Source organism: Mustela lutreola, chromosome 12 (assembly GCF_030435805.1).
Source record: "Mustela lutreola isolate mMusLut2 chromosome 12, mMusLut2.pri, whole genome shotgun sequence".
NCBI lineage: Eukaryota > Metazoa > Chordata > Mammalia > Carnivora > Mustelidae > Mustela > Mustela lutreola.
The window spans coordinates 70944916-71432502 of NC_081301.1; the positions used below are offsets into that span (position 1 = coordinate 70944916).

The 487587-nt window shown below is 41.1% G+C and overlaps 3 protein-coding genes, 1 long non-coding RNA gene and 1 pseudogene across 9 annotated transcripts; 3 read left to right on the forward strand and 2 right to left on the reverse strand.

Moving 5' to 3' along the window:
* Positions 1–13983: 13983 nt before the first annotated feature.
* Positions 13984–15681, reverse strand: LOC131812144 (uncharacterized; the record flags this gene model as incomplete). Its single annotated transcript, XM_059141239.1, has 2 exons — positions 13984–15310; positions 15484–15681. Coding segments are annotated over 2 exons (558 nt in total), but the record flags the coding sequence as incomplete, so codon positions are not given.
* Positions 15682–28130: 12449 nt separating this feature from the next.
* Positions 28131–64393, reverse strand: LOC131812049 (uncharacterized). Its single transcript, XR_009346252.1, has 3 exons — positions 64227–64393; positions 30952–31090; positions 28131–30288 (listed from the first exon to the last, which is right to left on the reverse strand). It is a non-coding gene; the product is annotated as an uncharacterized LOC131812049 (long non-coding RNA).
* On the forward strand, positions 58326–127910 carry PTCH1 (patched 1). Of its 5 annotated transcripts, none has more exons than XM_059141055.1 (24): positions 58326–58745; positions 68712–68904; positions 87962–88151; positions 91240–91309; positions 91398–91489; positions 92904–93102; positions 93401–93522; positions 94328–94475; positions 95318–95449; positions 95852–96007; positions 96658–96756; positions 97283–97408; positions 103550–103668; positions 104321–104723; positions 105159–105468; positions 110091–110233; positions 112249–112432; positions 113862–114142; positions 115851–115988; positions 118822–118964; positions 122494–122593; positions 123107–123361; positions 124995–125550; positions 126283–127910. In XM_059141055.1, the coding sequence occupies exons 1-23, from the start codon at positions 58743–58745 to the stop codon at positions 125547–125549; spliced, it is 4161 nt and encodes a 1386-aa protein (XP_058997038.1). In that variant the 5' UTR covers positions 58326–58742; the 3' UTR covers position 125550; positions 126283–127910. The 5 variants fall into 5 exon arrangements, with proteins under 5 accessions (XP_058997038.1, XP_058997036.1, XP_058997037.1 ...); XM_059141053.1 differs by lacking the exon at positions 58326–58745 and adding an exon at positions 65954–67063; XM_059141057.1 differs by lacking the exon at positions 58326–58745 and adding an exon at positions 67808–68037.
* Positions 127911–201044: 73134 nt separating this feature from the next.
* Positions 201045–482002, forward strand: FANCC (FA complementation group C). 2 transcript variants are annotated; one of them, XM_059141676.1, is made up of 17 exons: positions 201045–201251; positions 216288–216388; positions 301052–301294; positions 303038–303122; positions 307292–307386; positions 384259–384372; positions 385340–385404; positions 412416–412580; positions 433316–433472; positions 444146–444198; positions 445513–445612; positions 452605–452680; positions 455321–455402; positions 457685–457859; positions 462016–462222; positions 480803–480982; positions 481385–482002. In XM_059141676.1, exons 3-16 carry the CDS (start codon positions 301130–301132, stop codon positions 480953–480955), a joined length of 1692 nt encoding a protein of 563 aa, XP_058997659.1. In that variant the 5' UTR covers positions 201045–201251; positions 216288–216388; positions 301052–301129; the 3' UTR covers positions 480956–480982; positions 481385–482002. The 2 variants fall into 2 exon arrangements, with proteins under 2 accessions (XP_058997659.1, XP_058997658.1); XM_059141675.1 differs by having other exon boundaries at positions 301081–301294.
* Positions 216408–218932, forward strand: LOC131812320 (large ribosomal subunit protein uL30-like; annotated as a pseudogene).
* Positions 482003–487587: the final 5585 nt, after the last annotated feature.

The following is a 487587-nucleotide window of genomic DNA, read 5'->3' on the forward strand; positions in this document are numbered from 1 at the left end:
TGCCTGCTAGAGGGATAAAGGCCATTTAATTTGCTTGCCAGCCCTACCCTCTCTCTTTGTCCTTTGTCTCCATTGGCACATTATGTTTGAATGAAATTTGGGGTAGAAACTGGAAAAAAGAGGACTGGGCACTGGCTTTGCAAGGATCACATGACATTAAATCCCATTAGCTTCTTGGATTAATTTTAAAAGGCAATGACTTCAGTTAAACATGTTGTCTGGTGCATTTTTTTAAGTAACAAGATCCCTTCTCAAGCTCCCAGATCTGGTTTAACACTTCCCACACACCCATGACATTTTGAGGCACACTGCCCATTCACCTTTTTCTCCCAATCACCCAGGCATTGACAAGGGATGTCGTGAACTTATTAATGTCTTTTTCAACAAATACTAAATTTTTCTGGTGTCCATAGTTCAGAAAGGGAAAGAAGGAAGGGGTCCTTTTATACATCTCCAGAGAAGAGCAGCAGTGGGCTAACTCGGCAGAGCCCATTTCAGGGAAGCTAACCTAAGGTCTTGAAGGAAGACAGATGCACCGAGAGCATCACTGAGTCACCAAGGAAACCACACTCTCTTTTCCTCTTTTCCATCTCCCAATGCTCTTCAAAAGAGGAGAGTAGTTCCAAGAGATGGAAGATACTTAAAAGAGGAAATACTAAGACCTTCGTTACTTTTCATGCTTTGAGTATCTGCCTGGAGCAAAGAGCTGACTTTGAGACTTAGAAGGACTCAGTCATGCACCAAGTCACCCGGTGTCCCCAAAACCAAGTCACCTGGCTCAGCTCTCCCAACGTGGGGCTAAACTGGAACTGAGAAACCCCACACTGGCCCAGGTTGGGTCCCATCTAGCTCTCATTGGAAATAATAAATACCCTAGAAAAGACCTAGGTTCCAAGTTACCTGGTGACCCATGTTTCCCCACCAGGTCAAGATAAGAACCTGGGAACTACCAGAAAACCCTCAATTCCAAGAATAAGCATGGACCACCTTACTGAGCCATCGATCTTATCTGACAGTAAGCAATTGAAAATATTAATATGTGCTTGATCGAGCACATTAAGAGTGTTAAATGCAAAATCTGCGAACCTTTATAGAGAGAAAGAACAATGAAATGAATTTTGAACTTGCCCCTTTAGAAATCCCACAGCCTCTAGGTACATTCCCTCTTCTGCAAATCAAGTGTTAGAAGCATCTTAGTGGGGCAGAGCCCATCTCTTAAGAACACAGAGTCAGGAAGAAGTGGGGCCTAAAGAAGAAAATTGATGCTAATATTTCCGAGGTCTGAGTGGGGAGCAGCTAAACAACAAAGGAAGCTGGTCAGAGGACCACAGGACCCAAGATTGGAGTCTGGGTGTTTCGAACACCATCCTCGTGAGGTTCAGGAGCAATGACAAGATACACAACAGGAGTTAGGATCTTTCTGGTCATAGACCAGGGAATCTTCCTCTCTCTCTTAGCTTGAGTTCCCCCAGAGGATAAGAATTCCCATGCAAGTCGTTTACTTGAAATGGGATCCTAGGAAACACCAGTTAGGAGTGGGGAATTGACACGGGGTAGGATAGGCTGTCAATTAGGGAAGCATAATCCAGCAAGGTGCCACTTGGGACAATTGAAGATTGATGTCTCTGGAGAATTCTGGAAGATACGAGAGAACACATGATTCCAAAGCATCCCACTTTATGGGTAAGGGTACTGGGGTACTTTATACACCAACTCCTAACAGTCATTGGTTGGGAGCTGCTGGGGGAGAAGAGTGGTCATGAATTCCCTGCCCTTGGACCTGCTTGGGTAGAGCTCACTCCTATAGACCAAGAAAGCCCTCGAACCAAGAGATACAGGGGATGGCAGTTCAAAATCAGCATGCACTGAAAAGGTAAGGGTGACGGGTATTTGTAGGGTACAAGCAGCAACACCTATACCTCCTGCATGGAGGGCTCTAGTCCTTTCACTGATGACTGAGCATCAAATATGGTGGCTGATCTCAAACTTTAGATAAAATGATGTCCTACCACCACTAAAAGTTTTTGTATCGAGCAGTATTCATGCTTTCTATTTGGTTCTCCCAACAAGCCTATGAGCAGGTACTGTGATCTCAGAGAAGCTAATTGGCCATCGCAGTCTGAGTAGCTTCTCCTGCCCCTGGTGAAGCTGGGATCTCAGCCTAAGGTCTGGGGTCATAACCTCTTCCTGTGTGGCCAATGTAGAATGCCTGTCTGGGTACACCCCCTTCTGTAGGTCACTGCCCCACCTTGACCCTGCTAGGAGACACACTGAGGTTTTGGCAACATATGACTGAGCCTTCCCACCTTGCCTGTCACTTGGGGTCGCTCATACAGTTGCAGCCAGCCTACAGCTGCATCTAAGTTCTTTTGAAGCCTTCTTCGCTCACCTGGTCTAGAATGGCTGGAAAAGCTTAAGACTGACTGAGCATCTCTCACTTTCTCTCCATGTGGCCTTTTCATATGGCTACCTTGGGCTTCCTCACAGTCAGGGGGTCTTGCAGAAGTTAGACTTCTTCCAGGGTTGCTGGTTTCTCCCAGAACGAGTGTTCTAAGAAAGTCAGTCACAAGTTGCAAGGCATGGCTTTCGCTATATTCTATTTCTCAAAAGTCACCAGCCTGCCCAGATTCAAGGGATTGAGGAGTAACTTCCATGTCTCAATGAGGAAATGTATGCATACAGGAAGAGAACAAATTGATGCGTGGTAACCATCTTGGAGACAAACCTTCACGTAGCTGCTAGCTCTTTACTTCAAGTGCTTGCAACTCTATGTGAAGACATTCTCTGACTAGGAGTGTACTCTGTCGGCCTGTGGCAGACTGTATTCCAGGAGCAGTTCTTAGCAACAGCTCAAAGGGAGTCTAAATGCTCCAGCTTCCTCACACCTGACTGGGTTAAAACAGAGATTAAATCAGAGCCCCAGTCACCTAGAATAGAAATCTGTTAATTGCCATACCTACAGTGGCTGCCTTACCTTCCCCAACTTCTCCACTTTTCTCTCTAGGCCTCCTGAGATCTTCTCTTCAAAAACAACAACAACAACATCAACAACAATAAAAAACCAACTTCACCAAAAAACTATTAGAACTAATACATGAATTCCATAAAGTTGCAGGAGACAAAACTTACATACAGAAATCTGCTGTATTTTTATACACTAATAATGAAGTAGTAGAAAGAGAAATTAAGAAAACAGTCCCATTTACAATTGCACCAAAAAGAAGGTGAGAGACTTGTACTCTGAAAATTAAAACTCAGGTGAAATTATTTTCATCTGAGATGAAATCTCAGATCTAATTAAAGATGAGATAAATAAATGGAAAGCTATTCCATCTTCATTATTGGAAGAACCAATATTGTTAAGATGTCTTTACTACACAAAGCAATCTACAGATTAAATGCAATCCCTATCAAAATACCAGTAGTACTTTTCACAGAACTAGAACAAATAATCCGAAAATTTTTATGGAATCACCAGACACCCTGAATAGCCAAAGCGATCCTGAGAAAGAAGAACAAAGCCAGAGAAATCAAATCCCAGGTTTCAACATATACTACAAAACTATTGCAATCAAAGCAGCAAGGTACTGGCACAAATATAGACACACGAATCAATAGATCTGGATAGGAAGTCCAGAAGTAAACCCATGCTTATATGGTCAGTTAGTCCGTGACAAAGGGGGCAAGCATATATGACGAAGAAAAGACAGTCTCTTCAATGTAGGATGCAGGGAAAACTAAACAGCTACCTGCAAAAGAATGAAACTGGACCACTTTCTCACACCATACACAAAAATAAACTCAAAATGGATTAAAGCCCTAAATGTGAGAACTGAAACCATTAAACTCCTAAAAGGAAACATAGTAATCTCTTGGACATTAACTGCAGCAACATTTTTCTGGATATATCTCCTCAAGGCAAAAGAAACAAAAGGAAAAATAAACAAATGGGACTACACCAAAATGAAAACCTTTTGTACAGCAAAGAAAACCATCAACAATACAAAAGGCAACCTGATGAAGGGGAAAAGATATTTGTAAATGACATATCTGATAACAGGTTAGTATCCAAAATATATAAAGAATGTATACAACTAATAACCCACAAATAATCCTATTAAAATGGGCAGAGAACATTTTAATGAATAATTTTTTTCCAAAGAAAACTTTCAGATGGCCAACAGATATAGGGAAAGATGTTCAACATCCCTCATTATCAGGGAAATGCAAATCAAAACCACAATGAGCTATCACATCACACCAGTCAGAATGGCTAGTATCAAAAAGACAAGAAATGACAAGTGCTGACAAGGATGGGGAGAAAAGGGAGCCCTCATACACTACTGGTGGGAATATAAACTGATGAGAGTCCTCAAAAAATTAATAGAAAATACCATACAGTCCTGGGATTTCACTCTGGGGTGTTGACCTAAACAAACAAACAAACAAAAAAAACTAATTCAAAGAGATATATGCATACCTACCTTTATTGCAGCATTATTTACAATAACCAAAATATGACAGCAACCCAAGTGTCCATCAATAGATAAATGGATAAAGACGATGTGGTTTAGATACACTGTGTAATATTACTCAGCCTTAAAAAAGAATAAAATTCTGCCTTTGCAACAACATGGATGGGTCTACAGGATATTATGCTAAAGGAAATAAGACAGAGAAATACTATATAAGTTCAAAAACAAATGAAAAAACAAACAAAAGACCAGAAACAAAGTCAAAAATATGGAGAACGAACTGGTAGTTTCCAAAGGAAAGAGGTCTGGGGGATGGGCAAAATAGATGAAGGGGATTAAGAGGTACAAACTTTTAGTTATAAAATATGTCAGGGTACCTGGGTGGCTCAGCCAGTTAAGCATCTGCCTTCTGCTCAGGTCACTATCCCTGGGTCCTGGGATTGAGCCCACCTCGGCTCCCTGCTCAGTCAGAAGCCTGCTTCTCCCTCTCCCTCTGCCGTTCCCCCCTGCTTGTATGCTCACTCGTGCTCTCTTTCTCAAATAAATAAATAAAATCCTTTGGAAAATCATTTAAAATAGATAAGTCACAGGGATGAAAAGTACAGCATAGGGGCACCTGAGTGGCTCAGTGGGCTAAGCATCTGCCTTTGGCATAGGGCATGATCCTGGGATGCTCAGTAAGGAGTCTGCTTCTCTCTCTCCCTCGATCCCTCCCCCAGCTCGTGTGCACTCTCTCTCTCTCAAATAAATAAAATCTTTAAAAAGAAAAAATGAAAAGTACACCATAGAGAATATTGTCAGTAATGTTATAATAAGGTTCTATGGTGACAGAGGATAGCTGTACATATCGAGTAACATATTGAGTCGTCAAATCACTATACTGTACACCTGAAACTAATATAACGTTGTATGTCAGCTGTCCTTCGATAATAAAAATTTTTTTAAAAGTTGCACCAAATCCTTTTCTCAAAGTCTGCTTCTGATAGAACCCACCAAACATATAGCCTATATTCTCCCCCAAATGCTCCTTTCTTGGGTAAGTTAACTATTGTTGCTTTCTTTTGCTTATAAGCAATGAACAGTAAGTGCTAGAATGTGGAAAGGGGACAGAGAGAGTGTATGGGAGCCACAGAGCCCCAGTGCCAGCCAGCACCATAGAGGGACATGACAATGAAGACACAGAGGAGGCCACCCCATGGAAGAGAACAGGACAAGTCCACACAAAGAAAACTGTGTCATCAGGGAGGCCATACTGCAGCTCTGTTCCGCTTCTCACTTGTGACTCTCACTCTCTGTGGAATTTCTTGCCCTTGGAAGAAGAACGCTATTCCCTCTGCCTCTTTCTTCACATCCCATCCCCCACAGGGACTGGCCTTTCCTGTGAGCTCTGTGACTTAATGAACAAATGAAATGTCGTCTTGCCCCAAGTATCTCCACTAGCAGGGCTTAGAAGGATTAACAGAAAAGGGCACTTGGTCACTTTCCTGAGATGTGTCTGAGGATGGAAAGGTTGAGAGAATTTGAACATTGATGGGATATAGTGAAAGATCTAGTGAGGGCTAATGCAAGAGATTACAGGAACCCAGCGGACGGCTTGGGGCACACTGTGTGCATGGGCACAAGGAGAGACTACGTGAGGGTAGAGGAGGAACAGAGATAGGGAAACGTACAGGGCCCAAAGACCAGCTTCCCTATATGGGAATTTGGGGAGAGCGGACCTTACCACACTTCCTTGAGAGAACTGAGAAAAACCTCACTTAACTTTTCAGTAAGGCACAATTTGTGGGGATTTCTGGTCAGAACTAAGGCACAATTTGTGGGGATTTCTGGTCAGAACAGAATTGTGTGGGTATCAATTCTACACCAGGTGTTTATATCTGGAGATCCCCAAACTCTCTAAAAATACAGATGTTCCTCTTCCATACACGAAAACATTGATTTGAAAAACACAGGAAACATCTGATAGAGAAAAGTTCAATGACTTATCCAAGTAAACCTATGAGATGGGGTTCATCATAGAGTATCCAAATAATTTATCACCTAAACTGGGACACTTTTGAGAGGGAAACAGGACACCATGAATAATTACTACTACTAATAATAATAAAATGATATAAAAATAATATGAATAATAATAATAACAGGCATAGACCAGATGTCCCAGGCAGATTGTGATATGAGTTCAGAAGCCCAGGATATGTTCTGTTTCCACAGTTGGAAGGCCTGTTTGGCCAGCAAGCTAAAGTTTAGGATCTGCACTTAAATAACACTGCTAAGTCCCCTATCCCTCCTTGGTAGATATGGAATAGCAGGAAATGTGCACTCTTAGACTTAAAAAAAAACCTGCATCCAAATGCAGCTGTACCGCTTCCTGACAGAACTTGAGCAGATCTCTTTATCTCAATCAGCCTGATTTCCTCTCTTGGAAAATGGGCGTGACTGGGGCACCTGGGTGGCTCGGTGGGTTAAAGCCTCTGCCTTCAGCTCAGGTCATGATCCCAGAGTCCTGGGATCGAGCCCTGCATCGGGCTCTCTGCTCAGTGGGGAGCCTGCTTCCCTTCCTCTCTCTGCCTGCCTCTCTGCCTACTTGTGATCTCTGTCTGTCAAATAAATAAATAAAAATCTTAGAAAAAAAAATGGGCATGACTGTGCCTTATTCACAAGGTCACTGTGAGCTCTTGTTCAACAAATGTGTGGCGGTGTCCCGATGGGTCCGTTCCGCAGTAAATATGGATAACCTCAATGCAGAAAAAAGCAGAGACCCGATACATGATTTCTGGAAAAATTATGGGAAAAATTGCCCCTATGTTTCCATTCTGTTGACTTCCTCCTGAGGCAGGTCCTCCTTCAGAGGAGCAGACCCCTCCTTTCACTCTATGTGAGGGCAGCTTTTGACCCCTGAACTTTTAGCACCTTTCTCATTGGGGAGCAAGAACAGCTCCACGTTTAAGTGAAAACGCATGTCTGTTCCTTGCCTCTCTGCCTGACGCCTCTTGGCTTCACCAAGAACAGGCAACAGGAGTAGCCTGTATCCAGCACTTGGACGCCTCCGCGGCCGGCTTCAGGAGGAACATGGAAAAACTTATAGGGGCATGAGGAGAATAATATGGGGGTTTTCAGCTGTAAAAGAAGACCACACACATGGTCCCATGTGGATTGCGCCCTGGACCCTCTTCAAAAACATGGAAGTTGCATGCTCTGCAGCCATGCGTAGGCCTGGATTAATTAACTGTAGGCCACAAACGGGCCGGCAAACACGACGCCGAAACGCTGTCCATTTCTGTGGTAGAAATTTCCCATTGCTCTGAGCTCCCAATAAGACAGTCCGAGTGGAGAGTACAACCTGAAGGCCGGGCAGATGGTTCCATCTGTTTTTCCATCATTTTGAACTTAGCAGGAAAACCCCAAGATGTGTTTTGACACAAGCATGCTTTTTTTTTCCTTCCCCACATTTTGAAATGGCTGTGTTTAGAGGCTAATTAAATCCATATGCTTCTGATTCATTTACACTTAACTCATCAAAATGTTTTGTAATAGCCATTTGAAGTCCAAGGCGCCTCTCTTGAGCTTTTTTTTTTTTTTCCCCCTAAAACCCAGGAAGCTATGGTTTGCCAGCCAACAGCAGGGTTCTCATACCAAAAGGTTCAAATATGGTTCAAGACAAGATCCTACACCCAGGAGGTTCTAGTGGTTAGAAATTGTCCTAAAGCATCATTGTCAAGTGTGGGGTGTGACTGCATCTTCTGATAGTATCCAAAGATACTCACTGCTTGGGATGGTGGGAAATCATTGGAACGAGAAAAAAAAAAACTGCTAAAATCGCTGGGCCCAATAGAGAAATTTAGTTCAAATGGCAGCTGGGTGGTTTTTCCATTTTTAAGGAAGAGTTTTCATTAGGCATAACTGAAACTTATAACTGAAAGTTTCATGCCAACCCTTATCCAGAATAGGTAGCCTCTCCGTCATCGATATTTGCTATCAGATCTTACTTACGCTTCTTAAAAAATTATCCACAATGTAAATTAGAGCAAAGTCCCTATCCTTTCCGTGTCATAACAGAGTGTTGTCTAAGTAGTCCAATGAGTCACCTGACTTCTAGAGTTGGTCATCTTTGTTTGCCTCAATATTTACTACTGGTTACAGCCTAGACTCTGTAACATGAGATATTAAATCGTAGAGTGGAAAATTATGTTTGTCCACTAAGAAGGCAGTGACCCAGGAGAGAAGATACCGCCACAGGCTGCAGTTTGATGGTGCCGTGGGACAATAACCAGCTTCATGGCTAACTTGGCCATGTGATTTTAGCATTTTTTTCCCCCAGTCTTTCCTATCCACCCTCAGAGCTGTTTTACTATCTCTTTGGTTCTCTCATTAATACGCTAAATAAGTCTTTGATTACACAATCACTCAATATATGTTCGAGAGTCCTTTAACTTTTTGAAAATTATACTTTGAAATTGCATAAGCCTCATGCCTGGTTGATCTCACTGACCTTCCCTTCTACTGCTGCTCTGTTTGATTACTATGTAAAGCAAATGGGCATTCAAAGAGTTGAAAATTGAAGCGATGCCACACTAGAAAAGGCCTGAAAACTAAACCAAAGACGGAAAGGGAAGGGTTTTGAACACTGAATGAGCTTAAGTGTGTATCTCCTGTTAATAGCTCTGGCAGAGAGACATCAACCCACTTTCCAGGTGAGAACAGTGAGGCAGGAAGTGGTTAAGTAATTGGCCCAGAGTCACACTACTTGGAAATGGCAACCCCCAGATTTGAACAACAAGCTGTCAATTCCAAACACATGTGTGCTTGTCCATATGCCTTCCTCTCTGCTATAGAGTTAAAGGCTTCAAGGGGTGAGGCTGTAGACAATCATAGAGGTAGAGAGGAGAAGCAGACCCCGCCAGCCAGGATGCAGAGCAAGGCAGGTGGGACTTGTTCCACAGAGAAGTAAGTCAACGCATGTTCACGCTGTCGGAAGTATACTCAGATTTCCATGTGACAGACAGGTCAGTGGCTCTGAATAAATGTTTCGGGGGAAAAAGAATTTTTTTTAAAGGTCTTACAAACCTCAATGTCAACCTAAATCCCTCTTTTTACATTACCTGAATAAGTACCAGCATAAAACCAGGAACTGGTAGAGGAAAATATTTATTCCCTTCTCCCCATGATTCCATGAGGAGGAACATCTATTAGCTTAACATTTGGAGTCCCTAACTAGGGTAGGGTGGAGGTGGGAGTGGGGGAAGGTTTGATTGGTTGAGAGGAACTGGGCATCCTCGGTGCTGCCCGCCTGCCCCCTCCCTGGCTGAGGCTGGAAGGTCATCTACGCCATGACCTTCCAGCTAATTTGTGTCAGTTACAGAGCTGACATTTTTATCTTCTGTCTGATTCCTCCTTTATTTAATTATACTTGTTGGGTTTTAGTGGTGCAAATCACACCTCTCGTCGTCTGCTGAATTGGGAGCTCCTGGTGCTGTAGAAATCCGACACAGATTAACAAACTACGTGTTTAAAATATCTGTAAAAATAATGGAAGTCAAGGTAGCATCCACTAGTCAATGCGATATGACAGATGGATTCTGTTGTCTCCTAGACATGAACCTGCTGGTGATCTTGGAAATATGGCCCCCAAGGAGCCAAGGGACAGCTCACTCCCCGCCCCCATTCTTCCCTTAAGATATTGACTTGAAACTTTCCTTGAAAGGTACACCTTGGTATCATTTTGCCCTCACTGAGGACAAGTTCATCATTGCGGAACACTACCTCAATTCTTCACCTATTAACTCAAGATAACTAAAATATCTTTTTGGCACTGATATGATCGCAGACATAAATGCAGACACAAGCTTATGCATACATAGCAGTTCTTGGGTTATAAGATGTTCATCTAAGATCGCTGCTTCTCAATTTTTTCATTATTATCCATTCAAGGAGCTTCTTTAGACATTTTTTCCCAAATCACCCTTCATGAAATTTTAATACCACAGACATATGGTGTATCTGTTTATATGCTGTATGTGTATCTGTGCTTTACATATAGAAAAAAAGATTTTAAGAGATTATAATTTTTTTCACCATACTCCATAAGAATCAGTTCCTGCCCCATAAGGAACGATATCATCCCTTTGAGAATGCATAATCCAATAGAAATATAATACAAGCCACATACTGCATATAATTTTTTTAATTTTCTAGTAGCCACATTAAGAAAACGAAAAGAGATGGACAGAATTAATTTTCATAATATATTTTATTTAATTCAATATAACCAAAAGGTTATCATTTCAAGGAGATAATAAGTACAAAAACTTACCAATGGGATATTTTATATATTTTTTTCTTACTAAGACTCCGAAATCTGTTTTACATTTAGAGCACAGCTCAGTTTCTATTAGCTGTATTTCAAGTGCTCAGTAGGCACACGCAGCCAGTGGCTACAGTATTCGTGTAAGTTGAAATGATCCTGAATGTGAATATATTAATTATTTCAATTTGCCTCTAAGCCAGGCTTATTCTCAGAAACCTTGCAGACCGCAGAGACCGGGTCTGTGGACCTCCAGAGATGCACAGATGGCAGCTGGAGAAGCTGTGATTTAAACAGGGGGAGTTTACAAAAACACATCCATCTAATCAAACCTCAGTGAGAAATGAAATCCTGTTCCTGCCCGTCCCCATTCACAGTGGATCTAATGGTCCAGAGGGACTCTCAAAGCCACTTGTCACCGTACTTGGCTCCAGAGTCCCTGCTTCTACTTTCTACTCTCTATTTCCCCCGCCCCATATCTGCACCTCATGACTTCTCTACCTCCTGGCTTCTCATTCTTGTCCTCCCTCCAGGCCTGTGTCTGCTTCTGCCACCCTCCACTACCACTTTGCTGCTTCCCTTCTCCACGTAACTGCCACCGCACCTCTGATCTGACAGGATCTGCGCCGGTGGCCATGTCTCCAGGTTATGGAACCTCTCTCAGGCGGGGCACTCCCTCCAGCATCTTGATGGAGGTCCCCCCCTCAGAACCGGTTCCGGGCAGGGACAAAGTGAGGGAAGAGCCTGCCTACATTGTCCGCTCTCTGCTCTGCTCCTCAGAGCCCCAGTCAGGCCTCCTGAGAGTCTTACCTCGCCACCCACACTGAAAAGAAAGAGAAGGGGGAAGTAATCTTCCTCAAGTTGCAGCTCAAAAACTCACCCAACACACACACACACACGCACGCACGCACACACGCACACACATTTTTTATGGTCTCTTTTTATGGTCTCTAGGACCTCTAGGCCTACCAGAGGTGTTTTTGCTGTATTATTGCAAGAGGGGGAAGACATGGGTTGCTGGGATGACCCAGGAAGGGGATAGAATGTAAGCCTCCGGGTGTCTGGGTGCCTCGCCCGGGGCCAATCCAGGACCTGATGAAAAACGAGAGCTTGTCTACTACCCCTGATGTGCCATAGAAGGAATGTAAAAAATATTTGGCCAGGAAATGACCAGGGCGTAAAGAACACACTAGCTGGTGTTAAACTTCTGAACCAGGTGCAGATAAATACGAGGGGCTCGCCTCCTCCTCTCAGGGCACTTGCATAGTGTGTCCGCACACAGAGCCTCACAGAGCCAGGATTTCACTGATTCTGGTAGTTTCCCCACTCATCCTTTTACAAGTCCAGCCTTCTTCTCAACTCTTTCAATATGCTGGGGAAGGCCCTCCCATCATCCTCACCTTACAGGCAGGAAGTCAAAGGCACAGAGAGGTGAAGTAAGAAGCCCCCAACCACACAGCTGGTAAGACGTAGAGGCAAGATTCACACCAGGTCTGTCTGATTTGATCTGTCCTGACTTGACGCTTGACCACAGGCCCATGATGCTGTTCAACATGGAAATCTCTGTTAATGGAGCCTGACACCTTCAGATGACTAAAGCCAAAACAAGCAGATGTGTGAATCCACTGAGCATCCCCCTAAACCAGAGCACCGACCCCTCCTCGCTTGGTCCAGAGAGAGCACGACAAGAGGCCAAGCCCACTCAGTCTGCTGTTCTTCCCCTTTCCCTGGTGGGAAGGCCCCGGCACCACACTATCTGCAAGATAGGAAGCCAATTTAAAGGCCCAAGAAGGCAAGCTTGTTCCCAAGGACTTGCTCAGTAGTTTGAAGGAGTAATTGAAACTCGTAGTTGACCCCAACCCTGCAGAGTTGGCACCAGGAGGAACACAAGCATTTTATAAACGCTCTTCCAGGAGGGGAGGTGAGCTCACTTCCTGAGGGAATTACTGCAGGGGGTGTCTGCCGGGCCGGCCAGGCCTGACTTTCAAACATCTGAAACGGCCCACGGTGTAATCAGGCATGAATATTGATTCAAATAAATTATGCATGTTTATACACTCGTTTATTATTTTATTCACACGCTCACTCCGCGTCGTTAGCCTGGGCAACTGCCATGGGGCTAGCCAGCTCTTGGATGCTGTGAAAAAAAAAAAAAAACCAGTTACTTTGAAATATTTGGTGGCCAAAGGGAAATCCAAGTCATTAGTGAAAATTATAACTGAAATGACAGCAGATTTCTATCATCTGGAAGGGCCTTGGCAAGTCCAAGTCAACAGGGTCAGACATTGCCCTATTCCTTGGGCTTTCATGAGACCATAGAAGAGCGAATATGGACGGCTCCAGAGCATTCGAGCAATTATCATTTTAACAAATAGGGCTCTTTTCTAATATTCACATTCCTTTCGCATGGCCTCATGAAAACACAAACATTCACTCCATCCTCAAAAAATGCAGGCGCTCTGGGAGGAAAGAGCTACCCGCTCAGCCCCACAGCCAAGCTGGAGGAATCAGAGATTGCTATCAGGTCCTCAGTGGTGAAGTTGCTTGTTTTTGACTCTGCTGATAAACCAGACCATACCTCTAGGGGCCTTGTCCCGCCCTGCTCCTGGGACCCTCCAGGAGAGAAGCCTTCTCATCCCCCAGAGGCCCCTGGAGGCCCTGGCCCAGAAGCTCTGGCTTGCAAGCTGGGTGACAGGAGCAGGGAGTCGGTAGATAGGCCCGTCTGCTTGCAGGTGGGGAGTCAGCTCCGAAGGCAGAGCCAAGGCCCGGTCAGCTCTGCGTGTCTACCTGAGGCCCTAGGGTCCAGCAGAGACCCTCCACACAAGAGGCGGAACTCTGCGGTCAGGGTCCTGTCCTACGGAGCCGCCCCCAAGAAGCTGCCTTTAAAGCGATTCCCAGGAGCCCTGTGTTTTGAGGACTAAAAGCTGATACTGCTCCTTCCACCTCCATCTGATTTCTGCTGTCCATTGTCATTCAGTTACCAGCCCCAAAGGGAAATAGAATAAAGAATTCAGATTTCCTCAATCAAAGGATAAAAGAAACCTTATGTACTTACTGAAAGGTCCCTGAAATTAACCTCAGTATACTATTTTTTTCCTCTTGATAATTGTCTCAGAAACTAGTCACGCCCTAGAAACTTGCAGTATGGGTCATGAATACTTAAATCAATACGTGAATTCACCTCTGTATTTTTTAGGGGTTATTTTCAAATTTCATTGTCTGAGAAAAGTGAAACCAAAGTACATGAGACCCAAGAACAACAAACTCATCTCTGAGAGAGAGGGGGGTTTTCACTTTCTATATTATGTGTTTCTACAATTTTTAAAAAACAATGAGGTGAATTCCTTATGTAATATGAAAAAAATTGTTTAAAGAAATGAAAAAGCAGCAATACATAAAATTTGAAATACTTGGACACTTGGGGAAAAGAAACAGTATCCTGAAGTTAGGAGGGAGAGAGGAAAGTTTAAAAATTGTGTGACTATAATTCCCAAGTCCAATTCTCAATAGCTTTTCAATGAAAAGGTCGATCGCTCTGGTGTCATAGTGGATCTAATCTCAGAGGTAGAATCCTAAGAGCCCAAGGCGGTGAGCCGGCTTTAAATAACGGCCTTGAGGCAGCACATGGACTCAGCTGTGGTTTCCAGACACTAAATATTAATGGAACAAGCGTCTGGACATCTCCGGACACCAGTGGAAAGGAAATTTTCTAATGGAAAATTCTAGGTGCTAATGGAAGAGAAAATTGTAACTCTGAACCAAATTAAGAAAAAAGATCAACATCGGGCTGTTACATCAACGGTGTGTGTCTCTCTGATCACAGAAAACAGTGCAGCCAACAAGCCTTTGAAACCAAATGTCCAAGTCAGGGATTTGCATGAAATTAAACCCCAAAATTCATTTGCAAGCTATGTGTTACCTAGTGTTTTCTCCATAGTGGTACCTCTTAGCAAGATATTTTTCTCAAGCTTTTCTCACAAGGAGATCCTGCAGATTCGTTACACAGTGCTAGTTTCCTTACAGAACATGCTATACAGAATGGGAAATACTTATTCATTAACTTCTTGACTTGGAAATAATTGTTCAAAGAGTGACGAAATGGAGTGGGTCTGGAGCAATGTCCCTCTATTGCTTGACTCCTGTGTAACCTCCTTCCCCTGGAGCCAGACCCTCACAGGAGTGTGCCCCTGCGGAGGAGGGGCTGCTGTCCACGTCCACGCACACACACCACACAGAAACACCACACACACACATATACACACACCACACACAGCACACACACCGCACATACACATACCACACACACTACACATACACACCACACACATGCACACACACTATACACACCACACACATATATACTACACACGGCACACACCACACATACACACCACACACATGCATTACACATACACACCCCACACACCGCTCTACATACACACACTACACATACACGTGCTACGTACACCACACATGCACCATACATACATACCACACATACACACCATACACATACACTACACATGTTACACATTCACACCACACACACACACAGCACACACTTGCTATGCACATACACACCACACACACATACCAGACACACAGACACCACACATACACATCACACACATACCACACACACATATACACACTATACACAGCACATGTACATACACACCACACACATATATACTACTCACTTCACACACCACACATAAATACCACACACACTACACAGACCATATACATACCATACATACCACGTGTACACCTACCCACATACCACATGTACACATATACCACAGACCCCACACATACACACACACTACACGCACCACACATACACACCACACATCTACACACACATACCTGGAAGCCCTGATTGTGCAGGTAGCAACCCTGTGCCAGTCAATGGTCGGTATCTGAAAAGCAAACACGGACTCAGCTAGTGCTGGGCCTAATTTCGGAGACCTTTGTGCCACTGGGTAGCCAAGTGTAACAACATCCTGTGTGACTTCCAGGAGCACAATAGACTGGGCCTCTCTCAGCCGGGAGGGGAAAGGCTGGGGGAAGACATTGTCAGTCACTAATTTTACCAAAACAAAGTGGACTACATTCCACATTCTAGAAAGTGTGAGTGGCACTAATTGTATGAGTGTGTGAAAGGAGCAGTAAAGCCCAATAAGAAACGAGCATTCTTCTTGAGCATTTTTAAAGCAAAATAAATAAACACTTTTGCAGAGAAGAAGCAAGCTGTGATTTGCCATCTTTCTGGGAACCCCCCACATTTCCATCATTAAGGGAAGAGTCAAAAGATGTAAGTACTATGAGCTCTTAAATACAGTGAGATTGATCTCCAACATACAACGTCCAGCAGGAAAAAAAAATTCAAGTGACAAAACCACGTGCAGAGCATCATGCCCCTTCTATGGAAAGAGAGCTTTACCCCATGGCCACACCTATGTGTGCGAATGCACAGGAAAGGGATTTGAGGGACCCACTCCACACTGTTAACAATGGTTATCTCCGAAAAAGGAAATGGAATCCCAGTGAGGAGAAGTCAGTGGTGAAAGGCTTTTCCCAGTTTTCTCCATGTATTCCTAATTCATCTGAATCCCTGAGAAAGAAAAATGCACTCTGGTATTATTTGCATAAAGAGGCAACAAAAGGCAACCAAAAACAGAGGAGGGGAATAAGAAATTAATAAGAATTACAACTTTTTTAAAAAATACCACACCTCAGTTGGCAGGATACCCTGCTGTTTTTGTTTGTTTGTTTGCTTACTTGTTTGTGTAAGCTGAAGACACTTTCAAGGTATGGAAAGCAAAGGGACTTCCAAGACACCAAGAGCTTCATCGCAAGTCTCTTGTAGGTCCCTAACCCCTAAGCTGATTGGAGGAGCCCCAGGGCCTGATGGCAGCAGAAGTCAGAGCGTGCAGAGAGGGTTGGGGTCAGGTTCCACCTGCTGGGTGGTCTGGGCCTTTCCTTTCCCCCTCCAAGCCCAGATCTCCCAGTCTGTAGAATGGAGTTAAAAATAGTGTTTACCTCACTGGCTGAAAAGAGTGACAGAGATAAGAACCTGTGATACATGCTAGCACTTAATGGGGCACTGAGGATATAACATGTCGTTCTAGAAATTCTGGCTATTGTTACTAAAGAAGCACCACAAGTGTTTCCTACCGGAATGCATAATATCACCCCAAATCCAGAGTGAACGAGAAGATTCCACTCAAACCCTCCACCATTCTCAAGGGTTACTAAGCATTTTCCACGCACCAAACACTGGGGATACAGCACTCCAGGAGTCCTCGCTCCAGGGAATGAGCGTCAATGACAGCAAAGAGGAGATGTACTGGATGCCTCAGGAGCACATGGCTGTTGCTGGCAGAGAATTCAGGCCTGTTCCGGAAAGAGAGGAATCAGGACAGGCTGCTTGGAAGAAGCAACAGCAAAGAGTGAAAAAGGCAAATAGAATGAGAACCTGTCCCAGACGGAACTCAGGAGCAAGTGACACGGCAGGTAGCCAGTAACACAAGTAGTTCAGGGGGAGCAGGAGATGGGAATGTAGGGGAGAAGCTCAAGAGGTAAGCAGAGATGAAAGCTCATGCATGCCTCACAAAAGTTCCTCCCTGTCCCGTCATATACCCCATAACAGGTTCTCCCTGCTGGGCTGAACGTAGCAGGCTCATTGCTCCCTCAATGAAACAACTACAGGTTGGCAGAGGGGACTTTGACAGAAACAAAAGGACAGGACAAGGTTAGGAGACACTGGGGAAAGCAAATGCTCACAAAGAAGAAGAAACATCATCAAGTGACTGCGTGTCTCAGGAGTGAGCCACAGACAGATGAAGATACCTAAAACCTAAATGATATGAGGTACCCGCCATACTCTCCCTTTGCAGACACTCGTAGGTCAAGATTCCCCCAGCCCAATCTCAGGGAGTTTCCAATGCAGTGTCCTCAGCTGGGTCAACACAATAGGAAAGTGCCAAGGTGACACGTGGAGGGGGAAGTGTTCCAGCCCCTTCCAGCAGAGGACTTGTGGCTCCCAGGAGAAAGTCAACAGACTTACACTTTGAGTTTGACCTGATGAACATTGAAGAGAGTGAATTCTTGGAACTAGACTGAAGCCCAGTAAAATAAAGAGACTGATTTTATCCCAAATTCTCCAGGAATCAAGTATAAGGCAATCAATATTTCTACCTTACCATTTGCTTCCTTTTCAACTAGGTTGGGAAAATAGTGCTTGCTCTCTGGTTTTTCTTTCTATCACAAAGATGGATCCAGGGGAATGTTATGGATTCAGCTTAAAAGCAACAGTGAGTTCAGGAATCCCAGAGTCCAAGGCTCACACGGGCCCCACTCTCTCCAAAGACCTAGGAACCATGTGTTCAATCATGGGCCCGCTCCCAAGCCACCCACAAGATCAGACGGAGGTGAGAATGAGCTAGGCCAATGGGCACCCTCACTCTCGCAAACTTTACTTGAGAAAAGAGAGGACCCAAGCTGAATGCAGAAAGAGGAAACACATGAAATACAGGAGAAGCCACCAGAGGCCATGAGCACACTGAAGTTATAAAGAAGCCACGTATTGAGGAAGAAAACAACATGAGCAGAATGGAGAAGGGCCAGTTAATAAAGAAAAGAGGAGCAAGGAGACACCAGTAGAAGTAGGAGAGGCTGAGAGAGAGAGGCCAAGCCCAGGAGAAGGTAGGACATTCCTGAGAAGATGCCGGCACTCTCAGGAGCGATGCTACATGAGGGAAGGAGCCCCAGGTATACCCCAGATCCCCTATGTTACCTCTAGAGAGCCTGGCTCCTTTGCTGACATGGGGGGCTCAACACCCCTCATCTACCTGAGCCAGCCTAAGAGCACCTTGGACCTGGGGTCCAAAGAACCACCTTGTGAACTTTGATTCCATTTTCTGCTGGATTCTAAAACGAAAAATCAGACCAGAGGAGCCAGGAATGGCTTATGAAGAATCATTTGTGGCAGATTAAGCACATCTGCTTTTCTAAAAATGGTGTGGAAATGCAGAGTTTCTGCTGGAATAGGTTTTTAGAAGAGTTGACGTTTTCCTCCTTTGCACCAATATGAAAGCCCTTCTTAAAAATGCAGACTTTAAGGGGCGCCTGGGTGGCTCAGTGGATTAAGCCGCTGCCTTCGGCTTGGGTCATGATCTCAGTGTCCTGGGATCGAGCCCCACATCCGGCCCTCTGCTCAGCAGGGAGCCTGCTTGCCCCTCTGTCTCTGCCTGCCTCTCTGCCTACTTGTGATCTCTCTCTCTGTCAAATAAAATAAATAAAATATTTTTTAAAAAAAGAAAAAGAAAAAGAAAAAAAAATGCAGACTTTAAAATTAAACACATTCTAAAAGGTAGTGAATAAATAAATGACTTTCTTCAACAAAAATATATGATATGTTGGCTTTCCTAAGTTCTCCCTGGCTTATTTCTATGACTTTTATTAGGGAGAGAACACACCAAATACATACCAGAGAGCCACAATTTTATTAATAATTTGCTAAAGATTCTCTTCTTCCTCTTCCTCCTCCAATACCTTTTTTTTTTTTTTTTTTAACTGGTAAGCAGCTTTTTGTGGCACCTGAGTGGCTCAGTCTGTTGAGCATCTGCCTTCAGCTCAGGTCATGATCTTGGGGTCTGGGATCAAGCCCCACATAGGGCTACCTGCTCGGTGGGAGTCTGCTTCTCCCTCTCTCTCTGCCATTTCACCTGCCTCTTTCTCTGCCAAATAAATAAATAAAATCTTAAAAAACAAACAAACAAAAAAAAAAAAAAACAAGAACTGCTTTTATCGGCAGTTTATTTCCCAAAGCCAAAAAGGTTCTCTATTAACTTTCAACTACCACCCATCTCCAGAATTCTCCACTCCCCTAAGCAAGGAGAGGCTATAAGTCACTTTATTGTTTTTGATGGGCCCAGTCCTATCTGCTTCCTCCATGGGCACCCCGATGTGAAACCCAGCAACAAATCTGGTTTTTGCATCAGTGCCTGCTGTAACTCTTCAGGGAAACTGGGTTAGGGTGGGAGGGGGCGTGTTAGAGCTCAGGTCTTATTAGAAGCTGAACCACGAATAAGACCTAGGAAGTAAGTATCAAAGCTACCAAAGGACTCTCTTTTCTGTCTCAAGCTTGGATCTTCACTGGTCTTACCCTTCTTCATTCTGCTTTTTTTTTTTTTTAAGATTTTATTTATTTATTTGACAGAGAGAGCAAAAGAGCACAAGCAGTGGGAGCAGCAGAGGGAGAGGGAGGAGCAGACTCCCCGCTGAGCAGGGATCCCAGTATGGGACTTGATCCCAGGACCCTGGGGTCATGACCTGAGCTGAAGGCAGCCTCTTAATCGTCTGGGCCATGCAGGCACCCCCTTCTTCATGCTTCTAAATCAGATCCAGGATTTCGACTGCTAACCAAGGGCCCAGGCCCAGAGCCATGAGATGAGCCAATAAACATGATCAGGTTCCTGGTTCAAAAGCTTGAAGTCATCAATTAGACATTTACTATTGTCCCATCTGCTTCAGAGAATGCAATTTCTGGGGCAGTATTGGGGTATATGATGATATTGTCAAACCAGACATCAAACTCATCCTTGAGGAAGTCATGGGAGTATTTACATTTTTAGCCATCAGGATCTTTCTTGCTTGGACTCCAGTTGAAATCAATCCTTGTCCACATAGTGCTGTTCTCTTCCTATCAGACTGCTCTAAATCACCACACCCACAGCGGCAGCACTGGGGTCTTCAACACAAGGGTCTGGGACTGCAAACACCATCTTGGATCCAAGAATTTTTTATTTCTGTCACAGTGTTTTTGATCTCTGACTTGTTTTTGTTGTTGTTGTTGTTTCTAAGGATTTCTATCTCTCTGCTTCCTCTGTTCTTACATGCTGTCTACTTCATTCATTAGAGCCCTCAGAATAATTGTTTTAAGTTCCCAGCTGGAGAATTCCAATATCCCTGCCACGTCTGGTACTGATGCTTGCGCCATTTCTTCAATTTGTTTTTTTTTAAACCTTTTCGTATGCCTTATAATTTATTCCTGATAGCCGGATGTGAGGTACTGGGTACAAGGGACTGCTATAAATAGGCCTTTAGTAAGTCGGTAGTGAGATATGGGGTGAGGACTGGACTGTACATGGAGATGCCCCTGGACTCTGAACTTCACATGTTGCTCATTTTTTTTTCTTCTTAAGTAAGACAGGGTGGCTCAAGTGGGCTGGAGTTGGGTATTTCCTTTCCCAGGTTAGGCTCTGGTAAAGTAGTCTGTCCTGACAGCAGGCCTTGTTTAGAAGAGCTAAGGGCCCTGGCGCATTTCAAAATGGTTCCTTCTCTCCTCCCCTGCTAGATAAGGGAATTCCCCGCCACCCCCACCCCGGATATTTCATGTTTACTGTGAGGACATAGTCAAGCTCACATGGGTAGATCTCACAAACGTGTGAAGGGTCTCCCTGGGGAGTTTTGAACTCAGACTTGTCTACACTGAGCTTCCCACCATGTATCAGTCATGTTTGCTGTTCTCCCATGTGGCACTGGTTCTTACACAGCTTCTGCTAGGCTCTGTGCCTATGAGCCGTGACCTCTTATGTTCACCTGGGGCAGTGGTTCACCCTGTGTCCTCACTTCTCTTCCTGTAGTTCCCCTTGCTAGTGCTCTCTTTCTTCTTTCTTTCTTTTTTTTTTTTTAATGTCACCTTCTTTTTTATTTGTTTGTTTGTCAGAGACAGAGAGAGTGCACAATCAGGGAGAGCAACAGACAGAGGGAGAAGCAGGCTCCCCTTTAGCAAGGAGCCTGATGCAGGACTCAATCCCAGGACCCTGAAATCAAGACAGACACTTAACTGACCGAGGCACCCAGGCATCCCATTGTGCTCTCTTTCTGACAAATAAATAAAATCTTTGGGGGAAAAAAGAAAAAGAAGAGTTGTTGATTTTTTTCCATGTGTTCACGTTCTTACCTGCTGTGAGGACAGAGTGGTGATCCCAAGCTCCTTACCTGCCGAACTGGAAAACAGAAAGTCCCAAGAAGTTTTAAAAACCCCTTTGTCTCCACCATGATACCACGAAACAAGACAGTGAGCATTGTGGCCACTATCCACATTTTAGGTTATCCCTTTTTCTTTAAAATTTAATTATTTGAAACATAATTGGGGAAGTTGCAGTGAATGGGGAAAGCTTGACTTTCAAAATTATAGTAGCATCACCGCAAATATATCCATTACACCTAACATTTTATATTATCTTAGAGTAAACTCTAGAACTACACTCCAAAAATGAGAAATACCCTCTGGTCCATGATCTGGCCTAAATTGAAATACCTAACAGAAGTCAGGGAGGAGAAAGGCCATGGACGAAAAAAAAAAAAAAACCTGCTCGACTGTTTGGTGTCCAGGGGCCTTTCACAGAAAGTAGGGGTCAGGTTGTCTGAGTCTCCTGGTTACACATGGACGTGTCCCCACGTGCTCTGTCAGAGTGGCACAGAGCTCATGCTGACAGAGGGAACGCCTGCAAGGACATGTTTGGGAAATGGAGGCAAGACCCAGGTAAATGTTAACTTCTGAGTGGAATTGGTGCTGGGAGAAGGAGACCAGCGCTTTGAGAAGATCGTTTCTTTTGGTGATTTTGTTCGTCGTCTGTGGCAGATACTGCATATTATTTCAAACATCACCTCCAACACTGTCTGGTATACACTCTTGATCTGGAGAGGCCAAAAGAGGGAGATCCGTCCTTCCCAGACTCCCTTAAGAAGCACTTGCTCTCCAGTTGGAACGGATTATTGTCTGCATTCTTCTGGGCGTAAGCAAGCGTTCTAGATTATACCAAACAGATGCATCCATGAGAGGCTTGGAAAGCAGCAAAGAGTGATGGAAGGCGGCACAGAGTGAGGGACATGGGATCTGCAGCAAGCACGGAGATATGGAAGTGTCTGTTCTCCTAGAGGCCAAGGGCTTCTCTGTGGTCCCAGCAACGTGGTCTGGTTAGCTGGCAGTGGGGGCTGTGAGGTTTCTGCTAAAAAGTCTCCTTGTGGGATTGGTGCTTCTTCTGGTTGCTTGTTCCTATATAGTACCCAAGCTTAGCTACCTGGTCTTCCTGGAAATTCTGCCCTAACTCTCCTGAAACTAGCTGAGTGGGTTCTGTTGTTCGCCATTAAGTAAATCTGACCTCTTCATGGTTACATGCAATGAGCCGCAGGTAGATGGCTACACAATCCGTTCATATTTTTCTCTCTTCTCCAGTGCTTCCAAATGACCAGCTAAGACTCCAGGGTCCCAAGGACGACTCTGATGGTCCAGCTAAGGAACCTGAACCAAATTTTTTAAATACACTAGATAGGCCAGTCTGAAAAGTTCAGAATTTCCTCACAAACTCTACCCTAAAAACACTTCTGATATCTCTATGTTCAAAGGAGCTCATCTTAAAGAAATTAAATATATCTTATGTTTTAATACAGGAGGCCCACTTCAAATGGCCTCAAAATAGCTAAAATTCTTTTAAGAAAAAAATTTGAATGGAAAATGTTGTGTAGTCCAATTCATTAGTGAAGAGTTTGAGTTGTTTGGTTTTTTTTTCTGTCATTTCTTTTACATCTCTCCGTTCAGACCTTTTTTTTTTTTTTTTTTTAATTAGGTTTTAACATAAGTTTTCCATGTTTCTTAACTAGTCCCCTTAAAAAAAAAAAAAAAAAAAAAAAAAGGTAATTTTTAAGCAATTGCTTTTGTTCCAAGAACCAGGTCTAGATCTGGTTTCCCTGTCAGGGAAGCCTACCCTTATTTTAAATCTGGAGGTTGACTTATACACAAAACCCATTGACTAATTCACACATGAAAACCATGACTGAGAAACTCTGGACACAACGAGCATACAATAATTACTCAGTCAATAAGAAATAATGATGGAAGAAGGTGAAAGAAAGTTGGTTAACCAAAACTAGATCTCTTTTATTTTGAGACTGAGTATAGAAAAATGTCAGGAGGATGGGGATAGAGTAGGTCTCGAGCACTATAACAGGAATCTGATGTCCATGAAAAAGATGTCCCCATTCTTAATCAAGGACAATTCCTCTCGTGCAGGTACTAAGGCCAGGAACCTGGGAATTATATTCTTTACCCTTGTCCCTCTCTTCTCAGAGATGATCCATTACCAGACTTCTCCATTCCAACTCCAACATGTTTCGTAAATTCATCCACATCTTTCCAAGCCTCCTGGCAACATCTGAGTCCAGCTGGACATCATCTCTGGCCCAGTCTCTGCAGTAGCCTCCTAACTGGCCTGCCTGCCTGCTTCCATGCCTGGCCTCTGACAAGCTATTCTCTGTGTAGTAGCCAGAGCCAGCGTTTCAACGGGGCAGCAGGCTGAGCCACATTGACACGCCATGCCAGGGGCCTGCCCACCTTGCCGGGCTCATCTCATATACCCTCCACCACGCTCCATTATGTCTCCCTTCCAATTCCTTACAGGCCAACCTCCTGTTTTTCTCAGAGCCCACACAAGAGAACATCTTATCTGCTGGAATGTCCTTCACTGACTCTTCATGAGATTTACTCAGCTCTGAGCTAACTGCCACTTTCAAGCCAGGCTCTCTCCCACTCCCTCCCCATACCCACAAGCCTACATGGTACATCCCATCCCCAGCCTTTCCTACTCTCCCGGCACTGGTTCTTTCCGTGCAGACTGTCTCAAAGTTTGTAATTATGTATTTTCTCCTATCTTCTCTGGTTTATGTCACTTCCCCACTAGACTTAAAGCTTCTCAAAGCTTGAGCTCTTCCCTATTTTGTTCACCATTGTGTTCCTAGAACCTAACACTATGCCTGGCACATAGCAGGTTCTTGTGTATATCCATTTTCATTTCTAGACAGATCAGAAAGTTGCAACAAAGGGGGAATTAAACCAACAAAAACTCCGGTTGAAAACAAATCCCTCCAGTACCTCTATAAACTGGGGGAAGGAAATAACAATGAATTACATATAAAGCTCACTGTGGTTGTTTCCACCTTCCACTCTGCAAAAATATAAAGTTTCTTGGGGTGCCTGGGTGGCTCAGTGGGTTAAGTGTCTGCCTTTGGCTCAGGTCATGATCTCAGGGTCCTGAGATCAAGACTTTCATTGGGCTCTTCACTCAGGGCAAGTCTGCTTCTCCCTCTCCCTCTCACTTTCACTGTCTCTCAAGTAAATAAATAAAATCTTTAAAAATATATATAGATATAGATAAAGGTTCTTGCAATAACCACTTTGTAAAGCAGTTTGCATTATCTACTAATGTTACAGATAAGCATACCCAGCAATCCACACTTACTGTATAACCAATAAAAACATACGCAAGAATGTTGAGAGTAGGGGCGCCTGGGTGGCTCAGCGGGTTAAGCCTCGGCCTTCGGCTCGGGTTGTGGTCTCGGGGTCCTGGGATCGAGGCCCGCATCGGGCTCTCTGCTCAGTGGGGAGCCTGTTTCTCCCTCTTTCTCTGCCTGCCTCTCTATGTGTGATCTCTGTGTCAAATAAATAAATAAAATCTGAAAAAAAAAAAAAAAAGAATGTTGAAAGCAGGATTATTCATAACAGTCCTAAACCGGAAACCACCCAGTGCCCACCGACAGTAGGCTAGATACATAAATTATGTTTTAGAGCTTGTGCGATATAACACAACTACAACTACGGGCAATAACACAGATGAGTTTCATAAACATAATGGCGAGGCAGGGAAAAAAATCCATTGCCCAAGCTACAGTGTGTATGACTCCATTCATATAGAACTCAAAACAAACAAACAAACAAAAAAACAGACAAAATTAAACTACAGTGTTTAAGGATACATGCTTAAAGGTATCCCTAAACATGAAATCACAAATCCTAAGAAAGAGCAAAATAGAGATCATCATAAAATCTGGATCTTAGTTACCTTTGGGGAGCTGTTGGGGCATGAGGAGGTATCTGCATGGTTGATAATCAAGTTCTATTTCTTGACCAAGGTGATAGCTACATACATGTTTACTTTAGGGTTAATACCAAAGTATTTTTTTAAAAAACTAAAGATGAGTAAGTATCACTTATTGAAAATACCAATTCTTGAGCCCAAGTCCCAGAGAGTCTGATTCAATGGGTATAAGTCAGGCCCACGAAGCTACATTTTTAACAAAGAACTCAAGAGATTCTAATGCAGGTAGTCCTCAGGCCAGGCTTTGGGGGAATAAAGACTGACAACCTCATAGCTGGGAAGCATTTTAAGGGACAGTTAGAAAGCTTCCCCAGATTCCCAACTTATTGCCTTGGCATGATGAGCTGGGGGCTTCAGAACCGTGCCTTCAAGAGCTCCTTTGATCCAGGCATGGAGCCCATGGGTAGGGGATGGAGATACAAAGACCACTTGCAATCCAGCAACAGTTTAAGTAAACTTGGAAACAAAGCGAGGGAGAAGCTCATAATGGTACTGCAGGGTCTCTAAGGTCACAGCTGTGTGTCTCACGAGGGAAATGACCATTCTAAACTACATGGATCACTCTCTTAGCTTTTAAAATAGCGGCTATCTGATTATCATTGGGATCATTTTGCTTATTTATCATGGGCCAGGGGCCATTATCTTGCAATGTGTGATAGAAAAAATCAGGCCTAGTCTCTGTGGTGCCATGAAATCCCTAAGTGCTCATGTGCAGTGCAAGTGTGCCCTGCACAAAAAGACTGGCTTTCTAGGGAGACACACTCACAAAATGCAGGAGCACGGAATGAGCAGACCCACTGTTCCCTTGCCTTTCTAACAGAGAAGTTTGCAGAGTTTTCTCTCTGGGCAGCAGCTCCTGGGCCCCAGGCTCCTTCCCCACTCAACCCCGCCCTAATCCACAGGGCTCTGTACCTGCCTGACTGGTAAACAAGAAGCCACGGTACCTGGAAACTAGGCTGAAGTCACCACTGAAAACCACTCAGCCAAAACTAGCCAAATATACCCATTCATCAGAACAACTTGCCTCTTAAAGTTAGGTCCTAATCCCTTACTAATGCTGCCTGCCAAAGAAGCCTGTGCTGGGTTGGGTTGGGTTGGGTTGGGTTGGATAGGGTTGTGTTTCAGTTCCTTGGACACTTGTGATACTTAATGTGAGGGGTCTTCCCTTTCTCTCTTTTTAGCCTACTCCTCAACCCCTCTTAGGTTCTATGATTTTTTGAGAAACTACACTTAGGATTCCTCCAATGTTGACTGAAACCAGACATGTTTGGGACACATCTGGAATCCCTATCTTTCCTTTCCTGGCCCAAGCTGGCAGCTTTCCCCAAAAACCCCCTATTCGGATAATCCCACCTACCACCTGACCTCCACCCACCACTGATCCCCAGGTCCCAGAGCTCTGTTGTTGCCCCGATGGGTTCCCACCAGCTGGAGGAGCGCCTTCTGTGTTTCAACCTCCCCTCCCAGCTCTGAGCCCGTTCGCAAAGGGAGGCTGCTGGAAAGAGTTTGTTCCTAAGCTGGAGCATTAAAATCATGGTGGGCTTTGAGGAAAATGATCAGGGGGCACTCGGCTGCCATGACTTTATTGAGTTTGGAAAGTCTGTGGAGGAAAAAGTATTATACATATGCAGGCATAACCTCTTAACATATTTTCCAAGGATCTCAAGTGAAAAAATCTAATACACAAAATGGGAAGAACTGCAGCTTTGTGGGTGGTATCATGGAAAAAGCTTTGGGCCAGGAGGAGAGAGAAAAGGATTCTCTTCTCATTTCTGCCAATAAATAGTTTGGGGCCTTACGCAAATTGCTTCGTCTTCAATTCTCTTATTTCTACAAGGAAGTATTTGGATTTACCAGCAACTTCTTCTAGCTCAGAGATTCTGTAAGTTTATGGGTCCACATTATTCGTGTTATATTACGTTTAAGGATATGTGAGCAAAACCCTGACCTCAAGACTTAACTGTGCTACCCGTGTTTTTCCTCTCCATCCTGGGTAACGCTACATTTCCAGCAGTACCTGCTGGCCAAAGGCCCACCTGCTCACCACACGTGTGTATCATCTGTGCCCTCGATAATTCACTAACTTCTCTCCCGCCTCATCCTTGGATTGCAGAAAGAATAAACAATAGAGTATAACCAAACAGGAACAAATAACCAGCATTGGGACAATGTAAATAAGTCTGGAAAATCCCAACCAGAGACTGAGACATTCAAGTCCTATAAAGTTTTGTTATAGTTCTGTCTCAAATTTGGCCCCAAACTTCCTGGAAGCCAAGGAGAAAAAGGCAGCCTACAGATACACAATTAGCACCTTGGAACAGAGAGTTCACAAACACATGAACCAATGCTTTCAGGGGTGTGTGGCTTCCCTACACCCCATTTCCAAAAGACACCTCTGGGGCTTTTCGTATGGGAACCAAAATCAACAGAGCAGATCCTGCACTCAGCAGCCAGTACTCAATGAAATCAGTGGGAGAAAGCATCTGGTTTGTTTTTGTACCATTTCTCACAAAACTTGCAGCAGTCTGGCTGTCTGAAGCTACGAAGTCAGCTGGCAATCAGTGCTACACAGGAAGTGAAAGCGGTGTCAGGGGTACAATGCGTGATGGGGTTGGCCAGAACTGTTCCCATAAAATAGTGAGGGAAGGCCTTTCTGATCTGGTGGCACCTGAGCAGACGTCTGGAGGAAATAAGGGAGCAAGTCTTCTGGATCCCTGAAAAAAGCATTGCACACACAGAGAGAGCAACAAGTGCAAAGGCCCTGAGGTAGAGCACACTTGGTGTGTTGAAGGAAAAGGCAGGAGGGCAATGTGACTGGAGTCATGTAAGTGCTAGGGCCAGTGACCGGGAGCTGGGATCAGAGAGGAATCATGTCAGGGACAGCATGGAGAGCAGACTGTGTGGGGCCACCAAGAGCTTTGGCTTTCACTGTAGATGAAATGGGAAGACATTGGAGGCTTTCAAGCACAGTGGGACTGATGTATGTAGCCGGAAATAAGTGTTGCAGCTTCTTCCTCCTTCTGAAACACCCAGAAGCCACAAATAGATCTGGGACCTCCTCCTCTGCCATTGATGGGGTCTTCTCCACTCAACCTGAAGATTCAAGGTATGCATAACCCCGAGAGTGAGCATCTCCTTAATTCTGCCTTACCTTAGTTCAGAACTTTCCAAATGACCTTTGCTCCTTGTGTCCTGAACATTCTTCAGACAGATCCTCAGAGAAGTGATCAGTGGGCTCTAAGCACCCACCCCTGCCTGCTTCAGAAAGTGTATTCTGTTTCTTTTCTTTCTTTCTTTTTAAGATTTTATTTTTAAGTCATCTCCACACCCAACATGGGGCTCAAACTCCCAACCCCGAGACCAAGGGTCGCACATTCTACCAACTGAGCCAGCCTGGCATCCCCAGAGCTTCTGTTTCCTGTCAGTCAGTTACCGCTTGCAGAATATCTGCCTGGGAAGAAGGGCTAGAGGATCATCACTGTACTGCCCTTGATTATTCGTGGCCACCGTAGGTGGGTGTGGGAAGGTGGGTGGAGGAAACCAGCAGGAGAAGGCAAAACTATACTCCGAAACTGTTGCAACTGTGTGCAACAACCAGGCATAAATTCTGTTTGTTTTAAAGGAATCATGATATGGAACAATTAAAACCTGTGAAATGATTGGAAGATGCCAGGATGTGGCCACTCTGAGGTGGTCCTTGGTGGGTGCTGTTCAGTCTGGGTAGAGAAAAGGCTGGAAGGGAGAGAAGAAAAGAGGTGCTTTGTCTTGTGGACACCCCAAAGCTTTCTGGACTTAATAATAATAAAAAGCAAAATTTGGTGAGTCCAAAGGAAGCGTGTTGAATTGGATGGTTGTCTCTCACAGACACAGTCTCACACACACAAACAGGGTATGGAGAAAGCATCTCTGGGAGTGTCTTCAGGCTACCGTAACCGATACCACAAACCAAGTGGGTTGAAATGAGCAAGATGTGTTCTCCCCTCTTCGGGAAGCCAGAGGTCTGAAATCAAGGTATCAGTAGGGCAATGCTCCCCCTCAAAGACTCATGGGGAGAATCCTTCCTTGCCTCTTCCAGCTTCCAGTAGATCTGGACATTCCTCACTCTGTGGTCCCATTTTTGGCCTCTGGCTTCACAGCACCTCCTCCTTCTCCCTAGATGTCTCTTATTAGGATCACTTGTTGGACGTGAGGCCCACCCAGGGACTTGAGACTTATTGGACTTGAGACACCCAGGATGATTGCCTCTGGAGAACCTTCACTTAATTGTATCTACAAAGACTCTTTACAAACAAGGTCACATTCCCGAATATGACAGATCTTTTGGGGAGCCACAATTGAACTCCCGGAATGGTCACTTCTAGAGCCAGCTGGAACCCACAATCAATGGTGGATGTTATGGCCTCCACCACCAGGGAGAAGCAGGGATGCAGCCAGAGGGGACTGCCAAGACAAAGTGAAATGTCCAGTACAGAGTAATTGCACACAGTAAGAATTCAACTCCGCACTTGTAGGAAGCAGGGGAGATCAGGGTTGCAGCCATTCAGAAACAGCAAGGAGCCAGGAGCTGGAAAGCAAAGAGTTAGGTGAAGGCTCATGTAGTCATGGGAGACAGTTAAGGAGGAAGCTGGCACTGGGGACACGGTGGCTGGGTGTGGCACAGCAGTCTGGGACCCTGGCTGCACTTTAGAATCACCTGGGAACTTCTGTTTTGGGGTTTTTTTCTTTTTAACGATTTTATTTATTTATTTGAGAGAAAGAGAGACAGCATGGGGGTGGGGGTAGGAGGGGTAGAGGCGGGTGGAGAAACAGACTCCCCACTGAGCAGGGAGACCCATGTGGGCTTCCATGTGGGGCTCCACCCCAGGACCCTGGGATCATGGCCTGAGCCAAAGGCTGATGCTTAACTGACTGAGCCGCCCAGGCGCTCCACCTGGGAACTTCTTTAAAAAATATTAAAAGCCAGGCCCCTCCCTCAGAGGTTCTGATTTAATGGGGTTGGATTGGTGCCAAGGCATTGAGGTTTTTTTTTTTTTTTTTTTTAAATAGGTCCCCGGGGGATCCTGGTGTGCAGCTCAGATGAAGGAATACGAGTAGCCAAAAGAGCAGTGGGGGAAGCGGCCCAAGACCCAGGTTCTCCTCCAGGGTCTGAGATTCTCATGGGACAAGCAAATCCACCTCTCCCTGGGGATGGGCCATGGCTCAGAGATAATGCTGAGGTTTTTCTTACTGTTTTTCAAGCACTCCCTTCACACGATCATCTCAGCCTGGCTCCTGCCGCCAGGCTAGCTTCGAGACCCGCTTGTGAAGACACACTGCTCCGATTTTGCTTTACATCTCCTTCAGCACAAATGCAGTGGTTGTGTTTCCTTAAAAAAAAAAAAAAAAAAAAAAGCATAGTCACCCTTTGTCACCAAACACCACCACTACAGTCTTAGTGACTGTATTCTCTATGCTATACTATTCATCTCCATGACTTGTTTATCTTGTAAATAAAGTGAGTTTGTGCCTCTTAATGCAGAAAGCCATTTCAATAACTCATAATTTAACTTCCTCATTTATAGGTGAGAAAATCTGTGTCCTGGAAATGTCCCAAATTGCACCCAAAGTCGCAGAAGTTAATGGGGTCAGCACCGAGAGACAGCCCGCTCTCAGCTTCTGGTTCAGCGTTCTTCTGATGCAGCCCAGTAACTTACGAGCTTTGTTTGTTTTCTGTCTCTGTTATACTTGCATTCTTAAGAGGGCTTAGCATGATCTTTAAACCTGGGTATTTCACTGTGGAATCTCAGAACATTTAAAACTCATGACCCTGAGATCAAGACCTGAGCTGAGATCAAGAGTCAGAATTGGACACTGACCCAACGGGGCCCCAACGTCCCAGAGGATGAACACTGAGCCATGTATGGAATTGTTGAATCGTTGTGTTGTATACCTGAAACTAATATAATACTGTATGTTAATTATACTTCAATAAAAATAAGTAAAAGAATTGTGTTAGACCCTTAAAATAATAGATAGGTTGGTTGGTAATTAGATAGGTAGTAGATAGATAAAATGGCTTTCTACTTATGCCATAATCCAAATCCATGGGAGTGAGCTAAAAATCAGAAACTATTATTCGTTCTTAGTGAGGACCAGCATTGAGCTGGGTGTTTAGTGAAATGTGTTTTCTCAATAAAATTTTACAAGATATGAGACAGGTGATTCCTCCACTCTCTCTGTCCCTTCTACAGCTCAGAACACTGAGGTTTCTTGGCTTACATGATTTTCCCCATAGTCACACAACTTGACAGAGGTGGAAGCTGGGATTGCCTACCTGGATTTATTTGACTCCACGATTCATTAAAACATGATTTTCTATACTTGCAATTTTGTTCTTGAGTTTTCATCACTAATTGGAGCCTAGCACCATCCACGAAAAACAGTGGGTGCTCAGTACATGGTTTTAGGGTAAGCAAATGTTGACTATAATTCATTGTCAAATTTGTTCACCACAAATCCACAGCACACAATAGGTGCTCAATAAATATTTGTTATTGTATATTACTCCCTGAACACAGCGGTCCAAAACATTGTTATAGCTAAGAGGACCAACAATGGCTCAAATGTTTGGCCTAAAAGGATACTGAGAAATGGAATAAAGCAAAAGCAGCATATTCCTAACCTAGAACAAGCTGTGTGTTATTCACCATGCTATGTGGCTGTCCCACCAAGACTTCTTCTACCTCCACCCTATATACCTACAAAGAGAAGTGAAGGAGCTGGAGAAAATTCAGAGTTAGAAGTGCCTTTGTAGGGGTGCCTGGGTGGCCTAAGGTCATGATCAGGGTCCTGGGATGGAACCCCTCTTTGGGCTCCCTACTCAGTGGGGAGTCTACTTCTCTCCCTTCCCCCAGCTTGGGCTCTCTCTCACTATCTCTGTCTCTGTCTCTGTCTCTCTCTCTCAAATAAATAAAAATTTTTAAAAAATAATGAAGAAGAAGTAGTCCTTTTGTGAATGGACAATCTTAAAACTATGGACTCTTCAGTCTCCAGTGCTCTCTTCTCAGCCAATCAACAGAGTTGCTGCTTTCTCAATCGGTGGTCTGTCTCCAGTCCGAAAGCTACAGATCATCTCCAAGGCCATGTTTGTATCCAAACATTCCAAAAATCTAAGCTGAAAAAGGCACTTGTGTTTGACACGACACTTAAACTGATTCAAAGATATGCTGAATTAGATCACCACAATCTAATGTTAGGACATGTCAAATGCCCTTCAAAGAAATCCTGTACACACTAGCAGTCTTCCTGGTCCCCACTGAGCCATCCTCTACTCCAGGCAAGGAATTTATATAGATGATAAATAGCTAACAAGCTTGATAGAGACTGATTTATTTTATTTATGTATGTAATACATTACATGCATATTTTCTTATGTATACATTACATGTATATACACAATTGACCTTGAACAACAGGTGGTTAGGGTTACTCACTGCCTGCTCAGTCAAAACTTAACTATTGATAGCCTGCTGACCAAAAACCTTACTGACAACATAAACAGTTGATTAACACATATTTTACATATTATATGTAATATATAGCATATTCTTACAATAAAGTAAGCTAGAGAAAAGAAAATATTATTAGGAAAATCAGAAGGAAGAGAAAATACAATACTGTATTTATCAGGACTGTATTTTTTTTTTTTTAAGATTTTATTTATTTATTTGACAGACAGAGATCACAAGCAGTCAGAGAGGCAGGCAGAGAGAGAGGAGGAAGCAGGCTCCCTGCTGAGCAGAGAGCCCGATGTGGGGCTTGATCCCAGGACTCTGAGATCATGACCTGAGCCGAAGGCAGCGGCTTAACCCACTGGGCCACCCAGGCGCCCCTGTATTTTTTTTTTTAAATCCACATATTAGGGGACCTGCCTAGTTCAAGCCCGTGTTCTTCAAATGTCAACTGTATGTTCTCCAGAGAACAAAACCAATAGGAGATATATAAGAACAAACACTATTCACATATGTAAGGATATATATTATATGGTATTTTTAAGGATATATATCAAATATATTGGGATACTTATCTCATGATCTGTATATTAGGATATATATGTATTTCTCCCATTGATATTTCTCTGAAGACTCTGGCTAATACAGCAGTCTTTTCCCTGAACTGCTTCGTTGTTGAATTCCTATGTCTTGGGTTGGATTTCCTGGGGAAGATTTCGGGGACTCTGCTGTATGTGGGGCAGGCCAGGAAGCTTGCTCAGGCAGTCTTCTTAGGCTGACGTAAACTCCCAAAGGGGGACTTGACTATGAGCTGTTATCAGCCACTGTTCCTGGCAGCTTGGAGAGTGAGTGCTCTGTCTTGAAGTCGGAATCTGGGCCACACACTACAGCATCCACTACACCTTGAATGTTTCCATTTTCACCAAATGAATGTGCAATTTGGGGATTTTTTTTTTTTTTTTTACTAAATCAATTAAGAGATGAAAAATCATCCTTTGCACTGTGGTGAGGTCTTCTTTAGCTGTTTAAGAGCTTTAGCAAGCAAAGCTGAGTAAGAAACAAAGAAACTTCACCCCCGTTACATGACGAAAAAATTCTATAGCAGTTGGCAAGAACAGGAGAAGCTCGTGTTTAGATATTAAAAGAAAACCTCGAAGGTACTTACACAGAACACCAGCAGTCAAAATGGAGAGTCTCACACACAAAGACAGGCAGGCTGACAGACTGACAGAAAGACCAATAGTTCTCAAGGCAAACATCTTAAGTTACAGCAGCTCTTGGCTTATTTATTTTCCCCATTAGGTAGTACATTCAAAGGACCTTCATGTGGTACGCTGAAGATCAAAGTACATTTTTTCAGAGGAGAAAAAAAAAAAAAAAGAAAGGACCAACTATTCCAAATATACATATGTTCTGAGTTGTGAATATTTTCCATCCTTTGTTGTAGGAAAATAAGTTGAAGACAGGAAAGAACTAGGTGATAGAATCAATTGTGTACATATCTTTGTCAAGAGAGGACGCCAAATTCAACACAGCGTTAGCCTGTCTGTAAGCCGAAGCTTCCAGAATGTAAAATAATCAGTGACTCCCTTGCTCCATATATCTTTTGCTGTTATTACATTTGAGACATTTGTAAAAGTCAATTTTCTTTTAAAGAAAAACAACAGCATTTTTAGACTTCTAGGTACCCCAGCATTTTCATGGTCTCGCCCTTTTTTTTTTCTTTTTTAGCCGCAGACAAGAGCTTTCTCCTGTGGAGAGTCCTATTTCCCCATCTCTTTCAAGAATAGTTTAGATTAAAGGGCTCCTTCTATGTTATCCTAGTACTTCCATGAAAAGAAAAGCCACACGTCATATTCTGGAAATTTCCCCAGTAGAAAAGACTTCTAACACACATTCAGCAACAAGTCCAACACATTGATTGTTGGCCCTCTGTGGGCCAGATACTCTGCCAGGCGCTGAGGCTACACTCATTGCCTAAGACACAGTTCTTACTTTCAAAGTACGAGGAAACAGGCAATCCCAATGCAAGGCAGGAAATTTCAAGACAGCACGTAAAGGAGCGCTGGCATGATGCCTTGGAGACCATCTGCCTGGTCCTAGGGAGGGAGTTAGAGGGCGAGATAAGCAATCATGGAAGAAATGGCACATGAGCCTAGTCTTAGAGGATGAGCAGCAGGAGATGCATGAAGAATCCAGGGAACGACCATCCGGATTTGGGCAATGGTAACCACAGGCCCCTCCTTGTTGTATTTGAAAGAAAGGACAGGGCCAGAGGAGGTGAACTAGAGAGGTGGGCAGAAGACAAGGGCTTTGAACGGCACCTTAAGGAGCTTAGAGTCATTAAAGAGGATCACAGCCAGATCTGCTCTTAGACCAGTCATTCTGGCAGCTGCATGGAGAAGGAATTTAAAGGACACAATACAGAATCAGAGAGACCAGCAAGGTGGTTCTTAGAGTCCAGGCAAGAGGTGGTGAGTGCCAACTTCATTAGGCAGGGGCACCTGGGGGCCACATGAGGGGACAAATGTGAGAACTATTGTAGAAGCAATAGGGGGGCTAGATTACTGATAGGATTTAAGAGTGAGGGACAGGGAGAAATTAAGGAATTAAGGATGGTTCTCAGGTCAATGGATTGGGCAACGAGTTGAGGGCAGAGGGGAAGGATGGATGCACATGTTTTTGGACCAATAGAAAATTCAAGAGAGCAGATACAGAACAAAAAAGATAAGGAGTTTGATTTTCGTCAGGTATCTTAAATTTAAAGGTTCCTGGCAATTGTTGTGTGTAGATGTATCTAAATCTCTGAAGAGAAGTCAGAGCTGAACTTGACTTGGGAGTTATTTCCATATTCGAGCATTATAAAGTTGTGGATTTTGTTTGTTTTTATGTGTTTTATTCACTGCTGTACATCCTGCCGCTGGACCAGGGTACACTGTAAGTAACTATTAGGTGAAGAGCAGGAAGTTCATGGGAGTGAGAGAATTGTCCAGGTAGAGACATAGAATAAGAAGTGGTCAGAGGGGCATATGGAAACAGATCAACAGTGGGCATTTCCACTACTTTCACTGCCAACACCAACACCAACTCTCTGTATTTCAAGTTCAGTAGAAATTACAAAAGAGTTGTCAGTTAAAATTACACATCACAATTCCAGGACTTACCTTCATGTAATTATCTCCAGAGTAAGAAAACATAAGAAGAAAGTTTTTTTTAATCTTATATGGTGGGGAGAAAACGTCATTCTGTGTACTTTCAACTGATTTTTGTGAGTTAAAGTGGATAATATAAATGGATGGGAAACACATATGCCCTTGCAAACACAAACTCGGCATATTTTATTTAATTTTTTAAACTTGGAAAGAATGAATTACGTAATAATAAAAATGAACAGTTTGGTCTCCAGATCTATATACTACTGCAACTTAACAACTCTGTTTAGTGGGCCCAAAGCACTTCAAAATTTTTATGTTGAAGAGTGAATTTATGATCTTCTCCCAAATCCTAGTGAATGGCACCACCCTCCATACAGAAATACAAGTCAGAAAACTAGGCGCTATCTCTGACACCTCCCTCTCTCTTGCTTTTCACAGCTACGCTATTCCCAGTGAAGTTGAAGTGCTATCAACCTCACATTCTACCTCCCGGTGGATCCTAGTCACTTTCTCTCCCCATCACACTACCCTCCTCCAAGGAACTGACATGTCTCCCCCTGGAATTCCACTGTAGCCAACTAAGTACCCATCCCTCCCATTATCCTCTCTGACCTTCCCTCACTCCCACCTTAGTATATCTGTTGGCAATCTGAATATCTTTGTCTTCTCAAAAGACAAGCTTGTCACATTTCTCTCTTATTTGAAGCCCTTCATTGACTTCCCAAGGCTCACAGGATAAGGATAGACCTCCTTAAATGACCTAGAGAATCTTCAGAAGATGGCCTCAGCCTCTCTCTCTAGTTTCATCTGACCCACTGTCCATTGTTTGCTCTGGCTCAGACTAGCCTTCAGATCCAAATTATGCCGACTCCCTCCTATCTCAGGATCTTTGCGCTCGCTACTCCCTCTATCTGGAACATTCTTAGCCCCCACTCTGTTACCTAACCCATTTGACCTTGCTAAGCCCACTCATCCTTCACATCTCAGCACAATATTTCTTCCTCACCTTTGGTCAGATCCCACTATTAGGTGATTTCATGGAACTATATAGCTATTCCTCAGAACACATTTCACTTTATAACTATACTTCTTCACTTATACTTATACACTCATTTGTTTCATTAAGTGATATCTGTTTCTTGGACCCTAAGTTTCATATCTGTTTTTTTTTTTTTAATTTTTTTAAATTTTTTTAAAGATTTTTATTTATTTATTTGACAGACAGAGATCACAAGTAGGCAGAGAGGCAGGCAGAGAGAGAGGAGGAAGCAGGCTCCCTGCCGAGCAGAGAGCCCGACGCGGGACTCGATCCCAGGACCCTGAGATCATGACCCAAGCCGACGGCAGCGGCTTTAACCCACTGAGCCACCCAGGCGCCCATCATATCTGGTTTTGGATCGACATTATACCCCCAGCTCTTAGACCTGTGCTCTGCACATAGTAGGTATTCAGAAAATACCTGCTGAAGTAATAAATGCATGTACAAGCAGGTGTATGCATTTTTCTCTAAAAATATCTATTTTGGATATTTGGAAGGGTTAAGAATTATTAGCCAAAAATATTTCCCAAAACATAAGTTCCACAGGCTCTTTCTACTACCTCAGTCATTATTATACAAGCTATGTTCACATATAACCTTTGACAGAATATTTCTTTATTGCTGATTCATCTGATATAACTTTTCAAGGTGAAATGAAAAACTAGTACAACACTCATGTAAGAATATCAGAGTCCCTCTCCCTAAACACTTTTTTTTTTTTGAGAGAGAGAGAAAGAGAGCACGCACGTGGGGGCGGACGGAGAGAGTGGAGAGGCAGAGGGCAAATGAGAGAGAATCCAAAGCAGACTCCCCGCTGAGCACAGAGCCCTAAATGGACTCAATCTCTCAACCCTGAGATCATGACTTGAGCTGAAATCAAGAGTTGAACACTAAACCAACTGAGCCACCCAGGCACCCCTTCAAAACAGAAGGAATCAACTAGAAATAGCAAATCAAAAGCCATTTCATCCCATCCTTCACGTAACATATAACGTGGACACTTTTTTAAATAAAAATAAGGGGCACCTGGGTGGCTCAGTTGGTTAGCTGTCTGATTCTTGATCTCAGCTCAGGTCATCATGTCAGGGTGATGAGATCAGCCCCAAGTCAGCCTCTGCACTCAGTGCGGGGTCCGCTTGAGATTCTCTCTCCCTCCCCGATGCCCCTCCCACTCCTCTCTCTCTAAAATAGAGAAAAATCTTCAAAATAAATAAATAATGAAATAAAAATAAAACAAAAATAGTTTTTAAAGGTCACTTTGAACAACCCATGTAATTTTATGGAAAGTTAATCAGAATATTGCTGATTAAATATTACAGAATTTCAAAAGTGTTAGGCAAGCTTTGTAAAAATAGTTTAAAGAACTCAGACCTGTGTTTTCAGTCAGTGTTTCACAGGGTCGTTTCCTCAACTGTGATGGGAGCAGGACTCCCTGATCTTTTTATGACCAGGGCTTGGGCCTCCGTGCTCACCACCCACTAGCCATAAATGGTCCTGGAATAAATAACAGCCAGCTTCAAAACTTTCATTAAGTTTTTCCTCCTTTTGCAAAAATATCTAGGAAGCATTCAGTTCAAAACAGCATCCAGAGGTGTAGAGGTATTATTGTTCTTATCTGCCTCAAAAAAGGATGCCCCATGTAATCAAAGAGAGAGCTGTGATGTTTTTGTGTCACCTTCTGGAATTGAATCTGCGTGACAACAGACACCTCTGTTGAAAGGCAAAATGAATGGCTACTCCAGCAACAGGAATTACTGCCGAGGAAGAAGCAAATCCCGGAGAGACGGTTGGTCTTTTCACTGCAGCGGCTCCTGGAGAGCTGACCTTTAGATGAATTGTACTGATTAAGAAAAAAACCAGTTATGACTCAGTTGGTTAAAAGGCCTCAAATCCTGCCAGCAAAAAAGATTCCTTGTAGGAATTTCGGGACCTGGACCCGTATAAACAGGCATGACTGAGTCCAACATTAACAATGAAAATTCTTTCCTCGTGTTCAAAGGGAATGTCTTAATGTATGTTGCCCCAGAAGCGACTCTGAGGAAGGATCTGGGTGCAAGGAGCTTATTCGGGACTGAAAAGTGGGGGAATGCAGTAGGGAGAAGGGAGGGGAAGACAACCAACAAAAGGTTCATCCTCACAAAAGCCATCCCTCGGGGATTACTGAGACTCAGCCCCACCGGGGAGTTCCAGAGCCGGTGGAAGGTTCCAGATTCCGATTTCTTTCAGTCACAGGCGGGAGATCTGGGGTATGTATATGCCAGTCAAACCTTACCTGAAGGCTCCTTCACTCAGAGTTCACTCCTCAGCTCCTCCAGCCTGGGCCACAGAGCGGGTTTGGCCACTGGAGAAAAGCCCTGGGGCACAGAAATGCTTCTACCCACAGCTGGAAGTTGGGCCAGCAGGGGCTGCAGTGGTGGGGACGGGGGTATGACCAGCGCCCCAGGAGTATCTGTCGTGCTAATGGACTGCACAGAAATAATTCCCATCGCCTGAGTGCTTGCTCTGGGCAGAGCCCTTTACATTTATGATTTCACTTCCCAACTCATCACAGCCCTGGGAGGTAGATATTATTAGGATGATTTTACAGCTAAAGAGAGAGGGTAGTTAACGGCCCCAAGGTCATGCACTAATGCACAGCTCCAGAGTCTAAGTTCTGAAGCATCACCCTATACTGGAGGGACTATCCCTGCGCTCAATAAATATCTACATACCGCCCATTCCACACACAGTGGAATTCACGCAAGACCAGCATGGCCTTCCCAACTCCCGGGCCCTTGCACCACTCTCTGCCTTTCCTGGTTCTTTCACATTGGCATCGAGAGCTGTGCCAATTATTCAACAGTCAGTTGACCAAATACAGGACAACTTTGTGCAGGAGAGCGGAGCTCTATGGGCCTTTCACTGAAACTTCCAAATGAACATTCCGTGTGGCCAAGTGCTTGGTGAGAAAGAAGGTCTAATGAATCTCCGTGGTGTGTGACTAAAGGCAGTGCCTGAACCAGCCGAGCTTGAACACAATTATAAGGGGCTCATCCCAGTGCTCCGGGCACAAAGTAACTGTTATCTAAAGTCGGGAAGGAATTTCCTGAAATAGCTGGTAATTGTACAATGAATCACATCATAAAAGCTTGCTATCCCTCAGTCTCTGATCACGACACAAAATTGGACCCGTTATGGCATTGATCTAGACCATGAAATTGTTTTCAGAGTTTTTCCCCTCAACAGAGAAAAACCCACCTACCTAAAATAACTTCCCTTGAATAGACTGTTAGAGTAATAAAGGGGGTTATTTGATGGAACTTGCTGTGTATACTCCAAGTGAGTTAGAACCAACCAAATTCCCATCCTTCTGAGAACGGATGGTAATAACTTCCTATGCATTTATACATTAAAGTGATAGCATTTTTATTTTGTTTTGGAAAAAACCTGAATTATTTAAAAGTTCTAACTTCTCAGAATCCTCACTTTTTCTTTTATTATAGTTCAAAGAATCTCCCTAACTCTATGGAAAGCCCACTACTAAGAAAAAAAATAATCATTGACCCCATAATCCTTCTTAAAACTACAAAACTATTAAAAGACAACTAAAGAAATCACTGTAGCTAATGTTAAGATCAAATGTTCAGGAGATTGTGGAGCTAGGAGCTCAATTGACACAACAAATCTTCGAGGTTCTGCCCCATACTGTTAACTTTCTCTATCATGCAAAGTTTCTACCAGGGTTTGCATTCTCCAGAGACAAAAAAAAAAAGTGTGAGCTGACTCCACTGTCTGCAACAATTAATTACAAGGAGTGTTGCCGCAGAAAGGCTTTGGAACAACTTGAAAATCAAATTAGATCATGAAATAAGAGGGTCTTCCATATTCCAGCTGATAAGGAGTCCCCTGAGATCACCTCTTCTAGAGGGAATTTGGTTTCTTGTTCCTTTTCTTTTCTTTCTTCTTTTTTTTTAAATGAGAGATTGAGAGAGAAAGAACAGGGGGAGGAGCAGAGGGAGAGGAACACGCAGACTCTGTGCTAAGTGCAGAGCCCGTGAGGGCTTGATTCCAGGACCCCAAGATCATGACCTGAGCAGAAACAAGAGTCAGACACTTAACCCACTGAGCCACCGGGGTGATCCAGTTTCTTGTTCTTTTAACATAGACGTTGTAAAAAGGCCAGTTTATAATACCATGAAAGAACAAGCTACCCCTGGGAGGAAACCACCAAAACGTGGCCTCAGGAATGGTTGTTTTGTAAACACAGTGATGGGGGTGTTGAGGTTCCTGTATTGTCCCCTCCCATTTCAACAACCACTATCTCCTTTTCCCTCAGTCACAGTGGGCTTCCTTTAGAGACATAATCCTCTGAAGACTCAAAGGCACTGTGGTCCATGCCCTTTCTCTACTAAAATGTTCGCCTTAAAGCAATGGAACAGCTGAGATAAACGAAATAGGTTTCACATGTAATAATAACTCCTGACTCATAAAAACTCGATCGGAAAAAGCAAATGGGCGTGAAGAGTTGGCGCTGAGAGGAAAATGGCAAGGAATTAGCATTGTCATTGTCAATGTTGACATCTTGATCATGACTCCTGTTGGGCAAACTGTATTGCCTGCTCATGTTAGCACAGATGTGGTAATGAAAGCACTAGGTTGTGCTAAAAAGACCCTAGAAATAAGAGACTCGCTGTTTTTTAAAAGGGGTGAGGGTAAAATTGCAGCTTATCTCAGACCTAGAAACACAGGAATTCCCTATCTTCAAGCCTGGCAGATACAGGATAATGCAAAAAATTTTAAAAACCATGTATATTGATATGGAAAGGAATATTTAAAAAATTTTTGAAGTAGAAAATATAGTGGTGAGTTTGATATGTATACAGGCTTAATTATATTTAAGAAAATCTTAAGAGAGAAACAAAAGTCCTAAAACGACATCTGCCTCTGGAGAGGATCTGGAGGATTGGAGGTCAAGAGTAGAACAAGGACACTTACTCTCTATTCTGTATATATACCCATCAGCCTGCTTGGCTTTTTATCGTGAGCATGTATTTCTTCGTTTTAAGTACTGATATTTGGAAATGTATAGCGGGTTGAGAAAGCAGGAACAGAGAAACAGAAGATCCAGCTTCATGAATGTAAGAGAGGTACATGGATTAGAAAGTATAAGTAGTGTGGAAGTGGGATTCCATTTAGGAAATTTAAAACACTGATAAAACTCTATCGAGGGGGGTAGGCTGTGGGAGGCAAAATACTAGTCCCCCCAAAGTCATCCACATCGTAATTCTGTGAATTTGCAAATATGTTCCATTACCTGGAAAAAAAGAGATTTTGCCCATGTAATTAAGTTAAGGCTTTGAGATGGGGAGTTTATTTCTTGGGTGGGTGGGTGGGTGATGGGAGAATGAAGCTTAACGTTTCAGGGAAACTGGGCACAAAACACAAGCCTCTGAATTATCCAACCCAAGCCGAGGGAGTCAGGTATCATAGTGCTAACCTCCGGGAGTCCGTCTACAACCGTTAGACTTGGCTTTGACCTGCTGCAGGTGTGGAAGAGGGTAGGGTTGATTCCTGGGTACTGTGAGGCAGTACGGATTTGGCTTTCAGCAGGGAGAAGAATCTTCAGGCACAGTACTAGAATCTGCTTCTACTCGCAACACTTCTGACACCAAGCAGTTCTCTGATATTCTGTGGACACCAACTGGGTGTCCTACAAGTTAATTCAATCTTGACACTAATTACCCAGAATTAGCATAGACCCTCACTCCCATAAGACTGTGTATAAACACACCCCTGTATGGGGTTCCTACAGCCCTATCCTCAGGTGTGACAATTTGTTACAATGGCTCTTGAAACTCAGAAAGCTGCTTTCCTTACTATTTCTAGCATATTACAAAGGATGCAAATGAACAGCCAGGTGAAGAGGTACATAGGGAAAGGTCCAGAAGAGTCTCAAGTGCAGGAGTTTGTATTCCCATGGAATTGGCACATGGATATAGTCACCAACCCAGAAGCTCCCCGAACCCAAGTTCCTAGGGGCTTTATGGAAGACGAGATGGATTAAATCACTGGCCGTTGGTGACTGAACACAATCCCCAGCTCCTCTCCGCTCCCAAACACTACTGATACAAGTAAAGATGGTAGAGTGGGGTGGTCTGAAACTTCCACCCCTCTGATCACATGGTTGGTTCCTCTGACAACCAGCCCCCATCCTAAAGCTCTCTGGAGACCCACGAAGAGTCACCTCATTGGCATAAACTCAGGTGTAGTTGAGAAGGGCTTATTATAAACATTCTTCTCACCACTATCACTCGGGAAATTCCAAGCGTTCTAGAAAGAGAAATAGCGTTCTAGAAGCTCTGGAGGCAAAGCCCAAATGTGCCCCAGTGCAGTATCACACACAGAGATGTGGATTCTAGCAGATGGAAACCCGAAGAGAGCACATGAACCCTGCTGGCACCCACTCTCGGGGTCATTAGAGCGACCCGCCACCAACCATCATGGAGTGTCTTTGGCAGCTGCCTTTGAAATGGTTCCTAACATTCCTGGAGCTTGCATCTGACCAGATAGAGCTTTGCTTCCACTTTTGTTACAGGGTGCTCTGTGGAAAGCAACGAAGGAAGTGAAAGGATTGAAAGAGATGGTGAATGGTGAGGCCGGAAAGCAGTGGCAAACATGAGGTCCACGTGCTGTCACCCCACCATAACAGACACTTCTGCTCCACCATGCCACTTTCCTGTTTGACCTGAACTGACTCAGAATCCTCCACTCTCAGGCTATCAAAACTGGCTCTGAAATTTTCAACTACAAATACCGTGGCTTAAAGCCACACCCGTATTATCTTCTTGTTCGGTAGATTAGAAGTCTAACGGCGGGTCTCACTGGGCAAACATCGAGTCACCAGGTTTGTGTTTCTTTCTGTGAACTCAGGAAAATCTGCTTACTTGCCTTTTCCAGCTCCTAGAGGCTGCCTGTGATTCTTGACTCATGGTCCCTTTTTCTGTCAAAGCCAGCGAGGGCAGCCGCTGTTCCTCTCGACCTCTTCTCCTGTCCCCCTCTTCTACTTTAAAGGCTCTATGTTGGACCCACTTACTCAAAAAATCCAGGATAAAATCCCCATTTCAAGACCTTAACTTAATTATATCAGCAAAGTCTCTTGGGGAACCAGTACTTTGCCTCCCACAACCTTATTGTGTCTTGTCAGTGTCTTAATTTTTCCTCAAGTGAATCTTGATTCCATGCCATCTCACTTATTCTTTTGAACCTGTGTAATTTTTGGAATCCTAATATTCACAAAGTGGCATAAACTTTTTACCAAAGTTGTTTCTGGGTAAGTAGGCAAAATAAAGATTTGACTAGTTAGACGTTGTGTAGGCTCTCTAATCGTAAAGTCATCCAAGCGTGTGAAGTAGACAGAGCTCCTTCCAAAATGGAGACTGAATCTATCTTCTAAATTTATCTTCTAAAGTTAGCTTTTTTATGGAGGAGTTGTCACCAGCAAACACTGGCCTGACCCAAACTAACATGGGTGAACATGTAAAACATTTGAGCCTACAAAGAGATATTTGCACACCTACGCTCATAGAAGTGTGATTAGCAATAGCCAAAATGTAGAAGCACCCCAAGTATCCATCGATGGATGCATGGATCCACAAAATGTGGCAAATCCATATAATGGAATACCATTCAGCCTTGAAAAGGAATGAAATTATCACAGGCTACCCCATGGATGAACCTTGAGGATATTATATTAATATTATTACGTTAAATAGGCCAGTCATAAAAGAACGTATGCTGTATGACTGCTTCTAGATGAGATACATACAGAGTAGCCAGATTTGTAGAGCCAAGCAGTAGAATGGTGGTTCCTGGGAACTTGGAGGAAAGGGGAATAGGGAGTTAGTGTTTCATGGGCACAGAGTTTCTGTCTCATAAGAGAAATAGAGCTCTGGGGATGGATGGTGTGTGTGAATGTACTTCATGTCTATCAGTGTGAATGTGCTCTATGTCACTGAACCAAATACTTAAAAATGGCTAAAATGGTGAATTTTCTTTAATGTGTATTTTACCACAATTCTAAAAAGGAAGATTTTCAAAAAGTGTTTAAATATCTTTGAGCCTAATTGTTTTTAAAATTGTCTGCAAAGCCGTTGCAAGGTTTTACGTGCTAATATGGGAAATTTCTTTCCTATGAGGAGACATTTTGCAGGAAAGCAGAAACCAGAAAGTGAAATTTGCACACACTTCCAATGCATAACAATCTGGGGAGAAGCTACCATTGCATGACCTATTCCAGCTCCTTTGTCCTTTACACTGAGAAAGCCCCAGGAAGTCCTAGAGTTCTGTTTTAACTTATAGGCTGTGGCATGACACCCAGGCAGTGATTACTGATTTCTGGGCATGAGCACAGGTGAAAAAGCAGGTCGTTGATGGGAAGGTGCTGGCAGCCAGGCTACGTACTCACCCTTTATTTGGTAAGTGCTGGGGATCTACTGAAGGTTCCTGGCCTAGGGCTTGGTGGAAAGGAACTGAGCCTTAGGGATGGGACTTTGTTCTCCTGCACAGGAGCCAGGGTGAAGACTATTATAATAGTCCCTGAGAGCCTGGGGCCAAAGGTTCCTGCAAGGGGAAGACAGTTAGAAGGCAGACACTTAACTGACTGAGCCACCCAGGCACCCCTTAGTTTGTTGTATTTTTTACCATTCAAAAATGTTTAGGGGTGCCTGGGTGACTCAGTAGGTGAAGCACCTGCCTTCCGCTGGGGAAGTAATCTCGAGGTCCTGGGTTCCCACTCCCTGCTGAGCAGGTAGCCTGCTTCTCCCTCTCCCTCTGACTGCCGCTCCCCCTGCTAGTACTGTCCCCTTATCAAACAAATAAATAAAATCTTAAAAAAAAAAAAAAAAAAAAGATCAGGGCTCCTTGCCCTTTAAAAAAAAGATTTACGTTTTTGGGTTGAAGTATGTCTTTCTTTTCTCTTACAGACTGAATTTCCTACTTCTGTTAAAAGGCTTTCTTAAGTCCTTAGGTCGTGTTTTATGTCCCCTAAATTATATTATTTTTATGGTTTTCCTTTTTACATGTAAATGCTCTGTCTAGAATTCATTTTTGCAAATGCTTGAGATAGGGACCCAACTATATTTTCTTCCAGGAGATAGCCACTTGAGTCAGCACCATCACATTAAGTCTTTCCCACCAAAGTCAGTTATCGCCTTTGCCAGAAATTAAACTTTCATATTTTCAAGAATTTGTTCTGTGTTCCTTTTTTTTAGGATTTTATTTATTTGGGGCGCCTGGGTGGCTCAGTGGGTTAAGCCTCTACCTTCCGCTCAGGTCATGCATGGTTTCTGTGTCAAATAAATAAATAAAATCTTAAAAAAAAAAAAAAAAAGATTTTATTTATTTGACAGAGACACGGCAAGAGAGGGTACACAAGTGGGGGGTGGGGGTGGGAGAGGGAGAAGCAGCCTTCCCACTGAGGTGGGAGCCTGAAGGGGGCCTTGACCCCAGAACTCTGGGATCATGACCTGAGCTGAAGGCAGACACTTAACAGTCCAAGCCACCCAAGTGCCCCTATTTCTGTGTTCTTGATTCCTTTTTTGGGAAATTATCTGACTTTCCTTATGATTAGGAGAAGCAAGCTTGAAAAGCAAGTTAGAACATAAGCATGAACCCAGGCTCTGTCTCAAGAATCTGTCTCTCAGTCCTTTATGGGAAGAGAAGGAGGATGACGGAGGATCAAACACCTGTGACTAGTCTGGAGGGGGGAAAACGGGGCGGTTGGGTGATGTGGTGTTTCATATTCTTGGGAAGCAGCCATATGGTACCAGCCAGTTTGATGAGAAGTCAGGAAAACAACTGATCCAACAGGAGGCCAATAACTCAAAACCAGGAGAGCCTGAGCTGTGAGATGAAGAAAAGGAGATGAAGAGTCTGGGCCATAAACACCCACTCTCTGATACTGAGATGATTTCTGTCCCGTTTGGGGAGCATTTTATAGTCTTCTTTGCTAGGTAAGCAACCAATCTTGGAATATTGGGATGAGTCAGTAAGATGAGCGGCTGAACCGGGGAAGGAGACAGGAGAGAGGTGCAGATCACGGCCAAGGACAGCCCTATGTAGCTACCTACAAAGACCAAGCTCCCCAGGCCTCTTTCCTTTCCCTTTAGGCCACGTCTAGATATTGGCCCTCAAGTCTTAGCAGGCATCAGCATCATTTGGAGGACTTGTTAAAAACACAGACTGCTGGGCCCCAGCCCCAGGGTTTCTGATTCGGCGGGTCCGAGGTGGAGCCTGAGAATGTGCATTTCTAACAAATGTCCAGGGGATGTCGATGCTGCTGATCCAGACACTCTACTCTGAGGACCACTTCTCTAGATTTTAATACCAAAATTATTTGGTAATTATACTAATGGCTAATCCTTTAACTGCAAAATGACCAATAATGCCAGAGACATTTAAAACATTAAATTATTAAAACATTAAAAACTTACTTGTAAATTAGTTTCTGACCCCTTATGCAGAGTTCATGTCATCCCTGTGCACGCGGCAGAAGGGACATTTGAGTTGCGCCTTCAAGGATGTATGTATACGTAGAAGGTATAGGAAGGAGAGAAAGGGAAGGGCAGAAGCAGAGGAAAGTGAAAAAAATCAGAAAACCACACATAATTCTGTTTGGCTCAGAAAGAGCAGCAGGGTGTGGAGATACAGCTGGAGAGGAAGGCAACTGACTGATTCACCAGGGATCTTATAAACCACACCAAGGAATGTGGACATGGTGTTGGTAAACTTCTTTGGATAATGGAAAGGGAATCATCAAAGGTAATTTCTGGCCGGACCACTTGTTAATGGAAGAGCCATTAAATAAGTCAGAAGAGCAGGTTTGGAGACAAAGAATTCAACTGGAGGAGGTAGGCAGAACATGTTCAGTTCTAGGCACCTGGGAAGCACCCACGTCCAGGAGGCAGCCGGATGTAGAGTCTGACGTTCAGGGTAAATGGCTGAGAGGGCGATTAGGGTGCCAGTGGGCTCCCTGTCCCACCTACAGGAGTAAAAGAAGAAGCCGCAAAAGGAACTAAGGCCAGCCACGGGCCCTGGGAACTTTAACCTTTTGGGAGTGGATAGAAGAACAGGAACCAGCAAAGGAAGCTGGGGAGGAACAGTCAGAGAAGTAGAAACAGAACAGAGGCCAAGGCAGGAGAGGAAAACTTTTCCACTACATGCTGTTGTTGCATGCATGAGCAGGTCACCAAGGACTGTCAGAAATGCTTCAAGGTAACAACCTGTCAGTCCTACTCAGCACAGCCCTGCTGGCCAAGGAGGCTGAAGCCCAGAACATTGTCTCCAGCCACAAAGCTGCCTGAGCTGGAACTCCTGGAGTGGAGTGAAATGGGATTAGACCACTGGGGTCCCCATTGGCCTCCAGCACTTGCTGCTCCATCATGACAGTGTAGCGAAGCCTTGGCGGTGCCCGATGTCAGGGGCCAGCTACAGTGGCATACCTTGAAGAAAGTTCCCTGAGTTGCCCAGGGCAGGGTCATGTTTCACTTGTAGCTCATTGGTGTTGAGGGTATAAGACAGAAAACAGATTCCAGGAATCCTAACTCTCTGTCTTCGTGATACTGAGTGCATCTCTCCTTTTTGCAGCTGGTGCGCTATTTTAATGGTGTTTGAGTTGACTTGGGGGGCATATTCTGCAAATTAGAGCTTCAAAAGTTCCATGATGTTATGGGTTGAATGGTGTCCCTCAAGAAAGAGATGTTGAAGTCCTAATCCCCAGTACCTCAGAATGTGACCTTATTTGGAAATAGGGTCATTGCAGATGTAATTAGTTCAGATGAGGTCATACTGGAACAGAGTGGGCCCCTAGTCTAAGGACTGGTATCCTTATGCGAAGACAACAGACCCAGGGACAGACACACAGAGAGAATGTCATGTGAAGATGATGGCAGAGACTGGAGGGCACATCTACAAGCCAAGGAATGCCACAGATTGCTGGCCGTCAGTAGAAGCTGGAAGAGGGGCCTGGCACAGATTCTCCATCAGAGCTTGTGAAAGGAAACAAACCTGCCAAGATCTTAATTTCAGATTTCTAGTCTCCAGAATTGTGAGAGAATAAATTTCTGTTTTTTTTAAGCCATCTTCTATGTGATATTTTGTTATGACAGCCCTAGGAAAAAAAAACACATAGGAAATTAGAAATCCACTTACATTATCATATGACATTTCAGTATGATATTCATCAAAGCAAAAAAAAAAAAAAAAAAAAAAAAAAAGGAAATCTGTCCAAGGAATTTGTTAGATTCTTTGAGTATAATTTCAACAAATGTAAATTTTGTCTTTCTTTCAACTTTATTGACAAATAAAAGGGCAACATATTTAAGGTATGTAATGTGATGATTTGATATAGGAATATATTGTGAAGATAATCCCCATCAAGCTAATTAACATCCACCACCTCACATATTTACCTTCTCTGTGTGTGAGAGAACGTGTAAATTCTACTCTCTCAGCAAATTTCACTTACACAATCCAGCGTTCTCCACTGTAGTCACTATGTTATACATTAGATCCTCAGACCTAATTCACCTTTTAACTGAAAGTTTGTTTCCTTTTAGCAACCTCTCCCTATTATTCCCACCCACCAGCCCCTGGTAACCACCTCCTCTGTTTCTGGGAGTCCCACTTTCTTTTATTTATTTATTTATTTATTTAAGTTTCCACAGATAAGGGCTACTATGCAATTTTTTTTTTTAAGATTTTATTTATTTATTTGACCGAGAGAGATGACAAGCAGGCAGAGAGGCAGGCAGAGAGAGAGGAGGAAGCAGGCTCCCTGCTGAGCAGAGAGCCTGATTTGGGGCTCGATCCCAGGACCCTGGGATCATGACCTGAGCCAAAGACAGTGGCTTAACCCACTGAGCCACCCAAGCGTCCCTTACTATGCAATTTTTGTCTTTCTTTTCTGTCTGGCTATTTTATTTAGCATAATGCCCTCGAGATCCATCCATGTTGTCCCAAATGGTAAGATTTCCTTCTTTTTAAAAGCTGAATAATACTCCATTGTTTATGTGTGTATATGTATAGATACACACACACCACATTTTCTTGATCCATTCATCCATTAATAAACATTTAGGTTGTTTCCACACTTTGGTTATTATAAATAATGCTGTAATGAACATGGGAGTAGCACAGATATCTCTTCAAGACAGTAATTTCATTGCATATAAACCTACAAGTAGGATTTCTGGATTTCATCTTTAATTTTCTGAGGAAGCTCCATACTGTTTTCCAGAGTGGCTATACCAGTCTGCATTCCCACCAACAGTGCACGAGGGTTCTATTTTCTCCACATCCTTCCCAGCACTTGTTATGTATTACCTTCTTTTTTTTTTTTTTTTAAGATTTTATTTATTTATTTGAAACAGAGAGATCACAAGTAGGCAGGCAGAGGGTGGGGGGGAGCAGGTCCCCCGCTGAGCAGAGAGCCTGATGCGGGGCTCAATCCCAGGACCCTGAGATCATGACCTGAGCCAAAGGCAGAGGCTTAGCCCACTGAGCCACCCAGATGCCCCATGCCTTACCTTCTTTTTTTTTTTTTAAAGAATTTATTTATTTGACAGAGAGTGAGAGAAGGAGAGAGAGAGCACAAGTGGGGGGAGCAGCAGAGGGAGAGGGGTAAGCAGGCTCCCTGCTGAGCAGGGAGCCTGATGTGGGGCTCGATCCCAGGATCCTGAGATCATGACCTGAGCCGAAGGCAGAGGCCCAACCCACTGAGCCACCCAGGTGCCCCATGCCTTACCTTCTTGATAACAGCCATCCTACCATGTATGAGGAAGATAGCTCACTGAGCTTTTGATTTCCATTTCAACAGGTATAAATTTTGCATGCTTAAAAATGTTTTTAAATTTCTATCAACAACTCATACAAAGTTTTAAATCATGGCACCCCGAAAGAATTTCAAGATATCATCGGTTAAACATCTTGAAGAGACTATTATTCATATCTTACTCTGAGACTTTTCCTCAGAGTCATTTTAGGTATAAAAGCTGACAGAAAAAAAACTGGAAGGCAGTTCAGTTTTCTCAATCAAACACTTGAAAAGGTTTCATTTGGAAATTTTACACAAATTTCAGAACTAATATTTTCCCTGCCTATTTATTTATCTATTTTACTTATATTTGTTATAATTTTATAATAGAAAAAGAGGTAAAATTTCCAAATTCCCCACAGGTAATTGCTTTCAAATCCCCCCCAGGTTAGTCCATTGTGTTATACCAATATTATCATTCTTTCCATGTGTATCATGTCATAAAAAGTTAGAAAGCACTGGAAATACCAGCAGAGGGGGTATCAAGAAATGATTGATGAGGCCAGATAGAATTATATGCCTGGGGAAGTGGGGGGCACTGAACTGAGTGGGCCACTCTGTGGAGGGCAGGCTGGTAGCCTATTTCAAATCACAATGGCTAAACAGAAGTGTTCACCTGTATAAGCAAATAATCAGACTTGTTCCTGACCTAGATATTTCACCCAAGATGTTTGTAGGATTCATCCTTGTTGCTATAAGGTAGCTAGGGCCCCCATTTATTTTCACTTCTTGGTAGAATTCCATTATATGAATTCTCCACAGTTTATCTTTTGTGACTTTGATGGACATTTTGTTTTTTATTTTTTTTTTAAGATTTTATTAATTTCTTTGAGAGAGAGAATGAGAGAGAGAGCATGAGAGGAGAGAGGTCAGCAGGAGAAGCAGACTCCCTGCTGAGCAGGGAGCCTGATATGTGGCTCGATCCCAGGACTCCAGGATCATGACTTGAGCCAAAGGCAGTTGTTTAACCAACTGAGCCACCCAAGCACCTGCTTTGATAGACATTTTAGTTGTGTCCAGTTCATACCATTATAAATGCTGATGCTGTAATGTTCTTGAATGCCCCTCAGGGGTGCCATCTTTCTCTTAGACATATAACCAGGAGTGGGATTCAAACTCCTAGGCAATGCCAAATTACTTTCCAAAAGCAATCTTCCAGCCCGAACTCCAACCAATGGTCCCCCAGAGTTCCCATTGTTTCAATCTTGTTCACACTTGCTATGGTCAGACTTTAAAATTTTGCCAACCTGATGGATATGTAATAGTGTTTCACGGTGTTTTTAAGGAAGGTGGTTTTTTTCATTCCCCATTCCTCAGTACCTAACAGAAGACTGCATGTCGTAGGAGCTCAAGAATCTTTTACCTAATGAATCAACAGCAATAATGCAATGTGACAAGTACCGTTAGAGAGGAGAAGGTTAACATATTTGTAAATTAACCGTCTCTTAATTCTTCCAAGCTAGTTGCATATCAGGATCACCCAGTTAGCCCTTTATTTTCTCACTGACATTTTATTATGAAAAACTTCAAACATTCAGCAAAGTTCGAAAGATTTTACAGTCAATACCCAACCAGGATCCTACCAGTGGCATTTTACTACACGTGTTCTAAGGAGATTCTTTTGAAAAAATGTCAGTTCCCCAGGGCTGAGATTCTGATTCTATAGCTCTGGGATGGGAGCAAAGACTCTATTTTTGTTTCTTCATTTTTGTTTTTAAACTCCCCAGGTGATTCTGATGAGCAGCCAGCCTTGGAAACTATTACCTGAAGGAACGCGCTGCAATAAATAAAGAAGACAGATTTATAATTAGTCTAGCAGGGCTCATTCTTTGCGGGGGGATTAAAGTTCTGCTGGTGCCTAAAGCCATTTTTAGACCATTTTCTTAGACCACCAGCATTCCTAGGAAATGTGTCACCCGTGTCAGATTTGTGGAGGTGTTCCTAGGAGGTGGCAGGTCAGGTCCTCCTAGCACCAGAAGCCAAGAAGCACCCAGGTCCTGTCCATTCCACTCCTTCCACTAAATGTTGCAGGAACCTGTCCTTCAAGTCCTTGCCAGCTCCTTTCAACGTCTGGGTGTTTTTAGGGGGCTGTACTGTATACCGTGCCCTAATTCTTACCTTGAAGCTCTAATCCCTAGTACCCCAGAATGCGACTGTTGGCATTAAGGAGGCAATTAAATGAAAATGCAGTCATATGGTGGGCCACAATCCAATATAACTGGGGTCTTTACCAGAAGAGGAAATGTGAGCACACACACACACAGAGGCAAGATCATGTAATGACACAAGAAGAGAGAGGGGGGCCCCAGAAGAAACCAACCCTGATAAGACATTGGTCTTAGACTTCTAGCCTCCAGGACTATGAGGAAATAAATTTGTTGTTGAAGTCCCTAGTCTATGGTACTTGGTTATGGCAACTCCAGCAAGCTAATCCAGGTACGGAGGGGAAGGTGTCACCCCTGGGGTCAGATGGCAGGGCAGGCAGAGCCGGGTCTCCACCCCCCACTCCCACAAACACAGGCCTCTATCAAGGACTGGGCATAGTTGCAGGAGAAGGTGCCCCTGGCCCCAGGGCCCTCCCCATGGGGCTGCCGGGATCTCTCCAGGCCCGTGCTCCTCAGAGAGGTCTTCCTCACAGACACAAGGAGAGGAACTCTCTGTATATGTGAGGGTTCTTCAGAGCTACCAACAGTCCTGCTCAAGTGGCCGAGTAGCCCCCAGAAGACAGTATAGTGACAAGGCTCAAGGATGTTTCACCCTTCCCACCTCAAACTTTCCCCCTGAAAGTTTGCTTCTCACACTCCTGTCACTTACAGCATGAACATGAATCCTGGCTCACCTCTCCGGAGTTTCCGTCAGGTAGCACAGGTAAGCGCATTCAGGTTTGTGCCTCTTCCTACCCATCTCAATCAAGACAAATGAGGAATTCTGAGTGGCAAGAATGCCAGTTCTGTAAAACAGCATTTTGGGGCAGGCAGAGGCTGTTTTTTAACATTGACTCCATTGACTATGTTTGTTAGCCTTCCTAGGTACAATTAGAAGTTTGTGGTAAGTTTTCTGACCTGCTTCATTGTGATAAGCTGTTTGCTTCTCCTGGCCCTGACCCCATTCTGTCACTGTCACTGTCCAAGTCCCCATTGGCCTGCCTGGCCACACCTGCTTCCCACGGTTTACAACTCTTTGGCATTTCCTTCTTACCACATTCATCATGGGCAAGGCTTGTCCCCTGTGGACCTTCCACATAGGGGACTGTCATCAGAAGAAGTCCTATGTGGACATCAGTTGCCAAGAGTAAGCAACTTGCTTTAAGTTTCATTTTTTGAGGTATGGGTTCCACTGATAGCTTTCTCTTCCTGTTTCTTCTTGTCCTGAGATTGCTGTCCCATCTCTGGACATGCCAGTGCCTCTGTGAGCCTCCCCATTCAGCAATGGGGTCCCCTGGAGCCTTCAGTTTCGACTTTCCAGATCTCACCCCACCCTTCTGTTCACAAGCTGTTTGTTAAGATTTTTCCGTGCTGCAATCCTGCTTTACCTCTTCACTTCAGACAGCTCTCCTTTGACTGCTTCAGTGTTTTAGCACTGCTATTCAGTTGCTCACCCGGCCTCCCAATTCCAACCAACCACCTTTAAATATTCCCTACCCCTCCAGTCTTCAAAGCCCTCATTCTCCAAGTTGGCTTGGCTGGGGGTATCTTCCTGACAGGAAGGAGGCAGGAGGTGAAGTTGGGTGATCATTTTAGAATTGGAATCCCGACACGGAGCAAACTGCTTTTTATGAGAGCTCCATCCGTCTGATCCAAGATCAAAGGATGGATGCACCCAAGATGAGTGTGTGCAATAGTGGTGGATGGCTTCTTAGATGTGGACAAATGTTTCCTCTGAACCCTCAGTTATCCATGTGAAGGGTTCTAGTTGCTGGAGGTTGCTCTGAGAGAGGGATTGAGTGAAAGTGTTTGGCAGGAGCCAGGGAAGAGGGGGACGCAGAATGAAAACTGTGTCCACATGCACGCGTGCCCGCTTCTGTGTGTACATGTGCAACAAGGGTAACAACTGTTTCTCAAGTAGCAACAGATACTCACAAAGACAAGCAAAGCCAAGGGATGACCTTGCCCTGCCACAGACTTGGTTACACCCATGCGATTTGTTTCAGACCTGTTTCAAGAAGTTCCTCCTTTGTCCCCTCTTTTGATATGTCCCCAGTGGCTCCATCAGGTCCTGCCTAATGCCCTGAAATCTCCAACTTCAGAATTATTCCTCGGGGTTTGGTTCCACAAGTCCAAGTTAACCTGTAAAAATGCTGCCTAGGGAGCCCTGGTCAGCCATTAACACCTTGATGTCAGTTGGCTTATCAGACTCAGAGGCTAGAGCTGAGCTCTGCTGTCTGGAAGCCTTGTCAGTCACTGACACCTCCACGCCAAGTGGGTTATCAGACTGAGCAGCGCCATAGCTGGTTTTGCAGGAAGGGATGGGGCACAAGCAACTTCAGAAGGGTAGAGGCAGCTGTTTAATGAGAAAGAGCCTGCCCTGGTGGGGAGTCTCAGAGAAATGCCAGAAGGTAACTACACATGGGGCTCTGGGCCCTGCAGAACATGTATCTCAGACTTGATGATTTAAGGTTTCTAACATCTAAGAGTAGATGGAAGAGAGGCACAGCACTGAGGTTATTTTCAAAAACTGATTTCAGAGGAAGGAAAAGGGCAGGCTGCTCTTGGGAGAAAGAATTTCCAGTGAGTTCCCCTCCTTACTGACCTTTTAGGTTCCAACACCAAAGCTGTTCTCCCTGATTCTTTACATCTCCACAGGCCAACTCCAACTACTTGCACTCAAAGCTGTCTTTGCTCCCAGTTTTAAAGCATTTGACTGAAATAGGACATAATATGAACACATTCCATCTTAACTAATGGATGCAAGACCACAAAATCTGGGGAGCTCTGTAATCTCTCTGTTCTGCACTATAAAGGGGGACAGGAAGCTCACAGGGCTTCAGGCCTCTATCCTGAACAGACCCCTTCCAAAGCCAAGTACTGATTTTGGGCTTGTAATTTTGAGTTTCTAAAGAAGCACATCACCCTCCTCCCCCAATCCCAAACTACATAAGCATCAGGCCCCACTAAACCTGGATCTATCTCTGATTATTAACCTTGGCAAGGTACTCAAGAAGCCTGTAGCCAAGCTTGCTTTCAGAGGGCAGAGGAAGGGGATGTTGGGGTGGGGGGTGTCATTTTAATTAGGAAAAGCAAATTCCACGGGTCTGCTGGAATTTCTTTGCAAAATTAGCATACCTATCGACTTGATATTGTGGGCCATTTAAATGTCTTTTGCTAAGCTGTTTCTCTTTTTTTCTTATCCCCCTTTCTCTTTCATAGTCTAGACTACTCTATTTGGAGAAGTATTTTTATATTCCTTTTTCTCACCCCACCCAAGTTTATACCAAGGTATGAATAAAGTCTTTGATATGACACCAAAATGTAGCGTTTCTTTTCTTTTTTTTTTTTTTTAAGATTTCATTTATTTATTTGACAGACAGAGATCACAAGTAGGCAGAGAGAGGGGGAAGCGGGCTCTCTGAGCCCGATGCGGGGGCTCGATCCCAGGACCCTGAGATCATGACCTGAGCCAAAGGCAGAGGCTTAACCCACTGAGCTACCCAGGCGCCCCAAAATGTAGTATTTCTTAAAAGAAACGTTGGTGGGTTTGTTTTTCCAATTATTATGACTCTTAGAATCCATGCTCAGCTTGGATAAATGGGTAATATCCATTTAAGACCATTTTTTACTAAAGTCAATTGGTATGAAATGACTTTCTGGTCCAGCCTAATTCACAGGGCTGCCCAGCATTCCAATGCTTAATTACTTAATGCATCTCAAACATATGCCCTCTGGAAACTCAAATAACCTAATTAAAGAATGGTATATCATCTTTGGAGGGGAGGGAGACAAATTGTGACTCCTAGGTGTTGTGTGCGTGTGTGTGTGTGTGTGTGTGTTTAATAATACTGTCAGCCCAGAACGACATGAGGAAAGGCTGGCTTTACCTAAAAGACCAGCTAGTTAACTCTTAATATTTTCAATAAATTATCTCACCCTCCTCCCATCTGTAATTCATCTATATTCATAATGTGGACCATTTAAAATAGCACCTTGCAGCTGTGTGTGAAACACAAGTCTACCCTGCAGGGTAGAGCAGATGAAATGTTAAACACTGGCAGGGTCTTTCCAGAGTAGGGCTTTTCCATTTAGGGCAAGAGGCTGAGAGCCCTTCAGCACAGAGGCACTTCCGTCTAACCCCATCACCCAAGCTTTGCCTCGTTTGGGAAGGCAGCGTGGGTGGGAGCATTTGGGTGGCATACCCCAAAAACCACAGTCACTGGAAGGGAAAAAAAAGCAAATATCAATTAGTAATTCCTCAGCCAGCTACCAATCTTGGTTTCCAAGGGACTCCACCTTGGTCTCTTTAGAAGCAGCAGCTTCCCAGGGACCTCGGACAGAAAAGACGCGAATCCACATACATCTTGGTGCACTGAACGTTTCCCCAGGGAGGCTCTTGTTATCGGCCCGGCTTCCCTGGCTCCCTGCCTCCCTGTCAGCCTGTAGGCCTGTCAGCCAGAATGCTCCCAGCTTCTCAGGACTTCCGTGGGAATGTGAGCAGGAAAGGGCTTTGAGAATTGAGGACAGGCAAGGTGGTGGTGTTGGGCAGCGCTCTGGGCTCCCCGCATTTCCCGGAGCGCTGGGGATGCTGCAGTGAGCTTCCCTGCTCCCCTAGCAACCCCCGCCCCCGGGTTCGGGCGATTCGCTCAATGTTAGCAAAGAACGTGGGGCTGGGTGGGGGGCAGCGGTGGGAGACCGCAAGGTGGGGAAGGCGAGGTGGCGAGCCGAGACCCCCCGCCCGGCGGCCCCCCGCAGACAGGACCGCGGGGGGCGGGGAGGGGGCGAGCAGGGCTCGCTGGAGCTCGCGCGGCTGGGCGCCTCCCAGGAAGGCGGGGAGGGGAGCGCCTGTTTACCCAGGAGGGCTGTGCTGATAGCACGTTCCTCGAGTTTACTTTGCTTTCCTTGAGTTTATTGTAAAGGGGTAAAGTTTTCGGATCTGTCACGTGACCCTGACAGGTCCTGCCTATGGCGCGGCAGACCACCCACGCCGAGGGCCATGGAACTGCTTAATAGAAACAGGCTTGTAATTGTGAGTCCGCGCTGCACTCCGCCGAAAGCCTCCGGCGGCCCAGTGCGCCGGGGTTTTTACACTTTCCGTTCCTTTTGTAAAGACGGAGGAGGAGAAGACGAAGACGAAGACAGAGAAAAAGACGACGACAGGGAAGACAAAGAGACCCGCAGCGACAAGGCTAGGGGGAGACGAGGGAAGACGGGGAGAAGACGGAGGAGCGGAGCACCAGGAGAGGGGGGCGAGGGCAAAAAAGGAATTGATGTGAAACCCAAGCCCAGCGTCCGCGCCATCGGCACCCGCGCTCCGGGCAGGGCTTGACGGCCGGCTATGGTGAGTGCAGCCGGCGCGGCCACCGCCGCCTCGCCCTTGCGCCGCGTGCGCCCCGGGGCCGCGGGGTTTACGGGGCTGGGCGCCCCGCGCGGCGGACGGAGGGTCGGCGGGAGGGGCGGGCGCGCCGGGGCCGCGGGGCTGGGTGGGCTGCGCCGCCGGGGCGCGGGAGCGCCGGCCCGCGTCTCCGCGCTCGCTCACTCGCCGCGGGCCCCCGCCCCCCCGAGGCCGGCCCCGCGGGGCGGGGAGGGGGCCGACCGCAGCGGGCCGGGCCGGGGAACGGCTCCGGGGGGAGTTCTCACGGAGGGGGTCGCCTGGGATCCCATTTTCACGCTTGAAAGGGTCGCCACCTTGGCTTCCGCTCCTCAGCCTGCTGGTGGCTCCCGACTCGCCAGCGGAGGCAGAGCTGGGTCGGAAGGGCTGGTGCCGAGAGTGACAGCGCTGGGGGGGGGGGGGGGGGGGCGAGGGCGCGCGCGCACCGGAGCCAGCCCTCTCGTCTCGGTGGTGCTCGTGGAGACCTGCTGGAGGCCACGGGCGCACGCTCCCGCACCCGCACGCCTCAGGGCGACACCCGGGGCTAGCCGAGCAGCACCTTAGAAACCCGGAGCGCACACATGCCCCCCCGCCCCCTCCGCCGTTGGTGGGAAAAAAGGCCGGGGTGCTTTTCTGAGTTCAGGAAGGGGCCACGGGTGAGAGAGAGGTACGTGTTGGCGGTTGCGGCCACGGCACACCAAGCCTTCTGGTGCCTGCCACCCATTAAAGAGGTCGGCGGCTAGCTGGTGCTGAGTGTGGCCTCAGGGGAGCCCTGAGGTGGGGTGGGCTGACTCAGACCCCTTTAGACCCGATGCCAACCCGGGGACCACAGGACTTCCAGAGACTGTACCTCTGGGATGACATGCTATGCCTCCGGATATTTTAGTCCGTGTTAACAATGACGCCTAGTGTGTGGATGAGCAATCAGTCCAAAGTTTTCAGATCTCAGTTTCCAACACCTAAGAAGAACCATATGGATTGTTGCCTGTGGAAGACACCCAGAGAGACCTCTCTTTTCTAGACCTGGGAGAGAAGACTGTCTTCTTCATTTTTATCCCTCCTTCCTCCCTTGGGAGGGGAAATCTAAAAGAACCAGACATAAATAATAAAGACCCACAATGGGCGGCCCTAAATATTTAATAATTGTATAACTGAGGTCTTAAACTACAATAGTCCTTTTTCAGCATTCTTTGTGTTCAATTTTTTTTTTCCCTGCCAGTAGTTCAACATGCAATTAATTGCCTTCACAAAGAAAGACAATGCTTTTTGGTGTCATCCTTTGTTACTGTAACTTATTATTTCTGGGTGGTACCTCCGGATAAATCGTTGCCTCAGGTGCATTGTGCCCCCATGTTGTAAAACAAGGGGCTTTCAATTGTGAGTTTGTGTGTGTTCCAGCTGTCACCCAGCTTTCTTCCACAAGGGTGTAAAATGCCTTTGGGTCCAAGATCTTTTATATTAAAATGTTGAATTAAGGTGGACACCAGTAGGCCCATTCTCAATTTGGGGTATTAGCTTCATTTCGAACTCACTGTGAGAAGTGTATCTAGTTTCTGGTTATAATCTAGTCCTAATCTAACAAGCTATTTCAACAGGAGTTCACACCATTTGGATTTATTTCGTGGGGGGGAAAAATACATTTTATAAATTGTCTTCAACTTTCTACAGATAGAAAAACGGATGAAGCAATTCAATATGGATTAAAATATCTGTCTTCCCTGTTTTTATCCTCATTCCTCTCTTCTCTCCCTCTCTCTCACACACACACCTTTTATTTTCTCCCGCCTCTGCCACAGTGTATAAAGCCCTATTGAGACATGTAGGCGTGATGTGTAAACCGGATTAGCAGTATGAAAGAAAGACACACAATAAGCTGGAATTGTTTTACTTCCCTTTCATTTCTCATGCCTATATCTCTAATAAATTTGTTGCTCCAGCAGTGGGTCAAAGGGATCATGTTGCTCAGCTTCTTTTTCATGCAAGACCCAATGGCAGAGATCACTGAAATGAATGGTGTGCCTTCTGCCAAATGCAAAGCTTGATATAGATATATTAGATGGGGAGATAGAGATGAGGCAAGAGAGAGATGGAGAAAAAAAAATGTTCAGAATCTGGGTCTTTCTAGACTACATCTCTATCCACTGGAGTAATGTGGCGAAGAAGATATTTGAGAAGGGGGAAAATCAGTACAAGGATCAATGCTATGTTTTCTTTCAACTTCACTCTAGGCTCTAAACATTTTCTCTGTAGTTGGTGACCAAAAGCTTTGGCATCGCATAAAGTCTAATTCCCCTTTTCAAGCTAGTATTTGAACCTGGAGTAATAAATGTGGAGATTTCTGGGACCTTCTCAGGACATCTCTCCTCTGCCACCCTCTGCCCCATCCCAAGCTCACTGCAGGCTCAAAAAATGCCAATGCTCCTGAGTTTGTGCTGTAGACCCCTCATTTACTCCATTGTAGAATTGGGAGCAGCTTCCCATTAAAGGAGATCAGGGGTAATTAGCAGCATTATTTTGACAAGTTGGCTAGAGCTGTTCCCTTTCCTCCAGTCCTGGGGAGGAGGGAATAGGGGGAGGAAACAGAAGGTAGAAGGGAAAGAGGAGGGGAGTCATGCTCAGGGGTTTCTCATTCTGTGGCTGCTGAATCTTTTTTTCCCCCCTCTCCCCTGAAACCTTTTAGACTCATTTTCTACCATCACCTTTTAAGTAAATACAAAAGCTGCCAATGAGAAAATAATAAGGCATTCTTAGAGAGCCAAGAAAATGTGGTGGATGGTGGCATACTGCTGGAACTAAGTCTAGACTCCTTATCCAAAGTACCTGCTTTCAACCGCTCAGGCTCTAGCCCATCATTCACATCCTCTACCCTGGGCTCCCCACCCAGAAATAGACTATTACATCAAATCCCCAGTTCCTCTCCCCATCCCAGGCACACTCAACAGGCACACTGTGGGACTTCATGTAACATTTGCAATTCTTTGCATTTGTGGAAAAAAATATTAAACTCAGGCAAAATTATAACAATGCCCAAAGGTCAATTTACCAGAATACATTAACCTGTTTATTCATTTCTACTTTGCAAAAAGTAGCTAAATTACACTAGATTTTAAAGATCCATTTAGCTGGATCTGAGAAACCAGTGAAAAGTTAAATCTCACAATGGTTTCTCATTAGTCAACCTAGTCCAGCTCCCACAATTGCTTATCATTGGAATGTCCAAATACAATGGGCAGATGTTTCATTTCAATGTTATCACTTGGATAATCGGATGTCATTTTTGAGATGTGTGTGGTGTGGCCACAGATATTTTAAGTATTGGAGCAGAGAAGGGGAAATAATTTCATATTCATATTTTAAAAGTTTAAGGAAATCTGAAAACTACGGAGTCCTATGAAGTCTTAGAGTATGGTGGGAAGACCTAAGTGACAAGTGATGCATTGATATGATGCATTCCCCTCTACTTGGAAAGGGGAAACAGAACACTCAAGGGTTTCTCCAAAGAGGGCCAGCAACTCCTACTGGTTGAAAAGGCCCCAAGCTCTCACTTAATTTGGTAACTCTCAGGAGGGGAGACACGCTGCAGACAGGCCACTAAAGGGTCTGTCTTCCCAGCAGACACCTTCACAGACCTGGCTCCTCCAGCCAGCCTCACCTCAGGTCTGGAGCATTCTTATGGTTAGTTGAAGTTAACAAACCCGGTGTGGCGCAGCGGTCCCCTGCACAGGGCATGCATATTAAAGCCGGCAACGCTTACAAATGTAAATAAGGGCAGATTGATTAGGAACAACATTATCGCTGGGAATGTCGCACTCGCATGCATCAGCAATGAGGCAAATTGGGGGCAGCCTCAGCCCTGACCACCCAAGTCGAGCAGGCTTTTACACTGGCTCCTCTTCCCTTTCTTAAAACGTTACAGAAACAAGGCCAATTAGATCCTCAAAGTAATTCATTTCTGTGTATGAAAAAAGCAGACCACAGGGGAAGCGGCGGGTGGGGGTGGGGAGATTAAGATAGCGCTTGTTAGAGCCCAGGCTGGGGACTGCGTCCTGGAACCTATCCGTAGAATTTACAGGCCGGGACTATTGTCTGAGATGCTGAAAAGTTAACCTATCAAACAGCGGGTGAGGAGGCTGAGGGCGCTGAGAACCCGGGAGATCAATGTTCAAAACGTTTAGGAATTAAGTCAAACTAAGGGAAATGAGCCCGAGTGGAAAAGGCTTTGCCACTGAAATGGTGCACACGTAGCAGCAGTCAGCACAAGAGTATATGCAGCTGCGCGCAGAGAGTAATAAGGAACCACGATGAGTACACAGCCTATAATTTCATTTTAGAATTCCATAATCCAAGCAGCTAACTGAAATTGCTGTAAGACTGGGAGGCACAACTAATGTTTTGGTCTAAAATGCTGCAAAGGAATTTGAAGAGACAAACGTAGCAACCTATGACTAACATGATTACCTTGCTATATACAGCACGATGTAAATACAAACAGACTGACACGTAAAACTAGGGGTACAACCCCCAACTCTCTAAAAAATAATTTCCAGCGGCAAGCATGTAATAGTTTGACTTGAAACGTCTGCAGAACCACTCGGTAAGAAAAGTTGGAATAAATCTCCTTTCCTACTTTATGTTCTTTAGCAAACATAACAAAAATCAGGATATCGCTTCAAGATTAAACTCGCTACGTGTCGAGCCCCATCCTCCTGCGATGTTATTTATTTATGTGCCATTTTAATTGCATGGTGCTTGCCTTCGCTTCTGGATTTTAACAACCCTTCCAGAGCGGCGCACACAATCACGTGCTCCTCCGGAGTTTTGAGTTTTGAATTTCCGCGCTGGCCCGGTACTCCGGTCCTCCTCTAGATCTCTTAAACATCCTCACTTATGCTGTCTTTGTCTCTATCGTACGGGACACCCTTCCCCGCCCGGGGTACCGCACACGTTCCGCTGGTTTGGAATTCAGGAGACAGGGCCTCCCACGAAACCAGGAGGGAGAAAAAGCTAGAAGGAAGGTGGTGAGGCTGGAGAGAGAGGAAGGAGAAAGGGGTGAAAGAGGAAGGAGAAAGGGGAGAGGGAAAGAAGGAGGGAGGGGGAACCGCCAAAGAGGAAGGAGGAGGGCGGGGAGGGCTGCCGACCAGCCCCCCGAGAGAGCCGCGTGGGCTGCCCCGGTGGCCTGCGCGCCCCGCTGCAGTCCCCTCCAGGCCGGGACCGCGGACACCCGGCCGCTGAAGGGGAAGGGACCCGTGCGCTCGGCCATTGGCCGGCCGCGGGGAGGCCGCGCGGACATTGGGCAACGTAAGGGGGCCGGACCGCCTTCAGGAATGTACTACGGCGCGTCCGGCACGTCTGTCCGCGCTGGCGGGGCGCGAGCCTAGTCTGGGCTCCCGGGAGGCCGCGCTGGAGACTTGGAGTCAGCCCAGCGCGAGCCAAGCGCACCGACTTCCCTACCTGCTCCGCCTGGGCCGCGCGGGGAGTCCCGGAGCTCGGGTGCGCGCGCCGGCGGACGCACGCGCGCGCGCTCAGGCCGGCCGGCCGCCCAGCGCGCGCAGCCCCGGCCCGGCCCTGGGTCACGTGGTCGCGTGGGCTCCGCCTTCTCCCCCCGCTCCTCCCCCTTTCCCTCCATCTGGGTTTCTTTCTTTCCTTTCCTTTCTTTCTTCTTTTTTTTCAATGAACACACACCGTGTGCATCTTAAAGCCACACTGCCCCATTTCACGGCTGCAGTCGGCTTCTAGCTGCGCGGGTCTCCCTCTGCAGTTCAACCACGTTTTGAAAAAAGAAAGGGAAAAATAGTAAAATGAAGCAGAATCGAGAGTTTGTGGGTCTGGTCCCTATCTCAGGGAGGATTTCATAATTTGCAAACAAGAAAAACAAATTACGCTCTTCAAAAATTACATTTTTAAATAAAAAGCGGAACTATGTAGGTAGTTTAATTTGTCTCTGGCCGCAGGATCCACTTCAGAGGGTTGCGTGTTTTCTTCCCCAACGGGAAGCGAATCTCCGGGATGTCTCGGTGACACTGGCCGCAGTGTACTGACAAGTCCTCGCAATCAGCGCACAATTTGTTTCGAATGAATCCAACATCAAAGCCTTTATTCTCCCCAACGTCACGCTATTATTAAATATAACAGGATGCGTACCAGTTTGGGGGGGGGCGTTTAAAACGGACTTTAAATAATTTAAACAAGGGCATACGGGTAAGAAAAGGGGGAGTCCAAACGAACCCCGAATAGTCAGGGAAACTTTTTTCTCTTTCTCAATGGAACAATTCCGTTGCTCCTGGTTGTTAAAAGGATTCTGTTGTTTCTCTTTTACATATGTCACATTAAAGATTCAAATAAAAACGCCTCTGCCTCCACAAGATTGCTTTGGTGTCTGGATTCCACATTTTTTAAAAACTGACTCCTTCAAACGGGGACTGTGCTGCTTTGGGTTTTGGGGTGGGGTGGGGGGAGGATTTTAAGAAAGGGTGGCTTTTCCCAACGTCCTTACTCTCCTCTTTAACTTTCCATTTTGTTTATCTTAATGCGAGGCGTTGTTCCCTGCGAGAGCCTAAGTCTTCTCTTTAGTTAGAAAAGAAAAGAGAGGAGAAAAAAAAAAAAAATCTGGCACACACTGCCGCCCTATCCACCACCCTGTCATTATTGGTGCAGGCCTGGGAATTCAAGCCGGACCTCCCAGTATTTGCTGCAGCTTGAGGCCAAGGTGCCTCTGAAAGGGTTTTCTTTGAGGAATTTCAGAAATTGTTTAAGCGCTTAAAAAAATATTACATTTCCCCCCGTGTCTATCGCGAGGCAAATGCTCGTGGGTGTATGTGTGTGTGTGAGTGTGTGTGCGCGCGCAAAAGGCGTCTTACAAAAAGAAGACACTGTTGAAAAGAAAAAGAATAAGAAAGAAAAGGGAGGGGGGAGCATTCCTTAATGGAAGTATTGCATGCGAGAAGGTTGGCGCTCTCGGAGGCTCCCCCCGAAGCCGGGGATGCACACACTGGGGTTGCCTACCTGGGTGGTCTCTCTACTTTGGTGAGCTGTTGCTAAGCAGCTAATAATAGTCATGTTTGCTGAGTAATTTCTGCCCTCCGCGAGCCAATCGCGTCGCAGAAACCCAAGCCATCTGACAGCCCCGGGGGCGGGAGCTCCAGCCTTTTTCTCTTTCGCTCGGTCTCTCCCCCTCCACCCCCACCCCTCCTCCTCCTCTTTCTCCAAATGGAGAGAGTTCTTTTTTTTCTTCTTCCATCTCATCTATTGAATCAAGGAGCTGCTGCGGCCGCTGCCCGCTGCACACAGACAGAGCGGAGTCCCCAAGTCCCGGGAGCGAGTAAGGCGCGCTGCACTGGGGCAGAATGGTCCAGCGGGTCGGCGAGGAGCACAAGAAAGCAGAGTCCGGGACCGAACAGCCACCGCGAACCCAGCAGCCAGAGCCCGAGCAGCCCGAGCAGCAGCTTCAGGAACCGCCACCGCCAGCAGCAGCCGCCGCGAGAGGAGCGGCGGCGGCGGCTGCCCCGGCCCGGCAGCGCTGAGACCCACTGGGCACCCACGGACCCCGCGGCGGTGGCTCTGCGCTTACCCTCCGCGGCCGCTCGAGCGACCCGGGAGGCGCCGAGGGAGCCGGCGAGGCCGGCGGGAGCGGCGGGGATTTGCTGGCGCTTTCTGCAGTGAAGGGGTCGCGGCGCGGGGCGGGGGGCGGGTAGGGGGAGTTGGGGATCTCGAGGAGCGCCGCGCTAGCGTCCGAAGGACAGGCTGGCTCCGCGCGCCGGCTCTCGCCCTCCCGAGAACTGGATGTGGGCAGCGGCGGCCGCAGAGACCTCGGGACCCCCGCGCAATGTGGCAATGGAAGGCGCAGGGTCTGACTCCCCGGCAGCAGCTGGGGCAGCGGCAGCAGCGCCCGCCGTGTGAGCAGCAGCAGCAGCGGCAGCAGCAGCAACAGCAGCAGGTCTGTCAACCGGAGCCCCAGCCCGAACTGCCGGCGGCCAGCAGCGTCCTCGCCATCCGAGCGCCCGGGCGCGCCGGGAGCCCGCAGCGGCGGCAGCAGTGCGCCGGGCCGCCCGGGAAGCCTCGGTTCCCGCGGCGGCGGCGGCGGCGGCGGCGGCAACATGGCCTCGGCTGGTAACGCCGCCGAGTCCCAGGACCGCGGCGGCGGCAGCTGCAGCGGGGCCCCGGGTCGGCCGGCTGGCGGAGGGAGGCGCAGACGGACCGGGGGGCTGCGCCGCAACGCCGCGCTGGACCGGGACTATCTGCACCGGCCCAGCTACTGCGACGCCGCCTTCGCTCTGGAGCAGATTTCCAAGGTGCATTTCAGACTCTTCTCCTCTCCTCCCACTCTTCCCTCCTCTTCCTCTTTGGGATCACCCCCGCCACACACATACACACACACACACGCACGCGCGCACGCACGCACGCTAGCACTCACACACACCTCTCCAGGAAAAGAGGCAGACAAGTGGGGATTGAAAAATTCAAACCCTCCCTCCGGTCCTCGGAGGAAAGGGCTGTCTGAGGTCCGCAGGGGGTGGAGGGTGTGTGTGTGTGTCTGTGTGTGTGTGTGTGTACGTACGCGTGTGTACGCGCCCTCCCCGGCTTGCCTTTTCCGGAGCACTGGAAAGCGGTCCACAGTGGACCACCTCGAGGGCGGCCACAGCGCGGCACTGCCCAGTGCCCTCAACCCCAGAGACCCCTGCTCCCGCGCCCCAGCCCCTATTTGCAACCTAAACCCCTGTAATGCTGCCACATTTCTTAACATCTTGGAGGGGGAGGCGTAGTGGAGGGAGGCGGAGAGAGGAGGGGGGGAGGGAGCCGAAATAAAGGTGGTTTCCTTTTTTGGCAGCGGGTTTTGCTTTTGTTGAGCATGAAATCTCGGCCCCCTTAAAAATTATCCTTGGAAGAGGGCATCTCCCGTCTGCCTTTTTAGTTTTTGAGCCACCTCTTCTCAGAGCCTGGGGGGAAAGGGAAAGTTGTAAACAAATTGCCACCTTAAATCCGCGGTGCCGGTCTTGCCAAGCGGCCGGGTTCATTGTGTTTACGAGGCTCGCTGAAATGTGTGGAATCCGGGGAAGGCGAGCACCCAGACGGGGGCCCGCCGGGGCAGCGGCCAGCGCCGGGGAAACGCCGCCGCCGGGAGCAGCCACAGCCCAGCCAGGACCCCCGCCTGCGCCGGCCTGGGCCCTTTCCCTGTGCACTTGGCTACTTTTTACGTTTAACCAGATGGGAAGGGAGAGGAGGGAAAGATCCATGTGGCCGCCCTCTTCCGATCACAAATATTGTCGTAAGTTACAGATGGCTGCCCCACTTCCTAATTCAGCTCACACAGCGTCTCCCAACGCTTTGGAAATGCGTCGCGAGTGAGCTCCGGCGGCCGCGCTCACCACGTGGATCCCTACTTACTACCACGCCGGGCGGGGGTCAAGGTCGGGAAGCCCGCAATACATTTTTCACAGAGCGAGCTCGTCCCCCAGCCCCCTTCCCTGCGGGGGCACCCGGAGAGGGGTGAGGGATGGCCCTCGACTTGCGGGGAAGCGACCCGTGGTTTGCTGGTTCTTAAATGGTGGGCTCCAACGCAGACATTCCGCAGCCCCTCCCTTCCCAGCTCCCGTGTGAAGATTGCCTCTGTTGAGTGACTTCTCTCCTGTTTGCCTTGGCTTCCCCTTCCCTCTGTTCTTGCAGCCCTTCTCCCCAGCGCCCCCAAGACACCTTCGGGGAGGCTACGCGGGTCGTGCGTGGGGGCGCCCCTGCTGTCGCCACGCTGCATCCCGACTTTGATTTACGGCCAGGCCTCCCCACGCCGCTCGCGTTACCCCGGGCCAGCCTGGGATCCAGGCCCAAGGACACCCCCACCTCCCCACGGCTGTCGCGGGTCCGCGGGCGGGTGCGCGCAAGCGGGCGTGGGCGCGCGGGCCGCGACTCCCCAGCGCTCACTCCTCCCTTCTGCTTCATCCTCAGGGGAAAGCTACTGGCCGGAAAGCGCCGCTGTGGCTGAGAGCGAAGTTTCAGAGACTCTTGTTTAAACTGGGCTGTTACATTCAAAAAAACTGCGGGAAGTTCTTGGTTGTGGGCCTCCTCATATTTGGGGCCTTCGCTGTGGGATTAAAGGCAGCTAATCTCGAAACCAACGTGGAGGAGCTGTGGGTGGAAGGTAAGAGACCCAGCGCCCGCCGCGGCGCCCTCTCGTCCCCCCAGCCCGGGCCCCTTTCCCTTCCTCCTTCCAACTGATAAAGATATTTGCCAGCATACACCTAGAGCCTTTCTGTGGCGAGCGAGAACTCCCTGCCCGCACCAGGGGGAATTGTTTATTGTTTGGGCGCCTGGCCGGGAGCCAGGCCCGCCCGACAAAGGCCGCGCTGTAATCTACTCGGGGCGCTGCGCTTTGCTAGGTGTTGTGGGAGAGAGTGGCGAGGGCGGGCCGGCGGGGGCGCGGGGCCCCTCCGCGGGCCGGACCACTCCGCGCGCCCGGGGGTCCCCGGGGCCTGCCGTCGCCGCCGCTCGCCTCTGCTGCGCCTGAGACGCTGCTGGGGGAAGGCCTGTCGGCTCCGGGCGCTCGTCCTCGGCGTCCTTCCCTCCCCCACCCCCACCCACCGCGTCCAAAGAGAAAGAAGCGGGGGGGTGCAGAGAGAGGCCACCCCTCCCGCTGGAAGGAGTGTGCGCGCCCCCGGCGGCCGCGGCCGCCGCGCGGGGGAGGGCGGGGGGCGGGCGCAGCGCGGGCCTGCGGAGGCGGCGGCGTGTGTGGTCCTGTTTTTGGACAGCTTTCAACTCTGGGGGAAAAAAACATTTGTCTCAAGGTACAAAAAAAAAAAAAAAAAAAAGTGGGGGTGGGGAGGAAAGGAATTGAAAAAAAAAACAGCAAAGCATAGACTGGAACGCATGTTTGCAAAGTAGATTAATGTTTCCTCGAGGGTGGGGGCTTTATAAATGGAATGATTTCGGGGCAGGGCTGCGTTTTGCAGGCTGAAAGAAGAAATGTGTTTTTTTAAGAACTCGGGTTTGGAGGGAGGGGCCACACAGGAGCTCTCCAAGGGGCTCTGCCAGTCTTTTATCCAACATTCTTCAATTTGGGGGTTCTTGAAGCCCTTTTTTTTTTTTTTTAAACAGTTGTAAATTTAAAATAGATCCCCCTCGCCCATCGCGAAGGAAACATTTTACATTCTTTTGGTGATATGGGTTTTTTGGTTTTTGGTTGTTTTTTATTTTGTTTTGTTTTGTTTTGTTTTTTATTCTTTTTCTGGAAAGTAACAGTCTTGCTATTTGGAAATATTTTAACCCCTACATACTGCTTTTGGATATCTCTTACAATGAGATGGGAAGGAAGGATTGAGGTAATTAATGTAGACATTTCAAACTAGAGAATCTGGAGCATTCCTAGTGAGAGCTACTTAACACAAAATTTGGAAGCCTAAGAGTTTTATGTGTGATGACGTCAGTGATCCCTTTCAGAATGCTGTTGGAAAACTAACCTTGGAGAATATTTTGTTAAGTTTACCTTGTTTGTGAAAATTCAGCTCTCAGTGTTTTGCAAGCATATGGTGGAGTCTTTAATTGAAAAGTGACAATTAAAATAATAATCCAAATAATTAAGACCAGAAAACACCCTTGCCTTAAGTAGGTTGGTAATTAATACAAACTATTCCTTGGATTGAATCCGTGGGTTAATTTACCTCAGTTGAGCACTTCTGTGTCTTTGGTAGATAAGAGTTTTATTGAGCACCTATGATACATTAGCACCAAGTTTACTGAGTACCTATCATTCCCTAGCACTGTGCTAGGTACTGTAAGCGTCGCTGAAGTCTGTGAGACACTCCTTGTGCACAAAAGCTCGCAATTAGAAATACTGTAGTTCAGTGGGCTTGCAGTAAACTTGAGCTCACTGTTGAAGTGGGCCATGAAAGTCAAATGGGAAAAAAAGCTTCCATGGAAGTGATGAGGTAAATTAGGATGACGTGGAGAGAGAGAAGGAGGGAGGGATGTTGGGATAGGGAGTCCAACAGGCCCCAGCTGAGTGGAGGCTCCTGCTGTGGTGGGAATAGGATGCTATGATGCAGGTGTGCCCAGGACAATAGCGCTGTAGTTGGGAAATGATGTGATTGGCTAGACTGCGGGGAGCCACTGTAGATTCTAGGGGAGAGCAAGGGATGAGCTGAGGGGCTTCCCAGCTCTGTCTGTTCACTTTACACTAACTACTCAGACCAGCACATTTGTTAGTATCAGTGGTGATGACAGAAGATAATTTTTTGCTGTTTTGAGCAAGATTTTTTCAGTAGACCCAAGTGTAAAGAGAAATAATGTGATTTATTTTCTTAGCATTGTATATTTCTTGAAGCAACTGTGTTTCTGCATGAGATAATTCGTTTCAAGTCCTGGAAGGACGTGGCAGTCTCACCTGGGCTCTAGTTTAGTGAGAGAGTGTGAAGGAGTGACACCTCAGACAGGTGTCATTTTGCCAACTTTGGGCCTCAGTTATTTTTCTTCCCATTTCTGTTTTGGTAATTTCAGCGTGGCTCATGGATTCTTTAACCAAATGTTATTTAACTAAATGTTATTTACTTAATACTATTACTTGCTGCTCAACTATCATTACTGTTTATTACCGATTTGCACATGCCTTACAACTCAGTAAAGTAGTTATCTATTATTACACTTACTTTTTTATTTTCTATTTTTAATTTTATTTTATTTTCAGTGTTCCAAGATTCATTGTTTATGTACCACACCCAGGGCTTCATGCAATCCAGGCCCTCCTTAATACCCACCACCAGGCTCACCCATCCCAAAACCCTCCGTTTGTTTCTCAGAGTCCACAGTCTCTCATGGTTCATCTCCTCCTCCGATTTCCCCCAACTCACTTTTCCTTTCCTTATTTTTATGACATAATAGTATATGTGATGTGTTTACCTGTAATAACTGATTCATTATTCAACTTTACAAAAATGTCCACTTTGCCTTCTAATGACTGACGTCTACTTGGTCTTTTGTCATTCATTTATTCATATTCATTCACTGGGTGCTGGACTCTTCCCATGTAGAAGAAGCAATAGTTTCATAAATACAAGTAAACTCAACCAGGGTTTCACATGAGGCCATCATACCATTTTATAATTTTTTTAAACGATTTTATTTATTTATTTGACAGAGAGAAAGAAATCACAAGGAGGCAGAGAGGCAGGCAGAGAGAGAGGAGGAAGTAGCCCCCCCCCCACCCCCAAGCAGAGAGCCCGGTACAGGATCGAGCCCTGTATTGATCCCAGGACTCTGGGATCATGACCGGAGCCGAAGGCAGAGGCTTTAACCCACTGAGCCACCAAGGCGCCCCCCCCCCCAATTTTAAAATTTTAACTTGAATTCAAAGAAGAGGTAACAAGTGAAGAGTTCTTGTTTATGATGTGTAGTGAGTGAGGTTAGTGTTCATATCAACAGTAGGTAGTGTAAGCATTTTTTTCAGGAGTTGGAATTTCCTTCTCTGAGTAGCAACTTGGAATGCAGGTTAATTGTGCTTTAATCTCTGATAAATTCTTCATCACTATCAGCAAAGAAGCTTGTTAGATGTTTTTTTCTTAAGGGAGACTATAAATGTTCTGAGCATAAACAAGGGTGCTTGCTACACTAAAGAAACCAAATGTATAGAGGTTGCCTATTTCTCTAGGTAAAAAGGAACAGACTGAGAAACCATAGGAAATTTTAAGGAGAGAGGAATGCTGAGGGACAGTTTGGGAAAATGTTTATTTACCCTGTGGTTTGTTTTTTTTTTTTTTTTCCTTTTAAAGACATGCCACACACACTACATAGATAAATAGATAAAGGCAACTGGAAATGTGTGTATCTATGTATCTCTACACAAATACATGTATCTTGAACGGTGTGGGGCGTTTGGGGTGCCGACCTGTGCACAGTTGAAAATCCATGTGTATCTTTTGACTCTTCAAAACCCTAAATACTAATAGTCTATGTTGACTGGAAGCCTCACTGATAACATAACTAGTCAGTTAACACATATTTTGTATGTTACATGTATCAAATGCTGTATTCTTAGAATAGAGTTAGTTGAAGAAAAGAAAACATTATTGCAAAAATCAGGAGGAAGAAAAAATATATTTACAGTACTATACTGTATTTATTGAAGAAAATCTGCATATAAGTGGACCTGCACATTTCCAACCTGTGTTGTTCAACCGTGTTTATTTGTGTATCCATGTAGACTTACTACATATGTCCTTGTATTTGCCAAAATAAATGTCTTTTTAGTATACCCAGCAAATTAAGGGGGTCCACTTGATAGGCTGTATCATTGATTTGACTTTCAGCTTCGACATGCTGGAGAAATGGGGCTTTATAAAGGCAGTTTGAATACATTGGGCACATTGTGCAGACCAATATAAGCTAGAGGAAGGAAGATTCTCTTATATTTTTTTATCACATTGGTGATAAGAATTCTTTGACTCTGTCGTCAAAACGTTCATACAATGATGGCTGCGTTCACTGCAACAGCAACCAGTTTCTTTTAAGAAACTAAATATACATTGGGTACTAGCTCAGGTCTGAGGGTTATAGTATTTGCAAGTAAAAAATATCAAATGTAGCTCACTTGTGACTGGAGTCATGAGGTTCAGGAAAAGAGTTTGTGGAATGATGTACAGGACATCTGCAGTTACTGAAACACATGCCAGTGGCAGCAAGGTCAGGGAGAGACTAATTGTTCCTTAAATACAAAAATACCCCGTCAGCTCACGCTCTCTGTCTGCTCTGTGCCAGGCACTGCACACAGTTCCAGAGAGGTGTTGGTAAAAGGCCACAGTCTGTGCTCTCAGACTTCCACCCAGCAGGGGGCACACAGACCGGATTCAGGATGGCAGGAACACCTTCTAGGACAGCCTAGACAGGGAGGGACTGAGCCAGGCACCAGGGGTTGGAGAGTTGAGGGTGCTGGGGCATTCCAGGAGCAAGGCTCAGTGGACTGGGCTGTGGCCTCCAGGAGAACTCCCAAGTACTTGCCTCTGGTTGGAACTTCAGGTCACGGGTGGGGACCCCAGAGGCCTGGAAGGCCAAGCCTCGTGGCAGGAAGGTCACTGGTGTGTGCAGGCTATTTGGGTGAGTGGCTGCTAGCTCTCCCTCTTAGCCCTTCTTTGCCTGTTTCATTCTCTGTACTGGCGTATCTGGCCTCTAGGGCCCTCCCTGCTACTGGCATGCTTCACCTGGATTTCACCCTTCTGGGCACAGAATGGAAATAACTTGGTAATCTTGCCCTTTCTTGGTTGGCTTTTTCTTTTTGCTTAACACATTTATCCTCCTGTCCCGTTTAATATCTACCCCCACCCTCCAGCCCTGTCTCAGACACAAGTTCATTGTGACAGCTCTCCAGTGACAGAATGTTCATTTATCTCTTTGAGCATTTTTTCCCCCTCAAGCTTTGCCCAGCCCCTGGCTTCTTTTACTGCAAAGGGTGGTAATAGCCTTGAAATGAATCTATATTGCCTTATGTTTGGTTATTAACATCTCTGGAGGGCAAGCAAGAGAAGAGGACACAAGTTTTGACTTTCTTTTTTTTTTTTTTTATAAGATTTTATTTATTTATTTGACAGACAGAGATCACAAGTAGGCAGAAAGGCTGGCAGAGAGAGAAGGGAAGAAGCAGGTTTCCTGCTGAGCAGAGAGCCCTATGCCCGATTGGATCCCAGGACCCTGGAATCATGACCTGAGCTGAAGGCAGAGGCTTTAACCCACTGAGTCACCCAGGCGCCCCTTGACTTTGTTTTTTTTTTTTTTTTTTTGTAAGAAAAAATTTTAAAATGTTTTTAATGCCTGTTTGATGTTTATAAGTGTTCTCAAGTTTGTTCCTTGCTAGTATGATGCCTTCAGCGTTCTTGAACTCAGGCAGTTGTAGGAATACATGAACTTCACTATCCTTTCTTTCCGTTTAGAGCAAGTTTTCTAACTATGGACATTTTGCTGGATAATTCTGTTATGGGGGTTGCCCTATGCCTCTTAGGATGTTTAGCAGCAACCTTGAACTCTACCTACTAGATGCTAGTAGCAACTTCCCAGTTGTGACAACCAAAGATTTTTCTAGTCATTGCCAAATTGAGGGGGGAGAGAATGTACAAAATCACTCCAATTGAGAAGCCCGGGTTTCGATAATAGATTCCAATTGGAAGACTCATGCTGTGCAGAGGGAAGGCTTTTATTATGATGGACTTGTGACAGCAAAGGCACTGCCATAAGTGCAAAAGAATTTTCTTTAAGGTAATGCCCCCTCCCCACCTCTATATTTACTGGCCTAGGTAACTAATGGTAACTAATTTTTTCTATTCTAATAATTTAAGTTTGTTTTCTTAGAATTACATTAAGTGTCCAATTTTAAAAAAAGACAAAAAACAAAATCCAGCATGACAAGTTGACAGAGAGAAGGGCAAGCCATGGAAGAAAGAAAAAGCTGTATATTCTAATATTTTCTTCCTTTGGGTAATTTAATTTTGAAGGCAGACCTTGTTGTATTTCAAGAACAGTAAGGTGAAGGTTTAGTATGAACGTGACTTTATAAAAAACAGGAAAAGACACCACTGGACTTAGTTCACATTGAAACAAGAGCTCCGTTTGGAAGCCTGTGCAGTGCATTAGCTCTTCCGTGGTCTAGGTCTCCTCCAGATGCTCCCGTCACAAACCTCCCCCCCACCCCCACCCCATGCCCTTCGGCAGCAGAGCCAAAGGCACATGGTAAGAGGCTGAGGTCTTGAGCTTGTATGGGCCCAGTGGGTTCTAATTTTACCTCCCCTTTTCAAAATTATCCCCCAGTTTCTGCTCTCTGGGGCTGTCCGTTTGGGGGCATTTCACAAGGGATAGAAAGACCTGCTGAAATGCAGCTCCTTTCTTCTCCTTGGTCCCCTATGCACTTTGAAAAATTAAGATGTTTATCGGGTCAGATTGCAATAGTGGGTGCCCACGTGCAGGTGCAAGGAGTTGTGGTTTTGGAGAAAAATGACTGAAAAATCAACACCCAACAATAATTGCTTGAAAATACCAAATAGCCTCAGGTGCCTTCTTCCCAGGCCACCTGACCCTCCGGATCTCCCGTGTCTCTTTACTGCCCACCATTCTTGACCCGCCGAAGGAGTGTCGAAGCGAGGTTGGGCGACGGGCTGTATCAGATACATGGACTGCTGCTTGGAGGCTCCAGAAGATGACAGCTTCCAGATGTACGAGCCGCCGGATCCATTTGTTTGGATTATGCACCACAGCTGATGGCGAGATTAACGCTGGCTGGACAAGCTATGGGAGATTTGTCTGGTTTCCACAATGCTGTGTTTATATTTCATTGGGATTTCTCCTTCAAAGCTGACCTCCCCGTGACCCCCAGAGCTCTGTCCACTCAGGCCAAGCTGTAACTTGTCTGCCCCTCTTCTCCTGATGTGTATGTGTGTGTGTGTATGGGGGTGGAGGGGTGGTGGTGGTCACAATTGTGCAGCGGAAGGGGCTGCTTTCATGGTTTACCATTCGCCCTTCCCCCCACCCCAGCTTCATGCCAGCTGTCTGCCCAGTTTTAGACCCAGAAGAGTGGTCTATTTTGTGGGGGTGGGCGGTAGGGAAGATGGAGGGGGCTTGATTTTGAAAGTCTTTTTAGCTTTGAAAACAAATACGGAAATATTTGAAAAGCATTATACAGGAGACCAGAGGCTGTTTTGCAGAAGTATAGTATTTTAGCTCAGCGCTAGTTTGATACTATTTTGAAAAAAGACACCCCTAAATAATCACCAGACCCGTGTGATCCTAATCCTATTTCCTTTGCCCTCACTGGCTCCCAGAAGCTCTTCTACCTCCCTCCCCTTCCCCTCTCCCATCCTTCTTTCCCCTCACCTACTCCTAAACTGCCCTAATCATTTCCTCCCAGTGGATCTCTGGAGTTACTAGTGTGAAATCTGAAATGGTAGTAAATCTGGTTAATCACAAACTGACAGGAGGGAATTAGAAAATGTATTCTTTCAAACCAGCTGTGGGAGATACCACATGCAAAGCTGCCGTTTGCATCCTTGGCGTTCTTATCTTAGTACGGGTTGGTTCCCCGACCTTACTCTTTGATGGGGTCTTGTCAGCAGAAGATGCACTTCCCCTATTGAAGAGCCATGGCATTTTTTTGGACTTTTGAGGTGCCTTAGAATTCACCGACAGATGGAGTGTGAAATTCGTCTTGGTCCCCTGTGTTTAACGTGTTGTGTGAAATACAGAAGAACTGTATAAAGGGCTAAATGCCCTTTAGCATTCCTTGAGATGCTAAGTAAAATGTAAACCGAGACATTCTAACCCAGGCACCATACTTCAGGTTCTCCCTGCATGGAACTCCCTCCAAAGGCAAAAGGAACACCGAAGAGGACAGAGTTCCTTATTCAGATTGTGGCTGACTTTGCCACATTAGATGGACCATCCACATGAGAGGTCCGAGAGCAGATGGTTTTGCTCATGAAGACGCTTCCAGCAGTACATAAGGAGGAAACTCCTTGGGATTTTCTTAGTGGGAACCCTCCTTGACCACACAGCTATCATCAGGGTCATCAAGATATAAGCACTTTTTTTACTTGTTCTCCACTCCCAAACTCTGAATTTGGGTCCTTCGTGATAAAACCTATTGGATTTGTTTCCCTTAAACTGGATTTAGGGTTGTTGTTGTTTTTTCCTTTATATGGTAATACCTATTTTTCTACTTGTGTGTATCTCTAGGTTTGACATGAATAATTCCATCTTCCAAAACAGTAGAATGCTGCCACTGAGAAACCTTGACTGTTGTAGAGAAAGATATGGGAAAGATGCATTCTGTCCCCAGTCCCTTCAAGACTATGACTATTTTGTTGTATTTGGGTTTATAGCATAGTTGGAAAAACTATGTGTTAGGGAAACTGTTGTTGGCGGGCAGTCAGGTATCTGCAAATGAATGACAACTTTGTTGTTGGAGAGATGTATCATGTGGAGGTAGGACCTTATTTCTAGAAACCCAGGTGTAAGTTGGCCCAAATCGTCCACACAGCTTGTGGGTCCCACAGTACCACTGGTGAGGTGTGGTGAGGTGAGGCTAGTGAGAAGCAAGTACCACCACACAAGCTTGATGTCTTGTCGTTAAGATAAATGAAAAGAATCAGTTTCCCCAGTTTATCAACCAGAATAGTTTTCAGTTACTGATGAAATGTGTATAAAAGTAAGCAAAAGGAACTAGAAGTGGGCTTTGTGAAGTCAATGTGCACGATTTTTTTCCCCTTAAATCATTGCTTAAGGGCTTCTGGCCCCTAGCTCAGGAATCCTGCCCAAAAATGCCAGATGTATTACACAGTCAAGTACTGCAATGTAAACACTGCTCTGTGCCATGAGGCAGGGTGGTCCGCTTCTATTAAAGAAGAGCCAGAGACCGGGAGGGGCCGAGAGGTATGCCCTGGGCTCTACAGCGGCCGGCAGTGGTCATGGTGTTTGGGCTTTTGTCGGCACAGTCAAGATTTGGAACTACAAAAACCTAGAGGAATTAATACTTTTTACTGGCAAACAAAAGCCACTTGAATTGGGATGCCAAAGAGAGCAAGATGTGGCTTGGATCATGTTGCCTCACTGGGTCAGATAAATTGATAAAATGTTGAACAGGATGGGGAGGGGCTGATAGGAACTGAGCTGTTGTTTTCCCAGTAGCATCTGGGAAAAAGCGTCACCCTTTTCATCTGCTGTGAGTTAAAGGGCAAGGGGGTGAAGCAAGAGGAGGAGCAGCTTCTCCCACCACGCTCTCCTGGATCTGAGAAAACCTCCTGGGTCGGTGTCCCTTCTGTGTGTACACCTAAGCTAGGGCACAGAGCTGTCCAGACCTGTGGTAGCGCTGGGGGGCCAGCCCAAGATATATTACAGATATATTATATAGATATGTTATATCTATATAGATATATTATATAGATGTATCATAAGATATGTTATAAAGAAATGGCCTTCCAGTTGGCTCCCAGTGTCTAGATTTCAGTAAAACATCTACTAATGATGATCCTTGGAAGGTAAGAGCGTTGGGCCGCCCCTCCAGTCAGACATGTTTCTATAGTGCTGCCGTCAATTTGAGGAAATTGGACTGCCTACACATTATCTGTATGTCCAAATAATCTAGTACTAAGCAGTCCTTAAACTGACTAAATTGAGGGTTTTTGAACATTAATATGAAGGTATTTTGTGAGTTAGGAGGAAATGGGGTTTCAATTTGAACTTGGGAAATTGTTTAAACAACCTGCAATAATATTATCCCGATTTTAGAGATCCATACTTCAGAGGGCTCTGAGAACATTGCTTTTAGAAACAGTGATGGTAAAAATGGGAATTTTTGAGATTAAGGAGAATGTAGGCTTCTTGACTCTCTCCCAGCACTTTTGTTTTTCTGTTTTGAATTCTCCCATTTCCCCACCCCCATTCCCTGATTTCCTTAGCTCCTTTAGGGGAGAAACTAGAAAACTTCACAAAATAGACACAGTGTCTTTTTAAATAGAAGTTTTCTAAGTATAACAAAAGAATTTTCGCTTGCTGCCTAAGAAATTATTTCTTTCCTCTTACCTGATTTTCCCCCATGCTTTTTTTGCATTGTTGTAGTAACTTTAAAAACAATAAATATGATGCCATCATTTTAGTCCACACATGATCCAGAAAAAAAATTGCACATGTTTAATACCTTGCTTAATTGCAAACAAAGCCTGCAATTTGAGAGAATTGGGATTAGGGCTAAATATCTATTAACTGCTCTTTCTAGAGATTTGGGGAATAGGATGACCCTTTTTTTCTTTTTCTTTTTTTTCTTTTTTCTTTCTTTTTTTTTTTTTTAAATAGGCTACAGTTTCACATGGCTCCCAAAAGAAATCTCTCTCCCTTTTTGTTTCCCACACCAATTGATTTATCATTTTGCTTGCAAGCAGATCCAGAATGTTAGGGCAAGAACACACTCACTTTTTTCTCGTAACTTTTTTGTTGCGGACCGAAACCAGTTGACTTGAATAAATTTTTCTGAGGCCTGAATGTAGCCAGCAACGTGGAAAAATCTTGCCATTCAGGGCCGTCTGAATGTACATTTCAGCCACACAGTAAGCTGCATTGGTAGGCACTGGAGTGCTAAATACAACCATTTTTCGCAGCATCGAGTTAGACAGGTGATTAGCATAATTAGCACCGAGCAGCCATACATATGGTAATGCTGAGTGTGTAAATGCCAGCTGCGGTGTAAAATTTATGTCAGGGGTCGGCAGGGCTGTGCGAAAGTATTGTGTTCCAGCTGCAGGTCAGGGCCGCCAAAGCTTACCTCCTTTTCTCTTGTTGGTGAATGCGCCAAACAGAAGGGAAAGACAGAAATATAACAGACACGGCTTTGACGGGACAGCCCAGTTCTGTGCAAGAGGGACTGTTCTATAAAACACACACACACACCCTCGCACACCCTTGCAGAAATCCCACTGCTTTCTCTATAAATTGTGTTTGCTTCGTGCAGGGAGCCCATGAGCGACAGCCAGGATGTGGGTTTGGGTAGGTAAAAGGGCCAAGTGATTTCTTGGGAGGCAAAGTTTCCGTCACTGAGTTTTGAAAAGGAGTTAAGAGTAGGTCCTCTGGCTTAGGCCCATCTCTTACTACTCACCCTCCACTCCCATCCCCCATTGTTTTCCTTCAAATAAATGGGACCCTCCGCCCCCCAACATGGGATAGGACTATGATATAAGGTTCCAACAGCGCAGCTCTTTTCCCAAATTGCTTGACTGGTTTTAGCAAAGGACTACAAGTTTCTTTGTGTTGTGTTTCTGGGGCAGCTCCGCTACTACTACGCTCACCGCCACTGTCAGACCCATTTTGGTAGGGCTCTTGCTTGACAGGAGAACCGTCTTGAATGGCCCACGCCCTTGGAAATGCATGATGGGGGAATTTATGGCTGTTCCGAGGTCATGCATTTTGCACTCCAAGCGCTTCTCCTGCTGTCTCCTCCCCTTTTTCAGTTGGTGGCTATAAGGAGTGGTGGTGGTGACAGAACAGAGTTCACACCATGCTGACCTGGTGATGAAACTTCCTCCCAGCCCCAGGGGGTCCTTATGCATAAACCCCTAATCCAGCTAATCCTGATGGCAACAGAATCCCCGAGGGTAGCTCCCGGTGAGGGTGTGGGAGATAAAGCGGCCAGCGTGATGTTCCTTGGCCCTGGCCTGCCTGTGGAGGTGGGGATTCTCATTGTTTTCCGCCCCTGTGGAGCTCCAGGAGGAGGCCCAGGCTGGATAATGGCAAAAAGACTGTCCAGAGCAGAAAGGTGATGTCAGCCCCGCAGCAGCTAGGAGAAGGGAGCTGGGGTTAATGTTACTCAGCGGCCTGAATGCTGGGGTAGAGAGCCCCGCCACCATGCAAGCACTTGATTTTTGTTGTAGTGGTTGGGTTGTGTGGTTTTTGTTGTTTGTTTTTTTTAATGAAGACTTTAGGAGGCCTTAACTAAGAATTTAGGACTTGATCACAGCACTAATGTCGTGGCTTCTTGGGCCGGCACTGCCTCTGACTGAGCTGCTCTCCTTCTGCCTCTTCCAGGCTTGCGGCTCCTGCAGAAAGAAAGGACTTAGGTTTGCATCTACTTGCTTGTGGGCTTGAGCATTCAGGTGACATCACCGTAGGGCCTGGGGCAGTTCACAGTGGGCAAGCGCACAGCTAGGGACAGAGCAGAGCTCCATTCTGTTATGTCCTGCTGGACGCCAGGAACAGCCTTGAGTCTGCAGCTGCGACTTCACGTGGCCTGGCTTTGGTGGGGTTGTCCGCAGCCCTCATTTGCCACAGCAGTAAGTGACTGGGGAAGAATGGGTCTCCCGATAGACTCAGTGTCATCTTGGGAGCCGGTGGCCTTGGAGAGCGAGAATACCAGGTGGGGGGAGCTGTGGCAGGCGGCAGGTCTGGGGTGGGTACAGTGCTGGGCTGACCTGATCGTGTCCGACAGGGTGAGCGGGCAGCTTCAGGGAAAGCCATTCAGAGAAGCAGCCTGGGCGGTAACAGATGGCACCACAAACAGCTGGTATGGGGGCTTGTGGTGGGGGGGCATGCTCAGGCCTGCTACCTCTTCTACTGAGTTCCGCCCTCCTTACCACCCCCCTCGGCCCTCCCCTCCTCCCCTCCTGCCCTAGGCTGCCCCTGGGGAGGTGTGGGGATGTGTCCTGCTCTTGTCTTGTTTTCGTGGTTTTCACTCACTGGGCTCACTTCATGAAGGCAAATTCTCTTTGGGCTATCTGATTCTAGCATTTTCCCATGGCAACACCCAAGGGCACAATCCCACGAGGAGAAAAACAGCCCAGAAGCTTAAGCAGCAGTTGGCTAGTCATGAATAAAAGAGATGGCTGGAAGAGTGACTAAAACTCACAGCTCAGGAGTTTTCAGTCAATTGCCCAAATTACTGAATCTTCATTTTTTTCAATTTAGAAAATGAGCTGGTGCTAATAATTTTGCAGTTACACCCTTTTGGAGATTTGTAGTTTTTCACCCTCACAATAACTAATCGCAACATTGAAAGAAGGACCTGAAGTAACTAAAGGGGAAGAAAAAAAATCTCTCTAGAGGCTGTTAGAGAATTCATGGGATTAATCAAATGCAAATGCTCAGCTTGCATATACACAGACCCCATTTTCCTAATTGGACTCTGAGTGGGTACTTTTCAGGCTGAAAGGGTCATTTGTTTTGACTGATTGACTTTTTGAGGCTTTGGGAAGAATTAATATCTTACACAGATGACTGCCTGTTCCCAAGGCTCTGTATTGAGGCTGTTCATTCATTCATTCCTCTGACACGCCGGGTGTGCGCATGTGCCTGGTGTGCCGAGGTAAATGGGCGGCGGGCAGTGCCTCCCTGAAAGGACTTGGAATTTACTGGAAACAGCACTTCGTATGGTCCCTCAGATCACCTTTCTGTGGATCACAATAAGCTTTTGCTAAAAGCTTTTTGCATGAGTGCCACAGGCGTTTATTAAGCTCCACACAGAGGCTTTGCTGAGGAATGGTACCAGGCGGGAGAGCATCATGAGGGCAGCATCTTTCTTCGACCATGGATTGAAATAGCATTGGCCCTGAGGTATGGACCCCTGGGTGGAATGGCTTCCCACCTGAGCTGACCTTTCTTCACCTTGGAAAGCCATAATGGTTTGATTTCAGGAGGAAAGGATCAGCAGAGTTTGAATGAGAACTTCTTTGCACAAGTGATGCTTTTTTACCCCACCTCTTTCAAAGAATTGGTTTGAACCTTAGATTTCTAGAGAATTTCCAGGTAAAGAGGCATAAGATGGCTTGCTTTCTGTATGCTCTCACCTCTCTGCCCCCTCTAAGACAGGCCCCCCTTGGGGACCAGAAGGAAAATGGGGGCCTGTTGGCAGCCACCCATGGGGCTCTACTGGAAAAGCTATCTTCTCGGTGTCAGGAAACACTCTGGGAGACAATGTTGTTGTCCTTCAAATTAAAAAATACCAGTTGTTTGTCCCTTGTAATACTTTGGAGCATTCCAAAACCTCTAGCTGTGAGCTTGGAATGGTCTGGTGTGTGGAATTTGGCTCTCTTAGAGTTGTGTCCTCAACAAGTGCTCAGGAGCCACAAGGTTCTCTCAGGGAAGTTGAATGCTGGGTTGAGGGTTGGTTCCACCTCCTGTTGGAGGGGTGGTGGTGAGCTTGGGCAAGTCCCCCACACTGCAGCGACTTTTCCTCTTCTGTAAAATAAGGGCGATGCTCCGTGGCCTGTGATAAATGAATAAGTGACCAGATGAATAGATGCCTGCTCAGCTCCTGGTTAAGGGTTTGGGACATTTCTCACACATTGGTAATACCACACCACAATACGAGGTTAGTAGTAGCATTTTCATCCCATTTCACAGAGAAGGTTACTGAGGCCCTGCTGTGTCGAGGATTTGTTGCAAAGCTTCGACTCAGAACCCAGCCCTTCTGATCCAGGTTCTCATCATGTGACTGTCCAGTCCAGCTTGCCCCAGCTCAGTGCGGAAGCAGCACCATGCAAAATATTTATAAATAGGTAAAGAAATGTGAAATGGCTTTGCAAATGGAAAACGTACATAAATTTGAAAGGTTATTTTGTGTCCCGGGATCCTGAGATAACATTTTTTACGCATCTCATTCAAAGAGTTTGGTTGTTATTTTATTGTTAAAAGTTGTTGCGTTTGGAAGGAGGAAAAGAGTATAAGAGGACTTTAGAATATGAGGAATAGGCATGTTATTTTTGCATTGGGCTTGTTTTTCATTGAGATCCCTACCAAGTAGCCTTCGTATTTTTCCCCCTTTGTCATGCGGAAGTCTTTAATTGTACTAGCTCCGTGCAGAAAAATTAAGAAATAGCAATAAACTTTCCCAAAGGGAAATGGGTAAATATTCTCCATAAACCTCCTAGCTCTCAGTATGTACCCATAGCTACATCATCAATACTGAGAATTATGGCTCATTCTGCTCAGTAGTCAGAAACCATTTCCCAGACTGCACCTGGGATTTTAGCCATTTGAAGGGGGTTCTGTAGGGCTTCCTGGCGGTGGAGCTTCACACCACTGCCTGATGGGGAAGATGGGCTAGATTAGGAACAGCTCTGGGCTGTCACTCAGCTGTGATTTAGGTTAGGCTTTTGCTAGGGTAGCAGAAGTCAGGTGAGTCCGTAAAATCACTCCTTCCAGAGAGGTTTCTGTTTCTGGTAGCTCGTTCCAGAGCCCCTTGGGTGAATACTGATGTAAGAGCATATGAATGCTGCGTAGTTTATGACACAGGTACACCCGAGAAGGAGCTAAGTCTACCAGCGCAACCAAGTGAATGACATAATTATAGTCTCACCGCGTTCCAGCCACACCGGCCTCCTTTTTCTTCCTGTTGCAAGCCAAAAGGGGGTCTGGTTCCTCTGCCCAGGCACTGTTCCCCCAGCCCTTCAAAGTCAGGCTGAATATTCCTTATATTTAGATCTTCCCCGGGCCACTCCATTTGAAGTGGTCTTTCCCCTTTCCTGCCACCCAGTGACTCACGTGGAATCACCACCTTGATTGCTGCCATGGCACTTATCCTGCCATGAGGTTAGCTTATCCATGTGTCTGTCTGTCAGCGCTGTGCTTCACTGGCCAGCGAGCTGTTTGGAGCTGAACACGCTGTCCTCACCCACCGCAGCACCCCACCGTTGAGCGCACAGTAGGTGTCCTCATCTGCTCGTCAGGTGAATGAACTGTGGTATGGCTTTCTGTCAAGGAAAGTGGATGTCAGTGAGACTTTCTTAAAGTGACTGAATAATTTTGCAAAGACATTCATATTTGGTTAAATATAAGAAGAAATATTAAATAAAATATGGCTGTGTAGTATTCAGTTCAAAAGAAGTTGAATTTAACAGTACTCAAAAGTGGGATACAGCTTAGGTGGTTGAAGACACTTCAGATTCAGGGTCTTTCATCTCTAGCTGCTCTGTCTACCCACAGTGATAGTCCGGTCTTGGTTGAAACCAGTTGTCATGTTAGCAAAATACTAAATTTATCCCTAGAACACAGAGATGAACGAACAAAAAGATTTTCAATTCCAGAAATATGACACACACCTTTATTAAAATATTTGCATTTATTTAAAATGTATGTCTTAAACCATCTAAAAAGTGACCCTATAAAGCCTATGAAGTACATTTTATATCTTACAGCAAATAGCATCCTTTCTGACACCCCCTGTAATAAAATAATTGACCTATTGTAAGGTCGGTCTGAAAGCACGTAGAAAGTTCTTTCCAGGAGCATGAGCCTTGATGTGATCTTTATTTATTTATTTAAGATTTTATTTATTTATTCGACAGAGAGAGATCACAAGTAGATAGAGAGGCAGGCAGAGAGAGAGAGGGAAACAGGCTCCCTGCTGAGGACTCGATCCCAGGACCCTAAGATCATGACCTGAGCCCAAGGCAGCAGCTTAACCCACTGAGCCACCCGTGCTCTTCTCTTGGGTCTTCACCTTTTTCCATTATAGTGTCAGGCTGCTGCTCTTAGGCAGGGAAGAGGAGGGTGGGGGGGGGTGTCTGTGGTCCCACTTTGCTGTTACTCTTTTGTTTGTACCTCATGGTTTTAATTTACCTGAAGTCTTAAGGTTCAGGAAAGATAAAAGGAAGCAGAACTTTGCAAGCAGAACAAGGGATCATATGCTATGCCAATGCTTGAGGAGCTGGTGGAAATATTTATGATTTATAGGTGTGGGGCATTGATGTCATGCCCCAAAAAAGGGGAAGAAGTTCAGCCTTTTTCCCCCCCAAAAGGCTATTTGGAGCTCCTTGGCTTGGAGCTCTGTAGCTTTTCAGAAGTGACCTCTGGACTAATAATTGGCTTTTTAGCCTCAAACAGTCTTTTTATCTCCAGAGAATGTGGATTGAGTCTAATTCAGTTCACTAGTTAATTGGTTGAAATAATGCATTGTGATTCCTGCCAGAAGGAGACAGACCCTGCCTGCAGGCAGCTTTAGAAGAGCATCCTGAAAAGGCCTGGGACTTCTTGTAAATTTATCCTTTGTTGCAAGTTTCCTATGTTTTCCTATGTGGTCTTTCTTTAACTTCAGAATGGTGGCAGGGTCCTCGCAATTCCCCAGGGCATCTGTCAACGTTTTCTGCCCCGGGAGGGTTAATAGGTTCTGTAACCGATTGGTAATTTCCCCCTCTCTGCCCCCCCTCCCCCATGCCAGCTCCCCGCCTGTTCTCCTCCTCTTTGACACACCCCACAGTATGTTCCGCCTCACCTCACAGTAGTCCTTAGTGGCCTTGACCATCTGCGTGGACCTGCACAGATGATCCTGCCAGTCTGTGAATCTGGACTAGCTTTCCTAATGAGGGCATTATTTGCTTTTTTAGCCTGCCCCCTTGTTTATAAAATATGCCAAGAGAGCTAAACAAACCGTTGTTCCCAGTACTTACTTACTTGCCCAAACCAAATGTTTATGTCCTTGAATACTAAATTTGAAGAAAAAGGAATCCTCCTCGTGGGAAAGCTTAGGATGATTGTTGAAGGGTCTTTCTACACTGCTGCTGAAGGCCTGTTATTGAGTAAACATGCAACTTACCAGTGACTTCAGGAACTATTCAGACTCACTGTTCAGATTCAGCAGCTGGCCTTGGAGTATGTGTGTAGGGAGGGGGAGAAGGGGGGGTGCTATTCTAGAATTCTCTCTCTGCTGCCCTCCTGCCCCCTTCCTGAACAACCCCTTCCCTGTGGCTCTATTGGGTCAAAGCACCCTCCTCTCCAAGAGCACTCTCCTTCGGTATCCCCGCACACCTATCCTGTTAGGAAGTGAAACTCCCTTCCCCCCCATACCTCCCAGCCAGGTGGCAGCATTCTGAACTTGGCCTGTTCGAAAACCATAATTAAAATATAACGCAGGGCCTAAGGAAGTAGGCAAAAAAGCAGTTTGCAGTAACAATGTGCCGCATACCTTGTCGCCCTGGCCTGTGGCTTGTCCCACTGTGGCTGGCCTGCTGGAGAGCCGGTTGGTCCTGGGGCTGGGGCTCTGGCCTCTGCAGCAGGTTCAGAATCACAAGGGGAGCTTCTGGAACACAGGCTGCCTGCTTCCGGGCCACTCAGAACCTGGCACCTCTGTTCCAGGATGCTGCCAGGTGAGTCTGGTGGAGCCAGGACCCAGAGACTGGCCGTCCGGGCCATGGCGGAAACATTTGGTTCCTCTCAAGTCCAGCTGATGTGAATCACATTATTTATCTTCTCCTGGCACGTTTTGTCCTGAACACACATTTGCCACCTTTCCTTGTTTCTTTTGCTAGATTATTTAGAAGAAGAGTGTAAATTGAAGCCATTTATCTTGAACTGGGCTGCAGGGGCACATTGTTTACACAAGTGAAAGAAATTGTAACAGGGGTGTTTGGTCTGGACTGCAGGGAAAAGGTGTCTCAAGTTTTCCTTCCCCCTCCCCCTCCACACATATGGTGTATTAGTTAGGAGGTGCACAAACACGTATGCATTAAGTTTGCATATGCAATGGGCAGGACAGTTGTTCACGGGTTTAGTGAATATTTTTAATGTTTTTCATTGGTGAAATGAACGTCGCCAATAATAATAATGGTGAATGTTGCCCACCCCCACCCCCAAACATCTCCCATACATGTTCATAACCAGAGATCATTTATCACGTATTCTGCACCTCTAGTGAGATAACAGAACATGAATTTGTGGGGATGTTGCTGTTCTAATTGAAGCCTGTACATGTTTGTCAGTTGGTGGACGAGTAAGTCGTGAATTAAATTATACTCGCCAGAAGATTGGAGAAGAGGCTATGTTTAATCCTCAACTCATGATTCAGACCCCGAAAGAAGACGGTGCTAATGTCCTGACCCCAGAAGCCCTCCGACAACACCTGGACTCAGCCCTCCAGGCCAGCCGAGTCCATGTATATATGTATAACAGGTAAGCTGGTGGAAAGAAGCTGCTGGTTTTAGTAAGTTACCTTGCCCTGGAAATATGCTTAGAGTGTTAGTTCAGATAGTTTTCTAATGAAGTGATTCTTTAAAAAAAAATCTTGATTTTTGTTTCTAGAGATTAGTGATAAATCAAATACATGTTCATGTATTTTCAGTAAGTATCTAGGCCCTATATACCCAAAATGAATCTGATCCTTCAAGCAGTTGTTTGTGGGGCTATATACCCATTCTGAAGACATGTCATTGCTTAAGATGTTTTCGGAGAAGTTACCGTTGGAATTGCCTTTCGTCTACTTTAAAAGAATGGGGGGAAAAAAGTAAGAGCTTACTTCTGGTTACTTTGTACTCCCCACAGTTATTGGCAATTGGTATGTATTACACAGTGCCCAACAGGTTGAGCCACTCTGGTGAATTCTTACTGAAAGGAGTCATGTACTGCTTCACAAAATATTATCCTTTAGCTTCATAGCTAATTTAACAATGCTGTGGGTATAGTAAAAACATACAAAGACTTCTGGATCAAAACTGACAGTCCTTTTTCTTCTCTATTGAAACAGTGAGTTATTCAGGGCAGGGATCAAATCTCTTGTCCATCCTTGCACCCCAGCGTTTAGATCAGGGTGGGCACTTGGATTTTATTGATTGACTAACTGCCTAGATTATGAATTTGAACTGGGTCTTCTCCCTGAGCTATTGAGAAGACTGTCACTAAACCTTCTTTTCAGGGGACCACTGAGTTGGAATTTACCTAACCTTATCCTGTCCCTCACCAAGGCTTTTAAGCACTTTTTTTGTTTTAAGATTTTATTTTTTTAAATTTATTTTAGAGAGAGAGAACTAGTGGGGGTAGAGGCAGAGGGAGAGGGAGAAGCAGAATCCCAAGCAGACTCCACACTGAGCATGGAGCCTGATACAGGGCTCGATCTCACGGCACATGAGATCGTGACTTGAGCCGAAACCAGGAGTCAGATGCCTAACCAACTGAGCCACCCAGGCACTGCTTTGAAGCACCTTTTAACTGAGTGGTTGATAGTACAGTTTTTCACAGGAGAGGTGAGTAAGTGGCTTTGTAGGCATACTCAGTGGCCAGGGAGAATGAAGAGAAGGCATAAAAGGAAAATCTGGACTTGTCCCTGCTGTGGTAACCTCCACTCTCCGTGGGCTCAACTGGACTGGCTAAGACCCATGTTGCTGGAGACCAAACCCTAGCATCCAGCATGAATCACATGTTCTTGTTGCCTCATCTGAAAATTACTGATCACATGTGGTCTACTCTCCTTAGGGGGCTCTGAGAACAAAATGAGGTACATGTAATGGATGAAAGGGAAAACGTAAAGAGAGATTCTGACACTTTGGTCAGGCAGACTTGACTAGTGAGCACACCCTGCTCTATCAGCACATCCCTCCCATTCTGTAGAGGAAGCAACTACCCAACGCAGTTTTGCAAAGTTTGTAGGGAGAGGCCCGGTAAAGAACGTGGAAATGGGCATTCTAGGGCCACTGCAAGCATGCTGACCCATTTTTAACATAGGGGGAACCCTATCTTGAAGGGACTTGTCACTTACACACTTAAGGAGAAGATGTGGGTGTCTGTACAATAAAATTACACTCTTTTTATGTGTGATGGAACCAGAGAACTTGTATGCATTGCAATGAGCTTTAAAGAACACCTAGTTCAACCCTTCTCATTTTTTAAGCTAGAAAACCAGGAAGTAGATCAATTAGAGCATTTGTCCAAGGTCTTATAATTATTAAACAGTAGAGCTAGGTTTCAAATGCTTTCTTCTGGCTCCAAGACCCCCTAGAGGTTTCTCTAATGCACAGTCATGCCCTTCTCAAGGAAGTGAGTTCACTGACCAAGTGATATTGAGGACCTCCTCAGGCTAGATAGTCTATGTTGTTGCTGTGTGGAATTCAGAATGAATATATACAAAGATGCATCCGTGGTGGGTGGGTGGATGGAAGGATGGATGAATAACTTGAGCCCTTCACTCAGGAGCTGATGGTCTGGTTAGAAAGAGGGAAGACATCAGTGTAGATGGGTACATCCAAAGCCAAGCACAGGCGCTCCCCAGCCCAGGTACTCCAGGTATGAAGGAGATCAGACCAGCAGTGCTCTGGAGTTCAAGAGAAGGGGTGATTTTCAGTAGCACTGGGCAGTAACAGCCTAGTGGGAAGGGGTGGCATTTCGTTGGGGACCTTGCAGGATAGATGTGAAGGTTCCATAGGGAAGTGGGCTAAGTCCAGAACGTTCCTTTGGGTGACAAATACAAAAAAAAAGAGGAGACCAACAAAATAGAGCAGTTTAGAGAGACTTAAAAACGTATTTTTCTTCTGGTTTTGCCATCCCTACCCTTTTAAATTTTACTCTTTTTTCAAGGTAAGTTTATCTTCCTGAGACACTTGGAAAGACATGGGCTTACAGAGCATTTTTATAGAGATGACAGAATAAGAGATAGGTGATAGATAGTAAGGTAATTGTGGAACAGTATATTTAATGTCCTGCCTATAGAACAAGAATAAAAAGCTGGAAAGTAGGAAATCTGGCCACCTGGCAGTGTTGTTAACAGCATTCATGGTGAAGAGCAGGAGAATTCATTTTGAACACTGTTAATAAGGACATTAACTCCAGTAAAAAAAAAAAGTCAGTAATATTTTCCCACCTGAATATATGTTAATATGTTAGAAACCTTACTAATTAGTCTCCATTTATTTTGAATTTGTGATAATTCAACTCTGAATTATCTTCCCTGAAATTGTAATGTATGTAGGAAAAAGCAGATTAATGGTGTAAACAAGATTATTGGGAGGATACTTAAGAAAACAAGACTTTTCAAGTACTTTGGTAGCATTCATTTACATAAACACCCACATGTTATATACAGTTGAGTATTATCTATTCATTAAAGCAAGCCTGTTGAGTCTTTACTTGGCAAAAGTTGTGCTCCTTTTGACAGATACTAAAAAGTGATCGAAATTGCAGTTCTTTTTAAATGTTCTATAGTTCCAACTTTGCACTGATTTCCTTAGGTTATTACAGTAAGAATGTTTGTCTCTGCTTTCTATTTCACTAGACAGTGGAAATTGGAACACTTGTGTTACAAATCCGGAGAACTTATCACAGAAACAGGTTACATGGATCAGGTATAGTTTCCTTTTTTTTTCCAAGAAATTCTCAAAAATTCCTCAGTGGTTATCCTAACATGTGGCCTGTTCTTTTTAACTTTGACAGATAATAGAATATCTTTACCCTTGTTTAATTATTACACCTTTGGACTGCTTCTGGGAAGGGGCAAAGTTACAATCTGGGACAGCATACCTACTGTAAGTATGTGATCTTATTTTCTGATGTCTGTGATTTCTAAACTTTAGAATGTATCGGATGTTACTGGATCATTATTTATTCTATTTCAGTTTTGAACAAGAAATAAAAACATTGAAATTCCAGGGGCATTTTTTGAGTGAATAGTGGGGGGAGAGGGGACGTCAGCAGAATGTTTTTCCTCTTTTCAAAAAAAAGTTCTGAAGGCACCATTAAATTTCATTCACTTTTACCAACCTATTTATATGCAAATAAAATGCAAATTCTTTCAGTATGTATGATTTTTAACTCTTTAATAAAGTGTTCGCAGTTTTGCTAACCAGGCACTGCCATAGGTTTAAGTTATTTTGTAAGGAAAGAGAATGTATTAGTGTATTAGTGTATTAATGTATTAGTGCATACATGTCAGAATTTAATATATTGAGTTAAAGTTCAAGATTCCTGCAGAGTAAAACACTAACCTTTCTTTGGATCACATTAATGACATTGAAGGGGGAAATCCGCTATCTTTGAAGGCCATGGTAGGGGATGCCTCACAGGTTACCAGTTGGATATTATATACTCTGCATCTTTTAAGAAATAATTGTTAATCAGTGTAGACATTTTCAGTTAATTATGCAAGAGTTCGTGCTTGGGTTATTGTTTCTGTCCTAGCTTACGCATATCTGCAAAAGCAATTTGCAGTGGCCATACCCTGACCTTCAGTGTACAGTTTTAGATGGGAAATAAGGGGTTTTGTGTTTTCTGGTTGGGAGATTCTGAATAATGACTTCAGCCTGGTTAAGCAGCTACAGTGTGGTTTGAACCACATAACAGGCAGCCAAAAGCCTTTCTGGTCTGTCAACAGCACAGATTCAAAAGTGAGTGTGGGGGGAAGTGGCCTTGATGGTGGTGATGGCAGAGGCAGCAGGGGGCTTTCGAGGTCCACTGCCAGGCTGTCAGAGAGAACTCATAAGTATGGGATTATTGAAGGTAATGGAGATCAAATATTTTGATTGACGACATTTACAAAGCATTTATAAGGCTGGGAAGTGCTAATTTGACATCATGATTCCCTCTTCTCCCCCCTGCCCCCTGCCACTGCCCCACCTCCCCCAACCCTTATTTTTGGATTTCAGTCTTTGGCAAATTTTAATTTCAGGTGTTAAAGAGGACATAGTAGCCAGTAACGAGTCTTTGATCTCTTCGTTAACTTACAAGCTCTCTGCTTGCCATTTCCATTCATGAGTTATTTTCCTGACCGGGTTTGCATACAGATCCCCGGGAAAGGAGCACTCATTTTCCATGCCAGGGTCCCCGCGCTGCAGCACTCCCAGAAAGCCTCGTGCAGCCCGGACGCAGTATACACGATCTGCACAGGCTCAGAGGCTTGGAAAAGCCTCTTTTCATGGTTTCGCCTTCTAATTTCTTTCACAGAGGTAAGCCTCCTTTGCAGTGGACAAACTTTGACCCTTTGGAATTCCTGGAAGAGTTAAAGAAAATAAACTATCAAGTGGACAGCTGGGAGGAAATGCTGAATAAGGCTGAAGTTGGTCATGGTTATATGGACCGGCCCTGCCTCAACCCGGCTGATCCAGACTGCCCGGCCACAGCCCCCAACAAGAATGCAACCAAAGTGAGTACAGTCATTGATTCTGCTCCCAGGGACCGAGAGCAAAGCTTGCTGTCTTCCCCCCATGCCTAGTCCTATTATTTTCATTTTTAAGATTTGATTTTCAACGATCTTTTTTTGTCTATGGAGCTAAGTTTGTTTATAGAGCTAAATTTTGCTGCAAGATTTGCCGTATGCCTCTCATTAGCCTTGTTATTAATGTTCTCTCTGAAACAAACAAGCCCTTAATGCACTGGATTTTAACAAGACATGTGACCTGCCTGCTAATTCCCATAATTATGTGGCTGTCTTTTTATTTTAGCCTCTTGATGTGGCCCTTGTTTTGAACGGTGGATGTCATGGATTATCCCGAAAGTATATGCACTGGCAGGAGGAACTGATTGTGGGTGGCACAGTCAAGAATAGCACTGGGAAGCTTGTCAGGTAATCCAGCACATGGAGGAAAAATCCAAGCCATCTATTTTTTTTGTCCTTTCCTCAGAAACCACTTTCCTCCTGACATCTGCAAGTGTATTTGTACTAATACCTAACTGTTATCCTAGCTAGCCGTCTGGTGTAATAGAATATTAGGAAATACTAGTGGACCAGACCAGCTTGAAAAACCACCCTGTGGGGAATTTTTCAAGCGATTTGTTGTTTTCATCGGGACCATAAGTTAGTGACTGTAGGTTTGTAGAAGACCTATTACGTAGAAAATGGGGGCAAGTGTAAGGCAGGCGGGTGGCAGTGGTCACAGCGAGTAGGGAGGAGCGGTAGGAGCTCAGTTCTGTCACAGACTGGCCGACAGCCGACGGCTGAACAAGAACCCTCCTCTGGGCACTCGCAGACTCCCCTCGGTCAAGCGTCAGGCTCTCCATCTGAGATCTCTCCCTGAGGAGGGCTGTCGGCTGGGATTTCTGCACACCCGAGCGCACACTCCCGAGCCCAGCGTATCTGGTCAAGCTATCTGCTCCCCCACCCTTCCTGTCTCACTGACTAGAAACTGAGAAAGGGAATTGCTTATTAATTGAATTTTGGGGTATATCTGTAAAAGGTTTGTAAGGTTACACCTTTAATATGGTACATCCATCTATTAAGTAAAATCACCATCCAGGTCCCATTTAATGGAAACATGTGCTCTTGTAGGAGAGAAGGGCTGTGAGTGAGGCAGGGCGTGCGTTCAGGAGTTTAAGCAGGAAGGACAGCTTCCTGGGAATGCTGATGTCGTGTCTTTGCCTCCTTGTCACAGTGCCCACGCCTTGCAGACCATGTTTCAGTTAATGACTCCCAAGCAAATGTATGAGCACTTCAAGGGGTACGAGTATGTCTCGCACATCAACTGGAACGAGGACAAGGCAGCGGCCATCCTGGAGGCTTGGCAGAGGACCTACGTGGAGGTAAGTGGGCGCATTCCAACGCCCACCTTTGAATCTGGGTACAAACCCCTCAGTTACTCCGTGCTTCATTGTTGCCATGTTTTAAAACGGGTTTTGCTTGGTTTGGTTTGGTTTGGTTTTTTCACTGGAACCTGTTTTCAAAACACATCGTCATTTTGGGGACCTGGTAGAGTGAAAACTTTTTTTCCTTTCCTAGATATGGAAACCTTCCTGTGTGGGTGATGGCTAATTTTAATTGGGACGCGTAAGACGTTTTGAGTGACCAATTGTGAACTCCAGAGCGAAGGCGTAACAGTTTTTAAAAAAACACTGGGTTAGCAAGAAAAAGTGTCTGGAAAACATTAGCAAAGCATAGAATCTGTTCACAGCAGCAGTCCCCCTTGGTTAGGTCATGTGACAGGAGCTGGCCTTTGTTTCCCAAGCAGTGACCTCTGCTGAGCTGCATGTGACCTTTTAAAAGTGGCCAGCGAATGAAGGGGGGAGCAGTGGCCACAAGAATGAGTTGTTTTGGATTGGGGGGAGCCGATGGGACCACAGGTCTGTTGTAGAGCCGCGGAGAGAAGAAGGTCGGCCTCAGGTGCACAGGACCTAGAGATACTGTAGACATCGGGCACCGGCTCACCATGGCACCACATTCCCAGCTGACCGGCAGTGGCCTTCATTGTTCCGGGACCACGGTCATTTCATGTCAGTCCGAAGTTCAAACCTGAATCATGTAGAACTCTTTTTAATGCATCAGAAAAAAGTGAGGCTTTAGTGGAGGGGACACGTCCCCCAAGGTCTGTGATCTTGAAGCTCACTGACACTTCCATTCTGTTTGGGACTTTATGTCGTGACCACAGGTGGTTCATCAAAGTGTTGCTCCCAACTCCACTCAGAAGGTGCTTTCCTTTACCACGACGACCCTGGACGACATCCTGAAGTCCTTCTCTGATGTCAGTGTCATCCGAGTGGCCAGTGGCTACCTACTGATGGTAACAGTCAGCTCGGTTCTCCAGGGGGAGCACGGGGGGAGAGCTGGTTTAGTTTTTGGGTTTGATCTCTTCCATGACTGCCCCTGCTTTTTAACTGCTCTTAACACACACATGCATCCAAGACAGAGAGAGCTCGGCTTTGATTTCAAAAGTGGTCGTGTAAAGCGTTTTCTCCCATTTGCGGTTTGCCCATCTTTGACTCATATTATTTCATGTGATGTCTGTAGTGTAAATTGTTGTTGGATTTCATAAGTTCTACCTGTTGATTTGGGGTGATGGGTGGGGGAAAACATTAGAATCCTTACACATTCTAATGTTTGGCTTTTGTTTTGTGTCTCCCCCTTCCCTGTCTCCCCCTCCTCATTCCTTCACCTGCCCCCCACCCCGTTGTTCTGCTCGCAGCTTGCCTATGCCTGTTTAACCATGCTGCGCTGGGACTGCTCCAAGTCCCAGGGTGCCGTGGGGCTGGCTGGCGTCCTGTTGGTTGCACTGTCAGTGGCTGCAGGATTGGGCCTGTGCTCATTGATCGGGATTTCCTTTAACGCTGCAACAACTCAGGTACTAAAGGAGCCATCCGTCCACTGTTTGTCGACAAATACCACCTCCCCAGGCTTGGCCCAGTGGCCTCCTCTGTGTCCATGTCACCCACAGGTCCTCCGACCTTTACTACCAAGATGCCACACTTCCTGGGAGGCGGGGGGGTTGCTATCTCCTAAGTGGAGCCCTTGACACTGGGTGGAAGTTCTGTGGGGACTTGGTGGTGGTAGAGAAGCTTCACTTATCAACGCAGTGAAGGTCATTCATTAGAGCCATGGTTCTCAGACTTGAGTGTGCGGTAGAGTCATGCGAAGGGCTGGTGACATCTCCAATTGCTGGGCTCCACTCCTGGAGTTTCTAATCCTGTTCTCCATGATGCGCATCCAGGCATCGTGTTCTGAGAACCACTGCTTCTGATGGGTTAGCTTCCTTATCATTTATTAGCTTAAGTAAAAAAATAGTAGGGCTTAAAAATAGAAATGGATAGATAAGACCTCCTGTGAGCCAGAGGGCTAGATCCAGGGGATTTTAACCTGGGAACTAGGTTCTTCACCATGAGCTGCTGTAAGCTGCCCTGAGGGTAGTTGCTGGGGGCAATGTTCCCCATGGCTCTAGAAGGAACTGAATTGGACTTCATGTGTCTAACGCACCACCCTTTGTGTTCACTGCAGGTTTTGCCATTTCTTGCTCTTGGCGTTGGCGTGGATGATGTTTTCCTTCTGGCACATGCATTTAGTGAAACAGGACAGAATAAAAGAATCCCTTTTGAGGTAATAGAAAAACAAAAGCAGAAAGCTTTGGAGCCAGCCAAAATCACCTCTGTTCTTGAGTATTTGTCCTTTAATTTTCTTGAATCTGGCCTAGTAGACCAAGTCAATGACATGTTACTGCCTCTAAATGAGTGAAAGAGATGAGAAGAATTGCAGAACACCTATTTCAAAGCCCGTATTTGCTTTTCTGGATTTTTGTGGGGTTTTGGGGTTACTTTGTCCCCACCCTCCCTCCTCTCCCAACACACCCCTTTTAAATCCTAAAAATTGACTTCAGTGATTGTCTCACAGCTCTGTGCTTTGGATGCGGTAGTCGGGAACGCACAGGACTGTATAGGTAGTCCTGAAAGCATTTTCGATGCCAGTATCAGGGGTAGGCAGAGATAACCCTTTCTTCCACTCTGACGTCAGCATGATAAACTACGTGTTGTCTCCATGTGTCGTGAATTTGAACTATTGGCCTGACCTGTGGCATGAGGGGACCCCACGTTGTGCAGCTCTCAGCACTGTGGTTTCTCGTCCTCAGGACAGGACTGGAGAGTGCCTCAAGCGCACGGGAGCCAGCGTGGCCCTCACCTCCATCAGCAACGTCACCGCCTTCTTTATGGCCGCACTGATCCCCATTCCCGCCCTGCGAGCCTTCTCCCTCCAGGTGAGTTTACAGGGCTGAAACATGTTGCGAGCACAGCACGGAGGCCGAGTGGCCCGCCTCCCCTCCCTCTCTAACGTGTTTCTGGTACTACTGCCAGAATCCAGGTAGCGTGTCCGCATCTGGGGCTCTTATGGTAGAAGCTTCCTGATGCAACAAGCCCAACACTCCCTCTAAAATACATCTCAGGGCTCTTCCCCTTCTTTTAGTCCTAGAGCCCAGACACTGGGTAGCCCCAGGACCTGCTGCCTTAGGGAGTGGTCCTTCGCTGTATAGTGAGACTAAAACAACACGAGGGCCACTCTGTATAGGGTGCTGAGAAGCTCCCCTGTTCCGGACAGCCAGAAGTCCTCTGGTTTCATCCACAGTGTGGCCAGATTGTGGCCATCCCTGCTGCCAGTGCCCACTGGGCTTCCCTGCTGGTTTCCTCAGCCCCAAAGCGCCACCCACCCTCTCTGTTTCCCTAAAGCAGCAACACAAGGCAGTTGTACAGAGCAGATTTTCCTGACCAAGAGGAAGAGGCTGCGGTATAGACCAGGCCAGGTGATCACTTAGAATTGTATACGGTTGACCCTTGAACAACATGGGGTTTGGGGGTGCTGACACCCCTCCCACACAGTCAGATCTTCATATAACTTTGAGCTCCCCTGAAATTTAACTACTAATAGCCGCTGTTGACCGGAAGCCTTACTGATAACATAAACAATCAATTAACACATGCCTAATCCATCTGTTTACTTACAACAAAATAAGCTAGGGGGAAACGTTATTAAGAAAAAACTAAGGAAGAGAAAAATACATCTCGAGTGCTGCAGTGTGTTTATTGGAAACAGTCAACCTCAAAGTGGACCCGTGCGGTTCAAACCCGTGTTGTTCGAGGGTCCGCTGGACTAGCTCCCACCGTCCAAATATAGGGGCCATCCTCCGCCTGTAGGGGTTTGTCGGTGGCCCGCACTCACTCACCGCCTCTTCCCTTAGCTCCTCCACAGTCTCTTCCAGCCCTCTCTTCTTTTGGTCTCCTACCCTCCTCTCAGGCTGCAAAGAAAAGTCAAAATGCCTCCGCCCTCCTTCTGCAGAGCAGTGTGGCTCCTGCATTGTACTGCTCTCTCTTCCCAAACCAGGCCCTTCTACACCTAGAGGCCACCGAGATATTTCTGTGGCGCAGAGAGCCAGCTTATACGAACGGTAAGAATGGAGAGCTCCCTAGGCTGGGGACACAGCTCTGGTCCATTCTGTGCTTGGTCTGGAGTGCTGGCAGGGCTCTGCGGCTGCTTGGAAACTCAGGAATCCTGACACCGGTCAGCACAGCAGAAGAAGAACGCTAACTGACCGGTTTGGGATGGGGTCCTCCTAAGCCCCAAATGGTTTCAGGTTTTGGTATCGCAAAGATGTTACCAAAGTTTTGTGAATTAAATTCACTTTAAAGTTTCAACTGTTTTCTAAGAGAGGAGCGGTGGTTTCCCCCCTTATTCTCTATCACTATGATATCATCTATCCTCTCTCAGTATGACGATAATTTATGAGATGGCCAGGTTTTCAAGGGAAAATACTTTCAGTGTCACCTTTTTTTTTTAAAGAACGAGGGGCAGAGGGAGAAAGAGAGCAGGCTCCACATTCAGTGCGGAGCCCGATTTCACAATCCTGACATCATCACCTGAGCCAAAAATCAAGAGCTGGGGTCGTTTATCCAACAGAGCCACCCAGGCGCCCCTTGGGGTCACTTTTTAAGCTGTTCTTATATCCAGCTTCTTCCTACTGCTTTACTCTTGTTAATCACCAGAAGGGTGATTTCCTGTGTCCAGGAAGAGAAACTGACAAATCGTAAGTTTGGTTTCTCTTTATGCTTTTGTCCACACTCTTCGCTCCTTCATAGTCTTCATATTTGAATTTCATTTCAGCGATGGCTTATGAAGACCTGAGCAGCTAATGATTCTGCTGTGTCTGGGGCATTAGACTTATTTAATACTTAGTGTAAGACAGAACATGAGAAAAGATTTTTACACCAATTACTGCAACCATCACCCCCGAAAGAAAAATACTAAAAAAAAAAAAAGAAAGAAAGAAAAAAAAGAAAATAATAAAGGGTTTATTATAAATATCTAAAAGTAGAAGTAATAAGTGAACTAATGCATAAAGTTAAATCTGAATAAGAAAATGAAAATATATCTAGCTGCCTCACTGCTCAGTGATGTAGAAGACAAGTGAAAGGGGCCCGCTTAAGTGTTGGGACAATTACCTTTCTAGAATGCCTTTCTGCACGGGTATGCCCGTCTGCAGTCTCCCAATCTTACTGCCTTCACCCGCAGCAGACGCCAGTGTTGAGAAATTGTCCCCCTCCTGTGACAGTGAGACCCTCTCCCGCCTCTCGCCCTTTCCACTCGCCTTTTCCTCGCTGCTCTTTATTTCTGCTCCGCCTCACGCTCCTTCATTTCTTCTTGTGTGTCTCTCTCTCATTTTGTCCTCTCCTCTCTCAGTACACTGATGATTCATCAAGGCATACTGTCCTTTAATGATACCCTATGGTGTGGTGGTCTGAAAAGCTACATGAGTTTCCCTTACGCCTTTTAGAAAAGCCAGTACGCTAAAGTTCTCCCCAGGTAAGCAAGCACCTTACCGAAATGAAATGAGTACTGTGTGTTTTGCATTTCTATTCCAAGCCCCTGGGATACCACTTTAGAAAACTGAGGCCTTCCAGGAGTCCTCTTGAATTAATGACTGACTTCGCATATTATTGGCTCATTCTCTGTCAAAAAAACAAACTAAAAAATAAATAAATAAGGAAAAGGAAAGAAAAAGAAAATGTAAGAAGAAAAGAGAGTGAATGTGTTGTGCTTTTTGCTGTAGCCATCAGAAATTTACACTGGTTTCCTTTTAAATAGATTGACATTCAAAGTTGACCCTGATATAGCTTCTCTTTCTTTTAGTGAATTGGGTTAAGTTGTGCCTCCAGGTATTCATTTGCATTTGTGTTCTCAGGATACTATAGGTTAAGCCTCAAAAGAAAGAGATTATAGTGGTTCTCTCCAGTAATAAATCCATGTTAATTTAGGATTTGTCTTTTTGGAACTTTCGCGATTGTCTAACTTTACCAAAATAAATAAAATTATTTTTTCCCAAAGAAACTGTCCTAGACTTCCTTACCAATCTCCATCCATCTGTCCAAATGCCACCTCTATACCAGAAAGCAATGGCACCATCGAATTCTTTGGGTACCAGTGCCCTGCACTGGGGCTTTGCTGGTACCTGAATGGGATTTGTTCTTCAATGGAAACTTCCAGAACAGAAGGCTGTATTGTTCCACACAGTGAGGAGTTCTAGTTGAGGGCCCTCTGGGCAGGGTCAGTTTGTCTCTGCTCTGCAAGGGTCTCAGCAGAGCACCGGTAGGTGTTCTGCCACAGGGGTAGGTGTTCTGCCACAGCCCGGGGGAACAGAATGGGTGGGGACATTTCCTTCAAGCACAGTGATTAGAATTGATTGACCCTGCAAATCATCCCCATCATCTTCTCATCTTTTCTTACGATGTCTTAGACTCCCCTTTGCACCAGCAGTGACACTTCTCCCTTGCTGAGAAGTCCTTGCTGCTTGCTGGTCTTTACCGTTTGGGTGCACTTGAATGGGACATGGAAGTTGTGCCGTTTTCCTGTCCGGATTTGTCCTTCCTGTGTATGCAACATGCCACTTGGCAGCGATAGCAGACAGGACGCTACTCTTCAGAGTTTGGGGGTTCTTCATGTCCTCCATAGAGTCCACCAGGGGATAAAGCTGGTAGCAGATGTGTCCCCAGCCACCGTGGAAGCCTCGGTGTTGTTCCTGCCAGAGCACCTGGGCTGCTTGGGTTCTGCAGCCTTAGGAACTTTTGTCCAGAGTGAGATGCCCAGGAGTGTTCTGTTGCATTCCACCCCCAAATTCTAAACATGCTGGTCATAGAAAGAAAAGCTGAAAGGATTCCGCCTCCAGGACTGAGTTTTCCTGAAAAATCTCCTTGAGAATCAGACCCATCCCTGCCAGCATCCCTGTGGTCGGCTTGGTCAGGAGACCCAGCCCAGCCTGTGTCCATCCCCTCAGGAAGTGACCAGGTGACAAGAACCCCCAGGTCTCAGTCAGGCTGAGGGCTTCAACACCAAGCCTGTGTCTAAATTTGATTTACTCAGTAACCACAGACTTGGTGACCATCCTTTGCACTGTGGAGTCTCTGTTAGGTACTAGTGTCAACAGCAGTGATTATGGCAGTCCTGGTTGCTGTGGGGATTGAGTGAATTGTGTATTAACTACCTGGTCTCCCATGACTCCCCCTTTGTTCTTTCTCTGCCTGCAACAGAATTCTGGGTCTCCCTCTTAGACACAGCTTGTGGAATTCCTCCACGTGGCACATCCTTCCTCCTCGGCCCCAGCAGATGCCAGTTTTGTCTTCTGAATCTCCCTTGACCACCCCCTGCCCCCACATACCCCCACGCATACCCCTACGTGGGAACTCCTCCCTCTCTGAGCTGCTGTAGAACCCTTTGCAAGCTTTTATTACTATATATTTTTTTAAGATTTTATTTATTTATTTGACAGAGAGACACAGCTAGAGAGGGAACACAAGCAGAGGGAGTGGGAAAGGGAGATGCAGGATCCCCACTGACCAGGGAGCCCAATATAGGGTTCGGTCCCAGGACCCTGGGATCATGACCTGAGTCAAAGGCAGACGATTAATGACTGAGCCACCCAGGCACCCCGATTACTACATTTCTTAGCCTGCCTGGACTGTAGTTTATGGTAGGTCAGTCCTTGTCTTATTTCTGTGTCTCCAATTCCCGGCACCATGTCCTCACTTTCCTTTTTTAAAGTGTTTGTCTCTAAGGTGAATCCTCTAGTCAAAATAGTGATTTTCATATTAAGTCAATCCAGCAGGCCTTTAAAGACCATTCATTAGAGCGGTTAAGTTCACTGGTTTCAAATATTTCAAGTTGGTGAGGAATTTCAAAGCGGACTAAGAAGAGAGGAGTTAGGTAATTTTTAGAACAAAACTCTTGATGATTTTTTGGTTTTGTAGACTTGACAGGGAATTAATCACCGAAAGGGACCTTTCCAGACCTCGTCCTTGATCTTTCACCTTGAGCACAAATTCACAATTATTATCAGAAGCCCTTTGCAGAGGTCTCTTCGGATTCTGTTGGGTATCTCTTACCAGCAGGTTTTCTTTTCTCCCCCAGAGACATTTTCCCAGTTGGAGGACGTTTTAGAACTGAGTAGTTCTTTGGAAAACTTCCTGAGACTTTTTATTTTTCAAAAAAATTTCTGATGATTTCTTGGTTACTTAGCATTCCATTTGGAGTGTGTGTGTGTGTGTGTGTGTGTGTGTGTCCCGCTTCTTTCCATTCCTGTCTGAATGGGAGAGCCCTTTCAACTGTCCTCTGTTGACTTTCCCCTATTAACAGCCCAATTGTGTAATTTTTACTAGGTCAGCAGGAGATTTGCCAAAGCACTACAGAATCTAGCCCTGTGTTTATTCTAGGTTATGGAGTGACTTTTGAATCTGTACTTATTTATTCTGCATACTATAATCACACACAGGAATTTCTTTCTGCCTCCCTCTCCTTGACCTTTCATGTTACTGTACTCGCACACCCCACAGGCTACTCCCGAGGCTATTTGGAATGTGCCTATTAAAAACCTCAGGGGACGTGTTTGAAATTTTATTTCATGTTTTAAAGGTGACATTTTGATATACCCAATCCACTTGACGTATAAATACTCTGAGTATAAAATCAGAGTTGCATGAAACTCTTAGAAATATTCTGAAAGGAGAATGTTTGTTTTCAATTAAAACATCTCAAGTATATTCCATATTCTGCCTTTTAGATTTGGTTTGGTTAGGTTGTGAGCAAGACTCATTTCGTTCCTGTGTTTGTACATCATGGGTTCATGAAATTCTAAGAGATGGAAAGGATCAGAATGACGGGGCCTGTTCCTGTCAAATGGTCTCTTAATGATGGAAGAGAAGCAAAATGTTGAGAAACTCCAACATCTATTTCAAGTTTAAACACTTCAGTAGAGAATTGAAAAGATGTTGTTGTAAACTTCTTTTATTTTTAGAGCCGTCCTCTGACTGGGAGGAGACATACTGGTGACCTCTACTTTTTCTTTACCTTCTGCTTCCAGGCGGCTGTAGTAGTGGTATTCAATTTCGCTATGGTTCTGCTAATTTTTCCTGCGATTCTCAGCATGGATTTGTATCGACGTGAGGACAGGAGATTGGATATTTTCTGCTGTTTTACAAGGTACAGTTTCATGAGCTGCTGTGGCCTTTATTTGTTGGGTACAGACTGGTAGGGTTAGAGCACTCTTTCATCTGTCGACTTGGAAGAAAGTGTAGTTTACTGGGCTTGTACCGATGTGATGGAGGCAGAGGAGATGATGGACAGAGGATGCTCTGTTGGGGATGTCGCGTCACTGGGGCTCTCCCCTCCCTGACTAAAGACTCACAGCTCTGGGGTTGTGATCCACAAGCTCGCTATTTCTATTCTGGACCACTTTGGCTGATTATTGGGAGTGTGTCGTATCTCTATTGATTCAGGCAGAACAAAGGCTTGAAAACCAGCCATCCAGAAAAAAATACAGCCTTTGGGGTATTATGGGGTTTTGAGGGGAGGGGTTGTGTGTTTTTTAGGAATTGCACTTTGAAAGGGGCTCATCAGTGTGCAACTTGATTTTGCCAGTCACATTCGGAATTGGCCATCCATTTGGCCTCCTTTGACTTACTAGTGTCTATGTCCAGATGGTTAAATCAGGTGGTGTTTATGGAGCTCAGCAGTATGATATGTTTCTTCTAAATTAGAACTATGTAAAATGGATACTGTCAGTCATTGGCAAAAATGAAAGCACTGTATCCCTGTTTCAGTTGTACCATTGCAACATATTTTCCCCTCTTAGCCCCTGCGTCAGCAGAGTGATTCAGGTTGAACCTCAGGCCTACACGGAGACTCACGATAACACCCGCTACAGCCCCCCGCCCCCCTACAGCAGCCACAGCTTCACCCATGAAACCCAGATCACCATGCAGTCCACAGTGCAGCTCCGCACAGAGTACGACCCCCACACTCACGTGTACTATACCACTGCCGAGCCACGCTCCGAGATCTCCGTGCAGCCCGTCACCATGACCCAGGACACCCTCAGCTGCCAGAGCCCCGAGAGCACCAGCTCCACAAGGGACCTTCTCTCCCAGTTCTCCGACTCCAGCCTCCACTGCCTTGAGCCCCCCTGCACCAAGTGGACACTTTCATCTTTTGCTGAGAAACATTATGCTCCTTTCCTCTTGAAACCAAAAGCCAAGGTAATCTACCAAAACAGGAGATTCTTCCTGTCTTCAAGAATTAACAAAACAGTCTCCTTTAGAATTCATCAGGTTGCTTCATTGGGTGAAGTATTCACCCAATTGGGTGTGATATATTCAGGCCTCCTAAAAAGTCCATCCATTTAGCATGTGGGGCCATTTTAATGAGCTCATCTTCTATAGGAGTGAATCTCTATGTAACAAATGCTTCTGTGAATTTAGATCAACAATTGTAAACATTTTATTTTTCATGAGCTTGTTTTAAAATGTGATTACTATAATTACTTATTTTTCTCTCTGGAGCATGACCCCTACATGCTTCATCAGGGCCATTGTGGGGGTAAAAGTGAGGTCTGAACCAAACAGCTTCCTTTTGTCAAGGGACAGTTGGCCCTGTCCTCTGGGTCTGATCTTGTGCCTCTTACTGTGTTACAGGTCGTGGTGATCTTCCTTTTCCTGGGCTTGCTGGGTGTCAGCCTTTATGGGACCACCCGAGTGCGCGATGGGCTGGACCTTACAGACATTGTGCCTCGGGAAACAAGAGAATATGACTTTATTGCTGCACAATTCAAATACTTTTCTTTCTACAACATGTATATAGTCACCCAGAAAGCAGACTACCCGAATATCCAGCACTTACTTTATGACCTTCACAAGAGTTTCAGCAATGTGAAGTATGTCATGTTGGAAGAAAATAAACAGCTTCCCAAAATGTGGCTGCACTACTTCAGAGACTGGCTCCAAGGTGAGGTGCTGCTAGAGGCTGGGCGCCATTTGTAAACTTTCACTGTTCGGTGTTTGGTATGATCAGCTTCCACAAGTTCCCTTTGTTCACTATTAAAGTGTTAGATTATAACGTAACACTGACATGTTTCATTGACTTCTAAGTGTTGCTTAAAATTCTTATATAGACTATTTCTGGGACAGCCTCCCAAATCTGGCTTTTACCTATAAAATGATGCAAACAATTCAGATGGGGGACTCAGGAACTTCTGTTAAGAATTTATGGGTGCACATTAGGAAATGGGAAAGTATGTTATAAAATGGGGAGCTAGATGCTTCTAGTGCTCTTTTTGGATGGTGGTTAATTTGATGATCAAGTGAAATCAGAGCATCAATGGAATTTCTAGACTGACGTATTGACAAATTATGACTTTACTTACACCGGTAAATTTTGCATCTTTTGTGAATATAATGTAACATTCCAAATTTTGACCATCTTTTGACTTGGCATATGAAATAAACTTAAAAGTGCTTAATCACATCTCACAGTATTTCATAATCAAATTCTGCTTAACTTGTTACCTTGTCCTTAGAAACGTTTCTAGGAAAGAGTAGTCAACTGGAGGGGGAAAAAAAAGGCTTAAATTTGCTCCTAACTGCTGACTGAATATGAATGTATTCAGTGATTCCAAGAACATCTGTTCATTTATTCCATGTTGTCACATGCAAAGTGAAGTGGGGAATCAAGATAATTATCCACACAATTCAGGCAAAAATGCTTTTAGTGAAATACCCAAATAATTATGGCCCCCAACATTTTTTGGCTTAAGTTATCCAAATGATTGTCTTAATTTCCCACTTAATTAGGCTTGTTTAAACACAGATTCAAGTGCCTTTTTTGGTCTTAAGTCAATACACTTGTAGGTAAAGATTAAGCAGCCAATTTCCCTGGGAGTTTGCATGAAATGGTAAACAACTTGAGTCTGACTGAAAATTCTTCAATACAGTTACTGGCCTTGAGTTCTGTTGCTAGAATTTTGTTCATACACGTATACCAGATTTGACCTCTTCTTTTGAGAAAGGCAAAGAGAACTACGTGACGTTACTGTTATTTTTTTTAACATGCTCCCAAGATTAATGTGAATTTGTTCCAAGTCTTATTTTTTTACAGTAGTTTGGGAGGCTGTGTCTTTCAGATAATGAGTCCAAACAGGACCAGACAGTTGAGAGATTCCCTGCTTTTCATTTTTCCCCCATTGACCAAAGACATGCAAATAGCTTGCCACAAATGACAAAGAGATCGGCAGCAGGGCCCAGATCTGAGCAAAGGAGGTTTATTGTAGAATTGATTTCAGTGTCTTCAGCCATTCCTTTGGACACTCAATATGGCATGTTAGGCGGAGCTTGGGAAGAGGGCAGAGGGTACTGTCTTCAGGCAGTGGTGAGGGCTAACCTTTTTATAGCATATTGTAAATTATCCCTATGCTTTCATCCCTTTAAAGACCTAAAGCAATTGGACTCGAGAACTGCACTTTTTTAAAGGTGCAGTTGAATCATGTTGTTTTGATTGCTAAGCAAACAGCACCCACGTAGACCAAGTAAGACCCATTCGTGCTCCCAAGTCAAGGCCCCAGCCACCCCCAAGAACTCTGCATATGACTCTTACGAGGTGCACCAGAGAGCACTGGACACAGAATGGCCAGATAATGGGACCGTTGGGCTGCCTAGACGGTTTTCCGGCCTGTCAAGGGGTTGATTGGGTCTTTGAACACTTCCTGCAAGGAATCAGCTGTCCTTGAATTGTTCAAAAACATTCTGTGTGGCTATTAAGTGTTGGGACCCCTCATTGGTTTTTGATGGAATTATCACTAAAAAACCATGTCATGCTATTGGTCTTTATCAACATCCCACTAGTTTGGGGGTCGAGGGAGGTGGTTAAGTCATAAAAATACATAGTGGCAATACCCCAGGTCATCTTGAAACACACATGCCAATAAGGTGAAATTGCAGATAAAAACCACACTGTATCATGATCCAGTAGTGTTTGTGTTTCACGCTGAACTGTGCAGATAAAATTTAAATTATATGTTTCCTTCTTAGGGTCCCCTATCAAAGAGAAATTGACAATTGGAATAAGTAGCTGAGAACTTTTCCCTAGTTCTAATAACATTTAGCAAAAAATTTACAATGAGAAAAGTTCTAGCTGAAACGTGCACGTTTTGCTGTGAAGTAGGTAAAATGTCACAAATCTCTTCTACAGGGTGCGCGTGTTAGAGCATAAAATGTTGGCCAGTGGGCAACGGAGGCAAATCCATGTCCCTTGTTTTGTGTATAGAATCCTATGTTGTACATGTGCTCTTAGGCCGGTTCATTGGTTCCTTGAGCTTTTTGCTAATTAGTCAGAAAATAAAATAATCTGATGAGAAGGACTTCACTCTTCCATAAGGTCAATGACTAGTTCTCGTTCGTGTTTGTATTCCAAGTACGGCAAATGGCGCGGGAGCCTGGTGGCGCCGGTGATGAGTTGAGCTGAGCTGCCCACAGGGCTGGCCTCCCCAGATCCGATCTTTCTTCCTTTGGCTCACTCTAGGGTGTCCCCACATTCTTAGTGCATACATATCTTAAAACTACACTCATTTTTGGAACCCTGTTTGCCACTAGACTTCATCGGTGCACACGGTAACTCGGCTGACCGTATTCATGTCTTCAGCGGAGAACTTTCTGAGTGCCTCTGTGTGCTCAGGTGATTTAGAGCAACCATGGTTCAAGCCTGCCCTGGAGCCCTGCTGGGTGCCCTTGGTCACGTTGCTTTCTGTGCCTCGGTTTCCTTCTCTGTAAAGCGGGAACCGTGAGGCTAACAGAGCTGTCTCATGAGGTAGTTGTAAGAAGAGCGATGAATGTAAAATGCTAGGACGGCCCCATGCTCGCTGAGCGTGAGTGGCTCCTTGGGACTGCAGGTCAGGAGGGAAAGGGTTAAAGTCCCACACAGGCCATAAAGTGATGAAAATTCTATTAAGGTGGGGAAAACAGACCAGGTCTCTTTTGGAGTGGGGAGGCACGAGGGGTTGTTTTTCCTCTCCTGTTTATTTTTTTTCAAAAACAAAAAAAAAGGTTTTAGGTAATAAAATCACATCTGCTCCGTACAGCTTGTTGTGTGCCTGCCTTGCTGTGAAAAGCAGTCTGTGAGAGAGTCGGGAGCACGGCCTGTGCCGGTGGTCCCTCCCGCCCACTGCTCCTCCACACTCGCCCCAGACAGGCCTTCTTTCAGCACAGAGCCTCCAGGCCTCATCCCTACATTGTTGGTGTAAAAACAATGCCCCACGGCAATGTGGGCAGGAAGGTTTAAAGAGAGAGACAGGGTCCTGTGCTCCCTCTCCTCCTGCTTCAGACCCCCAGAGCTTAATTATTGTAAGCACTGAGGGGACCAGTATGGGGGGTGGGGGGTCTTTGAAGTCACTCAAGGCATGTCATGAAATGAACTCTTTTCCCTTCTTACTGGCCATGTCTAACCTATGCGAATGTAGCCTGTTCCAAAAGATGTGGTTTCCTGAGCTGCTGGGGCTTGGGAGTTCTACTTGGGAGGGAATTGGGGAGGGTGGGGAGCACGGCCGCGGGAAGGAGGTGGGGGAGTCAGGGGAGAACGTGTGCACACGGGATCACTCAGCCCCTAAGGCCGGGTCACCAGGGCCCTGTTTTCTCTTCCAGCACGCTTCTCTCTTTACAGCTGTAGTCAAACCATCAGGTCTGTAATGATGGTTTTGATTACAGAGGCCAAGCGCAGCTGTGTGTGGTGGGCTGGTGGGCTCGCCCATCCCCCACACTCAGAAAGCCCTTTCCTTCCCCTCCCAGTGCATGCGGTTTGTCATCTGTTCTCACAGAGCCCCCTTGTATTGGCCTGTGGCTTCCTGTTCTCAATCTGATCCAAATTTACCCCGTGAGGCATTTCCCTACGCACACAGGGCTCACGAGATCCCTCCCCTCGCCCTCCTGCACGCCCCCCCTCTGAGGAAGGGTGGCAAAGAGGAACAGTGGAGAGTGAATAGGTGTTGGCTGTGATCTTTACACAACCTGGCAGCCGATCCCACAGCTTGTATTAGCTCCACAAGTCGAACAGATGGAACAAATTGACAGAATCATGTTCACTCACCCTGGGCTGGAGAAGCAGCTGAGTTGCTGTTTGAAGTTGGGAGTTCGAAGGCGCGTTTCCCCCTCTGAGTGGGATTTCTGGTTGTGCTGAAGAACCCACGGCTTTAGCACCTGATGGCGGTGTGAACTGCCTGATGAGCCTGTACGTCTTCCTCCTCACTCAGCCCGCTCGCTCCCCCAAGCTCTCTCCCTTCCTTTCTTTTGGAATAGCCTTGGGGAGAGAGGAGGGGGTTTCTTTTCTGTGTAAAGGTAAAACATGTATATTTGTTTCCTAGAAACACGTATTCCCTTCTTCCACCTTTGAAGCAGTGATTATTAGCAAGCTGAAGTTCATTCATGAAAAAAATCTAAGGGTATCACTTGAACTTGAACTAGAAAACAAGTAGCACACAGAGTGTTTAAGGCTGATACCAGCTCCTTGTCCTCAGCCCACCCAGTTACGGCCTGGATCATAACAGTGAAGAATCTTAATACATTGTATACATTTGCCTTTTCTAGGACTTCAGGATGCATTTGACAGTGACTGGGAAACTGGGAAAATCATGCCAAACAATTACAAAAATGGATCGGATGATGGGGTCCTTGCCTACAAACTCCTGGTGCAGACTGGCAGCCGTGATAAACCCATTGACATCAGCCAGGTACTCTCCCCGCCCCCTACACCCTGGAAGCTCCTGTGGCATCATTGAGCAGAGAACACCTGCCTGCCCATCCTGTGCCCTCTAGAGACCCGAGGCACCAAGGGCTGGGAGAATATGGAGTTGGCTCTGATTCATTTCATCCCATCAGCTAACTGAGTGCCTCAGTCTGCTCCTCTGTCAAGTGGGGACATGTGGATCACCATGTGGGGCCTTTGTTCCCCCTAAGAACCCTTGGGGCAGGACAGGCTCTCTCAGATACTAGAAATGCTGGGTTGTACTGTTCTCTTTTGAATTCCAGTACTCATTACCATGTTGGTGTTGACTCTCTTCAAACTTGGAAGGATGGTAACAGTCACTTGAATGAGCAGAATTTAGGGTGGATGGATCAGAGAGGTTACTAGAAGGATGGGAGGTTTGGTTGCCTTCAATTCCTTGGGGTCCCCCTGGCCCAGCAGGTGGAGAAGGAGGACAGACAGACGGCTCTGTCATGAGTGGGGCAAACAGAAATGCCAGTCCTTGGAACCTGAGTGCCCTTGCCATTCTGCTCACTCCCCTGGGTAACAAGAGCTGTTTCTTTTTTGTAATCATAATCTCCGACTGCACTTGCATCTTCGCTGTGATGCTCAGATTCCAGCGTATCCCTTTTGATTCCTCAGGCATGTTGGGGAGCATGTTTGGACCCTTCAGAGTCCAACACTACTACCGGCTCGTAGCTTACTTGCTTCCCCCTCAGGCAGAAAACCGTCATGCTAATGATCTTCCCAGCAGCTCTGTTTATTGTCTCCCCTTTTTTGTTGGCATTAAAGGTGACAGATTTACAAAGTACATTGTTCAGAGTTATTATGGAGTGTGAACTTGGTGCTTTATGGCCCCGTGCAGCAGGCTGTCAGGTTTGACAAGGATGTAGGCAGAGGAGCCTGTGGGAGAGAGAGCACGGGGATGCACGGTGGCTGGGCCAGGCGTCGGGGACCAGGGACACCGTGGAACAAACGGGATTGGGCCCGGCCCCTGGATATCACTTCCTGCACCTGGGAGGGAGAAAAGCATGCTACATGCACGGAGGCCACGAGCTGTGCGCTGTAATTCCAGAGACGGCTTGAAGACATGCAGTTGTTCCATATCCTGGGGATTAATTGAATCCAGACCCCTGAAATTTCGTTTTGTCACTCGACTCTTTCTTCCTTTACTCTTTCTCTATTAACTGCTGTCACTGGTGTTTCTCATTTTGTTGAGAAGGCCAAAAGCACTGGAGTCAGGCCTGAATCTAAAGTAAACAGGAAAAATATATTTCTGTGGATGAGTGTGTGTGGATGTGCGTGTGTGTGTGTGTGTGTGTCTCACAGTGTTTGCACCTAAGCAGAGCCCCAAGACCTACTTTAGGTAGAGGGAGCGTAGTATTCCATGGCCTGGGATGGGCTGTGTGGAGTGGGACCTCCTCTCTCCAAAATCGGGGTACCCAGAGGACCGTGGCTATGCACCAATCCCTTCCACTTTCTGGCGATGGGCATTTTGTGAATACACAGGTCATAGGAGGCTAGTGTTAGCAAAATTTATACAGATGTTGTTTTATTTTTATAGCTCTCCTCCATTTACTGGGTGGCATTTCCTTCAGTGTTAACAGCAGAGGTTAACTGCACACAGACGTGTATGGGGATTCTTGCCAGGTTTTTTTTAACCCCCTTCCCCTCCTATAAATATGTTTCTCCAGATTGTTCATTCTCTGCCTTGGCTGCAGACAGTCTTTTAGCATTCAGATTTAATTGGTTCCGTCAATCCCCGGACCATCTGCGGAACTGTGTGTGCGTTACAAACACACCGAGTATGGCATCCTCTGATACGTGCATTTTGAAAGAAACCCAAGGTGTTCTGACGGGAATTACTTGTATGTTCAAAGAGGGGGCATCCTCGGCTGTGTTGCAGATGCTGGTGTAGGGCTCTGCTTTTCCTTCTACCTCCAGACAGGAGTGTGTTTCCCCGGCCCCATTGTGAAACACCCTCTGCTTCCCATTTTGCAGTTGACCAAACGGCGCCTGGTGGACGCAGACGGCATCATCAACCCCAGCGCATTCTACATCTACCTGACCGCTTGGGTCAGCAACGATCCCGTGGCGTACGCCGCATCCCAGGCCAACATCCGGCCTCACCGTCCCGAGTGGGTGCACGACAAAGCCGACTACATGCCCGAAACCAGACTCAGAAGTAAGTAGCCCTCCGTGGGGGCCTGCCACGTGGGGCCTCGCCCTGTTCTCCCCACCTCGGCCATGGCCCTCGTCTGCTGACGCTACCCAGGGTTCAAAAGTGTAAACAGAACAATATATTTCTTTGAGTTGAAAACTCTGGGAGACAGATGAGGATGTGTAATGGTAATGGAATACAACCCGTGCTCTATCACGTTGGGAAATGAGAGTCCCTAATCTCTGCTTGTAGCTTTCACCCTAGGACGCCCACCAGGCAGCTCTCTTTCATGCCAGCTGTTCCATGTGAAAGCTGGGGACGCCTCCAGGTCGAGTGTTATTTTACTATTGCAGAGTTTTATCGCTGGGGATTATATGTTTATCTTAGCTTTGTCAACTCTGGTGTTGAAGGAATTTCTGGCAAGTTGGGTCATTCCTGTAAGCCACCAAGCACCTGTACTCTGTCAAAGCTGTTTAAACCCGAGCAGAATAGCCTGTATACAGCAGCGTCCTCTTCCTTTCTCGTCTCAGCCCTGACTTTGAAAGGTGGTCTGGTATGGATTTGATTTGCATTGATGTTGGAGATATTAGTAGCTTCCACCTTGGAGAGGAAGCCGAGGGAGGACGTGACAAAGAAGACGGGTCCCTTTGCAAACGTGGCCGGAGAGGAAGTGGGTTGTGCTTCTCTGTATCTAAACCCCAGAGCCTTGTGGCGAGCAGCCAAGGCTTGTCTTAATGAAAATTTATAGTTGAGATTATAATAGGGCAAATCATGTTTAGCAAGTCAACTGAATGACCCCAAAGGGTCTGGAACACACAACGGCAGTAACTAAATGCTTGTTGTGTGAGGATTTCTTCCCCTGCTGCTGAAGACTTAGCATTGCATTAAAAAAGAAGCATGGAAGGTTTAAGTGTGTTAGATCACTAAAAGGATAAGAAAGTTAAGCGTTTTTCGCAGGAAAGCATGACTTTCGAGTTATTTTGTTCTGGTAAGTGATTGAGGAAAACAGTTTGAACTTAGTGTTTTCCCTTGTGTCAGTCAAACAAAAAATGCTCCCCCGTTGAATTCTTGTTTAGACCCATCACAAAAGTGACTGCTTCTAGATTAAAATCAAAGTTTAAATAAATACACAGGCCCCAGGTTCCTCCCCTCCCCCACTGGAAAAAAGTCAAATGTTGATCATTGCTTAAAACGCTTTTAAACCAGAGATTAAGATTGTAAGTACCCAAAGGCTGTCCTGGGACAGTCTGTGCTTCACATTGAAAGAAGCACAGTCAGGGAACTTGGTGGCAGAGTCCCTGCTCTGGTCATCCCAGAGCAGCGCGCTGTGGGTCTGGGAGGGCCGGCCCTGGGGCGTGTAGTGGCTCCCCGATACCCAAGTCACGCCCCTTCGCCTCTGTCCCGTTGCCCTGAGCCTTCAGCTGTGGCCTCTTCCCGCTGTCTCCCTGTCCAGTCCCAGCAGCAGAGCCCATCGAATACGCTCAGTTCCCTTTCTACCTCAACGGCTTGCGGGACACCTCAGACTTCGTGGAAGCCATTGAAAAGGTCAGAACCATCTGCAACAACTACACGAGCCTGGGGCTCTCCAGCTACCCCAACGGCTACCCCTTCCTCTTCTGGGAGCAGTACATCGGCCTCCGCCACTGGCTCCTGCTATCCATCAGCGTGGTGCTGGCCTGCACGTTCCTGGTGTGTGCTGTCTTCCTCCTGAACCCCTGGACGGCCGGGATCATTGTGAGTTCATTCGCAGGGTTTTTGTGGAAGTCAGATTCCTTTTGGCCTAGCTCTTGCTGCAGCCGGGAAGCTGTGTTTATGTCTGGGCCTCTGGAGGAGGGTATAGATTGCATCACCCTTGCTATATTTATACTGCAGGAGGTGGCAAGGTTCATGGCCAGGTAGAGCCGTTAATGGCCTTTATCTTGTGTTCCTTGTCCTATAGCTTTCAACTGTCTGTGTAAAGACAGGGAAGTTTTAAAACACGTTGTCTATAACCCCTCTGAGCATTTATTAAACACAAACACTCTGAACATTTATTAAATACAAATGTAACTAATTTTTTTTTTAACTTAAAGGGTCCTCTTGTGACTACATCCCAGACCTAACATAGAGAAGATTCTTCTAGAAAAGGGGTGGAGGAGGTAATTAGAGAAGTTAGGATAGTGGTCTATGGGTAAAATGGTTTTTGAGATGGTTTTGTGTGTTGTGTGTGTTTTAAAGCTTGAAGGACATTGATGAACCAGTATTACTAGCCGAGTTTTTGGCATCCTTTTTCCAAGTATAATTCTCCCAGATCTGAAGTAAGTTTCATGTGGAGTCTAATAAAATCATGGCAGTGTTTAAATTCCACGAACTGTGGTATAGCCTTCAAAATGCCACAATTATAAAAACAGAGACCAGGTCTCATTTCTGCACCATACGTCTGTGCAGCAGGTATGTTAAAAGGTAAATGTTTAGTCTGTAGTGGTTTTCATGGTACTTAAGTCACTGATGTCGTCCATCTTTCATTAGGTTCTTAAAAGAAAGCAAAGGGAACTGTTTCTGGACTTCCCTGACACCGCTGTCCACTGCCCCACCCCCGATCTGGAAAGCTCATTCACTCCTTCTCTTCCATCTGTAGGAAGTTTACTGTTTCATTTGTGTTTTCTCCCCTTTGGCCCAAGAAACTCCATAGGCTACCTTGCAGATTTTCTTTCCATCTCTGCGCAAATGTTAACAAGGCCCATGGAAGGCAAACAGGACTTTTCCTTGGGTTGAGCTGTCTGCTCCGTCCACCCGTCTTGCTCCTTACTTCTTCAAAGTGAAGGCGCCTGTAACCTGACCCATGTCAGCTGACCAGAAGTCCCCTTTCTCCCGCTGCATCCTCTCTTAACCCATGCACTCTCTGAACAAAAGCAGAGCTGCCTTTACGTCAAAGAAAGAACTTTTATTCACCCGTCCTATCTGCTTTCTTTAGGATGGAGGCAGGCAACCAAAAACTCTGCAGGTTTCAATTCTCTTGTAAATTCAAGGACAGTTTCTGATGATTACTATCAAAACAGAAGGAAACACCTTGGTTTAAAGTATATTAAACTTGTACCTAGTGACCAGTCCGTGTTTGTGTAATTCTTAGATGACTCAAAGGGAATAGTTGTGGATTTTTTTTTTATTGTACTTTTTGCTTTCTAGAACAGATATATTGGAAAAACAGCTTGCGGTAGTAATATTAAGCTTTGCCTTTCTGTACTCCTTAAACAGGCTGCTGGCCCAAAGCAGCTATCCCACCAGCAGCGACATGGTGAATTAGAAAGTAAAGACAGGTGCCCAGAGTGAAAGCGAGTCAGCGTGTTCATTATATTTGGGTCCCAGGTGTTTTCTCTACTCTTGATCTGGAGGGACCCCCTCCCCTGCTGTCAGCGCTTGGAGTGTTTGTGCCCATCCACTCATCCCCTGCGTCTTTCTAAAGGTGACAGTCCTGGCTCTGATGACGGTCGAGCTCTTTGGCATGATGGGCCTCATTGGGATCAAGCTGAGCGCCGTGCCCGTGGTCATCCTGATCGCTTCCGTTGGCATTGGAGTGGAGTTCACCGTTCACGTTGCTCTGGTATGGGAGACCTCTTCATCAATAACTTGATGGAAAGGCAACATCTGTTCCTTTAGCTTTGGTAGTCTCCAGGTCAGGGACCTTTTTGTTTTTCTCCAACACCAAGGAACACACATACTACTACTACGGGCTTAGTGAGGAGGCTTCCCTCTTGGGGTCAGCAGGGGACCAGGAAGGATGGTGCTTATTTGGTGACCTTAGTGTCATGACAGGTCTGTAAGTTGTCAACCTTGTTCCTAAGTTAGATGGTATGAACATGTGTGAGCACACAAATGCGCACACAGTTTGTAAAAGTACAGTTCTACAGCAGAGATCAAGTGAGACCACACTCACAGGCAAGGTGGGGCCTGCCAGCAGCCGAGGACAGAGCCGGGAGCCAGTGGGGCAGAGGAACTGGTTCTTCCTGCTAAGCCCACCCAGCTCCTTCAACCTCCCTGCCTCCAAATTCATGAGAGAAGAAAAAGTCAGAGGACCAGAGTTGCTCTCAACAGAATGTGCCGCCCTCTTCTCTGTGTCCAGTCCTGTGCACAGTTTGTTGGAGGAAGTTAAACATCAGGAGGAGTCTTTAAACCCAGAGACAAGCCCATCGTGTACATTTATCAGGAGTTTATTCCAAAATCTCCTAGCTGTGTGTGACTTACATTCTGTCCACACTCGTGCTTATAACCTTAGTCTTTGGGGTTATTGTTAGGCACTCAATAAACATTTATTGACTGAAGAAATACTGATGTTTGGAATGCCCTAGGTAGGACACCTAGCACTGAGCCTGGGCCAAATACTTTTAGCCTTGCCTTTTTGGTTACTAGTATTGATTTTCCTGGGGCTTAGCACATGGCGTATGCATGTCTGCACATGCGTGGATTTACACATAGGCTCTGTGTGGTGCCTTCCAGTTTCTCCGCGAGGAATCTTTCAGGAGCCTTCTTATGCAGTTTAGAGACTGTAAACTTCGGGGTTCCAGAAGGAATGTTTTGTTGAGGTTGTCCCATTTTCAACAAAAAGCTGATAATTTAGAAGCAATATTCTCTAAATTTTGAACCTATCCAAATTCTTTTCCTCCATTGAGCCAGGAGGAGGGAGAGGGGATTTTTTTTAAAGGAAGAGCCCACCAGCCTACAGCTTAGAACATAATTAATTCTTAATATCATTTCTTCAAAAAGGAGAAAACTTGACATAAGAGTTAAGAATCCACCTGGTCATTTTATTCTGATGCAAAGGAAAACCATTTTTTGGGGGGATAGCTAGCATGGCAAACAAGAATGTTCTAGAACAGGTTTTTACAGTGGAAATGAGAAGTGCAACCTGTGGTGGCACCGTGGGCCTTATACGTGCGGTGACATGAACGTACATGCACACACCAGTGCTGGCTAAGCAATTAAGGAATGCTTCCACCATTCGTGCAAGGTTTAATTCCAAGAATTTAAGGAAGCTCAAGAGGCAGCTTGGCTTCGTGAGCAGTCACCCCTGCTAAATGCTTATAGCCCACATCTTCATCATGAGACCATCACATGCAGGATGTGCTGTTCTCACCCAGCCTCTGTGTGAAGGTCTATTGAAAGCAGGCAGGTGCTGCTCTTTCAAGGTTTATAAAATGATGGAATAAGGTTGGTGAAGAACTCTCTTCAAGGAATCAGTGGGTTCCTGTCAGTTCACTATTCCCACAGTGTAAGTTGGGTGAGAGATGATAAAACCCTATTTAGCTCTTACAGCCTCATGGCCCAAGTATGGCACAGAGTAACATGGTTCCAGACTGTCTTGTTGCTTTCCTCCCAAGTCAGAAAGGCAATTCTGTTGACCCGATACCCTTCCCCACCCTCGGAAAGCATGTGTATTTTTTAAGAGAAAATGTACTTTAGAGAAAGGTACAGAAACTCATAGCACATTTTTGTATGCTTTTCTTTCTTCATCTGTTCAAGAGAACAACCTAGTGTTCTTCCAGAAGCAACACAAGGAATAGGAGTGCACCCGATGTGTGATAGGCCTTGGTTTTCGGGAGCTATGGTCTGCAGAGAAAGCATATCCCTTTCAGGCAGAGAAAGGACTTGTGCCAGCTCCTGTCAGGGCCCGCCCCCGGAGGGCAAGGCAGAGTATGACAGGAACTGACTCCCATCAAAATGGTCACCCTTTCAAGCCAACAGTCCGATTCGCTGGGGCTTACTCTGTAATGTTGCCATTGGCATCGGTAGTATTCGTCACTAGTGGGGCTTTGGGAAGTGAAGGAAGGGGTGATATGACCACACGGAGTTAGAACAGGCGCGATGTGAATTTTGAGTCCTGTATTTTTTCTTGTGAGACTTCCGTGGTACTTAGAGGTACAACAGACCCATTAGTTTGAACCCTGCATCAGCCTGTGCACCCAGTTGCACATGCCTCTCAACTAAGCCCACTTGGAAGAAAGATCTTGACCTCCCACAAAGTCAGGAAGGGTGCTATCATCTTCACACCGTGGGCCTCCCATGCAAAAGCCGTGGGATCGCAGGGTTGGGGAAGAAACTCCCAGGGAGCAATAGTGAAAAGAAGGGGACATTTTGCTCTTGTTGGTATAGTTTTGGTTTGGTTTTTAATTTAAAGTAAATATGCTTGCTGTCTTTTTTGGTGGTGGTTCAAGATTTATATCAACGCCAAACATGACAGTATCACGAGCAGGCCACTTAAGCATAAGCCCAGATTTAGTACTTGAGCACCCCAGGTTAAATATTTCAGGAGCTAGAAAGGAAGGTGTGAGAAGGTCTGCACAGTCCGAGTAAGACAGCTCGTAGTGTGTTGGACAGAGCTGCCCAGGGACCGCACTCGGTCCGGGAACCTGCTCATCCCGCCTCTTCTCCTTGCACAGGCCTTTCTAACGGCCATTGGCGATAAGAACCGCAGGGCCGTGCTCGCCCTAGAGCACATGTTCGCACCTGTCCTGGATGGCGCTGTTTCTACTCTGCTGGGAGTGCTGATGCTTGCAGGATCGGAGTTCGATTTCATTGTCAGGTAAGCAGGAGGGGAAACGGTTCTTAATTTCCAAGAATCTCTATCATCTTTACGATCTCCGTTGCATATTCCTTTCTGTGCCCTGTGGATAGCAGCACGTCTTCATTATGACTCTACTCTTTCTCCCCCAGATGTATTGAGGTGTATTGACAAGTAAAAAATCATATATTTTTTAAGGTATACAGCACGATGTTGTGCCCTACGAATTCACTGTGAAATGATCACCATGGTCTGTGACTCCTCTTCTGCTGAGTTTCTTAACTCAGAGATCTGTGCGGAGGTAGAAGGACAAGCTCTCTTCTAGAGCCGTCTTAGGGAACATCTTGGGGAGGAGAGATGGAGAGTGTGACAAGCAGCAGAGTTCCACAGCGTGAAGCCAGGGTACCGCCCAGTACCCCCAAATTCTGACCTTGGTTCCCCTCCACTGACTGAGTTTGACCTTCACTCTTCTTTCAAAATGATAGAAAAGAAAACTTTTCTAAGTTTTCTAAGATAACTAAAATTATCACCTACATTTTCTAACTTTTCTTCTTAACTTTTCTTCTTTCTAACTTAACTTTTAACTAACTTCTAACTTTTCTTCTTCCTGACTTCTTTCAAAATGATAGAAAAGAAAACTTTTCTAACTTTTCTAAGATAACTAAAATTATCACCTACATTTTCTTCTAAGAAGCAAAGGTTGCACACCCAGACTTCACATTCAAGTTCTAAGTAAGATCTAGGGAGCAGTAAATGTGTAACTTCGGTGTCCAATGTCGGAAATCCAGACCTAGTTTGGATCCTTCTTTTTGGATCCCCAGGCAAGCAGTTTCTGGGGGCTTTATGAAGAGTATGAGTTCGCAACGTAGAAAAGGGGAACAAATTTGCCTTCTGCAGGGAAGGACCTTTCTCTGCTCCCAACAGCCCCCGTGGTTTTGGGAAATAGCTACTCCTGGGTGGAACGCTGCTGCTGCTCCGTGGACAGGCAAGGGCAGAACCATCCATAGGAAGACAGTCCGGGATAAGAACCGTGCTAAAGCAGAACTGAACATGAGACGTGACTGTCTGGGTTGGGATGCTTTAGGAATCTGGAGGGAGAATCTAAACAGACTTTCTCGCTGTGTGGGCCTGTGATAGGTCTCGTGTTTTCAAGTGAAAAGAAGAGGGTTTTGAGTTTCAGTCCAAGTTCCCTTGTTGCAGAAGCCAGATCAGGATCCCGTGGGTCTGTGGCCTACCCCACTGGGCAGTTGGGCAGCAGAGACTAAGCCTTCCCCGAAGGAGGCCCAGCATTCCCTTGGTGTAGTCAGTGCGTGCCAGTGGAGAGGTAGGCCCATGATCACAGTGCGGACCCAAACTCCTCAGACCGCAACAAGCTTGTGATTCACCCGAGGCTCTGCAGACGTGGCTCGGATTTCACTGGGGGGCAGGGAGGCTGTGGAGCTGAAGTTTGCATTTCCAGCCAGCTCCCAGGTGATACCCATGCTGCTGGTCTGCTCAGCACAACACTGTTAATCAGCTCACAAGCCAATTAGTACATTCTTGTTTGCCAATACCAGGTAGATGTATGCCTAAATTAGATCAAGCTTTTGGCCAGAGTTTTATTTTCAGCTCTTAACTTGACTTTGGCTTTTCCTTTATTTCCTTAGCTTACCCATATTTGGACATTAATAGGTGTTTCTTTATGGCACAAAACCCCTGTGTCAAGGAGAGTCTCTTTTGCGTGACTTTTCCCTGGACACAATGTACCAAGCACCTCATAAGTGCCATTGTACACAGCAGCCAGTAATGTGGACCCTATCCCCCTCCATGTGGCTTACAGTCTGCAGTGGGGGGAGAGGGAGTTCACAGGCATCTCAGAAGCATGGGACACTCTGGGCAGGATGAGATCTCCGAGGATCCCACTCAGCCTTGTGGGGATGCCCAGTGAGCCACAGAGGGGCTCTTTGCCAGAATCCCAGCAACCAGCTGGGCACCAGGATGGAGGGCAGAGTCCTGGCTCTCATCTAACCCCTGGCTCCCTGTTCTCTCCCAGAGATATCAGGGTTCTTGTTTCGATCACTTTAAAAGGGCTTCCCATTTTCTAGAACTGGATGGATTAACCTGATAAAGCCCTCACTGAGGTCAACTGCATGAGCAGACATTGTATACGCTAAGCCGTCAGAAATCTAATTGGTCTGTTTATGCTACAGTTAGATGGATGGGATGCAAGTGTTGTAATGCTGCCGCTGAGCCATGCTTCAGCCTGAAGTTCCAGCAGTTTACGTTAGAGCAAGACTTTGGCGGCTTGCTTTTTACTAATGCAGCTCAGAAGTTTCTAGTGTTTACAATAGCTGCGAGGTATTTGTATTTTTATAGGGATTCTCACTCCTTTCATCTAATGTCGAAACATACAGAGTCATGGCGAAGTTGGGTGCCTGTTCTGTTTTATGATCAAGAGGACCATTAACAGATAGATAGCTTGCCCCCACCCCTTCCCGGAACATCCTGAGCTCTCCCCTACCACAGCCTCCTTCCAGCAGAGCTGCCCTAGACACTGTTAGTTCCAGAAAACGTACACTAGAGTGGAGCCCACTCCCTCCAGCTGGGCGCAGCCTCGGCCAGCCACTCTCCCGAGCTGACAGGTTTACCTTGGTATTCATGAAGGATCCCAGACCTTAGCCCTCAATGGTGGGAAAGCAGGGCCACTTGCGCACTCTCCTCTTCTTCATGGTGCTGAGGCCTTTATGTTTGAATTGGCTGACGCAAAACAAGAGTATTCAGAGATGCTAAATTGTTCAACAAAAGATTGGCCCACAAAGCAGCCCCCTCATTGTGGGCCGCCCTCCCCCGCAAATGCCCCAGCAACCACAGAATGGGCAGCGCTTTCTTTTGCAGAAAGCTGGTTCTTGTGTTCTAAAAAGGTTGCAATCGGAGCCGTTTGGTAAAACTGGAACTCACAGAATTCTCGGCAGAAAGTTGTGATTAATGAAAGCCCAGGGAAAGCCTTACCTGATACGCTGGAGACTTAATTAGAGATTCTGCTCTAAGATGCAGAAGCATTTCACAGTGGATTAGCTGCCTGCAGAAGTGGGCTGCTTTTCCTCCTGAGCTAAATTGTTTAAATTCTACACCCTTCACTTCATTTGTTTGCTTCTGCTGGGTTTTCACGGACAGGGCCCCCTCTGCATTGTGTTTGTGCTTCCAATCTGCTCAGCCATTCAGCTCACATTCCATATTTTTGTGTTTGTGTAACACATTCATAAATAACATTACATGCCAGGAGATTTCAGCAAATTAACAAACTAATTTTTCTCTCGTCCCTTCACAAACTAACACTTTGGGTTGTGGAATGTAGTCCTCGAGAGTCACAAGGTAAAAAAAAAAGGAAAGCAAAAGAGGAAAAAACCTAATCTCGTGCTGAATTTGAACCACAGATTTGTAACAGCCTTTGCAACCGTGTGGGCTTCGTTGATTTTGTGTTTTGATGTGCTACGTAATATTTGGGCATATGAAGCCTGGCTTCATTTACTTTTGCCACAGTGAACGTTCCTGTTTCCCTTTTATCTTCAAGGTATTTCTTTGCTGTTCTGGCAATCCTAACAATCCTGGGTGTTCTCAACGGGCTGGTTTTGCTCCCAGTCCTTCTGTCCTTCTTCGGACCATACCCCGAGGTCAGTAATCATACCAGGCTATAACATACACCCCTAAGGCCACCTGAAAGCTGTTTGTCCCAGGGTCCCTGTGAATTTAGATATTTAAGGTATCTCAACATTACTATCTGCTTTTTCAGTAAACATTTCCACGACTATGGCTTTTTTCTCTTCAATGTAATAGTTGGGGGGATGTCGTACTTGTTTTGTTTCAGTGTCTTAAACCAAGTGATTGGCGGTCTGAGTCTTGTAGTTCTGTATCCATGAAGCAGCTAACACCCAAGATGAATATCTGGGCTTGAAAATAAGTAAAAAGGTCACAGCCTGCCTTTTCCAAGGCGTAAGAGCAGAGGCTGGATCTTGGGCCCCCAGCTGTCGAGGGGCAGAGTGGGGGAGGTGAGACAGGGCCGTGGGAGAGGCCGGGCCATAGGGGGACGGGTACAGAGGCCACTGAGCCATACAGTGCTTTGCAGTCTGAGTGTGACCAGCAGTAAATGGATGATAACCCTTCTGATATGGAATCTCCTTAAACAGGTGTCTCCAGCCAACGGGCTGAACCGACTGCCCACCCCTTCCCCCGAGCCACCCCCCAGCGTGGTCCGCTTTGCCGTGCCCCCCGGTCATGCAAACAATGGGTCTGATTCCTCTGACTCGGAGTACAGTTCTCAGACGACGGTGTCGGGCATCAGTGAAGAGCTTCGGCACTACGAGGCCCAGCAGGGCACCGGAGGCCCTGCCCACCAAGTGATCGTGGAAGCCACAGAAAACCCTGTCTTTGCCCGCTCCACTGTAAGTCACCCTGACAGGGTGGGGGTAGGGGTAGCCCCATCTCCTGTGAACAGCAAAATCCCAGACAGATAGGATTTTAAAATAAAGTAAAGATTATGTAGAATCATATGAAATTGCCAAGATTTGCCTCTGAAACTATAAAAACGTTCATTCCTTGTGTTTGGGTGTCCTAGGGATTGCAAAGGGCGGGGACCAGTATCCCCAGCGTTGAGTAGCGTTGGCATGTATCTTACTCAGGCGTAGCACACTTGGAGCTTGAGGCTCAGAGGGAAAGCCTGCCTTCCTGCTGCTGCTTGTTTTTTGTTTTTTGGTTTTTTTTTTAGCTGCACGTCATTTTAGAATAATACTTTTTTAAAACGTAGTGGTATTTTTATTGCCAACAGTGATTTTTTTCCCCTCCCACTTCTGTTACCTTTAAATCCCCCAGTACAAAATGATTTCAATTGTTGATGTCTAAGACTTTACTAGAAGTGGGAAGCTTAGCCTTTGGGAAAGCCATGAGCAGCCCGGGCTTCTCAAAGACTCCGAGAGCCCCAGCCATGTCCTGCACTCTCTCTGCTCCTGGGGAAGTGCTCAGCACCCACCCCCACCCCCACCCAGGCCTAGAGCATAGTACATAAAACCCTAGGAAGGTTGAGGAAGGTTCTAAGACTCGTGTTGCTCCAACTGAGGGCCTCCTGCTGTCCCTCCAGGAAATGGGTATTCCAGTCCCAGGCCAGAGCAGCCCTCGCATGAAAGAGAGAGAGGCCGACCAAATAACCTAAATTTTCCTCCTCTTACCCCCCGTGACGATGCCTGCTGAGCTGCAGTGTGAATCTGGTTTGGTTCAGCAGGAGCCTAAAAATAGGTACAAGCTGAACGACTTTGAAGTTGGTCACGGTCCTTTTGATTGATGTGGCCACTGTGTTGCTCCACGCTTTGTATAGAGACCCAGAAACCAGATTCCTAACAACCGGACAGAGCAGCGCTGCCCCATAGAACTTTCCGCGATGATGGAAATGCTCCCTCTGTGCTCGCCCGTGTAGTAGCCACTGATCACATGTGGCTGTTTAGCCCTTGAAATGTGGCTGGTGCAACGAAGGAACTGCATTTGGAATTTGTGTTCAGTTAAGGGCAAAGAGCCCCGTGTTCCTAGTGGCTGCCGTAGTCAACGGTGTAGGCATTGACATCCTGCCAGCATGCAGCGCTGGGGTGAGCCAGAGCCAGATACTTAGCAGTTTTCCAAGAGAAGGAGCTTGGGATTGGACCTACAGCGCAGGGTGGGGCTCAAACAGCAGGAGGGAGGCAGTGCGGGGACTCTGTGACCACAGCCCTGCATTTAAGGGCCACAGCCACGTGTGCCCAGCCAGCTGCGCTAGAGAAAGCCTAGACCCAGGCTCCAAATAAGGCCCTCCTCTGCCACGTTGGGGAGGTTCTAAAAGAACAAGTTTTTCTTTTGTGGGTGGAAGGCCCCGCTGGCTCCCGGGGGGCCTCTTCCAGCCATTTGTGGGGTTGACTGAGCACTTGGTGAAGAGCTGTGTGTGGGTGGCCGGCAGGAGACGGAGCCAAGAAGGGAAGGCGGGGCGCAGTGAGGGGCGACGCCCCGCCCGGGGCTGGCGTCCCTCCTGTTTTAACCTGCCCTCACTCTCTGCAGGTGGTCCATCCTGAAGCAAGACATCACCCACCCTCAAACCCTCGCCAGCAACCCCCCCTGGACACAGAGCCTTTGCCTCCTGGACGACCAAGCCAGCAGCCCCGGAGGGAACCCCCCAGAGAAGGCCTGCGGCCACCCCCCTACAGACCGCGCAGAGATGCTTTCGAAATTTCTACTGACGGGCATTCTGGCCCTAGCAATAGGGACCGTGTGGGCCCCCGGGGAGCCCGTTCGAACAACCCTCGGCACCCAGCGTTCACTGCCATGGGCAGCTCGGCGCCCAGCTACTGCCAGCCCATCACCACTGTGACGGCCTCGGCGTCCGTGACTGTGGCCGTGCACCCTCCGCCCGCCCCCGGGCCCGGCTCCACGTGGAACCCCCGAGGGGGACTGTGCCCGGGCTACGGGGACTACCCCGAGACTGAGTACGGGCTATTTGAGGACCCCCACGTGCCTTTTAACGTCCGGTGCGAGAGGAGGGATTCCAAGGTGGAAGTCATAGAGCTGCAGGACGTAGAATGTGAGGAGAGGCCCCGGGGCAGCAGCTCCAACTGAGGTACGTGCAGGGTGGGTGGGTGTTGGCCCTAGAGTCGCTGCCCCTCAGCAGCAGTGGAGGGATGTGGGGGGGTGGGGACCGAAAGCAGAGCTCCTTGGGGCTTCTCAGGCCACCCCCTCGGGGAGCCCCTGGGCATTGGTGTGGCCCAAACCAAACACCGGTGACCCCTGGTCTCCACCACACCCAAGCTCTTTCATCCTTGGGGAACCGGTCCAGTCCCAAACTGGGTCTCTCCCTTGCTGTAGACCTGTTGAGAATTAGTGCAAGTTCATGGGGATGCTAGCTGGCTTCCACCTTTCTTTTATTTATTTATTTATTTATTTGACAAAGAGAGATCACAAGTAGGCAGAGAGGCAGGCAGAGAGTGAGAGAGAGGGAAGCAGGCTCCCCGCTGAGCAGAGAGCCCAATGCAGGACTCGATCCAAGGACCCCGAGATCATGACCTGAGCCGAAGGCAGCGGCCCAACCCACTGAGCCACCCAGGTGCCCCTCCACCTGTCTTTCGATCTCTCTAAAGCCCCGTGACAGCTGTGATTGATACACGGCTCGGTGAACCCTAAGCCTCACATCGGGGAAGGGCTCATGACCCACCCTGAGGAGCCCCTCCTGCGCTCACCCAGCACCCTATGCTGATTTCTAGTGCCATTGACCAGTTTCCTTGATTTGGTGCTAAGTACAAACTCATACACCCGTGGCTTTGTTTGACTTTTTTTTTTTTTTTCTCTTTTAAAGGGTGAGTAAAATCTGAAGCAGAGGCCAAAGATTGGAAGTCCCCCACCCCCCCAACCCCCTCTACCCCCGAACTGCTTGAAGAGAACCGCTTAGAGTCCCACAGGCGTGCGCTCCGGGAGAGCAGTTCCGCGTTACTGTAACCGATTGTATTATTTTGTGAAATAGTTCTATAAATATTTAAGAGGTGTACACATATGTAATATACGAAGGAACGGATGTACAGTAGTGCGATCTGGGCTCTCTCCACCCCCACCCCCAGAGTGGGCGGTGGGGAGGCCGCCGCAGGGCCCCTCCCGATTTGTGCATGGGTCTCTGTGCCACAAACAAGCCTAACTTAGTCTTAAATTTCAGCATATGTTGCTGCTGCTTAAATATTGTATAATTTACCTGTATAATTCTATGCAAATATTGCTTATGTAATAGGATTATTTTGTAAAGGTTTCTGTTTAAAATATTTTAAATTTACATATCACAACCCTGTGGTAGTATGAAATGTTACTGTTAACTTTCAAACACGCTATGCGTGATAATTTTGTTGTTTAATGAGCAGATATGAAGAAGGTACGCTGACCCCGGTGGCTTCTCCAGGTGTAGTGGGATGTGGTTACGTTTGGCTGTGTGTATGTGTGTGTGTGTGTGAACATGTGTGTGGTTTCCCAATGTACTGTACTGTGATTTTATTTTTTTTTTCTCTTTTTGTTTCTTTTCACTATCTTGTAACCCTCAGTGGGCTTTGCCCTAGTTGAGCTGGAAGAGTCAGGATGTCTTTATTGCTTGGTGCTGGTGGAAAGCTAGCCCTGAATGTCGCCTTACCCTTTCGCCAGACTCCCTTCAGGCCCAGGGCTCTCTTGCGATCATTGGCTGCTATCCAGACTCTCCCAATTCATGCCTCAGAGGAGACGGGCTCTGTTGCATGGATCGTTGTGGTGGACGGTGGAATCTCAGGGTTTAGAGCTAACATCCGCTCATCTTCATTGGTATTAAAGCATTATTATAGAACATGCTCAGTGGTGCGCCTCAGCTGGGCCATGAACATATACTCTAGACTATGCAGCCTTCGTTGTACCTCTCGTGACACACACACATGCACACGCACATACATATACATGCACCCTCAAAAACGTAAGGGCAGATTGGAAATCTTTCAGAGACCATGACCCTGCTATGAGTAGAAAAACCTGTTGATTCTAGTTTTTCACCACAGTCAACCCAGAAGTGATGTTTTGAGTCCCTACAATTTAAACTCCCCCTTCTTCCTAAATTGCACAGTTGGCTGGGACTTTCTGGGTCTGTTTGTATCTTCTTGAAAAATAAATAGTGAGCCTCCAGTGTGGTGATGTGGAGACAGAAGTTCTGCAGGTTAGGAGCTTCCAAAGGATCCTTCTCGGTGTGTGAATATTCCCATTATGGGCCCACGCGCCCTCAACAGACTGTGTCCCTCCTCTCAGCCTCATTTGTGTTCCCTCAACGGGATGTTGACCCTAGAACAGAGAGATGTTCATTCCATACACCCCACTTAATAACGTGTCCGGAAGCAGGTCTCTCAACCAGGTGTGATTTTTAAAGATTTGCTTCTGTCTTGCTTCTGTTGTCTTGCTCTGAGGTGTGTGTCAGGGAGGTGGTCAGTACCCAGCTGCCAGTGGCAGCTCCCACAGTGTCCTCCTGTTCACCACAGAAAAACTCAGTCAGAAGGCAATGGGCTCCCGGTAGTACCCAGCAGCACACTGACCTCAGACCCAAAACCTTGCCACAAAACTGTAAGATACTCATTGGAAGCCCCCTGTGGCCACCAGGTGTGTGTGTTCACGTGCCAGGGGCCTCAGGGGGCCCGCGTCTACTGTCCAGTGATTCTGTCAGCCACACTGTCTGTCCACCTAATATCCAGCTCTGCTCAGAAAACTTATGTCCTGCATTCAAGAGAGAGATGGTGCAGAATTCTGAGGTCTGCTTCTCTCGTTCGTGGAACGCCCTCCTTGCTCCTTTCCTGAGCCCAGTTTGTGTGGTGCATGAGAGCTCATATGGCCCTGCTTTCTGCACGGTGTAGAACTTTCTCCCACAGTCACTTTGGCAAAGGGAGAACCCGGGGGCGGGCAGGCAGCCAGAATTTCTCTCTCTCTCTCTCTCTCTCTTTTTAAAAATAGTTTTATTTTGTCTGTCTTGTTTGTTCATTTGGATGTTTTAATTTTTTAAAAATCTTTGCTGATATTTATAATTTTGTATCATAAGAATGTTTTCCTACAGTATTTGTCATGCCAGTTTATAACAAAAAAATGCAGGGATTTTATTTCTATTGGAAACACTATTACAGCTATGTTTTACTTTTGAACAGAATTTTTATTTGTATAGAGTGCTTACTAATGTTAAATAGTTCAGAGTATATAACATTTTCATTAAAGACTCATGGTAGGTGTTAGTGTAAGGAGTTTAAAGGAAATAAATATTCAAACTGGGTCTCATTATCTGCCAGTTTTGGCAGAAATGGGTTTGTGTCATTTCAATTACAAAGATAAAAGTATGCCATATAATTTATTTATATGAAAATTTATTTTTGTAGTGTACATAGTAGTCATCAAGTCTTTTGACAGAAGTATATTTTTAAAGAATTTATATGTGATGAATCCATAATGTCTGGAACTTTGCTGAGACATGAGTGGGGCACACTTTTCATTGTAAGTACAGCAAGGAAAAGAAAATGTTTAACAGTGTTAAGAGAGTGAGAGATCGAGTAAATATTCATGCAATTGTGAAATGTGTATTAGTTACCATTTGTGACCTAGTGTGGTTCTGATTTTAAACCTTGGAAGGCAAAAATGTACAAACTCTCTAAATATTAATGTTCAAACACTGATAGAAATTCTAACATGAATAAAAAATAATATAACTTGTTGGTTATGTCTTCGTTCATGGAATTTTATTTTTGAAGATTTTATTTATTTGTTATTTGAAAGTGTGAGAGAGAGTGTTTGTGTGTATACACATGTGCAAGCAGGGGGAGGAGCAGAGGGAGAGGGAAAATCAGACTCCACACTGAGTGTGGAGCCCAATGTGGGGCTCAACCCCAGGACCCTGAGGTTATGACTTGAGCAGAAAGCAAGAATTGGACCCTTCACTGAGCCACCCAGGCAACCCTAGTCATAGAATGTTTTTTTAATTGTATTAACAGAATGTTTTACAAAGGCGGTTAGCATGTCAGGCCACCAAAAACTTCATTGTTTTGTCTTAGGAACCTTGCTAAAGAATGCTTTCTTGTTCTCCCTCACAGAAGCATTCTTTTTTTTTTTTTTAAAGATTTTATTTATTTATTTGACAGAAATCACAAGTAGACAGAGAGGCAGGCAGAGAGAGAGGGAAGCAGGTTCCCTGCTGAGCAGAGAGCCCGATGCCGGACTCGATCCCAGGACCCTGAGATCATGACCTGAGCCGAAGGCAGCGGCTTAACCCACTGAGCCACCCAGGCGCCCCGCACAGAAGCATTCTTAATATAAGAAGAACTCTAGGTTTTTATTTTCTGACACCAGGGAAGTTCCTAAATACCATTCAAAATGATCCCCTTGTCCTCTCTTAACATTCTTATTTTTTTTTATGTGATGCCTAATAATTAGAGGAAACACTGATCAAGACCAATGTGATGATTATTCAAATAAAGGAAGGTACCATACTTAACTCAGGGTAGCCGACAACGTGGTACTGGTTGAACCTGATACAGAATGGCTTTTTCTGGGTGTTTATGATTCGGTTATATCTCATTTTCATCGTAGCCGTGGAGAAAAAATAAGACCAGGAGTATCATACCCACCGGAAAGCAAGGAGTGGTGGGGAGGAACTCAAAACCCAAATTATTCAAAACACCCGGTGAGGGGTCAGCAAACTGCAGTCCTCAGGCCTCCAGTTCTTGTCAAGTTTTCTCACAAGATGGACATGAGCAGCGACATACAGATGGTGACTGCTTTCCAGCTAGTGGCAGAGTTGAATAGTTGTGACCTGCTCTACAGCCCATGGAGCCTAAGATGATTTACTAACTGGCCCTTGAGATAGAGACCCATTTTAAGATAGGGTTACCGTAGGCCAATGATCCTCAGGTGTGGTTCATGGATTGGCAGCATTGGCGTGCCTCAGCAGCTTTCTAGAACAGCAGAATATTCAGGGTCACCCCAGACCTACTAAGTCAGACTCCTGGGAGTGAGACCCAGGAATCCGTGCGTTAACCAGCTGTCCTGGTAGTTCTGATGCACCAGCAGCGACGATCCCCTAAACCCCTTCCTGCTGCATGTGACCGCAGCTCTATAATTTTAACCAGTGCAGGCCAGATCTGGAAACAACGTAGATATGCCGACTCCTCTGTTTGGTCTTTCCACAAAAAACACATGTTCCTCCAGGGGAAAGAGTGGAGACCTGTCAACAGCATTTGTGTCTGGGAACCCAGAGAAGGGAATTCCTTTTCAGTGCTCTGCCACTGCTGTGGGGCAGGATCCCAGTGGAAGGCATGAGCTTCTGACCTCAGAAACAGGGGAGGATGGTCACTCCGGGCCAGACCCCAGTCCACCCTTCCCGCTGAGAGGGCTGCAGGGGACCCACTCTGACTTGGACCTGTCCCTTGAAACCTTGGAGCTTCCATATCCTCATCTGTATATAAACTAAAGATAATATGTGTCCTTTGCATACTTCTGAAGGTCAAAAGCAGTGCTGGTTGTGATGAGGTTTGGCCCAGAGGGAACCTCTGTGGACCCCACACTGAATAAGATGCTCAGGTAATACAATGTCCTCCTTAATGGATGTTCATATAAGTGTTCATAAGTGTTAAGCGGGGGTTCCTGTCTTAAAACCTCATCCTCCTCTCTCCTGGTCTAATCTACAGTCTGTTCCTAAAACCCGTCGGTGGTGAACTTCACACATAACACTCGCTTGGTCATGGGGAGTAGGTGCCCCCTGAAACTGAGCATGGAAAATATTAATTGCATTAATTGGAATTCAAATTGAGAGGTGCTTTCTTTTAGAGGAGTTTTACACCACCAAAATGACCGTTCGTTGCCATCCAATTTTATATTCTTTATAAATTACATATACCTAACTAAGTAAGCTAATTTAGTTTTTCATGTTGGCCTGGGGAGAAGTTTTTAATCAGATTTGTGTCCCAAAATCCACCATATTTATTCAGGACTTAGGTAAACACAAGGCCCCATTATTTTTGGCACGATGGGCATATTTAACAGCTTTGGGAATGCTGCACGCTGCTAAATTTCGGGCAGCAGCCGTGTCGATGTGAAGGCAGGTGTTTCATTTTTGGTAACTGGCAACTGACCTCCCAAAAGGAGAAGTGGAGATGGCCTATTAATCATCCAGAAAGAACATCTGCCAAGTTTTAATCACTTTTAATGAAGGTTGTGCCTAATGAGAATACGCCTCAAACACAAATCTGCTTCATGGTTCACATTGTCGAGATGGAGAGCGTGGTGGATGCCATTTTCTGCGAAGGCTCCCTTCCAGGAAATGACAACTTTCATCTTTGGGATCTTGAAGGAACATTCTGATCTCTTAGGAACTCGGTAGAACTCAGGAAAGCAGAGGGACCTGGGGCTCTCTGTTACATAAAGAAGGGAGCAGTAGAGATGATCCAAATCAAGCTTGGCCTGGCCAAAGCAGGCGTGACATTCTACATGGCAGTGTGTTTTGGTGATCTTTGATTCCCGCCTACCCTTTAGGAATTCCCTTTCTTGGGGCCAAGAGAATGGGGCCTTTCGACTGAGAGGGAGACTTTGCGCTGACAATGAGACACACCCCAGGGAGCAGTGTAGCTCAAACAGGCAAACACAGCCTCATCTTCCTCAGAGTCAACTGAACCCCTTTGCATTTCTTTTACCTGGAGCGGGTTCTCTTCATTCATTGGTGTCCCATCCAGGCAGGACCTAAGACCGAGGGCACTGGAGTGTGATATTAGGTCTCACTGAGGCAAAAACTAAACCCAGAGAAGAGTTCACACAAAAGCAAACCCAGAAAATACCTCTGTCAACAGCAGCATGTTCGTACACAATGGACAACAGCTTGTATTCTCGTGGAAAAGGGGGTGGTGGACAAGAACCGGTTTTATTTTTATAAAGAGAAAAATCACACAGATGGAGGAGACATTGACGAGCAAGTTCTGGCTGGTGAGGATTGCAGCCTTAAGCCCACATGAAGATGCCAAAAGGATAATCTTTGTAATTACAAATTTCAATCAGCGGCAGCAGTAGGTGGACTCCTGGTGATAGGCTCTTTTGCGGCAAGACAAGAAGCAAGATGGGGCAGGAAGGGAGAAAAGCAGGAGGCGGTCCGCTGAGGGCTGAGAGAGAAACAGCTCTCCTGTCACAGGGCACATGCTCAGATGTCCAGAGAATGAGGCTGATACCATGGACATAGACAAATTGCCAGCAAAACTAGGAAAAGACCATTCAACTGGGGAAGAGGCATGAAAAAAAGAATGGAATAAAATGCCAAGAGACAAAACATCCACGGGCTGCGAGAGCCATTGCCAGCCCATAATACTTCTATTGGGCCCAAAACATCAATAAGCACCCTGGGATCGTCCATCGGATGGATGATTTTTCTTGTCTTACTCAGTTCCCACCTTACATGGAATCATGGAAGGCCATGATGAATCATACGAATATGTCCAGAATCATGGAAGCCCAAAGCTGTCCCAGGCCTTGGCCATCTTAGACTCAGAAAGGCTGGAGATGTGCTATGACATTCTCAACGTTGGCCAGCAACTTCCGGAGTCAAGTCAGACTTAGGACCCGAATCTAATGCAGTCTGATGTTCTTATTCCCTTATCACCTCCCTTCCCCTCACCGCCACCTCGCCATGTGTTTTACATGTTAATTTCAAAGGTAGGAATGCCTGCCCTCTACACCACTGATGTGCAGCAGGGCTCCAGGGCCCCTCAGCTGTGGCGTAGGTCCACAACCAGGTGCACAGCGTATATATCTGCACTAAAGGCAAACAGCCGCAGTGGAGGAAGCAATTAGCAAATCTCTGAATTATCCTTCTGATTACACTTAAATTCCAAAAGCTAATTGGCTAAAATGTTTCTCCTTAATTAGAAGCAATTAATATGTGAAGCTAGGTTTGCATTTCACAAGAGAGTTTGCATTTCACGATTGAAATTTCATAGTTCATTCACTAATGGTCTCTAAAGGCTCGTGATCATAAGGCACACACAATTAAGGTGGCATTTTCAACGTGCAAGCGAGGGAGGATGGCTGAATTTGTGAACGATCCTTCCAAAGCAGAGGACACGGCCGCCATCCACCCGGGGCCACAGAACACCATCGGGCATGCTCGCGCTTGCCCAGACACACCCAACTGTGTCACAAGTCCCGACCTGTCCACTGTGACCCCTTCCGAATTTCCTCCTCCTCTCTCACTTGTTCTCTTTCACCTGAAGAGGCTTGTCCGTGCTCCCTTACATAGTCAAGGCAGACTCTACATCAAGGCCAAAGGGAAGCCTCTCCAGAGTCCGGAGACTATGGCTGGAACGCCGCCCCAGGGAGCAGGAGCACTAGCAGAGATTGGAGGAATGACCGTGGTGAGGTAAGAAAGGGGAGACAAGGGCAAAGCCTGAGGAAGAAGCAGCTCCAGGAAGTTGAGGCCAGGACAGGACTCCCTGGCCCCACACCAGAGTAATTTCCGGAGATGATGCTGATCTGACACCAAAGGGGAAGACAGAGAATAGAGGAAGGATTCCTTTGTCTTACGTGTTAGTTTTTCCCTCTCTCTTCCATTTATTTTCCAAAATCTTCAAGGGAGAGAATGTATTGAGAGAAAGAGCTGGCAAACTAAAAATCCAGACCAAGGACTTGTTTTTGTAAATAAAGTTTTATTGGAACACCGACATGTACATGCTCACTTTTGTACGGTCTGAGGCTGCTTTCATGCCACAGGGGCAGAGCTGAGCTGTTGCAACAGACACCATATGGCCACAACGCCTGAAATATTTTCTGGTGGTCATTTATGGAAAAAGCTTGCCACTCCTTAGAATATGATGTCTCTGCATTGACTCATGTACACACTCTGGCCCCTGTACAGATGGGCTAATTCTTGTTATTTCTCAAACACATCAGGCAGCGGTTTCCCTCAGGATATTTGTGCTTAATTCTTCTCTCCACCAGGACTACACATTTTGTCTCCCAGATGGACACATGGCTCACTTCCTCACCAAATTCAGGTCTTTGTTGAAAGGCCGCCTTCTGGAGAGGGGGAGGCTACCTGCCCCTCCCCCACTTCAAAACCGCAAATACAATCCACACCCCAATCCCAGAACCCCATCCGCCTCTTCTGCCTAAGTTTCTCCATAGCATTTAGTGTTTTCTAACATCCTCTAAATTTAGCCAACTGATAAGTTTATTATTTTATCTCACCCTAGTGAATGTTAGCTCTTTGAAGACAAGGATATTTGGCTATTGTATTTACTACTGTATTCCCCAAAGCCTAGAACCATGCCTGGAACATAGCATGCAGTTAAGTATAGCATTTGTTAAGCAAATAAACCCTACAAAGTACCTACTCTAATTTCTCCCACTTTACAGATGAGAACACTAGAAGGTTACAAGATCTGCTAGAAATTGTAATGAGAGTCACGATTTCTGACCCACCAGCCTTAAGCACTAACCACTGGAACTCTATGTTACTGTTTGCCTCTCCTGTGCATTCCCATTACAGCTGGCTACTGAGCATAGAACCCTATCTGGATCCAGGAACCGTTCCTGATCCTGGGCAGGATGAAAAGAATAACAGGACCAGATACGAAGAACCTTAAAATCTGATTCTTTCTATTTCCCTACAAATATATATAAATATAATGACACATACAGGTGCATTTTGTTTTGTTTTACTTTGCTTTTTATTATAGCAAAATTTCAAGCACACACACAGAATATAGAGTAATGAACCCCCATGTATCCAGTTCCAACAACTGGTAACTTTTCCCCGTTCTGTTTTGTCTGTGCTCCAATTTCTCCTTGCTTGCTGGGGTCTTTGAACATAAATCCCAGACATCATCCCATTCCACTGACAGATACTTCATTACGAAGTTAGTTGACACAGCATGTTACATTAGTTTCAGGTGTACAAAAGAGCGATTTGACAAGTCTATACATTCCGCGGGGCTCACCACAAGTGTGGCTCCCATCTGTCACCATACAATGCTATTACAACTTCATTGACTATATTCCCTGGGTTGTGCCTTTCATCCCTGTGACTTATGCATCCCATAACGGAAAGCCCATCCCGCCCACCCCACCCATGTTACCCAACCCCCTCCTTCCCTCTCTCCCCCTCTGGTACCCTAACCACCCTGCGCTTTACCACACCAAACCAAACTAACAATAATTCCTTTATGTCGCATAATACCCAATACATATTCAAATCCCCCCAATTGTCCCAAGGTTGACTTGTGTTTATTTTCTCCTATTTTTTCAAGCATTTCACCATCTCTATAATTATTCAAAATAAAACAAAAAAGCAGGGTGCCTGGCTGGCTCGGTTGGTAAGATTTTGTATGTGGCTTTTGATCTCAGGGTCAGGAATTTGAGCCCCACGTTGGGTGCAGAGATTGCTTAGAAAAATAAATTTTAAAAACAAAAAAAGTCAACAAATTTTTTTTATATCTTAAAAAGAAATATGTTAGATAAATTAAGATAGATGTACAACTAAATATAATATAGAATATGATGAATTTTTTTAAAAAAAGAGTAATTCAAGCAAAATGGGACTTAAAGGGATGACTAGATCAGGAAAGATGTCATGAAGGAGATGGCATTTGAATTTGGCCTTTATGGATAGGATTTCAGTGGGTAGAGACCGTGGATAGGGCATTACCAATAAAAGAAAGAGACTGAGTTAAGTCCCAGAAGATAAGAAATTTAGGGTGTGTCTAGAAAATGTTAGATCTATTATGTTGGAGCAGATGCCACCCAAGAACTATGGTTCTCAGAGTGTGGTCCTAGGACTGGTGGCTTCAACATGACCCAGGAAATTGCTAGAAAGGTAAACTCACAGGCTCCCCCACCCTCAGCCCTACCAAATCATAATCTCTGGGTTTGAGGCCCAGGAATCTGTTTTAATAAGTTCTCCGGGTAATTCTTTACCTTTTTTTTTCTTTTTATTTTTTTCTTTATTTATTTAAACAATCTCTACACCAACATGGGGCTCAAACTTAGGATCAGTGGTCATACTCTTCTAACTGAGCCAGCAAAGTGCTCTTCTCCAGGTGATTTTTTTTTTTTAAGATTTTACTTATTTATTTGAGAGAGAGAAAGCAAGAATGGAAAGAGGGGCAGGCGGAGAGGGAGACACAGAATCCCCGCTGAGCAGGGAGCCCCATGCAGGCTGCATCCCACTACCCTAAGATTATGACCTCAGGGAAGGTAGACACATAGACACTTAACCAGCTGAGCCACCCAGGTACCTCCTCTGCAGGTGATTGTTAAGCTCCCAGAAGTTTAGGAAGGGCACATGTAGGGAAAAAGGTAACCTTGAAAGCTAGCCTACTGGCGATAGCCTTATCCGTTTGTCCTCTTGAAGATTGTTAAACAGATACTTGGTTGTGCCTATGTTTTAGAGCACTGAAGGATGGATGAGAGGTACAGAAATAGAACCTTGAAGCAGGAAGAACATAGGCTATTGCAGTGACTATCAAAGGCAATTACAGCAGAAACCTATTGCTTGTGTTTCCCAACATCCCTTCACTGCCTGGGTTCCCAGCCCAAGTTTCTTCTGGAGGAAGATACCCTTTTTCCAACCCTCAGTATATCTGCTTCAGGTAGAGCGGTCCAGGCTTCAAGGTTGATCAGGTGACTCAGACTGTCCAATAAGAGCATCATTTCCTGGCCACAGTTATTGGTTCAAGGATGGGAACATGAATCAGTCAGAATCTCTTTGATGTTCTGAAGCTCCATGTGAAACATCTAAGAGTAGATGTGCTTTGGTAGGATTTGCTTTCCAATGAGAAACGTGCAGCCTCTGTGTGACTGGAGCGGTAGAGAGCTTTTATGAGAAAGGAGCCAATACTGCAAAAGGCGGGGCCAAGGAAACAAGAAGATGAAGTACAAACTGCTTACATCATTTGAACCCTGGATCAAGCTGTACCTACAGCCAACCCATTATCAAAATTTTCAGTTCTGAAAATCTTTGTGTTCTGGCCAACTGGAAGCAGGTTTTCGTTTTGTCCTGAATGACCTAAATTCAGCATGACATTGGGCTTGATAAGGGAGCCACAGATTCACAGGACACAGACAGGCTTTGGATTTTCACTGACAGGAGAAGAGATTGAGGAAGTCAAAGGTGATTGATGGTGTTGCAGGTTAGATTCCATGAGAAGCAGACTCTGAGAAGAAGACATGTAGAACGTTCACTGGGGAGCACTCCCAGGGTCAACACATATAGGACAGTAGAAGAAGAAGTGCTGGGCAGAGGGAGAAGTTGAACTGCCATGTTGCTGGTCCTGTGGGGGCTGAGATGGCCCTTCCAAGTTGGATCAAGTTAGAGCAAGGAGGCTATAGAGGTCTACACTCTTTTTTTTTTTTTTTTTAAGATTTTATTTATTTATTTATTTGACAGAGAGAAATCACAAGCAGACAGAGAGGCAGGCAGAGAGAGAGAGAGGAGGAAGCAGGCTCCCCGCCGAGCAGAGAGCCCGACACGGGACTCGATCCCAGGACCCTGAGATCACGACCCGAGACGAAGGCAGCGGCTCAACCACTGAGCCACCCAGGCGCCCGAGGTCTACACTCTTACATTGACCAGTCACAGGATTCATGCTGCCACCGGGAAAGGGGCAAGATATCGGGCCAGATATGTTTCCTCCACCAAGTGCAACTCCCAAAGAGAGACTGAGCTGAGCTGTCAGTCACCAACAACCCCACAGCTGGGAAGAATGCTGAGTCCCCTTTTGGCGGGAGTAGCCCAGCCTTCACCACAGCCAGGTTTCCTGGTTGAGTTGTGTGGCTGTGAGGACAGGGATGCCGGCAGTTGAAATGAGGGAGGGAGGAGGAACAGATGCAGTCTGGGACAGGGCGGAGGCAATTCTGGACCAATGGTGCTTAAACACTTGAGGAGATACTCCCAGTGGTCCAGACCGACATCCATCAAGGAAGCGTCAGAATAAAAAGGATAGTTGAGGAGCACCTGCCAGGAGAGAGTGGAGGTGGAAAGGAGGGAGGATGGAACTTAGGGGACAAAAAGAAGAAAAGGAACCCATGAAGGGAAAAATGAGGAGCAGTTAAAGAGGCAGCAGAATTGGGTAGTGCTGCAAATTCCAAGATAGTAGTAACGATAGCAAATATGGCTATGAACATTCACTGTCTAGGGAACTTAAGGTGATAGCAAATGAGTTGGTTGGGGGTTAATCAGTTGACAGGCATTTAAATTAGGAGAAGAATCTAGAACCTGGGGATGGGACAGGTGCACCTGAAGCATGTGTATTTGCTGGCTAAAACATAAAAGTCATCAAAAACAAGAATATGTTTGCTGACTTAATTTTATCCTTACTCTCTGTTTTCACTTAAAAGTGGTATTGGGATATAATTCACATACCATACAATTCATCTATTCAAAGTGTACAATTCAGTGGTTTTTAGTACAGTCACAGACTTGTGCAACCATCACCACAGCCAATTTTCGCACATTTTCATCTCCTTTTTCACTGTTAATTCCCTAACCTCCCCACCTCCCTCAGCCCCAAGCAACCACTAGCCTATTTTCTGCTCTGTTTTGGACACTTCATACAAATGAACTTACATAGTACATGGTCTTTTGTGACTGGCTTCTCTCACTTAGTGTAATGTTTTCCAGGTTCATCCAGGCTATAGCATGAATCAGCACTTCACTCCTTTTTAGGGTCAAATAATATTCCACTGATGGCTACAGCACATCTTGTCCATCATTGGCCCATTGATGGACATTTGGGTCGTTTCCGCCTTCTGGCAATAACGAATAGCATTGCTATCAACATTCATGTACCAATTATTGTATGGACATACTTTTTTCATTTCTCTTGGGTATTGCTGAGTCCGTGCGGGAAATCTATGTTTAATTATTCAAGGAGAGAGACATCCAGGAATATTGAGAGTGTTTCCCACCGGCAAATACAAATAATAACAAAAGCAAACAAATGATCATCCTAAGGAATGACCTAACCTCTCAGCTGCCAAGTCTTCCATACTAAAGAGATACCCCATTTGGTCTCAGAGTAGTCATGGATTTAGCTGTACCCCCCGTCCTTTCCCATCATCACCTGTTCTTGGGGTGAGCTGAGGAAAGGAAGACAAAAATGGGTCCTTTGATCCTAATCATGTAGGTATTTTACATGCAAAGAATATTATGTAGCTTAAGATAGTATCTGAGTTGGAGTCAATTTAACCAACATATGCCTGATCTGGAGACCTTGGTGGGAGCTGGGAGGCAGTAAATGATGCATAAGGCTCTGTGTCAGATGGTTAAAGGATGTTACATGGCAGATGGGGTTAAGCTTCAGGAACAGGGAAGCAGAACCTAGAAATTCAGGAGCGGGAAGCATCACTATGAACTGGCAGGGTCATTTTGATATTTTTGTGGTAGATGGGACCGGTTTTTGAGATTACCTATCTGCCAGAGCTATTGGCACTCTGTGCATAAATGTCCAGGGTCAGATGGGAGCAGAGATAGTTGACATCTGTCTCTGAGTTGACATCTCTGCAGGTACCGGCTTCACATTCACTTCCTTACGTAACCCTTCGAGCAAGCCTGGAATGAGACATCAAGTCCCACCATGCAACTAATCCCACCGAGGCTCAGAGAGTCCATCAGTTAGGGCCCAACATGGGAAGCACAGTCAATAAAAGAAATGCCAGATAGATGATAGATAGACAGATTTATTACAACAAACTGGCTTATGCAGCTGTGGGGGCTAGTTAAGCAAATCCAAGGCCCTCCTTAGGGCAGACAAGAAGGGACGATGATGAGCAGGCTGGAACTCCAGAGGCATGACCTAAAGGAAGAGAATCTTTTAATTCCAGAAAAGCTTGAAACCTCTGTTGGAGATCTTCCAACTGATGGGTCAGGCCCACCCATGATCATCTCCGTTTTGGTCAATTTAAATGTGATTGATTAGGTATTTTAATCACAGCTGTAATATTCCTTCACAACATGTTCGTGTTAGGGTTTGATTAAATACTGGGGAAGGTGCATGCACCTTCTTATAAAATGCTCAGTGCTTCCCTTCCAACTCCCTAGTCCTCAAAGAAAAATAACTCTAACCAAAAACTAATGAAGGAGAATGCTGGGGACTATCGTTGAGCCTAGCCAAGGAGACCTTCAGAAGCCACCATGAAGAACATAAACAACTCTGTTGACTCCACGATGAAGAACAGAATCCATTCTTGCTGGCTTAAGCAAAAAGAGAGTCACCACAAGGTACCAAACAGTTGAATACAATAACAGAATTACCAAGAAGGCTGGAAAAAAAAACTGGGGGCTGGGTTTTGAGGAGTAATGTCAAAGCCACAGAAGCAGACTACCAAGAGGGTTTCTGCCTCTTTGAAGATGGAGAAGCGAAGAGTGACACTGGAAAGTTTTTTGACAGCTCCTGAACCAAGCCACCATAATTAAGAGAAACACCAGAAGCAACACAATATGTCCTCAAACTCCCCTCTACTTTCCACCTTCTCTGACTACACTGGATGGCCGGGAGGTGATTTGTCAGATCCTAACTCCTGGCTGCAAGGGAGTTGGGAAATGCTTTTAGTTCCTCACCTCTGAGAGGTAAGAACATCAATCCACCACAGTAATATACAATGTCCTCCAGCCATGAGGGAGCAAAGCCAGTATTCAAATCCACGACAGACTCTCAAACTGCACAGTACACTTCCTGTGGTCCAGAATGTTCTTTTTTTCTTTTTTTCAGATTTGGAAATTTTTTCTGTCTGGGACTTGTCTAGAAGCATTTCTGGTCTCTACTACCTAAATTTGCACCTAAAACTGGAGTTCCCCTATATATGGGAGCAAATAAAAGCAAGCCACTGCGTTTCTACCTGTTCCCATGGCCTCAAGCACTGGAAAGGCTCCAGTGTGTGGCACTCTTTCCTCTTCCTGAGCCAGTCACTTCAGAGTCTTCTGTTTATGCAAGCTACCCAGGCAGTCACCCGGCAGGTAAACCCTGTGGTCTTAGTGATACTTGAAATTATAAGAAGCATTTGTAAAATCAAACAAAAATCAAAACAAAACAAAACAAAAACTAAGAAAACAAAACTGGCAACATCGAAAGGAAATATCTGCCATGAAAATCAAGTCTTCCTTGAATCTTCTATTTGCATCCTGGTCACATCAGTCCTGCACCCCAAAAAGTCCTAAATAAATCCCAGTGAACACACCGAGACCAGCTTCTGGATAAGCAAAGAACTGTGAGGGTTCCCCATAGGCAGCTCATGAATGAAGAAAGATTTGTAACCATTAGGAACTCTGAAATAGACATTTTAAAGTCTCTAGAGAGAACCAAATCAGCATTCCCAGCCAACATCGCCGATATCAAAGTTCTAGGTCAATGACACATAACTCCATAAATTCAAACTGATGGATTTTTCTGGCACAATTGTACAACTGCTTTCTGGGGGGGAATCCCCACAGTAAGCCTTTCTTTGTTTAAGAGCAATAAGCTTGTTTCACGTGGTTTGTTCAATAAATCCCACACACATATATTTGGCTGAGTACAGATTAAGAGGCCTGATACGTGATGTGGCAAGACCTTTATGCATATTTATTCGTGATAATTTGATTTTCTGCAAGATCAGAAAAGTACTCGTGGGACTGCAGAAACTACATGTTTACTGACACTGAAAAAACTTCATGATCTCTTGATCAATTAAACCACAGATTACGAAAAAATTAGCTACATTAAATTCCTCTTTCAGGAGGAAAGTAACTTTCATAGAGCAGAGGCAAAGTCAGAGAGGGTGTACATTTTCGTGATTGGATTCTTACAAATAGTTTTCAATATTACTTATTGATATCAATGTAATATTATTTCCTAATTATGCTCTCACTTAATGTGCTGCATTTTTCATTGTTCATTATACTATGTTGTTTGAGTAGAGCGTTGTCCCTGGTGATTCTATATTTTATGGTGTTCATTACTCTGTGAGAAACAGCTGTCCTCTGATGACGAGAGATTTCAGCCCAACCCTTCTCTCCTCCTTTCCCTTTTGAAACTCGCATTTTGAAAACTAGCTTTCTCCAGGGACGGGATGCAAGCAGCCACGGAGCCTCACGGAAGCAAAGAGCCTCCTAGAACGTCGTGAAGGCTTCGGATGTGTTCTGGGAGAAGCGAAGGTAGCCTGGCCCCTGGGAGATGCTGTGGGGCAGGGCCGGGCTGGGGTCTGCCATCAGACAAAGAGACCGCTGCACATGGGAGGCGAGCAGATGCCAACAGACAGCTTTTGTGAGTCCCTTCATGTTAATTAACTTTTGTGAGAACCTTCATGTTAATTAACTTTGCTTGAGCTTTCCCTGGACTTGAAAGCTTTGGAGTGGTTTGTTTTTGTAAAATGCTTTGACTCCAGGGAAAGCGGCTTCAAGAGGGAAAAAAAGGAAAAACAAAAAGAAAGAAAGGGAAAATTTTTAAGGGGGCTTGTGCTTACCAGGACATTTCTTCCCTTGGCTCCGTCTCTCCCCTCCCCCCACAGGGGCCGAGCAACCATCAGAGAGAATTTTAATGGCCTTTTTTCTTAACCCTAAAAAATAAACCAGAACCAGACTTCCATGCAGCAAGAACTAGCTTGGCCTCACCCAGGCAAAGACAGGTGGGGGTTTGTGCGTGTGTTTTAAAAGGAACAAAATTCAGAGTATGAAGAGCCTTGGCCTGATTTATCTCAAGCTAGAGAAAAAGGAAAATCAGCTAGATCTGGGGCCCAATTCTGCAGGTGAACCAACTTGCCCATCCACAGTACAGCAGACCCAGGTGAGACACAGCCGGTGGTGGCGATCCTGAGGTTTCCAAGACTTTGTTTGACCAGACCGGGATGGCGAAGGCTGACAGAAGCCAAGTAAACAGAGAAAGTGCTGGAAAGTGGAAAATAACTAGTCAGCCCTCTAGTTATTGATAAAATCTACAACATCACACTACTGACTTATCTTTTCTCCCTTCCATTTTGTTATGAACGTTTTCAAACACATGGAAACAGTTGAAAGAACCAAATACTCACGACCTCCATTCTATGATGAACACTGCTCTATTCGCTTTTATCACATGTGAAACTGTCCATCCAGTCCTCTCACGTGTCCAACAAGCCATCTTATTCTGCAAGGATTTGGAAGTCACTGACGGTGTATTTCCCCCTGGAGCACCTCAATGTGCACCTATTAATTGGAATTTAACGTTTGTTTATGGTTGGTGGAATTTTTTAGGTAAAATTTACATGCAGAGGAATGCATAAATCTCAAATGGATCTTCGGATGAGTTTTACCCAATGCATAGTAACCAATGTACAAATGCAAAAATTACCTTTTTTTAAATTATTTTTTATTTTTTAAAGATTTTATTTATTCATTTGACAGAGTGAGTGAGTAAGAGAGAGACAGAGAACAAGCACAAGCAAGGGGAATGGCAGGCAGAGCAGGCAGAGGGAGAAGCAGGCTCCCTGCTGAGCAGGGAGTCCGGATGCTGATGCCAGGTTCAATCCAAGACTCTGAGATCATGACCTGAGCCAAAGGCAGACACTTAATGACTGAGCCGCCCAGGTGCCCCTCCATTATAATTTCTTTTTTTTTTTTTTAGATTATTTTATTTTATTTTATTTATTTGACAGAGAGAGATCACAAGTAGGCAGAGAGGCAGGCAGAGAGAGAGAGGAGGAAGCAGGCTCCCTGCTGAGCAGAGAGCCCGATGCCGGACTCGATCCCAGGACCCTGAGATCATGACCTGAGCCGAAGGCAGCGGCTTAACCCACTGAGCTACCCAGGCGCCCTCCATTATAATTTCTTATTTGACTCAATATATTTACGTGTCTTTATCATCATTTCCAACCAAAGCTGCTTAACCGACTGAGCCACCCAGGTGCCCCCACAAATTACCTTTTTAAAAAAATGATTTCAACTTTAACAAAAAGTTTCAAGAATAATACAAAGAGCTCTCGTTTGCCCTTTACCCAGGTTCACTACTTTTTTTTACTAGGCATGAGCTGCATACGTCATGTACCTTTACTACTTAATAATTCTGTGAATTCCCTAAGAGCAAGGTTATTCTCTTATTTAAGAAGTTTGACTTTGATATGACACTATTAATCTAAACTACAGTCCATATTCCAAACTTGACAGTTTTATCCAGATAGTTTTCTTTATAGTATTTTCCCCTCCAGTACAGGTTCCAATTCTTTGTGAGTTAGGGTTTAAACTTTACTGTGTCTTTCTTTATCTTGTTTAATGCTTTTTGGTTTTAATTCTACTTTGTTTTGGGACGCCTGGGTGGCTCAGTTGGTTGGGCAGCTGCCTTCGGCTCAGGTCATGATCCCAGCGTCCTGGGATTGAGTCCCACATCGGGATCCTTGCTCGGCAGGGAGCCTGCTTCTCCCTCTGTCTCTGCCTGCCATTCTGTCTGCCTGTGCTCACTCTCTCTCCCTCTCTCTCTCTGACAAATAAATAAAATCTTAAAAAAAAATCTACTTTGTTTTATTTCAAAATTATATTTATATTTATATTTCATATATGATATTTATATTTATATATTTATAATATATGGTATTTATATTTGTATTTTATATATATGATCCTTGAATTCTTACTGTGTCCTTAGCCTGGTAAATCTTTGCCCATCTCTTTATTTTTAGACTGCTTGATTCACTGTGTTTTAGGTATGTCTTTTCAATCATAGCATAGAGTTGAGTTTTGTTACATCAGCCAATTTGAAGATCTTTTCACATAGAGGCAGGTGAAACCTATTCACATCTAACAAGATGACCAACGTTTGGTCTCAACTCTGTCATAGTTTGTATGTTACAATCACAGTGAATATTATACTGTATTCGATACCCTTCTTTCTCTACTAAATCTATCATGTACATTAATTTTAATTGGTTTTTTTTTCTGGTATTTAAGAATTTTGTGTTCTAGTTATTACCTTTGTTTTTATATATTTTAGTTTTCATAAGTTCTTTTATTTGTATTCATCTTCTTATCATCGGACGCATGTGTGGCATCTTCTGACATTCACTTACTACAATAGGCAATGATCGTATTCTGCTCTCCCTGCCTTTATCCTGTCGCCTCACATTTTTGGATCTTTCCTTTCTACTTTGTGAGAACATACAACATTTATGTGTTTTCCACCCATGTTTGCTTCCTTGCTTTACTCTTCGCTCAGCAATTGACTATATTGCATGTTCACCATTGGTTATTTTGCTAAAATTTCCTCTGTTATTACTTAGTTGAAGTTCATTCTTTCCTATATTCTTCAGGAAGGGCACAGTATTCCATGGTTTAGATAGCTGAGGTGGGTATAAAATCCTTGACGAGCACTTTCTTTCCTGAAGGTCATGAAAATGCTACTTCACTGTTGCTTTACTTCCTATGTGGTTCATGAGAAGCTGATGCCCAGCCTGATTTCTGACCTGGAAGTTAGTGGACCTTTTCACCAGGAGGCTCTGTGGGTGTCTTTTGTTTTTGTTTTTATTTTTGTTTGTTTGTTTGTTTTATGGTCTTAAAGTCTAATGGTTTTACTAAGATATGTTTTGGGGATAGTTGTCTCATGTCAATTTTCAAAGTTACCTTGTAGTTCTATATGTAGACTGAAATGTCCTTTAATTTCCAGGATGAAATTTTTGGATGAAATATTTAAATACTAGTTCCATTCCAATGTTTTGTTTGTTTCTTCAAAGACCACATTATTCATGTGTTGGACCTTTGTCATCTGCCTTCCATTTTAACCACTTTCTCTTAGATCTTTTTAACTTCTGTATCTCATTTTAATTCTCTTGGTTGCTTGTCTACTCTTTTTTGATACCCCTTATTACAGTTCTATTGAAATTTATTCTCCTTTGGGACTTTCAATTTGTTCTTAATTTATCAGATATTTATATCTTTTTCTTTTAATAGCTCTCAATCAATTTCATGTTGCATTTCTTCTTGTTTTACAACCATTTCTATTCTTTGGGGTTTTTTAAAATTCATGATTCAATAAAGAAATCTATTTCCACATATTTGCTTTAGGATACTTAATTCAATTTAGAGAATTCTGTTAAGTTTTCTTCTGCTTTGTGAATGGGTTTTGGGAGGAGAATTTTTATTAGTGCAAATGTGACCACCAACATGTTCGTTTTCTTTTTATAAAGGTCTTATAAGAAGTCATCTTGATCTTTCAGTTTCTAGCTATCTTATGAGTAGTGTTCCTAGCTAAAGAGTACCTTCTTATGCCAGCTTACTAAAGCACAGTTTCTTTGATAGATGATATTGACAGTTGTGTTGGCAGGGGGAAAGAACTGATTGGTCCAGTATGTGCTGATAAATCCTTAGCAACCAGATCTCCAAGGGGAAAGGTAGGCTAAATCGTAGCTGTGGTAAATATCCTCCCTCCATGGTGGATTTCAAGCTACCAATAGGATGTCACTGAACACAGAGTTGGGAAGAGCTGCTCTTAGTCTTTGTGGGCCATTATGTCTCCTGAACACCTTGTTTCTCTTTTATTTTTGCATGATCTTTAACTTCTCCCTCTTATTTCCTTCTTGTCCTTCTTGGCAACATCTTCAGGGGCAACAACCCCTTCTCTATTTGATTTTTCCGTGGAAGTAGCAATGCTTCTTCAAGGATGCCTCTTCTGATGCTGCTTATCTTAAGCCTCCTTTCCTGTCGCTGGTGCTTTGAATTACAAAGTCCCAGACATGTGTTTGTTATCTTGACACCTCCTGTTGGTTGGACTCTTCTGGACTGATTCTGCCCATGCTTCATCTGCCTCTTTTCCTTCCCTCTCTTATTTCTTATGGGTCACACAAGTCTCTCTCTCTCTGCTTTCAACATCTGCTGCAGTGGCACTTGATGTTTATTTCTTTGTTTACAGGTAATTTGAAGGTCATGGAATTCTCTGTGTACTAGTAATGCTGAGGGGTCATGCATGGCTTTATTTGTACTCTTTGGTGTTTTATGTTTTAGGAAATAGATGTATAAGGATAGAAAGAGAGAGATTTGGATTCAGGCAGCCATCATTACCTCCCAGACATGAACACTCTTCTGGCTTGACTTAACATTACCAAATTCATTGACTCTTTTAATGTTCTGTTGATATAGGATGTGAGCTTTTCACTTTACCTCACTTCAGGTGAGCTTAGCCTGTTAGACTAAATCTATGTGCTCCAGTAAGCAAAGCATGATTCATTTTTAAAATTGATTGATTGATTGATTTTAGAAGGAGAGTATGTGCACTCAAGTTGGGGGAAAGGCACAGGAAGAAGGCGAAGAAGAGAAGCAGACTCTCTGCTGAGTGCAGAGCCTGACATCTCAGTCTCACGAACCTGAGATCATGATCGGAGCTGAAACCAAGAGTTAGGCACTTAACCAGGTGAGCCACCCTGGTGTCCCAGTGAAGCATGATTTTAATATTCACGCAGAATGGTTAATGTGTGAGTGGTAGACATCATCCCTACATTTCTGGGTCAGTGGGGCTTGAAAATTGATCCAATCAAAACTTCAGGTCAAGTTTTATCCAGCCACTCATGATATTAGTCTGACCCCAACATATACCAATTAGGCAGAAATACTTGGCCTTTGTTAACAGTGATACAGGGAGAAGGAGTGAATTACAACAAAATTAGAAGAATGTAGGGGCTTGTGGGTGGCTCTGTCGATTAAGTACCCAACTCTCAGTTTTGGCTCAGGTCACGATCTCAGGGCTCCTGTACCGGGCTCCATGTTCATCATAGAGTCTGCTTCTCTCCCTCCCTCTCCCCTTCTGCCCCTCCCCCCACTCATGTGCACTCTCTCTCTTGGTCAACTAAAATAATAAATAAATAAAATCTTTAAAAAATAGTAATAAGAATTTTGTGTGCACTGAATTTATTATTTATTTTTTATTTAAATTCAATCTAATTTTATTTAAATTCAATCTATATTAAATTCAGTCTAATGAAGCATATACATATACTCTATTATTAGTTTCAAAGGTAGAATTTAATGATTCATCAGTTGCATACAACACCCAGTGCTCATTACCTAAGTGCTCTCCTTAATGCCCATCACCCAGTTGCCCCATCCCCAACCCTCCTCCCCTGCGGCAATCCTCAGTTTGTTTCCTATAGTTAAGAGTTTCTTCTCTGTTTTCATAAGAAGAAGCACTTAAAGCTATTTTTAATTTTGGGGTTGGGAATCGGCAGATCTTCAGTTAAAAGCTGTTCGCTCTTCCTATGGCTTTCAGTATTCGCAAACACATTTAATATTCATTTGTCACTGAATCTCAATCCAGCATGTTCCCTGCATGAAGATTTACCCATCATTGTGTTTATAGTCTCTAGCACAGATCCATGAGTAAAGTTGTTGATCTGCTGATTTTATATTTTAAAAGGTTTCTTGGTGTTTTTTTGAGCGCCCACACAGTCATAATCTCAATGACTCAGCAAACACACGGGCTACAACACACATCTACAGCAGAGGCTACAACTCCACGCGCTCACACACTAATTCACTCATTCATTCATTCAGTCCATCAACAAACCTATTTTGAGCACAAGCTCCAGGAACTGATCTCAGGATGGTAGGAAGAAGACGTGCCTCTGACATAGACCCTGACCTGGGAGAGCTGGATGCTCAGTTCCTTGCTGCCTTTCTGCCTCCAATTTTGATTTTAATTCTGGACACTCATCGTGTGTATATAATACTCAAGAAATTGAATAAAAATTTGAAAATCCAATTTATTGTCTGCCCCTATGTATTCTGTCTGTATCTTTATATTTTATTCAGATACTGAATCAACTTGCCGTTTTGAGATATGTCACTACAATGGTTAATGATCCAAGTTCACTTTCGTTCCTCTGTTCTGATACAGGCATAAACACAGTTTTATAGACCTGGAGAAAAATCACTTTTCTAACTGACTTAAAATGGAACATCTTACCACCAAGCACAGAAACTGACAGAATTTGAATTTTATCTTAAAGAACTTTTGTAGACTGTAATATGTTGTTTTGGTGGGAAAAGGTAAATACACGTGGAGAAAAATGACAATGGTTTAAAGATCTTAGGCCAAGGTGACCATGGGGAAAAAAATAGACTGCAAACTAACTGGACCTAGGGTAGTTTGGTTTGGCAAAGTAAGTTTCCAGGTGGGAATTCTGAAACTGAAAGAGGGCAGCACCACTCAGACGTCCATCCAAGAGATTTTTAAATGTCTGTGTCCATCTAAATACACCCTTTGGATCCTCAACAATGTGATTTTCTTTGCAGAGCTTGTCTTGCAGAAGATACAGGCCACTCTGGTAAACAACCTGCTAGGAAGCAATCCATCACGCTCGGCTCCTTAGATCTTGTGACTTTTTTTTTTGCTCATGATACATCTACCAACATACCCCCTTAATTATACATGCCGCAGCAGAGCCTTATTATGTGGCTCCAGCTTCCTTCGCCCGACTGGGTAAGGGAGACCCCATTCGATTTCCTAGTTTCATTGAAGTGGAGAAATGTTTCACTACCCCTCATCTTAAATGTGCAGCCTCAAAGCTGCTTTGCTTGGCTTGTATTAAAAAGTTTATAAAGAAGCAAGATGATTAAAGCTGGAAGGGATCCACTGGCTTTTGAGATTATGGATTTTTTTTTTAATACTTCTGTATAGTTTCTACACTTATTTTCAGTGCATGTATATTACTTTTTTCAAAGCCACACAATAAAATTTATTTTAAACACACCAGGAAACATACCAAAATGATACATTTATGGGAGTTGGAGAGATTTTTATATTCTGCATGCTTTTAATATTTTCTAAATGTTATTTTTAAAAATAGAAAAATTATATACAAAAAGTTGCTCATGAACTACCAAAAAAATTGTCTTTATGAAAATCAATAAGCATTATAATGCAATATTAAAAATTCTAATCTTTTAGCCTCTAGATTCCCATTGGTACAGGTTCCAATTCAGATAACCCTTCTTGACAAATGTAAAGATTTAAGTTCAGACCTTTCCAGCCTTCTTGACAGGTTTAATATTTTCAGCAAACCATGGCATCTCTGAGACTTCTGAAAAGCAAGGCTTTCTCACCTTCCCTCCAAAATTCACACACACACAGACACACACAAGTGTCGTACTGGTGATCTCTAGGTACTAGAAACAGGATTTGGGTTAGTTTTGGTTTGGTTTGCTTGTTACCATTTTCTAATTTTCTTCAGTGTTGCTTCCATAATAATAAATATTTTTAAAAAGTAAATTGATCATGTAAATAACTGCATCCCAGGCAAATAAATAAAACATTGCTCCATATTTTTACCAACATTTGGTATTATCAGAAATTTTCATTTCTGGAAATCTGGTGTTAATATGCATTTCCTGATATTAATAAAACAGCCCTTGGTGTATTTGTCTAGATCTGCACAAAATTTACACTGTCTTAATTACTACATTACAAAAAGCAAATAAATAAAATTAAGGGGTGCCTAGGTGGTTCAATCAGTTAAGCGTCCAGCTCTTGTCTCATCTCAGGCCTTGATCTCAGAGTCATGGGTTCAAGCCCCGTGTTGAGCATCATGCTGGGTCTGGAGCCTACTTAATAAATAAATAAAATCTTGATATCTGGTCTAGCAGTTTTTCTAATCTTGGTCTAAATCTGCATTGTTCAATATAGTAGCCACTAGCCACATTAGTCCTCAAAATGTGGCTAGTTCAAATTGAGATGTGCTTTAAGCCTAAAATACACTTAAGTACAAAGGACTTAGTACCAAAGAAGAATGAAAATATTTGTTAATAGTTGTTATATTGATTACATGTTGAAATGACAATATTTTGAATATAAGGTTAAATAAAATACATTATTAAAATTACTCATGCTTGTTTCTTTTTACTTTTTTAAATGTGCCTACTAGAATATTTCAAATTACACACATGGCTCACAGTTTTGGCTCAAATTATATTTCTCTTAGACTTCACTATTCTAGAACAATCTGTTTTTTCTATTTTTAAAATCAAACTTCATGTTATATTTTTTCCTAGAAGTGTTTCCAACTTGTAATTTTCAAATGTATTAATATGAAGTTTTTCATAATATCCTCTTATGATCTTTTTAATGTCTACAACATCTATATAGATGTCTCTTCATAAAATTCCTGATTCAGATTTATTTGTGCCTTCTGTCTTTTTTTCTTGATGCCAGGAATTTCTCAATTATTAATCTTTTTAAAAAACCAACTTTTTGACCTTATCGGTCCTCATTTTATATGTTTGTTTTTTATTTCAGTACCTTCTGCTTCTATGTTTACAGCTTTCTTCTTGCAATCCTCTTCATGTTTATTCTGCTGTTCTTTTTTGAATTCATGAGCTATATACTACAATTATTTACTTTTAGACTTTTTTCTATTTTTATATGTTTTATGTTCCATATGTTTTAATATGTATTATTTTTGTTCAGCCTGAATATTTTCTCATTTCCACTATAATCTCTTATTTGACTCAATACATTTAGGTGTCTTTGTGCTCATTGACAACCAAAGAATAATGTTTTCTTTTAATTAGGCATTTAGATTTAGTGAGCAGTTTCTAACATACTTTCATGGCAGTCAGAGAACATTCCTCTGTAAAATTTACTGACACTTGCTTTTGCCTATTAGATTGTCAATTTTTATATGTCCCTAGTTTGGTTGAAAAGACTGCTACTCTGTAGTTTCTGGAGACACGTTCTATGTATAATTTGCATCGAATTTGTCAGTCATGATTAAATCTTCTTTTTTTTAAGATTTTATTTCTAAGCAGTCTTTACATCCAATGTGGGCTTCAAACTTACAATCCTGAGATCAAGAGTTGCATGCTCTTCTGACTGAGCCAGCCAGGTGCCCCTTTGCTCAAATCTTCTGTATCATGATTTTTTTTTCAGCTACCCAGAGACATGTTTTTAAATTTCCTCCATGATTATGTCGTATATATTTCTCATTTCAGTTGTCAATTTTTAATTTAAATATTCCACCACTCATTCTGTGTTCCCCTTTAATTGGGGGCTTATTTTCAGGGTTATTTATCCAATGGATTCCCTTTGTCTCACTGCACAGGGTTGCTGTGGTCTTCCACTAATTTTTACCATTGAGCACGGTCAAACCATTACCTGGGTCCTCTGAGTTTCACTCATACTCTTCCCTAGTGCTGTTATATGACATAAGCCCTATTCTCCTGGAGAGGCAGAATAAATCAAACCAGCCAATGCTTAGTCCAACTTTTTCTTGATTACTTAGTGGTATGAGGACCCTCAAATGATCAAGAGGAAAGTCACAGCTTCTAATTCACTGATTGTGTGCCCATTAGGAACATTCCTTTCTTGGATACTAAGATCCTAAATCAATAGACCCTAAAATAACAGAGCCAATAAACAAACTTTGCAAGTGGTAATAAGGAAAAAAATTTTAAGTAGATGGTAAATCCAATAAAGAGAGGTGTCATGCCCTCTTCAACTCATTAACTCTGGCAATGGGAGAAACCACACTATTGGTCATTGATTCCAAGTATGCAATATATCCCATAAGACAACATGCCAACTTCACAAGGTGTTGTTGGTAACAAACCTAATCTTTAATTGGCTTCTTTGTTGCAAAGTCAAATGCATATGTGGGAAGTGAAACTTACTTTCATTTTTCCATTGCCTTACTTCTTCCTGGAGTGAACTCCTTTGTCAAAAACACAAAGATGCATAAGGTATTCAATAAGTCCATTAATGCAATTGCTGGAAGAAACATGGTATGTAGGAAAGCAAATCCAAACCCAAAATATGTATCTATGCAAGTTCATCAATTGTAACAAATGTACCACTCTGGTGGGGGAAGTTGTTTATGGGGAACTTTGCATGTGTGAAGGCAAGGAGTACATGAAAAATCTCGGTTCTTTCTGCTCAATTTTTAAAAATTTTCATGCCCCCTCCACTGTTAGGGAGGCTTATCCTTCCAGGACAAGTGTTCATTGACTATGTATGTTATCAGTAAGACTTCTGATCAACAGCAGGCTATTAGTGGTTACGTTGTGGGGGAGTCAAAATTATATGTGGATTTCTGATTGCACAGGGTGGGACTGGAGAGCAGTGTCACTGAATTCCATGTTCTTCGAGGTCATCTGTATAGTTGTTCTGGCAATCAAAATTAACAAACCACATAACAACAGATGAATCTCAAAATTATTACTCGGAGTGAAAGAAGCCAGATTTCCAGAGCTATTTTTATACGAAGTTCTCAAATTAGCAAAACAAGTCTAATTTATTGTGATTGAAATTAGATCCGTGGTTGCACAAGCGACTTTCTGAGGGGTAGAAATTTTTATATCTTACTCAGGAATATTCATTCATTTCACTGAGCTATACAGTTAAGATCTGTGTCTTCTACTGAATACAAATGGTACCACAATAAACTTAACAGATGATATATGTATGTGCATGTATACAAATACATGTGTGCATGTGTGTGTGGGTATATCTGTTCTTTGTCCCACCACTTTGAGAAGATATAAGATCTAGGAACTAGATAATACAATCCCAGAGAAAGGCACCGCAAGTCCAAGGATGACAGAAAAGACGTGTCAGGATAAGAGCTGTGCCACAGGCCCAGAAGGAGGGAGAATGGAGGTCTGCAGGAGGGAAGTCTCTAAGTAAGTCTCTAAGTAAATAACAGAACAGATGGATGGCTTCACAAGGAAGCCTGAGGACTGTGTGTAGAAAGTTGTACTGACAGGTTATTAAAAGGTATGGGAAAGAAAACTAAGGAAAAGAAAAAGAAAGGCAATCACTAACTGAAAAAAGAAAAGGAAGGAAGGTACTGTGATCAGAGTACTCTATAATACTCAGCTGAGAACAATATTTATATAACCATAATAATGTAGATACTAGGGGCACCTGGGTGGCTCAGTGGGTTAAGCCTCAGCCTTCAGCACAGGTCACGACCTCAGGGTCCTAGGATGGAGCCCGGAATCAGCTCTCTGCTCGGTAGAGAGCCTGCTTTCCCCTCTCTCTCTGCCTGCCTCTCTGTCTACTTGTAATCTCTCTCTGTCAAATAAATAAATCTTTTAAAAAAATAATGTAAATACTAAATATTAACCAATTCTAAAATTCGTGACGTAATTATACTGGGGGACAGAGGAGGGAAGGCTGAGGGGATGGATCCTCTACAGTAATATCAAGTGAGTAGATAAAATGGGTGAATGGAAAGAGGTCAGGGTACACACAATACTTAGAATTATGGGCATGTAAGTGCCAGGAAAAGAAGACTAAAAAGTTGAAAGAAGTTGCTCATAGGAAAGGTATGGAGCATGAAGAAAGCAGAAAACACTGAGCACAATCTCTTGAATACTATTTCTATTTATAAATATTATAAAGGTACTGTAATGATAAAATAATAATTACCTAAAAAATTGCTGTGGACTTTAAATTGTATTTTAACATTAGCCTTTTCCAATAACAGAGTTCTCAACCTCCTAGGGAGGTTTTTAGAGTAATTTGAAAAAGACATCTGAAGCCATTTACTAAGGTAGTTTATTAGTTCAAGAGGCCCTGCAGGCACCCACAACAGACACTGCAATTTATCCGTACTCATTTATTTGTTTACTTGTTTCAGGGGCTCAAGCTAAAAACATAAACGAACAAAAAAACGGGGAAAGCAGCTCAGTGGCAAAGAAGCAAGGGCAGCCCTTTCCATCCTGCTGTGAGCGATGCAAGGTTTCCCTCTGCTTAGGCAGTTTACAGACTGGAAGATCCCTTTACCCCCAGCAGCCAGTAAATCAAATACAGTATTTCCTCGATTCTAAGATCACCTATTCTAACTCCCACTATCAATTTTTTTAAAGATTTTTATTTATGTATTTATTTGGCAGACAGAGATCACAAGTAGGCAGAGAGGCAGGCGGGGGTGGGGGGAAGCAGGCTCCCCACTGAGCAGAGAGCCCAGTGCAGGACTCAATCCCAGGACCCTGGGGTCATGATCTGAGCTGAAGGCAGAGGCTTAACCCACTGAGCCACCCAGGCGCCCCCCACTATCAATTTAATAACAGCTTTGGGGCAGGCATGGTTGGGAGAAGGATTGGCAAGCCTGCTTTGGCATGAATGCACCCCGATTTCAGAAATGTTCATATGTGAAGACCAGATGCTTTAACTACCCTGTTTGTTGGTCTCGGTCCACATGTCCTGTCCGGGGCCTGTTGATTTCAGTGTTTTTATACAGCCATGCGGTACGTGCGTTACCCACATTCATTATCCCTTAGGGGGGCCCCTGGTTCTCTCAGCTCTACTGAGCTGTGGTTGCCAACAGCTCTAAGGGAAACCTTCCCTGTGATTTGCCCTTTGGCTCAGAAGAGACACTTTTCCCCAGTTCACGCACCTTCCCTGGAAAAGCTTTCATCCGATGAGTGGTGGGCCAGGGGTATGAAAGCTCAGGCCTCTGAGAGCCCCTTCAGCTCCAGAGCTGCTGGGGGTAGGTTGAGGCCTTTGCTGAGACTGCCTGGCAACTCAGCTTCTCCCTCTGCTCAGTCCTGCCCAGAGAATCCCTTCCGTGGACTTAGATCCTGAGCGCACTCCCCAACAGAAGTCCGACTTGGAAATCCCTCAACGCCAGCTTGCTGGGAGGCCAACCTGGGACAAAGTTGGAATTTAGCCTCTGGGCCTCCCTTCATGCTGAAGGTAAGATTCTGCTGGCACTTAAGGGTTTTAGGCCTGAGAACGTCATCCCTCTCAGCGTGGAAATGAAAGCATGATACCTTAAGCTTTGACTTACTTCCTAAAGGCCCAGGGCTGGTACTTTTCTGGGCCCAAGCCATTTTCTGGGTTCCCAAAGCTGTGACTCAGACAGAGCCAGGCTACCGTCCTCTTGTGACACCTGACTTCTGAACGTTACTTACTGTCCCTGAGCCTTCATGTCCTACTGTGGAAAATTAGGGTACATGAGAGAATTGCCAGAAAGGATTTACCACAGGCCTGGCGTGTGGCAGGGAGCGGCTCAAGGAATCTTCTTTCCCATTCCCAGTCATCCACTTTGCTCTGAATATCCTATGTGGGGTCTGGGAAATGGGCTCAGCCTAGCTCAGAGAGGATGACGACACGTGGGGCCTGCAGCGAAGGATGGAGTCAACCAGACAAACCTTTCGAGGGGCGGCAGCCCATGCGGGTTGCTGCCTGGGATCTCACTCCAGCCCCAGGGAAGACGCCACTGCATTCAATGACCCAAGAGACACTGAGGGGAGAGCTCAGGCTGCCTCTGGTTCCCTTGGGAACTGGAGGGGGTGTCCGGGTGTGTCCCCTTTCTGCTTTCAGCTGGGAAAGAGCTGGTGGAGAATTTTCCCGTCCAAGCGGAGAATTATCTGCTCCTCCCCTGCCCCTCCCCCCCTCTCCCCCACCCCGTCCACTCATAGCCCACCAGTTCTCTGAGCAACCCTGGTTAGCAGTTTGGGCCTTTCTTCCTGCATACAATTGACATGGAGCTCCCAAATCTGGCCCATTCAAACATCACGTGGAACACTCTGTTTTTGTCACTCAGCTTCTAGAAACATGATCTTATCCAACACAGGCAAAATGGATCTGTCTTGTCTTCTCCCGTGACAGTGGGCTTCCTCCCGTGGCATGGCATTTTTCTGTACCTTTTAGATTTAACATTTCAAATCATTTTTAATGGGGCTCCTACAGACGCTGGGTTCTGGTTGTTTTTTTTCCCCCAAATGCTGAAAGGTTTGATTCTTCCATCTATCCATCAACAAATCGCATTGAATGACGGTGCTCAGTGACCCAGGATGCCACTGGAGACAAAACAGACCATACATATTTTCTGGTCTCCCTGGAAAATTAGCGCAAACACTTTCATCACTGCAGAGAAGGAAAATATGCACGGAGAGGTGAAGATTTGCTTTGTTTTGTTTTGTTTTCCTAAGAAGAGATTTCCCCCTCCTCCAAACAGTGAAACTCATATTGTTCTTATTTGTCTGCAAATTAAGCAGTTAGCTTGAATCCCTGCGTGGCTCACTCAGTTTCTGCAAGCCAAGGCCCTTGTTTCTCTCTACCCCGTCATCCTATGTATACGAGGATCATAATCTCTCTCTCTCCAGGACTGTTTGGAATTCATTCTGGTTTTGCCCTACCTTGTTAAAAGCAGCACTTAAAATACTTGAATTCGATTTCTTACCCCATCTGTCCCCCTTTCTTGACCTCATTTTAAAGAATCCCCTTTGCTATGTGAGTGGCCTGCTTTTAATCCGGAAGAAGATTGGTTGGGTTGCTCAGTCCCTTTTCTCTCTCCTGCTAGATTTTCCCTTTTATGAAGAGATACAATCTAGCCCTCCGGAAATGAAGCGGGAAGAGAACCAGGAGTTCATGGCTCACTGCGGCCCTCACAGCGTGCTATGAAGTCGTCCCGTCTGCCAGGTAGGGAGGACAGGTCATCTGTTCCTACACAGAAGTGGCGCCTGAATGCTTTAAGATGAAAATGTTTGTGCGAAGGGCGGTCTATTTAAAACAGCTCCCATGTGATGCAATGCAACTTGAAAAGGAAACTCTTTCGGATGACTCACCCATTTAACAATAATAATTAGCATTGAAGAATCCTGCTTAGAACACCCAGCAGAATTATTTTATGATTCCTTCAGAGTTCACACTCTGCCTGCAGCTTCAACCAAGGCAACATATCAAAGACTGACATTCAGTTTCATTTGTGTAAGTTTAGAGACAGGGAGAGCGGGTTTACCAACAAGTCAAGAGAAAGGGACTGAGGGAATTTAGGAGACTTCGAATCCAGATAAGCCATTCGTGTCACCTCGTCGTTCAAAGAGCCAATAAAATGTTGGGATGTATTAATGAAAGCCTAATGTCTCAAACAAAGGAGGTGATGATCCCATCATACTCTTTGATGGTCAAGGCCCTATTTGAAGCATTTTTTTCAGTTTTAAGTGATGGATTTTAAACTAGATCTCAACAAACTAAAAAAGCATCCAAAGACGACAACCTGAAAAATGAAAGATCTGGAAATCATACAAAATACTCATTCCCAGATTAGCTAGAATAACTGGGTTCCCGGCCTAGCTCTATAATTTACCAGCTTTGACCTTGGACTAGTCACTTAATCTTGCCTCTGTATCATCATCTATAAAAATGGGGATAATAATACCCATATCACGAGCTTATTCTGTGGGTTAAATAAGATCCTTCATGTGTACCTTGTGCTCAGTGCCCGGCATATAGTGTGTGTTCAAGAAATATGAGTAATGGGCACCTGGATGTCTCAGTGGGTTAAAGCCTCTGCCTTTGGCTCAGGTCATGATCCCAGGGTCCTGGAATCGAGCCCTGCAGCGGGCTCTCTGCTCAGCAAGGAGCCTGCTTCCCTTCCTCTCTTCCTCTCTCTGCCTGCCTCTTTGCCTACTTGTGATCTCTGTCAATTAGATATTATCAAATAGATAAATAAAATAAAAAAAATATTAGTATTACTGTTAACACTGACAACAAAAATAATTCTTATGATATTACCCTCTAGCTTTGCATCATTTTCAGTTTCTAAGTTAACTTCATAGCATCACGTTTTCTAATATTCACATTTCCTCTGAGTTGGGCATTCCTGTTCTCATTTTCAGAAGTAGAGAACTTCGTGGGCCCCACCGGGTCCTTTCCTTCATGCTCCGCAGCCAAGCGCCCATCTCCTCCCGCTCCACCCCCAGCACCACTGAGTCCTCAGGATCAGGACAGCAGCCAGGGATCCAGCTACTGATTGAATGAAGCCACCCTATGCCTGAGGAGGGGGCTGAGGGGGTGGCCCAGAGGGAGGGACCCGGACAACAGATTTGGCCAATCATTGTGACCACAGAGCCTCTGGTCGACCTGGTCTTTGGGGAACCGCTGTGATAAGTGATAAGCTTTATCTGTGGAAGCACGGTACACGATCATCATGCTCATTTCTTTTTTCTTTTTCATTTTTTTTTCATCATGCTCATTTCTCTGAGAAAGGAGAGCCTGCACAGGGGCAGCCGCAGAGCCTTAAGCAAGTGATCTAACTCCTCCACATTGGTTTCCTAGGGAGAGAAACAGAGACATTTTTGCACCAGGTAGTTCATGAAGCAAACATGTAAGCACATCAAAGTCTTTTGAAAAAACTAGAAAGTGCCCACAACAGCATTGCTAACATAATTTCAAAGCAGATGATACTAGCTTTTAAACATCAAAAACCCTGTAAATCAAGCCTACGTTAACTACAGCAGACTTGCATAATTCCAGCAGACATTCGTAAACGGAATACCAGGGACCCAGGAGCTTTACCTGGAGTGGAGGCTCCTGCCTTTTTCCTTGAGCCCAGACCCTTCCAGCACAGCAGCCTGGCTCCCCCAGCCCTGCCTTGGCCACCCACCATAAACCTGGGCAGCCAGGGCCCCTCACTGGCCTCCCATTTCCATTTGGGGACCCCTGGACTTTTCTGGTCTCCCAGTCTTTCCCAGCCCTTTCTCACTTGTGGTTTAGGCGCCCTTCTTACTTCCAGTCACTCTTCTGGCATAAGCCCTGACCCTCAGAGATCATCACTCAGGCCAATTTTCCATCGCTGGGGCAGGGAGCAAAGGGATTCAAATCCCACTGTCTACCTTCACCTTAAAGGGCACCTCACGGTCACAGCATCTGTGGAATTGAGGTCTGAGGCTTAAAGTAACGTAGGGGAATGTTCATGACATTGGCCTTGGCCAGTCATCTCATGGATATAATAAGATCAAAAGCATTGGCAACAAAACCAAAAATAGACAAGTGGGACTACATCAAAATAAAAAATGTCTGCACAGAAAAGAAATAATTAAAGGAGTAAAAAAGCAGCCTACAGAATAGGAGGATAAATTTGTGTATTATATATCCAATGAGGGTTAGTTCTAATATATAGGACTATAACTCAATAGCAAAAACAACCCCAAAACCCTAATAACCCAATTTTTAAAATGGGCAAAGGACTTGAATAGACATTTCTCCAAAGAAAACATCCAGAGTGTCTGCATGGTTAAGGTTAAGCATCTGCCTTTGGCTGAGGTCATGATCCCAGGGTCCTGGGATCGAGTCCCTCATCAGGCTCCCTGCTCAGCAAGGAGTCTGTTTCTCCCTCTGCCCTTGCTCCTCCTCGGTGCTCATGTGCACCCCCACATGAGTGCAGTCTCTCTCTCTCTCTCCCTCTCTCTCTGTCAAATAAACAAATAAAATATTCAAAAAACAAAACAAAGAAGACATCTAGATGGCTAACAGGTATGTGAAAAGATGTTCAGCATCACTCATCATCAGAGAAATCCAAACCAAAACCACCATGAGAGAGGGGGGCTACTTTGTATTCTGTTGGAGGGAATGAAAAATGGCACACAGCTATGGAAAACAGGAGGTTCCTTTAAAAAATTAAAAACAGAACTACCATATGATCCAATAACCCCACATCTGGATATTTATCTGAAAGAACTGATATCAGGATCTTGAAAAGATACTAACACTGCCATGTTCATTGCAGCACTAGTCACACTAACCAAGATACAGAAACAACCTGAATGTCCATTGATGGTGAGTGGACAAAACAAATGTGGTGTATACCTCCAGTGGCGTATCATTAGGCCTTAAAAATTGAGGCAATCCTGCAGTATGTGACAACATTGGATGAATCCAGAATAAAATGCTCAGTGAAACAAGCCAGTCACAGACAAATATGCATGATTATCTCAAGTAATCAAACTCAGGGAAGCCAAGAATAGTCCTGTTGTTCTAGTCTTCCCTCTGTCCCTCCCCCACTAGCTCACTCTGTCTCAAACAAATCAATTTTCAAAAAAAAGAAATGTCAAAATTTCCAAAAGAGAATTGGAAGAGTTGGCGGAACCTGCTGGTATCCCTCCAAGATCCATTCTCTCCTTTCTCCTTACCACCAGCCTTAGACTTTATCTGGGGCAGCAGTGGGCCCAGAAATCACTCACTTTCCTCTGCATTTAGGGATGGTTCTAAAAGATAACATATGAACAGAAGTCACTGGATGGGTTTCAATGTCATTCTTCCTATGATCCTCTTCTATCATATGCCTGTAGCAATAGAAGAAGTTTGTATGAAGCAAGAATTCAAGGATTTTTCCTGCCTAAGCCATCTAATACCGAACTAAAGATCATGAAAGCCAGGTGGGCAAACACCTGGAAATAGCATATGGGACAGAATCTTTAATAAGGTACAACCCCCCCTTTGCCCTCATCACAAAAATGGTTAGACTCCAAATTTGGGGGTCTTTTCAATTGATCTAGACAAAGCAGTGGCAGTAGACCAAGGGAAGGGAGGCAGGTGAGGTGAGTCTTTTCCTCTCCTAAATTTGGTAATTCTGAGTGTCACAAAGGTCCTTTGTTTAAGAACACTGCATGTTCCAAGCTATTCCCGGAATTTTTTAAATGGATTCCATTTTCATGGAGGAGTAGCTTGTAACAATCTGCTTCGCTCTCTGGCTTTACGGCCCTCTACCAGAGTCACTTAACCCCTCATTTGTAGATTCAGCCCTGCTCCCAACCCTGTCCTCAAGCAGAGGGACGGTACATCAACCCAGTCTCTCCTGCCTGTTTTTAACGGTGTCTGGCCCATCGACACAAAGGAAAGATCCCTGTTAGTCTCTGGTAGAGATGGGCATTTACTCCTGGGTAGAAACAGACACACAAAAAAAAAAAAGAAAGAAAAAAAAAAGATGTATTTCTTTTCAAACACCTGTTTGTAAATGTAAAACAAAGGTGAAATCTTAAAAAATAAAAAATACTTAGCCAAGTATCAGTCAAGCATCAGCACTCCTAGGTGGCCAAGGCATTCAGTGCGTGGAGAACTTCTGCTTCCAATTGGTCACACAAGGCTTAGGGGATCCTTTAGGATTTATTCTAATTTTCCAGGAAATATCCCATTTAAAGGGAGAAAAAAATACCTTAATAATAAAAATACCTTAATAATTCCATGAAGCTTCCATTATACAATCCTTAACATATAGTCTCATTCTTTCAAAGCTCACACATTTCCATACTATCCTATTTTTATTCAGACTGGTCAAAACTGTGCTTCATATGTGTGTGTGTGTGTGTGTGTGTGTTGTATGTGTGTGTGTGTAATTTAAAGAAAGTAATTTGATGAAATTTAACAACTCTAATGAATTAAGCTAAGGAAAATGCAGAAGGCTTTAATAACAGCAAACCTATTGAAATGAAAGAGCCTATACATTGTTCTACTGACAGACTTACTAGCAGAGCAAACCAGATGTAGGTTGCCAAGGGAAGTTCAGCTTGTAACTTGTAAGAAAAGAATATATTGCCAGGCTCTGCTGGGCTCTGTTATTTCTTCATTAAAATGCACTGTCAATCAGGTTGAAAAGAAATGTCTAATTAACACCATAGGGCACCAAAAAATTTAGTGTCAGAAACTCAGCTGCCATCCCCTTTTACAACTGTATCTCTCTAAGCAACTCTGTTCCTCTCTTTCATCCCTGCCCCCACAATGGAGCCCCTCTCCCCTATCCTATTTTCTTATGATCAAAAGCATCAGAGAAATTGCAAAATGCGTTATTGCATTCCACAATTCACTCTTTATAGCTATGAACCAGCTAGAACTAAAATTTCCAGTAATTTCTCTTCTTTGTATACCCAGTACCTATGCAAGGACTCAAACACAATGGAACATAACAAAAACCAACAGGTTCCATCTTGAGATCTCCCCTTCCAAGATGCGGAAAAATTAAGAGCTTTCACCTAGCAGATTCTAGTCCTGGTTTTACAACCAAACTGCTTGTGTGACATGGGGACTGTCCCTGCCACCCTGCTGAGCTTCGACTTCATCACTCATAAAATAAAAGTAATAAAACATCTTGTCAGCCCATGTCAAGGATTGTTTCAAGGATCAAATGAGACAGGGTATACAAATGGGCTTTGTAATTTTTAACCCATGATTATTATAACCCTAGTATCAGCAGAGTTGTGTGACGTCCATATGTGTCTGGTAGGTAAGAGGATGGCTCTGCATCCTGATGCCTCCAGAACAGTCAGGATCCCTCAGCTTTCCTCTGTTCATGCATTGCTCATACCCAGCGATAGGTACTCTTGAAGACTGAGAGGAAGCTGAGGGTAAACCAGATGATTTGGGTTTGGGGAAAGTTCTAGAAGGAAGAAATAAAAGATGTCAGTCAGAGACTCTGAGGCCTAGACTAGACTCCTCCCCAGTCCCTTGAGGGCCAGGCACCAAATATCATTGGTTTCTCCATCACGATGTTTCTCTCCCTTCCACACATTTTTTCCATTTTCTTCTTAGGATCACATGCTGGCACTCCTGCCATGGAATTGTTGATTGATTTTTGTCCATCTTCTCCCCTTGAGTTTCTTCTGCACATAGGTACCAGATTAGTCCTAGTTAAGCCTCACGTAGCATGCAGCAGTCTCCCTTTTGCAGATTTCAGTGGTTCAGTTGTGTCTCTATACAAAGGCCTCTGTTCTTCACCTGGCATCTGGGGCTCCCACAGTAAGGCCAGCATGCGCTTCAGAGGCTCTCCTCCTATCACTTCTCACTTCCTTGCTGTGTTTGCTTGATCATTATGAAGTTTTCTGGTCCTTATTCATACATATAATAGCCCTTACTTGTTCTTCAAATATAATCCAACATATTCATGTATATCCTCTGTGTGATCATTCTTGGTATCTTTGCTAGTCTGGTTCTATTGTGTCTTGTTTTGCGGACTTTCATTCATGGTACCTGTTTTCTCACATGTTCTCTGTTTAAAAAAAAAAAAAAGTAACTCACATTTTGGGTGCTTGCGTGGCTCAGTGATTAAGCATCTGTCTTTGGCTCAGGTCATGATCCTGGGGTTCTGGGATCAAGCCCTTGCTTGCTTCTCCCTCCCCCACTTCCTCTGCTTGTGTCCCCTCCCTCACGGTGTCTCTCTTTATCAAGCAAATAAATAAAATCCTTTTAAAAACCAAAGCAAACATAAATAAAAGGAAGTACACACTAGTTCATGAACTGCTTCCAATTGGAACAACATAGTAAAGATGTCATTTCTTCCCGAATTAATCTGTAGGTTTAATGAACTACTATTAAAATCTCCACAAGATTTTTTGTAGACACAGACAAGTGTGTTATAAAAACTATATGGAAAGGCACAAGCCCTAGAATGACTAAAACAATCTTGACAAAGAAGAATAGAGTGGATGGATTCACTCCATTTGAGGCTTACTGCAACAGCTATAGTAAGGCCATGTGATATTGGTAGAGGCATGAACACACAGGTGAATGGAGCAGAAGAGAGAACTAGACCCACATAAATATACTCAACTGATTTTTGACAAAGACACAGAAGCAACTCAATGGAGGGAGGATGGTTTTTTTCAAAAAATGGTGCTGAAGCAATTGGACATAGACATAAACCTTATAACGGATGCAAAAATCAACCCCAGTGGATCAGAAAATTAAATGTAAAACGTAAAACAATAAAACTTTTGAGAAAATCTTTAGGATCTAGAGGTAGACACAGAATTCTTACACTTGATAGGAAAAGAACAAGACACTAAGGGAAATTTTGATGGTTTGGACATTATCAAAATCAAAACCATTTTTCTGTCAAGCCTTTGTGAAAAACATGAAAAGACAAGTTAGAGACTGGGCGAAAATGTTCGCAAGTCATATATATCTGACAAAGGACAAGAACCTAGACTATATAAAGATGGCTCAAAATTCAAGAATAAAACAAATGAATGAATGAATAAATGAATCCAATTAGAACATAAGCAAAAGATACAGGCATTTTACCCAAAAAAGGGTATACAGACTGCAAATAAGCACATGAAAAGATGTCATCATCATTAGCCATCAAAGAAATGTAAAAATTTGAACTACAATGACATATCATTATAAACCTATGAGATTAGCCAATATGAAAAATAGTGAGGGGCTCCTGGGTGGCTCAGTTGATTAAGCGTCAGACTCTTGATTTCGGCTCCAGTCAAGATCTCAGGGTCATGGGATCTCAGGGTCATGGGATCTCGTATTGTGGGGTCCCTGCATCCCGTTCCATCAGTGGGGAATCTACTTGAGATTATCTCCCCCTCCCTCTGAGCTTCTCTTCTCCTCTTTCTCTCTCTCAAATTAATAAGTAAATCTAAAAATAAAAATAAAAAATTTTGAGCACCCCAATGCTGATAAGAATGTGGAGAAATTGGAATTACCTATACATTTCTAGCAGAAATGTAAAATTGTAAAGCTGTTTTAGAAAACAAGTTGGTAGTTTCTTTCTTTCTTTCTTTCTTTTCTTTTTTTTTAAGGTTTATTTATTTATTTATTGGACAGACAGAGATCACAAGTAGGCAGAGAGGCAGGCAGGGAGAGAGGAGGAAGCAGGCTCTCTGCTGAGCAGAGAGCCCGATGCTGGGGCTCGATCCCAGGACTGTGGGATCATGACCTGAGCCGAATGCAGTGGCTTTAACCCACTGAGCCACCCAGGCACCCCAAGTTGGTAGTTTCTTACAAAAGTGAACATGCCATCTATTGCAGCCTTGGGCATTTACCTCAGAGGAATGAAAACTTACATTTACACAAAAACTTGTACACAAATATTGGTAGCAGATTGATTTGTAATCGCCAGTGTGTATGCCCTTAAATAAACTTGGTTATATCTATATCATGAAGAACTGCTCAATAGGAAGGAACTATTGATACATGCAATGAGTTGAATAAATCTCCGGGGAATTAATGTTGAGTGAAAAAAAAAAAAAAAAACAGTTCCCAAAGATTATATACTGTATTATTCCATTTATAGAACATTCGAGAAATGACAAAATTATACAAATGGAAAACAGATTAACTGCTGCCAGGTGTTGAAGATGAGGGGAGGGGGCACTTGTGTGTGGTTGAGGGGTGTAGCTAAAAAGGGCAATGAGAGATCCTTGTGGAGATAGAACTATTCTGTATCTTGACTGTATCGAGATCAATGCCTTGGTTGCAATTTTGTGCTTAGTTTCTAGAAATGTTACCATTGAGGGAAACTGGATAAGCACTATACAAATCTCCCTGTATTATTTCTTACAATTGCACATGAATCTACAATTATCTCAAAATTTAAGAGCTTAAGTTAATTTTAAAAATATTTGTGCACACACATGGTAATAGGAGACAGAAATGTACACGGAGGAAGGAGTGTAATTTTTCCAGTGTTAAGCAGGGAATTAGGAACATTTTCATGGATAATATGGCCTTTGGCCTGATTCTTGCAAGGTGAGTGGGTGTTCTCCAGAGAGACAAAGAGAGAAAGAGCATTGAATCAGAGGAAGTATTCCTCCCAGAAGGGAAGACAAACTTGTCTACTGAGGGATTAAGAAGAAGAAGAAGAAGAAGAAGAAGAAGAAGAAGAAGAAGAAGAAGAAGAAGCAGCAGCAGCAGCTCAGGATACGTTATCTTTCTAACTGGTATTTCCAGGGGTGCCTAAAGGCGTCCAAAAGAAATCAACCAAGAACAGGGGTAATCAGATCAACTTAGCTTGAATGAAACTGTGTCTGTTCCAATCCATTTTAATAAAATAAATTAACTTACTGATGTAGAATTAGATATTTGGAGATAATTTTTGAATTATGACCAATGTAATTATTTTGGTGATGAATCCTGTTTTTATCAAATATAATTAAGAGAAATAAATGGATCAATGCTTTCATTTGATTTCTACCATAGTATATTTATTACAGGGATATTTTGTTTTTAGCAAAGTGGCAGTGCCTTTAAGGGTGTCTCACCCCTCAGTTTTGCCTAACTCCTCCACAGGGAGGTCTGAGATTCCAGAACACGTCACCATTTTGAAATGCAGGTTAACACAAAGATGGGATTAAGATAAGCAAATTAGCTTAATATCCACACTGGAATGCAAGTCTTCCAAACAGCAGAATATTTCTGTGCTTACTGTGATCTCATCATCTCATTTTCTTTCATGAATTAATGGGCCTGGAGAAGAGCCTCGCTGACCACCACAGTAAGTGGAGATAGATTCTAAACCACGAAATCTGATGGCACACCAAAACTAGTTCATGAGAGACTGCTCAGCATATCCGGCTATCTAGGAAGGAGGGGAATATTTGCATTGTTAGGTGTAAAAGCTGCAAGTTATTTCATCAGCTCTTAATACATCTCTCAGCAGTAACCATGCTTCAGTCTGAAGTTGGCAGGAAAGTGGACCTCAGCAGGTTGGCAACTGCAGGCCTTCACCCAGGGCTGGGGGCATATTTGAAAATGTTACTCAGTTATTTTTTTGTTTCTAGGTCATCTATTTTCAGACCCTAGTCTGCAACTACCTGTTGTGCTTTACCAGGGCCAACTGGCCCTAGGAAAATGGAGAGAGAGAGAGGAGCCTTGTGTCTGGCTTCTATCATCTCTTCCAACAGCTTTTTTCCCTTTATTTCTCTCTCAAATCCCTATATTCCTGGGCCACCCCCTCACGAGCTACCTCCCTTCTCCTAGAAATCTCCCAGAAATCTGGGTTTGGAGTGTCACCAGCCTGACCAGGGCAGGGCGTCTGCCATGCAATTGAGTTGTAGGTGAGCTTTTGCTGTAAATCAACTTCGAGAACCGGCACAAAGCAAAATGTGTGGAGGCCAGGAGAGATCGGTGGCTACACAATGATCTAAAGCAGGTTGATTCCCAATTACCAGGTAGCAAAGTGGTGGGCTTCCAACACACAACAAATCTTTAACATGTATCTTCCCTTTTCCAGAAGTTCTACTAGGTACTGGGCAGAGCAAGAAGAAGATGTAATTCATGCCTTCAGGTAGCTCGAGGTCTATGAAGAATACAAGAACTAAAGGAAACAATTAGAACACACAATTAGTGGTTCCACCTCTGAGTTTCCATTGCGTTAGGCACAAATGTCTGTTGGCACTTACCTCACACCACGGCTTCTCCAGGTTCTAACAGTGTCAGGCATACTGCAGGCTCTCAAAAATATCTGATGAAATAATGAATGCATAAACAAATGAACAAGCAAAACATTATTCAAGGTACCCGTATAGAGTGTGGCAGAAGCAATTAACTCTGGCTGGAGGAAAAAGGAAGTCTTGTGAGAGATGGTAATTGGAACTGAGACTTAAAGCACATCTAACACAGTGTCTGACCTTGAATGAGCCCATAATCAAAGATAAACTGATTACGTGAAGTTCTGATAGAGAAGAGGCATTTGGAAGCCAGGATGTTTCAAGGCAGAAGTACCTTTAGTACCTAGCTTAGTGCCTGGCACATGGTAGGAACACATGAATGAATGAATGAATGAATGAATGAATGAATGAATAGATGGTTGTAACAAATCACATATGCAAAGCCACCAGTATTGTGAAAAAGTAGGCACATTTAGGGAGTGGTATATTTGGAAAATTATAAAATCGGAAAAGAGAGAAAAAGAGATTGTTAGGACAAAAAGAATGGACGATACAAGAAAAGTGTAATGCAAGGGACAGAGCTGCTTGGAAGACAGGACTGGGACAGGGAGAAAAGAAATTTTTAAATGGAGTGTGGGAATAGTTCAGGACTACAGAACTGAAGGTCTGCTTGCTATGAGAAATGAAGTAGGTATCGTATATTACCAGAGTCAAAGAGCATTCAGGTAACAGGACTCTGACTAGGAACAGAAGTATGTAATTCATTAAGAAAAGATGAAGAATCTAACAATCATGGTCCAGAAGGAGCTGATCTGTAGGAAAATAAAAATAAGAAGAGTCAGAAAAAAATTGTCTCTAAGCTGAGGCAAATCTGAGTGAGCTTTATTAGACTGTGTATTAGTTACCTATTGCTATGTAACAAATTACCTCAAAAGTTAGTGGCTTTAAGCAACAATAAATATCACCTCACATGGTTTCTATGAATCTGGAATTCAAAGGCAGCTGAGTTGGTGGAGGGAGGACCAAGGGGCATGAAGAATTTCCGGTGACGGATTTGTTCATTGTCTCGATTGTAGTAATGGCTTCACAAGTATATATACATGTAATTTTTAAATTTTTCATTTATTTCTTATTAACATATAATGGATTATTTGCTTCAGGGGTACAGGTCTGTGAAGCATCAGGCTTATCACATTTCACAGCACTCACCATAGCATATACCCTCCCCAATGTCCATAATCCAGCCACCCTCTCCCTCCCCAACTCCACCCCCAGCAACCCTGTTTGTTTCCTGAGATTAAGAGTCTTTATGGTTTATCTCCTTCCAGATCCCATCTTGTTTCATTATCCCCCCCTTCTCTCCACGACACCCCTGCCCTGCCTCTCAAATTCCTCATATCAGAGAGATCATATGATAATTGCTCTGATTGACTTATTTTGCTTAGCATAATACCCTCTAGTTCCATCTACATCATTGCAAACAGCAAGATTTCAGGTTTTTTGATGGCTGCATAGTATTTCGTTGTGTTTGTATACCACATCTTCTTTATCCACTCATCTGTCAATGGACATCTAGGTTCTTTCCATAGTTTGGCTATTGTGGACATCATTGCTATAAACATTCAGGTGCACATGCCCCTTTGGATCACTACATTTGTATCTTAAGGGTAAATACCCAGTAGTGCATTTGATGAGTCATAGGGTAGCTCTATTTTCAACTTTTTGAGGAACCTCCATACTGTCTTCCAGAGTGGCTGCACCAGCTTGCATTCCCACCAACAGTGTAGGAGGGTTCCCCTTTCTCCGCATCCTGGAGAACATCTGTCATTTCCTGACTGGTTAATTTTAGCCATTCTGACTGGTGTGAGGTGGTGGTGGTATCTCACTGTGGTTTTGGTTTGCATTTCCCTCATGCCGAGTGATTAAATAATATCTTTTTAAAAAATAAAATAAATTTAGAAATTCGAGGGCATCTCAGACAGTATAGAGATAACGGTTGCCCCTCTGTTGTATTAAAGTGCTAATCTTGCTTCCTTTAAACATTTTCAATTTGGGTGCAGAAAACATCCATTAAAATGTGAATGCAGTCAAATGCCGGGAAAGTTCAGGCTCGCCTTTCAAAACCAAAGTCCACAATGACCGTGTGGGGCAGGTCATTATGGTTAAAAATAACTTATGGGTGTCCCCCTGCTGGGTCCCCACAGCCACACCCCAGCTGGGAGAGAAGCCACTCTGCTAATGACAGGCCTGTGATAGCATCAGCTACTGAGTCAATGAGAGAAAAAAGTGTTAGGGAACCTGTTAACAAATCTGTCAGACACAAATCATAAATTCTGCTTCCTTCTGCGAGTGACTACTTATTATCCTTACCTCTGGGTGCTTCCTGAATCCAGAGAGAGAGAGAGAGAGAAATACAGGGATTGAGGAAATGGCATGTTTAAGTGGCCAAACACCACACTCTTAAGGGGCCCCAGGTGGTGAGGAGGAAAGAAGTTTCTGGCCTGTGGTATAAAAACCAGATGGATACTGGTTATTTCACTCTATTTTAACATGGAGAGATGATAAATGATATATAGGTTATTAGTAACCATTTGTCCCAGACAAAGTAGCTTCTGGAAGACCAACACAACAGTAACATCTCAATTATGGGAACAGCAATGCTCTGTGTCATTCAAAACTTTTACAATTGATATCGGCACTTTTTACCAATCCCCTCCCTTGACGCTGAAGAACTTACTGCATTTCAAGGTTAAGTAACCAAATCCATCTGGCTCCTAGCTCCTTGAACCTGTTCAAAGTAAGATTTTTCCTCACTACAGTCAATGTATGAAAATATATGAAGTACAAAGTAATTTTCCAGGCTCGTGCTTCCCACAGATAGTTTGAATAGTTAATCTTCACACAAGGCATGTTGTCAAAAAGTGGTTTCTCAGGAAAGACAAGTGCACTTGTGAGTGAGACATTGTGAGTGTCGGTTGGGAAAGATGATTCCAAAGTGTCTTCGAGCATTTGTGCCTGGTCATTGAGAAAAGACTCAATCTCAGGCCCTCTGGATCTGCCAGTACGATGTGTTTCCCAGTGATTTTCTTAGCCTGGTCGCCAAGTGTGGTTGCTTGGAGGACCACTGAAGTGTTGCTTGAGCACACAACTTTCAGAGTAGGTCTCCATGTCACATGCTGAGTTTCCACAATCACGTTCGACATGTCCAAGGGCATCTTCTTGACGTAGGATGTGGGCATATTTATGTAGGGCTCTATTAGACCCACAGATTGCCAACCTGGCTAACTGCCCAGGCATTTCCTCTCTGAAAATTTCCAGAGGAAGCAGGCAGGAGTAGGCAGAGTGAGGTGGGGGTATGGAGAGATTCATGTGGCTACAGGTGTGACGAATGGGATGCCGGGAAAGGTTATGGAGCCTTGGAATTTTAGAAATATTGGAGCCACCAGAAAGGGAGGAAAGTAGGTTTTTATTTCATTATTTGTATTAATGTCGAGATAGAGACTCCAAAAGCCTTTTCTTAGAAGGAATTCAGGCAACACTCATTGAGTCTGAATGAACCAGAAGCTGTGTGAGGTGCTAGGATCACAGAGATGTTTCTCTTCGGGCGGAAGTTAAGCAGATACAAAATTGCTGAGGAAACACTGATGGACAGACAAATGCCTGAAGCAGGTATATTTGCTCAGATGCTTCTGACTGGAAGTATTAGAAAGCCTGATTCAAAAAGGCTTAAATGATCAGTGAAATCTACTGACTCACAGAATTGAAAAATCCAGAAGGAGAGCTATCTTAAGGCTTGATCCAGAAACTAAACCATGTTACGAAGGCCTCAGCTTCTTTCCTTTTCTCAAAGCTGCTTTCTGCTTAATCCTGAGGTCGGGTCCTCTCATGGTTCCAAGATGGCTGCTGCCAGCTCCCAGGGCTAGTTTTATCCATTGCCAGCAGGGAAAAAAGAGTGATGTTGTCACACCATTCCCCTAAATGTCCTGAGAACAATGCTGGCTGAAGCAGCATGGGTCATATGACCCCCACCCCCACCCCAAGAAACAATTACTGTGGCTAAGAGATGAAATGCATTATCCGAATATCTTCTAGGTTCATGTCAACCACAAGCGCAAGAAAATAGTTCAATTTATCAATAAATACTTGGTTGGGGATGCTGGTGCAAAAGATGGGGGGGGGGGGCTTCTAATTCCTCCTGAGGAGAGAATGATGTGGGTGGGAGAGAGAAGGTTGAGGGAGTGCTTCAACAAAGGGATGTCAGGTGGGACCAAAATATGAAGAAACTTGATTGCCAAGCTAAGAAATTTGGACCTTCACATTATGCAGAAAGAAGGTGGTAAAGCAAATCCATAGCATAAGCCACATGGACTTAGCCAGTGTCAAAGCATAATTTTCAAAAAGTTAAAAACATGACTGTCATATAAATATAGGATGAGTTCATGTCAAAGAATTTATTCAATTCATTAATTTATGAGGAATCTGCTAGGAATGTGAAGAGTGTAAAGCTGGATTAAAGAACTTCTGTGGTACAAGGGATTCTATAGCTCATCAAGAAAGGCACTTAAAAAAATAAAAAGGAGGGGTGCCTGGGTGGCTCAGTGGGTTAAAGCGTCTACCTTTGGCTCAGGTCATGATCCCAAGGTCCTGGGATCGAGTTCCGCTCTCTGTTCCATGGGCAGCCTGCTTTCTCCTCTCTCTCGCTGCCTGCCTCTCTGCCTACTTGTGATCTCTCTCTGTCAAATAAATAAATAAATAAATAAATAAATAAATAAATCTTTTAAAATAAATAAATAGGATATTAGAAGAACATTACTAAACTAGAAATAAAGCTAGTTGATGTGCTTCAGAGCAACGAAATCCTAACCCTTGCGGTTATCTTTTCTACTTGAGAGAAATAACTTGCATTTCTCCTGGATGGGACACAAATTAATACTTAAGTCTGCATAGAGTCTGAGTCTTTAAAAAATGGTAGCAAACAAAGTAAAATAATAGTACAACCTCCTAGACCCAGATAATTAAATAATCTTTCAATGCTTCTGTTAAACAATGTTTTAGTATGATATTAAAAAAGCGGTCATCTTCTTGGCTTCCTTTCTAAGTTTTGGATATTTTTTTCCTAACATCAGAGCAATTTATTTAAGACAGTTTGGGACTTATTTTCAATTTGAATGGACTTGAACATTATTGAACTAGCATGCCAGTGCATACTGCTAATTATAATCAGTTTTAATTAATCATTAAAAGACGTGTGAGGGAACTCCTGGGTGGCTCAGTCAGTTAAGCTGCTGCCTTTGGCTCAGGTCATGATCTCAGGGTCCTGGGATTGAGTCCTGAATCGGGCTTCTTGCTCAGCGGGGAGCTTGTTTCTCTCTCTGCCTCTGCCTGACACTCTGCTTGCTTGTGCTCTCTCTCTCTCTCTCTGACAAATAAATAAATAAATAAAATCTTTCTGAAAAATAAAAAAATAAATAAAAGAGATGTGAGGAAATCTGCTCAAAGAAAGGCATTTTGACTGATTTCTGGAGTCCAAGGTGGTTAAATTCACTAGAAAGGGAGGTCCCCTGCTACCCTCAGACTAGAGAAGAGACCAGAGAAGCCAGTAGAAATGAGATGGCCTGGGGCCTCTGGCGTCCACAGACACGACTTTTCCAGGGCTTATCCAGAAAGCAACTGGAGTGGAAATCAGGTCCTGTTTCAACACTGCCAGTCCAAGAGACATCAATTCTGAACCCACACTGGGCTACAGTAATCCCACCTCCTGGTCACTTTCTCACCCATGAAGTGTTTTGGTTAAAAAAGAAAGACATTCTATACACTCAATAATTAAGTACAGCCAAGCTAAGCCATGTTTAGACCCACATTTTTGGATAACAGATTTATTAATGATCTGGTTGAGAGAATTGAACCATTTGGTGTTTGGAAAAATTGGAAATGTTTAAAATAAATACTTGGCATCCTTTCTCTCTGACTGCTGCAATATGTTCAGTTATTTTTAGGAGTAAAATATCCATATCGAAGATTAACTTCATAGAAATTGCCTAGCAGCTTTTCCCTAAAAACATGATACCAAACATTAAGAAGCTAATATCCATTTTTACAAAGTGGGAAGCACTTATTTCAAAAGCAGTTCACCAGTCCAAACAATTTTTTTGTTTATTACTAGAGTCTTAGGTGTAAAATTTATCATGCCATGGAAGATCTACCCCATCAACACCCCTTAAAACCAGAATCACTACATTTAGTGAATAAAAATACAGTATGCCCAGGAAATTCAAATGTCAGGAAAACACTGAATACATTTTTAGAATAAGTGTGTCCCGTGAATACTTGGGACATACTTTTGATAGAAAAAATGGTCCACAAAGATGTCCACATTCTAAGCTCTGGAACCTGTGAATATGTTACCTGAACTAGCAAAAGGGACTTTGCAGATGTGATCAAATTAAGGCTCTTCAAATGGAGAGATTATCCTGGACTATCTGGGACGGCCCAATGCAATCACAAAGGTCTAATAAGAGGGAGGCAGGAGGGTTGGAGACAGGGAGAAAGATTGCAGGATGCTACAATGTTAGTTGGGAAGATACGAGAAGGACCCCAACTCAAAGAATCCAAGTGACTTCTAGAAGCTGGAATAGGCAAGGCAAGTCTCCTTTAGAGCCTTCAGAAGGAACACAGCGCTGCCAACACCTTGACTTTAGCCCAGTGAGACCCAGTGGGATTTCTGATGCACAGAATTATCAGGTAATGAATTTGTGTTGCTTTAAACCACTGAGTGTGTAGTAATTTGTTACAGGAGCCATAGGGAAACTCATACAAAACTTATATTAAAAAATTATGTGCTGTTCATTTGACATTCAAATTTCATGTAAGTGTTGTGTATTGTATTTGGCAACCTTCCTAGACACGGCAGCAGTGGGGTGCGCAGGAAGCACTCTCAGAGAAGGCAGGACATGACTGTGGGGATCACATTTTTACCTTTGAGTCTGATTCCTCAGGTGTAAATTGAGGGGTTTTGCCTGGCTAATCACACTGGTTCCCTTATACTCCATGATTCCACTGAAGAAATATTTTTTTGCCAATAGAACAAGCAAACTTGGAAATGTCTGTAGGTCAGGACAATTGTCTTCATTTGCTGGATGCATGTGCACTCATGTGTTTGTGGTCTGTCTTCTCGATCTTTAACCATTCGCCCCCATACAGACTACCCATGGCGTGTGTTATGTGACCAGGCATGGCCCTTCCGCATGTGGTGCTGTATCCTCATACTTCTTTCTCTCTCCTCCCTGCAGCCCTGCTTCTTCTGAGCTCTGTGGCAGACCACGCTGGCAGATACTGGGTCAGAATCCTATGGCTGCTGTAACAAATTACTGCCAATCTATGGCTTCAAAAAACACAAATTTATGTTATAGTTTTCAAGGTCAGAATTTCAAAGCAGGTTTCTCTGGACTGCAACTTTCACAGGGCTGTACTCCTTCTGGAGACTCTAGAAAACCCATTCCCTTGCCTTTTTCTACTTTCAATAGCTGCCCACTTTCTTTGGCTCGCATCCCCATGTCAACTGGACTTCTTTTCCCATCGTCATATCTCCTTCTCTGAGACCCTCGTGCCTCCCTCTTCTAAGGACCCCTGTGACTATATTGGGTCCACCCAGATAATCCAGGAAAATCTCCCCATCTGAAAAGCTTCAACTTAATCCCATCTGCAGGGTCCCCTTCACCATGCAAGGTAACAATCACAGGTTCCAGTGGCTGGGACACAGACATCTTTGTGGAGCCTACTCTGCCAATCACATATACCCAGTATCCATTCTCTCCTTCTCCCTTTCTAACAGAGCATATATTTGCTTGCTCAGACAATATGATCGGCTTATACATTTATTTCAATCTCTTGAAGCTACATATAGCAGATGTTACATAGTCTGGCCAACGAGATGTTAACAGTCTACTGGCCAATGAGAAGTAGCATTTTGGATTTCCACGAAAGCTGTTATTTTCCTGATTACAAGAAGCAGATTCAGCTGGTATATACATTTTGCCCTCTGCCATGAACTCTTCATCCTGCATGGGAAATGAATGTGATATGCAGAAGGACAGCCACTATATTCTGAACATGAGAATGAAAATCACACATGAAAGATAGCAAAGCACAACAGTCAAAGGATCTGAGATTCCTGATGGCATTGTGGAAATGCCACATTAACCCAAGCCTGGCAGTCTCTAGACTTGTTCGCTGAGGAAATGGACTCCTTCATTGTTGGTGTCAGGATAATTAGCTTATGCAACCTAATCTAGTTCTAGCAGACATGAGTTCTATCAAACCCTTGCTACTCAAAGTGTGCCTCCTGGAATGCAGAATCTATGGCACTTCTCCAGATCAGCTGAACCAGAACCTGCATTTTAACAAGAGAGTTAGGCACTTTCATTTCCTGGGGGTTTACATATTTCACAGATGGAGAAGCACTGCCTGAAACTCAACTGAAGTCAGGGACAGAAATGGCCCTAGGTTCTTCTGCCCTAGGCTGGAATATAGGGTCTGGAAATGATGCTGTCCTTGGGATTTACTGGAATAAATGTCAAACATTGGAAGGTGGGTGCTAAATTGTATATACACAATCATTAAGTATGTTTCTTACACCCCCCCCACACACACACCAGTTACCTTGATTTCTTTCTTTCCTTGTCTCTGCTATAAAGTTGTATTTCGTTACTAGTCAACCTGAGACCTTACACCTATTTTATTCAATCAAGACCAAATTGAAGGAATTGAAGGCAGGATAAGATCTGGAAAACAGGGAAGATGACCCTTTCCTTTAAAACCTCTTGAAAATATGCCAGCACACTGCATTTCTCATTTCTATTAAATCTCTAAATTTATACACTTAACATGGACTGTAAATTTTGTATTCATTTCTTTAAAATGATTTCTTTAGAAAAAAAAAAAAAGATTTTATTTATTTACTTGACAGAGATCACAGGTAGGCAGACAAGCAGGCAGGGTGGGGGTGGGGGGAGTAAGCTCCCTGTCTAGCAGAGAACCCAATGTGGGGCTCGATCCCAGGACCCTGGGACCATGACCTGAGCGGAAGGCAGAGGCTTTAACCCACTGAGCCACCCGGGTGCCTCTTTGCAACGATTTCTATCAGAATATTACAATGTATAATATTACAACCTTACAGCCACCAAGATTCCTAGGGAGTGAAGGGAAAACATCAAGGGAACAGTGTGGGGTTTTGTGTGTGTGTGTGTTTTGTTTTTTTGTTTTTTTGAGAGAGAGAGAGAGAGAGAACACAAGCAGAGGGGTAGGGAACGGGTAGAGTGAGAGGGCAGGCTCCATGATCAGTGCAGAGCTGGACATGATCTCACAACCCTGAGATCATGACCTGAGCTGAAACCAAGAGTCTGACACTTAATTAATGGGGCCACCAAGGCATCCCTTAAGAGAGTGGATCTTCTGATTGAATTTGCTCTCTTGAAAACTGTTTTGTGTGTCTTTAAAATTTAATTATTTCCCAAAGGTACAAAAGAATATACAGTGAAAAATCTCCCCCTCCTCTAGTCTGTCCCTCCAGCTACCAAACTTCTCTCCCTTAAGGCAACCGCTGTGAACAGTTTCTTGGACTCTGACCACATGGGAACCTTACATGTTGGAAGAAGTGAAGAAATGCAGCTGAAAATCAAGAGTGAAGTGTAGATTGCTTGAATTGTACTTACAAACATACATTAAAATTAATCTTTCTCATCATCCAATTACTTCCTGTTAAGATCTTTTGCTGGCATTTAATTTTTCTCTAACATAAATAAAATATCTATCAAGTAAAGATCAAGAATCTTGCCACCCACTCATCCCAGAAGATTAAGCCGATAGCATTTATGAATGCTTTGAAAGTCTCAGAGGACAGCTCTCAGTAAATATGAGTGGCTGTTAGGGCTGTAGCTACCCTTAAAAACTTTGCATGTTATAATTGTCCCCTCTTCCCCAAGTCTACCACACACTCCCCTCCCTCATCCCCAGCAGCTTCTAAGGGTGAGAGGTTAATAAGAAAGGATGACTGATGTAAGGCAAGGTTAAGTAGGATGCTTAAGTAGAATGAGGATTTTTGTTTTGTTTGCCTAGAGCTTCCCAACTCACCTGTTCTCTAAGAAATCTGGAACTTCTTCTAAAAGAGAGTCATCTAGTGACATAAGTTCATAATCGTGTGGCTTTATTTACTAATTCAAATAATTTAAAAATATTCTCTATTCTTTTTAAAAAATAGTTTAATACCTTAATACTTTCTTTTTTCACTTAATAATACGTCATGGGCATCACTGTTCTGGTCAGTTGCGTTGTGTAGCATTTGAAAGTAAAAACGCCTCTTGTTAGGTACATACAAGGAGACTTAGTTCACATTTACATAGTCCAATCAATATACATTTTTGAGGGTCTCCTGTGCTGAAGACAAAGTGGACGCTGCAGACCCAAGATGTTTTCCTGGCTCAACACAAAGCCTTCAGTGGTAAATTGAAGTTGAAAGATTCAGGGGGAGTTCTCTGGGACCTGAGAAACGTTGGGGAGTACTTAAATTGTAGTGATTTGAGAAGACTTCCTGACTTTGTCCCAGACCATGTTGAGGACCCAAGTGAACTTACAGACAAATGGCTAGACTTTTCTAATCATAAGCAACTGAAGTAGACAGAAACTAATAGACTTTATGTCCCTTTTAAATTAAAGACCTTTGATTATAGCACTGTTGGACAGAATGCTGAATGATGGTTTAAACTATCTGATAGGCCTATAATTGCCATGTACATTCCATTAAAGAGCATAGCTCATAAAGATAGTATTAAGAGTTTTTATTTCCTTCTCCTTAATCTTGTACTATAACCTCCTAGACCCAAGACATTTCTAGCAATTAATGATGGGCTGAGGTTAATGGTTCTGACAAAGCTTTGCTTCATTGATCGTCCTCAGATGGCCATTAACCTCTAGAATCTGGTCATTAACCTCTAGAAACTGCTAAGTAGGATGCAAAAAAGCATTTTACCAGTATTGTTTAAAAAGTTGTATAATTGTTTCATGTATATAGCTCAAATGTAAGAAAATGTCTGTCTTTTATTATGTATGTATGTACATGATAGATTAAAATTTTTCTACGTTTTTATTTCTAGAATTTTCTTTCAAGATGAAAGAATAATTTAATATAAATATACTATGTATGTACAGAAAACTATCACCAAGATCTGGCATCCTAAAATGTTTGTTAGTCCAATGAAAAGAGGGTGTAAACTTCACTTTTAAAAAATGGAAGTCACTGGTTTTGTCCTTGATACTTTGAATGACTTTATTCAAAGTTACAATGAGAGTGAAAATTGGATTGTAGGTGAACATCCCCTTGAAAATGATGCTGTATGTTTCCCATATTCTTAAAAGAATGGAGTATGAAGTATAGTTGAACCATCACAAACATAGGCCAGTTTATTACTGTAATCACAAGTCATATTTTTGCAATAATTTGTTCTGATGTAGGAATTTTCATAAGGAAAGATATGAAGTCTCAGTTGCTCACTCCCGATGCAACATTTAATATGCTTTCCTCTGATTTTTACATCCAGAGTCCATAAACTTCATCAAATGACACTTCAAAATTTCTTTCGATGGTGGAAACTCTGGTTAAGTGAAAAAGCCTGTTGGGGTTTTCCCGCTGTAGTTTCCTAATTAGGGCTTCCTTATTACATCACGAACATTAATCACCACATTATCCAGTAACAGATCAGACTTACCCTATCTTTCAGATCCTCATTAATCTACTAGTAAAGTTATGAGCTCCATTAATATGGTTACATTTAGAATGTCTCCCTGAAGCACAGTCCATTCATTACTGGGCTGAGTAACTTAAAACCCATATGTCTCTTCCAGGCTGAAGATGTTTCTGAAATGTCAGCTCTGACAGAGCACCCATCCCCACACCCCCCACATAAGATTCCCACAGAATGTTTGCTTTATTTACTGCTTTGTTTACTATCTTAGCAGGAGACAAATTCTCTGAGCAGGATCAAGCGTGCACCTTGCAGAGACCAAATCATGTGTTGCTGTCCAGAGTTTGGCTGTTTTCCATTCGGAATGCACTGCTGGCAGCCCCACTTGAGAAAGAACGTGAGATCTTCCTACAGTGGGATCAGCCCATCAGGCAGAGGGAGCGCTGCCAGTTCCTTGTAATCCTAAACCTACTCATGCTTTCCAAACACAAATGTTCCTTGGATGAGTGACAGTGAAAACAGCAGCTCATCAAGTTCACCTGGCCACGTTCACATTGCTGAAGACTACAAAGCCTAACATGGCCCTGCAAGGGTGCATCACAGAAATGAAAGACTCTCTTGCCATTCTGGGGATGTCTCATGAATGCCTATCGTTTTATTGGGAGTCTGGGATTTTCTTTAAGAACACGGAAAGAAGTAGTCTCTGAGACTCTCAACTTACCTTAGAGTTGATTTCACCGCATTCATGGCTGGATTCAGCGGTTACTTTTTGCATTCTGATTTTCTGTAGAGTAGTATATGGATTTAAGCAAGCTGTTCCCTACTACGGGATGTAAAAATGAATAAGTAGTTAAGATATACACTACATACATATGCTGTTTATCCTGAGACTCGGAGAGCTTAAATAAATAGAAAGAAATTTAGAAAATTAGGTAATATTTTTCTGAAAAGAAAATACAGAAGTCAATAAATATTTTATCCAAAATGTCACGTGGATAACACAGAATTCTAAAACAGACAAGGTGAAAGAAGGGAACTATCAGTAAGTCTATTAGAACAGAAGTCTATTAAAATAATTCAGTGATCACTTTTTTAAAGACTACATATCAAAGACTAGAAATTATAGATTTGTGAGCCGAGTAATATGAATATCAAAATTTTCAGCAAAATAATCTAGTCCTAGAATCTAGGGGGCTCATTTCATTCTTAAGATCAAGGAAACCCCTGTGTTCTTCAGCAAACTATAATGAAAGGTAAGGAAAAATGAAACTGGTTTGGAAATAAATGAACTGTTTCTTGGTTTCAGATGGGCATTTCTCAAAGGCTTTCATGATATTCTTGTGGAGCACACGGAGAACTAAGGCCTGGATAATGGTACAATTTGGTGGATTCATAGCTGATTACACCAACGAGGTCAAAGGGGCAATGGATCAATGTTACATGGAAGGGAAGGTCTTTAAAGGAGAGCTCTAGGGTTCTGTATTTGACCTTGCACCCGAGAAGTATGCTTCTTGGATTTGTAAAGTGTATAAAACTCAGGAATCAGAAAGCTCTCTAAAGATTGCACAGATGGACAGAAATCAATAAGATGAAATTGAATGCAAACAATTAAAACTAAAAACCTGCATTTAGGCTCATAAATGCCACGGTAAAGTACACAAACAGGCATAAGAAGTTTATGTGAAAAAACGTACACAGCCACAGGCAAACACACTCTAGGTGTTTCAGTTGATTTCAAGGAGAAAATGAGTCAGAAGTATGAGCTGGCAAATGAACTACGTAATGAGACCTTAATTTATATTAACAGAAGGATGGCATCCAGATCAAGGGAAATAATCATCCCAATGGGTGCGTCTCTGGTCAGTCCACATCTGGAGTTGCAATTCTGGATGCTACCCTGGGGAGGCCAGGCTGGGCCGGAGGGTAATGGAGAACAGGCAGAGGTCAGCTACGAGGGAGGTCGAGGGGATGATTAGGGGGGGATGGTAAGAGAAGCGGGTTAATGACAATCTAAGTCTTTGAAAGCTCGGGAGATTCCCGTAACAGGGGAACAGGCTTATTTTTTCCAGAAAATGGAATGTTAAAGGGGCTAAAAAAATCTGAAATAAAGGAAATTCACTATTATATACTCTTACCACTCCAACACAAGGATAACACTAATGTAATGTAGCTTTTAAGGGGCTTCTTCAGCAAATAAGTGACATGAGAAAGAGACGGGAAATGAATGGGTTTTAAAAGAGCCTTAAGAGATTTATCAACCAACCAAATTGTGTGGATCATGGTAGATCTTGATTCCAACAACTACTTGGTAAATCAAAGAATTTTTGAGATATTTAGGGAAATTACTTTTTTTTTTTAAAATAATAGCTTTGCTGAGACACTACTCCACATGCCAAAAAATTCACACTTTGAAAGTGTACAATTCAGTGATGTTAGTATAGTCACAATATTGTGTACCACTCACCAGTATTTAATTCCAGAACTCTGTATCACCGCCCCCCTCCAAAAAACCACCCAATGGTCATTATCAGTCCCTGCCTTTTATTCCCATCACCTCAGCCCCTAGGAAGGATTAATCTATTTTCTCTTCCTGTGGATTTGCTTTTTTTGGACATTTCATATAAATGGAATCAGACACTATGTAGTTTTTTGTGTATGGCTTCTTTCATTTAGCAAAATGCTTTCAAGGTACAGCTATGTTACATTGTATCAGTACTTCATTCCTTTTCATGGCGGAATAAATTTCCTTTGTACGGACACCAGAACTTTCCTTTGTATGGATACGCCTCTGTCCACCCAAGCAGAAGTTGACAGACATCTGGATTATTTCCACTTTTTGACTATTATGAGTAACACTGCTATGAACATTCATGTATAGTTTTTATATGGACATATGTTATTAGTTTTTTGGGGTAGATACCTTAAAGTGGAATTGCCGGGTCATATGCTAACTCCATTTTACATTTTGAGGAACTACCAAACTGTTTCTCTAAAGTAACTGTACATTGTACACCCCACCAGTGATGTGGGAGGGTTCAGATTTCTCCATACACTAATCAACACTTACTGTCATGCCTTTTAATTACAAACATCTTAGTCAATATGAAGTAGTGTCTTATTGTGGTTTTGATTTGCATTTCCACAATAATAAATGGAATTGAGAATTTTTCCATGTGTTTTTTGGATATTTGTATATCTTCTTTAGAGAAGTGTTTATGCAAATAGTTCATTGATTTTTTTTTTTAAGATTTTATATATTTATTTGACAGAGAGAGATCACAAGTAGACAGAGAGGCAGGCAGAGGGAGAGGGAGAAGCAGGTTTCCCGCTGAGCAGAGAGGTGGACTCAGGACTCAATCCCAGGACTCTGGGATCATGACTTGAGCCAAAGGCAGATGCCCAAGACCCCCCTAATTTTTTTAAAAAATATTTATTTATTTATTTATTTATTTGACAGAGAGATACAGTGAGAGAGGGAACACAAGCAGGGCGGGTGGGAGAGGGGGAAGCAGGCTCCCCGCTGAGCAAGGAGTCTGATGTGGGGCTCAAGCCCAGGACCCTGAGATCATGACCTGAGCTGAAGGCAGACACTTAATGACTGAGTCACCCAGGCATCCCTAATTTGCTTGATTTTTATATCAGTCTTTTTATCTGTTTGTCATTCAGTTGTAACAATTCTTTATACATTCTAGATACAAGTCCCTCATCAGCAATATCATGCAAAAGTATTTTCTCTCATTCTGTCAAAGCTGTTTTTTCACTTTCTCAATGATATTATTTGAAGTATAAAGTTTAAAATTTTGGTGAAACCTTAGTTTTACAATTTTACTTTTTTCACTTGTATATTTCTCTATACTTCTATAATTGGATTTTAAAAATAACATTTCCACCAATAAATTTGATGCAGTTAAATAAGCTACTAAAAGCACAAAATAACAATAGCGTTGTGGTTATGGAGATGTGAAATGCGGTCCATTTAGTTTTGCAATGGTAACTTATCATGGGACTGCTTTTCGTGATGAAGACGTATATCTAGTTATTCAGTTTTCAGATGCACACTGTATCAGCGTTCAATTATCACAATGGTTTAATCAAGCCTGGAAGGGAAGGGGCTCCCTCTGGAAATCACTGTATGTAGTAATGTACTTAGAGAATTTGACAATCTTTTCCCCTGCCCCAAATTTCACAGAACAGTTATGTTCATGAATAAGGGGGGGGAAAACACATTGCTTCTAAAATTATTCTCAACATAGAATTGCCAACCTGGAAGGCTCAACTGTCCTTCTTCCCACCCCCAGCAGGGGGAACTAATTAAAATCTGGGAAAGTGAGAAAACGTGATTTGGAGTACTTCATATTCAATACTTTATATTTGAAAATAAAATAAAATCTTAGTTTTGTAATTCAAAATATAAAAGATAAATCTTAACTAATATCTTCTGGGCTTTTAAGAGAAACACATCAGAGGGAGGATGGGTGCAAAGGTGAAGGGGATTAAGAATGAGGATCCTAGATGGGATGTCTGGGTGGCTCAGTCCGTTAGGTGTCTGCCTTTGGCTCAAGTCATGATCCCAGGGTCCTGGAATTGAGTTCTGTATCAGGCTCCCTGCTAGGCGGGCAGCCTGCTTCTCCTTCTGCCTACTGCTCCCCCTGTTTGTGCGCGCTAGCACTCTCTCTGACAAATAAAATTTAAAAATATCTTAAAAAAAAAAAAAAAGAATGAGCATGGTGATGAGCATGGAGTCATGTATAGAACTGGTGAATCACTATATTGTTATCCGAAACTAATATAACATTGTATGTTAATTATACTTGAATAAAGAGAGAGAGAAATTCACCAAAAATGGCAAGGATGGGAGAAATGGTGAATTTGGTATTTGTCCAAAAGAGATGTGAGGTTTAAATTGTTGGAAACATTGTCTCAGTAGAGTAAATAATTGTTATAAACGTTCAAATCACATTGCTTCCACCCATCGTTTAAACATGTTTATATGCCTCTAAGAAGTACATACTTAAGATAATATTAAAAGATAGTATGACACGGGGCACCTGGGTGGCTCCTGGGTTAAAGCCTCTGTCTTTGGCTCGGGTCATGATCCCAGTGTCCTGGGATCAAGCCCTACATCCAGCTCTCTGCTCAGCTGGGAGCCTGCTTCCTTCTCTCTCTCTCTCTGCATGCCTCTCTGCCTACTTATGATCTCTATCTGTCAAATAAATAAATAAAATCTTTAATAAATAAAGATAGTATGACATAAATTGGTATAAACGAAGTAAAACTCAGTTTTATTTGATAATCAGTGTCCTCACATAAACTTAATTCCATAATCCCTGGGTCATTATATATAACTATGCACTAAAAATTACATAATACCTTAAACACAGATATTGATCTTAATTAAGTCAGTGATTCATCTTCATAAAATGAATTTTTTTTTTAAAGATTTTATTTATTTATTTGACAGAGAGAAATCACAAGTAGGCAGAGAGGCAGGCAGAGAGAGAGAGAGAGAGAGGAGGAAGCAGGCTCCCTGCAGAGCAGAGAGCCCGATGCGGGACTCGATCCCAGGACCCTGAGATCATGACCTGAGCCGAAGGCAGCGGCTTAACCACTGAGCCACCCAGGCACCCATAAAATGAATTTTTTTGAGTAGGTTTTTAAAATAATTACTACAACTACTGCTCTACTTTAAGTTTGTTCTATGGCCAAAGTATTTTTCTTTTATTTTTACATAAATATTATTTATACTGAACATAACACAAATCACCTACAATTAAATACAGTGACTAATAAATTTTAATTTTTGCTCCCTCTCAATACTTCACTAAACAGGGCAAAATAAGTTAAACAGGCATGAACCCAGAAGAATAAAGAAAGAAGAGGCAAAAAAGGGGAGAACTCAAGAAAGCTTCGGAAGCTGACAAGCAGATCCGTGGATGGCGTCTGTCTCAGTAAAGCGGAACGTCTCAGCCTGCTGGGAAGATCAGCAGTGAGCAGATCTACACTCCTAACCCTGAGATGGTTCTGGAATTGGAAGTCCTGGGTCCTTCAGAAGCAGGAGGACAGACCCTCCCGCAGCACTCCACCCCCAACCCACCACACAGCGGGAGAACAGCCCCGCCCCTTCACAGGCAGAAGATAGGACCCATTTAAGTAACTGGGCTCTGATTCTGGGGATACACGGTCCAACAGGGATAAAGTTTGTCCTGAAAATCACAAGTGCACATCTACACACTGAGCTGGGACACCCGAAAGCCCTGTGTATCTGCTCAGGCCCTTAACACTGGTAGCCAGGAGTATGGTCCCAGGCTAGAGCTAAGCTTTCTCCTCTGCTGGGAAACAACCAGCCCCCCTTCTCCAGTTCCATAGATACTGATATTTGGGGTTCCCCTCCAGAAAGGACAGGCTGACACCTATCACCACCCAGTGAGGCCAACCCACTAACAGGTTCTACTCAGGTATGTGGAATTTCCAATGAGGCTTTAATGCCTCAATCTTAAATATGAATAGGAGAAGTTCGTCATAAATTTGAAGAAACCTTTTCCTTTGGGAAAGAAAAAGAGAAATGCAGAGAAAGCACAGATAATTCAAGAAAACTTCAAAATAAGAAAAGGTATTGCATCTGTGATACAAACAGATCATAAACAAGGAATGTTTGGAAAACATGAAAGAGATTTTGTAAATCATATATGATTGCAGAATTACGTAAATTTTAATGTAATACTCAAAACTCAAGATGACGAAGCATCCTGGTAATTAAAAGGAAAAACACAATTAGAAGATTAGAAGAAAAGGGACACCTGGAAGTTAGGCTTCAGACTCTTGGTTTTGGCTCAGGTCATGATCTCAGGGTTGTGAGATAGAGCCTGGTGCTGGGGGCGGGGCACACTCAGCAGGAAGTCTGCTTGAGATTCTCTTTCTCTGAGCACCTGCGTAGCTCAGTCTTTAAGCGTCTGCCTTTAGCTCAGGTCATGATCACAGGGTCCTGGGATCAAGCGTTGCATCAGGCTCTGGGCTCAGGGGGGACCCTGCTTCTCTCTCTCCTCCACTCCCTCTGCTTGTGTTCCCTCTCTTGCTGTGTCTCTTTCTGTCAAATAAATAAATAAAATTTAAAAAAAAAAAGAGAGATTCTCTCTCTTCTCCTTCCTCCCCACCCCAAGCCCTTCTCCCTGCTCATGCTCTCTCTCAAATAGATAAAAAATCTTTTTTAAAAAAAAGAAAATTGGAAGACAAATTATAAGAGAAGTAGAGCATCGTCACACTCATTCATTCATTCCATCAATATGCAGTGACTGCCTATTTTGTACCAGACACTGGCCTAGATATTCAGGCTACAGTAGTAAAAAAACCAGTAGAAGATTCCTGCCCTCTAAGACTTCACGTGTTAGTTGGAGGAGTCATAAAATAAACAATAAATGTAATAAATAAGTAGATTCTATAAAATGTTAGGAGAAAATTGGTGCTTCGGCCAAAAGGAGGAGGAGGAGGAGGAGGAGAATAGAGTAGGGTAAAGGTATAGGGAGCATAGGAGGGGCTATTTTTTTTTTTTTTTTTTTTTTTGCTTTGTTTCTAGTTTTCATGTTAAATAGGATGACGAAGGTATACCTGATTAAGAAGAACATCTGAACAAAGACAGGAACGAGGTGAAAGAAACAAGAAGCAACAGCTACTGCAAAGGTAGGACTTTCCATAGCACGCTGAAGGAGAAAAATCCTAGTGTGCTGCAGCCCTGTGTGCTAAGAGGGGATGAATAGAGGCTGTGGCAAAGCAAGAGCAGGAGTTCAGACCCGATGGGTCCCTGTGGGCCAAGCTTTGACTTGGACGTGGACTTCTTACCCTGAGTCAAGATAGGGCACCTCTGGAGGATGTTCTGTAGAGGAATGAATGTCCACTTTGGCTTTTTTTTTTTTTTTAAAGATTTATTTATTTTTTTAATTGACATACAGAGAGAAATCACAAGTAGGGAGAGAGGCAGGCAGAGAAAGAGGGGGAAGCAGGCTCCCTGCTGAGCAGAGAGCCCGATGTGGGACTCCATCCCAGGACCCTGAGATCATGACCTGAGCTGAAGGCAGAGGCCCAACCCACGGAACCACCCAGGCACCCCACTTTGGCTTTTAAAATGACAATGGGGCTACAGGGCGCGGAAGCAGAGAAATCTAAAGGCGAGACATCACAGTGATCCAGGTGAGAGATCATGATACCTGGGACCAGACTACTAGCTGTGGAGTGGTCCTCTTAGGGAAAGATGCCAATGGCGATAAACTTAAGAAATCCATAGGGGTAAATAAATATGAGTACAACCATCGCTAAGCAAAAATATGGTATAACTGAAACTAGCAGAAGGAATCTCAAAGCATCCAATGGAAAGCAGCAAAAGAGAACAAAGTGAATGGATTCAGGGATATACAATAGAGGCTTTGAATACGTTGGTTTTATTTTTATTTATTTCTGACTAGTCCATATTTCCTCTAAGAAATCCATGTTACCTTGTAAATGTTAAAGAGTTTGCTTTTGCCCTTAGGGTCAGGTTCTGTTGTGAGTCACTTTGGAAAAATGGACTTGAACCCCTGGAGCCACCTCACCTGCCTAGAGCTGGGCATATAGAAGCAGAATCAAGTTTGGAGGGGGGGTGGTTGGCTAAAATGAGAAGGAAGGAGTTGGAAGCCCAACTCTGTGATCTTGCTCATTAACTGGTTCTGCAGACCTTACTCAAAGTTTCCCTCCCCGAGGTGCTCCCAGCACAGAGCTGGCTCAGTGCTTCCCACAAACAAGGCAGAACGTCTAGAACAGGAACCACAGACTCAAATGTTTTTGGCGTCAGCCAAGCAACAGATGTGGCAAGGTTGAAAATCTTGGGAGGGTAGAGAAAAGGCACATCTTAGGTTGGTAACCCAGAAACAGGCCTGGAGGTGAGCTTTTGTGTGTAAGTGGTTTATTAGGGAGGACCCCCTAAAGATTCCAGGAAGGAGACAGGAAGGACAAGGGAGGGGAAGAAACCAAGCAAAGGTTCAGTGTCAGAGTCTGCACCTGCAAGGGAGGTGACTCCAGGAGTCCAAGTCCAGTTCTCCAAAGCAGATCACCACAGGGCCTGAAATTGAATGCAAAAGCCCCAAGAAACCAAAAGAGGTAACAGGGGCTGGAGGCAATTTCTTCGTCTCTATTCAGTCTATTCTTTGTGAATCCCTACCCATTGGTTTATAGTGGGAGTGGAGAGTACAGAAGGAGTTTAAAAATTAACTGTTAACTCTGACTCAAGGATTCTCATCTGTTCACTTAAATGTGATCGGTCTCTTTAGTTGTGGCTCGGCCTTCTCAGAAATGTTTATCTTCTCAGTTACCCCTCCCCTGCCCCCTTGCTTCTCTTCTTAAGATGGTATCTTGAACTATGGAGGGTATGTCTTATACAACTCCTAGGATGACAGAGAAGGGCTGGGGGCTGCAATTGAGGTGTCTGCTGATTTCTCTGGCCTCCGGAATGATGGCTCTTAGTCACCTCTGTTTGTAGCTCCCCAGATGTCATTCACCCCTGGTTTGGTCTCTGTCAGTTTGATCACAGTGTGGAGTGATTCCCTCCAGACTTGGCATCATAACGTTAGTGGCCACCAGCTATAGACACTGGGGTCTGTTCCGTGGTTTCCCTCCAACCTCCATCCTTTGGGCTCAGCAGCGCTGGGCTTATTTACTATCCACTCACTCTGACCATCAAGTCTTAAGTCACCTACACTGGTGTGGGAAGCTCCAGAGGCAAAAAAATATGTATTTATTTGTTGTGGCAAAAAAATAATTTTTTACTGTGGGAAAAATACATACAACATAAAATTTGTCATTTTAGGAGTGCCTGGGTGGCTCAGTGGGTTGGGCCGCTGCCTTCGGCTCAGGTCATGATCTCAGGGTCCTGGGATCGAGTCCCACATCGGGCTCTCTGCTCAGCGGGGAACTTGCTTCATCCTCTCTCTCTGCCGGCCTCTCTGCCTACTTGTGTTCTCTGTCAAATAAATAAATTAAATGTTTAAAAAGAAATTTGTCATTTTAACCATTGTATCGCATTTTGCAATTTGTTGTATTAGACAACTGTCACCACTCTTTCCAAAACATTTTCAACATTCCTAACAGAAATTCTCATTACCCCGTCCCTAAGCCCCTGGTCGCCTCTAATCTACTTTCCATTTCTATAAATCTGCCTATTCTAGATATTTCTTGTAAGGAGTAGTGTCATACTATATTCGTACTTGTGTGTGTGTGGTTATTTCACTTAGTATAACGTCCTCAAGGTTCATCCATGTGGTAACATGTGACAGAACTTGACAGAACTTTATTCCTTTCTAAGACCGGATAATATTCTGTTGTGTGTAGACCTCATGTTGTTTATCCATCATCTCTTGGTAGACACTTGGGTTGTCTGCACCTTTGGCTGTTGGGAATAATGCTGCCACAAACACTGGTGTACACGACCTGACTGAGGCACCAGTTTCAGTTCTCCAGGGTGAGAATTCCTTGGGGTAGCAGCAGATTATTGGGTCATCTGGTCATTCTCTGTTTTGCTTTTGGAGGAACGGCTGAATTGGTTTCCACAGCAGCTGCTTCATTTTTATATTCTGACTACCAGTTCAGGAGAGTTCCAACTTCTCTACCTCCTCACCAACAAGTGCTGTTTTCCATTGTGGAAAATAATAGCCATAATAATAATAGCTACATAATAGCCATCTTAGTAAGTATGATAGGGTTTTGGTACACATTTCCCTGTTGAATGAAGTGGGACACCTTTTCAGATGCTTATTGGTCATTTGTGGATCTTCTTGGAGAAATGTCTTTTCAGGTTCTTTGCCCATTTTTAAATTGTGTCACCTGTCCTTTTGTCAGAGGCAGATTTTAAGAGAAGAATGAGGACAAAAGACCCTTGTGCCTTGAGTGTGGGTCCCATAGATTCTGTACACTCACATCCTGGACTGAGTGTCTCTCCGGCCTCTATAGTCTCCTCCGTTCTCCCTGCTAAAAAAGGTGGTACTTTCCTTTTCCTTTCCCTTTAATGTATCCTTCTTCTGCCATCAAGAACGACAGGTGAATTATATAGGTAAGTTAGGTTCTCCTGGCCTTAACCTTGTAAGTTACCTCATTTTCTTCCTTTGAATATTCTTGGTATTTTAAATCTCTTCCGACCCATTCATAAGGATGTTTCTGGTTCTATATTTATCTTTTTAATCATTTGTTTCAGTAATCTCTATACCCAAGGTGGGGCTCAAATTCATGACACCAATATCAAGAGTTGTATGTGCCATTGACTGAACCAGCCACGTGTCCCTGATTCTACATTTAGACAAGCAGAAGAGAATGACATGGTAATAATTTTCAGAGCAGTATTTCTTTGACACATGAATGAGTGAGCTAGGCCTGGTCTTGTTGTTAGTGTGTGCGGGGTATGTGTGTGTGTGCGTGTGAGAGAGAGAGAGAGAGAGAGTTAGCCATAAGCTTTGTCTACAGCGGCCCTTCTCAAATTTTAATATACATTCAAATCACCTGGGTATAATCCTGCTTCAGTAGCGCTTATTTATTTATTTATTTATTTGAGAGACAGAAAGCACAAGCCAGGGGAGGGGCAGAGGGAGAAAGAGACTCCCTGCTGGTCAGGGAGCCCAGCAGGGGCCTCCATCCTTGGACCCCGGGATCATGATACTTAACCGACTGAGCCACCCAGGCACCCCTTTAACTTGTTCTCTTAAAAATATTATAGAAGAAATACATAAATATATTCTCCTTAAGAAAAATGAAAACACCACATATAAAACTCAAGTCTTTTCTGACTATCCCGCTTCTCTCCCAGGTGGACCCCCTTCCTCTCCACCTCCTCCAAAGTGTACACTACTATGATATGCTGAGTAGCCTTCCAGAACTTTCTCTGTATGTTCCGTGAACTACACAGCACTACATGTTAAGAATGTAAATGGTATTAGACTAGATGCGTGTCATTCCACAATCTGCTACCCTGCTTTGGCGATGCTTGTTGATTCGGAGCGCTGGTGTTTTCCTTTTTCGCCGCTGCCCGACAGTCATGGGGATGTCCAGACTTGTGTTTACTTAGCCAGTCCCCAACTGATGGGCTTTCGGTTGTTTCTAATTTTTCACGATCACAAACTACAAGGCAATGATTTATTTGGTGTACCCATCTACTAAAGATGTGAGAGTTTTTCTAGACCCTCAGATATATTGCCTGATTTGGAATTTCTAGGTCACAAGGATATGCTTGGTTTTTTGTTTTTGTTTTTAAAGATTTTATTTATTTGAGAGAAAATACAGAGCAAGAGAGAGAGAAAGCATGAGTGTGGAGGGGCATAAAGAAAAGCAGACTTCCTCCTGAACAGGGAGCCCATAGCGGGGCTCGATCCCATGGCCCCTGGGATCAGAACATCAGCCAAAGGCAGAGGCTTAACCTAACTAAGCCACCCAGGCGCCCCTCAGTAGAGGTTTTTAACAAGCTTCCGGTTTACAGTGATGCTGCTGGTCTGTGGATTATACTTTGAATCGCAAGGTTTTAGAGGACAGCTTATACATTAAAAAATTTTTTGTGGATATACCCTCAAGTAGTTCCTGGGCCAAACAGGGGTTTAACAAGCAGTTCCCATGCTTGAAAAATGAAGGGATACTATCAGAAGGCAGATCACTAAAGATTTCTACAAGGGTACCCAGTGTGGGAGTTTCAGACTTAAGTGCTTGTATGGGTTAGTCAGGGCTCAGTGGAGACCATATGGCTGGAGAAGCTCTACCTGTGGACAGGGCATTCTGCTCCTGAACTCCAGCTAATAGTTCCCAGGCAGAAATGCTGGCTTAGTGTGTCTATACTGCCCAATTTCATAAAGGGAATTGGAGATATACAATTTTCTGTGAAATCTTCCGATTTCTAAATATTTTTCAATTAATTTTTTCCCAAGCACCCTCCAAGCTTAACTAACTATGTTGGCCAAATGCAGACTTTGGGGTACTTGCTTACTCTCTCTGGTCCAGTATTTTGCTAGGCCTTTGAGAGCTCTACAAGAAGAGGACTTGATTTCAGCTCTTCAGATGAGTGTGGTCTTGTTGGGAGTTATGATGGGAGCATATGGAGTAGCTAGGAAGCAACACAAAGATTTGTGCCTGCAACTGTGAGCTGCTTGAGGAAGCCATGAAAACAAGCCTCAGTGAGACTGCAGATACTAGCCCAGCACTGAATCTAGTGATTTGCAGAAATGCCCCATGGGTGGGTGGGAAATAGATCTTTACCTGGTCTGAGTGGGTTAGTTAGTGCTAATGGATAGACCGTGAAGTTATTATTGTTCAGTGCCAACTTTGATAGTTAAGCAGGTAACAGGGGTTTGAGACAATTCTGGTTTGAGAAATAGATTCACCATTCATTCAAATATTAGTGGAATATGCCACAAATATTACAAGAAGCAGAGTCCTTGCAGAAAGAAAAAGATTTTCTAATAGTTATATGGTTTCCAACTGCCTTCGGTACTATGGAGATAACATACAAATGGCATTTAATGAATCATTATCTGAAATGAAGTCATGAAAGTTCATTTGAATAAACAGATGGGGTATGGTAAGCTAAATAATGCTCCTTCCCCCAAAGATGTTCATGTCCCAGTTCCTGGAAATTGTGAATGTTACTTTATGTGGCAAGAAGGACTTTGCTGGTGTGATTAAGTTAAGGATTTAGAGGTAGGGAGATTATCCTGCAGTATCTAGGTGGCACAATGTAATCACAAGGGTCTTTATAAGAGGGAGGCAGGAGGGTCAGAATCAGACAGGGAGAAATTGGAGGATGGGGCCATGAGCCAAGGAATGCAGCCAGCCTCCAAAAGCCAGAAAAGACAAGGAAATGGATTTTCCCCTAGAACCCCAAGAAGGGACATAACCCTGCTGACACCTTGATTTTAATCCATCGAGATTATTTGGAACTTTTGACCTCCGGAAGTACAAGATAATGAATTTGTATTGTTTTAAGCCACTAAGTTTGTGGTACTTCATTATAGAAACAATAGGAAATAAATACAGATGACAAGAAGTATGAAAGCTTCTAAAATTTCTTGAGTCCCAAACATAAGCAGAGGAAAGTGGTTTTTTATTAATGATAGTCTGTCATAAGCAAGTATGTATATAATTATATATATACTATATATATATATATAATATATATAAATATATAATAAGCAAGTATATATAAAATGTATACTTGCTATATATAAAATGATTTCTTCAGATACATCAAATCTCTGTTGACTTTACATGGAACATGGGAGTGACATGTTCATTATACTTCCATGTAATGAGATTATGTCAGAGAAACTAAATCGAGACAATAAAGGTAATGGGCTTAGCAAAATGCTTAACACATAGTAGGTGCTAATTAAATGCTAATTCATTTTACTTGCCCGTATAGATCTTAGATCTTGAGTAATAAAAGCATAATATATATACATGTGGATGTCATGCTTGAAGTTTGTTCCTTTAACATGCAACAGTTTTTTCCAGCTTTATTGAAATATAATTGACATAGAACATTGTATGAGTTTAAAGTGTAGAACGTGACAATGCGATACACATACATATTGTGAGATGACTACACAACAGGGTTCAGTAACACCTCCACCACCTCCCATAATTACCTTTTCTCTTTCTTTCTTTGGTGAGAACATTTCAGATTTACTGTCTTAGCAGTTTTCAAGTATATAATACAGTATTGTCAAACATTGTCACCAAGCTATACATTAGATCCCCAGAATTTACTCATCTTCCAACTGGAAGTTTATATCCTTTGACTAACATCTTCTTATCACCCCCCACTGCAAACAATTGTTTTGTTGTGCAACTTGAATGTTCTGAAACCTTAATTTAGTACATGAATAAACAGAAAGATGCGCTCTTACTGGAAAACACTAGGCAATTAAAGGGTCAATCTGAAACAGACCCAGGAATGGGATGAAACTTACTTATTTTTGACTTCATAGTTGCCAGAATTAATCAGATCATAAATGTGCATAATTTCTTTTCATTTGGAATTTTTAAGTGCTTATTCTTAGTAGTTCTTTAATTTTAATTTCATGTTAAATGAACCATTATGAAATACTTATGAGGAAAAATATTTTTAAACCATGTGCTCATTTAAAAATTTAATTTAGTACTTTCTGCAGGCAATAAAATGTGCTATATTAGTTACAACACACCATGATTGGTGGGAATGCATGTTCTAAATAGGAATGCAATTTTTACTGAACTAAAGAAAATCAGACAAACACTGCCTTAATATGTGTATATTTTTTGAAACAGAGTGAAAAAAGGACAGTTTTTTTAAAAAGAATATTTAATTTATTAAAGAGAGAGAACATTAGTGGGAGAGCACAAGCAGGCGGAGCAGCAGAGGGAGAGAGAGAAGCAGACTCCCCACTGAGCAGGAAGCTCAAATCCCTGGACACCCCCCCCCCCATCATGGGCGGAGCCAAAGGCACACTTAACCAGATGAGCCACTCAGGTGCCCCAAAATGACAGATTTTTGTTTTCTGGAAATTCTGTGTTAGAGATTGTACAAGGATACATTTGTTTTCCCATTCTACAATGTTGATAGAATTTTAGAAATGGCTAAGAGAGTCCCTTGCCTTCCTCTCTCTTGGTGTGGTTTAGGCCTCCTCCCCTATCTTCATTAGAATGAAACTTGCTATTCTCTTGAGTTTATCTCATTTTAACAGATCTATGTCTACTCATCTATGCTGCTGGAAGGAAAGTTGTTGATGAACCAAAGACAGATCCCTTCACTAGAATAAATTTTACAAGCGCAGAGAATATGGTTTTTTTCTTCTTCTTTTTTTCACCGCGTTAATCCCAGACCCTACCATAGTGCCTTAGCTGAGTTCAGCTGTTAGCAACAGGGATCCAAAATGCTAGTTGAAAAAAACCAGATTTTTCTTTATTGTAAAACAAGCTCAGTGTTAGGCAAGCTAGGTGACTCCGATGAGTACTGTACACCCAGAATCCATTTCTTTTGCTCTGCCATCCTTGTTCCATGGCTGTCATCCTTGGGGGTAACTTATGGTTCAAGACTACTGGAACTCCGGCCATTTTGCCCCACATTAGGTAGGAAGCAGTTGAAAGGGGAAATGGGCTAAAGAGTTCCTTCCTCTTGTCTTGCTACCTTTTAAGAAGCCTTTCTGAAAATCCCATCCAAGAGCTTTCACTTACGTTTTTCTGGCTACAGTTAAGTTAGAGGGCCGCCTAATAACAGGGGAGTCTGGGAAATGTAATTTTTTTAATTGGGCACATTAGCCATGCTAAGTAAAAGTAGTGTTCTCATACTAACAAGGGGAGAAAGTGGTAAAATGAGATCAGTAAGGACAATGTAATGGGTTTTCTGTAAAGCAAATTTATTCCGTTTATAGAACTAGTCTTCGGATTCAGCCCCCCACCCACCCCATCTATTCTTAAACTTAAAAATGTTTTTTTAAAAAATTGACATGATGTTAATTTTTTTTTTCCCCTTCTAAAGTCTTTACCTGACCAGATAATGAATTGTTAACTCTGTTAGTCCTCTAATATTATTGACATTTTACTGGTACAAGAAATTCAAAATCTAGGGAATTCTTGGACTGCACAGGTGACCTGTAAGATTTCTCCTGGCTCCAAGATACACAGATGGATCTGTGTCTTCAACACAGCCTATATGCTTCATACTTTCTGCTAGGTAATACACTGGCTAATTTATCATCTCCCCTGTTAGCCAAAGTGCTAACACCTAGAAACACAAAGAGCTGCCACCTCCAGGTCCATAGACAGGGCCTGCTTTTGTGAAATTGCATAAAGTAAACTTCATTTAAAATGGAGTCAGGAGGCCAGAAGGGGGAGCTCTCACCCTAACATGTGTCCTCTTGCAGGCCACCACCCCAACAAGGGGATTAGAAACCTATAGATTCTTACCTCAGCAAGAGGCAGTAAGATTTTCTCCTACCCCAACAACAGCGCAGCCAATGAGAGACTGTCCCAACTCAACCAATGAAAAGCAAGTATATTTGGAACTCCGAATTTGGACTTTTTGTTTATAACAGCCCCTCAAAATCCCTCCCCTTTGAGACAGTAGTCCTCTCCTTTGTTCTCCAACCTTGCCTTTGGTTTTGCAGAAGCTCGCATGTCCGCAATTGCAATTCTCTTGCTATTCTCAAATAAAACCAATTTTTGCTGGTCAAATAACTGACCGTTTTATTTCTTAACTTCTGCAAAGTTAACACTTTGCAGAAAGAGAGAAAAACTCTTTGGGGCACCTGGTGGCTCAGTTGGTTAGGTGTTCAACTCTTGATTTTGGCTTGGGTCATGGTCTCAGAGGTGTGAGAATGAGCCCGGCATCAGTCTCTTTGCTCAGCAGAGAGTCTGTTTGGGATTCTCTCTTTCTGCCCCTCCCCCTACACTTGTGTGCATGCATGCTCTCTCTCTAAAATAAAAAGAGAGAAACTCATTGAATGATATATAAAGGGGTAATTGTTATGAGGATGTAGGGGAATCTCACAGACAGCCAAGAACAGAAAAATATAGTCAGTTTGCCTTAAAGTTGGGCTTTTAAAAGTTGGGAATGGAAGATATCTCTATTTCTCATGGAATAACATGGCTTTTCAAGTTCTTTTTTGCTTTTCTCTGTGAACCAAATTTCTTTACTACTTATATATTTTTCTTCCCCCAGTAAGTTTTGTTGGCATGGGGGTTTGGCTCCTGTGGTACAATCTCTATTTTGCCATTCCAGATTCCCAGCAATAGCTTCATTGATTCAGTGAGGGTCATGTTACCATTCCTAGTTCAAATAGCTGTGGCAAGGAGTGAGGCAATTAGTACAAATATGTCCTTCTAAAGTATATTCTTTCAGTAGCCCCTAGAGAGTGAGCATGTGAGGAGAGGGAAATTTATGTGTCACAGTTATTGTACATTTTTTTTTCCTCCATTAATCTCCACCTCCAGCCTCCCTCTGGGTCCTGATGTCAGGTCCTTTTACCCCATTAGGGTGGCAGATCGAAGACCTTCACTATTACTTGCACCATTTCTTAAAGCATTTTGTGCACATTCTTTTTGTTTCCTTCTCTAATTCCATGCACATTACTTCAAACAGAATGTTTTAAGAGGAAAGCAATGTGGTGATTACCATACATAAGCCTCTAAAGTCATATCACCTCCTCCCCAACTTCTGCCCCATCAAGAACTTAGGAAGTGGTCTAGTACCAAGCCTGGGGAATGAGGGAGAGCATAGCAAGTGGTAAGAAGCAAAGCACCAGAGTCAATCTATCTGGATTCGAAGGTACTCCTTTACTATTAGTAAAGGCTGTTCTGTGCATCAGTTTCAATAGCTGTGAAATTGGGATATTACCAACCACGTAAGATCACTGTAATAATTAAATAATCAGTTCAAGGCATCAGCCCAGTGCTTGAACTTAAGAAATACTCACTAAATCTTCACAGTTGAGACAGCACAGGCGAGTATCAGAACTGTGGACAATCCAGTGTTGAGATACCATATGAAAACTGAAAACTACTTGGGTGTCTGGACTAATTCTGGAAATATGAGTCTTACTACAATGGTTAGACTCTGAGACAGTTGATTATATTTGTTTGTTGAATTTTAAAACAAGATTTGATATCAGGTACTCTGTGGCACTCACCTGTGATGTTTTTCCCTCTAGAATATAATGATTTTAATGGATAGATTCCATTAGAATAAATTCTAATTATTTATAAGAATGAAATAATTTTCACCTACACAGACTACTTTTCACTTTTGCTACATTATTTAAATATAATTAGACTCTGTACCATAACCAAAACTGTTTCTAGAGGTACACACACTCAGTTTTATAAGCTGATTAAAACTGGAATTTTTTTTTTTTAAGATTTTATTTACTTGAGAGAGAGAAAGAGCACACATGGGCAAGAGGGGCAGAGGGGGAGGGAGAAGCAGACTCCCTGCTGAGCAAGGAGCCTGATGCAGGGCTCCATCCCAGAACCCAGAGAGATAATGACCTGAGCTGAAGGCTGACACTTAACTGACTGGGCCACCCGGGTGCCCCAAAACTAGGATTTGTATCTAGGTATTTCTCAGGAAAATTTTCAGGCATTTTACAAAATGTTCATGTCATTACTGCTTAAAGTATTAGGATAGTTGCATACATATGGATGCCAAAAAAAAAAAAAAAGTATCTGTAAGCCTCCATAAATTTATTTTTATATGTTTATACTATAAATGCTACTAATTTGGGTCTAAACTAGGCCTAAACATGACACCCTTTTATCTATAGTAAAGTTGAATTAGCCTAGCAAATCTTTATTAACCACTAAATCAAAAAGACATATAACTGCAATATGGCAAGACTTCAATTATTATTATTAAAGATTTTATTTATTTGAAACAGAGAGTGAGCATGAGTGGGAGAGGAGCAGAGTAGGAGGGAGAAGAAAAGCCCCCACTAAGCAGGGAGCCCTATGCAGGGCTCAGTCCCTGGGCTCCTGGATCATGACCTGAGCTGAAAGCAGATGCTTATTAACCAACTGAGCCACCCAGGTGTTCTGAGACCTCAATTATTAATACTACAAATACTGGAAATAATTTTTCAGCAAATATGTAAAAGGACCTGAGTACCACAATAGCATTTTCTCTAGGAAATAAATGGCTTCTTTTCTTTGCCGATAGAGGCCAAGTCTTCAATATTAACTTACTCACAATTGTCACCACAAACACAATGACTTTCTCTTTATGGCCAAGGTGCCATGATGAGTGTCACTCAAGTGTGTATCTCTCTACACAGGTTCTGCTTGAGATTTATGCACAATGAGCTATGTACCCATCAATATAGCACACACCTCTTTAATTGGCAAGAATATATTTAACACCTGATTCCTTAATCCAGCTGCAGATCCTCCCTATTTTTGCCTCAAATTCTGGATTGGGTTATTTTTGTATCTCCCTTTATGAAAAAAAAAAAAATATCGTTGCTACCACTCACCTACGGGCTAAGTTTGTCACTTAGGACCTGTGTAAACTTGATGTAACTTAATCCCTGTATTCAATCTCTTCTTATAGAAAGTGGGTATTCCTTCATCACCGAAAGCTGGAAGTGTTTGAATATTTTTATGACATGCATGCACTGCCTTGTAATAAGTTTTTTTGAAAGCACCCATTAAATTGTAGTTTTAAGATTGAGGCACTTGGGGTGCCTGGGTGGCTCAGTCCTTAAGCTTCTGCCTTCCGCTCAAGTCATGATCCCAAGTTCCTGGGATGGAGCCCCGTATCAGACGCCTCCGCGCTTGGCGGGATGCCTGCTTCTTCCTTTCCCACTTCCCCGGCTTGCTCTCTCTTGCTGTCCTTCTGTCAAATGATTAAATTCTTAAAATAAAAAAAAATGCGAGGCACTGATATCTTTCAAAGAAACGTTTTAAAAAGCTTGGTTACGTTCCACAGATTCTTTCTTTGAAACATCTATGAAAAACCTCCATGCACTAAATTTAAAAAACTCACCAAGATAAGCTAATGCTATTAAAAGGAATGGAACTTTACAGAATATTCTTTTCTTTTGGTGGTTTCTTTGAATTTATCTGAAACCCATTCACACTGCATGGAGTTGATTGGGAGGGAAAAGGATTACTAACCCCCAAGATTCCCTTTTTGTGTATGACCACACTACAAAACCAATGCTAGGCCTTGTTTAGTGTTTCTTTTAAAACACTCATCTCCATTTTACGTCCTCTGCATTTTGGACTGAATCCTGCAACACTTGGGCAACAACCTGATTGAAAAACCCCAGGCTTCTCCTCCCCGGGTCTCTCCCGCCATCTAGCCATTGCCACTACTCTGAAAGCTAAGGTAGCTGCAGCTTCCCCAGGATCCCTGGAGCGCGCCAAGCCGGGCCGACTTCCGGCCGGCCGGGCCGGAGCCAGACGCCCCTCCCTCCCCCAAGAGCGCGAGATTCATCGCAATTTTCCCGCGAGGCCGCGGCGAGGCGCGGCACCGTTCGCCAGGCCCCAGAGTGCACTGCGGGTCTAGAGCGCGCGAGCGCCGCTCCACTGCCGAGCGACCGCGGGAAAATTCCAAAAAAGTCAAACAAAACAAAAAACCAGTACGGGGCAAAGCCAAATTTGCAAGCCACAGAACCCGGGCGGAGGCGTCCTTTCTGCCACTGCCCAAACTGCTGAAGCAGCTCTGGCGCAGACCACCCGGTAAGAGAGAGGCCGCAGAACGAGAGCGAAGGCGGCTGCTCCTCTCGGGGGTCTGGCCGACACGTCAGCCTGGGGATGGGGGTGGGGAGGGGAGCGCGGGGAGGGAAGACTCGCGAGAACGTCCGCCGTGCCTGGCGCTTCTAGGTGGCTGAGCCGAGCCCCCGCCGTGTGCTAGGGGTGAAGAGGGGCGGTGGGTAGAGTTTTGAGGTGGCGCCAGTCCGCGGAGGGGCGGGGCGGCGGGCGAGGGGCGGGGACGGAGGGCGGGCCAGGCCCGGAGGTGGAGCCGGCGCAGGGGTCACGCGGACGGGACCCCCCAGAGCTGTGCGACCTCGGAGTGGGCGTTTCGGTTCTTTTTGTTCATTGAACGCTGGCAGCTATGTCTGCTTAAAAGGAGAGGTGCGAAGGTGAATTTCTTCACCCCGGATCCGTGGAGCTGTGAAAATTTGCCTCTTCTAACCCATCACCCTCTACAGCTGGCCGCTTGCTCTCCGTCCCCCTGCCCCCAGGGCGCTGGGAGGGAGTGAGGCTCTTACCCCTTCCCGCCCTTCAGGCCCTTCATCGCAAACGCGGAGGAAGGTTCTGATCGGCGACGGTCTACCGCAACAGTCTTTCTTTGAGCGCTAGGCCAAGTCGCGTCCAAATCCCTGAGGAATTTTTTGGGGGAGGGGGGGTGTTGTTTCTTGGCTTGCTTTTTTGTATTTACGTGGGCGCTTTTATAACCGTGAATCTTCTGTGGTCATCTTGTATGGGTTAGAAGTCTGGAGGAGGAAAAGATCAGGACTTTTTGAAACATGAGAAATTTGGGACCAGAATTTTTAAGGAAAGAGGCCGAGGACTTTTCCAGCAAAGACTTGTATGTGCCAGTGCTTTTCTCCTAATCTGAAACTGTTGTAAGAATCCCTGGCTGCCGGTTTCCTAATAACCTGCCCATTTAGTGCATGCTAACTGATGTGATTGACTTACCATTTATCACATGAGGAGGGCACTGTTGGGCCACCCAACTTCAGCTATTTATGGATGTCACTCAACTTCAGTGATGTGCAGCTCAGAACCTTTTCTCATTATTTCCCTAAAGAGGGGAGGAAAGGTTGTTACAAATGATTGAATTCATACCATGTGTTGGGATCATTTATTACATAAGTTTAGATAGAAAACATGTTCATTGTGACTATCCATTAAACTTACATCAAACGTTTCAATATAATGGACTGTGCCAGATTCACAGGGCAAGAAGCATTTATATGCATCAAAACAGAGTTTGCTTTTCCTCGTTGTATTAAAGATCTCTTTCCCCAGAGTTAGTTAGGTCCTGCTTATTTAGAATTGGACTAATTTTACTTTAGTATATATTACATTTTAATTAATCTTTTTCATTATTCAGTTGTATTTCTCTTGATTTCTTGAAAAACATTTATTAAGGTTCCAGAAAAGAAAGGCAAAGTGTTTTGGAATTTTTTGTACTCTAATGAAAAGCATTAACTGGGTGTGGAAGATGTGTTGCTGCATGTATGTGAAACTGTGCATGTACATTTAAAAATAAATAGTATTTTAAACCAGTTCCATATTTCAGCAAGTAGTTCCAGTAACAATTACACAGATTTTGTATTTATGAAAACCAGCTTCAAGGAGGCCAGCCTGGCCAGTAGAAAGTTGGATTGATTACCTAGGCCACATGGGTAGAAAAACCTCGCATGGTGTGGCAGTTCCAAATTGGTAGTAGTGGAGCCTCAAAGCAGGCTGGAAATCAGTACCAAATGGATTTATAAAATTTAAGTTGGGGTATGTATAGTTTTTGTTCTTGTTTATGGATCTTGAATGACTTACTTTAATATGAAAGAACACCTATGGGAGAGGTACTTTGAGTTAACAGTGCTTCAACAAAACTGTAGTAGAGAAAAAACTTAATTTACAAGAAAAGTTAGATGATGCTACAAATCTTGAGCATTTTATTTTCTACTAGATACCATTTTTTTCTTTTTTATTACTCTGTTTGGAAGAGACCTTGCAGTGTTAACTGATCCATTCTCTTTGGCTCTTCTTAAGTTCTGCTAGGTATGCAGAAATCATTTCCCTCTTAAGGTCTCTGATACAGGAACATCTATAATCTTCCTGGTACCTTTCTCTAGTTACAGGGAAGCCAAGTTCATATGGAAATCACCTTTTTGACTCTGTATACTCTGTTTTCTAAAGAATTAAGTAATTTTTAGTAAATTTTTTTTTTTGGAATTGTGCAGTGATTACTACAATTCATTTTTAGAACATTTATACCACCCTAACAAGTTAGCACATGCAAGTTTGTAGTTGATCCTAGCTGTGGCTTTCAGCTAGGCAATCAGGCAACCATTGATTTGTGTTCTGTCTCTATAGATTAGCCTTTGGGCACCCATATAAATGGATTCTTTCACTTAGCATGATGTTTTTGAGATTTATCCATTTTGTAGCATGTATCAGTACTTCTTATTTATTGCAAAATAGTATCCCATTGTATGGATATACCGCATTTTGTTTATCTGTTCATCTGTTTGTGGAATTGGTGGACACTTGAGTTACTTCTACTTTTTGGCTATTAGGAATAATGTTGCTGTGGACATTCATGTGCAAGTCTTTGCAAATATGTTCTCATTTTTCTTGGATAGATACTTATGAGTGGAATTGCAATGTTGTATCATAAGTTCATGTTTAACTTTTTAAAGAAACTGCCAGACTTTTCGAATGGGGCTGTACCATATTATATTCCCACCAGCAGTGTATAGGGTTTTAATTTTTCCAGAACACCATTTATTGTGTCTTTTTAAAATAGCCATCGTAGTGGTTGTGAAAGTAGTATTTCATTGTGGTTTTATTTTTGTTTTATTTTATTTTAAAAGAAATTTTATTTATTTGACAGGAAAAGAGACAGACAGGGAACTCAAGCAGGGGGATTGGGAGAGAGAGAAGCAGGCTTCCTGCTGAGCAGGGCCAATCTTAGGACCTAGGGTTCATGAAGGCATATCCCAGTGCCCAATGACTGAGCCATCCAGGTGTCCCTCATTGTGGTTTTAATTTGTTTCTCTATTGGCCAATGATGTTGAATATATTTTCATATGCATATTAGCAGTTTCTTTGTCAGTTTTGAAATATCTGTTTTTTATTGGGTTATGTCAACCTTTTAAAGGTAAAAGGTAGGTGATTCAGGCAGCAAAATCAGGTTTATTTAGAAACAGCAGAGGAACCGTAATTCGGGACAAGCAAACTGTGGTGAACCGTAAAAGTCCTGAGAGCAAAGTAGGCATGTCCTTTTTAGAGGAAGGGAGGAAGTTGGGAGGGTCTCTTTTGAACAGAAATTTAATGGAAGAAAACGAGAATTTGAAACGGTGGCAGCTTCTCATTGGCTGTAGGTGAGGGCAGCTTGTTGTTGCTGGGAGGAGAGCAAACCTTCCTTCTTACTGCTGGACTGTGTAAGCTGGGACAAGTGATATGTTGTGAGTCATCTCTTCATGGTTTCAAAATTCCAATTTTGAGTTAGATTTCCTTAACACCTTTTCAAATCTTTGTTAGTATCACTGATCAAAAGTTGAGCCGTCTGTTCCTTGTTAGAATTGTTTTTGTCTTTTGGTGCTAGTAAGGACCTTTCCTGTACTCCCTATGCTGTCCCACAGCATAGGGAGGTGCACAGATTGAAGACCACTGAAGCCATCTTGAGTAACAAGGAATAGTGGGAGGGAGAACTCTCAGGTATTTCTGATTCAAAGTCTGTATCTTATCAAGGTTATAAGCATTGGAGATCTCTTGAAGTGGTGAGGCTGCATCACCCAGGTGGGTATGTCCTTTCTACAAGGCTTTGACAGACAACAGATACAAAGCTTAAAAATGATTATAGAGAATGATATGAGGAGCAGAATAATGACATCAGTATATATAAAAGTCCTGAACCAGGAGCCCAAACCCGAAAGTGACTGGCTATAGAGCAGAGCACCCTAGATCTTCAGGTGGAATTTATCGTAGCTAATTTTATGTGATCGGGTTTCCACTTTGGAGGATTTATCCATGTGCAACAGGTTTTGTTTGCTGTTGCATAAATGCTTCCTTTTTCAGCAAGTAGGTAATCAAAGGCTATATGCATAACTCAAAGATATTGTGGGTTCAATTCCAACACTGTAATAAAGCAAATATTACAGTAAAGTAAATATTGCAATAAGGCAAGTCATGTTTTGGTTTCCCAGTGCATATAAAAGTTTTGTTTATACTATACTGTAGTCTATTAAGTGTATGATAGCATTATGTCTTAAAAAATACATACCTTAATTTAAAAAGACTTTATTACTAAAAAATGCTAACCATCTGAGCTTTCAGCAAGTTATAATCACTGATCACAGATCACTGTAACAAATATAATAATAAGTTTGAAATAGCATGAGAATAACTAAAAGGTGACACACAAAGTGAGCAAATGCTTTCGTAAAAATGGCACTAATAGACTTAACTCTGGGTTGCCACAAACCTTCAGTGTGTGGAAAAAAAAAATTGAAGTATCTGTGAAGTGCTATAAAGTGAAGCACAGTTAAATAAGGAATGCCTGTGCTTTAGCAATTGACCGAGTGTTTGTTGTTGGGCTCCTGTTGTCTTACAGCAGGGCTTGGCAAGTTTTCCCAGTTCCAGAGGGAGATTTCTAGTCCTTTGTTCATTTTGTCCATTGTCATGGAAGTCCACAAAATCACCCTTCTGATGGAGGCAAATCCAGAGTCACATATACCTCCTGGGAGTTACCTTTTTAATATGGCAATGAAGTTTTAGTTGGGAAAACCTTTGTGAGGCTTCAGATTTCTTGTGGATGTCCTTGGGGGCAGTTAGAAATCCAAGTATGCACAGGCTGCCCCTGGTGTTCTACACATTCATAGGCCCAGTAAGAGGCCCAATGATTCACCACAAAGATAAAACCGCATACTGCAAATAGGACTCCTACTGTGGTTTGATTATTAATAATGGTATTAGTTGGGATTATTCAGTTGGCCCTTTTGAGCCCAGGGTCACTGGTTTTTAGGGAATAATTAGGGAGAAACTCTCTTGTTCTGTGGACTCTGTTCTTGAAGGCCGTACAGACAGGGGTTATTTTGCTACAGCAAGCAGCTGTGAGGTAGTAGTGAGAATGGGGAACTGTACACGAGTGGAATGGGTGTAATGAGTTGCATTGAGAGTTATGATGGGACAGAGGGTAGAGAAGATCTGTAGAAACTGTTGTAGAAATTTGACTCAGAAAGAAATATCTTCACCTCCCTCCCCTCTAGCAACCCTCAGTTTGTTTCCTGTGATTAAGAGTCTCATGGGGGGGATGGGGTAAAAGAGTGATTTTATGAACACTGAGTATTATTCTAAGACTGATGAATCACTGACCTCTACCTATGAAACCAATAATATATTTTATGTTAATTAATTGGATTTAAATTTTTTAAAAACTTTGCTTGGGGGAAAAAAAAATGAAAGAAACACCCTGAAGGATGAGGGTATAGTTAGTGGTTGCATTGGAGATGGAGGCAAAGTTGGCTTCAGGGAAGACTAGAAGTTCACAGTTGTCATGGACCGATCCGGGTTTCTGATGGCAGATCCAACAGTGAGAAATTCTTCCCCTTTTGCCAGGGAAAGGGAAATGTGGTGTCTCTCCCAGTCGGATGGGGTGGAAGCCAGCAGTGTGGGCAATGAAAGGATTCACCTGAGGCAGAACAAAGGTGATAGAAATTTATTTAATTTTATTTAATACACCCAAGGAAGCAGGAGGCAAGATAGCGAAGGAAAGATTGTCTGCCACGGTAGTAGGTTTTTAAAGGTGGAAGGTGAGGAGGTATGGGGACATGGAAGTTTCCCTTTTTTGGTAACTGACTGGTTGTAAGTAGCCATTTGGTCAGTTAGGGCTTATGGGTATTTGGAGGTGGGTGGGTGGTCAGTTAGGGCTTATGGGTATTTGGAGGTGGGTGGCCAAGTTTCCACTGCTCAAACCTTTTGGCCAAAGATGGCTTCTACAAAATGCAGACAAGGTCATTGTCTCTCCAGCATAGAGAAGAAGAAAATAAGGCGAGAAAAAGCAGAAAGGAGAGAATGTACAGGTCTACCCTCATCATCTTGGGAAAACTCTGCTTTAGCTGTTGTTTGCTTCAGTTCCTGGAAATCCTTAATTTTAGGTCACCATTTGGTGTGCATGTTTAGTCCGTGTTTGAGGGTTTCTTTAGATGAAACCCATGGATCCAGGAGTCAACTACATGGAATTTGCAGGCATAAGAATTAGTCAATAATTACCTTTCTAGTGTGGTTGAGGAGTCTTTTTGAAGTTGTCCTTTCTAATAAAGGACATCCCGAGATTACAGGATGTTGTGCTTGGGGTCTTCATCTCCTGGGAACATGCTGTGAAAAGATTGTTCTGTTAGTGCATTACTGTTTTCAAGGGATGTAATTAGACCTTTGCAGTACTGAAGTATATCTCCTTTTATTAGGTGTGGGTCAAAAAATGTTGAAGCTACATTTGCATAGGGCACTCAATAATTATCTCAAAGGTGAGAATTTGTGGATTCCAAAGGGGTGGATCTGAGATTAAGAAGGACTAAGGCAGTTCTTTTGGCCAGGGTATTTGAAAGTTTTCCACAAATTTTGCCAATTGAGTTTTGATTTTGCTGCTGTTTTATTCAGTTAGTCCTGAAGACTGAGGATGATAAGTAAAGGAAGGATGTGAAGGATGATAATTGACAGTGAAAATGCTACAGAGCCAGCCAGACATCACAGACTCACCATGTATTTGACCACTACAATGAGTTTCTTGATCACTGTAGGGTTTAAGAGGGGTTCCTCAGGTAGGGATGATTTTTTTTTTTCCCAGTTGGATTTTAGCTACTGAAGAGGAAAGTTGCTTATCTTTAAAAGTTAAAGGTTCAGTTTAGCTACTGAAGAGGAAAGTTACTTACCCAGTGGGAAGACATATGAATCATTGCCAAGACATATTTGTACCAATGAAATGGACGTAGCTGAATAAAGTCTATTTTCCAAACCTTGAATGCAAACCATTTGGCAATTTAAAGTACCCAGGAGCAGTGAGGCTAGGTTTCCCTGGATTGTGTTTTGGGCAAGTGGGGTAGTCAGAGTAGGCCTTTTTTTGTGGCTTTGCTAATATTTCCCCATTGGTATTGACTCAGAAACCTTATCATTTTATCCATAGACCACTGGTTTAGAGCATGTACAGTCGTCACTAATGGGAACTTTAAAAATAAACTCAAAATGGATTAAAGACCTAAATGTGAGACCTGAAATTATAAAATTCCTAGAAGAAATTTCTTTGTAATTTCTTTGACATTGGCCATAAAAAATTTTTCTAGATATGTCTCCTGAGGCAAGGGAAACAAAACCAAAAATAAACTATTGGGAATATATCAAAATAAAAAACTTTAGCACAGTGATGGAAACCATCAACAAAACAAAAGGCAACCTATTGAATGGGAGAAGGTATTTGCAAATGGCATATCCAATAAGGAGTTAATATCTGAAATACATACAGAGGTTAGACAATTGAACACCAAAAAAAAAAAAAGAAAAGAAAATCCAATGAAGAATGGGCAGAGGACCTGAATAGACATTCCTCCAAAGAAGACATACAGATGGCTGAAAGACATAGGAAAAGATGCTCAACATCAGGGGCGCCTGGGTGGCTCAGTGGGTTAAGCCGCTGCCTTCGGCTCAGGTCATGATCTCAGGGTCCTGGGATCGAGTCCCACATTGGGCTCTCTGCTCGGCAGGGAGCCGGCTTCCCTCTCTCTCTCTCTTTGCCTGCCTCTCCATCTACTTGTGATTTCTTTCTGTCAAATAAATAAATAAAATCTTAAAAAAAAAAAAGATGCTCAACATCACTAACCATCAAGGAAATGCAGATCAAACCCTCCCTGGGATATCACCTTACATCTGTCAGATGGATGAAGTAAAAAAGACAGGAAATAACAAGTGTTGATGAAGTTGTGGAGGAAAAGGAACCCTTGTGCACTGTTGGTGGGTATGCAGATTGGTGTAACCATTGTGAAAAACAGTATGGAGTTTCCTTGAAAAAATTTTTTAAAAATATTTATTTGATAATGAGAGACACAGCAAGAGAGGGAACACAAGCAGGGGGAGTGGGAGAGGGAGAAGCAGGCTGTCCGCTGAGCAGGAAGCCTGGTCCGGGACTCCATCCTAGGACCCTGGGATCATGACCTGAGCCAAAGGTCACTTAATGACTGAGACACCCAGGTACCCCTCGAAATATTAAAAATAGAATTATCATGATTTAGTAATCGTACTGCTGCTATTTACCTAAAGAAAATGAAAGCATATATATTTTGAAAAGACATATACACCCTGTGTTTATTGCAACATTAGTTACAATAGCCAAGATATAGAAATAAGCATGTCCAGTGATAGATGAATGGATGAAGGTATGGTGTACACACACACACACACACACACACACACACAGGAATATTACTCAGCCATAAAGAAGAGATCTTTCCATTTACAGTAACATGGATATACCTAGAGGGTATAATACTCAGTGAAATAAGTCAGGCAGAAAAAGACACACATGTGATTTTACTCTTACATGGAATTTAAGAAATAAAAACAAATGAACAAACAGAAAAAAGAGGCAAAACCCCCCCCAGATTCCTAAATACAGAGAATAAACTGGTGGTTGCCAGAGGAGAGGTGGATGAAGTGATGGGAAATAAATAAAGACTAATAAGAGGTATACTTATCTTGATGAATATTGAAGAATGTATAATAGTGTTGAATCATTGTGTTACAAACCTGAAATGAACATAATACTTGTTTATTGTATGTTAATTTAAAAAGGGAAGAAAGAGGGGCACCTGGGTGCTCAGTGGTTTAAAGCCTCTGCCTTCGGCTTGGGTCATGATCCAAGGGTCCTGGGATTGAGCCCCGCATGGGGCTCTCTACTCAGTGGGGAGCCTGCTTTCTCCTCTCTCTCTCTGCCTGCCTCTCTGCCTACTTGTGATCTCTGTCAAATAAATAAATAAAAATCTTTAAAAAAAAAAAAAAAGGGAAGAAAGAACTAGAATTACAGAATTTCTGGCAGGATTGAGCTTTTATTTGGCCCCAAACACAAGTTTCTCTTTTTATCATACCTGCCACCATTTGATTGCCAATATTGTTTTTCCTTTTTTGGTGCTGATTGTCTCTAGTCAGTCTCTCCAGGCTACCCTTTGGAGGTGAGTTCCTTTGGACCATAACAGAGATTTGACTTCTGGACCCTATGAGACCAGGATTTTTTGTGGAAAAGTCAGTGAGGTGATTTCCTGTACCTTTCAGAGAGTCAAGCTTAGAATGCCCCTGGACCTTAATACTAGCCAAAGCAGCAGATAAGAATATAGCATCCAATAATTACTGAAGTTAAGGGCCGTTTTCAGTTTTATCTCTGCTGGAAGTAAAAAAGCCACGTTGTTTATATAACATTCCAAAATCCTGAGCCACTCCAAAGGCATGTCTATTCTTAGTGAACATGTAGTGAAAATGTTATCCTAAGCCCTTGCTTAGGATACAGCCCTAAAGATTGCATATAATTTGACTTCATGGGCTGAAATAGCCAAAGGCAGAGGTGCTGCTTCAATTATTTCAAAAGTTGATACCTCATACTCAGCACAATATTAACAATTTTCATCTTTCAGGTAAGGACCATTGGTGAGCCATGAAAAGTCAGTGTTCTCTGAAGTTTTCTGTAAATCATCATGTGGGGCAGCAGGTGATTTGTCAGTATTTAGTAGTTGTGGGGGGCTTTCATCAGTAGAGGAGGGGAGAAGATTAGCAGGATTAAGGTTACTATAGTGAACAAGAGTGATATAAGGGGCAGTTAATGGGGTGATTTTATAGGAAGTGAAGTGGCTAAATGAAAGATGTTTTGTATGATGAGAGTTAAGAAGAGTTTTGACAGCATGTGGCACAAAGATGGTTAAAGGGGATCCCATGATTGTTCCTTCAGTGGCCTTTACAAGAAAGGCAGTAGCAGGTATAGCAGTGAGGAAGGGGGATATCCCTAGGCTACAGGATTTAGTTGTTGACTGTAATATCCTGTGGGTTGGTGGTGCTTCTCATGTTTTTGGGTGAGTATCCCAAGGGCATTCCATTTTTTGTATACAGCCAATAAAGGGAGTTGATAATTGGGGTGTCCAAGGGCCAGGAGATGGTTATTTTTTTTTTTTTTAAAGATTTATTTATTTATTTATTTGACAGACAGAGAGGCAGGCAGAGAGAAAGAGAGAGAGAGAGAGAGAGAGAGAGAGAGAGAGAGAGAGAAGCAGGCTTCCTGCGGAGCAGAGAGCCCGATGCGGGGCTCGATCCCAGGACCCTGAGATCATGACCCGAGCCGAAGGCAGCAGCCCAAACCACTGGGCCACCCAGGCGCCCCTGGGAGATGGTTATTAAACGAAATCTTTCAAGATCTGAAAAGTCATGTAATCACATTCTTCCTAGGTTAGAAGTTTTTAAGCAAGTTTTTTTTTTTTTTTTTTAAGATTTTATTTATTCATTTGACAGACAGAGATCACAAGTAGGGAGAGAAGCAGGCAGAGTGAGAGAGGAGGAAGCAGGCTCCCTGCTGAGCAGAGAGCCCGATGCGATGCGGGGCTCAATCCCAGGATCCTGAGATCATGACCTGAGCCGAAGGCAGAGGCTTTAACCCACTGAGCCACCCAGGTGCCCTTAAACAAATTTTATAAAGGTTGGGCCATAAGGGAAAAGTTTGGGATCCAGTTGCAACAATAGCCTGTCAACTTGAGAAAATCTCACAGCTGATATTTAGTATTTGGGCTTTGAGAAGTTCAGGGTGCCGTGAAGCCTGTGTGATCTAGAAGCTGTCCTTATTCTAAGGTTAAATGTTTTAAGTATCAAATTTAAATTCAAACAAATTACAATTTTTTAAGAGGCTTTCTATCCCTTTTTGGCTTGGAGTTCTAGCAAACACGTTATCTAATTATGAGGAGGCTTGGGAAGAGGAGCAGAGAAGTAAGTCATCCACATATGTTATTAAAGTAGAGTCTCCAGGGAATTTGGTATCATCTGGCTCGGGCTTTAAGGTTTGTGACAAATAAGGGTTTTCCATGAAACTCTGGGGCATTATTGGTCAGGTTATAGTGCTGTTCTTCCCAAGCAAAGGCAAAAAGATACTTACTAATTTTATTTACTGGGATACCGAAGAAAACACTTCATCAGTCAATCATGGAAGAAAATTTGCTCTCAGTAGGGATGGAAGCTAATACGGTGGGGTTAGGGACAACAGAGTGGCAAAGCAATGACTATATTGTTTATGGCTCAGGAGTCCTGATGAGCTTCCCTCTGTGGCCATTTGGTTTCTTCACAGTTAAAATGGTGTTGCCTGGTGCAGGGGATAAGGAGGGACGGGGTCTAATAGACTTCTGTAATTGCCTTAATGCCTTGAAGGGCCTCTTTATTTATAGGGTATTGGTTAATTCTGGGTAGAGATTTTGAAGAATTTGTTTGGATCTTTAACAGGAGGTGCACTATGGATCCTGTAAATATCAGTTGAGGATTTTGCCATAGAGAGGATGGTAGCTGATCCACTAGGGACAAATGATTAATGTCCTTGGAATAGCTATATTGATATCAGAGATGGAGGAAATAAAAGACGTTGAAGGGTCATCTGTCTTATCCAGTTCGCTATTTCAGTTGCTGCTGTCAAATTCTAGAATTATTTTCACCTTTTGGAAGAAAAATTCCAGCATGATATTTTTCTAAGAAATCTTGGCCCAATAAATGAACAGGGCCAGAGAAACTAAGGAGAAAAGGATGGGTATCTCTGAAGGTATTTTGGGTACATTTGAAAGCCTCCAGGTACCAATTAAGATAGGGATCCCATTTAGTCTGTTTAATTTTAGAGCTCTGGTCTTCTAATTTGGTTCTGAAAAATAAAAGTTTGGGTGATTGAAGGTTCTCCACTATGGCCATTGGAGTTGTAAGTTATCCCACTTAGTTAAGGATGCACAAGAGGGGGGACTGTAGTTTTTGAACATAAAACTGACTGGCATCCCAGAAGGAGGACTGTCTTGAGAGAATTTACAGGATTGGGATCTTCTTATACTTCAAAAACAGAAGTTCAGAATATAAATGAATATCACTAAAAGGACTATACCTTCAAGAAAACAGATTGCCAATTAAGTGGAGAGCTCAACAAAAAGGAGGGAGCTTGAAGCTGAGAGAAGACTTTCTGAACTGAAAGGAAGAAGACAAATCAAGCAGAAAGCAATAAGGGGTACAAGTGGGTGCCATATGTGGTTCTAGGGGTTGTTAGTTCCTCTTGGGTTCATTGCCTTTGGATTCTGACACCAGGAAATGTCAACCTTTAAAAAAAAAATGTAAGTGAATAACCAGCAAAATCAAATTTAGGGGCACCTGGGTGGCTCAGTGGGTTAAGCCTCTGCCTTCGGCTCAGGTCATGATCTCAGGGTCCTGGGATTGAGCCCGGCATTAGGCTCTCTGCTCAGCAGGGAGCCTGCTTCCCCCTCTCTCTCTGCCTGCCTCTCTGCCAATTTTTTATCTCTGTCTGTCAAATAAATAAATAATGGGCACCTGGGTGGCTCAGTGGGTTAAAGCCTCTGCCTTCGGCTCAGGTCATGGTCCTGGGGTCCTGGATCGAGCGCTGCATCGGGCTCTCTGCTCAGCAGGGAGCCTGCTTCCCTTCCTCTCTCTCTGCCTGCTTCTCTGCCTACTTGTGATCTCTGCCTGTCAAATAAACAAATAAAATCTTTAAAAATAAATAAATAAATAAATAAAAATCTTTTAAAAATCAAGTTTATTTGGAAATAGCTGAGGAATTGCAATTCAGGAGAAGGAAACTATGGTGAACGATAGGCAAATCCTGAGATTACAAGTAGGCAGAGAGGCAGGCAGAGAGAGAGGAAGGGAAGCAGGCTCCCTACCAAGCAGAGAGCCCGATGCAGCGCTCGATCCCAGGACCCTGAGATCATGACCTGCGCCAAAGGCTGAGGCTTTACCCCACTGAGCCACCCAGCCTCCCCCCGCAACTTTCTCTTAATAAATAAAATCTTAAAAAAAAAATGGAGAGGAACATCCTTTTATAGAGGAAAGGAGGAATTTGGAGGGGTTGTTTTGGACAAAGTTCATTAGAAGAATATGAGAGTTCACAATGTTCGTGGCTATTCATTGGCTGTAGGCGAGTGAAGTGATGACAGCCTCTTATTGGCTACAGTTAAGGATGGTTGTTGTTGTTGGGGGCCTGTAGCTTGTTGTGCAGAGAGGAAATCTTTCTTCTTGCTGGACCAAGCAAGCTGCAATAAATGGGTCTATGTGAAAGCTCTCCTTTCATGGCTTCCCAGTTCCAATTTTGAGTTAGGTTTCCTTTTTTTTTTTTTTCCCTAAGATTTTATTTGTTTATTTGACAGAGAGAGATGATGAGTAGACAGAGAGGCAGGCAGAGAGAGAAGAGGAAGTAGGCTTCCTGCTGAGTAGAAAGCCCAATGCGGGGCTCGATCCCAGGTCCCTGAGACCACGACCTGAGCCGAAGGCAGAAGCTTAACCTATTGAGCCACCCAGGCACCCCTTGACATAGGTTTCCTTAACACATTTTTCACAGTTGATTGTCTTATTACTGGGTTGTAAGCATTCTGTGTAGATTCTGAATAGGAGCCCATTATCAGACACATGTTTTACAAATAATTTCTCTCATTCTGTTACTTGTCTTTTCATTTTCTTCATGGTATCTTTTGACGTACAGAAGTTTTAATTTTGAGGAAGTCCGTTTTATGGTTTTCTTTTTATCCATCATATCTTGGGTTTATGATTAATTTCCATAAACTTTCGTGTGTGGCATGAGATATGGATCCAAATTTATCTTTTTTGTATGTGTTTGTCCAGTTGTGCCAGCACTATTTGTTGGAAAAAAACTGACCTTTCCTTACTTTTATAAAAAATCAATTTGCTATAGGAGTGCCTAGATGGCTCAGTTGGTTGTGTCCAGCCCTTGGTTTTGGCTCAGGTCAAGAGATCAAGCCGTGTCAGGCTCCATGTTCAACACAGAGTCTGCTTGAGTCTCTCTCCCTGTCCCTCTGCTCCCCAACCCCCCCACATGCACACAAACTCTCTCTTTCTCTCTCTCTCTTTTTAAGGATTTTATTTATTTATTTGACAGAGATTACAAGTAGGCAGAGAGGCAGGCAGAGAGAGAGGAAGGTAAGCAGGCTCCCTGCCAAGCAGAGAGCCCGATGCAGGGCTCGATCCCAGGACCCTGAGATCATGACCTGAGCCAAAGGCAGAGGCTTTACTCCACTGAGCCACCCAGCCTCCCCCCGCAACTTTCTCGTAATAAATAAAATCTTAAAAAAAAAATCAGTCGACTATAATTATAACTAGACTCTCATTTCTGTTTCAGTGATCTGTATTTATATTTTTATACCAGCACCACACTATTTTAATTATGGAAGGTTTATAGTAAATTTTGAAATTGGGTAATAGAAGTCTTCCAGTGCTTTTATCCTTTTTCAAATTGGTTTGGCTATTCTGGGTTCCTTATATTTCCATGTTAAGTTTTAGTATCATGTTGTCATCCCTCCCCCCACCCCGGAAAAGCCTGCTGTTGTGGATTTTGATAGAAACTGCATTGACTCTTAGATCTCTTTTGGGGGAGAAATGTAATAGTATATGGAATGTCTTTTCATTTGTTTAGGTCTTTAATGTCTTAGAGCATTGTTTTGTAATTATCATTATACAAGTCTTGCCCTTCTTTTGTTAATTTTATTTCTTATTTCAAAAAGCAGTTTACTTTTTGATGCTATTGTGAATAGAATTGTTTTTTGCATTTCATTTTTGGATTGTTCATTATTAGTATATGAAAATACAAATACAGTTGGTTTGACCTAGTATTATGCAACCTCGTTTATTACTTCAAGCAGGTTTTTTGTGAATTCCTTTGAATTTTCTACATACACTATCATGTCATCTGTCAATATAGACAATTTTATTTTTCCCTTTGCATTTAGGTACTTTTTTTTCTTTTTTGTTTTGCAGGGTGGCTAAAACTTCCAGTACATTGCTGAATGGAAGTGGGGAGAGTGGACATTGTTGACTTGTTTCTGGTGTTAAGGGGAAAGCGTCTAACTTTACCAAAGGTATGACGTTAGATATAAGTTTTTCATTATTGATCTTTATCAGGTTGAAGAACTTTCCTTCCTATATTGTTGAGAGTTCTTATCATGAATAAATGTTGGATACACAAAATAAAGAGATGTAGAAGAAGACATGAAAACACAAAATGTTGAGGGGGGATTAGTGAAAATGAGAGTTTTTAGAATGCGTTCAAACTTAAGTTGCTACCAACATAAAATAGACTGTTATATGTACAGGCTGTTATATGTGAACTTTATGGTAACCAGAAAGCCAAAACCTGTATATACATGTACAAAAGATAATGAGAAATGAATGTAAATATAACATTATGGAAATTCATCAAACTGCATGGGAAGAGAAGAAGAAAGAAAAAGAGAGAAACTATAAAACAACAGCCAGAAAACAGTTAACAAAATGGTATCAAGTGCATACGTATCAATAATTACCTATTGTAGATGGATTATATTCTCCAAAGATGGATTATATTCTCCAATCAAAAGGTGTAGAGTGGCTAAATGGATTAAAAAAAAAAAACCAACAAGACTCATCTGTATATATATTTTTAAAAGACTCACTTCACGTCTAAACACATACACAGACTGAAGGTAAAGGGATGGAGAAAGATAGTCCATGTAAGTAAAAACAAGAATAAAGCTGCTGTAGCTATACTTTATATCAGAAAAAGAACATTTTAAAACAAACTGTAGTAAAGGACAAAGAAGGGCATTACAGCTCTTTTCCAGCTGGAACCATGGAGGGTGCAGAAGAGAAGAGAAAGAAGGTTCCTGCTGTGCCAGAAACCCTTAAGAAGAAGCGAAGGAATTTTGCAGAGTTGAAGATCAAGGGTCTGAGGAAGAAGTTTGCTCAAAAGATGCTTTGAAAGGTGAAGAGGAAGCTTATCTATGATAAAGCTAAATATTAGCACAAAGACTATAGGCAGATGTACAGAACTGAGATTTGAATGGTGAGGATGGCAAGAAAAGCTGACAACTTCTGTGTACCTGCAGAACCCAAATTGGCACTTGTGTTTAGGATCAGAGGTATCAATGGTGTGAGCCCAAAGGTTCAGAAAGTGTTGCAGTTTCTTCGCCAGATCTTCAGTGGCACCTTTGTTAAACTCAACAGGGCTTTAGTTAACAAGCTAAGGATTGTGGAACCATACATAACATGGGTGTACCATGCTATGAAGTTGGTGAATGAATTGATCTACAAGCGTAGTTATGGCAAAATCAATAAGAAGTGAATTGCCCTGACAGATAACACATTGATTGCCCAGTCTCTTGGTAAATACAGCATCATCTGCAAGGAGGATCTGATTCACAAAGTCTATTCTGTTGGAAAACGTTTCAAAGAAACAAACAACTTTTTATGGCCCTTCAAATTATCTTCTCCGTAAGGGGAAATGAAGAAAAAGACTACCCATTGTGTAGAAGGTGGAGATGCTGGCAACAGAGAAGACCAACTCAATAGGGTTATTAGAAGGATGAACTAAGGTATCTACCATGACTATTTTTGTAATCTGGTCAATTAATAAATGACTGCTCTCAAATGGGGGAGAAATGGCATTACATAATGACAAAGGGGTCAGTTTAAGAAGATATAACTTTTAAATATTTGCGCACTCAACATAGGAGTACCTACAAATATAAAGCAAATATTAACAGACTTAAAGGGAGAAATTGACACCCATGCATAGATTATCTAGACCCCCGCAAAAAAATCAATAAGGAAACATTGGCCTTAAATGACACTTTAGGCCAGAGGAACTTAATACATGCATGAAGAACATTCATCTAAAGCAACAGGATACACATTTTCTCAAGATCACATGGAATATTCTCAGGGTATATCACATCTTAGGTCACAAAACAAATCTCAAAATTTAGGAAGACTGGCATCATATGAAGCATCCTTTCTGACCACAATGGTATAAAACTAGAAATCAATTACAAGAAAAAAAAAGGAAAAAACACCAAAATTTGGAGATTAAACAGTATGCTACTGAACAACCATTAGCTCAACAAAGAAATCAAAACGGCAGAAATGAAAAAATACCTTGAAACAAATAAAAATGGAAAGAGAACATTGTAAAATCTATGGGATATAGCAAAAGCGGTTTTAAAAGGGAAGTTTATAGTGATATAGTCCGCATCAAGAAAAAGGAAAATTATCAAACTTATTTAAGTTAAAGTTAAAATTATTTAACTTTTCACTTAAAGGAATTTGAAAAAGAATAGTAAACGAAGCCCAAAATTGAAGGGATGAAATAATAAAGACCACAGTGGAGATGAGTTTTACTTTAAGAAAAAAAGAAAAAATGAACTCTGTTGAATATATCGACATAAGTCATAGTATAATTGAAGCATTAAAAAAAGTCACCAACGTTTTTTTCTACCTTGTAATGGTATTTTAAATACATCCATGTAAAACAAACATGGTAGAGGTAATAAAGCAGAGAACAGATCTGCTTTGCAGTTAAGTTTTGTATGGCATGCATGATGTTTAAAATTTTTTGATCATTCACTAACATTTAAACAGTAAGCAGTTTCACCATTAAAAATCCATATATTCTGAGTTTTATTAAGGCAGTAGGATAACTAACTCTGACTTCTCCTTTGGCAGCAGCTGGCAGGAGCTAAGTTCTGCCTGTCTTCTTTGGATGGTGGTTTGTCTTCCAATAGCCTTAAGCCCTTTTGATTGCTTTACTCATTTAACTTATCCATTCTGGACATTTGAATTTATGACCTTTGTCTAAAGTAATTTAGTAACACTTGAATCATTTTGAAATGCATTTAGTTGTCAAAGTAATACCAAGGGGGGGAAAATGGGCAATTCTGAACAAATTTTTCATACTTCTTATGGAAAGTACTACAGTATTCTTTGTTCTCTGGTGAGTTTGAAGTTTCATGCTTATAGAAAAAAGTTTATTATTATTTCTGAACAATAATATGCTGTATATCCTTTAGAAATCAGAGCTTTGGTCCTACTGATTTTAGAAAATTTATCGATTTTATAAGCATAGATTTTTTTTTTGAAACTTCTTTTGTTTTCCTGGTTTATTTGTAGCAGCACTTCGGTCATAAGCCCCATTAAATGTATTTTGCACTTTCCAAGTTATTCTCACAGAGATTGAATGTAATCCTCACAGTAACCACATGTGCCAAGGTAAGAGAGGCATTTAAAATGGAGGAAAAATAGAGTGAAAGCTTTTCAAGAAATTAGCTTTGACTAGGATTAGGAGTTCCTGAGAGATAGCCCAAAGAGGATAGTGCTGAAGAACTTTTGGGGCTACTTCTGTTTGCGCAACTTTTAAATATGTCTTAATTATTATGGGATGATAATCTTTGCAGTTTCTAAAATAGCTGGGCACTTCTGGTTACCCAGACTCAACTTATTTTAGCAGAAAACCTTCACCTTCAATAATAACTTCTCTTTGAAAGGTTTACAGAGGAAGAAACTGAGGTTAGTGGCAAAGCTGTTGACTGTTACCCCTGAAACTGACTCTGGTCTGGTGCTCTTTTCATTGCACCAGCAGCCCCATGGCCAAGGACTGCTGATGCTCCCTGTTGAAACATTCTTAAGTTTTTGTTGCATTTTTCTACTATGTAAATAAAGGTATTAGAAGAAATGTAGATTTTTGAATACTGCCTAATCAGTTTCTGCTTGGTAACTTGCCCTGAGACCCTCCGTGAATGCCAGCAAACAAATTGAATCCACAGTGTATTTGATATGCATATCTTCTTCCTAAACAAAATTTGAATTCCACAAACAGAAATTGAGTCATTTTCCAAATGTTTGTATATGAATGGAAGTTTCTGTCCTATCCTTCTGTAACCAATACCGTAAAACTTCTGAAGGTCTATGATGCATTTGTTGTACAATGTTAATCCAAAACAAAACTTTATTCTGACCAAATTTGTACCTATTGAGAGATACCAAACTCATTTCTCCATTGATCAGTACAACATGTTTCTACCAACCAGATCTAAAAAACATGTAAAGGAGTGCCATACTGTAAAGATCTTATTATAGTTATAAACACAAGTGCAGCTGTTAAAAATCTAGCAAAACCTCAGATTAAACAATTTAAAATTTACTGAAGATGACATTCCAGAGCCATTTTTCATAATATAAACACTCTGGGGCATGCCTTTGAAATGAGTGGGATTGTCATTAATATTAATGCCCCTGAATTCAAGGCTGGGAAGTAATTTCTTTTCAAGCTTATTTTCACTGCTAATTTTGGAATAGAATATGCTTTTAACCTGAAGTATGGCATGTTTATTCGCATCCTGAAAAAAAAAATTGATTCTGTTCCTTTTGAATTGTAGGAATCCAATAATACAGTATTTTATTCTTTATGCTCTTTTAACTTAAATGAGTTTTCTTAGAATTAAATTTGGCAAAAATTAGCTGTTAATGAAATCAATTGCATTAGTCAATTAAAAAGATAGTAAATAGTTGATATTTTAAAATCATATCAGTTGGACCGTTTAAAATGCTGTGTTTAAGGAAAGAATTTTAATCTAAATAATTTTGAGCATATTTCTTGTGAATTTCTCTTTCAGTAAACCTGCAGTACTTCAATTTGTTTTTCTCCTCATTTTCCACTTAGTGTGATTACTGGTGAGGTCAGTTAAGCAATTTAGTGTTTTCTAGAACTATGTTCTGTGCTTTGATTTCTTATGAAATCTTATTTTCTTTTTTTGGGGGGGGGGTCAAATTTAAGAGTATACAGGAGTCCACTGGAGGCTCTTTGAATAAATAAGAGTATACAGGAGTCTGCTAGAGGCTCTTTTGAAAGGGTCAGATAGTTCTAGGAGTGGGGTGATTGTTTTGTTTTTGTTTGCTTATTTATTGGTGAACTCATTTATTTTAAAGATTTATTTATTTTGAGAGAGAGAATGCAGGAGCAGGGCGAAAGGCAGAGGAAGAGAATCTCTCAAGCAGACTCCCTGCTGAGCAGGGAGCCTGATGCAGGGCTTGATCCCACAACCTATGAGATTGTGACCTGAGCTGAAAGCAAGAGTCAGATGCTTAACCTATTGAGCCACCCAGGTGCCCCTGGTGACCACATTTTTAAAATTCCATTTACCTTTACTGAATTTTTCCAATGGACTGTTGAGGAAGTCTTTAAATTGGGTAGTAAAATAGTTGAATGACTATTACTAAACTATCTTTAGTCCGTGATTTAAAAAAGGCAACATTTATTAAAAGAAGGCAGTTGAGTCTCCCTTATTTACATTTATTCTTTAATTTCTGTTAAACATTTTCTGACCCGAAGAACTGAAGCCAGCCATTGTCAGGTACTCTGTTGTAACCTAAAGTTGGTAACTGAAAGCACAGAGCTGATCAGAACTGGCTTTTTCTAACAGTATGGAAGACTGGTATACCACAATGACTGCTGTTGCTTTTTCTCCCCCTTCTTTATGCTTTCCTTCCCCCCAACTCCCATATAAGAGTTTGTGGAGGTTTTGTAAACTCTTTTAGCATTTACATAAAATTCTGTATTTTGAGAAGGAGATCTGAGCACATATAAAAAACCTCTTTTTGTTTAAAGTTTTTTTTCAGTTATTGTAGGATTTTCCTTCATTATCATCCATTCTTCTACCCTTTCCCTGATTTTATGTCTTGTTGTTTCTCTTTCTAGGTTTATTCCCTGGTTTTGGTGGTTGATATACTCTAGTATCTTCTGAAAAGGGTGTGTGGAAGGTAAGTATTTTCTGGTCACTGCCTGTTGAATGTGTGTGATTCTAGTTACACTTGATATTGATATTTTGATGGACATAAGATTTCACATTAAAAATAAATTTCCTTCAGAATTATGAAGGCATTGTTCCATTTCCTTCTACCTTTTAGAGCTTATATAATTATCTGATGATATGCCATGATGTACAATGATGCTCTTTTCATCCATTGTGTTGAGCACTTGGCTTGCCCTTTCAGTTTAGAGACTCTTGTTTTTTAGTTCTAAAAAAATTTGTATTCACTGTATCCTCCCTTCCATTTTCTTTGGAACCCTTTATTTGGAATTTGGCTTCTAGGACTGATAATCTTTCTTATCTTTCTTCTGTTTTCCATCACATTGTCTTTTTACTCTACTTTTGAGACATTTTCTTCAACTTTAAATTCTTAATTTTCTGTTGAGTTTATTTCTAGTGTTATGTATTTAATTTCCAAGATCATCCTCTGAATGTTCATTTTGTTAATACTCTCTCCTTATTTCATGTTAATACTCTCTCCTTATTTCATTAAATTTATAGATTGCTTTAGGTACACCTTTGTACTATAAAGATATGAATGTTAACAACTTTTTGAAAAAGTTTTTATTTTTTTTATTTTTTTATTTTTTTAAAGATTTTATTTATTTATTTGTCAGGCATAGAGGGAGAGTGAGCGAGTGAGCACAGGCAGACAGAGGCAGAGGGAGAAGCAGGCTCCCTGCCGAGCAAGGAGCCCGATGCGGGACTCGATCCCAGGACGCTGGGATCATGACCTGAGCCGAAGGCAGCTGCTTAACCAACTGAGCCACCCAGGCGTCCCTTGAAAAAGTTTTTAAAGTCTCTCATTCCTCCTTGTGACTGCCTTGTTGCTTTTTATCTGTGTATTTTTAATTTAAATTTAGTTAACATGTAGTGTATTATTAGTATCAGAGGTTGAGCTCAGTGATTCATGAGTCTTATATAATATCATCCAGTGTTCATTGCTTCGTGTTCCCTCCTTAATATCCATCACCCAGTTACCCCATCTCCTACCCCCTCCCCTCCAGCAACCTTCAGTTTGTTTCCTATGACTAGGAGTCTCTTATGGTTTTTCTCCCTCTCTAATTTTGTCTTATTTTATTTTTCCTTCCCCTGTGATTCTCTGTTTTGTTTCTTAAATTCCACATATGAGTGAGATCATTAGATAATTGTCTTTCTCTGATTGACTTATTTCACTTAGCATAATACCCTCTAGTTCCATCTATGTTGTTGCAAATGGCAAGATTTCATTTATTTTGATGGCTGATTAGTATTCCATTGAGTGTGTGTACATACACACACACATACACCATCCTCTATCTGTTCATCTGTCAGTGGACATCTGGGCTCTTTCTATAGTTTGGTTATTGTAGACATTGCTGCTATAAACATTGGGGTGCACATGCTCCTTTGAATCACTACATTCGTATCTTTGGGGTAAATACCCAGTAGTGCAGTTGCTTGGTCATAGGGTAGCTCTGTTTTCAACTTTCTGAGGAACTTCTATACTGTTTTCCAGAGTGGCTGCATCAGCTTGTATTCCCACCAACAGTATAAGAGGGTTTCCCTTTCTCCACATCGTCCCTGACATCTGGTGTTTCCTGGCTTGTTAATTTTAACCATTCTGATTGGTGTCAGGTGGTATCTCATTGTGGTATTGATTTGTATTTCCCTGATGTCGAGCGTTGTTGAGCATTTTTTCATGTGCCTGTTGGCCATTTGTAGATCTTCTTCACAGAACTATCTGTTCATATCTTCTGCCCATTTCTTGATTGGATTATTTATTCTTTGGGTGTTGAGTTTGAGAAGTTCTTTATACATTTTGGATACTAGCCCTTTATCTGATATGTCATTTGCAAATATCTTCTTCCAGACTGTTGGTTGTCTTTTGGTTTTATTGACTGTTTCCTTTACTGTGCAAAAGCTTTTGATCTTGCTGAAGTCCCAATAGTTCATTTTTGCCCTTGCTTCCTTTGCCTTTGGCGATGTTTCTAGGAAGAAGTTGCTGCGGTTGAGGTTGAAGAGGTTGCTACCTGTGTTCTCCTTAAGGATTTTTATGGATTCCTGTCTAAATGTGAGGTCCTTCATCCATTTCAAGTCCATTTTTGTGTGTGGTATAAGGAAATGGTCCAGTTTCATTCTTCTGCATGAGGCTGTCATTTGTTGAAGAGACTATCTTTTTTCCATTGGATATTCTTTCCTGCTTTGTCTATGATTAGTAAACCTTAGAGTTGAGGGTCTGTTTCTGGGCTCTCTGTTCTGTTCCATTGATCTGTATGTCTGTTTTTGTGCTAGGACCATACTGTCTTGATGGTTACAACTTTGTAACCATGCTTGAAGTCCGGAATTGGATGCCACCAACTTTGCTTTTCTTTTTCAACATTCCTCTGGCTATTAGGGGTCTTTTCTGGATCCATACAAAGTTTAGGATTATTTGTTCCATTTCTGTGAAAAAAATTGATGGTATTTTGATAGGGAGTGCACTGAATTTATAGCTTTAGGTAGCACAGATATTTTCAGAATATTTGTTCTTCCAACCTATGAGCATGGAATGTCTTTCCATTTCTTTGTGTCTTCCTCAATTTCTTTTATTAGCGTACTATAGTTCTCTGAGTACAGATTCTTTGCTGCTTTGGTTAAGTTTATTTCTAGGTGTCTTTTGGGTTTTGGTGCAATTGTAATGGAATTGACTCCTAAATTTCTCTGTCTTCTGTCCCACTATTAGTGTATAGAAATGCAACTGATTTCTGTGCATTGATTTTTTTTTTTTTTTAAGGATTTTATTTATTTATTTGACAGAGACCACAAGTAGGCAGAGATGCAGGCAGAGAGAGGGGGAAGCATGCTCCCTGCTGAGCAGAGAGCCTGCTGTAGGGCTCAATCCTGGGATCATGACTTGAGCCGAAGGCAGAGGCTTTAACCTGCTGAGCCGCCTAGACGCCCCTGTGCATTGATTTTATATCCTGGCACTTTCCTGAATTCCTGTATGAATCCTGGCAATTTTGGGGTGGAGTCTTTTAGGTTTTCCACATAGAATATCATGTCATTTGCAAAGAATGAGAGCTTGATTTCTTTGCTGATTCCGATGCCTTTTATTTCTTTTTGTTGTCTGATTTCTGAGGTTGGGACTTGCAGTATTTTGTTGAACAACAGTGGTAAGAGTGGACATCTGAAGTTCCTGACCTTAGGGGGAAAGCTCTCAGTTTTTCCCCGTTGAGAATATATGTTGTGGGCTTTTTATCTGTGGCATTTATGATATTGAGGTATGTTCCCTCTATCCCTATCTGTGAAGAGTTTTCTTTTCTTTTTTTAGATTTTATTTATTTATTTGACAGAGAGCACAGGCAGGCAGGCAGAGGGAGAGGAAGAGGGAGAAGCAAGCTCCCTGCCAAGCAAGGAGCCCAATGTGGAGCTTGGTTCCAGAACCCTGGGATCATGACCAAAGGCAGATGGTTAACCAAATGAGCCACCCAGTTGCCCAGTGAAGAGTTTTATTCAAAAGAAGAATGCTGTACTTTGTTAGACACTTTTTCTGCATCTTTTGAAAGGATCATATGGTTCCTGTCCTTGATTTTATTATTGATTAATTTGCAAATGTTAAGTCACCTTTGCAGCCCAGGAGTGAATCCCACTTGATTATGATGAATAATCCTTTAAATGCACTGTTGGATCCTATTAGCTAGTATCTTGGTGAAAATTTTGACATCCATGTTCATCAGGGATATTCATTTGTAATTCTTCTTTTTGGTGGGGTCTTTGTCTGGTTTTTGGGCTCAAGGTAATGTTGGCTTCATAGAACGAGTTTGGAAGTTTTCCTTCCATTTCTGTATTTTGAAACAGCTTCAGAAGAATAGGTAATTAAGTCTTCTTTAAATGCTTGGTAGAATTCCCCTGGGAAGCCATCTGGCCCTGGACTCTAGTTTATGAGGAGACTTTTGATTACTGTTTCAAGTTTCTTGCTGGCTATAGTCTGTTCACATTTTCTATTTCTTCCTGTTTCAGTTTTGGTAGTTTATACATCTCTAGGAATATATCCATTTCTTCCAGAGAGCCTAATTTGTTGGCATTAGTTGCTTATAATATTTTCGTATAATTGTTTGTATTTCATTCATGTTGGTTGTATATTTGAGACTTTGCTCATTTCTTGAGAAAGGCTTATTTACTATATCCTTCTTAGGACCACCTTTGCTACACTGCAAAGGTTTTGAACAGTTGTGTTTCCATGTTCATTTGTTTTCATGGATTCTTTTAATTCTTATTTAATTTTTTTTTTTTTTTTTAAAGATTTTATTTATTTATTTGTAAGAGAGAGAGAGAGAGTGAGAGCAAGCACAGGCAGATAGAGTGGAAGGCAGAGTCAGAGGGAGAAGCAGGCTCCCTGCGGAGCAAGGAGCCCGATGTGGGACTCGATCCCAGGACGCTGGGATCATGACCTGAGCCGAAGGCAGCTGCTTAACCAACTGAGCCACCCAGGCGTCCCTCTTATTTAATTTTTTGATTGAACCATTCATTCTTTACTAGGATGTTCTTTAGTCTCCATGTATTTGAGTTCTTTCCAAATTTCCTCTTGTGATTGAGTTCCAGTTTCAATGCATTGAAGTCCGAAAATATTTAGGGACTGATCCCAGTCTTTTGGTACTGGGTTGAGACCTATTTGTGACCCAGGATATGATCTATTCTGGAGAATGTTCCATGTGCACTTGAGAAGAAGATGTGTTCTGTTGCTTTAGGATGGAATACTCTGAATATATGTGAAGTCCATCTGGTCCAGTGTGTAATTCAAAGCCCTTATTTCTTTGTTGATCTTCTGCTTAGATGATCTGTGTATTTCAGTGAGTGGGGTCTTGAAATACCCTACTGTTAGTATATTATTATTGTGTTTCTTTAACTTTGTTATTAATTGGTTATTTATTTGGCTCCTCCCATGTTAGGGGCATAAATTTTAATAATTGTTAGATATTCTTGTTGGATAGACCCTTTTAAGTATGATATAGTATCCTTTCTCATCTCTTATTACAGCCTTTGGTTTAAAATCTAATTTGGTTGATGTAAGGATTGCTATCCCAGCTTTCTTTTGATGTTCATTAGTATGATAAATGGATTTCCACCCCCGTAATTTCAGTCTGGAGATGACTTTGGACCTAAACTGAATCTCTTGCAGACACCATATCAATGGGTCTTGCTTTTTTATCCAATCTGATACCCTGTGTCTTTTGATTGGGGTATTTAGCCCATTTACATTCAGAGTAATTATTGAAAGATATGAATTTAGTGCCATTGTAAAGTGACTGTTTCTGTATATTGTCTTTGTTCCTTTCTGGTTTATGTTACTTTTGGGTTCTCTGTTCACTTACGGGATCCTCTTTATTTCTTGAAGGGCTGGTTTGGTGATCACAAATTCTTCTATTTTTTTTTTATTCTGGAAGCTCTTTAACTCTCCTTCTATTCTGAATGACAGCCTTACTGGATAAAGTATATTTGGCTGTATATTTTTCACATTTAGCTCCCTGAATATATCATGCCAGTCCTTTCTGGCCTGCCAGGTCTCTGTGGATAGGTCTTCTGCCAGTCTCATGTTTCTATCTTTGTAGATTACAGACCTCTTGCCCCGAGCTGCTTTCAGGATTTTTTTCTTTGTTTCTTTGACATGTAATAATAGCTTCATTATTATATGTCAAGGAGTTGACCTATGTTTATTGATTTTGAGGGGGGTTCTCTGTGCCTCCTGAACTTGAATGCCAGCTTCCTTCCTCAGCTTAGGGAAGTTCTCCACTATAATTTGCTCTAATATACCTTTTGCCCTTCTTTCTTGGTTTCTTCTTTTTCTGGGATCCCGATTAATTTATATTATTTTGCTTTATGGTATCACTGATCTCTCAGGTTCTCCCCTCATGATCCAATAGTTGTTTATCTCTCTTTTTCTCAGCTGCTTTATTCTCTATCATTTTGTCTTCTGTATCACTAATTCTATCTTCTGCCTAATTTATCCTAGCAGAGCCTTCATTTCTTATTGCATCTCATTAATAACCTTTTTTATTTTTGACTTGATTAGATTTTAGTTCTTTTATTTCTCCAGAAAGGGATTCTCTTGTGTCTTCTATGCTTTTTTCAAGTGCATCTAGTATCTTTATAATCATTACTCTGAACTGTAGTTCAGACAATCAGAACTGTAGTTCTGACATCTTAGTTATATCTATACTATATAGTATATATCTATAGTATCTATCTATATACTATACTATTCAGCCAGGACTGCCTCTTCTATTCTTTGATCTTGGTTTCTCTATCTTGTCACTCTGTCCATAGAATAGAAGTACTAAAATTGCAATGACCCCAGAGAAATACACACTAAACAAAATCAGAAGGGACCTGAAACCAAAAAGAAAATTGAGAAAAGAAAAGAGAGAAAATATAAACAGACAGGTGAATAGAACAGAGCAATACACTGGATCTTGTATGTATTTTGGTGTGTTTGTTAAAGAACTAGATCCCAAATTGGAAAGAAAGTAAAACTTATATATGTACAAAAATAAAATTAAATACAATACAATTAAATACTATCGTCTGGGTAGCTCAGTCAGTTAGGCATCTGCCTTTTGCTTCGTTCATGATCCCAGGGTCCTGGGATTGAGCCCTGCATCAGATTCCTTGCTTAGTGGGGGGTCTGTTCCTCCCTCTTCCTCTGCCTGCCACACTCCCTGCTTGTGCTCTCTCCTCTCTCTCTCCAATAAATTTAAAAAAAAATCTTAAAAAAAAAAAAAAGAATGTATCCAGGGGCACCTGGGTGTCTCAGTGGGTTAAAGCCTCTGCCTTTGGCTTGGGTCATGATCTTAGGGTCCTGGGATTGAGTCCTGGGTCAGGCTCTCTGCTCAGCAGGAGGCCTGCTTCTCACTCTCCCTCTGCCTGCCTCTCTGCCTACTTGTAATCCTCTCTCTGTCAAATAAATAAAATCTTAAAAAAAAAATGTATCTGTAAAGATGAAAATTAAAAGAGACTTAAAAAAAAAAAACAATAAAGGAAGAATAACAGGCGCCTATGTGGCTCAGATGGTTAAGGGTTTGCCTTCAGCTCAGGTTGTGATCCCAGGGTCCTGAGATTGAGTCCTGTGTCAGGCTCCCTTCTCATGGGGAGTTTGCTTCTCCCTCTCCTTTTACTGTTTCCCCTGCTTGTGCTCTCTTGCTCTCTCTGTTAAATAAATAAATAAAGTCTTAAAAAAACAACAAAATTACACAGGTAAAGATAATAGAGAAATGTACTAGATTCTGGGTGTATCTTGTTCTGTTTCTTAGAAGAAATTGCATCCCAAAATTGTAAAGAAAGAAAAACTCAAATATATTTATGAAAATAAAATTTAATACAATGAAAGGATAGAATGTAACTGTAATTGTAAAAACGAAAATTGAAAAAGACTTTTAAAAAGTTGATAGAATAAGAAATTGGTTGAAAAGGAAAGAGGAAAAAAACAAAAGTAAAAGACTACAGAATCATGAGAAAAAGCAACCATGATTTCTAGATACTGTTTCCCCCTTGCATTGGTGTTTTACAGTCCCATGTGATCGGTAATCTTGGTCTTTTCCAGATGTTTTTGCTGATCTTCTAAGGCAGGGGCCTGTTGCATTGATTCTCAGGTATCTTTGCACCGTGCAGAACTGCACCACCTTTGCATGGGGGGTGGGAGGAGGAAGAACCTAAGTAAGTGGCTCTGGATTGTATGTGGCTCTTGTTCCCTTGAGGGCTTTCCATGCCATTTTTGAGAATGAGAATGGTGGCCTCCCAGTCTCCAATGCTAGATCCGAGAGCTCATGCCCACACCTTCAGTGTGCCCTCAGGGAAAAGCAGTCAGTCACTCCTGTCTCCCTGGTTCACACCTATTCACACTTGGTGCTTACAGGGCCTGTGACCCAGAATTTTTATCTCAGGTATGCACCTTGTCTTGGGTCTCCAAACCCTATGAACTATTGTGGCAAGCTGCTTCTCCTGGGGGAAGGACAGGGGTTTTGCTGTGGTTCTACTGCTTGGTGGGCCCCTGCTCGGAGAGTGGTTGCCAGATAGTGACAGGGTTCGTGGTTTATGGCAACACTAAGCTGGAAGCCCACTCCTGGGCTCACTGATTACAGCTGCCTTTCCCATTCCGTTGCCTAGGAACTCTGCTGCTATCAGGCACCCCCATTCTTTTTGTGAACATAGGGATCCTGAGAGTGCACTGTTCCATCTAGGATTCTGCCCCACTTTACCACCTGAGCACCTTTCAGGCAGGGACGTCCCCCATCGGAGCAGACTTGAAGTTCCAATTTTGCTCTCCACTGTTGTATCACTTTCTGGCAGCTGGCTGATGGAAGCTGCCTCTCCTTGCTGTGTATTGCCTTGGTTTCACTTCTCTGTAGCTCTTACCTTGAAGAAAGGGGTTGCTTTTCTATTTGTAGAATTGCAGCTGTTCTTTTCTTAGATGTCTGATTGAGTTCAGAGTTTTTCAGAATGATTCGATGGGTATTTAAGCTGAATTCCTGGGACCAGACAAAACTAAGTTCTCCTACTCCTCTGCCACCTTGAAAAGTCAGACCTATCTGTATATTTTGTTTTCCATCTTTTGTGTTTGAGGTTTCTTCAGATGTCTAGTAATCAGTCCTTGGTTGTATGATTTTATTTAGAACAGGGAACTAAAAGTCTCCTTGGAAGTTCTGAGTTCATGGGAGATACTTAACTGACTTGAGATTCCCGTTTATGATGAGGCTGGGCCGAATGTTGGGGAATTCTCCCATATCCATATTTTTAGGTGTTTACTTTTAGGCTTATTAGAGTTGTTTGTCATCTGTAAGCCAGACTACCACTGTTCTAAAGCCTGAGTGGGGTAGAAAACTCAGAGCATGGGGTACAGAGTTCAGTGTTCAGTGTTCAGTTCATTTACACATTGCTATTTAACTCCCAACCTTGCACCTTTGCTGCATTCTATCCCCTGTTTGTGGCACTGTGGCTCTACTCTTAGCTGTGTCTGTTGTCTTCTAATCCAGAGAGCCTCTGTTCTATTGTATCCAGAGAATAAACTACCTCTTCTTGGTCAGGTTGGGGGCTGGGCTGCCACGAATTAGAATGAGGTTGTGGAGCTCTAACTGCCTCTTAGATAACCTTTAAACCAGTTGACTTTATTTTAGGTCTCCCTTCATCCCTATTTCTAGATGTCATAGATTTCTTCATTTCCTGATCCTATTAGGAGTCCAGTGGTATAAAATGGGATGTAAAAATGGGCTGGCTTTAGCTGTGTTGATGTCCTTCTCAGTTTCCTGTTTTTCTAGTCTATTAAGTTAGTCACCATTGGCCTATCACTTTCTAGCTTGTCAAATTCTATTGCTGTTTTCTCCTTTTCTATCTCTTCATCCTTATAAGTTATACTTTAAAAAAGAATGAAAAGGAAATTCCTTTATTTTCATCTTTGTACAGTTTCAGGGAGGAATGAAACCTATGTTTATGTTCAATCTACCATCCTTCTATGGAAATTCCTCCAGCAAATACCCCTCTTTTTTTTCTTTAATTTAATGATTTAATTTTTAAAGTTTAAAGCTTCATACACATTTTATCCCTAAAATGGCTAGCTGGTTATTCTAAACTGTTCTTTAAAAATTGTGATTCATGTAGAACTAATAAATTGAGATTACCAGGAATGACATTTCTACATGCAGCCAAGCTACCAGCATGGTGTTCCATTCTGTTTGCCATAGATCTGATAGATGGGTGATGATATTAATTATTGACTGAAAATTTATTAAATGTCTGGTGTGTGCATAACTTTGCACCAGGCTCTACTGTAATAGTGAATCTCTAAATGGGAACAGTGTAGGCTGGAATATAAAAAAGACATGTTAAGGAAATAATTCAAATAATCTTCTGTAACTTGGGATTGCTGTGATATAGTAGCTGTAGACATACCAAAGGAATTGTAAAGCAAACAGACCTAGATGATTTTTTTTTGTACAGAAGTGTCAAGAAGACTATCAGTCTGAGTGATCAGTAGGATTCATAGAAATATTTCTCCTGTAGGTGTTGGAGGTTAAGATTCTGGGGCTTAGGACAGGCAACAAAGCTGAACTCAAAGATGTAGGGAATGTAAGTAGAAGCTCAGGTTAGGGAAGTAGATGGAATGGTCTGTGGGAAATGAGATGAAAGCGGCAGAACATGGAGACCTATGGAGCGCTGACATTTAAGGCTGTTTGTGGAGAAAGAAGCTTATAGGCAGATAGAAGTGCTCTGCAGCTTCTTCCCTTGCAGAAAGATCAACTAAAATGAGGCTCAACATGGAGAAATGCCTGGGAATGCCTTTTTTACTAAAAGACTTAGGAAATGAACATTTATATATATATATAAAAACCCTGTTGCTATCTCTCAGAGCATATTCACCCCACTTACAGAATCACTGATACACAGAGAGTTGATGGTTATCTTAACCTGAGTGATTGTGGTAATTGTAGAAAATTGACTGGATAAGGCCTGGGCTGGGCGAATTATGGGTTGGAGTGGAACTTGGGAAGATTAAAATAGAGGAATATGGGATTCTTTTACTAGGGTAGATGTTTGGTGATATAAATTAAGAAGTGGATTGAAGTGTCAGATGTCTTTTAGACTACTGCAACTTTGATGATTCACTAGGAAATCTTCACATAATTCAGCATGTATTGTCATCATGATTATGACAGGGAAAGGATACCAAGCAAAATCAGCAATGGGAAAAGGTATATAGGATGAAGTCAGGTGAAAACCAGGCACAGGCTTCTGGGGGTCCTTTCCCTGTAGAGTCACACAGGACTCATTTCTTCCAGCAGAATGTGGTAATGTTTGAAATGTCACCCATCAGAGAAATTAATTAGAGTTGGTGCCCAAAGTTTTTACTGGGGGCTGGTCACATAGTCATCATTTGCCTAGCAGGTACCAAATTCCAGACCTTCTGAGAGGCAAAGCAGGTGTCAGCAGAAATCGCAGTGTCTGTACAGTTTAGGCACTGTGAGCCCCTCTTAGTAGTTAGGGAGGTCTTGCACTATCCAAGTTTGCAGAGTCTAGCCAAGCACCAGTGTTACAAATAGTCCTTTCTGAGAAGAGCAGTTTCAGGCCTGCTGTGTTAATTCTTTTCTGTACAATCATTTTAGGAGTTAAGAAGTCATTTTTGAGGTTCAAAGTTATATTTTAATCTTTGTAAGTTGCAGAAGTGTCTGAAGGCAGCGTTAAAGCCTTACATGGTTGTAAACTGGTGGTATGGTAAGAGTAGGTAGAAGACCAAGCCTCTAAGAGATTATGAATTAAGGGTGAATAATATATTCTGTGGAATATTGGAACTCATGATAAGAAAGCTAGTTATGGTTTAGTGGAGGATTCTATGGACTGAATTCCGCTTGCCCCACCCCCATTCATATGTTGAAGCCTTAACTCCCAAAGTGTCTGTGTTTGGACACAGGGCCTTTACAGAGGTAATTAAGGTTAAATGAGGTCATAAGGTTGGGCTTCTAATTTGGTTTAGTGTAAGAATTGGTACTTTAAAGAGAGATGTCTTTCTATGCATGTGCACAAATAAGAGGTTGTGTGAGCATACAGAGAGATGGTGGCCATCCACAAACCAGGAAGAGATTCCTCACGAGGAACCAAGTCATCCAGAACCTTGATCATGGGCTTTCCAGCTTCTAAAATTGAGAAAATAAATTTGTGTTAAGTTACCCACACTGTATGGCTTTTGTTATGGCAGCCTGAGCAGACTGAGGCAGCTTGGGATCAGATGAGGACCTCAGCTTTATCAAGGTGTTATCAAGGTGTACTCTGTGTGGAGCAAGAGAATTTTAACATGGTACTAGGTGTCTGTTTTTGTTGGCTTTTTGGTTGTTTTGTTGATTCTGTTTTTGTCTTTGCTTTTAGCTGACTCATCCGCATACCATCCTTTTTGAATAGCACAATTATTAAGATTTCTAGATCTTGCAGTCCAGTACCATAGTCAATAACCACATTTGATCATATTAATTTAAATTAGAATAAAATAAAATCATTTCTTCATTTTTACCTGCCTCATTTTATATGCTCAGTAGCCACATGTGGCTAGTGCTTATCATAGTGGTTGAGATAGGTATGGATAGAACATTACCATCATTGCATAAAGTCCTATCAGGCAGCCTTCTTCTAGATTGTTGCTTCATACCTTTCTCCTCTCTCCTTTATTTTCTGTATCAGTGGTTCTGAACTTTTCCTGGTTCAAGACATACTTATGAATACTAAAATTTTTGGTGGGCATTCTTAAAGGTTGTGAAACAACACTAAGAAATGAACAATAGTTGTAGTGCAAATTCTGGTAAAGCATAATATGTCAAACAGAGCCTATAACAATATCTCCAATTATCGTTCTATTCATTTGGTCACTCTTCTGCAGTATGTGCCTTTAGAAAAGGTGTTTTCTGCCCCTCCTGGGTTTGCTTGTGTATGTGTAGGACATAGAACTTGGATAAGCACTCATTTGTTCTCTGACACCTACTTTCCTGTTTTATTCTCCTGGAGGTAGTAAGTACAGATGTTATAAAAGGACACATGAGTTACCAGGCTGCTTTGCTGAGCACTGATTAGTCTGAGGAATCATAAGCCAAGGGGAGGTCAGTGGAAGCTGCAAACAATCTGGCTTTATTCAGAACAGATTGTTTCATGAGATAATAAGTATAATAGTGGTCAGAAGGGTTCTAATTCTCCCTGGTACCCATTCTCCCCATCCATGTTGTTGTATGTGGGAGCTGTTCTCAGGAATCCTCAATAAAGCCCTGTGAAGTAGGTATTATTTCATTGCTGAAGCCAAGTGAAGGCAGCACTCAGAAATTTCATATAATTTGCCCTGGGTCATGGAGCTAGTAAATAGAGATTCTGGATTCAGATCTTTCCGTTGGTCTTCACAGCTTGTGTGTTTTTTTCCACCATAATGCAGCTGGGTTTGGGCAGTGGCCCCATCTCCCCACTGGGTGAGAATAGGTCTCTCAAAGCTGTGTTCAATGTGAAAGGGGTTTTTTGTAATTTCTATACACACTTAAGTCAAGGTAAAGACTGTGTGATCTAGAAAGGGATATTTTTCCTTTTATTTTAAGAGATTGTTGTTATTTTTATTTTAATTATGTTAAAAACACAGAAATTCTTTTTTTTTTTTTTTAAGATTTTATTTATTTATTTGACAGAAAGAAATCACAAGTAGGCAGAGAGGCAGGCAGAGAGAGAGGAGGAAGCAGGCTCCCTGCTGAGCAGAGAGCCCGTCGCGGGACTCGATCCCAGGACCCTGAGATCATGACCCGAGCCGAAGGCAGCGGCCTAACCCACTGAGCCACCCAGGCGCCCCAGAAATTCTTTTTTTAAAAGGAGAAATCACTATAATACCAGAACTTATTTGGGAACATTAAAGATTTTTGGGAACATTAAAGATTTTTCCTGTGCTTATATAGACATGGTTTTATAAAAAATATTCTGTATCATACATATCTGTCTCCAGCTTCCTCATTTTACTTAGGAATTTAGGATGAATGTCTCTCCAAGTTGTCAGGAATATGTCTTTGTGTAGTTAATTGCTCTGTTGCTTTAAAAATGCATTTTGTTTTTAAATGGTTATTGTTATACCCACTTTAAGGACTCTTCATTTTAGCCTCCAGGTTTGTTTTTCTGTGTGTGTGTGTATGTGTAGTGTTACTAAGAAACAATTGAAAGACAGGAACAAAGTCTTAAATTTGGTGGCACTTAACACCAAATAATTCCAGATGTTTGCTTTTCCCTGTATATAGAAAGAATTCAGTTTGATGCTGTGTTTGCTCTTCCCATTCTCCTTTGTCTTTATTTCTCTTCCTTTCATTTAATTTTAACCTCAGTACCAGACTTCTTGTGTGCAGTCCTTGGCCTGCTGTTGTGCTGTCTTTGCCACTGGCTCTCCCTCCAGCCCCCAGTCGCTGATGTGTTTCTTGGCAGGGAACAGAAATGATGGTGGTCCGCTCCGTTGACTCAGGAGCATCCCAAGTCAGCAGTTATACTTGGCATAACAAGTACCAGGGTGGGATAACCACACGTCCCTGGCCTGGGATTTAAAAGTTGCTAGTTGTCCTGTGAGCTGTGGTTTAGTGATCGACTTAAGCAAGAGATTGAATTTATTTCTTACAGGCTTCTTTTTCTTGGTCATCGTTGGATACTATTGCTTCATTATTATTTATTTTATTCCCTTTTATTATCTTTGGCTCACATTTTCCTTTTAGTCATTTTTCTTTGATCATTTTTTCTTATCTTCACCTTTCTGCTTCTGATTCTTCAGACTTATTCCCTTTTTAAAATTAGTCTTATGCTAATTAGATTTTCCTTCCAAATCTGATCTGATTTTTCAATGGATAGGGATAGGGAAGGTGAGGTGAGGAAGGTGGTGGTAAATATGCCACTTGCTCTGTGTTTAATATAAAACAAGGTATTAAGAAGCCTAATTCCTTTTTGATTCCTTGTATTTGGAAGACCATAGAATCAGCTGGACACTAATATCACATGGGTTGTATGTACAGTCTTACAAAAAGAAGACTGCTAAGTCCCTACTTCCTAGGAGATCAGCACACATCATGGGTGGAAAGACCAGCCCACATAGGAGATGTGAGAAAAATATGTCAGCAAGGGTAAACCAACATGACAGTAAGAAACTACTATCAGACACATACATTGTGAATGGATGATAGAGAAAAATGGAAAAACTTTCAAAAGCATAGGAGTTTTCAGTATACAGAGGTGTTTTATGTCAGTGTTAACTTTTATTTGAAGAAAGGTTAAATTGTGCTTGCTTCGGCAGCACATATACTGTAGAAAGGTTAAATATTGACTAAGGGGGGCGCCTGCGTGGCTCAGTGGGTTAAAGCCTCTGCCAGGGGATATGGGGATCGAGCCCCATATCTGGCTCTCTGCTCAGCAGGGAGCCTGCTTCCTCCTCTCTCTCTGCCTGCCTCTCTGCCTACTTGTGATCTCTGTCTGTCAAATAGATAAATAAAATCTTAAAAAAAATATTGACTAAGGAATAGAACCTGTTCTGGGGCTTGTGAAATAAGATTTTATATTTGGAAGACAATTAAACATTGCTGACAACTTTAGTACTAAATTGGATAACTTTTTACTAAGATGTGGTCTGTGGATATTTATTATATCTAGCAATAGAATACTTGTTAATGAAGCACTTAAAGAGATATACAGATGAATCAGAATTTCTTAAAAATAATGTGTTTTTTTTTTGTCTTTGGGGAAATCTTAATTAAAACTGTAAAAATTTCAAGTTCTATTATTACTCATTACAAATTATAGGGATTTTGAAATTGCCCAACAAAAAATTCAGTAGATTTTAGAAACTGGTTATTAATTGACCTCACTTATGCACATTTTTGTTGTCTTGCAAGAGTACCCGTAAGGTTTAAATCAAGTTAAAAGTAGGGTAAATGGTATATACCTATAAGGTCAGACTGAAACTATATTTTTTCCTGTCAGCACTTGAGTAGAAAAAAACTAGTTTAAGAATTTGACTGTAGTTTAGAATCTTACACAAAACCACATATACTATAGTACTTTTAAAGCCTGGAACCAAAATGTAGAATCATTTTGTTTTATAGCACTTAAAACTACATCTGATATTACTCTATGTCTGTGCTGTCCTGATACAGCTTTTGGATTGCATTAGTGGTACAAGAATGAGTCTTGTATTTAAGTGTAACATACGTTGCTTGACTGCACAGATGGTATCAGTTTTGAATCTACTAAGTAAAAGAAAACTAGAACAACAATGATTTTGCCAGTTCGTTTTTACTGATTTTTATTTATTTTGGATGACTGTAGTCTTTGTAAAGGTGGCAGATTGAACCTGGAAACTAGAGCCAAGAACAGAGTGGGTGGGCGCTCCTCCTGTTCCATACTACATGTCTGCTAATTTTTCCCAGGAGAACTAATGCAGGACTGCTCCCTAACATAACTACTGTCATGATTAGTCCCCCTCCCCTTCGTGTTTCTTCAGTTAAATGTCCACAGGTCAGTTAAACCCTCCCTAGTTTTTACATCCTATTTGTCCATGGCCCAGTCCTTTTTTCTCATCCTCCCTGGATTATGTCATCCATTTCCAAGGCTTTAATTACCTTCTGTGTGTTGATGGTTCCCACATCTATGTCTTTAGCTTAGTACTGTCTCCTAAGCCTTCATACCCATATATCCTGTTGCTAATTGGATGTTTTTGAGTGGATACCCCAAGTGTCTTGTATTCATTGTGCCCTAGACTGAACTCATCTTACTAGCCAAGTAAGTCCTTAGTTCCCGGTTCACTCCTTCAGTACATGTTGGTACTATACACCTCGTTCCCTAATCAGAAACCTGAGCACCACCCTGTTTCCTCCCTGTTCCTTTTTTGCTGTGTTTGTCAGATAGTCAGTATCATACACTCTACCTCTTAAGTGGCTCTCACATCTGGAAACTTTTCTTCATTCTTTCATGCCACTGGACTGGGCCTCAGGTAATTAGAAGACAGTCTTCCTGTCTCCCCTTCTAGCCCCCTTTCTACACTGCTTTTGTATTATCTTTCTAAAGCACAAATCTGATGATATCACTTTGGTGCTAAATTTCTTCAGTGGCTTCCTGTTGCTCTTACAGGAAAGTCCAAGGTCCTGACCACATCTTATAAATTCCTTTCAATTCATCTGTTGCTTGCCTGAGCAAGGTGACAGCCTTGGTTAGATTTACTTTTAGAGCCTGAAATCCCCCTAACACTATTCATGATACTTTCTTTTCTTATGAGAAGCAAGAACTTTTTACTATGGTCTGTTGTTCCTTAGTAAGCCCCTGTCAGATCTGTGCACCCCTCTTCCTACAGATCCATCATACATAGTGGAGAAGGTAGTTAGTTATATTGGTTGGCAGATTCCTCTATGAAGTCTCCATCTAGAAGTTACGCTTGATGTTGTTTTAATGTTTTTATTACAAACTATAGAGAGCCTGTCTACTGATCCTGGGCCAGACAAAGTAATGGAGGTGATCGGATGCCATCACAGCCTGTCATTTTGGGGTAATAACTAGGACAGGTCATAAAAGGGGTCCCTCTGTGGCTCAGTTGGTTAGGCATCTGCCTTTGGCTCAGGTCATGATTTGAGGGTCCTGGAATTGAGCCCTGTGTCGGGCTCCCTGGTCAGTGGAGAACCTGCTTCTCCCTCTACTTCTGTTCCCCCCCCCCCCCCAACCCCCACTCATGCTTGTTCTTGCTCTGTATCTCAGATAAGAAAATAAAATCTTTTTTTTTTTTTTTAAATTTTATTTATTTATTTGAGAGAGAGACAGTGAGAGAGAGCATGAGCGAGGAGAAGGTCAGAGGGAGAAGCAGACTCCCCATGGAGCTGGGAGCCCGATGCGGGACTCGATCCCGGGACTCCGGGATCATGACCTGAGCCGAAGGCAGTCGTCCAACCAACTGAGCCACCCAGGCGTCCCGAAAATAAAATCTTTAAAAAAAAAAAAAGAACTGATAATAAAGGGGTTAACCATCTGCTCTTTTTTTTTTTTAAAGGTTTTATTTATTTGACGAAGAGATAGAACCAGAGAGCACAAGCAGAAGGCACTAGGGGGAATAGCAGAGGGAGAGGGAGAAGAAGACTCCCTTCTGAGCAGGGAGCCTGACGTGGGGCTTGATCCTAGGACCCTGGGATCATGACCTGAGCCAAACAAAGGCAAACGCTTAACTGACTGAGGCACCTAGGTGCCCCCATCTGCTCCTTTTGAAGCTGTTTTCTAAACAGGCCAACAGGTTGACTATAGAATGTGAATATTATTCCCTAAGAGAATGGGATTCCTGAAAGTCTTGGAAGGAGAAGCAGGAAGGAAGGAACAAAGGAAGGAATGTCACCAGTAGAGGGATAAAAATGGTGAGGTCAAAATACAGAAGCATTGGGGTGCCTGGGTGGCTCAGTCGGTTGAGCATCTAACTGTTGCTTTTAGGTCAGGTCATGATCTCATGGGTCATGGGATTGAGCCCCATGTCAGGCTCCATGCTCAGTGGGGAGTCTGCTTGAAGTCTCTCTCCCTCTGCTCCTCTCTAACTCTTGTGCATTTACATGTGCACGTGTTCTTTCTCTCTCTAAAATAAATCTTTAAAAAAATATAAAAGCATTAATAGAGTAATTGTTCAGCTGGTCTCTATCTTAGATACCCTAAAATGTTTGTTGTCAGTATGGAAAAAGAAGTCAGCTGTAGGCCTCTCCCAGAGAAGAGAGTAATCCCTGATTTTGGCAAGATTCTATAAAGAGTTGCATTATATCTTGTTAGTCTATGCTTTGTCTAAAGACCGGTCCTCTTGCGTTAGTTTTTTACAAATGCTTTTCCCTCTGCTTGGAACATTCTACCTGCTGTTTCCTTAATGAACCTTTGCTTATGTTTCAGATCTCTTTCCCTGTAGACCTTCCTTGACACCCTAAGTCTGGGTTAAGCGCTCTGGTTGAATCTCCTGTACCACAGACTGCTTATACTACAGCATTAGATTATGTTTTAAGTTCAGTGAATATAACTAATTTTATCATTTGGAATGAAGGGGGTTTTAGGAGTGTTTTCAAGAGCATTGAGTCATGAGACATTTTTCTTCTCCTGAAACCACTAAAGCCATGAATTTTCTTTGAACCTTAATTACAATTTTGAAATATTTGTAATATAGCATGCCATAAGCTATTCTGTGAATGAGATGGACTGGCCATAGTCCAGTTGTGAATGTCTTGAATGTGAATGCCAGTGTTCATGTTTGATATTTTTTATTTTGATATATATTCCACCTGTCAAGCCAGTCCAGTCTTGTCCTAACACAGGATGTGTGCTTACTTGGCTATCTTAATATACCCTGCGTTTTCTCTTTCTAACACCCAAATTCTGCCTAAAATTTCTTAGCATCTTTAACACTTAGGCTTTACCTTCCTTCCTGACAGATTCATTAACCATGTATTTTTCCTAAGGTAGTGTTGTCTGGAACTGTTGTTTCTGAGAGTACTTTTATTTCTATAGTCAGGAGAATTTAATATGCCCGAAGTATTGTACCGCAAAGGCTGAGTAATTTCCTAATTTATACTTTGCTAAAACCCTATCAAAAAATGCAAATGAATTACCTTTGAATAAGAAAAAAGAAGTCTTAACAAAGGACTATGGATTTGATATATTATGTAAAGGAGCAATGAAAAAAGTATAGTTCTTTCATATATGATTTTTTTTTCACTTACTTTACCAAAGTCATCTTTGTCATCCAGAAGACATCTGGCTCTTTGTTTTTTTTTCTGGAAATGAAGCCTCCTCATATGTGAAATCAGTGTATTTTTATCCTTATGTCATTTTAAATTGGAATTAATATAGAGGGGTTATAAAATAATATGCAGCAGACTTTATATTTTGAGATTTAAGTTGTGTAGTTTTGACTATTCACAATTGATCTAAAAAATTGATGACATATACTGAATTGTGGTTTTGCTGAGACTTATATTTGAGTAGTAAGTACTGTGAGTCAGTTTGGGGGCATGAGACATTGACATAGGAAGCCTGTCTCAGCCCTCATAACCTGCCTCTCAGGGTAGCTTTACTATCCACCCATCATCAGAGCTTGTACCTTAGTTCTCATGAAGTAATAAAGCATTTTTTTCATGGTTTCATAAAGAAAGCCAACCGCTAGTTCTATTGATGAAAGAGAAGAGAAAACCTTACAGTCTAAGAAATTGCTGGTTCTTGGTATGAACCGTAAAGTTTTGGATAAAGACTACGTTGTCTAAATTGTAGCTGCGAACTATAACCTGAATGAGTCCATGAAAGTCATCAAGTTGGTGAGCCTGTTTCAGTGAGTATGCTTGCCATTGTGAAAATTGCTCCAGTGAATGAGAAAATGAAGAAGTTGGGTAGATGAATAGTTTGTGCTATGAGGATATGAAGAGTTCATTATTCTTATGGAGATATTCTGTAAAAGGTCAGAGCTGGATAACAGATAGGAAATATCCAATATTGAAGACATTTGTCAGTTCCTAAAATAACCTTTCGTGTGAGTCCAGTTTGACTTCATAATTTTTAGACATGATTTTCTTTGTGTAACACAAAGTTAATGTGAAGCTATTAACCAATCATAATGCTAGGGGAAAGTTTCCTCCTGCATTCTAGAAGGTGAAGGTGTTACAGACTGGGAATGTCTCCACACGGATGAGAAAGATGGAGACAGAGATGGTGATGAGGAATTTGAAGAAGCTGTGTGTGATATTCCTAACTCCAGTGAGGTAGTTTAATATTAGGGTCGCTAAATGACACGTTCCTCACTTGTGATGTAGTAATGAAGTGGAGATTTAAGAATGCCTGAGCAGGAAATTTCTCATTAGCCTCATGTAAAGAAATTTCTAGAAAAGCTAGAAAGGGGAAAAATAGTTATAAAGTATTCTTTAAAAAACCATCTTTTTTTTGTTCTTCTCCTTCAAGCTTCCCACATTTTGATTTAAAACCATCTCCTTTGTCTTTTTTCCACTGCCTGTTTTGTTTCTGATATTATTGCTGATGGCCACCACAAGGTCAGAAGGACCTCACTGCAAGGTTATAACATGTTCTTTCGGATGTTTCATCTTGGGTGCTGCTATAAGGCATGAATATCCTTCTAAAGTGTTGTCACTCATCATTTAGAATCACTTTGGTACCATTTAGTTCAGTGAATGGATGCTTCATCCTTCTGTAGTAGTGATGTAACATTGAGTAGATTTTAATGGCAGAATTTTATATGATTTGGCTTTTATTTTTTGAGGCTAAATTTTAAAAGACGACTATTTTAACCATTTTGAAACATGTAATTCATTAGCTTTAAGTGCACTCACGTTGTTGTACAGCTCATTACCACTTTCTAATTTCAGAACATTTCCACTGTCCCCAAAAAGAAACCCCTTACCCAGTAAGGAGTCACTTCCCAATCCCTTCTTAACCTCTTCCTCGCCCCAGCCCCTGGCAACCACTAATCTGCTTGTGTCCTTATGGATTTGTCTTTTCTGATATTTTATATAAATGGAATTGGGCTGTATGTGGCTTTTTGTGGCTGAATTCTTTCACTTACCATGTTCACAAGGTTCACCCATAGTGTAGCGTTTATCAGTTTTTCATTCCTTTTAAAGGCTGAATAATACTCCATTGTATAGATATGCCGTATTTTATCTGTTCATTTATTAATATATATTTGGGTTGCTTCTACTTTCTAGCTGTTATGAATAATGCTGCTGTGAATGTATGTGCACGAGTTTTTGTTTGGATACCTGTTTTCATTTTTCTTGGGTCTGTATCTAGGAGTAGCATTGTGGATTATATGGTAATCCACAATGAGGAACTGCTAAACTTTTCCATGATGGCTACAGAAAAGTTTTTAATTTTATATAGTTTTTAATTTTTATAAAGTTCAGTTTCTTTTTCTTTTTCTTTTTTTTTTTAAGATTTTATTTATTTGACACAGAGAGAGAGAGATCACAAGTAGGCAGAGCAACAGGCAGAGAAAGGGGGGGAAGCAGACTTCTCGCTGAGCAGAGAGCCCAATGCTGGGCTCATATCCAGGACCCTGAGATCATGACCTGAGCCAAAGGCAGAGCTTAACCCACTGATCCACTCAGGTGCCCCTGAAGTCCAGTTTCTTTATACTTTTCTTTTGTTACCTGTAAGTTTGATGTTAAAGTGAAAAAAATTATTTGCCAAATCCAGTGTCATGAAGCCTTTCCTCTCTGTTTTCTTCAAAGAGTTTTATAGTTTCTGCCTTTATACTAAAGTTCTGATCCATTTTGAGTGGTAGTATAAGGTTAGAGTACATTAATTTTAAAGTCTTTTAAAAAAATAAACACATTCACAGCTATAAATGCTTTAATTCCATCCCACTTATTTTGATTATGGAACTATTCTGTTTCTTCTTAGAGTTTTGTTAGTTTTTGCTTTATGTGGCTTGATACTATATTATTTGGTATATACCAAATATAAGTCTTTATAGCAGTATTTAGCAATTATAGCAATTCACCAGGTTGTGAATTGACTTTTATAATTATTAAATGAGTAATGATTTTGCTGTAAAGCTGATTTAAATAGAAATAGTTACACCACCTTTCTTTTTGTTAATGTTTGTAGCCATACTCAGCATTTCTTTATCCTTAAGTTTTAGTTGTCACTCAGATAAACAGTGAATGTTTGAATTATAAAAATTCAATCCAACCATCTTTTTTAAACTAGATTCTTTAGTATATTTATATTGAATGTGACCAGCAATATAGTTGGATTTAAGTCCGCCTTTTATTTCCTCATTTCTTTTAGCTTCAACCACTCTATATTTCATTTTCCTTCCTTCCTTGGATTCTTTTGATGATTTAAAAAAAAATCATTTCATAGTTTATTTCTGTTAGTTTCAAAATTACATACTCTGTTCTTTTTAATGGTTAGCCTAGAAACTGCAACATACATATTTAATTTACAGAACTCTACCTTTCGTCTTCTCTGGGACAATATAAAGAGTTTATAACAGTTTAATTCCTAGTTGATGCACTTTTACTGTTGTCAGTTGTTTACATTTTATACATAATTGCTTTTTTCTTCTGTTACTTCTGCCTTCCATCTGCCTCCTGGGATAATTCTTCTACCAAAAGAACTTTCCTCAGAATTTTCTTTGCTGGTTTACTGGTAAACTCTCCCACTTTTTAAAATCTACCTACCTGATAATGTTTTTATTGCACCTTTATCCTTAAAAAAAAAAACCCACAAAACTTTTTAAAAAAAGATTTTATTTCTTTGAGAGAGAGAGCACAAGCAAGTGGAGGGGCAGAGAGGGAGAGAGAAGCAGGCTCCCCGCCAAGCAAGGAGTGCAGTGTGGGACTCAGTCCCACGAAACTGGGATCATGACCTGAGCCAAAGGCAGCCGCTTAACCAGACGCTTAACCAGCTGAGCCACCCAGGTGCCCCCATCCTTAAAAAATACTTTTGCTGGTTATAGAATTCTGGGTTACCAGTTTCATCCAGAACATTGAGACTCTGTATACTTCCTCTGTGCCTTTAGTTTTCTGCAGTTTTACTATATATTTTGTTTCTGAGGAGTGTGTTTGGTACCGATCCCCAGAAAATGCTCTTGGACTGAACTCCGGTTACCTACACAGGTAGTTGGCTTAATAAATCTTTATTAGCTCCCTTTTGTTCCCTCTGTCACCTCCACTTGTCTAATAGTGTTTACCGTCCAATTAATGATCTCTTCTCAAATTGTTTTCTCATTATCTGCTTCTGGGGAACCCAAAATAAGGCATTTATCTTTCTGGGAATTAATTTCTTTGAGAGAGAGAGCACAAGCAAGATTTGTGGGTTAATGTGCATACTGGTTACAAAAAGGTAAACTTGGGAGATGTTTGGTATTCTTAATGGCAAAAGTTTAGAAACTTTTGGATCAAGAGGAAAGCATGCATGATCCCTGACCGAAGTATAGGCTTCTCAGTTGCCCCAGAGTTTTCCATATGGTGGATCTACCTTGCATGAGAAACCCCTTTAGCAGTTCTCATGAGGTTTTATATGTTTTTGGTTATCCCTCTCCCCTTGCTAGAGTGTTAGTGTTCTGGAACCCAGTAATATGCCTGCCCACTCAGGCAGTAGGAGTAACTGATGCACCGCAATCCCCCGACAGTCTTCAGAGTTTACTGCAAGATTAGATTTACATGAAGACCAGTTTACTGGGAGCAGTCTCTTAGCAAGCCTAAACTTTAGGCATGTTTAAGTTCTGTTCTGCAATATGTATCTTACATTTAAGGTTAAAATTAAAATAATGGTTTTTAATTTGAAGGGATGATAGAGAATTCATGAGTATTTAAAAAAATTTTTTTTAAAGATTTTATTCATTTGTGAGAGAGAGAGAAAGCACAAGCAAGGGGAGTAGCGGGCAGAGGGAGAGGGAGAAGGAGAAGCTGTTCTGTAAGGAGCCTGATGCAGGGCTGAATTCCAGGGCCCTGTAATGATGACCTGTGACAGAGGTAGACACTTAATCCTCTGAACCTCTCAGGCATCCCTGAATATTGGGATTTATGTGAATTTTGTGAAGAGGGATGATTTATGAATTTTATATGATCATAAGCTTTAACTTAACTGGTGTTAATGCATGAAATTATTATTCTCCTCTAAAAGGCAGCTACCTTTTTATAGAGTGCTGTCTTTATAGTATACTCAAGGTTTGGTTATGTAGTTTATAGGTTCCCACGCCAATCCAGTGGATATGCAGACACTTAGTGATTGTGTGAAAACCATACTTTTTAAATTTATGTATACTTCACTGTTGGGAGACACATAGATAATGCTATATATAAGAATTTTGTATGTATCAGAACATTTACCTCGACTGATATTTTTAAGGTTTGGAAAATTAGAAAAAGAAGAACTGAAGTACGTGTGAGAAATTGTAGAAGACACACTACTAATATATATAAAGGATAAACTGTAGATTAATATGAAATTCTTAGATGAAATGAAACTCTAAGACAAACAGAAAATAGTGAAAGGAAGTATAATTGGAAATAAGGAAGAGAGTGAAATGCTATAGGATTAATCAGAAGCACGAGATATAAATACTCAACAAACTGTACTCAAGATGGAAGAGCACAGGGAATGTGTGTCATGGCAAGAGCTTGGTAATGCAGAATATCAGGGACGAGACTTTTTTTTTTTTTAAGATTTTATTTATTTGACAGAGAGAGAGACAGTGAGAGAGGGAACACAAGCAGGGGGAATGGGAGAGGGAGAAACAGGCTTCCCGCCGAGCAGGGAGCCCGATGCAGGGCCCGATCCCACGACGCCGGGACCAGGACCCGAGCCGAAGGCAGATGCCCAATGACTGAGCCACCCAGAGGCCCCTATCAGGGACCAGACTTAACGCTGAATCCATGTGCTAAGTGTTGTAACTATTAGCTGTTATGAGAACATGTAAAGGGACATTTATGGGAAGCACAACCATAAATATGGTATACATATTAAATTACAACTTGCCAATAGAGTTTATATTAGTGCATACTAAGATTAAATCACTGTCTTGAAATGATCCAGTAGTTTTCAACTGCATGGCCAGATAAAATACATCAACATTTATAACTAAGATCTTCTGGAACAATAGTTATTACACCAGCCATAGTGAGTTGAATTTTCTTCTATATATGGTCTTAGCAAAGACAGATTATCTTATATAAAAAAGACATGATCAATGTGAACAATGAAATTATAAACAAAACAGGACTTTACAAATTATACTTTCTTGCTGAACATTAGCCTATGTTTTAGAGAAAGTTAAGAATGTTTTTAGAAAAGAAGAAACAAATTCTTATCCCACTTGTTAATATTAAATGCCAATCATTTTACTTTTCTCTCTTATATCCCTTTTCTAATATGTAGATTATTAAGAATTTGACACAGTAATCTGCAGCTGAGAATTAAAATTTCAGAGCTCTTAAGAGAAACTGCACTGAACTTGGGTGAATGGGTGAAACTTATCAGGTGGAAAAACTGATTTTACTACTAGATAACAATAAAAAAAAAAATTGACTCCAACCTTTATTTTGGAGATCTGTCTTGAATTTTTATATGAGGTGGATAGAAATAAATTCTTATATAGAAAAAAAGCATGTTGCAGATATGTGGCTCTTATTTACAGCTGCCTCCTTTTTTGTTGTTGACAAAAAAGAAAAAAATTCTAGTTTTACTCCTTGAAGGCAATTTGAATGATTTCCATTTGGAAATCATAACAATTTCTTATTAAATAGTGGATGGTGCAGCAGTCAGATGGAAGTATTCAGTTCATCGAGCATCATCAGATTGGTTTGACAAATAGAATTCTTTTAAACTGGGTGGAAAACATTTTGCTCCCTTTCTCCTTTGGCAGAGGCAGACATTGTGGTTTCCCTTTGGAAGTTTGGTTGGGTAAATTTAGGATGTGTAAACAGATAGAGAGATAGCCTCTGCCTATTGGAAGGACCCACTGAGCATTTAGCATGTGACTGCAGGCACTGAGTCGGTGGGATGGGCTGGGACAGCATTGGGTTGTTAGACTTAAGAGAGAAATTAAGCAGTGTGGACAGAAGTGAGGAATGGGACTGCTCAGAATAACATGAGTTTTTAAGAAAAGAAGCCAAATATTTTAGGTTGTGGGCTCTGAAAAATTTTACTTGGGATATGGATAAAAACAAACAAAAGTTACTCTTCATATTCAACTTTCATCTCCTTTTGTGACATGTCATCAGTGATTTGTGATGTGGATGAGCATGTGATGTGTTTCTCAGGGAATGGCCCTATCTCACACACTGTGACATTAGGCGAGATCTTTAACAGCTTTTTGTTTCAGTTTCCTCATCTGTAAAATGGGATTGTGGGGATTGAGCTTTGTGTAAAGCGCTTATAATTGTTGTCATAGTGTAAGCACTATGTAAGTGTTAGGTGCTGAAATAATAATAATTACCATCATTTTATTTTAGTAGATTGAGAGACCTTTTTGAGGAAGAAGCTATTTGCTTCCTCGCATAACCTTAGTATATTTGATGTCTTTTTATATAAACGAATCAGGGGACGGCTGCGTGGCTCAGTCGGTTAAATGTCTACCTTCAGCTCAAGTCATGATTCCAGGGTCCTGGGATCGAGTACCATGTTGGGCTCCCTGCTCAGTGGGGAGTCTGCTTCTCCCTCTCCCTCTGCCTGCTGCTGCCCCTGCTTGTGCTTGCTCTCTCTCTCTGACAAATAAATAAATAAAATATTTAAATATATGTGTGTGTATATATATATATACACACAAAAATCAATAATGAGTTGCTAGCATTTAAGGTGATTTATGTCTTTGTTACCTTTGAAAAATTAAATTTTTTAATAATTTTTTTAAAAGATTTTATTTATTTATTTGACAGAGATCACAAGTAGGCAGCGAGGCAGAGAGAGAGAAAGGAGGAAGCAGGCTCCCTGCAGAGCAGAGAGCCTGATGTGGGGCTCGATCCCAGGACCCTGGGATCATGACCTCAGCCAAAGGCAGAGGCTTCAACCCACTGAACCACCCAGGTGCCCCTGAAAAATTAATTTTTTTAAGTTTTACTTATATAAGTAATCTCTATTCCCCAATATGGGACTTGAACTCATAACCTTGAAATCAAGAGTCACACATTCCTTTGACTGAGCTAGCCAGATGCCCCTGAAAAACAATTTTTGAAAAATATTAGTAACTGTGGATGATTTCTATTTTCATAGCATTTTTTCCAAATTAAAACATGAGCCAACAAATGTCACATGAAAAAACATAGCCACCTGGGCTGTTTAGTGTAGGGGCAAAGAAGTATATACACCTCTGTGATCCCTAAGGGCATTATTATATTATAAAAGTATACAGTAATGTTCAGTGGTAGGCAGCCCCTGAGTCATCCAAATTTTAGGATGTTTTTTTACAAAGACAGAGAATTATGTAATTGCTTTTTTTTTTTTTTTTAAAGATTTTATTTATTTGTCAGAGAGAGAGAGGGAGCAAGAGCGAGCACAGGCAGACAGAGTGGCAGGCAGAGACAGAGGGAGAAGCAGGCTCCCTGCCGAGCAAGGAGCCCGATGTGGGACTCAATCCCAGGACGCTGGGATCATGACCTGAGCCGAAGGCAGCTGCTTAACCAACTGAGCCACCCAGGCATCCCATGTAATTGCTTTTGAAAAAGATTTCCATCATGAGTACATAAAGCAAGTTTTGACACTTAAAATTACTCTGATTTTATTTTTAAATTTTATTTTTATTTTTTATAGATTTTATTTATTTGAAAGAAAGTGCGCATGAGAGAGCATGAGCAGCAAGGAGGGACAGAGGGAGATGGAGAAGCAGACTCCCTGCTGAGCAGGGAGCCTAATGTGGGACTCCATCCCAGGACTCTGGGATCATGACCTGAGCCAAAGTCAGACTCTTAACCAACTGAGCCACTCATGCATCCTACTCTGATTTTAACAACTGCCATTAGCTTTAGTATATTCTTGGGTGCATGGAAATTGAAGATTCATGTAGGTTTTTACAACCTCAAAATTAGCATGAGAGAAATAGAACCTTTAATTTTCCTTCCAGAGTTTCCCTTTTCCTCTTGTCTTTTCTACTATTGTCCATAATGTGTTAAATGGCAATGATGGTTTGAATCTATCTTACCTTGTTTTTGTTTTTGTTTTGTTTATATGTGATCGGTTTGGGTTTTTGTTGTGGTAAGTGTGTTTGTTTTGTTTTCTTACACAGTACTATCATTTATCTAACAAAGTCCCTTTCCTGTGAAGAAGAAAGTGGAAGATGGAGGATGTCAATGCAAAATGAACCTTCTAGAATTTCTAAAAAAAGGTAGAGAGTTTTATTTGAGCCCCAGTTTAGTACAGCTACCTGGGATGCACAGTCTTCACAAAGAAGAGAATGCTCTGGCAAAGGAGCATTTGGTTTAGGGTCATATACATTTTTACATACAAAGTTACAAATCATTAGACAAAAGACATTTCAAGAAAGTTGCAGACCTTATCTTAGGTTTCTAGCATATGCAGGGCAGTGTGACATTAATCTTAAGGGAATATGGAAGTTTCCCCCCTTTTTTTTTTTTATCTTTTGTGTTCAGAATGCTCCTTTTTGGTTATTTTCTTTAATGAAGCATATGTACAGTACACACACAGGGGCCAAATAGGGCACATGCTTTGAGGTTTTATGGAGTCATTTTGACCTTAGTAAATATAACTATAGCTTCCCTGGGAGCCCAGAAGGAGGACCTACAAATATTAAAGGTTGAAAATTTCCATTATCAGTGATAATTATGATTTTTGTGTTTTTAGCTATTAAAGTTATTATATTAGGACTTCTAGAAATAATAGCAAATATAATCTCCATATTTATAGATAGCTTGAAACTGCATAGTTAGATGTTCAGGTAAATGTGTATTGAATGATAGATAAATGAATCATCTAGATGCAGCCTTATTTAGAAGAAAGCAATATTGCTCTTACTTTCCTTCTCAGGAGCAAGGGAGCCTTTCCTTGAAGCCTCCATTCTAGGTGTCTTCTTCTCTCTCCTCTTTGGCCCCAGGATACAGTCATTGACAAGAGGAGTGGAATTATCAGGATTGATTTAGGTGGCATAGGTATTTTGGGTGTAAACCAGAAAGACCACTGCACTGGTTATAAAAATAATCCATGATTATCATAGGAAATTTGGAAAATAATAAAAAGCATAGTATAAAAAATTTTAAAACTATCATCACATAGTGATAACTATTGTTAACGTTGTGGGGTTTAGCTTTCCAGTTTTTATTTTTTAGAAAATTGTAGTCATGTTATATGTAGTTTTAGAGTCTTTTTTTTTTTTTTTTAAGATTCTGTATATTTATTTGACAGAGACACAGCAAGAGAGGGAACACAAGCAGTGGGAGTAGGAGAGGGAGGCTTTCCACTGAGCAGGAGCCAGATGCAGGGCTCAATCCCAGCACCCTGGGATCATGACCTGAGCCTCAGGCAGATGCTTAATAACTGAGCCACCCAGGCATCCCCATAGTGTTTTATAGTCTTAAATTTAGTGATCTAACACAACACATGAATTTTTTCATGTCACATGAGATGAGTGGTCTTCTGTGTTTTTTCATATGGCTGTGTTACAAATTATTTAAATAATTGTTTATTGTTAGAGATTGAGATCATCAGTAAAAAATTTTTTTTAAAAGATTTTTATTTATTTATTTGACAGATCACAAGTAGGCAGAGAGGCAGGCAGAGAGAGAGAGAGAGGAGGAAGCAGGCTCCCCACCAAGCAGAGAGCCCGATGCGGGGCTCGATCCCAGGACCCTGGGATCATGACCCGAGCTGAAGGCAGAGGCCCTAACCCACTGAGCCACCCAGGTGCCCCCATCAGTAAAATATTACTATGTATATGGTAAAGGCCAGATAGTATCAGTCATTGTGTACATCTGTGGTAAGGAATGTGGGTGAAGGGGCATAAATACTTGCAAAGCTTTTGGTGTACTTCTCTGGTTACATTACAGAAAACCTGTGCCATTTACACTTCCACAAATGTGTATGTGTCTATTTAACTGTGTTCTTGTCAGCATTGGGAATTATTTTGTAACTGCTAGTTTTACAGACAAAATGTGGTATTCTTTTGTTTTTCTCTGCTTTTTGGATTACTGGTATTGAATATTAGCAAAAGTAGATACCTATTGAATGAAAGAATAAATGTGTGTTTCTTGTGTAGATTATCTATGCATATCCTTTACATTTTTCCTTTTTATTGTGATACACATAAAATTCAGAACATAAAGTGTGTTAAAGGTAAGTGTAAAACTACACAGAATAAATTTATAATAATCTATATTAAATTGGCTATTCCAAATATTAATTTACCTAATTTATGATATAATCATTTTAAATTGTAGTATCTCAGAGCCTACTCTGGTTGGGTGAGTTTTTCCATCATACATCCTCCTGCCTAATAGACTTCACCTTTGATACCTAATGAAAAATAAGTTCTTTCTTTCCAAATTCTTTTATGTTATTTAGTAACTGTCTATGATTCTTTCTCACACCTCTTTGCTTTGGCAGCATAACACTTTATTTATCTTCATATTCTCCTGGTATCAAAATCTGTTTTCTGCTGTATTGAAAGAAATTAAAATTATTTTCTTACTCCTTGGCTCAGATTCTTTTTTCATTTTTAATTGTAATTGTGTGCGTTTGTTAGTGGGGGTGTGTCTCAGAGCTTGAGTAAGTGACATTTTCTTGTGTTATTTATTAATAGTTATAACTCCTGTTTATTGTTAACATTTTTCTCATGTTATCTTCTCTTTTGGTTCTATGAGATTATCAATATTCTTTTCCTTTATAGAGAGATGAAATATTATGGGCCTTACAGCTAATAGTGGTAGCTGGGATTGGAACCTAGCTTGCTAGTGATATGTTTGGATATTAAATTGAAAACTATACTGTCTTTGGTCTTGCATGTAGAAAGAGGCTGACCTGAGGTATCCAAGTTATGTTGAAATTTATAATTAATTTAAATTTGGTTCTTGTTCTCAAGTGGACTCTTCTCCCTATTATTGGCAGCTAGAAAAATAAAAGGCCTCAAATATAATTTAATAAAGCCAATAAGAACCATATCACTTTTATAGTCATTTTTGCTGTAAACTAGTGTTCGTACAACCCATGACTTGACACTTGACCAAACCGTCTTACATTACCTTATTTTGAATGTAGCAAGAACTGGCTTAACAAAATCTTGAAATCTCTGACTCCAATATTTGTGCTACAATAAACAATTTTGGGGCTTTTAGGTTTGTGTGGTGCACAGCCTGTCCAGGCCATTGACGCTTATTCTCATTGTTGACTCCCTGGCTTTCATGAGCAGTGTTGTCAACATTTAGGCTTTCCAAGGGAGATTATTTCTACCTAGCGGAGAAATCTTGGAGAAAGCCATCAGCTTCTTTTTATTAGAAATACAATAATTAGTGATAGTATCTAACATTTCTTGAATGCCAGGCACAGGTCCAAGTGCTTTCTGTATATTGACCCATTTTAAGCTTCACTGTAGCCCTATTAGTTTTTTCCCCATTTTACAGATACCAAAAGGTTAAATAACTTCTCAGGGTCACAGGGCTTATATCTGGCAGAGTGGGAGTTCAAACCTTGGCAGCTACCTCCAAAGTCCTTCATCACTTTGTTACACTAACATTTATTAGATGGAGAGAGGGAGGCATTGGTGACTCAGAAATAGGCATTCATATTTTTGGAAAGGCTGACTTGATGCTTGGTAGCAGCTCAAAATAGTTAAGCAGTTACCATTCATTAAATTCTTGACTCATAAAATGAGTCATCCTGCACCTAATATTATGGTGGGACACAATGAGTCAAGCATATTCTTTTGTGTTTATACAGATGTAGGTAAGATTGCATTTCCCGTAAGCAAAATGGTCTCCTAGAAAGATAGTGTTTAAAACTGCTTTGGAGGGTAGATTCAGAATCATAGTAACAGCCACAGAATGATCAATGATCAATGTTCAATACTCTCTGATAGTGTAGACCATGCCTTACTGGTCTTGCACTCTATCCTTTATAATGAATATTTCAGAAAAGGCAGACTGAATATTTTGAAATTGCCCAGGCTGGCTATAGGCAGAATTTGTCTTTGACACCTTCTCATTTTACCTGTCACTGGCACTTGGTCATCTCTGCCTTTCCCAATACTAGGTGGGGTGCAACCACTTTACTCATTGTCAACAAATCCCTTCTTAGATAGTCATATTAATATTTATAAGTATGGTATGCCTTTTCTTAGAAGGGCATTTGCATTTAATAAAAGAGTTAGAGGCCAGGCTACATTACTGTTGAGATTTGTTTCACTCCTTCCTGAAGATGAGGAGGTTTCTCCTTTTTATCTCTGTCTCTCTGTCATCAGTCTGTCTTGTTCTGTTGCCAAGTCTAGGTCTCAAGAAGGATACTTGGGTGGCCCAAGTTAACACTAGTGGGATGACTGATACTGATAAGGGTGAATGATGGAAGTGATTCATTGCAGAGCACCATTTTAATCTCACCTTCCCCCTCTTTCCATAGTTGAAAACTGACAAGTAAATGAAAACTTGGTTTATCATTTTTGGGCATTTAATATTACCCCGTGTTCTATACCATTCCTCCTCACTGCCTCTCATCAGGACTACTGAGGTGAATGAATTAGGGAAATTAAAGTGAAAATTCTGACCCAGTTTTTGGAAGTAGTTGATTGTGTAGTTTTTGGCTAATTTAGAAAGCTGTCACTTAAGAGTGTCTCTTGGTTAGAATTAATTGGTCAGTTCAGATGCGGCACAGTTGCTTCTCTGTTTGTCCCTAAGGTAGTAGCGTGTGGTGGAATCAGCTACTGGTCTAAGTTCAGGGATCACTAGCTGGCCTAGGGGACAATATGGAGTTAGGATCATATGGGGGTTATCAATATGGAGTTAGGATCAACATGTGAAGGGTAGAGGGATCTAGAAGCATAAATCTCACCATATTTTTCATCTTTTGCAGAAGCCTCTCTTATTATCCCCTTGGTCTTAGAATTAGAATTTTTTCCTTGGTAATGGTCAAGATCAGTCTACCAGGGCAGGGACATAGTGAGACTGTCAGCCTAGATTTTTTTAAATGGCAAAGGGGTAGGCTTTCGTGGTTTGTGTGTATAGGTGAGATGTTTCACACAATTGAAAATCTGCAAGGACAGAGAATAAATCCTTAGAAGCATGTGCATTGCATGATGGCCAGAGGAAGAGCTCTCAGAAGGGCTGACTTAGAAGGTACTGTTGGAGAAAGGAAGAGTAATGTCCATGAAACCAAGGGAGGAGGGCATGTATAGGGTAAGCACTAAACTGGTCGATACTGCAGAGAAGGCATACAAGACCAGAACAATTAATACTGCACTTGTCTCAGGAGGCTTGGTAGCACAGAGTTGCTGTTGACCTTTGCTCAGATATCTTCAACATGATGGTAGAAACCGAAGTCATTTCTGGAAACTGAGGAATGAATAATTACTGAGGAAATGGAGACAGTAGTGAACGAGTGTGTAGACTATTCTTTCAAGATGCTTGACTGTGAAAGTAAATAAGGGTGTAGGATGATACGATCAAGGAAAAGCTTTTTACTTTATTCTTTTTCAGGATGAGGAAAGAAAGTGGGTTTTTTTGGTTGTTGTTTGTTTGTTTGTTTGTTTTAATAGGCCAAGAGAAAAGGAGGTGATGGATGGGGAGAACAGTGGATGGAGAAAAGTGTTAAATGAGATGGGAAGGGATAGGAGTGTAGTCTGGGTGGGGAAAGAGAAGGGTCCAGGAGACCTCAAGAGAGGATGCAGTTTCATTTGACAGTGGGGCAAGTGTAGGGAAGTTGAGGACATTCTAGACATAGTTTGAAAGGTAGAGAGACTGCCTCTGACTGAGTACAGATTCACTGCATTCACAAGAATATAGGTAATAGAGTTTCAAAAGATTCTATAATTAAAAATGCATAGAATTTAAGATTATAATTTAATTTTTTTTCTGAATTGGGTTATCTTTTAAATTTTATAATTTTTATTTTTTTTAGGTTTATTAAGTAATCTGTACACCCAACATGGGGCTCAAATTCACAGCCCCAAGATCAAGAGCTGCATGCTTTTCCAACTGAGCCAGCCAGGTGCTCCAGAATGGAGTTATCTTTTAATTATTCCTAATATACAGTCGATTAAAATGATGTAAACATTTGACAAATTTAAAAATCTGTTAAACATAAAAGTAAAATTTCATGCCAGTTGCAGTTCTTGATGGGTAGATTGGGGAGGGTAGTGATATTTCTGTTAAGAAATGTAGTAGTGTAGATTTTTTGAGTGATCTCTGTTTGGAGCCCTGGGTTTTGCATCTTAGCACTATCATGTACCATGGTGAGAGTCAGATGGAGTAAGAATCAGGAATGGCTTCTTTAAAGAAGGAAAAAACCACTTCCCTTCTGGTACCTCTCCTTTATTTTTAATAGTCTGCTCACAGAATACTTTGTTTTGCTTCTCATACTTGTGGATACCAGCTAGGGTCCACAACTTAACTCATTCTGATACCACCTAGAGAGAGTGTCAGAAAGGAAGGGGGCAGACGGTTCCTAGTGCAGGAGATTTGGTCTCTGTGGGGTTTGGGATGCACCACCATCCTGAACATGGATGCATTCTTTACCAACACGGAAGCTCTCCTAAACCCCAAAGTTTGGGGATTTTTATGGAGGCTTTGTTATGTAGATATGATTGATGGCTATTGGGGACTGATTCAGCCTCCAGCCCCTCTCTCTTCATTGGAGGTGTATGTGGAGGGGTGAGACTGAAAGTTCCAACCCATGAATCATGATTGGTTCCCCTGACAACCAGCCTCTATCCTTAGGAGCTTTCCAAATGCATTAACATAAACTCAAGTGTGGTCAAAAGTGGCTTGTTATACATAACAAGACACCCATTTCACCTTTATGGCTGTGAAGCTATTTCAGTAACTGAGAACTTGAGACCAAATATAACAGAAGATGTTCCTATTACTCTTAACACTTAGGAAATTCCAAGGGTTTGGGAGTTGTGAGCCAGGAACATTGGATGAAGATCAAAAAACATATTTCTTACTACATACTACACAGTGGAGCATCACAGCTTTCTTCTACAAAGTGAGAGAGGAATGATTATGACAGGAGAGGGAGGAAAACAGAGGCTTAGACTTCAGTTCTTACATAGTTTTTAGGAAAGAGAATGATGCCAAATTCATAGTTTGAAACCTAATCCCCAAAGTGATGGTATTTGGAAGTAAGGTTTTGGGAGGCGGTTAGGTCATGAGGATGGCGCATTTATGACTGAAATTACTCCCTTATGAAAGAGGACCCAGAGAGCCTCATAGTCCATTCTAATGTGTAAATACACAGCAAAAAGACGGCTGTCTATGAACTAGGAAACAGGTCCCTACTAGACATTGAATCTGCAGTGTCTTGAATTTGGACTTCCCAGCCGTCAGAACTGTAAGGATTAGGTTTCTGTTATTTAAAAGCCACCCATTTTGTATTTTTTAACAGCAGCCTGAACAGACTAAGAGTACTTAAGAAAGTTGAAGATCTAGAAATTGATCTTAAAACTAATTGTGCCTGTGTACTCCTTAGAAAATCTTTGTATATCACCACTAGAAAGTATACCTCAAAGTTAAGACAGTAGTACAGAACAAAGTCTGGAAGCGTGGCAGGGCTGGGTCAAGGTCATTGAGCTTTCTTCAGTGTATTTGTTTTTATTGTTTCAATAATACGGCTTTGAGAGTCCTCAAGTCATTCTGAGTTTAGTTGGGTAAGTGACTGATACAGGGTCTGAATCTTATTTATGAACTGGGGAATTTGCGTTTAGACAATCCCTAAAGTTGCTTCCAATTCAAAAACTGATTTTGTGATCTAATAATTTGTATAGGCCACCCTTGATACTGGTAATGCATAGAAATTGAGACCAGTTTTATTCCCTTTCCTTTTCTTTTCTTTCTTTCTTTTTTTTTTTTAAGATTTATTTATTTATTTGAGAGAGGCAGAGATTGTGACAGAGATCATGAGCCTGGAGGAGAGGGAGAAACGGGCTTCCGGCTGAGCAGGGATTCTGATGTGGGACTCCATGGGGGGCTTGATTCCAGGACCCTGGGATCAGGCAGATGCTTAACCAGCTGAGCCATGCAGGCACCCATCATATGCTTTTTTTAATGAAAGGTTAATGTGGTTAGTTTTTCTCTTCTATCTTGTGATGTTTTGTAAATAATTATTGTTTGAACTCTTCGGAGTAATTTTTGGACTCTGTTCTTAAAATATATTGGTAAATAGGTCATCTTTCACGATATTAAAAATTAAGTTATATTCCTTATCCATAAGAAATGCTCACAGATTTACTATTTTTTCATTTGCTTAAATACGGGCCTGTGTCCAATTTGACATTGTAGTGATTATCATTTCTTTGAATTTTAAGACTCCCTCTTCTTCCCACCTACAAATACAATGAACGAAACTAGAGAGTCTGAGCCAAGGAGCAAAGGGGAAAGCATAAAGAAAAAAAATTTAAAATAAATAGAATTTTGATATCTGAGAGAAAGTAAAATAAATAAAAAAATTGTTGGCCAAAGATAAAATAAGTGAGAATGAATACTATATATTTACTGAATAACATAACACATTCTGGAGAGAAATCTTTTTTTTTTTTTTAATTAAGTAGGTCTTGGGTATACAGCTTTATAATTCAAGATTGTATACTCTATAGAGTGATCACCAGAAGTCTAATACCACCCATTGCCGTACAGTTGACTCCCTTCATCCCTTTTCCTTACTCCCTCCCCTTCTGGTAACCACTAATGTATTCTCTGTATCTGTGAGTTTGTTTTTGTCTTGTTTTGTTTATTCATTTGTTTTGATTTTTTAGATTTATGTATGAATGAAATCACATGGTATTCTCTTTTTTCTGTCTGACTTACTTTGCTGAGTGTAATACCCTTAAGGTCAATCCATGCGGAGAATGGCAAGATTTCATTTTTTTTTAATGGTTGAGTCATAGTCCATTGTGTAAATATACCATATCTTCTTTATCCATTCACTTTTTGGACATTTAGTTTGCTTTCATATCTTAGCTATTGTGAATAATACTGCAATGAACATATGGGAACCTGTAACCTTTTGAGTTCATGTTTTTATATTCTTTGGAAAAATACCCAGTAGAATACCTGGGTCATATGGCAGTTCTCTTCTTAATTTTTAGAAGAATGTTTTACATAGCGGCTCTACCAATTTACAGTTTTGCTAGCGATGTACAAGCATTCCCTTTTCTCCACATCCTTGTCAGCACTTGTTATTTCTTGTTTTTTGATAATAGCCATTCTCAGTGTTAGGTGATATCTTACTTTTGTTTTTATTTGTATTTTCCTAATAATTAGTGATGTTGAATGTATTTTCATGTGCCTGTTGCCTATCTCTACGTCTTCTTTGGCTAAATGTCTATTCAGATCCTCTGCTCTTTTTTAGTCAATTTTTTTTTCTTGTTTTGTTGTATGAGTTCTTTATGTATTTTGGATATTAATTCCCTATTGGTTATATGGTTTACAGATATCTCCTCCCTCCAGAGGGTTGCCTTTTTGTCTTGATGATGGTTTCCTTTGCTGTGGGGAAGCTTTTTAGTTTAATGTAGTCCATTTGTTTATTTTTACTTTTGTTTCCCTTGCTTTTGGAGTCATATATCACTTTAGTGTCAGAGAGCTTATATGTATGAACACAGATGCAAAACCCTCTTTTCCGTGTTTTTGTTTAGGAATTTTACAGTGTCAGGTCTAGAGTTTGACGATTTTGTTTATCTTTTCAAAGAACTCTTAGTTTCACTGAACTTTTCTACTGTTTTTTTGTTGTTTGTTTTTGTTTGGTTTTTTGGTCTCTATTTCATTTGTTTTCACTCTGATCTTTATTATGTCCTTTCTTCTAACTTTGGATTTTGTTCTTCTTTTTCTACTTCCTTTAAATATAAAGTTACATTGTTTGAGATTTTCTTATTTCTTGAGGTAGGCGTGTTATTGCTATGGCTTTCCTCTTGGAACCACTTTTGCTGCATCCATTGATGGTGTTATGTCCTATTACTGGTTTCATTTGTCTGTAGATTTTTTAAAATTTTTCCTTTGATTTCTTCAGTGACCCATTGGTTGTTCAGTAGCATGCTATTTAATCTCCGTGGTCCCCCCCCCCCATTTCCTGCTTGTAATTAATTTCCAGTTTTATACCATTGTCATCGGAAAAGATGTTTAGTATAATTTCAGTTTTCTTGTATTTATTGAGACTTGTTTTGTGACCCAACATGTGATCTATCTTGCAGAATGTTCCACACACACTTGAGAAGATCATGTATTCTGTTGCTTTGGATGGAATGTTCTACTTATACTTCATGAGTTGATCTGATCTAATGTTGTTTAAAGCCCATGTTTCCTTATTGATTTTTTGTCTGGATGATCTCTCCATTGATGAATGTGGGATATTAAAGTTCTGTCTATTACTGTATTGCATCCAATTTCTTATGTTAGGTCTGTGAATATATGCTATATGTTTTAGGTGCTTCCATGTTGGGTACATATATATTTATAAATGTTGTATCTTCTTGATGGATCAACCTCTTTATCATTATGTAATGTCCTTTTTCTTTTATTATGATGTTTTTTTAAAATCTGTTTTGTCTAATACGATTATAGCTACTCCCACTCTCTTTCATTTTTATTTGCATAGAATATCTTTTTCTATCCTTTCGCTTTCAGTCTATGTGTGTTCTTTCTTCTGATGTGAGTCTCTTGCAGGTAGCATATAGTTGGATCTTGTTTTAACTTTTCTTTTTTTTAAAGATATTTTATTTATTTATTTGACAGAAAGAGATCACATGTAGGCAGACAGGCAGGCAGAGAGCCCTATGCGGGACTTGATCCCAGGACCCTGAGATCATGACCGGAGCCGAAGGCAGTGGCTTAACCCACTGAGCCACCCAGGCGCCCTGTTTTAACTTTTCTAAATTCTGTTTTGATTTTGCTGCTCTAAGGGAGTCTTTTGCTTTGACTTCCAGCTTGCTGATTGTTCTTCTTCGTTCAGTTTGCTGTTGAAACCCTCTGTAGTGTTTTTCAGTTCAGTTATAACTTCTGTTTGGTGCTTTCTTTTATTTTTTAAATCTTTTTGCTGGAGTTTCCACTGTGTTTATTCATTCTTCTCCTGAGTTCAGTGAGCATCTTTATGATCATTACTTTGAGCTTTTTATCAGGTAAATGGCTTTTGTCCATTTCATTTAGTTCTTTTTCTGAGGTTTTGTCTTGTTCTTTTGTTTGGAACATATTCCCCTCTCTCCTCATTTTGCCAACTCTCTGTGTTTGTTTCTATATAGTACATATGCCAGCTAACTCTGACAGTCTTGAAAGTGTGTGGTCTTATGTAGGACATATCTTGTGGGGCCCAGAAGTGCAATCTCCTTGGTCACCAGAGCCAGGAGCTCATGGGGTGTTCTCTGTGTAGGCTGTGTGTGCCCTCTTATTGCGGTGGGGCCATGGCTCTGTCATGTTGGTGGGTGGGGCACATCTGTGACTGCTGTGGCTCATTGATGGTTGAGATTGTCTCCTGACCTCACTGTAAATGCTGTGGCCCACTGGTCGTAATGCTGATCCTCCATGCAGCTATAGGGCAAGTCAGGGTTCTCAGTAGGGTGCACCTGTTGGCACCAGGAAGTTGGAGGGAGAATTCCGGAATGGCACCCACCAGTGCTGGTATTAGTAATGTAGGCTGAGATTGCAGAAATTGCTCCCACCAGTCTTCCAGTTCCAAGGGAGGGTCCTTGCTGTTTTCTGACTTTCCAGCAAATACTTAAAGGTTAGTAAATGGGTTGAATTTACTTACGGTCTGTGCACCTTTCAAACTGATAGTTTTGCACTGGTGTCCTGGTTGAGTGAGTCATTGCAGGAGGACTTTAATGTTCCCTGCATTTTTTTTTTAAGTTTTTCTGAATGTAATCCTCATTCATTTTCAAAGCGCAGTGTTTTTGAAAATTTTTCCTCTTGTGAAGGATCTGAGTTGGTGTGCTGTGTGTGGCACAAACTTGAATCCCTTGCTCCTCAGGAAAAAGTTCCGAGTTGTTGCTATCCTTCCCAGTGGTGAGTGGTTGTGGCTGGGAGGTGGTTGTTTACTGGTGAGTCTGTTCTCTGCCTCTCTTTCTATCTCAGTGCTGTGCTTTTATCCTTTGTTATGGAGGCTCTGTTCATTTGTTTTTCAAATTCCTTTCAGAGGGAATTATTCCATATGCAAGTATAGTTTTGTTGTGTCCATAGGGGGAAGTAAGTTCAGGATCTCGTTACACTGCTATCTCCAACCCAACTGTAGAAACTGTTTATTATTAGAATTTTTTAGATTGGAAACCTGTGTACATAGGTAGTTTCTTTGTTATCTGAGTTGGCAGAACATCTTTTTATAAAGAGTCTAAGAAATTTCTCCTCTGAAAGAGTGTCAGGAACAGTTGTTCTTCTTTACAGTTGATTTCTGTTTAGCTTTTGGCCAAACTGATTCATGATTTGTCTGCCAGTGTGGGGTTGGCCATGAAAACATACAGAGCTAGTTGGTGCCATTTTGTGTGCTAACCTCTGTTTCTTCCCATGATTCTGTAATAGTTGACCACCACCTGAATGGTATAAAAGAACATAAATTTCCTGTGTTACACTGTTGAAGGGGCCAATTCTGGAATTAGTTTCTCTGGGATAAAATAATGGAGTGCCAAGGCTGATTACTTCTGGAGAATCTTTTTCCTTGCCTTTTCCAGCATCTAGAGGCTGCCCTCATTCCTTAGCTCTTGGCTTATCTCCTTCCCTTATAAGGACTCTTGTGATTACATTGGGCCACCTGAGTAATACAGAATAATGTCCCCTTCTCAAGATCCTTAACTTATCACCTCTGCAAAGTCTCTTTTGCCATGTAAGATAACATATTCACACGTTCTGGGATATCAGACATTTTTAGTTTTTTTTTCATCCATTTGCCTGAGGTTGTATTTTACAGGGCCTAATTGAATGAGTAAAGGTTAACCACCTTAAATATTCTTGGAGCAGGTTGGAGGTGTTAAAAAAAAATCAATACAAAGCAAGCGTAATTAAGAAAATAATGGAGTTTGGGAACAGCTCTGGATTGCAGGTTTTTCCATCTGACTTTGGAATTTAAAGAATATTCAGGATTAGTTTCAATTCTTACTTATTCCAGTGCAAAATTTGGTGATCTTGAGGATTTTGTGTAAATTTTGGAAAGTTATGATTCAGCCTATTTTAGGGTAAACCCAGGGTTTTACCTGAGGGAATTAACCAAGTCCCTATATTCAGTCTTCAGTGGTCATAGAACACCCAGTTTTGCTTGTCCTAGGTGTATAATTCTACAGTTTGTGATTGCTTCAGACATTGCCTAAAATTCTTTGAATCTTATACCAAACTTGACTCTCCTGCTTTCGGAAAGACTTAAAGTAAAGGAAGAACCACCTCTTTCTGTGACTCCATTATAGACCCTTAACGTATTAGAAGTAAAATTAATTCTTTAGGGCATTGTTTCTGAAACTGCTATTCTATATTATACTCTTTTATAGTTTCTTTTCTTTTCTTTTGTTTAGAGAGAGAGAATGAGCATGCATGTTGTGGGAAGGTACACAGGGAGAGAGAGAAAATCCCAAGCAGTCTCTGCACCCAGCATGAAGCCTGACTTGGGGCCCAGTCCCAGCACCCTGACATCATGACCTGAGCTGAAATCAAGAGTCAGTTGCTCAACTGACTGAGCCACCCAGGTGCCCCTCATAGTTTCTTTTTCAATGGCTTTATTGAGATAGAATTCATATACCATAAAGTCCTCCATTTCAATTGTACATTTCATTGTAGTTTAGTACAGTCACAAAGTTGGACAGCCATCACCATAGCCCAATTGTAGAACTTTTTCATCATTCCAGAAAGAAACCCCATACCTATTAGTCACTCTCATGTTTCTGTCTGAGCTTTTTCATTTATCGGTTGATGGACATTGGATTGTTTCCACTTTTTGGCTATTAAAAACAGTGCTATGAACATTTGTGTACATGTTTTTATATAAATGTGTGTTCTCAGTTCTGTTGAGTATATACTGTAGTAGAATTTCTGGGTCATGTAGTAATTCTATAACCTTTTGAGGAACTGCCAGAATTTTCCAAACATCAACACTTGTTGTTATCTGACTGTTTGATTCTAACCATGACTAGTGGTTGTGAAGTGGTGTCACTTCACATAATAATATCAAGTGGTGATATTATTATGGTTAATAATATCTAGCATCTTTTCATGTGCTTGTTGGCCATTTGTATATCTTTTCTTAGGGAAATGTTCCATAGAACATACTATGGTTGGGTGAAGTGTTATAGAGATGTCTTTCAGGTTTAGTTGGTTATTTAAGTTTTCTATTTCCTCGATCTTTTGTCTGGTTTATCTGTTTATTACTGAATGTGAGGTTTTGATGTTTTTTTTTAACATTAAAGTCTATTTCTCCCTTCATTTCGGTCAATTTTTGCTTCATGTACTTTGATGCTCTGTTAGCTATTATATCTTCCTCATGGATTGACCCTTTTATCATTATAAAATACCCTCCATTATCTCTAGTAACATTTTTTTTTTTTTTTTTTTTTTTTTTTTTTTTTTAATTTATCAGAGAGAGAGAGGGGGAGAGAGTGAGCACAGGCAGACAGAATGGCAGGCAGAGGCAGAGGGAGAAGCAGGCTCCCTGCTGAACAAGGAGCCCGATGTGGGACTCGATCCCAGGACGCTGGGATCATGACCTGAGCCGAAGGCAGCTGCTTAACCAACTGAGCCACCCAGGCGTCCCACATTTTTTGTTTTTAAGTCTGTTCTCTGGGCCACCTAGCTGCCTCGGTCAGTAGAACATGTGACTCTTGATCTCAGGGTTGTAAGTTCAAGCCCCACTTTGGGTGCAAAGATTACTTAAAAAAAATAAAAGCTAAAAAAAGTCTGTTTTCTCTAATATTAGTATAGTCATGCCAACTTTCTTGTTTTTGTATGTTTTCATGATACATCTTTTTCTGTTTTTATTTCCATTTCCATTTGTATCTTTGAATTTAAAGTATGTTTTCTGTATAAATATAAATTTATTACATTTTTAAATACAATCTGATAATCTCAGCCTTTTGGTTGGGTTGTTTATTCCACTCACATTTAACGATGTTATCCATATACTCATTGACTTTGAACTACATGGGTCCACTTATAGGTAGGATTTTTTTAAAATAAATACAGTAGAGTACTATAGATGTATTTTCTCTTCATTTATGATTTTCTTAATAACCTTTTTTCCTAGCTTACCTTATTATAGGAATACAGTATATAATATATAAAACATAAAAAATATGTGTTAATCAACTGTTTATGTTATCAATAAGGGTTTTGGACAACAGTAGGCTATTAGTACTTTAGTCTTTTGGGGGTAAAAGTTATGCATAGATTTTCAACTGCATGTGGTACCCCCCTTCCCATGTTGTTCAAGGGTCAACCAAAATTAGATTATTTTTGACACATTTACTTTTTATTTATTTACTTTCATTCTTTGTATTGTCTTTTTTGTTTCTTTTTTATTGCATTTTTTTTTTTTTTTTGCCTTAAGTAAACATTTAAAAATTTATCCTTTTAGGGGCGCCTGGGTGGCTCAGTGGGTTGAAGCCTCTGCTTTCGGCTCAGGTCATGATCCCAGGGTCCTGGGATCGAGCCCCGCATCGGGCTCTCTGCTCAGCAGGGAGCCTGCTTCCTCCTCTCTCTCTGCCTGCCTCTCTGCCTACTTGTGATCTCTATCTGTCAAATAAATAAATAAAATTAAAAAAAATATATCCTTTTAATTTCTTTAATGATGTTTTCACTATACTTTTAGAGTATTTTTATTAGTGGTTCTATAGGGCTTACCATATATATATTAATATATCAGAATCAGCTTCAGATTTATACCAGATTAATTGCAGTGGTATATAGAAACATTAATTCTATATAGCTTTATTGCCTTCTCCTCCCCACATTTTGTAGTATACATATTGCACTTTTAATGTTACAGATCCAAAAATGTATTGTAATAGATACTCCTTTACCATATGTAGTAATTTCCTTGGCCTATTACAACTTTGCTCCCACATACCTCATTTGCATTGGTAATTGACAAATATATCACATATATCTTACATGCTTGTATGTTATAGTCCTAATGACACGTTATGTATGTAGTGTTTCATACAGTTGATATTTGTCAGTTATGATAGGCAAGAAGAATATGCATTTATGATGACTTCTACTGATGTTCTTTGTTTTTTTATGTAGATTTTGTTTCTGCTGAGAAGTCTGCTATAGTCGATCTTGGATTTTTTTTTTTCCAATAAACTTGAGAAAGTTTAACCATTATTGCTTGAATGACTTTTTGTTGTTGCTGTTCCTATCTATCCTCTCCTTCTGGTACTCTCATTACAAGTATGTTGGTACAATTAATGATGTCCCATATTTCTGTGAGGCTTACTTCATTTTTCCGCATTCTTTTTTCTTTCTGATATCTCTCTTGATCTCTATCTTTCTTGAAGTTTGCTTATTCTTTCTTCTGTCAGTTCAAATCTATTGAAGCACCCTAGTGAGATTTTTTTCCTTTTTTTCTGTTGTACTTTTCAACTCCAGAATTTCCATTTGGTTCTTTTTAAGAATTTCTGTTTATTGATATTCTCTATTTGATGCAATATTATCATCATACTTTACTTCTTTAGTTATCGATTTCTGTATTTGTGAGAATATGTTCATAATTGTTATTTTAAAATCTTTTTCTGATAAATTCAACATCTGATCGTACTCACAGGCATTATCTGTTGCTTGCTTTTCCCCCCTGGTAAATGGGTCATACTTTCTTATTTATGGGCTTCCTCACGTGTTGTTGTTGTTGTTGGAAATTGGACATTTCATATAATACACTGTAGCAGCCTTGGGCACTGGTTGTCCTCTACTGCCCCCTTTCAGGCCTTGGTATATTATTTGCTTGTTTATTTCTCTATTAACTGACCAGTCTGTTTCCCTTCCAACAGTATTAAGCTTCTGATGTTGTTCCTCGGAAGTTTTGCATATGCCCATAATTACCTTGGGATGACAGTGATACTGGTAGGGTTTTCTCAACTCTCTTTCTGATCATACCCAACTGTTGAGCTCCATTGATTACAGGATAATTACTCTATTGTTTTTAATAATGCTCTGAGATATAAATTGCTTTGTAAATGAATCTAATCAAATTATGTCTTCTTTGAAGGAATTACTTCAGAGGTCAGTGTTTGACATTTGTTCAACCCCAGGAGCGCTTCTTCCAACCGATTCCCAGTTCTCTCTTGCAAACAGCTGGCCTGCAGTTTAGCGTGTATCTTGAATCTCCTCCCAGTTGCCTTTCACCACAGTCTTCACTGTTCTTGAGAGCACACACTAGGCTTGAACTTCTCCAGGCTTTGTTGCAAATGAGGAAAGTTTCTTTGGGTAGAGGTTAGAAGCTATCTGTTATGGCCTGCTTCCCCCTTCTGGCAAAGTCTTTGAGTCAGGACTCTGGAGCTGGTGTGGTGACAATGAAAAGCTTCTCCTTGACTGGCATTCTTGCTCTAGTTGGGGAATGCTTGGTAGAGGTGCCGCAGCCCGAGGTCTACTCAGCTGCCACTCCTGGTGTGGAACCACTGTGGCAGGAATGTTCAGGGCCTTATTATTCTTGATGTGACACACTCAAGTTAGAGCTATCATTCCGCAGTGGGGTCTGGGTGGAAGAAGGGAGCCTCCACCTGTCAGTCATACTCCTTTCCAACTAAGCCTCAGCAACTGGCAGCTGGAGGCAGTCCTGCTCCTCCTGGGGTGAATTCCCCTCTGGCTAGTAGCTGCAGGCAGAGGGAGCTATTCTGGCTTTTGCAGTGTGGAGTACTCTTGCTCAGCTGAGAGGAGAGAGGTAGGGGAGTATTCTTGGTTCAAGTGCCACACACTTTCTTACCAAATTTGCATAGGTTTTCTTGAATAATTTATTTTTAAATTTGCTCTTTACCTTTGGGACCATTTCTAGAAGCTTTAAATAGTTGTTTTAATAATTTTCACCAGTTTTGCATGACAGAATTAAGTGTGGAATAGTTTATTCTCAAAACTTAACTTTAATTACCAAATGTTACAATTGTGCTCTTTTTTTTTTTTTTTTGAAGATTTTTAAAATTTATTTGACAGAGAGAGACACAGATTGAGAGAGAGGGAACACTAGTAGGGGGAGTGGGAGAGGGAGAAGCAGGGAGCTTCCCACTGAGCAGGGAGCCCCAATGGGGCTCGATCCCAGGACCCTGAGATCATGACCCGAGCCTAACCAACTGAGCCACCCAGGTGCCCCCCAGTTGTGCTTTTTTTTTTTTTTTTTTTAAATTTTTATTTATTTATTTGACAGAGAGAGATCACAAGTAGGCAGAGAGGCAGGCAGAGAGAGAGGAGGAAGCAGGCTCCCTGCTGAGCAGAGAGCCCGATGTGGGACTCAATCCCAGGACCCCGAGATCATGACCCGAGCCGAAGGCAGTGGCTTAACCCACTGAGCCACCCAGGCGCCCCCCCGGTTGTGCTTTTTAAGCTAGTGGACGTTTGTCGAGATCTTTCTTCACAGTTAGTAGACAAAATAAGTCATACAGTTTCATTGAGTTATTTATTGTTTTTGAAATCCCACCAAGTAGATGTAGTTAAACCTTTTGAATATTGCCAGACCAAATACAGTTCTTGGGGCATAACAAGGAATGAGCAGTGGTACTTTATTAAGATTTAGGCTAGGTATATACATACATAATCATGTTGTTATTTAAGATTACCTTTCCCCTAAATGAGTTGTCTTGAAGATGATGCAGGGAGGGTAAGAGAAAGACCGGCTCCCTGTGGCAAGAAGAGGAGCATCTGTTAGAGGAAAGGTTTAAGGAAAAGTCAGCCCACAGAATTAAGAATGTCAGAGGCCATGTGGTACTCTTAGAATATCCTGTAGTGTAAGTCAAGGTGAGAACTTCTGTACGAACAAACAAACCTAGCAACAACAAGAAAAACCCTTCATATGTTAGATGTGAGAGATTGGTCCTATGAAATTTTTAGTGGACATTGGAAATGCGTATTATCTTAAGGGGAGCGTTAGGGGAAGAAGCAATAAAAGCTTTTGTATTTAATTTCCTGGTGGTTGAGGAGTTCGCATACTAGACTTGGAAGCAGATAATACCTCATAGTGCAACCAACAGGAAGTACCCTGTTGGATAAACCAAGCATCTGGTTGTATGAAATTGGAGCTCAGAGAACTGATAAATTTTATTATATAGGGTGTGAGGGCTGTGGCTGCTGCCAGATGTAGTTGAGATCCGTTCTTGTTTTTCTCACTCTCCTGATATTTCTGTTCTTTATGTCCATAGTCTGGAGTAGTTTTGCATGTTGTGGGTCCAAAGTTGCTTATGCCACCATGGCCTCTTTAAATAACCTTTTTTTTTCTTTCAGTGGGGATGGGAGGGTGGGCCTGAATTTACAGCCAGATTGAGCAGGAAACACAGAGTTCCTGTATATCCCATTTCCCCTCAGTTGTACAACTTCTTCCACTATTGACATCCTGTACCAGAGTAGTACATTTGTTACAGCTGATGAACCTACATTGACAAATCGTAATCATCCAGTTACGTCATTTGCCTAAGCTTCACTCTTCACTCTTCTACCTCTGTGGTTTAGTAAATGTATAAAGACAGTATCTACCTTTATATTATCACACAGACTGGTTTCACTGTCCTAAAAGTCCTCTGTACTCTGCCTTTTTATCTTCCACTCCTCAATCTCTGTGAGACTTTTTCTTTTGTTTTTAAAATTACTTAAGGAATCAGTTCTGTTACAATTCCACTCCTTACTGAATTGTTGAACTACATGTACTTTGACTATAATATAGTTCAGAAAATTTCTACGTATGTAAGGACTGCTGATACCTCCGTTTTATTCCTTTCTTCCCTTTCTTTCTCCTATTAACGATATGTCAGTGACCATACTGTGTAAAAGAAATATTCTTTTATTTCTTGAGATTTCCTTGTTGATCTGCTAATTGGAGATACTTCTGGACAAATGATAAAATCTGATAATACAACCCTAAGTTGTAAGGTTTTGCTTTAGCCCCATAGAGGTAGAAGAAAATTTTAAAATGATTTCTATTCTTGGGCGCCTGGGTGGCTCAGTGAGTTAAGCCTCTGCCTTCGGCTCAGGTCATGATCCCAGGGTCCTGGAATCTCTGCTTAGCAGGGAGCCTGCTTTCCCGTCTCTCTCTGCCTGCCTCTGCCTACTTGTGATTTTTCTCTCTCTGCCAAATAAATAAGTAAAAAATTCCTTAAAAAACTTGTTTACTGTTCTCTGTTTAGAGGTTATGGTCACTTCTTGCACAGATCTCAAATACAGAAATGACATGTTCTTGCTGTGTACCCTTACCTAACACAGCTTTATAATTTTTGGGTACCTTAATGCACATGCTGATTAATTTCTCCTTCCTGCACCCCTTTTGGAAGAATCTTCCCAGACTTTACTACCCAATTGATCAATCTTTGCAGGATGAGCAACTGATCTAGTAGAAACCAGTCTAGAGACTCGATTGCCTGAATTGAGCCCATTGGATTCTTCTTCCCTGAGAATGGAGACCTTGAGATATTGAGTTAATTAGATGATGATGAATGCTTGGGGTGAAAGATCATCTTGAGTTGTGACCAGGTTCTGAAATATCCCATATACTTACATAACTTACATCATGTGCCAGCCAGGGGAAACAATAAAAGCCATGAGTCAGTAGAGGAAGGTAGTCTACAGAGAGGAGCTGATAGTGGAGGACACATGTACAGACCCATGAGAATTGTGGCAGGAACTCCTAGTCCTAGTTTTCACTTGATCCAGCTAACTTTGTTTTCTTTCCTTGAGTATCTGTGAGATTTTTTTTTAATTAATTTTTTATTTTTTTATCCCCAGGGGTACAGGTCTGTGAATCGCCAGGTTTACACACTTCACAGCACTCACCAAAGCACATACCCTCCCCAATGTCCATAATCCCACCCCCCTTCTCCCATCCCCCCTCCCGCCAGCAACCCTCAGTTTGTTTTGTGAGATTAAGAGTCACTTATGGTTTGTCTACCTCCCAATCCCATCTTGTTTCATTGATTCTTCTCCTACCCACGTAAGCCCCCATGTTGCATCTCCACTTCCTCATATCAGGGAGATCATATGATAGTTGTCTTTCTCTGCTTGACTTATTTCGCTAAGCATGATACGCTCTAGTTCCATCCATGTTGTCGCAAATGGCAAGATTTCATTTCTTTTGATGGCTGCATAGTATTCCATTGTGTATATGTACTACATCTTCTTTATCCATTCATATGTTGATGGACATCTAGGTTCTTTCCATAGTTTGGCTATGGTGGACATTGCTGCTATAAACATTCAGGTGCATGTGCCCCTTTGGATCACTACGTTTGTATCTTTAGGGTAAATACCCAGTAGTGCAATTGCTGGGTCATAGGGCAGTTCTATTTTCAACATTTCGAGGAAGCTCCATGCTGTTTTCCAGAGTGGCTGCACCAGCTTGCATTCCTACCAACAGTGTAGGAGGGTTCCCCTTTCTCCGCATCCTCGCCAGCATCTGTCATTTCCTGACTTGTTGATTTTAGCCATTCTGACTGTTTTGAGGTGATATCTCATTGTGGTTTTGATTTGTATTTCCCTGATGCCGAGTGATATGGAGCACTTTTTATGTGTCTGTTGGCCATCTGGATGTCTTCTTTGCAGAAATGTCTGTTCATGTCCTCTGCCCATTTCTTGATTGGATTATTTGTTCTTTGGGTGTTGAGTTTGCTAAGTTCTTTATAGATTTTGGACACTAGTCCTTTATCTGATATGTCATTTGCAAATATCTTCTCCCATTCTGTCAGTTGTCTTTTGGTTTTGTTAACTGTTTCCTTTGCTGTGCAAAAGCTTTTGATCTTGATGAAATCCCAATAGTTCATTTTTGCCCTTGCTTCCCTTGCCTTTGGCGATGTTCCTAGGAAGATGTTGCTGCGGCTGAGGTCGAAGAGTTGCTGCCTGTGTTCTCCTCAAGGATTTTGATGGATTCCTTTCTCACATTGAGGTCCTTCATCCATTTTGAGTCTATTTTTGTGTGTGGTGTAAGGAAATGGTCCAATTTCATTTTTCTGCATGTGAATGTCCAATTTTCCCAGCACCATTTATTGAAGAGGCTGTATTTTTTCCATTGGACATTCTTTCCTGCTTTGTCAAAGATTAGTTGACTGTAGAGTTGAGGGTCTATTTCTGGGCTTTCTATTCTGTTCCATTGATCTATGTGTCTGTTTTTGTGCCAGTACCATGCTGTCTTGATGATGACAGCTTTGTAATAGAGCTTGAAGTCCGGAATTGTGATGCCACCAACTTTGGCTTTCTTTTTCAATATCCCTTTGGCTATTCGAGGTCTTTTCTGGTTCCATATAAATTTTAGAATTATTTGTTCCATTTCTTTGAAAAAGATGGATGGTACTTTGATAGGAATTGCATTGAGTGTGTAGATTGCATTAGGTAGCATAGATATTTTCACAATATTTATTCTTCCCCTGCAGGAGCATGGAACATTTTTCCATTTCTTTGTGTCTTCCTCAATTTCCTTCATGAGTACTTTATAGTTTTCTGAGTATAGATTCTTAGCCTCTTTGGTTAGGTTTATTCCTAGGTATCTTACGGTTTTGGGTGCAATTGTAAATGGGATTGACTCCTTAATTTCTCTTTCTTCTGTCTTGTTGTTGGTGTAGAGAAATGAAACTGATTTCTGTGCATTGATTTTATATCCTGACACTTTACTGAATTCCTGTATAAGTTCTAGCCATTTTGGAGTGGAGTCCTTTGGGTTTTCCACATATAGTATCATATCATCTGCAAAGAATGATACTTTGACTTCTTTGCCAATTTGGATGCCTTTAATTTCCTTTTATTGTCTGATTGCTGAGGCTAGGACTTCTAGTACTATGTTGAATAGCAGTGGTGATAATAGATATCCCTGCCATGTTCCTGACCTTAGCAGAAAAGCTTTCAGTTTTTCTCCATTGAGAATGATATTTGCGGTGGGTTTTTCATAAATGGCTTTGATAATATTGAGGTATGTGCCCTCTATCCCTACACTTTGAAGGGTTTTGATCAGGAAGGGATGCCGTACTTTGTCAAATGCTTTTTCATCATCTATGGAGAGTATCATATGGTTCTTGTTCTCTCTTTTATTGATGTGTTGTATCACATTGATTGCTTTGCGGATGTTGAACCAATCTTGCAGCCCTGTAATAAATCCCACTTGGTCGTGGTGAATAATCCTTTTAATGTACTGTTGAATCCTATTGGCTAGTATTTTGGTGAGAATTTTCGCATCTGTGTTCATCAAGGTTATTGGTCTATAGCTCTCTTTTTTGATGGGATCCTTGTCTGGTTTTGGGATCAAGGTGATGCTGGCCTCCTAAAATGAGTTTGGAAGTTTTCCTTCCATTTTTATTTTTTGGAACAGTTTCAGGAGGATAGGAATTAGTTCTTCTTTAAATGTTTGGTAGAAATCCCCCGGGAAGCCATCTGGCCCTGGGCTTTTGTTTGTTTGGAGATTTTTAATGACTGTTTCAATCTCCTTACTGGTTATGGGTCTGTTCAGGCTTTCTACTTCTTCCTGGTTCAGTTGTAGTAGTTTATATGTTTCTAGGAATGCATCCATTTCTTCCAGATTGTCAAATTTGTTGGCGTAGAGTTGCTCATAGTATGTTCTTATAATAGTTTGTATTTCTTTGGTGTTAGCTGTGATCTCTCTACTTTCATTCATGATTTTATTTATTTGGGTCCTTTCTCTTTTCTTTTTGATAAGTCGGGCCAGCGGCTTATCAATCTTATTCATTCTTTCAAAGAACTAGCTCCTAGTTTCATTGATTTGTTCTTTTTTTTTTTTTTTTTTTTTTTGTTTCTATTTCATTGATTTCTGCTCTGATCTTTATGATTTCTCTTCTCCTGCTGGGTTTAGGGTTTCTTCCTTGTTCTTTCTCCAGCTCCTTAAGGTGTAGAGTTAGGTTGTGTACCTGAGACCTTTCTTGTTTCTTGAGAAAGGCTTGTACTGCTATATATTTTCCTCTCAGGACTGCCTTTGTTGTGTCCCACAGATTTTGAACCATTGTGTTTTCATTATCATTTGTTTCCATGATTTTTTTCAGTTCTTCTTTAATTTCCTCGTTGACCCATTCATTCTTTAGAAGTATGCTGTTTAGTCTCTGTGTATTTGGGTTCTTTCCAGACTTCCTCTTGTGGTTGAGTTCTAGCTTTGGAGCGTTGTGGTCTGAAAATATGCAGAGAATGATCCCAATCTTTTGATACCGGTAGAGTCCTGATTTAGGACTGAGGATGTGATCTATGGAGAATGTTCTATGTGCACTAGAGAAGAATGTGTATTCTGTTGCTTTGGGATGAAGTGTTCTGAATATATCTGCAGTGTCCATCTGGTCCAGTGTGTCATTTAAGGCCTTTATTTCCTTGTTGATCTTTTGCTTGGATGATCTGTCCATTTCAGTGAGGGGAGTGTTAAAGTCCCCTACTATTATTGTATTATTGTTGATGTGTTTCTTTGATTTTGTTATTAATTGGTTTATATAGTTAGCAGCTCCCACTTTGGGGGCATAGACATTTAAAATTGTTAGATCTTCTTGTGAACAGACCCTTTGAGTATGATATAGTGTCCTTCCTCATCTCTTATTATAGTCTTTGGCTTAAAATCTAATTGATCTGATATAAGGATTGCCACTCCTGCTTTCTTCTGATGTCCATTAGCATGGTAAATTCTTTTCCACCCCCTCACTTTAAATCTGGAGGTGTCTTCAGGCTTAAAATGAGTTTCTTGTAGGCAACATATAGGTGGGTTTTGTTTTTTTATCCATTCTGATACCCTTTGTCTTTTGATTGGGGCATTTAGGCCATTAACATTCATGGTAACTATTGAGAGATATGAATTTAGTGCCATTGTATTGCCTGTAAGGTGACTGTTACTGTATATTGTCTCTGTTCCTTTCTGATCTACCACTTGTAGGCTCTCTCTTTGCTTAGAGGACCCCTTTCAATATTTCCTGTAGAGCTGGTTTGGTATTTGCAAATTCTTTCAGTTTTTGTTTGTCCTGGAAGCTTTTAATCTCTCCTTCTATTTTTAATGATAGCCTAGCTGGATATAGTATTCTTGGCTGCATGTTTTTCTCGTTTAGTGCTCTGAAAATATCATGCCAGCTCTTTCTGGCCTGCCAGGTCTCTGTGGATAAGTCTGCTGCCAATCTAATATTTTTACCATTGTATGTTACAGACTTCTTTTCCTGGGCTGCTTTCAGGATTTTCTCTTTGTCACTGAGACTTGTAAATTTTACTATTAGGTGACGGGGTGTGGGCCTATTTTTATTGATTTTGAGGGGTGTTCTCTGAACCTCCTGAATTTTGATGTTCGTTCCCTTTGCCATATTGGGGAAATTCTCCCCAATAATTCTCTCCAGTATACCTTCTGCTCCCCTGTCTCTTTCTTCTTCTTCTGGAATCCCAATTATTCTAATGTTGTTTCGTCTTTTGGTGTCACTTATCTCTCGAATTCTCCCCTCGTGGTCCAGTAGCTGTTTGTCCCTTTTTTGCTCAGCTTCTTTATTCTCTGTCATTTGGTCTTCTATATCACTAATTCTTTCTTCTGCCTCATTTATCCTAGCAGTGAGAGCCTCCATTTTTGATTGCACCTCATTAATAGCTTTTTTTATTTCAACTTGGTTAGATTTTAGTTCTTTTATTTCTCCAGAAAGGGCTTTTATTTCTCCCGAGAAGGTTTCTCTAATATCTTCCATGCCTTTTTTGAGCCCGGCTAGAACCTTGAGAATTGTCATTCTGAACTCTAGATCTGACATATTACCAATGTCTGTATTGATTAGGTCCCTAGCCTTTGGTACTGCCTCTTGTTCTTTTTTCTGTGGTGAATTTTTCTGCCTTGTCATTTTGTCCAGATAAGAGTACATGAAGGAGCAAGTAAAATACTAAAAGGGTGGCAACAACCCCAGGAAAATATGCTTTAGCCAAATCAGAAGAGATCCCAAATCGTGAGGGGGGAGAAAGGGGATAAAAAGAGGTTCAAAAAGAAATAAAGAAAAAAAAGAAATGAAAAGAAAAGAATTAAAAAAAAGAAAATGAATAAGGAAAAATATAGAAAAGAAAAAATATATATATTAGATAAACTAGTTAAAAAACGTTAAAAAAGAAAAGGGTAAAAGTTTAAAAAAAAATTTGCAGAAGAAGAGAAAAAAAGGAAAAAGAAAAAAATTGAATTAACTGCAAGACTAAAAAAAATCACAGGGAGAAAGCCATGAGTTCCGTGCTTTGCTTTCTCCTCCTCTAGAATTCTGCTGCTCTCCTTGTTATTGAAACTGCACTCCTTGGTAGGTGAACTTGGTCTTGGCTGGATTTCTTGTTGATCTTTTGGGGGAGGGGCCTGGTGTAGTGATTCTCAAGTGTCTTTGCCCCAGGTGGATTTGCACCGCCCTTACCAGGGGCTGAGTAATCCCCTCGGGTTGGCTTTCAGGAGCTTTTGTTCCCTGAGCGCTTTCCGTAGTGTTCCGGAGGACGGGAATACAAATGGCGGCCTCCTGGTCTCCGGCCCGGAGGAGCCGAAAGCCTGGGGCCCCACTCTTCAGTGTGCCCTCAGAGAACAGCACCCAGTAACTCCCGTCTGCCTGATCTCCGGCTGCGCTCCGAGCTCACCGAGCCTGCGACCGGTTCAAGGTAACTCCGAGCTGCGAGCTTACTGTGGGCTCTGTCTCTGTAGCCGGCTTTCCCATTCCAATACCCGCAAGTTCTGTGACACTCAGACGCCCCCGATCCTTCTGTGACCCTGCGGGACCTGAGGCCACACTGACCCTGCGTGGGCTTCGCCCCGGTTTAGCCTCTTGAGCGATGACCCTCAGTGGAACAAACTTTTAAAAGTCCTGATTTTGTGCTCCGTTGCTCCGCCGCTTGCCGGGAGCCGGCCCCTCCCCCGGGGTCTATCTTCCCGTCGCTTTGGATTCACTTCTCCGCGGGTCCTACCTTTCAGAAAGTGGTGGTTTTTCTGTTTCCAGAATTGCTGTTCTTCTTTTCCATCTGCCAATGGATTTGCAGGTGTTTGCAATCTTTAGATAAGCTATCTAGCTGATCTCCTACTAGCTGAAGTAGTCTCAGCCTGATACTTCTCCGCCATCTTGACTCCTCCTCGAGATTTTATTTTTTTTTTTAGCCTTTTCAGAATGCCTCCCTTCCCCTTTGACTCAAGCTAGTTGTGTGGGCTTTTGTTCTATAGCTGAGATAGAGTGCCAGTAGACAAATAGATTCTTATAGAATTAAAAATCTTGAAGACTCTGGGTTGATAGACACAGAAATATGGAAAACCAAGGTTTGATTATCGGTGCAAAATAAGTTTGTGTGGGTAGCCTTTTGGCATTGTTTCCTTTACCTACTGGCATATATTAACTCATTCAGCATCCTTCCCTTTTCTAGGCTAAAGAATGCCTATGTCATTTCATCTTTTCTCAAAATAGTAAAAATTTCTGCTGTTTTCCCCCTCTTTCATTATCACATTTTTCTTCAATTTCTTTATAGAAATTCAAGTAGAATACTGAAGTAGGTGCTAAGAGACCTGGATTCTGTTCTTGCTGAGATTCTAACCCAATGGCTAGTCTAAGGAAGGTATGTCATCCCTCTGCCACCCTACTACCTCTTCTATGAAGTGAAAGGGTTCCCTGGATCATTGAGAAATCTGCCTATAATTCCTGTCTTCTTAAAGGAGACATTTACAGGCTGTGGGGTCTTAGGACGTAGACATATATTTTGGGGGCCACATTTAGCCTACTACAAATGAGATAGCATATTTGAAGCAATTTTTAAACATTTTTGCTCCATAGGATATTCTTAAAAAGAAACTGCCATTATTTATTTGAAGCTATGTTAAAATACTAGCTGATAGTGATTTACTTAGTGTGAAATAGCCTGAAAAGGCTGTGTAGTGAAAGGGGGGGAAAAGCAATCATTGTCCAAAGTGGTGCATGTTTTTAAGAGGTCTTATGGCAAGAAGCCTTCATCCTAAAGCTGGCTTCTTTGTGTTGTGAATTGGTTTCCAACCACTTCACAACCAGCATCTCTGGCCTCTCTCTACTGGATGCAAATAGCACTGTCTTCCCCAGTCATGACAGTCAAAAACGTCTTCAAACAATGTCATCGGTCCCCTGTTTGTCAAGATTGTTCCTGATTAAGAACCACTGCTCTGACCCAATCAGAGCCCATTTTTCTTTAACCAGAATCTGCTGGCTAGAAAATTTCAAGTCTTGTTAGGAAGGAAGAAGGTAGAAAAATGGGTGCTGGAGAGGTAATTGCAAATATCTACTACACTTGAAATTCTAATAAGGACCCTAAGAATTCTAATAGGTCAAACCTGGCAGGCTTGCTAAATTTTTGCTAAATCCCTGTTGGTATAGTCTAACATTATGATCTTTTATGTTAGAAAGGTAAAACCTAATATTACACTTCTGTAAAAAAAATTCCATGGGGGCTGTGAATCCCAGGTTGTTTTTTCTGCTTAATAAATGTCAAAGAGCTGCTCTTTTCAGCTTAGGATTTTTGTCCCTGCATAACTTCATTCTTTTTCAACAGGTCTCTTCCCTGAGGTTTTCACATTCAGTGGGATTTACCCTCCCTGTGACATGGTGTCTCTTGCCCCTTGCCATGGGGCATTAGCAAATACACAATGCAGTACAGACTGCATTTAGCATTGCCATTTATGCACTAGAGAACTGTGATTGGAATTTTTCTAAGTGGTCATTTTTTTCCTTTGCGAAGTAATTGATATAGAATACAGGCACATTTATTTTGTTTCAAAGTTTCTCTGATTTACGCATCAGATGACTGGTGTTTTGAGGGATATGTGTTATTTCTTTCTTGACTGTGCTGCGTGGAGGATCCTTTCTCTATTTTCATGTGAGTGCTCTGACCATTAAGGGAAAGCCTGACTAGTCCTGGATGAGAGGGAACGCAACATGATTGGGAATAAACTCAAGCTGCTGCTTTTCTATCACAACTGAAGCATAGTAGTGCTTACATACACAATGGCTCATAAATAGAGTGCCCCCAGCAAACCAATAAAATGTAATAAAGCTAAGTGACATATAGACTAGAATTTATACGAATTGTTTAAGTGGGTGAGTCTGTGTTGGGTTTTTTGTCATTGGCAATACGTTGGTGCTTCATTCACACAAGCCGTGAAGGGCTCTAGAAAGAACTCTGTTTTTGCCTGGCTTTCGTTGTTTTCTGTATGTATACAGCATAGGAGAAACAACCCATTCTGTCCTAATTGTTACTTATCCCATAAATTATCTTTCCCTACTGACCATTTTCTGTTTTACTAACATATCATTTGACCTCCAGCTTTGCTGGTATAGAACCTTTATGTTCATCTGAAATACCTTCAGGGTGGGCGTGGGGGACTATATTGTAGTCATCTTTAAGTGAGTTGAAAAAGCACAGTTCACCAGTTGGGCTTTTGAAAGACTTGAAAGACTTGACTGAGTGACTCTTTGTATATCCTTTCCAGACCTGTTAGAACTCCTACAGCTTCTCCCCTTGAGTTTTCTCAGCCCCTTCAAAAACAGATAGGTGAAGAGATCTACAAGTTAACAGTATTCACTAAGATAACTGAAGCTGCATAGGAGGTAAGAGGACTTTGTACTATCAAGATTCGGTTTGCTGTGGTTATTAAAGCAAAAATGGGGGTAATAAGGAGAAGGTATGCTGTTTCTTTTTCAGATATTAGCAAGGGCCTAGTTTTAAAAGAGAAAGAGACAGCTAGTTAGGTTGAAATGATTTGAAGTCCATCCCTCCATAGTCATATTTTTTGAAGCCAGGGTAAACAGTTGGGTAGAAGTAGGTGTATATAGCCCTTTTTTAACAAATGGACTAATTTCTCCCTTGGAACTAATTCAGTAGGGGGTGCTCTTGTGCCATAATATAGCATAGTTTTTAGAAAGGTCCTGAGACCACAGTGGGTGTCCCTATTGATCCTGTGGGTCATGGCCAGGCATATCAGTTGGATAGCAACATATGGGTGTTTTTGTTGAGAGGGTTTTGTTTTGTTTTGTTTTGTTCTGGAAATGAGGTAAATTCATGTCTTTACCTTCTTTAAAGCTACCTGAGCTCTGCTTTCCAGGGGAACCTAAGAGGTTACTAAGCTTTTAAAAAATTTCATGGCTTGGCCCCCATGGGTGGCTTAGTCAGTTAAGCATCCAACTGTTGGTTTCGTTTCAGTGCCTGAGCTCGTGGGTCGTGAGATCCAGCCTTGCTTCAGGCTCCCCACTCAGTATGAGTCTGTTTGGATACTCTCTCCCTCTGCCCTTTCCCTTGTGCTTGTTCTCTCTTTCTTTCTCAAATAAAATCTTCCTAAAAATTTTTTTGGCTCTAGTTTTTATCTAAACAGTTGTGATGTGATGTATGTTACCAGTTTTCTATGACCATTCTTTTTTAATTTTTTTAAGATCTTGTTTATTTACTTTTGAGAGTGAGAGCGCCCGCATGAGCACACTAGCTGGGGGAGGGGCAAAGGGAGCAGACACCCAGCTGAGCTGGAAGCCCGATGGGGGGCTGATCCCAGGACCCTGAGATCATGACCTGAGCTGAAGGCAGACGCTCAAGCAACTGAGCCACCCAGGTTCCCCATGACCATTCTTTTTTTATTGTAAATCATCAATGAACCTCTCAGTCAAGTTCCTTTCCAGATAACTCAGGCTATCATTCTGGTTTCTTTGTGTTTTCCTTTCCTTTAGCTTCAGAGAAGATGGAGGAGAATAAAATTAATATACGGGAGGGAAACTGACAAATGATGAAGGAATACAGAGGAAGAACATTGAGTTCAAGCAGTGCCAGTAATAATAACAGTTGACAGTGAGCATGGTTGGCATCAGCCCTTTGCCTCACTTCTTTTGCTGCATATAGAGTTCTTTGGTTCAGAGTTGGTTGTGATATTATGATCATGAACAAGGCATCTAGTAAAGTCCACGTTTGGTGCTGCTGGCAGAAGTGTAGTGGGCAGGATGAGAAATTCAAATCCAGACCAAGTATTCATTCCAAACAGGACAAATTTCTTTTTGCCAGAAGTTGCCAAAAACATGTAGGGATCTGTTTTCTCAGGAAGTTTCTCTGCAGTGAAAGACAGTTGGTTCACCTCGTATTTACCAGCTGCTAAGGAAGGTGCAAGTGCTTGCTGGACTCCATGTCAGCTGGGTATTCCTATTGTTATCTGCTTGTTTTTTAAACTTACCTTTCTTAGTATTCAGAATATACTACCCCCCCCCCCCTGCCTCTACGGTGTTGAACTCATGATCCCGAACTTAAGACCTGAGCTGAGATCTAGAGTTGGATGCTTGACTGAGCTACCTAGGCACCCTCAGAATGTACTTTTAATCTGAGAACTCAAGAATGGAATATTCTAAGCTTTTATCTCTAAATGTTTCTTCTTTTCCATTTTCTTTGCTTTGTTCTGCTGTGATACCTCTTAGATGTTTGTGAAGCTGTCACTCAGTTTTCTTACATGCTTTTCTTTCTTTCTTTTTTTTTTCTGGGTTACATTTTGAGTGAATTCTTTATTAATATTATCTTCAAGTCCAGTTCTTTCTTCAATTCTGTCCAGTCCAAAGTATCTTGTGTGCTGAGTTTTAATTAAACTTTTTAATGACTATATTCTTCATCCACATAATTTCTGATTGATTCTTTTTTAACCATCTCTTGTTTTAATTCTGCCTTTTTGTTTTATAATTTTTAATTCTTTTTCAATTAGTTTTTTAAAAGCATCTTAAAAATGCTTATTTTGTTGGACTGTTTCATAATATTAATTTCATCTGAAGTGAATTAGTGGTCTGATGACTGATTCTGTTCTTCCAATGCCTTTATTGGCATTGGATTTCTTCAACTACTTTAGAACTTTGGTTGAATGGCATGTTTTAAATGAGATCTATTTTGTATTGTTTTCATTCATTTATTCATTTTCCACCTCTCTTCCTCTCTGCTCATTCATGGTAGCTATTTTAGAATTGTCTTGGGTGGCTTCCATGGAACCTCAGTCTAGAACCACAGTGGTAGTTTATACTTGGGCAATCATGGGCTGACCACTGGCTGGCCCGTGTCCTACTTCCTCCCTATGCCCCAGCTCTGTATGGCTCAAGGAGCTTACAACCTTTTTTTTTTTTTTTAGGAATGGGAGGCCTCCTCCAGTTACCATGGAGGTAACTGTGTGACCATGCTGTCACACAGTGATGCTAGGTCTGACTCTGTCTTTTGTGAATTATGTTTAGCCTCAAAACTTTGTAGGACTGATACTTCCAGCTTCGGTTCCTGGATCCTGAACTTAGGAGGCTCAAGGTTTTAACTTTGAGGGCTTCCCCCTTTGAGTTTCTGCCCCGTATCTGTTTTACAGAAATGTTTATATTATTTTTGAGCTTGCCTACATCTTTTTGGTTTTCTCTTCTTATGTTTCCCTCTCATTGATGTATGTTTGGAGTAGAGAGGTTCCATCAAAGTGAATTTACTGTGCCATCTTAACTGGAAGTCATGTGGACTGGGGGTTTAAAGGAAATAAAGTGAGATATTTGGTTTTACATAGTACTAAACGCTAACCACAAAAATGTTTTTTTGTGTAAGTTCAGTGACCCGTAGCATACAGTTATTAAGCTCTTCCTTCAGAGGCTTGCAGCCCCAAGAAGATGAGTGGGATTAAGCAGGTGGGATTTATTAGGATTCCATGGTTCCCTACAAGGATTTCACCTTTTATTTTTCATTTTGATGGTAATTTAAATATTTGGTTGTTTCCAAACACCTAAATGCCCACAATTCTAACTAAATAGTGTCTTAAAGATGTCAGTGCCTGCAGTTATGTTCATATTGGTGTCAAGTAGCACTACTTTTAGATCTTGAGAAATGAATAGAGGTGAGAAAGTGAATCATATATTTGAGCTCAGTAAGAGATTGCTGTTTCACCGTAGTTTAAAAAGAGAAAAGGGTGAATTTAGCCATCCCCACGCATGGTAACAAATGACAGAAGCTGCTGCTAGCTTTTGGTAGCCAGTATCAGATTTACATGACCAGTCCAAGTGAGAATTAGTAACCTTTGTCCTGATCACACCAAATTCATTTTGTCAATTGAAATTTTATTCAGTTTTTTGATTTGTTGGCATTTGTGCATGTCAAGTTTTGTAGGTGAATGAGAGTTATAAGCATAATAGTTTTACACTTGTATTTAACAGGTTAAAAATGGTTTTAGATGGCTCTGAGAACACTCAGCAGTTTTTTCTTCGAGTTTGAGAAATATGGATCAAAGGGTAGCTTAGCTTTTCCTGTGCAGTGTAGTAGCATCCTGTGAGTTTCTTTGTTTTGTTTTGTTTTGTTTTGGGGGGGGGAGGTTTTTTTTTGGGGGGGGGGTGTTTGTTTAATGTTTTTGCCTGGCTCACTCCTGCTCATACTTCATGTTTTTACTCAGCATAAGTATCCTTTCTCTCTGGAAGTGTCTGACACCTCCCGTGCTGGGTGAGGTACCCCTTCTTAGTGCTCCCTGCAGCACCTTCTGTTTTTTTTTTCCCTGTTCTTCCCACAAGGGATTGTGTTTTTTCTGTTTATAGATCCCGATTTTCTCATTAACCACAGGTTGCTTGAGAGCAAGGAACACACTGCCATCTTTTTACTTGTAGTGTTCTTGAGAGTTTCTGTAATAAGGTGTAGGCTCCCTACACTTTATTTTTTGTGTGGGATTTTTTTTTTGTTTGTTTTGTTTACTTAGTAGTAAATTATGAGTAGAACCAAGGGTAGAAAGAGGCAGAAATAACTTGGAGCCAAATAAGCAGTGACAAAGGTAAGATTACTAATATTTTAGTATCTAATGTGCTCCTCAGGCCATTTTTCAAACTTCTTGTCTCACCAAATGTCATAATCTACTCTAAGAAATAAGAAGAATTCAAGGAAAGTAAGTAACCACTATTTCTAGCAGAATTTATGTAGGAAGACTGGTTTTTATTTGTTTGTTTGTTTCTGTTTTTGTTTTATTTTTGAGCTCAGTGGTTCTTTGGTGCTCTGATGGAGACCAAGGTCAGGGGGCTTGGCCTTGGTAGCTTCCAAAACAAGCAATATCACAAAGGGATGCTTCTCCTTGGAAGTTGGTCCAGAGAGCGGCACTTTTCTTCACACACCTAGAGACATAGACTGGAGAATGGAGTTTCATAAATCCTTAGGCAGAGTTATCTGCTAGATTAAATTTCCTTAATTCTTTCAAAGTCATCTGAAAACTATGTTCACTGTGCTCCTGGATTGCAGTTACTTCTGATGCCTTAGATCTAGATTTTGTTTACAATTGAGGTTTGTTTAAAAATTTCAGGTCTGGCTTTTGATTAGACTATCTCCAAGGAGCAACTCAACAGAGAAAAAGCCAGCTCCTCCTAGTGGAACTTTTAAAAAATCCTCATTGTTTTTAGAGGGGGAGATACAATTTCTTTCTTAAGTACTTTATATGGAAACAAGAATATTTTATTGTGACTTTTGTGACTCACAAACATGGGGCAAATTGGCCAGTCTTATTTAAAATAATGAAGCAAAGAAACATTACTTTTTAGTAAAAAAGAAAATGGTATCAGACTTTCAGTAAGGCTGAGGAGGTGTGTTGTCAACCTTAAGCATAGGTGGATATACATTTCTTAATTTTATTTTTTATTATATTCCTAGAAGTTTAGATTTTCTCTCTCTCTCTCTCTCACTTTTTAGGTAGGCTCCACACCCAGTGTGGGGCTTGAACTCACAGCCTTGAGATTAAGAGGCACATGCTCTACTGACTGAGCCAGCCAGGTATCCTTAAATATTTTCTGATAAGGTCATTGTGCCCCTAGTTGATGACATTGATTGGAGGCTAGGTATTTAATTTGTCTTTTTCTTCTTTCATAGGGAGTGTTTCACAGCATTCTGCCCTTAAATCTCTGGTGCTTCTTTCATGGGAGAATTGACTTCAGTTGATTCATGCTTGGGGGAAAAAAATAGTACTTTTTATCAGGCTGGCGCTTTGGTAATGGGCCGTATTTGGCATGTATAGACTTACCGCTCCTACCTCTAGCCTAGAGATGGAGTAGACCATAGGAAGGCAATTTCTAACTTTCTGGGTCCCTGACAGTCATGATACATAGCCAGTTTGAGACTATGAAGTTTTTAAGGAACTTTGAAATGTTGACAGTCTGGGAGCTGCATGTCATGGGCTTCTATCAACACAAAATCTTCTCAAATTTTATCTATCTAGTTTCTCCTTTACAACAGCCTTAGATGACTTGTTTATTTATGTACCACACATTTATTCAACAAATCTTTATTAAGTTTCTGTGTGCCAGCAACCGTGCACAGCATTGGTGTCCGAATGTACTTAGCAAACTTGGTCCTAAGGATATGTGCCAGTTAGGATGTGTTTGACTGCAGGTAACAGAAAACCCAATAAAAGGTGTCTTAATCCCAAAGGAAAATTCAAAGTAGGTTGGCTACTTAATTGCTTCAGCTGTGTTAGTGAGAGGACCCAGGTCCATCTTTCTGCTCTGCTCTTTGTAGATTGTTGGCCACTCCCCTCAGGTGTATTTACTGCTGGATGATCTCAAGGCAACTGCTGCCATCCTAAGTGTCAAATGAAGACTACAATATCTAATATGGAAAAATGTGAATTTATTTTAGATTGAGAAAGGCTCTGTCAGAAACCTTTCAGCTGAAGCTCAGTTGTCATTGTCCCAAGTGGAGAAACTGGCCATTCCTACAGTTAGTAGAGGGGAGGTGGAAATACCATGACTGGTTTACATCAGCCATTCTCAAAATGTGGCTCGAGAACACTTGGGTATCCCTCATTCCCTCTCACAAGGATCATAAGAGCAAAACTATTTTTATAATAATGCTAAGACATCATTTACATCATCCACTCTTATTCTCTCCCTAATCTACAGTGGAGTCAAAGATTACATGATATATGATGGTATCATTGCTCTGGCAGCTAATGAAATGTGTGTATGTATATTTTTGGATCTTACATTTTTTTCAGGTTTAATTTCTAATGTGGTAAATGTATGTATAACCCACATAAACAAAATCTCTCAGTAATTTCCTCAGCAATGTTTAAGAATAAAGGAGTCCTAAAAATGTTTCCTATTTCTTGGTCTCCATTAATCAACACCTTTGCCCATGGCATTGAGACACATCCCACCTTCCTCAAGACCCATGGCTGTGAGATTCCTGGATGAACTGATTTTGTTAACAAAGAAGCAACAGAAGAGTTATAACTGTCAGGTAGACCACTCGCAGTGTAGGTAGGACTGTTCTGATGAGGGGTCCTTGGAGAGGAGAACATGGCAGGGACATAGTGTGTACTCTAGGCTCTATCTTTGCTTTGACCAGAGCCACGCTCAAGTCTGTCCTTTTTTCTTTTTTTTTTAAATTGTAGTACAGTGTATATAAACACAATTACCATTTTAACTATTTTTTAAATGTACAGTTCAGCAGCATTGATTATATTTACGGTGTTGTACAACCTTCACCACCATCCATCTCCAGATCTTTTTCATCTTCCCAAACTTTAACAATGTACCCATTAAATAATAATTCTCCACCTAGTCCCTGACCACTGCTATTCTGTTTTCTGTTTCTATGAGTTTGACTACTCTGGGTATCTCCTGTAAGTGAAATGATATAATACTTGTCCTTTTGTGTCTGGCTTGTTTATCTTAGCATAATCTTCTCAAGGCTTGTCCATGTATGTATTGGAATTTCCTTCCTTTTAGGACTGAATAATATTCCATTGTATGTATATACCTATTTTGTATATTTATTCATCTCTCGATGAACTTTTGTATTATTGCTACCCTTTGGCTATTGTAAATAATGCTCTTATGAACATGGGTGTACAAATACCCATTTGTGCTCTTAACTTTGAATTCTTTTGTGTGTATATGTAGAAGTGGAATTGCTGGGTTATATGGTAATTCATTGTTTAATTTTTTAGGATCCACCATACTGAGTTCCACAGCAGCTATGCTATTTAGTATTCCTACCAACAATGCACAAGGGTTCCAGTTTTTCTGTATCTTCACCAACTCTTGCTATTTTTTTGTGTTTTTAAATAATAGTCATCCTCATGGGTGTAAAGTAGTATGTCATTGTAGTTTTGATTTGCATTTCTATAATGATAATGTTATGTAATATAATGTAATGTTGAGCAGCTTTTCATGTGTTTATTGGCCTTTTGTATATCTTTGAGAGAGATCTATTCAAGTCCTTTGTCCATTTTTAAATTTCATTTATTTATTTATTTATTTATTTATTTTAAATTTTATTTATTTATTTGACACAGAGAGAAAGATCACAAGTAGGCAGAGAGAGCGGGAGAAGCAGGCTCCGCTGAGCAGAGTGCCCAATGCGGGGCTCGATCCCAGGATCCTGGGATTGTGCATGACCTGAGCCGAAGGCAGAGGCTTTAACCCACTGAGCCACCCAAGCGCCCCACCTTTGTCCATTTTTTAAAAACAGGGATCCTTCCTTCCATTCCATCATTGAGTTATGGGAGCTCTTAATATATTTGGGCTACTAAACCCTTATTTGATACATGATTTGCACAGGTCTGTCCCTTTTACGTGTTGAACTTTTACACAAGGTTTCATTTCATTAAACAATTTTTTAAAAACTTTAAAGTTCTATATCACTGTTGTGATCATTTTCACTTTGGTGACTTCATCCTAGATGTTTACCCACTGTACTGATTTAAAAGATACAGATGGTAGGAACTTGGTAATTACTCAATGCTCACAATTAAATTATAATAACTACTTTTGGATTTCTCACACTGTTCAAAATGTAGCCGTGGCTGCTCTTATTTGCATACTTGGCTTTATTGTTTGCCATGAAAGAAAACAATAATGATTAAAATGAAGTGATTCTTAAAATATTTTTCCTTTACATCTGTGCCAGGTGTAGCCTTTGAGAGGACTTTAAAGGCACCACATTCCTCATCGTATCTGAGTAAGGATTCTTTTTATTTTTTTTTATTTTTTTATTTATCAGAGAGAGAGAGGGAGAGAGCGAGCACAGGCAGATAGAATGGCAGGCAGAGGCAGAGGGAGAAGCAGGCTCCCTGCTGAGCAAGGAGCCCGATGTGGGACTCGATCCCAGGACGCTGGGATCATGACCTGAGCCGAAGGCAGCTGCTTAACCAACTGAGCCACCCAGGCGTCCCTGAGTAAGGATTCTTTATAGATTTTTCAGAAAATCTAAAATCAGTTGAGTTCTGAGTTGTCTCTAGATGGGACAGCCCTTTTGCGATAGCGAGTTGCCTTTCAACAGCAGTACTAATGGAGGATCAGAAAATTGCAGGTTAAATTATAGAAGGGATTTTTCCATCCTGAAACTTTGTAGATTAAGAGAGGATAATAATGTCACATAATATTAAATGAGAGGCTGGAATTGCTGGCTCATGCCATTCCTGATCCCTCCCAGTGCTATGGTAGATGGAACATCTTGCGTGCTCTTGCCTGGGCCTGCAGGGTTTACTTTTTAAAGTCAGGGCTGTTTAAATACTCAGGTATCAACATGGAACTTTGGGAACCCAAACTTTGGGAACTATATATATTTCCAAAACTGTTGTTGAAAGATAATTTGAGAACCACTGGTCTGGGGGCTGTCCCTTGCCAGGCTTTTAACATTTGATATTTAAATTAAGGGAAATGGCTTTGTTTTTTTAATGAATGAATAAATGAATTTAATTTAATAAATTTTAAATTTAATTAATATAAAGGATACTTTGCCCCAGCCTGTCACCTACATGTTTCTTTCCTCTTCATCATTGTTCTTCAGACATTGCTTAAGTGTGATACTTTTCTTTCCTTCATTACTTCTCATGAATGGTGTTTGGTAAAATCCGTATTCTTTGTGAAGCACATTTCCATTAAGTTTTTGAGTATATCCTTTTCCCAAAGAACAGAAATCACCAAAATGGGGAACCTTTTAGCACTGAAGCATTACCTCTTTTTCATTTGCTCTATTTTGAATGCAGGCCATGTTGTCTTGGTAGCTAACACTGTGAACCCTCGTGGATAGTGGTGTATCTTTGTGCCATGGTGATCTCAGTTAATACAATAGTACTTTGCAAGTAGCAGAGTAACTTTCAAGCGGTGTATAAATGAGAGAAGAGGGGGAGGCAGTGATCCTAATCAGACACGACTTTTTTTTTTTTTAAGATAATTTATCTGTTTGAGAGAGAGCAAGAATGCAAGTGCAGGGGCGTGGGGCCGGGTCGGGGGAGTAGGCAGAGAGAGAGAGAAGCAGGCTTTTGGCTGAACAGGGAGCCTGGTGGGCTCGATTCGAGGATTCTGGGATCATGACCTGAGCTTAAGTCAGACATTTAACCAACTGAGCCATCCAGTCACCCCTAGAGCTGACACCATTTTGAACCAGCCCTGTTTCAATATCTGATGTTTGCTGGCTCTGATGGCTGGATTCCCTCGCTACTTTATCCCTCTTACTTCTGCCTCCTTCCTCTGTAGGATCTCCTCTGATAGCAAGAAGCAGAGACATGAGAAGTACATGGGGATCCTTTACTAAACAGTCGATTGCATTTGGGTGTCTAAGCTCTCTGTGCTTGTAAGACATTTCTTTAGTCTCTTCTATATGATTATTTCTGAAGTCATTTTATTTTCCCCTGGAAATATATAGTGAGAGGATTAAGAACTTTTGTTGTTTTTAGTCTGTGTATGTGGAGAAGGTGAAATCATGGTTTTGATTCCTTAACACAGGGTAAATGTGCCAAAAGAGAAATAAGAAATGGAAAATGAGTATGTCCTTCCAACTTTCCATGCCATTTGCTTTTGCCACATAAGCATATATAATTTGTGTACAAAATTCTTGTTAAAATCCTGAGTTAATGTCATTGATATCCACCTTTCTTTTATGCTTTTAAATGATGCTAAACATTATTTCTCCAGTTGCTCCAATGAAATGAATATGGGCATAGACATCCATGTGAGGGCATGTACACTAAGCAGACTCATAAGGAAGTCAAAGATTTACGTTTGGGGCAAGATCAAGAATTTGGTATCAGTCAAAAGATGTAAATTCATATCTCAGTTGTCTAGTAAGTGTGCAGATTAACTGGGATACAAAAATTAATGCATTTGTGAAAAAAGTTGAAATTACCCTGAAACTGAAGAATCCTCTCTTTTATGAGGCATGCATTTTGTTTTAGCTGCGTGGACACAGTTTCATTTTGTCTGGTTTAGCACAGACCTCTCACTGGTTACTCTCCCCTGAGTGATGAATTGGATGTCTCTTCAACCTTATGCCCATAGCCCTCTCAGGGCAAAGCAGTAGCCACATAGCTACTGGGAAGAGGGGGCAGGTAGAGAAAGCTGTGGATTTTGTCTTTCTGAGAGCCAAGACTGGGAAAGGGGAGTCATTATTTGAGGATGGGAAGGAGAAAGAAAACAAGCACTAAGATTGTATCTCTGGCCAATTATGATAGTTGTAATATTTTCAGAGGACTCAGCTAGAAAATATAAAATACTTATAGATTCTTTCAATAATTAAAAATTGTTATTGTATTCAGATACTTTAATGATTAGGAACTGTAAGCTATAACATTTTTTCTTTTTTTCCTTTGGGGTAATATCTGGATGGTAAATGTATATTTAGAAGTTGAAGCTTTTTGGGGGGGTAGTGGAAAGTAACACATAGAGGAAAGCACATAAACATGACTCATGGCTTTATAAATTATTAAAATGTTAATACACATGTTACTGGCATCCAGGTCAAGAAATATAATATTGTCAGCATCCTGATTGCCATTGTTCTTCTTTTCTTCCTCTAATGGTAATAGGATTCCTGACTTTTCAGGGTAACCACTGCAGTTTAGTTTTACCTGATTTTGAACTTTGTGTAAATGAATCATATCTTATATATTCTTACGGGTTGCTTTCTTTTTCTCAATATTATGATTGAAAATTCATCTCTATGCCTGTAGTGGTAGATCCCACATTTTCATTGCTGTATAGTATTGCTTTGTATGACTATATCACATTTAATTCATTCTACTCTTGACTGGCATTTGGGTTCTTTACAGTTTGGGTCTATTATGAACAGTGCTACTATGAACATTCTGCTGGTGCACAGTAACAAATAAGCTTGGAGTGTTCTTTGAGGGAGAGCTTGTAATTTGTGCATTTTTGCATGATTATGATTTACTGAGAGGGATGTGTGAAAATTCCCAGTATGATTGGAATTGATTGTTTCTTTTTGCAGTTAGGTCAGTTTCTGTGTTATATTTTGAGCTTTATAGTTTTTTTTCATTTCCATATTATTGGAGCATACAAATTTAGAATTGTTTAATCTTCCTGGTGAATCAAACACTGTCATTATTAAGTGACCTTCTTTACCTCTGGTAATGCTTTTTGTCCCAAAGTGTATTTGAGTTGGTACAGTGTATTGGATTTCTTTGGTTAGGTTTGTATAGTTTTTCTTTCCCTATTCTTTTAGTCTCTCTGAATCACCATATCTTTATGTTTTAAATGTGTCTTTTGTAGCAACATATATTTTTTTAAGATTTTATTTATTTATTTGACAGAGGGAGATCACAAGTAGGCAGAGAAGCAGGCAGAGAGAGAGAGAGAGAGAGAGAGAGAGGAGGAAGCAGGCTCCCTGCTGAGCAGAGAGCCCAAGGCGGGGCTCCATCCCAGGGCACTGGGATCATGACCTGAGCCGAAGGCAGAGGCTTTAACCCACTGAGCCACCCAGGCACCCCCTTTTTTCTTTTTAATTAAAAACTGATAGTGTTATCTACAATAGTCGAATTACGGAAACAGCCCATGTCCATCAGTTGATCAATGGATAAAGAAGATGTGGTGTATGCATACTCTCTCTCACACATACACACACACACACACACACACACACACACACACACACACACACACATATGACTATTACTCAGCCATGAAAATGAATGAACTTTTGCCATTTGTGACAGCATGGATGGAGCAAGAGAGTATTATGTTAAGTAAATGATGAAACTGATGAAATTCATCAGTCAGAGAAAGATAAAAACCATATGATTTCAATTGTATGTTGAATTTAGGAAACAAAACAATGAGCAAAAGGGGGGGGGAAGAGAGAGGAAGAGGCCAAGCCAAGAAACTACAGAGAACAAACTGATGGTTACCAAAGGGGAAGGGAATGGGTGAAATAGGTGATGGGGATTAAGGACTGCACCATGGGCACCAGGTGATGTACGGATGTATTGAGTCATGATATTGTACACCTGAAAGTATTATTACACTGTATGTTAACTAACTAGAATTTAAATAAATGTATTTCCTCAGATATTTAAGCCATTGGTATATCATATAATTACTGATATATTTGAGTTTAAATCTACCATCTCACTCTGTTTTTTTTTAAATCTTGTCCATTCTATATTCCTTTTTCTCTCCATTCTTCCCCTTTTGGGTTTTTTTTTTTTTTTAAATTGTAAATTTTTCCGATAACCTGGAAATTATATACTACCTGTTGATATTCTGTTAGTGGATATCTAGAAATTATAGTGTGCATTCTTGAATTATTAAAACCTAATGTTAAGGGACACCTGGGTGGCTCAGTTGTTTGGAGGACTGCCTTTGGCTCAGGTCATGATCCCAGAGTCCCGGGATCAAGTCCCGCATTAGGCCCCCAGCTCCACGGGGAGTCTGCTTCTCCCCCTGACCTTCTCCTTGCTCATGCTCTCTCTCACTGTCTCTCTCTCATATAAATAAATAAAATCTTAAAAAAAAAAACCAAACAAAACCTAATGTTAACTCTTTTATCTTCATTTTCCTGGAAAATGCGGAACTTTAGAACTCTTTAACTATTTTTTTCCAGGCTTGTATACTGTTGTTTTTATTATATCTTAATTTCTATATATATTTTTAAAACTTCAGTGATATTATTCTTATTTTATATCAAATGTTAAATTAAATTTTTTCACATATCTACCGTTTTTGTTGTCATTTCTTCTCATGCCTCCAGAATTTTGTCTGGGACCATTTTTCATCTAAGAGCAGGCTTACTGGTGGCAGATTCTCTGACATATTAGATGTTTCATTTCACTTTATCTTAAATATTTTAGTTGGGTATAGTATTCTGGGTTGGCCTCCCCCCACACACATTTATTGTATTAGAGGTATGTTTTCTGGCTATCTTGCTGTATTTTTTTGTATCTTATCCATTCTCCTATATTTTCCATTGTTTTATTTTCCATGTTGAATTCTGTGTAGTTTCTTCTTCTATATATTCCAAGTTCTCTAATTCTGTTTTCAGTTGGGTCTGATCAACTATTGAACCCATCTGTCGAATTCTTAGTTTTAATTAGTTTTTTTTGTCTTGTTTTTTCAGTTTTAGAATTTTAGAATTTCTACCATATTCTTTTATTTATTTTATTTATTTTGTTCTATTTCTTTTTCATTTTTGTCCATTGTTTGGGAGTTTTTCTTCATGTGTTCTTTTCTTCCTATGTGCTTGATTGTCTTTCATTATATAATTTTTGTTCTATTTGAAAAATTTTTAGGAATAGTTAGATGTTATTTTCCTTCAAAGAGGTGTTTTGTTTGTATCTTCCAGGCTCCTGAAAAAGCTTTTTAACCTTGCATTTTAACTGCATCTTTAGGATCAGAAGTGCATCCCTAAGCCTATGTAACCCATGTGCTAAAATCTTTCTCTATCATTTAACACTGTTTTTCTGATTCCTTGATGATTTTTAAATTATGTTTTTGTATTGCATGTAGCCAACAGGTAGGTTGGTCTCAACTGTATAGTCTACCATTATCTGACATAGGACTGAAATAGGATGCAATTTTAATTAAGTATGTTTCCACTAAAAATATTCTGTACTGTAATTTTATACTTTTGTTTACCTCCCCTGTCTTGGAACTTATGATAGACTTTTACTTCCAGCTATTTACAGTGCCAAGAAGAGCCAGATAAAACATCTTTTGAAGCCATTGGAAAACTGCAGATACTCAGTACTCAAGGGGTTAACACTGGCATGAAAGGAACTGCAGAGTTCTGAACAGATTCTTTAGCAGCTTTTCACCCTCAGGGCATTGCCATTTCTTGAGAAGCTGGGAGAGACCAAGAACCTGAAGGGGGGGTTAGTCAGGGAAGTTAACAATGCTTTTGGCAATTTCATGGTGTTAGAGAGACGTAATGTTGGATTGCCATAGGAAAAGATTGTTATTCTTACTACCTAAAACTGTAAGGCTTTAATATGTCAAGAAACACCATAAAAGCAGGATAGTGGATAAAAAAGCAAAATCACTGTTTTTTATCCCCTAAAGGATCTAAAATGATCATCAGTTCAGAAGAGCATTCAGGAAAGTGTTGATGGTGAACTTTATAATGGATGGCTCTATGTGAAACAACTGATCAGTTTCCACATTATGGTACATAAGACAACCAGTATGTGCTTTCTCATTTGACTCAAAGCACACACCACTATAAATGAAGTATTCTTGGAAAAAGATTGACCCTGGACCTAAAAAAACTTATAAATTGTGCTCTCAGTTTGTAGGCAATATAGGGGTTAGCAAAACATGCTAACGCCAGAGGAATGCAATCAGCCAACTGCACAAGTGTGGAGGATTCTATTAGTACAGTAGATTCTATTAGCCTCTTCTACTCGTTTTTTTTTTTTTTTTGGATAAATGATATGAAAATCAAGGGGTGATTATTAAAGATTAAGGGAGGCTTATTTTTATATCATTTTATAACAGATTAAAGGAGAGATATCAGTATTGTCCATATGCAATGTGTGGATGTTGTTTGGATACTAATATAAACAACCCAACCTAAAGGGTAATTTAAAAAAAATTTGAATGTAGATGGGTTATTAGATGATTATTTCTGGATTTATTGGGTGTGAAAGATAGTGTAGTTAAGTTTCTTTTTCTTTCCTTTTTTTTTTTTTTTGGAGTCATTAGAAAAGAGAGATATAGATCAAAGTATTTTGGGTAAAATGGTATGATGTCTGTGATTTGCTTGAACTAATGGTACATAGGCGTTCTTTTGGCTGCTTTGTCTGCTTTTTGGTGTATTTAAAAATAGTTATTAAACAGGAAAAAAAAACATAAAAGTTCATTTGTACTATGTAGCCTGTGCCTTAAGTGAGATTATTATAAGCTGTTCTCTCTGTTGGGTAAAAGTCGGCTGTTTATGAGTGGTGTCAGATAAAGAGATGTAAACTTTATTTTATTTGCATAGCATTCTTTTCTGTTAGCTTCATCTGTGAAAACTATGTAACTCTCTCACTCTTAAAGAAGCACAACTTGATTCATAGTCTTAGTAAGACTATATGGAATGGATGAAGGGCAGTTCTTCAGAGCGAAAGTGGGGTGCATTCATATTAAAGGAATAGGAAAAGGTTGCTAGGTGGGCAAAACCACAGATACCGACTACTTTGCACTTGCTGGTTACTTAGGACATTCAGACCTACTGCTGTCTACACAAAGAATTTGTTTTTTAAAGATTTTATTTATTTATTTGAAAGACAGAGATCACAAGCAGGCAGAGAGACAGGCAGAGGGAGAGGAAGGGAAGCAGGCTCCCTGCTGAGCAGAGAGCCCCATGCGGGACCTGATCCCAGGACCCTGAGATCATGACCTGAGCTGAACCACTGAGCCACCCAGGCGCCCCACACAAAGAATTTTTAAAACACTTCCAATTAATATAATTTAGCTTTCCTTTCAAAAAGGGAGATATCTGAAGTAATAATGCCTGGTTAATGCTTCTGGCTTCAGGCCCAAGATTTTTGGATAATGTCAGTTCCTCTTCCCATCTCTGCGATAGTTGGTAAATTACAGACTTTAGAAAATTTATCTACTAATAATATACTCTATATATGCAGTAGTAGGAGCGGGAAAAATGAAAGGGAAGGGAATTAAAAAAAATTATATGACACAGCAGGAAAGACAAACACAGATAGCATCCAAAAACCTCACTCATGCATTTTGCTCAAGAAGGCATAATTTGCACATGATGATAGAGTACTGCTGGGCACACCCAGCTCTGTGGCTTGGACAGTCAGTCCAGTCACTGAGGCCTGCTATTGGCTCTGCCCAGAATCCAGATCTTCCATACACACTTTAAACACCATTGGATCTGCTGGGACATGTGTGCCAAGTGGCAGAGCACTTTAGCATGAATCAACTGTGCAGTGATTCTTGCTCTGGGTCCTACTCATATTTCTCACTGCCAGAAAATAGGTAGAAGCAGATAAATGGTCTAAAACCCATGTGAGTTTATGTTCATGAGTCCCAGAGATGTCAGCCAAATGTTTTGAAAAGATGCAAAAAAGGTGGACAGTAAAACCCACGTTTGTTTTCTGCGCTTATCCAGCTATCTGGTCCACATTGGAGGCAACCACTGGTACTAGTTTGTTGTTTATCCTTATTTTAAAGGGCATATCCTGACTTGGTACAGATGCTTGGATTGCAAGAAATGTCCTGAAGTGGCAGGCCCTGTATATTCATGGGATTTATATCCCACTATCTGAAATACATGCAAGGCACCTGTGTCTTCTTAATCTCTTCTTAGTTCTGTCAGCCTGATAACTTCAATATGGTAGACTAGTGTAATACACTGTGTTCTGAGTTGATACCTCTAAGGGAGGTGAAAGCGGTTCAGACCACTTTCACATGTCCTCAAGTTATCCCAATGGAGAAATGCATTAATTACCAGCTTCATAACTGCATTCTAGGTGCCTGGGGTGGTATTAGTTTTCTCCAGTAGGGTCCACATCTGAAAGTACAGCTTTTGAGTTGGAGTCACCATTTGATTGTGTCTTTGTAGCGCAATATCATTGACTAAGACCAACTGGCTTCCTGGTTGAAAAGACGGTTTGTTTTTTTTGTTTTGTTTTGCTGTTTTTTTGTTTTTGGTTTTTTTTTTTTTTTTTTACAGATTATCAGATATCATTTTTTGATAATCCAGTCTTTCACATGGCCATTCCTACTAGAAGGTTATAACAAGGTAGGGTCCCTGATCATAGGCGATACCTCATTGACCTGTATTACCTTCTTGTTCCATGGACTTCTGGTTTCTAATACCCTAATATGAACAGAAGTTTCCCTGCCGTTTTCCATGATTTGGCCCAGTGACCATTTCTAAATTCCTCTTCTTTCTTCAAAGGTTTGTTGCCTGCAGCCCACTATCTGGTTTATATTAGATGTTATATCAGTATATGTGAAACTATATCAGTTTGTAGTTGCTTTTTTTTGTTTTGTTTTCTTGAAACCACAGAAACCAACAGTGGTTAATTTAAGGGGGAAAAAAAGGATTTTGCAGAAAGCCCTGGGTAGTGGACAGAATTAAAGAGCAAGCTGAGGGGCGCCTGGCTGGCTCAGTGGGTGGAACGTGCAACTCTTGATCTCAGCTCAGGGTTGTGAGTTCGAGCCCACAATGGGTATAGAGATTACTTAAAAATAAAATCTTTTTTTTTTTTTAATTTAAAGATTTTATTCATCCATTTGGTGAGAGAGAGAGAGAGCACAAGCAGGGGGAGTGGCAGGCAGAGGGAGAGGGAGAAGCAGGTTCCCTGCTGAACAAGGAGCCTAATGCTGGCCTCGATCCTAGATCATGACCTGAGCTAAAGGCAGATGCTTAATCAACTGAGCCACCCAGGCACTCCAAAAATAAAATCTTAAAAAAAAAAAATAGAGAGCTAGAAGGCTATACTTTGTTAATATAAGGACATGATGTAGGGTCCTTTGGATCTAGACTGAGTGAGTCTTTGAAATGACTTAGTTCCATCCTTATATCATTCTCTTCAAGATTCAGATTCCCAGCACAGGGTCTGGTTTGCCTAACTTGAATCATAATTTCACCTCTCACGGATGGCACAAGGTGCCTTGATTAATAGGCTCACCAAGACTTGGGGAATGGAGGAGTTCTTTCCTTAAGGGACAGTAAGGTGTTGTAATCAAAAGAAGGGAGGAGGAATGCTCAACAGGCATAGTCAACAGATGCCCATTCCAGAGTGTTTGGATTAGGTCATCATTTCTCAGTAGGGGTGTCATTGGCCTTTGGGGGAAGGCCGTTTTTCGTGCACTGCTGAACCGATGCATTGCAGTATGCTCAGCATCCCTGGCTCCTGGGCACTAAATGCCAGCAGCACTCCCACTGCTAAGCATCACAATCAGGTCACCCTTGTTTCCCAGTCATGACCATCTCCCCCCAGACAGGCTGTAGAACAGCCCCTCAGGACCATGGCTGCATGATCCCTAAAGCTGTTTCCATTTAAAACCATCAGATGTATTCCTGTTGCTAAGCAAAATGTTGTTTGTAATTTGGCAGTAATAAAATGATGTTTTCTGTCTCTTCTACCAAAAAGGTCTTCGGTTTAGTGTCTCCAGATATCTAAAAAGGCCTCACCTAGAACTGTGTGAACTATGTAAGAAATCCATTAATTTGTTTCTTCGGTTTATTTCCTTGTTGAAGGCACAGACTTTAGAGCTAGACTCTGTGAATCAGATCCCACAACCTGTAGCTCTGCTATTTCCTAGCAGTTACTTCCTTTGGGCTTTTATGTAATCTTACTTTGGGGAATTACGTAATTTCTCTGTGCTTCTGTAAAATGAGGATAATGATAGTACCCATTTCATAGGGTTGCTTACAGGATTAAATTAGCTACTGTGTGTAAACCACTTAACATATTGTCAAGAGCATAGTAAGGATATGTGTGTATAAGCTATTACTGTATTTCTAAAATGGGATATTAATAAAATTTCACATAGATATACCTTAAAAATTTTTTTTCTGGGGAAGTTACCTTTTAAAAGTTCAATTGCTATATCTGAAAAGGCATTTTGTTATGGTGTTTAGTTTAGAACTATACTTTGAAAAGTAGCAGTGAATTATTTATTTCTTTATCTAATATTTATTGTTTGCCAGGCATCTGTTAAATTCTAGGAGACAGGGAATTTATATACAGGTAGAGGAAGGAGTAACTAAGTGAGCAAATAACTACTGATGGGATAGGAGGTGGGGAGGAAGGAGCAGAAAGCAGTAATGTAGGAAAGGGTTCCACGTGTTGGTGGAACGGATGAGAGGCCTGGACCAGATGGTACGCAGTGGAGGAGTGGTGGCATAGGTAGGAAAAGAGAGCAGGTGCCAGAGCTAAGTTTTTGCAAGACTTCAAAGATTGCAGGAAGGAGCTAGGATCTTTCCTACAGGGAGTCAGGATTTCTTTCGCAGGAAGCTTTTGAAGTTGGGGGGAGGTTTTAAGCAGGAGTGTGCTGGGTGTGATTCTCATTTGGGAAAGTTGTTTTTGTGGACTGCAGAGAAGGAACTGGAGATGGATGGGTGGGAAGAAATGGATGGGAATGGGATGGGATGCAGCAGTGGAATTAGGAAGAAGTGGATAAGTTGAGTGAAATCATGCTTTTTTATTTTAGGAGTAGAATTGACAGGTGTTGGTGATGGCTTGGATAAGAAGGAGAATGAGAGAAAGGGAGGATTCAGGGAGAAGGAATAAATTTTTGGTTATTATGTGTCATTTGACAGGATGCATGTATTTCCCCCATGATTATACCTTTTTTTCCCTCATGGTCCTACTTAAGATCAAATTTTTAGTACTATTTAAAAATTTCCACCTTCCTGCTCTAGTTTTGTGTACTGCAACCAAATTGTATGACCTCCTTAAGTATTTTGATTTTCTTCTTTAATAATGAAACCTCCTTTGTTGTTGTTTTTGGTTAATTGGGACCATTTTATCTGTTAATTATTGCTGCTGAACGTTTAAGCTCACCTTTTGCAGAGCTGTCTTTTGAAATCATATAGCTGAGTATCATCCCTGTCCCAAGAAAGTCAGAGGCCTTGTAAAAGCCTGCACAGTTGAGAAGCAGCCCTCCCTCTTCTGCCCGGTGTGCTTCTTATGGGTGAGGATGGTGAGGAGCTGGGATGGTGGGGGGACACCTGGGTTTATTTAGCCAGCTCTGCCTGAGGCTCATTCTCACTGCGCCACTCCCCAGTTCTTTCTAACATGTACTTCAGGTGTGGTAAGTCACGTTTATGGACGATGTTCTGTCCTTTAGGACTAGTACACCTCCTCAATAATTATAGTTTTTCATATTTTACTAAAATATGATTTCTTCTTGTGAATTAATTGAGATCAAGCATATATACTAGTCTTTAATCAAATAGGTTGCTCAAAATTATGCATGTGGAATGAATTATTTTACTTTTCCTAAAAAGTGAAGAGAGACTGGAAAGAAATTTCAGTAGACAGTAATGCATAGCGAATTTCTCGAACACCTTAATGAGAAGCCAGAAATGCATATAAAACATGAAAACTTCAAAAACATTTTTAGACACAGCCTATTATTAAACACCCGAGGATGTTTTTGATTTCCTATTACATTAAAATACCCAAATGAACTTCAGAACATTTAAAAATAGCTCAATCTTAAAAAGAAGATATAAAGTATTATCAGCTGTGTGCTTTCTGTGTATAATTAGCATGTGTCTGTGAAGGTATAATGACTTCTAGTGGAATATTACTCATGATAAAAGTTCAGATGGTGAGAATTGGAGCTACAGCTGGGTGACACGTTTTAAAATAATTCAATGATGACTCCATCGAAGGCATTCTATTTTAGTCCCTTATATTCCCCCTTTCACTCATCAGTGGAATATGAAATAACCAATAAAAATCCTTTTAAAAATGTTTCATTTTCCCCCTTTCTTCTAGATTTGATGTGTGCTCACTGTTTCTTTCAGTGCTTGGCAGGCCACTGTGAAGGTCCATCACCTTTTCCCTTTTTCAAAGATGGCTCAAGATTCAGTAGGCTTTTCTTCTGATTATCAGTTTTGGATGCAGAAGCTTTCTGTGTGGGACCAGGCCTCTACTTTGGAAACCCAGCAAGATACCTGCCTTCACCTGCCTCGATTTCAGGAGTTCCTGAGGCAGATGTATGAAGTTTTGAAAGAGATGGTAAGTGGTAGACCAAAATAACAAATCTCTACTACATTTAACTAAGCCTGAATGTTATCTGGGGTCAGGGACTTGTGGTATTGACCCGATATATTGTTGGGTTGGAAAGACAAATTATCCATAGGTAATACAGACAGGGGGCTGTTTCCTGACCTCTGATTTCTTACGATTTAAATCTTCTCGATTAGTTACATTGTCATATGGGACTTCCTGACCAGTAAAGTTGTTTTTTTAAAAAACAAGATTTTGACACTTGTTGTCAGGTAATAATTGGGATTCTTTTAAATGCCTTTGCATTTTTTAAATATTGAAGAGTTTTCCCAAGTGCTTCCCCCCCACCCCCCCACCCCGTTTTTAAGAGAGGGAGAAAAGATGGGGAGAGGAAGAGAGAAAATCTTAAGCAGGCTCCATGCCCAGAGTGAAGCACAATGCTGGGCTTGACCTCACAATCTGAAATCATGACCTGAGCCAAAATCAGTAGAACACTTAACTGACTGAGCCACCCAGGCACCCCAATGCTTACCCTTTCTTTAATGCTGTCCTAAAGTTGGTTCTACCATGAGATGATAAATAATAAGATCTCTTCTTTTGAATATTTCAAGTGGTCTTTTCTGGTGAATATTAAGGTTTTGAGTGTCTTCACTGCTGTTGTATAATGTGTTTAAATTTGATATTTTTTTGTTTTGACATTTCCCATTTTTACTACAATGGATATTTTAATAAATTAACATGCTTTTATGTTATGAAAATATTATTTGTTTTATACTTACTTTCTAAATTCAAAATGAAAAGTGAAATTTTCATTTAACATAGATGTTCTTTTGTTATAAAAAATATAACAAAGGAAAACTTCCCTTAAAAAAAGCAAGTCAGAAATTCGAAGAATTACTCATGTTGACGATATGAGTTCATGTGTTTTTAGCAACTAGAAGGAAAGATAGAGTCTGTATGAGCAACTGACACTACCTTTTAAAATTGTTTTTCTGTAATTGGATTTCTGCAGCTTGGCTTTAAATTGGTCCCAGAAAGTCTAGGATTGGCCTTGATGCTAAGACAAATGTGAAGAATTTATTGGTGCAGCAGCTTACATTTCAGCTTATATACATGTTACCTCATTTAGGTCTTATTTTTGAATTTTCTTGAAAGGTAAAGAAGTGGGAAGAGGGCCAGTTATGCATGCTACAATAGCATGTAGATTGTTTAATCTTAAGCTGTTTTCTATTTGCTTGATCTGGTCTCAGATTATTGTAGAGTAAGTATGATGTCATTTCGCATTTGGTAACCAAAATAGTCATAAACAGAGATGTATATCTTTATCCTGTAGCTGCTTTTGTTTCTTTTTACAAGTTCTAGAGTTCTTGTCCTCCCAAGCCTTCTTTGAAATAGCCCTACTAAAGTTGAGTTAGGAACCTTTCTTATGGTGGAGTAAAAAAAAACCCACAATATTTTGTTCACTGGTATACATTCTTTTATATTTTTAAACAAATTGGCGTTTCCTAAGTATAAATAAAATAAAGGTAATTTTATAAGAAGCTTGATTTTATGTAAATGTGCTGTACATCTTCAAGTTTTGGTGGTATGGTTTAAGGATGAAGTAAGGTGGTTACTTGTTAAATTTTATTTGAAATTCCCACTTTTCTGAAATATACTAAATATTCAGACTCCTTCAACCTATAGTATCAGTTTAACTCTCTAAGATGTGTGGTGTCCTTTTATTGACCAAAACATATTTTTCTTCTATAGGATTCAAATACGATCATTGAAAGGTTCCCCACAATTGGTCAACTCTTGGCAAAAACTTGCTGGAATCCTTTTATCTTAGCATTTGGTAAGACTCCAAAGCCTGTCTTCTCAAAATACAAACTTCTAATAATAATTTTAATCTATGCATTGTTTAACAAAATACAGAGCTTCAAATGATAAATTTTGTCCCATTGTTTACAAAATAACTATTAAGGTTTATTCATTGTTCCATTAGAAAGATGGCATCCTGGTCGCCTGGGTGACTCAGTCAATTAAGCATCTGCTTTCTGCTCAGGTCATTACCTCAGGGTCCTGGGAACGGGTTCCACATTGGGCTCTCTGTTCAGCGGCAAGTCAGAGGGTCTGCTTCTCCCTCTCCTCTCCCTCTGTGCTCTCTCTTGCTTTCACTATCTCTCAAATAAATAAATGAAATCTTAAAAAATAAAAAACAAAAAAAGGTGACATTCTTTTCTTGTCCATATATGTTCACATAGATTATCTCACACACATGTACATAGACACACCTATACATATGCATATTAGTAAGAAAATAGAACATGTGTTATAGAGTAGACTCTTCCAGATGATTATCAAACCTCATTTTTAATTCATTGTGAAATGGTTATAATAATGAAATAATTTCTTGTTTAACAATTTCATGTTAACTCACATTCTACCTTTTTCCATGCATAAAATCATTCTTCAGTGTCCTAATCCTTACATGGCCCTGACGTTCTTTGTGGATGTAGTTTTAACTGTAGTTTTAACCAAGGTGAAGAGGAATTTGGGGACACTTTGGGGTAGATGTTCCTTTCTTGACCTCCTGCCTCTAGCCTCATTTCCTGTGTAATCCTCCACAACCACACCACACACATGGTAGTCAGGTTGAGTTGAGTTACTAACAGTGACTGGAAGGCATGTGATGTCAGGGCTTGTGACATGTCACTCCTTTGCCTGGAGCTCTGTTTTCATCTTCTGTCCTTTTAAACTTTCTTTGAAATAGTTTTGCTGGAGCTGAATTAGGAACTTCTCTTAGTGTCCCCATAGCTGATCGCATCTCCCTGAATTCTAACACTTACTGCACCCTTTTGTAATTATCGATTTGCCTGTCTGATGTCCTGGAGGACTGAATACTTCTTGAGAGCAGGGACTGTGGTTTTACTTGTTTTTGTCATTCAGGGCCTAGCATAGAGGAGAGCAGGCACATCTGAAGGTGTACAGTTGAGGTTTATTGCCTCACATGAATATATATATTCACTGGACAGATACTTACTAAGCATTTTTTTTTTTTTTTTTAATGTGCGAAGCCTATGAAAACATGGCCATGATTTCTCTCACTGGAAGCATCCAGTCACAGAGAAAAGAGACCCCAGCAGATCAGCCTGACTCAGAAATGGTTTGTGTTAATGGAGCTCTGAACAGGGAGCTGAGAGTTAAAGGAGAGTTTTTCAGGGGAGGTCGAACTGGGGCTGACTCTTAGAGAACAGTAGATGAAATGGGACTTTCTGAGATGAGCCACCAGATTCGCTAGGTTTCAGATTCCTTATTTGTAAAAGCAGGAGACTGGACTGATTTCTCCCTGTAGCTTTAAACTTGTATCTGTGTGTGATCATTCCGTAGCACCTCTCCCCATTACATTGGCCCCCTCTGACAGCCAGAAACAAATCCTTCATCTCTTTTTGTTTCAGTGCCTCGGTTATGTTTTGAATTATCTGTTAAATTTCAGCTTCCTGTTTGAGGTGTGCCTTGGGTTCTGAGCTTAGTGAAGACTGACAGACAACAGAACTCCAGGATGAATTAACTCTTGCCTGTGTTACTATTGTTGTTTTGCTAGTTGGGTACTTTTGGTCAGGAGAGGGTCTTTTCTTATGGTTTTATAATATGAAAGTAACCTTAAATACAGGAAAGGTGACAGTTTCCATCAAAGAAAGAAGTTAAGTCTCTGATAATGCTAGGTGAGAATTGGATCAGAAATAAGGATAATAAAGAAGGAGGAAAGATTTGGAAATGAAAAGATACCTGAAGAGGAGAGAAAAAACAGGTAATGGAAAGGGAGGGAATACCTTTTATTCGGGTGTGTTCTCTACATAAGTTTACTGCTTTCAATTTCTTGGAATTATGGCTGCCCTCAGGATTAAGCATAACAGCTATAACCTCACTATTTGGTATTTATTGCTATATAAAAATCTGCCCCCAAACTTGGCAGCTTAAAATAACAAATATTTATTGTCTTAAAAAAATGCTATCTTCATTCTTTTAAATTGTAGATTAAGGAATTTTAAAAGAATTTTGAAGAATTAATTTAGTTTTCATTTGGAATACTAGCTCAGGATACAAAAAAATATGTGGCAAATATATGCTGGCATATTTTTTCCCCTTCCACTCATTTTTAGAATCCAAATTTTCATGAAGAACTGGTGGCAGTGACTCTTTGCATGGTGAATCCCAGGTGTTTTCCCATCTCACTCAACTGGACTGCAGGATGTCCACTCTGAATCTAGGAGCCTCAGAGAGGAACCTGACAGATGCCTTCTCCCTGCAGTGAGCGTTGGTGGCACTCGTGAATAACAAGTGATGGCTTCCGAAATTGTCCCTCAAAACAAAACAAAAACAAAAACAAAGAGCAGCCAGAGAAATGTTCACCCAGCCTTTAGGAGGTGCCTTCCCTTGCCCAGGGTCAATGTACTGAAATGGACTGAAATGCACTGCTAATGGGCTTATTTTGTTTTAGGGACAATTTCGAAAAATTATACACTTGTTGAACTAAATGTGCAGATTCACTCAACACCTGGGGAAAATTTCCATCTTTTAGATAACTTAAGTTCCATAAAATACTATTTTCTTTCTTTTTCTCCCCCTCCCCGCCGTCCCATTGGGTTGCTTTTTTTTTCCCCTAACAGGGGAAGCCACTTGTGTAGTAAGCATATCACTGGATGTGTCTGACACTCTGTGACATGAAGATAGTTAGACTTTCTTTTAATATTTAAAGCACAGGAAGTGCAGTGGTCAAATTTTAAATCAGTGGCATTGGTTGAGCCTGAAGAATCTTAGGATCTTCAGAGGTTAAATGACATGATTCATGAAATATACCTGTAATAGGCAAGTCGGTGAGACATTTGAGCTCATTAAAAACTAGGAAAAAAATGAATGTCCCTCAGAATAATCCCTGATAAAGTTTGTCCAGAGATGTTATTATGGGAGCAGAAACTTATGACGTTTATAGGGGAGAAAAGTAGGCTTAATAAACATTTACTATTAGTGTTCTTTAGTATATGGTTGAAAATGCAGGGGTAGCTTTTATATTTTATAAAAGGTTATATTTTCCTTATTTCTTGTTGATATTTTCCTTATTTCTTGTTCCCATAGCTCTTAGAAATGCTGTGTTTCTTAGACCATAGAAGATGAGAGGGTAAGGGGTATCAGGTGATTCTGCAGATAATTGGTTCCTGGTGCTGGCCTTCCTCAGCTGCCACTCCACGGCCTTTAGATGAAAGCCATGGTTGGTTGGCTCTTGTGTAGTTACTGATGTCTTCAGTTTTATGCATCATTCTTGCTTCTCAGTTGTGTTGTAAAATCTCCAACTGGAATGGACTCTGTTACCAAACGAGGAAAAAGAAAATGGCTCACTGAGTAGATATTCTTGCCAAGTATAAGATTTCAAAGTTCAGCGTTTTCATCACATATTTGGTAAAGTTTTAAATTTTAAAGAATGAGGAACATGTCAGAGTCTTCTATCTTATCCAAACCATTTAGAAAAACAGAATATGTTTTAAAACGATCCTTTCGTTAATTTTTTTTTTTAAGAAGTGAGGATGTTTTGGGGAACTAGAAGATTAAAAGATTAAGACAGAAATCCTTAGTACTGCCTAGAACAGTTATATTGCCTTTAAAAGGTTGAAATTACTATCAGTCTGAAATATGCTTTAAGAGAACTAATCTTGGGAAACGTGCAGTCCTTTTAGTTGTTTCTTTCATTCTCTTTTGGCTTTAAAAATTGTTGCTGTATAAGAAAGGGAATTGACCACACAAGGGCTAAGCATAAGTGATCCCAAAACCACAAGAATAAAAAAAACCCCATGAAGTTAAGTTTCACAGATGGTCCTGGATGTTTGTTTCATGAATTTAGTAGTTTGAGATTTTCCTAAAATATAATACATATATTTCCTTTAAATACAGTGTTTAAAGAATTTTTATACTGATTATCTTTTCTTCCTATTTGATTAAACCTACTTATTTTAGTTTTCCTTTTTGCAGATGAAAGTCAGAAAATTCTAATATGGTGCTTATGTTGTCTAATTAATAAAGAACCACAGAATTCTGAAGAATCGAAACTTAACTCCTGGACACGGGTAAGAGTAAATCCTGCCCTGTACTGCTTTGCATTGAATTGATTAAAAGGTGCTTCTTTGACAGTCCAGTTCTGTGATGTTTTAGAACTTTTTCAAATAGTCTTCGCTGTTCCATTATCTTGCTGGGTGTAGTTATTCAAGAGATTTCATTTTTGCTTGACTGTGAGTTCCAGAAGATAGCAGTCTTTAGGGTGAACTTTTTCATACCTGGAAGACCTAATATTGCATGATTTTGAAAAGTTGCTTTCAGGTAATGTAAAGAATGTTCACTCTTTCCTTCTAGCGTTTGCTATCCTTCAAAAAAAATTGCTCCTCCTTATCAACCTAGTTTAAATACTTATGTAATTTCTGTCTAAGTATTTCTCTCTCTCTCAGGATCTAATCTGTAGTAAAATGAAAATTCAGAAGTGCCCTGGGAGCTGCTGTCTTTATTTTATACCTGAAGTTGGTATCCAGGCCAGGGTGTTCAGACTAGCACCACAGAATAAATCGTTGGCTGCCGCTGCTCACGTCAAATTGGTTCCTTGACTGTGTTGGACCGCATAGCTGACAGCTTCCTGCATTCCCCCTGTCTATTTCTGCTTTTTCTTGAAGGGCAGGCACAAGTTGGCAAATGCTGTAAGGCTGGGCTGTGGCTGCCCTCACCACCAGCATCTCGCCTGTTCTTTTCTCATACCCCCCACTGTCGTGCTGTAATAACCCCACGGACTAGCTGATGCCTGTCAGACTCCACTTAGTATGCATATGGTTCAGATTAGCTGCTTAGTATTATGAAATCATCCACCCAGATTAATGCATACAGTTTTGTCTATCAGTCTGACTGGTGATATCATTCCATTCACTGCTTTTTTAACCATTCCTTTGTTTTATACAAAATTGCTGACAGAGCTGACAAAGACAGTGTTTATATTTTTCTGTTAGATTTAAAAGCAGAATTGAAGGGACAGTAGAAGTGAAAAAGGGTTGGGTTGGGGAAGGAAAGATGCAAACTTTAACTGGAAGGTAAATTATACTAAAGAGCTAAAGAAAGGAACTGATAAGTAGAACTAGGGAAGAAAATGTCTGAAAAACAAAGCTATAGAAATAGAATAACATATATAGTCTTCAGTTTTTTAAATTGTTGCTTTTGATGTTTTAATGATTACTTTGGATATATTTTTGTATTGGCTAGTTCATTAAGTCCTGAAATAGGCCACCCAATAGTATTTGTAGGGTCATTGGGTCAACTTTCTTCATTTAAACACATGACTTTATTGGCCTATTTTAAAATTTCTAGCCTTGCATTTTATTCTGTGGCTTTCTCTTATTTAATACTGCGTCCATTTATCAATAGATACGTATAAAATATAGCACAGGAAGGTTAACTTAAAATCTTAACTCATGCCATCAGGAAATTTATAGACTGGTAACCAGAGCTATGTATAGGTGTGATAGAAATACAGAGGACACTCGCTCAGACTTGGGGCTTTGTAGATGTGTCCTACAGTAGGTGATATCACCAGCTGAGTTTGGAAGGGTGGCTAGGAGGGCAGGGATAGAGCTTTAGGAAGGATATTCCTGTCAGCAGAAAGAGCACACCTAAAGATGTGCTCTTTTAAATAAATTTTAAAAATCTTAAAAAAAAAAAAAAAAAAGCAGTGCCCCTTTCAGGGAACTGTAGGTACTTAGATAATAGTTGAGCTTGGGGTTTTGTACTGCTGGTGATGAAGCATGAAACCTAATGTATGATTATAAGAAGTTTTGGGGATGACTGGGTGGCTCAGTTGATTAAGCGTCTGCGATCAGCTCAGCTCATGATCCCAGGGTGCTGGGATCGAGTCTGGCACTGGGAATCCTTGCTCAGCTGGGAGCCTACTTCTGCCTCTGCCTGCTGCTCTCCTGCTTGTGCTCTTTCTCTCTCTGACAAAAAAATAAATAAAATCTTAAACAAGTTTTTACTTTATTTTGAAGGCAGTATTTTTTTTTTTTAAAAGATTTTATTTATTTGACAGAGAGATCACAAGTAGGCAGAGAGGCAGGCGGGGGCGGGGGCGGGGAAGGAGGCTCCCTGCTGAGCAGAGATCCTGATGCGGGGCTCAATCCCAGGACCCCGAGATCATGACCTGAGCCGAAGGCAGAGACTTAACCCAGTGAGCCACCCAGGTGCCCCAGAAGGCAGTATTTTAATCAAGAAAATGTTTGACTTGGACTGAATTTTAGAAACTTAACAGCAAAAGGTAATTGATTTGGAAGGGAGTGGGATAGCGCTTTGGAAACTACCCTAGTGATGAAGGTGAGAAATCATGCAGCCCTGAATGAAATGGAGAAGAGGAGCCAGGTTTATGATATGAATAAGGTAAATATTCAAAAGATGTAATAGCAGGTAAAGTGCAGATGTACTTAAGTGTAGGTGGAGTTGAACGTACTGTTCTTGGAAGAGTGAGCTGATTTACACAGAAGAGGGCTGACAGTCCTCAGGGCTTGGGAACACTGGAGCCTTGGGTGAGGGTCAAATTGCCCAGGGAGGGCATCTAGCATGAGGATGGGAAAGAACCTCTGGACAACCTTGGGAGACACTGGCATTTAGGGAGTGAGTGCAGGAATAAGCTACCCTGCGGGTCAGAAACAGAGTCAGTAGGGAGTGCGTGCAGGAATAAGCTACCCTGTGGGTCAGAAACAGAGTCAGAGGTGTAGAAGGAGAAAACCAGCAGCATTTCAAGAAGGAATGGGTGGTCGTTCATATCTAACACTCTAGTGCAGGACTGTCCAACACAAAATACATACTAAATAGATAATTTGAATTTTCTAGTAGCTGCTTTAGGAGACGAAAAGAATAAGTGAAATTAATTTTAATAATATTTTATGCAACCCAGTATATCAAAAATACTATCATTTAAACATATAATCAATATAACAATTATTGAGATTATTTTATGCTCTCTCTTCATACTAAGTCATTGAAATCCTTTGTGTGTGTTACGTTTAAACTTATCTACATGTTATGTCTTAGTGTAAGAGAAATTTCCCCCACTTCAAGGTCATGAACACCTTCCATATTAGCTTCTAAAAGAATACTGATTTGCTTTTCCCATTTAGGTCGGTGTGACTGTTTTTTGTGTGCTCTAAGTAGGCATCCACTTTCACTTCACTTCTGCATGGATACCCATTGTCCCAACACCATTACTGAAAAGTTCTTTGCTCACTGGTGTTTGGTGCTACCTTGGTTGTAAGTCAAGTGTCTCTATGCGTGTAGATATAATCCTAAATCTCTCTGTTGGTTTCATCTATCTCTGATGGTTAATTTTTGTGTCAACTGGACTGGACTATGTGGTGCCAAGATAATTGGTCATACATTAGTCTCGGTTTCTGCGAGGTAATTTTGAATGTGATCAACTTTTAAATAGATTGGGTAGAGTAGATCATCCTCTTTAATGTGTGGGTATTTCATCCAATTAGCCAAAAAAGCTGAACCCTTCCATGAGAGTTTTCTTTTTACTGAAATCTCATAAATAGTGGGTTTTGAGTGAACCCCAAGTTGTATGTTTTGTTATTTTTGGTGTAACACATCATTGTCAAGGTATTCAACAGGGAGTGTCCTGAATTTTTAGGAAACCAGTGGTTTCAGAAATGATGGTATTATGTATACCAAGTTGTAAGGCAAGGGAGTCAGAAGAGACAGTTTATGTTTGGTGCTTGAACAACTGCACTAAAGACTGGTGAGCCAAGGGACAGACACTGATGCTTTGGAAACAGGATTAATCTACACTGTTGGTAATTTCCATTTTTACTTGCTTTTGTGTTTTTTAGGATTTAAAAATACTAGCCTGGCTCAGCTCAGATGTTGAAACGTAGGGGAAGAATTATTGTCCAAGTTTGAATGGTAATTTAAAAGGGAAAATAGCATATTTCTTAAGGGCAACTAGTGAAAGACAGTAGAGGCAAGGTGAAATTCAGGGACAAGGCTGGGGATGCAGGAGATTTCTCTTTCACAGCTCTACCCTGACAAAACATTGGTAGTCCTGTATAATTGTTTTGATTTTACTTTTGAAATAACAAACACCATACTCGTTTCTTTTTCCTACCTGTATTCTATTTGCTTGACTTTCTAAAACCTGCAGTTTCTTTGAATGTTTATATTTACACATTTGGCACATAGTTATTAATTGCTTTCCCAGTATCCATCTCCCTCTTTTCTTACGTTCTTACAGTAGCATGCATTTCTCAGCTGTGCATTGTGCATCTTGGGTGAGACTTACCACACCACGGTCCTGGGGTTAGTCCTGCTTGGCTTAACCAAGATCACCTCTCACAGAGATTGGCCAAGATGGACATTTAACCCACACTGGAAATTCAGCCCTACAACTTTTGTGTGATTGATTGGGGGGAGGTGGGTTTTATCTTTCCTGCTGAACATGAATTAGGTAGTCCCTGAAGTTATTGTTAGTCACTGTGGATCTGGGAGGACAGCCTGCCTGGGAGTGAAGTTAGTCTTGAGGGAACAGAGCTGAGAGAAAGAAAAAGAGGGTCACATTCAGGTTGTTTTGTTTGGGCCCTAGACCAAGCCTCTCCTGGACTTCAGTGCTCTCGTACTTCCTTTTCCTGTTTAAGCCAGTTTGGTTTAGAGTTGTTTTTACTAGCAGCCAACAGCATCCTAACTTGAGAAAACAGACTTATTTGTGGGCTTAAATATTTTTTGAAGGGTTTCAAAACTCAGGTGTACACATATGCAATTGCAAAAGAAAAAAAATCTTATTTACTGAAAGGATAGTATAAATCAACAGTGAATTTGGCAAAATAATTACAGTTACTTAAAAGTTGCATAGGTGATTCAGAGTTGTTTTTCCACCACCACTTATGATGAAGATGTGTATTAAAGAAGGCCTCCATGGAGAGGGACAGCAGCAGCGTGGTGGCATGGTATTCTTGTTTTTGTCCCTGTTAAACATTTAAAACTCAACATTCATCCACAAAAGAGAAATGCCTATGTGGGAGCTATGGGATCCAGCAGCATACACCGAGGGACCCGGGAGGCATCTTGCCCACCTTTGCATCAGGTAATAGAGCAGGTAGACCCCAGTTCAGGCTGTCGAACTGGCTGGAGTTCTGTGAAGTGGCTCCAGCCTTTCAGCAGAGGCCCCTGGGAAACGCTGACTTGGGCAGATGCTCACAGATGCCAGAGCCTTGTACAAGTCCAGGTTTCTAGAGGAGACATTCCAGCACACTGTTGGAATAGTAATACAAGTGGGACACTTTGAAATGGGCCCTGTTTCCTTTCTTGGCTTATGTGAGAAAGAACAAGGTGAGAATGGAGCTCCAAGCACATGCAGCAGTCCAGTCACCCAGGTGGACTCATTTCACATTGGTGTGATTATGATTTCCTACGCCGGACATTTGGAGTAACAGAAGGTGTGTCACAGAGCTTATAGGGGGAGAATTGGACAAAAATGTTAAAGCATATATAGGTCACATAGTTCTCCTAGAATATAAATTATATTATTTTTCTTATAAAAGTTAGGAAACTTCTAGCATTCACATTTATGGATAAATGGATACTTTCTTTGTATTCTGTCACCAAGCATACATAATGTTTGGAGACCTGAGAGAGAACGATACCAGATCCCACCTAATTTGCCTCCCTGTTACTGAAAGCCAAGTTCGTCTGCCCATTGCTGTAAAGGCCGATACTCAAGAGACGAATGTTTATGGTAAAGGAATATGAGCTTTATTCAGCAGGCTGGCCATGTGGGGAGAAGGTGGGCTCTTGTCCAAAGGCCAACTCCAAGCTTTCTGCTTGGCTAAGAGATTTTTAAAGGGAGTGCAGTGGTCTGTGACATTTCTTGATTACGTGTAGACTTGGTAATGCCAACTACAGAGTTATCTTGATGCTTGGAGGTTGTGCAAGAAATTCTAGTTCCGTGGTGCGCAGAGGGGGTTGTGCGGGAACATCTGAGTCCTTGGTATCCAGGCGTTGTGTGAGAGTGCCCTGTTCTTTCTGCAAAGGAGGGCGAGGTCTACAGATGTGTAGAGGGAGGTCAGTGAAGTCATTTGTATAACCTTAAAAATGAAAAACATTTTGCTGAAAGATTGCTGGACTAATCAGAAAGCTAAGGGAGCTTCAAACAGACTTGTTGGCCACTGTGGCCTACGCACATTCTGGTCCTTTATTCCCCAAGGCCAGTGGTCCGCAAATTTCAGAGTAAATTAATTCTGTTAACAGATCAAGGACTTTAAGTCAGCATGTGAGGATTGTGGGAACTTGAAGCAAGTTAACCCTTAAGACCTGCAGAAATGCGGTGACATCCCTACTCCATCTCTCATTAGCTTCACTGAAGTTATTTATTTGAGCCTTACTTCACCAGAAATGGAGATTTTAACAGTTCCTACTTAATTTTTTTTGAAGATTAAAGGAGATAATCCATTTCATTCAATGGATTAAATTAAACAAATAAAATATATTAAAAATGAATGAAATAAAGAAGGAGTCCTTCATAGCCTCAAGTCTCTTTTACCTTTTTCCACAATCCTGCGGTAAATTCCCAATATGCTGGTCACCTCACACTCATTTCCATGGTTGCACACTAATAGCATAAACCCAGTAGTTGAGCACCATCACAGGATCTTGGCAAAAGAGACTGGTCTGCAAGTAATGCCTTTTTTCAGTGTTACAGCTTACCAAATAACAAAGGACTGGTCATATACACTTCTTTTAAAAAGTATTTCTTTCTTTGATTTTCATCTCCTGAAAATTCTCCTTTAAATGCATTTGAACTGTCTACTTCTTTATTCTGCACATTTGAAACTTTCAAATATAGCGTGACTTTCCTGCACCCAGCATCCTCCTCCCTAGAGTGTATGCAACTGTTTGCACAGCTCTTCCTTGGAGAGCCACATGGCTCCTTCTAGAATCTCTCTCAGGCCACTGCTTAGATGTCACCTTATCTGAGAGGCCTTCCTCATCATCCTATCTCAGGCACTCAACTTTCCTTATTTTGACTGATTTTTCTTGGTGCTATTCACTCCCCAACATACTGATTCCCCCCACCCCGTCTGCTTGTTCCCTCCTATCTAGGCTACAAGTTCCATGAGAGTAGAGACTTTGTTCTAAAAGTATAGAATGGTATCTGTCACATAGTAAGAAAGCAGTGATTATTTGCTGATTGAGTAAATAAAGGAGAATGGTTTTAGATGGTAAACCCTGGTGTGTGTGTTGTGGGGGGCGGGGTGGATTCCACTTGGAAAGAAGATAGTGAACAGACAGAAGGTTGGGTATAGACAAGAAAAAATGATTTTCCATTTAGGTTGGAGAGTAAAAGAGAAAAGTAGAAATTAAGATTAGAAAAAAACAGTTTGGGAAAAAATTTGGAGGGCCATGGATACCAGTTTATGAGTTCATAAGTTAGTAGCATAGGGCAAAGAAAGGAGCTACTGAAAGTTTTAACTGTGGCATTGGGAGAGGGGCATTGGTCGTGATTGGTATACCTTTTTTTGCCTTGCTCTCCTCTAGTCTTTCTCAGTCCTTTATTCACCTATTCCATAAATACATCCTGAGTACTTACCATGTACAGCAGATATTGGGGGATATGAAGATCTTGCCTTGCAGGATCAAGTGGTTTCATTGCAAAGTACCATGTGAAGGAGTAAGAAGGACAGCATATTGAAGGTACTGTGGTAGCCCAGTGAGAAGGGGGGAAAAAAGCCTCTTTGGGAGTTGGGGAGGTTTTCAGGGCTGGTCAGGAAGGCTTTCAGAAAATGACAGTGGAGCTTGCATCATGACATAGGCGTTCCCTGGGAGGCAAAGGCTACGGGTGTTCATGGAACTGGAAGAAATGAAAGGGATTTGAGGTGCATGTAGGACAGTAGGCAGAGAAAAAGGTAGAAAAGTTTTCCTGGTAATGATAATAAGAATGGGCTTTCCCATCTATTATATACTGGCTATGCATGAGAGGCAGACAGGGCTGGATCCTGAGGGTTCAAATGGCCCCTAGTAAAGAGTGTCCTTAACCTGGAAAGCAAGGATTTTAATTAGAGGGGTTTAAATAGGAGAGCGGGGGGCACTTATATTATATAAATATGAATTAGTGGCTTCAGTGCTGAAATACATTTGAAAGTACAGGAGAGCAGGACTTGGTACGGATGAGTAGTTTGGTGGGAAAGGATAGGGGAGCAGTTTAGGATAGTGTTGAAAGATTTTAGGGGACTAATAAATAACACCTCTGTCTTCTGAGTTAGGAACTATTGAGATATATCCGTTAGGTAGATGGATGTCGAACATCTGTCCCTTAACTCTTTTTTTTTTTTTTTTTTTTTAAAGATTTTATCTATTTATTTGGCAGACAGAGATCACAAGTAGGCAGAGAGGCAGGCAGAGAGAGAGGAAGAAATAGGTTCCCTGCTGAGCAGAAAGCCTGATGCGGGGCTCGATCCCAGAACCCTGGGATCATGACCTGAGCCTAAGGCAGAGGCTTTAACCCACTGAGCCACCCAGGTGCCCCTGTCCCTTAACTCTTAAAACAGATTTAACAGTGTAGCCTCTGTCTGTCAATGGTTCAGTTGGGCCCATCTGCCTGTGGTAGACAAGTGAGCTGGTCCCAGCTTAGCTGGACTATAGTAGGCCTACCTGGCAGGGAATGAGCCTGCCCGACTAAGCATGTTGCAGTGGTAAACTAGAATATATCCTTTCTGCAGATGAGGCAAGTCAGAAAGACAGAGTTGGGAGAGGAATTTTTTTTTTTACTTTCTTCTACCAAATTGACCAACTAGGTCAGTACTTCTGGGGAAAGGAGTGACAGGACTGACAGATGATGTCATAGGTTGGGCTTTCTAGAAATCTGGCCTTGAGATAGAGATAATGTGCAGGGAGTGACAGCTGTCGAGGGGGAAGGAAGGACACAGGATCGTACAGAGGGAAAAGCTCAGCTAGTGCAGTCTCAATGGAAACTTCTGCTGTGCCTACAGGGACAAAGATGGGAGACCCTTAAGAGCTTTCCTGCTTTGGGACAAGAGGGCTGCGCCTTTATGCCTGTGCCTCTGTTAGACGTTGGAATGTGGCCACTCAGGGAAGGAGGTCTGATCTTGGGCAAGGCAGAGATGGCTAATGAGACAAATGTGCCATCACAACCTCCTTCACAGATGCCAAAGCTGTTCCTTTTCTGCTTTTCCCTCCTGGGAGTGGCGTGGACATTCCGTCTTCTCTGGAAACATGAGGACAGGCAATTTGCTTCCCTCTAATCTAAGAGACAACTCCTAGGTTTTTGACTTGAGCATCATGGTGGATGGTAAAAGTACAAGAGGAAGGAGGAGGACACAGGTCAGCCCAGCAGCTGTCCAATATTTGTCTTCTGTGCCATCTTCCAGAACAGTGGAATGCAGAGACCCTGTTTTCTCACTGCCTTTTGGTTTTCCTTTTGGGGCCTATAAAGCAGGGACTATAATACAAATTGAGTTCTCTCCTTTTTTGGTCTGTTATTGAATAGAACTGACTGGGAAAAAAGGAAAGCGTAGAAAATTGTATAGTTTTGTAAATGTGTTTTCCCCATGGCTTTTGGAAACCACTAAAGCTGTCTGCCGTACTGTTTTAGGGCAGTGGTGTCTAGTAGTAGGCTATCCAATTCAGCACACTTTCGTAACTCCATGAAATAGCATCTGTCTTATTTAGCCTTATAAAGTGTCCTCAGCATTTCATAGTTTTGCAGTATAAATATGGTAGTTAGTATTTGCAGGGTTCTAGAAAATGTGCAAACACTGCTCTTCTCATTCCTGAGTATTTTACATCCATTCAGTGTAATCAGCATTCATTCTACACATGAAGTTGAATTGTGAATGTTTGTCTCTCTCTCTGTGCATATTTTGGGGATTGGTAACTGTCTCCTGAGTCATTAATGTGAAGACACTGAACTTATTATTGAACTTCCTAGAATAAACATTTGTTTCCTCTTGAGAGGGCAAAATGGGATACCATTTGTGTTCTTGAGTGGGTTTTTTAGGTGGATTTCTGCTTATTTTAATTCTAAATTGTATCAGATTGTTTTTTAGTAAGTTACCACTGCTCAAATGGGCCAGATTTAGGCATTTATTGCCAATTAGGAACAGGATGTTTGAGATGTTTGGTGATGTTCTCCGGATGACCTATTTTATGTTTTCTGTTTATTTTGTTTTATTTTTGTTTTATGATCATGTTGGCTTTTCCATTAAGCCATAACTTTAATTGACCTGGCTTCGTTAATAGAACATTGACCAGATCCCCTTCTATAACTTCCAGCCTTCTCCTTATTATAACTCCTTCACCCAGTTCTCCTGTTGTGTCCCAACCTCATTCTGGGGTAAAAAGGGAATTTTTAGGTGTATGTGTTACAGGTGTAATATATGTTTCTAAGACATAGGCTTACTGTATTTCAATCTAAATTGCCTGGCCAGTGCTCTTTGGGCTATTTTGGAATAAATTCCTGTGAAAAGTAAATTTAAACAGTAATGTCTGTTGTGGAGGTCTTTCATAGTGAATAGCCACCATTGAGGGCCATGTGGATGTCTGCACTACATGTGGTGACATGATTTCTACATCTGTTTTGAAGTTCAGTTGTTTCCCAGACCACATGTGCATTTCTTTAGGGAGCTGACATTCATCCCTCCCAGGATTCAGGCATTATAAGCTGGTAACTATAACTGGCTTACTCTCTTTGACCTAGACTTTATCTTAGTTTGACTATTCCTATCAGATCTGGTTCTATTTAATATTGACAACATTGGAGTTTCTATAAATTAGCAGCATGGCAAAAGAACCAGACATATTTAAATCCATAAATCTTGATTTCCAGGTCTTTTAAAGGCTTTTTGGTTTAAATAGTCCTTTACTACATAGTAGACACAAGCAGTACTTATAAAAATGCTGGCTATCAGGCAGCTTTTGTAGCTCAACTGAAATTAAAAAAACAAAAACAAAAAACCCTAAGCTGGGGCGCCTGGGTGGCTCAGTGGGTTAAGCCACTGCCTTCGGCTCAGGTCATGATCTCAGGGTCCTGGGATCGAGTCCCGCATCGGGCTCTCTGCTCAGCAGGAGCCTGCTTCCTCCTCTCTCTTTCTGCCTGCCTCTCTGCCTACTTGTGATCTCTCTCTGTAAAATAAATAAATAAAATCTTTAAAAAAAACAAAACAAAACCCTAAGCTGGGTCCCTCTTTTAAGAATCAGAAAGTCCAGATTTCTTCTGGCTCTGCTACTGAGATATTATAGAAGTTACATATTTCATTTCCCTATCTTAAAAAAGGGAGAATACTGTATGACTCTACTTACATGTGTTATCTAAAGTAGTCAAATTCATAGAAACAGAGAATAGAACAGGGGCTAGAGGAGAAGGGCAAAGGGATTTGTTTTTGTTTGTTTGTTTGTTTTTTGGTTTTTTTAAGATTCTATTTATTTATTTGACAGAGAGAGAGAGATCACAAGTGAGAGGCAGGCGGGCGGTGGAGGGAAGCAGACTCCCCACTCAGCAGAGAGCCCCATGCAGGGCTCCATCCAAGGACCCTGAGATCATGACCTGAGCTGAAGGCAGAGGCTTAACCTACTGAGCGACCCAGGCACCCCCAAAGGGATTTGTTTAATAGAGTTCAGTTTTGCAAGAAGAAATGTTCTAGAGATCTGTTGCACAATAATGTGAATATTCTTAACACTACTGAACTGTGTATTTAAAAATGATTAAGATGGTAAATTTCATGTTATGTGTTTTTAATCACAATTTTAAAAATGTAAAGAAATTTTGATGGATAGTGTTACTGTTAATTGGATGTTTAGTGTAGTATATGTTTTAGATGAATTATCTTATTAAATATTCACGACTCCATGAAGGCAGATATCATTACCCTGTGTCATAGATAAGAGAATTTAGATTTGGAGAAGTAATTTACTAGCTAGAAGTGGCAGACCATTTTGAACCTAGGTGTGACTTTAAAGCCATTCAAAAAATACACTGCTGCCAGCTAAACTTAAGTCAGTCTATCTCTACTGCTTTGGAGTCTGTGGTTCTAGGATACTGAGATATGCTAGGGACCCTGCAGAGATCCTTCAAGTGAGTAAAAAGAAAGTTCAAATGTTCAAGTGTTCAGAGATCACCCCTCTATCATTTATACTGAACTAAAATTGCATGCTAAATTTAGTCTGTGGTACATCAGGAAAAATAAATGCCTTTATGGGAGGCCAAGGTGTCAATTCAAATGTTAGAATTGTTAAGGGGTTAATAGCTATAACTTCTGTGGAAAGTAGAGACTGAGAAGGGCCTTTACTATTTCTTTCATATTTTTTTTTCCTGCTTTTTGAGTTTTTAATAACAAGTATAACTTCTGTTTTGGGTTGAATTGTGTTCTCCCTAAATTCATATGTTCAAGTCCTAAATCTCAGAACCTTAGAATGTGATCTTATTTGTAAATAGGATCTTTGCATGTGAATTGATTAGTTAAGATGATGAAGTCAGCTGAAGTAGGGGGGCTCCCTAATCCAGTATGACTGGACATGCACAAAGGCAGAATACCATGTGAATATGAAAGCCGAGATTGGGGTGCCAGCCAAAGAATGCCAAAAATTGTCGGGAAACTACCAATCCTGATGATGACCCCTTGATCTCAGAACTCTAGCATCCAGAACCCTGAGACAATAAATTTCTGTGGTTTAAGCCACTCGGTTTGTGGTACTTTGTTACAGCAGCCCTATCCAACTAATACATAATTTCTAAAAAAAAAAAAAAAAAAAAAGTTAGCTGTGATTCCTGGGAGTTTATCCCAAATAGTATTCAAATTAAAAAAGGATCTTTATATATGATGTTCATTACAGTAATTTTTATGATAGGAAAAAATGAGAAGCAAATGTCTAAAGATTAGTGGTTAACTAAATTACAGCATATCTACTTTTTTATAGCAAATCTATTTGAAGAAGTATAATGTCATTTTGCATAGCCTGTGAAATGTGAAAAATGTATATAACATAAATAAACAGCTGGATGTAAAATTATTTATACAAAACAAGAACAGCTGTGCAAAATATATATGCTCTCACTAAGATTATAAGCAGAAATGGAAAAACTTTTTTAGGATTGTGGGGTCTGGGTGGATTTTCTTTTTAATATTTCTTTTAATTTGTGTGCTTTTGTTTCATTGAATTACAATAATGTATTGTGGTTATTATAACACTTTCTTTTAAAAAATCAACTTTATTGAGGCAAATTTTACATACAATAAAATGTATCCTTTTAAAGTGTGTAGTTTGATAGTTTTGACAAATGTATACATCCTTCTGACCATCACCACAATCAAGAAGTAAAACATTTCTGTCGTCACAAAAAGTTCTGTATTGCCCTTTTACAGTCACTCTTTCAACTCTGGCCTTAGTCAACTACTGATCTGTTTTCTGTCACCACAGATTTGCTTTTCTCTTTTCTATTATTTCTTATAAACAGAGCAATATAGTATTGATTCTTCGTCTGGTTTCTTTCATCCAGAATAGTGTTTTTGAGATTTTTCCATGTTGTAGCTTATCTGAGTAGTTGGTTCATTTTTAGTATTGAATATTCTTTGTATCAACACTCATTTTGTTTATCCATTTATGTGTTGATAGAAATTTAGATTATTTCTGATTTTTAGCTATTATGAATAAGTTGCTGTGAACATACTTGTATAAGAGTTACGTAATCATGTTTTAATTTCTCATGGATAGATACTTAGGATTGGAATTGCTGGATTGTGTGATACATTTATACGTAACATAAATGGTTCACATTCTTACCAGCAATGCATGAGAGTTCGAGTAGCTCCACAGAGTCACCAACATTTAGTATACTCAGTTTGTTTCGGTTTTAGTTGTTCTCATGGTTGTATAGCGGTCTTGTTTTGTGGTTTTAATATGAATTTCCCTCATCACTTGATGTTAAGGCATCTTTTCATGTGCTTATTGTTTCTTCTGTGATGTGTCTATTCAGATATTTTGCTTATTTAAAAATTGCCTCCTAAAAATATTGCCATCTCATTAAATGTTAAGAGTGCTTTTTTAAAAAAATATTTTTTTTCCTGATGATTCATAGACCTGTACCCCTGGGGCAAATAATACATTATATGTTCATAAAAATATTTTAGCTACTGTTTCTTTGCCAGATATATATATTTTATATACATTTTATACACACACACACATGTTTGTATATATATATAAAATATATATACATTTATATATATATTTATATATAATATATGTGTATATGGACGGGCATTCACTCCATCTGTGGCTTGCCTTTTCCTTTTCTTTTTTTTTTTTTTTTTTTTTTTTTTTTAAAGATTTTTTTTTTATTTATTTGACAGAGAGAGATTACAAGTAGGCAGAGAGGCAGGCAGAGAGGCAGGCAGAGGAGAGAGGAGGAAGCAGGCTCCCTGCTGAGCAGAGAGCCCGATGCGGGACTCGATCCCAGGACCCTGAGATCATGACCTGAGCTGAAGGCAGCGGCTTAACCCACTGAGCCACCCAGGCGCCCGCCTTTTCCTTTTCTTAATAATATACTACAAGTGCCTAAGTTTTAAATTTTGGTGAAATCTTTATTTGTCCATTATTTTCTTTCTGATTCAAACTTTTTGTGTCCTCAGACATTTTTGGCTATACCAAGTTTATAAAGACTTTCTCTGTGTTTTCTTCCAAAAGTTTTATAGTGTTAACTTCTATTTACATTTAGATATATGATCCACTTTGAGTTAACTTTTTTATATGCATTCGAAGCAAGGGTAGAGGTATGTTTTCTTCTAATTTGATATCTAGTTATTTCAGATATATTTATTATCAGTTTTTTTCAAAAATATTTGAGGAGATTCTGATTGGAATCTATAGATCAATTTGAGGAGAATTGACATCTTAACAAATATTAAATGTTTCAACTCAGGAGCATAGTATAGCTGTCCATTTTTTTTTTTAATTTTTATTTAAAAAAGATTTTTATTTGTTTTTTTTGAGAGAGAACAGAGAAAGCGAGAGAGAGAAAGAGAGCCCAGGTGGGAGTGAGAGAGGGAGAGGGACAAGCAGACTCCCCACTGAGCAGGAAGCCTAATGTGGGGCTTGATTCCAGAACCCCAGGATTATGACCTGAGCTGAAGGCAGACACTTAATCAGCTGAGCCATTCAGGCTCCCCTAGCTGTCCATTTATTTGTATTTCTTTATGTTCTCTCACCAGTATTTTATAGTTTCTAGTATACATTCCTTTTTTTAATTCTTAAAATTTTAAAAATTTATATTATTTTTATTTTAATTATTAATACAATGTTTTATTAGTTTCAAATGTATAATGTAGGGATTCAACAATTCTATACATTACTCAGTGCTCATCATGATAAGTATATTCTTAATCCCCTTTACCTGTTTCATGCATCCTCCAACCCACTTTCCCTCTGGTAACCATTCGTTTGTTCTCTGTAGTTAAGAGTCTGTTTTCTACTTCGGTCATTTATTTTGCTGCTTAAATTCCACAAGTGAAATCATACAGTATTTGTCTTTCTCTGATTTATTTCACTTAACACTGTTAACACTTAACCTTCCAAATCTATTCATGTCATTGCAAATGGCAAGATTTTATTCTTCTTTATGGCTAAGTAATATTCCATTGTACCTATGTACAGTTTCTTCCTTATGCATTCATCTACTGGTGGACACAGTTTCCTTCCATAATTTAGCTATTGTAAATAATGTTGCAGTAAACATAGGAGTACATATATCTTTTGAATTAATGTTTTCTCATTTGGGGGGTAAATACCAGTAACGGAATGACTGGATCATGTAGTAGTTCTGTTTTTAATTTTTTGAGAAAGCTGCGTACAGTTTTCCGTAGTGGCTGTACCAGTTTGCATTCCCACCAACAGTACAGAAGGCTTCCCTTTACTTTCTAGCCAATAATTGTTTTTCTTATGTTTTGATTTTAGCCATTCTGATGTGTGAGATGATATCTCATTGTAGTTTTGATTTGTATTTCCTGATGATTAGTGATGTTAAGCATCTTTCATGTATCTGTTGGTCATCTGTGTCTTTGGAGAAATAGACATTTCTGTCTGTTCATGTCTTCTGCCCATTTCTTAATTGGATTATTTGTTTTTTGTATGTGTATTTAGTTGTATAAATTCTTTATATATTTTGGGTATTAACCTTTTATCAGATATGTCACTTGCAAATATCTTCTCCCATTCAGTAGGTTGCCTTTTAGTTTTGTTGACTGTTTGCTTTGCTGTGCAGAAGCATTTTATTTTGATGTAGTCCCAATAGTTTGTTTTTGTTTCCCTTGCCTCAGGAGATAGATGTAGAAAAATGTTGTTAAGACCAGTGTCAAAGGGATTACTTCCTATGTGTTCTAGGACTTTTATGGTTTCAGGTCTCACATTTAGGTCCTTAATCCATTTTGAGGTTGCATTTTGTTTTCTTTTGTTCTGTTTTGTTGTTTTTGTGATCCACTTTCATTTTTTTGCATGTACCTGCCCAGTTTTCCCAGCATCATTTGTTGAAGAGATTGTTTTTTCATTGCATATTCTTTTTTTTTTTTTTAAAGATTTCGCTTATTTATTTGACAGAGATCACAAGTAGGCAGAGAGGCAGGCAGAGAGATAGAGGGGGAAGCAGGCTCCTGGCTGAGCAGAGAGCCCGATGTGGGGCTCAGTCCCACGACCCTGAGATCATGACCTGAGCTGAAGGCAGAGACTTAACCCACTGCATATTCTTTCATTGCATATTCTTGCCCCCTTTGTTGAAGATTAACTGATCATATAATTGTGGTTTTATTTCTGGGCTCTCTATTCTGTTCCATTGATCTGTGTCTTTTGTTGTGCCAGTACCATAGTGTTTTGATTACTGGAGCTTTGTAGTATAGCTTGAGATCTGGGATTTTGATACCTCCAGTTTTGTTCCTTTTCAAGATTGCTGTGGCTATTCATGGTCTTTTGTGGTTCTTATACAAATTTTAAGATTATTTTTTCAAGTTCTGTGAAAAACGCTCTTGGTATTTTCATAGGGATTGCATTAAATATATAGATTGCTTTGGGTAGTATGGACATTTTAACAGTATTTGTTCTTCCAATCCATGAACATGGAAAATCTTTCCATTTGTTGGTATTATGTTCAATTTCTTTCATCAATATTTTATAGTTCTCAGAGTACATGTCCTTCACCTCCTTGGGTATGCTTACTCCTAGGTATTTTATTATTTTTGGTATAATTGTAAATATAATTGTTTTCTTAATTTCTCTTTCTGGCACTTTATTATTACTGTATAGAAATGCAACTGATTTCTGTATAATTAGTTTTGTGTTCTGTAACCATTCTGAATTCATTTATCAGTTGTAGTAGTTTTTTGGTAGTTTTTGGAAGTTTTAGTTTGGTAGTTTTGGTGTTTGCAGTAGTTTGGTAGTTTTTAGGTTTTCTTTTTTCTTTTTTTTTTTTTTTTAAAGATTTTATTTATTTATTTGAGAGAGAGAGACAGTGAGAGAAAGGATGAGCGAGAAGGTCAGAGGGAGAAGCAGACTCCCCATGGAGCTGGGAGCCCGATGCGGGACTTGATCCCGGGACTCCGGGATCATGACCTGAGCCGAAGGCAGTCGTTCAACCAACTGAGCCACTCAGGCGTCCCGTTTTTAGGTTTTCTATATATAGTATCTTATCATCTGCAAATACTAAAAGTTTTACTTCTTCCTTACCAATTTGGATGCCTCTTATTTCTATTTCTTGTCTGATTGTTCTGGCTAGGATTTCCAGTACTATATTGAATAACTGATGAGAGTGGACATCTTTATCTTTTTCCTGGCCTCAAGGAAAAAGCTCTCAGTTTTCACCATTGTATATGATGTTAGCTATGGGTTTTTCTTATATGGACTAATTATTAAGTTGAATTATTATATTCCCTCTAAAGCTACTTTTTTTGAGAATTTTTATCATGAAGGGATCTTATTATGATTATATAGTGTCATTCTTTGTCTCTTGTTACAGTCTTTGTTTTTTTTAAAAGATTTATTTTAGAGAGAGTGAGAGGGAAGGAGAGACTGGGAGTCAGGGAAGGGGCAGAGGGAAAGAAGCTCAAGCAGAGTCCCTGCTGAGAGGGGAGCTTGATGCAAGTCTTGATCTCATGACCTGAGCTGAAATCAAGAGTGAGACACTTAACTGACTGAGCCACATAGGCACACCAGTTTTCGTTTTAAAGTTTGTTTTTGTCCAAATAAGTATCAATACTCGACTTTTTTTTTTTTACTTTCATTTGCATAATAAATACTTTTCCATCTCCTCACTGTCGGTCTACATGTGTCTTTAGATCTGAAATTAGTCTCTTATAGGTAGTGTAAGAGTCTCTTACAGGTAGATAAGTCTAACTTTTTTCTTCTTTTTTAAAAGATTTTATTTATTTATTTGACAGGGAAAGAGAAAGAGAGGGAACACAATCAAGGACAATGGGAGAGGGAGAAGCAAGCTTCCCACTGAGTAGGGAGTCTGAGGCAGGGCTCTATGCCAGGACCCTGGGATCATGACCTGAGCCGAAGGCAGATGCTTAACGACTGAGCCACCCAAGCACCCCCAAGTCTAGCTTGTTTTAGGCATGGTTTGGTCCCTCTGTTAGTGGGCCAGTCTGGGGTTTCCTTGGGCTTGAGTTTAATCATACCAGGTATTTGTCAGAGATGCAGTAACACCAAATTGTAGGGTTCATTCCCTGTGTTGTCCTTTGAGGAGCTTTTATTCGTGGGCAGGGCATACAGTTGGATCTGATATCTGCCCCCATTCTACTTCTGAAACTGCAATTGGACTGGTGTGTGTGGTTATCTTCCACCCCTTTCTGGGGCAGGAGTCACTTTGGAGTGGTGCTGACCCTGTAGGGGGTGCTTGGTCATTGCCAGGCTTGTGGCATTGCTTTGGATGGTCTGTGGCCGAGGGCATATTGGAGGGGTCAAGTCCATAGGAAAACACAGGGGCAGACTAAGAGGTGCCAGCAAGACTGTTCTGGCCTGTTCTGGGTGGGGACCTACAGGTGCCTAGAAAAAATCCTGCCAGCTCCTGGCAGGTTGAAGGGGATAGGTCCATAGGAGAATGTAGGGGCAGGGTGTGTGCTGCCAACAAGGTTGTGATGATCCACCATTGGAGGGGACCTGCAGCCACCAAGAAAACCTCTTGCCATGGCCAAGGAGGAGAGGGTGAGTCCAAAGAGCAATGCAGTGGTGGGGCTTACTGTTAACAGTTTAGGTAGAGTATATTGGAGCTATGCTGCTTCCCACAGATTTCCATGTATCTAGCCTGGGGGGAAGGAGAGAGAAGTGGTGCCCACCAGCTCTTGTATCCCTGGAGAGGTCTTTCAAAGATCCTTGCCCCTCCAGCATACACTTCAAAATTAGTAAATAAATCTCCTTCCCATATACTCCAGGTGTTTTTTTAAAATGCTGCTTCTGTGCTGTGTATATCAGTGGGTGATGTTTGTTGTGCTATCTCTTTAAGTGGAACTCTACTCTCCTGGCTCTTCCAGAGTCAAATCTGCTGATTTTTAAAGTTGCAGATGTTAAGCCATATTGCTTGTTAGGCTCTTCTGGCTTTCAAAGCCAAATGATATGGGGATTCATCTGACCCCGTGGGTTTCCCATGCCTGCTGTGTCTGACGGGGATCTGCCCCTCACCCCACTCTGTGCCTGCTGCGTCCCTCCTGCAGATATCCCATGGTGGTCTTTGTCTCCTGTCTGCATCTCTGCTCTTCCTACCCTCTTCAGTGTGTCCTCTTCACTATATTTAGCTACATTCTGCCAGTCTTCAAGTTGTATTCTGGGTTATTTACATTGATGTGGGTGTTACCTAATTGTGTCAGTGGGACAGTATGATCTTATGATCCTCCTAGTCTACCATCTTTCCCGGAAGTCTATAGTGTACATTTGTTGCACTTATTTTGTTAAATTTATATCTAAGTATTGTATGTTTTCGGATGCTTATTATTTATTTTGTTTTACAGTCTTTTGTGGCCAATACATAGAAATATATTTTTTGTTTATTGCCTTAGTGTCCTGGGGCCTTGCTGAATTTATCAGCTTTTCATAGATTCCTTTGGATTTTGTACATAATCATATCTTAATTTTTATTTCCCCATCTATATGCCCTTAATTTTTTTTCTTGTTTAATTGAACTTGCAAATCCTTTAGCACAATGTTGAATATATGCTTTGAGAGCAGACACCTGGCCGGTTTCCTGATCTTAGGAGGAAAGCGTTTAGACTTTCAGTATTAGCATGACTTTTTTTTTTTTTTTTTTAAGATTTTATTTATTTGAGAGAGAGAGAAAGAGGGAGAGCACAAAGGGAGAAGCAGACTCCCCGCTGAGCAGAGAGCCTGATGTGGGGCTTAATCCTGGAGATCATGACTTCAGCCAAAGGCAGATGGTTAACCTACTGAGCCACCCATGTACCCCTAGTATTAGCATGACTTTAAGTGGATTTTTTCATAGGTGTTCTTTATAATGTTGGGCGAATTCCCTTGTATTTATAACTTAAAGTTTTTATGATAAATGAATATTGAATATTTTTTATTTTTCATTTTACTTAATTTTTAAGAATTGTGGTCAAATATACATAACAAAATTTACCATTTTAACCATATTTTTTTCCGAAAGATTTTATTTTTTAGGTAACATCTACACTCAATGTAGGGTTCAAACTTAAAACCCTGAGATCAAGAGTTGCATGTCTATTGACTAAGCCAGCCAGGCGGATCCCATTTTAACCATATTACAGTGTACTATTCGGTTGCATATGTATGTTCACATTATTGTGCAGCCATCAGTACAGTCCCTCTTTAGGGGATTTTTCATCTTGCAAAACTGGAATTTGTATCCATTGAACAATAACTCCACATTCCCCACCTGCCCAAGCCACAGGTAACCACCATTCTACTTTCTGTCTGCATGAATTTGACTGCTCTAGGTTTCTCATGTAAGTGGAATCATACAATATTTGTCATTTTGTGACTGGCTTATTTCATTCAGCATGATGTCTCCAAGGTTGTGATACATGTTAGAATTTCCTTTCTTTTTAAGGGTAGATAATATGCCATTGTATGTATATACCACATTTCATTTGTCCTTTGAGCTGTCAAGAGACATTTGGCTGCTTCTGCTTTTTATATATTGTAAATTAATATTTTTATATATTATATACTATTTACTATATGTTATATATTATAAATAATTGTGACTCTCTGCTTTCAGTTCTTTCGGATTGTACCCCAAAATGAAACTGCTCGATCATGTAGTAATACTCTTAATTTTTTTGAGGTACTGCCGTACTCTTTTTCTTTTTTTTTTTTTTTTTTAAGATTTTATTTATTTATTAAGAGAGAAAGCACAAGCAGAGGAGAGGGGTTGGGGGAAAGGGAAAAGCAGGCTCCTCTCTGAGCAGGAAGCCCAATGCAGGACTTGATCCCAGGTTTCTGGAATCATGACCTGAGCCCAGGGCAGACACTTAACTGACTCGGCCACCCAGGTGCCCTGCCATACTATTTTTCATATTGTCTGGAGTGGATTTCCATCAGCAGTGTGTGGCAGGGCACCAAGAGTGTGCTTTTTTCAGATCATTCCAACACTTATTTTCTGTTTGCTTTTTAGTAATAGTCATTCTATGGTAAAAAGTGGTTTCTCATTGTGGTTTTGCATTTTCAGTTCTATAACAATTAGTGATGTTGGAATACCTTTTCATGTGCTTATTGGCCATTTATAAGTCTTTAGAGAAATGTCTGTTCAAGTTTCTGCCCACTGTTGAACCAAGTTGTTTTGTTTTGTTGTTAATGAGTTGTAAGAATTCTTTATATATTCTGAATGTTGACCCCTTATCAGATACATGATTTATAGATATTTTTTCATACTAGGTGATTGTGTTTTACTATGTTGATAGTTCCATTTGATGCACAGTTTTACATTTTTTAATGAAATATCGATTATCAGTTTGTTGTTGTCTGTGTTTTTGGTATCATTATGTAAGAAATCATTGCTACATACAAAGTCATGAAGCTTTTCCTCAATGTTTATCTTCTAATGGTTTTGTAGTTTTGGACCTTAAATTTAGAATTTTGATCTTTCTTCAGTTAACTTTTGTATATGGTATAAGATAAGTGTCCAACTGCAAGGGTTTGTTTGTTTGTTTGTTTGTTTTTTGCATGTGGATATCCAATTTTCCCAAACCATTTGTAGAAAACATTGCCCTTTCTCCATTGAATGCACTTCACACTTGTTCAAAATCATTTGAATATATATGCAAGAGTTTATTTCTGGGCTTTCTAGTCTGTTCTGTTAGTCTGTTTCATAGTACCATAAGATTACTGCATGGTTGTAGTAAATTTTGTAATCAGGAAGTGTGAGGCCTCTACTTTGTTCTTCATTTTCAAGATTGTGTTGTCTATTTAGAGACACTTGAGAGTCCATTTGAATGGTGGGTAGATTTTTTAGTTTTGTGAAAAACATCATTGGGATTTTGGTAGGGATTATGTTGAATTTGTAGGTTGTTTTGGGTAGTACTGACAATAATATTAAGTCTTCCAACCCATACTTAAGGGATGCCTTTTCATTTATTGGCATCTTCTTTAATTTCTACCAGCACATGTAGTTTTTAGTTTTTAAGTCTTTCTTCTTTTTGCTAAGTTTATTCCTAAGTATTTTGTTCCTTTTGATGCTATTATAAATGGCATTGTTATCTTAATTCCTTATTGGTGATTATTGTTCATGTGATGAGAAACACAATTGATTTTCTCTGTCGACTTTGTATCCTGCAACTTTGCTGAATTCATTTATTAGTTCTAACAGGGTTTGTTTTTGTTTTTTGTTATTGTGTTTTTGGTAGAATCTTTACAGTTTTCCACGCATAACATCATGTCATCTTTGAACAGAAATAATTTTACTACTCAAGTTTAAATAGTTTTTATTTCTCTTTATTACTAAACTGCCCTGAATAGAGCTTTCGGTTCTGTGTTGAAAAGAGGTGACAAGAGAGGGCATTCTTGCTTTTCTCCTCATGCTGGGGGGAAGTTTTCACTTTTTCATCTTTGAGTATGATGTTAGCTGTGGACTTTTCACATATGGTCTTTATTAAAAGATAATATTCCTGTATTTCTGGTTTGTTAAGTGTTTTCATCATTAAAGGGTATTGAATTTTATCAGATAGTTTTCTTGAATCAATTCACATGATCACGTGTTTTTTTTTCCTTCATTCTGTTAATGTGATTTATTTCATTGATTGATTTTTGTATGATGAATCATCTTTGCATTTGAGGAACACCTTCTACTTAGTCTTGGTTATAATCTTTTAATGTGTTCCTGAGTTTGGTTTGCTAGTATTTTGTTGAAGATCTTTGTATCATTTTTCATCAGAGATATTGGCCTATAATTTTTTTTTAAGCGTCTTTATCTGGATTTAATGTCAGGATAATACTGGTCCTCATACAATGATGTAGTTCTCTCCTCTTTAATTTTTTGGAAGTGATTGGGAATGATTGGTGTTAATTCTTTAAATTAGTTAGAATTGTCCAGGGAAGCCATCTGGTCTGGGGCTTTTCTTTGCTGGGAGGTTTTTGATTACTTACTCAATCTTTTTACTAGTTATAGGTCTGTTTGGTTTTTTCATTTCTTCATGATTCAGTCTTGGTAGGTTATGTTGTTGTAGGAACTTGTTTATTTTATCTGCATTATCTAATTTGTTGGTTTATAGTTGTTTAGAGCACTCTTAAAATCCTTTTTATTTCTGTCACATGTCCTCTGTTTCATTTCCTACTGTGTTGTCTTTGCGCTCTCTGTTTCTCTCTTTCTTTCTCTCATTCAGGCATTGTTCTGTATTCTTTTCATAGAGCAAACCTAGGTTTCATTGATATTTGTTTGTTTTTCTACTCTTTTAGAGTTTATCTGTTCTCTAATGCTTATTATTTCCTTCTGGCAACTATGAGTTAGTGCCTCTTTTTCTAGGGTTTGTTTGTTTGTTTGTTTAAGATTTGTTTCTTTTAGAGAGAGAGTGCACGTGCACGTGCACGTGCATGTAAGCGATGGGGAGGGGCAGTGGGAGAGGGAAAGAAGGAGACTCCTTACTGAGTGTGGAGTCCCACGTGAGGCTTGATCCCAGGACATGTGAAGCTCCGTCCCACGACCCTGAGATCATGACCTGAGCTGAAATCAAGAGTTGGACGCTTAACCAACTGAGCCATGCAGGCAGCCCCCTCTTTTTCTGTCTTGAGGTTTAAAGTCAGCTTGTTAATATCCTTCTTTTTTTTTTTTTTAAAGATTTTATTTGTCAGAGGGAGAGAGAGAGAGAGAGAGAGAGAGAATAAGCAGGGGGAGCAGCAGGCAGATGGAGAGGCTCCCTGCTCAGCAGGGAGCCTGATGTGGGGCTCCATCCTGGAATCATGACCTGAGGCAAAGGCAGATGCTTAACTAACTGAGCCACCCAGGCATCCCAGGAATCCCTTCTATTTAATATAAACATTAACAGCTATAAATTTCCTACTTACCACTTCTTTTGCTGTATCCTATAAGTTTTCATATATTTTGTTTTTACTTTCATTTGTCTCAAGATGTGTTCTAATTTCTTGTGATTTCTTCCTTAAACTACTAGTTGTTTAAGAGTGTGCTTTTTAAAAAAGTGTAACATTTAATTTCCATATTATTTGTGGATTTTCTAGTATTTCTTTTACCATTATCATCTAATTTTGTCTTAATGTGATAGGAGAAAATACTCTGTGTGACTTTAGTCTTTTATAATTTGTTAAGACTTGTTTTGTAGCCTAACATATCATCTATCCTGGAAAATACTGTGTGTACATTTGGGAAAAGTATGCATTCTACTGTTGTTGAGTAGAATGTTTTATATATGTCTCAAGTCCAGTTAGTCTGTAGTGCTTTTTTTTTTTTTTTTAAAGTCCTCTCTTTCCTTTTTGCTTTTATGTTTGGTTATCCCATCTATTGTTGAAAGTGGGGTATTGGAGTCTCTATTCTTATTGTAGAGCTGTCTCTTTCTCCCTTAAATTCTGTCAGTGTTTGCTTTCTTCATATATTTAGGAGCTCTAATGTTTAGTATATGTATGTTTATAGTTATAGGTTTTTGATGAATTGGCACATTTATCATTATATCATGTCTTTTGATTCTTATATTAGTTTTTGACTTGAAGTCTTTATTGTCTAATGTGGTATATCCAGCTCTACCCTCTTTTGCTTATTGTTTGCATGAAATATTTTTTCATGCTTTTACTTTTAATCTATGCATGTCCTGAGATCTAAAATGAATTCACTTTAAACAGCATATAGTTGGATCTGCTGTTTATTTTTGTTTCTGTTTTTTAACCCATTCTGTTAATCTCTCTTTAGATTGGGGAGTTTATTCTATTTACATTTATAGTAATCACAGGAAGGACTTACTAAGGCCATTATGTTTTTGTTGGATGTCATAAGTTTTTGTTCCTTATTCTTCCTCTGTGTTTAGTTGATTTTTTGTAGTGACATGTTCTGATTCCCTTTCTTATTTCCTTTAGTTTAGATTCTGTTTGCTACCAACTTAACTTCAATCAAATTACTTTATAACTCTGCCTCTTTACTTTATGAAATAGATGTCACAGAATACATCTTTATATATTGTGCACCCATTAAATTAGATTTATTTTGCATACTTCTTTCTTTTAAATTTCCTAAAAGAATTAAAATGGCTATACACAACTCAGTATAATAATACAAGTTATTTTTGTCAACATATTTAACTTTATCACAGAACTTTATATTTTCATATGGTTTTGAGTTTCTGTGTAGCATCCTTTCATTTTAACTTAAAGGACTCCCTATAGTATTTCTTGTATGGTAGGTCTTGTGGTAATGAATTCCCCTCACTTTTGCTTATCTGGAAAGGTCTTAATTTCTCCTTCATTTCTGAAGGACATTTGTGCCAGATACAATAATCTTTGTTACCAGTTTTTTCTTTAGCACTTTGAATTATCACCCATTCTTTTCTGTCCTGCAGTGTTTCTGCTAAGTAAGTCACTGATAATCTTCCAGGGGCTTCCTTATTTGTGATGAGTTGCTTTTTTATTGCTGCTGTCTAAAGTCTGTTTCTTTTAGGATCAGTCTGGAGATTCCTATTGTTATGTTGAATAGTCCATATTTCCCTTTTTCTTTGCCTGCCTGGTTATATTTGTTGAAAATTCGTTATTTAGAAATCCAGTTTTCTCAGTCTTAATAGGCTTGCCTTGTGTGAGAGAAACTTTCCTAGTTAGCCTGACATGAAGGCTTAAGGTTTTCTCAGACCTCTTCTGGATGACTTTTCCTGGGCCTGTACGTTTTCTTTTTCCAAGTTTTCTGTATACATGGCTTCTTTAAAATATCCTAATTTTTTTTATGTGTGCTGTTGAAGCAAGCACTAAAATATCCTAATTATTTAAAGAGTCCCTTTCCTGCCTATTTATATAGTGTTGGGTGTCCTACTGTTTTTGTTTGCCTATAATCTTACACCTGGTGTCTCTTGGTCTCCCAACCCCTGACTACTGCCTTCTGTGACTTAAGGCCTGAAATCTAAACTGTGCCACCATCTGCATTGGAGCTCCATGTCACGCAACAGAGAAAGCAGTCCCTTGGGCAGGCTACAGGCAGCCCTTAATATTACAAACAAGTTTCACTCTTTTTCTGTTGTTAGGAGGGAGGAAATTAGAAATTGGGCCCCTTCCTTCTGAACTACATGGGGTTGGGGAGGAGGTGTGGACAAGGGCAAGCAAATATGCCATGAAATTTTATATTGTTTTGAGGGTGGCTTTTTCTTGATTGGGTGTTTAATTGGTTGCTACAAATCCTTGACTGCTGTTCAGAATTCCTGCTAAGTTGTTTTTGTCAGTCAATCTGTGTTTGTTTTCTTGATATTTCCATTGAGGGAATGAGGGTCTGAGACTTTCTAGTCTGCATTTTGCTGACATTACACTATCAAATATTGAATGTTTTAAATGATTACATATTAGTTAAAATAATTGTATGCTTTTCTCCTTTATACTGTCAACGCTAAGGTAGTCAATATAGTATTTATTGCAATTTAGGTTGTTAACCCCACCTCTCATTACTGGGATAAACCCCATTTAGTAATGTAGTATTATTCTTTTTATATATTGTTGCTTTCTACTGCTAAAAATTTTTTTAAGGAGCACCTGGGTGGCTCGGTTGGTTGAGTGTCCAACTCTTGATTTTGACTCAGGTCATGGTCTCAGGGTTGTGGGATCAAACTCTGCACTGGGCTCAGGATGGAGTCTGCTTAGGATTCTCTCTCTCTCCCTCTCTGCCCCTACCCCCTGTACTCTCTGTCTCTTTTGCTAATTAACTAATTAATTAATTAATCTTTAAACAAATAAATAAAATTTTGTTAAAAGTTTTTACATTCATGGTCATGTGGAATATTGCTCTGTAGTTTCCCAATAATGCCTTTGTTGATTTTGATATCAGGTAAATAAATTCACCTTTGTTTTCTAAGTGAATGTAGGAGTTTTTAAACAATTTTTGCTTAATATCACTAATGAAACTATGTGGTCCTGAAATGCTTTTGGGGGGAAGTTTTTAAATTATTGGGTCAATTTCTTTAAGAGGTGAATTCTGTTATGATTTTCTATATTTTTCTTGAGTCAGTTTTAGTAATTTTGCCTTTTAAGGAATTTATTCATTGCAACTTTGTTGACATAATGTCTTCTATAATACTTTTAACATCTGTAGGATGTCCTCACTTTCACTTCTGACATTAGAACGTGCTTTTTTTTTTTTTTTTGGACTTGTTCTCCCCTTTTACCATGACTAGAGTTTGACAAATTTACTAAGTTATTAAAAAGACCTAGTTTTGGGCCACATTGATTTTTACCTCTTGTTTATGCATTTTTCTATTTCTTTTATTTCTCCCTTCATATTTGTTATTTCCTTTCTTATTTTGGATTTACTTGGATATTTGCTTCCTAACTTTTAAGCTGGAACCTAAATACTTGATCTGAGACATTTCTTCATTTGAAACATAAAACTTAAAGCTATAATTTACCTTTTAGTTGCTTCTCTTGAATTTGGGGACGTTGTGTTTACATTTTCCTCAAAATATTTCCTAATTTTCTCTCATAATTTTTCTCAGTTCTGGTTATGTTGAAATGTTTTGTTTAATTCTCAAATATGTGAGGATTTTTCATATTTCTTTTAGTGATATATAATTTAATTTTGATATGTCTGAGAAAATGTTTTTATTATTTTAGTTCCTTTCAATTCTGAGATGTGTTTTATGGCTCTGAATTTGGTCTGTTATGGTGACTTCCACATTACGTTGAAAGTAACATTGGATGGAGTATTCTGTAGATGTGGGTTGGGTCAACATGGTTGATAGTTGTTGGAGACTGTGAAGGTCTCAGATTTCTTTCCTCCTTGCATGTTAGGGAGGTTAGTCTCGTGTTTTAATGCCTGCTGGTAGAAACAAAGGGCTTTATTATAACACAGCAAACAGTATGACTTTGGTGTATATGTTTGTCCCTGTATCCCCTGTTTTCTCTAGGAGGTGCAGAGAGTCCCAGGCAAATAGGAGGGTATGAGTCATATCTGAAGAACCTTCAGCTTGGAGTAGTTAAATCTTCTATAATAGATGGCAGGCAAACTTCCTTTTACCCTGGAGAGAAACATTATATAAGACAGTAAACAAAGCTGCCTTTTGCTTCTGATTGAGACCCTACCTCTCTCTTCCAAAGTTGTATTTGTTATGGAAGCATCCTTGAAAAGATAGTATGACACAAAGGCAGTCACTGCTTTGGCTCACAAAATGTGCAGAAATACAAGAGACTAATAGAGAATTATCCCCTTATAACAGCATTGTTCAAATCTTTTGTTCAATCAGCCGTACTGATTTTCTGTTTTCTACCAATTACTAACTGATAGATGATGTTGAGGTCTGTAGTTATAATTGTGAGTTATCCATTTCTGTTTTCAATTTTGTCACTTTTTTTGTTTCATTTATTTTGAAGCTTTGTTATTAGATGTAAGCATGTTTAAAATTGTGACATCTTTGAAGAATCAAGCCTTTTATTATTAATAAAGTGACTTTATTTTCCTGGTAATAATTTTTGTTCTGAAGTGTACTTTGATATTAGAAAGAAAAACAAAAAACACCCTACCTTTTATCTGATTAGTGTTTGCATGGTATATCCTTTTCATCCTTTTTACTTATAACCTAATATGTCTTATTAAAGTGGGTTTCCTGTGGGACACCTGGATGGCTCAGTCAGTTAAGCATTTGCCTTTGGCTCAGGTCATGATCTCAGGGTCCTGGAACTGAGCCAACTCCATGCTCAGCAGAGAGTCTGCTTCCCTTGACCCTCCTCCCCACTTGTTTTCTCTTAATCTTCCTCGTGATATAAATAAATAAATAAGTAAATAAATTGTGTGTTTCCTGTAGGTAACATATAATTGGTTCTTGTTTTTTTTTTTTTTTTAAAGATTTTATTTATTTATTTGACAGAGATCACAAGTAGGCAGAGTCAGGCAGAGAGAGGAGGAAGCAGGCTCCCTGCTGAGCCAAGAGCCCGATGCAGGACTCGATCCCAGGATTCTGGGATCATGACCCGAGCCGAAGGCAGAGGCTTTAACCCACTGAGCCACCCAGGCGCCCCTGGTTCTTGGTTTTTATCCATTCTGACAGCTGCTGCCTTTTCATGGAATGTTAAAATATTGCTACTTAATGTGATTATTGTTGTGCCAGATTTAAATATTTTGTATTTGTTACTATTGCTAAGTCACAAACTATCCTAAAATTAGTGGCATAAAATTATAATCATTTTAATGCCTTTTTGGATTCTATCAGTCAGGAACTCAGATAGGACATATTGGGGATGGCTTGCTCTACTTCTCAATGTCAGGGGCTTTGGATGGGGAGATTTGAATGCTAGTCATAATGGAACGACTTGGAGCTGAAATCATCCCAAGACTTACTCCATTAATGATGGTTGATGATGGCTGTTAGCTGGTACCTCACCTAGGGCTATTGGCTTGAGCCCTCCATATCCATGGCTTCTATATAGGGCTTTTTGGTTTCCTCACAGCATGGTGGCTGGGTTTCAAGAAAATGTTTCTAAAAGAAACACATGGAAGCTTCCTATTCTTTGTGACCTACTCTCAGAAATCACATAGTGACACTTTAACTGTACTCACTAAAGTAGTAGTGGACACAAGCCCCTACCCAGGTTCAAGGGGAAAAGACAGAAACCCCACCTCTCAAGGTGAAAAGTATCAAAGATATGTAGGACCATTTTTAAGACTGCCACATCAAAAAAAAAAAAAAAAAAAAAAAGACTGTCATATCTAATATCATGGTCTTATTTTCCGTTTTTCTCATTTGTTCATTATTTTTTCCTATACTCCTAACTTAAAAAATATTTATCCTTGCTATTCTATTTCATCTCTACTTTAGTTTAATAGCTAGACATTCTTGTTTTACCTTATAAGGGTTGCTGTAGCACAGCACTACTTATTAGAGATATAATGGGAGCCATAATTACATATGTAAGTAATTTTCCATAGGCACATTTAAAAATTAAATGGGTGAAATTAATTATAAAAATAATTTCAGGGGCACCTGGGTGGCTCAGTGTGGATTAAAGCCTCTGCCTTCGGCTCAGGTCATGATCCCAGGGTCCTGGGATCCTGCATTGGGCTCTCTGCTCAGCAGGAAACCTGCTTCCTCCTCTCTCTCTGCCTGCCTCTCTGCCTACTTGTAATCATCTCTGTCTGTCAAATAATTATAAATAAAATCTTTAAAAAAAAAATTGGGGAGGTCTAGCAAGATGGTAGAGAAGTAGGAGACCTAAATATCATCTGGTCTCAAGAATTCAGCTAGATAGTTATCAAACCATCCTGAACACCCTTAAACTCAACAGGATATCAAAGAAAAGAATAGCAGCAACTCTATGAAAGAAAAACTACCACTTTCTGGAAGGTAGAATGATGCAGAGAAGTGAATTTGAGGTGATATACGAGAAGATAGACCACAGGGGGAGGGAGCCTCTGTGAGCCAGCTACCAGCAAGTGAAAGAGCAGCGGAGCACAAAAATCGGAAGTTTTGGAAGTCTGCTTTGGTGAGGGACATCACTCCAGTGGCTAAGCAGGGAGTGGAACCCTCACTGGGACAGTGTGGTCTTAGGACTCTTGGGGTCACAGGATGACTGAGGGTGCCTGAGTATGGCAGAGCTCCCAGGTATCAGAGCAGGGAAACCAGCCGCAGCCCAGGAGGGGGTTCGCAGTATGGGGCTGCCATAAACCTTAATCCCTGGCACAGTCAGATCATTGCTTTTTGAGCATGGGCCCAACAAACAGCAGATCCCAGGAAGAGCAGTGTGGGAGCACATCCCAGGAATCTGCTGGATTTAGAGACTACAAACAGGGTCATTACCAGAGATAAAATGTTCAGTCACAGGCCAGAGAAGTATGGAGTGATTGACTGCTTTTCTCTGAGGGTGCACTGAGAAGTGGGGCCCTGAGCTCTCTGCTCCTCTGGGGCCAGAGATTGGGAGGCCACCATTTTCATTCTCATCCTCTAAAGCTGCATTGAAAGCCTTTAGGGAACAAAAGCTACTGAGAGCAAACCCAACCAGACTACTTAGCTGGCCCCTGGCAAGGGGGGCACAGTTGCACCTCAGACAAAGACATTGGAGAATCACTGCAACAGGTCCCTGCCCCAGAAGATCAGCAAGAACTTTCACTAAAGAGCAAGTTTACTGATCAATGAGAACTGCAGAACTTCTGCAGTAGGGGAATTCAGCACATGGAATTCATGGTTTTTTCTCTGAAATTCTTTAGTCTTACGAACTTAATTTTTAAAATTGTCTTTATTTTTAAAATTTTTCTTTTTTCCTTTTTCAACCAACTTCTTATATTATCAATTCCTTTTTAAAAATTTTTTTAATTTTAATTTTAAAAATCATATCATATCCTTTCATTGTAGTTAACCTTATTCTTTGTATATACATGTTTTTATTTCTTTAAAATTTTGGGATGCAGTTTCTTCTAACAGACCAAAATGTACCCTAAATCTAGCGTATGGCTTTGTTCTATTCACCTGCCTAATCACATTCTCTCCTTTTTTTAAAAAAATTTTTCTTCTTTTTTTTTGAATCAACTTCTTGTCATATCAATTCCTTCTTTAAAATTTTCTTTAATTTTCATTTTTACAGTTGTATTCCATTCCTTCATTGTATTTACCCTTATTTTTGTATATATGTAAGTTTTTCTTTATTTAAAATTTTGGGAGGCAGTTTGTTCTAACAGACCAAAATACATCCAAAATGTGTGTGGCTATACATCCTAGTGTGTGTGGCTCTATTCTGTTTAGCAGCCTCATCATATTCTCTTTTTATTTTTACCCTTTCTCCCCACCCCACCCGCCCCGCCCAGATGCATTGCAGGACTCTTCTGATTTGTTTAGTTATATTTTTCTGGGATCATTGTTACCCTTTTAGCACTTTTTTCTCTCATTCCTCTGTTCTTCTCTGGACCAAATGACAAAATGGAAAAACTCACTTCAAGAAAAACAAGAGGCAGTACAGACTACCAGGGACCTAATCAACACGGACATTAGTAAGATGTCAGAAGTAGAGTTCAGAATGACTATTATAAAGATACTAGCTGGGCTTGAAAAAAGCATAGAAGATACTAGAGAATCCCTTTCTGGAGAAATAAAATCCAACCAAGTCAAAATCAATAAGGCCACTAATGAGGTACAATTAAAAAAATGGAGGCTCTAACTGCTAGGATAAATGAGGCAGAAGAGAGAATTAGTGATATAGAAAACCAAATGATGGAGAATAAAGAAGCTGAGTAAAGGAGAGAGAAACAACTACTGGATCATGAGGGGAGAATTCGAGAGAGAAGTGATACCATAAAGCAAAATATTAGAATAACTGGGATCCCGGAAGCAGAAGGAAGAGAGAGAAGGACAGAAGGTATATTGGAGAAAATTATAGCAGAGAACTTCCCTAATTTGGGGAAGGAAATGAGCATCAAAATCCAGGAGTCACATTGAATCTTCCCTCAGAATCAATAAAAGTAGATCAACACCTTGACATTTAATAGGAAGCTTGCAAATCTCAGAAAAAGAGAAAAATCCTGAAAGCAGCTTGGGACCAGATATTCATAACCTACAATTGTAGAAACATTAGAATGACAGCAGACCTATCCTGGCAGAGACCTGGCAGGCCAAAAAGGACTGGCATAATATATTCAGGGCACTAAATGAGAAATAATATGCAAGAATACTATATCCAGCTGGGCTGTCATTGGAAATATAAGGAGAGATGAAAAAAGTTTCCAGGACAAACAGAAACTAAAAGAATTTGCAATCACCAAACCAGCCCTACAATAAATATTGAAAGGGGCCCTTTAAGCAAAGAGCCTAAAAGTAACATAGACCAGAAAGGAACAGAGACAGTATTTGGTAACAGTCACTTTACAGGCAATACAGTGGCACTAACTTCACATCTTTCAATAGTTACCCTGAATGTAAATGGGCTAAATGCCCCAGTCAAAAGACACAGGGTATCAGATGGGATTAAAAAAAAAGCAAGACCCATTGATATGCTGTCTGCAAGAGACTCATTTTCGTTGCAAAGACACCTCCTAATTTAAAGTGAGGGAGTGGAAAACCATTTACCATGCAAATGGATATCAAAAGAAAGCTGGGGTGGCAATCTTTATATCAGACAAATTTGATTTTTAACCAACGACTATAATAAGAGTTGAGAAAGGAGACACTATATCATACTTACAGGGTCTATCCAAAAAGATCTATCAATTGTAAATATTTATGCCCCTAACATGGGAACAGCTAATTAGATAAACCAATTAATAACAAATCAAACATATCAACAATAATACAATAATAGTAGGGGACTTTAACACCCCCCCTCACTGAAATGGACAGATCATCTAAGCAAAAGATGAACAAGGAAATAAGAACTTGAAATGAAACACTGAACCAGAGACTTCACAGATACATTCAGAACATTACATCCCAAAGAAACAGAAAACACATTCTTCTTGAATGCACCTGGAACATTCTCCAGAATAGACCACATCTTGGGTCAGAAATCAGGTGTCAACTGGTACCAAAAGATTGGGATCATTCCCTGCATATTTTCAGAGCATAATACTTTGAAACTGGAACTCAATCACAAGAGGAAAGTTGGAAAGAACTCAAATACATTGAGGCTAAGGAGCCTCCTGCTAAAGAATGAATGGGTCAACCAGAAAATTAAAGGAGAATTTAAACAGTTCATGAAAACAAATGAAAACGAAAACACAACTGTTCAAAACCTTTGTGGTGCAGCAAAGGCAGTCCTAAGAGGAAAGTACATAGCAATACAAGCCTTTCTCGAGAAACAGGAAGGGTGTCAAATATACAACCTAACCCTATACCTAAAGGAGCTGGAGAAAGAACAGCAAATAAAGCCTAAACCCAGCAGGAGAACAGAAGTAATAAAGATCAGAGCAGAAATCAATGAAATAGAAACCAAAAGAACAGTAGAACAGATCAATAAAATTGGGAGCTGGTTCTTTGAAAGAATTAATAAGATTGATAAATCTCTGGCCAGACTTACCAAAAGAAGAGAAAAAAGAAAGGAAAAGAAATAGATTTCATAAATGAAATCATGAATGGAACAGGAGAGATCACAACCAACCCCAAAGAAATAAAAACAAATCTAAGAAAATATTAGGAGCAACTATATGCCAACAAATTAGACAATCTGGAAGAAATGGATACATTCCTAGAGATGTATAAACTACCAAAACTGAACCAGAAAGAAATAGAAAACCTGAACAGACCCATAACTAGCCAGGAAATTTAAGCAGTAATCAAAAGTCTCCCAAGAAACGAGCCCAGGGTCAGATAGCTTCTCAGGGGAATTCTACCAAGCATTTAAAGAGGAAATAATACCCATTCTTCTGAAACTGTTCCAAAAATTATAAATGGAAGGAAAACTTCCAAACTCATTTTATGAGGCCAGCTTTACCTTGATACCAAAACCAGACAAAAACCCCATCAAAAAGGAGAGTTATAGACCAATATCCCTGATGAACATGGATGCAAAAATTCACACCAAAATATTAGTCCAATAGAATCCAACAATACATTAAAAGAATTTTTCACTACAGCCAAGTGGGATTTATTTTTGGGTTGCAAGGTTGGTCCAACATCCTTAAATCAATCAGTGAGATATACTACATTAATTAAAGAAAGGACAAGAACCATATGTTACTCTCAATAGACATAGAAAAAGCATTTGACAAAGTACAGCATCCTTTCTTGATTAAGCTTTTCACAGTATAGGAATAGAGGAAACATACCTCAATATCATAAAAGCCATCTATGGAAAACCCACAACAGGGGCGCCTGTGTGGCTCAGTAGTTAAGTGTCTGCCTTCGGCTTGGGTCTTGATCCCAGAGTCCTGGGATCAAGCCCTGCATTGAGTGCCCTGCTCAACCTGAAGCCTGCTTCTCCCACTCCCCCTGCTTGTGTTCCCTCTCTTGCTGTGTCTCTGTCAAATAAATAAATAAATAGAAAAAAAGACCCACAGCAAATATCATTCTCAATGGGGAAAAACAGAGCTTTTCCCTAAGGTCAGGAACACAGCAGGGATGTCCACTGTCCCCACGCTATTCAACATAATACTAGAAGTCCAAGCCTCAGAAATCAGACAAGAAGAAGAAATAAAAGACATCCATATTGGCAAAGAAGATTCTTGTCAAACTCTCACTCTTGAAGATGATATGATACTTTATGTGGAAAACTGAAAAGACACCACCCCAAAAATGCTAGAACTCATTCAGGAATTCATTAAAGTGTCAGAGTATAAAATCAGTGCACAGAAATGTATTGCATTTCTATACATGAACAACAAGACAGAAGAAAGAAATTAAGGAGTTGATCTCATTTACAGTTGCACCCAAAAGCATAAGATACCTAGAAATAAATCTAGCCAAAGAGACAAAAATCTGTACTCAGAAAACTATAGAATACTCAGGAAAGAAATTGAGGAAGACACAAAAAAATTGGAAAATCATTCCATGTTCATGGCTTAGAAGAGCAAATATTGTGAAAATGTCTGTGCTACCAAGAGCAACTTGCACATTTAATGCATTTCCTATCATCAACCTTTTTTCATCAACCTTTTTTCCAGAAATGAAACAAATAATCCTAAAATTTGTATGGAACTTGGAAAGACCCTGAATAGCCAGAGGAATGTTGAAAAAGAAAAGCAAAGCTGGTGCCATCACATTTCCAGACTTCAAGCTCTATTACAAACCATCAAGACAGTATGGTACTGGCACAAAAACAGACACACAGGGGCGCCTGGGTGGCTCAGTGGGTTAAAGCCTCTGCCTTTGGCTCAGGTCATGATCCCAGGGTCCTGGGATCGAGCCCCGCATCGGGCTCTCTGCTCGGCAGGGAGCCTGCTTCCCCCTCTCTGTCTCTGCCTGCCTGTCTGCCTACTTGTGATCTTTGTCAAATGGATGGATAAAATCTTTTAAAACAAACAAACAAACAAACAAACAAACAGAAAACAGACACACAGATCAATGGAACAGACTAGAGAGCCCATAAATATATATTTGGGGTGCCTGGGTGGCCCAGTTAGTGAAGCATCTGCCTTTGACTCAGGTCGTGATCCCAGCATCTTGGGTTTGAGCCCAACACCAGGTTCCCTGCTCAGTGGGAAATCTGCATCCTCCCTCTCCCTTTGCCCCTCCCCCCGATTGTGCCCTCTTGTGAAAGTGCAGTAAAATCTTTAAAAAAAAATTTATTTTACACAATACAACCAGTTATTATTATTTTGACATGTAGTCAGTATTTAAAAATGAGATACTTCATTCTTTTTTCTCTATACTAACTCACTGAAATTCAGAATATAAGTTATTTATAAGAAATCTCAACTTAGACAAGTCATGTTTTAAGTTCCAATTTGCTACAAGTGGCCATTGGCTAAGGTATAGGGCAACACAGCTCTACGATTTATTACCTTTATAGTATGTATGTATAGTATGTATGTGTATAATATTACACCATTATAGCAATTTACATCCATTTCTTTCCTTCTCCCTTTTGTTTACTATTATGGTAGATTATACTTAAATGAAAGTCTTATAAACCCACAGTACATTGTCATTAATCTTTTTTTTTCTTTTTTTTTTTTTTAAAGATTTTATTTATTTATTTGACAGAGATTCACAAGCAGGCAGAGAGGCAGGCAGAGAGAGAGAGAAAGAGAGAGGAGGAGGAAGCAGGCCCCCCCCTGAGCAGAGAGCCCGATGCGGGGCTCGATCCCAGGACTCTGAGATCATGACCTGAGCCAAAGGCAGCGGCTTAACCCACTGAGCCACCCAGGTGCCCCCATTGTCATTAATCTTGCTTTAAGTAATCAGATCACTTTCACAAAAGTGAAAAGAAAAAATCTTTAATATTAATACATATATTTGCTATCGTCAGCACTCTTTCTTTGTGTAAATGCTCATTTCCATTTCATAACATTTTCTTTTCTCTTGAAAAACTTCTTTTAACATTGGGTGGAATACATGTCTGCTGTTGAGAATTCTCTCCACTCTTGTTTTTCTGTAGAGATTTCATTTCATCTTCATTCTTAAATGATATTTTCACTGAATATAGAATTCTGTTTTGGTAAGTTGTTTGTCCTTTAGCATTTTGAAGATGTAAATTGGTTGACTGTGTTGTATAGTTTTGAGAAAGCTAGTGTCATTTTTATCTTTTTTATTCATCTGTCTTTTTCCCCTATGCCTGCTTTTAAGATTTTTTTTCTTTAACACATGTTGTCAAAAAATTAATTGTGTCATGCTATGGTTTTCTTTGTATTCTTCCTAGTTAGAATCTTTTGAGCTTCCTATATTTATACATTTATAGTTTTTATAAAATTTGGAAAAAAGTTTTGCCATCATTTCTTTAAATACTTGACATGCCCTTTGCTCTTTGCTAGGCTTTCAAGTACATATACATTAAGTCACTTGTTATTTTCCCAAAGGTCATTGATATTCTTGTCATATGTTATCCTTTCTTCTCTCTGTCTGTTTCATTTTGGATAGTTTCAGTTGTATTCTCTTAGTTTAGTGATCTTTCTTCTGCAGTATTTAATCTGCTTTAATTTAAATACTATTTAAATACTATTTTTCAATTGTATTTGCTTACTTACTGATTTTTTTGGTCAGATTTGGTAATTCTTGCAAGATTTTGTACTTTTTCATTGCTACTGTATTGGTTATGGTGATCTGTGATTACTAAGCTTTGGTGTTACTATTATAATTGTTTTGGGGCTCCATGAACCGTGCCCATATATGATACTGACCTTCATAGATTAAGTGGTGCTCCACTGGTGCTGGAGGATGTCTAGGTGGCTCATTCACCTAGGTGGCAAGTCCCCACCTTAGTTCTCCATATTGCCTGAGACACAACAATATTGAAATTAGGCCGGTTAGTAACCCTGCAATAACCTCTAAGTGCTCAAGTGAAGAGTCACATGTCTTGACTGTAAATCAGAAACTAGAAATGATTAAACTTAGTGAGGAAGGCACGTCAAAACCTGAGGTGAACCAAAAGTTAGGCCTCATACACCTGACAGCTAGCCAAGTTGTGAATGCAAAGGAAAAGTTCTTGAAGAAAATTAAAAAATACTACCTCAGTGAACACACACGTGATAAGAAAGTGAAACAGCCTTATTACTGATACGGAGAAAGTTTTATTGGTTTGGACAGAAGATTAAACCAGCCACAACATTCCCTTAAGCCAAAGGAAGAGCAAGGAAGACACTAACAAGGAGCAGAGCAAGGAAGGCACTAACTCTCTTGACCACAGAGAGAAGTGAGTGAGAAAGAAAAAAGTTTGAAACTAACCAAGGTTGGTTTGTCCATAAGGTTTAGAGAAAGATACCATATCCATAACTTGAAAGTGCAAGCTGAAGCAGCAAGTGCTGTTGTAGAAGCTGCAGCAAGTTATCCAGAAGGTCTAGAAAAGGTAATTATTATTATTTTTAAAGATTTTATTTGTTTGAGAGAGAGCCGGGGGTAGAGGCAAATGGAGAGGGATGAACAGACACCCTGCTGAGCATGGAGCCTGATGTGGGGCTGGGATCTGGGACCTGGGATCATGACCTGAGCCAAAGAGCTGACTGAGCCACCCAGACATCCCTAGCAAAGGTAATTTTTAAAGGTAGTGCACTTAACAGATTTTCAGTGTAGCCTTCTTCTATTGGATGAACATGGCATCTAGGACTTTAATAGTTAGAAGTCAATGCCTGGCTTCAAAGAACAGGCTTGAATCTCTTGTTATGGGCTAGTGCAGCTGGTGACTTGAACTTGGAGCCAGTGCTCATTTAACATTTCAAAAATCCTAGGACCCTTAAGAATTATGCTAACTCGACTCTGTCTGCGCTCTGTAAATGGAACAACAAAGCCTCATGAAGCACATCTGTTTGCAACCTGGTTTACTGAATATTTTAAACCCACTGTTGAGATCTACTGCCAAAAAAAAAGATTCCTTTCAAAATATTGTTGCTCATTGACAATGTACCTGTTCACCCAAGAGCCCTGATGGAAATGTACAGTGAGATTAATGTTTTAATTCTTGTGAACACAATATCCATTCTGTAGCCTATGGACCAAAGAGTCATTTCAATTTTCAAGTCTTACTGTTTAAGAAATACATTTTGTGGGGCACCTGGGTGGCTCAGTGGGATAAAGCCTCTGCCTTCGGCTCAGGGCATGATCCCAGGGTCCTGGGATTGAGCCCCACATCGGGCTCTCTGCTCAGCAGGGAGCCTGCTCCCCTTCCCCCTCGCCTCTCTGCCTACTTGTGATCTCCATCTGTCAAATAAATAATTAAAATCTTTAAAAAAAAAAATACGTTTTGTAATGCTATAGCTGCCAGAGATGGTAATTCCTCTAATGGATCTGGACGGAGTCAATTGAAAATCTGGGAAGTATTCATCATTCTAGATATCATTAATGATTTATGAGAAGAGGTCAAAATATTAACATTAACAAAAGTTTGGAAGTTGATTTCAACCCTCCTGGATGATTTTGAGGGGTTCACGACTTCAGTAGAGGAAGTCACTGCAGATGTGGTAGGAATAGGAAAAGATCTAGAATGAGACGTGGAACCTGGAGATGGTGACTGAATGGCACAATCTCATGATAAAATTTGAAAGGAAGAGGGATTGCATCTTATAGGTGAACAGATAAAGTGGTTTCTTGACATCTAATCTAGTGAAGATGCTGTGAAGATTATTGAAATGACCATTGAGGTTTCAAATATTACATAAATTTAGTTGATAAAGCAAAGGATTGGCTCCCGTTTTGAAAGTTCTGCTGTGGGCGAAATATGATCAAGCAGCATTACATGCTACAGGAAGTTGTTCCTGAAAGCAAGAGTCAGTTGATGCTGCACACTTTATGGTTGTCTTATTTTAAGTACTTGTCCCAGGCACCTCACCTTCAGCGTCTACCACCCACATCAGTCAAGAGCTGTCAACAGCAATACAAGACCCTCCACAAACAAAAAGATTATGGCTTGCTGAAAGCTCAGATGATGTTTAGTATTTTTAGCAATAAAGTATTTTAAAGTTAAGGCATGTACATTATTTTTTTAGAGCTAATGCTATTGCACATTTAATAGACTACAGCGTAGTATAAATATAATTTTTATATGCACTGGGAAACCGAAAAATTAATTTAACTCACTTTATTATAGTATTTACTTTATTGCAGTGGTCTGGAACGTAACCCACAATATCTTCAAGGTATGCCTGTGGGTGTTTTGTTTTGTTTTGTTTTTGTGGCATGCTCTACCAACTGAGCCAGCCAGACGTCCTGGTATGCCTGTTTGGATTTGTTTGTTTGTTTGTTTTACCAGCCATTTCTTTCCTTATTATAGTCATAATATTCCTTAACATATATAATTGTAATATATACAGATAACTGTTAAGGTCTTTGCTTGCTAATTGCATCATCTCTGTCATTTTCAGCTTCTTTAATTTTCTTGGTTATGTGTCATACTTTGCTGCTTCTAGGCATATCTAATAACCTTTTTTTTTTTAAAGATTTTATTTATTTATTTATTTATTTGACAGAGAGAAATCACAAGTAGATGGAGAGGCAGGCAGAGAGAGAGGGAAGCAGGCTCCCCCCTGAGCAGAGAGCCCGATGTGGGACTCGATCCTGGGACCCTGGGATCATGACCTGAGCCGAAGGCAGCGGCTTAACCCACTGAGCCACCCAGGCGCCCCCTAATAACCTTTTGCTTGATGCTAGATATTATGACTGTTAAATTGTTGAATGTTTTGGTTATGTTGTCTTTTTAGTTTAGTTTTATCTTGGCAGACATTTATGATCCTTGAAGAAAGGTTAGTCCCTTCCAGGCTTGAATTTAAACTGTGCTGGGTAGGTCTGTAGTAACCTTCTTCTAGGGCTAACTTTACCCTGCTATTAAGATGTGACCCTTTCTGGGTTGCTAATGATTGCCTGAACACAGAATTCCAATGTCTGGTAGTCTTGTGTGATTTCTGGGAATTGTTTTGTTTATCACTCCTTGGCATTTTTTGTTTGTTGTTGTGGAATTTCACCATATACATACATGGATTTACATGGATTATTAGTCAGCTAAAGGCACAACCCCCATGTTGATTTCTGGAGTTTTTTCTTTGTTTAGCTTCCTGTTTGCCCTCAAATTCCAGCAGCCTTTGTCTTTCCAAACTCAGTCTCCTTAACTCAGTGATAACTTGTGTGCTTTGCTTGCAATGGCTTTCTTGGTTCCATCCTTCAGAAAGTGCGTCCGGTCGGAAAGCCAGGCTGCTCATAGGACTCACCTCATTGGTTTTTTCTACTTTCAGGGATCAGGCAGTTTGGTGCTGCCTCTTGTCAAGTGTCTGAAATCATTTTGTCCAGTTTCCCTTTTTTTGTATAGGGAAGAAGATAATTGCAGTAGCTTGCTAGGATCGGAAGTCTTGAAGATAACTGGAGAGTGCTTTAAAAACCTTTGAACAAATTAATATAGTTTCAGAAAGTTAAGTCAGTTTTATAGATTAGCATATATATATTAATATGCTACTTGCCCTCTGTGTAGCTAACATTTTCAGGTTACAAAGTTCTATTGTAACCTGCCCTATTAGCATATAAATTGTAAGAGTTTGCAGAATGTACATGAAATACTTTAATAAGAGTATTTGTTCTGTAATAATTGTCCTTGGTTAATTGAAGATTGTAAAATTTTAAAAAAAATCATTGGGCCTCTAGATCAGATCAGACAGGAATTAAAGCACTTTGAGACTGCATGTTTTGGAATGGTTATGCACAGGTACTCTGCACCAGACTGCCTGGGTTTAAATCCTGGGTCTACCAACTATTACTTTGGTATTAGACAAGTCATGAACTTCTCAGAAATAAAATTTCTCATCCGCAAAGGGAAAATAATTTTGCCACCTTATAGTGCTGTTGGGAGGATTAAATAATTATATATGATGTGTGTAAGTGTAAAGTTTTAAGAGCAATGCTTGATGTTAAATACTCAGCTAATGTTCATTATTATTGTCATTGTTGTAATTGTCCTGCTGAGTTTCTGATTTGATTAAGATTTATTCCTCTAAACCTCAAAATTGTTTTTTACCATTTTAATAGAAACATCTCTTGTTTTTTTAAAACATGTCTATTGTAGAATTCAAAGAATAATAAATAACACTTACTGACCTTCATAGATTAAGTGGTGCTACCATTCGGCATTAGCAAAAGAATATTGTTACATTCAAAGTCGGCCATACAAACTCCACCCCCCTCACATTTCCCATTATCTCTGATCCTGAATTTTCTGTTTATGATTGCCTTGTTTTATAAAAAATAGTTTCACTACATATTAGTCATAAACAACATATAATTTTTCATGTTTTTTGAATTTTATATAAATGATATTCTTCCACTTGTTTTGCTCAGTGATTTTTTGTTTTTATTTTTTGAGATTCATCTGCATTGGTATGTGTAGCAGTAGTGCATTCATTTTCACTGCTGTATAGTATTTTCCTTATTTCTAGGTTTTTACCTTAAAAACATAGTATGGTTGTGAACGTCTGTACATGTCTCCTGATGTACATGTGCTAGAGTTTCTCTAAATATATGTCTAGAAACATAAATTTGAGGTAATAATCTTTAGCCGACTCCCTGTGGAAACAGAAGAGATTGGAAGTGAGTTGTTACAGTATTCCAGGCAAAGGGTTATGGGGGTTTGAACCAGAATGATTATCAAGTGATGGAGGGAAGCAGGTAATTTCAGATTCATTTTGGAAATATAAACAACAGGTGTTGGCATTGTATTTCATAAAAGTGGGGATGGAGTGAGGAAATATCAAGGATAACTCCCAGAATTTTAAATGGAGATGGTTTATTGAAATGGGTACTTCTCCCAGCAGTTGAGATATTTCATTTTGCTTTAATTCATATGTGGGTATTTCTTTTTTTCCTTTTTTTACACTTTTAATAGTTCATTAACTGCCATTCCTAATGTCATTGTGCTGGCCTGTAGAATGCATTATTCTCTTTCTTCTATGGTGTTTTTGATCCGATCTAAATGTAGTAAGAACTAAATGGTTTGCAACTATATGTAATGACGTTGAATAAATACTCAAGAGGCTTTCTTAGGAATACCCTAAAATTTGGATTTATATCTTGATTACATCCAATACTGAGGTGTGTGGGTGGAAGTTACTAGTTAGGTAAGTTTCAGATAGGTAACATGATCCCATTAAGGCCTTTTTTCCATGTTTATGTAAGTTTAAATGCATTTGACATTTGAAGATTTTTAAAAAATCGTAATTTATATGCTAAGGGACATAACAAATAATATCAAGTCTAAAGCTCTGGATTTGAATCTTGGCCCTAGCACTGACAAGCTGTGTACTAGGTTTCTTCCTATTGCCGCTTTAGCAAATAACTGCAAATGTAATGGCTTAAATGATACATTTTTTTATCTTGTAGTTCTGGAAGTCCAAAGACCAAATGAGCATTTTTGGGCTAAAATCATGTGTCAGGAGAGCTTCATTCCTTTTCTTTTTTTTTCTTTCTTTAAAGTAAGCTCCACACCCAGTGTGGATCCCAGTGCAGGGCTTGAACCCACGACCCTGAGATCAAGCCCTGAGCTGAGATCAAAAGTCACATGCTGAACTGACTGAGCCACTCAGGTACCCCCAGAGCTGCATTGCTTTTGCAGGTCTGGGAAAGAATCCATCTTCTTGCTTTTTCCACCTTCTAGAGGCTACCCCACTTTCTTTGGCTTGTGGCTCTTTCCCCTACCTCCAGAGCCAACAAGTCCTTCACAAAACTACCATCTCTCTCTGTTCTCACCCTTCTGCCTCCTATTTTTACTTTTTTTTTTTTTTTAAGGTTTTATTTATTTGTCAGAGAGAGACACACACAGTGAGAAAGGGAATACAAGCAGGGCAAGGGGGAGAGGGAGAAGCAGGCTCCCTGCTGAGCAAGGAGCCTGATGCAGGCTCCATCCCAGGACACTGAGATTATGACCTGGGCCAAAGGCAGACGCTTAATGACTGAACCACCCAGGCACCCATATTTTTACTTTTAAGACCCTTATGATTATATGGAGCCCATCTGGATAATTCAGGATAATCTTCCTATCTTATGTTCGGTTGATTTGCACCTTAAATTCCATTTGCAACCTCAGTTCCCTTTTGCCATATAAAGTAACGTAGGTTCCAGGGAATAGGACATGTGTGTACATGTACAAACACCTACCATGAACTTGGTGCTCACAGGCCATTCACCTTGGCAACTTAGCAGCTTTCTTATCTATGAAACAACAGTGATCATGCCATCACCTGCAGATTTAAATGAACAGTTTTGGGGTTTGTTTTTTTTTTTTTTTGGAGTACTTGTTTAAAAAGTAAACGATTTGCAAATGTTGCAGGTATTATTTTTGTTCTAGTTTACACTGAAGCCAGTATATAATACAGAAAAACACAGGCTCATCTGCTTTAATCTTTTATCTCTGTGTCCCTAAATCAGGCACTTTAAAATTCAGGAGATGTGTATGAGTTTTAGTGTATTCTATATAATGTGTATAAATGAGATATTTAAAGTATGTGTAAGCTCTAAACCCCATTTTATTTTTTAAGCTAAGTAGGCTGGGAACAATAACTTTATGAGCCCAAGATGTGTGGCCCTCTTGCAAACTTCTTAAATTTGAAATTGTGTCAGATTAACCAAAGAAAAGTACATGGCTTCCATATAAGAAGGTAGTGATGTAGTAAAGGGCATATATGGGTGATTTTTCTCTTGAAAGGCTGTGGGTTAGCACAAGTCTTTTAAAGAGTTTAATACGTTTCTCTTCTCTGATCTCTCTGAATTGCTTCCCTCCTCCCTGAAAAGTTTATTCGAAGATGGCGATAAAAAGCCAGACAGCTACATGAAGAGGCTGGCTGCAATTAGAGCCATTTGTGTCATACTCATAAACATCTAATTGATTGGTAAAATTCTGAAATAGCATCGAAAAGGAACTCTAAATCAACCAGAGGAGTTTAAGTGAATAACTTTATAAACTAATTCTGTCCGTCCATCCGTCCGTCCGTCCATCCATCCATCCATCTATGTATTTGTTTCCCCAATGTCTGGAACAAGGTAAATTTTGCTAACTTAAGCCTCTAAACGTAAACTGCATTTTGGTTGTAAGATCATTTCTTAGCTCACACAGCTTTGTGTCATTTATTACTTTGTAGCATTTTGCCACAGGTAAAGTATATAATAAGGTAGGTGTAGGGGAAGGTTGTAACAGCTGTGTGAGGGATACTCCCTGCTCCAGCACTGAATAGTGGAGCCATCCGCAATCCACAGGAGCATATGTCCAAGGAGAGAGATGGAAATGTGAAGTCTCCTGGAGGGCAGCACAGTTCAAAGTTGGTTTTCTCAGTCTCGGTCTTGTGGTTTTAGGGGATTTTGTGGCCTTTTGAGGTATATTTGGGAAAGAAGGACCCTCATTCCTTGTTTAACCTATGCAAATAATCTTCAAGGACTTTGATCACAAGGAAGAGGGAAATGAGACTGTCATCTGTCCTCCAGATGAAAGACTTGTCTTGGCAGGAGCCTTACAGAGATGGGTCACAATTTTTTGGTTGTTTTAATTTTATGCTTTTCTAGAAAGGATCTTTTTTAAAAAAATTCTTATGTTTTTTTGTTTTCTTTAATTCTTCTTGGTTTCTTTCCATTTTAGTGATAGAATCCATGGCCAGCTGTCTGTGTGAGTTCACTCACGCACCCCTCCCAAGGCAGGAGCCCCTATGTAGATGGGTTTAGGTAGAGGTTTGGAGGTCTTACTTTGGGGCTGGCCTGCCTGCTATTTTCTAGGAGAGCTTTTTAAAAAAGACTTTCAGAAAAAACTTTGGGTTTTGGTTGGTTGGTTCGTATTTATTTATTTATGTGTTTATGTATGTATGTATGTATGTATGTATTTAGAAAGTGGGAGCCAGGGTAGGGGCAGAAGGAGAGAGTGAGAGAGAATCCCAAGCAGGCTCTAATGCCAAGCACGAACCCCTATGTGGGGCTTGATCCCATGACCCTGAGATCAGATGGATACTTCACTGACTGAGTTTACCTAAGATCCCTTAGAAAAAACTGTGTGTTGTCTTAGTTCCTACAGAGAAGACCAGCTGTGCCTAAGTGACAGCTCCCTCAGCAAGGATGGGAGGGTGAGGTCAGGGAAATTGGTGAGCCAGAGGTGTCCTAGCTGACATTTAAGCATCACCTGTGATAATACTCCTTGAAGAATATATCTTTAAAGCCATATTACTGTTGTGAACATAATTAGAACAGAAAGCAAATTTTTTATAGAAAACAGAAGTTTTGGAGTAAATAAACCTACAGAATTTTATGCCTGTATTCCTTAATATACTTCTGTTTATTTAATCATTGGATAGTTGTAAGGGTGAATTGTTTCTTGGTATATGTTTAACCTACATCTTAGCTACTTACTAAGAAATTTAACTTGGGCCAGTTATCTTCTTTAAGAGGACTGAAAGTCCCTTTGGAGTAACATATCTGTTTTCATGGTAGTGTTAGATATCTGGTTAGTTAAACCATTTTTGTGAAAGTTGAAAGTGTAATATATAAAGTACCCAGTTTTCTAGCCATTTGTGCACGGTAAAAATAACTTGCTATTCATGTTCAGTGGTTTTCTTGTTAGACAATGTAGGGGACTTGCCACAACACATGCAACAGATTATAAAAAGACTGCAAATTTAATAATTACAACATGGCACAGACTATGCTGGCAGATACTGGACTACAGCACTCTTTAATCACAGTGCTTCCCATAGTGTGGGTGGTCACGGTCGCAGACATCTCAGGCAGTCCAGTCTCTGAGCAAGGGGGATTGTGAGCAGAGCACAAGTAAACAGCATTCCACAGACTTTTCAGGATTTTTAATTTGAGAAAGCGTTGCATTTCTTTTTAGGTTGCTTACCCCCTTTCGCTCCTCCTTTTTTAGACTCCTCCTCTAAATGTTTATTGCTTAAATTGTTAGCTTTTATCAGATGAAGCCTTACTGCTTATGCCGATGCCTTCCTTGTCCAGTGGTTTTTAAAAATTTTATTTGAAAATTATACGTTCAAAATTTTATTTCAACACAAAAGCTGAAAATGATCCATAAGATACTGTGATCATTAGAAGTTAGGAACTTCTCGTAGTAAGCCCTGGTAGAATGAATTTCATCAATTTATTTCCTTATTTCATTTTTTAAAAACATTTAACTTCTCCCCCTTGTTACTTTTGATATTTATTTGACTGAATGAAAATCTGAATCATTTGTGGAGTTTTTTCTTAATTATTAAAGAATGTCTTTGCTAGCCTGTTTTTATTTTTATTTATTTATTTGACAGAGAGGGAGATCACAAGTAGGCAGAGAGGCAGGTAGAGAGAGAGGGGGAAGCAGGCTCCCTGCTGAGCAGAGAGCCTGATGTAGGGCTTCATCCCAGAACCCTGAAATCATGACCTGAGCCAAAAGCAGAGGCTTAACCCACTGAGCCACCCAGGTACCCCTGTTTTGATTTTTAATAATCTGTTTTCCCCTTTTAGAAACTTTTTTTTTTTAAAAAATATCTATTTATTTATTTGATGGAGAGAGAGAGATCACAAGTAGGCAGAGAGGCAGGCAGAGAGAGAGAAGGAAGCAGGCTCTCCGCCTAGCAGAGAGCCCGATGTGGGGCTCGATTCCAAGACCCTGAAACCATGACCTGAGCCGAAGGCAGAGGCTTTAACCCACTGAGCCACCCAGGTGCCCCCCCTTTTAGAAACTTTTATTATCTTAGCCCTTTATGTTTATGAATATTAGCAAAAGGAGCAAGTGATAGAAATGCAAAGTCACTAGTTTTGTCTATGAGAATTAGAGAGTTTATGAAAGCTTTTGGTCAGTTTTTCTGGGGAGGAGTTATTTTAAATGACATAGTGTACAGATGATAATGTATTGTCTGAAGCTTTAATGTTTTCTTCCTAAAAGAGTGATTTTTAAAAGAAAGACTTGGAAAAATACAGATATGTTAATATAAGACCAGTTAATATTACAAATATATACTCTTATCTCCTCACCCCTATTGATTTCCTTAAGGGGGTAATGTCTTATTGCTTAAAATTATAAACAGACTGTTCCTGGTCATCAATTTTTTAATAAGACATGACATTATAATATTTTATATTAGCATATATAATTGAGTAATATAAAGGAGATTTTTTAAAAACAGAAAAGTTTGCAAATTATATTTCATAAGACACAGTCCCTAATAAAGCCATATTGTACTGTACTTTTTTCCATAAACTGATCATAAATAAACTGCTTACATTTTTAATGACATTGTCAAAACCAGGGGTTAGTTCCTTTTAAAGTCATACCTATAAAAAATCCAGTGTTATACATAGATCTTTGGAGAATTTTATTGTTGTTCATGGAAGCACTTACAAAATATTTTAGTCATTTTCATTTATGATAAAGCTAATCTAATTCTCTGTTCTGATGCTACTTGCCAAGCTTTAGATCACAACGGCTTAATTTAAGAAAAAAAATTGCTGGCTAATCCCCTTTGGTATTTTGAAGCTATTTTGGGCACCCTTTGTTCTATGTTATGTTACAGTCTGTTTATGGGGAGCCATCCTGTGTTTGATGTGGGACCCTTTGGCAGAGGGGATTGGAACTTGAGAGTCTGGGTGCAACTGGGACAAGTCAACGATGCTGAATTTAACTTTCTTTTAGAACTGTCTTTCATCTATAAAATGAAGGATTACATTTAATTTTAAATGGAGTAGGGGTGAGGCAGGTTGGTTTTGTTTGAGAAATTACCATTTAGAGTTTAGTAACCATATCAAAAGCAGGGATGTTGACTTTTTTTTTTTTTTTTAATAGTACCACTTAACATATACTTAAGACTGAGTATTCAGTCTGCCTTTCCTTGAGCTTCCTGATGGATCTCAGCATTTGCCTTAAGACATCAGGGTAAACCCTCCTCTACAGAAAACACACCTTAGAGTTCTTAATACTTCATTTCAGGTATATGTTGTGGTTCCCACAGAATGGGCTGCATGAGACTCAATGAAGGTTCAGCAGGTTTCTTTTCATAGACGTTGCTTTCAGAACATTTCCCAAGTTACCAGTATGTAATTAAGCTGATAATGTCCTCATGACAGAGAGTCATGGGTTTATATAGATGTAACCCCTTTAACTCCTTTCATTAAAAAAATACTTAGCAATATGAGAGACAGAAGTAATAGGAAAACTAAAAGACTGAATGTGCTACATATTACTTTTTGTGGTTTTTTAAATGAAATTAAAACAAATATATTACATGAATTCAGATTGTTTTTCTTGAAATTAATTTCCTTTTGTTGTCTTGGGTCTATAAAGAACATATTGACATATTACCAACATGGTATTTATATGCTCCCAATGATACTTGCAGTTCTTTTTTCTTTAAAAAAAAATTTTTTTATATTTGCAGTTCTATGTTATCCTCATTCCACCCTAACTGTAAATATTCATCATTGTGTTTTGTGTTATTGATCAGTAGCTCTCAAAGTGTGGTCCAAGGACCCTCAGGTCTCTGAGAGTTCTGCCATGTCTTTTCCAACTTTGTATCTTTGTGATGCTGGATTTTCTTAAAATATTGAACGCAAAAAACGTATCACAATAGATTGAATGCAGCAGCAGCTATGAGAATACAGATATCATTTATTAAGCTAGACATCAAAGAGATTTGCAAAAAATGTAAAACTGTGCCACTCTACTCACTATTTTTTTGTTTTAGAAAATGTCTTTTTTTCATAAATAATATTGTTACATATAAAGGGTTTATTATCTCTAATGACTATGGTAATAATAATATTGTAAATTTTTCTGAGGTTTAATTACCAATGCAGTAAATATTAAAAGATAAAACATATATAAACAAAATCTCTTTGGGGTCCTAGGACCTGAAAATCTAAGAATTGCTATTATAGATATTGGGACTATTAATGTTCTCAAATCAGTGTTCTATTGGCTCCTCTGAGAGTCGGATCCAAATGAGCCTATAAATGTATGAAATTAGTCCACAACCATGAGGTTTTAGTTAACTGTCCACTTTACATTTCTAGAACAATTTTCGTGATGTATCTTTTTATTTTTTATTTTTTTATTTATTTGACAGACAGAGATCACAAGTAGGCAGGGAGGCAGGCAGAAAGAGAGAAGAGGAGCCAGCAGGCTCTCTGCTGAGCAGAGTCTGATGCAGGACTCAATCCCAGGTCCCTGGGATCATGACCTGAGCCGAAGGCAGAGGCCTTAAACCACTTAGCCACCCAGGTACCCCATCTTTTTATTTTTTAAAGACTTTATTTATTTATTTGAGAGCTAGAACACAGCTGGGAGGAAGGGCAGAGGGAGAGGGAAAAGCAGGTTTTCTGCTGAGCAGACAGCTGGATGCCAGATTCTATCCCAGGATCCTGGGATCATGACCTGAGCAGAAGGCAGCCCCTTAACTGACTGAGCCACCCAGGCACCCATGATGTTTCTTTTTATTTAGTTATCTAGTTGTTTATTTATTTTTTTAAAAGAGTACTTATTTATTTATTTGACAGAGATCACAAGTAGGCAGAGAGGCAGGCAGAAAGAAGAGGGAAGCAGGCTTCCTGCTGAGCAGACAGCCACATGCGGGGCTCCATCCTAGGACCCCAAGATCATGACCTGAGCTGACCTGAAGGCAGAGGCTCAACCCACTGAGCCACCCAGGTGCCCCATGATAAGTCTTTTTAGAAATGAAGTTCTATCAAGCCAAACGTCCAATGTCCTCTTATAAATTTAAGAAGGAGCCATAGGTTGCATAATTATGATCGCTTTTACTTACTTAACAGCCTCTTTCTAGTTTGACATAATCTGCACCCATTTGTATTTTAATGCATGGCTTGTAACCAACATTATAGATTGTCATCTTTCTTGATTCTATGGCAATCGTAAAATCTATGGAAATTGTAATAAGCATTAAATACATCAATCTTAGTTGTACTTCAGATATTTCTAACCACATCGGCCTAAGTTACCTAATATTTTTTGTTTTTCTATTGAATTACAGTTTAGGACTAAAAAAGGTAACTGGCAAAATAACCATTATTTTTGCCTTTATTATTACTTCTCCATAGTTTGTCTTGCTTTGTAACTAATCCTTTAGAAGGTATTTACTTTTGACTAGGAAGAGGCTAACTGCCCTATGGACCAAACTTATATATTGGAAATGGAAACAGGTAAGAGATGTTATGGCTCTTTCTCCTCTCTTTAAAATTATCTTAAATCTTTAGAACAAGGGATTGCTTATCTTTGAAGTACCTTCAGAAACAGAGAGTATGCCTTGGCAACTTATGGTGGGGGTTGTTGATCCACTGTCTGTAGGAAGTTGTATAACTTCTGTCCCATGCTGGGACAGCTGGCTCTTTCTCAAGACCAGCCTCTCACCCATTACACCCTGTCCTCTGTGCTTAGACATCCCCACTTCTGCTGGGGAAGTTTCCCCAGTTCTTTTCATAACTACCACGCCCCTGAAGTCTTCCATTTAGTTTCTAGTCACATGGATGGGTAGAAAGTTTTCCTCCTTCTCTGAGCTTTAATACGGCAATTTTATATTTGGCATTGTAGGTGATTTGCATGATAATGAGCTTATTATGCTGTTTGTTGAGTTCTGCCAAATACCTAGTTAATTTTTTTCAGATTTCTTCCAAGGTTATAGTAGTCAAGAGCCATCTGTCTTCTGTATTACATGGTACAGCTGCAAACGCTTCTTTAAGTAAGCAAAATGTAGGTGTATATGTTATTATAGAAAGTAATGCAACATTGCTGATCTGAGGTTTGGAGTATATTAAGGGACTTGGTTTCTAGAAATCTTTTTAAACTTGGAAACCTTTAAACCTGCTATTACCTATCACTTAAAAAGGAATCTACAACTGTCTAAGTAGGTGGCCTTCTGTGTCTTGGCTGGTCTTAGAGTGTGGTGTTTCTTACGCAAAGGGAACAAATTTTAAATCACTGGGTGTGAAACCAACAGATTTCAAAGTGGATTAGTTAAGAACTATTGTCATTCTTGTTACGTGGTGGCATAAATGTTGTTTCTTTCCACATTTAGTTTATGTGGAGTCTGTCTTTGTTCCTTCATCCCTTTTTTTCCCCCTGAAAACAAAAATAGCAATTTTGTTAGTGGATTGCTTTGAAGGGAGTGCAGAAGGAGGGACAGAACTGGACTGGACCTATGATTACTTTTCATGAGTGTGGATAAGCACAAGCTTCAGGGCTCGTCAGGCCTCCAGTTCTCTGGCTTGTTTTTTTGTTGTTGTGTGTGTGTGTGTTTTTCCCCCTTAGCTTCCAGAGATTTCGTTAGGGACTTTCAAATGGAACTTCAAGCCTTGGAATGGCTCCATCAGAGAGTTGTGTGGTCTGAGCCACAGTAGCAGCACCGTTTATTTTTCCTACACTCCTTTCACAGAGGTTCACTGAGCTGGGATGGATGAGAGGTGAGGAGTGCAGGGGGCTGTGTGTGTTAGATGCAGCCCTTTCCCTCCCACCTTATTTGAAAAACATGCTTTAGCAGAGTTAACATTTGCTTGTTGCTTAAGAAGGAAACAAACAATTCCAGCAGTGGCCTGGGTGGCCCAAAGATGGACTGTCTTTTTCCTTGTGTTCTTATATTGCAAAATACTAAATTGCATTGTATGGATTTGCTTTTTTGTTGGGAGATGCAGTACACGACAACTTTGGCATCATCTCAGCTGACTTGTTCTAGAGAGTACATTTTGATTGTCTAAATCTAAAAGAACACTTTACTGTTATGTTCATGATTGAGATAGGCTTATTCTTCAAGTAAATATCTTGAAGTTGAAATAGATGCCTTTTATTCCTCGATTACTATTTTATTTTATTTTATTCAGTTTTAAAATTTTATTTATTTATTTGAGAGAGAGAGTGAGAGAACATGTGTGTGTATGTGTCAGGGGAAGGAGCAGAAGGAAAGAATCTCAAGCAGACTCTCCTCTGAGAGTGGAGCTGGCCTGGGGTCTCTGTCCCAGGACCTATGAGATCATGACCTGAGCTAAAACCAAGAGTCTCTCAATGAGTTAATAATAGAGGGAAATTACCTTAACTTTATAAAGAGCATCTGCCAGGTATCTACAACTAGTAGCATCATGTTTAATGGTGGAAGGTTGAATGTTTTACCCTTTTTTGATCAGAAACAAGGCAAGGACATCTGTTTTCATAGCACTGGAAATTCTAGCCACTGTTATCAGGCAAGAAAGTGAAATAAAAGTCCTACTTACTGGAAAGGGACCTTAAGAGACGTAGGGACTTTCAAAGTGTAGCCTGAGTGGAGTATGTGATATGGATTATTTTAAAGACAATGGTACATAGCAGAATTCTCAACACATTTAGACCCAACACCCGGTGGGGGTTTTTTTTGTTTTTTTTTTTAAGAACATTTTATAATGTCCCCTTAGCTGTCCTGAAGTGAAATTCATAAATACTCTTCCTAAAAAGAAAGAAAGAAAGAAAGAAATCCTTATGTTTCCTTTAATATAAAGAAAACTAAAATGAAGATAAGTATATAAAATAATACACATTTCAAAATGTAAGTGCTTTGACATTATGACCCTAGAAGACGTAATGAATAATCTGATGTATGCATTACACATAGGTTCTCTGAGAATGTGACCACCACAGTGTAGATTGATATAGGAGGGTGATGTGATGGTGAGGAAAATACCATGAGTGGCCTTGCCTTCTGGGAGGTGATTTTCTATAATGGTGGACAACTCCTGATAGAGTTCTAACTAAAAACAGTGGGACATTTGAAAGTTGTGTCTGACCATTCACCAGTATAAGATGTATTTCTAGTCTTCCTTGACTAGCAGATGCTAACAGAGACTCAAATTTGGAGTGGGGAGAAGGGAATGGATTTTTATTGGTCCCATTAAGAACTGTTGTTCTTCTCTACAGCCCTTTATTGCCTAGTATCGTCAACATTTAGTTCCAGTCAAGTAGGGTAGCGTTTTAGAAATTCCATTGGCCCTAGCTCCTGCTAAGTCATAAAGCATGTCTTTCTTCTGTGAGTGCTGGCTTTGGGTGCCTTTAGAACATCTCTGTGATGACCAGGATACAGCCATTACATCTGGCACGGAGTCATGTGCCTATTCTAGGGTCTCAGTCTCAGACCTCTGATTATACTCTTGCTTGTAAGCCATATTCCTTGCCGAGGCTGGCTTATCTCCTAGGAACTTCTGGAAATTGGTCACTGTTGCCCACTTCACAACAATTTTGGGGTCCTATGGGAATCTCTGCTATGTTGTTCCACCCACCAGGAAAGCCTCTTTAGATGGCTCCATCAGCTTAAAACATGTGCAGATTTAGACAAAACATTCTGGCCTCTGCCTAGTAGCTCCTCATGGTTCAGCATCACAGCCAGCAGCAGCAGTAGAAAGTTCTCCTGTATGTGCACCACAGGTTTGCCTCAGGAGTCAGCCCAGCACTTTAAGTACCAGCAAGCCATGCTTCCTGCAGAGACTGTAAGGAGTGTGTACAAAAATAAGCATGATTATAGGGCTGTTCTTTTAGCATGAGGACTAACACAAAGAAAGAGGTCTGTACCCCTGCACTCTGGTTAGCAGTTCCTTTTTTTTTTTTTTTTTTTTTTAACTATATTTGGCTTTTTAACTTGAAGACTTTGAACCCTGAAGTTTATGAATGGGCTTCAGAGGGTCAGCAAATTCCATGAAATTGTATTAAAATCTTATTGGTATAGATAAGTTTCCTGGAAGGGGGTTCATAACTTTCATCGAATAATTGGAATAGGTTATAGGGGACTTCTGTTTCTAGCTATTGCTTACTCAAAACCCTCTTCCTGAGAAGGAGTAAGTCTGGACGATGTATTAAAAACACGCTGAAAGGCATGAAAAAGTCCATAAAACAGTAAAGGTTTACCATGTCAGGATCCAGGGAAGGAGAGAGGCTAAGGGAGGTAAATCCATTGTTTGGGGTTGAAGGTGTCCAACAATTCCAGGGGGACCAAACTTCAAGAAGCAAGGTGCTTTTAACAGCACTGCAGGAGGGTAAGAATTATAGTTTATGTCCTTACCAGTGAGGAAACCCTGGGGAACCCCTCACTGTAGGTTGGGACCCTGAGTGAGTGACCTTAAGAGTAAATTGAAGTGGACAGGCCCTCACAAGGAGTCAGTTTAGTTTCAGATCATCTTAGTTTCTGAAATTAGATTAAGAGGGTCCTGGATTCCTAGTGCTTCAGGTCTAGTAGACGCCTCCTTGGAAGAAGCTATTATTTCTACCAGGAGTGTAGTAAATGTAATATTTGGCACATACAAAAAATAAATAACTAGGCACGCAAAGAGCCAAAAAAGCAATAGAGAGCAAAACTGACACATAGGAGTTTTAGATACTAGCATTAAAAGTCTCAGACTTTAAAATACCTATACTAAGTCAATCCATGTAACCTACCATATTAATAGACAGAGGAAGAAAAATCGTATTTTCATATCAGTTGATGCAAAAAAAGTATTTGAGAAGATCTAATTATTCATTTATGACAAAAATTTTTCATTAAGTTAGGAATAAGGGGGAATTACCGTGACTTTAGATAAAGAGCATCTACCAGACACCTACAACTAATAATATCATACTTGATCGTGAAAGATTGAATGCTACTCCTTCTGATCAGAAACAAGGCAAGGGTATCTATTTACATAGCACTGGGGGTTCTAGCCATTGCTATAAGGCAAGAGAAAGAAATAAAAGGCCTATATTGAAAAGGAAGAAATAAAACTGTCCCTATTTGCAAATAATATAATTGTCTGTGTGGAAAATCACAAAAAAGAAATTGATAAAAAGAATTGATAAGTTTAAGTTCGGCAGAGTCATCAAATTAAAGACCAACACACAAAAATCAACTATATATCCATATACTAACAACATGTGGAAGCTGAAATTAAAAACAGTATCACTTATAGTTACCCCTAAAGAAAATGAAAACTATAGATACATACTTAACATATGCTTATAACTTTTACCTAGAAGTGATCAAAATGATAAAAATAAAAAGTAATAAAATGCTGATGAAATTAATTTAAAAATACCTAAATCATCAGACATTCATGCATTGAAAGACTCAACATAATAAAGATGTCAGTTATCCTCAAATTGATCTTTAAGTTTAAAGCATTTCCTGTCAAAATCCCAGCAGGGTTTTTTTGTACACATAGACTTAGTCTAAAACTTATGTGGAAAGGCCCAGGCCCTAGAATAGGTATAACAATCTTGACAAAGAGGAATAAAGTGGGAATAGTCACTCTATTCAATCTTAAGGCTTACTCTAATAGCTACAATAATTACATCAGGTGATATGCCTCTAACAAGAGGCATATACACATAGGTGAATGGAACAGGACAGACTCCAGAAACAGAGCCACACAAATAGGCTCAATTGATTTTTGACAAGTATAGAAGCAATTCAGTGGAGGAATTTCAACAAGTGGTGCTGGTGTACTTGGGCATCAGCCTAAACATTACAGCTTACATAAAAACTAGCTGAAAATGGGTGAGAGACTTCAGTATAAAATGTAAAATTATAAAGCTTCTGGGAAAAAATAAATCTTTAGAAATTAGAGCTAGGTAAAGGGTTCTTAGACTTGATTCCAAAGCGTAGTACATAAAGGAGACAAAAATCTAGGGGGACCTGGGTGGCTAAGTCAGTTGGGCATCTGACTCTTGATCTCAGCTGAGGTCTTGATATTGGAGTTTTTGGTTTGGGCCCCACATTAGACTATATGCTGGACGTGGAGCCTACTTTAAAAAAAAAAAAAAAAAGAACAAAAGTCTTAAAATTCAACAGTGAAAACACAAACAACTCGATTGAAAAATGGGCAAAAGATGTGAATAGACATTTTACAAAAAAGGACATATAGATGGTACATAAGCACATAAAAAGATGGTCAAATCATTAGCCATCAGAAAAATGCCAAAAATAAAATCACAGTGTGACATCAGCACATACCTATGAGAATGGCTCAAATTAAAAATAGAACACTAAATGCTGGTGAGGATGTAGAGTGGTTGGACCGCTTATACATTTCTGATAAGAATGTGGCAGTGTGTCCGTTTTCACACCAAAGGCAAGTGCCTTACTCTCACTCTGATACCAGCTTTGACAATTACATTGACTGTTGACTTCTCGTAGAAGTAATGACAGCTAGAAGACAGTATAATGAGATCTTTAAATGCCAGAGGGTTGGGGTGGGGAAGCTGTCATTCTTTTCAGAATAAGACATTTTCAGACAAAAAGTAAGAGAATGTATCACCAGCTGACCCACAGTAAAGGAAATGCTAAAGTTGCTCTTTAAGAAGGAAAATGACCAACATAATCTTCTCCCGAAAAAATAGAAGAAATTGATCCTGGTTTTATACTCTGCTTGTGCCAGTGAGTTCTAGCCCTGGCTGCACATCAGAATCACTGAGGGAAATTTTTAAAATAACCACTATGTCCTTTTTTCAGTAGGTTTGGTGTGTGTCTAATGATACTGGTACCCAGCCTTGGGTGAGAAACAACTAGAACACTGGACTAGAATAATGCAGTGAGGTAGCAGAGTAGTAACTGTAGAATGAGAAGCAAGGGGCATCGTGGCCGAAGCTGAATAACTATCTCTTTCCTTTTCCTGGGCCTCCACCTTTACACTTTGTGTGTCTTAGTTGAAAACTTCCTACAGTTTCTCCTGTTCAAACCAGATTCTGTCCCTGCCACCCATGTAGTCTGTTTCCTTTTCATCTTTTCGGTCCTTTGCTGTCAGGGCCGTTCAGGCACTCGCCACATTGTGACTTCATGTGATAGTTGGCTGTTAGTCTTGGGCTCAGTGTCATCTCTTTGTCCCGTTCGTCATGCATGGTGTTGCCAACCCCATCGTCGTAGAGCATAGATGATGCCACTGCCCTCCTCAGAGACATTGTCATTGCTCTTCACCATCTACAAAATAAAGCTTCAATTTAATAGTTGTTAAAACTTTAAATCAAATTATTTTCCTTCTAAATGCCCTTCAGTTTCATCCTCTTTTGCTTGCAGTAGCATCCCTAGTTACCACAGCCTGTAAGATCCTGTGTGATTGGAAGCTTATTTTATCTCCATCCTGTGGCTTACCATTCTACCCCTGCTCACACAGCCTGGCATCACTGGCTTTCTTAGGGTTTCTTCAGCAGCATTCTTTCTTGCCTTTGACCTGAATTTGCTCATCCAAGGCCTGGAATGCTCTTCCTTCCTTTTCCTTCAGGTCTTGGTCATCTGCTGTCTTTAGAGTTGCCTCAGTTCCTTCTCAACAATAAACCCATTCTTTCTTTCCTGCTTTTTCTAGTCACAGCATCCTGATCACATGTCTTATCATTATCGTGTGTTTCTTTATTTACTCATTCCCTCTTCTTCCTCCCCTCACTGGAAGGTAAACTGCGAGTGCAGCAGCCTGCACTGGCTTGTTGACTCTTACATCTCCAAAGTGAGGTACACAGTAGGTGCTCAGTAAATATCCACTTATTTTGAACATAGATACACAGTGATAAAGGTTGTAAAAGGTAGCAAAACAACTCTCTGGCAAGAGACTCTTTTTTTTTTTTTCCATTGGTGTAAACAGTATATGAATTTATCGTTTTTTTGCTGAAATCCTCCTGCCTATTCCCATTCTCACATATAACATGCATGAATGGAGGTCAGGGAGTGTGGTAGAAAATGAAACTGTTTAGGAAAAGACTGACATCTGAGGGAATACAAGCTGGAAACAGAATTCTATAATTGTGCAAGTTCCAATAACCTTTACCATCTGAGCATAGCACTAGATCTCTGAAATTTCCATAATGAGCTTTACTCTATCTGTTCTAAAATTATTAGTAATAAAAAAATTCAGTCAAATTAACAGTATTTTTTGTTTAAAAGGCATGTCAGAAAGGGTTACAGTCACAACTTAAATTTGTGTTTCATTGTATAGTTTGTTCATACATAAATTCATTTAATAGTCCCCTATAAAAAATATATCTTCATTTTGAAAATGAGAAAGTGACACTCTGAATGTTAAAAAACATTTAGAAAGCTGGCTGGGTTATAAAACCAGGACATAGGTCTGTTTCATTATTGGGTTTCACATCACTGGGGTATTGAGTTTCAGTGAAAGTATCTGTGGCAGGAACTAGAGACTGAACAGACTTGCTTGTCTTTAAATCCTGAAGTAAGTGAAGGTAACTGCTGCCAGGTCAGTGGTCTCAACCATGTGATAGCTACCGAGGGGCTGATCCCATTGTTCCCTGGATCGCCGTTCCATTAGACCAGTCTCATCAGAACTACTACTGCATTCAAAACTCACTGAATTTCTTTTTTTTTTTTTTTGTTTATTTAATTTATTTATTTGAGAGGGAGAGAAAGAAAGAGCACAAGCAGGGAGAGGAACAGAGGGAGAAGCAGACTGTCTGCTGAATAGGCAGCTGGATGTGGGGCTTGGTCCTGGGACTCCACTATCATGACCTGCACTGAAAGCAGATGCTTAATTGAAAGAGCCACTCAGGTGCTCCAATTCACAGAATTTCTCACTGTAATATTGTTTTGCCCCTGAGAGAGGTGCATCCTGACACTCCTTCTTCCTGCCCTATGGAAAGTGGGTCGGGGTCGGGGGGAGGCAAGAATAAAAAGGAGAGCAGATAGGAGGCTGTGACCTTAGGTGAGAGGTCATAGTGGACAGGATCAGAGGGAAGACAGTGGCCCTGGAGAGAAATACACAGGGCAGAGTGTATGTGAGGTATAACTGACAGCTGATTGATCCGATACGGAGGATGAGGAGGAGGGTATGAAGGATAAATTGATGGTAACAGCTAAAATTTGAACTTAACCATGTGGATGGTGACATTTACTCAGACGACAAAAATGAAAACGTGGTTTGGGGAATGTTGGAATAACAGTAGTCTTAGAATTGTAAAATATGAGATCTCTCTTCCACATCCAAAGATACCAAGTAAGCTGGTTGCGTATTTGAATCTGGAGCATAGGAGAAGGAACAGGGTGGGAGCTAGAATTTTGGAATGTGTTGGAGCCACCCAACAAGAGTGAGATGGGCCTCCTAACACCCCTGGTTCTGATGTGTAGACCAGTGGTCTCACACTGAAACCAAAAGGGCACCTCACCCATATGAAGAGGGTGTGAGAGATTTAAAATGTATATAACGGGGCTCTCTAGGGAGATCAGCACTGGCTCCCCAGTTGTTCCAGAAGTGACTTGAGGGACCTTGAAGAGGAGGAGGCTGGTTTGGCTTTTATGGTAGTTATAGGATGAGCTTGGGCAGGAGTTGTCTTGTGTGGACTGAGCCCTTTGAGGTTTGCACTTCGCACTGGGGCCACAGGAAGGAACACGAAGGCCTTGTCAGCTGTCTTGTCAGTTGTCCAGATGTGGGGCAGAAGGGGGGAAGGGGAGCAGTAGGACTTGAAGCTGTCAGCAAACAGACATGAAAAGAAGATTTAAAGGCTTTATAAAAGACAAGTAATTAACAGTATCTAAAATGATAGACATGGGACGCCTGGGTGGCTCAAGCGGGTTAAAGCCTCTGCCTTTGGCCTAGGTCATGATCCCAGGACCCTGGGATCAAGCCCCGCATCAGGCTCTCTGCTCAGTGCAGAGCCTGCTTCTCTCTCTCTCTCTCTCTCTCTCTGCCTGCCTCTCTGCCTACTTGTGTTCTCTGTCAAATAAATAAATAAAATCTTTAAAAAAAATAAAATAAAATGATAGAACAAAGAAAAGATCTCCTGGAGGTTCACTGAGCTCTGAGGACTCCCAGCACTTGAGGAAGTACCAGCAAATGAGAACTGGATGAGGAGAGAAACTGTAGTACACTATGCTACCAGCTAAGACAGAAAGGTTTCAGGCACATGGAAGCCAGGGACACCATACACCCACCTCTGCGCCCTGCAGCACCACCACATGTGTGGGGCGGGGGAGTGTGTTCTGGAGGCATGCAAAATGGCAGCGCTGGGAGAAGAGTCAACACCTAGGATACCACTGAGGAGGTGAGCAGCATGGGGGTAAAGGTGGGACCATTGGTTTCATCATGGCCTTGGGATCAGTGACTTGGTAGAGGCAGAAGTGATGTTAGAGAATACTGGGGAGTGAATGCAAGGGGGAAATATTCAAGAAGGCAAGTTTAGAAAGCTTTCTCAGGGTATTGCTAAATGCAGAGCAAAGAAATGGGCAGTAATTAGAAGGAAGGAGGTGTTGGATCAAGAACTTTTTTTTTTTTTCAAGTTAGAGATCTCAGAGCATGGTTATAAACTGGTGTGAACAGTCCAATGATGGTGCCAGAGACAACGAGGATCGCTGCTGTAGAGTCCTGGCAAGGAGGGGAGGAGAGGGGGGCAGAGCCCAAGTGGACAATTTCGCTTTATAGGAGCAGAGACACACTTCTTCATCAGAATGGGGGAAAGACTGAAAACGGGGCTGTTCATGTAAGTGAGTTTATGAACTGGTTGGTGATGACATGAGAGAGCTCCTTGCTAATTGCTGTTTTCCTAGCTATAGATGAGATGAGGTCCTCTGCCAGGAGTTGTAGGAAAGGGGCTGTGGTGTGATGAGAGTGGAGGAGATAAGAAATAATTACTCAGAAAGTTGTGGAGCAAATCGACCAGGAAGCATCGGAGAGCCGTGCGGCAATGCCAGGCCCATTCAAGGCTTGTGGTCATGAAGTCCCAGCCAGAGCAGGCAGCTCCTGTGTCTGATGTTCTCACCAGTGTTAGCTGTCTGGGCACTGGGGAAAAGAAGGTAGAGATGGGTTCACAGGATTGGGGTTTCATACGGCAGGCACCACAGCACTTAGGGGTGGGGGTGGCAAGCAGGGAGCTGAGGGTGCTTGCAAAGGAGTGATCGTTTAGGCTTGGCAAGGTAGTTACTAAGCACGTGACCTGCTTACGGTAAATGTAAAGCATACATTTCTAGGTCTGCCTGTCTAGGTCTGCTTTCCCTGTCTTTCTGTATTATGTGATCATAGATATATTTTAGTGCTATTTTTTGAATCATTCATACTGCTGTTTTAGTTCAGGCTTATTTTCCAAAGCCTTTTGATTTTAGTTTTTGGAAAACCAACTGTATCTCCCTGCCCATCCCCCGCCACCCACCCCGGAACTAATGAGTGAGCAAGCAAGAGGTTCTGTAAGCAAAAGTAAAAGTTGCAGACTTTGTTATGATTGGAACTGTGTTTGGAAATTCTGTGAATTGTGTTATGTCAGCATCCTATCCTGCTCATGGAATAGGCTATGTAAACAATGGGTGTTGCACAGTTCTGTGAATGAGCAGCCTTCCTTCTCGCTTACGTACTTAACCACTGCAATTCTCCAGATTTTTGAGTGTTTATTTCATAGTAAAAAGGGCTCTAAAAATACCAGGCCAGTTAGGTTTTTATTGTAGATCATTTCATTTTAACTGCAATGGGACACATAAAGTTTAAGAAGAAAAGAAAAAGCATTGAAGGCAGGATTTTGAAGGAAAAGCTACAGAAGTCTGAGGTAGTTTGTTTTGGCTGTGGATGTGAAAGTGCAAAAGAGATGTGAATAACTTTGTTTCATCTTTTGAGAGAAAGCAATTGGTACATTTAATTGATGTACAAAGGATTTGAATAGCACACCAGAATGTCCAAATACTATGCCAGGCTGAGAATATTGCATATACCAAATTTTATAGTAAAAGAAATTCTCCTGTTGAAGTTGATTTTCAGTATATTCATAATTTCTTATTTACAGTATTATGTTTTAAAATTGTGAAGGCATGTCAGATGATAATTTTGAGTGTTCCGAGTGAAATGAGAAAAGGATTAGGATAGATTAAGCTTTAAGACAAAGACCACAAATCATACAGAGGAAGTTTAATAGTTGGGGTATGAGAGCTGGACTTAAAAACATTATACAGTGGAGCACTGCAGGGAGTAGAAGTTAGTAGGAAACAAAGAGATCATCTGTAGAGAAAATAGACCCAACACTTGATTGTTTCAGCCTACCAGGTAACAACAATCTTAGGGATATAAGTTGTATTGATTATGAAGATTTAAACATATGGACAGGAATAATAAGTACAAAGAAGACTGTTTTGCCTTTCAGTGGGTGGGAATTTTTGCCTTCCAGGAACCCTGACCTTCTTCATTGGGCCTGTTGACTTCCCTGACAGTGTCCTCTCCCCAGAAGCAAAGACAGCTGGAATGGGAAGGAGGGTGTTTTGAAAATGAGGTCATGATAGGAGGGAGGCAGGGGCAAGAGCCAAGGGGAGTTTTTTTAATGGAGAGGACCACATGAACAACATCAGCTTGTTTGCATCCTGGAGCTGTGGCCACAGTGACAACACACTTGCCTTCCTGGGGAGTGCAGCTTGTGTCTCTAATTTGGGAACATTGCAAATATTTAACTTTGATATAAGTGATTTTTAATGTTTGATTTGTAGGCAGATTATGAGACAGAATGCACCAAAAACCTCTTTCTCTCTTCCTAATAAGGGTAACATCTAAACATTTGGCCTGTCGCAAAGAAATTCAGTCAGCTCTTGCACTGAACCAGGAGAATTAACATTTATTTAGCACTTACTGTGAGCCAGATCTCTAGCCGGGTGATTTTCATACAAGATTTCTTTCAGTCCTCCTAGCCTTTAGAGGTATTAATTCCTCCATTTCAGAGATAATTTAGAAACTGAAGCTTAGTGACAGTAAGTGATATTTTCCAGTGAGCAAGAGTTGCCAGTTGAACCTAAGAATGTCTGACTCCCAAGTCCTAGGATGTTTCCACTCCAAAGTATTCTCATTCAGCTTCTCAAGTAACCTTGTACAGGATGATCTAAAGCTTGTTTGGCTTACTGTTATAGTAGATTTTGGACCAGAGAAGGATTAACTCCAGCACAGGTAGGGAAGTGATAGGATGACCGGGGCTTCTCTCTGTCTTGATTTCTTCCCCAGTGGATGGGAGATAAATATACATAGTGTTTGGGCGTGGGCAGGTGCTAGGGTAGTGATCCTTAAACTTCACAATGCAGTGAGGTGGGTGCTGGTCCTGCTGGGAAAGCTCCATACCCAGAGAGGTTTTGATTCAGTGGTATGTCTGCATGGTGATAGAACCCAGATGATTCTGGTTGAGGTGCGTGTCTCCACATCACTCTAGGAGAAACACTGAGGTAGATCACCCTGTTTCCACTGGCTCTTCCTTGGTCTCTTCATTCATTTCTCACCTGATCATGAAGATAATAAGCCTAGAGGTGGTAGGCTCACTGTCAGATAAGTATATGCAAGACTGGGGCAGGAGGTGGACCTTGACCGTGATAATGAAGAGAGAGAAGGTTAAAGTAACCCAAACCCAGGAGCAGGGTTACTTGGCTGGCTGTCCTAGTCTCTCCTTACTCAAACTGAGATTGAGCAGAGCAGCTGCCGACGATCAGGATATGCAGCGAGCCAACACTCTCATGCGTGCGCCTCACTTAGTTTTGTAACAAACATCAATTTTATCACTTAACATTTTATAGAAATGGGAACTAGGGAAGTCTGATACTGTTTAAGAAAAAAATTACCCAAAGATTATATAACTAGAATCAAAGTCTGTTTAATTTTAAAATCCCACAACCTTTTTCTTTCCTTTATTTTTTAAATTACACAAATAATACATAAATATAGTCTCATAAACCAAAAAAATCAAACAATCCGAACATAGGAGGCTTCTCCCAATCCCATACCCCTCCACAGAAGTAATCTCTGGTATCAACAGACTGTACAGATAGTCCCTGACTTTTAATGGTTCAACTGACAATTTTTTGACTTTGTGATGGTACAAAAGTGATACACATTCAGTAGAAACCATATTTCAGAATTTGAATTTTGATCTCTTCCCAGGCTAAGGATATGTGTATGATCCTCTCACATGATGCTAAGCAGCCACAGCTCCCATCAGCCAGCAATCACGAGGGTGAAGGACCTGTAACACTGACAACCATTCTGTGCCCACACAGCCATTCTGCGTTTCACTTTCAGTACAGCATTTCATAATTTACATGAGATAGTCAATTTTTATTATAAAATGGGCTTTGCTTCAGGGGATTTTGCCCAACCACAGGGTAATGTAAGTGTTCTGAACGTAGTTAATTAAGGTCGCCCTGGTTAAGCTGTGATGTTGGGTAGATTAGGTAGGGATGTTAAATGCACTTTCAACTTAAAATATTTTCAGCTTGTGATATGCTTATTGGAACATAACCCTATCATAAGTTGTGGAAGATCTATAGATCCTTCTAGTCTTTGCATTTATATATGAAAATACATTAATTTCTTGGTTTCTTTTCATATAAAGGGAATAATGCTGCATGTATTATTCTGTAACTTACTTTCTTCACGTATTACTAACTCCTGTAGTTATTTCCATATCAATTACAGAGTCTTCTTTATATTACCAGTACTCATCTTTGTACCAGAAATAGCAGGGACATGCACAAACTGTAATCCAAACTAATTTTAAAAAGCTGGCGTGTGTTTAAACCAGAGCTTCTTAGCTGGGACTGTTTTGCTCTTAAGGGGGTTTGGCAATATCTGGAGAGATTTTTGGTTATAAATTGGGGCAGGGGTTGCTACTGGCATATAGTTGGTAGAGGCCAGGGAAGCACGGGTTAACCCCCCACAACAAAGAATTGTCAGGCCCAAAATGTCAACAGTGCAGAGACTGAGAAAAACCTACTTATCTTAAGGGTATTTCAGCAGCCTCCTAGAGGGCTTGATCGATACATAGCTTCTCTGCGCTAACCTTTACTTAAAAGAGTTTCCAGTAATAAATCCATTTGTTTTAAATGGTAGAATTTAAAGTTTTCTGAGGAAGAAAGCAGTTATGCTCTGGCCTCTTCCCTGATTTGCAATCATATTTGAACTTTTAAACCTCACAGTGTGTGGCTTATGAAAATGGCAAAATAATCAATGACTAGTTATTGAATATTGCACCCTAATTTCTTGAACCATGCTTCCCCAGTAGTAGGGAAGGGTGTTTCTCAACACATTTTATGTGGCTAGTTTCCCTTTGGCTTGAGTAGATACTGATTCTATAAAATTAGAAATCATTTACAGTTTCAATATTAAATTGGAATAAAAGGAACTGTGGTAATTGCAGATTTATTAGACTGAACCTTCCATGCCCAAATAAGACTAATAAGTGAGACTGGTGGAAACAAATTGTTGGGTTCCAGATTGGGAATTGTCATTATTTAGGCTAATTTATTTAGACTGCTATCTTGTGTTGAAGGAAATAATGTATAAGTTCTAAGCTTATGCTGTTTTCATTCCTTAAAGTCTATTTATTACTACTTCACTGAAGTATGCATAATCACAAATATTTGCAGTGAAAATGAGGGTTTTTTCCCTCAAAATAATTTTAAATTAAACATGTCTGATTTTTAGAAGGAACATAGTAGAAATAAAACCATATCATTTATTCTTGATTTGGAATGCAGATTAATCTAGTACCTGGTGGTATGCCAGTTACATTTGCAAGTTACATTTTGAAATATTTTTAAATCCTCAATTTATAGAAATAAATACTATTGAGACTTAGAAAATGTTTTTAATTTACAGAGTTCTAAATAACTTTTCAAGCAATTTATATCTTAGTTCTTTTATAGTTTCATGAAGAGTAGTGGGTATGCATTATAACATAACATGAAAACAGTCTTCCTTATAATTTTAGATATTAAAGATTTCAAATTTTAGAAGAGTTAGCAGTGAAACTACATCATTATAATGGTACTTTTTTGCTGAGAAGTGTCAGTATTATGGGTGCTTCAGACTAACAGGCACAGAATAATTGTGATGGTGTAAAATACTTAATTTGCTTTATCCCACTTTGTCTCTTAGAACCTTCATCCAGAAATAATTTGCAGAATTCGTAGTTCTGCCCCTTGTATATGTATCTCTGATTAACACCTTGGATAGTGTGCCTGCTTTTGAACTTCAGAGTTGGAGTCATGCTGTGTGTTTATTTCTATAATTTTATTATTTGCCTTAACATGTGCTGTGCTTGCTTTTCTATGTACGTCTTAGAAAAGCTTCTGAAGTTCCACCAAAAAAAATCTATTTAGGATTATTAATGGTACTACATTGAGTCTCTATGACAGAGTATTTACACATCTTTATGATACTGAATTTTTCTTGCTGAGGCCACAGTATTTCTCTCCATTTAGGTAGGTCTTTAATATATGTCTTGAAATTTTGTGACATTTATCTTCTTTGTTGTTTTGTCATGTAGTGCCATGCACAGAGCACTACTGGTTCAGTTTGCTTTATAGAGGGCAACTTTTCTTCTTTTTTGGTGAAGTAATATGTTTAGGCAGTGCTTATATATTGGTCTGTATTCTAGATGGTGTTTGTTGTCAAGGGAAATGATGATTTAAGATTGTGTTTAAGAAAATTAGCCAGTTTTCACTATAGTATCTAATTTAGGAAAATATAAATCACTTTCAGGGATTTAATTGGAAATTTTAACATTAAGTGTAACAGGATAATAACAAAAATGTTTTGCTAGATGTTTATATAAAATGCCATGAGAATATGAAAAAAGAAGTGACTAATTCAGTATTTGGGCACAGGTCTTTTATATGGTAAATGAACCTGGCCAATATTTGAAATGGCATCAGTTCTGTTGGCCAGCAACTGAATAGACTGGATGCTTTTGTACAAGCTTAAGAGAAGATTAAACACATGCTATACCTCAAGGATTAAATTTTTTGGTCAAAAATAAATAAATTAGATTGAATTAGTAAAAGCTTTGTTTTACCATTCAAGTTTACAGGAAAAAGTTTTTAAAATGTGTACCTATGTGTTACAGTTTTTATTCAAGGATAGTCAAGACAGATTTGTGATTTTCCAGTGCCCCTTGCAGCAGAGATGGTCCCTGCTGCTGTTTCTCCTTGTCCCTTCTGGGTGCTCTCATCCTGTGGTACTTGTAGATTGTCACAAACTTAGTAGCCCCAAAGCAGCATATTATTCAGTGAAACTACATTCACAGTGGTGTGCCAGGTTCCAGTCAGTGTTACCAAATTAAGTAAACCCCTTTGAAGTTAAAGCACTTAAGCAATGTCATGTTTTTTTCCATTCTTCTGTAGGTATTTTATGGGCTGAAACTTAGGAAAGCAAATTGTAAAAAGGAAAATTTATCATTTTCTACTGTAATGAGGTCACAGAGGGATCCTGCAGTAATTATATTGTTCAGTAACTATAAATGAGCAATCCATTCTATTTATTTTTATTCTGCAAGTGTTTATTGAATGCCTAGTGTATGCAAAGCAGAGGGCTAGTTAACAGTTGCTCTAGGGAGTATGAAGGTAGAAAGATCCTTTCTTGGGGAGCCTGTGGCTAATGAGTAGAGGAGGAAAAGGATAACTACAGTGTGAGGCAGAACTTGGTAGGCACTGTCAAAGAAATACAGATAGGATACCATGGAGATTTCAGGAGAATCTGATCTCATCCTCCGAGGAACTGGGTCGGGAGTCTTGGAGAAAGAAGATTTTGAAGGATGTGTAATTTTGGCAGTCAGAAATGTGTGGAGGTTGTGGGTTTTCTTAGGAGAAAAAAATGGTCCAGAGGTGGGAACGTGAGGACAGCAGGGCTGGCCAAATTGCAGGGATTCAAGGACCAGGAAAGAGAAGTTTGACCAGGTGGGCTGAGCACCCCCCTCCCCAGGGCAAGGCTGGGAGGGGGTGGCGGCAGAGCTATGCTTTGGCATGCAGCAAAGGCTGAGAGCGGGAGGAGTGACAGGAGCATTTCCCCAGGAGTCTCTGCCCTGCCTACTATGGCCCCTTTCACTCTACTTCTCTCTGCTCCTTCCCTAGTGGTTTTCTCTGTCTGTCCCATCACACAGCCTCTCTCTCTCTCTCTTTCCCTGCCTCCTTCCCCTCACTCTTTCTGTCCGAACCCAGCTGTCAGAATCAGCTCAGAAGTCATCATCTCTGGGAGCATTCTGAAACCCTACAGTTGGAATTAATCATTATTTCCTCTGTTCCCACAGTGATTTTCTTACCCCGTTGTTATAGCACGCACTGCATTCTGTCTTATGTTATGGCTGTTTCCATCTCCATCTCCCTTCCTTGGGCTGTAGGGACTTCTCATCCCAACCACTTAATAGCATGGCTTAAATATACATCACATTCAGTGTGTTTGTTGAATGAATAAAGGATCCTTGTTTACAAACAGTTTTTATTTATATATAAAGAGCTAGATGCAGTAGAGACCAAAGTGTTGGAAATTCTAAAAGACTTAATGATGAGATGAAGAAATTGTTTGGAGAAGCATGAAATATGTGCTCTGTCTCAGTTCAAGAAGATTGACCACAGTTTGGCTCTCCTAGCCTGAGCAGAAACCACAGTCCTTCTTCCACAAGCCAACCCTATGCCAAACCACAGCCTCATTGCTTCAAGTTTCCTAACCCGCCTGTAAATGTGCTGCCTGTTACAAGATGGAGCAGATATAGTGAGGTGAGGACAGAAGAAAACACCTGAAAACAAGGGCAGTGGATTTTCCTCTAATTTATTTAAAATTTCTCTCCTTATGAAACTTCACCTTCATGGTATAAGCAGTTTTAAAATGGCTTTTCAAACATTAGCAGTTCTTAAAACTCCTGCATGAACCAAAATTGGGCTTCACATGTTTTGTACACCGCTGTGTTTGTTCCTACATCCTCCACCCTTAAGGATTTTAGATCGCAAGTCAGGGGGATGTATTTGCATGTTTTCTCTATGTCCTTCAAGTCGGAACCTGCATGTTTACATTCACATCCTTTTTGTGGATGCTGATTTCTGTATTCAGAAACGCTGTTCCTCTTCAGTTCATTAGTAAAACGAGAGGACTGAAATAGAGAATTTCCAAGATTGCTCTGTCAGTATTTACAAAATAATCAATTAGCATATTACAGTAGGAATGAATTTTTGTCCAAGAGTCGGGTGCCCGCAGAATCTTTAATGGTTTTCTGTTTAGACTATTAGCCACTAGGTGGCGGTAAAAAGAATTCTTAGCAAGAAGTGCTTATCAAATTTTAAGTTTACTTTAAAAGAGATATTTTAAAGTCTAGGGTTTGAGGTATCTGTTCTGAAGTTATGTGACCATATCCAGCCTCAGTATGCTGTTTCTGGGGATCTATGCTTATTTTACCAGGGATAAAACTCTTGTGGCCCTCCATAGCAATTCTTACTAGGGAATTATGGGAAAAAACAGACATAAGTTAAAGCATGTAATTTTGTTTTACAAAACATTTTCTGTGATAAAAAGTAAGCCATAAAGAGTCTTATGCTGAAAACCAATCAGATTTGCATTGTTATGACAAAAAACTATTCCTGTTGCCTCATGTAGAGTGGATATAGGGAGGTTCCTTATGTAAGTTTTGGCCATAGAGTAAGTAACCACCTTTGGTAATTGTGGAAACTTTGGAAATACAGATAGTTGAAAGAAGAAATTTTTAATCACTGCTAGAAAAAAAAAATCTGTATTAACTATTTGTTTTATTTCTTCTCAGCACTGTTTTTCCATACACAATTAAAATCACGTTGAACATACAATTTGCTTGCTTTTTAAATTAATGTTACATAATCTTTTTCTGTGTGATTAAATATCTTTTTCAACATAATTCACACTGTTGCATAGACTATGATGAATTCAACCAATCCAGTGTTGTGTGGGGTACTTGGGTTGCTTCTAGTTTTTCACTGTTATAAGTAATTCTGCTGTGAACCTAAAACTTTCATTAAGATATATTCTTGGAAATTAAATTACTGAGTAAAAGGATATGAACCGTAATGCTTTGGCTATATATATCATCAAGTGACTTCCCAGAAAGGCTTTACAGATTTGTACTCCAGCAGGGACAAAGTGCCCCTCTCACCACATCCTTGCCAACACTGAGTAGTATAGTTCGGGGGTTTTCTTTGTCTGTTTTTGTTTTTTAAACAGGAGGTGGGGCAGGGAACTAATACTTACAGCATTTGATTTTTTAAAAATCAGTTTCTAACCATATCATTTTAGGAATTTAGGCCAGGACAGGTCTGCCAATTAAGTTGTTTTCATTTTTCCAAGACCTTAAATGTTATAGTCACAATGCTTACATAATGCAAGCATTGTGAATACCATCAAGGGAACTGTTTATGGCTATTTTAAACATTACTCAGGAAGTATTCACAATCCCTAGTCGCACCCTCTGAATCTACTGAATGTCCTAGGTTTTTTTTTTTCCCCTTTTTTTCTTTTTCTCTTTTCTTTTCTTTTCCTTTTTTCTTTTCATCTTTCTTTCTTTCTTTTTTCTTTTTTCTTTTTCTTTTTTTTTAAAGATTTTATTTATTTATTTGACAGAGAGAGGAAGAGAGGCAGGCAGAGAGAGAGGAGGAAGCAGGCTCCCCGCCGAGCAGAGAGCCCAATGCAGGGCTCGATCCCAACACCCTGAGATCATGACCCGAGCTGAAGGCAGCGGCTTAATCCACTGAGCCACCCAGGTGCCCCCCCCCCCTTTTTTTTTTTTTTAACTTTCATTGGCTCAGCTGCCAAAGTAACTCACATACTTTTAGGAAACCAGCCTCCATGCATTGGTCCAAGGCCCAGGATGTGAGTGCTTCTGGGAGGCACTGGATTTATAGGGAAAAGCCTTGGCAGGTTTTTCCTTAAGATCTACAATCTTAACCTATCTCTGTTACAGCCTTGAAATTGGTTTCCTTCTATTGTACATACACTATTACTTTTTATACCAACTAAGCTTGTAGTATTTTGTGCTTTAATTCTTTAAGGGTCAATCATGTGAATTATGACAGCAGCCACCTGTTTATAGGTGGTTTAATTGAAACTTGCTTAATTAAATTTTATTAAAAACTTGATTTATGGGACTTTAAGTGAGATACCATACTTAGAGAACTTAGCAAAGTATTTCACACATGGAAAGCATTCCATAAATCTTAGTTGTCTTAATTGTTAGAATCCCCTCAAGAAGTGGCTTTTAACCAGGTCTGGAGGAACAGTCATGGCAGAGGGACTAGAACATCCTAAAGTCCTTAGGGGCCAAAGAGCCTGTAGCCCTGTGTGGCTCCAAATAAGTTAGTGAGGGAAAGTCAGCCCTAGTGGGGTGCTTAGCTTTGGGAATAAGCTTAGGCTTTACCTGGAGACTAATTAAGAGCTAAAGGGTAATAAGTCCAGCAATCAATCACTTTTACATTGTTATGTTAGAAAAATGATTCCAGGGATGCCAGGGTGGCTCAGTTGGTTAAGCGGCTGCCTTTGGCTCAGGTCATGATCTCAGGGTCCTGGGATCAAGTCCCACATCAGGCTGCCTACTTAGTGGGGAGCCTGCTTCTCTCTCTGCCTCTGCCTGCCACTCTACCTTCTTGTGTTCTCTCTTTCTCTGACAAATAAATAAAATCTTTTAAAAACCCAAAAAACTGTAAGTTAACAAAAAAAAATAAAAAAGAAAACTATTCCATCCACCCATGGAGAGTGGTTACAGGGAAGTTCCTTACAAGGTTTGGCCATAAAATAAGTAACCAGCCCTGGGCGCGTTATTTAAGCTAAGTGTGTTTTAGTTTCCTCATCTCCAACACAGATTTAATAATATACTCATAGCATAAACTGTGAGTTGTTATTTGTCATATGAACAGCTCTTAGTGCTTTAAATGTTTGTTAAATAGAATGCTGAAAGTCTGATGGCAGAAAGTTAAGCACTTCCGGTACTGCCATCCCTCGGTCTAGCTTACCTCCACCATTGAAAACCCAGACTGCCCCCAGCTCTGAGTTCTTGCCCCAGCCTTTTTCCAGCTTTCTCCCTCCCCGTGTCGGGTCTGGTTTGGGTGCCTCCACATAGATGTGCCTGGCCTGACTGGCCTTTTCTTCATTGGAGCACCTGCATGGCACTTCACATAGTCAGGCCCCAGTTTCCACTTACATGATGTAGGCTTCCTGCTGGGGTGAGCTATGCAGAACTCACTTGTACACACCGCTCCTCAAAGGAGGAGAAACACTCACATCCTGGGCCTTTGAGTTTTTAAAAGATTTTATTTATTTGTCACACTGGCTGTAATTTACCTCCCCTGGCTTTGCCAGTAAGCCTGACCATGACTGCTTACTCTCAGCCAGATTGCACTTGATGGTTGAAACCAATTGGGCTGTCCTCCGTTCCTGTTTGCTTTCTGTTTTTTAAAGGACAGCTTTGAACTGAAAGAAAAAGACAAATAATACGCACATGGCTTCCATCCAGCCTTTTCTTTTTCACTCTGGTAAAAAGCCTCTTAAGTATTTTATTTATTTATTTATTTTATTTTTAAAGATTTTATTAATTTGAGAGAGAGCAGAAGATGAGAGCAGAGGGAGAAGCAGGCTCCCTGCTGAGCAGGGGTCTGATGTGGGGCTTGATGTGGGCATCAATCTAGGATCCTGGGATCATGACCTGAACTGAAGACAGACATTAACCAATGAGCCATCCAGATGCCCTGATCTCTTAAGTATTTTATACCTTATAAGAAGTTTACTTTTAACCATCTATATATCTGTTTTTCTCCCCCATCAGTGACTTGTATTTGTAAAGTCATGTGATAGATGTTGTTGTTGGGTTTTTAAAATATCATCAGTATCTTTTGCTAAGTAGTTAGTAATTTATCAAAGGCACTTTAACTTGCTATAAGTTTTTTTTTTTTTTAGAGAGATTTTATTTATTTATTTGACAGAGATCACAAGTAGGCAGAAAGGCAGGCAGAGAGGAAGGGAAGCAGGCTCCCCGCTGAGCTGAGAGCCCTATGTGGGGCTCGATCCCATGATCTGGGATCATGACCTGAGTCAAAGGCAGAGGCTTTAACCCACTGAGCCATCCAGGCGCCCCTAACTTGCTGTAAATTTTTCCAGTTTGAAAATATTAAATAGGATTGCATGCAGGGACAGCAGTTTTTAAACTGCATGACTTAGTAGTGTTGCCTGGAGTCCTGTTTTAAGAATCATGAGGCAAGTCTGAGCTCACAGGGAGAAAGTACCTGGTCTACAAGAAAGGGTGCATACCAGATCAGGCTAGAATTCTCCCTGGAAGGAAGGACGGCTGTAGAATTGGTAGGGAAAAGGAGAGATGGCACAGAAGGCCTCCTTGGTGTTTCTAATGCTTGTTAAATGTGATGATGGGTGAAATTTGTCATATTATTTTGTGTCTTTTTGAGTATGTAAAACAGTTCATGATAAAATTGAAATGATGCCATTGACCCTGGGCATTACTGGTAAGTTTGTTGTCCTGGCTTGGTGGGGCCTACCCTTGACTGAGGTAATAACATCCTCTTTCCCTGGATTCAATGGTCCTCCAAGTATTTGTGGACCAAGTGTGTAGACTCATACATTTAGATGCACATAGTTTATTTTATGTCATAATGTGTACTTATAAAATGTAGTGCAGGACTTAAAAAAGAATAAAATGGCTTTTTCCCTGTAAATATACTAAAAACCATGGGGTTGTACACTTTAAAGAGTAAATTTTATAGTATATGAATTGTATCTCAGTAAAGCGGCTGTTGAAAAATAGTTCCAAATACAACACTTTTTCAAAAAGTAATTTTTTTCTATTATAGTAATATTACACATACACACATAGGAAACTGGAAAATGTATTGAAATAGAAAAAATATATATACTCATAATAGCACCACCTCAGAGACTGTTAACATTTGGTGATAGTTTCTTTCAATATTTTTCATTTCCATGTATGGATTATTTTTTATATTGATGAGATTGTTGCTGTGTATTAACATTTGTATCTTCCTTTCTTCATTTGACATTGTAATATAACCATTTAAAATACTCTCATGAAATCTTTATAAACATTTTAGTGGTTTACAATGAAGGCTTTATAAATTAATCAGTTCCTGCTGTTAGACATTTTTTACTATGAGAAATAACATTGTAGTGAACATCTCTGAATATAATCCCCATCATCATATTTGGATTTATTTCCTTAAACATGTGCCAGATACATGAAAAGTTATGAATGCTTTTAAAAACCTTTAATATGTATTTTCAAATTGCTCTCTATAAGGCAGGCTTTTACTAACCTATAAGGCACCTTTGTTCAGGTTATAACCCCTGGGCAGACTAGCCCTGGCAATCCAAGCTTGGGGTGGGTAGGGAGCCGTGTTACATGCACTCAGACCCTCTGGGGGTGCCTCAGTGTGGTTCAGAGCAGCAGGACGTAGGGATACCCATTTATATTTCAGTGGCTCACACAGAGTACCTGTTTCAGAGAACCCAGATTAGCATTCAGTATTTAGGTCTGTAAAAATCTTTAATTCAGTAAGTGAAAAATAGTATGTTGATGTTTAAATTCACCCTTAGAGTTTATGAGGGTGAACATTTAAAGGTTGTTTCTTGCACATTTGTATTTCCTTTTATGAATTATCTGTTCATACTCATTTTTATGTTCTTAGTGCTATATTTTGCACATTATTTATGATCTGTTATTTGTTAGTAATATTCTTCCTAGATTGTGCTTGTTTTAGTTTCTGAAAGCACAAGGTTTTATTTCTGTTTAGAACAACCAATAATTTGCTCTCTTGATTCTCAGTTTACAAAGTTCTTCCCCATTCAGATGCCTGAAAAATACTTATGTTTTCTTCTTATTACTTCATTTTTACATTGATCTCTTTACATTGATGTTTAACATTTCTAATTTTTTTTTCAAATAGCATTCCTGTGTAACACCATTTATTGCATCAGCTTTGCCTAGTAGTTTGTGGTCTGTTTCTTGTCATGTGTTAAATTATTATAGCTACTTTGGTAAAAATATTTTGCTGAGTTTAAAAACAATAAATATCACATTCTTTATTTTTAATAGGATTTTATTTATTTATTTGTCAGCACAAACAGTGGGAGCGGCAGAGAGAGAAGCAGACTCTCTGCTGAGCAAGGAGCCTGAAGCGGGACTCGATCCCAGGGCCCTGGTATCATGACAGGAGTCAAGGCAGATGGCTTAACCAACTGAGCCACCCCAGGCACCCCATGATCACAATCTTTATATGGTTAAAGCACTGTTCATTCATGATATATTTTTGCTTCACTGTTAATAATTGTTTAAATTGACCTATTTGTAATGTGATAATTTTAATGGTGACTTATTCTTTATACCATGAATCCATGTGAACTGGGTATTTGGACAAATTACGATTAATCATTTTACAGAGATGAGTGCATTTACGGATGACCTAGACTGCAGGCGTTATAGGTAACAGGCACTTGCACTCACTTTTAATAACTTTGTCTGTTTATGGTTTTCAGGGGTTGTTATCTCATATACTTTCAACATTCAGATTTGATACTAAAGAAGTTGGTCTTTTTACTCAAGGTCTTGAATTTACACCTGCAGATTACTATCCTGGTTTGCTTAAAAATGTGAGTATTTTTAATTTATTAGTATTGAAATTTTTGTTGCTTAATGTACCAGGGCAAAAAAGGGTAAGAAATACCTCACTCTTCCAGGAAAGATGTTTAACTTTTCTCTGTTTATCTCTTCTTACCTTGGGTGGACTTACAGCCATGTAAGGAAGAAGTGTGAGACGGGAGATTATGAGAAAAACGAAGGAAACCAGGAGAGGTTATTCTAAATCAACCAACCCCTCTTTTCTCTCAACAGATCTCATTTATTCTTTCAAAGATTTTTGGGAGAAGAGATTTCCTTAGCCAGTATAAACACACCCTTTTACTGTTGGACAAATTTTGTATTTAAGATAACCTTAAGGAATTTTACATTAAAGCAAAAAATTCAATGTTGTAAATAGTAATATATATTACAATGTAATTTATATTGTATAGTAATATATATTACAAAGTAATATACATTACAATGTTATAAATAGTAATATATATTCACATCTTAGTATTATAGTTTTGTTTTCTTCTGCCTTGAACTTTGGCCAAATTCAAGAAATTTTAATTTATGATCTTCTAAATACTGTTATAAGATTTTTAATGTTTGTTAACTGTTCTGGTCGTTTAGAAATTTTATACATAAATAGCATTTTAAAAAATTACTAGAACTAAATTAGGAAGGAAAAAATAAGTTAATTTCAATGTGGTTTTATTTTTAACAAGTTTGATTTTCTTAGGAAATTAATGATCTGTCTATTGTTTATTTGCTTAAATTGGAATGTGGAATAACAGACATTAAAAATAAAATCCAAGTTATTAGTAAATGGACTTGGCACTGCTTTCTTTTCATTTTGACAAAGTAAAACAAGGAGATGACGGGGAGGGCAGGGGAGGGAATCTCAACGGAAATATCACTCACACCAAGAAAAACAGAACTGATGTAATCCTGTTTCGCAGTATGAGTTAACCTGCAGATGATTTTGTTTTACAGATGGTTTTATCATTAGTGTCTGAACTCCGAGAGAATCATCTTAATGGATTTAACACTCAAAGGCGGTAGGTGTTAAACTAAACATCCCCCTTCTCAAGTTTCAAAATGTATCAGTCTGGTTATGAGAGAAAAATTTTATAATTCTTTGGAAATGCATGTTCATAGTTAGAGTTATATTCTGTGTGGAGAGATTATTTATACATGGCAAATTGGTGAGTTTTATGAAACTTTTTTTAATCACTATTCTTTCAACTTTTAGAGGGCAGTAAATCATGCAGTATCTCTTGTGACCCATTGAGTAAAAAACCCTACATTTACAGTAGAGAACACAAAGGAAAGGCTCAGCTCAGAGTGTGTGTACACTCTGTGTCTTAAAAATACACACACACAAACAGTATTTACAAGGCAACAGGTATTTGATGTGGACATATGACATATTTTAAGAAACATAATACTCCAAAATCTAGACTAAACAAATAGATTCAGACAAATTAAAAGGCAATCAATCACATTACAAAATATTCTTCACTCTGAGAGAATTCAAAGCGTCTTCATTGGTGAGCATTTCAATTTTTTTTTAAGATTGTATTTATTCATTTGAGAGAGTGGGAGCATGAACAAGGAGAGGGGCAGAGGCAGAGGGAAAAGCAGAAGCCCTGCTGAGAGCAGGGAACCTGATGTGGGGTCTCCATCCCAAGGCTCTAGGATCATGACCTGAGCCAAAGGCAGACACTTAACCGGCTGAGCCACCCAGGTGCCCTGGTGAGCATTTCATTTTTAACAAATTATTAACAAGAGAGTCTGGGGATGAGGGACTTTTATCCTTGTTTTTTGCTTTTTGTTTGTTTTTATAAAGCTGTTGTTAATTAAAGCTCTATCAGAAATGACCTTTGCTCTCAGCCTATATGATCCTTATCATGTGAACTTTAAAGTAAACTATAAACTCTTAAGCAAAAACACTGGAGAAAATCTTCATTTATTGATTTGGCAGTGATTTTTTTTGGATATGACACCATAAGCACAAGCAGCAAAGGAAAAGTAGATAAATTAGACTTCATTCAAATTATGAATTTTTATGAGTTATACTATCAAAGCAAAAAGACAGCCCATTGACTGAGTGAAGACATTTGGAAGTCTGTATCCAATAAGGATTTAACTCCCTTAACAACAACAAAATATTCAGTTCAAAAATGGGCCAAAAGAGTTGTTTATACATGTCTCCAAAGATGATATGCAGCTGGCTAGTAAGCACATGAAACAGCGTCCAGCACCAACAATTATTAGAGAAATACAAATCAGAAACACAGTGGAATACCACATTACGTATATCAGCATGACGTCTAATTTAAAAAACAAGCAAAATGGAAAATAATAAATGTTGGCAAGTAAGTTAAGAAAGTAGAACTTGTGCATTGTTGGTAGGAATGTAACAAACTATAGAAATGATTCCTGAAAGGATAGTCTTGCTGGTGGGAGTGTTAAATGGTACAGCCACTGTGGAAAAGTTTGGCAGTTCCTCAAAAAATTAAACATAGAATTACCATAAGACCCAGCTCCTGGGTATATATTCGGAAGAATTGAAAACAGGGATTTGAACAGATATCTGAACACCAACGTACATAGCAGCATTATTCACAATAGCCAAGAGGTAGCAACACTCCCAAGTTCCCATTAGCAAAACGTGGAGTCGATAAAATGTGGATAAACATAATACAGTAAAATATTGTTCAGCCATAAAAAGGAATACAAATTTTTTATATGCAAGAACATGGATGGACCTTGAAAACATAAAGCTTAGTGAAATAAGTCAGACACAGAAGGGCAAATAATGTAGGATATCACTTGTATGAAGTACCTAGAAGAGGAAAACTCAATAGAGATAGAAAGAATAGAATTTATCAGGGGCTAGAGCAAATGGGGTTACTGTTTAATGGTTCCATAGGTTTGGTTAGGGCTTAGGGATAATGAAGAGCCTTGGGTATAGATTGTGGTGATGGGTACACAGTATGTGAATGCCTTTAATGCTACTAAATGGTTACCAAGTACAAAAGATTAAAAAAATAAAAATTATGTATGTTTTACCACAGTTTAAAAAAAGCAAAGAAAAAAAACAAACATGATACCAACTGTACACTCTCTCAAATGACTAAAGCACTTACATCAACATGTGTTAGAGAAGATACGGAACCACTGGATCTCTCATCTGCTCTCTGTGAAAATGTGACTTGGGATCACCACTTTGGTAAACAATGTAGTAGTTTATTGTGAAGTTAAACACACACTTACCATATGATCCATCAACTCCATTCTGAGTATTTACTCACAATAAATGAAAACATAGGTAGTCATAAATATTTCTATACAAATATTCACAGTTGCTCAATTTTGTAATAGTTCAAAACCAGAAATGATCCAAAGGACCACCTTAACTGGATGGATAAACAAATAAGTATTGTCTGTTACCACCATTTAAAAAATGAAAAGACAAACTGTGAGCATATATTTTCAGATTATGTATCTGATAAAGGGCTCCTACCCAGAATATATAAAAAACTCATTAATAAGACAAATAACCCATGTATAAAGAATTCAGTAACAAGACCACCCAGTTGAAAAAGTGGGTAAAAGATTGGAAAAGGTCATCAAAAAATATATACAAATGGCTGATAAGCACATGAACACTTGTATACAGATGTTCGTAGAAGCATTATTCACAAAAAAACAAAAAGTGGAAGCAACCCAAATAACCATCAGCTCACGAATGGATAAACAAAATATCTTATGTCCATACCGTAGAATACTGTATCTCACTAAGAAAGGAACAGTCTACTGATTCATGTTGCAATGTGTGTGAACCTCAAAAACATTATGCTTAGTGAAAGAAGCCAGTCACAGAAGACCGTATATTATATGATTCCATTTTTATAATGTACATAATAGGTAAATTTATAGAGAGAGTAAATTAGCTGTTGCCAGGAGCTAAATGTAGGAACAGGGATTTGCTGCAAATGAAGATTTTGAAATGATAGAAGTGTCCTAAGTGGATCATTAGTCCAACTTAGTAATTTATTAAGAATCTTTAATTGAACATTTCAAATAGGTACATTTTATGGGATATAAATTATACCTAAAAAGTAATGAGAAGAGTCCCTGGGAAGGCAAGGAAAGCATTTACAATAATTTATTTACATGCCAGGTAGAGACTTCAGTTTTACCTTGAGATGAATGTTGAATAATAGAATTAGAACTTTATTAAAATGGACTTAAAACATCAGTAGGATACAATGTATATGTACACCCTTTACCAACATCCTGAACTATGTCAAACTAATGATTTTTTTAAAACTTAACTGAGAAGAAACAACAGCAAAACAAAAATGCTATTAACAAGTGGAGAACATTAGCCAGAGAATTGGAAGATATTTGCAACCTATAAAACAGACGATTAGTATGGGAAGTATAGAAATGCCTCCTGCAAATCAATCATAAAGAGGCAAACACTCCAGTATAGAAATGGGCAAGAAATATAAGTAAGTTATTACTAAAAAAGGAAAACAATAAATAACATTTTTAAAAATTCAAGAGTGATGTCAGCAGTACAGTAGAATAGGAAGCCCCAGTCCTTGTTTCCATACAGAAACACTGACTTAGCAATGGTGTATGACCCAAAGAACCTTTATGAGAACTCCAGAAACCAATTAAGATGCTATAATACCCAGGCAAACTCAAAGTTAAAAACAACCATATTGAAATGGGTAAGAAAGCCATTTCATATCAACCACAGTATCCCTTCTCCTAAACTGGCTCAGTATTGTGGGATTGGGAGGAAAATTCTAGCTTATAGTTTCTCCTTTGAGGGGGAAAGAAAAGAATGGAATATGTTCAGTGTTCCTGCTTTGGGGAGGTCACCTGAGGGACTAGTGTCTCACTTGCCTGACTCTGACCACTGATGGGGAACCAGCAGACTTTCAGTGCCTGGGGACTGAGGAACATTAGAGAGTCCTCAGCTGCTTCTTGCAGCACCAGGAAACTGAGTGCTGCAGATGGAGGTAGGTTCAGGGAGAAAACACCCAGCTCCCAGCTAATGTCTAGATGGGGCAGGGGGTGAGAAAAAAAGAGTGGAATGTTTATCTAATTTTCCATCTTCTGAAGGGGCTACTTTAGGGATTCATTTCAGTCTCCCATGACTTGAAGCAATAACAGAAGCAGCATACTTTGGAGGTCAGAAGTCTGCAGAGAACCAAAGAGCTAATGGCTTATTGTAGCACCAGAGAACCTGCAGTACCAAAGACAAACACCAGAGGGAGGAAGAGATTGCAAACTCCGGAAAAACTGGCAAGCTCTCTGGGAAATTGTATAAACAATCCCAGAGAAGACACATCCCCATAAAAGATTCAGAGGACCCCCAGATTCTCTCATTAGGTTGAATTGTGAGAGTCTTCTCCTGTAAAAAGGAAGTCCATAAAGCCTGGAAGAAGTGGCTATTTCTTTGACTGCAGAAAACGCAACAAAAAAATAATGCACACAAAGAAACAGGAAAACATGGCCCAAACAAAGGAACAAAATTAATTTGCACAAACCTACCCTAAAGAAGTGGAGAGCTATGAACTGCCTGTCAAAGAAAAATAATCATCCTAAAGGAGCTCAATGCACTATAGTTGAATACAGATAAATAACTAAATGAAATCAGAAAAATGATGCATAAACAAAATGAGAATATCAAGAGATAGCAATTAGAAAAAAACACCAAATAGACATTCTGGAGCTAGAACACAGTAACTGAATTGAAAAATTTAATAGAGGGGTTCAACAGTAGTCTTAGTCAAGCAGTTAACTTGAAGATGTGTCACTTGAAATGATCAAATCAAGTTAAAAAAAAAAAAAGGAATGAAGAAAAGTTAATTAAGCCTTAGAGTTTATGGAACACCATTAAGTGCACCAGTTATATGTATTGCAGTTGTCACAGAAATGAGAAAAAGACAGCTTATCAAATCTAAGGAAGGAACTAGACATCTTAATTCAAGAAGCTCAAATAACTCCTAACTAGAATAAATCCAAAAGGATCTATAGCAAGACATGTTATAATCAAACTGTTAAGAGGTAGAGAATGTTGACAGCCAGAAAAAGCACAAAAAAAGAACACAAGGAATATAACACCTACAAGGAAGTTCTCCAGATTATCAGCAGAAACATTAAGGCCAGAAGGGAACAAGATGACATATTCAGAAGTGCTTAAAAAAAACACAACAACAACAACAACAAAAAAACCCTGTCAACCAAGATTATTATATTCTGCAAAGTATCCTTCAAAACTGAAGGGGAAATTAAGACCTTCCCAAATAAACAAAAGCTGAGGGAGTTCATCACCACTAGACCAGCCTTACAAGAATTGTTAAAGGGAGTTTTTCAAGTTGAAACCAGAGGACTTTAGGCAGGAACACAAGAGCATACTGAAATATAAAACTCTCTGGTAAAGGTAAATATATAAACAAATGTAAAATCCTGTAATACTATAATGGTGATACATAAATTACTCTTAAATCTGGTAAAATTTAGACGATAAAAGCAGAAGAAAGAACTATAACCACAGAATTATGTTAATGGGGCCACCTGGGTGGCTCAGTCATTTAAGCATCTGCCTTCGGATCAGGTTATGATCCCAGGGTCCTGGGGTTGAGACCGTGTGGGGCTCCCTGCTCAGCTGGGAGCCTGCTTTTCTTTCTCCCTGTGCCTTCCCCCACCCCACTCTTGCAGGTGTGCTTGTACACTCTCTCTCAAATAAGTAAATAAAATCGTTTAAAAAATTGTGTTAATTGGTATAAAACAAAGAGATATAATAACATGAAGCATGAGGAGGAGATATAAAGGAGTAAAGTTTTGTGTGTAACTGAAGTTATCAGTTTAAAATAGATTGTTGTAACCATAAGATATTTTATGTAATCTCCATGGTAAAGACAAAAAAAAAACTATAGGAGTTACACATAGGAAAATGAGAAGGGGGACGCCTGGGTGGCTCAGTTGGTTAAGCAGCTGCCTTCGGCTCAGGTCATGATCCCGGTGTCCTGGGATCGAGTCCCACATCGGGCTCCTTGCTCCATGGGGAGTCTGCTTCTCCCTCTGACTCTGCATTCCACTCTGTCTGCCTGTGCTCGCTCTCGCTCTCCCTCTGAAAAATAAATAAATAAAATCTTAAAAATAAAAAAAAAAAAAAAAGAAAATGAGAAGGGAACCAAAGCATATCACTACAAAAAGAAAAAAAAATCAACAAAACACAAAGGAAGGCAGCAAGAGAGGAAAAACGAAGAAAATAACCACAAGACATGTAAAGAAAACAATGAAATGGCAAAACTAAGTTGCTCTGTATCAACAGTTACTTTAAATGTAAAAGGATTAAACTCTCCAATCAAAAGATGTTGAATGGCTGAATGGATTTTTTAAAAAGAAAAGGTCCAACTATGTGCTGCCTACTAAAGATTCATTTTAGATGTAAGGATGTATAGAAGCTTAAAGGGAAAGGATGGAAGAAGATAGCCAATGCAAATTTTAACCACAAAAGAGCAGCAATGGCTTTACTTCTGTAGAATATGTTAAATCAAAAATTGTTGTAAGAGAGAAAGACCTTGTATAATGGTAAACTGTTCACGTCACCAGGAAGATACAGCAGTTTATAAATGTCTCTGCACCTAATAGAGCATTGAAATATATGAAGCAAACATTGACAAGATTGAAGGGAGAAATTGAAAGTAGCACAATAATCATAGGAGATTTTAATACCCTACTCTCAATAATGTGCAGATCAACCAGACCAAAGATCAATAAGGAAACAGGATTTGAAAAACAGAACAACTGGACCATATAGATCCATACAGAACACTCTATACAATAACAGCAAAATATTCTTCTCAAGCACATGCAGAACATTCTCCAGGATAGGTCACATGTTAAGCCACAAAACAAGTCCTAAGAAATGTAAGGTTGAAATTATACCAAGTGTTTCTTTCAACCACAAAGGTATGAAATTAGGAATTTTTAAAAAATTCATAAATATGTGCAAATTATACAAACATTCTTGAACAACCAGTGAGTCAAAAAAGAAATCACAAGGGAAATTAGAAAATATGTTGAGGGCCACCTGGGTGGCACACTAGTTAAACGTCTGCCTTTGGCTCACGTCAGGATCCCAGGATCCCAGGGTACTGGGATCCAATGCTGCCTTGGGTTGCCTGCTCAGTGGAAGGTCTGCTTCCCCCTCTCCCACTTCACCTCCTTATGTTCCCTCTCCTGCTGTGTTTCTCTCTCTCTCTCAAATAAATAAATAATTATTTGAGATAATTATTTATTTATTTGAGAGAGAGAGAGAGAGTGAAAGAGAGCAGGAGAGGGGAGAGGGTCAGAGGGAGAAGCAGACTTCCCACGGAGCTGAGAGCCTGATGTGGGACTCGATCCCGGTACTCTGGGATCATGACCTGAGCCAAAGGCAGTCACCCAACCAACTGAGCCACCCAGGTGCCCAAATAAATAAAATCCATTAAAAACAAAAAAAGAAAATATGTTGAGAAAATTGAAAATGAAAACACAGTGTACCAAAAAGAATAGGATGAGAGAAAACTAGTACTAAGAGGAAAGTATGTAGCAGTAAATACCTTCTTTTAAAAAGATCTGAAATCAGCAACCTAATTTTATACCTCAGGGAATTAGAAAAAGAACAAAGTAAACCCAAAGATAGCAAAAGGAATGAAATAATAAAGATTACAACAGAAATAAACTAAGGAGAGAATAGAAAAAAAATTTTTTTTAGAAGATCAAGAAAATTGACAAACCCTTAACTAGACTAGAAAATCAGTGAGAAGATTCAACAAATACCAGAAATGAAAGAGAAGACATTACAACTGGTGGCACAGAAATAAAAAGAATAAGAGACTATGGAGGAGCAGTTAAGATTGCAGAGGAGTAGGGAACCCTAAGTTCATCTGGTCATTGGAATTAGCTAGATAGTTTTCATATTGTTCTGAACACCTGCAAAATCAATTGGACGTCTGAGAAAAGAATGTTGCAATTCTGCAAATAGAAAAATAACTGCTTTGGGGCGCCTGGGTGGTTCAGTGGGTTAAGCCTCTGCCTTCGGCTCAGGTCACGAGATCAGCGTCCAGGGATCGAGCCCCGCATCGGGCTTTCTGCTCAGCAGAGAGCCTGCTTCCTCCTTTCTCTCTGCCTGATCTCTCTCTCTCTGTGTCAAATAAATAAAATAAAAATCTGTAAAAGAAAAAAAAAAGAAAGAAAGAAAAGAAAAACACTGCTTTTTGGAAGGTAGAAGTAGTGGAGACTTGAATCCAGGGTGATTTTTCGGAGGATAAGGTGGAGGAGAGGGAACCAGTTTAAGGAGGCCACTGCAAAGTATTATAAGTAGTGGAACACAAAATCAGAACTTCTAGAAGTCTGCTACAGTCAGGGAGACCGGCTTAAAGGTGCTCAGGTAGTGAAGTGAGGCAGAATCCCAGGTGGGACAGCATAGTCTCAGGATCGCTGGTGTTAGAAGAATGGGGGTGCCTGAGGGCAGCAGAGTTCCCAGGCATTGGAATGGGGAAGCTGGCTGAAAACAGCGAATCTAGGTGCCAGCTTTCTGCTCTTTGTTGCCATAAACTGCAAACCTTTGCAGGGTCCTCCAGCCACTCCCCTGGCAAGGGCCCAGCAAGGGCAGAAGCGTAGGGAGACTACTCCCCTCCGTCCTGGAGGAGGAACAGCATGGGTCTGTGCTGCAGGAGTACATAAAATTTGGAGACTTGAAACTCAGAACTTGCCCGAGATAAGAATGCTCAGTCACAGGCTGGGTGAACACAGAGTTCTGACAGAAACCAGGGAGACAAGAGTGATTGACTACGTTTCTGTGAGGGCTCACTGAAAACTAGAGGCTGAGAACTTTCAGCTCCAGGAGTAAAGAGTGGGGCACCACCATATTCATCATGCCTATCTGTGATGAAAGCCCTCAGGGAGCAAAACAGTGCAACCTTATGTAATCTGGAGCTGCTTATGCTGAACAGGGCCCCCTGGCAAGAGAGAGCTATTTCTACCAGGGCAAGAGCACCTGAAAATTAGCCCAACAGGCCCCTTCCTCAGAAGACCAGCAGGAACAACTGGCTGCACCCTTTACTCATCATAGAGAACTGCAAAGCTTTGGCTCTTGGAGAAAACATAGGTTTTTTAATTCTTTAGTCTTTCAGGATTTTGTTGTTGTTTAGCTATTTTATTTTTTCAATTCTTTTTTTTACTTTTTATTTATAAACATATATATATGGTGTGTGTGTGTGTATATGTTATATATATAATTTTTGGCTTCCTTTCATTGTATCTTATTTTTGTGTGTATATATATAAGTTTCTCTTTCTTTCCTATTTTGGGATCTAGTTTCTTTTAACAGACCAAAATACACCCAGGATCTAGTTTTTTGTTTTATTTCTTATTTGATTTTTTTTTCTTGTTTTATTTTTTGTTTTCTTCTGCTTTTTTCTTTTTCTGTGGTTTTTATTGTTGTCTTTTCTCTCTCTTTGTTCTGTTCTTTTCTGGACAAAATGATAAGGCAGAGAAGTTTACCCCAAAGGAAAGAACAGGAGGTAGTACTCACTGCCAGGAATTTAATCAATATGGGTATAAGTAAGATGTCTGAACTAGAATTTAAAACAGTGATTATAAAGATACTAGCTGGGCTTGAAAAAAGCATAGAAGATGCGAGAGAATCCCTTACTGAAGAAATAAAGGAACTGAAATCTAGTCAGACTGAAATTAAAAATGCTATTACTGAGATGCAGTCCCAAATGGAGGCCCTAAAGGTGAGGATAAATGAGTAAGAAGAGAGAGTCTGTGATACAGAAGATAAAATGATGAAAAATGAGGAAGCTGAAAAGAAGAGACAAAGACAACTATTGGATCAGGAAGGGAGACTTTGAGAACTCAGCAATTCCATAAAGTGAAATAATACCCAGATAACAGGGGTTCTAAGATGGAGAGAGGGAAAGAAGGGCAGAAGGGTTATTTGAACAAATTACAGCTGAGAACTATATTTATATCTGAGAATCCCCAGATTAGGGAAGGAAACAGGCATTCAAGTACAGGATGCAGAGAGGAACCCCCCCCCAAAATCAATAAATATAGGTCAATAAGTCAACATATAATAGTGAAACTTGCAGATTTCAAAGATTAAAGGGAAAATTCTGAAAACAGCTCTGGACAAGAGGTCCTTAACCTATAAGGGTGGACACATAAGGTTGGCAGCAGATCTGTCTGCAGAGACCTGACAGGCCAGAAAGGACTGGTATGATATATTCAATGTGCTAAATGGCAAAAATATGCAGCCAAGAATACTTTATCCAGCAAAGCTGTCATTCAGAACAGAAGGAGAGATAGTTTCCAGGATAAACAAAAATTAAAGGAATTTGTAAACACTTAAACCAGCCCTGTAAGAAATACTAAAGGGGATTCTTTGAAAGAAGAGTCCAAAAGTAGTAAAGACCAGAAAGTAACAGAGACAACAGACAGAAACAGTAATGTCACAGGTAATACAGTGGCACTAAATTCGTATCTTTTACTAGTTACTCTGATTGTAAATGGGCTAAATGCCCCAATCAAAAGATATAGGGTATTGGATTGGATTTAGAAAAACTAAAAAACAGAAACAAAAAAATAAGACTCATCCATATGCTGTCTACAAGAGACTCATTTTAGGCCCAAAGACACCTCTAAATGGAAAGTGAGGAGTTGGAGAATTATTTATCATGCCAATGAACATCAAAAGAAAGCCCGAGTAGTTATCCTGATATCAGACAAACTAGATTTTAAACCAAAGAGTATAATAAGAGATGAAGGAGGACACTATGTCATAATAAAAGAGTCTATTCAACAAGGAGAGCTAATAATTATAATATAAATATTTATGCCCCTAAAATGGGAACAGCCAAATAAATAAACCAGTCAACTAACAAAGTTAAAGAAACTAATCGATAATAAATCAGTAACAGTAGGGGACTTGAACACCCTATTCAAAGCAATGGACAGGTCATCGAAGCAGAAGATCAACAAGGAAACAAGGGCTTTGAATGACAACACTGGATCAGATGGACTTTACAGTATATTCAGAGCATTTCATCCTAAAGCAGCAGAATACACATTCTTCTGGAGTGCACATGGAATATTCTCCTGAATAGATTACATAATGGGTCACATTCAGGTCTCCACTGGTACAAAAAGATTGAGATTATACCATGCATATTTTCAGATGACAGTACTTTAAAACTTGAACTCGATCATAAGAAAAATTTTGGAAGGAACGCGAATACATGCAGGTTAAGGAGCATCCTACTAGATAATTAATGGGTCAACCAAGAAATTAAAGAAGAACTTAAAAAAATACATGGAAGCAAATGAAAATGAAAACAACAGTTCAGAACCTTTGGGATGCAGCAAAGGTGATCCTAAGAGTGAAGTTTATTGGAAACAATCCTTTCTGAAGAAGAAAAATCTCAAAAGCACAACCTAACCTTATACCTAAAGGAGCTGGAAAAAGAACAGCAAATTAAGCCTAAATCTAGCAGGAGAAGAGCAATAATAAATATTAGAGCAGAAATCAATTATATAGAAATCAGAGAAACAAAAGAACAGACCAAAGAAACTAGTAGCTGATTCCTTGAAAGAATAAGATTGATAACCCCTAGCCAGACTTATAAAAAAGAACAGGGAAAGGACCCAAATAAATAAAATCATGAATGAAAGAGGGGATATTACAACCAACATCTAAGAAATACAAATATATGAAAATATTATGGGGGCGCCTAGGTGGCTCAGTGGGTTAAGCTGCTGCCTTCAGCTCGGGTCATGATCTCAGGGTCCTGGGATCGAGCCCCACATCGGGCTTTTTGCTCAGCAGGGAGCCTGCTTCTCTCTCTACCTGCCTCTCTGCCTACTTGTGATCTTTCTCTGACAGATAAATAAATAAAATATTTTAAAAAAAAGAATATTATTAATAATTAACAAATTAGGCAGTCTGTAAGAAATGGATGTATTCTTACATATGAGCATATAAACTACCAAAACTAAAACAGGAAGAAGTAGAAAACCTGAACAGACCCATAACCAGCAAAGAAATTGAATCACTAATTAAAAATCTTCCAAAAACCAAGAGTCTAGAGGTCAGATGGCATCCCAGGGGAATTCTACCAGTCATTTAAAGAAGAGTTAATACCTATTCTTCTGAAGCTGTTTCAAAAAAAAGGAAATGGAAGGAAAACTTCCAAAGTTGTTCTATGAGTCCACCGTTACCTTGATCCCAAAACCAAAAAAAAAAAAAAAAAAAAAAATCCATCCAATATCCCTGAAGAACATGGATCCAGAAATTCTCAACAAGATACTAGCTAATGTGATCCAACAGTACATTAAAAGGATTATTCACCACAACCAAATGGGTTTTATTCCTGGGCTACAAGGGTGGCTCAACATTCACAAATCAATCAACATGATATACCATATTAATAAAAGAAAGGATGGCAACTATATGTTTCTCTCAATAGATGCAGAAAAAGCATTTGACAAAATACAGCATCCTTTCTTGATAAAAACTCTACAGTATAGGGCTAGAGGGAACATATCTCAGTTTCATGAAAGCCATAAATGAAAAGCCCACAGCAAATAGCATCCTCAGTGGGGAAAAACAGACCTTTCCTCCTAAGGTCAGAGAAGGAGGTGTCCACTCTCACCACTGTTGTTTGACATAATACTGGAAGTCCTAGCCTCAGTAATCACACAGTAAAAATAAATAACAGGTATCCAAATTGGCAAAGAAGAAATCAAACTTACTTTCTTCACAGACAACATGTTATTCTATGTAGAAAACCCTAAAGCCTCTATCCAGAGATTGATAGAACTGATAAAGGAATTCAGCAAAGTCACAAGATATAAAATCAATACCCAGAAATCAGTTGCAGTTTTATACAATAACAATGAGGCAGAAGAAAGAGAAATCAAGGAATCGATCCCATTGTATAATGGCACATAAGATACCTAGGAATAAACCTAGCCAAAGATGTGAAGGATCTGTACTCTGAAAACTATAGAACACTTACAAAAGAAATTGAGGAAGACACAAAAGAAATGCTCATGGATTAGAAGAATAAATATTGTTAAAATGTTATGTTACCTAAAGCAGTCTACACTTCCAGAGCATCCCTATCAAACAAAATAACATCAATATTTTTCACAGAGCTGACAAAAAGAATTCTAAAATTTGTGTGGAAGCAGAAAAGACCTCACATAACCAAAGTAATGTTGAAAAAGAAAATCAGAACTGGAACCATCACAATTCTGGGCTTGAAGCAGTATTACAAAGCTGTAATCTTCCAAACAGTATGGTACTGACCCAAAAACACACACGTAATTCAGTGAAACAGAGTAGGAAACCCGGAAGTGGATCCTCAAATCTATGGTCAGCTAATCTTCAACAAAGTAGGTAAGAATATCCAATGGATAAAAGACAGTTTCTTCAACAAATGGTGTTGGGAAAACTGCATAGCCACATGCAGAAAAATGAAACCAGACCACTTTCTTATGCCACACACAAAAATAAATTCAAAATAGATGAAAGACCTAAATGCGAAGTAGGAATCCATCAAATTCCTAGAGGAATTTTTGACCTAGGTTACAGCAGCTTCTTGCCAGACCATTTCCAAAAGCAAGAGAAACAAAAGCAAAAATCAACAATTGGGACTTCATGACAGCAGAAGAAACAGTTAACAAAACTAATAGGCAACCTACTGAATGTGAGAAGATATTTGCCAGTGTCTTGTCAGGTAAAGTCTTGTATACCAAATCTATAAAAAATTAAACTCAACACCCCCAAAACAAAAAATCTAGTCAAGAAATGGGCAGAAGAGGTGAACAGACATTTCTTCACAGAAGACATACAAATGGCCAACAGATACATGGAGAAATGCTAAACATCACTTGACATCAGGGAAATACAAATCAGTACCAAAATGACCTCACACCAGTCAGAATGGCTAAATCTAACAAGTCAGGAAGCACCAGATGTTAGCAGGGATGCAGAGAAAGGGAAACTGTCATACGCTTTTGGTGGGAATGCAAATTGGTGCATCCACTCTGGAAAAGAGTATGGAAGTTCCTCAAAAAGTTAAAAATAGAGGGCGCCTGGGTGGCTCAGTGGGTTAAAGCCTCTTCCTTCAGCTCAGGTCATGATCCCAGGATCCTGGGATGGAGCCCCGCATCGGGCTCTCTGCTCAGCAGGGAGCCTGCCTCCCCCCTCCTCTCTCTGCCTGCCTGTTTGCCTACTTGTGATCTCTGTCTGTCAGATAAATAAATAAATAAATAAATCCTAAAATAAAAAAATTAAAAATAGAATTACCCTATGATCCACCAATTGCACTACTAGGTATTTATGCAAAGGATACAAACATAGTGATGTGAAGTGATGCATGCACTCCAGTATTTATAATAGCAATGTTCACAATAGCCAAACTATGGAAAGAGCCCAGATGTCCATTGACAGATGAATTTATATATAAAGAATATATATATATATATATATTTAGATAGATAGATATAGATATACACATACATACATACAGTAGAATATTAGTTATCAAAAAGACTTGCCATTTGCAACAATGTGGATAGAACTAGAGGACATTATGCTAAACGAGGTAAGTCAGGAGCACAAATGCCATATGATTTCATTCATATGTGGAATTTAAGAAACAACAGATGAGCATAGGGGAAAGGAAAAAATTAAAATGAGGCAAAACAAAGGGAGGAAATCGTAAGAGACTTAATTATAGGAGACACACTGCTGCAGGGGAGGTGGGTGGGCAAATAGGAAATTGGATAATGGACATTAAGGAGGGCACTTGAGGTAATGCTCACTGAGTATTGTATGCAACTGATGAATTGCTAAATGCTACCTCTGAATCTAAGAATACAATATATGTTAATTAAATTGAATTTAAATAAGAAATTTTTAAAATGAATGAGACTACTATGAACAATTATATTGTAACAAATTGGATGACCTAGAAGAGATGGTTATTTTTTTTTTATAAACATACAACCTACTAAGAGTGAATCATAAATTTTTTTAAATCTGAACAAATCTATACAGGAAGGAGACTAAATCACTAATCAAATACTTTCCAAGAAAGAAAAGCCCAGGACCAGATGGTTTCGCTAGAGTATTCTACCAAATATTTAAAGAATTAACACCAGTCCTTCTCAAACTCTCTGAAGTAACGGAAGAGGAGGGGTACATTTCAAAACTCATTTTATGAGGCCAGCATTACCATGAAACCAGAGGCAGATAAAGATAGTAGAAGAAAACTATAGGCCAATATTTGTGATGAATATTGATGATGTGTAAAAATCTTCATCAGTATACAAGCAAACCAATGTCAGCAATACACTAAAAACATTGTGCATCATGATCATGTGGGATTTATTCCTAGCATGCAAAAATGATCCAATATACAAAAAGCAATTAGTGTAATACACCATGTTAGCCAAATGATGGGAAAAAAACCACATCATGATAATTTCAGTTAAATCAGAAAAAAAAATGTTTGATAAAATTCAACACCCTTTCATGATAAGAACATTCAGCAAATTAGGAATACAAGGAAACTGCTTCAACAAAATAAAGACCATGTGTGAGAAGCCTACAGCTAACATCATCCTTCATGGTGAAAGACCAAAATTTTTTCCTTCTAAAATCAGGAACAAAGCAAGGATACCCTCTCTTACCACTTTTTTTTAACAGAATACTGGAAGTACTGGAGAAATTGGGCAAGACAAACAAAAGGCATCCAAATTTTATTTTGTGGTTTTTTTTTTTTTTTTAAGATTTTATTTATCTATTTAAAGAGAGAGAGTGCACATGGGAGGAGAGTGGGGGTTGGGGGAGAGGGAGAGTCTTCAGCAGACTGAGCTGAGGGTAGACCTGACTCTCAGTCCCTTCATCCTGAGATCATGACCTGAGCAGACACTAAGAGTAGGATACTTAGAACTGACAGAGCCACCCAGGTGCCCCAAGGCATCCAGAATTTGTTTTAATTTTTTTTTTTTAAGACTTTATTTCTTTATTTGAGAGAGAGAGAGCATGAGCCGGGGCTGGGGGGCGGAGGCAGAAGGAGAGGGAGAAGCAGACACCCCGCTGAGCAGGAAGCCTGATGTGGGACTCCATCCCAGGACCTGGGATCATGAATCATGACCTGAGGTGAAAGCAGATGCTTTACCGACTGAGCCACCAAGATGCGCACCCCCCCCAACTTTTTTTAAGATTGATTGTTTTTTGTTTTTTGTTTTTAAGAAAGAAAATGAGAGAGAGTGTGCAGGGGGAAGGGACAGAGGGAGAGAGGGAGGAGAGTCCCAAGCTGACTCCACACTGAGCATGGAGCCCTGTGGGGCTTGATCTCAGGACCTTGAGGTCAGGACCTGAGCCCATACCAATAGCTGGATGCTTAATGAACTGCACCATGCAGGCGCCCCTCAGGGCATCTGAATTTTAAGGGACAGTTTACCATTTTTAAGTGACATGATCTTATACATAGAAAAACCTAAAGACTCTACAGAAAAAACTATTAGAACGAATAAATGATTTGAGTAAGGTTACAGGATGCAAAATCAATATTTAAATATCAATTGTGTGGGGATTTTTTTTTTAAGGTTTTATCTATTTATTTGACAGAGTGAGTAGGCAGAGAGGCAGGCAGAGAGAAAGGGGGAAACAGGCTCCCTGCTGAGCAGAAAGCCCAATCTGAGGCTCGATCCCAGGACCCTGAGATCATGACCTGAGCTGAAGGCAGAGGCTCAACCCACTGAGCCACCCAGGTGCCCCTCAGTTGTGTTTTTATACACTAACAGCAGTCCGATAAGACATTTTTTTTTAAAGCCCATTATAATATCCAAAAGAACAAAATATCCAGGAAAAAACTTAATCAAGGATATAAAAGACTTGTATGCTACAAACTATAAAACAATACTGAAAAAAATTAAGTGTGACACAAATAAATGAAAAGGCATTCTGTGTTGAGGTATTAGAAAACTTAATATTGTTTAAGTGTCCATACTACCCCAGGCAGTCCATAAATACAATGTAGTTCTATTAAAATACAAATCGCATTTTTCTTTTGCAGAAATGGAAAAGAAGGCCCTAAAATTCATATAGAAGACCCCAAACAGCCAAAAACCTTAAAAAGAAAAACAGATAGAGGCCTAACACTTCTGGATTTGAAAACATAACTCAAAGCTATAGTCATTAAGTCTCTTTGGTACTGATATAAAGCCAAACACATAGACCCATGGAACAGAATAGCAAGAAAGTTGCAAAAAGATACCCATAATGTCCTAAAACAACACATACATATAAAGCAAAAGTGCTAAAACTAGACAGAAAGGACTCACATTAGGGGATTGCCAGCTCCTAGGAAGGAGAAGAGGAAATGGGACAGGAGAAGGGTATTTCAACTGTAATTGAAACATTTTTATTTCTTTAAAACCTCAACTGAAAATACCAATAAAATGTTAGCTTTGTAAAATCTTGGCAATGAGTACCCAGTTAATGTTATTAATAATTCCCTAGGTTTTTCTTATAATTTTATAATTAAACTTAAAAAATGTAAATACAGTTTTAGCTAGTAAAATTCTGAAAATTAAAAGATAATATTCATAATAAAAGAATAATTTCCTGCCTCAGATTCTTATTTCCAAAATAGCAGGTGTAGTTCATGAAAACACAGTCATCTTTAATCATCCTCAGATTGCTTAGTATTTATTCGCTCTGCAGTTTTTCCTCTTTATTTAGATCTTTTTGCACTGTACCCATTATTTCATTTTACTGGTCTTTCAGATTCTTTCTTCAGAATGTGTGCTTTTCATTTTCTCACCCTCAGACAGGAGAGGGTAGCAGTTCAGAAAGGCATCTAAACTCTCCTGACCACAATTAGGAAAGCCTGCTGGAAGCTATTAGCTAATATTCTCTTTGCATCTGAGAAATTTCCATTTGTGCCAGATTGGATCATTTTGTGGGGCATGTTCATTCCCAAATTTCTGATTGTTTCTTCAGTAAGGATGTGTATTCTTCAAAAACAATATGCACATATACCCAATATTCCCTGGTGCAGAGCAAAGTTTACTGAAGGGTGTCCACACTGGCACTCCAGCTGGCAGCAGCGGTAAAGATAGAGCAGTGATTAACTTGATGAGTAGTTTAAAAACTCTAACTTTAGTAAAAGCAAGTTAGTGATGTAATTAGTAAAATTCTTAACTGAATTTACAAAGAGTATGAGATGCTTCCATTAGTAGAATGTCCTCTGGACACTGGCACATCTCATACATTCCTCATTTGCTCTTTTGAATAATTTTTACTATGGAGTCTTAATTTTTGAATGAATTCTAGAATTCAGCAAGAAATGTCTTACAGCTATTTTTTTGAATGTGTTGAGTTTTTTAGAGGAATTCAGTCTCTTGAATTAAGTTAATTTATACTTATCAGAAGATTGAATTTAAAAAGCAATTTGATGCTCAGCATTCTTTTTGTTTCTTTATGAGCTTTTAAAGTCCTACTTTTAAGACCTCAAATCAGGAAGTTCTGTTCTCCATCCATAAAAGATTCTGGGTCTCTTAAAGCTTATGTAAGACTCAGAACTCCACATCTACAGTTCTCTAGTGAATTGTTAAGTCCAACCAAGGTTACTTTCTTGTATCAAGTAGAGACATTTCATGAAATCAGGTAGTGGAATGGCATCATGATAACATTTGAAAGAGTTGCCAAACATGCTGGAGCCATTATAGTTGTTGCTATCATAAGTTACCATAATAACTATAATACGCATCATCATAATATATAAATTTCTCCTACTATGTACATACCTGAAGTTTTCTGTATATTTTTAAGATTTAAAAGTCAAAAAAGTTGAGTAAGAATATATTAGGCACACTATTTTCTGGTATACTTGGATGTAGATATTCCCCTATTTATGAGACACAAATTTGCTCATTACTTTCCTTCCCCTAGGAAGACTTAAAATATTCAAGCCACTAAGAGCCTCTCAAACTTAAACACCATGTAAGCAATGCAGTTGTTTTTCTCTTTGTTTTTAACAGAGGGCATCTGTACTTTTCTTTTTTTTCATATTTTTATAAAAATTTTTTAAATATTTTGTTTATTTACTTTTGCAAGAGAGAGAGAGAGAGCGAGCAAGAGCACATGAGTGGGGTTTGGGGCAGAGGGAGAAGCAGACTCCCCGCTGAGCAGGGAGCCTGATAGGGGACTTGATCCCACTGCCCTGGGTTTATGATCTGAGCCAAAGGCAGACACTTAACTGACTAAGCCACCCAGGCACCTACTACTTAAATCTTCAAAGTTCATTTCAAAAGACCCAAAAGTCTTGTAGAAAATATAGAATGAATCTTATAACTTCAATGCATAAAATGTCAGAGGAACAAAAAAACAGGAAAATCTGTTTGGTTTTCTTTTACATTATTTTTAGAGGCCTGATAAATGGTCTTGTCATAGCATTTTAAATAGAATTTCACTTGCCACCAACTAAAATCAACAATTCAGTGACAGAATGTTTAAATTTTCTCCTGTTCTTTGCTGTAAACCGTCCAGAAGGAGTGACATTCTGGGTTTTCTGAACATCATCAGTTTATCTTGTAGTTCTATGGTTTGCTGCAGATGGCTTGGAAGCTTCAGTATAGCCACATGGGAATGATATTTCCAGCAGTATATGGTTACTGTTGAGCCTTCTGCAGTTGAATTTTTGTGCAAAAATCATTTGGAAGTGCTGCTCTGGCAATCAATCAAGACATAATGCTTAGCGTAATCTAGTCTGGAAAGTGTTGCATAACTATAGACGAAGTGGGACCTCCACACTCTGGCAGGCTTCAGACCGAAAGAGGAAGCCGTAAAGGCTGTGAGCCTTTGAAGCCCTTCAGAAGATCATCAGTTGACCTTGCCTGCATTTTGGTAGAACCAAGAGCTGCTGAAATTTATATGAGACTTTAGAATTTTTCAGGAAAGTTCTCTTGGACCTTCTCAGCCTAATTGGTAGATACAATCTGTAGCCCATAAACATCAGTGCTCTTTTGAATGTCCTTGGTGCCAGGATTGTCTTTTCCACACAGCTAGTAGCCAGCGATAGACTCCGACTCCTCTCTTTTAAGGTAACTAGAGAATGTAAGACTTTTTTTTTTTTTTTTTTAAAGATTTTGTTTATTTATTTGTCATAAAGCACAAGCAGGCAGAGTGGCAGGCAGAGGCAGAGAGAGAAGCAGACTCCCTGCTGGACAAGGAGCCCGATGTGGGACTTGATCACAGGACCTCTGGGATCATGACCTGAGCCAAAGGCAGCAGCTTAACTGACTGAGCCACCCAGGCGTCCCGAGAATGTAAGACTTTTAAGATAATGAGAGAGAAGTTGCACATATAGGTCTTCTAGAGAGGAAGATTGCTGAAGGGTAGAAGATAGAAGCACTATCTCCCTGCTTCTTTATTTCAGAGTTCTGGATTTACTATGAGTATACAAAACTATTTTTCCATTTCTCAAACATCCATGGAGCCCTTAGTTTATGCAAAATACTCTGCTAGATTCTGTACAAAATACACACAAAAAAATTCCACATTCCACACATACATACCAACCCCCCTTTCTTCTATCCTACCCAGTAAGTTCATAAATTCCAGAAGTATTGGGTATTTACAACTCAAGCTAAATCCCTCTCTTTGTTAAGCTTAGATGATGAACTTGAAAACATTAATTATTTTTAGATCTAAATCCACCTTCGTGGTGGGTTAGTGAAAGATGGTAGAGCACTGAGGAAGATATCTGTTGTTGAAGAGACTGGGATCATTTAGGAAAGTGGAACAGAACAAGAAGTGAGTTTTAGAAAAGGTGATCATTTGAGGAAAAAAGACAAAATGTTCACACATAAGAATAAGTCGTTGTGTAGTTTGACAAAACTTTATTTCTGTGAGAATTTTACGGTTGGTTACCAAGAAAATAATATAGCTCAACAGAAAATTTATAAGAATTAACTAACATAAAAATCTTAAATACTGTTCTATCATGTCTCCTTAAAGTATTCAGATTATTACTAGAGATTGATATCTTATTCTAGGGACTGCTACTGAAGAAATAGTGTAGAGCAGCATTTCTCTGGCTTCTGTATGCATGAGGATCATCTTACATTAAGACGTTAACAAGCAGAGCAGCACCTGGGTGGCTCAGTTGGTTAACCATCTGCCTTTGGCTCAGGTCATGATCCCAGGGTCCCGGGACTGAGTCCTGTATGCGATTCCTTGCTCAGGATGAAGGCTACTTCTCCCTCTGCCCCTTCCCCCTGCTCATTCTCTCTTACACACACACACACACACACACACACACACTCTCACACACTCTATTTCACAAAAGTAAATAAAAAATTTTAAAGATTTTATTTGTTTATTCGACAGAGAGAGAGGGAAGCAGGCTCCCCACTGAGCAGGGAGTCTGACACGGGGCTTGATCCCAGGACTCTGGGATCATGACTTGAGCCAAAGGCAGACGTTTAACGACTGGGCTGTCCAGGTACCCCAATAAATAAAATTTTTTAAGAAAGATGTTAACAAGCAGGTTTCTTGGCCCCACTCATAGGGATGCTGATACTAATGCTACTAATTCTGAGGATCGTATTTTTGGAGTAGCTCTGATGCAGAGTACTTGGCCAGATTCTGAAGATTAAAGTACAAGATCTGGGGTACCTGGGTGGCCTAGTCAGTTAGGCATCTGACTCTTGTTTTCGGCTCAGGTCATGATCTCATGATCTTCATGGGTTGTGGTGTCAAGCCCCACATCATCGGGCTCTGCTTGATGGGGAGTCGCTTGGCAGTTCTCTCTGCCCCTCTCCCCACTTAAGTGCATGCTGTCACTTGTGTTCTTTCCCCCCCAAATAAAAATAAATAAATTTTAAAAAATAATAAAGTTTAAGACCTCTGAAGAATAGTGGCTCTCATAATCAGGAGAGAATAAGATGAAAATGTAATGCAGGAGAATAAATCAAGTGATGAGCTAAAATCATGGGTGAATTTTAGCAATTAAGTATATAATACTGTAAAACAAGGGCGCATTTGATGACCCACAAATTACAAGAAAGGCTTCAAATGGCAGATAGTAGGATATTTTTTAAGGGAAACATCACAGCCCAAAAAGCTTGCAGGAGAGTACTACTGCAAAGGTACAGGTAATGTTGGGGTGGATTCATGGAGCAGCAGGGCATGTGGCAGCCAACAAAGCAGCTTGTTGGACTCTTGGAATTCACAGAAGCTAGCTCCCTACACTCCTCCTTATCCACTGCCTTCAAACAAGAGATGACAGAGATGTCCTGTTTCTAACAGGAAGGGCGGAGAAAGATTTGGAGAAATAAGCACCAAATGGCTATTAATTTCCAACAGTTCTGAGGATGCTCTGATGTGCAGAATGTGGTTTATTGGCAACCACAACCAGCACTGCATCTTGACCTTCCCCACGAGTACCAGAGGAGGCTATAGTAAAAAGAGAGGCTAATGGGGAATCCCAAATCCCAGAAAGAGCAAACAAACAAAAATCACCAGAGATTCATGGAGAACTAGTACCATGAAGAAAAATGAACTAAATGCAATGAAACAGAAGATACAAATACACTAATTAAATGCATTACATTGGGCAAGCGGTTTTTTTTAAAGGGATAAAATTAATTGTCCTAAGAATAATAAGAGAAACTACCAAATCCTTGAAATACTAATAAATTGGTTACATTTCTAAAAAAGGACTTAGAGGGAAAAATAAACGGCTGAATAGGAGCTAGAGCTGAATAGCAAATAATGACTTCAAAGATTGAGCCAAATAGTTCCCCTGGGATAAAGTGCAAAAGGAGAGAGAAGTGGAAAGTAAAAAAGTAGAGTATTTTGGTTTTGTTTTTCCCATTTGTTTATTTAAGATTTTGTTTATGGGGCGTCTGGGTGGCTCAGTGGGTTAAGCCTCTGCCTTCAGCTAAGGTCATGATCTCAGGGTCTTGGGATCGAGCCCCACACTGGGCTCTCCGCTCAGCAGGGAGCCTGCTTCCTCCTCTCTCTCTCTTCCTGCCTTTCGGCCTACTTGTGATCTCTCTGTCAAATAAATAAATAAAATCTTAAAAAAAAAAAAAAGATTTTGTTTATTTGTTAGAGCACAAGCAGGGGTCCAGCAGGCAGAGCAGACAGAGGGAGAAGCAGCTTCTACCGAGCACGGAGCCCAATGCAAGACTCAGTCCTAGGACCCCAGGATCCTGACCCATTGCCTAACCAGCTGAGCTACCCGGGTGTCCCTTGTTTTTCCATTTTAATATAAAAGATCGAGGGGGATGTCAGGGAAGTTAATGGAGTATGAAGGGCCTGGAGTCCACCTCTTTACCTAGACCAAAATTTTACTGAGAGACTCTGCCTGATGTAACTGTTTAGGAACTCTGGAGTCTCTTGAAGACTTGCTGCTTTGAGGGGATGCCTTTGATGCTAAATTTCAGCTGTTATCATGGTAAAGACTATCCATCTCCAATACCCTAGACCCATGATGGGCAGCTGTACCTGCATTCATAGACAGGCTTGTAGTGAAGGGGTGGGCAGTGCTTGGTGAGCTTTGGTCTTGTCAAAGATAATATGCGTAGTATATGAAGAGGCTATTAAAATACTCCTGCCTTTTACAACTACATATCTGTGTGGGGCTAAACTGTCTTCATATACTTTGTTCAAAACAGTGCAACAGATTGAACACAGAAATGTATAAAGGATTTCCAGATGTCTTCCTTCAGACCATATAGTAAGATTTATAAACATTTAAATGAGTGCCACTCTTCTTACTATTTCTTTGTCTTGTATAATCTAGTTATGTTAACATCTAATGAGTTTATCATTGTTACTTTTAGTGAGTTGGTATTTTCAGGTGTCTCTGCTTTAATTTCAAACATCATAAATGTTGAAAGTGACAACCTCATAAACAAAAGCTCTTTGGTATTCTCAATAATTTTTAAAGTTTAATCTTTAACCTTCAACACATTGAGAATCTCCAGATCTCTACACAGTTTCTATCCCAGACCTCCTGAAGAAAGGGAAAGGCTCAGGGAGACTTATCTTGTGCTGTATCATCAATAAAGTGTTCTATACCCAGCTCAAAAAAAAAAAATGTATATAAGCAGACCAGCAATGGTCACCAGATATTTAAGGAAATCATATTAAGCATATAATATGAAAAAAATAGAAAGCAATACAAATAAAAAAGATTATTCAAAGAAAATATCTCAAATAAATTAATATTAGTGCCTCCATAAAAATAAAAGATAATATTATATCCATTAAATAATAACAGAATGCTATTTTTTTAAAAAGGCTATTAAAGTTCCTGTAAATTAATCATGAGAGAGTAGTAATGAAAACCACGATAAGATTGGGAATCACCTGGGTGGCTCAGTGGGTCTTCAGCTCAGATCATGATCTTAGGGTCCTGGAATCAAGCCCCATGTTGGGCTCCCTGCTCAGCAGGGAGTCTGCTTCTTCCTCTCACTCTGCCCCTCTCCCCCTGTTCATGTTCTCTCTCTCAATAAATAATATTTTAAAAAAAAAAGGAGGATGAATTTGAACAGTTCTTTCAAAATCTAGAGTAAAAAGACCAAGAAATAAAAAATGAGGAAGAAAGGACAGAAAAGTGTCCAGGAAGTTCAATATTCAAAAAGATTGGTGTTCTCATAGAGAGAGAAGAGATAAAAGAATGGATAGAAAATTATCAAAGAAACAATCAAGAGAACTTTTCTGATTTAAACTCTACTGAGTGCCCAGCACAATGAATAAAAATAAATCCTATACCAGCACATCAGTGTGAAATTTCAAAGAAGATTTCCAGAACCCTCAAGGGAGTAAAAACAGGTACATAATTGATAAAGATTCATAATAGCATGGACCTTCTCAGGAACAACACTAAAAGCTAGAAGACAGTAGGACCACACCTTCACAATTTTGTTGGAAAGTTACAAGATTTCTATACTCAGCCGAAGTATCAACCGAGTGGGAGGATAAAATAAAGATATTTTGAGACATACAAGGTCTCAAATACTTTTTTTTGTACCTTTTCCCAATGTCTCAAGTAATTTTTTTTGTACCTTTCCCACTTAAGAAGAATGAACCAAGTAGGGTTTAGGAGAGAAGTAAAGGAAATCCCCAGGACAGAGATCCCAAGATGATAACTCTACAAAGGGAATAAAAAAGTGACCTGCCTGGGTTGTAACAGGTCAGAGGGTTCTAGGAGAAACTTGTTTAAGATGATGAAAATGTTAGAATGTCAGATATATTTGAATGTATTGTGAGGAGATTATGCACTTGGGTTGGAGTTTGGGAAAAGAAAAATGGTTGTCTTTCGGAGTGCAGTTCAATATACAAATGTTCACACATGGTCTCAGATAGGCATGTGCAAAGGTCCTACCTTAGTGGTGTCTGTGATGATGAGAAATTAGAAATAACCTAAATGCCTATAAATAAAGACATTGTCAAATTTCAAAACATACATATTGGTTTAATAATAGGCAGCAAGTAAAAAAAAATGGGGGACAGCTTTTTGTTTTCTGTTGTGGTTCCATTTGTATTTCAGAAAACACAAAACTAAATTTCTCCATTTCTGATTATACATGAATATAACTAGAAAAAGATCGAATAGCCTACATCTCAAATTTTCATTGTTTTGATCTCTAGTTGTTTGTTTATTCATTTAAGATCTGTTTCTTGAGCATGTAGTATATGTAAGGAGTTGTTTCCTGCATGCTGGGAATGGTGCAGAGAGCAAATTGAGAAAAGTACCTGTCCTCATAAAGCTGACATCCTAGCAGGAAGAAACAGACCATGAACAATAAACAAATAAATACATTATAGGTCAGGTAATGAAAAGTACTCTGAAGGAAAGTAAAACTATAAAAGAGATAGATGGGGTGGGAGGGCACTTTCTGTGTTAAGCTCTGGTGTCCTGTGGTGCTTCCTTCATTGTGGACAAGTTCTGGAAATTTGCAGTGTCCAGTAATGTAAGGTACTAGCCTCATGTGCCCATTGAGCATTTGTTATGTGGCTGGCGCAACAGACAAATGGAATTTTAAATTTTATTTCATTTAAATTAAAATAAATTGCCACATGTGGTGCTTTTAAATGGGATGGTCAGGGATGCCATCAACATAAGGCAACAGTTGAGCTGAAACCTATATGAAATGAAGGAACTAACTGTAGGTTCCAGGCAGAATGAAAAGCAGGACCTCATCTGGAGAAATTGGAGGAGGCCTATAAGGATGGGCCATGATGAGTAAGAAAAAGAGTGGAAGGAAAATGAAGCCAGAGAAACAGAAGCGACCCCTATCATGGAAGGCCACAGCAGCCAGTATAACACTTTGCTTTTTCTTGGAAGTGGGAAACCATTGCAAGGCTTTGAGCAGACAAGTGAAGTGATCTGAATTTTTAAAGGGTTGTGAGAACTATTATTATGATAAACAGTAGGGTTGAGGGCAGAACTGGGGAGAAAGTAAAGAGGCTCCTATAGTAACTCAGACCACAGGTGATGATAAATTAGTGGGTAGTGATGGAGTGTAGAGAAGTTGTCAAATGAATTGACAGTATCAATGCTGAATTAGGTAAGGGGCATAAGAAGGGGGGAATCAAGGATGGCCTTGAAAGGCTTTCGCCTGAGCAAATGAGATCAGCAGTACTGGGGAAAGGAACATTTGGGCAAGGAATTCAAGAGTTCTGTTATAGGGGTGGTAAATTGGAAGTGCCTGTAGATAGTAATGCCAAAGTCCTGACAATAAGTGACATTGAAAGGGAAATTTCAGCTGAAGGATTTCTTCTTGGAGAGTTCTCCAAGAGGATTTCTCTTAGAAAGGTTCATCAGTGGTGTTAGCCCTCTTTATGTGAGGGACAAAGCAAGTAACTTTCATCAGTCTTCAGCATGAAGATTTTGTCTTTAATTACACATGCCTCTAAGATTTGGATAATTATTTCTTATTTTTTCTGTAGAATAGTTCCTGAAAAAATAAGGCTCCTGTCACGAATTTGTATCCCGCTTGTAACTCTGCCAGATATTGAACCACTGGTGGAGGCTCTTCTCACCTACCATGGACATGAACCTCAGGAAGTGCTCTGTCCTGAGTTCTTTGATGCTGTGAATGAGGCCTTTCTGCTGTAAGTGATGTACATTTACTTTCTCAGCCACCTTTGCTTTTCCATTTCTTAGAATGCTTCATTTGAAATATTAGAAATGCAGTTTTCAAACGTTTGGTCTCTGCACCACTATGCTCTTAAAGATTATTGAGGATCCCAATGAACTTTTTTTTTTTTTAATGTGGGTTGTATTTACCAATATTTTTTACCATGTTTGAAATTAAAACAAGTTTTTAAAATATTTATCATTTCATTTAAAAATAATTGATTGCATCTTCACACAAATAGCATATTTTTATGAAAAAGTGATCTTTTCCAAGAAGAAAATTATTTAACAGGAGTGGCATTGTTTTACATTTTTGCACATCTCTTTATTACCTGACATAAGACAGCCAGTTCTCATAGGTGCTTCTGTTCAGTCTGGTGCGGTGTATTGTTTTGGTTGAAGTGTATGATGAAAATTCAGCCTTACACAGATTTATAGTTGGAAAAGACAAGAATATTGTAGTAGCCATCTCAGATAATTGTGGATTTTCTCCTTGGATAGATACCTCACCAAAATTTGAAAATGGTAGTGTTTTAAGTTAGTTGCTACACAGAATCTGAAATTACAACAATGAGCTTTTCATATTGTTACATTCAAACCCACTGAATGTGGGATACATTTTTGTTTTGTTGGGGTTTTTTTGGTGGTATACTTTCGATAGCTCTTCTGCCCAAGCAGGATTTTGTAGGCTGGTTTTTTAATGCATGCTTCATTTGGGAGATACTGGTTTATTAAGTTATGCAGATCTTCTGGCCCTGACATGTTTATTTTTTAGCATCAACACTTTCATTCTTGTCAGCGGCAAGACATCAGAAATGTCTTTAGGTATTAGGACATTGTACCACACTGACTTGGAACAAATTTGCCAAGATTCAAATCTGTGCTTAAAAACTCAAATTTATCATTGGCTACAAAATGCTGTCATTTGTTTGCCTTGAGGTGCAGGGGTCATTTCACTAATTTTTGAGAAAGTATGTGCCAAACACTCAATTCTGAGTACCCACTGCCTGCCATTCTTTTTAAGTAAATTTACATTACAAAAGGCAGCTCCTTGATCTTGCTGCTCGTACAGTTACAAGTGCTTTTCTTCCCCACAACTATCCTGATCTGTTACACAGCAGAAGTGCAGTATGCATGCTTTTCTTTTCACCACACAGAACGTTTTTTATAAAAAGTATTTTCAAGTGTAAAATTGAGTAAAATTAATACTTATGCTGCTTCCTCAAGCACATTTCTGTGCAAGACTGGCAGTATTATTACTGCAGGCAGTGGTGAAGAATACAGTGACTAGCTCCTTTGCTTGGCTCGTGTGGGGGGAAGTAGTTTTACTCGCTAGTGCTGTTATACTGGGAGTGCAAAGGTCAACATGGCTGTTCCAGGAAAAACCACGAGATTCAAAAGAGTTGCTCAACACTTTAAAGTATTTCTCTTCCATAAATGTGCACTGCCCAACCCATTTAACAGAACCCCTGTTCTCAGTGTTGATACAAGATGAGTACAAGCGACACAGCTAAGTTCAGCCATATCTAGAGGTTCCATTTTAAGCGAGAAGTGTAATTCTCTTGATGAAATATTTACTTATTACATCTGTGTTTGAATTATTTAATTCCTTTTTGTTTCGACCCTGAATGATTGATATCAAATTGATGCCACAGTTAGCTAGCACTCTAAGAGTATTTGAAAACATTCTGTCGAATAAGGCATAATAAGGTAAATGAGTAACATATATGAAACCAAGAGGAAAATAGCTTTCTTCTTTCACTTAGAGGTTAGTCCAGTTCCTTTGGAGTAGATGTCTCGTGGTCATGAGTCAGAGAAGTCTCTGGTATATTGGTTTCATCTTTTCCCAGTGAAACAGGTATGATTGAGAAAGCAAATCTTAATTCTCCTTTGTAAAGTCAGTCATCCATTCTTAAATGTAAGACAATATATTATAAATGAATTTTATTTTTGAGTAAAATAACAAATTACAAGAAAATTAAAATGTTATGCATTTGTGAAGTATATATAAATATACTTAAGATCTACAATAATTTAGATAAAATTTAGACTTTTCAAGATTTTTATTTATTTATTTACTTATTTGACAGAGAGAGAGAGAGAGACAGTGAGAGAGGGTACAGAAGCAGGGAGAGGGAGAAGCAGGCTTCCCACTGAGCAGAGAGCCCACTGTGGGGCTCGATCCCAGGACCCTGAGATCATGACCTGAGCCGAAGGAGAGGCTTAACTGACTGAACCATCCAGGTGCCCCTTTCCAAAAAATTTTTAAATATTGCAAAATTAGACAACAAAGTGTACTTCTTGTTATGTTTCCATGGAGGCACAAAAGGAAATATTAGTTTACTTATTTACTTACTTACATTTCCCCCACCTGCTTTATTGAAATATAATTGACATATAACATTATATAAGTTTAAGATGTACAAGTTAATTTGATATACTTTTTATATCACAAAATGATTACCACCATAGCTTAGCTAACACCTTCATCATGTCACACAATCACCATTTCTTTTTTGTGGTGAGAACATTTAAGATCTACTCTTAACATCTTTCAAATACATAATACTGTATCAACTATAATCACACCATGCTGTTCATTAGATCCCCAGGATTTATCCATCTTACCACTGGAAATTTGTCCTCTTTGACCGACATCTCCCCATTTCACCACACACTAGTTTTTGGTAACCATTTTTCTAGTCTCTGTTTCTATGAGTTTAGCTCTTTTAGATTCCACAAATGCTGTATGATATCACTTTATGTGATATCATATATGATATCACTTTATGTGATATCATACAGCATTTGTGTTTTTTTCTGTGACTTATTTCAGTTAACATAATGCCCTTGGGTCCATCCACGTCACATACTGCAGGATTTCATTCTTTCTCGTGGCTGAATAATATTCCACTGTATAAGTATATCACATCTTCTTTATCCATTTATCTACTTACAAATGCTTGGGTTGTTTCCATATCTTGACTGTTGTGAATGCACAGTGGGAGTGCAGATATCTTTTTGACATCCTCTTTTCATTTCCTTTAGATGTATACCCAAAAATGGGATTGCTGGATTATAGGATAGTTTTAATTTTCCATGATGGCTGCATAAATATGCATTCCCACCAACAGTGCACAAAGGTTCCCTTTTCTCCACTTCCTCACCAATACTTGTTATTTGTTGTCCTTCTGATTCTAGCCATTTGGACAGGTATAAGGTGATACCTCATTGTGGTTTTGATTTGCATTTCCTTGATAATCAGTGATGTTGAGCATCTTTTCACTTACTTGTTTGCCATCTGTCTTTTTTGGAAATGTCCATTCAGGTTCTCTGCCCATTTTTTAATTGGACTTTTCGTGAGATGTATGTGGGGTGTGTGTGTGTGTGTGTGTGTGTGTTGAGTTGTAGAAGTTCTTTATATATTTTGCATATTAACCCCTTAACAGATATACATTTGCAAATATCTTCTCCCATTCAGCAGGTTTTCATTTTGGTGTGCAAAAGCTTTTTTTTTTTTTTAATGTAATTTTTTTCAGTGTTCCACAATTCATTGTTTATGCAAAAGTTTTTATTTTTGTATAGTACTGATAGTTTATTTTTGCTTTTGTTTCCCTTGCCCAAGGAGACATAGCCATAAAAATGTGGCTGAGCCTGATGTCCAAGAGATGACTGCCTATGCTTTTTTGTTTGTTTGTTTATTAGACAAAGAGCATGCTCACAAGTAGGGGGAGCAGCAGGCAGAGGGAGAGGGAGAAGCAGGCTCCCCAATGAGCAGGGAGCCTGATGTGGGGCTCAATGTGGGGCTTGATCCCAGAACCTTGGGATCATGACCTGAGCCGCAGGCAGCTTAACTGACTGAGCCACACAGGCGTCCCCTGCCTATGCTTTCTTTTAGGAGTTTTGTGGTTTTAGGTCTCACAGGTCTTTAATCCTTTTGAGTTTATTTGGATGCATGGTGTAAGAAAGTTGTCCAGTTTCATTCTCTTGCATATCGCTGTCCAGTTTTCTCAGCACCATTTGTCGAAGAGACTGTCTTTTACTTATTGTATATTCTTGTCTCCTTTGTCAGATTAATTGACCATATAAGCATGGGTTTATTTCTGGGCTCTCTGTTTTGTTCCACTGATCTGTATGTCTCTTTTTCTGCCAGTACCATAGCAGATTACTGTAACTTTGTAGTAGATCTTGAAATTTGGGATTGTGATATCTCTAACTTTGTTCTTTCTCATGATTGCTTTGGCTATTCAGGGTCTTTTGTGGTGGTGTATAACTTAGTATTATTTTGCTGGTTCTTTCCCAAGTTCAGTTATTGAAGAGATTGTCCTCTCCCCATTGTGTACTTTTGGCTCCTTTGTCATAGAATAACCATATATGCATAGCTTTATTTTGTGGCTCTCTGTTTTATTACATTCATCTGTATGCCTGTTTTCATGCTAATATCATACTGTTTTAATTACTGTAGCTTTGTAAAATAGTTTGAAATCAGGGAGCATGATAACTCCAGCTTTGTTCTCTCTCAAGATTACTTTGGCTCTTTGGGGACTTTTGTGGTTCCAGAAAAATTTTAGGATTGTTCTATTTCTGTGAAAACTGCCATTGAAATTTTGATAGCAATTGTATGGAATTTATAGATTGCTTTAGGTATATCAACATTTTAACAATATTAATTTGAGGTGCCTCGGTGGCTTAATCTTGAGCATCTGCCTTCTGCTCAGGCTCAGGTCATAGTCGGGGGGTCCATCAGGTTGTTCCCTCCCACACTCCCTCTGCTTGTGTTTCTTCTCTTGCTGTCTCTCTCTCTCTCTCTCTCTCTCAAATAAATAAATAAATAAATAATTGTTTTTGTAAAAAACAATATTCTTTTTAGGTTTTTGAAGATATTCTTTATCAATTTGAGAATGTTGTCCTCCATTCTAGTTTACTGAGTTTTTGTATTGAATTGGTTTGGATTTTATCAAATACTTTTTCTGTATCTATTGATATAATCACATGACTTTTCTTTTTTAGCTTGTTTAATGTGACTGATTACATTAACTCGTTTTAAAAAGTTAAACCAGCCATGCATACCTATGACAAATTCCACTTGGTCATGATGTCTAATTCTTTTTTGTTGGATTCAATTTGCTAATATCTCATTGAGGATTTTTACTTCTATGTTAATCAGAGATACTGGTCTCTAAGGTTTGTTTTGTTTTGGTTTTGATCTCTACATTTTCTTAGAATGTCATTGACTGCTTTTGGTATTAATGTATTTCTGGCCTCAGAAAATGAGTTAAGAAGTATTTCCTCTGCTGTTCTCCTCTGAAAGAGGTTATAGAAAATTGGTATAATTTCTTCCCTGAATGTTTAGTAGAATTCAGCAGGGCCTGGTGCTTTCTTTTTTGAAAGGTTATTAAATGTTAATTTAATTTCTGTAATAGGTATAGGCCTACTCAGCCTGTTTCTTCTTATGTGAGTTGTGTTAGAATGTTATCTTTCAAGGAAGTAGTCCATTTCATTTAGATTACCAAATGCATTAGCATAGAGTTGTTCATACAGTTCCTTTATTATCCTTTTAATGTCCATAAGCTCTATAATGATGTCTCCGCTTTTATTTCTGACATTAGTAATTTCTGTTCTCTCTCTGTCTCTCTCTCTTTTTAAGTTAGCCTGGATAGAGACTTAATTGATTTTATTGATCAATTCCAAGAACCACCTTCTGGTTTCACTGATTTTTCTCTGTTGATTTTTTGTTTTCTGTTTCACTGATTTCTTTCTTAATTATTACTTTTTCTTTTTTTCTGTATACTTTGGATTTAATTTGCTTTTCTTTTTCTAAATACCTCCCTGAGGTGGAAACTTAGGTTCTTGATCTTAGATATTGCTGATTTTCTGAGTATGTATTTAGTGCTATAAATTGTCCTCTAAACACTGTTTTTGTTGCATCCCACAAATTTTGATAAATTTTGCTTTTATTTTTCTTTAGTTCAAAATATTTTAAATTTCTCTTTAGGTTTCTTACTTGATCCATTTGTTACTTAGAAGTGTGTTGTTGCATCTTTACATAATTTGGGATTTTCGAGTTATCTTTCTGTTACTGATTTCTAGTTTATAATTGAATTGTGATCTTGTGAGCAGACATTGTATGATTTCTATTCATTTAAATTTGTGAGGATGTATTTTATTTATTTAGGTTTTGTGGGGGTTGCTTGTTTTTTAGAGAGAGAGAGAGCATGAGCAGGGGGGGAAGGGACATAGGGAAACGGAGAGAGAGAGAATTCCAAGCAGGCTCCACGTTGAGTGCAGAGCTGTGGGGATAGATCTCACAACTCTGAGATCATGCCCTGAGCTGAATCAAGAATTGGATGCTTACATGACTGAGCCCCCCAGGCACCTTATGTTCTATAGCCCAGAATGTGGTCTATCTTGGTGAATATTCCATGTGAACTTAAGAAGAATGCATATTCTGCTGTGTTTGGATGAAGTATACAAAAGTGGCAATATGTACAGTTGATTGATGATGTTGTTAGCTTAGCTATGTCCTTGGAGATTTTCTGTGCCTGCTGGATCAATCTGTTTGTGATAGAGGGATGTTGAAGGCTTCAGCTGTGATAGTGGATTCATCTACTTTGCAATGCTGTTACTTTTTCCTCATGTAATTTTACATTTCATGATTAGGCACATACAAGGTAAGGATTATTATATCTTCTTGGAGAATTTATGCCTTTATCAATATATAATGAATTTCTTGGGGCACCTGGGTGGCTCATTGGGTTAAAGCCTCTGCCTTCAGCTCAGGTCATGATCCCAGAGTCCTGGGATCGAGCCCCACATCAGGCTCTCTGCTCAGCAGGGAGCCTGCTTCCTCCTCTCTCTGCCTGCCTCTGCCTACTTGTGGTCTCTGTCTGTCAAATAAATAAATAAAATCTTTTTAAAAAAATGTAATGAATTTCTTTATTCCTGATAACTTTGCTAGATCTGAAGCCTACTGTGTCTGAAATTAATACAGCTACTCCTGCTTTCTTTTGACTAGTGTGAGCATGGTATATTTTTCTCCATCCATTAATTTTGATCTGTATGTTTCTTTATACTTAAAGTTAGTTTCTTGTAGACAACATATAGTTGGATCTTGTTTTTTGACCTGCTCTGTCAGTATCTATCTTTTAATTGGTGCATTTAGATGATTGACTGTGATTGAAGTGATATTAACATAGTTTTATTAATATCTATTATATTCCTGCTGTTTTATATTTGCTACCCTTGTTATTTGTTCCTTTTGGTCTTCCACTCTTTCTCTGCCTTTTGTGATTTAATTGAAGATTTAACATGATACCATTCTTATCTTCTTTCTTAGCATATTCTTTTTTTACCTTTTTTAGTAAATACCCTAGAGTTTACAATATACATTTATATCTAATCCAAATCCACTTTTTTTTTTAAAGATTTTATTTATTTATCAGAGAGAGAGAGAGAGCGAGCACAGGCAGACAGAATGGCAGGCAGAGGCAGAGGGAGAAGCAGGCTCCCTGACGAGCAAGGAGCCCGATGCGGGACTCGATCCCAGGACGCTGGGATCATGACCTGAGCCGAAGGCAGCTGCTTAACCAACTGAGCCACCCAGGCGTCCCCCAAATCCACTTTCACATAATATTATACCCCTTCACAGATAGTGAGTACCTTATTTTTAAAAGATTTTATTTATTCATTTGAGAGAGAGAGAGAGAGTCCAAGTGGGGGAAGGGAGAGGGACATGCAGATACCCTGCTGAGCACGGAGTCCAGCTTGGGGCTGGATCCCATGATCCTGAGATCACAGCCCCAGCTGAAACCAAGAATTGGATGGACGGACACTCAACTGACCAAGCCACCTGGGCGCCGCAATGAGTACCTTTAAATAACAAAATAATCCTAATTCTTCCTTTTTGTCTCTTATATTATTCATTTCACTTATATTTAAGCACCCTACGCATATATACACACATAAACATACATAATCAAGTACATTGTTCCTATTTATTATTTGAACAGTCTATTTTCTGTTACATCAGTTAAGAATAAGATAAACGAAAGTTTTTATTTTGCCTTCGTTATTTTTTTCTTTGATGTTCTTTATGGAGAACTGAGTATCTGACCTATGTTACTTTTCTTCTCTCTAAAGAACTTCTTTTAATTTCTTTACAGGGTAGGTCTACTGGCAACAAAACTCCTCAATTTTTGTTTTCTCTGGAAAAGCCTTTGTTTCTCCTTCACTTTGGAAGAATAATTTGACAGGGTACAGAATTTCAAATGGTGTATTTTTTTTTTTTTTTTGGTATCTCAATGCTTTAAATATTTCACTGCACTGTTTTCCTGTTGGCATGGTTTCTAGGAAGTTGGATATAATCCTATCTCTTTTCTCTATAACTAAGATGTAGGGGCACTTGGGTGGCTCAGTTGGTTAAGCGTCTTACTCTTGGTTTTGGCTCAGGTCATGATCTCAGTGTTGTGAGATCAAGCCCTGCATGGGATTCCACACTCAGAGTCTGCTTGAAGACCCTCTCCCTCTGCCCCTCCCCCCCCACTCACACTCTCCCTCTTTCTCTACAAGTAAATAAATAAATAAATAAAATTTTTAAGTGTTGTATTTTTCCTCTGGCTTCTTTCAAGATATTTTCCTTATTTTTGATATTTTTGTAGTTCCAGAATGATATGCTTAGGTGCAGTCTTTTGTCATTTATCCCACTTGGTGTTCGCTGGACTTCCTAGGATTGTGATTTGGTACCTGACATTAATTTGGGAAAATTCTTAGTCACTACTTTCAAAAAAAATTTTTTTTCTCTCTCCCTCTTCTTCTAGTATACCCACTATACGTATGGTAACATATTTTATAGTTGTTCCACATTCGTTAGACATTCTCTTCTGTTTTATTCGTCTTTTTTTTTCTTTTTGGTTTTCAAGGTTCCCATGGATATATCCTCTAGCTCGTACATTCTTTCCTCAGCCAGTCTATCGTTTAGCCCACCGAAGGTATTCTTCATTTCTGCTACAGTGGTTTTGATCTCTAGTATTTCTCTTTGTTTTTTTAAGATTCCCATCTCTGCTTACATTGCCCATCTGTTCTGGCATGCTGTGTGTTAGTGCTCTTAGCATATTAATCATAGTTGTGTTTAATTCCAAGTCTGGTAATTCTAACATCTCTCTATGCCTGGTTCTGGTTATTGCTCTGTCTCTTAAAATTGTGGGGGTTTGTCTCCTTTTGATATGCTTTGTCACTCTTTTCTTGATAGCTAGAGATGATGTACTATGTAACAAGACTGCTGTAAATAGGCTTTTGTAGTTCGGTGGTGAGATAGGAGAGCGGGGAAAGTGTTCTATGGTCTTAAAATTAGGTCTCAGTCCTTTAGTGAGCTTATGTCTCTGACTGTGAACCTCACACAGGTTTCTTGGGGTTTTTTTCCTTCCCCTTATTAGGACAGATGCCCTGAGCTGGCTGGAATTGGTTATTTGCCTTTCCACAGGTCTGTTAGGCTTTGAGCATATGACATGAGGTTAGGCTCTGGTAAACTAGTTTTCCTTGAGGGCGGACCTTGTTAAGAATGGAGTGCTCTATCGTATTCAAAACCTAAAGCAGAAGTAGATTTACTCCCAACGTTTACTGTGAGAACCTGGTTAACCTCCTGGAGGCAAATTTCATAATATTATGGGGACCCTCTATGACTGGATCCCACAGAAGTTTTTCACTTTCAGAGTTGTCCACACTGAACCTCCAGGCACTCACTAATTCTAGTTCAGGTTTTCCTACCTGGCACTGGTTCCTAGGGTAGATTCTACTTACAGATTTCTACTTGAGTAAGTCACAATTTCTTGTATTTGCTTATTTGTCTTTTCAGTCTTGGGGGCCAAGATTTGTCCTATGTCCTACCCTCTTTTAAGGATAAAGAAGAGTTGTTGATTTTTCAGTGTGTTCTGCTTTGTACTTGTTGTACTTGTACTTGTTGTTAAGATAGAGTGATGACTTCCAAGCTCCTTTCGTGTGCAACAGGAAATTGGAAGTCTTCATAGAGTGTATTTGAAAATGTATATTTTCAAAATATGAATATATATTGTATAACTAACTACAATAGCATTATTATATTTAAAAATTGATACTGATTCCTTAGCACCATCACATATTTAGTCAGATAGTAAATTCTCTTGATTGTCTCAGAAATTTTTTTTACAGTTGGTTCTTTTAGAATCAGTCCCAAATTCACTAATAGGTTCAAAAGTCTCTTTCAATCTCTAGGCTCCCAATTTCTCTTTGTTTTGGTTTTGCAAAGTAATTATTGAAGTAATATGGTTGCTTTACCCACTCTCAGATTAGAGTATTCTGCCATTTCAAGTATGATAAAGTGTGCAAACTCCTTGCTCTCTTAATGACACTTCCAGCTCCTGTATGCATTTGGGCCTATTTTGTTTTTTTCTGTTCTTTGGGTTGGTTTTTGGTTTTTGGTTTTTGTTGTGGTTTTTCTTTTTGGCCTGTTGTATAGTCACATGCCAGTACCACTTTGTTTTAATCATGGACCCTTTCAAATATACCTAATATAAAAATAAAGCTAGTTCTCCCTCATTTCTCTAGCTTTTTAGGGTTTTTCTGGCAATTCTTGCTTGTTTTATCTTTTAAGTAAACTTTGAAACCATTGTGTCTAGCTTTAGGAAAGGTAGATAATGTTGTCTGGGGGAGGCTCTTGGGAAATAGATAGGTTAACTGAGAGAGAACTGGCTGTTTCTGACATGAAGGCTTTGTGCCCACCTGTCCAAGAACACTTATGTCTTTCCATTTGTTCAGGTTTACTTTTTGATCTTAAAAGAGTGTTTTACATGTTTTCCACACATACAGGTTTTAGACATTTTTTTACTTTGAAGGTTTTTATTGTATTTTGGGGGATTTTTTCTTTGAATTTTTTTATCTGTAGTAAGCATATCTTCTCCCCATCTTTAAACTGATTTTTATTATATCATTGCATTTGGAAAATGAACATCTCAAAATCACTATTATTCTTTCAGTTAGCTCAGAGTAAGTAATTACCAGTAGGATATTTGCTATTTTTCATATATAACTCTTAAAAATTAATGTAAAAACGTAAATTTTAATTTCATTTTACATGGAATGTTGTAATGCAGAAATTTGTTGAAGTAAGATTTAGAAAAAAATAGGCTAAATTACTTGATGTTGAAAAAAATCAAAACTGAATTCTCATGTTTAAAAAATAAAATTTTTTTTTTTTACTTACTGTAAACCTGTCAGAGTTTACCCAATAAATCTGAATTTCCTAAGGAGTCTGCTCAAATATATATATTTTAAAGATTTTATTTATTTATTTATTTGACAGAGAGAGAGAGATCACAAGTAGGCAGAGAGGCAGGCAGAAAGAGAGGGGGATGCAGGCTCCCCGCTGAGCAGAGAGCCCGATGCAAGGCTCAATCCCAGGACCCTGAGATCATGACCTGAGTTGAAGGCGGTGGCTTAACCCACTGAACCACCCAGGCGCCCCTGATCAATTATATTTGTTATTTATGTAAGATACTTAGTAATAATCAATTTAAAATATTGTACAATGTAATAAATATGCTTCACATCATTTACCTGAGTACATACTTCAGTTTCTGGTGGCTTACCCTACCAACTTTCATTTTTCATACTCCAACGCAGTTTTTCAAAGTATTTACTTTTAAGTAAAATGCTCTTTGCCTTTCACCAACCATTGCAGCTCTATTTCTGATTTATTTAGTAATACATTTTATCAAATTATAAGGCTTTAGCAACTTGTGCTTCCAGGCTTTTCAGCAAGACTTGAATTAATGGGGGTGCCTGGGTGGCTCAGTGGGTTAAGCCTCTGCCTTCAGCTCAGATCATGATCCCAGGGTCCTGGGATCGAGCCCCTGCATCGGGCTCTCTGCTCAGCAGGGAGCCTGCTTCCTCCTCTCTCTCTGCCTGCCTCTCTGCCTACTTGTGATCTCTGTCTGTCAAATAAATAAATAAAATCTTAAAAAAAAAAAAAACTTGAATTAAAGGGAAATGGGAGGAGAACGCCCCTTGACATCCCCTGTGAAACCTCTCAAAACTGTTTCAGAAATTACTGGTGAGGAAGAGACATTCTCAGAAAATAGCTACTTTTGCTCCACCCGCAGTGCTCAGGCAGAATGCTGAGTGCAGTGGCTTCATGGGTAGGCCTGAACTCCTTTGCTGTTTATTTTACTTCTGATAGCATGTTCTCCCTCAGCAACTAATAAAATTTATTTGGTTTGGAAAATTATATCTGCTAATCCATGGGGGACAGACAGTCCAGAAATGCTGGGTGGCCTTCAACTTGTCCAATTCCTATGGCTTCAGCTCAGCAAGTTCCCCAAGTAGTGGCGTAAGGGCTGGCACTTTTCCATGGACACTTTCCCATGGACAGAGCATCCCAGCCACATGTTGACATGGGGAGGCTGATTCAGTCTGTCAGTGCAAGTTACCACCCCATACCCAGGACTGTTCTCCCTCCAGCCCCTTGAGCAGTTCCCCAGATGTGCTCTGTGGTCATTTAGAAACCACATACTTTTTTTGACCAGTGCGCCCTGCCCTGTGTTTAGACTTCCAGCTGTTTGCCTACCACAATACACTAGTGGAATTTCATCTGTTTTACTATTGGCCGGGAGTCTGTGGCCTTGGCTTCCAGATACAGTCATGTATTTTCAGAAAAGGGTTGCCTGTCTTCTTTTAAACAGTGGATTCTTGCCCCCCCCCCCCACTGCAGTTTAGATAACCTAGAGGAAATATTTAATTTATTGGCCTAAATGTCAAAACTAACTTCTCAGGTCTGTTCCTGGAGTTGCCTGTATACAGGCTGCTGGCTGCATACAACCTTTCGGGGAGGGCTGCTGAAATCCTTCCAGGGGTCTGTGGAGTATAAGTGATTCAATGTGACATGGCCTCTAAGGTAAATCTAACTCTGCTTCAGAAATATTGAGGAGTTTCATGACCGGGTAGAGTTTTTTCTACATACTAGAATGAGTAAGTCAGTTGAACAAATGAAAGGAAGAATGGATGCAGGACTGACCAACCAACTGGCCTCACGGTGTGACGGTACAGTTCATAATCTTCACCAAAACACTTTGGAGAGCTCAAAGGGTGCTGCCTATTGTAACTGTGGTGGGGGAACCGACATAAGGCACACTGAAATGTATTTGAACGGGTCTCATGTCTGTAATATGTTTAGCATGGAGCCTCACACTCAGAGTAAATGTTCGTAACTGTTCACGTGTTGCTTTTACTGTTGACTTTAGTAATTATATCATCTTTTATAATGTTTTATTAAGTTTTCTCAAGCTTACATCTTTTCCTTCTAATGGAAATGTTACTGAGCCAAGACCAAATGTAAGCTAAATTCCTTTTGCTGAACTATATATGCATACATACATATGTATGTGTGTATAGGTATATACATATATACTACACACACACACCCACATATATACTTTATTTCCTATTAAAAAAAATTTTTTTAAATCCTGTTGGTGAAAGAACTAATACATCCTCCAAAGGTGCTTACCTTTAGAGTAAAAGAAAATATATTGCAAGAAAAACCTGACCTTTTGCCAAGCTTCTGGTTCTTTGCTTTTTCAGCTCAGACAAGAAAAATCAGGGTTCAAGTGTTGTCAAATGATAAAGGCAAGTGTCTATAAATGAAGAAAGACTAGGGTAATACCAAGGACAGAAAGGTAGCAAAGAAGAGAAGTAATAACTGAAACTTCTTTTATCCATTTATTTAAACTTCCTGAGATCCTCTTTTTTTTTTTTTTTTAAAAAAAAACTTTAATAAGATATGGTCACAAAATTAGGCATTGAAAAGGTTTACTTTTCAAATAAAAACCTGCTGATTCTGATTTGTAATAGATATTCCAGTATGTTTGGGTTTGGACATTTCCTTTGCTTGGTGTTTCTGCTCTTTGTTTTGAAAAGTGATTTCTTTGAACATGTAAGTGGCAATAATGGCACAGTCCTCAAATTCGTTATACTTCTTAAATCAACTTTTCATGGAAATACATGAAGTGCATATTATGGAATACATGGAAATACATATTATTTCCTTTGGGATATAATAGAGAGTATTCTTTCCAATTCCTTGGAATTAAGTACTTCTCCAGAAAAGCTGATACCAATTTTTGTGGGCTTCTCTGGCAACCCAAACAGCCCTGATCTCTTTCTGGTTTGGAAAGGTGGAATACTGCCTATATTTGTCTTGACTGAGGAGGCCTCTTCCTTCCCTTTGCCTCTCTGACATTCCCTACCAACAGGCACTGCCCTCATTTGGAACTGTTCTTGCAAAGAATCGAATTTCACATTCTGTTTTTATTGTAGCTAGACAAAAAAACTGGAGCCAAAATTATTGACCATCTGAAACAGTTTCTTTATATACTGTCTCTTTTGGAAAAGATGGGACAAACAACAGCCTCACTATTTTGGAAAAACAAAGTACAGTTTTCTAAATGCCAAGGAGGCACTTATCAAGTAGACTTTAATAGCAGAAGAAGTTGGACACGTAGTATCCTGTCAGGCTTCTCCTGCTTTGTGTCAGGAATTGTTACTAGGATTCAGATGTTTGGGACTCCTGGGTGGCTCAGTGGGTGTCCAGCTCTTAGTTTCAGCTCAGATCATGATCTCATGAGTTGTGGGATGGAGCCGCATGTCAGGCTCTCCACTCGGCTGAGAGTCTGCTTAGAGATTCTCTCCCTCTGCTCCTCCCTCCCCCCACTTCACACACATGTTTGTTCTCTCTCTCTCTCTCTCTTTCTCTTAAATAAATAAATAAATCTTTAAAAAAAAAAAAAAAAGGTAGTAAGATGCAGATGTTCTACAGGAAAGCACTGACCAGTAGCCCATTTCTCCTATTTTAAATGAGAAACTATTTTTTTAAAAGATTTTATTTATTTATTTGACAGAGGGAAGCACAGTGAGAGAGAATACAAGCAGGGGGCGTGGGAGAGAGGGAAGCAGGCTTCCTGCTGAGCAGGGAGCTCTCAATTTGGGCTTGATCCCAGAACCCTGGATCATGACCTGAGCCGAAGGCAGATACTTAATGACTCAGCCACTCAGGTGCCCCTTAAATAAGAAACTTTTAATGTATTACACATAAGTCCCAAACACCCAATCTCATTTTCCTAAAACGTAGCTATAATTCAGAAAACATACCATGATTATTAGCTAGGAATTTGGGAGAACCAACTTTTGATCATTGTGTAGGCTAGATGGATGGAGTAGGTATAGTTAGAGTAGAAAAAGGACAGCCTTAGAGTTTCTATGACTTACACATGTTCAGTAGAATGAAATTTTTCAGTGTCCCTTAAAACATTTTTATCTTCTGTGACTTTATTGGTTCTTTAAATTTCCACAGAAATATATATATATATTCATTTTATCAGGTCAAACTATACAATACAGAAGCATATACAGAAAATGTCAATTATCCTCATTATCACTCTCTAGTACTTCTGATAACCATACCTTATATTCTTATAAACATAGGAATCTATGGAAAGCAATTTTCCTCTTTTTTAAAATAGTTTTTAAGTAGTTTTAGAAACAAAAACCAAAAACAGCATTACACCTGTTTTTTCACCAACACATCTTGACTAGCCCTCAAGGATATAAATCCAGCTCATTTTTATAAAATAGGACCATATTCTCTGATATGAATGGACACTAATTTATTCTGGTACTTCCAATACGTGCATTCAAGTTGTTTTTAATTTTGCTTTTATAACATTGCTACAGTGACTGTCCTCCAGCTGATGCTTGTATTTCTGCCAGGCAGATTCACAAAAGTATGGTTATGAAGGCCAGGATGATGTCTGCTTTACAATTTGTTAGGTGGTATGCATAACCAAAAGAGCAGAGCCATTCCATCTCACCTCTGAGAACCTATGTCCCCTGTACCTACTTTAGCACTGAATGTTGTCCTAAACATTTGCTGATGTGTGAGGACAAAAATGATAGCTGTATTAGTTTACCTTCCTTTACTCTTAATAAGGTTGAAAATCTGCATACTTTTATTGACCATTTGCATTCTTTCATAATTTGCCTCTCCCCAGCCACTGGTTTTATTGAGATATAATGGACATATAATGTTATTTGCCTTTTTTATTTCAAAACCAACCTGGTACACTTCTAGAACATTTTACATGATATGAATGTGTTGGTCCAAATTCTGTTATGCAAGTATATTAAGATCATACTGTTCTGATGATTTCTTCCTCTCCAGTATTGATTATAAAGAGTTAAATTTTTGATGTTTTAGAGCAAAATGATTGTTTTGTTCAAATACCAAATGTGGATTTATAAATTTAATCACAGCAAATAATAGAGCATACTCTGAATAAAAGGTAATAAAAAGGTAATTGTTAACATACACATTTTTAATTTTTTATGTTTTGTGTTTTTAAAAATATTTTGTTTATTTATTTGACACAGGGGATGGGTGTGAAGAGAGCAAGCACAAGCAGGGGGAGCAGCAGGCAGAGGGAGAGGCAGGCTCCCTGCTGAGCAAGGAGCCAGATGTGGGGCTCGATCCTAGGACCTTGGGATCATGACCTGAGCTGAAGGCAGCCACTAACGATTAAGCCTCCCAGAGCCCACCATACAATACAGAGAATAGAACCGTGTCTTGAGAATAGAACAAATATATTATATACTTATTGACTTGAGTATATAATTTTGCAGATCTTATGTAAATTTTTAACTAAGCAATATCTTCTATTTCAGATATTTGATGGAACTACCATTTTACACTAGCTTCCTTTTTATATTTGCTCATGTTCATCCACTCTTAATAACTCATACCTTTGTGCTGCCAGGCATCACTCGGCCACTGTGACCATTAGGTAAAATTGATGCACACTTGATGCACATGGTCCTGGGAATAGTGCTGCATGAAGAACTCTCACTGAAGGGGCACTTGGGTGGGTCAGTGGGTTAAGCCTCTGCCTTCAGCTCAGGTCGTAATCCCAGGGTTTTGGGATTTAGTCCCTCAAAGGACTCTTTGCTCAGCAGGAAGCCTGCTTCTCCCCTCTCTCTCTGCCTGCCTCTCTGCCTACTTGGAATCTCTGTCGGTCAAATAAATAAAATCTTTTTAAAAAACGACAATAACAATAACAACAACAACAAAAACACCTCTCACTGAAGTGAGAAACTTCTCTAATGCTGTACATAGTTACTTCATATGGATCCTGAAAAAAATAAAATAACATGTGGTGAATGCAGGTCAAAAGACATCCCTACTGTTTGGGAAGGAAGGAACCACTGAGCAACCAAATTTCCTCTGCCACCCAGAGCATCCCAGCCTCTTGTGGGCTTTGTGGTTCATGACAGAGGCCACAGATAACCCTTGTCCCTGTCCAGGGATGTTCTCCTGTAGAATGCTAGATGGAAACCTCTCCCAAGGGTCTATTAATGTGACTAAAACTGGCTGACAGCCTAGACTTTGAAAAGACTTTCCCAAACACTGTGGGGAGTCAATATGGGGCCATACATCTTGCTTACCCAGGAAGGCCGTCTGCTCACTCCCCTGGGCCAGGGCCCCTCTTCTGAGCAGCACCCTCCACTTTTCAGTCCACGGAGTGGAGAAACAGGTGTACAGCCAGCTCCGGGATCAGACCTCCTGGGTGCAGATCGTAGCTATGAGTCCTTGGTCCCTCTCTAACCTCAGATGCCTTGTCTATAAAATAAGAATAATTAAGGTACCTGTTTTGTAGGATTAAAATACAAGCAAAATGCTTAGCATGGTTTCAGGTAAGTGATTAATAAATGGCAGCTACCAGGCCTCAGCCTCTCGTGCTCCTCTCCCCCTGGCTTACCAGTCCACCATACCGCCCTGCACACAGGCCACCACTGTGCAGCCTCCCGCTGTCACTCCCATCATAGCTGTCCCTCTGAAGACCTTTCTTCAATAATGATTGCACTTCCACTTTCTCTCCTTATTGACTGCCCTTGGCTTCTGTCATGCTATGAAAACCATGTCCTTGGGGAGGTCTCAAAGGGCCTGCCCAGTGTCATGCATGTGGTTCCCTCCCCATGTCCTCAGTCTCAGCAGTGCTAGTCAGAGCCAGGCCTTCGCTTTCTTGGTGACATTGTTCCCTGCTGGTGTGTCTTCTGCCTCCTCCACCTGCAACACCTCATCTTTATTGGCCTGTTGGCACTGCTCAGGGCACAGACCTGGGCCCTCTTCTTTCCCACACAGACTTCTTTTGGAGTTCTCCACTTCCATGCCACTCCATGCTGGCTGATGGTTCCTTAATATAGATCTTGAGCCCAGGCCTCTCCCCACAACTTCCAACTTGGATATTCAAGGACCTATTTAGTCGCTCTTCTTTGAGTGTACCTCAGATATTCTAAATTCCTATACCCAAACTGAGCTCTCAGTAAATCCTTCACAGATCTTATCTTTCCTTCTTTCCATCTAGCTCAGTTGCTCAAGAAAGCTGGGAAGCCTTGATTCCTACCTCACCTTCACCACCTCTCAGCACATTCATTGCCAGTTCCTTTTGATGTTACTGCTGAGGTAGGTGCCAGTACCCTTCACTCCTCCACTGCTGCTCAGGTCACGCTAGCACCAGCTACCCTGGGCTCCTGGGCTCCCCATACCCATTCTAGGCCCACACTCAGTTCTCTCTGCTGCAGCCTGACTGATCTTTGACTGTAAACGGCATCCTGGCACTCCTCTCTGTAAAGTCCTTCAGACCAGAATAATCACTGAATTTCTATTCCCAAGTTTCTAATTTCCGAAAATTTCTAATCCCAAAGCCTTACAACAACCTCACCTTCTCTAGTCTGGGGTTTCTCTCTCCTTCTGACCTTGCTCTTCCCTGGCTCAGGACCATCAAGGCTACCATTCCCTCTGCCAGAATGCCCTTCTGGCTACTCTTCACCTAGCTAATCTCAACTCAGCTGGAGAAGCCATCTGACCACCCGATCCAAGTCGGGCCCCTTCTGTTACTCTTTTACCTCAGCCTGTCCTTTTCCTTCATTGCCTTTTCCTCAATTTGGTATATGTACATGTACTTCCCACTGGGCCCCAAGTGCTAGGGGTACAGACTAGGTCTGTTTTGTTCCCAGTTGCTTGTCCTGCGCCTGGCACTTTGAGTGCCACACAGAAAGTGCTCCTCTTCCTTGCCTGGATGCCCACCAGCTCCTTGTCATCCAGGATGAGAGGGGAGGTGGCATGGGAATTGCAGCCCAAAGCCCCAGTGGCATAAGAGAGGACATCTGTAGTGTGGCCCTCCAATGTGCCAGGTGATACAGGAGAGGGGCCCCCCAGCCAGGTGTGGGGAGGTGAGGGGAAGGGGCCCTGCAAGACTTCCCAGAAGAGCTGAAGCTCAGGGTGAGAAAGTGAGATGAGAACGTGTCAGAAGGGCCTCGCTCCTGCTTTTTGAGAGTCCTTCCGACTCTTTAGCTTTGTCTGGCCTTGCCCCAGAGTTAATCCAAGACAAAGGTCTACAGGAGTTACGCTGAGGGAGAAGAATAAAGAGAAATCACAAGAAATTGCACTGTGACTCGCCTATTCATTTCCTGCCCCTGCACTCATGCTCTGGGCTTCCTGCCAGCTCCTGCAGAGAAATGGCCCAGAAGCAATGGCGAAGGGAAGGCCTGAAGGGGTTTGGGGCTAATAGGGAGCCTTTGTGCCCTGAGCTTTTCTTTTTCTTAGTAAAGGCAGTAAACATCTTGGGCAGAACCTAGAAAGCACTCTGCAGTCTGTGGTGCCACAGGTGAAGAGGGAGGGAGGCCTCGGGAAGTTGGGCTGAAAGAACAAAGAGAAGTCTCCCTAGACCGAAAGAGACCCTGTGTTCACAGGGAGTGCCCTGGGGCGACAGCCCTACTGCTGTCCCAGAGCCTCCAGTGGATCAGAATTAGGTGTGCCCTCATGGTACCTTCCAGGAGAGGAGGTAGAGCTCCTGATTCACTGACCTGACTCGGGAGGACCTCCAAGTACATTCTCCTGTGGAAACATAGCTACACAAAATATTGGGGGCCCATGGAGTATCATGGTGGGGATGAACTATGGCTCTACCAGGCCATAGCTGCCATTTTTGAAATTATTACTAAAGGAAAATATTTTTTAACTTTCAAGCAACAGATTCACAAATACAGTCACTGAATATTTACTAGATGTCAAGCATTGTCCTAATCTCTGAACATGTATGTATTATTGCATTTGATCCTTCTGAGAACACAGTGAGGGAGGTAGGCCCACACGACACAGGAGTGCACTGAGCTTTAGAGGCTAAGTGACTTTCCCAAGGCCACCAAGTTAGTGGGTGGTGGCTCTGGGACTCAAACCCAGGTTTGATTACATACTTGAAATCCTTACAATGTACATTCAAACAGAACTGTTTCTTAAATTCAGAACTGTATACTTAAAGGCCTTTTCCCATGTTATTCTTTATCACTAATCTGCCCTCACTAACACTTGTCCCATCACTACTGCTTGTTTTTCCTTTTGGAAAGCATTTCTTACTTTGGGCATTTCTCTAATTTCTTGAATTGGAAGCAGATTCACATTATTTTGCAAACGACGCTTGGTAAATATTCATTGATTACTGTAAATGTTAACTGCTATACGGCCATGATGAAAAGAAGATTCGCAAACTGGACTCGTTACTGCATTTTGATCTCTCTCAATCTTATTTTCTTAGTAACCCATTTCTGTTTAATATGTGTTTATTCTTTCTGAAAGGAAGAAGATCTCTCTCCCGGAGTCAGCTGTAGTCTGCCTCTGGCTTCGGCACCTTCCCAGCCTTGAAAAAGCAACACTGCATCTTTTTGAAAAGCTAATCTCCAGTGCCAGAAATTTCCTGAGAAGGATCGAATGCTTTTTGAAAGATTCATTACTGGTACGTGCTGGGCTTTGATGAGGAGAAAAATCCTTAAAGAGGACCCTGGGTATCATCTCTTTTTGTCAAAGCGAAGGGAAATGTAAACAAGAGAGCAGTTGGCACCTTTTAAACTGCCTTTTGTTATAGAAATACCCAGCATAGGGGGATTTTTTGCATAGCTGGATCACGTCTGGAAAATGGGGAGAGGTGTGAGATTTACTGCATCAGCGCACCACAGCGTATAGTGCATATGCACAAGAATTGGTTTTAAGGCACACTGTTTTAAAACAGTATTTCTTATTTCCACATGAAAAGTAAGTTTTAAAAAATGAAGATCTTACAAATGAGAGGAGGTATAAAACAAAATCGTGGAAGAAAGGTTAAAACAACTAAGAATTCTGTGTTTTCTTTTGCTATAAGCCTTCTAGCTACACTTGGTACTTCTCAGGCCTGGGAATTTGGGGGCTCAGTGGGCCAAATGGACTGGCTTCATTTCCTAAACCAGGGTCAGATGGCAGGACTCACAGGCAGTCCTCAGAATCTCACCATGGGGGTGTTTTCCCTTCTTGGGAGGCAACTCTGTGGAATTTATGTGCATTCTTGTGAGAGCAGGACTGAAGACCAATGCACCCTGAAAAAACAAGTCAAAAACTACAGGAGGTGCCGCGCGCCCTGGGCATCTGTTTTACGAGGACCTCAGTGGTTTCTAACATGTTTTCTCATTAGCTTTCATAACCTGGGAACATAAGGCTCAGAGATTTTCTTCCTATTGTACAGGTGGAGAAAATTACTTCAGAGATGGTGAATGGTCAGATCTTCAGTTGGGGGCTAGGAAAACTGGGCAAGAGAAAGTGTTTACCTCCCCACTTGAGCTGAGACTTGGAAAGGGGGGAGCTCTGAGGTTGGCTTTAGTTCACACAACGCCCACCTCCCAGACACCTTCTGGTTTTTTTTTAAATTTAGTTGGAACTTCCTGTTTTGTTTTCTCTTTCGAATTGGAGGCTGTGTTAGGGAATTTTAGTTGAATTCAGTTGCCTTCTTCCTCCATCCCTTTATTCATTTAGGTCCCCACCGGCTCTCCTGTGTGACTGCCAGGCCTTTCCCTTACTCCGCAGGCTCTTGTCTGCCTTCATGTTCTGGGGCCTCCCAGGCGGCTGTGGATGGTGCTGCTGTCGCCCATAGCCATATGGCTGCAAGCTGAGTGGCACAAGCTGAGCCCAGCTGATGTGGACGTTTACAGTGTTTGATAGGAAAAGAAGGACGAAAAGAAAATAGATGTATAAGACTGAGAGAGCACGAGAGGTGTTTTGGTTTGGGGGAAAATTACTGCTTGACCTCACCATTCAAAAGAGTTGCATAGTAAGGTTGAGAAATAAGAATGCACCTTACATAAAAATAGTTGAGTAAAATTCAGAATGAACAAAGGCTTTTTAGAAGTCCCTGGCAGGGCGCCTGGGTGGCTCAGTGGGTTAAGCCGCTGCCTTCGGCTCAGGTCATGATCTCAGGGTCCTGGGATCGAGTCCCGCATCGGGCTCTCTGCTCAGCAGGGAGCCTGCTTCCTCCTCTCTCTCTGCCTGCCTCTCTGCCTACTTGTGATCTCTCTCTGTCGAATAAATAAATAAAATCTTTAGAAGTCCCTGGCAGCCCATTCCAAACATTACCTTTATTATCAGGTAAATCTGTATTTCTAACTTAAATGTACTTGGTGTAATTTAATTTCACTAGTCTTTTTTCAGGGACAAAATGCAGTAACTGAGTTATTTCCTTGCTTTCAGGGTCCTTATTTCTTTAGGTCTTGTCCCTATGGAGAAATCCCACTTCCTTTGGCTTTTCTGAGTCGGTTTGATTCTGCAGGCTTTCTTTGGTCCTGTGGTTCTTCTCTGAACCTCCCCCATGTCCTTTTTAAACCCGTGGCCCTCCGGCTTGAAAGCGCTTCAGAAAGCACAGGATCGCCCGGCATATGAGAGCCAGCAGGCAGGCCCCCGCACTGAACTGCAGAGCCTTCAGTCTCCAGCTTTCTTTGTTTAATGTCCCCCAGGCAGACAGCTTCGAAGTCCGTTGATCTACAGAAGTATTTATCAGTCTCATGTGCGTAGGGATTCGGAGCTTCCATTATAGTTAAAGGAGGATTCCAGAGGGTGTTATTTGGTTTAATTCATTGTGGCATTGGCAGGATGTGACCTCTGTATGCCTTGTGGCTCAAGGAGGTAATTACAATACAGAGCTGCAAGCCCCTGATTGGCGTGGGCTGCTCTCCTCAGGCTTCATGGGTCTACAGTGCCAGAAGACCAGGCGGGCTGGAATATGCCTGTGACGACGTGACTGAGTGATTACATGGGTAACCTGAAGAACCTGCTTCCTAATTGCATCATCTGATTCATTTATCGCAGTACAGTATCTTGGTGCAGCGACAAGGCCGTGCAGAAGTATCAGAGAGATCTGGAAGACGCAGATAGCAGGGGCCTGCTGTGTTTTCCTCCAGAAGAAACTTGATACCTATTACATTAGAGCTGGATTCTGAGAGTAATTAAAGTGTGATGGTCTACGTAACTTGTATTTTATATGGAGCACTGTTAATTATATTTCCATCTCTTGGGACTATCCAGAAATAGCCCTGGAAATTCTATAGTTACAAGATGTTGCAAAAACAAAAGATAAAAGTGTGGTACAGGTTGTACAAAGGGAAATGATCTCCCCAAATGTGCTGTGGCCTCTCAGGGACTCGCAAGCCTGGTATTTTCTTTTCTTTTTCTTCTTTTTTAAAAATTTTAACTTTTTATTTTAATTCCCGGTAGTTGACATACAGTATTATATTAGTTTCAGCTGTGTACTGTAGTGATACGACACGTCCATATATCAGCTGGTGCACATCATGATAAGTCTAGCCTTAATCCCCACCACCTATTTCACCCCTTCCCACACCCACCTCCCCTCTGGTAACCATCAGTTTGTTCTCTAAAATTAAGAGTCTGTTTCTTGGTTTGTCTCTCTTTTTCCCTTTGCTCGTTTGTTGCTTCTTTTTGGGTGGTATTGAATTTTATAAGTTCTTTATTTATTTTGGATGCCAACCCTTTATTGAATATGGCATTTGCAAATATCCTCTTCCATTCTATAGGTTGCCTTTTCTTTTTGTTCACTGTTTCCTTTGCTGTATAGAAGCTTTCTGTTTTGATGTAGTCCCAATAGTTTGTTTTTGCTTTTATTTTCCTTGTCTCAGGAGACATAGCTAGAAAGAAGTTTCATATCTAGAAAGAAGTTGCTACAGCTAATGTCCAAAAAGTTACTGCCTGTGTTCTCTTCTAGAATCTTTATGGTTTCAGGTCTCATATATAGGTCTTTAATCCTTTTTGAAATTATTTTTGTGTATAGTGTAGGAAAGTGGTCCAGTTTCATTCTTTTGCATGTTGCTGTCCTGTTTTCCCAACACCATTTGTTGAAGAAACTTTTTCCCATTGGATATTCTTTCCTGCCTTGTTGAAGATAAATTGACCATATAATTGTGGGCTTATTTCTGGATTTTCTGGATTTTCAATTCTGTTCCATTGATCTTTGTATCTCTTTTTGTGCCAGTACCATACTGTTTTGGTTAATACGGCTCGTAATATAACTTGAAGTGTAGAATTGTGATGCCTCCGGCTTGGCTTTGCTTTTTCAAGACTGCTTTGGCTATTCAGGGTCTTCTTCTATACAAATTTCAGAACTCCATACAAAATTAAGAAGTGTGAAAATTGCTGGTGGTATTTTGATACAGATTGCATTAAATGTGTAGCTTGTAAGGCCTGAAGACTAAGAATAAGGCACCCATCTAATAGTACCTTAATTCTAAATGCATATATATCTTTTTGACTTCTAAAATAAAAAACAAGGGACACCTGGGTGGCTCAGTCAGTTAAGTGTCTGCCTTTGGCTCAGGTCATGATCCCAGGGTCCTGGGATTGAGTCCCACATCATGTTCCTTGCTCAGTGGAGAGCCTGCTTCCTCTCTCTGCCTGCTCTTCCTCCTGCTTGTATGTGCATGTTCTCTCCCTCTCTCTCTCTGACAAATAAATATTTTTTATTTATTTAAAATAAATTTAAAATATTTTTATTCATTTATTTATTTAAAATAAAATATATTTTATTTTTTATTAAAAAAATAAAATAAAAAGTTTTCAAAACCTGCTTACTTTTGAGACTTACCCATTGGGTTCCATGGGCTGAACTGCCCCCAAGTTCATGGCTACCTGCCACATCTGGTGGCTTCTAAATAAATTGCAGTATTAGCCTCTGTTTGTCATTTACTCTGCAGACCGAAACTTTTCAAAGCAGATAGTTTTGTATTTTCCTTGACAGAACACACACTGTAAGACCGTAATCCATAGCTTCAGACCTACCTTAAAAACTGATGTCACCAAAGCAGTGAAAGCCGCTTGCTAATTATGCAGGTTTTTTGACACTGTTTGGTTTCCCAAGACTGAGCAGAATCAGAAGAATGGTATGTTTTCCAGCTACAATTCTGTCTGTGGAGCCCAGAAAGCTATTGTTTCTATTCCACATTTGAATGAGAAGCCCTGGCTGGGTGGCACGGTGGTGCTGTGCTCGGCTGCCCTGCTGCATGCCAGGGCCGGGATGTACCCCGGTTCCCATGCCCTTTCATTCACTCATTCGTTGGCTGACCCCGCACGCCGCCTGCCCCTCCAGCTGGATCCAGAGAAGCTGCTCCCTCGCCTTCACAAAAAGATTTGCCCAGGAAAGAGCAGGGAGGAGAGGGGAAAGGGCGATGGGGTTCATTTTGTTTTGCTTATTCAGATTTGAATCGGAAAATACTCCTCATATTCCGTCCTACCTGAAAGTCTTTGTAGCTCAATTAAAATAATTCCTTTATCTTTGTCAAGTACACCTCAGTAAAGCTTGGGAGGGGAGGTGGGAAGGAATTGGTTCTTAATCTAGTAAGAGCTTAAGAGTAAAAAACATGCAGATACCTCAGTGGACACTGATGCGAATAGGATCTCTCTGATGTGAGATAGGATGTGTTCTTGTCTTCATTCTCCAAAGAGCAATTGTAGCCACTTCAAAAAGAAAAACTTCCTTTGCAAAACATTCCCAGCACAGTTTCCCTTTAATAAAAGATTATACAGAATTAACTCTACATCCCAGATGATGTCAGTTTTCTGTGCTTGAATAACTTCTTACTAATGTTCTAGGGTTTTCTTTTCCTGCTTTTTCATTAGCAGTCTTTTAAGCACTTCTTTCTTTCTTTCTTTCTTTCCAGCTCTTTAATGTGGTGCATGTAATTTAGCAGTGGTCAGATAGAAAAGTGTGGTGGTGCCTTATGCTTGTAGCAAAAAGGTAAAGAATCTATATCTGAGGGGCACCTGGGTGGCTCAGTAGGTTAAAGCCTCTGCCTTCAGCTCAAGTCATGATCTCAGGGTCCTGGGATCAAGTCCCGCATCGGGCTCTCTGCTTGACGGGGAGCCTGCTTCTCCCTCTCTCTCTGCTGCCTCTCTGCCTACTTGTGATCTCTGTGAATTAAATAAAATCTTTGGGGGGTGGGGTGGGGAAGAATCTGCATCTGAGACAATAGCTACACTTCCCAGCATTGACCTCTAGGGGGCACCAGACACACACATACACCCCTCCCCGCTCTAAGCTAAGTCTCTGCAAAGAAGGAGGCCCAGATTGCAAGTGCTGAGGATTCTTACTGTTGGGGATGCAGGACTTTGCAACTGACCAGACAAATGAAGGGAGAGAAGAAAAAAAAAAACAAAGACAGTGCAGTGTTCAGGGTTTCAGTGCCACTTAGTGACTGAGCCAAGAAGCAGCAGGAAGCTAATGGGCTATCTTCTGCTCAAACTGCACAGGCTCACTAGGTAGAAGCCACTGGGCAAGGGTGGAAGGAACTTTAGGTTTGGGGCATCTTAGTTCTGCATCCAGAGCTGACATTGGGTAAATTTAAAAGAAGTATATTTGGTGCTTAAGTTGTTTTTCTGTTAAGCCCAGAAATGATACATTTATCACTAATTAAACAATAATTGCATTATGGAGTACTGAAAAAAATTGCTTATAGTGTAAACAACATCTGGTAAAGATTAAAAAGAAAGAATAATTTTTCCAAGCTCAAATTTGTTGAAAGAAACTTGAGTGTTTTGAAACAAAATAAGTCCTGAAATGTAAAAGGGATATTTACAGTCTTATGTTTAGCATTCTGAGAGCAGGAAAGAAGAAAATGGTATAATAAAACATACATACTAATAAAGGTGCTTTACCTTACACAATAGATACAAATATTTCATATTTCATATAAGTCGTTATCTTAAAAAACCAAACTGTTTTTTGAATTCCATAAAGGAGTTTACTATTAGAATGAATCACCTGGAGAATCCCTTTTTTAAAAGAGGAAAGTTATTTTCTGATAAATATAGTTACCCTTTAATTATGTACGTGTATCATGTAGTCACACCCCATAGGGGCTCCCACCCATCAGGGGTTCAGAGGAGTGGGCTGGGATTGCCGGCTCCTGCGTGCACTGGAGGGCAAGCTTCTCGTCAGCCATTTCTTCTTAAAGAGAATGACCGTTCCTGAGTAAAATATTTAACTATCCTAAAATCTGTTCCTGGCTTCCTGAATTTCATCTTATCTCTTACCTCCGATTTCCCTCTTTATTTTTTTAGATTAAAATATCTAAGGATGATATGAAGGATGATAAATGGAAAAGGCTTGAGAACTTTTCTGTTTCCTCACAGCCCTTTCTTCTGTGAGGCATTCACTTTTGTCTGTGAATTACCTTGAATCATAGTACAATTTCCCCTTCTCGTTTGTATTCTCTCTCTTCTTTCTCTTCTCCCCATACTCTATTGAGCACACACAAGGAATCAGAAAATCATAGGAAAGAGGAAAGATTTCTTCCATGAGAATTCTGTTCTTCCATGTTCTCAGGCCTCTTTCAAGTGTCAAGTAGCTTGTAATAATCCTTGATGAATTGGGATGAAAATAACAGATTAGGCATCAAGGGCAGAGCATAGGCATGGATGTTATTTGTACAGTTGGCCTCTCTCTCACCTTTCCCCCACAACACAGGCCGAGAGCACAGCACATGGCCACAGCGCATTTTTCTGTGTTGACTTTGTCTTCCCTGTTTTTGTTGAGGGCTGGGAATGGGCTGTCGTAGGCAGAGAGGAGATAAACGGTGCATTTCTGGGGAGCTGTGGGAGATGGGAAGGAGATGCACACCCAACTGAACAATCTGGTCCATAAGAAAAGGAAGCCGGAGTCCAGAGCTCTCCATCATCATCTTCTGTTCTCCCTCCAACATTCAGTGAAAGGATTGGGGGTGGTGTGAGGGGAGGGGAGTAGGGCAAACCGTGTGTTATTGATGGCCTCTTGGTGACATAGTTTCCCTAGACTTGAAATAATCTGTACATGGAAATCATTAGGCCAGATGGAGAAGAACAGAGATTGAGAAGAAACAGATTTTGGTAGGATGGAGAAAAACAGACAAACAGATGGAACCCAAGAAAGTTTTTCTTTCCCTCATTTTTACAAGAAAGATAATCACCCGGATTGTAGGGCTTTAGAGCTAGGGTTCGCAGCTCTGGGTTGCAGAGTGGCCTGTGGTGGGTTACTGTAGGGTCCCATTCTACAAATATGACAGGGCACAGAGGGGTTAAATGTTTGGCTTTTTCCTCACAAGGATGCTATAAAGATTGTGGGGGGGTGGATTATGGCTTCCAAAGAAGCATAAATTAAGACTTTAATTCTATTTGGAGGATTCTCTTGATAAGGAAAGCAGCTTAAGTTTGCTTTTGTGATTTGATGTCACTGGGACATATGCCTGGCCTGTGAACACTCCAGCCTCATGAGGGGACTCAACTGACCCTGAATTTATGTGCTCGGGAAGCGTAAAGAGTCTCACTTTTAAAACCGTCAGTAAAGGCTGCGGATGATCGGGGCAGCAAGGAAGACTGGTTTTTAAATCAGAATCTCCGCCACTGTTGTTTCAGCAAGGTTCTCCTGCCTCCTGGCATTTTATCGGTTGTAAAAGCTAAAATGAGTTGTAGAAGCAGGCTGAGAGCAAACAAAAGTCTGAAATATTTAGACAGAAGGAAATCTAAGCAGAGAGTCAGTCCATTGGCATGGAGAGAGCAGGCGGTCCCACACATTCTGGAGACATTTAAAACATTGGATTGAGCGGTTTTGATAGAAAACACTGCATAAAAGTATGTCCATGAGGCGCCTGGGTGGCTCAGTGGGTTAAAGCCTCTGCCTTCGGCTCAGGTCACGATCCCAGGGTCCTGAGATCGAGCCCCGCATCGGGCTCTCTGCTCAGCAGGGAGCCTGTCTCCTCCTCTCTCTCTGCCTGCCTCTCTGCCTACTTGTGATTTCTGTCTAATAAATAAATAAAATCTTAAAAAAAAAAAAAAGTATGTCCAAACTCTAGTCCTCTCTTAACAAACTGAGTTAGAACATTCTTACTTCTCCCCCTATTCTACCCATTGGATTATCTTTTCATTGGCCATTTAGAAATCCCTGTAATTAATATATTTTTTAAAGATTTTATTTCTTTATTTGAGAGAGAGAGAGCACAAGTGGGGGGAAGGGCAGAGGGAGAAGCAGACACTCCGCTGAGCAGGGAGCCTGATGCAGGGCTTGATCCCAGCACTCCCGGACTCTGGGATCATAACCTGAGTTGAAGGCAGATGCTTAACTGCCTGGAGCCATCCAGGCACTCCCCTGTAATTAGTACTGAATGATTTTCTCCTACCATCAAATTTACCTAGTAGCTCTGGATTAATTAGACCATTTGGATCGAAAAGAATAGTACTATTTTACCATTTCTAATTTTGGTTTTCTATCAGTACATTTTCAGGCTCTGTATGTCTGTCTGCTTGTGGGCACGTGATAGTGTTGTTTGGTCTTAAACACTTTTTCAGGCATATTGTCCATCTATGAACATTTGAAAAATTTTTGGAAAATCTGATGAATCGCTGTAAGACATATAGTTTGCTTTTCCCTTCTTGTTTGATTTTTCCATTATGAATATGTAGAAACATTTACGATATTTTCTGGGCATTTATCCAGTGACCTCTTAATAACTGTTATTATTTACAGTGGGTCTGAGACACAGGGAGATTAACTGACTTGCCTGAGATCAAAGCCAAGAAATAATTTGCCTCCCTTCTGTTGAGCCATGGTCCTGCCAAATTATTTCTTGAGTACATAATGAACTTACCTATGAGAATTTTTAGTTGTCTTATTTTAGTTAAAAATACACATCAGTTAAGGATTAGGGAATATGGGTTACTCTGCTTAAAGAGTAGTAATTTGTAACTTGTAAAGAACAAATCTCTCTCTTCCAGTAATTAAAAGGAAATTTTCCCATCCTTTGAACAAGTGGCAGTGTTCTTGCCAGGAGCCTCCTGCGACAGCCTGTAGTAGCACGATGTGAACACTAGATGGCATACGTTCAATGTTACAATTCAAAAGTGCTTCCTGGAGAGTGGAAAAGAAAATCAGTGGAGATAGGTTCCATTCTTCAGCATGACCCAGAAAACTTAGGAGGCAAAGCATATCTTTTCTTCATTTTTGTTGAGGGGGCTGTGAAGCTGGTCATATCAAGGACTCAAAGAAATGTCCCTTGTAGAGCTTAATCTACTCACATTCGGATGCTACTCTAAAATCTCTATTTCAGAACACAAATGGCATATTCTTTTTTTTTTTTTTTTAAGGTTTTGTTTATTTATTTGTCAGAGAGTACAAGCATGGGAAGCTGCAGTCAGAGGGAGAAGCAGGCTCCCCACTGAGCAGGGAGCCTGATGCTGAACTCAGGATCCTGGGATCATGATCTGAGCCAAAGGCAGACATTTAACCAACTGAGCCACCCAGGCACCCCCCCTCCCCTGCCCCAAATGGCATTTTCATCTGGCTTTAATCTTATGCTTTGAGTTCTAGCTGAAAAGATAGAGAACCTGGGACAGGCCCACTGAAGCCCACCCAAGCCACAGTAGGTCAACTTCTACATATTGAAATCATCACAAAAATCTTCACAGAATAAATTACTTTTCTTGTTCAAGGTGATGGTATCTATATTTTATTTTCATGGGCCCCTTTTTCATCCTAAATAATTTAAGCTGCTAAATTCATAGTGCACTGAGATGTGATATTATTTAGACCAGGATGGTAGTAGTCACTGTTATCCTTAATAATATTTCTAAATTACTATGTACTCATTGCATAATAAGGAGGAATAAAAAGAGAGCAGACCCAGACCTGACCTTGGGACACTTCTGGGCCATGGCGGGATAGCCAGACATGGGCAAGTGTCAACTAGCTACACAGGCAGGCTCTGCTTTTACTACAACATGCTGGTGAAAGGTATTTTTAAATTTCCCATGATACTTATTGATTCTTTCTCTGGATCATATTGGCCCATTGGAGAAAATGTGGAACATACAGGAGTATAAAGAGGAAATAAAGCTTGCCCATAATCTCTTTGCTCCTAGAGAACCAGTTTGTGTTTGTAATGCAAACCTTTTTCCATGTACTCAGGGTTGTTTGTTTTTGTTTTTGTTTTTGTTTTATCTAACCCGAAGGGATACACCCATTTTCTAGACACCAGCAGTTCTGGACAACTCATATATCTGATAATTACTGGTCATATGTTATCAGTGAAATGCTTCTGATATTTTACTTTTTTTTGGTCTCTTCCTTCACAGCCTGAAGCAGCCTGCCACCCTGCCGTATTCAGAGTTGTCGATGAAACGTTCAGGTAAATGGTGTGCCGTTTTTACTAATAACCGATCCAGAAAAAGCTCAGTTTCCAAATATGAATAAAAATTTTTGTGATAGTCTCTGGCTCTACTGTGGAGAAGTTAGTTTCTGATTCTGTCTTACCGCTCTGAGCTATTTGGTAAAACCGAAATGTCAATGTATATTTAAAAGCCAATGCCTAAGAATTAAAATAACTTTTTTAAAGCCATTTAAAATTTTAGTAATAATAATAGAAAGGCAAAATTGAATTAGGTATTAAATCATTAACTGTTCATGTTGGATTTTTCTCAGCTCAAAATAAAGCACAGCAGTGTACTTCCTTCACCACATGAGGGCTGACCAATCTTTTTAAAGGATTTTAAAGCTAAGGAGAAACCAAGAAAAATAAATAAATAATGCCATTCTTAAGAGAGCTGAAAGGCAAAATCAGTTGTGCATGTTATCCTGCAACACATTAATTTTGCAAATATGAGTACTTCTTGGGAAGCTCATTGGATTTCCAGATGATGAGAGATGGGAGACCACTGGATAGCAGGTAGGGTTAGGGTTGGCAGTTAGTGGGAGTTTGTTACCCAGGGAGGGTTTCCGTCCCCTTTCCCGGGTGCTGGTGCAGCCCGGAGGGGGGAGCTTACCCTCCCCCAGCCGTCCTCCTCCCCTCAGCAGCAGAGCCTCCTGGACAGACAGCAACACTGGGGAGAGGAATTTTTACAACAGCAAATAACCCAGCCCTTGAGTCGGTGCTGAAGCATACCAACTTCAGGCTAAATAAGTGAGCACGGGAGTAAGTCAGAATGATCTTTTTAGCTTAAAGCCAGCAAAGTTTGAGGTGGTATCTTTTGTTTCAGCATAAAATTAGTTGTAAGAAAATGCACAGAAACCAATCCAGGTAGGATGCAGATTCTCCCACAGATTCTTCCACCGCTTTGCTGGGTGGATTTGACCAAGGCGTTTTACCCCTTGGGCAGCTCTTTCTCCACTTGAAAAAGCAAAAGGTCTGTTGATTTTGCATGCCTGGGCATACAGCGTGTGAGTATTTCTAAAGAGCACTCAGGCCTGTATAGAAGGGATATTCAGTGCTTAATAATTTAAAAACCAAGAAAGGAAGCTCCACAGATTGCTATTTTAAGGAAAGAACTTAGAAAAAGAATGACAAATTTCTCCTACTTTCACACAAGGACTGAAATCTGATGAGCTAAGATACTGCTGAAGCTTATGGCACAAAAATGTTTCCACTCTCCCTTTTACAATTCAGCCTCATGTGTTTGCCAGATTAATCATTAAATGTGTTGTCGTCTGTCTTTGCATTGCTCAGGTATGCGCTCCTGGAAACCAACGGAGCCCCAGAAGTAATAGCCGCTATTCAGGTGTTTACAGGGTGCTTTGTGGAAGCTCTGGAAAAAAAAAACAAGCAGGTTTGTTATATTGCATATATTATTCATTCCCCCAAGGACAGAAAAGGCTTGTTGAAAGTATCTAGCTAATCACCAGGAAGGAGCACTTTATGTTTAGTAATGTTGATGGACTGTTTTGCTTATGAAGAACGCTTCCAAATGAATCCCCCAGCAAAGGTAAAACCATTTTAATTGAAAATAAATCAGGATAGTTCCTGTCTGCCCTGTGCCTGGTACCCAGAAGCATTTGCCTACTGTAGTGTCAGAGAACTGTCTTGCCAGCACGTGCCACCTGGAGGAGGCATTTTCTGGGCCCTGGGTTGCCTGCTGTCTTCCAAGTGGGCCTCTGCCCTGCCTAGGCATTCCGGAGTCTATATGGCATGTGCTAAGAAGGAAATGCCACATATTACAAAGCAGTACTCAACATTCTTAATTACTAGAGTTCCCTTGCCTAGTTGGGAGAGACCCAAATGTGAAATGTGTTCCAGGAGAGAAAGGAGCCAGTGAGAGTGACACGAAGAGATTTGAATCATTATAGAGAAGCAGCTTGGAACGGCAGTGACCAAGAGGTGCAAGTTAGACACATCAGCGATCAAGAAGCCAGGCGTGGGGGCCGTAGGAAGACCTGCACTGTGAGGCTCCATCAGTAGAAGCCAGACCACCCCTGCCAGGGGCCGGGAACTGATTAGAGGGACCTTGTGAAACAGGAAGCATTCTCCCAGAGCTTTCACTTTCGGGCATGTTACACCTGTACTGTGTATAGTGCTTTGCCTGTCCAGGTTCCTGGGTCCACTGCAGCTTCCCAAGAGGGGGGCCCCAGGCCCTCACATGCTTTCCGCAACCTGACTGAAAACAGCCATGCTGTGTGGCGCTAGCTCTGCTCACCCTACACCAAAGAAACCTCTCAGGTTTTAGCAGATGTTTCCGCTTTTTAAGGCAATCATAAATATTTATGATGTATTTTCTCCCATCCTTTTTCCCTAAGGAGGTTAAATAGAATGTAGCAAACCATGTTTCAGTGGTACCCAGCGTGGAATTCGGGAAGGAGGAGAGCGCTGCAGAAAGGTTTTGGTTGGCCCTCACACCCATTTTGAGGCATGATTATAAATATCTTTTTTCCTCTCTTGTGCATTCTTTGTATTCCCAGTTAGGAACCAACCTCTAGAAGACTTGTCCCTTTACCGCTGAACAACACCTAGCCTGGGGCAGAAGACACTGGTTAAAGCATTAGCTTAAGTGTGCTTATCAGCCTTGCTCCTGGCTATTGGCTGAGGGCTTGTGTATTTGGACTGGAGTTGCAGTTGTTTTAATTAATTTGTCTATTCTTATTTTTTTTATTGAGGTCTAATTAACAAATACCTGGTTCAGGTGTACAACATGATTCAATATTTGTGTATAATGTGAAATGTTCACAGTAAGTCTAGTTAATTTCTGTCACCACAAAGTTACAAATTTTTTTTCCTTATGGTGAGAACTATTAAGATCTACTCTCTTCGCAGATTTCAGATATGCAATACAGTGTTATTAACTAGTTTTTGTGCTGTACGTTACATCCATGAGACTTACTTATTTTATAACTGGAAGTGTTTGTACCTTTTGGTCCCCTTCACTCATTTCACCCACCCCCTAGTCAGCCTCTGGCAACCACCGATCTGTTCTCTGTACCTCTGAGCTCATGTGCTGTTTGCTTTGTTTTGACTTTGTCTGTGTCTGACTTATTTCATGTAGCATAATGCCCTCAGGTTCCATGCATGTTGTTGCAGATGGCAAGATAGCTCTTTTTTTAACGGCTTAATAATAGTCCATTTCCTTTCTTCATTCATCCGTCAGTGGACACCTAGGTTGTTTTCATGTCATTGATGCTGTAAACAGTGCTACAGTGAACATAGGGGGTGCAGTTAGTTAACTACTTTTTGAGTTAGTGTTTGCATTTTCACTGGGTAAATACCCAGTAGTGGGATACCGGATCATTTGGTATTTATAGTTTTGCTTTTTCAGGGACCTCCATACTGCTTTTCAGAGTGGCTGCACCAATTTACATTCCCACCAACAGTGCCCTGTGGTTCCTCTTTTTCCACATCCTTGCCAACACCTGTTATTCTTGTCTTTTTGATACTAGCTATTCTTACAGATGTCAAGTGATGCCTCATTGTGGTTTTGATCTGTATTTTTCTGGTAATGAATGACGTTGAACACCTTTTCATATACCTGTTGGCCATCTGTAGGTCTTCTCCAGAAAAATGTCTGTTCATATTTTCTTTTTTTTAATCAGATTTTTTTTGTATTGCGGTGTATGAATTCTTTATATATTTTAGATATTAACCCCTCTTCAGATATGATTTACAAATATTTTCTCCTATTCTGTAAGTTGCGTTTTCATTCTGCTGATGGTATCTTTTGCTGTACAGAAGCTTTTTAGTTTGATGTGGTTCACTTACTTAGTTTCACTTTGGTTCTCTTTGCCTTTAGAATCAGATACAAAAATCATCACCAAGGCCATCGTTGAGGATTTTCCCATCTGTGTTTTCTTCTAGGAGTTTTATAGTTTCAGGTCCTAATGTTCCAGTCTCTAATCTATTTTGAGTTTTATTTTTTGTATATGTTGTTACGATAGGGGTCCAGCTTCTCTTTCACATGTGGTTGTCCAATTTTCCCAACACCGTTAATTGAAGAGACTATCCTTTCCCCTTTGCATATTCTTGGCTCCATGACCATGTATGTGTGGGTTTATTTCTGGGCCCTCTGTTCTGTTTTGTTGATCTGTAGGTCTATTTTTATGCCAGTACTGTACTGCTTTGATTACTATATATTTGTAATAAGGTTTGAAATCAGAGGGTATGCTGATTCTAGCTTTGTTCTTTCTCAAGATCACTTTGCCTGCTCAGGGTTTTTTGTGGTTCCACACAAATTTTAGGATTGTTCGTTCTATTTCTGTTGCTTTGCTTTTCTTTTTTTATTTCGGTTGCTCTTCATTTAGAATATTACCCTGCTCAGGCTACATGGCTCTGGTGATATGAAGGGGTACACACTGAGTCCCAGTGGAAAGCAGGGCAGGGATCCAAAAACGAAAGAAGAAGTCATTGCCCTGACTTTGGGCTCAGAATAAGAGAGCTGTAACCTCTTATCTTTGCACAGGCCTTCATATAATGTATTATATCATTTCCCTTTGTGGGGCTGTTACTGATTGCCTTCCTTTTTAATTGACAACATTTCTCATCAGTGATCTCCTGCCTTCTTGAGTGCCCATTTTTAGATTAATCATAATCAATGCAGAACACCCCCTGTCCTGTGTAATCCATGAACAACTCTCCTTCCTTTCTATGTTTTATTCATTCATGCATGCATTTATTCTTAATAAAATGAGTATCTGTGAATCTGATATCCAAACGAGACCTGGACCAGTAACAATAATTTATCTGTATCCACATAGCCTGGCCTTTCTCCCCCACATAGCCATTGTTTTGAATTTATGTTTATCATTCCTTTGCTTTTTCTGAAAATAGTGTGATCACATATATGGGATTTCCGAAACCATGTTTTCTATACTTTTTGGCACTTCATAAAACAAACAACAGACAAGAGTGGCATACTATATGCAGTCTTTTGAGCCTTGCTTTTTCCATTCACCAAGATTGCCCTATGTTGTGTGTAGCCATGGTGGGGTGTTGCTACATAGTATATTGTTGGGAAAGTGGTGGTAGGCCTCTGGGTTGTTTCCAGATTTTGTTTTCCTTTAGAAATAAGGTTGCTCTGAACAGTCTGGGATATATATTCAGGAGTGGAAGTGCCAGTTATTAGGTATGCAAAGATTTAGCTTCCGTAGATACTGCCAAATTGTTCTCATATGTGGATGGGCCGATTTATACTTCCCCCAACAGTTTATGAGAAATCCCATTCATCCACATTCTTTCCCATTGTCAGAAATGTTTGTCTTCAGTGCTTCGCATTCTCTTTTTATCCTTTCCTCTCACCCTGTTGTGTTTGGCAAGTACAGTGCAGCTCCATCAATGTGCCCAGCTGGATTAGTGCTGCCACAACAAGCCACTTTTTCTAAACTTGCATATAGGTTCAGTTTCTGGTTCCAACTGTGGCAGAGTCCAATAACGTATTAGACTAAATCTTCCACTGAGCAAATTATGTTTAAAAACAATTTGAAGGTACTAGAGAGCAACCAAAAAAGTACATAGAAATTGGAGGAGATTTAAGCCTTGAAAAAAGGAAACTACATTGGGGTCTCTGCTAACTGTCTCCTTAGATCTCTTATATGAGAAGTGGGAGAGGGTTTTGTAGGGTCACTGATGCCCAGAAATGAAGGCACGAACTGATGGACTTGAGACGTAATTAAGACGGGACTATTAGTTGCCAGAGGAACAAAAAATAAATAAATGGGACAAAAGAAAACATCAAAAGGTAGACTTAAACCCAAACATACTAACAAGTATATTAATTACAAAAATTAAATAATAATTAGCTAAATATGCTAGTAAAAAGGCACAAATGTTAGATTGGATAAAAAACCAAGATCCAACTATATGTTGTTTTCAAGAGATCCATTCTAACTATAAAGACAGAGGTAGATTAAAGTAAAAGAAAAGAAAGGTTATACATATAATAAGCGCAGAAAGCTGGTATGGCACTACAAGCCGCAGATGACATAGACTTCAAGACAAGGTATGACCAGAGATAAAGAGGGACATTTTATAATGGCACCACGGTCAGGTTATCAGGAGAAATACCAATTATAGATGGGTATGAGCCTAATAACAGAGTTCCAAAATACATGAAGCAAAAATTGACAGAAGCAGAGAGAGAAAGGCAAATGCACAGTTACTTAAAATACTTAAGGGGCGCTTGGGGGGCGCTGTCAGTTGGGTGTCCAGCTCTTGGTTTCGGCTCAGGTCATGATCTCGGGGTCCTGAGATTGGGCCTGCATTGGGCTCTATGCTGAATGAGGAATCTGCCTTTCCTCTCCCTCCGCCCCTTGTCCACATGACCTCCCCCTACCAGAATAAATAAATTAATCTTAAATAATACTTAGAAGTAAATTTAATAAAAGATGTATAAGACCTCTACGCTGGAAACTACAGAACATTGCTTAAAGAAACAAATATTTAAAGAGAGAACCCATATAATTCCAGAACAATATCCAGAACAATTTTGAAAAATTAAAAACAAAAAAAACACAAAAAACCTGGCAGACTCATACTACCTGATTTCAAGAATTTAAGCTACGTGATCAAGACTGTGAGGTATCAGCAAAAGGATAGATAGATTGGTAGAACTGAAGAGTGAAGAGTCTAGAAATACATATCCATATAGTTCATCCTTTATATATACATGTATATGTGCGTGTATAGTCAGTTGGTCTTTGACAGAGACACAAAGGCAATTCAGCGGGGAAAAAGAACATTTTGAACAGATGGGCTGAAAAAGCTGGATATCTATATGGCAAAAAAGAACCTCTACCTCACAAATACAAGAATTAATTTGAGATGGATCATAGACTTCAACATAAATGCTAAAACTATAAAGCTCCTAGAAGAAAACGTAGGAGAATATATATATATATTTTACATTGGAACCATCTAAGATTTCTTACAAGGGATGAAAAAAAAAAAAAGCATAAACCATACAAGAAAAAATGGGTAAATTATAGATTTCATCAGAATGAAAATTTTCTTTTCTTTGGTAGACATTGTTAAGAAAGTGAAAAAGCAAGCCACCAGGCAAGAGAAAATATTTTTAATACATACATTTAACAGAGAACTTGTGTCTAGATTACATAAAGCTCTTACTCCCTAAGAAACAACTCGTTTTTTTAAAATGTACAAAAGAAATGAATACACACTTCAAAAAAGATATATAAATTGGCAGTAAACACATGAAAATCACTCAACATCCTTTGCTGTCAAGAAGATGCATAGTAAATGCAGAAAGAGGTGACATTTCATACTTATTGGAGTGGCTGAAATTAGTAAGATTGACAATATCAAATGTTTGCTATGTGGAACAACTGGGATTCTCATAAATTGCTGGTGGAATGTGAGATGGTACAACCATTTTGGAAAACTACATGGCGTTTTCTTAATAAAGTTAAACAGGCATCTACTCAGTAATTCCATTCTGTGGTATTTACGCAAGAAAAATGAAAGCACATGTCTACGAAAAGACATAAATATGAATGTTAATTTGATGCTTTTTTCATACCCCAAACCGGAAACAACCCAAATACCCCTCAGTAGGAGAATAAATAAACATTACAGTATATTCATACAGTGATTGTTACAGGCGATAAAAAAGAATGTAAGAATGACTCAAGCATAGTTAACATGGAAATCTCAAAAAAAAGATGTGGAGCCAAACCAGACACAAAAGAATGCGTACTCTTTGTATTTATATGAAATTCAAGAATAAGCAAAACTAAACTCTCTTGCAGAAATCCAAATATTGGTTGCTGGGGAGTGGTAGAACCACAAAGGAGCTTCTTGGGGTGACAGAAATGTTCTCTGTTTTGACTTCACTCTTTCTAGATTTTCATTTAATTTTTTATAAAAGTACTTAAAAGCCACTCTGCGTTCAGAGGGTATAAAAAACTATAGCACTTTAGCCCTCGAAGTATTGTGAGCACCATTGTTGTTTCATGCTTTTTTTGTTGTTAAAAAATCATGCTGGAATACCTAGCATCTCAAACTGCCTTGGAAACTCTCACTTAAATAAGAGATTTATGTGCATAATTGGGTTCAGGTGAGGTAAAGAACTGCTATAACGACACCAGGAACATAACTTTATTTTTCTTAAGCCTCAGAAGATGATTTCAAAAAGGTTCATTTTTCTGGAACATATTTACAAGGTTATTGGAAGCACTTTTTAAAAAATAAACGTTTAAGAAAACATTCTGACCATGCTGGTACTAGTAGGTCTTTTGGGGGCAGATGATGCTGTATTTTGTTCTTTCTTAATATTTCTTTCAACCCAAATGTTCATGTGGTCTTGAATTTTTTATTCTATTGTAGCTGAAGTTTACGTTCAAGACCTACTTTCCTTACGGCTCTCCGTCTCTTGTTGTGGTGCTGCTGCAACACCCAAAAGGTATGTGAAAGTTGGTTCTGATCATATTAAAATAATTTCTAAGAAAGAACATGGACACATCATGACCCTTCACTACCAGTCCCTTATCTATAAAACAGGGGAGATGGACTTGGTCATCTCTAACATCCCTTCAACCTCTCAGGGTCTCACATTCTGTGGGATTTTGATATGAGAATTTTCTGGACTTCCCAGTTATCATCACTTACCAAAAGAAAGGAAAAAATCATCCTCTCATTAGGTTTTGATAGTCTGCTCCAGATAACATAGGCCTCTACTGGTGCTAGCCAGATCCACCTGAGTGCCAGGAACAGGCTAAGATTTGGCTGAGGAAGATGTTTGTATTTCATTCTTTCTACTCTGTGCCACTTGTTACAGAAGGAAAGATAAAATGATGAACAAAGCCTAGGAAATTTAGGGGAAATTTCTCCTGAGTCAAGGGAAGACTTTTGAAAGAATTCAGTTAAGTGTATAGATCATGGCCTTCTCTAATCTCATTTACCAGCCTTCCATTGGCCACATCCAGTTGGGAAAGTGTTGATTCCATCCTTAACCCAACTGGGGTGGACTTGTTAGCATGTGCAGGAACTTGTGTTTAGGCTCCATTTCAGGCATGGAGAATAAAGTCCTTCTCATGGAAGCCTGGCATCTGAGGGAAAGGCAGAGACTCTGCCAGAGAAGAAGGCATTTTTAACTGTGGAGGGAAAAAGAAGATAGAAAGATCTGGTAATACTCCTTTTTTATGTCAGTTTTCCTTGCATTTTTTCCTGAGACGTGAGTAAATTGATTTAATCAAGGAAATCAGATGATTCAAAGTTTCAGAGCAATTTACAAAATCCAGTTCTTGTTCCTTTTTCCAGAAGCTGTAGATTCTCACCCAGAGTGACCCATCTGAGCCCCTCCGCTCAGGTGCGAGTGGTAGAGGTGATAATGAGGCTAAAGGAACCTGTGGTCGACAGTGTTATGAAACTCATCCTGTGGGAACACAATGAGAAAACCTTGATAACGAGACAGAACTAAGTCAGCATTTCTCTTTCTAGGGGTACACTTTACAGCTTAGGTCAGATTAGAGAAGCCTGGGCTCAGCCTGTGTGAAAAGCTGAATGAGCTCCAGAAAAAATACGGAATTGTTAGTTTTTAAGTTGGGAAATCTATAAACAAAAGACTAAGGTGATACCTTGGGCATGATGTCAGCCATTTACCTTTTCCTTTGTGTGACTGTCCCAGACTTAGGTCCAAACATAAGTAAGTGAATTTTAGCAGTAGTTCCTGCTATTCTTTTTTTCAGCATATTACTTTTGGGGGGTAAAATGTTAAGTTCACAAATTGAAGTATTTTTTTTTAAGATTTTATTTATTCATTTGACAGGCAGAGATCACAAGTAGGCAGAGAGGCAGGCAGAGAGGGAGGAAGGGAAGTAGGCTCCCTGCTGAGCAGAGAGCCCGATGGGGGGCTCGATCCCAGGACCCTGGGATCATGACCTTAGCCGAAGTCAGAGGCTTTAACCTCTAAGCCACACAGGTGCCCCTAAAGTATTTTTTTAATACTTTATTTACTTACCTGAGACAAAGAAAGAGCACAAGGAGGGGCAGAGGGAGAAGCAGGCTCCTCATCGAGCAGGGAGCATGATGTGGGGCTCAATCCCTGGACCCCGGGATCATGACCTGAGCTGAGGGCAGACGCTTAACTGACTGAGCCACCCAGATGTCCCTGAAGTATTTTTTAATAGTAGAATTTTCTATTCATCAGAAATTGATTTTGTGCCCACTGTAAAGACCTGTGGGGTATAAAAGATCACTTATGAGCCCTGACTATCCAAGAGTTACAAGTAGAGGGGCACATGAAATGAGGGTCGAAATAATTAATACGAAGAAGAAAATGAAACGCCTTCAGAGGCTACCAGTGAAGTCTTACGGACATTCAAAGGAGGGAAAGATAACATATGATCCTGTATCCGTGACATTTGTGGAGTCGCTGGCAGTGCCTACCCCATCACTTACATTATCCTCTGATGTATTTAATTATAGAATCTGTCACCACATGGAAAAGTGGTAACTTTTTTAGATGTTTCGAACTGCAGACACATACAGGTTCAGATGTGTCTAAAATCATAGGATAATTGTCAAACCAGAAAAACTAACTCAAGAAAGGACATTTGTTTGTAGGATACCGTGTATTATTTTCCTGGCCTTTTGTTTCGTTTAAACCTGAAATCATATTCTGAATTTATCATAGTCATAGAAAAACAGTTGGGCAGCCTATCCTTAGTTCCTTGTTGACTTTAATCACCATCTCCATGTACTTTGAAATCATGAATTGTCAGTGATGGGGTGGGGGGTAAAGAAAAAAACCTGGGCTCTCTGCCCTACAACATTTCCAGTCCGAGGGCAGGCTGCTTGTGCGGTTTGTCGCTTTCCGTGTACCTGAGTTAAAGAGCCTGTGAAGTTCAGTTCTATGTAACATGAGGTTTTCCCAGGCCTAAGGGATGGATATCGGCTGGGAATAGCATGAGGCCAGTGGTGTGGGTCCCATGGACCAGGAGAAATAAGGCCTTTTTCCAAAGCTCTTCTGGTCTTAGCAGCAGATAGTCCTAATGGGTTTGACTTTTCTTCAGTTCCCTCTGGTGTGTCTCTCTGCCCACAGAGATCCCACAAGAACTGTGGCACCAGCCACTGAAACATATTTCCGAAATGCTCCGAGAAATAGTTGAAGACCAGACTCACAGGTAAGCAAATCCTGACGACTCCTAGGTCTGCATCGTAGTGTTCTCTCTTGATCCTGATCTTTACTTCACGGAGTAAGTAAAGTAAGTAAGTAGGAGGGCTGACAGGAGTTGGCATTACCGACCATCCCCGAAGAGGTAAGCACATTGCTGATTGAGGATGGAGGAAGCACATAGCCAGCTACACGTATCACTTTGAGCAGCTCAGAATCAACAGGTACATATGTAAATACCTTGTGTAGAAACTGTATTGAATTTTGAAATATACAAGCATAACAATGAGAAGAATAGACTGTGTAAGAAAGGCGGTGCCTACATGCTGCCCCGCCCCCAGCCACGCAGGAGAAGGGCAGTGCCCTCTGGGTCCCTTGGCTTCTCCTTTCCTCTTACTCTCAAGGGAAGAGAAATTCTTCTCTTGCACAGGATAAAATGCCCCCCTTTCCTCCTCTTTTTAATAAATGTGTGTCTAAAGTTAGAAAATCCATTCTAATATGAATTAATTTCTAACATGATACTAAGTACCCTCTCACATTATTTTCCTAAAAGCAATCACATTTGGGCTTTACTATGTTCTTTGTGGCATAATATCCTTCTGCTTCCTCTGACTTACACTTTTTGTAGAGTGTAAATATTTTATTTGTTGTCTCTACTAAGCTACTGAAACTTTATTTGTCTTTATTTGTTCCTTCTGCCACTATTCCCTCTTGAAATCCTCTATTATCTCCTCACTGAGCCACCACAGTTTGGTTGGTCCTCCTTATGTTCACAGTCACTGATGAAGGCTTTGTGCCAGTTACTCACCTACCCCTCCCCAACAATAAATGAGGCAAAAAGAACTAGCAGTCAAGCAGGGTTAGAGTTTTGGCCATAGTAATGACCTGTAACACCTGTCAGCCCCATGTGCATCCTTTCCCATGTGCATCCTTTTAGGTTGTCTCTGTTGCAGAGCCAGACCTAGCCCCCAAACCCTGGGGGACTCCTACCTAACCTAGATCTGCCTTAAGTAGGTCCCAGTCTCCACCTGCAGAGAGGAGTGGGTGAACAGGTTTAGATGCTTTCTTAGCTGGCCACTGGGACTGCCTCACATGCTCAGTTACTGGCAGAAAACAGCAAGGACCAGGCCCATCTGTGCAAGCCGCACTCTAAGCTCTCATCCAGGTGCAATGCCCACCTGTGAGCGGGAAGCGTGAGAGAGCCCTGGTGCTCACGTTATAGTGAGGTCTGTAGGGGAGAGGCCCTGTGGAGCCTATCCCTTGCTTTTGAGACATCATAACCCAGCCGACCACTGAGGTGGCCCACAGAGCACCACATCTCCCTCCTGTGGGACAAGGAAGATTAATACCCTCCTTTCTTTTGTCTCCACTGTTCCACAAGCTTGGTTTTATAACATTTAATCACTTGTTCTTAGAACAGATACAGCAGGCCCAGATCCAACCAAGGGAGGCGCAGAACTCTCCTGTTCCAGGAGTTTCCCTGCTTCAGAAGGAAAGTTCTGAACTACCCTGATCTCAGGCCAATCCTGCTCCATTTTCTCTAGGGGAGATATTAAGCTGCTGACACTGTCACTGTGCATAGTAATGAGTCATTTCCTTGAGCAAAGTCTACCCTTTCAACAACCAGTGCACCTCTCAGTTCCCAGCATGACAAAAGGAAAGCTTCACAAAAGCTTCTAACTTTTCAGCTCGGACATACATGTGATGACAGCAAAGAATACAGTATGCAGCCTATTCAAAATTCCTAATTGCCAAAATACTGACCAGAACCCTGTGTTTTGTCAGAAAGGAAATAGTGCATGTTTCTGTCTGCGTCCCTTCCCTGGTCTCCATCTGGACCCACAGGAGCCCCCTCATTTCTTGCTCTGGAGCTGCCTGGGTGGCCGCCTCATGGCTGGGGGCCCCACTTTCCACAGCAGCCCAGCTGTGCAGGTCAGCTAGAAAGCAGAGGAGGCCTGCAGGTTCTCATCTTGTAGCATTCCTGTTGGTCATGGTCCTGAATCTTTCTTTGTCAAAAGCCTGTACTCACTCATGGTCCTTGGATATAATTTAAATGTGTGAAGTCCTCAGGGCACCTGGTGTTTTGAAAGACCTGCCTTTGATGGCCCTGTGATGGGTTCAGCAAGGCATTGTGAGCTACTTTTCTGAGTCTAACTTGTATTCCTTGCAAGTTGTACTTCAGTGCATAAGAACAATTTAAGCCAATCATTCACAAACATTACAGTAGCTTTAAGAACCAAAAAGAGAAAGAAATCAAGTTGCTGGCTGCCATGTGTTTTGGTTCTGTTCCAGGTCCTACGGAGGCCCCTTTGAGTGCTGGTTTTTGTTCATTCACTTTGGAGGATGGGCTGATATCGCGGCTGAGCAGTTAGTGATGTCAGAAGCTGAACCCCCTGAGGCCTTGCTCTGGCTCTTGGCATTCAGCTACAGCCCACGTGATGGGAGTCTGCAGCGAGCACAGACCATGGTGGGTGGCAAGGCCCACTGCGTGCGGGGCTCTGGGTCCGTCTCGGGATCAGAAAGGATCCTGTAGGAAGGGGCCCTGTAGGGGGGGTTGTCTTCTACTAACCCCCAGGCACCTAAGCACTGAGTGTTCACTGTGTTCATTGTGGAAGGAAGTCGATATCCACCCAGATAGGTGTGTGCGTGCTGGGTGTGTGGTCGGAGACGTCTTCTTTCCTCACAGAGTTAACTAGAGATAGAACACTGCCACTCTGCTTTCTTCGGAGGCATCGAGTAGACGAGGCATAGCCCTTCTGTCCCCCACGTTTTATCTGTTCTTGCTTGGCCGCCACCTCTGCCCTCGTTTACAGATGCTCCTGGCCCAGGGGCCACGTCCTCTAGCATTTGCTTTGCAGAGTCTGACTGCTCTTCTGAGGAGCACAGTCCTCTCTCTAATCAGCAGCCCGGCCTATCTTGACTTACTGCTTTTTTGATCAGTCAACAGGTCCTCACATTACCAGCTTTGTTTAGAACTCTTATTAAAGTAATCTGATGTTAACCCCTTAGCTTCTGAAAAAGGTCTTGGGCATTCCATAAATAACAGAGCCACTAAGTGCTAGACTGACTGTCTGTGGCAAAGAGAGTTGTTGTTTTATGTGGAGTGTAATGATTACAGGAAGCCACGCTTTGATTAAAGGCATTGGCACCTCCCTTGCATACATTTATTTGCCAGTTTTTAAGACTTTAACTGCTAGCACTTTTTGCTAATTTCAATAATTAAAGAGAACAGGTTTCTTTATATTGAGAACAGTGCTCCTATTTGCTTGATGTTTTCCGTTGTTGGAAAAAAGCAGAGACTAATACAGATATGTCAGTATATTTTACTTGTTTAAAAGCTTGCATGGTAGAGGAAGGAAAGAGTTTTGGATTTTGGAAACTTGAAATTTGACGATAATTTATTTTGGATCAAAAATAGAACATTTTTTTTAAAGGATTTTATTTATTTGACAGAGAGAGAGAAATCACAAGTAGTCAGAGAGGCAGGCAGAGAGAGAGAGAGGGGAGGAAGCAGGCTCCCCCGGAGCAGAGAGCCAGATGTGGGGTTTGATCCCAGGACCCTGGGATCATGACCTGAGCCGAAGGCAGAGGCTTTAACCCACTGAGCCACCCAGGTGCCCCAAAATAGAACATTTTAAAGAAATTATCATAATCCACAAAATGTATTTGAGGGTTGCTGTATGATTAAAAAGAAAGCCTTCTATTTCCCTTTTAAAATATCAATTAAACTAATTAAGGGAACTCCTAATTCTAATTAAGGGAAATCCTTATTTTTAATTACAGTAGTAGTTAAAATGTATGTAGCAGTAAGGATTTGCAAAACCCTGTTATATATACTTTGATTGTTTATAAGCTAAGTTGGAAGGTTATGTGTTAAATTCTGTATTGATTATAAAAACTAACAGAGGTTCACTTTTGAACTATAGAGAAATAAATTGTCCCCCCAAAAAATGTAATTTCTAGAAAGTTCTGCACTGGCATGTCTTTCTAATACTTAACTTTGTCTTTTTTTCTTTTTTTTTTTTTAAATAAAACCTGTGCATAGTTCTTACTCCAGGATGCTTAGGCATACTGGATAAAAATAGATTAGCTCTGGGCACCTGGGTAGCTCAGTTGGGGAAGCGTCTGCCTTCAGCTCAGGTCATGATCTTGGGCTTCCTGCTCAGCAGGGAGTCTGCTTCTCCCTCTCCCTCTGCCTTCTCCCCTACAGATCATGCTCTCTCTTGCTTTCTCTCAAATAAATAAAATCTCTTAAAAAAATAGATTAATTTCTTCACTCAGGCTAGTTTAGGGCCAGCATACTGGCTTCCGTCTTAGCTACCCTGTTAGAGGTGTCTATTCATCTTGTGATTGAAGCCACACTTCATGTTTGTGATCCCAAAGCCTCTTTCTTCCTCCTTTGTGCCCAAGTGGAGGCGCTGGTGTGTGTGACATCCCGAGGAGCAAATGGGCCCAGTTTTCCTAGTTTAACTAGTAAGACATACCTCTCAGTCTCCTGGGTTTTTCAAGCTTTAATCCCTTTGATGGTCTTTTGGGTGACTTGAGAAACAAACTGTGAGCTGCCTTTGAACATGTGATTATTGGGAGATTTGAATGAGCCTGACAACATCTGTGCCTTTTCCTCAAAATGTGTCATTAAATCCAGTTAATTGCTCAGCCCTGATAGTAAACCGTGGCTAGAAGCACTGTCTCTCCGGCCGTCCTTGAGATTCAGTAATGAGGAAGCAAGAGCAACTGCCACACAAAGTCCCACCCTGCTCTCTGCAGACCATGTTCACTGCCAGCCGGTGTCTCTCTTCTCTTGCTGACTTTGAATTGGATCACAGTAAAAACAAAAAATGCCTGTGTTTTTGTATATCCCTAAGAATTAGGCCATTCTCTAACTTTGTCGTTCTACCTTGAGGAATTATCCTAGGGAAGTAATTAGAGAGCCATACAAAGATTTATGTGTAAGACATGAGCATTATTGTAATTGTAGATGTTACAAATGGCCTTAACTTTCAATAGTAAAGAACTGACTAAATAAATTGTGACATATTCTAACCATGAACTAGCATTCTGCCATGAAAAATCATGTTCTCAAAGACCATAGATACATGACGCGCTTCCAGTGCATTGTGAAAACTGTAGGAAAACATAGTGCTGTGTTCAGAAGGCATGGGAAGAAGATGAGAAGGATGCGAACCTGGTTTCCTCCATCTCCTCTGGAGAAAAGGGAGCAGGACCAGTCTGAGATTAAGTTAGATCAGAACTTTTATTTGGGTAGTGGGGTTATATGCTTTTTATTCTAATTCTACCGCGAGCATATGTAAATTTTCATAATGCAGGATAAAAAGTATTGCTTAGAAAAGAAAGCTTATGTCTTTTACCTAAAAACAAATTAAAAAGTATTTAAAGTTATGGACACGAAAGGCATTTAAAGGGAAAGATGGTCTGGAATGAAGACCAGTTTTAGGGAGTACTGGACAAAGGCAGAAAGTCAAGAAGATATTCTTCAGTCAAGAAGAAAATGGATATGAAGGCAGAGCTTCCTAAGCTCTGACATTTTTGTACACCATTCAGATGGTAGGAGGGTCTTGGGCTCCCATAGATGCCATCAGATGAGGGCAGGCTGGGCCCAGCTGACAGAAGCAGGTGGTGAGAGAGTAGCCCTCTCCTTCTGGAATGCAGCCATTCTCCGTGGAAGAGCCCCATGGTACAGTTTCTCACGGTCTTGGACTGTGGTCAGAATAGCTCACACAGCACTCCTACTGTACTGGAGTTTATGACAGACTTCATTGAATGAGGCCCTAACTTCCGGGGGGGGGGGGGGGGACGACACAAAATCCATAAAATTGGTCATGGGAATTCTCAGAATAGGCCCAAGTATTCTTCCGAAAGTGACGGAACATAGCTGTTCATGAGTGCCATGTGGCATTTTGGATCTATGGCTTTTCAGTTTTTTCTTTGTTTCCAAGTCACAACTTGATGTACCATTATAGCAAGCAGAAGTCTCAGCATGAAATAAGAATTTTTTATGCAAAAACAACCCACAGACCTACAACAATCACCATTATTATGTGCATTCCACAGACTTGTGACCTCTGCTTGGGCTTTAAACATGTATGAACAGACTGTCCTAGTGTCTAAAGCAAAACAAATGTGGGGTGTGTGTGTGTTTCCTTCCCTCAAAGATAGCAAAAGGCAAAAGGCAAACCTCATTCTTATAGGAACATTGGCTCAGTGGAGGTCCAGTTGCATGGGGCTTTAATTGATTTGTGGCTGTGATAGTGAGCGAGTCTTCAAGGAGCTTTTTGTTCTTTTCCCCACAATATAAAAATCTGACTGTATTCTGCTGAGGATTTTTCTCCATTTCCTTTCTTTAAAAAAAAAAAAAAAAAAAAAACTGGCATGGTGCCTTGGCTGCTTAGTGAGCAAGACGAAAGAAAAGTCAAGAAATTTCCATTACGCCCATTTGGGTTTGTGTGGAGCAATGTGTAAGCTCAGACATGAGTCGCCTCTGTTTGCCTTCCCTCGGGCACCAGTCCTCTCTTCTTTCTGGAGGCTTGCTTCAAAGTCCCAAGTAAATCCTAGAACCGTGCCTGTCTTGACTCTTCCTTAATCTCTCACCTTATACTTCCCAGGCAGAGGTAAAGGCAGTGCTCATCCGCCTCAAAAAGCTGCTTGGAAGTCCTAGTCTCTCAGCCGAGGATCTTCAGGCAGCAGCTGCAGAGAGCCGAGACAGAGACCCCAGACCACCTTTGTGTCAACAGCTCATCAGGCGCCTCCTCCTGAACTTCCTGCTCTGGATTCCTAGAGCCCATGTGATTGCCCGGGAAGTCCTCACCCTTGTAAGTCTCCCCTTCTGTAGCACGCTGTCTCACTCACATTCCAAGAAAGGGGTGGATTGTCTCTAGTGAAGAGGCCAAGGGTCTGGCCTTTGACAAGGGTGTGTACCAGGGTGCTTTCCAAACATGGATGGGCAGGACAGTTGGGACCCCAGAGCCTATCCCCTTGCAACACCTTCATGACATGGAAGAGAAAATGGAGGCTCAGAGAAAGAAGGGGACTTCTAGGTCACAGCTTGCTACCAGGGCCCATAGCCAAAGCTAGGTCTTATGTGTCCCCATGTACTTCTTCTTTTAGTTACATTGCATGACTCCATTCCCCTCATGAAGAGGAGTAATTCTTCAGTGAGGTGTGTTCACTGTAACAATCCAAAGAGTTTTGTTTGTTAATTTAAAAAAAATGTATATTTGCTATTTACAATGAATTCCTTCCTGAAACCCAGAAGATGTGAGGGATAAAGAATGGTCCAAGTCAGAAGTGAGTATCATTCATGGCATTGGATTAGGTAGTGACTTCTTGGATAATGTCACCAAAGGCACAGGCAATGACAACAAATAAGTCAATTGAACTTCATCACAATGAAAACCTTTTGTTCATCAAAAGATATTAGTAAGACAAACTCATGGAATGGGAAGAAAACATTTGGGAATCAAATATCTGAAAGGGTTTAGTATCCACAGTATATTGGAAATTCTTACAAATCAACAATAGCAAAAATCTAAATCCAAGGTGGGCAACAGATCAAAATTGACTTTTCTCCAAAGATAGACTGATGGCCATTAAACACATGAAAAAATGCCCAACATTATTTGCCATTAGGGAAGTGCAGATCAAAACCCACAAAACCCAAAATGATGCACACCCACCAGGATGGCTATTATAGACAAAACAAAGTGGAAAAGAACAAGTGTTGGTGAGGATGTAGAGAAATTGGAACTCTCAAAAAAAAAAAAAAAAAAAAGAAAGAAAGAAAGAAATTGTTAAGTCTCATATTTCCAGTTGGGAATATTAAAATTGTACAGCTACTGTGGAAGAGTTTGATGGTTCCTGAAAAAATTAACCAGAGTTACCATATGATCTGGCAATTCTATTTCTTTGTGAAAGAATTTGTAGAATTAAACAGAAACTTAGCCACCCCTGTTCATAATGGCATTACGCGCAACAGCCAAAGGTGCAAACAACCCAAGTGTCAATCAATAAATTTATTAATTTATTAATAAATTAATAAAGTGTGGTCGGTATATACAGTGGGATATTTTTAAGCCCTACAAATGAATGAAGTTCTGATACATGGTACCACATGGATGAACCTTGAGGACATTATGCTGAAATAACCAAGACACAAAAGGTTACATACTGTATAATTGATTTATATGAGGTACCTAAAATAGCAAATTTTTAGAGACAAAAAGTAGAATAGAGGTTACCAAGAGCTGGGCAGGGGAGAGGGATGGAGAGTTTGTTTGGGATAAAGGCAAAGTTTTAGAAATGGATAATAGTAATGGTTGTACAGTATTATGAATTTACTTCCTGCCAGTGAGTTCTCCATTTAAAAATGGTTAAAAGAGCAAGTTTAAAAAGCACCCACTTGCTGGCTCTTAGAATTTTTATTTGCTTTTGTTTCTATTTTTTATTAACTTGTAATATACATACAGAACATGAATAGCTTGATTAATGTTCATAAACCAAAAATAACTATGCAGCCAGCAACCAACTCAAGAAAGGAATGTTCCCAGCACCCAGACAGCCCCCTCTTGCTCCCTTCCCCAGGCAGGTTCTGTTTGAATGTGAATATGAGGGGAGTCCCAGTGATAAGTGGGACTGCCAAGAATCTCAGAAGCCAGCACTGGGGAGGTTCTCCTCAGTCCTAGTAGAACAGTCAGCATGGAGCAGGCAGGCTGCAGCAGCCAGCCTGTCAGTCCTGCCTCTCATGTTCAGACAGAAGTCCTCTCAGGAGCCTGGGCACTGCCAAGAGCAGAAAAGGATTCACCTGTTACGCATGCTGGGTGCCTTCTCCTCAGCACCCACCCCAGCACAAAATCTATTGTATACTTTTATATAGTGCATACCTCACTTAATTTCAAGTCTGTTTAGGGTGGATGAACTTCATAGCTGAAAGCTAAAAAATGTCCCGCGTGTCCATAGACCTCAGTACCAACTAACGTTTTCTCTCTGGCCAGGTATAAGTATAATAGTTGCTTTTCAGCCACTGCCTCAGCCAAGTGATCACGGTCAACGAGAATAGTGATAAGTCATTTTGATTATAGCTACCTTTAGGATAATGTGATGAAAATGGCACTTCTGTGGTCTTCCTCCCCAAAACCTGTAGCCCCAGTCTAATACTGAGAAAAGTAATTGACAAGTCCCAGTTGAGGGGCATTCAACAAAATACCTACCCAGTACTCCTCAAAACTGTCTAGACCATCAAAGAAAGGAAAGTGTGAGAAACTGTTGCAGCCAAGAGGAGCATAAGGAGACTTGAAAATTAAATATAATGTATCTTGGATGTGATCCTGGGACCAAAAAGGGACATCAGGGGAAAATTGAGGAGATCAAAATGAAGCTTGGCCTTTAGTTACTAAAAGTATATCTATATCGGTTTATTAATTGTGACAAATGTACTATAAAATTAAGATGTTAACAATGGGAAAACTGGTTGTGGAAGATACACGATCTCTCTGTATTATCTTTTCAGTAAACTATAAATCTAAAACTGGTCTAATATTAAAAGTTATTTCAAAAAGTCAGCCACAGGCATTTTTGAATCATGAAAGTGTTGGAGGTATTTTTGTCACCTGAAACTAATGAAATACCATGAGACAAATGAAAATGGAATCAACTTTCCAAAATTAATACAGCAAAAACAGTTGAAAGAGAAGTTCACAGCAATACAGGCTCCCCTCAAGAAACAGGAAACCCCAAATACACAACCTAACTTTTACCTTTATTTCTAAAGGAACTGCAAAGAGAAGAACAGATCCTAAAGTTAGTAGAAGTAAGGGACTAATGAAGATCAGAGCATATATAAATGAAAGAGGCACCACACACACACACACACACACACACTCGAACACATAAGAAAAGATCAATGAAACTAAAGTGTGGTTCTTTAAAAAGATAAAACTGAAAAACCTTCAGCCAGACTGATTAAGAAAAAGAGGGCTGAAATCAATAAAATCAGAAATGAAAATAATTACAGTTGACACCACAGAAATACAGAGGCTCATAAGAGATTACTACAAACAATTATAGAGCAACAAATTGGAAAACCTAGAAGAAACGGATAAATTCTGAGAAACAAGTAACCATCCAAGACTGAATACAAAGTAGAAAATCTGAGTAGACTCATTACAAGTAATGAAATTGTATCAATAATTTTAAAGCTAAATTATCACTCTTTGCAGATGATATGATACTATATGTGGAAAACCCAAAAGACTCCACTCCAAAACTGCTAGAACTTATACAGGAATTCAGTAAAGTGTCAGGATATAAAATCAATGCACAGAAATCAGTTGCATTTCTCTACACCAACAGCAAGACAGAAGAAAGAGAAATTAAGGAGTGAATCCCATTTACAATTGCACCCAAAACCATAAGATACCTAGGAATAAACCTAACCAAAGAGGCACAGAATCTATACTCAGAAAACTATAAAGTACTCATGAAAGAAATTGAGGAAGACACAAAGAAATGGAAAAATGTTCCATGCTCCTGGATTGGAAGAATAAATATTGTGAAAATGTCTATGCTACCTAAAGCAATCTACACATTTAATGCAATTCCTATCAAAGTACCATCCATCTTTTTCAAAGAAATGGAACAAATAATTCTAAAATTTATATGGAACCAGAAAAGACCTCGAATAGCCAAAGGGATATTGAAAAAGAAAGCCAAGGTTGGTGGCATCACAATTCCGGACTTCAAGCTCTATTACAAAGCTGTCATCATCAAGACAGCATGGTACTGGCACAAAAACAGACACATAGATCAATGGAACAGAATAGAGAGCCCAGAAATAGACCCTCAACTCTACAGTCAACTAATCTTCGACAAAGCAGGAAAGAATGTCCAATGGAAAAAAGACAGCCTCTTCAATAAATGGTGCTGGGAAAATTGGACAGCCACATGCAGAAAAATGAAATTGGACCATTTCCTTACACCGCACACAAAAATAGACTCAAAATGGATGAAGGACCTCAATGTGTGAAAGGAATCCATCAAAATCCAGCAACCTCTTCGACCTCAGCCGCAGCAACATCTTCCTAGGAACATCGCCAAAGGCAAGGGAAGCAAGGGCAAAAATGAACTATTGGGATTTCATCAAGATCAAAAGCTTTTGCACAGCAAAGGAAACAGTTAACAAAATCAAAAGACAAGTGACAGAATGGGAGAAGATATTTGCAAACGGCATATCAGATAAAGGACTAGTGTCCAGAATCTATAAAGAACTTAGCAAACTCAACACCCAAAGAACAAATAACCCAATCAAGAAATGGGCAGAGGACATGAACAGACATTTCTGCAAAGAAGACATCCAGATGGCCAACAGACACATGAAAAAGTGCTCCATATCACTCGGCATCAGGGAAATACAAATCAAAACCACAATGAGATATCACCTCACACCAGTCAGAATGGCTAAAATCAACAAGTCAGGAAATGACAGATGCTGGCGAGGATGCGGAGAAAGGGGAACCCTCCTCCACTGTTGGTGGGAATGCAAGCTGGTGCAGCCACTCTGGAAAACAGCATGGAGGTTCCTCAAAATGTTGAAAATAGAACTGCCCTATGACCCAGCAATTGCACTATTGGGTATTTACCCTAAAAGATACAAACGTAGTGATCCAAAGGGGCACGTGCACCCGAATGTTTACAGCAGCAATGTCCACAATAGCCAAACTATGGAAAGAACCTAGATGTCCATCAACAGATGAATGGATCAAGAAGATATGGTATATATACACAATGGAATACTATACAGCCATCAAAAGAAATGAAATCTTGCCATTTGCAACAACATGGATGGAACTAGAGCATATCATGCTTAGTGAAATAAGTCAAGCAGAGAAAGACAACTATCATATGATCTCCCTGATATGAGGAAGTGGTGATGCAACATGGGGGCTTAAGTGGGTAGGAGAAGAATCAATGAAACAAGATGGGATTGGGAGGGAGACAAACCATAAGTGACTCTTAATCTCACAAAACAAACTGAGGGTTGCTGGGGGGAGGGGGTTTGGGGGAAGGGGGTGGCATTATGGACATTGGGGAGGGTATGTGCTTTGGTGAGTGCTGTGAAGTGTGTAAACCTGGTGATTCACAGACCTGTACCCCTGGGGATAAAAATATATGTTTATAAAAAATAAAAAATTAAAAAAAATCATATGATCATTTCAACAGCTGCAGAAAAAGTATCTGACAAAGCTAATATCCATTTATGATAAAAACTCTCAAAGAGTGAATATAGAAGGAATGTACCTCAACATATTAGGGGCCATATATGACAAATCCACAGCTAACATTATCCTGAATGGTGAAAAAAGGATGCAAGCTTTTTTTCTAAGATAAGGAAAAAAGACAAGGATGCTACTCTCATCACTTTTATTCAACATATCACTGGAGGTCCTAGCCATAGCAATCAGGCAAGGTGGGAGAAAAAGGCATCTCTATTAGTAAGGAAGAAATAAAACTGTCACCATTTGCAGACTCCACCAAAAAACTATTAGAACTAATAAATAAATGCAGTAAAGTCAGAGGACACAAATTACCATACAGAAATGGGTTATGTTTCTATCATGAAGCATCAAAAGGTGAAATTTAGAAAACAGCCCCACTTATAATTGCATTGGAAAGAATAAAATATGTAAGAATAAATTTGCTTTTTAAAAAGATTTTATTTATTTGAGAGAGAAAGTATGCATATGAGAAGCGGGGAGGGGTAGAGGGAAAGGAGGAAGCAGACTCCTGCTGAGCAGGGAGCCCAATGCAGGATTTGATCCCAGGACCCTGGGATCATGACCTGAGCCAAAGCAGACGCTTAATGGACTGAGCCACCCAGGCACCCTATGGGAATAAATTTAACCAAAGAGATGAAAGACCTGTACTCTGAAAATTATAAAACACTGATGGAAGAAATTGAAGATGACACAAATAAGTGGAAAGATATTCTATGGTGATTGTTTGGAAGAATTAACATTCTTAAAATTATTACCCAAAGCAATCTGCAGATTCATTGCAATCCCTACTAAAATACCAATGGCATCTTTCACAGAATTAGAACAAAGAAACCTAAATTTTTTATGTTTGTGTATTTGTGGTTAAAAAAGATCTCAAATAGCCAAAACAGTCTTGAGAAAGAACAAAGGTGGAGGTGACATGTGCCCTGATTTCAAACTATACTACAGAGCTATCATAATCAAAACAGTATGGTATTGGCAAAAAATAGACACAGAGATTAATGGAATTGAGAATCCAGAAATAAATCCATACATATATGGTTAATCTACAGGAATGGAGACAAGAATATACAATGGAAAAAAGACAATAAATGGTGCTGGGAAAACGGTACCACTATCTTACACCGCATATAAAGTAAATTCAAAATGGATTAAAGACTTGAATATAAGACCTGAAATCATAAAACTCCTAGAAGAAAAAACATGGGCAGTAAGCTCTTCATCTTCAACATCAATATTTTTTTTGAAGTTGTCTCCTCAGGCAAGGGCAACAAAAGCTAAAATAAAATAAATGGTACTACCTCAAACTAAAAAGCTTTTGCACAGTGGGGGAAACCATCAACAAAATGAAACATAGCCTACTAAATGGGAGGACATTTTTGAAAATCATACATCTGATCAGGGGTTAATATCTAAATATAAAAAGAACTTACACACCATAAGGGGGGAAACCTGATTAAAAAATGAACGGAGGACTTAGACATTTTTTCCAAAGAAATGTGGATGGCCAAGAGATGTTTGAAAAGATGCTCATCATCACTAGCCATTAGGGAACCACAAATCAAAACCACAATGAGATATCACCTCACACCTGTCAGATGGGCTATTATCAAAAAGACACAAGGTGTGTTGACAGGACTGTGGAGAAAAGAGAACCTTATACACTACAGCAGGATTGTAAATTGGTGCAGCCACTATACAAAACAATGTGGAAGTCCCTTAAAAAGTTAAAAATGCAACTACTATATAATCCAGCAAATCTACTTCTGGGTATTTATCTGAAGAAAATGAAAACATGAATTCAGAAAGATAATATGCAGCCCTGTGTTCAATGTAGCATTATTTTTAATAGCTAAGATATGGAAGCAACGTAAGGATAAAAAGGATGTGGTATGTATTTGGAATATTACTCAGCCATAAAGAATTTTAAAAAAATGAAATCTTGCCATTTGCAACATAGATAGACCTTGAGGGTATTGTGCTAAGTAAAATAAAGAGAAGATTTTTTTAAAAATAATAAGTAAAGAAGAAATATAAACACCATATGATTTCACTTATATGTGGAATCTAAAAAACAAAATGGGGGCACCTGGTTGGCTCAGCTGGCAGAGCATGCAACTGTTGATCTTGGGGTCATGAGTTTAAGCCCCGCATAGAGCTTACTTAAAGTAGGTAGATAGATAAAATTAAAATGTCCTTGACTATTTAAAAAAATAAAATTAAAACTTAAATACAACGGGCGCCTGGGTGGCTCAGTGGGTTAAGCCGCTGCCTTCAGCTCGGGTCGTGATCTCGGGGTCCTGGGATCAAGCCCCGCATCGGGCTCTTTGCTCAGCGGGGAGCCTGCTTCCTCCTCTCTCTCTGCCTGCCTCTCTGCCTGCTTGTGATCTCTCTCTGTCAAATAAATAAATAAAATCTTTAAAAAAAAAAAAACTTAAAAATAAAACAAATGAAAAAGCAAAATAAAATGGAAACAGACTCATAGATATGGTAAACAAATTGATAGTTACCAGAGTGGTGGTTGTTGGGGGGGGGGGGGTAGGGGAGGTGAAACAGGTGAAGGCAGTTAAGAGGAAAAAGCTTCCAGTTATAAAATAATTAAGTTGTAAATTCTGGTCCAAGATGGCTATTTAGGAAGATGGTGAACTCACCTATTTCCATGGACACACCAAATCTATACCTATTTATAGAACAATTCCTTCTGAAGAACTGAGGGCTGACTGAACATCTTCTGCACAGCAGAAGATAGACCACATAGAGAATGGCAAGAAAGATGGAGACACAGTAACGAAGGGAAACCCTCTGCCCCCTGCCCCCACCCCACACACACTGGAACTACATTGGAGAGGGATAGTACTGAGGGACAATGAGTAGATTTGTCTGCCCTGGGGCACAGAAAAAAAAAAAGCCATAGTTTAAAAAGCCAACTAAAATATAAAGGAATCAATCCTAGAGCCCTGCTAAATAGTAAAGGAGCTGCTGGAATTCTCTGGGTCAGAGGGACTGCTGAGCACCATGATTTATGTTCTCCTTTCACCTTCATAGTACAGACATGAGGCAGGTCTGGGCACCAAAGCCAGCAAACCCCATGCCTCTAGCCCACACAGCCCCAGACACCTTGGGAAACATAAAAATGTGATTTAAAAGAGCAACTAAAATATAAAGGATCCATCCCTAGAACCTTGACAGTCACTGGGCAGGGGAGGACTCTCTCCGGATCAAAGGCCTTGGCAAGCACCATGGTTTACATTCCCCCCTACCTTGATAGCATGGATGGGAGCAGGGTTCAGGTGCCCAGTCAGCCTATCACCTCTGTGAGCCTGGGCCTATATAGCCCAAGCCTTGGTCAGCATTCACTCTAGTTCCAGCCATCTCATCAAAGTGACAAAAATGCAGTCTAGCACCACTTCGGCTCCACGTGACTTGCTGAGATATCCTCAGTGCAGAGCACCCTGGGCCCACCCAGCCCTTCCCCACCTTGGCCTCTGCTGTCCCGTCATAGGCCCCTTGCACAGAGCATCCTGGGACCCCCTGCCTGCACCAGACACAGACTCAGACATCCAGTCAGAGTCACCAGGCGCAGACATTCTACATGGAAAATGACCATTCTTTCAAGTTTAGGAGAAGTAACTGTACCACTGAATATATAGAAACAAACACAGAAAGTCAGGAAAAATGAAGACACAGAGGAATATGCTCCAAACAGAAGAACAAGCACAAAACCTCAGGGAAAAAAACTGAATGAAATGGAGATAACCAGTCTACCTGCTAAAGAGTTCAAAGTAATGATCCATAACGATACTCCTCAGAATGAGGAGTAGCTGAACTTACTGAGAACTTTAACAAAGAGATAGAATATAAAAAAGAATCGATCAAGAGTTGAAGAATAGGGACGCCTGGGTGGCTCAGTTGGTTGAGCAGCTGCCTTCGGCTCGGGCCGTGATCCCGGTGTCCTGGGATCGAGTCCCACATCGGGCTCCTTGCTCCGCGGAGAGCCCGCTTCTTCCTCTGACTCTGCCTTCCACTCTGCCTGTGCTCGCTCTCGCTCTCTCTCTGACAAATAAATAAATAAAATCTTAAAAAAAAAAAAAAAGAGTTGAAGAATACAATAACTGAAATGAAAAGTACATGATAGGGAATCAACAGTAGATTAAAGGATGCAGAAGAATGGATCAATGATCTGAAAGGGTAATGGAAAAACATCCAAGCTGAGCAGAGAAAAGAGTTTTTAAAAATGAGGTTAAGGGGAGGGGTGTCTTGGACAACATTAAGTGAACAAACATTTGCTTTGTAGGAGTCCCAGAGGAGAAAAGAGAAAGGGTCGGAAAACTTACCTGAAGAAATAATAGCTGAAAATTACACTAGTCTGGGGAAAGAAATAGACATCCAGGTTCAAGAAGCACAGAGAGTTTCAAACAAGATGAACTTAGTACACCATGATGTGTAATAAGTAACATGTCAGAGATTAAAGATAAAGAGAAAATTTTAAAAGCAGAAAGAGAGAAGCAATTAATAACAAATGAGGGACCTAAAGGAATGAACAGGAAAAAAAAAAAAAATACAAGCAAGAATACTCTCTTGGCAAGATTATCATCCAAAATTGAAAGGTAGTTTTCCAGATAAACAAAATTCAAAGGAGTTCATCTTAATGAAATCAGTTTTACAAAAAATGTTAAATGGAATTCTCTTAGTGGAAAAGACCATAATTGGAAGTAAAAAAAATTATAAAAACGAAAAAAATTTCATGAGTAAAAGGAAACACATATAGATAGTAAAACAATCACTTACCAAGCTAGTATGAAGGTTAAGTGACAAAAGTAGCAAAAAGTAGTATATGTAACACTGGGTGGGAAGGTAAAAATGAAGTTCTTTTGGAATTTGTCCAAACTTAAGTGACTATCAACTTAATATAGACGGCTATATAATTAGGATGTTACATATGAACCGCATGGTGGTCACTAACCAAAAACTTTTAATAGATACCAAAAAATAAAGAGAAAAAAAGCCAAGCATAACACTAAAGAAAGCCATCAATCATAAGGAAAAAGAACAGGAGACAAAGGAGAAGAACTCCAGGTACCTGGGTGGTTCAGTCGGTTGGGCGTCTGCCTTTGGCTCAGGTCATGATCTCAGGGTTCTTGGGATTGAGTCCTGCACTGGGCTCCCTGCTTGGCAGGGAGTCTGCTTCTTCCTCTCTCTGCTCATCCTCTGTCTCTCTCAAATAAATAAAATCTTTGAAAAAAGAGAGAACTACAAAAACAACCAGAAAACAATGAACAAAATGGCAATAAATACATATGTATTTATGTATATATACATATGTGTGTGTATGTACTGTCCATATATATATGTATATATTGCCTACAAGACATTCTGCTTCAGACCTAAAGAGACATACGACTGAAAGTGAATGGATGGAAAAAGATACTCCATGTAAATGGAGACAAAAAAGAGAGAAAAAGGCAGAGTAGCAATACTTATATCAGAGAAGACAGACTTCAAAACAAAGTCTGTAACAAAAGACAAGAGCATTATGTAATGAGAAGGCATTGATCTACCAAGAGGATATAACAACTATAAATATCTATGCACCCAACATCGAAGCATTTAAATACGTAAAGCAAAAAGAACAGATGTTCAAGGGGGAAATGGCCAGTAACACAATAACAGTATGAGATTTTCACACCCCACCTGTAGCATTGACTAGATCATCCAGGCAGGAAATCAATAAGGAAACAGTGTCTTTGAGCAGCCCCAGAACGTTACACCCCAGAACACCAGAATGCACATTCTTTTCAGATGTACACAGAACATTCTCCGGGATAGACCACATGTTAGGCCATGAAACAGATCTCAATAAATTTAAAAAGATTGAAATCACACATGTATCTTTCTGAAACACTATGGTATGAAACTATAACTTAATCACAAGAAAAAAAGAAAAAAGAAAAAACAAACACATGGAGGCTAAACAACATGGTACTAAAGAACTAGTGGGTCAAAAAAAAAAGAACCAGTGGGTCAATGAAGAAATCAAAGAGGCTATCAGAAAGACACATAGAGACAAAATGAAAACAATGGTTCAAAATCTTTGGGATGCAGTGAAAGCAGTTCTAAGAGGGAAGTTTATAGCAATACAGGCCTACCATAAGAAACAAGAAAAATCTCAAACAATCTAACCTTACACCTAAAGGAAGTGGAGAAAATGAACAAAGCCCAAAGTTAGTATAAGGAAGGAAATATTAAAGTTCAGAGCAGAAATAAATGAAACTGATACCAAAAAAAAAAAAAAAAGAAGAAGAAGAAGAAAAGAAAGAAAAAAGAAAACCAAAAGGATCAGTGAAAATAAGAGCTAGTTCTTTGAAAAGTTAGATGAAATTGATAAACCTTTAAGCAGAAAAAAAGTGAGAAGACCCAAATAAAATCAGAAATGAAAGAGGAGAAATAACCAAAACCACAGAAATAAAAAGGATTATGAGACTATTATGAAAAATTACATGAGATCAAATTGGACAACCCAGAAAAAATGGATAAATTCCTAGAAACATACAGTCTTCCTAAAATGAATCAGGAAGAAATAGAAAATCTGAACAATTACTAGTAATGAAATTGAATCAGTTATCAAAAATTCCCAAAAAACAAAAGTCTACAACCAGACAGATTCAGTGGTGAATTCTTCCAAACATTTAAAGAAAAGTTAGTACCTGTTTTCCTCAAACCATTCCAAAAACGTAGAAGAAGAAGGAGGAAAGCTTCCAAATATATTCTGTGATGCCAGCATATTACCCTCATTCCAAAACCAAAAGCACTGCAAAATATAAGACAAAACAAAAAAATAACAGGCTACTATTCCTAATGAACATAGATTCAAAATGCTTAACAAAATATTAGCAAACTAAATTCAACAATACATTTAAAGTATGATTTGCTATGACCAAATGGGATTTATTCTGGGGTTGATAGTTCAGTATTTGCAAATCAATCTTAATGACACATCACATTGACAAAGGATAATAATTATATGATCATATTAATATTTGCAGAAAAAGCATCTGACAAAATTAAACACCCCTTTATGATAAAAACTCTCAACAGTTAAGTGTAAATGGAAGGTATCTCAGTAAAGACTGTATATGACAGACCCACAGCTAACATCATACTCAATGGAGAAAAACTGAGAGATTTCCTCTAAGATTGGGAGCAAAACAAGGACATCTACTCTTGCCACTTTTATTCAACACAGTACTGGAAGCCCTGTCCACAGACAAGAAAAAAAAAAAAAAGATAAAAGGCATCCACACTGGTAAGAAGAATTAAACTCTCAGTATTTGCACATGACATGATGCTACACACAGAAAACCATAGACTCCACCAGAAAACCTATTAGAATAAATGAATTCAGTAAAGTTGCTGGATACAAAATTAATATTGCTTTCTGTACACTAAGAAGAAAGTAGCAGAAAGAAATTAGGAAGACAATTCCATTTACAGTAGCTCCAAAAAATCAAATACCTAGGAATAAACTAACCAAGGAGGGGACAGACTATACTCTGAAAACTACAAAACATTGATGAAAGAAATTGAATATGACACAAAAGGAAGATACACCATGTTCATTAGGAGAATTAATATCCATGTTATCCAAAGCAATCTCTAGATTCAGTGCTATCCCTATCAAAATATACCAATAGTATTTTTCATAGAACTACAACAAATAAACTGAAAGTTTGTATGGAATCGCAAAAGACCCTTGAGTAGCCAGAGCAATCCTAAGAAAGAATAAAGCTGGAGGTATTAGAGTCCCAGATTTCAAGATATACTACAAATCTATAATAATGAAAACATTATGGTATTGGCACAAAAGCAGACACACAGATGAATGGAACAGAATAGAGGGCCCAGAAGTAAATCCATGCTTATATGGCTAATTTATGACAGTGAAGGCAAGAATCTACAATGGGGAAAAGACAGTCTCTTCAATAAATGGTGCTGGGAAAAACTGAACAGCTACATGCCAAAGAATGAAACTGCACCACTGTGTCACACCGTATAAACCCAAAATAAACTCAAAATGGATCAAATAAACTCAAAATGGATCAAAGACCTAAATGTGAGACCTGAAACCATAAAAATCCTACAAGAAAACGTAGGAAGTAATCCCTTTGACATTGACCTTAGCAACATTTTCCTAGATGTGTCTCCTCAGACAAGGGAAACAAAAGCAAAAATAAACTATTGGAATCACACCAAAATAAAAAGCTTTCATAGCAAAAGAAACCATCAACAAAATGAAAAAATAATCTACTGAATAGAGGATATTTGCAAATAGCATCTGATAAAGGGTTAATATCCAAAATATATAAAGAACTTACACAACTCTACACCAAGGGGCACCTGGGTGGCTCAGTTGTTAAGGGTCTGCCTTTGGCTTGGGTCATGATCCCAGGGTCTTGGGATCAAGCCCTGCATCTGGCTCCCTGCTCAGCAGGAAGCTTGCTTCTCCCTCTCACAGTAGCCCTGCTTGTGTTTCCTCTCTTTCAGTATGTCTCTATTTCTGTCAAATAAATAAATCTCTTTTTAAAAAACACAATTCTACACCAAAAGTACAAATATAATTCATTTAAAATAGGTAGAAGGTAGGGGGGGAGGAGTCAAGATGGCAGAGAAGTAGCAGGCTGAGACTACTTCAGCTAGCAGGAGATCAGCTAGATAGCTTATCTAAAGATTGCAAACACCTAAAATAGGTAGAAGGTAGAAGAAGAAGAATAGGTAGAAGACCTGAATAGACATTTTTCCAAAGAAGATATACAGATGGCCAACAGACATGAAGAAAAGATGTTCAGTATCACTGATCATCAGGGAAATGCAAATCCATATCACAATGAGGTATCACCTCACACCTGTCTGAATGGCTAGAATCAAAAACAAGAAAAACAAGTGTTGGCAAGGATGTGGAAGAAGGAACTCCCGTGTTGGAGGGAATGTAAATTGGTGCAAGTACTGTGGAAAATAGTATGAAGGGTCCTCAAAAAATTTTTAAATAGAATTACTATACATTCCAGTAATTCCACTACTGGGTATTTACCTAAAGAAAATGGAAACACTAATTTGAAAAGATATATGCTTCCTTGTTTATTGCAGCTTCATTTACGATAGCCGAGATATGGAAGAAACCTAAGTGTCCATCAATAGATGAATGAATAAAGGAGAGGTGGTATATGTACGTAATGGAATATTATGCAGCTGTAGAAAAGAATGAGATCTTGCCATTTGCAGACAACATGGATGGACTAAGAGGGTATATGCTAAGTGAAAGAAGTCATGCAGAGGAAAACAAGTATACAACTTTGCTTACATATGGAATCTAAAAAACAAAACAAATGAACAAAAATAAGTCCATGAGGACATAAGGTATAACATGTGGAATATAGCCAGTATTATTGTAATAACTTTGTATGACAACCTGATAACTAGACATCACAGGGATCATTTCATAACATATAAAAATATCAAATCACTACGATATAAGCCTGAAACTAATAAGATATTGCAATTATTTCTCAACATGATAAGTCAACAGCAGGCACTTGTGAATCATGAAAACACTGGTGGAACTTTGGTTACCTGATCTCTGACCTCCAGACCATGCCCTCCTGTGGATGGAGCTGCTGCCCAGAGGGTGCTTTCTCAAGCCTGGCAGCTGGGACTCAAGCTCTTCCTCCTGGAGCCTGTGCTCTCCTTCTCCTCAGGGAGTTCCTGTTCTGCTTCTATCCTGTTACCTTGGGAATGGAGAAGCAGGCCCATGTTGGGGTTTGCCCTGCTTCACAAACCATGGAGATGATGGCAGGCCTGTAAAAAGAAGAAAGTGGCCCAGAGAATACCCATCCGTTTACCCCAATCACATATCCACCCATTCTGGGGAAACAGTCCATATTCAGATTGGATCATCCGTAAGTCACCCCGTAGAGAAGATGCTGTGAATAAGGAGATAGAGTATTATCACAAATTTATGTTTACTGCCTCTCCTTGGCAGCCCATTCCTACAAAACAGTCCAGTCCTAGACATACATTAATGCTGCTGACCTACACCAGAGGCTGAGTGAAGTTGGAAAACTCCAGTGAGTCTTCATAAAATATCATAACTCTGCTCGGCTGCAAAAAAAATTCATTGAAGGGAAAACACAGTAGTTCTCTTTACACATTGGCTTTTTAGTAGGTGCTAGCCGTCTGGGCACCTGGGAGCCCATCCATCATGATCTAGAGAACCTCTTGGACACTGTCCTTGTGGGTGTTTTGAAACTATTTTTAGTAACATACCAGACTTCCTAACTGGAAGGCTTCCTGCAGTGGCTCTTAACAGGTTGAAGGCATCCTGGCTGATGCAGCTACCGAAGGACAGATGGAAGGAGTCCTCTGCACGGTGCCAGCCTCTCACGGTTTCTCCTCATCCCCCATCGCATCACTTCCTCTCTCTGAAAGCACCCTGGAAGGAGTCCTGGGCTAGGTCTGCTTGGCCTGGGAGCAGGTAGTGGCAAATGGTCGAGGTGTTGGCTGTGGTGAAATGGCCTTTCTCTTCCAGGAGCCCTCAGGATCCCATCCGTGACCCAGCTTTGATGTGAACTCAGGCCCGAGCAGAACAGCTCCTGAGCTCCTGGTCTTACCCTTCTTATCCCTGCATCAGCTCTGGGGAGCTGTGCACACTCTAGGCTGTGCAAAGCAGGGGCTGTGTGTCTGAGCCCTGTCTAAAAGCTGTGGCCTCCCACACCCCAGCCTCCTCCCTACACACTACTCTCCTGGGCTCCTGCATAGGCCCCAGTAATCCGCTTCTTCCCACCTTGGGCTTCTGAGAATTTCCACTGAACTTCTTCCGTGGAAGCCCTGCCCCATCATGCCTGGTGTTCTGCTCCCCTGGCTACTAGGTTTCTTGCCCTGCTCACTTCCTCTGTGCCCCTTTGACGAGGACGAGGCAGAAGCAGCTCAGGTGGTGTTGGGATTCCTCCTGCCCTTGAGGCTCACTCTCTCCTGCCTCCCATCCTGTCCTGAGTTCATGTTTCTCTCTCCTTCTGCTGCCATCTTTGTTGCTGGACCACAGAAGTTCCAGGTAAAAGTTAGCTCACATCTGAAGTAGAGAGTTCAGATCTATAGTTGTTGAACTCAAATGAATTTCATCTCTAGACAGATGCACGTCAGCCCACAGTGCAGGTTGCCTGCCTGGGCTGCAGGGAGGCGGGCATGCAGAACTAGAGACCATACCTGGCTCGTGAAGATGACACAAGGTTGGGGACAAAAGGTCAGGGCAGGTGGCCTCCACAGTCAGCTGTTATGGCTACAGCCCAGGGGAGCCCCTGGGGTCACTGGCACTCTCCCCACACTTAGGGCCTAGGAAGTAGGTTGACTCTTTTAAAGTGTTCCAGGGAGGCTCATGCGGTTTCTCCGCAAAGACAGACTGTATCTGATAGAGGTCATCCACAGCATCTGTGATTCTGAGTGAAAACCATGCGAGACTGTGCACTCTGAGAAACAAAGTGAGGGTTTGAGGGGTAGGGGGAGGGGTGAGCGTTGTGGTGGGTGTTAAGGAGGCACAGACCGCCTGGAGCACTGGGTGTGGTATGTGAACAATGAATCTTGGAACACTGCATCAAAAACTAATGATGTATGGTGACTAAAATAACACAGTAAAAACAACAACAACAAAAAAAAACCCACACAGTGGTTAATATGGACACCAAGAGTCACAGTGAAGCCCCCCTTGGCCAGTGGCCTGCCCCCTACACCCTGGCAGAGCCCCTGTCAACTGGAGTTGAAGAGTCATGCTGTCACGCTGTGCCCCCAGCATCCTCTGCTGCCAGAGTGACTGCCTCGGTGCCTGGTCCACAACAGCAGCGGCCCTGGGCTGAAGGGGTTCGGGGTGGTGGGATTGTCCGAGTGCCCCAGGGCAGGCGGTCACCCTATCAGAGGCCCCGTGTGGACATGGGTGGGAAGCTGACCTTCAGCTGCCATTTGACTGAAGGGTCTGTATAAAGTGTCCCATACAAAGTGAGTATATAGATCAGTTCCAGAATCAGGGCTTCTTCATGTGCTTGTGTCTAAAAAAAAAAAAAAATCACAGGAAATTATTCACACAATTCAGTTGTGAGATTCTCACCCTTCCCTTTTTGCTGAGCTGAAATTCTTAGGAAAATACTTAGGCACCAACAACTAAGAATGCCTTGAGGCTATATTTAGCAGAGCTAACAATTCCTGCATTTCCTGCTTCCCTTGAGAATCAGGTGTTAAAACCTTAGATGGCTATTAAAAAACAAGTGGGCCCAGGTTGCTAGCCCAAGAATGCCATTTATAACGTGTTCGCTGTTCGTGTGGAAACAGGTGGCATTTTCCTTCCAGCGGTTTCCAGCTCTCGTGTTAGTGTGAGCTGTGTGCGGGCGGTCACTCGCCGTCACTCCCCACGGCGGGTAGCTCTCATGTTAGTGTGAGCTGTGTGCGGGTGTTCACTCGCCTTCACTCCCCACGGCGGGTAGCTCTCGTGTTAGTGTGAGCTGTGTGCGGGCGGTCACTCGCCGTCACTCCCCACGGCGGACAGCTCTCGTGTTAGTGTGAGCTGTGTGCGGGCGGCCACTCGCCTTCACTCCCCACGGCGGGTAGCTCTCGTGTTAGTGTGAGCTGTGTGCGGGCGGTCACTCGCCGTCACTCCCCACGGCGGACAGCTCTTGTGTTAGTGTGAGCTGTGTGCGGGCGGCCACTCGCCTTCACTCCCCACGGCGGGTAGCTCTCGTGTTAGTGTGAGCTGTGTGCGGGCGGTCACTCGCCGTCACTCCCCACGGCAGGTAACACCGCGGCTTGTGACGGCATTCCGGGAGATGCGGTGCCTTTCTGTAGCCCTTGTGAGGCTCAGTCTTGCCGTCCGAAGAGGGTGGTCCCAGGAAATGACACTGCCCACTGGATGGCCACCCTCTGAGAACAGACTTGCTCCCTAATCACCTTGCAAACAAAACAAGAGCCCTTCGAAGCTAAAAGGAATGCAGCTGCTTTTCGGGGAAGGATGGGTATGGTTGATTCACTGGACTAAGAGGTGAATCTGCCTGGTTAGTGTGTTAGTTTTCTTTCTCCTCTGTCCTCATTGCAGCTGGCTCCGACTGATGAGTTAACCCACGAGATGACTGGCTTTCTTGACCAGACCTTGTACAGATGGGATCATCTCCGCATGGAAGCCACAAGGCCGAGAAAGCTGGCCAGAGAACTCCTCTCAGAGCTGTGCCCAGCTGGCACTGCCGTGTAGGCACCGGGCTCCCTGCGGCCTCGTGAGGTAAGGAGACTGTCTCTTCATGGAATGAGTAGTGAGAATGAGCCCTAGACAGCTTGGCATGATCTGCTGGTCCATATTTTATGAAGTGAGAAGACAGGTCCTTTAGCCCAAACTCAGTCCAGTTTATTGTTCATGACTGGACTGTGCCTTGAGCATTCCCTGCCTGTTCAGCCCAGCTGTCAGAGAATCCCTAAAGAAAAGGCTTGCATCGGAGAACAGATTTTTACTTCTGTTTTCCCTCATATCAAACCAAGATATGCAACTGTGACTTGAGTGGTTCAAAGTTTTTGGACCAAGAAATGCATGAACCACCGATCAGTTTAGAAAGTAACTTCGTGCTTTTGCACAGGTCTCTTCTTCAGAAATCATGTTACTGTTATTGGTGTTTCTTTTGACCTGCAGGGATTTGAGATAAAGCCACACTGTCTTGCTTCCCTGAGAAATTCTTCATCGAGGAGCCTCTCGGGGACCTTAGAAGGGAAAACAGAGTCCACTTGAGACTGATAGCAAAGTCGTAGCGAACGGGACCACTGTTCATTGGTGGGCACGCAAGCCAGCGCTGCTGTGGAGGACAGTACTTTTCAACGGGGTAAAGCCGGTTCCAGTGCTACCTCTCTTTGCTTTCTGTTCGCTAAATGCTGCCACCAAAGGAGCTCGTATGACCTCAAGAACGGTTGACGGGAGAGTATAGGACATGTTTTGGAAACATTAAAAGCAATTATGTATCTCAGTTGTTTAGTTAACCAAAGTGGGAATTCAAAAAAAAAATTTTTTTTAAGATTTTATTTGAGAAAGAGATCATGAGTCGGGGGGGCAGGAACAGAGAGCGAGAGGGAGAAGCAGACTCCCTGTTGAGCAGGGAGCCTGATGAGGTGCCTTATCCCAGGAACCTACGATCATGACCTAAATCAGATGCTTAACCAACTGAGCCACCCAGTGCCCTGGGAATTAGAAATTTCTGATAAAGAATTGGTAACCCCAATATTACTTCACATTAATTAAAAAATGTTTCCCCTTTCAGGTTTTTTCTTGATATGCATTGATTATGTGCTTTTCTGTGTGCATTCTGGTCATTGAGTCAGTCAGAACTTTATGTCCACCTTCATTTATGTGTTAGTAATCTCTGAATCACCCTTAGTCTGGACTCCTGTTTGAGGCAGGAGTAACATTTTTTGGATTAGAGGTTGTGGTTTTAGGGGTATTACTGTTTTGGTATATGGATCCATCTAAAGTTCTGGAAAATTCAAGAATTTTTGACCTGAGCCTGCCTTTTGAGAAATGTTGCAATTAAAGCAGTGTTCTGGTAAAATAGATGTAACTACCACCATTATTACTTTCATATAAAAAGGTTTCATCAACATGTGCAGTAGTTGAAAAATGAGTTATAGGCTTCATTTGGAGTTGAGGACATCTGTGTTATTTGTCATGGAAGCTGTGAGCAACCTCTGTGGGCATGAAGAAGGGGACCGTTGTGTGGGAGCCTGGAGAATCCCTACCGTGAGTGCCTGTCAGGAATCCAGCTCCTATGGTGGGAATTCACTCATGCCTTATTTCATAGCAAACAATATCAGCAAGACTTACCCACCTCAGACTGTTCAAGCTGCGTTTCTGGAAGGTTCCTTCCTGTCCTGACCTTATCTCAGCCTTTTTCTAGTATCTCTAGTTCCTTTACAAAGCCTCTAAGTTCTCCTAAGCCTTGGACATTTGAGCCAGCCCTACCAGACTATCTGATCTAATGGGGCTTTAGTCTTCGCCCTGGTGAGCTCCTGGCAGCCTGGTGGTTCTTGTGTCTGGAGTGACCCCCCACCGACTGTCAGGGCTTTTATCAAGGGGACAGCAGGTACTAGTTTGTTTACTGATTTTACTTTCTCCCCTTGCCCTTCCCACCTTGATAAAGTCACTAACAAGGAGAGAAATGCTTCACAGGGGGAAACACAGGGAAGCGGGACTGTGCCCCAGACCGGAGGGAGGGACAGCTGTGCGGCCTCGCTGGCAGGCCTTGGTCTTCAGCGGGGCATGAGCCGACCTCTTCAGAAGGGCTTGTGCATCGTTGCATTCACTTCGCTGAGGAGGAAGGAGTCTCCCAAAGTGCAGATGGAGGGGAGCGCACAGTGTACGGGTTGGAAGCCCTCCCTCCCCTTGACAGCCCAGGAAGCCAGGAGCCTTGCGCTCCCTCCACTCCTGAGCAAGTCCGCACCCAGCGGCCACAGGAGTCAGGGCAGAGAAACTCTGGAGCAGGCTGAGAAGGAGCTAGTAAATGCCACCTCCTCGTCCAGTTGCCTTGGACTGGGGGAAAGTCTGGACATTTGGGGTCTTTCCGTTTTTTGAAGTTCAAAGAAGTAGGGTTTGAGCTACAAATGGGATCTGGTGAGAATGCAGGGGAAGCCACTGACGAGTGGCTTCACAAGGAAGACACCTAATGGTCTCAGACACGGAAAACCCGGAGAGGTGGCTATTCAGCTGCTCAACAAAGGGGTTGGCTCCAGTTCAGTTTGGGCTTTTCTCTGCAAGTTCAAGAAAGCTGCCGAGTGGAGACGTGCCTGATGAGCCTACAAGAAGAAAAAGGACATCAGGTTCTGTCTCTCCCACCAGCCTGCACCAGACCTGCTCTTAGGTCATTGGCAGACCCAGCTGCAGCAGAATGGGGCTGATAAGACCATGGGCAGATTTATCGGGACACTGATGAGCCGTGAGCTTCAGGGCCTTCCACTCCCTGGCCTTTCACAGGCCCCGGGAGAGGCCCCAGCACCGTGCTCGTGATATCTGTTTTTACCAAATTTGTAGAGAGAATTTAACTGCCACTGGCAACAATGTCTCTGTGCACTCCTGCTGCCCCCTCTCCATTGCAGCGTGGGGGTGGCCTTGTGCACTGGAACGCAGCCCGGGGGACTCGGAGTTGGCTCAGCATCACCTCAGTGTCTAGTGAAGTCACTGTGAAGGGAAAGCTTCCGAAGACCGCCAGCACCCCCGGGGGCCATGGCCCAGCAGCAGTGTGGCCTGTGCCCCTGGGGGGCAGCCCCGAGGGGAGTGTGGGGAGTCCTTCCAAGACCTCAAGCTTGGGTCTGGGATGAACCTGATAGAGGTTTTCAGAGCCCTTGTAGAGCAGTAGAGATGGTTGAGCCCCTGAAACGGTCCGACCTCTCCGCAGGGGAAGGAAGAGGAGAGCCCTTGGCAGACAGCGTGTGGGCACGTGAGGCTGTTTCTCTGTGCGGCACTAGAACAGTGTGGAGCAGGTAAGCCTGTGGCGGGTGTCCTGCGTGCTGTGGGGCGGGGAGCAGCATCCCTGGCCTCTCCCCACTACCTACCAGCCAGGTGAGACCAGACTTTCTCCAGAATGTCTCAGGGAACCTCCCCGCCCACTCTCCAATGAAGAACCATTGCTCTAACTGGTGGTTCATTATTTCTGGAAAGATGTCCTTATAGAAACACGATTACAGAGATATAAATTAGGCTCAAGCGGATCCTAATAAGAGAACCAGATAATCCGATTCCAAAATTTATATGGAAAAATAAACACTGAGGAGCAGCCAGGACAGTCACTTCTGCCTCCATGGCCTGTTCTGCCAGGCCTAGTGCAACAAGGGAAGACTCTTAAGAGCCGCAAAGAACTTTCTGGAACATGAGATTCTGGGCAGTTCGGCACCACCCATGCCATTGGGGCCGGGCCTCACAGTGGTGGACCCATCGCCAAAGGCCAGCAGAAGGAGCGCCAAGAAGACTTACGGAAACAGCGTGGCGTGCACCCTGCATTTCTGCTTCCAGACCAAGCCCAGAGGAGCCGCCAGGGCAGGGAGCCCTGCACCCACCTCCCCTCGGCTGTGACAGTGGAAGTGGCAGAGCAGCCAGGAGAGGCTGGGGAGATCCCCGAAGTTCAGCCTGTCCCATCCCAGTCCTTGGGGCTGAGAAGCCAGAGGCCTGAACTCCTGTTCTCTCCAACACGCTTCAGGAGCCAGGTCAGTTTTCTGTGCACTGTCTGAAATCGATGGAAATATATGATCAGAGAGGACTTTATCTGCATTTCTGCATTCTGCTTTGCATTTCTCACACACATATGCACACACGCACACTACACACACGTTTTTGGTGCTGTCACCGACCCTTTCCAGGCCCGGCTCCCAAGAGCGGGCTGCTCTGGCTGTCTTCTCCTGAGGGCCCTGTTTGCCTCTGTCCTGCTCCGACTCCAGGGTGCCCGATGCCCACCCACCGTCCCAGCAGAAGGCTCCTGGCCGGTCCTGGTCCTGGGAACTCCCGGTTTCCTTCCGCCCCCAGGCTGGGCCGATGGCCTCCTCCCTCTTTTCACACCCTCTGGACTGGAACAGAAATGCCTTATTTGGCCAATCAATCTCCCAGACAGCACCACAGGGTGGGAAAAGATCTATAAAACCCTGCCTGTGAATAGCCCCAGTCCGTCTCTCCTCCTTTCCACCTTGTAAACCCCCAGGGCCCAGATGGGAAGGCCGAGGTCATTGTCCTCAAGACCATGGCCTGGGGGGCTAAGAGTTCATGCCCTCCCCACTGAGCCCCCCCCCTCCCCCCCTCCCCAGCACTGTCCTGGGAGGTCCAGACCGCGCTGTAAGCCCCCACCTCCCTGCAGCTTCAGCCACATAGGCCGTCTCTACCCACCCAGCCCTGACCTCCAGCTGAAGAGACTCCAGGAAGTCAAGGCTCTGGTCGGTATGGAGGCTTTGCCACAGCTGGGTCCTGCACAGAGGGTCCCCACCCCACTCTCTGCAGAGGCAGTTCAGCCCCAGGTGCCATGGGGAGAGGACACTCCAAGGGACCATCCAATGCCAAAGCAGCTGCACGCTGTCACCCGCCCTTGGCACCTGCGGCAGCCTCTCCCTGACTGCTCAGGAATGCAGTGGGATGGACCCTGCTGCTCCAGGCCACCAGCAGAGGCAGCGGGGCATGGTGCCGTGTGGGGACGGGCTGCTCCCTCCCCAGTGCGGGTTGGCCCTGCTGAAGGGGTGGGCAGAGCCCCTCTTATGCCCCTCATTCTCCCACGCAGCCACTCAGTTACAGAACTATGAAGTGTTGGCCCAGAACACAGTTCTGATCATGTTGGACGCCCTGTGTTCGGGCTAAAATTTACCAAGTGTCCACGCTGAACCAGGCAGGTCAGGGGAGGAAGACAGCATGCTCTGGAAACATCTGTCTGAGACCTTTCTTTTGGAGCTCTATTCTTCATTTTTAAAGGATGGTTGAAGATTAGGGACACAGTTTACTATTTCTGGTTTCTATACTTGGGGGCACTGGGCTCTGCCTGCTACTGTGCCATGTCTGTACCTCATTTAGGATGGAGACTATTATTTCAATGTTTTGATTTGAAATTCTAGTAAAAATAAGTGCTTTGAAACCCTGTCATCCTAAACTAGAGGCCAAGAGGGAGAACTGAAACCTCTTCCCTTGTATTTCTCTCCCCTCGGCCTGGGCACCTGGCACTGCTTCTGCCCCGGCCACTGCCCAAAGCCCAGAGGCCAGGTGGGGGGAGCCGAATGGGCAGCAAGGGATCCTGGGGATGTCCCTTCACCACCCCCTTTCTGAAGCTCAGCCCCTCAGCCCAACCGGGCAGTACAGTGGGGAGCACCCCTGGGACATCGGAGGCCTGGCCCCTCCGATGTCCAACCATGGACTGACCCAGCAGTTGTGCTCCTGTCCCCAGCATGACTTGCTCTTCAGAGACACAGGGTCTGCTCCCTAAGGGGTGGAGGAGCGCTTCCATTCTGGAGTCCTTGGCTCTGGGGACAGCTGACTGGCAGGTAAGCAAGGCTGCTGCTGCTGCTTTTTTTTTTTTAATAAACCTGTTAACACCCTACCAGTTCTGTGCTAGGTGGCCTGGCTGGGGGGTAGCAGGCTTGCTCAGTGGCCCCCATGTTCTAGGAAGGTCTCAGCGAGCCACAGGTACCTCACAAGGAACTAGCCTGCTAAAGGATTAGTGCTAGCGGGGGGGCCCCAAACCACCCCTGTGAAGTGCTTGGTTCCGGACAACCAGGAAAGGCTGAGTGTGGTTCAGGGTCAGACTGACGCACCACCCAAGGGAGTGCTCTCACTGAGCCAAGGGACCTATGGTGACCAGCGGCCCCTCCTGTCCCGGGCCCTCTGTGGGGGGCACACTGTCATTTTGGGAAGCAGGTTTATTCTCAATTTCTCACACTGCTTCTGGGGGGCAACCCAGCCCTCCATTTCTGCTTAACGTAAGGACAACAGCAGGGGTTGTTGAACTGCTAAGGCCAGAAAGGCATTCTAGGGGAGTGGAGATCAGGACCTTTGCCACCCAGAAAGGTACAAGACTGCCAGGCAGACAGGTCTTTGTGCTGTCTCCATGGTGATGTAATTGTGCCCTACTCCAGATGCCTCTTTCCCAAAGCAGGTGTTACCTGACCCTGGCCTCACCCAGGCCCGTCCTTACAGGGAATCGGATTAGGAGTGCAGGCCTAACCTCAGCCCGCAGGGTGACAGGTAAGCTGTCCCTGGAGAGCTTAAGAGTGAACAATCCAGACCATGAGGAGCTGTCACAGGGAGGGACATCCTGAGCCATGTGGACCCACATTCACATCCTGTCACTTAAGAGGGGACCTTGGGGATCTGTCTAGTTAAACCTGTCT

Coding starts and splice junctions, on each gene's coding strand:
- PTCH1 (XM_059141053.1), top strand. CDS start 66,869: ATGGCCTCGGCTGGTAACGCCGCCGAGTCCCAGGACCGCGGCGGCGGC. Junction 91,490..92,903: donor TCTGGGACAGCATACCTACT/GTAAGTATGTGA, acceptor TTTCTTTCACAG/AGGTAAGCCTCCTTTGCAGT. Junction 112,433..113,861: donor GCCCGAAACCAGACTCAGAA/GTAAGTAGCCCT, acceptor CTCCCTGTCCAG/TCCCAGCAGCAGAGCCCATC.
- FANCC (XM_059141676.1), top strand. CDS start 301,130: ATGGCTCAAGATTCAGTAGGCTTTTCTTCTGATTATCAGTTTTGGATG. Junction 384,373..385,339: donor ATCCTGGTTTGCTTAAAAAT/GTGAGTATTTTT, acceptor TTTGTTTTACAG/ATGGTTTTATCATTAGTGTC. Junction 462,223..480,802: donor CCCGGGAAGTCCTCACCCTT/GTAAGTCTCCCC, acceptor TCCTCATTGCAG/CTGGCTCCGACTGATGAGTT.